Source organism: Bombus vosnesenskii, unplaced genomic scaffold, assembly GCF_011952255.1.
Source record: "Bombus vosnesenskii isolate JDL3184/JDL3185 unplaced genomic scaffold, Bvos_JDL3184-5_v1.1 scf7180000013286, whole genome shotgun sequence".
NCBI lineage: Eukaryota > Metazoa > Arthropoda > Insecta > Hymenoptera > Apidae > Bombus > Bombus vosnesenskii.
Genome location: NW_022882939.1, coordinates 240,832 through 759,754, shown reverse-complemented (window position 1 = coordinate 759,754; position 518,923 = coordinate 240,832). Strand labels below are relative to the sequence as shown.

The window sequence follows — 518,923 nt, the reverse complement described above, 5'->3', positions numbered from 1 at the left end:
CCTGAGGCCTTCCTTCCCCTTGCTCGCCTGCTGCGCCTCTCTCTGCCGGGAACCTCCGTATATACCGTGCGTTCCTTCCTCTTCCTTCCATCCACACGCTCGATCCTCGGAGCGTCTTCTTCTTCTTCATCGCCACCTTCTCCTTCTCTTCCCCCTCATCCTCTTTTCTTCTCCTCAACCACCACCATCCTCGTTCTCCTCGCGCTACTCCTCCTCTTCTTCCCTCCATCATCCACCATGCACCGTCTCGCTCGCTGCTTTGCTACTTCTCTCCACCCCGCGCGCCACCCTCGCGCACCCTCTCCTCCCCGTTGGTTCCTCCACGACCACCCCCACCGAACATTCTCATCGACCGTTCGTGTATAAGAGCACAGAGAGTGGCTCTTCGGTATCGTCTCCACCGACTGCCGCCCCCTCCCTACCGCGCGTTACTTTTCTTCTTTCTTTCGCCCGGCTGCTCGTTCTTTCCCTTCTTTCTTTCTTTCATTCTTTCGTTTTCCCCCTTGACGCTCCTCCATACCAAGTCTCCATACACACAGCGTCTCGTTGCACTCTCCGTGCTGGCTGGTACCTCTGCCAATGTGTTGCTACTCTCCTCTCCTTTGCTTCCTTCTTCTTCTTCTTCCCCATCGTCCTCTTCTTTCGCACGCTGTTTCCTCTTCGTCGACTTCTTCTGCCTCTTCGTCCTCCGCAACCTCTCTCGTTCTTCCTCTTCGTCCAATGCACCACAACGCAGTCCACCACCGCTCCAGCAAGAGTCCCCAACCCGCAGCCAGGCCGGTATAAACTATTCCAAAAATTCGTACTGTTATTATTATCACTTAACCATTCCCAGCAGCCCCGGCTGCGCTCGCAGCCAACACAATACCAGACTTTGTTCGCGGTCGGTCCACAGCAGCGGTCATCCACGATGCCAGCTCGGGCGCCCGAGAAGCGGCTATCTCTTTGGTGGTCTCTCTCTCACGGGTCGAATCGATTTTACGAGAGTTCCTACTCGCCTCCTCTCTGCCTCACCCCCGTGTTGCTTCTTCGCCTCCTCCTCGCCGCTTCTTCTTTTTATCCTCTTCCTTCGGCTTCTTCCTCTTCTTCCCCGTTCTTCCCCTTTTTCTCTTTTTCCAACCATCCCTTGCTCCTCTCCGCCAAGCGTGTTCCCTTCTTTTCGTTCGGCGAGGATGCCCCCTTTCTCTCGCTGTCTGTATTCTTTCATTCCGGGATCGAGGGTGAGAAAGGATGAATGATCGTTAGGGAGTGGATGCACTCTTTCCATCTCTTCTTCGCTCGTTCGTTTGGCTCCGGCCTTTAAGCCTCGTTCCGGTGAGATTGAAAGAAGCTGCGCGATCCCCCGAAGCCTCCGGTTTATTTCCACGGTGGAGGTGAGCGGGATTAGAGGTCGAGTTCCGCGTCGCGACGCCGGCCGAGAATCCGCTGGGTGGTTACGCGGATGCATCACGAAACTGGTAGCGTTCGATTTCCCAATAACAGCGCGATAAGTCTATCTTGGTAGATGGACGTTCGTATCACTAAATTGTTAGCCAGACTAACGTTTCACGGTTATCGATCGGAGAATAGATATTATTATTTCAGCGATTCTTGAGTCGTTCGAAGGAGCTTCGATCGGTATCGGAGTTTTCGTGGTAAAGATATTCCAATTTGGAAAATATGCGAGTATTTAAAAGTCAGATAATTCGCGACAGATAAGCATGGAAAATGCATCACGCGATATTTTGTATAGCAGCAGTTGGTATTTAAAGGCGAACATCGTAGCTCGTATTAGAAAACTTCAGCGTAGCTTACAGTAGTTTGTAGTGAATGTGAGTCTTTGTTTCAATTACAGTGGCTGCAAAAAGTATTCGTACACCACTGTATTTACTATAGTATTCGTATAGCAATTAAATGGATCCGAGTACATGTATCGAATCTCGTAAAGAAAAGGCACTCTGTTAAAAAATAAAGCTGTGTACTTTAAGCTGCTAGGCTACTAAATAAAGCTATGTAGATACTTTTAGTAGTCACGATAGTTCGAACGCTACGTTAAAATCTATGTGTTTTGTATTTACCATACGGTGCTTGATATTTGATAATAACTAAACAATTATTTTTGTCCACAAATTTTACGATAATCGTAGTTTAGGGGAGGTGGAATTAGAGGTCAAATTCTCTGTCGCGACGTACATGGATGAGAAGAGAAGTTGATGGATAATTATATGGCGAAACTGGCAGCGTCGATCGCGCCATTGGTGTCGCGTTCTTCGATAGCGGCTGGAAAATCAACGTGGAAATTAAAACGAAACCGGTTTCGCGAGACGATCGATAATTTCAGGTTGACTATGCTGAATACCATACTGGATTGTTTGAGGCGTCGTTGATCGATGCGTCACGGTAACCTGTTCGCACTTTCGCGGGAGGAAGTCGGATGCTAATTGCAATGGGAGCTAACTTTGCGTTTAAAATAGATGGAAATTCTTTGATATAGCAGCCTAGTATCTTCGTTTCAAATATAGAAAGAACGTTAGAACCGGCTTCTTAGATAAGAATTATTATATCGTAGTAAAAGGCAGTGGAAAAATCAATTTGCATACTGACTGGTCGATACATGAATAACTTAGAAACCTAATTGATTGACTTCTTTTTTTGAATTTCTTAATTTTATCACTAGAATAAATAAATAAATAAATATATATAATGGTAATAATAATTAATCTGGCCTATTTGTGGCTCATATTAATAAATTTGTTAACGACGATCAGACACATGTGAATGGATATTATACCCGAAGAAAAGTTATATTAACATCGTAGTAACATACAGGTAATAATGATAACTGAAATTCTGTTAGAGATATTTTTCCAAGAGCCGCGTCTTTGTTAAACCTAAACCAAAGAGCAAACTAGAAATTTCCATTCTCAGATTTTATCTTTCCAATTTACACACCTACAATACGACTGCTTACAAATGTCTCCAAAGAAGTTCTATAGAAACATCCAACGAAGTAGATACAACTCGTGTGTTTGACGAACCTATTACCCCCATCGAACTTCAACATCTACTTCGCTCTTTCTATACAGCTATTACAAGGACGTTCTCGATCCCTGAAAATAGAGAAAGCTCTTTTCTTACAGTACATTCCGAAAATGTCATCCTTCGTGTCTCGCATCGATGCTTCGTTCTCTCATAATTAGATCGAAAATTTCACCAGCTTTTCCATACCAGAAGAATTTCATTCGACGCAACGAAATCTTAGTCAATTAACCGCCGATTAACTGAACTTTTGCTGATTGAATTCGCTTATTCGAACGCCACCTCCGATTATGAGAACGAAAAGTAACGGGCAATGATGGAAATTGGCGAGCTCTTACCACGTGAACCTCGGTTACGTACATCAACTATTTATTGGCCGACAAAGTTCAGTCAAATAGAGTTCTACTATACGAACTATAGTTCGTTTCGTCGAATCGAAAGTCGACGACGAAACGAATTCGACGTGTGCGAACAAGATGGCTGGATGTATCCAGAGAATCTCGATACAGCCCACGGGTAAAATTAGAGGTGGCCATACCTCGTGCTTTAATAGCGGGTGGCTGTGAATGAACTATGACGTAGATTCGTAGAATGCAACCGAGCCACCCACACGATCACGAAAATGTACTTTTACCCTGGCTTGGTTGACGTCAGCGACGTGAAAGGACGCGTATTTACTTGTATTTACCTCGACCTGACGGGATGTATTTTCAGATAATTCAATCAAGTTGGTCATACACAAATGTCATTCCTACGAATGACAAAGGAAAAATATATCGTACGTATATAGCATAGATAAAATTCGACAATGGGCTAGAACGCGCGACCTTTGAACGTGTTGTTCTCGCATCGCTGGAAATTCTGTATAAATGGTGCGTAATTCGTAGCTCGTGTATAAATCTTTCATTAACGCTGATACTTCGGTTCAATGGAGTATAATTCGGTTTGTAACGTTTTCACCTTTAAACATTTCACTGTAATCGAATGTTATTGTACGTTTTCGTTCGCTCTAAATCAGATGTCGTTAAGATTGATTTTGATTTTCTTTCGATGCAAGGATTTACGATTATATGTACAGTGGCTGTGCATAACGTGTTCACGCATACCCCTATTTTCCAATGAAACGCTTTTTCATCGGCTTTTATATTCCATTTTCGTAGATGTTAAATCTACGTGCTCGTGCGAAATTTAATAGACTTGCGGCAAATTAATTAGTATGTAAACGCTACGATAGATGCAATGATGTACAAATACATTCCGTGGTTGTTATATGCTAACAAAGAAAATGTGACGATTAAAAAATCGTGTTTCACTCCTGGAATTAATAAAATAAGTTGGCGCGAAATGGCACGAGCTGTTCAAAAGTTTCGTTGCCTAAGTTAATTGTACAGCGAGAAATTAGGAAATGATACTGTGTAGTGTACTTGATGAACGAGCAAATTATTCACTGAATAAACTTTAGAATATCTGAATATCTTGAAAAATGCTCAAACAACGTAAGAAAATATGAAGAAGCAAAATCAAAGTGTTTTAAAGAGATTCGATCTTCTCCCTAATTTCACGATGGATCCACGATTTTTAACAATAAAATAAAAAATTATAATTCAAACGAAGTATCTTTCACGCATGATCACGATAAATGCCATTCATAGTTTCGATCATGTAAAACACGGAATACAAATTAAAATGCATAATTCTAAAATTAAGTAACGTAATCTAATCTTCTTATGAATTATGTACCTATCATCCAACGAATCCAATTAAAGGTTAACATTCCTGCAAGAAGAGCCACGTTACTCTCTTCTACTCGGTTATTCAGACAGTCAAGCAACGAAATCGCCGATGTATCGCGTTGCAACGTTAGCGGAGATCGGTCTCGATAAACATTAGCGCGAACAGGTCTCACATGCATGAATCTCTTCAACCTTCCGCGATGCAAATGCAACGTGACCAATGTCAAGGCTGCGCCAGCAGCGGTAGCCACGTTCGCGAACGCTGCAGCAAATCCTCGCGCGAGCATAATTCCATGCCAACGTTGAGCGAACATCGAACAAAGATTCGTTGGTATCGTACGAATTTCCGTCGTTTGCGCCGCCATCCCATGTAGCGTCGTGCGCCAGTTGACAACCAAAATCGTTCTATCAGCAAATCGTTGTGAGAAGTTTGAAATTTGTACGAGCGAAAATGATATTTAAAGAAACGGTGTTTAAAGCAAGCGAGAAGAGACGATTAAATGATATTTAAATAGCAAAACGTACCGCAATTTACTTTCTTCGCGTTCAATTCTTTAAATTCTTTAGCCGAAATCGAGCCAATTTTGATTGCGACTAAAGTCAAGATTATTATTTTATTCTTTAATATGGTAATTTTTCAATTGCATAATTAATACTTTGTAAACTTGTTTTATTCTTTAACTTCTTGATCTTCATTTTACTTTGCATTCTTGAAAATATTAGAGTCTTTCTAGATAGACATCTCTATTCTTATTTCTCAGATTACTATCCTGTAAGTTTCTTAATTCTTCGGTAGCGTGTTAAAGATGAGGAAAGTAGGGAGAAGTTAGCGTGTGCGTTGCTTTAAGTATGGAACTAACAACGTGTTTCGTAAGACGAATCTTACGTGGCATATTTTACAACGTGAACTAGATCACCTAATATCGTAGATGCCATGAGCGTCTTCTCGATACACGAAACTCTAACAAGATGAAACATTTTTAATGAAAATACAAAGATTCAAATTTCCCTTCGTAAGTACTCGATCTTTTCCTATCAAGTTGAGATACAAACGACAGATCGATACATTCGCATCTTTCAACTGTTAAAGAAAGTAAATTACTAGATTACGTTTAATATATTTTTTAAATAATTTGAATAGAATAAATAAAACTAATCATCCTTGCGAATCGTAGAAAAAGGAAGAAATATGACGAACCACAGGCTGCAGTTTTACAGTAAGTACAGCGACATTGAATTGCGCATTTTATCGATGAGATTTGCGTCTTCGGTTCGATCTTCTATCTGATTATTTCTCGTCGAGGGTTTGTGAACGAGTGACGAGCTCGCTAAATTTATTGACTCGAGATTACAGGTATCGTACGTTCGGCGCTTCGTGATTAGGGCGATCGAACTTTGGCATCGTGCAATTGCGGGTCCGCCGGTTTGGTAGACTCGTAATTTTCGTCAGCTTCGAATGTTTGCGATTCTTATTGGGCCTTGGGATGACGTTTCAATTTGAAATTTCGCGAGATAATATTTTCCAATCGCAGGTAATTCGTTCCGAGATATTACAGCTCAAAAATTATATCGCTTGTATTACACATACGATATTTTAAAAATAAACACGAAGAGGCTATCGATAACTAGAGAAATACAACGAAGAATCGGGCAAAGATGAAATTTTCAAACGTTTTAAAATTCTATTTCGTTCTATTATTTATCAGTAACTAAGTCGATCTTTTATTCGATATATTCACTTAATTAATACAAGGTAAAGAGAAAGACATTTTTTTTATTCTACAATATCGAAAATTTCTTTATCCGAGCTTTTTTATTAAATTTCTATATCTTTTAGTTGCCTCTTTATACATTCGTTTTCAATGAAATGGTTCAACGATCGGTTCGTTCTTAATTGTTAATCGTACAATTAGTAATTGTTGATCGATTATTTAAAATATCTAACGGCTCTTTAGAAAAATTTACGATGCTTCGCTCTCGCTGTAAAATTTCACAAATGATACTTCACTGACGTGGTAATTTCAATTTCGTAATTCACAGAAATGGCCAAGATTAAGAAACAAATAAATATCTTCTTATAATAATACTTCTTAATTCCGCGTTAAATTCGAAGTAATAATATAACGAGATTATTCTTGTCGAATGAAAGACACTATTGGCTTGTACGGTTTCGGTTTGTCATATGTTAAGGAAAAATCCGATTCTTGGAAGTTTGTCGCACCGATTCGAAGTCATGCTACGGCAAGTGCAGTTCCCCGTGTCCTTGAGCAGGCGCTTCCGCTACTCCGCGAAATACTACATTATTTACAAGCGTTCTGCGCTTTTTTCCAAGGTCCTAAAATATCACACACGTCGCACTCATTAATATTATTAACGCTATCGATGCATAAAACATGATTCCGAAATTGACAAATAAATCTGCAGGACAATGAAGTAAAAAAGAAATAAAAGAAATGAATTATAAATGAGAAGATTCGCCAAACATCTACCAAAACGACACTGTGTTAAATAAAACGCCGTTTTACAATGGAAATATCGAATGGGCGGAAGAACGAAGTGAAAGAAAGGCATAACAAAAATTAATTATAAACGAGAATATTCAGCAAGTTTGCTGAAATGTTCGGTGAATAAACGTAAATAAGAACAAAAATTACTCGTCAAAAAATAACGACGAATCGTGCGATCCCGTATCGAACGACGCGTATGCACGAGAAACGTGATAAGTCATTTTCATTGTCATCGGTTGATAAAACTGGCAGAATATTTTTATTCGAATCTCGATACGGATCGACTTGTGCACATCGCCGATTGGATCTTTTCTTGTGACGTGTCAAGAAAGTCAGACCAATATTAAATATTCATCAGAATGACCTATGTGCGTAGCTTTTTGCGTGTTACTTGAGAATTCCTGTTTCATACAATGTTATTCGCCATTTATGCTAATTCTTTATTCTACCGAAACGGCGGAAGTCGATATTTGTAATCGTAAAATTCGTGACAATTCAGATTTACATATCAATGGAATAACAACGAATATGAAGTATGAAAAAAAAACCTGTATAATATTACAAAAGGCTAGTATCGATTTTAATAATCAGCCTCATTCGGTTCGCGCGGATCGTCGATCGATAGGAACGTTTTTAGAAAATTCTGGTCAATCTATTTTTTATGAAATCGCAACTACAAAGCACCGCAACGAAAACGCGACGCCGTCCAAGCACAACGCAAGAAGAACAGCCACGATTTATGGAAACACACGAGCATTCAGAAGCTCAATTTCGGTGTCAAACAGGGCAGAAAGCGTGGAAAGATCGTCGCGTTCTTTAGCAAAGCGTCACGTTCGATACTTCGCTATACTTTTCATACGGCAGTGGCTACCAACGTAAAAATCGCCTGGAAACAAACTTTCTTTGCTGTACGATGGAAGCACTTTCTGAGAATGGACCCATAAGACCCAATAGGAGCCGACGTTGCACCGATGCAACGTTTCGTTTGCAATCTTTTCTCAGTTGTATCGTTCAATTCTATTTTACAATTATCAAAAAGATATTCACAGGTTTCGTTGAGCGTAAAAATTGTAAGCTTCGTCTCCGTTGAACCAACATCGAGCAATCTTCTGTCGCTTCCTGTCGCTGCATGTTCGAAAACATTTCCGACAAACAGCAACTTACGAACAAATTTTGTCCACGCTGACGTACCATTCGGCAACGAGCGACCACTTTTTCGATAAACAGAAACGACAAGAAAAAGTTGCTGGATGTTATAGCGTTCGAAGAAATTGGATCGTTTATAGCTTTTGGGTAAATTTTGTAAAAAATCTCGAAAACTTCTTTCGACTTTCTGACTCGTGTAACGATCTTCCACGAGGTATCTGTTGTTCCAACATACTTTTCGTACCATGAAAAAGCGATATATAAATTACCTTACATTTTTCAATCGTTTTCCATTCAGCCGTTATTTTTCTGCTCGATCCTTAACGCACGAGCACACCGGAAAGGTGGTCGATATTCGCATGAAAAGAGCAGATAGATGGAAATAAAGAAGGAAATTTCGAGTCTTCTTCGACTACAGAGTAAATGAGAAAAAGGCAAGTGGTCTTGAGAATTATCGTCGCAGTGGACTCTCGACGAGCGAAGAAGCGGCGATCATCGGCTGCCCATTGTTTTCGCCCAGCAACCACTCGACCACGAGATTGTGCACACAGATCATAGGAACAGAGAACAGATAGTTGAACGATGCGACGACGGTGGTGAAGGAAAAGGAGGCAGGCAAAAGGACACGGTGGCTAGCGCCGGTGGCGACGACAGCCCGTTGTCGGTCGCCGACGAAAATCCATGAAGACGCGGCTGTTCCAGGAAGTAGGAGCCACGGGGATCATCGACCCTTCACGGCTATTTCAGTTATTTTGCAGCATGCAGCTATTTTAAATACATATTGTGGAGTAGAGGCGTACGAGCATGAACCATACGGTGGTTAGGACAGCGGAAGAGAGACGTAGCTCGGGGATCGAGTAAGGAGAAACGGACTGAACCGAGATAAAACGAGAAAGGAATAGGGAGGAGAGCGAAACAGAACGGACGAAGGGGGATCGACAAGGAAGGAACAAGACGGCCAATATAACGGCGAGAAAGAGGAAGAAACTGAGAAGAGAAAGAGGAAAATCGAGGAGAATCGAGAAAGAGGAAAACGACTTTGCCTTGGTTAGACGAGATATGATAATACGAAAGAGAAAGAGAGGCGTATAGAGGAAAGAGAGTAGAGGGGAAGGGATGAGAACACAACTCTCTCGGGAGGGAAAAGCAGAGAGAACAGAGCGAAGAGAGGCTGCAGAGGGAGAGAGGCCAGAGGGGTTGGTATTTATAGCCAGCCCCGTCGACGTCGTCGTCGTTGTTGTCGTCGTCGTCGTCGTCGCCGCCGTCGTTGTCGTTGTCGTTGTCGTCGTCGTCGTCGTCGGCGTCGTCGTCATCGTCAGCGTCGTCGCCGTTGTCGTCGTCGTCGTCGACAGTCTTGACTCCCTGGTGAAATTTTCAGAGGTGGGGTGCACCCTCTCTCCTGTCTTTTCTCCCTCCCTCCCGCCCCCTCACGCCGCTCCCAGTCACTCTGTTAAAGGAATTTCCTATGATTAGAATGAGTATTTCTATACGACGTTCTGAACTCCGCCTATATGTGTCTTAGGACCAGAATAATCTACTTACATCCCGAATCTGCCTCGACGCACGATAGATTCCTCGTTGCCATCTCGAGGACCCAACAATTGCATCGATAGAGCGTAGTTAACGAGCAGTCGTGGTGTTAAACTTATAGTTTAGAGGTTGAATCGCCGTGCTTGGTCGAAGCAACGAATTGCATCGATAGAGCGTATACGCCGTCGACCAAAAGTGTCAGCACGTTTGGTACAACTCGAATGCGTTTCGCTGTTTCAATCTTCTAGCTGTTTCGTTGTAGATCTGTTGTTTCGTTCGCATAATACTCTGCGTGTTATAACGTAAAATACCGAATAAACTGAAATCTGTTACGGCTGGGTTATTTCGATAATAACGTAAGTAGGTATTCGATGTTGATATTTATGACCGGCAGGAAGCTAATTCAAAGTTACATTAGCGCCGTCGTGTGCGCTAAATTCCTTGTTGGTATTTCGCGAACCAACGAATCGTATCGATGGAAAATATAGCCGATGAACATAGCCTGTGAGTTTAAACTTATGGTTTAGCAGTTGGAATCGCAGTTGGACCATCTTGCGTATTATCGGTGATTAAAATCTTGTTGGATGTTGTTCGGTGGACGGAGGTTACGTTTGTGGATTTATTGCTCGGATGAGGCTGTTATAAGCGAACGTTAGGTTAGACAGGAATATAGAGACTGGTTCGGGTTAGGAGGTTCCCCTTTCTTTTGAAATTACGTTTCAAGAGGGTGGATCGGACGAGGCTAAGGTGCGGTTCGGAATATAGAGGGGTTGCGACACATTGGAAGGGTGATACTTGGGTTTAGGGATTCGACGCGGAGAAAAGGCTTTGTGTCTTCTATTAATATTTAGCATGGCGATTTTAACTTCCTTTTTATGCGAATATATCACTTTTTTTTAAGTAGATTCTTCTCCTTTTTTTCCTCTGGCAACATTCTCCCTGAGAAACAAGCTTTTGAATACGATGCGGTACACGCGCTATAAACGAAGATTCCAAGAAGAAAGATAACAAATTCGCGTCTATCGTTTCTCTAAGTTTGAGATTCGTTCCTCTAAATTCTCGACGTTGAATTCGTAACAACCTTTTTTTTACCAAAAATGTTCGGAACAAGGGAAAATGACAAACGTAAAACCGCATAGAATTAGTATAGTAGACGACGTAACTAAATGGCCGATAACATTCCTCCCTTGACGAAACACGAGAAACGCGTCTTATCACATCTTTCGTATCTCCAAATAGACCCAGACACCCAGACAGAGTCCCAAACAAACCCGCGTGCTCGAAATATTTTTCCAAATCCATCATTGCCAACCGACCGACGTACGTACGTACGCTCGCGCCTAAATATCCAAACCGCGAAACCGAACAATCGACAACCGGAAAGGCAAGAACAATCCGGCGCGTAGAACGACGGCGAAGAGAACGGGGATCAAAGGGATTCCCGTGAAAGGGTGAGAGCGACGTGGAAGCAGCCGAGTCGAGCCGAGAAGTTGAAGAAGTGGCGTTCAGACATCTAACAATTTATAAAGCAGAGAATGCCTTCTCTCTCTCTCTCTCTTCTTCTCTCTTTTCCCTCTTTTCCCTCTTGCGTCTCGTTTAACCATTTCTCTCTCTCTCTCTCTTCTCTGTTGTTGGAACCTGACGAACGAACGCATACCGTAGGAGTTAGCATAATTGACTGCGTACGTTAATCGAGCGGTCATGGAAGAATGCCCGCGAACGTTTCGAGCGGCGCGCAAGCAACACCGAGCCTGCTCTCGAGAAGCTTGGTTTCTCTCTGTCTCTCTCTCTTTCTCTCTCTTTCTCTATCCCCGGTGTATTATTTCCAAGCGAAGTGAATCGCCGCGCGCGCGTAACTTCGCCAAGGGAAAAGAAAAGCGGAGCGAGCACGAGCACAAGCGCGAGCCAGCGGCGGCAACCGGCAGCCAAACTAACAAGCTGGAATGCACCGCGCCGCGGGTCACCGTTTTCTTTGCGGTACCACGAGTAGAAAGGTGGATGCGCGTCCTTATTTTACAGTGTCGTGCCTCTTCACGGTCACTTGCGATCGTGTAAGCTGGCCGAACCGCGAATTCTGAGCCGAACGATCGTTCCACGCTAAAACTTCAGTATTTTATCCGTTACGCGAGCCACTCAATATTCATTCGTTAGATCGTGTGTACTCGGGATGGATAGAATCGATCTCGTGACGGGTAATCGCACGGTTTCGGGTAATCGAGCATTTGTCGCTAAAAAGACAAAATAATCGCTAGGGGATGCCTTTTAAATCTACGGCACTGGTCGAATTTACATTCGGTTTACATCGAATCCGTGTCACTCTATCGTTCACAAGCGTCTTCAGTTCGAGAGAAGTATGAAAGAATCGTTGTCGATACGCGTGATTCATGGGCTTCGGCTTGTGCCCACGTTTTTCTTCCAACATTGAAAATCTTTTTGCTCCATAGAAACAGTGAAACCGAATGACACGAGAAAGCCGAGCAACGGTTTAACAGTATACGCAGCAAAGATCGTAATGGTTAATTCGCAAGCTGTAGAAATTTCGTTGTGATTCGGTAGAGTGGATTTTTGAGGATTTCAATCATTTTTCATAGGCTGCATACACATGGAGATACAGACGCGTTTGCCATAGGAATTTTACTGAACTAATTTTATATCGGTTTTGTGCGATTGAGTTTGCGGAAGAATCGTTTTAGTGGCTGGGGAAACGGAGTGATCGAAATGATTGATCAGTATCATTTAATTAGATCAATCAGATTAAAATTGCGGACGAAGTTAGAGGTTTCCGTCAAAATTTAAATACGATACGTATTAATTCTAATTAATGCAAATTTTGAACAATAGTACCAACTGACACGTGCGAACTTGTCTCTTCCAAGGAAGTATAAAATAAATCGATCAATTCGCAAGTATCAAATATCAACGTATTATACTCCTCGTTTTTCCATAATCTTTCGGCCACGATCCGCGTTCCTTAAACCTTGTAACCTCGTAACGTTTCAAACCTTATCCATTTCTGTAAACTTTCACACAGATATAAATATACAACGATCGAAGAGAAAAACCAGAAAAATGAATAATAACGCGATGATAAAATCTTTCATGGACGTAATTTAATATTCAGCTTTAACGCCAATTACACCAGTCAGTTGTCAAAGGTAACAGAAATTAGAAGTTAATCCGACGAACGAACGATCCTACTCGAGGTTCTGCACGCACGAAACCTTAGCGCTGATCCCATCGAACCGATTCCGTATGGCAGCACGCAATCGGAACCTCCTCGTCGGCGATGCGTTTCGCGGTTATCCGGTTCACCGTGGAACGGAAGCCTTCCAGATGGAAAGTTGGTTGAAGAAGCGTGAACAAACGCTTACTAGCAGACCCTCGACGTTATGCACAAATTTTAACGTACATAATTTCGCACGACTAGTGGAATTTGAAACACCAAGGATAAGGATTACGGAGAGATTATTATGGTTATTGTTATTCGTACATTTATGGGAAATTTCAAGATGCGAAAAGTTGCACGAACGCGAGTAATATTCGAGAATATACGAAATATTTCGAGCAAGGAATTTAGTTAGAACGTTTAGAGGATGAGACAAAACGCGATGTTAAGTATTTTTCCTTTCTTTCGCAATTGTACGCATGGAAATTTGAATTTGCATAGATAGTTAATAGATAGATCGGTAATAATCGTTTATAATCGATAGAGAATTTGCAGATACCGGTTGATCCTCCTACGAATCGTGTTAATTAACCTGAATTATCGTGTATTCTGAAGCACGTGGATAAAGTTTGTAAAAGTCGTTTCCTATATAATTATGAGAAAATAACGAATTAAGAATGACGCGTTAACTCCGTAGTTAGGCGATTCATAGAGACGCCAACGAGAAGATTTATAATAAATTAGGCAAGAATAAAGCTTAATCTTACTATTAATACGGAGAAGCACACGAGAAGACATGCTAGTCCATTGTTGTTGATTTTCCAATTTTAACGTTGGTTTACTCGGTGATTAAAAAAGGAAATGTTTCAGTGTAATTGGTCGAGAAAGGAAACACCGTGTTAGTTCCACGCCATGAGCAATACTTTGACAATAAACCAATATTTTTTGAATATCCAACACAGTGACAAAAACACATTTTTTATCTCAAAACTAAATTTAAAAACAAAAGAAACAATTTGGGTAAAGTGTCGAATTTTGAAATTGCTTCTCTGTAGAAAACAAAATAAAAAGTATGATTTAGTATACATAATCAATGGGATTTATAATATAAATATACAGGGTGGTTGGTAACTGGTGGTACAAGCGGAAAGGGGGTGATTCTACGCGAAAAAAGAAGTCGAAAATATAGAACAAAAATGTTTCGTTCGAGGCTTCGTTTTCGAGAAAATCGACTTTGAATTTTCGCTCGGTACGCGTGCACTTTATCGCGTCTCGTCATAACGGATCTCACTGTAGATCGTTGTCTCGATGGAAAAATTAAAAAAAAAAAATTTTTATTCTATATTTTCGACTTCTTTTTTCGCGTAGAATCACCCCCTCTCCGCTTGCACCACCAGTTACCAACCACCCTGTATATAATATAATACAAATAATATCAATGGGATTATATGAAATACGATATAGCGTATTTATATACTCTAAAATTTCAAACAGTAATTCTCAATGCTACGAACGATTTGTCATAATTTTCTAATGATCTGCTTCGTTCTTCCTATGAAGAATCCTACTATTTATGGACAGGGGTGTATACCCTGTAAGGGAACATAAGACGGAACATTGACGTTAACGAGCGCGGAGAAGATCGTCGAGCGTGGAACAAATTAGCACGTAACCCCCGGGGCGCGAGATCATCGTCGCGGTGATTAGTATGCCGCAAGTGAGAAGATTCCATGCGAATCAATTGGAAGATGCGTGTCTCATGGCTCCGTTTCTAAAAACACATCGTGTTTTTGTACCAACTGTATCGCGTGCAAACGGATGACCTACTCTCAACAAGCGTTCCTTTTATGCTCCATGCAAATGAGCGATGCAACATTGTTGCGATACCACAATGATGACGCTGTTCAATTAGCTAATTATATATACCGCTTAAAAGGATCGAAAGCTACGCGAGAGAAATGTGACACGTCGGTCCGCCTTTGTCGATTTCCTGACTTTTATATCGTCTTATGGCTGAACGGATTTCTAATTATTTTATATGTAAAGCAGTTGCAGAAGGGAATAATAATTTAAATAGGTTCGAAGATATAAGTCCTTTGAAATTAGATGATAGTATTGGGTTGGCAACTAAGTGGTTGCTGATTTTGTCATTAGGTGGTATTGACAAAATCCGCAATCATTTAGTTGCCAGCTCAATATTTTGTGTGAAATGTAAGAACTTGTAAGAAGAAAGTTCGATTGTTATATCAATTTACGACGCGTTATCGGTATCTTCCGAGCGTTTAAGAGAACGTCACAGACACGAATTTAATGTGAAAATCAAGTCAAAGTAACGCGGAAAAAAGATATTTGCATTCCAATGACGAGATCTCGCGTCATTGTGCGCTGTTTCGTTAGAAATATAAATTCGCTGAACGGCACAGCATCATGTTATGAAGTGAAAACACGCCGCTCCTGCACCTTTATGTCCAATATCTTTACATGCATCGTTACGTCTAATATCTTCACGTGCGTCATCCGCTCGATCTTTCCAACATCGCTCATTCGTTGCTTCTAGCGTCTTCACGCCGCCATTTGATTCGTTTCGACGATTAGATCGCAATAGCGAGTCTGGTACATTGTACTATTAAAAATACAGTTGATTACAAGACGAAAGTATTAAATATTCAGTTAATGAATATTTCATGTAAAAATCTATTTTCCGTGGATATGTGTTGTTTCATTGTACGACGATGGTGAGGCAAAAAGGAAAACAAAGATTATACATCGACAAGTATCATTTTAATTAGAATTCGATTGCGTGTAATTTTAAAATTATATTTTAAATAACATCACTGGACATACTTTTACGACCGATCGCATACTATAAATCTGCTTGATCGTCTAATCGAAATCTCGCGAATGTTGCGTCTCTCGTCTGTTTCAAATCTAACTCTCATACAGTTCGAAAATATCCGAAAAATAGCCTCATAGCGAGCAATAACGTTGCAATAATCATCGTTGTATTTGGAGAAAGAAAAAGAGATTCGTGATGGAATATACTAATGGTAATATTTACTAATAGTAAGGTTTAAAGATCTAGAATCTGAATTTTCGAGTTTGGTTTGAACTGTCGTGTGATTTTTAATTATCGAAAATTTTTGTAGGAGAACGGTGAATGTTTTTCTTTTTTTTTTTTTTTCGGGATTAATTTCATTTTGGAATTGAATGTAGCCTACAATAATAATAACACGCGCAAGGGATTCTTTGATTCAGCTGCAGGTGTTACGGCAGATTATCACGTTCTGTAATGAAATATCGGCAGGAGTAAATTTATTGAATTTGTATCACGCACTCTTTTACGAAATTAATGGCTATCGGTGAACACGGATAACGAACAACTGTGTGCGTTAGCGAAATCGATGTACAGGATGTTTCACTCCGATTGTATATACGAGATCTTTTTATAGTTGTCAACCCAACAAAATTCAATTAAATCGATAAATGTGTGAAAATGCAGGAAACTGATAAGCAAACTGTATTCAGAAAGTAGTAACAGAAAGTAGTCAGTCAGTATTAATTAAATATTTGAGAGCTATAGTTTATGAATTAATGAAATATCTATGGATTAGAAAGAGAGAAATATGAATTTTTCATTTTATTTTCGTTTGTGAAATTTGGAAAGAAACGATAAAAATTATAATTTACGACTTTTTCCAATCTTTTTACAGGAGAATATACTTTATCTATCTATGCTTTTCACGTTAAAGTTTGCAACTTTAACAAAATTAATAAACTACTATTTATTTATTTACTAATACATTGCCATTTATTTAATAACAATATATACGTATTTAATTATTCTTTTCCACGAATAGGAAAGACATTCGTGGTAATTTATTATGGACGTAACACTTGAGAGAAAATTACAAAATTTATGTCTATTAAATTTAAATAGTCTACGACAAACAGATAACAATCAGTGTAGCCAAGTTACATTTTAAACTACTATTTATATTTCTTCCTATTTATAAAGTACTGAAATAAAATTTCCAGGATGAATTCCGTATTTCTTCGAATCGAAAATACATTGAACCGATGTTCGTAGATATTGAACCATTTACTTTAAACTATTGCACGCTCGTAAAGCTATCTCATGCTATTCTTGAACCTATCAGCATAAAAATGCGACAGAAACCTTTAAAGAAGAAAGGTGGTTGGTAGAATATATTTTTTTCGTTGTTAACAACAAATTCTCTGAAACACTCTGTACAATATGAGAATTAAATTTTTCGGACGATGTAACAATCAGAGTCATATCCAGCGATAAAATCTTTGTTTTCTAAAAAAAAACATTCGATCATACGAATCCCTTTTGAAGCAACGCCGTGCTTGTAAAATATTTACCAATAAATGCGAAATATTTTTGGCCAGATTTATCTCGTTCGATTGCATTATTTCGCGATAAAATTGTTATCCGCGTTAACGAAACGTATCGCTACGGTTTACGCACACGCGCGCAGAAATGACGAAACGAAGTCGATAAACGAATTTCGTGTCTTCTTGGCTTATTCTAACAAGATACGGATTTTTCATTATCGGTTTCGCGTCCTACCGTGAACGTCTCGTTTTCGTTTTAAACTCGCTGCTATGCTTTTTCGGTCGCTTTTAAATCGATCGTATTTGTCTAAGTGCGAAAAATATTTCATGTTTTAGCAAACTACGAAAGAATCGAAGTATGTAAGAGAAGAGGACGATAAACTAGTTCACATTTATTACAGAAGAACGTTTTTAATATTCGATAAATGTTAATTAATTCCATGTTGATAAAATGTTTATCCGATTTTCAGGCTAAACGCATATTTTTCCACCTTACGAATGTTTCATAACCTCAAATATATCGCTCGTATATACTATCCTATATTATCTGTCACAATACTTGTACTTTTATATTCTATGAAACTCCGTAGTTGCCTGAAACTCCGTAGAATATTAGAATATTCTTCTTCACCGACATTAAGCTAAAAAAAATCGACAATAACGTGCTCGTCCTGTTCATTCCCGCCATCTTCGATTACGTTGAGACGCACGATCTCTTCTTATCGAATATTTCCTTGGAATATTAAAAGCATCGAATCTTTTTGCTTGTCCGATCCTTTGAACGTCGCGTGAATATTATTAAAATTCGTTTACTGAAACATAATTTAAAAATAAAAGCTTGAGAACTGCGAAAAAGCGACGGATGGTTAAAAGGGAATGGTTAGAGCTTCTCTAGTATCGACGTTCTAGCGCTTGCGTCGCTTTATATTTGCACTGCTCTAAGGAGACTAATCGTTGAAATATTTAACGACACGTGAGTATCGTAATCGATTCGAAATACGACGAAATCAAGTTGCTTTCTTTCTTCCATAACATCCCTTTCACCGGGTTGCGCGGCCTACCCTCTTTTTATGGCCATCCAGTCTTTTCATTTTCCCTCGAGGGATAGAAATGTATTATGCGTTTGCGTAACGGATATAGTTTACATAACGTCGAACAATGAAATTAATAGTTCAATACCTTTAACGTGGTCGCCGAAAAACGATCTGCCCACCACTTGTATGTGGATAACTCGATTGCTTAAGCCTTCTATTTTCTTTAACGTTCGCTTGCACCTATTTAGCACGCGTATTTGAATCGTCTTTCACATTTTTATCAAATTCGTTATAGGCGAAGATTTAGAGAATCATAATATCGAAAAATTATATAGCCATAATTTAATTACGGGAGATTGGCAAGCTTGTAGATGTATATCGACACGATCAGATTAATGCCTTATCGCTTCTTACTGTTCAACTGGGGTTGTATATATAGAAGTGGAACCAACAAGTGTACTTCAGCCTATTTGTGATCAAGTATCGAAAACCAACTGCATAAGAGTAACTGTATAACTTTACAAAGTATGTTAATCTACTCCAAGCTCCCCCGCATGTTAAACACAAAATGTTTTTATCATCAGGCATTTCATTTTCAAAGTTTCACAGTCATACGATATTCTTCAACTTTGCTTAATTAACGTTTAGATGCTATAATAAGTACTGCGATACGCAAACACTTTTTATAGCCACAGTACGTGTTATACTATTCCTCTGTCTTAAAAAAAAAAAAAAAAAGAGTAATTCCCTACTGAAACGATGAGCAAAAGTTATATAAGTAAAGTCTCCATAGAAACAAGACGAACAAACATCTCATCTTACGAATAAAATATCTCGCGATGCAAGAGAAGAAAAAGAGAAAAATGCAAGAATAGCGCAAAAATTCGAAACCAGCCACGACTCGATTCGAATTCTTTTCCTGCCGCCTTCCTTTGGCTACATGGAAGTAGAACCAGGAAGTTACTTTTCAAACACCCTGTGTACCTCTCCTTCATCCCTTTGTCTCACTTTCTCGACCGATGTGCTTCCATAGACCCCATTTCCTTTCTCTCTAACCTTAGCTCAGTCTCGTTCATATCTCTCTCTCTCCCTCTCTTTCTCTCTCTCTCACTCTCTCTCTCTTTCTCTCTCTGACTCAACCATAGCAGGCCCTTCTCGCCGAACGATCCTAACCCCTAACCAAAACCTGCACCCCCGTTACACTCGACTCGTGAAAGGTTTCCCTCTTTCCCCTCCCTTCGCTGCGACCTCCAGCATTTTCTCTCCTCGTCGTCGTAACCGTCGCGTCGTCGTGGTCGTCGTCGACGTCGTCGATGTCGTCGTCCCTCTTCCTTCCACCTATGCAACCGGAGAAGCTTCTGCTCCTTTTCCAGCAGAGAGAGAGAGAGAGAGAGAAACAGAGAGAGAGAGAATCTCTCTTTTCCCTTCTACTTCACCCAAATCGCATTCCTCTCGTCTCTGTAAGCCATTTTCTATGCTTTCCTTTTCCATCACGGCGTCGACCCGCATAAGCGTCTCTCCCTCTCGCCCGCGCTTCGTTCTGTCTTCGTTGCACGCAACGTTTTCCCTACTTCGTCCCTTTCCTTCTTAAGACGCCTCGACGCGCCCTGTTCTCCCATTTCTTGGAAAAGTTCCGTGCTTTCTGCCTGCCGTTCCTTCTTCGCCATACTTTTCCACGCTGCGACGGAATCCACTCGCCCTCCGCCACCCTCCCACCCTCTTCCACTTTTCTTTTCCTTTATTCCTCCCTCCCCCCCCCCTCTCTCTCTATCTCTCTCTCTGTATACGCGAGATTCGTGTATATATACCTAGGTAAGTACGTATACAAAGAAAGAAGAAGAAAAAAGGAAGACAGCGGGCCAATCTTTTTCCTCCCTCCTCGAGCATCTTGGACGCATGTTTGCTTTGTTCTTTTATCCTTCCTCTTCTTCCTCTATCTGTCCTCAACCACCCCCTTCACGTTCAATCTTCAACATCGCGAACACCGAGTTATTAGCGACGTTCGATCCTTATTCTCTCGATGGAGTTTCGTATCCACGTTGTTGTCTCCACGTTGGTGATTATCGTTGTTCGGATTGGTAAACGAAGTTATTCTTGATATTGTGTAGACAGACGATGGTTCGAAGGAACCCATGAGTCTCCCTGTTCCAGGGAATGGATCCATGTTTTCCACTCGAGAACCGATTTGTCGATGACGCAAACGAAACTGAGTTCCTCTGAAGAGAGGCGAAGGACTCATAGGAGATACAGGTTACGGGGAAAAACTGGAATTCTCGGTAAGAAAACGGGAGAAGGCTGGGACTGTTGGAGAACGTTCTTGGCCGCTTTTCGATCCCTTTCCTTCTCTTTGTTCTAAGTTGTTTGTCGGTACAGTGTAGATAAGGAGACGTCGAAACTTTCGTGTTCCGTTGCTGGATATTATTATTTCGCTTTCTATTTATTAGTGTAGAATTATTATTAACTTGCAACAAGGGACAATAGTTAAAAGCTTTTTAGCGACTCGTTACATGGACCAAAATATCGTAAGTCGTTTAACACGGATAATGACGAAAGAATTGAGGAAAAATGTAAAATAGTTAGAAAGAAATAATTATAATCATGATTACGATATCTTCGTAAGAAATGAGAAGTAATTACAAACGAAATGTACAATTTTCCAGACGATGTTGAAATCGGCAAAAGATATTCGATTGAACTTGGGAAACTTCTATTGTAAGGGATAAATACATGAAAAAAGAACAATTTTAAAATATCTATGACAATGATCTTCAACTACCAATAAATCGTAACTAATTTAAAATAACAAAATGTCTGGATTGTCATATGTTGATATAAACTAAATTCGACTATTAACTACAGTTTCCCTAAAAGTTCGTCTTATTTCATAATTCCATGAATCTTTACCGTGATATTTTTCTCGTGCGACACGGAAACGCATTTTCTGATGGAAAAGCATTATTTCCGTGACTTCACGGTGGTTGGAATAGCGGCGAATCGATTCTGATAATAAATTTCGTAAAAGCGTTGAATAAATGTCGAAAGCGTTGCTTTTCGCTAGACCAGGAAATCACTTTGGAATTAGAATACCAAATAAGCGGTGAAATTTCCTTCGCTTCTTTTTCTAAGTATATATATATATTGTATCAAAATTTCATAGCTGCGATAAATAGATTAGCTTCTTAGAATATACGAGAGATAGCAAAATATCGATTACCAAAGGATACGGTTAAATTCGAATAGACAATACCCCATTTCAAACAGAACAAAAGTAATACGTTGCCTCGCCTGCTCTTTCCTGTTTCTAAGTTCTTAATTGCACTATCAACTATAAAATTTTGCCTTTCAATCTGTGAGACAATTCAAACGTATGAATTTTGCAGAATTAATTAAAACTTTATACCTAAATCGATGAGAAGATTTAACTGTACGATACATTTTGTAGCGACAGTATGTGCATTTTACCAGAGTATACAAACTAACGATGAATTATTAATTAGAAGCAATTTCTTATGAAATCACCAGATTACAATGCTAGACTGTCTGTTAAAAAACATAATGATAATATATTTTATTATTTAATACACACACACACACACACACATATATAAAGGTAGAGATTTTAAAACTAAACTACAATTTAACCCAAACTTAATATTTAAATCTGTGAGGAAATTTAATGGTAAGAACAAGTAGAAATTTTAAATAATTAAAGATTTGAAGCAGCCAATAATGAAGATTTTTGCAGCTGCCAATATTAACGTGGCCAAGTTTCTTTCTAACTCGTATCTTCTAATTTTTTTGAAAGCTTTTCCGTTCCCTATGGTTCCTCTCTTCCCTCCAAAATATTTTCCCCCATTTCTTATTTCACAATTGTCTTTAATCAGACTGGCGGTCCCAGTGGATTCAATCGATACCTTTCCATTTACCAATAACGATGCTCCACTAAATTACCAAACAAAGCCCGCATGTGTTTCCCTCTTCCAAAGAGCATTCTCAACGATGTTTCCCACGTTAGACTCGTTTTCCTTCCGAGAAGTCCAACTTTTCCCAGCAACCTGCGTCGTTCGAGTCTCTCGGCTTTTACGTCATCGACAACACGGGTTGGTGAACGTCACTCGAAAAACCGTGGTTCGGCAAAGAAGCCTTTGTAACGACAAACAAGGAGCCGTTTCATGGAATTTCATCGGATTATTTCGCTGGCTGGACGGGGGAAGGGCCCCTTCGATCTCGCTCCAGAACACAATTTCCGTTCTCGCACAATTGCTATCATTTTCCTGTTTCGGGGACCGTTCGATATTTTTCACTGCTTTCGAATCTCCTCTGTCCGTACTCGTTCTCCGTTCCACGCTGCAGACAGACGAGATTTTCGAATTTTCGCGATTGCTTTTCGCGCTTTTAATCGAATCTCGACATCGTGAAGTTACGGCAGCAGGTGGAAGACAATTTACGATCGCTACGTAACTTATTTGTATACGTACACACACGTTAGTAACTTTCGTGTTATTGGCTTGACAACTAAGTGATAGCGGATTTTGTCATTAGGTGGTAATGACAAAACCGTTGCCAACCCAATAGATATGTTTCATCGTTTCTGTCGACAGTCACTTACCCTGTGGTATATAGGCGTTACATTCGGTCGCTGATTATGTCAGACACGATTCTGTCTTATAAAATTGTGACGTTCTTGTCCACCGATGTTAAAACAAGATAGCAAGTACTATAGAGTCGTTTGAAAGGTTCGTATGGTTTCTGATAGTCGGCGTATTCTAAGACGCGTGCTTCTCAAATTGATCTACTTTGGTTTTTCTAAACTTATCGTTTCCAATATCGAAAACTCCAAAAGACCATTATCCGAACGATAGCCTTCGGAAAAACAGCAGCGTCGCCAGTACACACAGTGTACCAGCGTGATCCTGCAGCAAAGTTGCCCTCGGAGCCGGAAGAACTTGCGTATCGATCGAGGGGGGGGGGGGGGCGATGAAACCAATCAGACTGGTCAAGTCAAGCGATTCGTCGGCCGCGAACGAAAAATTTCGAGTCTGCTGGCCAACGTTGGCAATTAGTCGTCAGAAACGGGTTTTCACGTAACAGTCACGTACGCTGTGCTCTCTGTCACTGATCTAAAAATCGCCGCGGCGAGAATCGGAGACGGCCGCTTATTAAAAAAAATAGCAGAAACAGGAGCCTTCCCCAATTAGTCCGGTGGCATGCATATTCCTCGACGTTTCTGTCGGTGTGGTGTCGCAATCCAATTACTTCGACGCCTACGATTCGCTCGAAATCAAGAGAGAGAGAGAGAGAGAAAGAGAGAGAGAGGAAGGTGTGCAACGACGACGACAATGCGCCATGTGATTATTTGCGTCGGTTGGTCTGCGTCATAATGCTTGGGCCAGTCAGTAAATTAGGCGTGAACTCAACGAAGAAAAGAACGAGGAAAGGGGTGGATTTCGAATAGAGATGAAAAGACCGCGAGGACGTTGTTGCACGTTTAGGAGGGGGTTCGGTTATTAGGATGCAACGAACAGGAGAAAAGCTCGCTTACGAGGACGATGAATGGTCCTGGTTAGGTGGCTGCATCCAAGAAAACGTTTCTAATCGCCTTCGAAGAGTTGGAAGAGCTATACGTACACTCTGTTCGGAGGTTTTGCGTGAAGGAATCGTAAGAAAGGAGGGTGGTTTCGCTAGATTAATGGATGTAGACTGGGTCTTCGTAAGAGGATGTTGGGTTATTTCGACAATTGTCAGATTTTTGTCGTTCCGAGTGGATTTGATCACGAAGGCTGAATAAATTGGATGGATCAACTACCTGTGGTTTCTCGTTGAAATATTTACTGATGTTGTTTGGTGACCGTTTCGGTAATTGTGTGTTTCTTTTTTCGCTGTTAAAATATTTCTCACGTTCGAGGAGAACGTAAATGAACTGTGTAATACCCGTTCAGATGTACGATATGTCGTTTCGGTGTTGCGCTAAAATGTTCCTCGAAATATGAAAAGGTCTTCTTTCTTGTTTTGTTGAAACAAGGTCCATACTGGGACATAGAAATTGCAGGGCTGCAGCAGAGTTAGGTACATCGTTTCATTTTCGTTATATTACGTTCGTGTAGCCAAAATAGATGTTACATGTGTGGCGGATCGGTATCAACAGGACGCTAACAGGTCGAGGCAGCAACGCGGCGCAACACCTCCCGGCGATCCGCTGGTACCAACCGCCAACACTAGAGGGCTACGACGACAACGAGTCTGTCTAACTCGCTAGCGGTCGAATATACGAGCGATTGATACAAATACCGCACCTAGCGAGACTCCCTCTACGTCTAAGCCAGGGACTACCGGGCATAGCCTTACTGATGAGTCCACCGGTAGTCCCGGAACGAAACGTCCAACTCTCTTTTCACCCGCCACACATGCGAGGAGTAAGTAAAGGTGTAACGGTAATAGTTGACAGCTAAAACAAAATTTCAAAGGTCGAGGCGGTTTTAGAATTCAAAGTATACAAGGGAGTCAAATAGGTTTATTCGTTTTATAGATTTTGTATGGCACAATAGGTCTACTGGCGTTCGTAAAGCAGGAAGAGTAACACAAGTAGAAACGGTGTCCAGTCACGCATTGTACTTTTACGCAAATCCTTCTTTATAGAGATGTATCGCCAAACTACCTACCTCGAGCTTCGATACAATCTCGTGAACAGAGAATTGCGTATTTTCTTCGATTGTTCTCCTATTATCTATCTTCGTTTCGCTTTCTCTTTGAACACCGACATCTCGAACGCTAGCTCCAAGCACCTACGCCGGCGGCTTCTAAACGCGCGTTTATTGCGCTCGAGACAAAAGCAAGAAACAATTGATTGAAACTGCGTAGAAAATTGTTACGCACGACGAGAAAGTAACTAAGGAAACTATTAGGTCATCCCATAAGTTCGTGCCGTTTTTCGAGCGGTTATATATGTTATTTTTTTTAAACACCTATGAATCGTTGTCTTAGGTATTTTCAGAACATTTGACATCTCTTGAACTGTCAAACTTCGTGATTTTTCAACAAGATCGCGAATTTAATCTTCGTCTGTCTGAGGAGGACGCCTGGAGCGTTCCTCGTCTTCTAAACAGAAATTCCCAGCTCTAAAACGTTGGAACCACTTCCTACAGGTGCGAGATGAAAGCGCATTTTCTCCGTAAACAGCACATATGTTTTTCGTGGCAATTGTTACAGAACTTCCTTTCCGAAATTCATATAACACGAGATGTCGAAAATGGATACGCATTTCACTCGTGATTGTTTACTGTTAGAAGTCACTGTGTTCGCTATATTACGATCTTATGCCCACGAAAATCTGCTCTAGCCTGTTCTCGATCAGCTAAGCTCGAGTGCATTGGTCCCTTATCGCCGTATGTTTATAAATCGACACATGAAATGTATACACAAAAATCGGCACGAACTTATGGGATGACCTAATACAAGAGGGGAAAAGATCAACGTTAGACGTAGTAGCATCGCTTTAAAAAACATTCACGAACATCGTTCAGTTTCGCTACAATCTTATTCCATTTGAATCCATCGAAACATCCAGTTCTTTCTAAACGCTGCGTTATTTACGCGTAACGCGAACGCTGACGACACACCAGAGATTCTCTCCGATTAATTAAACCCTCGCGTAGGCATAGGGTGAAAGAAGAAATGGAATTTGCCACCTGCAACTCTCCTTAAAAGGGAAGGGGATGAGCAGAGGTGGTGTAGCCTTCTTCGTCTCCGGAAAATTTTATAAAGACGAAACTCTTTTCTCTTCTGGTCGGTTACTGCGCAATATATATACCAATAACTGGAACAAAGCCTACTTTGAAAGACGGCCCTAACAGCACCGGTTGAATGGACAGCTCACAGCTTAGGGAGTGGGAGCCAGTCGGTAGCCGGGTGCTTGAATCATCCCTTGCCGCTGCTGCTAAACATCCCCCTATTTCAGCAGCGAGAACGGGGGCTTTTACACGGGGTGAACTCATGTTTATCTGCAGGGTGTACTTAGGTAGAGCCGCGCAATATCCACAAAATCATTTGCCTGTATTATCTCGTTACGGTGGTGGAAAACTTTTTCATTTGTACCCTGTACTCATCTCCGCAATTTTTCTCCGCGATTTCTGCGATTAATTTTCCACCCTTGATTCTATTATACACTCGCGTTTCGCTCTTATCGAGAAGGTTAACAGGGTAGGTGAGAAATGTACGGTATCGTGGATCGACGTTTAGGAAAGTTTGATTAGATTCTTCTTTAACATCGGGAACATCGAAATTTCCAGCTTTTTGTAGAAATTTCCTAGACTCGTGAAACAGATTAGTTTTTGAAAGTTTTCATATTTTGTAGATTCTAGGTTTAGTGGCATCTTCTTAAGGATTTGGTTAAATGGTATTAGAATAAGACGGTATTTTTGGGAAACCTATGAGCAAACGTATTTGTTCTTCTAATTTCGTTACGTGTTCCTCGTTATCTATTTTATTTTTATTTTTTATTATTTATCATCTTTGTCGTTACGAATTATTATGAGCACATGAGTAATTTTGGGAAATTAAATATTGATTTTTATCGAGACAAATGCATGATCATACATGCCTATTTGTTTTCCTATCATGCTGTTTTAATTATACCTAATATGATTAGATAAGTATGTATATTTGAGTACATATAAAAAATTAGAGAGTCAAGAAGTCCGCAACACAAGAGAATTTTGTAGACTGTGAGGGAAGTCAGACAAGGATGCCCATTGAGCCCGACGTTATTTAACATCTACATGGCAGGACTAGAAGAATTAAGGAAAGGCACGAGCCGAGGGCATAGTGGTAGGAGAAAGGTATGGTCATTGACATATGCAGACCTATGAGAAAAGGAGGGACGCAGATAGAAACAGGAGAAAGGACAGCAGGCCAAATTATAGAAGAAAGAGAGAAACAGAAGAGAGGGGGAAAAGGATAAGGGAATCCAAGTGCAATATACACACTACAGAAACATAACCCAAGAGAAATTATCAAAGTACTTAGAAGGAAGGATAAAGTGGAAGGACAAAAGAATATTGGCAAAATTCAGATACGGAAACGAGACAAAAACAAGGGAATACCGGAAAGAAGAGGGGGAAGAAAGGTGCAGACTATGCAGAAGGAAAGAAGAAGACCTAAAACATGTAATAGAAGAATGTGAAATAACGGGAGAACCAAAGGACATAGGAAAAATGCTAAACGACACTGGAAAAGGTTTAGCAGAACTGAAAGCAATAATAGAGAAGAGAAGGGCAAACGACAAGAAGGAGGCACAGCAAGGAGGCTAAAGACCAAAGTTGCAATAGTCTTTTAGTCATTAGTTGATAATTTATAGTTCCTAATGTTTAATTTTTAGAGGTAGAATAAGCAAGGTAGTGCAATAGAATAGAGTGGAAAAGAGGGGAGGTAGACATATAAGAAGAGAATTAGATGTAAGAGATGTAAAACCGAAAGTTCGTTGAAAGCCGAAAGGCACAGACTAAACAATAATAAATAATAAAAATATAAAAAATTAGTAGCGTTAGTGTTAATAATTGACGATGATGGGAATGATATAACTAAAATTAAGATTACGTAAATATTAACAGTCTGCAGACTGTTCATATGATTAATATTGCCAATGCATATAATAAGGTACAAATTTAGTAGAAAATATCGATTCGATGTAATTGAAAGTATGTATTTCACCGAACTAGCATCCCTTGGTGATGGCAAAGGGGAATAAAGCTTGTAGTAAGAGGGTACGGATTTTGTGACTCATTCTATACATCACGTCCATAAATAGGCAATTGTTACTTACGATAGAAGCGTCTATTGAAGTAAATATTCCATCGGATACCTAAAGAATAATGTAACATATTTTTCCTATAACACGAACGATCGATACGTGTTAATTTCGTCTCGTAACTTCACTTGTTTCCAACAAATTCATTCTTATCATAAATCCGTTACACATCTACACGTACATATACAATAACTTATAAAAAATAGTAAATAATAAATAAAACAAACGTGGAAAAAAATAATAACCAAATAGCTAAACTTGTGCCAATAACAAAATTTCCAGAAATAGTTAACGATCTTCATGTCTTCGTCAAAGCAAAATCTCACATTTTCTAAACAACGCTACTACTGACTTTTAAAATATACTACGTTGTTTCCACCATAAAATTTTTTACAAGGATTCAAAATTTCCGTAAAATACTTTCCTACCACTTTGTACCTAATTCTCATGATTCTTCGACCAGGAAACCAAAGTAGGCATATTGAGGGAAATTTATGATACGGCAGGTTAAGAGTGAAACTCAACGCGTATACAATTTTTTAATAGACAGTCGTTGGTCGTGCGGGAAGGATGAACGGCCCGGTTCACGAAGCCTGGCGTCGGCATTATTAAAATTACAGGTCAAGAATAACTTCCTACCGTATAAGTCTGTCACCCTCGACGACTTGCCCACGACAACCTTGCAGGCTGCCGCCGACTGACGGAACGCCTGATGCAACGGCGACGACAATTTGCAAATGAGCGCAGTCGAGCTTATTATTTGTGGCTGTAAAACAATCTTCTTTTTGCGTGCGAACGTACTCGAACGATCGTCCCTCATCCTGATACCGACACCAAGGCGGATAAAGTTCACTGTTAAAGTAAAATATTGAAATTAACGACGTCGAATGGGCTCTCGTACATTTTGAATCGAACTGCAGTGTACGTATAGAAAATGTTGACCGGGCAAACAGTCGATAAAATTTCCGCCTGTGAATTTCGTTTTTCCAGAACTGCAGTCGATGCTTCGTTGGTTTGTCGAATCTTGCTTCTAACGAAATACGATTATCGATTTTGAAGATTATTAGAGGGAATTGCAACGAGTACATAATCGGTTACAAATATGCGCTAGAATGAACAAAGTCTTATCTGTACTTAGATATACTGAACTAAGAAGATTATAAATAAGCAGATATAACCGTGTTTCCGTTTTAATAGAATTCAGTAATAATTTTGTCAAAAATTGCTACATGTTTCGAGTAATTACAAAAACGAAAAATCTAAAATCATTTGAACGCTTGGTAGTTCTAGCGTTAATTTATTTTGTGTTATTTATGGCCTAATTTATCACTAATTAGACCAGGTTAAATTCATTTTGTCTAACCTTGAAATTTATAGAGGTATACCTGATACGTGGTATTTCCCTAAGTTCTGAGCCATCAGCCTTTTCGTGCTATTCTTGTGCCGTAAAGAGTACATTCTGTTTAGTAAATAAATAAGTAAGGGGGACATGAGTAATAAAAATAGGAGAGCTTTTTTCCAACACAGGCTGTTGAAATAGACTCTCCTCTCTTATGACCTATTCTTGTTACGAAAATGCGCAACTAGGGAAAGATATTTAATATACAAAAATATTGTGTATCATTAAAAGAAATTACTAAATCATTGAAATATAAAAATTAAAACATCATCTGATATAAAGATATAAAAGTGAAAAATTACTATTTCATGCTCTCCAAGGAAACGCGATAAGGATAGAAATTAATAATCATTAGAATGCAACAACTAGATTCTTCAAAATTTAATGAAAAAAGTAAGATCTATTAGAGTGGAAAAACTGAATTAAACAATTAAAGATCTCCAGTTATTAATTATTATAACGGAGAAATACCAAAGGTCCAATAGCAGATCGACCATTTTTATGCGCTCTCCAAAACCCAATAACTGGTCGAAGCAAAGATTCGAAAAGGTGTGGCAATTTCGTGCAATTTCATGCAATGGATAAAAATTGAGATAATCATTGTTCGATTTCGATCGTACTATTCGATATCATCTGTCTGTAAATAAACCCCCTAAATCTGTAGAAGATTAATAAAAATCGTTTGTACATGTATACCTAATCGCTTGGAAATTGGCTTACTCATTCATTACAAATTCTTGTTTGTTGATTCTTATTATCTAGTGTATTTGTCACACCTTAAATATGGAAAATTTAAGGAAACATATGTGTAATTTGAACTTTCAATTTAAAAAATTAATTTCTTTCTTTAAAGAGCAATTTAAAAAAAACCATACAGTTCAAACCATGCTACAATTTTGATTGTTCCATATCGAGGAGCTATTGTATTACATCGCTATATAAATTCGTTTTTGCTACAAACTGTTACACTGCAAGTTCTTTACTTTTTAGTGAAATCCATTTTTAGTGTATTAACCGCGACTCGATCGAAGAGTAGATTTCAGATCACGGTTATTCCATGAAAGTTTTAAAAGTTACACCAGGTCCTTGGCACAATATCTGACAATACGAAATGAAGAATAAATGCTTTCTGCATGATACTTACAAAAATGGAAATCGTTTCCGGCATCGGCAGTATTTACTTCAACATCGCCGCACGTGATTAGACAAAGAAATAAATAAATAAGCATTCAGAATATCTAAACTGTACCAAGGGTAGATAATATACTAACAAAGATTCGATAAACAGACCTTTATTCACGTCGAATTCCCCGATATCATGTTTCGGGAAAACTTCACGTTATATGCACTTTTTGAAATATGCACTTGTTCCGTATCTTCATTTAAATGCCGCACTCTGCAACATGGGAACGTGCAAACGTATCTGTAAGTGTACAAACGTAGCCTGCAACCGTGCGACCGTTGCCTGCGAACGTGGCTCACGAACGTGTGAATCTGTTCTGCGAACATGCGAATGTTACCTACAGACCTACGTACATGATCTGCGAACACGATCTGCGAACGTGCAAACGTGGTCTGCGAACGTTGCCAGAGAATTTTGATTTTTGTACCGAATTCTCATTTAAACACATGCAATGTGCAGATGCCGGTTTCGAACAAAGAATCGGGCGTTTCCCGGAGCGGAATGATTCAGAACGCGATAAAATTTCGGATGATACGGTTTATCTGACGGTTTCAAAACACCGTTACCTGATAGAAATCTGGCGTCGTGATCGTGACCGTCGATCAATTTGTGACTAACGATAACGGAAAAAAGGGAGAGCATGACGCAAAAGCAACGTGGAATTTCGTCATTTCAAAAATCACGCTCCTCGCCTCCCGTTGTTTTGCGATGTGTGTGCGCGCGTGCACGCACAATGAATTTATGCACGGCGGTCAGCGACGCGCAAGCACGCCAACACACGGGCGTTATCCGCGTACCACCCGTTATTCGCATGGTAATCAGAGTGTTAAGCAATAAATTACCTGCATTACTGGGGAATATCGATTCGGCTAGGAAGAGGGCGTACGCGTCCGCTGCAGTTCGATGCAGCTTCGTCGCTCGTGCCAAAGGTTAAGTGCTGCAACCCAGTAACCACTCGCTCCTTGGGCAAAGTTTTTCAATTTAACTTTGTATTTTTCAGATTAATCGAAGCAAATATTTAGCTGATCGCTTGGAATTCGTTGTTAATTCTTGATAAAGCAAGGTTAGGATATTTGGTTATTATCGCTGCAATGTTGTTGATCGTCTCGTAACGTTCCTAAGGATCCCTAGCATTTTTAGTTCCTAGGCAAAACTCATAAGTAGAATGCCGATGTTTACGCCTTCATGGGAAACTTAAAGATGCTAAGACGCATAGAATGCACATAATACGCAAAAATATATAAAATATTTAGATTATAGTCATGGTATTTAGCAGATAATATAAGTCTTTGCAAAGGTTCCATTTTTTTTCAATTCGAATTAAATTTCCATTTCAAATTGTGACTGGGTAAGAACCATCTAGATATATGCTAAGTAAATGGAGGAATGAAGATTGTTAAACTGTACGATGCTTTATCTGCATTGTTTTAAATCATGCATTGTCACCTTTATCTCATTCAAATATGTATTATCTCAAATCGAAGTGCGCAACAGGATTATCTCTGGACAAAATTATTCTTTCCAGACGACCAGTAGGAAACAATCATGGAATTAAACTTCTTTGACTTGAGAAATTTTAAGAAATTTTTGTTACATCTTTTCGCACCTAACGCTAGAACTGCCATACCAATCGAGATAATGGTATCGAATTTTTTACCTTTACCATTAGTAAAAACGTACATGTATTCTTAGTGACATTAATGTTTTGTTCTATCGAGACAGAAACATAACTACACACACTCGTGTATTTACTATTACGTGTAACATATCTAACTGCATATTGAAAATCGGTAATTGTATCGATAGTGTTAGTATATGCAATTTATTGAAAAATACCCCTAACCCAAATCTAACCTAAACATAAAAAACCTGTGATAACAATGACAAGAAAGAGATCAAACTCATAACTCCTGCACGCTTGATCTAGTGATTTTCCGTACGCGCATGCGCGATAATCAAATCCACTACGGCGCGGCTTTCTCGCGATCCTGCCCCCATCGTCCCTTTCTCCGCTCAGTGAACGCTAATTAAGCGTTAGCTAATCGCGACGTCCGATTGCTGAAATCTTGCCTTTCAGCGACAACCACAATCGCTTTTCTTAGGCTATGGTTACACCGAATACGTGTTCTGACAAACAGTCGTTCCGATGAATTAGGCTCTGGTTATAGTGAATTCTTACAACCTAGCATTCTGGCAAACTCATTACGTTACAAAGAAATCAAATATATTGTATGTAGATTCTTACAACGTAAGCGCCTTCATTACTGTCTTCAAATGTTTCGTTCGTCGGAAAACCAGTTTGTCCAAATACTAACCACAGTCTCAAAGCACCTGAAGATTGACGTAACTACTTTCAAAAGAATCTATATATGTACTCGATCGTAGTTCGTCGAACGATGCATCCAGTGGAACCCTAACCTTACTCGACTCGCAAAACTTCGATTCTATCCAGAATCCCGGCCACAAGATCGGATAGCCAGGTTCGACGATCACCGCGAAATCTTCGCTTTTACGAGCCCGACACTGACCTTTGACACGTCGTCGTAAGAACGTCGCGCAGCAACACGCACATGATATCCCTCCCCCCACCTCTGTGCCGTGATCGCGAGCGGGAAAACGTGGTTTGCGGCTAAGGTACCAGCGGCACGGTGAATCGGTGCGTTGTGCGCGTGCGCTGCGGTGTCCTTCGAAGGTTGAAAGCCTTCTGGTGCGCAGCCGCGGTAAATCATTCTGTCGCACGGTGCGTTATCCGCGCGAGCGCGCGCATCCACGCGAGCACCGCCGCTCTGCATGTCAAAATATTGTTACCGGATTGATAATTAGCCGGGATTCCTGGACGTCAACGTGTGTGGCGACGGGAAATTGCATTCTATATAGGACGATATAGGACTCGAACGATAAAAGGGATTAAAGTTCGTGGAACGAGTATTGCCTGAAATTTCACGAGCAATATTCCAAATGAATTTTCGATTACGAATATTTCATGATAATTAAGGGATATATCGTTGTATCTTCTTAAATGGATAATGTATCGTAGCAATATAAAATTACTCGCAGCGGTTCACGAAAGTATTTGGATTCTTGTAGAAGCTTTTTATGTGATGCATCTATAAAAATATTCTGTAGCACCTATAGAATTTCCTTAGTACTATAATGAGATAGGAGTATCGTGACTAATATTTATTTTGAAACGAACCCGGAAATGTATTTTCTTTGATCGTTCGTGACTCGAAAACTAAGATACTTAGGACATATGACGTTTTTTACTTATTTTAGTGTATAGATTCACTCCCTGAGGTATGGGTATGCATTTATGATTGACCTTGTATATATAGTTTAGGCTATAGTAACGAAAGTAATCAACTAAAAACAATCTATCTCCGCGTTAAGTGGTTAATATCATCGTTGTTAAAATGTTCATTGAAATTCTTATTGGATTTTTATCCATAAGAATGTATTGCATATTTTATAAATACGTTATTTGGAATCGATCAAATGGAAATTAATATTACATTTTCTTTCGATAATTATGTACGTTAAATTAGATCTATTTATGTATGTATATCGTTAAAATAATAAAGAAGCAACTTTATACACATCGTTTGGATTTATATATAATGTACATTTCGCTCGGTTCATGTAGTTATCGGAAACCCTTGAAGTTTCTTATTGAAAAGTTAGCGATTTCGTGGAGTAACCTCATTGCGCGTCATATCCTCGTTACCTTGACCGATATTCCCAACACACCGCAAGCTTATTTAACATTATCTTTGCGAACGTTGTTCAGATACACTCGAATTAACAACGAAATCATTGAAACTAGTGAACCGTCAATCCAAGTTAAGCATTTCCAACGTGACCAGGATAAATCCTGCTTAACATTAAATCAAATATACAATATGTGAAAATTATTGAATGTTAAATAATGCCCCTCGCTTTTCATTAAAATTTTCCTATACATGTTTCTAAATATCCACATATTCCATACATTTTAATAATATAACGCATGAATGTTCAAAATGCGCGTCGAGCTGATTTCGCATGGATCACATTAAATATTCAAACGTGAGAATACTCCACATATTCATTAGGAGAGTTTTACTCATCAAGAATCATCAGATAAACAATTCAAAGCCGACTCGGCTAAATATAACATGAGACTTACTATTTCCATCTAATTTCTCTCAGCTCGCTGATTTATATTAGATTAATTTTTAATCGCTTATCAATCAACTCTCCACAGCAGTTACACTTCGTGTAATCTTCGAGTGAGTTCCGAAAAATTATCATTTTCGAAACTGAGCTCCACCTTATATAAGTTTGGGAATCCCTGGTATAACGACCAAGAATCGAAAACAATTAGTCTTATCCTATTACCTTTCACTGTGTTTATCGAAATCTAAATTTTGTTCAGGATTTGTTGCCAAGAAAAGGTCATAGCCATCGCAACGTATCCAACACCAAACGTCTGTTCTTCGATCTCGTTGCCATTGATTGCCAACGACGTTGTTTACCGTCGTAGAAAATAGCAACTAATACCCAGTTGACACAGTCGATTGAACCGCGAAGATAATTGAATATCTCCTACGAACTCGAACAAAGATCGCTCGCTATAATAATTACGTATTATTTATTTCACTGCTAATCGACAACCGTGAAATATCTTGAATACGGCTCGCAACTTTCATTTTGTTATAGGAGAATTGTAATATAGAACAATTTCTTCGTGTATGCGACTAATGAAAATAACATTATTAGATATAGAAATGAAATCTTCCCGATTTTTGTGTAAAATAGAAGCTTTATCGTCGCGAAGAAATCTATTCTACAAGAAAATTCGTTGATTAAATAGAACGAGTTAAAGACAATGGAGCAAAGAACGAATGTAAATCGTACGAATTCTTGATCGAGCGAAACGGCGTAATTGTCGCGACGTTACCTCGCGAATACGCGATTGTTGCATGAGGACGATAACGCGTCGAACATGTGACGCTACTTACGCAACCGATCGTTTCTTTTCTCTCGGTTAGATATGACAAAGGGGGATTTCTGAATGCATAATTAACGCGGAACTCGGTACGTTCGCGTTTATTCAGCGATTTTTATGCAGCGTGTCGACAATCAACTCTCCTGGAAAAACTATTCGAAGATTTGGGAGAACGTTGATCCTTCCGGGGAATTCGATCCTCTTGAAAAATGATAATTTAGAAATTTGATAACATACTGATTTTGTTTGATAGAGAAATTCAGGATAATTATACGAGTCCTGATATTAAATTTCTGCCACAATTTTTCTATAGATTACTTTATTTATATTTCTATAAATGTTCAACTGTAATCAAAATTTATCTTCGCTGGTTTAAATCGTATTAATTAACGAACTCGCGTTCTGAATTACCGAGCGAACTTTTAAAACAATTCGATTCGTTCTTTTTATCAGATTAATCCTTTATAATGGAAGTTACATTCACATATGCCTATGTTCTTCAATTTTTGTTTTATTTCCTTATCTGTTGTACCCTTGTATTTTATCTCTACGTCATTATACTGTTACCAAGCAATCTATTTCTAACAATTATGGCTTTTCAGTTTTCAGATCACAGTAAAAAACTATAATCAATTTCAACCTTTTTTCTTGGAAGCGAACAAACGTTCCTTACATACTTACGTCGCAAATCCAAGTCGACACATACGTTTATGATATCGACTTGGATGCGGGAAGCTAATTAAAAACTTTCGTAACACATAATTCGTGTAAACGATATGTATAATCTCGACAATATTACGCAACATATGCAATTTATAAGTTATTTTAAATAAAATAACTTTAAATAAAATATATAAATCAAATTTATAAATAAGACGAATATATATATTGCATTTTAATTTTCCAAATATAACGGTATAACATTAATTATTATTATTATTATTACATAAGTAATATTCTACGTAAAAGATTATCTTTTAACGTATCCTACATATAGTCCACAGTGGAAATCACAAAATAGAACTTACATAAATTTTGTATCGTTGATCGCAAATCTTCAAATATAACGATTTTTTTTTTAATAGAAATAACATACACATATAGACATATTTTAATTGACCATGCATCGAAGATTGATTAAAATCTATGGAATTATTAAACATTTTAGGAAATAGATTTGCCAGTTAACATGTTGATTACTAACAATATCAATGAATATGTGAAATAATTTATTACGATATAAAATTAAAAGCAATTTGATCGGCGTTAAACACGTCGAGTAGGAACTTCTACAATTTCTAACTGTGAAAAAACCTGGAAAGTCGGTTCGACGATCGGAACGGAAAGTAGAGGAAATTAGACTGATTACGGGTGTCCTGTCTGAAGGTGATTTGTCGTGAGACCAAGCATCGACAATTTTTCGGACAAAGTCTTGACGACATTACTCGTTGAAGTTGAAAGTGGTATCGCTATAAAAGCGCCACGGGAACGAACTAAAAATGGACTATGGGAGAAACTAAGGATCGCGCAGCAAGGATGCAGGAAAACTGAAGAAAACGTACACCGGCGCGACTAAATAGCCTCGAGTATCAAATCGCTCGTAGCGAAGGACCATTTAAGGCCTCGTGCCATAAGCAATACCTCTCGGTGATGAAACTCTATCTGCAATCGCGGTAGACTGAAACGATTAACGTATTAGAAGGTTTAACTTGATCGGCCAAACTACCAGTCAACAGTGACCCACAGAGCAAAAGGAGTTTTCTCACCGATCGCTCGCGTATATTTCTACGTCACATTTTTTTTAGTTTCCTTCGCTTGATGAATTACTTGCTATACCAGCTACGAATTCTCTTGTCGTCGCGTAATCGACAAAGTTACAGCGTCAGTTTTCGTTATACGACGGCTATCAGAGGTCGGCGCAGATCGCGTATGCATAATTGAAGAAACTGCGCGTATCTTACACTCGTTTGAAAAAATTGTATTCGTCGCAGTATAGATTAGAAAATATTTAGCTCTGAACGATAGGCATCTATATTTTTGCTATTATTATAGTTATGCAAATTTCTCGGATACATTACTTGATAATTTTATTTATTAAATGATTATATTGTCGTAGAAATTAACCTCGCGTAAGTACTCGATAAGAAGAAATTAGTTTAAAGGAATAGAAAAATACGTAAAGAAAAACGTTTACCGACACGTAATCGTGGTAAGTATAGTTAAGAAACAAGACAGAATATAATTGGAGGATCGCCTACTTGTGCGACTTGATCGGGCAATTAAATCGACCCGATAAAAACGTTATTTTATCAAATAGACAGACAGCTTATTAAAACGTGATAGCGTGGTTGTATCGAATAGTACATAATTCATGCTTAAATTACACACTCTGTTAAAAAGAATATCTTTCTTATGCAATATACGTTCATAACGCCTACTTTGTTTCAGAAGAATATTTCAGAACAACACAGCGAACAACTTAGCCTTTCCAATGATTCTTCGCTAAACAAAATTACAAAACAAAATTATATCACAAAAAGTTTACATTAGAATAAAATACAATTTCTAAAAATCACTCTAAAACTGTATCGAGTAAACGAGAAGTTTTAATATAGAATTATAAAATCTTAAACGGCAAAACTATATTTTTCAAAATACCATATTCTAAAGAATTCTTAATCTATACATACATAAATAGTTGAATCTCTTTAAAAACCTACTGTGTAACAAAATATAATCCCTGAAACTCGTCTGCAGATTGTTTCAAAACCGACAAAGCCAGCGATCGCCACCAAAGACTCGTTCCACCGATTGCAAGGTAAACGCCGCGAATAATCAGCTTGTTGGCAGTTCGATTTGGCGCGCGAACGTGCGCGCGAGCAGTTGGCTACGCGGTGGCGGATTTAAGATCGTGCAAATCCTTTGAGCCAAGCGGTGAACGTCACCGTTCGCAATAAAGTTAAATTACGATAATCTGCGGCGCACAATGCGCGACCGGCGAATCCTCGTTCACCCATGTCTCCGATCACGTAATCGTAGACACGATACGTACCGCTGATCATCATCATCCTTCGACGAGAAGCAAAAGAAGAGGAGGATGAGAAAGAGAAAGAGAAAGAGAAAGAATCATTATCGAAGCCTGTGCCGCGTTCATTTCTCACCAACACGATGGATCGTAAACGTATAACTAGATCTTCGCAGACCTTTGACGCCTTTAATCGTTGAATTATCATCGATCCTTTGCTCAATATTAAACGTTACTTCGAATAACTCGGTTTGAATTTGGCGCTTCAGTGTTTTCATTTCAACACAAGTAACTTGCCGACATTTTCCTTTAATGTGATGTACACAACATTGCAGCCGAAAGGACAACTGTTTGGAAACCCCAGTATTTTCAACAGTAAATAAAGGCAAATTCGCTTGACTCGGTACGCCGCTCTCACTTAAGGGTTCTGACAGGTAGAAAAAAGAAGCATACCGTTATGCCCTGTAAGAGCCTAGGTTTCCTTTGTATAAAAGTCCCTTATTGCCTTTCGGCGAGGAAATTTTCAAACAAACGGTATTCCGTTCAGTGACCACTGCGTCAACAGTCGTTCAACATCGATATATTCTACGTTATAAATCTTCTATTAGACTGATTCATAATGTAGAATATTCTTTACTATGCTAACATTTTTGTAATATAATATTATAAACTTCCATATCTCTTGAATATTGAATAATTAGCCTATATATGCCTGTCATCGTTCCGAAATGATGATTGGATGTAACTTTATTATATTTTATATTCAAATACTATAAATTCCCCGTGTTTTTTACCTTTCAAGTAAAGTTACGTCATACAGGCTGTTACGAAATAACGTCTGATTTTAAATTAAACAGTAGAAAAACAAGAACGATATAGAAAAGATGATGGAACTTCGATTTTGTCGAATGTTTCGAAGTGGTGGATAGCAGAATAAATAAAGAAGGCAATGGCAATGTTTTAAGTATCATGAAAGAAATTTGGAAATATCTGTGTTTTAATGTACGTAAAAAATGAATCATTTTACGTCGCGTTTCCAGAGATCGTTCAAATGGCTAAGGGAATTTCAAGAATTCTTGAACCGAAGAAGGCGGAAGTGGTTTCCAAACCTCTAATTTCTATCGTCGAACGTATTTCGTAAGTTACCATGGTCTGCCTCTCTCGGCTTTCATTGACGAGCGCTCGTGCATTATTTTAATTAAACGGCTCGCGTAAACGCTATTGTTTAATACGTTGTGGTGACGCCACTGGATAACTCGATGCGGTCGTGAGAGCCCGCGCGTGCGTTTCCAAGTGCAACAAAGAGACCATCGAGGGAAGAAGAAAGAAAAAGCGATTAACAGAAGGGAGAAGAGAAGGACGATCCTACGAGCAGTTAAGAGAGAGAAGGTTACGACTCACAGGCACGGATTTAGGCGTGGGATGGTGAGGTAGTATAAGGATGAGGGCCCTTTCGCTCTCGATGCACTCCAAAGTACTGTAGCTCCCTGTTTGCCACCACGCTGCACAACGTACTAGCAATTTTTACGCACGATTATAATATATTACCCTTACGTGTCATTTCGAATCCTGTTTAACAATTTAAACACCGACACGTTACATTTAAAATTTGCTTCTTAATTAAAAATTTTGTTCGTTCGTCACATGCATTTTAGATGTTAATAACATGCAAAATATTTTGTAATGCATTTGTAGGTATTTCGGTAATTCTTTCTTTCTACGTCAATTTCATGAAGTTTCTAGAAAAAGCGACATCTTGAAATTAAAAACGCAAGAAAAGGTCTTCGTAGTCAAAGTCAAAGTTCCGATATAATACGTTCGTTGCCTTGAAATACTTAAACTTTCCCCTATGTGGTGAACTCAGACTAACACCCTCCTCGACGTTTATTCTTGAGCCGGCTGGGGTAAGCTTCGTGATGCATAATGGAGCTACCCGATTGATATCCAAGCAACCGTCCAAAACTTCTACAATCTCAAATACAATGTCGGTTTAAACTATGGGCACGATGGTTCGGTCGCAGAGCCACACCATAAAACAAAGAAGAAGCTATTTAAAGCTATATTCAAAATCAGTTTCTGCCATAACAGTTGTAAATATTTATACCAATAATTTAATTAATATTGTCAAAAGAGTATGCATAATCTTAACAAAAATCATTGAATAAGATAATTGGAAGAATTATCCAGAAAATAAATATCAAATAATGTTTATCTTTATATAAATAATTATTACTATTCATAGGTTGTGAAGGTTAAAACGAGTGACAACGCTAATAGAATTATAAGTGAGTACAGTTATATTCGATTCGTTGTGTTTTATTCTATTTCATCTATACATACATATATACATCGATATAGTTGTAGCCTGCGACAAGGCAACGCTGCGACCGATCTTTCGAGGCTGCCGCTGGAAAGACGTTCGAGATGACCGTGATTGTCTGAAACATACACACACGTATCAATCTAAACATCCGTGACACGTAACGAGGACTCGAAGAGCAACCTCGTATTCATCGGCACACAAATACAGAAATAACGCGTGAACCGACCCATCATTCTGTATACGTACACGTATATATTTACATGCCGGTGTATTGGACGCGCACAGGCGCTCGTACAACTTAACGTGAAATCCCGTTTCAACATTCCCGATCTACGTTTGAATTTGTCGAAGAATACGTCCAAACGTATTAACGGAATGCACGTGCTTTCGAAAATGTGAAAACTATAAACCCGTCAAAGAATTATTTCAAGGAAAAATAACAGGTTCCATAATATACAAATTAACCTCGAAATTTTTCAAGAATTGTCATACAAAAAATATACTACGCTAGCAGTTGATACGATGCATAAAATAATGATAAAATTGATCGATGTTATCAATGAAGGTATTTTCTACGGCTTGGATTTTTATTAGAACAGGTTTAAGACAATTTACAAGATTCTCCACAAATTGTCTAAGTAATTTCAATTTGCCCGACTAATCGATCCTGTTTGTAACAAGATCGCGTTAAACATCCCATTCGAGGCGATCGGTTATACAGCGCAGAGTAGTATGTACACACGATATACCACTATCGACAGAGGCACGCATACCCGTTGGTACATAAGTTCCGGACGGCGTACGTAGAAATGCCACATGCACCTCGGTTTCGAAGGGGTCTGCGTGCGTCCCGGTAGCGACAACAACAGCGCGGGAGCAACCGAGAACGGAAGACAGAGGACGGTAGTGTAGAAAGAGAGGGCATGCGCTCTATAGAAAGAAAGAAAGAGAAAGAGATTGGAGGAACGGAGAAAGAGAAACGGACAGACGTACTTCGTTTCTCGGATCGAGCAGTATGTACGAGGACGAGAGAAGAGGACGGTGGTGATGTTACAGGGGGACCTTTCCCTCTACCGCGTGGCTCCACCCACACGCCGCCGCCGCCGCCGTCGAGGCGCACAATCTGGCAACAGTGGCTCGCTATAACCGATATTGTGGCCGTGGATTGAATGGAGGGGAACTAGCTCAGGTCAAACCTCCCCACCGGCACGACAACCCTCGGTTGGTGGAGCGACCCCTCGCCACTGTTCACTCTCCGTCGTTTCTCACCCCACCCAACCCCTATGCATCCTTCTTTATCCCTATCCATCTGCCTCTTTCCTTCCTTCTCTTCCCCCACTCGATTGAACCGCATCATCTCCCCTTTCCTCTTGCTTCTCTACGCTTGTCGTTCGTAGTCTGCCGTATCCCCACTTTCTATCCATTCGACTGTCTGCGTCTTTATGGAGTGGCACACGCGTGTGCTGCAGTATTCGTGCGTCTGTGCGTTGGGTGCGAGTGTCGCCCTGCTGCTAGATGGCGTTCGTGTGCGCCTGCGCCTGTGTACGTGCGCGCGTGTAACTACTCCCACCACGTCATCTACGCTCTACCACTACCGTTAGTATCCTCATCGTAGTCATTCTAACACCAACAACCAACCAACAGCACCACCACTCTCACATTATCCTGTGTCTGCTGCTTTTGCTACTCTCTACCATCAACATCAGTTACCAACGCACACAAAGATACGTTCGCGTTTGTGTGATACAAGATCGTACGCGAATCGACGGACAGGGACACACACCGTGGATATACAGAGAGTGTATACACACAGCACGGATCCAATAGAGAGCGCGCATGAAGAGGAGCAGGGACAGACTGTACCGTTAGAGCGAAAAGGACGGACCAAAGAGAGCAAGCAAGACAGATATTGGCCCCAACAGCCTCTCACTAGACAGTATTACTTTCAACCGTTTAGCGGGGCCAATGCTACCCGGCGCGGAGTAGTCAGTCAGCCGAGCAGTCAGAGTCAGCCGTCCGCGAATACCGAGAGGACGCTCTCTCTTCGTTCACGAGTGTCGTCGTCGACGATCATTCACGCGACGATTTCTCAAATGTTTTATCATCATCATCATTGTCCTCGAAGCTTCTGCTGCTGCTGCTTCTGTCACCGCCGTCGTGATCAATGTCCTCGTCAATTCTATTAACAGTTCGTCGTCGTGTTATACCATCGTCAGTGCATCTGTGACAGACTGTGAGCCGCACGCGTGTAATACGCACAACCGGTGGATATATATCTAAAGTTTACGAAAGTGTGTGAGAGAAAAAAAAGGAGAAGACGTGAACGAAAGAAATAAAAGAAACTTTATAACGACGAAAGAAGAAAAGAAGAATAAGGAAGAAGAATGAAAGTACATAGTTTTTGTATGTCGCAGATAGTTTGATATTCGTTTTCGACAATTACGATACGATTACATTATTAAACATAAACGTGATTGAAAACGACTCAAAGAGACAAAGTTGTTTGATAAAGTTGTTGCCGCTGGAGTCGCAAGGACACAACACCGGTGTCGGCCACGAGCAGTGGAGTTTTACCCTCTCTCACGACACATCCGAGTCGCACGCGCGTGCAACACTCTCTGGTGGGTTCCGCACGTCCAGCCTGAGTCGCGCGGACCGCGTTCTCGCTTGTTTTGTCGTTGTTATGACGAGGTGATGAATAGACGAAAGCGTTGCAGTGCCGAGCAGCGTGGTGACCGTGCTCGTCGTCGTGACGGACGATGACGATAAACGTAGACAGTTTTCGTGGACGCAGAGAAGTGTGCTCATTGGTGTGATCTAATGTTTTATTCCTTGTAATATTCCATTTGCCACAAGAAAGAATTGGATTATACCGTGAACAAGGTGTATCGACCGAGGATAATGCGCCTCTGTGTCATCCTTTAGGTAAGTGGAAGTGCATTGTTTCATTAATACACGGGTACACGGCATTCTCGCAAGTGGTCGTTGGATTCTCAGGATAACTTCAAAATTGCAGTGACACGATCCTTTTGAAATTATGAATGAAATATTTCAATATAATTATTCTGTGAAAAATTAAATTTTATCCCTCGTTCAACGAAGATTGTGCAACCGTTCGTGTAACTACCATACAATGTTGATCATGTTAATGAAAAGTCCCTCAAGTTGTTTATTATTCTTCGTTTAATGTTTTCTTCATTAATGAAGGTTGATGTTCATTGTATAAGACAGTTCATAAAACTGAATCTTAAATAAAAAATCGACAATGGTTCGCGATCTCTTAACTCGCCACTTGCTCGTTATTACATTGCAGTAGTAGATATTCTAACTGGCAAGGCGCTTTCACAACGGGTGATTGTTCTAAAGATGTGTCATTCTGTCTTACTCATTTCTCGAGTCGATCCCGGTTAACCGCGGGGGAAAGAGTAAGAAAATGTCGAGAGAGGGAGCGAGAGATAGAAAGGTCTGGCATAGACGGGAGACACGAAAAGAGGCAGAAAGTCACGTCCACTATAATCTTTGATTGCCTAGAGGGTTGTAACGTATTATACTCGACGTATTAACACCTTTATGTGTAGCAAAACTATACACGCCGTGAAATGATGTGCTACCGAATCGGCTTATAAACCGTTAGTGAACACACTTGAATATTTTACAACGAATGTGATTACATATTCTTATGAGAATAGAATCCGTTATACGTTACGTTTTCTAGAAGGAAATAAAAGATGTTTCAGAATGTTTCAAGAAAATAACTCTAACTGAATTTCTTTCGTTTAGTATGTGTAGATATACCTATTATTGAATTATGTATTCTCAATTGGTTCGTGCGTTTTTATCGATAGGTAACGAGTTATTGAGAGAATCTACGACCACGGCAGCAGCAGCAGCAGCAGTGTGTATGATCCAGAATGCGATCTTAATAATTCATTACCGAGAAAAGTTCAAATCTGTTTCGCCGTTACGTTTCTGATATTGATGTACATCCGCGAATGTTCTTGTTTCTGCTCAAATCGTGAAATGTATTATCATGAACGAGACAATGTCAACGAAAAATAAAAATATATATTATCAGTTGATCGCGTGATTCGCGAAAAAATGAACGATTTAAAGTCGAGTAAACGGACACGGCTCGGTTTCGATTGTACACTATCTCGCTTGCGATGACGATAATCGGTGGTATGACATTGTCACTGACGTTGTTATCAATCAACGTAAAGGAAAATGAAGTAAAATATAAAAATATCAATAAAAACGGAGAGATAGAGAATTGTATAGAAAGAGAGATGGTTAAAATTTGATCGAATTTTTATAATTAAATTAGATTTCTATAATTGAATGGAACGATATGCATCGTTTCGTACTTCGTATAGTACCGTGTGTAATAGATGCGGTCTTTGGCGTGCGTCGAGATAATCTTGGCAATATTAAACGCGCAATAGGCTCCGCTATGCCCGGGCTATCTAATCATTTATCGTCAACAGTCATACGCCAAGTCACTGTACTATCAACGATAGTTTGCCGAAACTGTACTTTCATGTATATCGCGCAGAGAACGCCGCTCGCCAGCAAATATAATCGACAAAGGCATACAACAGTTCTCCGCCCGATAACCAGTCACTTCAACGGATCTAAAAACTATGTCAGGATCCCTTGACATTTATGTGCTTCGTGGCTGCAGCCTTGTGGCGCCCCGCTTTACTGCCAGCTTTATTAGTTCATTTTTCGACGTTTTTTTTCAAATAACTTCAATTTTTCTTTTTTCTTCTATCTGCTAGTTCTAAATTAACATTTTATGCTAATGAGTCAGAGTGGCAATTTAGATCGACGTATTATTGGTCACATTACTATATGAAAGTACTATCGTCCCCTGACCGTTATGGCGAGAGAAGCATACCATTGTGTCTAATATATATCGTACTCATATATAGTAATTAAAGAGATCGAACCAGATTAAATTTCATATTATTTAATAGTAGTTTCATATGACTACAATTATTTGTATTATTAAAAATTAAATGTAGGATCTTATAAAAAAGCACTTTATTGAAAAATAAGGATGCGAGTGTACCAATATTTCTTGTAGCCACAGTACTCTATCTTATTTACTAAAAATCTACTATCTTTTTTTCAACTTTACAAACTACTACGTGTATATACATCGTTGAACGCATTACATCGATACTTCGCATTGCTTCGCGTACACCTTCCATCCAGTGTCCAGCGCTACTTCTACGAACGTTGAGCTTTCACCTAACGCCATAGTGACAGAACCACTGTTACGAGCGCACACAACCAAGAGAGGGGGGTACTTATCGAATGTGCTCCGTGCACGAGTACGCGTACGTGCATCGAACACACGCGATCTTTGTCCATATGCAGAGGCGCGGTTGTTTGCTATTCTCTTTCTCTATCATTCTTTCTCTTACATTACAACGTCTCCGCAGCGTGAACACAAGAAGTCGGTTTCGTTAAAAGCCTTCTAATCTCGATACAGGCCCCGTTGCGGTGGCACAATATCAGAAATAGGTTTGTTAAAATAAGCGTACACTCGATGGCGCATACCGTGCTTCCCAGGGACGTATTACCGCGGGGGGAATCACCCGGCGGATCACTGGTGGGGATGCAGTAGGGAGAGCCATGCTCTGTGCTGCACACACTTTGCCCTTATCCACAAATAAATGAGGTCGACTCGCCGATTCATACCTCGCGCGTGAGTCTACGGATTCTTCGACCGGAGAGTGCCATTTCCTTTTTTCCTCTCCTCTCGTATCTCATTATCTTTGTCTTTCTTTTCCATTATCATTAAATTTTTCTATGTAATAATCACGTTTGGATAACATAGAAAAATGTTTTAGACAAAGAGTTGCCGTAGTTCATAAATATATGTGCACGGCTGTTAAAATTTCATAGCAAATTTCTCATGACGAAGTCGTTGCTGTCGTATTGAACTTATGGTATATTACAGCCGTTTCGACAAAGGGGGTCGCTGCTATTTACCAAATTGGCAAATATCAGCGACTCAGGAATATATCGTCATCTTTGATTGCGCACTCTTCTTGTGGAGCGAGGGTACTTATTTGTCAAGGACGACTGACAGACGCCTCGGAACTGACGAGGAATTATGTCAGAGGAGCAGCACATTATAAATTCACCTTGACGCGTTGGCACGTAGAAAATTGTGGACATATCGTAATTTTCATTCCTTCGGTAGCTTGTTTCATGAGAACCGCCGCGTCGCTCTTTAATATTCCATTTTCTCAACGAGTATCCGTAAACCGTAAAAAAAAGAAAAAAAGAAAAGAAAAAGAGTAAAATTCGAATATCGTTGCTACATGACATAATTTATTTCGATATAAATTTCGAAATTGAAACGGTCAGGTTCTCTCGACTCGCCTCGCGAACAGTCGGAATTACTCGGAAAGTCGAAATTACCAACGGCAGGCAAGAAAAACTTTCGTCGAAAAAAGAAAAGGAACGTAAGCGATCATCCTATCCTTCGAAGACGGTCGCGTACGTACCGCTTGCGCAAACGATTGGTTTACACGCGACGGAATCCGTTCGGTTGGATTATGAAACGTTTGTTTTGCCGGCGCGAAGCGGCCGTTCGTGACGCTTGCTCTCGGTCCGACGACAATGGAGCAGCCTTCGAACATTATGTCCCCGCACGCGCGCTCAAGGTGAAGCGTAATTAAATTTTCATAATTGTTCGTTGCATAATGAGCTCTCGGGACGTGTGGTGGCTTTTGACGCGCATGACGCGCGAATCAAAAAGCCTCGATGCGGCAAACGAATTCAAATCGACCGCGCTACGCGACGTACCGATCACGGTCGACATAAAATCTTCCCGGAATCCGTTATCGCTGTCGCAGACCCGCTTTTATCCAAACGATTACGCGTTGCTATGAGAGTCGATATTACGTTTCAAACAACCGAAGAATAATATTTCGTTCGATGTTTCTTTTCTTTCGGGCGATCCATTTGAAGTTTGGGTTCGTTATTTTTAAAGAAGTTATTATCTTATTTCTTAAGAACTGTTTGATTTTATAGTAGTATATACATTTGAGTGACATATTATATACGGTATATTATATGACACATAATCAGAGGTTTTTGTACATTTCATGGGGAGGGTTATTTAGAAAATAGTGACTAAAATAATAAAAATTGGCGACTAATTATAACAAATCAGCTCGATAATAGTATATGCTTCGTTTCTTTAGCTATCGGTTGTACTTACATTGCGTGCAGAAGCGCGATTGAGTGCGCATGCGCGCACAATACGTTGAAAGCGCCAGTCGCCTAATTTTGTTCCGTATACTTATGTCAAACGGCAAGCAAGAACGTCGATATTCTCAACTCTGTATAGACAAAGCTCTAACGCGCGCGCTTTGGTCACGTCAACGAAAGGAAATTATCGTTTGGCGATTATACCGTTGCTTAGTCGATATTGAACATTAAAGATGAATACCAAGCAATTTATAAAAACGTCATACTTATACATAATCAATATTATGTATTGGAGAATTGATAGGAGGTATAATTGCTTGATAGAAAGTTTTCTATGTTAATTCTTCTTATTATTAATTCTTATTAAGATATTTTGTATGATCTAAAAATTTATAGTATCGCTCATAGATATTTTAATTATATGCTATTAAGCTTCTTTTAATTAAGGTGATATAAATAGGAAAATTATTTTATAGGATGAAAATTAAAAGATTTCGATAAATATTAATAAAAAAGCAACAAGATATAAGCAGTTCAATGGCACAAAAGAGATATGTTAATTTATTTAGAATTAATGGCATGCAGCAGGTTAGCAAGATCGCATCCTATCTTATCCACGTAAGCAGTAAACTATCAGTTGTAATTCAAGTTGTACACGTTAATTCTTTGTTCCTGTGAGTCCAGATATAAAAGATCGCAATTGAAAGACACTCGCCGCGAGAAATATAATTCACAACCTGTTCCTTCATGGTCCGGTGATAACCATAAAAACATTATCGAATTTCCTCTGAAAAGATTAATTATCACCATCGTGACAATAACGCGTTTCGTGATTTATTACAATGTTTAAAAGCGTGTTAAGCGCGTTAAAGAGGGGGAAAGTAATTATGTCAGCGCAGTGACGAAAAGTCCATATCGGACAGAAAGATCGGTTAATAAAATAACTGCAATTGCAAACGGGGTGCGTTGATTGGCCGGAAACGATTGCACGTGGCAAGGCCGCGACTCACCTTATCCAGGAAGACACACTGATATCAGTTGTCATAACTTCAGTTGTTTATTTTTTTCTAGTTATTACTTATCATAGGTGACTCGCGCGTCAATCGACGCGTGACTCGCAGTTTGAAATATGTATATGAATAATTAAATACGTATCACATAATAACAAAAATATATCATTACATTTAGAGAAATAGTATACAAATAAAATATGTGAGTGGTTAATTAATCTTAACTTAAAAATAAATAACTTTTTTACTTAATTATTTTTTATATATAATTTTAAAATGTGAAAAGAGGTTAGAAAATAAAAAATGTTTATATATATCCTACTATCGTGTAAGATTTCAACAAATTTAAATACCAAAAAAGGAAATAAGATGATTAGATTGGAAATATTCATTGAGTTCCAGAATTCTTTGTTGGTTAACTTGCTGATGGGGCTGGTATCTTTATTTAACGCGTCGTATTAATCATTTTCCTTGTACGTCGCGGTGTATGTTTCGAAGGTTTTATCTGGAAGAAAAGTTTAAGAAAGTAGAAGACTTTGTAATCCCGAATAATTAATGCAAAGAGCAGGTGGGAATGTAGTATCTTTCGTGATATATATTTAAGCGTCCGTTTCCGCGCACGTGCGAACACACGCGTGATTATTTGAAATTAACGAGCGTCTCACTGTAAATGGAGTACGTGTCGTGCACGTAAGATCGTATCAAATGATGCCATCGTTGCTTTAAATACATTAGTCTTAACTTTGATGTCTTTGTTTGGCAATAAAGAGCTTTTAAAAAAAGAAGTAATACTCGGACAACATTCAACTGCAGAAGAATTTCACTGCTAACTTAATTCACTCGGAATAGGGATCTTGTTTCTTGCTAATGTATTAATAGAAATGTATCTTGATTTAGAGCTCCTACAAAGGGAATTAAGTATCACGACTCGTATGGCTTTACGAGGCATGACTGAGATGTTCCTTGAGCGTGTTCCCGTGAAAAATATTTCCTAGACGATCTTCGTCATCAATGCATTCGAGTTTAACCCTGACATACATCAAGATACTAGGCACCGGTATAAACTATATTAAAGTTTTCCACGAGAATTGCGTTCATTCGTTTTGCCTCAGTCGACGTTAAGCGACCGATGTTATTTTGGTGCTTCGAGTTAACTTATAGGCACGTGTTATATTCTCTCCACTTCCTTATTTCCAAGCCCCTATATATACATGCATATACATATATCTATATGCGTGTCAAACTATAAACGGGCTCTAAAGAAAGTATGTCTTTCAACTTCGTACATACATTACAGTTCGAAACAATTGTCTCGATTTCTCCGGTAATAAGGTGATTTCCAACGTGCCTTTCTAATTTCTAGTAAATTTCTTCCTCGTTCGAGCCCTTGCAGTCGTTCGTTTGTTCGTTCGTTCGTTTCAACAGCACAGATGAATCGCTTTCTTGCCCTTCGATTATTCTCCACTGTCTATTATAAAAAATATTTCTATAATTTATATAATAAATTTACGTAACGTTTGTGCAACAAACTATGATCTAATTTGTGGTTTTCAGTTTTCTTACTTTCAATTCTTCGACCTACCTTCGACTATATTAAAGATTTCTACTAGAAATCTACTTTTGAACAAAACTTTATTACCCGTGATCTAATTGAGACATGTGAAACTTACAGTTCTTTGCATCTAAAAAAGAAAAGGAAAAGAACATAATCGTTACACTACAATTCGAGATACGTTAACGCCATTCGATGATCGAACCAATTAATGCAATTTTAAGTCTGTTTTCACACGAAACTACTATCCTTTCGTTGCTCTTAAAAGTATGGTACGAAAGCCCCGTTGTTCTCGTACGTGGGAGAGAGAGCTAACAGCGAATTGTTGTCGTCCGGCGTTCCCTTTATCTCATCGTACAGGATACATTGCTGTAACACGCTGCACCGGATCGAGTGATATTTATGTAACGGTCAAAGGGGTTAAGTGTTCTGGGAAAGTTTCCAAAGCAACGATTGGCCGGCGGCTTCCGTGATTTCGTCATCCGCCAATCAACGCCCCGAAACAACTTTCTCCGAATCCTGACAGTTCATGGGCCTTCCTGCGCGTGGCCACGCGCGCCTGTGCTCGCGCCTCTATTTGCAGAAATGCATCCTCCAGGAGAGGATTTATCGCACGTCAAAAAGCGGCCTGACGTAAGGCGTGTAACAATTCGCCGATACAAAGGCCGATTTCAACATAGAAAGCATCACGCGAAGGAATCGCGCGCGCGTAATACCGTAAATGGAGAGTCGCGCTCGGTATGTAAAGGTTGGCAGCACTTTTAGGGAGTTCCATTTGAAATATCGTACGCGGGACGATCCACTTTTCTTTTCATCAAATTCTTAACTTTCGCGTCACGTTTGCATCGAGACAGATAGTAGATAGAAAGATTAATAGAAAATATAATTGTAGAAATTTAAATTACTGTAAATTTTAATTAATAGATAATTAGATTGATTTGCGAGAAAATACATAAATTGATTTGGCGGAGCAGCGGTTCAATACATACAAGTTCCGGTTAACAACGAATGGGATGAACGGAACAATCTGACCTTCGGCCACGAAGGGTTAATACAATCAATCTGAAAACCATTTTAATTGAGTAATTTGATGTACAGTCGAAGGGGAGACGATTTTTGACGGATTCAATTAGTCGAGATGCGCTCCAGAGTGTCGCCGCTTTTTATCTCAGGGGCTTAAGTCGCACTTTATGTTGATACGAGTACATACATATATTTTATTTACACAATTCAAAAGAATGTTTCGTTTCAGTTGGAATCGATGTACATATACTCAGGAGAACAAAAGATGAATATTTGAAGTTGCGGATATTACGCCACCACTGAATCACTGATAAATTACTTCCGTCATATTTCGAGATATTCGGAAGCACGCGTGATGTAACTTATAGAGATGTAGTTGCCCTCGTAAGTTTAAAATTTAATGAATAGCTTTTATTAAAGCGGAGATAATACGTTTTCGACAAAAACTTATCTATCCTTTCTCAGATCTTTATTTTTAAAAAAATTTTGCTCATTATAACGAATAGGAATATCTTTAGTAATAAACTTTTTTATATTTTGAAAAATCGATATCTAAAACGAGTAAAAATTTAATAAATTCGATTTAGTATATGTATATTAATAATGTAAAGTATTCCTTCCGCGTTTCAGTTGACACAAAAATAAAGCATGGAAACGCGTTTTCTCGACGCTACGGACACGTTCAAAAATTGTTAACGTGTCAAAGCTTTCGTAATCATTCAACGAATTGCAATATCCAGGAATCTTCCCCACCCTTCCAATAACAGTCTGATAAAGAATTCGTTGGTTTCTTTTACAAGTACTGTCACGTTTTAATCGATACGGTCACCTATCTTAAAATATACTCAACATATGTTCAAAATCTTACTAATTTTTTATTCTAAAAAATATTAACTTTCATACTAAGAACCTACGATAGAAAAAATAAAAAAAAGTACATTCTCTTTAAAAATGTAAAAATAAACAGTATAAGGAAGGAAAAATATTTAAAAAAAGGATTAGGACTCAAAAATGTTGCGCTAACGTTCTGCGGTGAAGTTTAAACGTAACATGGTATCCCTCATGGAACTGTAACGTGACACCAATAGCTGAGGTTTGTTACAAAACTCTTTTGCGACGCTTCCCATTTATGCACCGTCACGTATATTATAGATCGTAATTATTAAATCGTCGTAGTATTGTTCCAGAATTGAACTGTGATCCTTACATAATGACAATACGAGACATATCATCCAGTTGCATAATCTGTTTTGTTCTTACGTTATACCCGCCGTGAATATTTTAACTAGGAACTGTTTTACTACGGGCGTTTTGCAGAAATACGAAGACCTTGAAAATTTCGCAAACATCTCACATTAACAAAAAAGTAAAGGATGCTCATAAAACATTATTTTTCTAAGAAAAAGAAATTGAAATAAAATTGTACGTCTTACAATGTGTTTTTTAATGCTTTAATGCTTTAAAGAGCGTATTGTAGTGGAACGCCTATTTAATTTTCTTACATAAATATCTATACTACTTATTATCTATAAAAATATATATTGAGAATTATTTTTCAAGAGATTGAAGGATAATTTGTAAGTAAAATTCTCAACAAATGAAAATGAAAGACAAATATGCGTATTTAGTCAACGAGTATAGTACATATATTTAACCAGCCTGATTTTTTACTTGGGCGAGAGCTAATGGTGCATTCGTGGAATGCACGCTCAATAATTTCGCAGAGTAAAAGCAAGATTTCTCTTCTGCTTGCGTTTGCTCTTATTATCGGCCGCCATTGTAAACGCGTTGGCGAACAGTTCTTTGTGTCTTTGTGTGTGCACGACTTTCCCGTGTTCGCATCAAACGGAAATCCTCTGCGGTTGAATCTTACAGTTCTCGGCTTCTTTGTAACTGACGGCAGATGTTATTTCCGTTTATTTTCCGTTTATACACGCATATACAGGTTCCTTGCATTGCGCACATGTTTCCAATGATGTCGAACGTGTCGGAAGCAATCAAGGAAAAATGGCGGAAGAGAAAAAGAATCCTTGACCCTCTTCGAATGAATTACGAGCCAGTTTGAGCTATATGGAGCGTTATTATCAACTTTTCGATCGGGATCGAGCGGTAAATATATTATGGCAACCCTGCTGGTTATCCCTTTACGACCAGAGTAAATAGTCAAATATTATAGTCAATATTTTGTATCATAGCTGTCAAACGTATCTTATAATTCAATCGTATTTCCATAAAAAAAACATTGTTAATGCTGGATTTTACATTACGACTGATAATGCATGACGTAGGAAAGGTTAGAGAAAATTATAAAATGTTAAATATTTGATATAAAACAGGGAATAATTAATAATTATTACAAGAACCGTACATATAGTAACATTGATATTTTGTTAGAAAAAAAGTTTAAATTTGTCTATGGTAGTTTCTTAAATAGTGTATGAATATTTAACTCCTACGTTTTTTGTATTTCGTTAACTAATATAGTTCACTTAGGTTTCAATTTGTATACTTAATTATGATAATGTAGGAAAATGAATGGTACAAAAATAGATTATGAGTGAAAAATGATAACCCTTGATATCACTAGAAACTTCGGTCGTAAACGCGATGGGCATCGATCCGAAGATTTCACGCATACTAATCGATCGATTATGTCATTTCTTCGCTCGAACTAATATTTCTGTTCACACCTATCGAAAGAAACGCGGCGATTAAAGATCAGAACGACGACGCACCAGCAGGATACGTGATGGAAACGATAAATTAATCATAGGGTGGCGAGGTGCACAGCGGCTGTCCTCAAATGAATAGCACGCGCAGTAAACTGTGTGCACGTGCTCGCCTCAAGTTGCAAATCGACGTTGCTGCGAAAACTTTGCCAATGGAGAGAAACCTCGTCAAGCTCTCTCTAAGACGTTTAAAACGTTTTCTGTCGTTCGACCTTTTCTCGAGGCACTGTGAAAAATCTATTCCATCGAAATGCCACGAGCATTTGTTGCGAATGACAGAATCTTCTCATAGACAGCCTAGCAGATGAGAAATCCTCTCTCGGCCGGTCGATGAGCCCGGTGAACAACTACGTGCCGTAGGCACGTTTACTGCAAGCTGATATTGTTATTTCACAAATCATTCTAGCTATCGTTGCTGCTGCATATGCGATTCTCATTAAACTCTTGTAATTTGTCCGAAATTCTCAGAAATAAACGAAAGACGTAACCTTTTTCATATTTCATCTTCTTTTTTGTGCGTCTGAGGTTTCAGCATTGCATCGATAAGTCGTCACGCAATCCTAAGAATTTTTTTAAGTTTTCTTCCCCATTGCATAATTAATGATGTAATGTGTTCGTTTCCATCTTTTCTTGTTTTCTCTTTAGTTACTACAAACTAAAAAAAGAAAAAAAAAGAAAATAAAAATCAATATGATAATGAGATCGAAATATCATGATAGCCAGTAAGAATAAAAAGAATACGCAAAAGTTTCGAAAAAAGAGACGTCGCGACGCGGAGGTGTTATTATTTCTCCTGTAGATACGATTCGAATTGCATAATTAGTATTTGCACGATAAATATACCGGAATGGAGGACAAAGACGTTTAGAGTGCAGGTATTTTACGAAGTATGCTAAGTGAAGGAGCTAATTGAACGAAGTATGATTCGCTGTAGAAAACTGGTCTCTATATTCGTAATTCATTTTGTGTATTGAATAATTCTAAATATAAAGAAGCATACAACTTTCATTTTTCCTCTAATTACATTCAAATATATAATGCATCATTTGCATGTCACTAATGTTTCACTTTTTCCCACTATGAGCTTCTTGCACGTCGTGACTAATTTCAGTCGATATTGTTGTACGACGGAAGATAACAACATTTACGATAGTAACGCGAGTTTTCATTAGGTGACGGATACGTGTCAAATCTGATATGAAATTTAGTTTCCTTCTCGCAACCTCGATTTTTCTATAATTTACCATTTGCGATGCTTTCTATTCTACGCTGCATGATTCTTACTAAAATTATTCATAAATCAATTCAATTATTATAATTTCATTTCCTACAATTCTTATAACCTGTACTATGGTATAACCTTCAACAACAAAGACTCGTAAATATCAGAATGACTTTTACGAGCGTAATCAGAATAATTTCTGTCTCTATCCGGCGAACAAAAGACGCGAGGTTTTCCGCGAAAATGCTTTTGTCTCCGCGATTCACACCGAAAATAACGATACGCGATGCAACGGACGAGATCAAAGCCCTCTGTGCGTCCCTCCTTTCTGTCCTCCCTCATCTCGACCCACTGTCACCATACGAGACTTCTCTCCACATAGGAGAAAGAGGGAGAAAAAAAGAAGGAATTCCTCCCACGATTCTCCGAGCGAGTCGACCTCGGACACACGCTCTTGTTTACGTGTCGCAGGCTTGGCACGGCGGTCTGAACGCTCTCGAGACTCTCGAATCCTTGTTCCCATCCTCCTTCTCTCTACTTGTGTCCTGATTTTAGTGAAGTGTTGCGATCGGCATCCGGCGTATTCGTTTTTTGTCCTCCTTACTCCCGCGCACGCGCGTTCGCTGGTCTCTTTGTCATTCGCCTTAAAGGTGCGTTTAGACTGGTTCAACGGGCGCGATACGTGATCTGATAGGCTAGTTCTATGCGCTCTTGTCGGGCGAAACTTTCTTTTTGTACATGAAACTTTCATTCGATACATGCTGGTGATATCCATGACGATTAATCGCGATTGCTCGTTTAACATTTCATTCGATATAGGGATTTTGATGCTTTAAGAGTTTGGAAGAACGTCATTGGAATTGCATTCTAAAGGGAATTTTTAATGATCTATATTGTACAGCAGATCTTAGGTATTAAATATGAGAATGTAGAATAAAAATTTGTATCGTCCATCGCAAAATTTTGTTGAAGTGGTTGATATCATGAAAATTAAATTTCTTATTTTCATTCAAATTACGTCATATTGAAGTTATGTATTCTAAAGTTATGTTATTCTAAAGTCACTTAGTGAAATTAAAAAAATAATTTTTTTTTAATTAATGAGGAATTAATGTAGCAAAAATGCGATTTCTTGCTTTCAGCTTATGATGGCATAGATCAACAAGTTCGAAGAAGATGTAGTTTTTTTGACGTTGTCCTTTTAAGTCATGCATCTATCTAAGTTCTTTTTTCATTTTCTTATAAATTTCTTGGGGAACCATTAAGTTTTAAATTCGTCCATTTACCAGTTATTTTAGACACATCAACGTATAATTATAAATAAAGATCGTCGTAAACGATAACGATGATCGAAACTGGATTTATTAAGGCGAGATTCATATACGAGTTCACGGGTGTACCAAGTGAGGAGAACGTGGCTATTATATGTCGACGCGCGACGACCGTGAGAGGCCCATTTTATCTCGTACAAGGATTCCTCGCTCGATATTATTCGCCTCCACCTCGATACGCATCGCCAGTATTAGTCGCCTCCTCGGTTTCTGTAAATGGGGAAACAGCCTTTAGGCCAGTCCCCATGAATATGCGAACGATTTCGAAATAATGGTTAGTTATTTTACACTAGAACGATATAGTATAAAAAATTATTTAAAAAGATAAGATGATTTCTATAAGATATTAAATTGGTATCTTGAGTAAGAATTTATACATAATTAATATCATATTTAAAATTATAATATTATGGAAAGTTTTAAGAAGGATACTTTGGATTTGATATTCAAAAATATTGATTTGTCTTGGTCTAAATTGAAAGATAATTAAATTTTTGTTGAATGAAACACTATTTCGTCCTTAGTTCCAAGAATAATAGTATTACTTTTTAATCCCCTTTACCCTTTTCGTATTATATAGATATTTTTTTAGAGACTGCTTCTGTATTTCTAAAAGCGGCATTGACCCACTTACAACATTTTTTTTAAATTACATTGTATTAAGAACTCTGGTACACCTCTTATTGCTAAATTTTTATATTTCCAACGACCTTAGAAGAACACAGTTATCAGCAAAATACAGTAAAATACCATAAATTGTAGTACAAACATATTTAATAAAACAATTCGAAAAGACATTCTCTCTCTCCCTCTTTCTGTTCAAAAGATATGGATAAAGGTATCTAAATAAAATATTTTCCTGGCCAAAATTTTGAATTAATTAATAATAAACGTTATACGTTAATAATACGTTAATAATACGTTAATAATAAACGTGCATTAATAAACGGTGATTTAATACGCTTCGTATTCGATTTCCCGCTAGGCGGTTGCACTCGCACCCGTCTGGACTTCTCGTTTTCGCCATGTTACATCCTCTTTTAAACACGCCATCTAACGAATCACGGACGCTCTGTCGGTTCTTTCTTCCTTTCTTTCTCTCACGCCAGCCGTGCAAGCTGTATATAGGGGCTTTTGTTGCATGCCGAGTGGGCTCTAGTTGACGAAATATTGACATCCGAGAATAGAAACCCGTTGCAGGCTTTACAGAGGGGCCCACCCCGCCCCGATTGCCGTTCAACTGGGAAGACAGAAGGGGCAAAGGAATATACGGTCAGGATAAGGGAGAACAGAGAGCGTCGAAGGGAAAAGGCATCCGTTCGATGGGTTTCCCTCTCTTTCGCCCTCTGTCTTTTTCTTGCGCACCCTTTTACCGTCTCTCCCTCTCATTCTTTCTCCCTCATTTTTTTCTCCGAGTTGCATTCAGCACAAATTTAAAGGGGGTGGGACTTGGATGACGTCAACCTTCAAAATGCTCCCTGTACGTGCTATATCTGGACGTAAGTACGTTACGGGTACATGTACATACAGGGTGTCTTGGAAATCTAATACAACACAATAACGCACGGTGAACAAAGAAAAAGATTCAAGGAGTAGTAGTACTCACGATCGTAATGCGTTAATGGTATTGCCTGTTTATCATTACGCACGAAGATGTGTTCCTTAAGGAATTCACTCTTGGCTGTTGTACTGATGTAGATTCTGCGACAGTGTTAATTATAATCGACTACACGCGCGTTATGTATTTACACTGGTATATTGAACTACGTTCAACAGAATTTTGCAACTTGTGGAAAGATTTGGACCGTTACTCCTAGAATAATATGAGAATGTTTAGCTTAGAAATGAAAGATACGTTATAATCATGACATTCTTAATTTACGCATGTTATTTGTTATTAATGCATTACGCGATAAAACAAAAAATCTGACAGTTTTGACAATTGTTCTCTACGATACGTGAAGACGTAAAAAAGTTAGAAAGGAAGTTCAGTTTTTAGTAATGTTTTTAGCAGAGTAGAACACTTATCATAAAAAAACATTAGAACGATATTAATATTCTGACGACTCGATACAACTGTTTTATGTAATAACAATCTTTTTGTTTTGACAATGTCCTTCAATAATTTCTTTCTTCTTTCTTTTTTTCTTTTTTTTATGAACAGTGAACACCCCAATATACTAACACATATGTATAATGCATGTATACACATAAACGATACTATAGGTTCCTCTACTGGCGACGTATTGAATTCGACCGAGAGGCTATTATTCGAAATTTGTTTTTGTTCGATGTGCCATAATCGTGTCTGGAGGACACCGTACACGGGGAGAACACTCTTTTTCGTTTTAGTTGGCGAGAGGAGGCGCCCCTCTTCCGTTGACTTTGAAAACCACTGGGGTTAAGTGAGCGCGAAAAAAATTATTTAGCAAATGATTAACGAGATATTTATAACGCCTTTTTTTATTCTAGTTCTTTTAACATTGGAGGACGTTCCTTTCGTTTACCGATTATAATGTTTTTATTCGGTGCAACATTCGTAATAATACTCTGTCGTGTTAAACAATGGTGTAACCTTCTTAAGTTTAAATGCCTTTAAATTTATATATCTGAAAATATAAAGATTTCGAACAGTAAAATATTTTTAGCATATCTATGAGTTTTAAATAATCTTCAACAGACTTTCAATAAACATTGTTATAGAAAGGTAAAATTATATTATTGTGTCACTTTAAAGATAAGAAAATGGCAGATATTATTTCTATAATTTTCAATTAGTAATTTATCATCGTTCTATATGCTAAAATGTAAAATCGTTATCTTATAACTCAGAGTAGAAGCAAATGTCTATAAATTGGTATCTTATCAAATCGACCGATTGCTCACTCTATAAGTGACTCTATCAAAGTTAAATTCAAGGTTAGCAATGTATAAACGTAATTTGCGCTACCAAAATACCGATTTTAACCAAGATATAAGAAATCTTCTATTATTTGTACAGAAGTAAAACTTCGTACGTGCAATATTGCATTCTTTTCATAGTAATAGTAATAACAATAAAATATTACACGTTTTAAACATTTATTAATAATTATTACAAATCATACATAATCATACATAAAAGCTACTTTAATAATAGTTAGAAATTGATGTATACAATTTTCAGTATTATTATTTATTTATTTATTATGAATTGCGAGTATTCGAAGCGTACGTCAATGCGTATTCTTCATTTTTTATACTTTATTCTATATTGAATTGCGAATGCTCGAAGCGTACCTTATTTCATGAAAAAGAGCTGCGCAGATGGCGCCACCTAGATCGATGAACGCGCGAAAGTAATCTATCCGTTTAAATTCGTATTCGATCGAAAATGTTCGAACTCTTTAAGCGATAAAATTAAAGGGCACGGGTGTCTGTGCTTTTGCGCAGAAATTACCAGTCGTTTTATAGAATTTCCACGAGCATGCGCAAGAATCTGGACGTGCACGTGGTAATGCGATATCGCAAAAGATACGCTACGATACACATGGTGCACTCTTTCATGTGGCTCCACGAGTTTCGAACATCATGCAGAACAATGGTCATCATATACCCTTGTTCATGAGTTCTTTTACATCTCTAAGTAGTTTTCCCTCGTGTATCGTCGCAGTTTCAAGTTAAATTTCTTTACAATAGCACGATCTACTAAAGAGCCGTATTTCCTCGCCTGTATAGCGCAACTTGAACGCCACATAGGCGTTTTATTTAGAATCTCTACTATCCTTCTAATAAACATCGATTACTCGTAGACAATAGTACCGTAGTTCTTTAGAAATGAATACTTACTTCAGTTCTCATGGAGAAATAATACATTAAAAAGCAAAAATACAAAGAATAACGATTAAAAATATTCAGCATGAGTACGAGTTCTATGATTGAACACGAACAATTCATCAAATATATCTGCATTAGTAATATGATATGTTATCAAACAGTAGCAATGATAAATATGACCGTGATAAACAATATTTCATGGAAATGAATTGAATAGATTTGTTGATCCTGAGCGATATTTCCGTTTACAGAGAAAATTCGCGGTACCTACCACCGAGATTTTTTCCATCTGGGTGTCGCAAAAGTCGAAAATGATCGTGCAAAGCGCGTTGGTTCCCGGGACACGATTGCACCGGCAAGCGGTGTTTGTAGCAGAACGGTATTATAAGCGCAGAGAGCAGCAGTGTGTGAATAGTGAGCACGTGCATTTCCCACAGAAAACCAATAGGGGCCTTGGCCAGCTGGGAATATGAACGGTGCGCACAGGGTTCGGTCTTTCGATCTTTTGGGGTATGCACGTCTCAAAATGAGGACAGAAACGAGAAGGAAGGCTACTCGAAAGAACGAACAATGTTCGAGGCTTGTATCGATAGAAGGGACACGACAAAGCGTCCAACTTCCTTTCCTATATCTTATATGTAATTCTGTAAGATGAGAAAAGGCACGGGAGCGCTGCTAGCAGGTAAATCGATTTTTAGGAGAGAAGTAGAAGACGTTAAAAAAATTCAAGAGGACTTCAGCTTCGTTCTTAACATTTTTTCTCTCTTCATGAGTTTGCTTTTCGTCTTTTGTTTTTTAAGTAGAAAATAATAACAGATTGAACATTTTAAAGAAATTGTTTAAAGCAATGTTATGGAACTAGTGTGCTTGGTTATTCGTTCTTTGTTTTTTTCCATTTCATTTGTTTCCTTTTCCTCCTTTTTACAGTTGTGATAAGAGTTTTACGTGCTAGTTTAAGCAAGCCGAGATAGCTCTATCTGGAAGATTGTAATGCACCCAATAACGAATGCATTTTTTCATATTTCCATTTTGCGATTGTTGAAAACGCTTTAGAGGCTTTTGGAATTTTCTAAACCTTAAGATTAAACATTTTAAGATTAACGATTGCGATGATCATTGATCTATAAAGTACAGTAAAAATTATCGATAACGGCGCGTGGCCCGAATAGTAACCACGCGATGCGCGATTTAAGTTGTCGACCTTCTTAAATAATTCAACGATCGTGAATAACTCACATATATTATTGCTGCATCGCGGAAAATAGAGAACGTTACAATACAATCGATTGCTCGTACAGAATAGTTGGAACATGAATCTGACCTACAAAGAGATATCTGTATTGCACCCGTATCGACCATTTACTCTTCAACCAAATTTATTTAACTAGTATCACACATCTGTAGTTAATATCTCACCTTATGAATCCTTGGTCTTTTAAGGACAAATATGACAAATTTTAAGTAACCACTATATTTTTCAATACATTTATTTAATGCATGTATGTATTTTAACGAAGAAAACTACGATAATACTCGTTTAAATATTAATAGGGATTTTGCCTAATTTCAAATTAGCCTCATAAGATCAGTGCCTCGAGCTCAACGTAATTTAAAATTAATGGCAAGAACAATAAACAGATATAACAAGAGTAAACAAGAAATATTGTCTTTATCTTTTCCCTTTTCCTTGTCAACGGGTCGCTACCAGTTCCGCGAGAATTACGATTTATTTGATCTTCTATTTGGAATTCAAGCAATGCTGTACATATATGGAACTCATCGAATAATTTCTAATTTCCATTAGAAGTAACATTTTTTCTTATCTTTTGCAGTATCATCCCAGTTTTCGTCGAAACGCCTATATCACGCGACACAAGTTTGTCATTTTCGTTGGAACTAGCTTCAAGAAAACCATCAACAACGGCGGCGATCGGCGTTGGGGTGCAGCCCGTGTTATCATCCGGCTATCATAACACGGTGCCACCCCAGAACGGGGGTGGTGGTTCGACATTTAGTGCCGCGGCGATGGTGGCAGCTGCCACCGCTACGGCCACCGCCACTGCTAGCGTGGTGGCCATGCAGGACCGCCAAGACATCCCCGCACAATTTAACCAGGTACCATTTTTCCCCCTTTTATATTTGCTCTTCGGAAACTACGCGACCGACTCTTATCTTCAGTTATCTTCTTTAGTCTTTTTTTTCATCTTCACATAAAAATTAGTTTATTTTAAAAGAGAAATTGTTTAAGTAACGTATTATATGTTGATTACAGATGCAGGGCCAACATGGAATACCGCATCAAACTTACAACGCAGGGTACGCCCAGAGAGGACCAATGGCCGGAATGGGGCCAGTCGGGATGAGCAACTTTAATAGCATGGGCACGATGAGCCCAATGCACTCTATGAATTCCATGAATTCGATGAACAGTATGAATGGCATGAACTCGATGAATCCTATGTCGATGGGTGGTATGAATGGTATGAATGGTATAAACGGAATGACCCCCATGAGCTCTATGAGTAACATGGGTAATATGGGCATGAACAATATGATGGGACCTAACAACATGCAAATGAACAAAATGAGCATGCAAGTACGTGAAGTATCGAATTCATTTTATAATTCAAACACTTAAAGCGAAAATGGACTTACCTACACACTCTTTTGGATATCAATTTGTAAGCTGTATTAATTATATAAGAGGGGAAGAATTCATTTTATTTCTATTACGTGTGCACATCTATTGTAGACAGAAAATTACTGAGTTTGTTAAGTGTTTGAGTTAGTCCACTTTTGCTCTCAATGTCTTAACTCTCCTTTTATTATCTCAGATTTATGGTAGAATGCTATTATTCAGCAAATAGTAGAGTATGTATTTTTTAATGTTCTTGACTTATGACTTATATTACCATATATTTTCAGGCTCAACCTCACCAAGGCTATCCAAGGAGACTAGCGCCTTATCCAAACCCCGCGATGCATATGGCGCAAAAGAGGCAACAAGGCCCGTACGCGGGTCCTAACCCGGCTGCAATGCAGCCAGCCTTCAGCGGCATGTCGTCGTCACAGTATCCGACCAATTACCCTAGTGCAGCGAGGCCGAATTTTCAACCTCAATACCAACCTATGCAGAGTATGAATCCGTCGGCTGCTGGCTTTGGGCCTAACTCTATGATACGGAGTAATAACATGAGGCAAACTGCGCCTTCATACAACACCGCTAATCAGGCTACTAGTAACCAATATTACGGTAGTAACGGTATACCGGTTAGTATGGGACCTACGACGGTTGGGAATCAGTTCGTTGGTCATCAACCAAACTCAGGATACGCCGGTAGCGCGTCTTCGTATGGTGCAACTGGTGCTGCAACCAGTCAATATCAACAAGATGTTGCATCAATGAGAACGACAGGCGCGGGGAATTTAAATTACCAACACAGTCCTATTCCCGGTAATCCGACTCCGCCGTTGACACCAGCCACCAGTATGCCTCCTTACATCAGTCCGAATCCGGATATTAAGCCTAATTTCAACGAAATGAAATCACCGGTTAATATTCAGAGTAAGTTGAATTCATGCTTTGATCATATATTTAAAATTAATATATTAAAATAAAATGGAGCATCAATAACTAATATTTTCCCGTTTTGTACAGAGGATGATGAGTTAAGATTAACATTCCCCGTGAGGGATGGCATTATTCTTTCACCCTTCCGCTTAGAACATAATCTGGCTGTAAGCAATCATGTTTTCCAACTGAAATCCACGGTACATCAAACGTTGATGTGGCGATCTGATCTGGAACTGCAACTCAAGTGTTTCCACCATGAGGATAGGCAAATGAACACGAATTGGCCAGCGAGCGTGCAAGTTTCTGTAAACGCTACGCCGTTAGTTATTGATCGTGGTGAGAATAAAACATCTCATAAGCCTTTATACCTGAAAGATGTTTGTCAACCTGGAAGAAACACGATACAAATTACTGTATCGGCATGTTGTTGTGTAAGTTTGTTTTATCTTCATATGCTCACAGTCTTAAAATTTAATTTTTACATGCGGTAATATGAATTTTTATTTGCAGTCTCATTTGTTCGTGCTTCAATTAGTTCATCGACCAAGTGTGAGAAGCGTACTTCATGGCTTGTTACGTAAAAGGCTACTAACGGCGGAGCATTGTATTACTAAAATTAAACGGAATTTCAATAATACTATTTCAAATAACGGTATACAGTCGGAGAAAGATGTCGTAGAACAAACAGCACTTAAGGTAGATATTTAACACCATATTTAACATATTACATTTATGTTTTTTATTATATTTATCATGCAAATTATTTTATTATAGGTATCCTTAAAATGTCCTATTACTTTTAAACGTATTACACTGCCAGCTAGAGGACATGACTGTAAACATATTCAGTGCTTTGATTTGGAGTCATACCTACAGCTAAATTGTGAACGAGGAGCTTGGCGATGTCCTGTATGCTCGTAAGTAATTTTTTAACAATTTTCTCTTCGATTATAAAACTAAACGCATTTCGTTCAAGTTTCACATAATTTTGTTTCTATTATATATAGAAAACCTGCACAATTAGAAGGTTTAGAAGTTGATCAATATATGTGGGGCATTTTGAACACTTTAAACACTGCAGAAGTGGAAGAAGTTACGATAGATTCGATGGCGAATTGGAAACCAGCAAAGAATTTAACTGCTAGTATTAAATCTGAAGAAGAAAATGATTGTAAGAGAATGACAAAGGCAATGTCACCTGGAAGTATGAACATGCCTACTATGAATAATTGGGATATGAATCAAGCAATGAGTCCATACATACCACCTGATATGAGTAGCATCGTAAGCGGCTCTATGATGAATAATACACCAACCACGTACGGAAATAATAACATCAATCATCGGAATTCATCGGGAGGATCTTTCGATATTAATTCCGGAGCGAATACGAATACCAATAATGATTATACTAATGGAACTGGGCCTCTTTCGCACTTAAACGAATCGGTGAACTCTTTAGATCCTCTGAATGCTATGGAAAAATCACTTAACGATCAAGTATGTTCTAAGCTCAGAATTATTCTATAACTATATACAACCTTTCATAGATCATTTGTTAAATATTTTGTCCTTATTTTTACAGATGCCCCACACACCTCATACACCTCATACTCCTCACACACCACACACACCAGGTGGTGGAAACAGTGGTCCACCAAGTGTTCCTCCTGCATCCCAAGAGTCCACTGGAAACCTCAACACATCTGGTAATACGAATACAAACATAACCAACGATACTGCAGATATACCATCAGATTTAAATTTTGACCCAGCTGCGGTAATAGATGGCGAGGGTACAGGTCAAGAAGCATTGAATGTAAGTAATAATCTACATTTTCTTAATATTTAAAGTATTTTTATACGTTCGTGTGATATTTATTCCTTATTATATTATGTTGTAGCTCTTACCAGATAATGTTGTGGATCCGATGGAATTACTTTCATATCTAGATCCACCAGATCTGAATACCCCTCCCAGCAGCGGCGCTAGCAGTGGTAACCCCTCATCAAGTGATGATATATTAGCACTTTTTGAATAAAGATAACGGGCATCTCGTAAGAGAAATAATCAAATTGCGACCCTGACATTACAAAAGAAAACTATATCGGCAGGTTTGCATCCTACTACGAATATATTTCTAATCGAATGAAAATATTTGTAGTGAGCAATTTCAAAAACGTATTGGGGTCACTGTTGGGTGCTCTCACCTAATTCAATGGTACAAAAAATCTTAGCTCTAATTATAATATTCCTATCAACAAAGTTAGGGCATATTATTAGATTTAAAGACGATGACTTTTAATTAATAGGCGAAACAAAGCACCACGTTGTAGTGCTTGTTTGTAAAGATATTATTGCATGGATTATGTTTAGTCCTTTGATATTGGAAATATATATTTCCAATAGTAACGCGTTCTATAACATTGTGCCGGGCATATGTTCCAGAACTAATCATCGCAAATATACCACAATTATATTAATTGTGTTCAAAAAACAATGGTAATCCAATTTTTTAATATCGAATATAGAATAATGTTTTGCACAAAGGGTTTTACATATAGATTAATATTATGGAAAAATGTTCATCTGATACAATAAATGTGCAATACGATCAACATATTTACATATGTACATTTTATACATATTACCATTTATCTATTTTTTCATTCCAAAATAAGTTTTTATAGAGACAATATTTAAGAAATCTACCACAGGATGTAGAATTAATTAATATTATGTTTGGTACAATAAATTGATAACCTTTTATTAATAGATTTTAAAAAATCGTATAGCACATTTATACAATTTTATATTGAAAACGTGGACTTCTGAGGTTAATGTGTACATAACATTGGAATATGATTTTAGAAACCTTATATTAATATGTCATTGAAAATTAAACTAATATTAATAAATTTATGATTTTGGAATATTTGCTTGACAAAATGTGCTGTGCTATTTCAAAGACTTCACTTTGAAGCTTTCCCTGCAATACAATCTTTACCTCAGAACCGGTCTACTCGCATTCAAGGCTATGATGGACCTACATCACAACAGAACTACGATTGTACAGTAACATTTGTAAATAAGTTTTAATCGAAAAAAAAATAGGTAAGACATTCATCTGTTGTGAATTACCCTGCTTATTGATGGATATAGCGCATATAGTGTTCCTTTCCTTTAGATTAGATGATTAGTGACAACAGATGAAACAGAATCGAGGGCATATCGGGCTTCACACTGGGAATTATATTTGGTATGGTGTATCTCTTGTGCTTTTGAAAGAAATACGTAATTCAGAAATATTTAAGTTATGCCGGATGAAATATATTACTTCGCTTTTTAAGCAAATAATTTTTTATTTAAAAATCTATACATTGATATTGAATTTATTGATCAAATGTTATTTACACTGCTACTTCGATAAATATTATGTATATAGATTTAACAAAAAAAAGAGAAAATATATAGGAAAATTTCCTACTTTTTCTTTTAAGTCATAGAAATTTTTTTAAAGAAATTTATCAAGATGTAATAATGAAATACATAATCGATGAAAATAACAAGATATTTTTATAACATACAAAATCTCGAAAGATACATCAAAACCTATATACCTACATATACATATGTTTATATATATATAGGATTTATTTTCACATTTTAATGTAGAAGAATTATATTAATAATTATGTTAATAAAAACAAATGTATCATTTTAGTTATTATTTTTATTAAAAGCAGGAGAAACTTTGTAATATTAAAACAATTAGATTAACATTGACCTAAGTTTATAAAAAAGGAGAGACAGATAATAAATTGTATTACACCAAATGTTTAGATGAAATCAACTTTTACACAGAATCAGTATTAGAAAATAAATTCTATATAACAGAATTAGCACAAATTCTCAAAGGAACTGATTTTTCGTTCAATGAAACTTCAGATTTAGAGTTATATGTATATAACACTACTGCCAGAGTGAAACCGCCCATGGCCCCCAGCTTGTGTAGTAGTTATGACATTTATATCTTTTGTGATTTAAAAAGAAGATATACTTACAATGATTCATGTAGGTTATACAAATTTTATATAAAAATGTATTTATATTCCAGTGTGCAACAATAGCGCACACTGACGGATTAGATGCGGTCAAGTTTCTATTCATATAACTATTATAATATTATTGAAAATAGGATAATAATAATACTTACATTAAGCGAGATTATTGTATATTACTTGTATATATGATAAATAGATTAATAATATAAGAAAAGTGGCAAATACTTATTGGCCAGTTATAATAGTAAAATAATTATCGTATTTCTCAGAACCAAACATACAAGCGTTGTATGAGAATACTTTAAAACTAGAAAATATAACATGTAAATGGATACAGGATAATAACAGTTCAAATACTGCACTGTTATTTCTAATAGAATTATTACTTACTTATTAAAGACATAATTATCAAAAAAAGTTTATTCAAATTGTAAGCTTTACTTAGGATTGCCAGAAAGTAGGCACATGCAACGTTGTTGCAATTGTATATAGGCAATGTCTACCTATACCTACTTAATAATATCCTAAAATACATGATACACGGTCTTGGTTTACAAGTTGTAGAGCTTTATAAATATCTGCACAAAATTATAAGTTTTTGTGAAAATATTAGAAAGAGTAAAATGTTAAAGGAAAATCAAAGCTTATTAATTATAAGTTTATTATTAATAAGTTTATCATTAATTATAAGTTCTTGTGAAAATATTAGAAAGAGTAAAATGTTAAAGGAGAATCAAAGCTTACTGTATTATTATTGATTAATTTTTAACAATTGAGTAATATACTTCCTGATAAATTTTGCTCATCTAAAAATGAATAATTTTATACTGAAAAGATCTAACTTTTAGAAAAAAATATTACTAGTAAATAATAGAGATCACATTTTAAATCTTGAATATGGAACATTAAATTACCTATTTGCAATATCGTTTAAAGTCAGTTCAGATTATTATAAGTCTCTACAACTTAATGATTATATACCTATTTATCTATTGTTAGGAGGCCTATGATTTGATCCTACAGTGCGCCACTGAAAACTTAAATGATCAAATGTCATGTGTGTTGTCTTGTCCAAGACCCGAAAAACTTCACTAAAAAAATAAAATATTTTCATGTAATATGACACAGCTGTACCTACTTATGGCACATTGAACATATTCAATGGATCCAACAAAGCTTTAGAGCTTGTTGATAAGCATTTAAGAATAATTAATAATTTCATTTTGTTGTTAAGTTACAATGCGTATTATTTTAAATTTATTAAAAATTTAATGTAGTTCAGATGATCAGTTTTAAATACTATATAACATTTATAGATATTCATAACTTTTTATTATCCACGAAAACTGGACATGGACCAAATTTTGATTATACGCGGGATTTATAGAAATCGATAAATTTCGGAAATAACAAGTGTTCGTATATTTTGAGTATCTAAAAACATTAAAAGCTGTGCAGATTGCTTTAACATAATTTCACATATTTAACAATAAGATAAATGTGTTTTAAGCATTGCCAAAGAGAATAAAAATTGAAACTATAGAATAACCCAACGAACTTAGTTTACATACAAGATTATACTTTTGGTGGAATAAGAAACGGTCACAAGTTTACTAGTCTGCAATTAGAATTAACGATTTCTCGTCTTTGGATAGGTATTCTGCTCCATTGTAGTAAAAGTTAATGTTATAATACGATAAATACAAGCATAAGTTAAATAATTTAATTGATTAAAATAGTGATTTAGAGGTGGAAAAATGTCAAGTTCCTCTTTAAATCAGTAAATTATGTGGCTCGATTTTTATTCTACCAGTAACAATGTTTTTATATCAATAAGATTTTTATAAATCTACTTGCGATTACTACCCGAAATTTTTCATAAATCATTCAAAAATTTCCTAGATAAGTCATAATGATGTTACATTAATCGATACACAAAATATACGTATTTATCACAGTCGCCATAAGTGATTGGTACAGGTTTGTGTAAAAATAAAAAGTAATACAAAAAGTGTACGTTACGAAAAAAACACTGATATCATTGGTTACATTCATGTAAAAAATTTTAATACACAAAGACCAGTTTATAATATGTATGACAGACACCGCATTGTTTCTCGATAACAGTTAGAAACATTCAATAAAAAAGTCATAAAATATTGAACACTTGTACCATTCTTAAATCAATTTTCCTACAGCTCAATCTATCAAAAGAAATATATTTTGAAGATAATATTGTCGCGGTAAAATATAAATTGTTGAACAAACGAAAATAATTGTTGTATTCATACAACATATTCAATAAAATAGTTAGCATTAATTTGACACCAAATAATTTTATTATAATAATTTTATAATAACATAATAATAAATTTATCATAATAACTTAAAACGTAAACCATTTCCGTAAGACATAACAACATAGTGATGGAAATATAACTTATAAATTCTTTTCATGAGTATTATTATAAATATAATATCAGCATCAACAGATATCAATTTTCAAAATTGAATCGAGTAAATATTGTTCTATTTTTACTATATTTATTACAACGTTTCTTTTTATAGAGTATAGTATTTTTCTATGTAGTGTATATGAAAAAATACATTAAACATAATGATTTTTAGACGTTATATTTAACCTTCAAATCTCTTACCATGATGACACTTGCTTTTGCTTCAAAATGTTTTTATCGCGGTCATATAAACAGGTCTGACCGTGGTCCGGACATTCGCTAGGGAAAGCCATCTGTCTGTTGAGTCGAAAAATGTTAAGATGGCGAGGAAAAATAGCTCTCCTTTTGCAAAGCAACACAGATGAGTGGAGTGTTGCTGTCTCTGCCTGAGGTAATATAGTACCTGTGTGTATATATAAATATATATACATGTATATTTTACGCATGCGCAGAACAAGACCTTTTCATGTCCTCCATCTTGATTTTCTTCAACTCAGGAAACGGACGGTTTCATCAGTGTGGTTTCGGTATAAGAATTTTCAGATCTGTATCTGTAGTTTCTATGTTTGTTTGTAGTAGTGTGTAGTAACTAACAGTATATGAGTCACGACACGCGCTATAGCGCGCCATTATACTCTCTATTCTTCCATAAACTGCATTATTCGCTGTGGGAACTATTTTCAAAGTAAAAAACGATGTACTCAACAAAAAGTGATAGTATAAACAATAGTAACAAATACAGTGATGATGTCGCAGATGCGTTGGTATTTTCGGGGTAAGATTTAATGCATCATGTACACATAATTAATCGTACAATGTGTCCCAATAATACAATCACTCTGATATATTTTCGTTGTTTTTTATATTGTATATTGATAGATGTTATTTATTTGCATGAAATTCTGAATTGTAAGAAAATATATTTATTCCTAGAGTTAATTATAAACAATTTTATTTTGTTATGAATTCAATTTTTATTATTTACATTACAATATGTTAATAGAAAAATAATAAAGTGTCCATAAAACAATGAAAATGAATTACAAATCCTGGATAATTTAATTTTGTGTGTAATCAGTTACAATTTTGCATGCCATTTTTTTTTATTTTCCAGAAACAGCGTCAGTCCTCTCAAGGGCCCTTTATTACAAACGGCACCCACAGACCGCTATGCCCTATATTACAACATGAATCATGCAAAACGTGGATTAGCTATTATTTTTAACCATGAATTTTTCACTATTACACATCTTAAACCAAGATGTGGAACAAATGTTGATTGTGAAAATCTTGTCAATACATTTAAAGATCTTGGTTTTGAAGTAAATGATTTTCATAATTACACACATAGAGATATAATGAAAAATTTAGAAAGAGGTACTTGGTTGATGTTTCCTTTTCATAATTTTGAACTTTGTTTTTAATCGCAAGAAAAATATGTTTTGGGTTTTGCATGAAGACATATAAATGAAGATGCATTGAATAGACCTTTTCAAGTTGTAACTTTCTTTTTACAGTTGCTGACATGGACCATTCTGAACATGATTGCCTAGTTGTAGCTATATTAAGCCATGGAGATTTAGGAATACTTTATGCTCATGATACTTCTTATAAGCCTGACTCCATTTGGTCTCTCTTTACATCTGATAGATGCCCTACGCTTGCTGGCAAACCAAAACTATTTTTTATACAAGCTTGTCAAGGGGATAAATTAGATGCTGGTACAACATTAAAAGAACGTACAGAAACTGATGGTGAATCAGTTACAACATTCCGTATACCATGTCACGCAGATTTTTTAATTGCATACTCCACAATACCAGGTAAATATAACTTCAAGATAAAGTTGATTTTGAATCCATTATATTTTTATTATATTATTAAATATATAATTTATTTGTCTGTTATAAATACAGACATTCAGAATAATATTAAATGGTTTCACTTTCATGATTAAATAATTTAACGATACATGCTGAAAAACTCAGAAATAGTTTTACCTTTTTTTTAGGAGAAATTATTTTTACATTTTTATATATCCACAAGGGAAAATTTTTTTCAATTAATATAGTTTAAAAAATATTATTTGTATATATAGGTTATTATTCTTGGAGAAATACTACTCGCGGCTCGTGGTTCATGCAAGCATTGTGCCTAGAACTACGAAAAAATGGTACTCGCCATGATTTGTTACATTTGCTCACATTTGTTTCTCTGCGAATTGCTGTTGATTTTGAATCCAATACTCCAGATAATATCACAATGCATCAACAAAAACAAATTCCGTGCATTACGTCGATGTTAACTCGTCTAGTAATGTTTACACCTCCTAAAAATAACATTGTATAGTCGTTTTATGCACGAAAGATTTATGATATATGATATGCTATAAAGTACATATATATATATGTATTTTTTTAATTACAAATAATGATACCTTTCCAAGTAAGTGGGTATCGCATTTTTACATATTGTACATTTTACACCTCATTCTTTTAACATTGTTCTCTGTTGTTAGTTTGGAATGTGTATCTATTATGGGCTCTACAGTCTACAAGGTATAAAAAGTTAACTTTGCCTGGTCAATGTCAGCATTATATACCGCTGTTTGACAAAGTTCAAGGAAAATTGATAGCAATTTTGCTCATATTACAGTGGGTCTTCAAGATTTTCCCTGAACTTCGTCGAGGAGCAGTGTCTAATGTTGACAATAGCCGGTCAAGGTCGACTCCACATTCTGTACTCTTTACTTCTTCTATTTCCTGCTACTCTCAGTTTCATTGTACTCATTTTTTTTCTCTCCTCCTCCTTTTTGAAAGATTAATCCCTTGCCATACCATTTAACTCGGAAGAATTCGGGCCCAAACGTTGCGCCCGAATGGTAGGGAAAGAAGTCGAAGCGACGGAGACAGAGTGTCGGAACTTGCAACATGATATTGTGCAACTGAATGCGTTAGATAGTCGCGCCCATGTTTAGAAAAAACACACCATTCGAGACATTCATACTTGATCCGAGATTAAGACCACGAGCCTGACTCGTGATATTCAGGTTTAATTCAAAATTTTCATTGCGATTCAGACTCGTCAAAGGCAAAATGGCAAGGAATGGCAAGGCATTTTCGTTTCTTCCATGTTTGATTCTATCTTTTTTTTTTTTTTTTTTTTTTTTTTTGTTGCTTTACCAACTTCAATTTGATATATTATATGTACATTATGTACCTTTATAGCATTGATCATATTGTTACTAGAAGTTCAAAGATAATATTTTACCTGTGCAAATTTCTACTTGATGTGACTTCAATGTAATGCATTTAAATGATAGCATTTATCTTATAAAAACTGCCATTATATATTATGCAATATTTGCACTACAAAACAAAACATTATAGCAATATAAAGTAGATTTTATGCTACATATAAATTTTTGTACTTGTCTAGATTAAGGAATCTTACAAATTTTATGTCTTTGTAAGATTGATATTTATAATAGAAATTTACAACAATAAGATCTCAAGCTATAATTTTTAACAGTTTTTAAATTATTAAAAAAACTGCATAGAATGGATGTAATAGTGGTCATGCAAAAATTTAATACAGTATATTCAAAACCATTATAAGTAAGATATATAATAAGTACAAATGAAAAGTAAAATTAAGACAACAGTGCTAAAACTATAGCTAAAATTGATTGCCTTTGTGATTGCTGCTTTATAAACAAAATTTTATAAGTAATTTATATATGACCTATACAATTTCGACATTATATTTTGAAAAAAGCTATTTTTTAACCATTGTAATGCAAAACAACTTAAGAAATATATATTTAATGCCTACTAAATATATTGTACAAAAGTCAGAAGGACAAAATCTGTGTCTTTTCATAACAAGCAATAGTCTAATCTTATCTAAAAAAGAATGAAATATTTTCAAGTTAGTAATAGATAAATATAACTTGCCTGATTAGAGTAGTTGTGATTATATAAGGTGCAATTACAACGAATATTACCTATTGTTAAGAGGATAAATATGAAATAAGCAAGGCAATTTGCATATACTTTTGGAATTGCTGATGCACATAAAGTGTTATGTTGCTTCATAGTTTGAAAAAAGGCATTATTAAATAAAGTAGATAAGAATTTAACAAAAAATACTAATATTATGGCAAAAATTACTATATTTGTAATTGAAATGGCATTATTATGATCTATAAAAACGTCTAGAAACGTGATATAACAGTCTTTCATAATAAAAGTATGTAATTTTAAAATACTGATTAATGCAATTTACAATATTTAACATCGCTTTTAATAGTTTGACCACTATGTTTTCATTGGTATGTCTATATACATGTAATGTAATTAGTATAAAATATTTTCCTTAAAGGAATATTCTTTATGTTATATGAGATACATTGTTCCTTACTGTTACAATTTTTAGTATAATTTTTCGATATATTATATTTAACAAAGTAGTTGCTCAACAAGATAATGTTACAGATAAGACAATGTTATGGAACTACTTACGATATTTATTATACTATAAATTGTGATAAGTATGCTTATGCGATACAATTTTTGCGCACTTTTACTGCTATTCTATAATCGAAAGTTTTTTAATGTCTTTATGCTATAGCTTTTATAAGTCTTTCATATATACTGTAATTCGTATATTTGCCGAACTTTTATGTACATGAATCTGTATGCAAATGTACAAGATATAATAAAGTTTAGATAAAAAACAGATGGTGTTTAATATCATAAAATAATTAAAATAATATACTATATATATATATTAAAAATACATTATAAATATTTACATTATAAAATATAATGTAAATATGTCTTATAATATAAATATGAATGAAATGCGTATTATATTAAAGACAATGAAAAAAATATTTATATATATGTATTTCATGACTAGAACAAATGAATGTATACAAACATTATATACATAAACAATCGCTCACATAATAAAAAACATTGCTAATATTTTTTTCATGTTATATTAGATAAATATAAAAAATTCGTTGTTAAAATATTTTGCCTGGATATAATTTTAAATACATTGTATCATATTTTTTAATAATGGTCCCATATTATTACCTGTACAATTAAAAATATTGCTTTTATGTTACTTGCCTAGGAATATTAATTACTGTTATCTTATTTATAAAATGTGAATGCTCTGGAGCTGTATATGGACGATTATTTTTTGATCTAACTGCACGTGAATATGTATCTAGTGTTACTGGATTTAATATCGGTGGAAGTGTCTGAACATTCTGTTGAGATTCTAGAGTGTTTTGAGTAAATTTAACAGTTTCTGACATATCCTTAATTTCAGTGACAGATTCCTCAGTAGTCAGTGGTGCAGTCTTATTTCTATATGTAAACATTTTCTTTAGCTTTTTTCCATTTGCTACTATACCTGTATAAATGCGGTTTATAAATGTACTATAGTATTTACATTATTTTATATTTAAATAGTACATACCATTTTGAGAAACACTTGGTGCTTGAGCATCTTCCTAAAATTATAATATAATAAGTAAAATAGAAGCATAGTCTAACAAACAAACAAACAATAATTTTTAATAATATTACCCTTTTTAAAACTAGTTCTTTGATTGGCTTAAAGGGATTGGAATGGACTGATAGTCTTGATGGTGAATCTAATACTACGCTTTGTACTTCAATATTTCTTTCACTTTGAGCATTTTGATTTTTAAGTCTAGTATTTAAACTTGTATAGTTCTTCACTATTATATCCAGCAGCCATCTATATAATTTATTTATATTTAGTAAAAATTAAATTTTATATAATCAACATAGAATAAAAAGCTAACTACGTACTTGTATCCATTTTTAATACCTATAGTATTATCTTTTGACTGATCTCCTTTCCAAATACATGAACATATTTCTACTCTTGTGGGACATTTCATAGTATTAGCAGCATGTTCTATGTCTAAGTTTTCAACGAGATCTAATTCATCAATAGCTCCGTTTATATCCTGTTTGTTTGCAAGCCTATTATGAAATATAATGAAGAATATACACGAAAATCTTACTAAGTTAAATGTATATTACATATATGTATTTTTAGTGTAGTTAAGTGGTGCATATTATATCTACAAATGGTACTCCGTGCATGAACAACAATGCAAGTATAAGCAATACATTTAATTTTCTTACAACAACAATGGCTTTCCTGAAATATATTCATGTGAAATTAATTCACCAAATACAACTTTATTTTCTGTAAGACGGGAAATATCACTAGCATCCACCACGTATATAAGACCATGTATCTAAAAGATGGAAAACGGAAAGACAGGTTTCAAACAATATTATTAAGGATAGAAATAAAAGGATTATCTATATCCTAACTGCAATTGTAGCTAACGAAAGTGTTATACATTTATTAATTACTTACACCATTATAGTATTTTGGCCATAAAGATCTGATTTGAGAGCTTCCACCAACATCATAAATTTTTACAGTGTATGATTTATATTTTAAAGATACTACATGGAACCCTATCGTAGGTAAAGTGGTTTTATCTGAATCTAATGAAAAAATATATAAATGATGTACTATTTAACTTTTTGGAAAAGTAATAAATTAAGGAAATTAAAATCGCAAATTAAAAAGATATTTGGAAAGTCAGTTATAATTGTCAGCAAAAGTAAGATAGACAATTTTTTTAGCAAAATACACATATGTATGATACCTCCACTGATGCAGTTCAAAATCGAAGTTTTTCCCGCATTATCAAGACCCACAATAAGCAAGATAATACTCCTAAAAATTATATCATTATTAAATACATATTTTCTCATCAGTATGAGTATTTTGATATATTAATTCATTACTTTTCGGCACATTTCTTCTTTTGTAACTTTTGCAATACGCTTCGCATACAATTACCCATTATAGTAAATTTATTTAATGTTGTATTTGGAAATCAATTTGTGTCATGTTGTATCATACATTTCTATATTTAAGAAATACGCTTAAATATAATAGGAAAAGAAAGACCATTTAACAATCATTGCACCAATTGCACGTCAAACGCACCAATTAACTATAGTTTCGTCAATGTAATAAAATGTAGCTTCATATAATCTAATGTTACATAAAGAGAGCTGTTATAAAACATTCATAATTCGTTTATCTCTTAATTTACATATATGATACAAAGAAACTATAAAATATCATCCAATGCAATATTATATAAAAAATCTATTATATAAAAAAGTTACATCAATTGCTATAAAGTTGAACATAAATTCAAGTATGAATTGTATTAAAGATAAAACAAATTTTTAAAATTCTATCAACATTTTCAAAATTATATTTTTATGTGACGCAATAGTTACTTAATGACATTTTATCAGTTTACTTCTTTTCAGTCTCTTTCTATGTTCCTTTCATACTTCGTGACATTTCATATTTTCTTTCCAAATTTTCACTCTAATTACGCGCTTAAAAATATAAAAAAAAATTTGTTTGAAAATATATAAGAAAGCAGTTCAATATCAAATATCCAATAAAACGTATTTAATAAATAATAGGCAGAAAACTCGTGTCATTTAATATATAATTTATCTCTCATAACATCCGTTAAATGTCAGAAGTCCCAGCCAGAATACTTTGAAAACAGTACAAATATATTATACCTTGTCACATAAATTAAAATACACGTCACATATTTAATTATAAGTAATACGTACATTATTTGTATTTAAATTAATTATTAAGTATTAATAACCATGAATGACCATTTTTTGTCAACTAAGGTGGGTTTCATTGGTGGTGGAAATATGGCCAGTGCTATTGGTGCTGGTTTAATTCGTAAAGGTAATCGAATGTTATAATAATAATGATCACAATCTTAATAGTTAATTATAATTAATTTGGAATAACATCATTAATTTTTTGTTATAGGTATTTTAGATCCAAACAACGTATGGGTTTCTGCTCGTACTTCTAAAACTCTAAGCTTTTGGAACGACTTAGGTGCCCATGCTACTTTAAAAAATGGAGAAGTAGTGGATAATTGTGAAATCATATTTTTAGCTATGAAGCCTCAAATGCTTGATGATGCACTTAAATGTACCAAAGAAACAATGACAGTACATCATCACTATAAACTTTTTGTTTCAGTTCTTGTAGGAGTTACATTAGAGACTTTATCTAATGTAAAAATCATTATTATCAACACTACAAAGAAGCTATGTTCATAGAAACAAATTATAAAGTTGGTTTCATATTTCCAGAAACTCAAATCTATTGTTAGTCATCCTAGAATAATTAGATGTATGCCTAATACTCCAATGATGGTTGGAGAAGGAATAACAGGTAAAAGAAAACATTGGCATCATGTATATAATTAATAAGAGTGTAATCTTCTTATATTTTCATATTTCAATGATATATATAGTATATTGTTCTGTGAATGCAACGGATCAAGATGAAATGATGGTAGAAGAATTATTGTCATATATTGGTGTAACTGAACATGTTCCTCAGTCTCTTATGAATGCTATAGGTGCTCTTTCGGGATCTAGTCCTGCTTATGTAAATATGTCCGCTATTGTATATGTATTTACCAATTTTTTAAAGCCAAACGTTAAGCTTAAACAAAATTTCCAGGCATATCTTGTTATAGAAGCATTAGCAGATGGTGCTGTAAAAATGGGCGTTCCAAGACCTATGGCAACAAAATTTGCAGCTCAAGTATTGGTTGGAGCTGGTAAAATGGTGTTAGAAACAGGCAAACATCCTGGTCAGTTAAAGGATGAGGTATGTTCTCCAGGAGGTACAACTATTGCAGGCATTCATGCTATGGAATGTGGGCAAGTCAGGTAAACTATGCATGAAATTATTATGTATATTAATATAATGTATAATATTACCAATTATATTTATAGAGCTTCTATGATGAATGCAATTGAAGCTGCAGTAAAGAGGGCAAATGAACTAACGTCCTTAACGTCCATAACACAATAAAGTTCAACATAAAGAAATGTATAAAATATCAAAGACATGTGATGATAAAATTACATTATTCCATTAATACTTTTTAAAAATATAATATTTTTATTTTTACGAATTTCAAATATTTCTAAGATATTTATTATTTGAAGGTGCAAAGAAAAAAAAAATTAAAAATAATGCAAGGAAATATTCAGATATAGATGAATCGATTTGTTACTAAATACAGCTTTAGTTCCTTTAGCTACAGTATAGTGTATAAGTATTATAGTATTCTACAACGCATAATTATTTATATATATTATGTATAAAAATATTAGGTTTTTGAATATTCTACACAACGAGACGGATCTGTGGGATAATACTCCTGACACTTGGTCATTAGCCTTTTTAATGCTTGAATATATTTTCTTTGAGTTTCATCGTTCATTACATGTGCAACATTCTTTGAGAAAATCTTTTCTCTTCCGGTACGTGCATGAATACCGACCATAGTTACTCCAATAGGCCATGGAGAATTTCCAATTGCCATTTGTAGGTATGCATCACTTGCCTATAATAAATTATTTGTAATAAATGTATTCTACTAAAATTATTTAATTTATTAATAACTGACATAATTACCAGTATGTAATTACGTTCAAGTAAATGTTTTACAATATCGGTTAAACTATCCGTAATATCCTCTGGCAGAGATCTATTTTTTAATTTTCTAAGAAGAGGTTTCAAGTATTCTCTTGTTTGGGCATAAGTAGCACTAGCCATCTTTCCTCTAGTACTCATTTTTTCAGCGGCACTTCTACTATTTAATTGATTACCCCACATTTGTACTAAGAATTGTATAAATTGTGTAATGACATTTAAGTCAAAATCCCTGTCACCCTTGTTTAATTTTATAGACATCTTTTGTAAATCTTCATAGGTAACTCCTTCATCTGGTACATGTACATCTCCTTTTCCATCACGATCTTGAGGTTTAGAAGAAGCCAGTATTTCATTTAGATATGCTTGATCTACTTGTTCCATAGCTTCTTGAAAATCATTTCTAAAACCCTTCAATACAAAATAAATTATACATATAAGAAATATGTAAATTTTATTGAAATATTTTATTGATTTCAAGTATTTTTGATACTTACCTTATTCACTTCAGGCTCAAGAATTTCACATTTTCTTAATCGTTTAAATGCTTCTATTTCTGATTCTCCAAATAGTAGTATAGGTTCACTTCTTTCACGTAACCTTCTAATCACTTCATGTCTAGGTAATGTTAAATGCTCAGAGCTACCATCAGTTACAGAGTCTTCTTGTTGTTGAGTCGTATTAATTTTAACATCTTCATCATTATTTTCTTGTACTTCCTTCACTTCTTGATCCTTTGCTATTAGTTCGCCTCTTCTAAAATATTTCCGGTTATTTTGCTGCAATATTAACCTAGTTTGGTAAACGAAATAAAATAAAAGTTTCCAAAAAACTGTATATTGTTTGTAAAAATTTACCAAGACATTGCTCTCCTCCAACTGTTTTCTTTTCTTCATTATTTCTGCTTTTAAAATATCCATTTTTGAGCAATTTAAAGACAGAACAATGATTTATTCTCGAAGTTATTTACCTATACACAAATTGCGTAATATTTAGAAATTAATTTGTTATTATTATAATTTGTATGATTCTAAAGTTTACGTGTTTGACAGTTTTTATTCTTTCACAAAGAATTTTTTGAGATTATATACTAGGTTCCAATAAATTTCTTCATTCACCTACAGATGTCATCCGACATGAATTCTGCGCACAATACAATATATGTATGTGTGATCATGTGGTATACATATGTAGTGATCCTGCGCAGTTGTAACGCATTTCATAAATGTTCGCGGGTAAAATGGCGCTGTGGAATAAAGTGGTTTCAGGATTTGATAGAGAAGAAGAAACTGTAAATTTTGGGGTAAGAACAGTAGCAGAAAATAATGGTTCATTATATGAAACTTCTACTCTTGCAACAATACAATCGACTGGAAAGGTATTTAATATCAACTTTATTTTAATTGTAAAAATTGCAATAAATTTAAATTTAACGGTTGCAACTACTTTTATAAACGTTTTCAAATAATTGTAAATGTTTTTTTGTTATTCTTTATTTATTATTTATTAATTTAACAATCTTAATTTGTTAGTTAATATGACATAAAGAATTTTTTAATATGTTTCTAATTTATTATTTGTGATAAAAAGCATACATTTGAATAGTATTTGAGTTAGGTAGATAAATTAAATAAAATGCTTTTCTTTATGTTTATAAGTTATCAAGAGAACCAAATATCTTAGCATCTGTGCAATATTCAAGAGTTTGTATAGCAATTGATAAGTCAATTACCATATTCGAGAATGAAACGTGTGAAAAAATACTATTAAGTGTCAGTTTTGAATTATTAATAACATGTTATTGTATTTCTCATAATGGTATATTTTTATTTATTGCTTTATCAAATGGAACATTATATTGTCTTCATTTATTAAATAAAGGACAAGTAATCTTTACAAAGTAAGTCTAAATATATACATATATATATAATATTATATAGCTACATTTTGAAATTACGTTGTTTATAAAATTATTCATTTTCCACATATAGAAATATAACAAAAACTGAAGATAAAATAATAGCAATGTTTTTACAAAACAAATCTGATGAATATATTGATATATATCTTACCACAAAAAATGGAGCTATTTATAGGTAAATATATAACTAATTATGAAATTTTATTATTATGAAATTTATATTATAATTTAGATTCATATTTCAGAGTATTACAATTTAATCCTAAACTTATTCAGTTGACTCTTATAAATGAGATTAGTATTAATGATCCACTAAAAGAGATAACAAAAGAAATTAAATGTGAACAGTTATTTAATGGATTTTCCTCTGATGAGGTAAGTTATGTTTCTACTTCAATGCTTAAATGTGTAAAAATATATTTAACTTGGTCTGTATTTTTTGTGATTTATGAATGTTATGAATTATGTAGGTAGTATATGCTACTGCAAATATGACAACTAGAGAAGTATCAATAGCTATGTTATGTTCAAATATGTTATTTATGTGGCCCAGTGAACAGCATATTAATTTTAATACATTTCATTATAATTATATTAAAGTCAAATTTTTAAAAAACTACATGTAAGTATTTACAAAATTTTAATAAAATGGATCATTTCATTACTTTATTTATGTATTTATAACAGTTCCTAACAAAATATACTGATTTTGATCATTTTAGTGCAATGTTATGTTTACGTACAGATTATACTTTAAGTATAATATGCCCTCAAACTCTACTTGGTATACAAGTATATTCTAAGCCTATATCAGATTTTGCAATTATTGAAAATAATGATAATGGTATATGCCAAATACTTGTGTTAACATCTGATAATGATTGTACTACGTATATGTTACATGTGCTTTCTTATCCAGGTATAAAAAATTAATTTTATGTGTATAATTTGTATGCATAACTTTTTGTTTGTAATTAAATTCTTTGTTCTATTCAGATTTCCAAGAAAAGTTTAAAATAAATGTACCACCTATAACATATCTTATTGAAATTATGGATCCTTATGATGAAATAATTTTATATTTGGAAGGAATTAATAATTTTACCAATAATGAATATATAGATACAGTTAGAGTAAAAGCTGTATCAGAAAGTCTTCCTGAATATCAGTTACAACGTTTAGTGAGAAAAAAACAATTTGATGCAGCTGAAGCTTTTGCATATAAATTTAATTTATCTACAGATCCCATTTATTGTGCAAAAGCTGCATTGCTCCTATCACAACTTGGACCTTGGGCAAAAAACACTTCTAGTCCTTTTCAATTAGACATGCTTTTTAATATATTTGATAAAATAAAAGATGTGCAATATGTGGTAGAATGTTGTAGCAAAGCACTTATACCTGAATATAAACAAATGAAGAAAATTAATTTGTATGCACGTTCAAGAATAATAGAAAGTACTGCTGTAAGCATCTTTTAAGTGATAATAGTTGCATTAATTTTTCTGTGTTTCATGTTAAGTATATTTATATTATTGATTTTAGGAAGATAATAAATATTTAAATCTTCTTTCTTCGATTAATGATATACTACATAAGTTAGAAACTTTTCATATGATTTGGGGCTATAAAAAAAATGTAGAATGTTATGATGAAGATATTATGAATGAATGGATTAAATTTTCACGGGCAAATTTGATGGAAGAATACAAAACACATTTGAGTTTGGTAAAGTATGGTAAATAATTAAAATAAACTAGCACAAATAAACTGATTAAATTTTTTTTATTATAGGGAGAAATGGAAGCAGCTACTTTGATTTGGACAAGACATCTTCCAGATATAATAAAACATGTATCCATAGAATTTGTAAAAGATATATTTGCAATTGTCCCTGAGAAGATATCCTTAGTTGCCCTTTGGACATGGTTATCACACTTTATTCCCAGTTTATTGTCATTTGTTCCTAATGCAATGTGTGAAATTATGCTCTGGGGTATTAAAAAAGTTAAATCATTTGAACAGTTTCATCATTCAGAATGGCCCCAGATTGGAATTGATTTTACAGAAAAGTTTATAAAATTATTAAAATTTGAAGAAAGTCATCATTCGTTATATTTTCAGCAAGAATGTTTGAACAAAGATTCCAATTTAAAACAATTGGTTTTTTTAATACAAGCTATGTCTGATATTCAAAAATTGAAAGTTGATTATAGGTAATGTTATAATTTTGTAAGCTTAAATAATTTAAAAAAGATAAGTTTATCAAAATATAGAAATTGTAGATTAGCAATATCTCTCAATTCGTATATTGGAGATCCTATGGAAGTCTCATATATATTACTGGATAAGATACATATAAATATAATTCAAGAATTTATAAATACATTTCTAAAACAATACATGTTGAATAATTCTCTGCAAAATGATTATGTACTTTCTTCGTATATACAGGTATGTTTAGATTAAAATTGATCAGATTTTATTAAATATTGATGAAAATTATACCTGTATAGAAAACCTTAAGGAATTCTAAAAGTTGGTGGTCAGGTGAAGAAGCTCCATGGGAGAAAAAAGTTATTCTTATTATTGATTTAATTCAAGATATAGAGGTATGCATATATACATATATATATATATATATATATATATATATATATATATATAAAATTAGAGATATTTATATGTTAAGTGGAAATATAATATAGTTTTGCACATACTTATTTATAATTACAGACTAAATTACAACAAACATTAGAGGTACTGAAAAAAGCTACAGTTCCATGGTCTTCAACTATTGTAACTTTAACAGAAACAAGCTATAATTCTGATCATATTTTAATATCCCAAATCAAAATGGAACATAATTGTGTTCCAATTAAACTTATCTTAAAGAAATATGGATATGAACGCATTGGCATAAATAATGTCAGTAAGCTCCACTAATTATTTACAAAAAAAATTTTCAATTTAAATGGTTTAAATGGTTAAATGGTTATTTTAACATTTTTCAGAAATTAATACACTGTATAATAAAAGAAAATCATGAAAGCATGATATCAGATATTGAACAAATAACTAAAAATGATTTATTATCAAGGAAAAAAGCATTTTCATCCTGTGTAAATTACTACCTAGTTAGGGGGTAAGATATTTCAAACATAGAACATAAAATAATTCTTCAAAATCAACTAGTAACAAAAATGAACTTACAGGAATTTTGAAAATGTAACCAAGACATTAAATTCCTTAGAAAATGACGTTTTAGTATATTGTTGTGTACAAATTGTTAATTACGTTAGAGCCGGTTTAACGCTAAAGGTACATTGAAATACTATAATTTTTATTAAAAAGATACTTTATATTTCTTAAATGCAGGCATACTATTTAACTTTATATTTATTATATAGGTCATGCCTGAGTCTCTTATACATCACATTGAGATGTTGGGTTGGGTAAAATTACAGTTAAAAAAGCTTTCAGAAACGTGTAAAATCCAATCACATCATTGCAATAACGTTATTGATAGTATAAATGAAATAAAATCAATGTATTTTTTAAAGAAAGATTTTCAAATTAATGTTACACTTGAAGAGTATCAAGATAAAAAAAAGCAAATATTACAAAACTATGTTAGAGGATTGTGCGATAGTATGAAATAATCTTTCTCTATATTTTATACTTTTTACAATTACAGCAATTAAGTATTTATAATTACAATTTTTTAATAATATTTCAGTGGACATAGAGAAAGATGAAAACTTATTTATCTCTTATAAAAAAGTTATGAAGGTTGCTGACTTACTTAAATTACAAAGAATTGATGCAATATCTACGTTATTAGAACAGACAAAAAGTATAAACATATTAAATTATTTTATTAGGTAAATAAATTTTATTTATATGAAAAATACAAACATATAATATTAAGTCTTGTTGAAGTAATTATTCCTATTTAGATACAAAGAAGGACAATTAAATATAATGACACATGAATGTCAATATATACATAAAATATGTTTATTTATTATGCAAGATATTACAAGAGATGCAGACATTGCAGTTACAGTCCAAAGCTTAAGTTCTGCTGCATTATGTGTATGTTCAGATGGTATGTGTATTATTTAAATATTAATCATTTTAATGTATATTTTAATAACTTTGATGTATATTTTTAGATGAATTACAATCTATGTTACTATTGTATACATGGGCAAATTTATATCAAATGTGCTCTAATAAAAATCTTAGATATGGTTCAAATTCAGTGGACATAAAGCATGAAGAATTATCAAGATCACAATGGAAGTTGTATACGATATATAAAGATTTAGCTATCGCAACAGATGAATTTTTACTACCACTATTTAAAAATGCAATCTCTATACAGAGAAATTATATGGCTAAATTAAAACATGGTAAAATAAAATTCATTAATGATCCTAATTTTATGTACGAATATATATAATGGAAACTTTGTACTTTATTTACAATATAGATATAGAACACATATCAAGTGATGCAACTGATGAATATTATGATCAGGTAATTAATGTTAATATATTTTCTGGAGAAATATTAATGTATAAAATAAATAATATAATTTTTTAGCCAAATGCAGAAGAAGCTTTGAAGAACTTGCTCAATAAAATAAAGAAATTAAGAGTGGAACATAACGATTATTGCTTATTGCAGATTATTAAAACATTATATTTCGACTTTTGCATTATACAAAATATAAGTGATACTTTATTAATAGAAATTAAATCAGTATATTTTCATCTTTCAATGATATTATTAAAAAAAATAATATGTAGTCGGTCATTTGATCTTCAGCTTAGTTTATCTTGCTTGTTTATGTTGTCTGATTCAGAAGCATGTAAATGGATATCTTCTGCTTGTAAATCGTAAGTACTTTAATATAAATGTATAAGAGATACAATAATAATATAAAAGTATCTTTTTTTCAGATTTCAACCAGATTATGCTCGCCATTCAAGAATAACAATACTTGGATATGAATATTTTCATTTGACAGGAAATCAAATATGTCTGCAGGCATTTAAAAATAATAAAATATTGCATTATTGGACGCAAAAGTTGTCTAAATATTTAATCTCATATAAAGGTCTAAATCAGTTCATTACTTTAATTCATTTTTTACTGTATTTGATTCTCTTCTTTTACATGAGCATATGTATACACATGTGTATGAGCTTAAAAAATATACTTATAAAAAATATTTGCAGAACTTTTAACAAGTGATGCTACAATTAAGAGAGAAATATTACAACGTATTATGAACTATAATGATGACATGGTTCCTTTGTTTCAAGAGTTCTGCTTTGATTTTGGGTTTGATATTCAAGATTGTTTATTACTTTATTTACAAACAGTAGTAAAAACATGGAACCCAAAATTAAATATAAATAATTACAATGGAAAAAAAGGTAAAAGGCTATAAGAAATTAAACTTTAATACACTTACTTTTAATATCTTTATGATTGTGGTTTTAGAATTGCATATTAATGAGAATGAAGTAAACGAATTAAGAAAAAAATGCAATACAATTGCTACTTATATCACGGATAAAGTTGCCTTAAAGAACAGTGTTACAAGTGTTTTATCGCAAGTATGAAAGTACTAATGTTACAAATCTAATTGTACTGTATACATTGTACTGTATACTAATTGTACATATGCACCAATGTTATAATTCTAGTATATATATATGATATATTATAAATAAATATAATATAATAATATAATCTGATATTCAAGACTGTAAATTTACTGTTTCAGATAAATTTTTATTATTATGAAGTATTTATAATTCTTATGGATCTTATAGAGGATAAAAATATAGAACACAGAAATTATTTTTGTTTCTTACAAAATTATACTCGCACTGGGTAAGAATATGGGTAGACTGTAGTACTACTAGGTATACTATATATGTATGTATGTTTTTTTTATAGTTTAGCTACACAAATAGAATGTGAAGAGTGGATGCATCTCAACCCAGGATATACTTCTTTACCCCCTATTGCAGAATGGCGATTACCTTTTCTGCCTAAAGTTGAATTATGGAAACTTATAAGTAAAATTCTTTCATTGCATATTATTTACTATGTTTTAATAAATAGTTAAATTGTATAAAATGCTAAAACATTATACACAATTATTTTAATATTTTATTATTAATTTATTTTTAGCTCCTGAATTAAATTTAAAGACTTATGAGAAATGGTTAGATATTGCTCCTGTTCTTAAATTACAACCTCATATTGTATGTACTTTAGCCATAAAAGGAGAAGTAACTTGTGCTTGGAAGAATAAACACAAAATAGATAAATGGTCTCTTTGTTCAAAAAATAGTAGTTTGCTAGATGATATAAAAAGATGTATAGAAAGAATGACTGGTCCAGATGCATTGTATTATGGTACAGCAGCATTATATTATGTTGTCAATCATACACCACCAGGTATTTTATATATTACATTATGCCAAAAATCATATCTTACTGAAAAAATGTCTTGATAAATCAAAATAAAATAATCGTATTATTAGGAGCTGATCAAGTAGCAGCAGTTGAAGAGTGTTATAAATATGCTCAGCTGTCAGCACAGAAATCTACGACATTTGAAGAAGGAATGCTAGAAGTATATTTCTTATGTACTTTATACAAAAATATTTTTTATTTTGCTTTCTATAATTTTATTAATATATTACTTTAATGATCAAATCGTGGTTGCCTCTATTTCAGAAAATAAAATTCAAATATTTACGTTTTACATCGGAACATGTTTTACGTGTACATGGCTTAGACAACAAAAATTATTTGTCATTAATCGGAAACCCGAATAAATTAGTTCGTGAATTATATGCAGATGAAAGTATACCTCAAAGATATCAATGTGTTACTAATCATAGACCTGATATAAATACTGCTGTTAATTCTCTCAGTCAGTTATTCTCTATCAATGTGGTTAAACTACGGATAGAATTATTACAGGAGTGGTTACAACCAGATACTAAATATATAAAATTCAATCAAAGTATAACAGAAACATTTTCAGTAACAACAAATTCCGAATCAACTCTAAATTGTGATGATAATTTATTGAGGTATATCACTATATTTAAAACATTCTCTTTTTACATGTAATATGTAAAATATTTAGATATCAATAATATATTTCCAGAGCATGCTACATTTTAGAACATGGAGACCTCGAATTGTCAATCAATTTTCTTATAAATATAAGTTTTGGCGAAAAAGATGAAAACTATAGTCCTGAAACACGCTATAGAGCTCTTCGTGTATTACAAACTATAGTCGATACTGTTAAATTGGAAGATTTAACTAAACGCGATTATCAAACAATCAGGTAATTGTTTTCTAATTTTTTTATATTTTTAATTTAAAAAATTTTATGTTTTATCTCAAGTAATATTTTTAAATATTTATATTTCAGAAATTATATGAGATCTTTGAAATATATAAGTAAATTAGAATTATTAGGAATAGGTTACAGTATAAATACATTTGAAACATGTCCTAAATATGAACTTGTACAAATTTTATGGAAAACACAAAGTTATTCATCGCAAGCACTTGTTATTATTGCACAGCTTTGCATAGATTTTGAAATATATGAATATTCTCTCTGGGATAAAAATTTAACTAAATTAGCTAAATTATTAATGGTAAATAACGCGCATTAAACTATTTTTAGAATACGTAAAAATAATATTTTATATATTCCTGTTATGTTTGCAGATTAATGAATTAAAAAAAATTTTACTACAAATACGAAATATAAGTATTATTGTAAATTCTAATGGATATTTATTGGCATGGGAAGTAACAATTTCAGAACCTTTCAGAAAAATGGATATAAATCCGACCTCTGAACAAATTGAAAAATGCATTGAAGCTTTACAACTTTTATATTCATGTCCAGTCGTACATGGCTTAAAATTCACTAACATCATAAAGTATTGTTTTCAGTGCCAACAAGATCATTTAGCAGTTGCACTTTTACCATTTTTAAATGATGATGATACAATATTTGTTTTGGAAGTAAATATCATATATTTCATTTTATTGAGAATTCAATGCTGTTTATATTATTAATTTATGTATTACTATTATTTTCTAGAAAATTAAATATGCATCTAGTATTACTAAGGTATTAAAAGAATTAAATAACTTATATTCAAATGGAGTACTTTGTGTAGCTTACGTAAGTGTATAGTATTTTGCTTTAATTTGATACAAAATTTATATACTTTAAAATATAATTTCAAAGAATACATTCCTTTTTCAGTGTAATAAAATTATAGAAGGTACACTAGCAAAAATGAACATTCAGTAAGATACAAGAACTGTATTTTATATAGAACTATTTTAATAAATAATTTCTTTGTGAATTTAGTTTTTGTATTATTAAAAATTTATTTGTTCTGTATACATAAAATCTATTACACATAAATCTATTACATACCTATCAATTATGTACATATTAATTATATATAAATTAATTTTATATATATATATATATGTACTTTTACTATTCATACAATTATTCTTTATTGTCCCACTTATCTTTATAATTTTCAACTAATAAAGATTTATTTTGAATTAATTTTACTTTAATACTATCTGTTTCGGGATTTGCATTAACTCCTTGTAATGTACATCGATTTATTATCAAAAAGTTTGGATTTGTAGGACTTTGTCTCTGAATGACATCTATTTCATCTCCAACATGCATCTATATAGTTAAGATGTAAAATGTATTTCTATTTTAATATAATAATATTTTTAGATATTTTAAATGTATTTTATTATTTAAGATCATACCATCATTCCTTTCTTAAAGCATTTTTTTCCATTTACACGCAAGTTACTGTTGTAAAAATCTTTATCCAGTTTACTAAAAAGAAAAAGAAATATTTTTAGAGAAATAGATCAAATAAATAAATTTTTTATTTCGATTAAGATTATTCATAATAACAAGTAGTTTTATATCAAAACTGTGCATATCAAAATTTTATATATATGTACAATCTGGAATGTTCAACATTTCTTTATAATACATCATTTATTTAAATAATATTTTAACAACAATGATATTAACTTACTTGCGTGATATTCCAAACCCAGCTTTAGCAATAGCATCCAATCGAAGAGAAGGTACTGTAATTACAATTACCTTTGATTTATCTGTATTTAAATAGTCATCAACATCAATATCAAACTCTTCATCTTCATCAGATTCTTCATCTTCATTAGATTCTTCATCTTTACTCTTACTCTATGTATATATAAATTTATACTTTAAAATTTGGTCACTAAAGTGCTTTATATCTTCAATCATTAAAATTATTAAATACTTAGCAAATATAAGGGTGCTAAAATTATCTTACTTTTCTTGAAATGTTTCCTTTACTCTTGAATCTTACAAATAACATGGAATTCAAATTTTGTTGTGGGTATGAACAATTCAGAAATAAATTACATTGTTTAGTATTTAAGTTCAATACACTTTTTAATGCATACGATATTTGTATATTTGTACATGCTGTCCTTCGCATAATATTACAGATTGTCCTATGTAACATTGTTTAAAATTACATATACACTTTAAAAACTAAAGGTTATGTTTGCAGCGATATATGTAATAGATGTTAAAAGATTAATTGAACATGTTTGAGAAGTCGTAGTTATTTATATATATATTTGTTTTTTATGTATATATTATCTTTAAAAACTTGTTAAAAAAATAATCCATTAATTTCCATGATAAAATAGAACGACACTTCCTACCAAAAATGTCCGACCATTTAATTATTTAATTTTTGCTTTAGCTTATTCCTTATTTAATATATTTGAAATCAATTTAAAAATCAATTTAAATATTTGAAACTCATTCAAGATTTCTAGCTAATTTGTGTAAAAAGCTAGCTACTTTTCACATTTTAAATTCTACTGAAATAATAAAAATAAAAATATGAGTTAGACATGCATATACATATAATTCAATTTATTCATATAATTAGTCTATTCATTGTATTACATTTGTAAAAGATTCTTTAACTTCTATGATAATTTTTGCTTCAAATGTTTTAATACAATCATGTGATATTTTAAAAAGTTAAACTATAAAATGAGGATCTTGACTAAAAATTAAGTATTTCTCATTGTGTGTGTACTTTATTTTAAGAAGTTCTTTTTGAAATACATATAAATAAAAATAAATGCTTCCCTGTGGTATGTAGAACATGCATTTATATAATTACACTTTGATTATTATTCAATATTCAACTGTAATTTGAATTTTTCATAAGAAAATAGGATAGGTAAAATTAATTTTTCAATTTTTATCTTTGTAGTCACTTTTGTACTAACAGCAAAAGAGTTCATTTATGAAAATACAATGACTATCACTATTTTATTAATAAAAATTTAACTGTTATGTAATATAATAACATAACTTATGTAAAAATTTTTTAGTATTATTAATTATGAGTGGAATATAAATAAAATATTATTTGTATTCATATAATGTTCTCTTGTGCTGTTTTATTAGTACAGAAATTAGCAATTTTACAGAAATTTTAAGAAAATAGATAAATGTTGTTTCTAAGTTACTGACGATTAAATTTACTTAATACATGTACATACATTTGTATTCTAATGATTTCTTATCCTCCTTGTTTGGTTTATTCTGCTTTACTTAAATTGACAATATCTTAAATTAGATCAATACTTTCATGTCCTCCGCTTTATCATTTCAGTTTGATTGTTTCCTTTTTTCAATAAAAAATGTTTATTAATTAGATATAAATTGAATACAAATTTTAATAAAACACTTCTCATTTATAAATAAAATCAAATTCATGGTGACTAGAATATTTTTACAGTTCATACATTCATTTTTTTCTATACTTATATGCAATAATACGTAATAAAGATTATAAGTGTTACATTAGAAGTAACATTCAACTTTGGTTTGTAGCATCCATTACTGTTACTTTCTTGTTTTTAAAAAAGGGAGAAATCAATATCGACGTTTTATTAAATGCACAAGTTGTAAGTAGTGTAATTCATCTTACCAACCTGTATAGATTCATAGTTATGCTATTAACACAAATATTTATCAACTTTGATCCTATTTGCTAAAAAAAAATATCATATATACATATTAAAAAACATTTTACTTGCACATTTTATATTAGCTGCCTGAATTTAATTTTTTTTTCACTTAAGATAAAGCTATGATTAATTATTCTTATTATAGTAAATTGCAAATATATATTAATTTAAACGTAGTAAATAAGAAAAATTTCAGGTGTAAGTAGTAAATTTTGGAGTAAAGATTAAAATTTTTATTTACATTGTAATACTGCAAATAGTTCCTCATATTAATCTTAAAAATTAAATATTATTTAAATACTATTTAAAAAATTGTGCTTTGTTTTATCCTTATTTTCAATTAATTTTTGTGTAATAAACTTTATCTTCAATAATAACTGTAAAATAAATGCACTACTTACAATAAATGCAAACTTTACATACAATTATTATATAACACGCTGCTGATATCTGATTACTTCGTATAATAAATGGCTTAAATCTGTTGTAGAACAGTAATAATAATAATGTCATCTTCAATTGTGCTTTTTCAAACATTCAAAAAACAATCGTTTTACACAGGAACTACAAATATGTTGTATGTTCTTAACTAAAACATAAATTTATAAAATATTGCAGCAAAAGATACCAAAAATAACTGTGTTATTCAAGATCATAGCACATATAACAAAGTATAAAAAGCTTACTGCAAACATTTTACGACACACTCTATACTTCAATCACATGATTAATTTATTTGATAATAGATTGTGTACATACTGAAATGTGTCAGAAAAAACAAACATAGCTATAGTATTTTTAAAATTTGATTGAAATTTAGAGCATGTTACCACTATGCTACAGTATGTACACTTAGCAAGCATTAATATGCCTCATTCTTAATTCACCCCCACTTACACTAGGAATATTTTTCTTTTTAAATATGTTGACATATTTTTAATTCATTCGAAATGCACATTGAATAAAAGTACAACTAAGTATGATATTCAATATTTCTTTTATAAATTTGAAAGCATATGGCACGCATGTCCTATCTTTCTATATCCTAAGCTTTCTTCCAAATATAAAAAAATAGCAAGTTCATAAGTGATGGAATATTTGTTAATTATCATCACACTATTTTTTTATTGAGTCCTTTTATAGAGAGCATGTAATATTATCAAAATATGTTTTACTATTATAAAGTATAAATGAACTATGTTACAATACAGAAAAAAGTCCACAATAATAAATTAAATATAAGTATGGATGTGTTTTAATTTTATACATAAAAGCAGAAAAACAATAGTTGTTCTATGATGTATTCATTATTGTAAAATCTGTTACTAACCTTTTAAATGCAAAGATTGATCTAAATGAATTTTATAAAAATAATAATGGAAGGTTAAAAATGTCATGGTTACTGTTTAAAATAAATTGTGCTATGTTCTCTGTATTATAGGCATACTTTGCACCATATGTTTGTTACTGGTATTACATTTTCTTATGTAATTCAATATATATTTTGATTATTCTTTTCACAATACACTCCGCAGTTTTTATGAAAAATAATTTAGAGCCTTTCATTAATCAGATTGCACCACTGCAACAATCTGTAAAATTGTATCTGCCACATGCAACAACAGAAATACAATTTCAGACGTAAAAGTTTTTAAAGTGTTTTTGTAATAAATTCTCTTTAGACTATGATTACTCAGTATATAGTCAAAATAAAATAAATATCAATATGCACATAATACATTACGACGTGTTTTGTATTATGTAGTTACGAGAAGAATGTTCAAATTCTAGACAATAAAGTGTGCCATATAAAGCTATCAGATTTGCAAAAAGACATACATGAATATTTGTTGGCAGTATTTTATGCATAATGTGTTATTTTTCTGTTAGAGTACAAAGAAATATTACAACCATAATATTTATCAAAAATTTTAAGATAAATACAAAATATTTCTTATTATGAGATTCTTCAATTCCTTTACACCTTTTTTAATGTTTTCTAATATGAGATTTAAAAAATACATACATATATTGTCTAGAACTGACATGAAAAATGTTTGTGTCATTGATTTGATTTTTTCTTCGTTGCTATGGCACTGTCTGTTTAAATAATTCTATAATGCTATTTTACATTTTATAAAAATTGTTAGTATATTGATTGTTATATCTATCATATGTGTATACTAAATGAATGTTTTTACTATCATAGGTATAAAAATTTAGAAATCTGGCAGCTTTATGACCAAAATTTTAAGATCCAACATTCTAAATTGTTATTGCAATACATATTAGTCTCGTTTCAACGTGAATTAAATCATTATGTTATAAAATAGAAAATTGTTGTTTTATGAAAAAAATAATGGCAAACAATAAGATATAGTACGTTAGTACATGACTAGTGCATTGATGTATGAAATTATTAATGTCTGAAACCACTACCTGGGATACATGCAAATTTGGAATTATTTTTATGTATTTAAACATTAAGTACTGGTTAAAAATTATAGTAATGTCATACTTTTTTTTTTAGTTTCTAGTCTTATGTTAGTTTTACAGCTTGTTTTTAAAAAACGCAAGCTGCAAATTGTACTCAATTTATGATGCATTAAACTATAGCTGCCAGAGGAATTTATTAAAATGCATGGTTTGCTACCTTCCTTTTTTCAAAACATTCATATTTTGTCCGTTTTTTTCTGAGAAAATTAATTTCAGTCTGTCAGTTTATACGTGATTTTACCTATATTGAATCTTGATTATTTATTGTTTATAGCATAATGCATCTTCTCTGTCTGCGTTTTTGGGGTTCAGGTCTTAAAACAGCACGTACTGCTTCATCAAACACTTGTTTTAGACCACGTTGTGTGAGTGCAGAACATTCCATATATTTCACTGCACGAATCTATAGATTATGTTCGAAATTATTTACCAGTTAGGAAATTATTGTAATTTATTTTCTTGTATCTGACTTTGTTATACAGTTATAAATGTTTATACCTTATTTGCCAATTTTTGTCCTTGTTCACGTTTTATAGCGCTAAGACCTTGTTCAGCTAAGGCAGTAAGTGTCTCACGATCATCTCGTAAATCTATTTTAGTTCCAACAAGTATCATTGGGGCATCTGGGCAGTGATGTTTTATCTCTGGATACCATTTGCTGGTAACATTTTCAAAAGATGAAGGGCTTGTTACTGAGAAACAAATTAGAAAAACATCAGTCTGTGGATATGAAAGTGGACGGAGCCTGTCATAATCTTCTTGACCTGCTGTATCCCAAAGCCCTAGACTAACAGGTATTCCATCCACAACCATAGGTGCTGAATAATTGTCAAACCTATAAAAAATGATAAAAATTATGTTTAAAAAATTTTAAATTAAATATTAAATGAAATATTTTACTAGTTCTGAAAAGATTTTAGAATTTAAAAAATTATAATGCAATTCAAATTTGTCCAAATAATAATCCAAATAATAATAATAATCCAAGTTATCAATATTAACTATCTCATTTCACAGCTTCATGAAAAAAGTGGATGACAAAAATTCATATGAATATTAAATTTAAAAGCACAAATATATTTTCTAAATATCTTTTAACACTTTGATGGCCATACCAGAATCATATGTTTGGCTCAGGAATGCCACATTGTTTTAACACAGTGCACCGTTAGATGTACTAATGACCACCATGGTGTCACAGGAGACCATGGTCTGGTCATATATGACCAACGTGGTCATCAAAGTATTAATCACACACAGTTTATATATGTTACTCATATTATATTATAATCAAAAAATGTTTTAGTATGTACAAAGATTATACTTACACTGTAGGAACATATTCTCCTGGAAAACTATCAGTTGTATATGATATTAACATACATGTTTTTCCTACTGTTCCATCCCCTACTACCACACATTTGATTGGTCTGCCTGAACTCATCTTTCCTGTATTGTAGTAATAAATAAATATTATTATTTTCATACTTTAAGTTAGAAACTATATAAATTATTATACTTCTATATTTATATATTTTACAATAGAAAGCATATATAAAAATTGTTTTTAATAATAAAAATTAATAACGGAAATAACTTTAAATGTTTTATTTAACAGCAGTATATTAAACTATTCAAATAGACCATTGCATGGGAAAAGTAATTATCTTTACTTAACACTATATTCATTATGTCCTTATAATTGGTAAAAATTTATAAAACATATTGAAACAAAAAGAAATATTATAACAAATTAGTATTATTAAAACACGTTCAGTGGCTACAAAACGTATCTGCACATTATTCTTTTTCTTATAGCATTTACTAATCAATTAGGTCTAAGTATATTAACATGTTGATTGCCACAGTGGTCATTAGTGACTCACGTTTTACTAAATTTTTTAGAATTTTTTAGAACTTTTTTAGATTCTTACAAAAATTGTCAACACTGTAAACAATTTGGATCATATTTTGCAAAAATTCAATGTTATGGTATAGAACCATATTCCAATTTACGCGACATACAAGACAAAATGTGTAAAATGCGCGTGACAGTCAACGTGTTAAACTTCTTATCATTTAATAGTACTTTCATATAACTGTAAAAATTTAATAATATTTAATTTAATACTATGAAGATGAAACGTAGAACCTGATAAATAAATGTATCATTGGAAAATAAGGATATATACAAATACTTTTTATAATCACTGTAAGTCTAATTCAGAGAAATAAGAAGTATGTATGCACGTTTCGAACTTGAAGGTTAGTCACAAAGGTAAGCAGCTCTTCAATTGAAGGGCTTGCCCTTCAATTTCGGTTTATTTGTTCATTACGCAATTGGTAAACAAGAATAATCGGTATATCGTTTAATCACTCACCAAATATGAACAAACGTTAGAATAGAAATAAAACCACTGTATTAACGCGGTTCCGATTACAAATATATTGGATGTTCTTCAAAAAATTATAAAACCGGGTACCATGACGGTATTGCGGTTTTTGGGACTAAAACGGACGTAGCCTTCGCTTGGTGACAGATGTTCGACAATCCTCTTCCTTCCCCTTCTACCCAAAATAATTATTCAGAAATGATGAATAGCGACATCTGTTGAATTCAAATATTTTTGCCATGTTTTAACATTGTAATATGATGTGATAGAATCGATGCATAGTACAGTAATATTTTCGGTATTAACGAAGTAAGCGATGAAATTTAGCAATTGCAAAGAAAGTAATGGACACATAAACGTTATTATTGTCGAACAAGTCACAGAAAGAATTACAATAATTTAGATTTGAATTTTGAAAATAATATCGTGATAAATATCGTATTTAGATATAATGTACAATCCTTTTTATAAATGTTGTATAATACTTTACAAGATTGTGAGGCAATTAAACGAAATTTTTGTGTTTATTGATCAGGAAAGTTACTAAAAAATTGTCATATGTGGATCAGCATTTAACATCTAATTTGATTGGTTACTGAAAACAGCATGAAAAAACATGTAATAAATTGTAATGTTTAACATTACATATAAAATAAATATATTTAATACAATTGTAAAGATTTGAAAAGTTGATTATCTTAGAAAAATGATAGACTTAATATTATCAAGAAACAATGTCTTTATATGGAGTGCAGAAGGTAATACAATCCTGCTATTACTTTTAAAATTAAAGATGTAAATATAAATGATAATTTTATTTTTTAGTACAATATATCAATTTTAACTTTTATCTGGTTTCTAGACTGGTTGAAGCTTAGAAAGGACTATCGAATAATTGGAGAACTTATAGGTTGTCTTCCAAAGAAACCTAGGCAAGATATATTTTTGGGTCTTCCATTACTCTTACAACCAGAAGAAGTATCTCTTTTGCTTGAAAAGAATATTGCACGTCTGGTACGATATTCATGTCTTCAAAAACCACCGTCCAATTCTCTAAAACAAGCTTTTGAAGAATATAGAAATACATTATATGTAGAACAAGAAAAATGTTTAAAGAAAGAAAGACAAAAACAGGTTACTAAGGGAATACTTTTTACAAATATGTTGATATCCTACTAAAAAGTTATAATTTGGTAGAAATAATATATATTCTTATAGATAATTGATATGATGGACAAAATTATAGAAGGGAAAAAGCGAAAAATGCTTGGGATAGATACAAGGAAGAAAAAAGTAATGAAATCATTAGATCCAAAAGTACAAGCAGCATTTAATAATATTGAAATAAATAGACAAGATTTGTTAAAGGAAGAAATGGCAAAATTACCCAAATTAGACAAAACTGAAGCTTTGATTCAAACCCATACAGGTAAGGAGAAAAATGATATTGACCAGAAGAAAAAGCATGAAATTAAACGATACTACACTTATATCTAAAATATTTATTTCTATTTCTTAGGTATTTTATGGAAATATGTTTTCAGCATACCCATGGACAGATGAAAATGATATAGAAGTAATAGAATGGAAGTATCCTTCAAATGAGAAACAACAACTTCGATATAAGACATATAAAGATTTATGGGAAAGAGGATATTATGTAACAAATGGAGAAAAATTTGGAGGAGATTTTTTGGTTTATCCTGGTAATCTAAGATATATTGTTTATATGTTGTTAATAGAGATAGACAAATATTTAAATTATTTATATTTTTGTTATAGGAGATCCCATTATGTTTCACTCCCAATTCATAATTTTATGTAAAGATAGAAAAGAGGAAATTCCAATAACTGAACTTTCAGCGCAGTGCCGGATTGCTTGCCATGTTCGAAAAACACAAGTATATGCTTTCTTTTCTGAAAACCAAATCATAAAATATCAATCATTCCAATGGGCAGAAAGTGCTACATTTGAAAATGTTTAACAATACTTGAATAATATTATATGATTAAACTTATGAAACATTAAAAAACAATCTTGGCTTTTTTCATTTATATTTTTGATTTATAATCAGAATATAAGTACAATAAAACAATTGTATTTAAAGAGCATCAATTAATACAAATCTATTATCTTGTGGATCAGGAATAACATTAAAATGTTTTTTATATATCACAGTGTTTTCTCTGTTAGCATAGTGTGCTCTAGCCCAAGCACGGTCCAGATTTGGATTAATCTTCTCACAGGTGACAAATACTTTTCCCTTTTCTAAAGCATATAATGTACCATCTCTACCAAAACCAACCTGTAAAACAAATAATTAATACATCTTTATTTAGCAAATAACATATATTTGGCATATGAGTACAATTCTTTTTTATATTTACATATAGTCCTGGATGAAATCGAGGTTTACGTTGTGTAGCTAATATTGTAGATTTTTCTACATAATGTCCATCTTGTACTCGCCATCCTCTATGTTTAGGCCTTGGATGACCAGGACTGATACGTGTACTACCACTAAATTTTTTTGATGCATGCCTTACACATACTATTAATATAAAAATTAAAAACAGTACCACATAGAAATAGCACCCATTTTATATAAATAAATTTATGAAGAAATATAATATTAAAGATTGAAAATATAATATGTTTATTTTCTACAAACCTATATTGGTAGAAGCAGCATTTATGAGAGATTTGGAGTTTTTTAAAGTGTAAGCATACAATTGTGTTAAGAGTGTCATACCTGAAAGTAATTATTTAACATTAAATAACACACTAGTAGCTCCTTTATTTAAATAGGTTATTTAAGTATAAACTTTTCGGCTTTAACGAGATTGTCAATGAGTATTACATAATATTGTTAACATTTAAAATGAAATATATAAATATTACTCAAAATAAAAGATAAATTATTTTTACTTTAAATATTTCACAAATCTTTTATGTATACTAAACTTTATTTCCTCTGACTTCACTAACTTGTATTAATTGAAAATTATTACCAACTTTTGCAAGTTATTCCTGTAGAAACAAAATTCAAAATTTCGCAACACGATCAATGAAAACAATGTTTAACAATGACATTTTTATTATATATGTATCTCTTATCATTAATTATAAATTGTAACTTATAATTAATATCTAATAGCTTAAATACACATATACATTTCAATTTATAATTTCAATATTTGATGAAAGATTCCATATTAATTAAGTGTAAGATAAGTAAATACTTACTTTGCAAGTATTTACAAACTATATCAAGTAAATATATAACTATATAATTATAACATACATATGTATATTAAGAATATGTTGGTAAGTGCTTCTGGAAAACAATAGAAGACATGTTTTGTCCAATTTGAACCAATGAAATATTGTTTTAGGGGAATTTAACCAATAGAATATAACGTTAAGTTTGTCCGTAAAAGGAAGTAACTGGGATAGGCGTCGCTGATCATCATCATCAATCATCAGCAACGGCACACGCGGATCGCATTGTGGTAATAGTTTAGTCGGCAATTGAAATTTCGAGATTATCGTTTACCTATAATATCAAAGAAAAGTGATAAAAATATTATAAAATGTCGACAGTAGCCAGTCCTCTAGTTGTTGGCGGTATTCGACAGTCTGGGGCTCCTGTAAGAACTCAAAATGGTATGTCGCTAACGCATTTTATTTCAGAATTTGGTTATACTTCAATTTATTCGATATTTGTTCAAATGTGGATATTTCTGTCAATTATTCTTAGAAAGATTTTTATATATTAATAAATAGAATAATATATATTATATTATATATATGTTATATGTGTATGTAATGATAAAATAGTGTTTTAAATAAAAAATTTCAAAAATAAAAGGTGTACATTTTGTTGAATATACATAAAATTGGTATATTAAGTATAATTATTTTATTCCTTTTTGTTTTTTATTTTATAGTCATGGCAGCATGTGCAATCGCTAATATAGTGAAGAGTTCTTTGGGTCCTGTTGGCTTGGATAAAATGCTTGTAGATGACATTGGAGTATGTAAATGTTTTTACAAAATACATTCTTGTATGCTTATATAAAGATTATATTATTTTTTGAATTTGTACTTTACATACTTGAATTATTATAGGATGTTACAGTTACTAATGACGGAGCAACTATTTTACGTTTGTTAGAAGTTGAACACCCAGCTGCAAGAGTTTTGGTAGAATTAGCTCAACTACAAGATGAAGAAGTTGGCGATGGAACCACATCAGTAGTAAGCTTATTTATTTAACTTTTTGTTTTTAAAATAATGTAAATAAATTATTTTCACATAAGAAATAATTTATCTTTCTATTTAAACAGGTAATAGTTGCAGCTGAACTATTAAAAAATGCTGATGAGCTTGTAAAACAAAAGATTCATCCAACATCTGTAATTAGTGGCTATAGGCTTGCTTGCAAGTAAGTCTCACATTATTGAAAAAGATTTATACAATTATTATTAACTTATTAATTAAGACAGTAAAGATAATTTATATGTGTGTTCCAATCATTTATATTTTAGGGAAGCCTGTAAATATATTCAAGAACATTTAACTGTTAGTGTAGATGAGCTTGGAAGAGATTGTTTAGTTAATGTAGCAAAAACTTCTATGTCCAGTAAAATCATTGGAGCGTATCCTTTTTATTTCATTATATAAATTAAATTTCATAATTATCATATTATTATATTTATAGCAACTGAATGTTGTAATACCATGATTATTTCCTTAATAAATTAATAGTGATGCTGATTTCTTTGGAAACATGGTTGTTGATGCTTCAAATGCAGTAAAAGTTAGTGATGGAAAAGGAGGATTTATATACCCTGTGAAAGCAGTTAATGTTTTAAAGGCTCATGGGAAAAGTGTTAGAGAGTCTGTAATAGTGCAGGGTTATGCACTGAATTGCACTGTAGCTTCTCAAGCAATGACTAAAAGAATAGTTAATGCAAAAATTGCATGTTTAGATTTCTCTTTGCAAAAGACGAAAATGAAATTAGGAGTTGAGGTACTGATCACAGATCCTGAAAAGTTAGAAGCAGTGCGGCAACGTGAAGCAGATATTACAAAAGAGCGTATTCAAAAGATTCTTGCAGCGGGTACAAATGTCATTCTTGTATCTGGAGGAATTGATGACCTTTGTTTAAAAGTATATTTAAATTATATACAGATTATCGTATGTTTTTATTTGAAAGATGGCCAATTCATATAATTTTTTGTATTTGTTTAGTATTTTATAGAAGCTAAAGCAATGGCAGTTCGTAGATGCAAAAAAGCAGATTTGAAAAGGATTGCAAAAGCTACAGGCGCTCAGTTTCTTACTTCTTTAACTAATATGGAAGGAGAAGAAAGTTTTGACTCTAATTTCCTTGGAGAAGCTGCTGAAGTAGTACAAGAAATGGTTTGCGACGATGAGCTTATTCTTATTAAAGGGTTTGTTTTTAAGTTCGTTATTTAACCCCTTGCCATACCATTTAACTTGGAAAAATCCGGGCTCGAATGTTGTGCCCGAATGGTCGGGAAAGGAGTCGAAGCGGCGGAGACAGTGTCGGAACTTGAAACATGATATCGTGCGACTGAGTGCGACATAGCCGCCCCGGTGTTTAGAAAAAAGACATCATTCGAGACATTCATACTTGGCTCGAGATTAAGACCACAAGCCTGACTCGTGATATTTAGGTTTGGCTCAAAATTCTCATCATGACTCATATTCATAAAAGTATGGCAGGGGATTAAAAAAAAGAATGACTTTAAAGCTAAATTATTTTTATATTATTTATAATAGGCCAAAAGCAAGAACAGCAAGTTCTTTGATATTACGAGGACCAAATGATTACTACTGTGATGAAATGGAACGATCTGTGCATGATGCATTATGCGCAGTAAAACGAGTTTTAGAAAGTAAAAGTGTGGTTGCGGGAGGAGGCTGTGTTGAAGCAGCACTTTCAATTTATTTGGAAAATTTTGCTACATCACTCGTAAGTTTAGTTTCTTGTAATATTACGGATTATTAAATCATTCTTGGGCTGGAACATTTATATTTTATAGAGTTCTCGAGAACAATTAGCTATTGCTGAATTCGCAAGATCATTGTTGATTATACCGAAAACATTAGCAGTTAATGCGGCACAGGATGCTACAGATCTTGTTGCAAAATTACGTGCTTATCACAATTCCAGTCAAACAAAAGCAGATCTTGCTGATCTAAAGTGGTAATATTTTAAAATAAATATTACATGATAACATTTATTTTACATACTTTAATGATAATGTAAAGCAATATTAATTTTCTTTTATAGGGTTGGTCTAGATTTGCTTGAAGGTACCATTAAAGATAACAAAAAAGCTGGGGTATTAGAACCAGCAATTTCGAAAATAAAATCTTTGAAATTTGCCACGGAAGCAGCGATAACTATCCTTAGAATCGATGATATGATTAAACTAGATCCAGAACGTACGAAGGATAAATCATACCGCGAAGCAATGGAATCTGGTGAATTGGAAGAGTAGAATTAAAATGGGTTTACACATCTTTTTCCCATGATTTGTTATACCAGAAAGATTAAATTATTCTTCACTTCAAATACTATTTCATAATTTAAGTAATAAGGATTACAATTTAATATTAACGCTCATGAATGAATTTGCTGGTAATAAATAAAATAAAGCTTTCACATATAAAAATATTGTGTATATATTTCACGCTTTAAATAATAATAGGGGAACATACTAAAGTATTGGAAACATAACAAATTTTATAGTTCATGTAAAATTTATCATATCAGTGTGAAATATGTTTAATATTTAAAAAATGGCGGGATTTTGAAGGTATATATAATATGCTGTTCATCATTCAAAGTGCAATTTTCGAAAACTAAGTATAGTCATATCGGAAAGGGAATTTGTTAACTTAAAATAACAATTTTAGATATATTCAATACAATGAATACACCTGTTATAAAAAAGCATTTAATGCATAAACACGTCATGTGTATATCGTACACGGCGTGTATTAAAACAAAAAGATCTTAAAATTAATTTTAATCTTCAAATTTAATAAATTTTTACACATGTAACAGTTTATTAACGGAAAATAATTAATATTTTTAAGTATTATATGATATGTACTTTAGGGTTCAAATTTTAAAGAAAATATTTCAGAAATCTTTTTTTTATTTTATAAACAGATGTATATTAATTAGTGAATCATGAGACTATTTACAATCAGGCATTTTAAGTATATGGTATAGCAGTCGATTTTTTTCATGATACGCCTTAAACGCCATTACGTGCGTAATGATAGTTATGTTATTTGCTGTGCATGTATATTTACAATGTTATATGATCGTTTTCGAGAAATTTCAGACATGTTAATTTGATAAAATATAGTACTTTTTTTAAATATGATTTAACACATGTATTCCATGGAACTGGTATACATATATAACAATAAATTATTGAACATTTTTTTATGGTCGGAGTAAAGCACTAACCATAACGCTATTTTCTTTGAAAAAATAGTAGGGTCAAACAATTTTTATTTCTTTTTTATATAATTAATACGTTTTCTTCAAAATATAATGAAAAAATTGTACAATAAAAAGATTGAAACACACAAAAAAGCGAGACTATTAAATCAATGCTCTTTGGAATGTCGTTCACAGTGTAAATATAAACTATAGAAGATCATAAATTTGCAGTAATTTATACGGAAAAGTAACTATACAGATTATATCGAGTTTAAACAAAATATAATAGTAAATAATATTTATATAGATCTCTGAAAAATAACTTAATCACACTATTGATTCTAAAGTATGACTGCAATACATAAAAGCATTATCCGTAAAACATTCCCTTGATTCTTCCATTAATGATTGTTTATAATAGCATTAATGTGTAAGTATGCTAATAAAAAAAAATTATTGAAGCATCTGATATTTTTAAGTTTGAGAAATTTGAAAATAATACATCGATTTAAATCACAAATAATTTCATTTTATGAAATTTTTAACAAAATGCTTTTTATCATAATTTCATAAATTATCTTACACAATTATTAGTAATTTTGGACCATCCTGCAGTATAGACTCAAAGTTGTTTGTAAATATTAAGATATAAAATATATTTTTACTACATATTAATATTATATACAAACCCTGTTCGGATTGATAATAAATTTAATGAAGACAATTGATTTTTTGCCAATGTAAAACATTTATCAATGGTAATATATTTGCGTATCTTTGATTGAATTTTTTTATCACAATAAAGATACAGAAGGTCCAAAATAATTCTACTTTGATTTATACAAAACGTATACATTCCTGAATCAGGACTTTAAAACATGATTTATAAAATTCTTTTGTCTTATGCAGATATTCCCAAAGAGTTATAATAGCTTTATATATTATTTTACAATTTATCTTTCAAAAGAATTTAGATAAATCGCTTATTTTATGTATGATTAAAAATAGCTACAATCCTCTCTGTCTCCATCATTTTTTAACAATAAATGTATGGTAAGAAATACCTATAGCAATTTTATAATGCAGGATTCTCAAATTTTGGTCCTTTACTGACTACAATCTCAGTATATGGATGGTCTTGATTGAGCTCTAATACTTGGAATTTTTTTAGAACTAATAATGTGTAGAATTTTTGCGCAACCTAAAAGAATGAATCAATAATAACATGAATTAAATTTCTACAATTATATTACAATTATACAATTATAAGTTCTGCTAGAATACAAACCTGCTTGCGATTGTTTTTATATGCCATTTCTGATAGTGTCAATCTATCTTTGGTGTCTAGTTTACTTTTAATAACATGATACATGTGTGATGCTCTCTTATTAAGAACTCGTTCTTCAAACTGTTCATAAGTTTCATCTATTTGTTGTTCTTCTTGCTAGAAAAGTAAAAGATTATATTATACATTTAGTTGCTTCGAATGTATTATAATTTAATATAAGTAAATAAACATTATACGTACAGGACCTACAGATGGTGGAAATTCATAATCTTCATGATTCCATGGCGTTGCTGGTCCTCTTTCTGATACAGCTGGTGTGTGGGGTGGTTGATGATGTTCATCATATCCCATATAGGGTACTTGAGATTGCGCCTATGTATATTCAAATTCGTTAATATCTACGTAATATAATATCATATATTTATATATATCTAAGGAATAAAATTAACCTGATCATAGCCCATATTTTCCATTTGTGGCATTTCAACAGGTGTAGGAACGACTTCTGGTTCTATTAGTGTAGGTGGAACAACTGGTTCTTCAGATGCAGTAATAGCTTCATTAGGAGGAATTTCAGGAATTTCTGAAGGAATTAAAGATGTTTCGGGAACTACAGGAACCATATCCGCTTCTTCAATAGGAGGCACAATACCACTAATTTCAGATACTGATGATTCAGTTGGTAAAGACATCTCAGGTTGAGGTACTGGTGATTCTGCAGAGGGAAGACTTGGTTGGGGGACTATACTAGGAACATCCATTGCTTCAGGGGCAACATCTATTGGAGGAGGTGCTGGCGCTGGAGGTGGTGGCCTTATCTAAAAATAATAAAATACATTAATAAACTCATACAGTTTTAAAAAAGAGGTTTTATAATAGAAGAAAGATTTAAAAATAAACAATATGATGTACCTCTTCATCCGCTGGTGCTTTTCGTTTGCGAGCCATGCGTTTACTGAGAATAGTTTGTTCATACGAATCAGGTTCTGCAGGTTCTCTCATTTGTTCTAAAGGCATGCCTTCTTCTTCACCTACTAAACGTCCAAAGTCCTCATGATCGTAAGACTTGCTAGTTAAATGTCGTTGATAATTCTATATTGTTAGAAAATAAAATTATATTTTTTTTAAATGGCAGATACATACATACTTGATGATTATTAAATATGAAATACATTACCTTAAATAATACACGTGCTGGTATTGGTCTTCCTGGTAAAGCAAACAATTTTTCGACTCCACCAGTTTCTTTCCAATGCATTAATCTTTTCGTAGGTGGTGCCAAATCTAATGTAGTAATAATGTCACTAATATCTGATAATTGTGCTTTCATTTCTTCACCAGAGATATTTTTTACCTCATCCACAATGAGTTTACGCTTGCGTTTTGCTTTTGTAAATCCTATTAATTTTATTAAAATTAGATTATAACAATTAATATCACAACTGAAATAAAATATAATATCACAAACCTTTTAAGGCAGATGTATCAACAGGTGCGAGAGCGAAACTCTCTTCTTCATCATGTAATAACGTAGTTTGATCCTGTAGAGGTGGAGCTTCTTCCATAGGTTCCATTGGACGTTCTTCAGGGACATTGGGTGGAGCAGGAGTGAAACGGCGACTGGCAACACTTATTCTTCCTTCAATTTCTTCACCAGGTGCAGCTGGAGAAACGGGTCTGGATTCGTCAGTACTATACAGAAAATGTTAAATTTAATATGATATATACATGCATTTATTTAATATAAATTTTGAATGTGTAAAATACAATTTATTAATTACCTCATTCCATCCATGGGAGATGGTGGACCTCCAAAACGATCTCCCATTTCTTCTTCTGATTCATCATGCACAGAAGGTGGACCTCCAGAAACTACACCAGGTTCTTGTGTTTCTGCTACTGCACTCACCTCAGGTACAGGTACTTCACCCATTGGTGCTTCATCAAATAAACCACCCTCAAACAACCCACCAGCTAAATAAAGAAATAAAGCTTGTTATGAATATAATTATCATTTCAATTGCATATATTAATGTAAGTTGCTTACATATAATATCTTGACCAAGATGACCACCAAAACCATCATCTCTAATTGGCATATCTATATCCATAGCTTGCGCTGTTACCGATGGACCTGGTACTGGTTCTTTTTCCTTTTGCTCTAAAGTTGCTTCGATCCCTGGTCCATCAGTGAACAACATATGAGTCTGAAAAATGAATATAGATTTTATTCTTCATATAAAATGTCAACATGTTAAAGTGACAAAACATACCTGATCTAATGATGGTTCTACAGCACCAGCATGTCTTAACAATTCTGGAGGTTCAGCATCAAAACTCATGTCACCAAATCCTTGATCATGTGTAACTAAAGCTAAACTGCCATAATCTTCCCTCATAGTGATTTCTTCCGCTCGTGACTGGTTTAAACTAAATTGTGCTTCAATGTCAACATCTCTGAAATATAGCATTAGTATTAAATAACAATATTTATAAAATAAGCTTTTATTTTTATGTAATTATCTTCATTAAAGTTTCTATTTAATTCTTATATATTTACTTTAATTCTGGCATTGCTGTATCAAAATCATGAAACACTTCAGGTAATGTTATAGCTGTTACAGCAGCTTCTCTATGTTCTTCTGGTAAATCTACCATACCAGGCCTAAAGGCCATTTTTATTTTGACAAAGGCCTCGTTACAATCGGCTAAGAGATATTTAGCTTTCCTTGAATATATACGTACCACACCCAACAATAAATGACCAGATGTTCTTAAAGCCATTTTTACCTATAATAAAATAGTGACACAAAAAATAAAAACCATATATTTTATAGAAATATTAAGAATTCTTTTCATAAAAAAATATTGTATTCTAGAAAATAGAATAAAATGAACAAAAATCTATGAGATTTAGATAATATATATTTAAGTAACACTCTACTATAAAAGATCTTACGTAATGTCTAAAAAAACATAAAATTCATATTGTCATAAATCTAGAATCATAACAAGAATATTAGAAATTTATAAGTTCATATACATAAAAATTAAAAAAGGCGTATTTTATAAATACCTTTGGCTGTAATATACCATCTACAGATTTTTCAATATTCGTCTCGAATACATGGGCTTTCGTCAATTTTTTATCCCAGTGAGCGGCTAACCAAATACGTGCTAACGGCCCTTTTTTGGCCAACACGAAATGAGCGTAAAACATTTTTAACCTGTGTTATGTCCTTTTCTGCAAACAAAATTGTGTTATATCAGTAAAATCGGCTAAAGGAGTTGTCTGTTCTGTGTTTGTAAACACAAAGATATACACAAGAGGCTAATTCTTTAACGCGATTTTCCGCTAGCAACATCATTATCACCTTATTATTGACAAAACCGGTCGATGGGTCAATTAATACATGAAGTTAGCATTTTTTTATATTTCTAAATACTGAAAATCGAGTCGTAGGACTCGAACAAAATAGCGATCATGTAATTTTTCTTAATTTAGTAAAATGTCAACATCTTTGCACAAGATGGCGTTTCTGTCCGTAATTTTGGCGGTTACGCGTAAGCTGTTGAACACGTAGTTACGTTCTAATCTATTTCTGTGCAAATCATATTACGGTGACTCGTTATCGATAAATCTTGAACTATTAATTTTATATTTTACATAAATTATCACATTTAACTGGTATATTAGAAAATCGTTGACACATACGGTATGTTTCTTTTCAGCGCGTCTTCACGAGAACCTGCATGCAACTAATTTTACTGAACGTTCCGAAACTCGTCCTGTTAATGGCGGATAGGTGTGTTCGTAAACACATAAAATTTTATTTTCCTAACTTTTCTAACCTGCGTAAATTAAATATCTATATCAAACATTTATATGACTATAAACTTATTATATACTTGATTTTTGCCTTTTTTGTTTCATAGTTAATATTCAAATAATGGAATGTTAAGTAATGAATGGCTTAATAGAAAATTAAATTATATGTATTATATTGTTAATAACCTATCAACAACGTTTCTGATTTCTAGTTTTCACCAATAGTATTCAATGTTTTATGCATTTTTGTAGAAATATTTTTTTATTGCAAAATATGTATAATATCAAAATGTATAATTTCATTTATTTGAGAAATGTGTTGGAACTTTGTTACCAAATAATGTCCGAACAGTATAGAACAAAGTCAGTAACAAAAAAATTACTTTTGTCTTAACTATAACCATGTGGTCACAAAGTAATAAATGTTCTGAGTAGCGCAATAGTAACTTCTAATAATATCTTTACAACTTGAAATAAAAATATTCGTTTTGTAATTTAATATTTAGATTTACTTTCATCAAATAAAATAATATTATTGCATAGAAATCAAAGTATCGAATCTGGTATAAACAAGAATATTAACCAAAAAGTTGGTATGAAAACACAATAACTTCTTTAAAATTGTTCCGTTTTTTTTAAATATATATGTATATAAAATACAATTTAAGTTATACTTTTAGCGATATATATTAAATATTCTTTTTTTGTTATAGAAATGGGAAAGGTGTACTCTTATATTACGCGACCAATTCGTTCATTTAACATTGAAAATCGTACAGCACGTATTCTTGATAAGGAGAAGCCAATTCCTGCTCCTGAATATCCATCAGTACAGAAACAAAGAGAAGTTGTAGATAAATGTAAATTTCTTTCTCAAATTCTATTTCAAGTTTTATATTTTTTAGATTAACATTTTTGTTAGAATTGAAAATAAAAGAATTTTTGGAAATAGATGTAGATACAGATAGAATAGAAATAATAGAATTTACAGAAGTAAAAGAAATAAAACAATTATTTTTATTTTTTTACACGTAGCTTAAACTTAAGTGATATAGATTATTTAATTATAGCTTTTGCATGGCAAAATGTGAGATAAAGTTGTATGTTATAAAATTTTGTTTTTTTTTAAACAAGAGTACCAGTTTTAAGAATTAGTCATTTTCTATATCATGTAATAATAGCTTTTTACATTTTTAAAAGTTATTTCTATTTTAGTAAAACCTAATTTGAAAGACACTCAGTACAAAAAGGACCATGAATTAAATGATCGTTTAAAGAGTGTCTTCGTTCAGTCCAAAGATCCAGAGGTATATTTCATTTAGAAATCTTTTGTGGATGTATTTATTTATTTGTAACTATTATGAAATAAATTGATATTTTTTTATTACTAGATTGAACCAACACAAGTCTCATCTAGGCCATTACCACAGGATAGAAGTCAATATTCTTTAAATGAATTTTATGAATCGCTTGTACCTCAGAGAGGTAAATGTACCATAAAAGAAGTAATAACATTTTTGACTAAACATCAAGAAAATGCAGTAGAATACTCTATAGAAAGAATATCCCAAGAGTATCAAATAGATAAACAAATAGTAGGTAAGAATATGTTTTTAGATAGAAAATGATAATACAGTATTACTAAAGTAAATTTGTATTCCCTAAATCCTATTTAAATACTTAAAATATAATATTAATAACTGTTTCAGAAAATATTTTAACAAGTTATAAACTCTTTCACGTGATGACAGATGTGAAACAGATGAAGATAGAGGAGGGTAAGAAAAAGTAAGATTCTTGTATTATAATTAACAGTTTGAATCCCAGTAGTCTTTGAAAAAACAGGGTCGAAAAATCCCTAACAGTGCGATAGCGCTTGTCCTAATCGTTTACGAAGAGGAACAAACGGCGCAATAGTGCTCATCATATTTGTTATTTTTATGAAATACATCTATATTATTATATATGCGTACTATTAGTTTATAAATATTTCAAGTTTTGTTCAATAAAAATTATTGAGAAGATAACAATGAAATACAAAATACCGTCAGGCGTTTGTAGCGTTCAAATGTACTGGGATTTTTCGATACAAAATCTAAACAGCACGATCGCATTGCTTGCGGCTCAAACCCAAAAGTTAAAAGAATCTAAAGTATCATGTAGAATAAAAATAAATAACAATTTATTAAAAATTATATTAGTTATCTTATTTTAATCCTACTTTAATACTGAGTATTTCAATTATTAGAAATTTTAGGAATTTAATATAGAAACAGAAGCGTAAGAAACACTAGTGAAGAAATGAATATACAATATTAAACTTGTTTTTTCTTTACTTTCTTTATTCTCTAAAGTAACTGGAGCTTATTTCTAAAAAATTGCTTGTTTATCAGTAAGTAAAATACAATTTATGATAACATCCCTGTTCCTTATACATACAATAAATTACATATATTTACAAAATATAAGTCTATAAATATTTTTATATATTCATATAGTAGATTTTCTATGTGCAAAAATTTCTTCTAATATTCCTAATGGTTTTTATTTTTTAGCAATACCATCATATTATAATAATACTATCATATTATAATTGCAACACCTGTATATTTAGAATTGGCAGTAACATATAAAAATAGTAATTTTAATATATGTATATTAAAATAACGCCAATTTAAGCATAGTTTTCGAAACTGCTTGCTCATGGCATAAATTAATTTTCAATCATACTATATTTGCTCATTCTCCTTTTGGATATACCTTAATTAACTCCATACATCTGAAAAATCTAAAACATACAAATATAAATTTCAAGAAGGCAAATCTTTTTTTTATTCTAAATGTTGTTTTCTTTATATACTTACTGAATAGAATGTGATACAGGAAAGTAAAGCAAACTAGTACATTGAATTGTTTGAATGTAGAAGGTGTCGAATGAGAACGGCCAAAAAGCAATCCTTCGTCGACTGGTCTTACTTCTGGAATGGTTGCAGTTTTCTTCAACATCCAATTGAAAGCATCCATTTTTAGTCTTTTCTTTAACTCTGGACCTACTTCATCCCTAATTCGGCGATTGTAATTATTTAACCATCGTATCTGTAGAGTTATTGAAATATTTTTTGAAATCTATATAGATAAAGAAAGCTCATTAATTAATTGTTAATTAGTACTTACGTGTGATGGATTTAACATATCGTAGTCAATCAACTTTGGTTCATATGGAACTAACGTGACGTCCCTGAATTTCAAAAAAATTTCTGTTTTCTAAAAAGAGATACATTTTTACCGAGAATTTCTCTAATTTTTAAATAATTTGAATTAAAGTACCTACTGATTTGCCTGCTTCCATCGTTTCAAGGATGTTCTCCAAACGAACGCCGAAGTCGCCTTCTTTGTAGTAACCAGGTTCGTTTGATAAAAAGAATCCTGGTCTTAATTCAACAGGTCCACAAACTTTATCCGATGATACGGGCTGTCCGTATGATACACCAATAGGTGCTGGAAATATATTAACATTACGATTAATATTAATCATTAATGAATAACAATTCGAAACGTGCTACAAAGGACTTTCCAGTTATTCGAAGTTCTAAATTCAATTAAATCTTGATCAATAATGTTTTTATCATAAATAGACTGCGGATATTTATGCAAATTCATACTTTTACGAATATAATGAAGAAATCGAACCTAGGTATAGAATTGTTTTATTAATGTCGTATAATATCGCTTAAATATTGCAACGAGTACTGTATTTTGGATATATCATATATTTTTGCATATTATGCATATGTGTATACTGTGCATTTTTGCACCTCTAAATTTCTCACCATAAACGTATAAATATCCGCAATTTAATCGAAACTAACAACATTTTCCATATGATCGTAAAGATCGAGTAAAGATCGTGATTAACGTTGAAGTCAGATCAAAGAAACGTAGATCATTCGATCAATCGTCTACGTAAGCGAGTCTTTAATTTTTTCAAAGTAATGAGACAAACATTCGTGGACAGACAAAAAGTGACCGATTCCATGGCCAGTCCCGTGCAAGTAGTCGTAACCAACGTTCCATAATGGTGCTCTTGCAACGATGTCCAGCTGGTTGGATTTCAAACTGCTTGGAAAGATCAAAGAAGACAGTTGTATTGCTCCGATTAACACTCTTGTGTATGCTTTTTTCTGTTCTTCTGTTGGCGTACCAAAATGCAGCGTTCTTGTGACATCTGTAGTGCCATCTGTTTACGAAACAAGGTAAATGTTAAAAAAGAGTAGAAAGGTTCCATGATTTTTGCCAGTTCTTAATTAACCGAAGGAAAATTTCTTCCTTTATTTTCTTTGGATATTTACACGTTTGCTTGAAGAAAATTTGTAATATTTGCTTAAAAATTTGTTCAGACTTCTTGAAAGTCTAGGATAATACAAGGATGAGATTTAATCACAGAATCAAAATTCCGTTACCTAAATATTGTCCTCCCGAGTCCACAACCAGGGTCGACGCTTGTCCAATCTTGATATTCGTTAGATTGTTAGGTTCGTAATGGGGAATAGCAGCATGAGGTCCGTATCCAGCGATCGTAGGGAACGAGATACCTTTATTCTTGTCCTGTTCGTAACGAAACTCGTTCGCCAGTCTAGCTACTTGCATCTCGTCCCACCCATTCGAATTCAGTGTATATTGTTCCTCCATGTATGCTAGGAAATCGCACATCGCCACTGCGTCCCTTAGGTGGGACCTCCTCATCCCCTCCGCCTCGACCTCGTTCTTTTGCGCTCGTAAACTTAACACCGGTGACGGTTTTGGCAATCGTTTCTCCGGCGGGATCTATAAAATATAATTAAAGAAGTGCTATATCGGTAAAAAAATTCTTTCACTTATGAAGTACATTAGTAGAATGTATAGAATGTATAGAATGTATAGAATGTATAAAATGTATAGAATCTTTCTATATTACGTACGTGTATTCTATGTAACTATTATTCGTATAACTTTGAAATTTCCTATAAACGCATAAAAATCAGATGTTCGATTAGACCGCGAAAAGCGATCGCTTACGAAAGTGATTCTTGGTCCGGTTTGAGGAGCCCAGATCTAACCTATTAAACGCTGTTGCACGATCATTCGTACAGAACTTGAAACAGAAAGGAAACTGCTCCCTGATTTCTGGTGCCGCGGGCGTCCAGGCGTCCCGAAGCACCGGCTATCATGTCGAGAAGAAGGTGAAGCCGTTTCACCATCATGAGTATCGTAGAGAACATGATACAGACTATTTTATTCTATCTATTTACCAATGATACGGTTTGTACTTTGACGATATGCAATAATAAGAAAGAACATCGTGCATTGGACGGCCGACGAACATTCATGTTTAGTCTACGTCTATGGAGGTGTGTCAGCCCGTCATGTGGGGATCAAGCTAAGCTCAACAAGCTCTACGAGGATAGGAGAACATGTCGGAGAAGGTGTACTTTTGCCTAGGATTATCCGCTCTAATGCCCCTATAGTTGAATCCCAGCGTGTTCGGTAAAATGGCGCGAACGAGGAGGTAACCGTATTCGAATTCCTACTGTACTTTTTCAACCGCCGTTTTTCATATGTTTAGCTGTGCGTAGAACGGTTAAATTACGGAGGTTCGTTTTCAATGCGCAGAGATTGATGAAAGAGGAATGAATTTCATTACAGTTTTTTGCATGGTCGTAGGAATCAATTGGGATATTTCATTGTTTAAAATTTTCACCATAATTTGATAAATCTTCGGAACAAATAAGTAACTAAATTTATTACGTACAGAGTTAAATATTTCCATGGAGGCACCTGGACTGTAAGCACATCGTATCGGCAACCATACTAAATTCCAAGCTTGGGACATTGTTCGTAAATCGTACCAAATAGAAGTGTAATTATGCCATCTGTAACGTGCGATATCAAAACGTGAAAGGATTATTAACGAAGATACATTTCTTCCATAAAAGTACAGAGTTATTTTTTACGTCCAACAATAAATGTAATGTAAATAATAATCTAATAATTACAGTAAAATCTATCAATTCATACACGTGTATTTTCTGATTCATCGTTTAAAGTCATATCAATCGCTATGTAGTTTTATATATAGTGATTGAATTGGAACTATAAGTCGTATTTTCAAATTGCTCGGAAAGATTGACTTGTCCCAAAAATTTCAGCAATTATACTTAATGCTTGATTAGCATCTATGTTATGATATTAGTACTACTATCAGTTTCTATTGTACAGAAATGGAGCAGATATTAATGTTATCTCACTTACCTCACGCAATTTGCATGGGAACAAAGGTCCATCTTCAAATGTTCGTCCACTGATCTTAAAATCTTGTGTCGCGGTGTGTACAAATGTATCGATCCATGAGTAACAACCGCATACGCCCTGAGGACAGGTGTGTTTGGCAAATCGTATCCGCGAATATTAAACAGCCAGGCTATTTCGTCGAGAGCTGTAAGAACTAACGCGTCGGCCTTATATAACGCCATGTCGATACGAATCAATTGGACCTTGTCTTGCCATGCTTTTCCTGAATATTTGTCCGGCAACGGATACGCTGGATGCGGATTGTAATTCGGTCGATCGACCTGCCAGATCAAGTCCACCAGGTTGTTACGGACAGGAACCAATCTTATGGACGAATTCGCTGGACACGAACGCTATTGTTAATTCAGAAACATCCTCGTTTGGATGGAGATAAATTTTCATAAAAATTGACGAAACTTCGAATGCAAGAAATGGGGCAAAAATAATCAATGTCATGGAATTTTTTAGTTTATCACAGTCAGCTAAAACGAATGGAAAGCTGTATGTGCGAAGAAGTTCGATGCATAGAAGAAGAAATATAGCGAAGTAGTCAACGCTCACTGAAGTAGGGTATGAATCAATTATTAGTTGTTTCTTCCTTCTTTCGACGATAAAGTCAAATACACGACGAATTTAACGTTTATTTGGATTGATATGTTTGACGTTTTAGAACCACTACGATACAGTAAATGACAGACGATATAGCTGGACGTATAAATTTAAAGTAGATACTCGTTGTTGATAGGTTAAATGTGTTTGGATGTGTTTAATTACCTAATTCATCTTCCCAGGTTTCCCAATCGATGGCAGATACAAGCGTTGGATCGGCGCCAATACGCACGGAATTTTGACTGCGAAACTCGTGCATTAACCATTCTGTTATAGATGGGACCTACCATATGATCGAAAGAATTTATTATTGGGCTGTGGCACAAAAATAAATGAATATAAAAATGTAGCAATTACGTAATAAAATAACTTCCAAGAAAGACTGTAAATAACAGTAGTATCTTTATAGCATACATATAACAATCTTTTTTTAAGACTAAGAAACAAAATTTTCTATATTTTGGTTAAAGAAACCATACATAAAAAACTTAATACCTATGTTCAAACTACTTAACACGTTGACTGCTATGCGTGTTTTCAAAGAAATTTCCGTCAGGCCATGCGTGCAGCAGTACCAAGCGTTCTCTGCTAGGTACTCCCGTCGATATTTTAGTAATGCGAGTCGTTCAAGCGGTGGTCTCAAGAATGCTCTCTCGTTTTTTTTGGTACGCAACATTAAAACCGCTAGCTGTTGTTGAATATAATGAAGGAAAGTGTGGTATAGATTATTCCGACCAAATGGTTTCTTATGCCACCACAATTAGAAAAGGAATCAAATGGTACAGAAAACTTGGCATTCAACTCCTTCTGGGAATTTCTGTTGTAAACGCTTTGATGGTTTACAAAATTGCAACAAGGAAGAATATAAATATTAGAATATTTAGACAATTATTAGTTGCAAAATTATTAGAATTATCTGAAAATACAAAAAATCCTTGTCTTCGACGGAGTCAGCTTAATATCGCTGTTCGGAAAAATGATTCCGGAAGAAGCATTAGACGCGCATGCAAACTATGTTATGCAAATAAAAGACGTCGAATGGACCGAACAAAGGCACGAAAGAATTTGAAGAAAACAACTTATTGTCCAAATTGTTCCGACCAACCTCAGCTATGTATAACATTTTTTAAAGGTTTACATTCTAAATAATTTTTTTAATAAATCATTTTCGTATTACTTTTATAACAATTCAACAGTTTTATTATTATAGAATATCTTTTCAAATACCTATGATGAGATCCTTCGCAAGTAGTCAAATAAGCGACATCCGAAATATGGGTTACGCGGCTCAACCAGAAACTTTGCTAACACCCAAATACAGGTGTCGTGGCAGTCAACGCGTTAAAATATTATATTATTTATTTATTATATTTATGATTTTCAGTTATCATTTAATTTAACCACATCGCAACGAAGCGGTCAAATAATTTAATTTACATGCTTCCTTTTTTCCTTATTTTTTATTATTAAGGATCAACAACTTTCCTGCTAAAGTTATGTAAAAATACAATATGTTTTTGTATTTATTTAAAATAAAAAAAATTTTAAATAAAAAAAAATGTAGCCACTCAGAAAGCACCTATCCCATCCTTCTCATACTAAGTACAAGAAGTGAACGATCATCGATGACTGAGAATTCGAAACAAAGTCGATTTCTCGAGTCTTCCTCACGCTCAGGGAAAGATGCTACACCTCGTCATCGTGGTTGCATCGATACATCCTTAGGCCGATGTTCAATCGAAAGTTCACTGCAGAACTGATCCTAAGAAGTATAGTCCTAACTTTTCACCATCGATGCAGCCTTTATATTCTACCTTCCTCACCATTTAACTTGCGAGAAGTCACTTAGTTTGCTGGCCATCTAGCGGCAAAATATTAAACTAGCCAAGAATACTTCGATTTATTACGTACATATGTATTTTTCAGGAATAATTTAGTATTATAGAAAGTAAATGATTGCAATAAATATGCAATAATCTTCTCTTTTTTTTCATAAACAAACAAAATTCTATTTTAAATTCTTAATTAAAGAATTCATCTTGAACTTACTTCTGCTCTACCGCGTTTCATGAGAATCCAATTGCAATCAAGTTGATGGTCTGCTTGAATATAATACCTTCCATCCGTCCAAAACACGGCTTTGTCCGAAGTGATGACAGCCTCTCCCGCGCTGCCGTAGAACCCAGTGATGAATTCTCTCCTCATATCACGAGGATCCAGGGAATCGCTCTAATCAAGATAGAGATCATGATATAATCGTATGTATTTTTGATTACCTTATATAAGAAATTCGTTTCACTAATAGTAATATTATTTACTTAATAAAAGAAGAGCAGCACTCGTTATTAGATAAATCACTGCAACGAAATTAAAGAAAGCTTCAATATCTGATAATGAAATGTTTCAAAAGGAATAAACTTGGCAGATTTTTATTGGGATATGTTCTTTTTTGTTAAATTAAAGCATTGAGATTACGAAAAGCTTCGAGACTCTGCAAACTCGAAATCTCACACGATTGTTACATGTACCTCCAAAGGGCCGTCGCGGCCACGATAAACCAAGTTCATTGTCTGAAAATTTAAGGATATGGGAAAAGAATAATCGTAATTCTATGATAATCCGTGGATATAATAATAAAAATAAATTTTTTAATTTCATTTTTTAACTTTTTGAAAGATTTTTTACCGACTAGTGGTAATTCCGTTACGAATGATTCATATTACTATATGATTATAATTACCTGATGCGCGTCATCGGAGGTGACGATGTATCCATTAAGAGGTGGTCCTTGGATAGAAGCAACTCTAGTCATTTCTGATCTTAATTGTTTCAATCTTAATGAAGTATCTTGTCTATTGATTGGTTGTTTGTGCGCCGTAGTCGAACAGTGGGATCTCTTTGCTCCATTGTAATTGAGAAATGGTACGATGACTTCATTTTGAAAATAATATGCCTCTGCCAAGCCTGCGTGAAATTACGATTATTGTTAAAATAAATTTTTATTTGAATCAGTTAATGATTTTGGACGATAACTTTTAATGTTGCTTTTCTCTATTAGGAGGCAAGCACATTTTACATGCTTATTTATGACATACTATAAGTTATACATATATATCTAATTTGTATCAAGAATATCAAATTCTAGCTAAATATTTATTATTGAATATGTATTTGATGATTTTTTTATTTTGAAACAAATAAAAAAAATTAGAAATTGGAGGCGCCGGGTATCGATCCCGGTACCTCTCGCATGCTAAGCGAGCGCTCTACCATCTGAGCTACGCCCCCTATTTGTCAGTTGGATTCTATAAATGTCTAATGTATAGTTAGGCATACAAGTTTAAAAACAATTTTATTTCTAAAACATTTAGTCACATCCATCAATAATATATTTTTCCGAATACAAACAGATATTAGTAACACTAAAATTTATTAAAGATACGATTATTAATGCTATACATTGTATGCAACAAGTTAGATTATAAATAATAATATAGTATATGCCTTATTAAATAAAAATAGTCCGTAGAAATATAATGAGAAATATTTTTAATAATTCTACAGTAAAGTAATATTCATACATATGATTAGTTAAAAATATAATGATTTTTCAAAGTGTATACGTATAAATTGCACAATTCGTAAAAGATTATCGATAACTATAGTTATTCTAGTTTATCAAACGAAAGATTATTATTTCAAGAATTGATTAGTTCTGAGTCTCCATTATAACGTACCCAATTTCAAACTTACATATTCAGTTTTATCCAGTAATCTTACCACACAATCATATTTAATAGGCCAATGCATATTTCTTTCTTTACTTATTTACTTATTTTTATTTAAAATTAATCTCAAACATCTAGAATTTTTAATGAGAAAGATTGAATTTTCTATATATTTTTGTTATTCTTGCAAGGTTTATTACAGCTATATATATATATATATATACATTTTTATTTTGCAATTTTTTCTTTTTTTACTTTCATACAATTATTTTACAGCGATATTATATGATCTACATTTTTGCAACAATCCATCGTCCATGAATTTTCATCGCATCCTAAATATCAAATATTGATCGATCACTGACATGCACGTTGTCAATAAAAGAACAAGAACGCCTGTGGGACGACACACGCATATCCTGTGGGAATCCAGAGGGTACTAAGTGGTGCTTGCATAACAGGCAAGCATTTGTTCCGAAGAGGTCAATCATCTCGAAATCCACGTTTCGATCGATTTCTACGTAGGTAGCTCTTTACTATTTTACATTAATAATATTGCATTTTCACCCCATTTCTCCACATCAATCATATTCATAAAAAATTTGTCTTTAATTATTTGATCAAACGATCCAATTGTTTCAGTCCAATTAAATCATATATTTATTCGAATACTAAATAGAACTGTCCGATATTTAATTCGGAGAAAATCGATACGATGCAAAAGATTAGAGGAGGAAGAGAAACCCTTCGTCGAGATTGCATCTCGTGCAAGGGGTAACTGGGTTACCAAATTGTTTAATTTAATAATTTAACGTAAATATCAAGTAATATTAAATATGTTACTAGGGAAGTAGGAACGCGTCGCAGGTAGGTTTTACCCCATTGTAACTTTACAATTTTCACCCCCGCGAGTTTTCCATCTTGTGCACCAACGGTAAACGCCACATGCTATCAAACTTTTTTCCTATTTCCGTTTACAAAACGGAGAACGTTCTTGCTGTTCGTCCCTCTGTTTTAATGATAGTCTCAGATAAAATTATAAAGTATCTTCCACGTACGTGTATGATCTTGATGGAATCGTAATCGTATGAGGGTTTATGTAAGTAACGAAAATAGTTGTTAGATTCTAATTCAGAACATTAAGGGCTACTTGCCTTTTAAGAAATTATGAATCATAAATTGCACTTGGTTAATAGCACATTTTATGTAATTGAGATTCGTTTTTTCCAAACGTATACTTATAAATAGTGATAACAGAGGAAAATATAATAAATAGAATTTTGTTGATTTTTTAATTTTGATGTTATTTGGTTGTTTGAAGAGTGTATTTTGATATAATATGGTTAAAAAATATATAAAATATATGTATCTTAGCAATAGATGACTAATCCGTTAACTGTTTTGGAAAAACATATATCTAATATACCTAAAATATGATAACCAATACTTTTGAAATAAATATCTTTTGAGATTGTCGAAGTCAATATTTTTGATGTAAATACTTATCAAGAGAATCTCGTAATGAAATTTAAGTTTATTATTTTTATTTAAGTTTCTAAGTTAAGTAATTTAAGACAGTTATGGTAATATATGTGATATGCTGACAGAATATTGGATTTTAAAATCGTTCTCATGTGAAAAACAAAAATGTAATTTATAGCGTTTTACTTCTGTGGTCCTCAAATATTATTAAAAATGAAGAAATGATTAAAATGATTTTTGCTTCATGAAAGGTAGTTTAGCAACTTTTAATCAAACATTAACATTTTAATAACATACCGAATCTTCTCTATAAATCACAAAACTCAATTTATGATTTTAACTGACTGAGAGTTGCTAATAATCGACTATATATAATGCTTGACACAATTGTATACTTACAATCAATTAGAAGACCATTTAAAAGTAAATTACCAAACATTAAGAAATTAAGCAATTATAATGAGAAAATGATTTGTTAGGTTGTCAGAGAAGATCTGAAATATTATATAATTTTCGCTAGCATCCCTCCTCACGATACCTTCTAAAGCCTGGCTACGCGAGCGTGTCTAATTGCGAAATTCTGCATAATATAATGACAATTCAGTTGAAAACATACATTTAGCCGATATACAGACTCGTTCGTTTTCCACGATAATTCCGGAAGTTTTTTCGCTCGGATACAATGGACGATGACTTGTCAGCGATTAGGATAAATTCAGGATATCCGATACTTAGCTATCCGAAAAATCATCGTCGTTGCTATTATTATGATCGATAAACAAGGGAAAAATCTGTCCTGTGTGGAATCGCGAAAACTCGTTCATCCTCGATCACGATTACGTTTCCACGTTGTTTATGTAATTCATTTTTCCGTGTTTTCTGTCCTTTTAGAGGATACCTGGTATTCTCCGCACAATTATCCACTCTAGGTATATAAGCGACGTTCTAAGTCCGAGCCTGGCTAGAAGTTAGAAATGTGGCTGTCCAAGTTCGTGTTTTGTGGATTCGTGGTTGTTTGGGTTTGTGCCGACCAGGATGTGCAACTGGAAATTCCTCAAGGGATCTTGAAGGGATTGAAAACCGAAACCATTCTGCACAACAAGCCATATTATAGTTTTAAGGGTATTCCCTATGCGAAACCGAATGTTGGAGCGCAAAAGTTTCGGGTAAGTAGAGATAATACGTAGGAACATATTCAATTTCTTGTCTTGCGATAGATTTTACTACACCTGAGGATATCCAGTTTATCCGATTATCTAATATCCAATATCCAATAAATATTAATATCCAGTTTATCCAATATCCAATTTGTCTTGAATATTTGCAATTTTATAAAATCGTTTCTAATCTGTAAAATAAAATTTCATTTCTTGATATCCACTTTGATGTTATTGTACAAAATTTAATAGGATTTATAAGAATAAGTAGTTAAATGTTCCATGTATGGTTGTAACAGTATTTATATAACTATAGAATTTTTAAAATACTTGCATAACGAGGCTTTTACAATTTATAAGATATCTGTGCCTAAAACTCGATTGTTTGTTAAATATTTTTACAAATTTTAGTTACCAGAAGCGGCCGATCCATGGGAAGGAGTGTACGACGCAACCAGGCATCGTTCCACGTGTCCATTTTATTGTATAGTTAAAAAGGGTCTAATCGGTGAGGAGGATTGTCTTTTTCTCAACGTTTATACCCCAGTTTTGGACAAGGAAGCTCGCAAAGCTGTTATGGTATGGATTCATCCCGGTGGCTGGAACGGTGGTATGGGAGACGATGCTTTGTTTGGACCAGATTTTCTGGTCGAGAACGATGTTGTGCTTGTTACCTTTAATTTTAGACACGGAGCGCTTGGTAAGTGTAATGAACTTTATTAAAACGAACGGTAGCTTTTAAAAATTTTTGCTTATGATAAATCTGTTGTATTTTAATTGAAGAAGATATTTAATATGTAATTGCCATTTATTGTAGGATTTTTGAACACGGCAGATAAAAACGCTCCTGGAAATGCCGGGTTGAAGGATCAGGTTATGGCGTTGAAATGGGTGAAGGATAACATACATTTCTTCGGTGGTTGTCCGAATAGAGTTACTATTTTCGGCGATAGCTCTGGTGCAGCTTCTGTTCAGTATCACATGCTATCTCCCATGTCTGAAGGTAGTGAAAATTCCTATTTCGTATACTTAGAAACATATACGATATATTTACAACATACAATTGAAACATTTTTGAAGGTTTCTTTTCTGAGCAGGTAACTTTTTAGAGGCGCAAGTTAGGCGTCATTTAGTAATTTTAAATATTTTGTAACATCGTAGGTTTATTCAGTGGGGTTATACAACAGAGTGGATCAATTCTCAATCCATGGGCGATAACTTATAATCCAAGAGAACAGGCCTTCATGTTGGGAGATGCCCTTGGTATACATACGACAGATTCTGCAGAACTAGTTAGCAAATTAAGCGACTTTCACGTTAAAGATATCATCGCAGCCAGCAGCGAAATAATGAAAGATCAGGTATCCGATTAATAAAAATATTATGATCTTTATTTTACTTTCTATCCTTCTATTTTTTTATAATTGAATAATTCCTCGAACGATCATATTTCCTGCATTTAAAAGTAAAAAAAAGAGAGAGAAATAGAAATTAGACTTTGGATTAGATTGTATAAATTAATATTGAATTGTCCATCAATCTTTGAATTAAATGGATTAATTTGATTTGGAATTATTATCACGATTTTTTTTCTTGACATCGAGAGGAAAGAGACTCAGATAGAAGTAAAAAGTATTTGATTTTTATGGAATTATAGAACACCCTATCTGGACACTCGCAAGCCTTCATCCCATCTGTCGAAGTTGACCTGGGACAGGACGTGTTCCTTCCAACTGATCCTTGGTCCCTATTAAAATACGGAAGGATAGCGGACGTGCCTGTAATATCCGGAATTGTCGCCGATGAATGTGCATTTATGGCCCAACGTATGTGATATTCATTTCTCAATTCATATCCAGTATAAATTACACATCTTGATAAAAGTTATTTAAGAAATACATTTGCGTTTTTCCAACATTTCAAACTCGTAAACAGAGTGCAGGTATTTATTACAAAAATTCATATTTTTATATAAATACATAATTATCAATGCGATTAGGCATTATAATAAATATTCTACTTTAGATATTTTATATCTAAAATTAAATTGCCACATAAGTGAATCAAAATTCTATGCATTTTTGCATCTTTAAATTTCCCATGAATGCAGAAAATTTTCTACACTGTTGCATTTTCTAATTCTGTACAAGCGCATTCAAATGCGGTGCATTTCTTCGTCATTAAAGCAAGTAATCTAAAAATTCACAGTTCAGTCACAAATATTATTTGAATTTTTTAGTAATGATAGATGGTATCGAGGTATTGAACACCGATGCAGAGAAATTTCTACCCGAAGATTTGAATATCACCGATACGAATGAAAAGGAAAAAGCTGGAGACTGCATAAAGCAATTTTACTTTGGCGACAAGAAAGTGTCAAAGGAGAACTTGAACGAATACACCAAAGTAATTACAGATTTCTCAAACGAAATCGTTTTTAGTTATTATTTTCTAAAATTGCGTATATTTTGCAGATGATGAGTGACATTTACTTTGACGCTGGAATATTGTTATCCCTCGATATCATGAAAAATCGAATTTCGGCTCCCATCTATGAATACTTATTTTCCTACGAAGCACCAACTGGTTTGATGAAAAGCATCTTCGGTGTTAGCGACGGTAAATTATCTTTCCTATTGAAATCATAGAAAAATTAAAAAACTCAGATATCTCTATCTTCTTTCAAAATATTTACGATTAACGATCTATCTACTAATTAATTAACTTAATAATTATTTATTTATAATTTCATTACTATTCATTTATTAATAATTTATTATTATTAAATGCAGGTGTTGCACATGGCGATGATTTAGGCTACCTGTTCTATTCCAATTTTTTTAAGAATTTACCAGAACCAGGTTCGTCAGCAGAGAAAATGACAAATATTATGACCAAATTATGGACGAATTTTGCAAAAGATAGGTTTGTAACTACATTCATATTTTTAATTCAATTATGTTTTACCAATTATCGATCATATGTGTTATACGTTAATCTTCAGAAATCCAACGTCAGTATTAGATGGAGATGTCACGGTGAACTGGGAACCAATGGGAAGCGACGATAATTATCTTAACATTAATCAAGAATTAAAAATGGAGAAAGATCTAATGAAAGATAGCCACGACTATTGGAAGAAGATGTATAAAAATGTCGTGCTATGAATGCTTTGATGTATGTGTATATATACACAGATAAGTATTATTCGCTCGATATATTCGATATAACGAAAGCCACAGATACGATAATAACAAGTGTAATTTGATTAAGACACCATAAAATACAATATTTCACTGTAACAATTTACATTCATTAACATTTCTGTTTCCTTGTTTATCATTTCAAGTTTCGTTAAATTATTTTCTATTTGTGTATTCATTAGGTGCATATATTGCTTAACGCGAGAAGAATGACAAATAGCGGTAAAAGATAGCTAAGAGATCAAACAGAAGATAAACAAAAATTCAGATGAATCTTTCCATTGAACGATCCCCGCTTTCGTGCTTCGAATCGTGCCGCTTCAACACAGCTTTAAACTCGCTATTAAATCCAGCGAAGTCTCACCAACACGTTTAAACGTCCCCAGGCCACGTTATCAAACTACACTTTCCTACTTTCCATTCACTGAGCACCATTCTGCGTTCTTCTCGTCTCGCCTCGTTCTTGGCTATTGGTTCACCACTCGTATTCCTGTTCTGTAGTTATCAGGCTCCCATGTTTTAGCAGAAACGTGCGTCCGTTCGTCTGCGAACCAAGCGTTTGGCTAAGGCTCGGTGCGGACGAGCGATATTTTACGCGTACGACACGTTGGAAGAACAGAGAAATAAAGTTCATCTGTTTCACGAACGAAGCATGCATACGCATGTATTTCCTCGTCCTTCCAATCCGTTGCCGCTGTCGCGATTTGTCGCAAATCGCTCGTCTGTATCAGGCCCAAATCTTACGTAGTATATACAAAAATTGCATAGAGATCATCACGAAACACGAGAGTCCTAGAGGGATAGGTGTTTAAATATTCTTCGAGATGTCAGAAATTTAAAGGTCGAAAAAGGTGACACTGCTGAAGATATTAAATTCTACGGTAAAATTATCTTTAATGCTAACACATTTTATCTGCGAATAATGATTTCGATTTTAAAAAGTGGACAGGGAACCGTGAACAGAGAAATTGCGTTTCTTGCGATGCATCGAATTTTCTCTGTCGAGTAGGACATAAGAAATTTTGTTATTCGGAAAATTAGTAGAGTAGAGACAAATGTCCATTAGAGAAAGTAACATGCATTGTAATTAATAGATAAACGTTCATTGTTACTCGACGTGTCTCGGGTAATACCCATTTTTGTTTTTACTCGGTCTATTTATAAGGTAGTGGTTATGATAGAATTGTAGGCAATACCCTATAATTATATTATCTCGAGAACTATCTCGAGAGTAGCCGGGTACTCGAGATATCCGATTTAAGCGAATACCACTACTCGCTTTTGTGCTTCGCTTGTATCAGGAGCACAGAAAAGCGAGGAATTAGAATGTTCAAGTTACACCATACGCCACATAGACGCGTACACGCGTTCGTGCGTAGCGTAAGGCGTAAAGTACACGATTTACTATCTCATTCGCAATCGCGCGTCACGAGTCATTGATTGACGAAGAACGCGTGAAGCGAGAATCGGTTACGATTCTTACGAAGAATATCTTCGACATATTATTTTACGAGAGTTATTTAACTATTTGTGTATACATATACTACATTATATATATGTATATACGCGTAAGTATAAGAGATAATAGATTTTATTGCACAGCAATTTTGTATTATTTGATTAGGAACGAGAAACTAGAAAGCTTGGTGTATCTTGATATTTACATGGTAATTTTTTAAGGTTATAGATAATCTAATTATTTTAGACTTATAGGTTTGTTCAGTTACGTACGTTTATTATACATTTAATTATTTTACATCTGTAAGTTACTTATTTCGTAGACATTTATCAATAGTTAACGTAGAAGTGTTAACGTTGTGTGTGATATTAAAGAAATGATCAATGATTACACAAAGATCTAAAAAGATTTTCGTTTATTTATTCATCGAATTATTCGGTTAAAAGTAATATTACCAATTAGATTAAAATATATAATATGAAAACCTCGTTAAGATCTACAGTTTCTAAGGCATCGACATTTTATCACTGAAAATATAATTATTTGAAAAATTAGGCAAGTTTCGCTTCTTTCGAATAATAATTAATATATTACCATTTGTCAATGTATATTACATTTTATTTTACAAAGCTCCTGTAGTTTCCTAGGAATGTAGAGAGACGAACGAGAAGGAACGCAGTTTAGAGACTTAAATTTGCGCGCCGATTCTCATCGCAAGAGTCATTCGATTTTATCGAGGGACGTGGAGCAATCGAATGACCTCGAGTCTGCGAGAACAGATGATCGAGATGCTACTACAGTGAATCGTTTCCCGAGATGATCTTCAACATCTCTTAATCCGGCTGTCATGCAGAGACAGCAGGTATTTATTTCATCTTACACAATCTCTGGACCAATTTGATTGCTCGAGCTATGCCACTTCTTCTTCTTCTTTCTCCCTCCAATTTCCTCCCGAGTAATCATGTATTAATGTTTTCACACAGTGAAAACGGTCAATTACAATGAAATAGACGAATTTTTAACTGTTCAATGAACCAACCTCGATTCTTTTTTAATTAACAACACAAATTTTATCAAGTACGTCTCCTTAAAGAAGTATAATCAAATAATTTTACAAATTTTTTTAGTTATATCGAATTACTATTAAATGGACGACGAAGTTTTATCTTCTTCACGGTGGAACTTTTGTCTTTCTAATGACTCGTATGATTTTTATCGAGTATATCTCTTCAAGAAATCTGTCTTTAAATAAGTTTTATTTAATAGAAGTTATTATTTAGAAGTTATTTATGTTGTTCGGTTAAGCCTAATTATTTTGTGCTTTTAAGTTGTCTACTACGTAGATATGTATTGACAAGTACCTTAAGCTGATGATGTTCTAGATATTCTATAAACGAGGATGCAACGTGTTATATATGTGTGTTCATAGTAAGAATATAGAAAATGAACGTTTACAATGGTGGATGAATGTTGGCAAACTGTGTGATATATTCGGGTAGTATATGGTACAGAGGGTAGATCCGACCAACTTACTTTTTAATTGCAAATAAGCACACATTTCTCCTTACCCTTATGTACGTCATTGCGAAGTACTAATTTAGCTTTTAACAGAAATATTTTACGGCCACTTATACCGTCATATATTGTATAAAATTGTACGAATGGAAGATTAAATATTCTATCTTTAAAAAAAAAGATATTTTAATATTGAACTATCGATTTGATATTTCATACTATACGATCAATTTATACGGAAAATTAACGAGTGTTGTTTAATAAGTCTCGTAGTCGCAAGTATCATCAATGGAAGCCATTTTCTTATTGAAGGAATAACTGTACGCAAACTTATTAATGCTAACTGTACTAACTGATGCAATTACTGGTATAAATAAACCGAACATTAGAAAACGGGAAATACAACAAAAAATGCGTTTTCCTTTCCGTGTCAGTAGAGACTGTTTAGGTCGATGTTTCGTATTTGTTCGTCACTCACTTTCGTGTTTCCATCGTAATAGGGTAGCATTTTAGTTAAAGAGGTACGCCGACAGTTATAGTAATTCAAGCTTCATATCTATCTATATCTACGCCTACATACAGGCGACTTATTCTTATCGTTGTACTTCCACCGTTCATTTTAAGTTTGTAAATACTCAAGTCGCGATCGAGTTTCTACCAATTTTTATACGGACCACGTTACTTCGTATCAATTTAATATTATATTCCGGAATAATTGTATTTTATAATTCGCGCATTGTTAGTAAAGTTTATATACGAGACAAACTATGCAGTTTGTCATCACATTTTCTAGAATGCAGAAAAGGAAATTACGTAAAACGAAGAAATAAAATTCTCTGTGTCAATATGGAATATTGTAAGTATCGACACGAATAAACATCCGTGTTAACAAATTTTTATTCACAAAAATATTTGGTATCCAATTTCCCATTTCTTTGCAGAACGTATGACAGAAGCGATCGACGATTTCTGTGATTCTGTCCGTTGAAAACTTAAGTATTTTGTGACGCAGCTTCAAGAAAAGCTAACTACTTCTAAAGTAGTAGTAGTAGAAAAGCTAAAATACTTCTTGTAAAATTCCTTTACGTCGATCTGCATCCAAAATACTAAAATAGACAGATCCATATTAACAGATCTTATCCCAGAACTTACAAAAAATTAACCCTTACGAGATACTTAATAGCTGTGAAATTAACAAAGAATCTCAACCAAGCGATTAAACGTGTTTCTCATTTTCTTCACACTGTTCTAAGAGCCAAAATATTCAGTAGATCTCTACATTATTAAATCACGCAAATATTTAGTATCAAATTTCCTGTTAATTAGTTTCAACTTTGTTAGAAATTAATTCTCCGGAAGCAATAACGATGCAATTAACAAAAAGAAAATATAACTAACAGAAACAATCGTTAACTTTCATTCACTTAAAGTAAATTATCTTGATAATCTAGCAACTCGAAACGCCATTTAACATGCGCGATTTCTTTCATTACATCTGGAAGGCCGTCGAGATGATCTTCAGCTCCTACGTATTCGTAATACAAAAGCTCAACATTTCGTGATTTAACACGGACCACTTTCCTTGTACCCTCTGACTTCTTGTTCCGAGTTTCGTGTATGCTACCTCATCGAATCATTCGCTCAGCGGCCTCCTCGTGTTCGTTTCTCCTTCGTTCGAGACAAACGGAGAAGCTGTCATCGAGTTTTGTTTGATCGTTTTTCTTCGAGGAAACGACATCTCTACCTCTATCGTTGTTGTTTGTCGTGTTGTCTTATCAGATTCACAAGCTCGTTGACAGACGAAAGGAGGAATGTTGGATCAGCGATCTATGCGTTCGAGAAAGTGTCGACATAAAAAATTCCCAGTATTTCTCTTTGTTCGACCATAGCAGGGACGTATGTATATCGACTTCACGGTCAAACAGGCACCAATTTGGGATGGCTCGAGGCTTTTTACAACAGGAGAACAGGAGTAGAATGAGGCTTACTCTCACGAGGGTTGTTTTTCTACTCGGATCCTCTAATCTTTTATTTCTTCGGTCCTCAAACTACTCCCTCGATTCTCGGTCTATTTCTCGGAAGAATTCTTCTTCGTACGAACCTTCCGAGAACTGAATCGATCGGTTCTACTTTTCAACGTTAAATTCTTAAGAAACGAACGACCGATTTTCATAAATTCCTCTTTTTTATTCAGGTAATCGGAATCTACGGAATAACAATTGCATTTGGTACACGTTATTTCCTTACGCTGTTGCATTAAACCTTTTAAGAAACGAGTAAGTAAAATTACGTATCGTTATAGGAAGACTGAAAACTTTAACGACCATGGAAAAGAAAAAGCCAGATTCTGTAACCGTTTAATTAACTTGGACATCTGTTCCGGACTATTTATTCCTTTACGAAGCATTTGAAACCTCGTACGAGTTTGTTGCAAGAAGATGGCATACTTAAAATAGTACGTTCTAACGTAAATTTCGAAGATAGTATTTGCAACTGTTCATATTCGCCACTCTCAAGTAAAAGATGTAATCCATACCCTATTCGTATCTTGTGTCAATTTCTTCGTCTACTCAATTTTCAGAGTTAGAAACATGAACTATGAGTTAGACACGGAGAAAGCTCCATCAGCCGATTCATTGATATCGGCATCCTCCTGTGAAATAAAATTCTTTATAACTTAAAAAATAACATCCTTTTCCGATTCTTTCGTACATCATTTGCTTGTCCCGCTACTTCGATGTAGATATAATCGAGTCTATAAATATACTCAACATCTTTCGTATATTCTCAGTTTTCAGATGTTTTATTCATCGCAGCAGTTCGTCAGAACGTACATCCGCTGTACCCGCAGCCTCATGCGCGCGCTACGTGCTATACAACGCACAGCTGAAAAGATAATAAGCGAAACGGTTCAGGGCCAAGGGATATGTTGCTCTGTATCGTCCATCATTCAACATTACCGATTACGATATGTACATAGTCTGAAACTAAAGCCAGAAACAACCGATCAAACGCTCATTCCCCTGCTCAATCATCCTTTAGCTCGCTATCATGTACATCTAACCACTCTCATTGCCAAACTCATAATTATCCGATTAAATTAAAGAGCGTGAAACAGGTGGACAGAAATAATTACAATATGTGAAAGAGCCGTGAACGCGTCAGTCGTGATAAACACTGCGTTGCGGTGAGTTGGTGGCGGATATGAAGCACGTGGAAATATGCGCGCGACGGGGGTGGCTGGCGGTGGCGCTGTCAGCCATCATCGGCAGAGATCGATAACTCGGGATTGGTGTGCGTGCACACGTTCGCGGCGTCGAAGGGAACACGAAAAAAAAGGTCGAAGGAAAAACGAAGAAGGAGACGCGCGTAAAAAGACTTCATAAATCGGGGCGGCCGATCCGTGACACCCCACTACGCGAATCCTCTCGTTCACCATACGATCCTGGCCGTAGTGAGATGGCCGGTTGCTTAAGTGGCCAATCCTTCTGTTCAAGGTCCCTCGCCTGTCTCCAGGCGTTCGTCCGTCGAAAGTCGGTCGGAGAAAAAGATGTTCCGGAGGTTTTTATCGGCTCCTTTCGAGGGACGAAGCGTCGCCGTTGCCCGCCACCCTGCCAGGCGAACATCCGTCGATGGAGGTCATCTCCACCTCTAGAGCTACTGGAAGGGGACCTCGGATGCCATGCGCCACGTCGAAGGGGGATAAAACCACCCTGTAGTCGGGGAGAGCTTCTGCTCGTCGACGCGGCAGCGCCATGCTTGTGGTTTGCGTAAACATGGACGATGGATCGTGCATGATTTTGTTGTTGATTTTGTTTATTCCCTCGGATAGGTGGATTTTGCAAGATTTTTGACCCTGTTCTTTCGCTAAATTTCGACCCTTTGTCATTTTTTTTTTAATTATCGAAGAAGGTACGTCGAGTTTGGGCAAAATACGGAACAAGCGTCTTTTTATCGATACGTGTCATTTTCCTGTTTCAATTTCGCGCGAAATATTTTCTTAAAACGTTAAAAATCTTCTTGTTGGTGGAAACAAGATCGCGATGTAAAAATTTGAGATCACAACGGGTTTAAGATCTTTCAGTATAATTTTTTGACGAGTCGGTGTTTGATCGGAGTTCTGGGAGTGCGCGTATTGCAAGAGAGTACCTATTCGACGTTTGTTTATCGGTGTTCGGTGATAAAGTAACTGTGGTAGGATACACGTGGCTCCAGATGAATTTCTAAAGCTTTTCAAGTTTTCGAAAGAACGTATACGTGTAAATTTTCGGCTTTTGCATTGGCACTTGAGAAAGATCGTGGTAGTTTTCGGAATTACGAAAATGTTCCGTCGCAACGAAACTTTTAACGATTATTTATTACATTTATTAATTTTTGGTACATTTTTAAGTCGTTTAACAACGTGTTTAACATTGCACAGAGCATTTGGGAAAGCTTATACTTTATTTTATTCGAAATGATTAAGAAATTCACCCAATTATCAAACACCTAGGAATCCATTGGCAGATGGTCGAGAAGAAAACGAGGATTATCGGAAACTAATACGACAAGGAGGTTTGCCGATGGCATTACCTTTCGAACAGGGTTACAGGACCATTAATAGGAGTAATGATCCTCCAATAAGGATATCTCAATATTAAAACAATTAGAACCCAACAAACAAATATTCGATGTCTCCAACAATCTAAAGATCATTCAATTGCTCTGTATAATCCTCGATATGATATCCTTATCGCGTTAAAAACACACGCACAAAACGACGCCAGGTATGACACGACAAATTTACCAAGACATGAAACACAAATTAACAGAAAAGCTTCAATTTCGTTCAACGAAAACTCCTGATATATTTCCAATCCTGTCACTGAATCATATATGAAATATCATTAGCCACACACGAAACAACGTAAAATTTAAGGAAAGTGGCACGGAACCACCTCGAACACCACACACGCCGTAAAGTCCGTATAGCCAAGTCCGTAACCTGTTCCGCCGTCTCTGTCTTCCTCGTGCTTCACTGAGAAAGTTGCTAAAAAAAGAGAAAAAAAATAAAGAAAAAAATACAATCACTCATCCTATCTGGCCGCATTCTCTGCGCGTTTCAGCCTCGACCAGTCGAAGACGGGATCGTCGTAAGATAAATGACGTCGGGGCAAATATCTTGAGAGAACTTGAAGTATCGAGAGTTCATCAAACGTACGGGGGTGCGTATCGACGAGTTCGATAACCAATAAATACAGGGTGCTCGACGATCGGGAATAGGAATTCCCGATTGGTTCGTGGAACGGGGATGCATACGAGACCTAGAGGTTCCGTTTCTCGTGGTGTCTACCACGGGAAGAGAATCGATAAATCGAACGCGGGCGCTCTCGCACATTCGATGGAAACTCGACCGGAAATGGAGCAGGCTGTCATCGTTTCTAGAAGGTCTGGCCAATATTTTCGATAATCGTTCTCGTCCATCGGTTTTCTATGGCTCGCAGGCACGTCAGGAACTAGATTCACCCTCGCCTCGAGGATGGTAAATCGGACGAATATGTCTCGCCGCGCGGTTCGCACGAGTCGCACACTTTGTATTTATTGGAAAACAAGGGCGGTTTGGTAGCAGGATAGCACGAGGTTGCAGGGGGTAATTTTCAACCCTCCTGGGAGGGTGGCTGCTCCCGTTATATTCATTCAACGAGTCACGAAACAGTCATTGACTGGTTGCCGCTAGTACGACGTGTTTCCCTGCGTTGGGGTTTCGCGCAGCTGGCTTCTGAATTTCTATGGCTACAGGTGGTCTGTTTCTATGGCGGTGCCGTACGGTGAAACCTCATGGGTTTAGTGGGTAGTTTGGTCGCGGCTATGCTGACTATGTTCATGTATGTATCACTGTGTTGTCACTTCTACAAGTTGTATGGGTGTTTGCGGATTATTGAGAATGAAATACGTATTTCCTTCTACTGAATTCTGAAGCTTTATTTGAAGAAACGGATACTTAGCTTACAGCGCATACTATTCTTCACGAAGTTCATGCATTTACGGAAAATAGAATAGTTAATTTTTGGATAGTAATAACGAACGTCTTGATATTTCTAAAGGAGAGCGCTCGAGATTCGAAACGTTGTTATCAATTTCTCCATTGAATCTCATTTTACAGACTACGTTATCTGAATTCCACTGCAAACCCCTAAAGAGAAAGAAACGCTAGGTCCTCATCTAATTTTGTAATCTGAACAAATATTTACGAACAGCTCTAAAACTTCGTCCGAAAAGTTTATACAAATTTGATCCTCAAGCTTACATTGTCCAAAAGAAGAACTAACGCCTCTTGATTTATCCAAATTTATTTTTTCGATAAAAATAATCTGACCGCAAGCACCGAACTGTCCATCGTCGAGGTTCTCTGATATCCACCAGCCGACGTGGCTGGAAGAAAAGCGGCGTGGAAACGGTCGCGCCTCCGACAATCTCTAAACTGATGCCAACCAAATGTTTGTTCGATCTTAAAAAGCGAACGAACGAGCCTTGCCAAACAGATTAAATGACGGTAAGGAGGTGGCTTGTGCACGTTGCCGTGATATTAGAGGAGTATCAACATTGCGGGAGTTCATTCTCGTTCGCTTCAATGAATTAATGTTCGATCATGACGTGGCGAACGTGGAGAACGAAGGGGTGAGCCACCTCCAAATAAAAGCACATAGCGGAAAGCAGGTGGCAGGAAGAACCGGGAACAGCGCCATTCATGGAAAGAAATGGGTTAGAACAGAAGAGACACGCAACTATTAGGAACCTAGAAACTTTGAACAACGTGCCTGATCGTGATTTTGATCGGCGCCATAATCACACGATAGATCGTACCGTTAAATGTTTAATCTGTATTGCAATAGTTGATATTTTATATCATTTAGAAAAAATCGGCGATTAGCTGATTCCTTGTGATCCACCGTATCTATTAAATCTGTTAACGAATATCTCTCGTCGGGTGTTTGAACTTTAATGTAATCTTTCCTTTTTTCTATATCGACTAATAAATGTTTGAAAATGTTATGCAGTTAACGATAACAACGATAACGTGGTTCTTTATAATTCGTTCTATGTTTTAGCTGTGTTAATATTAGCGATGATTTTTTTTATCAAATCTTTGGATTTTAATATCATTTGATTCTTTATTTAATCAGAAACGTTTGTAAATTTTACAAATTTTATAAAAATGACAAGAGTTGGTACCGGGAAGATGTTTTGTAAAATTGTAGGGCCAAAATGGGCCTATCGGCGCTGAAGCTTGGCCGTTGCACCAATTGCGGTTTTGTACTCTTGGCAACGAGAATTGCAACAAATCGTTGTAAACAAAGTAAAGTTTGCAATTACACAGGAAAACAGAAGGTACAGCGATGTATTACCGATAAGCTGGACGCGTTACATTTGTAAAGTTCACCTACTCGACGCCTGCTAACCTGATACGCGATGCGACATTTTGTATTTAAAAAAAAAGCTCGATTATCGAGTCACGTGATTGTTCGACGCGCTCTCATTAACCTCCCACTCGATGATATAATTTATTGGAACTCGTTTACGAGGGAGAAACCCTCCTGCATTAATGATGATAACGTCTGGTTTAATATTTGCTAAATACACATCACACGCATTTTCCACGTTAAAATCGTCAATTGGAATCGTAACTTTCATATTAAAATATCGTAATAAATAGATAGGAATATTATCAACAATAATATATAAAGAATAATGATAGTGATGAAAAATAAACATTAAAAATATGTGTAACGTTAAGTCGATTTTCCATCGATCGCGAATTTCTGTATTTCGTATGAATATTTATTACGTTCAATTTTCAAGTTAACTTTAAATTCAAAGGAAACAAAAAGTTACTGTATATTAACTATATTTCGTAAATCGTAATCGAATATACATATCAATGTATAAACGACATTTGATAATTTCACATCGATGGAATCCGAATTCGTATTAGCTAAAAACGTAATTTTATTAATGCGTTAAAAATATATTCGACTTTATGCTGTAAGAGATTAGAATGCTTTTAACATGATGTTAACATACATTAATATTTTACAACATATCGTACTATTTACAATCGAATAACGTTTAATAACATTTAACTTCATACCATCGAAACTCAAAAATATCAATATAAAAAAGTTTAATTTAATCGTTGCAAATACATTCTACTTCTATTTAAAGAAAATATAACTAATATAATAGAAAATTACCATCACGACACTTATATAACACATGTAAATGTGTATGTATAGTTAGGTAGCATAATTCTTCGCCTCTGAAACCCAGGGGCATCAACATAAAAATTTAATTTGTTCATCAAAAATATGCGCTACTTAAAAATCCATATAAAACTATCTAACGCGTTTAGAAGAATGTTTCAAAGTTTCCTACGCATATATACGCTTTGTAACAATTCCTTTCATCGTTGTACACGTACACGATATACACATGTGCGTACTACGAAGGAACCCATTCATCTTACTCCGGCCATTGTCAATGACCATTTTTTGCTTACGGATATTGGATAAGTGACAGCGCGAGTTAACAGGGACGCATGTGACTCAAAGAAGCTCGTGTCTCGTGACGAGGGGCGTTGTTGTTGCGAACATTAATTAGGGTGGAACAATAGAGAACGAGAATTTTTACCAGGAAAGTATCAGGTAAAGGAGATCGAGGCGTGGGAGTAGCATTGCACGACGACGCGGGCAAAATCGAATGCTCGTGACTCCGATGAGTGAATGGGCTGCATCATTCGCTTTTTTTTTTACTCCATTTTTATTGCAAATCGTTTTCTTCGGTATGCACATGTTTTTATGTTACGTTAATTAAATCTCCGGTATAACTGTGTTTCGTGCAACTGAAGTATTGGAAATTGCGCTACATTCTCAACACATAGTGGATCGTATCGAAGAATAGAAGTATATATTTTTTTTAATTTTACTATCTTTATTAATTGTAGATATTTATTGTAATTTATGATACAACGAAGAGAGTAATGACGGTAAATTTTTGTTATACACAGTATTCTTCCGTTTTAAATTTCATTTGATCGGCACCATATAAACGTACAAATTACATAGAGTATTATTCAATTATGGTGAATTTTGTAATGCGCGTAAATGAAATATTTTACGTATTACGCACAATTATAACCATAATTTATTAATAAAGTTGAACGAACGCTGTTATAAATTTCAAATAAAATTAACGATAAACGTAATACTATTTAGATTTAAACGTGAAACCTATTAGCGTATCGATATAATTATAGCTGATGTTATATATGTATCTTGATTCTTCTACCTGAAAAACATAACACGATTGAAATACAGTTTTCTTTCTCGGTTTATAATTTCATTCGATCAATAATAAAAAATAAAATCAACGCGATTATACGTTGCGTGTTGGAGCTGATAGAACGTGAAAAGTGTATTAAAGTATTCTAAGGACAGGAATGATCGAAGGGCCTGAGGGGTAATGCGTGGCCTTACCAAGGAATCAGCCCCCATAGAGAGTGTTCAAAGGGCCCGACTACTTCTTATGTGTTCCATATATAAATACATACGGCCGCAAGACGCGCGTACGCACACTTTATTACGTACAGTGTCGATTAAGAGTTTGTAGCAGTTGCTCGCAGTTAACTATGGCAAATATTTTAAACTTAAATGTTAAAAAGCTGCTCCAATGACTTTTTAATTTCAGTATTTTGTATATAAAATTACGCTTAAACGCGATATTTCAATTTCAACGTCTAAACATTAGACTCTTCTCCGCGCATATTTTGTGACATCAAATATTTTAAATATTTCAAAAAGATATAATGCATCTTACGTATTCCATTTAATCGTAGAATAAAAATTATTTCGAATTTCCTAATTCTAACATCCTTACTACAGAATTATCTTTCATCTAAATACAGATAATACTTCCATTCGACATCCAACATTAAACACTTTCATTGATACTTCATACGACACTAAATATCGATCAATTTTAATCAATTGCTATTTCCAAATTCCACTCCAGGATAGAGTAACCCCGGATGATAAATCTTGGATAATAATTTACAAATAATTTCGAATTATTAATTCTCAAATATCGTCGTGATTTCGGTATCTGTAGATCGCAAAGGTGTCATGGATTATCGAACTTTTACGGCAAAGCAATCGCGACAGATCGATTAATCTCTTGGTTAATTCGCGTGTAAAGGTTTTAGTCGGCACTGTACGCTCGTACGTGGCACCACCATAACTTCACCGCGCTTTGCAGACTGGGTTAGGCTCACGCACTGCTGCACGAACGTGAGTTATCGGGGAAGCATGATCTCCGCCTTGCTCCTGTGGCTTCTCCTTTACTCCTTTTTGGTGGTGAAGCCAAAGCCTGACTACCGTCCAACTGTGCAAGGGACGCATAAACAACGAGCATCCTCGAGATACGTCACACACGACATCCGTTTCCTCGAAATATTTCCTCGCGTGCACGCCGAACACCCTTTCCTCCAAGTTCAGTTGTTATCGTACCTATCCAATTGAATTTATTTGTTTTGCGGTTTTAACATATTTGCGCTTGTCGTTCTTGTACTTTTACGCGTACGAACATTTTAAAACGAGTGAATTGTATGCAATAAATTATATACGAACAAAGGACGACGAACAGATTGTTCCTCGAGTCAGAAACTTTTCAAGTCAAATGGTTCTAAAAATGAATAGCAGAGAAATAAATTGATCTTTGTTGCGTTAAATTCCATTTCTCGAGTTATGGATAATTATATAATAAAGTTTTAATACGGACTTGTTAATAAATTAGAAAAATAGTGGACATTTAAGAGAAGAAACGATCGAGTCTAAATTTTCCAACATGTTAGACACTCTCTTAGCGAGCAGTTAATTTCAAACAGATTAAAATAATAATTTTGTAGATTTCGTAATTTCATAGAGTTACGCCGACGATCTGGTATCAGTTAATATTTCTGAAATTATTAATCCCTAAATGGATATTTCTTCAATTTTATATATCCCCGTAGCCTCTTCTAACATTCTAAACTATATTTTATTTCACAGAGTATATCCGCCCTTAATGTCGTTCGATATTAACACTGTACATATTCTCACGTAATTGTTTCGATATTAAATTCCTTTTTCTGCGAACATACTCACCATTTCATTAAAAATAGCGATTCCAAGTGAATTGATAAACCGAGTTATATCGTTACTCGATGTACATTAGCATTTTTTATTTAGGTCTCAGTACTCGTTGAATTTACCATTACTTTAAGACATTATCGCGTCCAAAATATTTCACGATGTTACACAAATCTTTCTCAGAGAAAAACTCGCAGATCCACAAGTTTTGTAACCGATATATATCACAACTACGACGACATAAAATAAATCGCAAACGCGTGCGCATATCGATCGGAGGCGCGTGTCCCCGGAAACGCATTTCCATTCACGACAGGTACACGTGGCACGCACATTACGTCATCTTATCTACACACGCATTATTAGGGTTGCAGAACGTGTTCGCTGTTCCTTTGTGTGACAGCATACGTAGCTTCGTGTGGTGTGCGTGTTTCTTGCCAAGGGGGACGTTCGTTTGTGGACGCGCGACAGGCGTATACACGTACGGATAAAGGGTGGTAAATTTTGAAACGTTGAACAAAGAAAAAACATGCGCAGCACTAGGAGAACACGAGGCAAAAGAGGGTTGCACGGAGCATCTGGAACGACGATCTTTTTATTGTAGCTTTCTTCAGCCCTAACCGGGTCAAACGGGGGTTTACGAGTATTTCTTTTGTACCGTGGAACGCGAGATATCGGACCAAAGTGACGGACAAAAGCAAGTAACATTAAAGTGAACAGAATTTATTCTTATACAGATAGATACAGTGAAATTATATGTTTTAGACATAAATTTAGATTTGAAGCTTTAACGTGTAAGATGTTAGAAAACCTTTGAAAGTATCAATACTTAATTATCCCTGTAAAGAAAATTACCAGTTCGACAATTTGAATTTTGCTTTCGAACTGATAGCAGACGAAAGGAAGTAACTTTAACATGACTGGAATATATGTTATAAAATTGTATATTTTGTCGGATGTAATGTTTCAACGTGTTAAATGTATATTTTGAAGGTAAATTTTGAAGGTAAATTTTCAAGGTATTAATTTTTCGTAATTATTTTAATGGCAGAAAGTTATAAGCTGGGCGGATTGGATTCGTTCGATGATGAATTTTGGGCTACGCTTTTGTGGGATGTAAGGTTAATTGAGGGTAGAGGTCGAACGAGGAAGATTGGAATAAAGGAAGAAACGATGTGTTTCATGGTGTTTTATTGTGTAAGTATAAAGTATGGCATAGTGGTCACTAGGTCACGCAGAGTGCTTTGTAAAGGACGCTTGACCGCATCCGAACAATGGCTCTGAGAACATAGATCGGGCTGGAAACCAGGATCACAGAAGTCTGCGAGGGTGGATGACGCTCCGATGTACGAAACCACTATCTTTCTATTTAGTTTCTGCGATAGAGAATGTATTATAAATAAAATAGAAATTATATTACACATTGGTTTAAATTCTTTGAGTGTCGACACTCAAGGAAGTAATGGAAGGAAGAGGAGCGGATTGTTTAATAGAATATTTGTCAATTATCAAAGTTTACTTTAAAGAATTTTTAAATTTCAATTTACTTTGTATATTTTTTATATATTAGATATTCTGTTACTTTATATATTAGGTCAGGTACTCTATCGTAATGTAATATGATATACGTAAAACTCACGATTATTCAAGTACTTTCTTTGTATGTAATGCTATTTATGTAATATGATTGTAAAAATATCTTTCCCAATTTTTACCTTTCACGCTATTAATTTATCATTAGAACAGAATTGTACGTATTGCACGTATCATGACAGAAAGTAACAAACTGATATATTATTAATAAATAAATAACGAGTGGTAGATGATAAATATATCCATTACCTGTTAATAATTAATAGACAATGATAAATCTCATCGTTAATAAGACATACTTCGTGAAAAATAAATTCCACCGAACAAACTAACAAATTTATATTTTAATAAATAATGAATACATAATAAATATATCGATCGTCCATTAATAATCAATGAATAAAAATTCCATCTATTAATACATAAGTACAGTGTATGTGTTACTTTAGACTACGTTCACTCGTGATCTAACATAGATCAGATCAACAGGTATACCAGTACATCAGGTTTGCAATAACAAGTTTGAAAGCGCGTGGTCACGAGGTTCAGTGTGACGATTAGAAAAGCGATTAGGATGGATACGTGAACAAACGAACTAGTACTATTTAGTTTCTCTGCCAGTTGTTGGTAAATCATGATTTAGAATCAACCGGAAAGCAGATTGTCCGAAGAGGTAGCTAGAGGAGCTAAACGAGCTTAGGACAGCGCTCCGAGGAACGTCTAAACGCTATACATACCCGGCTATGTGTGTACACTGTACACACATGCCATATCGCGTTACTACAAAATCACTATGTACTTCGTAGTTGGTCTGTTCTTATTCTTCGAGCGTCAATCATCCCATTCATAACTTTCTATTTGTTACACCGAATTCTACGAGACTCATGAATGAATAACATATTTCTCGGTATTGATAAAACGAAAAATAAATGAATTTATATGAACATATGTGGTAATAAAATAGTTTTAATTGAAAATAGTTTTACGAGGATTTTAAAATCGATGGCGCGATATACTTTGCAATAACAAAAATATTTTAATCACGCGTCGCGAATAAGGTAATATCTGTTTGTATGAAGGAAATTGTTTTTGGTAATATAGGGATAATAATATCGAATATTGCCTTGTTAAACATTTTTTTGTGTGGTGATAATGGGAGGTAGAACGCAAATAAATGTATTTCAATCTTTTTCTTTCTTTAGGAAGGTAAGATTGCAAAATAAGAATAATTTAGGAGAAAAAAATATGAAATAAAAAAGAAAATAAACTTTGGAGGCGCCGGGTATCGATCCCGGTACCTCTCGCATGCTAAGCGAGCGCTCTACCATCTGAGCTACGCCCCCTGTTATCAAAATCTTATCTTTCCCGCGTCTCGATGCCGCGATTTAAATTAACAACTATAAATTTCATTATTTTTCGCAATAAACTAAAACATTCTGATAGACGAAGTTACTTTTTAACGTTGAAATAATTTTTCATCGTAATCAACCTTTTATCCACTCCCTTGTAATGTCCTTTCCTAATAGTATAACCTTTATGTCACCTACGAACTATTTTTAAAAACAAAGACTTGTTTCTTACGTTTTTTATAAAGTTAAAAACGCAAAAGAGCATATTAAGAAACGCAAAAAAGCAACGCTGCTTTAAATCCGTATATAAAATTCTATTGAAGCAAGCAGTAATTTTACGTTATGGTACAGTTTTATAAGAGTTATAAGAATGCTTTAGAATCAAATTAGTTGCCCATCAAGATGTGTCGCTCGTTTCATCCCCCACTTGTTTCGTTTGCTTTCTCATTTGACCACATGGCGCCACTTCGTTCGCAGGATTGCAGAATCGTGAAAGAGGATGAACTCAATATATACACGTTATAGCACAAGTACCACACGTTGTCAGATTATCTGTTAACTTTCTTGTATGCGAGCTACTATGTTTCTTGAATATTTTAAGTCAGCTTTAAAAAATTTCAATGATAAGCTTGCAGGTTTTTATGGAATGTTGTGCATAATATCCCGATTTCAGTAAAATAAGAGATATGTACATTGCCGGGAAAAGAGAAAGAATAAACGAGTTTTATTTAATACGATAGGATAAAATAAAATAAAATAAATATCGATCGTCAGAAAAATAAATTACACGTATATTATACTTTCTCTAAGATACTGATTAATTCCAGTAAGTGAGAAATTAGAGGAGCAATTCCATTTAAGTTTTGACTTTTGTAACTTTTAACTAGCCATTTAACTTTTGAATTAATTTTCCAATTTGTTGACCTTGCAACGATGACGCCTCTTATTCCTAATTTACACGACTATTTGGTATTTTTACCATAGCACAGCGTACATGGTGTAATACTCCTACTTACACCAAATACTCCTTTCGTTTCTACTATCTTCCAACCTACTTTCTTCAAAAATATTTTATCCCAAAAATAATAAAGAAAATCAATTTTCACGATACACGATACCCTCATTTACTAAAACATCCTCCAATCTTTAATTCACTTCACATTCTACGTATGTGTTACTTTCTAAACTTCGGAAATCTCTCCACCTCGTTCCCAACTTGTAACGCCAAGACCGATAATTTTTCCAACTCTCGAATTTCCAATCTGCCTTCAAAACTTGTCTTTCGACTTTCCCTCAAACTCTGCTCTCGGAATATTTCTCATCCCTTTTCCTATCCATTCTTCACGCACGAGAGGCGCACAGGTCGTTAAAAAATCACGACTCGGATGGCTTAACACGGGATTACAGCTGGTCGAAGAGAGCTCATCGGGTACATGGCAAGGGATGAAGCTATAAGGATGGGGTGGGTAATCGATCAGGGCCGCGCACTCGATATTCCATCGCTTTGATATTCGATTTGCAGGCGATTCTATCGGAACATCGACGTAGACGGAACGCAACAGTATCGTTCCGCGATAACCATAAACAGAGTCAGCCAACGTTTATTGGATTTCGAGGTGGCGGCGTATCGGAAAGAGAAAGCCGATATTGACGATGAAAGTGTGACCGAGAGAAAGAGGTCCTGCGAACCTCTGTGACTCTATGACAGCCTGTTACGTCAGCAGGCCTCTTTTCCGATAATTTGCCCCTCATTAACGTAAAAGTAACGCACACGCAGTTGGAGGGGATGACGTTTTTGATTTTACGGCTTTAAAACGTCTACGTTTTGCCTCCTTTCGATGGCTGCGGCCCTGCTCACCGTTTGCTCTTATTTTCCGATACCACAATCCACCCTCTCTTTTTATCCATTCTTTATCGCTCTACGTCTGTGTCGGTTTCCTTCCTGTCCCGTCATTTTGTTTTTTCGCATTTCGTAGCGATTTACCGATGTTATCGATAAGTATAAGTAAGGAGATCCGAAAGCGCATAATCGTAGAAAGTACGTATGATATAGAGAAATACATCGAATATCGAAAGTACGAAGTATTAGAGTGGTTTTTGTAAATCTTATCAGTAGATAAAACAATTTTCTATCGAAGATCTGCTTCTTTAATTATATTTTCAAGAATATAAATTTGCACAAAAGTGCGCAAGGTCTATCGACAAGCACAGCGACAGTGTATCAAGCTTCTATAGCGTTGGTCAATGATATTATTAATGAGAGCGATAGAATTTTAAGATCGATTTGAGAATCTTTAACGTTTTAAATCTCGTTGAGAAAAAATGGATCGAAAGTTTCTTGGTACCGATGCATCTACGATTTCCACAATGTTCAATATTTACGACGAAATCGAGCGGGTTTAATATTTCGTATTGTATGTTTATCGCCACTGTAGCAAATTACGCGGCAAATGAAGATACATTAGATGACAGTCATGTGAAACAGTGGCAAATTACCTCGAATTGAAGCAGTGTCTTTTAAACGCTCGAAATATTCCCTCGCAGTAGAAATTCCGTTTTGACGTAACGTCGTCTACTTTCGGATATTCGGACGTAAAAATACGTGGCGCTATTTCTGCCGGATAATTGTCTTTCGACAGCCTGTCTGGTGATCTAAATCGTATCGTTTTAAATCTTGCGCAAAGATTCGCCTTCAATTTCAACGACAAACAAAGAAAAATAAATAAAGAGATATCGATGGACGTTGGTAGAATTTCACTTTCTTCGTTTTGATCGTCTCATTGAACATTACAAGGGAGAAGAGTAAATTAGAAATCAATCGATGGTCGATCATTAATTTTACTAATTTTCTACTAATACGTCACTTCTATACGGATGAACAAAATTTTTAATTTTGAACGATCTTATCCGAAATTTATAATGCATTTAGATACGTAACACGCGTATACTTCTGAGTTGAAGAGATTCGCATTTTCAAAGGAATTTCTGGTATGTTTATTATAGATAGTTGGCCAGCTTTCTAGTAGCTTTTGTAGTTAGGCTAACACTGTTCAACTATTCAAAGACTGAGCCGTTCACTGAACTATTTGCATGTAAACAACTGTAGAACTAACAAATTTGTTATTTCATAGCCAGGAGCGTGTATCGAGTGGCCGATACGATGTATCATATTTGTAGATTTTAAATCGGTTTACGTACGAGAAGTTGCAACAGATTTGAAAATCGAACTTACAGGAAACGTTCGAGCTTCGATTAATGGGACTATTATATCGTTAGAGCAATCGTTTAGACTTAAATTGCTCTTGATGAGTATCTTCTAAGGCAATGTAATCTTTTAATCGTGTATTATTTAAGTACACGGTAGCAATTCTGCGATTACGTAAGCAATTTTGCATAAAGTCGTCCCGACGATTTAAATTGCTCGTTAAGTATTCGAAACAATTATACTATTTTATGGTTTGTTCAGACATCGAAGATATTTCAGAGTATTAACTCAGTCCTGAGTTATGGTCATGGTCACGCATGATGCGCTATGCATAAAACTCCTTTTATGCGTTTCGTGTGGAGGATGAAACGCGCGTGATATTACTCATAGGCTGACCTTTGTCAGTTCTTGGACGTTTATCGGTTGCATTTCCGCTATGAGAAAGCGCGACAGACGAGAAAATGCGCACAGTCACTGTGCTTGTTCCACCGGTTCGTTCGTTCCAAACGGTTTCTGTTATAGCACGGTGATCGATGCCAATGATTATGACACAGCTGTATGGCTACTGAATATCCCGCGTGAACTAGATCTACAATGTTGTGGAACGAGATCTGCGGTAAATTCGTATATAATTTAGAATTCAACGATCTTCGTATATTTTAGAATAATCGTAGAACTACGAAGCGGTCCGCTAACTTTATTTAACGTTATCCGCGGTGGCGTTCGCATAACAGAAATTTCGAACTTTCAATCGCAGATTTCATACTATGAAACTTTTAATTCTATAAATAAACGAAGTTTTCAAATAAATTTGAAATTTGAAATTTAAAGTTGGAGCGCTTGAAAATTTGAAATTTCTAAATTTCCGACTTCATAAGTCCAACTACCCGAATTCGATGTGTATTTTTAACTTCTTTGCACGTTCCTCAAAGAATTAGATATTACGGTACGAAGAAATGATTTCTCTAAGAATAAATCCGACGAATTTCAGTTTTAATAGAAAACACTAGGAGACACGTGGCTTTGGATCTCTTATTCGAGTTCCAAATTTATTCATCCACTTCGCAGAAGTTTATCTCGTTCTTTCTCTTAAACGGATTGCTTACTAAGTTTCCTTCGAAAACGATGAGACGAAATCTTCGTAAAAATAGTGGCGGATCGGTGAACGTTATGGTCAGAGGTTACATTTGTAGAACACATGGCGGGTGTTATGTCACGAAAAGGAACGTCGAGTCAAGTGCATGTCTGACCCAAGGCGCCATAGGAATAACTTTGAAGCGTGCTCGCAAACTTCCGTTATTTATAGTACAACCTGACCAACTACATATCTTGGGTACGTTCACCGGCCAATCGAATCTGAATTCAACGTTTCGGTTTCGGCATAATGAATGTTATGTGCCGTTCATCCACCGTATCTCTACATTACTCGTATTTGCATCTACGCTTCGTTTTCCGCCGTTTGGCCGCATTATCTCACGCGTTCCGAATTTCACGGGGCAATTTCCAACAGATTTATTGGGTTATACATCGTGTTATTCAAGGTTCGCGAATGATACCTCGAATGAGAAGATTTTCGCGAATATTTGGATTCACGTGTAGTTTGATGTACGTATTTCTGGACAAACTCGTCATTTTTTATTGGACGCAGACGAATTAGAGAATTTTGAAAGAATTAATAATTGAATTATACTCTGGTTCATCGTTCGTGTTCTTAGGTGAAAGTTCATACGGATGATCACGAGTTATAATCATAATCGAAATTGTATAGTTGAACTTCATATAGCGTAACATTACGCTTGGTGTGTTTTATTTTTTTTCAATTTATTTTACAACGTGTTTAAACAAATTATTCGATCGAAATTTTACGATAATTTTAGTTTAGAACGTTAGAGGATGTTACGCGAATTTTCTCAGACTTTTTAATTTCGTGGCAAGCGTATCAAATATGAAAAACTCGCTGTTACAATTTAAAGTAAGTGTTGATAATCGATGAGATTTGGTATTTTGTAGATTTATTATCTTGTTAGGCACGGGCAAATAGAATTTTAATCGGATTGATAAACTGGAAAATTCCTATGAATGATCGAACTTTAAGACAATAATCTCATTCTACATGTAATTACATTATTTTTTCATACTAAGTATTTTAATGTAGCAACCTCATGAACAATAGAAACTTTTACCTCCGTTCTACACATAAAACATTCAATTATTCTTTCATCTTACAAAAAAATACTATCGCTATGATTTCATACATCTGCAAACTCCGTTTCCGAATATTCCTTACAAATTTATCTTCTGAAATCTTTGTTCCACGAAAGCCTGATCCAACCTAATATAATGTTGCGTCTCTTTTCCATCTTGTGCCGTTTAAGCAGGTACGCGGATATCTCGTAGGTCGTTTCATTCTATCACGAAGATGAGTCTACGCGACATTTTTGGTGTTTCACGCGCGAAAGAATTCCGCCGTTGTATATTTAGAAATTTGCTTAGTCATTTAAATCCCGGGCTTACCTAAGTCTACTCGCAGTAACTTACACGTTTATAAGCGAATCGTGTGAACGTTTTCGCACATCGTGAGATATAAATTTTAGGCCGGTTGCACAGCGACGCGATGATAAATCAGACGATGAAAGATTTAGCCGGCAGCTTTATAAAATGGACTTAACAGGTAATGGGGCACAAATTCTCTGCTCGCATGACGCATAGCGCCGGGTATTAAGAGGCTCGTACACGAAACCAGGTGAATTATTCCATCTCATTTTGGGAGCTTATCTTATCGGTGGCCGCGCGAGGTGAAATGGACGTGAATCTGATAAATGAATCTCCAGTTCGTAGGCTCGTACGTTTCCAATTTATTAATGTGCACAGTAGATTCCGAATTGAAATCCTTCCTTTGAAGAAACTGGTACTTTCGTTGATTATTGCTTACTAGCTTAATAAATGTCGTTTCTTCACATTTAACTCTTTGCAGCTCTAGTAGGAAACAAAGTGTCCCTGCTTTCTTATTATTTATTAAGTACGTACATTTTTATTTATGTATATACATAATTATTTATTACGTATCGGCGAGTTATTGAAAAAATTCGAATTCCGCCTAATAATTAAACATCTAAATTAATTTTCTAAATTTTTCTAATCGTTTTATGTCATATAATTGGTCGTTTATAAACAAGTCAAATCTACTTTGTTATATCTTTTTTTTACGATACAATTTCTTGAAGTTTGATAGAATTAAAGTTCTAAAATATTATAAGTTTGACGTTAAAATGATAAAACATCGGACGGTTGCTTTGGTTTTTGTATTAGGTTGTTCAGAAGAGTCGAGATTGCTGTTATCTTGTCTGGTTTGGTAGATATTCTGCAAGTATCTACGTTTTATCTCTTTCGGAGCGCAATATGCAGAGACGGGAGTTTTCGACGATTTTCTTTTACGGACATAGACTTGATCAAACTGCCTCGAACTGCTTTTACGAAATTGGAATCAACAAACTTATACGATGGCGAAAGCAACGTATCGGTGTCTATTTTGTTGAGAAACTTCCAGTTTAAAATACCTACACCTATCGATACTTTCCACATCGGAAACGATATTCATCGTGCAACTCAACTACGTAAACTAATAGTAAGATCATTTATTTACGTAGATATATCTTTCTACAAATGATAATTTCATTCAACGAACATTTAGTATTTCGTAGCGTTTCTTCAACAATGTGACTGTTCTTCTATATTTTGCATTGATTGGAAATATTCCAACACGAATATCGAATTTTAAGATGAGCGTACTGTTCAATGAATAAGTTGCGAGATTGAATTTCAAAGAATCTCGATTCTCCGTTTCTTGAAGAATAATAGAACGTCAAATATTTTCTAGCAATCTATTCGTCACGAAGTAGAAAGAAAATTGGCCAAATTTCCTCTGAATACCGTCGATCGAAAAAGTTGAGTCGTCGAATTGGGTGATAGTCCCTTTTTGAAGTTTGTAAGTTCGAAATTTCCATTATGGGTCATCTTTCATGTCGCTTTTCGATACACGACGAAGAGTGGCTTAAATTCGAATAAAACGCTATTTTCCCCCTTCAACCACCAAAAAATCTCCAAAGAATTATGTTAATACACGAAGATGCAAAGTGAATAGTAAAAAGGGGTTGTCGAGTTCAGTCGTACATTTCGTGAATCATCCCCAGTGCATCTGTTCGGTGATATATCCGAGCAACTGGTTTTTAAGGATTCTCGAAAACACGCGTGACGATGCGTGCAAATATAAATCAACAGCTTAATGGCGTTCCCCAGATTTTTGCAAAATCAACCCTCGCGAGATTCTTTCTCACGGCTGACTTGGTTCTTAAATTAGATGCGACGTAACTCCGCAGATTGTCGAATCTCCTATAAATTATTAACCCGTGGAAGAATCCAAGAATTTTTTCATCGTCATGCGAACCTCTCAGAGGTCGAACCGATTCGTTCCGCTTTTTGTAAATTTCGTAATTCCATCGTTTAATGATTCATCTTAGATTACAAGATTATTTGTGGTAAAAATACTTTGCCAGAACGAACCGTTATGGTTGCAGTGATCGATGGTTACTGTAATAAAACAGAATAAATGTTGGACCGAACAAAAGCCACGTGCTTCATGCTGCAGGTCGATCGTTAAATGGAACGCGAACTTCGTTTAAATAACAATTCTCAATTCCTTGACACGTTCATCTCTGAACTCGGACACAAAGTGGCAACTTAATCTCAAACTTCGCGTTTACACACGGTCAACTCTTCCTCACGAAAACTGGTATTTGATCGAGTAACTAAAAGTCTGTTAGGAGCGGAATAAATATCGAAATTTTACGAAGCAACTTAAATATCTTATTGCCAGCTGCAACTTTGTTCTCTGTTTTTCCTTTGTTTTCCTTCTAACTAACAAGCTACGATTTAATTAACTTACGTGTTACAATTAATTAAAGATAGCGAAGAGCTTACAGAGAATCCGTACATTTACTTAACTCGTAAAATCAAGTCGCTACAGATGTGCATACTTGACATTTTTTAATCGGAAATGACGTCGATGAATCGTTAAAATTAGACAGGTGAAAAGACAATGGACATCTGTGTTGCATCAGTCTGATCGCTTGTTCGACAAACCCGGAAGCGATAAAACAACAATATCGACGGAATTAAATGACGCGATCATAACAGATTATCTGAGCAGATTATCATAAGTCAACTGGGGAGTACTGGGACCTTCTATTGCACTCAGACAGGATGTAACATTGAACTTAACTGGCTAATAACCTCCGGCTATATCCAATCTATAGACAAACTTTTGATCTTTTGATGCATCAGAGTTGCAACGTTGTATGACGGTGAATTATGCGAGAGACATTTCTATTAGTACATCGAATCTTTTATTCGCACGAGTGTCCAGTGTTCGAAATAAAATTTATAAGCGTTAAAGTAAGCTTAATAATGTTTGCAGCAATCCACACGTAACCGTGCTATACGTTCGTTGGTATCTGCACGTGCAACAAAGTTGAAACGATGGATGAAAACCATTTAACACCTCGCTCACGTGTGTCACGTCTGTAGTTAAACACTTGTCGCGTTTTTCTCGTTAATAAAAAACGACGCGCGTGTGGGTACGCTAAGTATGACAGATGACGAGGGACCAGCTTCGTAACGATTTGCACGGGACATTTGCAGAAGCGACAAACGGTGCAATTTCGCAATGAAAGATGATCCGATCTGGTGGGTCCGATAGAACCCGGAATATACCCGGATTTTTCCGCGACGTTGTGCACCAGAGAATAATTATTACACGCTGCGCGTTATTTTAACGCTAGATATATCAAACTCATCAAAACGACACGCCACAAATTTTTTTCTTTTCAAATGATTAAAGTATACGAATAATTGTGGAAAAATTAGCAACACTTTTATCATAATTATACATGCACAGTATATATTCGCTAGTCGATAGTTGTAGTTCTAATCTGTTGATTGATTTGTCTGTCAGTTAAGAGCGACTCTTGGGCGAGGCAAAGCGATTACCATCCACGAAATGGTTTTATTACAAATCGTTTACTTTAATCGCGAGTATCTAATAAACTACAGAGATTTCTGTCGTTTCTTACTTGTAATAGAATCTTCCAGTAAGTGATTTAAAGGAAGCTTTAAAAATTCCAGTTCTAAAAACACAATGATTCTTATCAATTTATTTACACAATCCCACACATACGCGGGTATCATTCGCTTTTATGCGAGCACACAAATACGCGTGTAAAGAGATTCTCGAGCGTCGAGAAGCCGGAACAACTCTCTTGTTTAGTCAGTTTAATAAATCCTCGTTAATAGTAGCAGCGTTAACAGAAGTCGCGACGAAAGCCCGTTTTTTTCATCGGGAAAATAGCGAACAGGCGGATTAGCGTTGGCCGGGCTCTCATAAAACTCGATTTTCGCGCGAACAAACCGTCCATCCGGTGATCGGTTTATCCACCACCTCCCTTTATCCTTTTCCGGTATTTTTATTCTTTTTCCCCTCTATGTTTTTGCTTTTATGCCTGGCCAGCAACCGAGAGGATCGGTACTATCGTTTCCGTCGATCGTAAAGCTGTGATTTAACAAGCCACGAAAAAACTCGTCGACGTAAATTCATCGATAGTCTCGCGGCGAACGAGTAGCAAAACTGCATCGAGAGTCCTTCCGGGATCGGATTTTTATCTTTTTTATGCACGTGGAACTGTTCCAACGCGGCGACCAATTCCGCTTATATTTTTTTCTCTCATCTTTTTGTTTCGTATGCACCTCCTTTTTCTTTTTTATTTTCTGTTTTTTCTTTTTTTTTTTTTGGTTGAACTTCACGCCACTTGTGGCAATCGCAGCCGCGAATCGTTTAAACGGTGTTACTACATTTTTTCGAGAGTATTTATGTAGATATATGGGTACGCGCCATTCTTTTACCATCAGGTTGGAAAAATCTTCCTCTCTCTAATCTGTTTCGCACTATTAAAATCATTTTTTTCAGCCACTCGTCTGCAGCCTTATTTTTACCGACGTCGTCTGCACGCTTGATCGTTCAAGTCCACACAGTACCTTTTTTCCTCAGCTTTTCGCGTTTTAAAAAGTCCGCCAAAATTCTTCAATATCCTTGCAATAGTTTTGCAAAATAATTCTAGAATACCATCCAATAGGTTTTATTTCCATATGTTACGTTAATGCTTTTGAGCGAAGCGAGACTCAAGCAGAAATATGTGAAAAACGAAAAATTACTTAAAAATGTAACTTCATACAAAAATATAAATTCTGATGACTGCTGATTTACAATTTTTTGGTATATCACGTATCAAATTGTTTCGTTTAAAACGTACTCTAATGCGTAAGAAACAACGAGCCGAAACAATTTTACTCAGACGTACTAATTTTCCCTGATTTATCCCCTTCCACGATCTATCTATCTTTAACTTGACCCAGAAGCTTCTGAAAGTAAGAAAAATCGCGTATACCATAATCAAACACGTGTATAATCCATCAAGGTTGCAAAACGCGTTTATTTTCACACGTGTAACATCCGTTTTCCGTCGTCTGGCGTCCAGAAATCGCAATATCGCTTGCTCTGCTCGGGTCTTACGTTACATCCTATCCGATTCAACGTCAATATTTGACAAAGAGAATTACATTTGTCCAATCGATGGATCTTAGGCTACAGTTTGCTGACGTTTATCATAGACGACGATATAGCACGATAACATGCACGTGGTTTGACCAGCGCGTGTCAGCTTTCGTTTTGTTTGCTCTTTCCACTAGTCGACGAAATTTACATTAGAAACACAGATAATTCAGTTGCTATCCTATTAAAAGTAAGATATTGATGTAGCATTTAATTAAATCTTCTACATCCGTGGTATTTGTACGAAATAGATTAACGTAGAATATTGAAACAACGTAGTACGATATTATCGTTGTTTCTACGAATTTGTATGTATTTTTCTCTGTAACTCGTAAAGTAAATTATCGTTGTTATTTAGGTAGATCATTCGATAGGAATTTCTCTCGTCGATGCAAAAAGTCAACATTTATAATTTACACGCTGTTCTCGTCCAAATGAGTTACCCTTAAAAAATTGTAATTGAAAGATGCATCTTCCAAGTGAAAAGCTTTTAATCTTTAATTCAAGCTTTCTGATTTCATTTTTACATATATGTATATTCATCTACGTATTATAACTAATATACTAATATAAAACGCACTAACAAAATAATAAAATTCTTAAGAATTTGATAGAAAATAGCATAAGACTTTACTTGCAACTATTCAGATATTTCTCTACCAACATCGTTATCAGCTGTTACAATGGAATCTTGTTAATTCGTCTTATTAGCGAATAGTCGACAGCATGATTTTCTTGCTGCGCAATCAAAAGATTACACGCGTTCATTAGGAAATTCTTAAGAGATACAACATTCTTAAAAAAGACTCGTTTTCTTAATTCCTTTCGCGAAATAGCTAAAAGCTCTGAGGAATATGATGTGAACGCGTCTTAACCTGATTTTACGTACGAACCACGTGTCTTTAATTAATCAGAAAGCTCGTGGTTGCGGTTTATCGACGAATGCAGACCCTTTCAACCGAAAGTTTGTCAACACGGTTAACATTTGTGGACTCTGCTAATACGCAAATATCGCGAGAAATTTTCTTTAGCATTCGTTACATTTAGACGGCTGAAAGCACTTTTCAACCTTTTTCTTTTTCTTCTCTTCTTTCTTCGTGGCTCCTTCTGCTCCATAGAAAGAATATAAAATATTCTACGATTCTGTTCGTCCTTGGAAGTGTTTCCATCGTATTTCTAATTAAATGTTCCATTGTATAGTTCCTGTCATGTTCATGGCGTTGCTATTTTATTATTATTGGTCTCGAGAAACTAGCTTTCCGGGAGAAATTGAAATTTATCGTTTTCCTAAGTTTGTGTGTTAAGTAGATTGTCGCTTATTTATGCGAGGTATTTCATACATTTCCTTGGTTCTATTAAAGTTGTAATGGAGAACGTGATGTTACTGTCGCGGAATGGCAAAGATTTTTACGTAATTGACCTTTGTTTTTTTTTTACATTGTTCAGGAACGAGACTAAAATAAGAAATTGCTTCCTACGTTTTTTTCTTTTGTTATATTTTATTTTATCAAATAATATATTGCAATCAATAATTAAATAATAATAATAATTTATTTAATATAGTTCAATTTTTATTCTACACTTTTAATTTTCGATATATTTTTGTCGTTAATCCTGCTTCGTTCTTTTAGTAATTTTTGAGTTAATTGTATCTTCCTATTCTTGAAAGACATTTTAAATTCACGCAAAATATGAAAACATTGTTATTATTATAAATGATGTTTCGTTTCAGTAGCACGTTAAAGTATTTTCCTGAAACGCTTTATTGATACTATCACATGCAGCGAGGAAGCAATAAAAATAACCAGAATACGTAATTGTGATCAAATTGTTATTAAATAACTTGCATTTTCATCAAGGCCCCATTACATTTGTTTAAACATTCCACCGTATCGCTTCGATTAATCATATGAAGTCATCTATACTAAGAGTATTCTAAGAGTATAAGCACTTGTAGCCTTCGCTTCGATAATAAACTATCAACGCAGGCGTACAATTGCAGCTAACAATAAATATCGACTGTTTTTCTAGACGCTGCCTTCGTTAAAGCAGCTCTACACGACGTTCTTTTATTACAGTTTCATTTTAAATCGGCGAATTAGAACTATGTCTCGTTGAACTTTGCCTCGCTACCAATTTCTGAACGAACCATTTAGAAGCCGTTAATCAACTTCATCAAATGAAAAGTGAAGAAAACGTTAAACAAGAAGTTTATAACAATCCATAACTTACCTAACTTAATCTAATGCTTGTCAATTCACTAACGTTATTAATTGACGAATCATCGCGCAATGAATAAACTTCCTTTCTAAATAAATTACCACCTTTGTACCATTTTATATTGAAGGAAACCAGATAAAATTTTCCACCTAATCTGACTAACGATTAGATAGAGAAATTTACAAGAAACGTAGTTGATCGATTCATCAATACCTTCGTATAATTATATCAATGAAAAAATCTAGCTCAGCTAGTGTCATGGAACAAAGAAGCTCGGACGATATGTTCAAGTATTGTATTTTTATTTGTCGCGATAATCGATAGAAAAGGGGAGCGTGTTACTCACCGAGAGCGCAGAACAGGACCAGTACCCAATGTATCGGCGCCTTCATCGCGTCGATCGTTTTCGAAACACTGGGGCAGGAGGATAAAAGCCTGGCGGCGACTCGCGTCCGAGGCGAAATAAAAAGACGAACGTACGTTTACAAGTTCTGTTTTCGATTTGCGTCAAGCGTACGCTCTCACCTATATTTAGGCAGCACAGCAATAATAGCACCGACCACGTTGAGGAAGGGGGAAACTGGAGAAAAAAGAAAAACGCGAGCTGAGGAACGCGACGTTCCGGTTGCGGGATTCAAATCGCTGACAGTCTGCCGGCCAATCAGCACGGTTTCCCTTCCTCTTCCGGTACCGAACCATTCACAGAAATTCCTTCGAAAGCATTCGACACCTTTCGAGTCTGTCTTGTTCGAACGACGCGTTTCTTGAAACTATGCGACGATCTTATTCGATCGACAACGCTAGTTCGAAGTTTCGATTCTTATCTCGATTGCGCTGATTAACAAACTACGGATCTTAATGCGCTCACGTGGAAAATTTGACGAGGTAAACGTGTAGAGAACGCGCGTAATTCTGATGCAAGTCAGTTGCTACTTTTCACGAGATAGCGTTTTATGTTTGATATTATAAGAAGTTTTATGTTTTCACTCGCGTAATGAAAATTTATAAAAAGTAACGTAAATTAAAACGTAGTATGGACGGGGAATAAAGTTATTTTAATTAACTACGAAACTAAAGGCAGACGATGATACTTGTAAGGATGCCTGGCTAAATTCAAATTTTCAAAACCTTGACTTACACACCAGAATGATTTTCAGCCAGACAAATGAAAAAGTATAGGAAATGTACAAAGTACTCGGTATTTGTCAGAAAAATTACCAGACGGAGTATTTGTCATTTTTCGTAAAAGTCAGAATTTGCATGGACATCCGTGGTCCGTTGACAACAACGCGATGTACGTACTTAATTTTGAAAGAAGACACACAGAATGCAAAGAAACGCTACACGTGGCGCGTTCGTTCACCAGCGACCGAGCAAATGCGATTAAAACCCTGACAGAATGGAACCAACCCTCCGATACCGGAGAACAATTCTGCCCCTCTTAGTTGAAAGGCGCGACACTTCGATTTAGCGGCTCGGAAGTACGATTTATCGGGAACTTCACAAAATTATTTAAATGACCGATTCGACGTATTTCTCCCTTCCTCGAAATTCCCCTTTGATTTTTATTTGCGTTTATCAATTCCAACGCAAAAGTGAACTACTTTAACTGAACTGAGACACTTTTAAAATATACGTACAGTATATGACACGCTATATATTCATGAAAATCTTTTATGCTAAATATCCGAAAATTTTCACGAATCACTGCGGTAGATTTTAACTAAAGAAGACGGAATTCGTCCTGTGTGTTAAAAACGGTCCAACCCAAACGAACGTCGCCACGCACTTGGAACTGTCGAGTTGTTGTTTGCCCGCGAACCTCGAACAGCCAATCCCCCTTGTCACGGGGAAACTTTGCTGTGAGACACTTCGTTATCCCAGGACGCGTAGAGTAGACACGGTGCACTTGCTCGAGGAGGAAGATCCACGAGGTCTCAACGTTTCTACGGGCGAGACATGTCTATGCACACGTTGGAGTTAATGTCTGGAGCGCTGTTTGAACGATGGAGAAACGAAAGGCAGGAGGGCGACTGGTTCACTCTCTAATCCTCTGTCCCGGTCGTCTCCTCCGTCCGCCTCCGCCTCTTCCTCCTCTGCCGCCTACTCCACTGACACCGACGTCGGTGTCGTCGTCGACGAACTCTTCCCCTTCTACGCGACCGCTCGTCGTCTTCGCGTGTCGTCGAGGATTCACGATATTTTTGTATCTTCGTCGGAGAGGCGATCAACCGGAGGTTGTACGCGGAGGCGGGAACGGAAACCTTGTGCGTGGTGAAGTGGCTGAAATACGAACAAGTCGAACCCCCTTGTTACCCTTTAGGGTAAATGCTGAGTCCGTTACGCTGCATCGATGACGACCTTTGAACTTTTTTTACGCTTGTCTTCTTTCAAGACTGCTTCAGGTTAGGCTGGTTCAGGTGCGAGATGGAAGATTGCAATTATAGTTGAATTTGCAACACGATATATGAGCCGGGTTTATGGCTCTGCGAGCAGGTTTTGTCTGTTTTATTGACAGTTAAGAGATTGTAATTTGCAGGAGTGTTCTATTTTAGGGTGAAATTTTGCAATTGATTATTGTTATAGATACGTTGCGAATTTTTACGCAAACTCATATTTTTAAGATTACTATTCGAGTAGAAATCTTTTTCAACGTCTAGATAGTATAATTTTCGATATTTTTTGTACTTTTGCATATTATGGTAACATCTCATACATTTCGTACGCATTTCGATTTCTTTTAAATTAACAAGGAATATAAAATCAATTTAATCAATGAGATACGGTAGTCGATACAATCAATAGTAAGTAAAATGAAATTTACAGTGTATAGACATGTTAAATATTTTATCCATCCTACTTTTTAACATAGAGATTGTGGAAGAAAGTTGTAAAGATTTGTTTAGCCATTTCTTCCTTCCTCGTCGTCATCTTGCGAAGTTGCGAAAAAATTGAGCTACTTATAGCATCGTGTTAAACAATTTTCTTAAACTTTTTCATATGTAAATTATATTCTATATGCCTTCCACGATAACGTTGCATTTATATAAATCCTATGCATTACTTCATTACGTATTATGTCGGTCTTTAATAGATTAATTTGCATTCCAGCTAATGGACGTATTTCGCTTAAGCGCTATCGAATTGAATTTGCTATGTTAGTGTACGTATCGTTCTCATTATTACTTCGATAATTATGCTAAAATAAAATAAGGCTCTTGATGTATTTTTAGTAAGCATAGAAATGAAATTTATATAAAATACACAAGTATGTTCATCGTTCCGCTTATAGCGTACGAAATATTTGAAAATATAACGTGGCTTCTAGCAATGTGTCCAATTCATGGCAACCTAATGTCGTATACGAATTTCGAATCGACTAACAATTAACCGAGCAACGTGTTTCGTACACGGGTCATTTCTGATTGGTTATTAACAGTAGCCGGCGGCATGACCATTAGGAGGATTCAGCCGGCCATCAAAGGGATTTGTTACTTCGATGTCGATGGACATTCTCCATCCCCCATGGACCTAATTAGCACATGAAGCAGCTGCGCCTGATTTGCATTATTGAACAATAATTCTACTTACCATCGAAATTCCCAATAGCTATTCCCTGATATATGCAGCTTATGTACAATATGTAATCATCCGACCTTGTCTCACGTTCGATTCTTTCGCCTGTATAAATTTTGTTAGATAATCGACTTTCTCGTTTGCACCTGTTTCGCGACGTTAGTTAGGAATTTCGTACAAAAGAATGCACGTTGTCTTATTGATTGATTTTTTAAAGAAGATCGAAGAGTGTGACATATTTTATACGTGAATTAAAAAGAAAAAGACACACGAGGATTTACAGATAAAATAAAGAGGGTCAGAATTTCGATAGATACGTATAAGAATCTAACTTTGCCATCTTTGTTAAAAAATTTGAACGTAGAGATCTCGAGAATGAAAGTAAATTCGCATTTGAATCGAAATTGAATCGAGAAGTTTAAAAAGATGTCGAAAGGTAAGGGAACGATTATTAACGAAATATAGATTAAAGTATTATCATCATTTATTTATTTCATTGATCATGACAAAGTAATAATCACATAAAGCTGTTAAAAGTAAAACCCCCGTATTATCACTAAATCGTGTACTGTATTTACAAGTATAATTATAGTTCGCGTCGAATGCTGGCGCGCGACGCGCTCATCGTTTTACATTTTATTCTATTGTTCTTTTTCCTCTCGTTCACCCATTCTCCTCTCTCCGTTCTTCGACCAACGATAAATATATAATATATATAATTTGTTTTCTTTTACACCATTTTATTTTTCCCCTTACCGGCCTCTGTCCGTTGTTGCTCTGCTTACAAAAATTAGGTAAGTAAAGCTAAGAAACTGTTTTCTATCTTTTCTTCGCTATCTCTCTCTCTCTCTCTCTCGATTCTTTGACAAAAGCGCACGTAGAAATTGTCGCCCATTTTAATCTCATTATTTTTTTTCTTCACTCGCATAATCGCTTTCACACAATCTCTCTCTCTCTCTCTCTCTCTCGCTCTGTCTCTTTTTTTTTGAACCCCTTTTTTCTCTGGCGTAAGAAACGATATTATTGGTACCCGAAACCCCGTGTAATGAAAATCCTTCAAATAAAATACTCTAGTTAACAATAAATTATTAAATATCTATTCACAAATATATGTATAGGCTAATTATCGTTTATTACTATCTTCACCACCGTCGAATCTATCCTCGTTCATCGTCGTCGCTATGTTAGATCAGCGACAATCTTTTCGTTACTATTATAAATAACAATTTGTTTTTTTTTCTTTACACAGGACAACGACCTAACGGTTTCCCTCTGTCGTTTTATTTCTTTGCTCGTGTAAGTATATAATATCAGCAGCAAAATAGAATTGTTTTATTCGATCGATTTGTTCCTACGGAAAGGGAGGAAAACGAAGATCGCTTGCTCGTCCAATTCCGAATGAGCTGGTTCCACGCGTTAGAAGACACTGAAGTTTTCTCGGTCTGTCCGTTGTTACCACGTCGTCGAAACGATTTTTCCTTGACAAATGAAATTTCGATGGTATTCGTTGTTCCTTCCTACATTGTCATAAATAATAACGACAAATATGTTCAAAGTAACACGATTATTTAATAATTATATACATTTAAATTCGTAATAAATAATTACAAGTGTCTATTTCGAATGAAAATCGCAAACATCTTCTAAAAATATCTCTTTCTTCGTATTCGGATTGAACGAAGCTTCTCGACGAAAGCTTCCATTTCAAAACGAAACGAAGAATCGACGAATGAATTATTTTGAACAGATCGCTTCAAAACACGTCAGTAACAATGAACGTCCATGAACGAATGATAATCGTAACTGTGTCAAGGATCAATGAATCTCTTAGAAACACACAACGTACGAGAAATTACAATCGAAACACCTGCTCGTTTCATTTGTTTCTTTGTCAGTTCTCGTATTTAAGCATTTCGCTTCCACCTTGTACGAGAAACATACGCATGTGCTTCCGTATAGTTGAGTGTATACATTCTATATGGTGTCTTGCTTCTGTTCCAAGGATGAACGCTCGAAACAGTGAATTTCGGAGCGGTCATCCAAGCCCGAGGAACGAAAAAGGCAAGAGGCGTAAAGTATCATTATGTTATAATATATTAAGTAACTTTCTGGCCGTCTTAGTCATCGACTCGCTGATTGTTTGGAAAGCGGATGCGGGAAATTCCTCGAGATCGGTCCTCCATCAAGGACACGTATTTCTTCGATATTTCCTGTCCCTTCTGCTGCGTTTAATTGCGAAAAACGACAGTCGATACTTGGGAAAAAAGATTTGTTGATTCGATCGTTCGATATCCCACTCTTTTGTTGCGTTCTTTCTTTTCTTGTTATAAAAATACGTTCTATAGTTTCCCTTTCGACAATCGTTTTGTTAAACCGTATAAGAATATTCGCGTGATTCCTGAAAGAAGAGGACGAAAATCGCTCACATAATGTCGGTGGTTTGAGTCAGGCAGTGTTTTAAACTTCGAAGAACTTCGTACATCGAGTTGCAGAAGAGCTTCAAACATTCATAAGCGATGGTATAAATCTTCTTCGTCAGGAATCGATGATTTCCATTTTTGGTTTTGCAATTTCAAATATCGTTTCCTTAATTCATATCTGTCTCAAATTCTCGAAATCCGAAGTTTCGTCATGCGTTATCAATTAATCGTTGAGAAATAATTGTTCAAAATTTGATCATCCTAAAAAAGCTCCCTGTAAAAGGTCCACCTATTAATCTTTGTGAAATACTACGACGGTCTAGGTTTTTGTACTTTCGAAGTATTTGGTTAATTTAGAAACCTACAAAAATTACGAAAACCAAGGGATTTTTCTAAAAAGATATCACGGTAATCTATTTCTTATACCTTTAAATAACCAACATACTTTAATTCTTATTGTCGCCGATTAAAATCTCTGAAACTTATAAATCTACAAAAATGACGAAAAGGAACAAAACTAATTTTTACATTTCGTAAAGTTATCTTTATCTTTCCAAGAACGCTGCTCGTTATTCGTAATGGAACGCAGCTTCGCAATATGGGAACGCATCCGACTCGAACTCGAAACGCGTCTTGACAACTCGAATTTACAATATCTCTCGCGTACCTCCACTCTCACGCACACATATCCTCTCTCTCTCTCTTTCTTTTCTTGCGCACGTTCGTTGCAAAGCCTATACAATTACACATCCAGTAACCTCTATATAACTCTGTTTCTACGCCTCGTACCTCCTATAGAATATGACTTTCTTTTTTTACTTTTCTCTTTTGAAATCTTTTCATCTATATACACGCTAGTTTATCGGTTGCTACATCGTTTACTAAACTACCACGCGCGACTGATTTCGCGCGTCGCTTTTACGCTTTTCCCCTTTCGTTGAAAATCGCGCGCGACTCATCCTTCTGTCGATCGTTTAACCCTCTGACAACGAAGGCTGAATCAATTCCGTCTCACGTACGTGTTTCACGTTTGTCTCTTTCTAAATTACGATTACGCGAAGCTGCCAGTTAAGTTAGCTTGACCAACTCTAGTTTTTCCGAATTTCTTTTTTATTGTACAACGCAGAAGCGTAAGGGTAGCAGTTCGATTTTTAGGAAACTCCGGTAAGTTTATTTATCGCAATGGAGTGACATGGTTGATAGCGAATTTGAAGATAAAAATAAAAAAGAACAGCGTTTGTGATATCAATTTTTTCTAATTTACAATTTATAGAGACGATCGATGTGGACTCGATGATTATTCTGTCCACCTTGATCAAAATCTCCCATCTGCTATTTAAAACCTAGAAAAGCTCGAACTATATCATTCTCTTCGATCAATTTGAAATATTTAGTCATCGTATCGCTACAGCCTGTATAACGTAACTTTACACGCAAGGTAAGAAACACGGGTAAAAGTTTCAAATACTTTAGCGTATCTTGAAAAATGAAAAAGTGCTACGTGGGATATTTTGACTGAAAGCGACAGTATTATTTTAAGTTTTTGAAGGTTTGACGGTTTTACTTTTTAAGTAAATTCGATTGTCATAGACGAGTGGAGAAGCTACATTTATCGAAGTTTCAATAGAATAAAATATTCGACAATCGCGTCGACAATGATCCAGTCTTCTCTGCATAGGGTCAATGATGGATACGACGTAGGAATTTGGCTCGCGATTTTTGATTTATTTAACACACACAAGGAAAAAATATGAGTCTCGTGAGGTTACGTTTGCACCGGAAACTACTGATTAGGGGCTGCACGTTGATTCCGGCAGCTCGATGGCCGAAAGCCTTCCACGAGACGAACATTCGATGGATGATGCTGTCGAACGCGAGAATCGATGCAACGGTGATCGCTAGACTGCGGATGTTTACGTGCTTCGGGGAAATTCAATGGTGCAAAAATGCACGCAACGCGGAAAAATATAAAAAATATCCGAGACATAACTCGAATTTTTATTTTAATCCCGCAATTCGAAGAACGTGTACCACATTTGTTTCTCAATCGCGTTTAATGTACAGTAACAACGCAGAAGCTTTCGATTTTCGATTAAAGATAATATTAAGTGGGTGAATCAAATATTGTCTTTCGTTTCTTTGCGTTCATAAAAATACGAATCTGTGTAAACATCTCCAGTCCAGTGGTTTTGAATTTTTCTATTGTACAAAGTTGAGAAGTTGTCTATGCAAAGGACGCAAGAACGAAAGATGGTGATCGTGTTCTATATCGTGATAATTGACGATTCGATTAGGATTCTCTATCGTTAAAAAATCTCTCAAGTTTGGACAAATATGAAAGAATCGTTGCTAATGCGCGTCTTTCATGTTTGAATTTTACATTGAAGATTTTGTTGAAAACGGTAGAAAATTCCTGCTGGTTTATCAAGAAGAAAGAAAAATCGAATCTTTTGCCAGCCAATTTCTCATCTTTGCATAATATTAATAATAATTATATTTCGTTGTCCGAAGGGCAACCCTCTAGTTGATGTTCATCGTGATGAAGATTGTACTAGGGGATGGTTTTTGATTTTTTCAGGCAATATAACTTGTCGAAGAAACGAAAACTGATTGTTTCGTTAAATGGATGGATGGTTTAAATTTCGTATTTTGAAGATTGCTCTTTTTCTAATTTCCTTGATGGATAATTGACTTTTTTGAGAACCGTTCGTTGGATTGATGAAAGAATTCACATCGAATATATATTTCCTTACTAAAATAGAAGTAGAATCTTAAGATAAATTTTAAAATCAATAGCGTTAAAATATTTAGATACTTATTAAAATAATCTATTAGTGCTTCATCAATATTCTAGATGTGTTTTATGATAAATCTACTAATTCATTGAATTTTTCGTATTTTACGGAAATAATTTGCAGCACTTAAGAAATTTTTCGTAAGGAATCTTAGCGATGGTAAAAATAATAGGAAGATATCAAACGTATAAATATGTAAAATACGTGAAATAAACCAAGCCTGTTCTTCCATCAATACCATTGTAATTCGCACAAGTAGCCGACGCTTTTGCTCTTGTGCTTCACATCGCCGTTAAACACGCTCGAAAATCGTAAAATCTTTCCTTACGTTTCCTCGTACGCTTATTCCTTTTCCATATTACGCCCATAAAGATTCAAACTACGAATTCCATAGAAAAGTTTCGGCTGAAACTTCTTCGAAATTTTCTCCAGCCAGTTACATGGAAGCACTTGGCGATTCGCCTTAAAATTCAGCCGAACGCGACGCAGAAACAAAAGGATATGTAAGGAACTTTTAAACGTAACCCATTTATGCTCCAGCTTCTGTAAACTCTGCACTCGTATTTCTAAGGAGATTTCCAAATTTCAATAACTACGTTATTTCAAGCAATGAAACTCCGGTATTCCAATAAAATATTCTTTTCAAGCATAAATGGATTCACACGGTATAAAATGTAAAAATACTAATGTCGTCTTTTGATTTTATTTCATGTTTTTATGAATTATGACAACAGTTTGTTTAAAGAGAAACGAGAGTTACCCTTCGTTCGTAATTCAATATATTAAAATTTCTAAACAAAGACAAATAGCGATTTATTAATAATTCCGTGCACTTTGATTTCTATAAAACACTCGCGTAGCCGGTTAAAAATTAAAACGAAATCGTCGCATCAAATACGTAGCGCGACCGGATCGAACGAATTTCCATCGGTACTTTCTGCCACCGAGACGATCGAGGCGCAGTGTGTCGTTTATTCAAAAAGTAGAAAAAGATAGAAAAAGCCGCGAAGAAGGTCTCGTGTTGGTGAAGTCTGAAAAGTGGCGAGATCGATCAGCGATCGATATAATTGTTAATTAAAATAAGAATAACTTATAGATCCACTGATCGATCTTCTTGGAGGACTGGTGTCTTTTTCTTTCTTTTTTTTTTTTTCAAACGTTCTTAACATAGGCATACGAAATTTTCTTGCTAATAATTACCTATTTCGATCTAAATGCTTTCCCATAAAATACGAATTCCCAAACCAATTACATCGACTAATTATTTAGCAAATAATCATTTTCGTTATTTGTCAGAGAATTTTATAATTTTTCGCTTTTTTTTTCTTTTTTTTTAATTTTTACCTCTCGGACGTTAGAGCGCCACGTTTTTAAAAAAGCTCGAACAGAAGGAAGAAGGAAAAGAGAAACACCGATTGAACAGTTTCGCCATAATCACCAAGAGATCCGACTGGAACGTTCGGTATTCGGATCTTCCTTGAAATAGGTTCGGCTGCCTAGACCATTTTTATGTCGCAGGCGAAAAAAGAAAATGGGTCAAGCATTCAGGCAAACAATTAAATTTTCATTCTAGTTTCTGCCTCTCTCACACGCATACACGCATTCTTTCTCTATTTCAAATTGTCTCTTTCGCTCAAGCATACGTCTCCCTTATTCTCTCGTCTCTCGCTTCTTTCACTCTCTCTTTCTCGCACCATCTATTATATAGTTTTGTTCACACATTCCTTCTTTTTTCGCTATTTACAAACGTACTCTGTGTGTATGTGTGTGTGTGTGTCTCCGTGTAATTCTTCATCTGTATAGTTTGTCGCTTAAATAACGTTCGTTATCATCTTCTCCACGTTCTCCCTGTCCCCTATTATATCTCGTTTTACCTAAAATAATTATTTTTAATTGTATTCACCGCGGCGACACGTGGCTTTTGCGAGCTGAATATCCACGTCGTCGTCTCGCCTCTCCAGTCTCTCTCCATTTTCCTATTATTTTCACTGTTCATCGATCTGTCTATAATTTTTCACAGGTAATAACGCGTTCCTTGATTTGTTCCTTTTTCCCTTTCTTTTCTCTTTTCCTTTTCTTTTTTTTTTCTTTCTTTTTTTACCTTCTAAATCCAGAAACTTGTTCACTGTTCTATTTTTCCTCGTATTTTCTTATCGCGTACACTGTTGAATTTTTGCGTTGCTTTTTCTTCTCTTTCTTGTTTCTTGTAGTTCCGAGTTATTCCCTCTTCTTGTTCATCTCTCACGTTGTCGCTCTCTCCCTTCCTGGTGCACAGCGAACGACTTCCGATTGTTTCGAGCTGTTAGAACGGTCTTGCTGTGTCGTCGGTGTGTCGTTTTCTTCCAGGTGTGAGAGTTTCCTTTGAATTATAAAGAGGGAGACGCCCGGTACAGGGGGTTGCCCCTGATGGGAAGCACGTGAGCCTCGGAGTTGAACACCCAGTCGTTCAGATTTATGAGATCATCGTCGCTGAACAGCAGGTAGAGGTACTGAAATAGACAAGAACGTACACTTAACGATTATATCCTGCTGGCTTGTGCATGTATTTATTATTAGCTATTACCAAGTATTGGACTACAGATTTTTATATTTAATATTTATGCATAATTGCGAGTTTAGAAAGTTTGCATGTTAGGTATATTCGCGAAAAATCTGTATGTATGAAAAATATAAAAAAGTACAGAATGCATATAACGTGGAAAAGTATACCAAGTATCCAAAGTGAAGTACACGTTATAACATTTAGTGGGTGAAATGAATCTCTGTTTAACTTCCATTTACTTGTGTTCATGGAAACGTAAATTTGTATAAAAATCCGTAATCTAATTATTTCGTTTTGTACGTAACGCGGCGCGCTAATTGTCTAAAAGTTAACCGTTAGACTTCCAGTAATGACTAGATGCAACTGTTGAGTTTTTGTTCTCGCGTGTTTAAATAAGAAGGCTTAGAAAGGCAAGCAAAGTAAGATAAATAGTATTGGTTAAATATATCTTCGATAAAAGCGAGGGAATAGCCATATTTTAGCAGCAGCGAATGCGTTAATTTGCTTTTAGATTTTTAATTTGACCATTCTCTTTGATACGATCGTTAAAAGAATCAAGTTATTAATTTTAATATTTGATAATTAATCAGCTATTATATGTTTATAAATGCTGGTACATTTTTTCTCTTATTATTTTTTAGGCTTGTATTATACGTAATTTCATATAATTTAATAGTACATGTAAAACACTAACGAACGATTAAGAGATATATGGATCGTAACCATTGAGGCTTTAATAGCACTCGGATGCTCTTTCTCGAGACTCAATCGAGGAGTACCGTTTATTGCAGATATTAATCCTATTTCTCTGTCTAGCTTCTAACATTCCCTCCACGTAGAAAATAAAACTAGTACGCGTCTAGAATAATTTATCATTGACTTCGTTAATGTAATTTACAATTCATAGTTTTAGAAAACTGTATACTAAACTAATAACGACTTTACTCGTTTTCCAGAAATAATCTTTACACACCAGTGTCAATTAGTATAAATGTTAATGATAATCTCAGATTTCTATTCATCTATGCTCTATGGTTATAATTTACAATTATAAAGTATTTAAAACGCGTCGCTTTGAAATAACAACCAGCTAATGAGATTTTTCCGAGAGCCAACGAGTCTCGAGAAATTCGAAGTAGCAATCAAGCAAACTGTTAACAAGTCGATTAACTTCTTAGCGTAGTCGTCGTTCTAACCGATAATTGCCAGACGCAGGTCCTTTGCTCTTGCCTCTGATCGTTTAATTTTTGTGCAACGGTTGCAATGCTCGTGTGAAAATTCTCGCGTTTCACTCCCTTTAACCGGAAGTTAACGACGCGGCCACGCTACGCCCCGGATAATGCAATTTTAAACGCGTTGCGAACGCTCGAAAAATGTTTCATCGGCCATGCGGTTCTCGGCAGAAGATTAAATGAAAATTTGTGAACGCGACGTAAACGGCGTAACGACCAAGAAAACGTTCGTTAACGTTTAGGAAAATGGGAACAGATTGTGAGATATCGTGGCGATAGTAACGTTAACGACGTTTAGTTGGGATTCTTAGCAGGTTTAAACTGCGAAGTGGAAAATAAATGTGTTATATTGAGTCGCAGAAACGACGATTGTTATTATTATTTTTCTTTATATTTCTTATTACATATTATTCCTCGATAATAATGTCGTACATATTTAGTACCGGTCCTTTACTACCAACAATTTAAACTGCTACTTTCAATTAATTAGCAATCTGTATTGCTATTAAATTGTACAATTTCCTATTACAATAATTACATATAATTATGTAATAGGAGAAACAAATGTCTTCGAAATAATCGCGTAACAAGATACTTCTGTACAATTTTCCTTTTCCCACTTCTGATTAACACCATTGTATACACAGATCGTGCAATGTTATAAATTAATCGTACAATACTCTTCTTCGTATAAAATTCTATAGAATGTAATTTCACGTTATACAATTTTTTTTTCATTTCGGTTCATCTTCACCTAGCGCGATCTATAAATTGTAGATTCAATACCTATCGCATTTATCTTTAAAATAAAGATTATCGTTCTAACGCATTAACGTTCGCTCAGTGTTTTTCGTGACTAAAATATGGCTAATTATAGAATAATTATATTATGAAACGCTACAGTGAGTAAAGAATATTTCTCAAATTCTGCAACGCATGCTAGAAGTTTGGCTAGAAATCAAAGGAATAACGATAGAAATCATGCTACCTTGAGCGTCTCGGCGAAGAAGTAGCTCTGTTGCACGTCGTCCTGCGGAGGATCGACCAAGTAAACATTATGAAGTCCAGTGAAGCCTCCTGGAACGCGACAGTATTTCTCGAGCGCTTGAACAGCTTCCCAGCCCCATTCACGGTATTTCGGATCCTTTGTCAGCCGCCACATCACGAAGTACGATTCGAAGGTCTGAAAGAAAAATATTTTACCTCGGAATTTGGCGAACAGCCTGTGTTTGTCCTGGCAAGTCACGCGAAAAAGAACGGATTGAATATTTCAGTTTGCATTACCGGTGGTGGAAACACCCGGAAACAAATGCTAAAATGTTTCTATCTGCTTCGTTTGATTGTTTTTTCGTTTGTCATCGAATCATACTCGTCCACGGATTTTTTTTTTCGTTTAATGATAGGCTCGCGGACAAAATGGATCGAACAGGTGCTCGTTTTTGAAAGTAGATTTTGTATTTTTAATCAAAATGGAAATCGTTTTTTTTAATTCCTTGAAGCTGTGTTTGAAGCTGGCATTTATCAGATTTCAGACAAGAATAGGATAGAAATTTCGTTTCTTAAATTCGTGGATGTATCGTTCAACTTTTTCATTTTCTAGTACTGCGAGAAACATATTGCGTATGCAGAAAGTAACGCATTTAATGAAGAGTTACTTTTTAAAAATGTTGCCATTAACGGTAAATCAAACAACAAGAAATCCTTAGAGCCAATGCACAGCTTGTTGAGCCAAGTGTATAATTGGAAAACAAATTACGAGAGAAACAGGATCTTAATCTAAATTGTATCATATAAAAATCAATGGTTGAAAAATCTGAACAGATTTAAAAAATTACGAAAACGATGAGAAGAGTATATTAAAATTAAATGCACAAAGAACACGAACATCTTCCACCGTTTAATTATTACATTTTAACGAGCATTCAACGAGTCAATAGAAAATTCATATCGATATGTTCCGCACCTCGATGTTTCCATTATTTACTTATGTAGCTTCTGATCGACAAACAAGTACGTTGATTCAAATCTGTATGAATATAACTTACCTCTGGCCGAAGAATGTAGTATTTTTCGCCGTTCTTTAAACTCTTCGCTTCGTTACCCTCGATAAAGTGGAAGGCTTCTGGTCCGAGTTTCGTGTAACTTCTGTCGTAGGATTCGTGGCACGTGTTAGTCAAACCAGCAGCTATCGTCATGTATCTCTCAGACAGTTCGTTTTCCTGGGTTTTCGCCCCCAATGCAAACATACCACCTGGAGACAGACAGGCCAATTTTGTAAAAATACTTTTTTTTTTTAGAAAGAGGTATTAGCTTAAACGGAGGAATAAAAGAAGTTTGTTTCAAAACTTACCAGCGAAACACGCCAAATGGCCCATTTTATGCTCGAGCCTGTCATATTTTAAATCCGACACGTAGAGCAGCTTGCCCTGTGATGTCTTGATCATGTGTTGATCTATAGCTGCGATAGCTTCGTCATACATTTGTCGGGCTTCGACGTCTTCTTTGCCGGACTGAATCCACGCTTTCAACAGATACTCGTAGAAACTGTCACCGAGACCTCCCAACGACATGTGATCTGTGATTCGACAAGAAAACAAACGTCCGTCAATCCAACTTGGAATATTCCCAATTTCCTTACGTTCTATCATCGTCGTATCATTTACAAATCTTTTTTCTGTCGTTATCCACCCTTCTGGCACTTTTAATATTTTTATATATAGCAATTTTGGCAAATTTTTATAATGAAAATTGTTGTGTTTTATTTCGGAAATAAAAAGATGGTAAACTTATTTATTCCTCTCGTGCCTCTTCTTTATTAAGATTCGGTGAATTGTTAATTAACCAGGCGACAAATGCATCCGTTTTTGGGGAAACTGATCAAACGCATTACTGCCTTTACAAAACTTGTCGTACTAAAATAATCATAGCCAGTACATTCTAAAGATTATGCTCGAAAAAGCAATTAAAGCGAATGCTGGAAATAAGATAATAGAAATACGCAATTTAATTCCATAAGGCGGAGATTCAATTATATCCTATGTCTGGCATAATCAGATAAATTCGTCAAGTCCAGAGAGCAAGTTCGTTAAGACAACTTCGAAATCCATCTCGCGAGTCCTCTTAAGCTCATTACACGTTTCAAAAGCGGCGAGATAAAGAAGCTACGTCGAAAATCCGCTGGATTCCTGTCGACAGGGTTTCCATTTTAATAACAGTCAAGAAGACATCTCCGTGCCGCGCGACTGTATAGCCAGTTTCATAATTCTCAGCTTTCCACCGAGGCGGCTTTCCATTCGACTGGAAAACGAAGCGGACAAACCGGCGAAGAAAGCGTTTCCAGCCACTTTCAGTCAACGAGACAATTACTTTGAAGCAGCTTTCTCATCGTATTTACGAACACCGATACCCTTCGACGGTTACAGAACGCCATTCAACGACTTCGCGACTCTCCAGTATAATCGTTGTTCAAAGCAATCGGATTTTCAAAGGAGATAGCGATTAATAACGCCGAGGGACGACCTACGCTGGAAATCGTTCGTTGAAATCGACGATTCGAAGAGTGGTGCTTTATTACGACAGCGAACGGCGAAATGGTCGAGCACTCAAGCTCTACAGGCCCTCGAAGGTACGGAAGATAGTGGAGGCTGGCATTTGCACGCGAATATCCGCGAGGTTTTTGCACGAAGAAGAGGGCTACTCCGACAACTCGTCTGAGAGAGGGCACGGGACAAAGAAAAAGCTCGGGCGGTTTTACTCTCGTGACTCTTCTTCTGCAGTTCGTGGCTGCTGCGAGCGTCGAGCCTTTTCGTTTTCCTGCAACCCCTTTTTGTTCTTCATGCTGCAAGAGAAACGCGAAGGAGACGATTGCAATCGAAATAGAGAGAAGCTAAGTGTTTTTAGACGAGATTTCAACGTGTTGAAATTCTGATTGATTTTATTCCATTACGAATATTTTATTTGACGGTTGATATCGATAGACCGTGGGTTTTTATGCATTTATTGGAAATACGATGTTTCGAATATTTTATTCGATGGTTAATTTTATTAGAGAAAGTTTAAGCGCTTTTCAATAAGGTTTCGATGAGCAGGATTTTTTATTGGTTTTATTTCCCCTCGAACATTTTATTCGGGGCACGATATTGGCAGATCGGTGCAGATTTCTACGTATTCGTGGGATGTATGAAGTTTGAATTGTTTTATCCGATGGATAGCTTTAACAGAGGAAGGTTAAGTGTTTTGGATGCATATCCTGCTTTATTTTTATTCATCTTCGATGCTGTTCATTGTAATTTTATTCACTATAATATCTAGAAGCTTCCATTTCGTTAATGTTCCAGAAAAGTAAATTTCTTCGGAAATAAGATTTCAATCAGATATTTGCAATAGATACATCGGATAATATAATAGGAAATGAAATTTCGATTTGATACTCGAGGTAGATATTGAATACTTTTGTTAGGAGGGAAAATCTCAATTAGGTTCTCGAACTAGATATTAAATAATTAAATGGGAAATCGATATTTAAAGTGGATACTGTACCAAATAGAAAATTACTGCTTATCCAACCGTGTGTCATTCACGTGTATCCTAGAATATTCTCTAATCATCCAATTTCTACGAATACTTCTTTCAACTTGAGCTACATTGTCTCTACGTTTGAAGCACGAAATTATTAAATAAATAGCCTTTTTCAAACCACTAACAGACTTCTGGATGAAACGTATTATTCTTTCCTGTTCTCTTATTTAGTCCTCCTTTCTGTTTTAGACGTTCTTTACAACAGAACTGCAGAAACATCAGAATAATTCTCTTTAGCTTTTAACGGAGTCTCAGCGAAGGAAGTCCAGTCATTGAGAGAAACTCAATTGTAGTACTTGAACTTTACAAATCCTGGGGTAAAATTGCACGAACCATGTATAAGAAATGTAAATTTGTAGATTTATTAAATCGTACGAATGAATGAACAGATCTACGCTAATCGTGATAGCGACATAGAAATGAAACGAAAGATACATATTTCATTCTGTGTTCTGTGTTCTTTCAGTCATTTCCGATCCAACTGTGTTCTTCTAGCATTAAAAAATATCTCAAGCTTGAGTAAAATATGAAAACATTGTTGCGTATAATTCTACGTTATAGACGTTTACTTCAAATACAGCAAACCTAATTTGTACGCCGAAATGGGAACAAGATAGAAATTAAAAAATTGGAGAACCGCGTTAGGGTTAAAAACGACAACTACTTGATGATTCACTCACAGAATCACTGAAAATATTTCTCATCGCAAATATTCGAAACATGTGAACTTCGTGCTACGTCCACCTAATCTACATTCCTCCATCGTTGATCGCAGCATCGCAAACCATCAATATCGGAAAATGTGTTCAAAGAACGTAATACAAAAGCACACTCGAAGGAAGGGTCTTATTCGCAGCTGCTCGTTGGCCATTCAGATATCAGAAGGGTAGAATACAAGCTGAGCGGGTAATTAGTTGGCCCAAGTTTCCTCTTGGAAGTAGCCTCGCGACGCTCGACATTCAATAGAACCATAAATTTAAGGAGACTCGAAGCTTGATGGCTGCTTGGATGAACGAGAAGACCCAATGAGAAAGACGAATAGAGACGAGTATACAAAAAAAAAAACCAATCCGATGTACGATGTATGACGAAACATCGTATATATCAAACATCTTATATTTGACCAAAAACTTGTTCTTGCGATAAAGTGATTCTCGCTTCTCACCAATCGATAGAATCGTAAGTTTAATGGTTGCTTGGATGAATCCGGAACTTGGACGAACGAAGAATCGCAACGTGCAAGACGTGCAATGATAAGAATACAAACGAAAAAGCAAGCAGAGTGAACACTAAGAGGAAAACTAAGGGAAAGACAAAGAAGGAGGAAGAGGGGAAAAAAGGAAGAAAACGAAGAGGAAAGATAGAACCGTAGGATTTGAGAAGAAACGCGAAGGATGGCGATGGTCGGTTCCACGACGATGATAAATATTCGTCAGGGATCGTCATACGCGCGACAGGAAAATACAGGAGGAGCACGAAGTCGGCGGAACAACGGGAGAAGAGGAGGATTTAGCACCCGAGGGGATGCACGGTATGATAAATGCGATATTCGGGGGAGACGGTGCAAAGAGTGCCGGCCATGAGAGGTAACCTTCTCCTCGGAAGGCGACGGAAGCACAAAAGGAAACTGAGGACACCGGTGGCTGCTTGTGGAACAGGGTCGACACCTTCTCGCTTCTCGTTGCCCCCCTTTTCTCATCTCTGCTCGGCCACTGTCGCCATCGAAACTATTCCACCGATATAATTGATAGCCGTCAGATTAAAAATCTATTTTGCCCGAAATTCTCCGGACGCGTGAAGATTTATTAAATGAAATTACAGTAATAAAGCATCGGCTACATTTACATCCGACATCCATCGTTATTCCACGTCTCGAATTTTTCCCTTCTTTTTACGCGTTTAAACTTGATCTCCTTTTTCTCTGTGATTCTTTTTGTCTGATCAAAATATCACCTTTTAGCTTTGTTGTTCGAGTTGTTTCTTTGGTATTGTGCGGCGAAGTGCGTTTGAAGATCGACTGGTAGCTCGGGAAATACGATTTTGTTCATTTCCACGGAATTTGGCGGACGAAAGGGAGTATCGTTAGAATTTTAATAATCTGACGCAGATAATTACGAAGATGTACATTTTTCAAGATAGAAACTAGTAGTAACGTTATTATTCTTCGTGATTGAAACACTCTACCAAGCATTTTCATATTTTTCAAAATATGTCAAAATATCTAAGCTTCCTCGTATCTTTTATCTCCTCCTTTTATTAAATTATGTAAAACGTATTAAATAGCGACTGGATATTTTTGATTCAACGAAGAAAGAAATGGCACAAAGAACGAAACAGAATAAAAAGAAATGGTGAAAATTATAGCTTTCTTGAATTTTTGTAGCTTTCATTTGAACTATATACATCAAGAAGGATCCAGATAATTTTCACGTGGTTCGTGTTTCCGTGATTATTTTTTCCTTTTCCGTCTTTCATATTGATCGAGGATACGTTTTGATGATCGCTCGCGGGGTGAATGATTTTATCGTGAAACTGTGTTCGCGCATGCCTGGTCGTTTTGTTCACGTCCCACCGTGAGAATTACCGGTGGTTCTCTGAAAGATAGTTCTCTTATTAGGTACGTGTGAAATTTATGAAGGTGCGATGTAGCATGAGAAGAATAATTAACCTGGTGTTTTTGCCAGCAAACCGATCGTTGCCGCTGGAATTGATGCGGATAATGATTTAAGTAACGCGGCAATGGGATTACTCGGGGGATGCTGGGTACCAAGTATGACCAAGATTTATTATTGTTATTAAGTGGTTGGGTTTCTTGCGTGGGTTGCTTGAGGAATAACACGCAGATAGAGACACGTACGACGAAAGAAACAGAAATTGGAATTCAGTACATATACAGGGTGCCCAAATAATTCTGTTACAAGGTGATATATCCGTTACTTTTAATGATACGCAAAAATGTGAAAGGAACGAATTTTTTGGTTCGAAGGAGCAAATATTACGGTAAACGAAAAATTTTTCTGGACGAATAAATAATAATGAAACAAAAAAAAAAAAAAAAAAACTCACGCTGGCCCCATTTCCCAGTCTTCGGGTGAATATAGTTGGGGTAGAGTCCTTTCGGTTTCTCCAGGTTCTTCAGCACTTTCCTCACGTTCTCGACCTTGCTCTTGAAAACCGGATTGCCCGTGATGTCACTGAGGTAGGTGAATTCGAGATGCATCGTGCCAATTTCGGAGAGGATGCTGCACCCGCTGCTCGCCCAGCCATAATTCTTGCTCGCCTGAAAATTTCCCAATGAGACATCGTCTCCGTTAGTCCTCGCTATTATTTATCCTTAACCCTAGCACTAGCGTTCACCAGAAAATTCCATTTTAATCTATGTTTGATGGTGGCGGTAAGGTTTAGAGTTTTATTCTTTCTATCTTTTAATGATTAGAATTATTCGATAGTGATTAAAAAAATGAAAATTACCCAAAGATAATCGGAGAAATTAATTATACATCGTGATGATAAATGCCGAGACGAAGTTAGAAATGAGAGAAGGAAGGTAATATTTCTGCAAGATAGGCGGAATCAGCGACGAAAGTCGGCCGCGATCGAATCAAACGGATCCAATTAAACGAAATAACAAAGACGGCCACCGGCCGTGTTTATAGAGATGGTTGCAAAGCTTCGCGAAACGAACACGCTTCGTTCTATTCGCCAGCGAAGATAAATATTAACCTACGCCACGGAAATTACCACCAGCCACCGTAATAATGAAAACGTTCGGTTACCGGTGCGAAATTTAATCGAATTTTCAGTGGCAGGTCGTCGGAATATGGAAAGAAACGATCGCTGATTGCCTCGCGAAAAATCGACCGGGAAATCTAACGGTGAAACTCTGCTTTCTATCTCGGTGTTGTCTGATAGGATAGAATTATTGTGATTTTAAGGTATCGTTGGTTTTACACATTTTTGTTAGACTTAACCGTTCAGAATTTTGTTCGATTATAAGACAACTGATTTGCAATTGGTTCAGTCTTGTAACTTTAATTTGGAATGTAGAAATTGACGATTGTTAAGTGCGTTTTGCTCGATTACGAGAGAGTAGAATTATCAGTGATTCGAATTTGAATTTGATTGTATGAGTGAAAAGAGTTGTGATTAATCATAGTCTGATATTTTAGTTTGAGATCTAGAGATTGATGTTTGTTAGAAATATGTGCTATAGAAATTGTGGATATTTGTAGAATAGAAACTAGTAATTGTTATTGACAGGTGTTATAGAAAATAAGTGTTGAAGATTGTTTTGTGCGAGAATAATGGTATGCTAATAAGATGTAACGGCACAGTGATGAAGCAAGTAAAACAAAATGTTAAGAACATCGACAGTTATGGATATACAAATTCCAACTCATATGGTGTTACAGAGAGATAATTTGTAATACTATTGTAATTACGTAAATTTTTCTTTGGTGTACTATAGAAAATCATTCACTTTTTTTTGGAATAAAAAGAACCAATCAAAATGATTCATTTTTTTAAGATAAAAAGAGCTAACAATGAAATAAACTCGTATATTTAACGTATACTCGATACATCCTTAAATTAGATTTTCACAAAAAAAAAAAAAAAAACAAAAAAGAAATAGTTTTCTTGATTGAAATTTTTCGGTAGCTTGGCATAGAAGAGATCGAATTTAATTTCGACATTTATTTAGTGCACTTTTCGTGTCGTGTGAAACAAAACAGTTTCAGCCGGATTTTCATTCAGGGTGACGAAGTTTCCCAGCCGAATTCGCGAGCCATGGTTTTCACGGTGTTACAGCACTCCATAGGGAGAATGGGAAAAAGCCGTCGGGACCGGTATTCGTGTCGCTCGGTGCGGAAAAATTGGATCGAAGGGCAACGAAAATGGGCGTAGAGGGAAAGACTCCGGTGAAGCTAGAATATTACAGGTTAAAGATAAAACAAATAGATTTTCAAAGTCAAAACTTTGAACTGCCACGCCGAACGTGGGACGAAAATCCTAGTTTTGGAAAAAACAAGGAGAAATAGTGAAATATGAAATTGAAGATTCGGGGAAAAAATAATACTACAGAAATAATTTACGACGATGTTCGTAAAATGACGATATTGTGAATTTTCCTAAGCTTTTTTGTATTTTACATACGTTTATAAAATAATTTATAAATTAAAAAATTATCTGAACTGAACAGACACTGCCTTTCATCTTCCCCAAATGCTGAGCGTACGTTTTCAGGAATTTTCGTGATATATTTTCCAAATTTAAATACGCAATCAATTATAAACCAACATTAAAGATGACGAAAATTTCTATAAATCATTCATATTCAATGCCTAAGAGATCCAGAGAATTAGGATAATCCTGTGATTTTCTTATATGAAGTTTAAACTCATATGAAATCAAAAATTCGTATGGAGTTTTAACATTTTTATAAAATCTTCACAATGTTTAATATTACATCCATTTTTATAATGTACAATATATGTATAATATATTACCAATATGATACATAATTTACAGCATATTTTTTCTCCTCTGACGCGTTCGATAATAATTCATGATAAGATAAAATTTAATGTACAGTGCTAGCGCGCCAAATTTAAATTTTAAGGAAACGATGATTCATATAGATCAACCTAATATAAGAATGATAAGAGGAAGTCCAAAGTAGAAAGACGACCAAAGTAAGGAAAAAAGTTGGAAGAATATAATGAAATGAACAAAGTGATGGAACACCGGAATAATGCGGCTCCATTATTCGTCCAATTAAGAATTTGCATATTAATTCTGGCTCGTCACTTTGGCGAACGTGACTTGCTGAAATCGTTTCATTTAAACCAACGAATGTACTTTTCTCTCGTTTCTAATGCGTGTGAAAAAACCATCAAGGAGTTACCGCCTTTGCTAAAGATATTTCCGACTCTTTTTCGTTGTCGCGGACATATATGATTATTCATGAAACAAAGAAAAACGAATTTATTGAAATGTAAGTGCCACATCTTTCCTTTCTTCTTATTATCTGATTGTACAGCGTGAGATTTGCGTTCTTCTTCGGCGAAATTTTCTGAGAGGAAAGAGAGTTTAACAGATGTAGGCAAGTTTGGTTAAATTTTGAGTGTAAGAGTTTGCATTTCTAATTATTAATTTCTAATTATTAATTATTAATTAAAGGTTATTCATGTTTGACTATTACTGGTTCATTGACAATTACTACTGACTTATTAATTGGAATATTTAATTGGTGGCTCTCAGTATCTCACTCGTTAATTTTTTACAAATTTTTAAATTTTAACTGTGACTTTTTGATTTTGAAATTTCAATATTTTAGTCTTAACTTTCAACTCATAGTTGATAAAGTTAACACAGTATTTAAAGTTGACCCTTTAGATTTCAGCTCAAATTCAAAATTGAATCTATTTTCGATCGTCAGTTTCTTCCACACGATCTTCCAATGACCAATTTCCACTTTTCCACTGCTACTTTCTCGCTTTTAAATATCCAATGACCGATTAACTTTCGACTTTCAATTTTTAACTTCCACCATTCGAATAACAATGCTCAACCTCGAATCTTCAACTCTCAATTGTCGCTTTTCACTTTTCTAACAGCAAAAGATTCGTATCCGCGCTTCGAATTGTCAATTTCCAATTCCAAACATCCAATTTTCCATTTCTGCTTTCTCACTTGCCACCATCCAAATTCTCTGGTTCGCGACTTGCCAACTTGCCCCTCTCCCATTCTCCACACGCTCCTTTCAACTGCGACCACCAGCACTTGGCGAACCAAACCTAACATCTACCTCGGCGTTTCCCTAGTTCGCAATTCCCGCGAAACTCCTAATCCCACCAACATTAATCACACAAAGTTCAAGCAACGCGAAAGCGCCAAAAGGGAATCACTGTAAAAGGCGTCTCCCTGTACGTTCCGAGCTCTGAAGAGTTCTGACGGCAGCAGGTTTCCGTCCCGCGAAATTTCCCGCGATACGTTTCACCGGCAATCGGCGTCGTTAATCCTTCGTTTCTGGCCCCGGTGAATATTTCAGGGGAGGCGTAAATTTCGCCACTACGGTCACGTCAGAAATAATTAACATTAAAACATGCCGTTGTCAGCACCGTGGCCGACGTCATAACCGCGAAATCCCCGAACTTACCCCGGTATGGAGATTGATGAGGGAATGAGGAATTCCGGTTTCCGTTTGGAAAGCGGGCAACATCCGTTCGCCGAGCTGAGCCGCCTTATCCCGGAACATCACGTCCCCGGTGAGAGCGTAACACGCCAGCAGACTTCCCATGAAACGAATGTTCGTCTCGAAGAGGGATATTTCCGAGTTCTGGAAAAAAAAGAACAAGAATACGGTTTCATTAATGCAGGTCTAACGTTGCTGCAAAGGGAAAAGAGGCTAATTCGACTGGCCGGCTGCCAGATATGAAAGTGTAGCGGCGAGCGGGCAGGTTTGATTTTGTTCGTTTTTGCAGCTTCGATTTCAGCGTTTGTGGTTTTCTCCGATTTCGCTCGCTTCAAGACTAATTTAGATTAATTTGCGATTAACTCGAGTTTACGATTTTAAGATTTTATTGCCCGTAGGCTGTTGTAAGAGTTCGCGTAAGGAGTAAATTCCACAATTTTAAAGTCACTGTTTCTAGGTTTAAAACAACGTAACGCTGATCGAAATTGCGATTTTAGAGATCAGTTTGAAGAAGAAGAGTTCAGAGAAAATTCGAGAAAATTGTTAGCCATGCGAGTGACTGAAGGTGTGATCCAAGAATTCTCACTTGTTACAATATGATTCTGTGCAATCGTGTTACAATTTCGAAGATCGATTATCAAAGTAATGTCAAAATATTGTTATAAGTATTGCACTTTTATATGTTTGCACGAGACAATAAATTACAGTTTGTAAATACAAGTGTGTTATTTCACGTCGGTGGCTAAATACAGAAGGAGATTGAAGTTTTATAGTAATAGTTCTATATTTCTTGGTTTCAAACAAAATTGAAATAGTACTGGAAGTATTAGAAAAGGAGGGGAAAATCCGAGTTGGTTTGCACACCTGAGTCCTGGTGTTCAGCTATGGTTTCATACAACATGGATTTGTGAAATCAGACTGTTTCCTTCTGCTTTGTATATTTTCCCTTTGCTTGTTTCCATTAACTCATGTTGCTTACATTTCACGTCGTATTTAGCCATTTCCTTACTAATGGGGGTGTACACAACACCATACGCGTGGCTTTCTCGCTTGGGTCTTTAAATAACGAAACGTAAATCTGCTTAGCTTCTCACGATTTCATTGCTAAAAATACGAATGATTTATTCCATCGAATGAAATTATAAAAAGATACTAAAAAACATAATTTTCTTTATCACACTAATATTCGCTAAATAAAATCACGGTTAAAAATAATTTAGATCTTTATAGAGATCCACTTCAAGGGAGATTAATACATGACACACAATATATTATATAAATAAAATATGATATATAGAATAAAAATATATATTGGATTTTATCATCTTTATCTTGGAAAATCCTTGAATTTCCAAGAACTTGTAAACACTTTTTTAACTGATAGATAAACTACCGTAATATCTAAAACCTATATATCGCAGTGTATTTAATTATACTGCTTAACTTTCATTATAATTAAAACAGAATATTTACTAACGTATTAAATTCCAACAGTAATAACTGAAACCTACGTATTAGCATGTATTTAATTATATTACTTAATTTACATTTTAATCATAATAGAATATCTAATAACGTATTAAATTTAACACATGTCGCATCGTGACTATGATAATACAACATTGGTAAGTTTCTTTGTAAACAATTTAAACGTACGATCTATTGCTTTCGCGCGACAACAGAACAACTATCCTATTCTTTGCTTAAAAATGATGTAACATATTCAGCCTCTCATAAACGATAACACACACATGCTTCAGTTAGGGGAACAACTGCATAAAAATTTTAATTACCGTTTGCAAAAGCTGAAAAAAGATTTGCAAGACTGCGAGAACGTTTTAGCATTCAGCGGAATTGTTCTAGCGTAATTTGTTGTCAGTTAAAACAGACGTTGCTGCAGAAGACTGGGCCGGTGTTTTCAGCTGGGAAAAAATTTATGAAGCTTATCGTGAGGTTGATGAGAAACCATGCGGACTGTATTACGTGCGTGGAACGTACGAGAAGCTCGCAGGGATTATGCTACTGCGCCTTTGCGGCAACGCAACGTCGTTAATAGCATACTTAACGCTGAAGTATTAAGTTTAATTACAGCGAATACTCGATAATTTGTCTTCGCTCTGTCCGCCACTCACCCTGGCAATTGCGAGCCTTGCAATTACTTTTCCAGACGCTCTTTAGTTAAGTACCATTCTCATTTTCCTTTTTCTTTTCGCTTTTCTTCTCCTCGTCCTCGTCTCTTCGATGTAAATAATCATTATGCGTGGAAATTGTCTCGTCAAAGAGACGAGTTTCTATAGCTGATCGAATATCTCGAGACAATGATTTATCGTTATACGTATAGGATACACCTTGTATTAATGTAGCCAGTAGATACAGATAGAAAGAAAGAAATTTTTAAATTAATATAAATTCTTTCGACAATCCAGGAGATTGCAGTGATAAAAAGGCAGTCACATTTCTTACATATTTCTAGTTATATTTATGTCCTATTTTACAAAAGAAAATATAATATTTCATTTGGCGTAAGAAGCAACTATCGAGTGAAAGTTATCATAGTTTTGCAATAGATCGACAATCATAAAACCATTATAAAATCGTAAATGCATTATAAAACTATGGAAAATAATGTACGGTTTTATAATGGATTGAAAACAGACGTAAGATTTGATTTAGCGTTATTCTTTCTTTCTTTGACGCAAAGAATAGGCAATTCCGGTATTCTGGTTATATCTACTGGAAGTAAGTGTACATTAATATATACGATATACAAATTGAACATTATGAAATTAGAAAAAAGATCTCTTAGAATAATTTATATATGGAGCAAATGAATATGAAATATAACATATTTGATTAGTTTTTTAACAGAAATATTTGGGAATTCACAAAGAAACTAGAATGGACCGAAGGAATTGCGAATTAGTTAGAATGCACGCGACTCGTTCGATCATTATGCGAAACACGTCTGCGACGCAGGCTGCAGAAGACCGAGGCTACAAGAAGCATCTCAATTTGGACTACACCGAATTGTTTTTCTTTACAACTAACTTCTAATTAATACAAATTAACACCTTCGTGTCGAATTTACAACGAATTTACGCCTTTCGAATGACGGAATCACCGTCACTTACGATCTTAGGAAGCTAATTTCTATTTTGTCTCGTTGAAACTTTTACATTCAATTTCTTCAAAAATACTGTCAATCTTGCTTCGTACGTGACGCAATTCAGAAACATTTTAAAAAGTGTCGAAAACTATTTTCGAACGCGAAACTTTCGTCAATAATAAATATATTAAAGCAACATAACTGCATATAAAGTATATTAAAAAAATAATTATCGTCTTTAAAGATATTATCGTCTTTATCATTTTTAATTTTCAACCTTAGAAGACCTTCGAAGTAAAAATTTTCTTCGACGATAATGTGACCGAAATCGATAAATATTATTAAATATTAACTCGATCTAGCAATGTATATACACGTTGCGTTGTACACTTTTTTCAATAACATTTCGAAATTATAAATGAGACTGTGTTTTCGTAAAACAAATTAATTAATTAATTAATTAATTTCGTACAAGTCATAGACAACTTCGAACGCAACGTAGTACAATCAAGTTAGTAAGTTTATAACGCGTGTTTGCTCGATACATTATTTTACCATAGAAAACTTTATTCCGATGGGTTGGCGAATACACCGAGGATACGATAAACACGTGAGATTTAAAGTTTCCAGCAAACTTGCGCATCCAGCTTTGTGCATTGCGAGGACAGACATTTGCGGGGCGGCAGAAATTCGGCGATTAAGTTTCCAGCTTGTGTTTAATGAGCTAAGATTATTATTAGTTTAGAGAAAGTTATGAAGTTATTCACAGCTACCAACTGTCTGCAGCCGTTTTGCTCTACGTTCTCCTTTGGAACTCTCTTTCCGTTTTCCAGATTGATCTCGTTGCTCAACGCCTTGGAAAATTGTAGCCTCTCTTCCTTTATTTCGCTTATTTCCGGCTATATTTGTTCAAGTATTTTAAAGTACAGTCTTTTGTAATTATATAGTCTCTTAAGGTAATAATTGTACAGAAACAATAGCATGTATTTTAGAGCATAGAATTTTCGAAAGTTGAACTAATTTTTAAAACTTAGGAATTTGAAAATTACTGTTAAGAACAACACGAGAAGGGTGAAACTGCAGCTTGGGGAACGAGGATCGTACTATTATTTCTTTTTTCAAATGGTAGGTTCCACGTTATTTTTAGAACTTTCCGACAGAACGAAAGGAAACTTAGGGACAGAATGCAAATAAAATTCTTGACCAGTGTCTGACTAGTTAAAATCCTATCGACTGAATCTACTTACTACTATGAATTAGTAAACTTGTTCGTGTATTATATAAATTGTTCATCCTCCAATATTTTTATAAACTTACCGTAACTTATATAAATTGTATAGATTATGATAAATTTATGAAAACGTATAAAATGTATATTTACATTAATATGAAACAATCATTTTATCAAAAGATATTAAAAATTATACTATTATTTTTAATATATTTAGTAGTTTTCATAGTTTATTATCAAAGAAGAAGAATGTTTTGTAAAATTGAGTAACATGATAAAAAATGCGAGTGTGCATAAACGTATAAACGGTTCTTCAGGTTTTTGTTGGCGTTCTCGATAGATCTTCGCATGAATACGTTCTTGGAGCTGCCAGAGGCTACAATCAGCGGCCGCATAGGTGTTAATTAACAAGAACATGAAGATAGCATCGGAAACAGATGAGGGGATAATAATGCTTCGCGCTTATGTAGACTGTTGCTACCTTCTCTTCTTCAACAGAAAGAATCACGGTTAATTGACGTTTATGACTTGACGTCGCGATAAAAGCTCTGGAAGCTGTTTTTCTTTACGATAGTTCAACCACATATTTAACACTGATTTCCATCACTGTTCACGTGTAGTTGGAAGTGAATTAGGGGAACTTATCAGTAACGTATAGAACTGACGCATCAACTTCGCTTTCTGAAAATTTCTTAATTTCAGGATCTTGAAGAATATATAATTAGCATTTCAATTTTCAGAAATCAGATATTTATTATAAATGAAATTTATCGACGTTATTAACTTTATTATATTATTATTAATATTATTGACATTATTAACTTTACTCAAATTTTGTAATTTTTCTACTGATGTATTTCTATTTTCTACAGTATATGTATATGACTAGTATTTTTCAAAGATTAATCGAGCGATTATTCTTGATGGAATCGATCTACCATATATAGGTCGAACTCATCAATTCCACTTTTTGAAAACTTTTCAATTTTAATATTAGAATCGATGATTGAAATTTAATCTTTCATAGAGAATATCCAAATAATTATCTGTGGTAAAGTTGACGTGTATCGGATAAACTCATCGATCCCATGTTTTCTAGATCTTTTAATTTTAATATTAGAATACGTAATTAGCGTTTAAAACTTCAGAAATTGATCGAACAGGATTATTCTCGATAGAACTGATCCAATAATTTGGCTTTTAATGAAAATCAAATATAAAATATTCTCAAAGCGAAAAACCTGTTGATTTATCCAAATATACGAACAAACTGACCGATTATTCATAGATATTCCACAACAGAATTTCACTGGAAACATATTTTAATCACCCATTCACAAACTAGACTAACGAATTTTCAAACACTTGTTTAACTGTACAAACAAATAATAACAATCTTCCAAGTCGAAGTTGCATCTGAAATACTAAAAATTAAAAAAGAAGAAACAGATGAAACGAATAAATTATATAAGACATCTTTTACGTGTAAATATATTATATAAAATATTTTTAATGCAGTAGTAGTAGTAGCATGATTTACTTCCAGTCTCCCAGGCATAAAAGAACTCGATTTACAATTATTGCCCCTATTGTCTTGTATTCTCATTTAATCATTTACACGCTCGTCCATCCATTCGCACGTACAACCTTATTTTACCCTTGTTTTACCATTACCTATCTACTATCTGTCGTCTATCTAATTACTCATTAACTATTACGTACGCCTGTTATCTGTTATCTAATGCATAAATCTTTACCTAATTGCCTAATTTACCCACTTAACTAGAGACCCGTTCTCTCTTCGCTCTTTCCTCTTTCTTCTCTTCCAATTTCCTCGCCCAGTCTACGGCCCAATCTTTTCCTCTTTCTTCGACTATCTTTCTCCTTTTCTCATTCTCTACACTCTCTTTGTCACGTACCCTAAATTTTCGCGTGTTTTTGTCGCCACGGAGCTCGCATTCCCCTCCTTCACTCTTCTCCCAGCATTTATTCTATTTCTTCGTACTAACAACGTATGAACAAATGACGTAAAATATTTTTGACGTATAAATTATTTAAGACAAACGAAAAGTATCGATAGATATGAGAGTCACTGGTGTTTCTTCGCGTATCGGTTCAGTCCGAGGTGTCTGAAGTGGCGTGATGCAACAAAATGTGCGTACGATGGTCATAAATAGCGTTGGCTGTAATTTGCTGCATCTCGGCGCGGTCTTGCACCCGACAGGAAAATTGCAAAATACGACCGGCTCCACCTGTCGTAATCGCAGCAGTTTATCCTAATACGCGAGATGTTGTAGACAGAGGTGTGGTATCAAGGAGAAAGACGTAATCGCTTTCGTAACAGGTTACATATAAGTCTCGACGATGATTCCAGTAATCGGAACATTCAATTCCGTGATATACGCGTTTTCCAACAAATCGACGCGCCTACAAACGATCTTCTCCTTATCGCTCTCGTTATTATCGGTAATAATCTTCTTTGGAAGGTTTTTTTTTTTAAAGAACTTTTCTAGTAGAGAGAATAGTACGATAGAAATAACGATTCGTTATTCATCGTGTCAAAGGTTCAAAATCGTGACAGTGAGAAATTTGGATCGATAAATGGGAAGAATTGAAGAAACGGGGCGTTCTAATTAGATAATTAGGTAATTAAGTAAAATTGTTGATCTTAATAATTCACGAGTTACTACATTTTATTATTATTAATTCTGACATCTCTCTTATTTTATTTCGTTATTATTAATTCTAACGTTTCTTCTATTTTATGTTTTGTACGAGATTGTACTACCTTTTCGGGATTGGTGTATTTTTGTCACAATTGACATGAAATGAAAGAGACGTTATGAAACTATGGAAAGATTCAAAGATGTGGGAAAGCAGAAAAATTGAAAGTCCTGTGTAAAATATTTTCTTTCGATAATTTGAGAGTCGTTAAATTTCGTAGTTATCAACTTTAACATTCCTTTCGTTTCACGTTGCGTAACATTCATTTTGCAACTATTCGAGGCAGGATCGTAAGTTGTTGAAGTTTGCTATTATTAATTTTAACATTCTTTCATAACGTATATAACTGAAGTTGGTTATATTTTCCGATGAATTTGCGTCGAAGTGGAAGAATGATAGATGTACACAGTATTTCATGTAAAATTATGCCGCATCTACTGTAATTCGCGTTTCATTTCATGTAAAATTATGTTGTTCATTAATCTGCTTCAATTTGCATAGTTGAATAAACGATATAATTCTTGCACATTCTGAATTAACGTATTAATTGAATATTGATTTTTAATATTATTTATCACTGAATTCGTTATTATTACATATATTATTATTAAATGTTTTAGTTTATAACGATATATGTGAAGTAAATAGTTCAGCCTCCGCGGAAATAGATTTTACAGGCATAATGCTTGATAACGAGCCATCGTTTGGCGAATGTACTGTGCTAAAATTCGCGTTACTCAACTGCCAGGCAACTGGGAGAATTCAATTTCATTCTGTAATGTCTCTAACGTCAGAAATTGGATCTCAATAATCGAGAACTCGTATGTTAGCTATTGAAAGCGGAGCCACATACTATACAATTCATGTCCATCATAATATAACAATTATTTTACGTCGACAGGACGCTTGCATGTTCGTTACCAACGAACGATGTTGTCGTTCATAATTATTTAATCCTGCGTGACTAACTTTATTTTTAACGTAAAACGTGTTCGTCAAATATGAATAACGAATAACAAGAATGTAAAATATTTTGTAATCTTTCCCTTTCTTCTGTTCTCTTAGATTGATGTGTACTTACATGAACTTTTAATAAATGTCAGCTCAGTTCCATCGTTGGTTGCAACTATTTAATCCTTTGACTTTAGGTGACATTATTTTTAATACAAAACGTGCTTATTAAATACAAATAAGGAAAAAAGATGTTTAATAATGTTCTTCTTTCTCCTATTTTCTCGCATTAACGAAAATACAATTACTTTTTAACACGGTTTAACTGCCACCGATGAATTTCACATATTTTGTCCCGTAATATATTGAAATTATACTAACACCATAACATTTAATCTTTGGGAAATATATCGTATTTTTTATCGCAATTTTTGCTCCGACAATGTTAACCGTGTCACTCGCGCTGTTAACAATCGTTTAAGTCCATGAAACGTATCTTATTTTAATCGCTCTAAAAATTTTGGAAACATGCATCAACGATGACTACCGTGGCTAACTAATGTTAAACCAAAGAATCATTTTACACCTTTGACGCGTATTAACCCAGGCTCCGGAGATTTAGTAATGATTACAGGAATTAATCATATTAACGTATCTTTAATAATTATATTACTATAACGTTGTTAGCGTTAAGTAACTCTGATTCAGGAGCCTTCGGTAATCAACCGTTACACGCCCTACGAAGATATAAAAATAGAAGGAGAAAAATGATGGTAAAAAGAGAAGGAACGAAGAAGAGGATGAAGAGAGAAAAAAAGTGGAGGCTCGATACGGTAACAAGCGGACGGCTGGTTTATGAGGTCGTTAAGTTAAAAGGATTCGACGTAGCCTGTCTATCGGATGTTGCTGCACGTTGCTATGTTTTCCGGTTCGACAGGTGTGTCGGATTAACCCGTTTACTCAGGATCTAATAGTGCAACGTTCTTATTAAGCCTATACTCTGTTAAAAGAAAGCACATCTCTTCTTCATACGTATATGTGTATACAGTATAGATTGTGGCCTTTAACCCGATTTTTATCCTTCAGAAATTCTCCTTCGAATCTGCTATTTTTTTTCCATGTTACTTTCTCATTTTCAAATTTTAGGTGGTTCTATTTTATCGACTTTTCTCAATTTTGACTATTTGACTGGAATCTTCTTTTAAAATTGTTATTTTGTCACTAATGGGGCTTTGTGAAAATAAGTAAATATACGATATTGTTTCAGATCGATTCATTGTAATATTTTAGGATTTCTGAAGGATTGCGATTGAATAAAGGAAATTTTTATCGTTCAAAAATTACTCGCATCGTTTAAAAAATTAACACCTGACTTATCACCTTCTCGATCAATTTTGAATAAAGCGAATCGATCCGAGAATACGTGAAATTAAAGAAATTTTGCTCATCGAAAAAGGACGGCGATAAGATAGTCGAAATTGGGAGAAGTTGCTAAACTGCATAGTCACCAAATTTTTATTTCTCGCTAGAGATTTTTCACTTTTCTCGCTTTCTGTTCCTTTTCCTTTGATTTCTTCGTGTCACGTACGTACAAGAAAGTCTTGTTTTATCGAAGGAGATTTTATGATATCAGCCGTTCCTCTTTTGTCTGATCGAGCGCATTGCATTTGATTTACGACGTTCGTTAAGGGGGAGGAGGTTAATAATTAATGGTACGGAGAAATGAATTTCTTTGCTGTCTTCTTGATTGATTGTAGAATGATCCTTTATAGATTACTTCTGTGTCGGTGAGAATGATTTCTTGGTATTGCCTGTGTTGTACAAGTTTCTGAATTCTTTTCAGCCTTCTCCTTTTCCCCTTTTTTTTTTGCTTCAATTAACATTCAACCAAGAAATCAATTTCTTAATCCTCCAATTTTCATGGTTCTTCGATACTTTGCTTTTTTCGTAACATTTTTCTACAAATTACGATGTTTCTCAGTATATCGAATTATTTTAACGAACAAAAGTAAAATGCTCAATCGCATTAAGGAAATGAACGAGGTAAAATTATGTCTTTTTCAAACATTACGCTATTTCTCTCTTTTAAAATAAACATTTACAGATGAGTCTACGTATACACGAACCTCAGCTACTGGCAACGTTATAGGATAATAGATGGAACGTTATCATCACATTTGTATGGTTTCTACTATGCCGTATATAACGTCGAACTAATTAACAGTATATGATTCTAGAATTTCCCGTATATTTAAGAGAAACAAACAAAGGAAAGGAATATAAACGTAAGGGAGAGATATTATAAAGTTGAAAGTTTCTCGATATTTTCCAACGGAATGAAATCGCTTTTGTAACACGGAAAGTTTACGGACAGGCATCGAGACAGATTATCGAGATATCGTTTTCACCTGACCGGTCGAATAGAGATCCCGATTGTCATCGAGTCATCGCGGAATCTGACATTTTAATTAAAAGTTCTCTTCGACGGAGCGTGAAATGTTTCCTGCAAACTGGCCATATCTATCGACGAAGAAAGAAACGGAATAACAGGAAATCAAGCGCATTAATCGACGATATAACGTATCGATCAAATCCAACGTCCGATTTCCTTTAGATAAGTCAAACGCAAGTAATAACTAATAATTAATAATTGAGCCTAACACGGAGTAACACGCGAAGATCTACATATGCATCTTTTTCTAAATATTATAACAAAACTATGGCTAGTCTTAGTAATCATCTTGTAGTCGAAGTTTGTCTGAAGTTAGTAAGCATTTAATGTCAAATTAGTAACATTAGTAATATCTTGAATAATATTTTAAATCGAGATTTCAATTTAATTCATATTTTTCTAATATTTAAGCCTTTATATATATTTCAAAACTTAATGACATTGATAAGCACAGTGACTCACTTGAGAATGTCTACAGAAATCTTCTATAATGTATGCTGTATTAAATATCTTCAAATTTTATTAGCACTATAGCGAGACTCCACTATCGTGATCGTATTGGAAAAATGTTTTTCTTATACAATATGTATTAGGTTGTCCGAAAAGTTTCTTTCCTTTTATAAGGAAATAATAGACGCACAATGTTTTTTGTTTTATATTAGTTTATTGAATTATGCACGAACATAATAATAGAAATAGAACGAAATGGATCATACCTAATTCAATAAAATGATATAAAATAGAAATTGTTGCTCATCTATTATCACCTTACGAAACGAAAGAAACTTTTCGGACAACCTAATACATAAAAGATTTCTATAGTAAATATCGAAATACTTTCGTAAACCACTTATGTGTCGATACAATAATGATATCGTCAGTTTATTACATCGTACAAGTATCGTGTTATCCAAGGATTGCCTGTATATTTAAATTTACAAACATTTGAAGGAGATCATCTCTATTATAATAGGTAGCGAAGTTCTTCACTTACATTATACGTAATACAATTATGAATCTAACTATAGCTTTTAATTTTAATTACCACAATGTAGGATATAATTAAATAATAAATTTAATGAAACTCTGGTTCGAAATATTGCCATCGTAAAGTCGCCATAGAGGCTAATGTACGTGCACGAAGCTTTGTATCCTTTCATGGTATTCCATTTGGCAATTAAAATGCAATAATATAGATCGACGGGTAACTTTTCAATTATTTTGATTACCATTCGTTCGAAACCTTCGACCAGGGAGCGAGCGAGCGGCGTGAATTAAATTAAAAAATAACTTCTCTCATAAATTCGTGCTGGAGAGCTCTTTTAAATCTCTTCCTTCCATTCCAATTAATACATTCCAAACGTGTTATGTCGATTGGAAACCTGATATCGTATACCAATCAAACTGTTTCGTGTTATTTTCTTTCCATTTGTTCTTTTCTCCACGACTTGCTCTTAGTTTGACCAAAGGACGAATCGTTTAATTAATATCGATGATTATGTTATACGAATTTCAAGTTTCTTCTGCCTTGAAGAGTTCGAAGAGAAATATTCTATTAATTTTTATCTATAGGAATTCACATTTTCGATATGGTTTCTTATTTTTTATATTTTTTAAATTAATTGGTATTTTATTAACTAAACTATTGCGATATAAATATTAATCTCGCGAATATTCGAATGCGCAACTTTTCTTGATTAGAGTTACCAAAGGTGAAGATTCTTTAATTGAACGTCTTAATACAAATTTTTGTCCCCGATTTCCGCCCATAGTTAGAGCATTTAAACGAAATATTCGAATACAGATGTTTCCCTTTCATCAGCGCTTTAAAGAGTGAAGTTTCAAATTGAATAATTAAATAAAAATCATTCTCTTTGACCGAAGTTTGCAAGAGTGCAATTTTTTAACTGGATATTCAAATAAAGCTTTTTAATTGAATATTCAAATTCGAACCATATCCGTCTTCTAAAGCTTTCAGGAATAAAGCTTGCTAATCTAATGTTTGAATTCCACATTTTTCTTCGACCAAAGCTTTCTGCAATAAAGCTTTCCCCTAAAATACTTGCGATCTAAATTCTTCTTTCTATCCTATCTATGGCAATTACGACCAAAACTGAAACTCTCAAATAATTGTCCAGGGAAATGACATTCTTTCGCCGAGAAGATTTTATTTCTTCAGATTCTTCCGTCTTTCGTAAATTAAAGATTTCGACGATCGTCCCTCTTAATCTATCGCTGTCAAGATTTTAGACACGTCAAGTATCGTGACACGTACTACTTTGGGAAAAACGGAGAATATTCAGCTAAAACCGTAGCCTACAGGCGACCATAAACGGGTTTGCATGAGAATGACTGGAGGAAGAGAAAGGGAAAGGTAATCCTGTTATCATCGCGTCCTCTATTTTTTAATCTTCGTATTTACGAGAATGTAAGGGATCGGGAACGGTTTTAGTTTACAACAATGTGCTTGAGGTTGTTCCTTACGGCAAGACTTACAACGCGATCTGCACGACGTTAAAACCACACAAACCGGGCTATCGCATTGTTCCTGCCATTTCTAAGTGCATCATCGCGAACTTGCTCCAACTACGATATTTTTCATTCGCGCGTGACACCGAAGCATATCTGATTCTAAGAACAATCTCACGTTTCATGCTATTTTATTTCTTTTTCAATTCACAAAGATTATGAAGCATCACGAGAGAAAGCTGAAGATCGTTTTGTAATAGAGGAAACGATATTTAGTAAAACAGTGAAATTTTAGATAAATAATATATCGCTATAAGTACGAGGATTTATTGCCTGTATTTTAAACGATGTTTTAATTTCAATGCTGCATCCGATATCAAATTAGCTTGAAGTTAATCATGTCTCAATATGATTTCCTTTTTCTCTCAAAATTCTCTTCCATTCGGTCACAAGAGAGTTTAAAGTTAATTCTTGCAATGGGGGAAACGAATTTCCGTAAAACGACGAAGCTTTTCTCAAAAGTATTCTCCCATGCAAAAAGATCTACTTTTCGTATTTTCAACGCTAGTAGTTCGGCATAATCGAGTTCTGATCTCAATAAAAGTCAAGATTAATTTCACCTTTTCTACACGATCTTATGATATTAATCTTAAAAACAAAAACAAAAAAAGAAACAAAAGAATTCATTTTGATAGTTTCGGTAGTTCCCAGAGTTAACGACGCTCTCAGTTGCAGTCCCCAAACATGTCCACCTAATTTCCCGAAAGAAGAAATCTCGTTGCAGGAAGAGTATCATTGCACGAGATTTTTCCAGCAGTTCCTTACTCCGTTTATTCAGGATCGTTCGTTGAACGACCACACCGTGTCTCGGTTCACGGATAGTAAAATGGAACGGCGATGATTATTGCACCGTCGTTGTCTCGAGGACGCGTCGTCTACTCGAGGACGGAAGAAACGAAGGACGCATAGTGGAAGAAATCAAGTCGATGGCCATGGACGAGGCGCTGCTTTAAAAGAACTACGACTAGAGAGGTGGATCAGGTGGTGAGTCGAGTCGAAATTGGTCCCTGGCCAATATTGCACCCACGGAACGCGCTCTCCAATGGTACCTTAACTATGAGATACGTGAGCAGCCCCTTAACGATTCACGAACATCCACGGCGCGAAAGAATGTCGCGACAGTCCGTGAAAATCAATTTGGATGACGTGAGATCATAACTATGAACGCTCCGGATTTTGAGATAGGAATGAGAGCGACCGGCGATGGAAAAATTTGGAAATGATCACGCGTAAGTTTGAAATGAAATGCTCTTGCAGGTTTCTATACGAGGACTTTGTTAAGTTTGTTTTTTTTTTTTTTGATAGATCTTTAACATCTTCGAATCGTGGTTTCCTAGTACTAAAAAGTTTGTCTGAAAGAAGGATGGTTAGAAGATTTCTATTTCTCTCATATCTCGTGAACGTTTTATTTGTAATTTCTTTTTCAATCGATTTATACTTTGGTATCCTGTTTTTAATATTATGGCTACGAAATGTTATTCCAAGGAACCGTTCAATCTTTCTTCTATACAGAAATATAATTAATTAAAAAAGCTTCACAAAATTCGGTTTGAATATTTTATATGTATCGTTCTTTCGAATTTAATTCTTACGAGCGAAATATTGGAATTTTATAGGATACATAAGTATGAGAAAGAGAAACTGAGTCGTGTGCACGTCGACGGAATAAAACACGAACAAGGCCAAAGTTTAAATCTGACATGGAATTAATTTTGTATCGTGAAAGTGGCTGCAAGTAGCATAGCGTTATATGAGCGGCTTGATATTGCATCGTGTGGCAATAACGACGAGGCAATAATAGTGTATTAAAACAAAAAAAAAAAGCGGGAAAAAATGGGCAAGCATCCTCGGAAGCACGGCTCGCAGAGATATATTTAGGTGTAATAACCGAGCATTTGCTCTTTTTCGAAGAAATTCGACCTTCTTAATAAAGTTTCAAGCTCGGCCACTCGACACGAAAAGACGGTCTGCTCTTGTCTCTGCAAAGATGGAGAACCGGCGACATCTCGAAAAGCGGCTGCCCTAAGAGTGCCCATTGTGTCATCTTATCCTTAGTAATTTCTTTTCAGTGGAATTTTATTATTCTACCGAAATGTTGAACATTTTATAATTGTTTCTATAACATCTTATCCTTAGTTATCTCTTTTCACAAACTTTATTACCGCACTAAAATATTAATAGCTTTATCGTTTCTTACTGTAATATTTGTAAACCTATTTCCACTCTAAAGAAAAGTAGTTCTCGATTATGATATTGTAGATATCTGAGAAATGGATAAATGAAGTGATTTCGAAAAAAAGTATTAAAAAAAAAAAAAAAAAATAGAACAAAAGTATTCACTAAGAGGAAAGTAATCGAGAATTGTAAATAATACATTTCTGTGCAATCTATGAACGAGTTAGTTTCCAAAAAAATATTCGATGGTATTTATTATACATTATTACGTGAATATTTTTTAGCGTAACAAAATTTATGTTGAAGGAATTGAAGTAGCTTTAAAAATTAGTGCTTCAAAGCTGGAAAATATGAAATTCTTTATTTCTTTTATTATACCCTATTATCCTATTATTACATTTTTTCTATGGTCACGTTCTTCTCGTTTATATTCTCACACATGCTTCTCCGAATTTCCCCCTGCATTTTTCATCTACATTTCTCACGATTTTGCATGAGCCTAGTGTTCATACATATTTGACAACTTGGCTAAGTCTCTACGGTTGCACCTTTATATTTTCTCCACATATTTTCAGTTTATTTTCCTATATCCTGTTTCTAATGGTCAAGCTTTCGTTCGTCGACCAGGCTCACTATATTACCTTTTATTTCTCCAAGTTCTTCTGCGTTTTTATACTTCCTCCTTTAACCTAAGACTTGGCTCTCAAGTTATCTCTTTCTACTCTACTTCCTTTCCACCCTCTTTTAGTTTTTAAAGAACAGAACATTCAACGAAAAATGTACTATCACTACAACGATTATTACGATAGTTATTATTATTATATACAATGTAAATGATTTTTAAAATGAACGACACGATAAAAAATAGATCTATAATTGAAGAAACTATTATTATATTTGTGAGATTAGAAATCTGTGCGATGAATTCACCGATTAATAATTTACAGTAAAAACATCTTTTCAGATGGCTTTGTAAAAAAAAAATATTGCAAAAACATATTACATTAGATTCAAAGGCCAGTTTTGTCGAAAACAAACAGATCTATCGTTTAAATAATCAACAATATATATTAGGTTGTCTGAAAAGAGTCTTTCTTTAGTAAACGTGTTTTTTAGAAAAATGCACTTTCATATAAACGTGAAACCAAGTCTGTGGAATGTCGCTGTGTTTATCTCAACATAACAAAATGGATCGCACGTCGTTCGACAAAATAATATAAAACAAAAAACGTTGTGCGTCTATTATTTCCTCATAAAACGAAAGAAACTTTTCCAACAACCTAATATATATACAATGTTATATATAGAGTGTACACTAAGCATGAAACGCGAAAGAACGAGTGTAACAAAACGAAATTAATTTAACGTCGTTTTCCAACAATCCTCTTTCCCATTTCTATCTTTATCAACAACCATCCAATTTTTCCTATTTAACATCACTTCCTGAGAGAGAAACCTTCACGCGAGCAAAAAGATAGAGAAAGCAGAACGCGAGAAAGCAGAAAACAATATTCTTCAACAGAGTTTCCAAAGGATGTAACGGCCAGTTCGTAGACGGATTACGTGGATATGATTAGCAGAGGATGGTCGTTCACGAAACGGCGATTCGCACAGCGAAAAGTACTCGCGTGTTTCCCAGCCACTTGTAAGACCCTGATACGAGGCTTGCAGATAGTCACGGAAGCACTTTCGTGAGTAACAAGTTTCGACGCGGATTTCGCATGCTCTACTTTTCCACCCCTTGTCTTCGAACCTGTTATCATTATTCCATGTACGATACCTCTCGCAAGTACGCGAGGGATATTTTGGTATTTGTAGTAACAATATTTGGATAAAAATAAGCGACGAATTAACGATTACATTAATTAAATCGATTAAAACGTATATAGCGGGCACGAGGTGATTCGATATGAGAAAATAGGAAAAGATGCACAGTACAATTTTTTGTACAATTTTGTAGAATTTCATAAAAGAACAATGTTTCGTGTTGAAATTTATCAAGTATACTTGAACACGGCGAATTCCGGACTGGACAGGACTAAACAATCGGCAGGAGGTTATTCCACGCGTGGAAGTAAGTGGAAGCTTTTACTTATTTTCGTATCTAGAATTTCTCGAAAGCTAAAGTTTGAAGGAAAAAATCATATTGTATATTTTGTTCTTATCTTTTTTCATAAGAAATCACCTCGTGCCCGATTGTATATAATTTTCGATCGTATGCTGCATAATCAGAACAGTAGATTATAGTAATTTATCTTTATTTTAATAAAAGACTAACAGCATAAAACCTGATTTTTTAAATTATCTTGTCGATTATTCGTTAGTTCTGTAACATATTCCAATTGATCGTAAACCTTCCTCGTTATCTGTTATCAAGTTTACGATTTGAGGTATAAAATAACCAAGCTCACTATTTTTCTAATTAGTTATACTATTTATTGAACATATGCATTCACCTTTGAAAAAATAGTAAAGATTAGAGATGGAAGTGGAATTGCGGTGAAACGAGCTTCGCATCCTATCTAGGCACTCTTTTTACGTCGAAGAAGAGAGCACCGCTATGAGAAGCTCCTGAGTAACATTGTTCCTTACGATCTTACGAGATTAGTTCGAATTAATGCGAACAACTTTGCGGGACAGGTGCGTCCTGGCTTTTTTCAGCTTTTCCCCGATTTTTCCTCTCGTTTTCTCTTTCCACTTCATCCCTTTACGACTTCCTTGGAAGGATGCCTGCGGTACCAAAATTGGATCAGTTTTTGAAAGAGGGGACGTTGCATAATACGGTAGATATAAATGCAACAGAACATTTAAGGTAGTGAAATTTCGATGTCATATTCTACACACTCTAAGAATGGAAAAGATCGTACAAACATACGAATCTTTTCTTTCTCGAAATATAAATATTTTTCTTTTATGACATAGCACCTGTTGTAGGGATACTTAAAACTTGATAGATATGTTGCAAGATAAGTTCTTGCTACAAATGAAATTACATATCCCATTTAAAAAACTACAGTTAACCTAATTCTCAAATTTCGGTATATTATAGTTCCTATGATAACGCTACGTTCATTGTTAAAATAAAAATCCACCTCGAAAGTGTAAGAAAAAAAAAAAAAGAAGAAAGAAAGACAATTACATTATAAAGCCTGAAATTCCTGAAAGTCTTCCTCTATCCTCCGTGTAAAAGAATCGAGAAACCGGAACAATAAAGCGTTCATCAAGCTCCGAATCCAAACTACGTATCAGCAAACGACCGCAAGAATGGGCCAGTGATTTCTTTCGACGAAGACCAACCTAAAAGTGCGACGCTGCTTGGAATAATTCCCTTTCACGTGCCTGGAGCTACGATCATGGTAAGTTCGCACCCTGAGCGATAATAGGGAACAGTCGGCCAAACGAGAGGGTGGTAGTGACTAGATAGAGACGTTATATTCGCGTTTTAGATAAGAGGATCGATTCGGTAGCGGGTCCAAGGTAACGTACCCTTTCGCTATCCATCTATCGTTCCATCCACGTAGCCGTTCCTTTCTTTTTCTTCGTTGAAGAAAGTCTAGTTACTTGCACAAATTGACCGCGTGATCTCTCGCGATCGACCAAGCCGATCTACGGTCATGGGCTGGTCCGCTGATTACCGAGCAGACGCTTCACGCTTCGTTTCTCGCCAATTGCTTCCCTATTTCGTCGAAGATCGTACAAGGTTGACGGACCAGACGCTTGTAATTTCACGCCGCTGCGTGGTTTCTTTCGCGTTCGGCCAGATTCCGACGCGATTTCATTTTTTGCCGCGCCTCCTTCGCAGCAATGAGAGGCCTCGAAAACTTCTGATCTCTTATCGAGACCAAGTCCGCTCGGGTAGGTTCGTTTCTCGCTTTAGGTAGTTGCGAGCCTCTTTTTCTCATTTTAATGAGCCCGCGTGATGCTACGAGTCTCGTTGTATTGCGGTATAGCCAATTCGATCGTAACAATTCGTAGTTTAGAGTTTCGAGGGTGAAATCGAGATTGGGAATTTGCCGAAGATGGTTAAATTGAAATTTGTGTTACAGATAGCGTGACGAGTTTGGTTTAATTGGATTCTTTGTTGGTTACATACAGTTCACACGGTACTTGGTTGGGTACGGAAAGTTCAACAAGTTTGTCAAAGTAATGTAAACTTTTAAACAACGAACAGTACGATACGATTAAGATTTGGAATTTTTAATGAAACGAATCAACACACGAATTCCATGCAACACATAGAAAATTCGATAATTCGTTTCAAACAATAAACAACGAAACAGTTTCTTATTTAATGAGTCCACTTAACTTCTACTAAATTTAGTTTTTGTCATTTTACGATCTTGCAGATCATCATCTTACTATTTTTTATCGTTACTTCTGCAGAAAAATATTTCGCCCATGCCACAAAAGTTGAAGGAGAATGAAAAAAGGAACGTTTCGAACAGGAAAATATTACTGGATGTTCAAACTTCGCTCTAGCTAGGGGAGTATCCAAGAAAGGACAGGAAAAAAGAATTGGAATATTCACTGGTGAAAGGAGTAATCTCGGGTAGGACTGATCGAAGGCAAAGGAATACCATCAGCCTCGCGGTAACGACTTCCAGGTTCAGTTCATTTCTATTCACGAGCCGAGGCACTTTTGCGCTTTGAATCTGAGAATACCGGCGATCGTTTCCCTGTCAATGAGCTGGATAGTCCCCGCACCTTCGAATCTTTCAGTTTGGTCAATGCTTGAAATTGTTTCCGAACGGTAACCAAAAGGCTACTTAGAAAACAAAAAGGAGAATTTAAACAGGATCGATATCATACTGAATGTAACATCCCTGAATTTTTCATGGTAAATATTTGACAAAATAATAAAAAGGCTAAAATTATTCATTATATTCGGAATTATCGAGAACACTTGCCTTTTGTCTATTTTATTCGTGTAATAGAGTTTGCTGATCGTGAGTTATGTTCGTAGATATAAGTTTCGTTCTCTGTTTATGAATACTTGTGATCATTTACGATAATAATAGCGAAATTTATATCTGGTAAAGGGAGATTACGAGCTGTTCAAAGTGTAATATCTACGTGATACGATAACTACGTTCATTTATCAATTAATATATTTTACCTGTAATAAACAGCGATGTGAATTTGCATTTCATAAGTCTCAATTCTTACGTCTTCAGATTCTTACCACATTTCACGATTATACAATGGCGTAATTTACATCTTCGAATTAGATATCTTCTTTATCAGGATTTCGTATGTCCTTTTCTTGCGAATATCGTTGATTTCAAGATTTCTGAACAATTTTCTTATTACTTTCATTACGTTCTTAGACATCTTCCAATCCTGTTTATTCTTATGCTTACATATTCTCATTCTGGAATAAAAATAACTTTGGTTGTGAAATAATAAAATTGTGAAAAATAAAATTGGTTGTGAAATAGAATTGAAGTGCATTAACACTATAATTATTAAGTTGAATAATTATTACATTATCAAAACGTTAATTAGTTTACTGAATCAGAGGAAAATGAAATTACTAGTTCTTTTCGGTATCCATTAACATTCGTCAATAAAAACGGATATTTTGAAGAAATTATAAAAGTCTATCTAATATTTAATTTTACCTGGAAAATGTTGCTATTTAATTGTATTACGATAAAGAAAAGCCTTCGTGACTTTATAATGTGTAACTTTATAATCGACCAGTTTTAACAAATTTCAAGTATTATATACTCGTTCCTGGTATAGTTCATGTTCATGCAACTACACGTAGAGGACTCTTTACCGCTAGAATTGAACGATTCTCGATCCAAATTGTATTATATATTGTAAAATGCTCCATCTTTTCGTTGACATGCACAGTATTAATATTTCTATATCAGAAGGCAATAGCAATACACTGTGGCGAATGGATGTAGGTGGAAACAATAATTGAACAACGTAGATTATAGTACTCTAATGAGGGAAACAGATGGTTTTCTTATGAACATTCAGGAATATGGTGTGAAATAGCGATACAAAGATGACAGGAAGGGAATGTGTAATTAACAGGTGTTTCTATTTTAAACCTTCCATTCATGCTCGTACTTCGTATATTTATTGAAATTTTGTTCTACTTTAGCAATGTATATTTAATTGAATTATCATTATAACATTATCACATTACACACATATGTCTTGCAATAAAGATATCAGTGAGATAAAAATTAAAATAATACAAACATATCCTGTGAAAAGAGCTTGTTTTATTCTTTTATAGAATAAACTTTTCAGTCGAAAATATTTATATGCGACCAGTTTTCCGCAGACAGATGATGAGAAATTGATAAGCATTTTAATCAAAGGAATAAACAACCATAAAATACGAAAAGGCTGTTCGAACATACTAAAAGAAGTCAGTTTCAGTATATATGAAGAAATCAAGTACATTCATAGTATAGTTACCATTGTAAACATATCATGAGACACAACTATAACACCACCAATAATAAAAGTAAGATCCTTTAGACTATTTTGCATGAGAAAGAGTACTACTTTTTGTTCCATCACTGGCAGATCGTACCATTCGATATTGTATCTACAAGTATTTTATTACAATAATGATATATCATTAAACGTTGTAACATATTTATATTTGCAATTATACATATCATACAAACAACGAAAGTAGTATAATATTTGGAAGTGGTGTATTTTTAATGTGTCAGTGTGAATTAGGTAGATACAAGCTACTTACAAATGCTGAAAAATATCGGAGCTATGATCTGTCAATTTTTGGGCAAAATGAATGACGGTAAAAGCGTAAAGTATAGAAGTAATTACAGTACATAATGATGCCAACAACTCCTCCATGTCGTTTCTGGTTGACATTGCTTTCGCAAACTGAGACAAAGAAGGATTTGTCAATCAACGGTAATTGTTAACCAATCGAATTTCGTCCAAGCGTGTGATACTTACTTGAAAGAGGGCAAGAATGAACGTAATCAGACCGAAAACGCAAAAAACGTTGTACAATGGCATTACCCTTAGTTGTATAAAATCAATATAACTTTAAAAAAGGAAATATTTGTTACTTTTAGATTATTCTGGAATTAAGAACGACTAAAATAATAACTTGTGTAAGTTAATTGTGCGAATAAGATAAACTAATATTAGAAAAATTGAAAAAGAAAAAACACCAACTCTTGACAAATTATTTTGCCTTCACAATTTTGTTTGAAATAATATTGGAATACTAACTGCTTGGTTGTTGTGTGTAATTTCACAATTGAGATTATTTGTTTGTGAATTATCATACTCCTTTGCGCAGGAGAGACTCCTGGTATCTTTGAAACATATATGTGATTTATGCGGTAGCTGCGGAACAATGTACAGTGAATAAAAAACTAAAAGAAATTATGAGTATAATCAATTAATAGCTTAATTAAAAATAATTCGCGCAATTTTCATTCATGTAAGAAAGTAATTAGTTATATGATACTAAACGATGTGATAATGACTGCACAAATGTAATGTATATTATTGATTTTGATATTTATTCCAAGTAAGCGTATTATCTTCAATATTAAAATCAATAAGTATAATACGTCGGCAATAACACGGTTATTTGATTTCCGCAATACTTTAACGTAAAAGGTAATTCGTAAGACGAACTAGGATGAAGTGATCTCATGTTATCATCACGATAACATCAACACCTGATAAAAGATAGTTTTCGTTACAATTATTGGATATAGTCCAGGATATATACAGTACTGATAAATGACAATTGTAGAAAAATATTGATCCCAGATAAGGTTATATATATATTGTATTCTAGTTATTCCAGCTATTATTCGTTTAATATGGAAACAAATATGTGCAATATGGATAATAAAGAAAGAATGGTTCATTTTTAAGTGTGTTAATTACATTATTAAATTTCCTTACCAAACAATTTTTAACAGTCCACAAATATGATATACTATTGACATGGAATTTACTTCAGTGACGAAAACACTTAGTGCTCCAAAACTAATAGTAATATTGATGTAAATAGCTAAATAGTAGAAAAATTTTTCCTGATCAATAAAATATTCCATCATTATCGGGAGCACTCGTGGACGCGTGTAATTCATAGGAATTAACAAATCCAAGATTTCATTACTGAATGTTTTCAACAAGAATGTTAGAATCGTTGGACCAAGAATCACTGTAACAATGTTTTTGATTAAAATATTTGCATTAACATTCAAGAACAAAGTGCAGACAACTATCGTAAACGTTGCTAAAAATCTTTCTTATTTATTTATTTATTCTATTACTTATATAATATTATATAATATTATATTATTTATATATTATATATAATATTATTCTATTCACCAATTATTCAATAATGTGATCAGTGTTGAAATTTTCAGACGAAGATGAATAGCATTTTATGATTTAAAGGGCAGTGTAGAAACAATTTTTTTTTAAAGAAAAAATGCTTGTTATAGCTAACATGTCCAGGCGTTCGATCGTTGTCATTGTATAAACCGAATTTACATATGCGCGTACAGATCGATATGGACTTGTAGATTTAGTTGCTACATGCCCATAAAGAAAATCAATATTACCTTTCGGTTAGTACAGACCATATTATTCTTAATTATCAAAACTGGATGAAACTGAAGATTTCTTTTATAAAAGAAATTTAGAAATAGTTAATAATAAAATAATAAATAACTGATAATAAGTAAGAATTTTCTGTCAAAATTGAAAAATTCTTGCCCGAAACTGAAAGTAGTTCAGCTAGTATTGTAGAATGGAGAGTTTCGACTTACGTCCAAAACCGATTGACAGTGTTTTCATGGTTTTACTGTATTCGTGAATGATTTGCAGCTCTGCTTCATTTTTTAACGAATTCCAATCGTATGCAATTTTTTGAAATATCCATTTTACCTGTATTTGAGAAGTACACAGTTTTGTATCATAAGATGCCGTTTTAAATCAATAGTTTGTTTAAAATGTACTTTCGGTCAAAAATCTACTTCATTCGAATACAAAAGTGGATAAGCGATATTGGTTATTTCTATTTTACTATACTTACGTCATTAATGTAATAGAGGTATCCGATGTACTTGACGACAAAAATGCAGGAATACGCGATACAGGAAACTATTTTCCATCTCAGTGTCATACTCAATTTTGCCGTTATCAATTTCACCAACTGCGATACAAATACATTCTTTATACACTTCATTCTGACAGCTTATCATAAAATTGAAGAATAAGAATTCCACTTTATCGTAAAATTATATTTCACGAAATACGGGGAAAAACCACGCAATAAATTACAGTCAAACAATCGCAAGAATGGTACTAATTGAAACAAATACCTGACCGAACACAGCAAATAATAAAAGAAAAACGACGAGAACATTCAATAATTTCGTATATATCGTACGACTGAATGGCCAAAGACCAATAACAGTTATGAGAATTCGATTGAGACTGTAATAGCGACTTCCTGCGAAGTTGTCCATTTTTTGAAAGTCTGAACGCGTCTGGCTGAACAGATTATGGTTCTTCCCTTTTCTCTTCTCCTAATCAAATATTCCTGCAATTTCTTTATTTTTCGAATATTTTTCATATTTCCTAGACAGGGGTGAATATAAAAAAATAATAACGGTGGAGTTCTGAGTGACAAGTGATGGACAGTAGTATAGCTTAATAGTAGCTATAAGTTAATAAGGAGGGTGAGGGTCAATTATGGTAATTTCATGATGCGTACGTTGCAAGCCAGTAAGGGTAGTTTGTACAGTATTTTTAAACTGTAGGAAAATAAGGATTTCTTTTCCATATTTTTCCACCGTCACGCAAGTTTTCTATTATTAATGCGTATTAGCGTGCGTTGGTGTATAGTTTGTTCTGAACTTGGGGTTGATTATACGTAGCACAACAAACTTCATAAGGTTCGTGAAGTTCATAGAGAAAGGACGTTCCGAGGATGTTAATACACTCTTATGCTAGAAAATTCTAAATGTAGTTTCACTATCTGCTGCGAGGATATTCTGACGCGTTGGTGTTCTTTATTTACATTTCTGTAAAGATTTTTTAATATATATACAGAAAATAAAAAAAAGACGTACAATTTAATCTTGTAACGTGTGAAATTACCGATTTTCAAGCTAATCTTCTATAATTCCCTTCTCGATAAATATTTTTATTTTTTTCTCGGAAAGTGATTGTAACATGTAATGATAACAGTGATATTTGGTAAGTGGAACTTGTGAATCGTTAAATATCAATGCATGCAACATTAATTTATACGTCAACGTGTTGTACCTGAAATAAGAGGATATATTATCTTGAGCCTATTCTTGCGAATGTTATTCTTCAAGTAATCTTTTACTTCCATTTTGTGCTCATTTTTTGAAATCTTTCAGCTTCAAGTCTTACAGCGGAGGAACTTCTTCCGCAATATTATATTCACAAGAGGCATGGCACGAAGTAACAGATAGCAATTGTATTTTAAATGACGTTCATGGAAAGAGGTAACATTTTTTGCTTGATCCGTAATTGTAATTATATTTCTCTGTCGAGAGATATTTGGTTATCTCTAAATTTTCTTTCCTCCTTTTCTATATATCTCTTTTATAATTAGAACTATACTTAATTATATGTATATATACCGCTTGTACAAAAGCTAAGAATCATTTAATCTATTTAATATATATTGGCCACTTTACGTAGTACCTGCGTATATATGTAATATTATACCTACTCCAATGTTTCAATGGAAAGTAAACTAAATTATTCCACTTTACAGCAGCGTAAACACAATTTTTAAAATAACCTATGAAACTGTATATAGAGTATGTTAATTCTACGTGACTGTATTATCATAGTATTTTATCGACGCATCATCCGCTGCTTCGTTAACATGCAAGGCAGTTACGAAGCAACAGGTAATAACAATACGCTCTAGTGGATTCAGTAACGGAAGCTATAAGTGAAAAAGTTGATTATAGTTTCCTAGTTCGAAAAATAGATGCTTTCTTTAATGAACATTCGTAAACAGTGTGCATAACAGCGGCACGATGAAAAGGCTGCGTTAATGAAAGTTTTATTAATCTTGTGCGTTACCAACTGGTGTCTTCATTCTACAGCTTTTGCGATTGCTCACAATTTATACTCTTTTTATTTCAAGTGTTCGTTATTTCATCGACATAAGTTCTGTTAAAATATATTTTATGTATCTGTGAACCTGTGGAAGATATTCAAAAGTCATTGAAATCAGGTGGTAGTTAACCTTTTTGCAGTTTCATCGAAACTTTTATATTATCAACTTGCAAAAAATCTGCGAAAATCGAAGCTGACCAATTTTGCTGTTCCTCTGCAAGTGGCGAAGAAAAACCAAAAAAAAGAGATTGTTCCACAGTACGCACGTATCGTAAAGTTGCAAGTAACGGCTGCGCAACGACTAGAACGTAGATGCATGTTCGCCTTGTTGGTCAGGCGAGGAACAAAGAAGGGGCATGTATTTTTTAAAACGTTTAGAGCGTTTGTTACAGTTAACTACATACGCGCTACAAGCACTCGATTGAATCATATGTCATCGTAGAAATACAATTTCTTTAGCACGTACAATCGATACTGCCTACGGAGAATCAACACTAACATTATTGTGTTTGTAGGTACAATCCATAAATGGCTATCGATTTGTGACGTTACCCCCATAGCCCCATGCAATCGATGTTGCCCCCCGTTCAGTGCAGTCTATATTATCTATATTGATATATAATTGACTCTAATACAACGAGAAACTTCTTAGAAATGTATGAAAGTCAAATAATATGAATTAAGAAATTGAAAATAACAATTAACCGTGCCAAAATGTTCAAATCATTTTTCATCATGTTCATTTTCGTCGTGACGAATGCTGCTAACTGACATTCAAATAGAATCTTGATCTTTAGAATATGAACTCTCCCTTTAACAATTTGATATGAAGCTGAAAGACAACGATTCTATCTTTTTTGCTTTACGACTACATTTCATTTAACACAAAGAAACAATGTATAGTATACTGAATAGGTTGCGGACAAACAATCAGAAGAATTGTAACGATTAAATGAAATACCTGGATGATTGTGCCAGTCAATAAAATTAAAATGACGAAAGCGTTCCATAATTCCGCGCATATCGTACGATGAAGCGGTCAAATATCCAAGGCGAGCATAGTAATTCCATAGATATTATATAGTGATGACTATCTGTGTAGTCCATTCCTTAGAAAAGCTTGAACACTTCTACGATTTCCGGCAGACAAAACATTCTATCATCTGTTCGTTCCTTTTTTTTTAATAAAATATTCTCGCAATTTTTCTATTTCTTCAGTCTATCTCCACCAGCTATGAAAATAAAAAGATAAAATCTTCGACGTTCCGGAGTGTCAAGCAACAGTCAATGACTATAACTTATTAACAAGTATTCACGTCTTTGGTAACGGGTGCTTTCCTGAGAGCAAATTTATCGTTATGCAGTACCCGGGCACCTCTAGAGCCATAGGGGTTGGGGTTACGCCCAACCAGCGCACAAGGCAGCCAGTACCTTGCTACCTGAATTAGCTAAGCCTGGCAGGGGCTGCCGCTCGTCTCAGGTCGAACGAGGCGCTTTCTAAGCCTTTCCGTCTCTCCAGAACGGTTCCGAAGCAGGTGGAACGCTACTCATCCGCCGAAGGCCATTCGGGGGAGCCAATACCCCCTAAATCGGCCCTCTTGCCAACATCTTGGCCATCAAGCACTGTCACCACGAGTCCAAACCCATAATTGGTCGAGCTGGGGGGTCGCTACTTCCTTCGGGCTTTTACTCGACCCCCGTGGTACCATCCTTAGTCATTGGTGGAACTATCGTGTGGATGTACGGCCACATCACTGCCAGCCGGCGACCTGCTAACCGTGCTCGGCAGTTCCAGATGGGACTCACGTAAGCGGGGGCCTCAAGGTACAAAGTACCCGGGAACTTATCCCGACGGTCCCATCCTTAGCATCAGGATTGTGGGTGCGTTACTACCCAAGGCCACGTAGAGAGAGTGTAACCGTACTTAAGCGCCTTACACTCCCGGCGACTTTCCCTGCAGTGTACATAGAGGACTCACGCAAGCGGGACGCTTGTCCCGACGGTCCCCCCTGACTGCGGCAACGTGGGTTTGCCAGCCCCCATAGACTCACATAAGCAAGTCCATCCTGCGGGATATAACTTAATAACAAGTATTGTCAGTCTTTGTTTACGGGTGCTTTCCTCGGCTCCAACTTATCGCCATACAGAACCTGGGCACCCCTAGGGCCATAGGAATTTGGATACGCCCAACCAGCGCGCAAGGCACCCAGTGCCAGGTCAATTATGACATTTTCATACCACGCTCCTTGCAAGGACTGAAACATGGTCTACGTATTTAACCCTTTCGCTTCGAGCGCCGCTTATAGGCGGCATCCACGAGATGACCTGTGGGTACGAGCGCCGCATATAGGCAGTGACCACGCGACGACTCCCGAGTCTGACACCCCATATATCCGGCATCCAAATGATGCATATACAAGTGCTATCTGTAGTCAATAATATATTTTTTCGTTATCAGCAGAACATTTGCTGTTGATTTTATTGACATATTGGATTAATCATTTCTCAAAGTTACTCATTGTTGAAACAACATCAAAACGTTTTACGCAATATATTTCAAACATCCAAACGATCATATACTGTTTCGTGTTAAAAAATCTATTAAATCCATTGTCAGTGAAACGATATTTCATATACGGTTCTTACAACAATTATTGTTATTTAAGACTTAGAAAAACATATATACAGCAACCACGCACACTGTGCGTATTTCTGGCGCGCGTTTCCGTTCAGTGACAGTATTTCGGCGAACTGGACTGCCGAAGCGAAAGGGTTGTTTTACAAAAACAATTCAATTTCATGAAAACAGTAAGACACTCTTTTTCATAATTCTTTTTTCGTTTCTTCGTAAGTCTTTTGTTGTTAATAAGATACTTAGTATGTGTTGTTGTTTGTCTGTGAACTTAGGGTTGAATCAAGGCAATGCGTCGGGTTTCATTCACTTCGTGAACTTCATCCCGAAAGAATAAAGAATATTGTTTTTTATAAAGAGTTTATATCAAAGAATTCTGTTAAATGTGATTTCATTATTATTTGACGATACTGTGACATTTGATGTTTAGCATTTGCGTTTCTGAATACATTTTTTACGCGTCTAAATCAATGCTACTAATTTCTATTAGTTAGATATTACATCTATGGACGAGAAGGGACTGTCACTTCATGGAGATTATCACCATGAAATATGAAACTGACTTTCTCAAGATCTGAAAAATAGATTTCAAGGACAGCGATAATGACGGTATTGCCTCGACACGAGAGGACGATTTATGAAATTTGGCAAACGTTGTACCATTGAAACTCCTTCCATCGAGGCAGTGTAGAAACCGAAGAAATTGCAAGTGAAACTGTTGATGCTCCTTATCATGATTATTAATAACAATTTCTGTAAAGGTACGGATGCTTCGTACCAATTGGTGTGGTATCTGTGAATTTGTAATAGTAATGTAAGGTAGTAATTTAAAAAATTTGTTATATTGTTTCGTTGTTGTTAATTGAATTTTTTTAATATTTTTGAAGCTCACATGATTGTAACAATGCTATCAGCGGCATCTGAAGTAAGCTGCACCATATAATTGAAGAGGACCATGCATATTAGCATGCAGCTGAGAGAAACTAGGTGGATAATCGTTTCTTCGATATTTCTGTATAGAAATGCTGATTGAGTTAACTGAAAAACGTGTTTCTTTTGTAGGAAAAAAGTGGTTTCGTATATATAATATAATCGAATAAGAAAACAGTGATAATAAATGTTTTAAATATACTTTTTTTATAGACACTTCTCAAAAATTTCATTCAATTTTGAAATATCTTATCTTCTATTAATGAGTAGTAAGAACAGTATGTTACTCACGAGAAACAAATTAATGCTCAGACATATGATAACGAATATAAGGTAAGTACCATAAGAAAACATGTATTTGTCTCGTAAATTGTATGCGTACCTTTAGTAACAGATAAAAACGATTAGACAGAAAACTGTAAGTATAAGAATCGTGACTAGACATATAAAGGTGGGAAAATACTAACTCCATTGCTCTCCTGTGTGCATTTATCACGTTCTCTACGTTTCTTTTGCTATTTCTGTTCAAATATTTTCGTGAACCGTGTGATTGAGCACAATCTTCAAAAACTGCTTTCTTAATATGATAACTGCAAATTATGAACGATAACTTATCTTGAAGCAGATGATCGAGCTTATAAAAAATAAAAGAAATACAACATAAATATCAAAAATATAATGCACATTGTAGAACTTAGAGAATAATGCAAATCTCAGTTTTTCATTTTCAGTTTTTCGTAATAATTTCAATTTGCTTAAACATCTGTAGCCTAGTAATACGAATACCGGTAATGATTGAACATAATTTTCTTTTTAATCGGATTTACTAAAAAGCAAACTGTAATTTATATTTTTTCTCTTTGATAATTAATTTCTTAATTTTACCTCACGACCGCAAATAAACTGCTAGCGTGTTGGAACCACGTTACCATTAAAGTCTCTATTCCGGCTAGTATAGTAGCATCCAGGATTAACAAGAAATACTGATGCAACGTAATGAAAAAGGAATATTTCTTCTCATCGACGAAGTATTCCATCATCATTGGAAATTTATACTGGCAAGTTATGTTCGTGGATACAATTATACACAGAATATAGCTAAACATGTGGCATATTATTGAGATAAATGTTCCTAGATATATTAATGCTGTAACAAATTTGCAATCGAGTAGAGTTACACATTATTTTGTGTTTTATCGTTTCGTATTAATTTCTTACCAATTAATACCACTGAATAACGTTTTCCCAATGCAGCGTATTTCTTTAGAATCTTAAGAGGCTCGCCATGGTTCATCTTCCAGTCGTATTTCACTTGTTCCATTAATTCCATAACCTGGATTTTATAATTGTGCTCGCATTATATTTACCGATCGTTAGTTCATGTTTGTCCAACACTAGTTTAACAGATTCGTTACCAACATTAATTTAACAGGTTCGTTATCAACACTACCAACTCTACAGGTTTCTTTTTTTTTTTAAATCGCACTGATCAGCTGTATTTTTTCTAGATTTCTCAATTTCATTAGTAAGGTACGCGATTAATGTTGAATTCTTCAAAAGCAAACAATTTACTTCCGTAAGTATATGTTTGATCCGACTCTGCTTCATTTTTATTTATAGAGTCGCCTTAAATTAATCGTGTATTCTAAAAGAATTCTAAAAATCAAGCAGAGTTACATTGGATACATTATATAAATATTTGACGCTAATCTTCCTGAAAATTGTTGGCATATTACAAGAAGAATATATCGTATTATTAACTAAATCTATTGTACGAAAATACGAGAAATTAAAAATAATACTTTGTGAACTACAATTCTTGAGACTCACTACGTTGATTTGATACCAGAACATGTTGTATCTAAGTACCACGTACAAGCTCGTTATGATAGGGAACAGTCTGTTCGATAGGACATATAGAGTAAATTCTGCGGTTTTGAGAACAAACAGCTGAAAATAACGAAAGTTACACATAAACATTGCAGTTTCTTTTTTAAATAAAAATTTCATGAAATAAAATATAATTATTATTTAAACGTTTATGTTGTTCAATAAATTTACGGAAAATAGTGTTTATTAATTAAAAAAAAAATATATATATATAATAATAAATAAAATATAAAATTTATAAAATTTAGAAATTTATAGAATCTATTTCTTAATAATTTATAGAAACTTTCTAACACGCTGTAGTCCAGTTAAAAGATATCACACAATCTCTTCCATTTAAACAAGATAACAACGAGTCACAAGTTACTTTCATCGGTTTAACTTAAGAATTTGTCCCATTATTCCATGACAAGATTTATAAAAAATACAGCCAGTATTCAATGCATTATATAAATTAAAAAATAGGAATTAAATCTTTAAACTTTAATCATACATTAATTAGCTGATACTCAGATACCTTAAATTTTAAATCACTGTTACACAGAAAAGTAGAAACGACGTAACAGGAATTATACCTGGGGAATTACAACAGAGAGAAAAATAAAGCAGATGATATTATTATGAAGCCATCTAAACTTCGTATTGTTGTACGGCCACAGTCCTACCCACGATAGCAGTAAAATGCTATGTTTATAAAGGGCTGCCGGTTCAACCATCGTGTGCAAGGATTGAAACACTATTGACTATATTTGCACCCCATTTCAATCTTCCTCCTACAAATTTTCGCAAATATTATGAAACTTTGTCCTCTTGCAGTCAAATGAGTGGCATAATCTACAATTTAAAGATTAATTATTCATACTTAAACGCTGTGCTATCGATCGATTCGATACCCCTCTGCGACTATGTAAAGTGCATTATTAAGGAAATTATACGTTACTGAAAAGGGGAAGTTTCATAATTTTCTTTTATGTTTCTCACGAGCTTTTGTCACAGGGGTCTGCGTTAGAAATATACCCGAGATGTTTTCAGTGTCTTTTAGCTGGTCGAAGAGAAAAGGAGTAGGAATCACTTTTCTATGGTGTTTGTTATTGGATACGCTTCAATTAGGAAGGATCAGAAAGGAATTATATTCGTTGACATAAACAAATAGTACGATACTTTTCGTTTATTCGTTTATTCTCATTTTTCATTGAGATATCATATATTTTATAATAATTTTCTTCCTGCTTTTTGGCATTATCGTTTGCTGTTCTTAGTTTCTTTCGACTGGCTTTTGGTGTTAATATTTGCTGCATCTATTTTTGTTTATTGCCTTTTATTGATGTTTTATTATTCCGTTCTATTCGATTGAAAAATGAGAATGTGCACCAAATGTGAGTACCGCTACTAACTAAATTATACGTCGTAAAAAAAGAAATATGTGTAGCTTCCTTCTGAAAAATTTTGTTCTTTATATCGTAATTTAGTCTGAGATGAAAATATTTCTCGAGCACGTTCAGTCTGTTTTCTTTGTTGTGTATTAAGCGTTCAAAACATTTCTTTCAAGAAATATTTCTATCCTTTTGTAGCTACATATCATTATACCATATTTTATACATCATTTTAAATTTGAAGGTCTTCCTTTCCCATATAACACTTCAATTTCTTTTTTTTTTTTACTTTTACATGCAGAAACTGCATTTTTTTAAGGATTCAGAAATATGATATGTTAAGTATCAGACATTTTATGTGTTACAACGTAGCAGAACTTGCTTTGTGCATCAGTGAGTATTTTCACAGAAATATGTCATTGAAGTGATAGAATACTTTGGATTAAATTTGCTCGTCACAGTGCGAAGTTAAGTAAATCCTTTGTTTCGAAAATATACGTAAACAGATAATATAAGGATAAGGAAGGATCTAATTATGAATTCAGGAACATGTGCAATTTTCCACAACAAATTTAATTGTTCAATTAAAAGTTATTTACGATGAATTATTTAATTTAACATTCATTTTAATACAATTATTTCAACACAATTTTCGGCTACACGCTACTTCGTCGTTGATAAAGTCCCACTACTGTATCGATGATATCATCATAAAATACGATATCGATGCTTTTAAGAACTAAAAGTGTAAGTAAACCATAAACCACGTTGCATTCAAACAACAAGAGAGCATTATTTAAAAAATAGCATACCGATAGAAAACTATTCAGTGTTCCATCATAGAAACCAGAGATACTGAATAAGAATGGTTTGCTGCTTCTTAACATGATATTCAAAATCAATTTTTGAGTTGTTAAAGAAGTTTCATACCAGTTGGTGTGAAATCTAGAAACATTAAAAAATAGTAGCATTTAAAGTTTTTTCTAAATTTAGTTATTAAATTCGTTAGCAAAAAATGAAATGCTTACATTGCTGTATGAAGATTGTTGGAATAATCCAATAATTGTTGACACATATTACTTATGTGGAACATAAACGTTAATTGGCAAATAATAAATAAACAATAGGTAATTGATCCCTCTTCGATTTCGGATAAAGGAAGCAAGGACTGCGATAACTGGGAAATAAGTAAAACGATATCGGATCCTGGCATTCCATATTTTAATGGTACAAGAATATTCTTATTATTGAAACTGGATTAATAGTAAAAAATATAGAATTTCTACTAGAAATTTACGAAGTTGTGCAGCTTCAGAGACCATAGAAAATTAACGAAAGATTGTTGTGTAAAAGATAGAAGCTTATGCACTACTTACACAAAATAAATTAATTCCTAGGGAAATGATACTACACAGAAGGATTACGCCATATGTTAATACGTTATTATTCTGCAATTCTTGAAAAAATCTATGAGAAAGGAACTAATTAATAAGCTGGTCTTACAATAATGGTACAAATGAGTATAAAGCCATACTAACTGTATTGCTCTACTCTGAGCGAATACGACTTTTGCTATGTCCTCTTTAGTTCTACGATCGAAATGATTTTTTGCGTTCTCGAGAGTGGCTTTTCTTACGTAATAACTGGAAATTTAAATAATATAAACAGCATTTAAAACACGTAAGAAATGTAAATAATGTATAATGTGCATATTCTTGTATATATAACTTATAGAACAGATTAAGTATTTGTACAAAAATATTAATTAACTAGTGCAAGACGGAATTTTCACCTGTTGAAATATTCATATTAATATAACTAAAAAAAAGCAGATTACATCGTAAATTAGTGTAAAATAGAAAATTAGTAAAGCGGTGATAATATTTTAAAAATCTTATTGTAAATCAGTTAAAAAATATTTTCTTTCATATTAATATATGTGTTCTGTTGCTTCCAAATAAAACACTGATCACTACTGATGTGTCGAGCAACCTCAAACAGGTAAACAGTGCACTGGACAGTTAATTATTGTTCGTTATACCTCGTAATTTTGCACAAGCTAACAGCATGTTGTAGCCACATAATTATTAAGGACTCTGTTGCCAGAAAAACAGTTATAGAAATCACTGTCGATAAGTACGAATGTAAAACTGTGAGCAAAAAGCATTTCTCTTCGAGCATTAGATATTCCGTTGCTATGCAAAATTTTGTGAAACAAATTTGGTTCAATGACATACTTCCATCTTGAATACAGATTAACAGGGGGTACAGTATTACGAAGATTAATGATAAATATACAATTACTGTAACATATACATAAAATTATAAAGTTTGCGATATATTATTTCATACGTTCAATTCTTTAACGTTTTTAAATACGTTAATTCGTTATGGTCAACAATTTATCAAAATATGTTTCTTACGCGAAAGTTGTATCCCGTAACGTCTTCCTATAAAAGCATGATCCTTCATAATTTGAAGTACTTCGCCATTTTCCGTTTCCAGGTCCTCTTTTATTTTATCCATAATTTTCTTGGCCTATATTTACGTTCGTTTTTGCAAAATGTTCTTTAAATTATAATTTAATTGTATTTTTGAAAACTCACTCTAGGAAGTTGGTACCAATTTATATTGTACCTTACGAAGTAGCTAAAGTTCATAATTAGCGTCGACACATTCTTCAACATGAATTCCCTAGTCTTGAAAACAAAACACTGAAAATAGTGCAGCTCTATGTAACAAGAATGGAAATTTTGTACAATAGAAGATTCAACAACAAGTGTACATATACGATAAATAGCGGAGTTCTTGCATCAAATTCAACTCTATCTAATTCGTAATTATTGATCGAAAAGAAAATTTGATTGTCGTCGTGTATATATTTTTTTTATTGAGCATTTGAAATCTCGATGGAGATTTATAGAGTTTCAAAATACAAGTAATGTATTTTTATATTCTATATTAAAGGAAAAAAAATAGAAATAAACTTATTTATAATGTAATTAGTTAGTATACAGGGTAGTTGGTAACTGGTGGTACAAGCGGAGAGGGGGTGATTCTACGTGAAAAAAGAAGTCGAAAATATACAATAAAAATTTTTCGTTTGAGGCTTTGTTTTCGAGAAAATCGACTTTGCATTTCGCTCGGTACGCGTGCGGTATGTTATAACGGATCTCACTGTAGATCGTTGTCTCGATGGAAAAATTAAAAAAAAAAAAAAATAAAAACTAAAAAATTTTTATTCTATATTTTCGACTTCTTTTTTCGCATAGAATCACCCCCTTTCCGCTTGTACCACCGGTTACCAACCACCCTGTATATTCTCTCCATTGTATCTAACTCAAGGAAATATGAAAGTTAAACGAAAGTTAAATTACATAAGAGAATAATTACAGCACCTGGGCCATTATAAAAAGAAATAAATTGAAGCTGATGAAACTGTTTTGTAAAACTTTAAATCTTTTGTTGTGATACGGCCAAAGTCCTAGTCCTCTTAAGAGAGTTTTGCTGAGACTATAGTACGCCAGTGTTTCGACCATCGTGTACAATGGTTCAAGAACTACTAATCATTTACATCTTCGATTTTATTTATTTCCACCTCTCTTAAAGATTTTCCAGCAAAATATTGCAAAAATTTCTTGATTCTCAGCGAAATGAACCCCACGAACTATAATTTCAGAATTATTTATTCATATCTCAAACGATCGATTTTCTTCCGTCACTCGACTACATATAGGTCTTAAATATTTAATAAGTTATCATATAAGATAATTATAGGTCAGGGAAAGGGGGAAATGAGTAGTATCCTTCGTGACAATTTTCTTCTTCTCATATTTTTTTACTTCCTTCGATCTGAGATAAAAATATTTCTTTACCATCGTCAGTCTATTTTCTTCGCTCGAAGTGAAAGCACATCAAAATATTTGCATTTCAACATAGATCATTTGCATCTGATGCGTACGGAGAACGGGCGTGCATGTATTTTCTGATATAATCTGTTTTTTTGCGTTTTCTAGCATTGAAACCGGAAATTTAAATGGACTTGGAAATTTTAAAGAAACATCTGCCGCTTATAACGTAAAGAATATCTGTCAACGATAATTGCAAGATTGAAGTAAATAAATATGTAACCTTTATCATTGCTACTTTCTCAAACATTAATATACCGAAAATAGGTAAGTGGAACAATTTCTTCTACAAGCGAACCAAGACATAATCCTGCATTTTATTCAACACTGTATAACACAGAATACACATCTCTTCTAGCGTGTAGATTAACGCATTGTTGAATAGATTACCATGAAATAAGACACGGTCATTCTTGCCAACTAAAACACATATAAAAATCTATTTACTTGTTTACCGCGGACAAAATTTTACGATGCTGATGAATTTCTTACCGAGGAAAATCCTTCCATGCATGCAGAGAAAACACCAAACATATTGAAAGAAAGAGGAAATGAATATTTTAACATCATAAACAGGATTATTTTTTGCACGTGCAACGGTGCCTCGTACCATTCTACATTATATCTAGAAATGTAATTTATTAATACGTCAGTAATATACAGGGTGGCGCGTTAGTCGTAGTAGAATCGTGCAGGCGCAGATTCTACGTGAAAAAATAAGTCGAAAATAAGTAGGATACAATTTTTTCATATCACGCTTCGTTTCTGGGAAAATCGAGTTTGAAAATTTATCAAGTATATTTTAACTTGGCTAAAGACTGACTATGTATGAGCAAACACAATCAACAGGAGGTTATTATACATACGGAAATAAGTAAAAAAACGTGAAGTGAAAATTTTCCATTGAAGGATTCATTTTCAAGAAGATAGAACTTAAACGAGGATTAATTGAAGACGAATGGTCTTGTGTGCATGCGTGTGAGCATAATATATCTTCAAATTTATTTTTCTCGAACAAGCACGAAATATCTTATGACAAAATTTTATTCCACATCTTTGCGTTATATTTAAATGTAATTGTTTTTTTAATTTAATTAATTTAAACCTGTCGATTATTTACTCTTGTTCAATCCGGAATTAGCCGAATGTAAAATATTCGAGTGTATTTGTCAAATTTCCAAAGTCGATTTTCTCAAAAACAAAGCCTCAGATAAAAAAATGAGACATGAAAGATTTTTCTTCTTTCTTCACGCAAAATTAGCTTAAATTGAAGTATTGCGTAATTTTTAGAAAAATTACTTTTTTACTACGTGAAATTAATATTCACGGTGTGTAATTAATTTTTACAATTACTTTTAGGTAGTGTATAGATTATAAATCCTATAGATTAAAACATTGCTCAGTAAAAAAAGAATAGAATTTTAGCGGAAAGTGGACTATGTTGGGGTGTGTAAAGGTTGTAACATCTTGTCATTGTACGGTTATAAAATGTAAAATATGATATAATAAAAAATATATACGTACAGCTCTACGAAAACATTGTTGTAAGCATCCAGCATCGTTTGAGTCGTATAATTCACGCGAAATAAGCAAACGATTTCGATCATGGAAATTATTACGTATAGAAGTACATAGCTAATCCTGTGAAGCAGATACGATTGAAAACACTGAAAATACGTACGTTTAATCAGTAATTATATTTCGAACATTGTTTTTAAATTATTCCTTCGAATTCTTACTTACTAGAAACAGTGAAATCCCTAGAATTAACACTCCGAACCCGCATAGAAGAAAACTTAACACCATGTAGGTTTGTTTCAAGTACATGAGAACTCTTCAACGATTACGATAAACAACGTTAAACAAAGAAGATTATATAAATGCAAATATTATGGAATAAAAAATCGATATAACAGTACAATAGTGCAACTGCTTCGATACCTACTTTATACACTTCACATGTAAGTGTATCGAACTTTTTAAACTCTCTGTCATCTTGAAAGTTTTGCTGGAGGTAGAATCGTGCAAAGAGTTGTAGATAAATGCTTCTTTTATACGATTACTGTAAATTATAAAATTAGCCTAAATTGAAGCATTGCGTAATTTTTAGAAAAATTACTTTTTTACTACGTGAAATTAATCTTCACGGTGTGTAATTAATTGTTGTACAAAATTGATGTTTGAATATTTATCAATCAAATGCTCTGATATCTTTCATCGTGATAATCGATCAAATTCTTGATAATTTTTCATTTTTTTGATTCCTATAATAAATATTATGTATCTTTTTCTAACTCAAAGAATCCCACCATTAGATTACCTAGCAATTTCAAAAAGACTACGCAGGTGTTGAAATGTCATAGTGCTAACACTTTCCGCTGCTATAGATGTTGCATTTGTTAGAAACATTACAGTGCAGAAAATGCAGTAGGAAATATAGCGTAAACATTCTTGATTGACGATGGCTTGCATCCAAATTGGTAACGAAAGCAAATCTGGTACGATTAATAATTCGGTAAAATTAATAGCATAAAAACCCGTTCCAATCATCATCGTTGAGTACATAAAAACTGGAAAATATTACTTCCGTATAATACTATAGTAAATTAGTGAAATCCACGGAATTATGATAATCGTTTCTTACGACAAAAATATCCCGAATGGCGAATCCCTTCTTTTGCATGTTTTGTTAATATATTAAATTCTTCTAAATTTCGTACAGTCCTCCAATCCTGTTGCACGATGTCCATAATCTTTTTAATCTGCGTGTACAATAAACTTCTAGATAATTACAGTTGGATGACACCAAAGCTAGTATGATATTCATAGTTAATCTCTTCGAGGATTAATTTATTAAAGACAGAATTAAAAAATAGTTAATCTGTTCGAGGATTAATTTATTAAAGATAGAATTACAAAATTATTTTTCAATCCTATTTATTCGACATATGTTTATAGAAGATAACTAATATCGGAAAATATTTCGAAATACTTGAGAAAAATGATGTTTCTTTTATACACATCTAATATTCAAGTATCACTCGAAAGGTTACAAGTTACAACTATATATATATTTATATACGCTATCATATGCAGAAGAGTTTAATTAAGATTTAGAAACTTACGATATCTTGCTTGTGCCATAACGTGCTATATAAGAAACAAAAACTCAACGATATGACTACGTCAAGCAGATCATGCGAAAACAATGACGATGTAAAACTGGTATTAATATAGATTAGCAGCTGGAAACAAATGCAAATTAGAAAGTGTATCCTATTTTCAAGGTTTAATGCGATTACGAGGTAACCGCAGCGAGATTTATATAGCGAAAATTATATAGTCCATACCTGCAAAATACAATTATTGAAAAAACCACTGGCGCAAATGATTCTATGCACTCTGGTGAATTTTGTATGTTTGTACGGCCACAGTCCAGTTATAAGTAAATGAATCGTACTATATCTATAATAACCTTTCTTGATATCGTCCGTCTGCGACGGTTCAAGTACATTTAACTCTGAAGTTACCATCCTACGCGTTCTCTCCCCTCTGTTTATTTTTAAGTTGAAAATTGTCAGTATTCTCTCGCTATAATTTCTTCGATAATTCTCCCTCACAAAGGGGTGGGAATGATTGACGGACACCGTAATTTAAGTACGATCGATAAACAAAGGGTAAGTAATATCAGAGGAGAATTGTCTCAGTTCCTCGCGTCTTAGTATGAATAAATTATGCTTTAATACGTCCTACAGCGTTTTCCCACTAAATTTTTCACGTATATCTCGATATTCATGGTCTTTATTTTTTTATTTTTCTTTTGCAGGGAAGAAATGCCGGTGCCGCTGACAAGGAAGGGGATGTTTCTTCTTCATTCGACGAGAAGAACTGGGAGGGTACACATAGATTTTCAGCGAGAGTATAACGTTCTAGCACTTTAGTAGAGATGCAAGTTGTAATAGAAACAAATTTGTTACCATGTGCAATTAATTTTCATTTACTTTGTAAGATAATAAGTTAACTAAATATGTAATATGGAGTGGGATTAAATTTAGCCAATGAATTTCACGCAAATAGGATAAGAAAAGACCAAAAGTGAAAAAAAATTGTCAAATTAATATTTCGCGGTTAGCCAGTAACTTTCAGCCAACATGTAAGAAGTGACGCGTATACGATCGTTGCAATAGTGTCAAAATAAAACTGTCGCTCCCATACAACTGTGGAAATCATGTGATTACTATAACTATTTCGTGCTAATGCACCACGAACGTGAGTATTTTTGCAATACTTAATATATCGTTACTATGAAATATATATACGAAGGTATATTTGCTTTTCGTTCAAGATGCCAAATAGTTACCTTTTCATCGATTTTGATGCGCTTGCATTATATTGTCAAGATCATCATTTTGGACAACATTCTCCTATACATATATAGGATGGTGAGCTTTAATTTTCGAGTTATACCCAAAAATATGTTCTATGTTATCATTTTGAAAACATATTTCATTTCATCTTCATTCGGTTTTCTACTAAATAAGTAGAATTTTTCAATAAATATACCAAATAAATATTTTAGCTCATAGTCGACGATATATGTATTACACACTGCGTCAATTATTAATGTTACTAATTTTTTCTTAATTTTATCGTATTTTTCTCTATGTATTATTGGGTTGGCAACTAAGTGGTTGCGGATTTTGTCATTAGGTGGTATTGACAAAATTAGTTGCTAACCCAATATCTTAGATATTTTATAACATTCGTTAGCAGAGGAAATAATACATGTTCACGATACCTTTAGGTTGCTTTAGGTTTCGTTCAACGGGTAATTTATTCTCTCTTCTAAGACGATCAACGTTACTTACCTGAAACAAATAAAATAATCACATTTTTACATGACGCTCGTTTAATGCATAACGTAAGTTAACATAAAAAAAGAGAATGTTACGTCTCTGTCTTTTGCGCATACTGCAATGAAATTAAGATAATAAAATGAATTACTACTATTATTTTTTACCGAACCACCTCAAACATCGCGACCACGTGATCATAATGTGGTCGTTGTTCCTAAAAAAAGAGAATTGCCTCGAACGATGTAATGTCAGAGTATATTTTATTGGCGGTAATATACTTTGTAGTTATATAGAAATTTGCAGACGATTCGCAAATATCCATACCCGGAGGTTTTATTATACGCAGGAAATAGCCAGCGGCATTCCGATAAGTAAACCATAACTGCAACGATATGAAATTGCTGACTTCAATAAATTAAATGAAAATTTCTATTTATAGGCAAGTATATGTACATATTATTATTTCAAAAGGATGATTTTTGAACGAGACAATATTTGCAGTTACTCTGCGATTTTTCACAATACATTTTACACGATATTTAGGATAGATGAAATAATAGATTATTAATGGACAGTAATACACAAATTTAGTCAATATACTCAAGACTATTCAACAACCAACAACTCAACGTTATTTTGCAAAATAATGAAAGGAAAAGCAAGGAAAGAAACAATATCACAGCAATACGTGGCTCGTATAAATAATTCTATTATTAAAAAGGTACCAAGAAAGAAGGACAAAAATATAAAAGAGATAAAGAAGTGTTTCGTTGAAAACTCGAAACAGAATTTCTTACATGTCAATATTATACACAGGAGTTTTTCCTTCTCCGCGTATTTAAAAACTATTTGTCGTCCATTCTCGCTACTTTTAAAGATCGCCAGTTGTCTCGAAGGATTTCTGCGATGCCCTTTATCTATAAATTCGAAGTTGTTGAATTAAAAGGAACCTTGAATCTTAAAAAAGGAAATGTAAAAGTATCTAAATTAATAAAATAAAGACACATACTGGACACGTTATAGATGAGACCATCATCACCGCGCCAAAAACTCTTTTCATTTTCGTTAGTCACGAATTATCGTACGGCCAGAGTCCGACCACCGATAAGAAAATCTTACTGAGTCTGTAGCGGGGATTTTGCGGATCGTCTATCGTTACAGGAAGGCTAAAACTCGTCTATGACAGTGGATTTGCAACAAGTTTCTCCTATTCCCTCTCTATCTCGTGTATTAACTCGGCAACATTTTTTTTGCTCGATGCGTTTGAAAAGTTAACGAACCTTAATGTAACTTAATGCAACTAGTAAACAAAACGAAGGAGATTTAATGACGTCAATTTCCCTTCCGTGTGGGTCTGTTTCACGCATGATCATCCCCACTGCGCTATACTTGCCCATTCCTGATTCACTGTGCAACAAGTTGTTCCCTATCCTCACCAGTGATGCATAGAGCTTGTGTGTACGAGTCTGTTCTCGAAGAGGACATAGCTGAGAATCCATGGCTGATAATCAAACTAATAGAACGTTAAGCCACGTTAATGTTTTAGAAATTTCGACGCGAATGCAACAGGTTGCAATAAAAGGCAAGTGTACTTTTGGTTACAATAATTGACAAAATCATTAATAACTGCCCGCATCGCTTGACATTTTTAGAAGGCACGTTGATATCTGTCTGCCAATGCTGGGAAAGCACAAAAATAAAAATAAAATAGTTCTGTCCATAGTATTGCTTAAATAATTGTACCGACGCGATGTACAGCATGCATTGACAGCGGTGAATATATTGAAAGAGAAGTTGATCTTAAAAGTATCAATGCAATTAACGTAGTTAGAAAAAGTGGATTTTACGAAGGATTTCGTACAAGTCCAATTTTCTCAGATTAATGGAAAATTAAGATTTACGAACCATGGTGTGATCGTTTGACATTGGACAGTGTCATATAATGTAGAAACGCGAAGCGTTGTTTGTTTCTACTGATCTGTTTTAAAGAGTTTCAAAAGAACGTGCCATATACTGTCCACGCTGTTGCTTGGCGTTTATTGCTGTTGGAAAATGTCTTTCCAGGGCGGAAACTTTGCGCGTAGCCTGCCATAGTACGAGATTGTGTTTTTTTTAGTGTTATTTTATATTTTTTATTTAGTGTTTTTTTTTAGTTATGGAACTATACAACCAGAAGGAAAGTAGTTTTGTTTATGATAATTAAGCTATGTTACACTAAATACTGAAACTCGTTCCTTTTGTACACGTAAATTCTTTCTTGTACATGGTATCCCACAGTATCGGAGAATTCAGAATTGGATTAGATTTGGGTCATAGTTTATTTTTCAGCCGGTAAGTTAGCTCATCAAAATAAGTGGGAAAAATGCAAATGTTTTTGTTTATTGAATTGCAAATTTATGCAATGGAATATGTAGAACATGATCTCGACGTTGCCCGCGGCTAGAAAGGGGAAAAGGGGAGGAGGGTTAATGAATTCTTAAAAATTCGCAAATTAAAAATATTAATTACTACAATCTCTAATATTTGATTACGTTTTGATGGAAATTAAATTTTAACCATATTGACACACTTCGTGTATGTAATCTTAAATTCCATTTACATAACAGAAGGAGACTCAAATATTAAAATGAGTCGTAACAAAAATGGTTAATGATCAATGATCAATAATTAAATTAATATAATCTATTGAAAAGTGGAGCATGAACATAATGTACAATTTCTATAAAAGCAAGAGGGGAAACAAAGAATGTGTCTTCAAAAACGAGAAGCATTAGCGTGACAAGTGCATGTCGATTTAATACAAAAGAGTAAAAATGTGTCTTATGGGAGAACTATGACAGGGGAATGAAAAATCAATATGCCTTCCTGACATAGTGCATAAGAATTTCGACCACTATCACGGAGTATAAATAGTTCCATATGTATCTTCATTAATTAAATTCGATGAAATCGATTTTGTGCATAACATAAAATTTGTGCATTAAATTAATAGATAACTATTACATGATATTTGTATATGTACATATAAATACAGTATTTCTAACGATTTACAAAGTATTTAATAGAATATTGTGTTACCTCCGTTTCTGGCAAAATAATTTTTCAAATGATTAATATGATGTTTATTCGCAGATTTGTTTGGATGTCCTTCAAAAATCCATATTTTCCACCGTTTGTGGAAACACTTCCAATTAGTTCGAAGAGATCATCTGTTTGTTTGCCCATAATTGGATGAGTCTAAATGGAATTGTTCACGGATATTCACGAGCGTAAGTAAATATCTATTATTCCTATAATTAATAAATACAACCTAATACCGTAGAGATATTTTAAAATCCATAAAGAAGGGGAAAAATATAAAAGAAAATTTACAACAACTTCTTTAATTTCCAAAAATACAGTTATAAACAATAATATGTCGAGAATAATTTCACATATCGTGCAAACAACATCAATAATACGTAACAGGCTGTTAAATGTCAACGTTATTAGGGCAAACATCATTTATGTCCCGTTCCATTTTTTATCAGCTTTTTTAAGAACGTTAGTTCTTTAGGGAATAGAAGAACCTAACATACGAAAACGTTGTGTTTGTGACCTGTAATGTGAGAAAAAAATTTTACAAAGATCTACTTTCTGCATTTATATTGACACTAGTTCAATTAATAGAGCTATTAGGATGGATTTGATTTGATATAACGAGAGCTTTTACATAAATCACTGTCAAATGTCATAATTAAATGAATACTTGGGGTTGTGCTTCCTGAGAAGTTTGTGCTAAGTTCGTGGAAATTCGATATAGCAAATACGACTATCTTCTTGACACGTTTCTTTAAATATTTCCCCTAAGAACGCATTTCCATACAAAAAGTCATATATTTTCTGTTCATTTCGTAAAAGTAATTGGTACGTTGCAAAATAGTAAAAAAAACGAAGAAAGAGCATGTGTATTTGTGCGTGCCCGAAAGTCATAGGACATATCAACCTTTGTTTATGATAATCTGAATTTGGATTCTCAGTCTAAATTTAGAGTGGAAGAAATACTAGGGGCTCCTTGTCAGAAGATACCTTTCAATTTTCTACACGATGTACAGTATATTTTTTACAGTAACCAGCTTTCGAGTTTGGAGCTTATTAACTCGGTGCTTTTTCATCGGATTTCAACGTTCAATGTTTCATAGCATTAATTCACCGGGCTTCCCACAATGCATGCAAAATTTCTCTTAAATGTTGAAAACTACGAAAATTTTGAATTTAATTATATCGCGGAAATTTTAGAAAATTCTCGAAGTTGCAAAAACTAAGACGTCGATATTTTTTTGATTGCTCGTAATAGCTGGCATGGCAAAGTGTACGTAACAAATTTGGGTCTAGTGGCAAAACTTTCATTTAGCAGTCACAGGATAGAAAACTGTTATAACCTGTCGTAATTAACAAGCTGATTGTGTGAGACGCAATAGGCTGATCTGATTTTGCACATATATTATACTTAGACTGATGATCCCAAATCCAGATTATCATGAATGAAGGTTGATTTGTTCATCAAAGGATGAATTTCGGGCGCGTGATAATACACATCCTGTGTTTCTTACTATTTTGCAACGTACATATTAAAAAAAGAAAAGAACAACTAGAGACGACAAAAACGCGTATCTAGAAGACATATTTTAAGAAACGTATCGAGAAGGTGGTCATGTTTGCTACACCGAACTTCCATCGAACTTAGCAGAAAATTTCCAGGAAGCGCAACTACTGATTTTCCATAATATTTGACAGCGATTTATGCAGAAATTTTCGTTAGATTAGATCAAATTCATTCCAATAGCTCCATTGATTGGACTATACTGTGACAGAACCAAATCGTGTTACCGCGGTTAGACCCTGTAACGACGAAACGAAGAATTTGCCCGTGGAATACGAGCAGCCCCTTACACTTCGCGTGAGTACCATTAAATACAATTTTTGAGCTTTCACAGGGATTTTGTACCAATGAGAATTGTATCTAAAATTTATACGAGAATTCATGTCATTTTTCTATATATATCCTTTTTTTCATAAAAGAGAAATATTTTCTTAAATAAGTAAATAAGTAAATAAGAAACGCTAGACAATTTTTTCTTTTTCTAATTTCTTTTGCCTTAGTCATCTCCAAAAAAGTATGAATTTGTATAAATATGCACAATATAATTATCGTTATTACTATTATTGAAATAAGGTTAATAATATTCTGATCCGATAATTGGAATACTTACGCGTCGTAAAAGACACCTAAACTGTGATCGATTAGTCTTTGGCCAAAGTACATTGTTAATGTACCGTAACAAATAAAAGATAACAAAAGGATGAGCATTATCACTAATATTCGTCCCTCGTCGTTCGTTTGCACCGATTGATAGAACTAATTCAATAATTTCGTAAATTTCATTATTTGAACTTCCAAATTACTTACAGTATCTTACATCTTATTTATGATTAATGAAAAATAAGAAAGCATTTTTCTTTTTTAAAGGAGGATAATATTAGAAATAATGTAAAGATTATAGGCATACGATAATTATTATCCTCTTAAATATACTACTTACTTTGTGAAATATTCAAGTTCTGAAAATCAATTTTCAAAAATTTGTTTTTTGACATCGTACGTGGTGTATGTAGTAATGGCATTCTCAATTGCAAAATGAAATTCATTTTCATAAATTCGATTGATATATTTAGAGAGAAAGAGAGAGAGAGAGAGCGAGAGAGAGAGAGAGAGAGAACGAGAGAGAAAGAGAGAGAAAGACTCCACTTATATATTTCTATATAAACCAAATAATTATTAACACGTTATGAAAAAATTAATATTCATGTCGTTGACATAAACATTCAATGTTACTCACGCTCACAAACACCATGGTTGCTCCAATGATACCAAAACACACTATAATGACGTAATGTATCTCAAATATGTCCCATATGACCCGCATATATCTTAAAAGATTTAAAATAGGCTAGATCCAATTCGTGGTAGATATAATAAGAAATTATCGTAGGTATCTACTAACTTTATCGCTTTTATGTGAACACGCACGGCCAATATTATCTTCGTGTAAATGTCACTATTTTTCTCGCATCCAGAAATTTCCTTAATATATTCGTTGGCAGCGTACCTCAAGTGATAGCTAAACCGAAGTGGAGTATTCATAAACATTGATATCACTCAGTGATTTTCCGTTATCAAGTTGCTTAGTAATGCTATAACTGTATACTTATAACATAGTGCTACATTAAAAACATCAAAGTGACACAAAAATTGTTAACAGTTTTTTTATAATTTTACAATTAATTAATTTTATAATTACATGCCTACGGCGAAAATTATTTTTTCCCGGGATAACCACTTGTTGGAAATATTACTTGAAATTTTAAATAAATTCTAAAGAATTAAAAAATATCCTACATTAATTAAAAAAAAAAATTATGTGAAATTCTGTAAAATATTCAGTTCCGTTGGGAAGAATTAAAATTATACAATTGGATTTAAAATTCCCATCAAGCCGTTAATGATTCCTTCGTGCATGGTTAGAAGTTTAATAGCAGCCTTTATAATTCCAATTGTCTTATTCTATTAATGATCATTATCGCTAATATAAAATATATCCAGTTTACAAATTACACCGTATCGTAAATAGTACTCGGTAAGTGCAGTGTACATATAGTGTTTTAATTTTTGATATTATTCATAGAAAATGCTGAAAAACATTCAATCAACTTAATTATTTTATGTCCAACATACATACATAATCCCACTGAAAATCCTTCACATAATAAAATATAGATATGAAATAAAATGTACATATATATAATGTAATATATAAAATGTAAACAATTACTCGTAACGTGAACATTATAGTATAGTGAGGTAATAGTATAAAACAGATTTACATACATCTACTGATTAATTTTATTTTTACCTTGTAATTTTGAACAATCCACATATGTGTTCTGACAAAACCATAAAACTTATTTCCAAAGCTGTCAAGATTATAGCATTCAGCAATACATTCAAGGAGATCAGATAAAGAGTAGGATAACTTATAGCTTTTCCTAATGCTTTCAAAGCAAACGGTCGTTGCCAGAATCTAGTATAATTTTCTTCCGGCACTTCAAGAACAGGCAGTGTCTGATACATGAAAATGGCGACAGTACTAGTGGAACATATGGCAACTGAAATTCATACATATTTATACACCGCAAAATTGATACAAGAAATGAAAATCTTTGTTTTGGTACGAATTTCATACTCATCAGCGATATCAATATAGTATGCACCAACTCTGCATATTTCCGAAGAATTTCGATACTCGGTTTATCGTTTTTCAAGGATTTCCAGTCGAATTCGATCGCTGTGTACAAAGTATGTACCTAACAATACGATAGTGAATGTTAATTTTTATTAATGTTGAATGGTAATTGTTAAAAGCAAAATAATAATAAAAATTGTAAATTTTCTAAATAACAAATTTAACGTTGCAAACGGAAACTTACGGCAGCCATATGTCTATGATGAAAGAAGTATTTGGAAACTATCATCAGATTCTGTACGAAAATGGACAGAACATTCGCCGTGCAATGGATGTCGCACTCAAACGTATAAAACCATGTTGTCTAAAAATATACGCGTGCTTGAGAAAATTATAATTTTCGTATGCGATGCTTGAAGAAGTACACTGTTCCGTTTAAGTGAATATTTCAGATCAATACGCGATATAGCACTCTCGTGGATTACATCGGTGTAACGTAGAATTACTATTCCATAATTAAAGACACAACTGACGAATTTAATTAAATATCAATTCGGCCCCCTCGCTGTAGCCCTAAAACTATTAATCCTAACAGATTACCAAGTAATTCAGATTTTAATCTATTTTCAACTGCCAGAAATATGCAGACACTTTTCACAAAATTAATTTCGACGTTTATGGAAACGTAATTATATATGCGGAAATGGATTTACGATATTATAACAATTTCAGTGTTTCACGCGTCCATTCACATCGACGTGAAAAATTTCCACTGAAAGCTCGAGTAGTGTTTCTCGTCCACGATAAATTTACCGTCATTACAAATTCGATCTTTTATATATTCACATATTCTTCGAACACTTTCACATCAAATGCTTTCGCATGGTTCAATGAAATTCGCCGAACGATACATTGACTCGCAACACAAATTGGTCTCGTTTTCGTCGAATCTCCCTTCTTCTGACGTTCTTCCAACACAGGACAAAGTTATTTTGAGTCCTGACACTTTTGCAATATATATGCGATGTGTTACTACAAAATGAAATAGAACAACATAATTTTCGCGAAAGTTTATTCAAACACTTTCACTGCGATGATCACTGCTGATTACCGTCACTATTAATAAAATAAGAGAATCAACAAATTTCGTCCAACGTAAATGACCAGATAACAACGACATAAAATCGAGTAGTAATAGAATCATAATAAAATTATAATAACATTATAGCTTGTTACATCGAATCATTTGAATGTACAGTATACGCAGTAAAGTTGTAAAGTGTAAAACGTAAAATCTGCGTCGTGTGAACGTGTAAACCAGTAGTGTAAAAGATGTAAAAGAGTTATTATTAAGATTACCTCGAGCAGTAGATAACCGATGTAAACCGTATAAAAGAAAGTGATTCGAAATAGACGAAACTTCGAATTTGGAGTTGGCCAGAGTCCTAAAACCAGCAGAAGCTTCTTCATGAACGAGTAGTCGGATCTCCTGACGTACGTCATTCTCCTACGAAGTCTGAAGCGCGAGTGTGTTTCGATTCATCGGTTGCCTGGTATACAATCCCCCCTTTCTGAACTTATGGCAAGATACGGAGAAGGAGATGGTAAAATATCAAGAGAGAAGAGGGGAAAATATCGAGAGAAGTGGCAAAAATGATTGACAGCAGGGGCAATTTGCAAGGATCGATAGTTCCATCGGTTTCTTGTGTAGCGAGGGTGAAAAAAGAAATTCAACCGAAGATAAAAGAAATATATCTAGGGGTGAAACTATAATTACTGTCGCGCCAAGTGTCTCGACATCACTTCCTATTTTCTGAAATTCAAACAAATGCAAATTCTGTATATTTTTCAACTACCTTTGCTCGTTATTTGTTGTACACTTGTGCACAGTGATTCGCGAATATATTTCGACATTTATCATAGAAAACTTTAGTGTGTTCAGTGCGTTAGAACCTTTTTCTACGGTATGTCAAATGTTTTCAGATTTTGAGAAATCGATTGTCAGACGAGACAGTTGATTTTTGATAGGATCACAGTGAAATTTGAGCGGTAGTATTGAGCACAAGTTGTTGCAGAATTGTAAATCGTGTTTCTAAGGTGGAAAATCAGATGCAGATTTTATACGATTAGTTGAAGGTGAAAGAACCTCGTTTGAAGTGTCTAATTCCAATGCAACAGAATTATTAGAGAAAGTAAACTGCGGATTTTTATGTATTTCATTTATAAAATTTAGTAGATAAAATAATTCTCTGCCTAGATTCCATTATCTTTAGATATATCCCCAAAAATATAAATATGCATAATCAAACATAGTTGAATGAAAAGTAATTGTTATTGTTACATCTGCCACTGATCTTCATAATCGTGGAGTTTATATGAAAGAAATATTCTGCAGAATTATCTTCTTGTATCAAAGTATTAGTTGTATTATAGGAAAAGAAATATATCAAAATATGTTAAATAATATTATTCAGTGATTTTGGTATAAATTCGATAAAAGAAGAGGAAGGATAGGAGGATGAGTATTCCTTAGAAAAAAGTTCCTTTTGTGTGTCAAAAGATATCGATTTGTAGTGAAGGGGTGCGAATGTATGTTAAGGGGAAAGTACGGTATGCAAAGGAAAATCGATACAAGGACTCTCGTGAAAAAATAAACGTTTCATAAACGAGGGTCTTGACCTTACTCAAACAAAAGGGAAGAGATGCTGTTTTTATACTCGCATAAAATATTCCTATGAAATTGAAATTAAAGAATTCTTTTTCGTGTTACGCATTAGAAAAAGGAAGAATATAAGTTGCAGTTTAATAATTGAAACATTGTTTATTCAATTATATTTGTGAATTCGTCGACTAATATAGAAATTTCTTATTTCGTTATTTGTATGGAATGAAACACCATAAGATAATTGACGCTTAAATTTACAAGCTACAAAAAGAGTTGTCGATCTTAATGAGGAATGTAAAATTACCCAAAGTTAATGACAGTAAAAATAGATATAAAATTTAACAAATTATAGATACCCTGAAGAAACCTTCTATCGATGGGGTATAGAAACCAAGAATTATTTTTAAGTCGATTGTAGTTTCTATCATCAAGAAAAGATATAGTTTTTGTATCCACACGGGAGCTTCATACCATTTCGCGCTGTATCTGTAAATATGCGAAACACAATCTGTAATTCTATATAAAGTTAGTAAAATCTTTCGTAAGAATTCGCGTAAGACGTCACTTAATGTTTATTCTAATTCGTTATTAGAACTATCACTTTACAGTTATGACAATTCTGACACTCTTAGGAAACTAAAAAATTACTTATTTAAATTTCTTTACTTGTAATTAAATCAAAATATTTCTGTCATGTATTTTATTTTTAGATTTTTTTCTTATTATATCATCACCTTTCTCTTTGTTAAATAACTTAAAGAAAATCTTGTAAACATGCAAATCACAACACGTGAAAATGCAAATAATTTGTATTGTAAGTAAAAACCAGAAAAGTGAAGTACTCACGCGTAAAAGAAAATAGCAGCATGGTGATCTCGAATATTTTGTGAGGTGAGGTTACAAAAGTACAATATGCCGAAATGAAGGATAATTACTAATGAGATTAACAGAGCTTTCTTTATATTAAACGCGAGAAATATCAGTTCGTACACCTGTTATTGAAACAAACTAATTCAATTGTTTTGGAGATTTACTACTTAATTGACTCTATCCATTCCTTCCCTCCAAGTGTTTTCTAATACTCATCTTTATTTTTTATGAAGACGAACAGTTACTCACGTAAATGAGATGAACAATAAGAGAAACCATGCCGAGAAAAAGCATAATTGTGTAAGTCATCAAGAAAGTGTTCGTTAAGCCTTTAAAAAACCTTTAACAACATAAAAAATCATATATACTCTATATATTTTGAAGCAACATACAGAATGTATTTATATTTTCTTCTTCTTTATTCTTTTAATGCAAACACGTTTGAAATATTTTCTTTACTCCTCGTACAGTTGGAAGAAAATATTTAATACTGCTGTAGAAGTATTTTAAAGGAATCAAATCAAGGGACATGATATTTTACTACATGCAAGAAAATAAATGGGTTCTTCAGTTGGTAATCTACAGTTCTATAGGAATGTGTAGTTATATTCTAACGGCGCATCTTTTGCTTCATGGTGATTAGAAATTTTAGAATAGAAATATTTATTTCGTGAAATGTTTATAGTTATAATAATTTTATGCAATTGCCATAATTATCTCTTACACTTAGCTCACGTAACGGTAACTATGAAATAAACAATCGTTCTTCTTCATACTGAATATATCGCCTATTTATCAATGCAGTTTTATACCTGCTAATACGTATAAATATCATTCAACGATTAAAAATTATAGATACTAACGTGAGACATCGCTTGTGTGTGTTCACAGCGTTTACAATTCTTAAGAAAATCACGATGTTTTTACGTATGGGAGACATTTGATATTTGTCACAATCTAACGCATGCTCAATTTTATTACTGAAATATGAAAAATATCTTAATGAATATTACAAGTTAAAAGAATGATAATATATATATATATATATTTTTTTAAATCAAATTCGAGTAAGAAATAGTAAAAAATACTTTTAAAAATTTGCTAAATGTTATAATTACAAAATGTAAAATATTCAATTACCATTAAAAGTCATTAGTACTAATGTTATAATTAATATAGGTAGAATAAAGAAATCATAGCTAATATTTCTTACCCTGCAATTGTAAACATCCCAACAAGGTGTTGACAGAGTATCATGTAAGTCGTTTCAGTGGTTGTCATCACTATTGCTCCCAAAATATTAACAATAATCAAAGAAAATAATGCAAAATAAGACGAGTTGTTATATCGTATGATAATAAATGTCATATTGGCCAAGTGGGTTGATCGAGATTCGTTTACAGGTATCATGATATCGATAATGACTGGCAGCAATTGAGATACGGCAAACAGAATCGAAGTCATGACAATTATTACTGAAATTATGAAGATGACCATAACATAAATACTAAATTGTTCAGAATCATTAAAATAACTGGTCATCGGCTGACTTCAGCTTAAGAGTAATATATTGTAATTTAAAAATAAGCATGCAGAAAGTGGAAAAATATTTATATATAGAACACATCATATTATTTCGAAATTAACACAGATATTCTAAGTGGCTTTAAATGATACTTTCTGTTGATAATGAAGAACTATTCAAATAGAAGAATAACGTTAAATAGAAACAAAGCTGCTAAGAATTGCCAAATAAATATGAAAATTATTGTACGGCCATCCTTTTTGAGGGGTGATAGGCTTAGCTGGGTTAAAAATTGTTCATTAATACGTTGAAAAAGTGCAGAAATCATATAACAAAAGATCGTGGATAAATAACAATGGAAGCGAATAAATTACTGATTTTCGAGTGTTTTAAATTTTGACAGTTCTCCATTCGTAAAATAAATTTACTTGTGGCAACTATCGTAATGAGCTTTCCAGTAGACGTGCGACTCCGTAACATATCCAATTCGTTCTCGTTGTGTTGAATATCGTTCCAATCATGTTTGACGAGTTCAAACAATGTCTTCATCTGCATTTGGAAACAAAAATCCTTATTTCACTACATTGTCTACAAACGATCACACGTTAGTATACAGAACTCACTTTTTTGCTCTGACAGCAAAACGTGCAGTATTTTAGTATGTACATTGTTGTTATTATCACGTAGGCAGAATAGGAAATGAAGTCGTCAATATTGTACACCGAGGTGAAAATATTCGTTAGCTGCAATTGTTTGTTACCTGTTTATAGTTGAATAACACCTACACTGGCTCGCGAAAATATTTCATGATAGATCGAACTTGCAACAGAAACCGCCGGAAAACCCACAGTAACAAGCACAAAGAATTGCAGGATTGAAGGAAATACAGGCCATCCTTCTATAACACGCTTAATTCGTGTCGTAATCGAAACCATGTTACAAGGATATCGTGTTATAGGAGGGTTATCGCAATTTTTCCACCGTGTTATATCGAAGTTGTGTTTTCAGCAAATCGTCTTAAAAGAGGATTGAGTATACCTGAATGATCAAACCAACTATGAAGACCGCCAGCATATAGAAGTTAAGAATGATCGTTAATTTGGACTTTTCGTACGGCCACAAGCCAGTCAACAGTAGAAGTTGCTGATTAATGTTATAATATTTGCTTCCGAGAAAGTCCATGCTTCTCAGAAACTGATAGATAGTTTTGATGCTTGTGGTGCTGCAGAAATATTCAATTCAACCATCCGCCGGAAGTCTTTATAAATAAGGAGAAAGTTTTCCGCGGGCGACTCGGAAGGGTGCGATAATAACAGTGGAGTGGACGTGTTTCGAGACATCGGTGAATTAAGTAAATTATAGAGTGCACAGACGGTCTTTCGCACCATTTTCAGCTTTTCCCCGCTCTTCCTGAAAACGCGCACGCGTGTTCCGCCTCATCCCTTTTGCCAGTCCTGGTCAGTGTGTGTTGCATCGTGGGGTAAAGTGTATCGAATGTGCAGAACAGAATAGAAAGCATGTACGGAAAGATCGTTTGAGCGTTTGTAATTGTTTAACACCGTTTTAACGACACAAGTATAGGAAACTTCTATACACGAAAGTAGTTGCGCGCATCCTTATTCTCAAGTGAAGCGTTTCTCGGTGCCCCAAATTCTTATAGTTACATAAAAGTGTTATTAAGTGATACGAAACTTAATTTACTTGCACTTTAAGTAGTATATGAATAGATGCTGTAATAAATACAATAGTGTAGCTGTAATAAATACAATAGTGGTATTGTGATGTATACAAAATTGTGATCTTTCAAAAGTGCCGTAATTAAATACGATTATTACGATTGTTAAAATTTGAAACTAGTCTGCGGATGTATAGAGATGTTACAAGGTATTTACTGCGTACATATATTTATTAGGGAACTGGGATAATGAGGAGAAAGGAAGGAACTAATGGTCACCTTCACACATATAAGTTTCACTGAATACCGAGGCTTATTAATATTGTAAATTGTATATAAAGTAACTTCTGCGCTTCTACAGGCATGCAATACCATGTAGAATTGTACCTGCATATTGTTGTATCTCTTAACATACACTAGTATTATAATTGCGTTATTTAATTAGTAAACAGAAACATTTAGACAAATAGAAAATAATGTAAGAAATAACGGCAGAACAAGCACATTTAGTCAAATTTGAGCTTACGATTCCTTAAACGCGTTCAGACTACAATCTATTATAACTTTTGCGGAATAGCAACATATGTACAAGAACGCTAAATAGTTAATACGGAAAAAGATACAGATGAAGAATTCTTCATTTTTTAAATCTATTGTCGTCTTAAGAACCAATAAAACGTTAGGATAAATTAGAATCAAATTACCCATTCTTTTCAATCGTTCGGCCTTATTTATCTTCTCTCGCAAATTCTTTCATTCTAACAAAAGTAATGTTAATGGACACTTTTCAATTGACTCTCGTTTGAATTACTTGAATTCTATAAAAAACAAATTGATCTGAAATATTCGGCAGACGCTAACGTTATTTGTATAAACAATCTGTATATATTTATAACCAATGGCAGACAGTATTTCTTTTCAGATTTCACTTTCACGGTGTACTGCTTATAAGAAAAAGAATTGCGAAAATCTAAAAGCTTCGAGAATGGTTTCACACATTACATTCGTCGAGGATTTTACCTTTTCCCAACAACGTGTAGGAATGAAAAGACACAGAGATAGAAAACACGGCTGAACCAGATGGCGGAAAATAATGTATCGGGTAATTCGATAATACGTAATAAAATTAATGAAATAAAAATAATAAATTTATGAAACTTTATCCAGCGAATGGATTCCACAAGAAAGGTAGGCAGGAAATGCATGGAAAACAAAGTAGGATCAGCTTAGATATTACCATCATATAATATCTACCACTCATTATAATCAAATGTACCAATTGTAGTGTATTCCTATGATAGTCCACGACGTGCCGGATGTCCCTCAAATTCACGTCGAGCTGACCTGACGAAAACAGATCCGCAATTGCTTTTCGCTTTAACTTTTCGCTAAAAACGTGCACCAATTCTTTGACAAATATGACTTAAGAAGGAATTTCACTTTGTATCGTTCGAATTAACCTGCAAACAGTCAGCAGCTTACAAAATATCGCACTTTTCACTGCATTGAGATATATCTATAAGAATTAAATGATCACACAGTTAACCATTTCTTTTCGGTCGAATGATTTGAAAGCTGCCATTGACTAAATTGTCGCCATAATTGCCGCCATATAAATACATACAAACAACTTCATCTGAAACATACAGCAAATATGAGCAAAATAGGAAAGTCTGAGAATGAGAGTTAGGTAAATCGCAATTAAATAAATTTACTCAAATTCTATGACAGCAACATTAACGGTCCGCTATGAAACACGTTTTCCGTTTAAATGGCATTATTCGATTGTTTTGAATATCGTATATTTACCTGAAGCTCATGCCCATTGTAACGTTGTAAGTGCTGTAAGGTATCTGTTGCACGCGATGACCACATGAAAAGGGGAAAAGTCGGCATTTTCATTCATACCTAGTTATCTCGAACATTCCGCACATCCAGTGGGCAAACACAGCCAGCAGCAGTTCCGTACCCGCCATACACAACAATCCAATTGTATAAACAAATAGGATATTCACGCATGCAATATTAACATACCCTATCCTATCAGCAGAAAACATTGTTAAGCAGAAAAATTAACGTTCTCGGGATTCGTTTAAAGGCAACAGCAGATCCAACGTTATCGGAGTGAAGACATACCACACTCCGAACAAAGTTCACGAGCAACATAAGTCTAAAACGGGAATGGTTTAATGATACCATGACATCTTCGCATCCGAATACTTTTGTACTAGCAAATGCTGTTAGTCTCGTAACCGTGGAGACGGAAGTATTTTCGTATTTTTCTCTTTTGAATAACACATATCTACCATATAATCGTATTAAAGGAACAGTATTTCTAGCACAAAACATCGTCAAGTACAAATGATTCAGTATTCAAAGTTTTCTGTAATAAAGCCAATCACATAACCGAAGTTTCACAATTTTACGTTTACATAATAATTGGAAGGAAACGTTCAGACGGTAAAATAAACGCGACTACGGCGATAAATTCCAGGAGCATAGAAAATGTTTCCTTACATAGGAAAATGGAGATTGTGTAAGTCGAATAATCGACGTATTTCATCAGTATCTGAACTTCCTGTTGATCTTTCAGCATGGTAGGTTGTCAAAAAGAAATATAGTCTGTACCCACGTGAAAAAATTTATATGAATCGGTTTTGTTGAACTTCACAGAGTTCACTTTAGAGCATCACGTACCGCTAGCAACATTGGTACGGAAGAGACATATCGCATGAAAAACGCCATAACTCGACAGGTTGCAGATAACGTTACGATGCAACCTCGAAATGTATTACCAGATTTAAAAAGCCATAATACCTAGAAACATATTGTGTAAATTCTTTATGTTAAGAAACAAGTCACATTTTTGTATAGTATTAATACAGTAATATATTTCTTTTCACGAATTTGTAATGGGTAGATCCGCAATAAAATGTTGCGCTGCACGTAAATTGAGAGTACAAAAATAGTGAATTCAGTTTACCTGGAAAATTATATAAGCGAGCATAAAGACAGAGATCGACATTTTATGAATCGTTGAGTAAATCGACTTGTGGTATGACCAGAGTCCTAAGGTACTCAGCGGGATACAATAAGTATTGTACTGCATGTAAAACTATCTGGCTTCACTTACGGAAAAACATCTGTGGGGAAAACTCGAGGAATCATCCGACAACACCTCGCTACGATTTATCATTTCCACTGTTATCGTTTCCTCTTGAATTTGGTCGTGCTGTCTGTCTGTAGAAGTAATCTATAATGCATTTACGGTTATGAAATACAGTAATGAAATTACAGCTATTCGCCGGCATCGACCAAGTTTATTAACGCCCCTCAAGAAATTGATACATAATAGGCGGTCACTTTGAGAAAATTACAGTCTACATGAAATTTCTCTCCGTCTGCATATTTTCCGTTATTGTTAGTTTGGTCTTATTTTTTTATAGATATTAGAAAAGGGAAAATTTGTCGCGACGATAGTATTTCCGCAAACGCCGCGAACTTCACAGCAACCCTTCCGTGGTGTGCTCCCTTCGTCATTTTGTTCAATGGATTTGACAAAGACGAACAGCCGTCGAGGAGTATCAACATTTTACGAATTTGATTTGTATCAGGTAATCGTAATATGTGAAAAATCAGCTTTTTGCAACAAAATATGCCTGCTCCTCATGACAATTATTGTCTGAAGTGGTTCCTCTATGCAGAGTGTCCTAATTTCCACAATAATTAACATTGCGATCTGTTCTTCGTCCAATGCTATTGTTAACAACTGAGTAAGTAATATTGTCCTTCTTATAAATTTTGCGCTAGGTCGTTTGCCATTTGATTCTCTATGAAGTAATGCAATGTACGGTATGAATGCGATATTATAGATAAAATGTAATATATTACACATGATTGAAAATACAATATTAGCGAATCATTCAAATATTGTCGAAAGTTCAAAATTGAGAAGATTGAAAATGTATATCATAGAATTGTCTGAAAATGACAAGATTTCCCTGTTGCAGATTTAGTGAAAGAATGGAGGATGAAGCATCAATTAATTTCAGTTGTGATAAGTTATGGACATGAATTTACTATGACTAACGAGTAATTCGGAAAAATAAGAGATACGCGAGAAATGGACAAAAGATATACAAAAACGACGGGTTCTATCATGGAAGAAATGATTCAGGTATTCACATTACTGTGGCTTGTCAATTTAGATGTTTCCATATTTGAGAATAGGAATTTTCGATATATATCCAGATCTTTGTGAAATTTCAAGTTGGAAATTTTATGAGCACTAGATCTCGTTCAAATGCAGATTTTCTGTAGGAATTTTGTGACAAATATACGGGACAATTGAAAAGAATCTGCTGTCGTCAAATTAAGAATTTCCTGTTAGAGCTGAAAAAATAGAAACGAAGGATCATGGAATATATACAGAGGCATAACAATATATCATGGAAAAGTGCTGCATATTATGACACTATAACTTCCATGGACCTAAATTATAAGACGTCAAGTGAATTTTATCCATGCATGTGGTGTTATTTCAGTTAAAAAAATATGAAATATGCTATATTTTAATAATTTCAATAAATTGAATTATTATGTTGAAGTGTATGGTATTACATAAAGATTAACGATTCTAAACTCATAAACCTTTTCGAAGATTCCGAAAAGGAAAAGGAATACTCGTCTACTATCGATGGATGATCGCATGAAAAAATCAAACATAACTCCGATTTTTGATTGTAGATGAAAATCACAGAGAAAGTGCATCACAGGTCACATTTTCTACGCTTTACAGGAAACGAATTCTAACATTACCAAAATTGTGTCTGTATTCGACTGCGGAATTATGCATGTACTTTTATCCCGTTTAAACATTGAAAAGCAGTGCTCGTCACGATATTCCAATAGCACAGAGATATTAAAACATTGCTTGTCTTAATAATTAAAGCAATTATTCGTTCGCAATTACATCTTATATGTACTAATAACGCAATGTACAACATTAATATGATATTTTCAGTAAAATCAGATATTATGACTTTCATTCGAAACACACGCGATTGAAAATATGAGGCTATAAAATCTTTTTTATTGAATGTACTTAACATGAAAGGAGTGAAAAACGGGAAACGTAAAATTAATTGAAAATCGAAATTCTATTCCACTTCCAGAAGAATGAAATATAAACCAATGACTAATATAAATTATTTATTATTAAATTATCAATTATTAAATATTAATTCAAATCACTGCTATCAACAATTATCGCACAATCAATGATGCTGGAGAAATTCTACTGAAGAGAGTATATCAGCAAAGTATGAGACGGACGTACTCAGCATCTGAAACGAAATAATAATTCACTAGCAGATATCAGACAACGATTATACAATAACAGACTGAAAAAATTACCTTTGAAAAACCGACACGAGAAGCAACGAAAGATCCGAAAAGGTCTATCACGATCTCTGATGAGCTCCTCAACATTATAAGGAGTAACAACTTCTGCGCTTCTACAGGCATGCAATATCATGTAGAATTGTACCTGTATATGGTAGTATCTCTCAGAATACACAATTATGATAATCGTGTTATTCAATTAGTAAATAGAAACATCTGGACACATAGAAAATTATTTAATAGACAACGACAGAACAACCATATTTAGTCAAATTTGAGCTTACGGTTCCTTGAACATGTCCAAACTACAATCTATCATAATTTGTCCATAATAGTGACATATGTACAAAATTACCACATGACTGATAAAGAATATACTAGAGATGAAGATTTCTGACTCATCATTCGCACTTGTTATAGCATTTGAAAGCTGGAAAACGATAGGATAAATTAGGGTCAATTTTCCACTTCTGTTCAATCGTTCGGCCTTATTTATCTTCTTTCGCAAATTCTTTCGTTCTAACAAAAGTACTGTTAATGGACACATTTCAGTTGACTCTCGTTTGAAATATTTGAGTTCTATAGAAAACAAATTGTTATTTGTATAAACCATCTATATATATTTATAACCAATGGCAGATAGTATTTCTTTTCAGATTTCACTTTACGGTGTACCACCTATCAGAAGAAGAATTGCGAAAATCTAGAAGCTTCGAGAATGATTTCACACATTACATTCATCGAGGATTTTACCTTTTCCCAAGAACGTGCAGGAATGAAAGGATACTTACTCGATGCAAAGACGCAGAGAAAGAAACTACAATCACAGAACATGGCGGAATATAATGTAGCATGTAATTCGATAATGCGTAATCGATGAATTCCGCAAGAAACGTCAGCAGGAAATGCATGGAAAATAAAGTAGGATCAGCTTAGATATCAACCATCGAATACTCATTATAGTCGAATATACCAACTGTAGTGTATTCCTATGATAGTCCACGACGTGCCGGATGTCCCTGAAATTTACGTCGAGCTGACCTGACGAGAACAGATCCGCAATTGTTTTTCGCAATCGATAGCTAAAAACGTGCACCAATTTCTTGACAAATATGACTTAAGAAGGAATTTCACTTTGTATCGTTTGAATTAACCTCCAAACAGTCAGCAGCCTGCGAAAAATCGCACTTTTCACTGCATTGAGATATATTTATAAGAATTATCACAGAGGTAACTATTTCTGTTCGCTTGATTGATTTGAAAGCTGCGATTAACTGAAATAGATTGTCGCCATATGAATACATAGCTGGGAGTGTGGCGGCTCCTGCAATCCGGCTACTCGAAGGCTAGATATGATGGAAGGTCTGAGAGCGCGGGTGCCTGTTGGGGCGTGACTCACGTTGACTGGGCGTTCGCGCTAAATTCGCCGTCAATATGGGCATCTCGTCGAAGAATCCAGGATGGCCAGGTTGGTTAGGGAGAGGCGAACCACGCCAGAGGGGAAACCCAGCAGCCAAAAGTCTCCGTGGCGGGCAGTAGTGGGATCGCGCCCGGGAGTGGGACCGCAGTGACAGCCTGGTCAATATGACTGGACTCATATCTTTTTCGGCGTCTTCTCCGTTCGAGCTGCAGGTCCTAGCGCTGCGACGGTATACCATCAACTGCAGGGCCTGTGCTCGTGCGGGTATACGCCCTCTGCCGGCCAGTCGGTCCACGACGTCCGGGGGGAGGCAAGGCTCGAGACTTGGGAACGGTGGCGCAGTCAGCTCGCCGCCGAGGATGCGGTGTGGCCTCATCGGGCCGTTGGAGCGGCCCTATCGAACTGGGAGACCTGGAGAGATCGTGGCGGGCTACCACTGATGTAAAGGATGACGCAGGTGCTCATCGGACACGGAGCGTTCGGGGAGTTCCTGCTAAGAATACGGCAGGAGGTAACTAGCACGTACTACCATTGCGAGGAAGAGGAAGACACGGCGCAGCACACGCTGGAGTTCTGCCCGGCGTGGGAGGAACCGCGCCGTGTCCTACGACTCTCCATCGGCGAGAGTTTGGCCCAGAGGCGATCGTAGAAGCAATACTGAGGGGGAAACAAGAGTACATCGCCGTCCGCTCCTACTACGAGCAAGTCATGTTCGCAAAGGAGCGCGCCGAGAGAGATAAGGTGAGAGGACAACACCCATCGAGACTGCCATCACGCCGAAGAGGGTCTGGTCTTCCCTTCGAACTCGCACGACGGCCCAGGCAGCTTGGCGTCAGGAGGAGTGGTCCCCCCTAACGGTCCAATTAACAAAGGATGACTCCCGATTACACCATCAGGGAAAAGACGAAGGAGTACCCCAGCAGCAATATGAAAAGATGGCCTCGGGGCTCTCCTACCAATCGTCAGGACGATCAACGTCGAGGTTTTAGCCGGTACCAATCCGGCACTAACCGGCGCCCTTTCCCGGGAGGACGCGGAGCGCCAATGAATGTTTCCTCCACGAAAAAAAAAAAAAAAAAAAAATATGAATACATACAAACAACTTCATCTGAAACATACAGCACATATGAGCAAAATAGGAAATTCTGAGAATGAGGGTTAGGTAAATCGCAATTAAATAAATTTACTCAAATTCTATGGCAGCAACATTAACGGTTCGCTGTGAAACACGTCTTCCGTTTAAATGGCATTGTTCGATTGTATTGCATATCGTATATTTACCTGACCATCATGCCCACTGTAACGTTGTAAGTGTTGTAAGGTGTCTGTTGCACACAATGATCATATGAAAAGGGGAAAAGTCGGCATTTTCATTCATACCTAGTGTTACGTCGCGTAACACTACCTAGCCGAGGCCACACACCGCTGGCAATATGGCAACCAGATGTCTTCGGATACTCCCAGCGTATCTTCCATGATTTCAAGGACCTTCCATAAATCACATAGATTTCCTAGAAAAGGTCCTTCAAACGAAACAAACATCTGGTTCGGAGGAATTTCTAGAGACTATTGTCTACCACGGCGAAAAAGGGAAAGTTAGTTTTTGTCATGTACGCTGCAACTTTTCTCCCACTAACCACTTTCTCTCGAGGGCGGTTAAGACCCTTCGTCCAACCAATTAAAAACGAAGCCTATTCCCTCACTCTCCTAAATAACATCGGCACCAACAAATCCGATGGTCCCGTGCGCTAGACACACTCATCCTTAGCTCTCCTCCGAGACAGCATCGTCTTCCAAGAGTACTGTTTTTGCATCCTTCGAACGGTCAACATCCTTCGAGCGGGTATACACACCCGCAGATCACTCAGTCACTCACTCATCTCGTACATACGCACCAGTGTAACTATCCTCGTTATAAGTTGTGGAATAAACGGTGAAATATAACTTACTACTGTGTCATATTCATATCAACTACCTCTGTTATCCTAAACGAAACAGGGGAACGACTACTTCGCGGCGTCGATTCACCGAATCGTAGCGAGAAGTTACGCCTCTCGCTGACGCGTTTTCCTCGCGACCGCGTCTCTCCGCGAACGGTCGTAACACCTAGTTATCTCGAACATTCCGCACATCCAGTGGGCAAACACAGCCAGCAGCAGTTCCGTACCCGCCATACACAACAATCCAATTGTATAAACGACTAGTATATTCATGCATGCAATATTAACATACCCTATCCTATCGTCAGAACAAATTGTTAAGCAAAAAAAGTAACGTTCTAGGGATACGTTCAAAGGCAACAGCAGATCCAACGTTATCGGAGTGAAGACATACCACATTCCGAACAAAGTTCACGAGCAACATAAGTCTAAAACGGGAATGGTTTAATGATACCATGACATCTTCGCATCCGAATATTTTCGTACTAGCAAATTGTGTTAGTCTCGAAACCGTGGAGACGGAAGTATTTTCGTATTTTTCTCTTTTGAATAACACATATCTACCATATAATCGTATTAAAGGAACAGTATTTCTGACACAAAACTGTGTCATGTGCAAGTGATGCGACATTTCTCGTTTTGTCGAATAAAGTCAATTTCACAAGTTTCCGAAGTTTCACAGTTTTACGTTTACGTAATATTCGGAAGGAAATATTCAGATAATTGCGAGTACGGCGACAAACTCCACGAACATAGAAAATGTTTTCATACATAGGAAAATGGAGATTACGGAAGTAGAATAATCAATGTATTTCATCAGTATCTGAACTTCCAGTTGATCTTTCAGCGTGGTGGGTTGTCAAAAAGATATAGTCTATACCCACGCGAAAAAATATATATGCATCGCTTTTGTTGAACTTCACAGAGTTCACTGTAGAACATCACGTACCGCTAGCAACATTGATACGGAAGAGACATACCGCATGAAAAAGGCCATAACTCGACAGATTGCAGATAACGTTACGAAGCAACCTCGAAATGTAATACCAGGTTTAAAAAGTCATAATACCTAGAAACATATTGTGTAAATTCTTGATGTTGAGAAAGAGACCACACTTTTGTATAGTATTAATACAGTAACATATTTCTTCTCACGAATTTGTAAGGGGTAGATCCGCAATAAAATGTCGGAGTGTACATAAATTGAGAGTACAAAAATAGTGAATTCAGTATACCTGGAAAATTATATAAGCGAGCATAAAGACAGAGACGGACATTCTATGAATCGTTGAGTAAATCGACTTGTGGTATGGCCAGAGTCCTAAGGTACTCAGCGGGATACAATAAGTATTGTACTGCATGTAAAACTATCTGGCTTCACTTACGGAAGAACATCTGTGGGGAAAACTCGAGGAATCATCCGACAACACCTCGCTACGATTTATCATTTCCACTGTTATCGTTTCCTCTTGAATTTGGTCGTGCTGTCTGTCTATAGAAGTAATTTATGATGCATGGAAATTATAGTCATTCCGCGGCATTTACCAAGGACATTAACTCCAAGAAATTGATAGGTAATAGATGTTCACTTTGAGAAAATTACAGTTTACATAAACTTCCTTTCCCTCTGCATATTTTCCCTTGTTTTTAGATTGGACTTAGTTTTTTCTGGATGTTAGAAAAAAGGAAATTTATCGCAACGATAGTAATTCCGCAGACGCTGCGAACTTCACAGCGATATTTCGTTGGTGTGTTTCCTTCGTCATTTTGCTCAATGGATTTGACAAAGACGAACAGTCGTCGAGGAGTATCAACATTTTACGAATTTGATTTGTATCAGGTAGTCGTAATATGTGAAACATCAGCTATTTGCAACCAGATATGCCTACTCCTCATGACAATTATTCCATCCATCCGTCCATCCTCGCTACTTTTAAAGATCACCAGTTGTCTCGAAGGATTTCTGCGATGCCCTTTATCTATAAATTCGAAGTTGTTGAATTAAAAGGAACCTTGAATCTTAAAAAAGGAAATGTAAAAGTATCTAAATTGATAAAATAAAGACACATACTGGACACGTTATAGAAGAGACCATCATCACCGCGCCAAAAAATCATTTCATTTTCGTTAGCCACGAATTATCGTACGACCAGAGTCCAACCACCCATAAGAAAATCTTACTGAGTCTGTAGCGGGGATTTTGCAGATCGTCCATCGTTACAGGAAGGCTCAAACTCGTCTATGACAGTGGACTTGCAACAAGTTTCTCATATCCCCTCTCTATCTCATGTATTAACTCAGATACATTATACTTGCTCGATGCGTTTGAAAAGTTAAAGAACCTTAATGTAACGTAATGCAACTAGTAAGCGAAATGAAGAAGAAACAAATAGCTGGTTTTTAAAAGCTGCAGTTCCATTAATCGACCGATGTGTAACTCTACAATGTTTTACCTTAGGGATGAAGTTGTGGGTTTGATGATGTACTTCGTGAGAACTCGTGCAAACGTTTGTCGTGTTTTTACGTTTGAATGAGTTGGAAAGGGAAACCGGCCGATGGCTTGTTTCCAATGTTATGGAAATTTAATGACGTCAATTTCCCTTCCGTGTCCGTCTGTTTCACGCATGATCGTCCCCACTGCGCTATACTTGCCCATTCCTGATTCACTGTGCAACAAGTTGTTCCCTATCCTCACCAGTGATGCATAGAGCTTGTGTGTACGAGTCTGTTCTCGAAGAGGACATAGCTGAGAATCCATGGCTGATAATCAAACTAATAGAACGTTAAGCCACGTTAATGTTTTAGAAATTTTGACGCGAATGCAACAGGTTGCAATAAAAGGCAAGTGTACTTTTGGTTACAATAATTGACAAAATCATTAATAACTGCCCGCATCGCTTGACATTTTTAGAAGGCACGTTGATATCTGTCTGCCAATGCTGGAAAAGCACAAAAATGAAAATAAAATAGTTCTGTTCATAGTATTGCTTAAATAATTGTACCGACGCGATGTACAGCATGCATTGACAGCGGTGAATATATTGAAAGAGAAGTTCATCTTAAAAGTGTCAATGCAATTAACGTAGTTAGAAAAAGTGGATTTTACGAAGGATTTCGTACAAGTCCAATTTTCTCAGATTAATGGAAAATTAAGATTTACGAATCATGGTGTGATCGTTTGGCATTGGACAGTGTCATATAATGTAGAATCCCCAAACGTTGTTTGTTTCTACTGATCTGTTTTAAAGAGTTAAAAAGGTGTCTTATGGGAGAACTATGACAGGGGAATGAAAAATCAATATGCCTTCCTGACATAGCGGATAAGAATTTCGACCACTATCACGGAGTATAAATAGTTCCATATGTATCTTCATTAATTAAATTCGATGAAATCGATTTTGTGCATAACATAAAATTTGTGCATTAAATTAATAGATAACTATTACATGATATTTGTATATGTACATATAAATACAGTATTTCTAACGATTTACAAAGTATTTAATAGAATATTGTGTTACCTCCGTTTCTGGCAAAATAATTTTTCAAATGATTAATATGATGTTTATTCGCAGATTTATTTGGATATCCTTCAAAAATCCATATTTTCCACCGTTTGTGGAAAAACTTCCAATTACTTCGAAGAAATCACCTGTTTGTTTGCCCACAATTGGATGAGTCTAAATGGAATGTTCAAGGATATTCACGAGCGTAAGTAAATATCTATTATCCCTATAATTAATAAATACAACCTAATACCATAGAGATATTTTAAAATCCATAAAGAAGGGGAAAAATATAAAAGAAAAATTACAACAACTTTTTTAATTTCCAAAAATACAGTTATAAACAATAATATGTCGAGAATAATTTCACATATTGTGCAAACAACATCAATAATACGTAACAGGCTGTTAAATGTCAACGTTATTAGGGCAAACATCATTTATGTCTCGTTCCATTTTTTATCAGCTTTTTTAAGAACGTTAGTTCTTTAGGGAATAGAAGAACCTAACATACGAAAACGTTGTGTTTGTGACCTGTAATGTGAGAAAAAAATTTTACAAAGATCTACTTTCTGCATTTATATTGACACTAGTTCAATTAATAGAGCTATTACGATGGATTTGATTTGATATAACGAGAGCTTTTATATAAATCACTGCCAAATGTCATAATTAAATGAATACTTGGGGTTGTGCTTCCTGAGAAGTTTGTGCTAAGTTCGTGGAAATTCGATATAGCAAATACGACCATCTTCTTGACACGTTTCTTTAAATATTTCCCCTAAGAACGCATTTCCATACAAAAAGTCATATATTTTCTGTTCATTTCGTAAAAATAATTGGTACGTTGCAAAATAGTAAAAAAAACGAAGAAAGAGCATGTGTATTTGTGCGTGCCCGAAAGTCATAGGACATATCAATCTTTGTTTATGATAATCTGAATTTGGATTCTCAGTCTAAATTTAGAGTGGAAGAAATACTAGGGGCTCCTTGTCAGAAGATAGCTTTCAATTTTCTACACGATGTACAGTATATTTTTTACAGTAACCAGCTTTCGAGTTTGGAGCTTATTAACTCGGTGCTTTTTCATCGGATTTCAACGTTCAATGTTTCATAGCATTAATTCACCGGGCTTCCCACAATGCATGCAAAATTTCTCTTAAATGTTGAAAACTACGAAAATTTTGAATTTAATTATATCGCGGAAATTTTAGAAAATTCTGGAAGTTGCAAAAACTAAGACGTCGATATTTTTTTGATTGCTCGTAATAGCTGGCATGGCAAAGTGTACGTAACAAATTTGGGTCTAGTGGCAAAACTTTCATTTAGCAGTCACAGGATAGAAAACTGTTATAACCTGTCGTAATTAACAAGCTGATTATGTGAGACGCAATAGGCTGATCTGATTTTGCACATATATTATACTTAGACTGATGATCCCAAATCCAGATTATCATGAATGAAGGTTGATTTGTTTATCAAAGGATGAATTTCGGGCGCGTGATAATACACATGCTGTATTTCTTACTATTTTGCAACGTACGTATTAAAAAGAAAAAAAAAAAAGAACAGCTAGAGACGACAAAAACGCGTATCTAGAAGACATATTTTAAGAAACGTATCGAGAAGGTGGTCATGTTTGCTACACCGAACTTCCATCGAACTTAGCAGAAAATTTCCAGGAAGCGCAACTACTGATTTTCCATAATATTTGACAGCGATTTATGCAGAAATTTTCGTTAGATTAGATCAAATTCATTCCAATAGCTCCATTGATTGGACTATACTGTGACAGAACCAAATCGTGTTACCGCGGTTAGACCCTGTAACGACGAAACGAAGAGTTTGCCCGTGGAATACGAGCAGCCCCTTACACTTCGCGTGAGTACCATTAAATACAATTTTTGAGCTTTCACAGGGATTTTGTACCAATGAGAATTGTATCTAAAATTTATACGAGAATTCATGTCATTTTTCTATATATATCCTTTTTTTCATAAAAGAGAAATATTTTCTTAAATAAGTAAATAAGTAAATAAGAAACGCTAGACAATTTTTTCTTTTTTTAATTTCTTTTGCCTTAGTCATCTCCAAAAAAGTATGAATTTGTATAAATATGCACAATATAATTATCGTTATTACTATTATTGAAATAAGGTTAATAATATTCTGATCCGATAATTGGAATACTTACGCGTCGTAAAAGACACCTAAACTGTGATCGATTAGTCTTTGGCCAAAGTACATTGATAATGTACCGTAACAAATAAAAGATAACAAAAGGAAGAGTATTATCATTAATATTCGTCCCTCGTCGTTCGTTTGCACCGATTGATAGAACTAATTCAATAATTTTGTAAATTTCATTACTTGGACTTCCAAATTACTTACGGTATCTTACATCTTATTTATGATTAATGAAAAATAAGAAAGCATTTTTCTTTTTTAAAGGAGGATAATATTAGAAATAATGTAAAAATTATAGGCATACGATAATTATTATCCTCTTAAATATACTACTTACTTTGTGAAATATTCAAGTTCTGAAAATCAATTTTCAAAAATTTGTTTTTTGACATCGTACGTGGTGTATGTAGTAATGGCATTCTCAATTGCAAAATGAAATTCATTTTCATAAATTCGATTGATATATTTAGAGAGAAAGAGAGAGAGAGAGAGCGAGAGAGAGAGAGAGAGAGAACGAGAGAGAAAGAGAGAGAAAGACTCCACTTATATATTTCTATATAAACCAAATAATTATTAACACGCAATGAAAAAATTAATATTCATGTCGTTGACATAAACATTCAATGTTACTCACGCTCACAAACACCATGGTTGCTCCAATGATACCAAAACACACTATAATGACGTAATGTATCTCAAATATGTCCCATATGACCCGCATATATCTTAAAAGATTTAAAATAGGCTAGATCCAATTCGTGGTAGATATAATAAGAAATTATCGTAGGTATCTACTAACTTTATCGCTTTTATGTGAACACGCACGGCCAATATTATCTTCGTGTAAATGTCACTATTTTTCTCGTATCCAGAAATTTCCTTAATATATTCGTTGGCAGCGTACCTCAAGTGATAGCTAAACCGAAGTGGAGTATTCATAAACATTGATATCACTCAGTGATTTTCCTTTATCAAGTTGCTTAGTAATGCTATAATTGTATACTTATAACATAGTGCTATATTAAAAACATCAAAGTGACACAAAAATTGTTAACGGTTTTTTTATAATTTTACAATTAATTAATTTTATAATTACATGCCTACGGCGAAAATTATTTTTTCCCGGGATTACCACTTGTGGGAAATATTACTTGAAATTTTAAATAAATTCTAAAGAATTAAAAAATATCCTAAATTAATTAAAAAAAAAAAATTATGTGAAATTCTATAAAATATTCAGTTCCGTTGGGAAGAATTAAAATTATACAATTGGATTTAAAATTCCCACCAAGCTGTTAATGATTCCTTCGTGCATGGTTAGAAGGTTAATAGAAGCCTTTATAATTCCAATTGTCTTATTCTATTGATGATCAATATCGATAATATAGAATATATCCAGTTTACAAATTAAACCGTATCGTAAATAGTACTCGGTATGTGCAGTGTACATATAGTGTTTTAATTTTTGATATTATTCATAGAAAATGCTGAAAAACATTCAATCGACTTAATTATTTTATGTCCAACATACATACATAATCCCACTGAAAATCCTTCAATAATAAAATATACATATGAAATAAAATGTACCTATATATAATGTAATATATAAAATGTAAACAATTACTCGTAACGTGAACATTATAGTATAGTGAGGTAATAGTATAAAACAGATTTACATACATCTACTGATTAATTTTATTTTTACCTTGTAATTTTGAACAATCCACATATGTGTTCTGACAAAACCATAAAACTTATTTCCAAAGCTGTCAAGATTATAGCATTCAGCAATACATTCAAGGAGATCAGATAAAGAGTAGGATAACTTATAGCTTTTCCTAATGCTTTCAAAGCAAACGGTCGTTGCCAGAATCTAGTATAATTTTCTTCCGGCACTTCAAGAACAGGCAGTGTCTGATACATGAAAATGGCGACAGTACTAGTGGAACATATGGCAACTGAAATTCATACATATTTATACACCGCAAAATTGATACAAGAAATGAAAATCTTTGTTTTGGTACGAATTTCATACTCATCAGCGATATCAATATAGTATGCACCAACTCTGCATATTTCCGAAGAATTTCGATACTCGGTTTATCGTTTTTCAAGGATTTCCAGTCGAATTCGATCGCTGTGTACAAAGTATGTACCTAACAATACGATAGTGAATGTTAATTTTTATTAATGTTGAATGGTAATTGTTAAAAGCAAAATAATAATAAAAATTGTAAATTTTCTAAATAACAAATTTAACGTTGCAAACGGAAACTTACGGCAGCCATATGTCTATGATGAAAGAAGTATTTGGAAACTATCATCAGATTCTGTACGAAAATGGACAGAACATTCGCCGTGCAATGGATGTCGCACTCAAACGTATAAAACCATGTTGTCTAAAAATATACGCGTGCTTGAGAAAATTATAATTTTCGTATGCGATGCTTGAAGAAGTACACTGTTCCGTTTAAGTGAATATTTCAGATCAATACGCGATATAGCACTCTCGTGGATTACATCGGTGTAACGTAGAATTACTATTCCATAATTAAAGACACAACTGACGAATTTAATTAAATATCAATTCGGCCCCCTCGCTGTAGCCCTAAAACTATTAATCCTAACAGATTACCAAGTAATTCAGATTTTAATCTATTTTCAACTGCCAGAAATATGCAGACACTTTTCACAAAATTAATTTCGACGTTTATGGAAACGTAATTATATATGCGGAAATGGATTTACGATATTATAACAATTTCAGTGTTTCACGCGTCCATTCACATCGACGTGAAAAATTTCCACTGAAAGCTCGAGTAGTGTTTCTCGTCCACGATAAATTTACCGTCATTACAAATTCGATCTTTTATATATTCACATATTCTTCGAACACTTTCACATCAAATGCTTTCGCATGGTTCAATGAAATTCGCCGAACGATACATTGACTCGCAACACAAATTGGTCTCGTTTTCGTCGAATCTCCCTTCTTCTGACGTTCTTCCAACACAGGACAAAGTTATTTTGAGTCCTGACACTTTTGCAATATATATGCGATGTGTTACTACAAAATGAAATAGAACAACATAATTTTCGCGAAAGTTTATTCAAACACTTTCACTGCGATGATCACTGCTGATTACCGTCACTATTAATAAAATAAGAGAATCAACAAATTTCGTCCAACGTAAATGACCAGATAACAACGACATAAAATCGAGTAGTAATAGAATCATAATAAAATTATAATAACATTATAGCTTGTTACATCGAATCATTTGAATGTACAGTATACGCAGTAAAGTTGTAAAGTGTAAAACGTAAAATCTGCGTCGTGTGAACATGTAAACCAGTAGTGTAAAAGATGTAAAAGAGTTATTATTAAGATTACCTCGAGCAGTAGATAACCGATGTAAACCGTATAAAAGAAAGTGATTCGAAATAGACGAAACTTCGAATTTGGAGTTGGCCAGAGTCCTAAAACCAGCAGAAGCTTCTTCATGAACGAGTAGTCGGATCTCCTGACGTACGTCATTCTCCTACGAAGTCTGAAGCGCGAGTGTGTTTCGAATCATCGGTTGCCAGGTATACAATTCCCCCTTTCTGAACTTATGGCAAGATACGGAGAAGGAGATGGTAAAATATCAAGAGAGAAGAGGGGAAAATATCGAGAGAAGTGGCAAAAATGATTGACAGCAGGGGCAATTTGCAAGGATCGATAGTTGCATCGGTTTCTTGTGTAGCGAGGGTGAAAAAAGAAATTCAACCGAAGATAAAAGAAACATATCTGGGGTGAAATTATAATTACTATCGCGCCAAGTGTCTCGACATCACTTCCTATTTTCTGAAATTCACACAAATGCAAATTCTTTATATTTTTCAACTACCTTTGCTCGTTGTTTGTTGTACACTTACTTGTGCACAGTGATTCGTGAAAATATTTCGACATTTATCATAGAAAACTTTTGTGTGTTCTGTGCGTTAGAACCTTTTTCTACGGTATGTCAAATGTTTTCAGATTTTGAGAAATCGATTGACAGACGAGACAGTTGATTTTTGATAGGATCATAGTGAAATTTGAGCGGTAGTATTGAGCACAAGTTGTTGCAGAATTGTAAATCGTGTTTCTAAGGTGGAAAATCAGATGCAGATTTTATACGATTAGTTGAAGGTGAAAGAACCTCGTTTGAAGTGTCTAATTCCAATGCTACAGAATTATTAGAGAAAGTAAACTGCGGATTTTTATGTATTTCATTTATAAAATTTAGTAGATAAAATAATTCTCTGCCTAGATTCCATTATCTTTAGATATATCCCCAAAAATATAAATATGCATAATCAAACATAGTTGAATGAAAAGTAATTGTTATTGTTACATCTGCCACTGATCTTCATAATCGTGGAGTTTATATGAAAGAAATATTCTGCAGAATTATCTTCTTGTATCAAAGTATTAGTTGTATTATAGGAAAAGAAATATATCAAAATATGTTAAATAATATTATTCAGTGATTTTGGTATAAATTCGATAAAAGAAGAGGAAGGATAGGAGGATGAGTATTCCTTCGAAAAAAGTTCCTTTTGTGTGTCAAAAGATATCGATTTGTAGTGAAGGGGTGCGAATGTATGTTAAGGGGAAAGTACGGTATGCAAAGGAAAATCGATACAAGGACTCTCGTGAAAAAATAAACGTTTCATAAACGAGGGTCTTGACCTTACTCAAACAAAAGGGAAGAGATGCTGTTTTTATACTCGCATAAAATATTCCTATGAAATTGAAATTAAAGAATTCTTTTTCGTGTTACGCATTAGAAAAAGGAAGAATATAAGTTGCAGTTTAATAATTGAAACATTGTTTATTCAATTATATTTGTGAATTCGTCGACTAATATAGAAATTTCTTATTTCGTTATTTGTATGGAATGAAACACCATAAGATAATTGACGCTTAAATTTACAAGCTACAAAAAGAGTTGTCGATCTTAATGAGGAATGTAAAATTACCCAAAGTTAATGACAGTAAAAATAGGTATAAAATTTAACAAATTATAGATACCCTGAAGAAACCTTCTATCGATGGGGTATAGAAACCAAGAATTATTTTTAAGTCGATTGTAGTTTCTATCATCAAGAAAAGATATAGTTTTTGTATCCACACGGGAGCTTTATACCATTTCGCGCTGTATCTGTAAATATGCGAAACACAATCTGTAATTCTATATAAAGTTAGTAAAATCTTTCGTAAGAATTCGCGTAAGACGTCACTTAATGTTTATTCTAATTCGTTATTAGAACTATCACTTTACAGTTATGACAATTCTGACACTCTTAGGAAACTAAAAAATTACTTATTTAAATTTCTTTACTTGTAATTAAATCAAAATATTTCTGTCATGTATTTTATTTTTAGATTTTTTTTCTTATTATATCATCACCTTTCTCTTTGTTAAATAACTTAAAGAAAATCTTGTAAACATGCAAATCACAACACGTGAAAATGCAAATAATTTGTATTGTAAGTAAAAACCAGAAAAGTGAAGTACTCACGCGTAAAAGAAAATAGCAGCATGGTGATCTCGAATATTTTGTGAGGTGAGGTTACAAAAGTACAATATGCCGAAATGAAGGATAATTACTAATGAGATTAACAGAGCTTTCTTTATATTAAACGCGAGAAATATCAGTTCGTACACCTGTTATTGAAACAAACTAATTCAATTGTTTTGGAGATTTACTACTTAATTGACTCTATCCATTCCTTCCCTCCAAGTGTTTTCTAATACTCATCTTTATTTTTTATGAAGACGAACAGTTACTCACGTAAATGAGATGAACAATAAGAGAAACCATGCCGAGAAAAAGCATAATTGTGTAAGTCATCAAGAAAGTGTTCGTTAAGCCTTTAAAAAACCTTTAACAACATAAAAAATCATATATACTCTATATATTTTGAAGCAACATACAGAATGTATTTATATTTTCTTCTTCTTTATTCTTTTAATGCAAACACGTTTGAAATATTTTCTTTACTCCTCGTACAGTTGGAAGAAAATATTTAATACTGCTGTAGAAGTATTTTAAAGGAATCAAATCAAGGGACATGATATTTTACTACATGCAAGAAAATAAATGGGTTCTTCAGTTGGTAATCTACAGTTCTATAGGAATGTGTAGTTATATTCTAACGGCGCATCTTTTGCTTCATGGTGATTAGAAATTTTAGAATAGAAATATTTATTTCGTGAAATGTTTATAGTTATAATAATTTTATGCAATTGCCATAATTATCTCTTACACTTAGCTCACGTAACGGTAACTATGAAATAAACAATCGTTCTTCTTCATACTGAATATATCGCCTATTTATCAATGCAGTTTTATACCTGCTAATACGTATAAATATCATTCAACGATTAAAAATTATAGATACTAACGTGAGACATCGCTTGTGTGTGTTCACAGCGTTTACAATTCTTAAGAAAATCACGATGTTTTTACGTATGGGAGACATTTGATATTTGTCACAATCTAACGCATGCTCAATTTTATTACTGAAATATGAAAAATATCTTAATGAATATTACAAGTTAAAAGAATGATAATATATATATATATATATTTTTTTAAATCAAATTCGAGTAAGAAATAGTAAAAAATACTTTTAAAAATTTGCTAAATGTTATAATTACAAAATGTAAAATATTCAATTACCATTAAAAGTCATTAGTACTAATGTTATAATTAATATAGGTAGAATAAAGAAATCATAGCTAATATTTCTTACCCTGCAATTGTAAACATCCCAACAAGGTGTTGACAGAGTATCATGTAAGTCGTTTCAGTGGTTGTCATCACTATTGCTCCCAAAATATTAACAATAATCAAAGAAAATAATGCAAAATAAGACGAGTTGTTATATCGTATGATAATAAATGTCATATTGGCCAAGTGGGTTGATCGAGATTCGTTTACAGGTATCATGATATCGATAATGACTGGCAGCAATTGAGATACGGCAAACAGAATCGAAGTCATGACAATTATTACTGAAATTATGAAGATGACCATAACATAAATACTAAATTGTTCAGAATCATTAAAATAACTGGTCATCGGCTGACTTCAGCTTAAGAGTAATATATTGTAATTTAAAAATAAGCATGCAGAAAGTGGAAAAATATTTATATATAGAACACATCATATTATTTCGAAATTAACACAGATATTCTAAGTGGCTTTAAATGATACTTTCTGTTGATAATGAAGAACTATTCAAATAGAAGAATAACGTTAAATAGAAACAAAGCTGCTAAGAATTGCCAAATAAATATGAAAATTATTGTACGGCCATCCTTTTTGAGGGGTGATAGGCTTAGCTGGGTTAAAAATTGTTCATTAATACGTTGAAAAAGTGCAGAAATCATATAACAAAAGATCGTGGATAAATAACAATGGAAGCGAATAAATTACTGATTTTCGAGTGTTTTAAATTTTGACAGTTCTCCATTCGTAAAATAAATTTACTTGTGGCAACTATCGTAATGAGCTTTCCAGTAGACGTGCGACTCCGTAACATATCCAATTCGTTCTCGTTGTGTTGAATATCGTTCCAATCATGTTTGACGAGTTCAAACAATGTCTTCATCTGCATTTGGAAACAAAAATCCTTATTTCACTACATTGTCTACAAACGATCACACGTTAGTATACAGAACTCACTTTTTTGCTCTGACAGCAAAACGTGCAGTATTTTAGTATGTACATTGTTGTTATTATCACGTAGGCAGAATAGGAAATGAAGTCGTCAATATTGTACACCGAGGTGAAAATATTCGTTAGCTGCAATTGTTTGTTACCTGTTTATAGTTGAATAACCCCTACACTGGCTCGCGAAAATATTTCATGATAGATCGAACTTGCAACAGAAACCGCCGGAAAACCCACAGTAACAAGCACAAAGAATTGCAGGATTGAAGGAAATACAGGCCATCCTTCTATAACACGCTTAATTCGTGTCGTAATCGAAACCATGTTACAAGGATATCGTGTTATAGGAGGGTTATCGCAATTTTTCCACCGTGTTATATCGAAGTTGTGTTTTCAGCAAATCGTCTTAAAAGAGGATTGAGTATACCTGAATGATCAAACCAACTATGAAGACCGCCAGCATATAGAAGTTAAGAATGATCGTTAATTTGGACTTTTCGTACGGCCACAAGCCAGTCAACAGTAGAAGTTGCTGATTAATGTTATAATATTTGCTTCCGAGAAAGTCCATGCTTCTCAGAAACTGATAGATAGTTTTGATGCTTGTGGTGCTGCAGAAATATTCAATTCAACCATCCGCCGGAAGTCTTTATAAATAAGGAGAAAGTTTTCCGCGGGCGACTCGGAAGGGTGCGATAATAACAGTGGAGTGGACGTGTTTCGAGACATCGGTGAATTAAGTAAATTATAGAGTGCACAGACGGTCTTTCGCACCATTTTCAGCTTTTCCCCGCTCTTCCTGAAAACGCGCACGCGTGTTCCGCCTCATCCCTTTTGCCAGTCCTGGTCAGTGTGTGTTGCATCGTGGGGTAAAGTGTATCGAATGTGCAGAACAGAATAGAAAGCATGTACGGAAAGATCGTTTGAGCGTTTGTAATTGTTTAACACCGTTTTAACGACACAAGTATAGGAAACTTCTATACACGAAAGTAGTTGCGCGCATCCTTATTCTCAAGTGAAGCGTTTCTCGGTGCCCCAAATTCTTATAGTTACATAAAAGTGTTATTAAGTGATACGAAACTTAATTTACTTGCACTTTAAGTAGTATATGAATAGATGCTGTAATAAATACAATAGTGTAGCTGTAATAAATACAATAGTGGTATTGTGATGTATACAAAATTGTGATCTTTCAAAAGTGCCGTAATTAAATACGATTATTACGATTGTTAAAATTTGAAACTAGTCTGCGGATGTATAGAGATGTTACAAGGTATTTACTGCGTACATATATTTATTAGGGAACTGGGATAATGAGGAGAAAGGAAGGAACTAATGGTCACCTTCACACATATAAGTTTCACTGAATACCGAGGCTTATTAATATTGTAAATTGCACATAAAGGAATTGTAAAGGTAACAAATCTTGTAGATTCTATGTATATTCTCGGGTTTATATAAAACTTTATCAGTATAATTACGATAGTTAAGTTCTATTACGTTGATAATATGTGTTGAAATGTTTCGTACGACACACATAATACATACATTCATAACAACGATTCGTAAAAGATCATAATATTCGTAATAGAAGTTTATGAGCTATCTACTTCAAACTTCGCACTCAAAGACGTGCCACCTGTCATTATGGTACTGTTTGTTGCGCTGTATAGTGTTTGCTCCATTGCATACAAACCAAGTTATTGAAATTTATATTCGGTTACAAAAGTAAGCAGTGGTGAGTGTTAGACTTTGCACAACGTAGTCGACCAACGACCAACGACCAACGACCACAAAATGTTTACTACGCAAATATATCAAAAAATCGTGGAACAGATGCTATTAAGTTTCTAATTTAAATATGACATGTCGTTCAATATAAAATTGAAAGAAAGAAGAGAGTAGTCACTCTCATCTTTCCCATATATAGTAATATATAGTCTATATTACAATATATTAATATGCAACAATATCATACTAATTATTAAAGTTAACACTATGGTATAATAGTTACTTTTAGTGTATGCATTTTACACAGCATAATGAAGAAACGTTAGGTTTATTCATTAAAGCGGGGAATACACATGTTGACTATCAGAAATTTGACTTCAAGTCACAATTTCGCTACCGTCAACAACATAGGATCTATAATGCTTGAAACATTCTATTGACTTGAGTATATCATAGTAAAGTACGAGAAAGACGTACTCAGCAACTGAAATGCAATAACATTTAACAAACAGATATACGATAACGATTATACAGTAATGGACTAAAAATATTACCTTCGAGTAACCGGCGTGAGAAGCAACGAAAAATTCGAAAATATTTATCACACTTTCCGTTGAACTCCTCAACATGATAAAGAGTAACAACCTCTGCGCTTCTAGAGGCATGCAATACCACGTTGAATTGTACCTGCATATTGTTGCATCTCTTAACAAACACTAGTATTATAATCGCGTTACTTATTTAATAAATGGTGACATTTAGACAAATAGAAAATTATTAAATGGACAACAACAGAACAACCACATTTAATCAAATTTGAGCTTACGAGTCCTTAAACACGTTCAGACTGCGATCTATTATAAGTTGTCCGGAATAGCAACATATGTACAAGAACGCTAAATGACCAATGAGGAAAAAGATACAGATGAAGATTTCTTTTTCATCTTTCGCGTTTGTTATCGTTTTAGAAACCTGTAAAACATTAGGATAAATTAGAATCAATTTTCCCATTCTGTTCAATTGTTCGGGATTATCAGAGTATCTTTTCCGTAAATTCAATCCCTCTATCAAAAGTAATGGTAAAGAACACATTTCAATTTACTCTCGTTAGAAATATTTGAATTCTATGCGCAACAAATTGAACTGAAATATTCGACCGACGTTAACGATATTTATATAAATAATCTATGTATATTCATAACCAATGGAAGATAATATCCATTTTCAAAATTCACCTTTATGGTGAACCATTTATAAGAGAAAGAACAGAGAAGGTCTAAAAACCTTGAGAATGTGCTCTCACACATTACATTCATTGAGGATTTTGGTTTTTCGGAACAAAGTGCAGGACTGAGAGGATACTTACTCGATGCAAAATCACTGAGACAGAAATCACGGCTATACCAGATGGTAGAACATAATGTATCGGATAATTCGATAATACATAATTGATGAAACTTTATCCAGCGAATGAATTCCACAAGAAACGTCGGCATGAAATGCATGGAAAACAAAGTAGGTTCAGCTTAGGTATCTACCATCATATAATATCTACCACTCATTATAATCAAATGTACCAACTGTAGCGTATTCCTATGACAGTCCACGACGTGCCGAAAGTCCCTGAAATTCGGGTCGATCTGCCTCGACGAAGACAAATCCGCAATTGTTTTTCGCAATCGATAGCTAAAAATGTACACAAATTTTTAGTCAAATATCACTTAACAAAGAATTTCACTTTCTATCGTCTGAATTAACCCTAATTAGCTAACAGCCTGCGAATTATTGCACTAATGACTGTATTGAGATATATTTATAAGAATTAAATGATCACATAGATAACTATTTCTGTTCAGTCGATTGAATTGAAAGCTGCGATTGACTAAAATAGATTGTCGCCATATGAATACGTACAAACAACTTCATCTGAAGGATACAGCACATACGAGTAAAATAGGAAAGTCTGAGAAGGATCCTACGCGAGAGTGAGAGCCGGGTAAATCGCAATTAAAGTTACTGAAATTCTATGACAGCAATATTAGCGAACCGCAACGAGACACGCTCCCCGTTTAAATGGTATTGTTTGAATGTTTTGCATATCGTATATTTACCTGACCATCATGACCATTGTAACGTTGTAAGTGCTGTAAGGTATCTGTTGCACGCAATGACCATGTCAAAAAGAGAAAAGTCAGCATTTTCATTCATACCTAGTTATGTCGAACATTCCGCACATCCAGTGGGCAAACACAGCCAACATCAGTTCCGTACCCGCCAGACAGAACAATCCAATTGTATAGACAACTAGGATATTCACGCATACCATATCGACATACTCTATGCGGTCGTGAGAAAACATTGTCAAGTAGGAAAAATAACGTCCTCGAGATTCATTCAAGGGCAATAGCAGATCCAACGTTATCGGAGTGAAGACATACAGCGCTCCCAATATAGTCCACGAGCAACATAAGCCTAAAACGGGAATAGTTTAATGATAGCGTGATATCTTCGCATCCGAATACTTTTGTACTAGCAAATTGTGTTAGCCTCGCAACCGCGGCGACGGAAGTATTTTCGCGTATTTCTCTTTCAAATAACATATAACGTATTAAAGGAACAGCATTACCAGCACAAAACATCGTTAAGTACAAATGGATCAGTATTCACCATTTTCTCTAATGAAGCCAATCACATAACCGAAGATTCACAATTTTACATTTACATAATATTCGCAAGGAAACATTCAGACATTAACGTAATCGCGACTGCGGCGACAAATTCCACAAACATAGAAAATGTTTTCTTACATAGGAAAATGGAGATTATGTAAGTCGAACTGTCGACGTATTTCATCAGTATCTGAACTTCAAGTTCATCTTTGAGCGTGGTGTCTGTCTTGCGTAGATTGTCCAAAATATATAAATTCTGTACCCACATAGAAAAATATATATGAATCTCTTTAGGTGAACTTCATAAACTTCACTTTAGAGCGTCACGTACCACTGGGGACATTGCTACGGAAGTGACATATCGCATGAAGAAGACCATAATTGGACAGGTTGTAGATAATGTTAGGATGCAATTCCGAAATGTAATACCAGATTTAAAAAGCGATAAAACCTAAAAACATGTTCTGTTAATTCTTTATGTCAAGACGGACGCAACATCTTTCTATAGTGTTAATGCAATAACATATTCATCTTCTCGCAAATTTCTAACGAGTAGATCCGCAATACAACGTTGCGATGCACATAAATTGGAGGCATAACAATAATGTATTCTGGTTACCTCGAAAACTATATAGGCGAGCATAATGACAGAAATCGATATTCTGTGAATCGTTGAGTAAATCGACTTATGATATGGCCAGAGTCCTGAGATACTCAGTAGTATACGATAAATGTTGTACTGCCTGTAGAACACGTCCATCTCGCTTCGCTCACTGAAGAACGTCTGTGCGGAAAACTCGAGGAATCATCCGACTACACCTCGCCACGATTTATTATTTCCACTGTTGTTGTTTCCTCTTGAATTTGTTCGTGCCGTCAGTCTATAGAAGTAATTTATAATGCATGGAAATTACAGTCATTCCGCGGCATCGACCGAGGTCATTAACGCCTCCCCAAGAAATTGATACATAATAGATGCTCACTTTGAGAAAATTGCAGCCTACGTACAATTTTTTTCCTCTGCATATTTTCCCTTCTTTTCAGTTTGGTTTTATTTTTTTTTTTTTTTTTTTTAGGTGTTAGAAGAGGGAGAATTTGTCGCGACGACAGTATTTCCGCAGACATCGTGAGCTTGACAGCAATACTTCCTTGGTGTGCTCCCTTAGTCATTTTGTTCAATGGATTTGAGAAAGTCGAACAGCCGTCGAGGAGTATCAACAGTTTACAAATTCGATTTGTATCAGGTAGTCATAATATGTGAAACATCAGCTTCTTGCAACAGAATATACCTATTCCTCATGACAGCTATTGTCTGAAGTGGCTCTTTTATTCAGAATGTCCTTATTTTCACAATAATTAACTTTGCAATCTGTTCTTCGTCCAATGCTATTGTTAACCTCTGAGTAAGTAATATTGTTCCTCTTAATTTATTTTTGCGCTATATCGTTTGGCGTTTGATTCTCTATGAAGAAACGCAATGTAGGACATTATTGCTATATTACAGATAAAATCTAATATAATACATACGATTGAAAACACAATATTAGCGAATGTTGAATATTAGTTGAAATACTGTCGGAAATTAAAAACTTAAAAGATTGAAAATGAATATCATAGAATTGACTGAAAATGATAAGTTCTTTCTGTTGCAGATTTGACGAAAGAAAGAAAGAAGATGAACCAGCAATTAATTTCCGTCGTGATAGGTTATGGACATGAATTTACGATGACTAACGGGTAATTCGAAAAAATAAGAGATAAGTGAGGAATGGACAAAAGGTATACAACAACGACTGATCCTATCAAGAAAGAAATGGATCTCAGATATTCTCATTATTGTCAATTGTTAATTTAGATGTCACAATATTTGAGAAGAAGAATTTTGAAAATATCCAAATTTTTGTGAAATTTCAAGCTAAAAGTAGTACAGTTATTTTACACCAGATATCGTTTAACAGCAGATTTTCTATAGGAATTCTGTAACAAATATAGGGGGCAATATAAAAGAATCTGTTATTGTCAAATTAAGAAGCTATTATTAATGCTGAAAAAAATAGCAACGATGATCTCGCAATATATATAGTGTGGCGTAATGATATATCATGAAAAAAGTGCTGTTTATTATCATACTATGACTTCCATGTACATAAATTATAAAACGTCAGACGAATTTTATCCATGCACGAGGAGTTATTTCACTTTTCAAAAAAAAAAAATATGAAATATGCTACATTTTAATAATTTCAATAATTGAAATTATTATGTTGAAATGTATAGAATTACATAAAGATTAACGATTCTAAACTCATAAACCTTTTCGACGATTCCGAAAAGGGAAAGGAATATTCGTTTACTCCCGATAGATGATCGCACAAAAAAATCAAACATAACTTCGATTTTTGGTCGTAGATGAAAATCACAGAGAAAGAGCATCATAAGTCACATTTTCTACGTTTTACAAAATTCTGTTTGTATTCGACTGCGGAATTATGCGTGTACTTTTATCCCGTTCAAACATTGAAAAACAGTAGTCGTCACAATATTCCAGTATCACAGAGATATTAAAACATTGCTTGTCTTAATAATTATACCAATTATTCGTTTGCAATTACATTTTCTGTGTACTAATAACGGAATGTACAACATTAATATGATATTTACAGCAAAATCAGATATTATGTCTATCATTCGAAACACACGCGATTGAAAATATAATGCTATAAAATCTTTTTTATTGAATGTATTTAACATGAAAAGAGTGAAAAATGGGTAACGTAAAATTAATTGAAAATCGAAATTCTATTCCACTTCACAATTTCTAGAAGAATGAAATGTAAATCAATGACTAATATAAATTATTTATTACTAAATTATTCATTATTAAATATTAACTCAAATCACTGCTATCAACAACTATCGCACAGTCAATTATGCCGGAGAAATTCTACTGAAAAGAGTATATCATAGTAAAGTATGAGAAAGATGTATTCAGCATCTGAAACGCAATAACATTTGATCAGCAGATATCAGACACCGATTATACAGTAACAGACTGAAAAAATTACCTTTGAAAAACCGACATGAGAAGCAACGAAAAATCCAGAGAGGTCTATCACACTCTCCGATGAGCTCCTCAACATGATAAAGAGTAACAATTTCTGCGCTTCTACAGGCATGCAATACCATGTAGAATTGTACCTGCATATTGTTGCATCTCTTAAAATACTCTAGTAATACAATAGTATAATTTACTTTGTAAATAGAAACATTTAGACAAATAGAAAATTATTTAATAGACAACGACAGAACAACCGCATTCAGTCAAATTTGAGCTTACGATTCCTTGAACACGTTCAGACTACGATCTATTATAATTTGTCCAGAATAGTGACATAGGTACAAAATCACCATATGACTGATAAGGAATATACTAGAGATGAAGATTTCTGATTCATCATTCGCACTTGTTATAGCATTTGAAAGCTGGAAAACGATAGGATAAATTAGGGTCAATTTTCCACTTCTGTTCAATCGTTCGGCCTTATTTATCTTCTTTCGCAAATTCTTTCGTTCTAACAAAAGTACTGTTAATGGACACTTTTCAGTTGACTCTCGTTTGAAATATTTGAGTTCTATAGAAAACAAATTGTTATTTGTACAAACAATCTATATATATTTATAACCAATGGCAGATAGTACTTCTTTTCAGATTTCACTTTACGGTGTACCACTTATCAGAAAAAGAATTGCGAAAATCTAGAAGCTTCGAGAATGGTTTCACACATTATATTCATTGAGGATTTTACCTTTTCTCAAGAACGTGCAGGAATGAAAGGATACTTACTCGATGCAAAGACACAGAGAAAGAAACTACAATCACAAAACATGGCGGAATATAATGTAGCATGTAATTCGATAATGCGTAATCGATGATGCTTTATCCAGCGAATGAATTCCACAACAAACGTTGGTAGGAGGTGCATGGAAAATACAGTGGGATCAGCTTAGATATGTACCATCGAATACTCATTATAGACGAAGGTACCAACTGTATCGTATTCCTATGACAGTCCACAACGTGCCGGAAGTCCCTGAAATTCGGCTCGACCTGCCTCGACGAAGACAAATCCGCAATTGTTTTTCGCAATCGATAGCTAAAAATGTACACAAATTTTTAATCAAATGTGACTTAACAAAGAATTTCACTTTCTATCCTCTGAATTAACCCTAATTAGCTAACAGCCTGCGAATTATCGCACTAATAACTGTATTGAGTTATATTAATAAGAATTAAATGATCACACAGATAACCATTTCTGTTCAGTCGATTGAATTGAAAGCTGCAATTGACTAAAATAGATTGTCACCACATGAATACATACAAACAACTTCATCTGAAACATACAGCACATACGAGCAAGATAGAAAAGTCTGAGGATGAGAATTAGGTAAATCGTAATTAAATAAATTTACTGAAGTTCTATGACAGCAATATTAACGGTCCGCTGTGAAACACGTACTCCGTTTAAATGGCATTGTTTGAATGTTTTGCATACCGTATGTTTACCTGAAAATCATGACCACTGTAACGTTGTAAGTGTTGTAAGGTGTCTGTTGCACGCAATGACCATATGAAAAGGAGAAAAGTCGGCATTTTCATTCATACCTAGTTATGTCGAACATTCCGCACATCCAGTGAGCAAACACAACCAACATCAGTTCCGTACCCGCCAGACACAACAATCCAATTGTATAAACAAATAGGATATTCACGTATACGATATCGACATACTCTATCTGATCGTGTGAAAACATTGATAAGTATGAAAAATAACGTCTCCGAGATTCGTTCAAAGGCAGCAGCAGGTCCAACGTTATCGGAGCGAAAACATACATCGTAGCGAATAAGATCCACGAGCAACATAAGCCTAAAATGAGAAGAAGGTGGTTTAGTGATACTATGATATCTTTGCGTCCGAATGTTTTTGTACCAGCAAATGATGTTAGTCTCGTAACCGCGACAGTGGAAGTAGTTTCTCACTTTTCTCTTTTGAATAACACATATTTATCATATAAACGTTTTAAAGGAACAGAATTTCTGACACCAAACTTCGTCATGTGCAAAGGATTCACCATTCAACCTTTTTCTCTAATACAGTCAATCACATAAATGAAGGTTTAACATTTTACGTTTGTATAATATTCGGAAGGAAGCATTTAGACATTAAGGTAATCGCGACTATATTGACAAATTCTACGAACATAAGAAATGTTTTCTTACATAGGAAAATGGAGATTATGTAAGTGGAACAGTCGACGTATTTCATCAGTATCTGAACTTCAAGTTCATCTTTCAGCGTGGTGTCTGTCTTGCGTAGATTATCCAAAATATATACATTCTGTACCCACATAGAAAAATATATATGAATCTCCTTATCTGAACTTCACACAGTTCACTTTAGAGCATCACGTACCACTGGGAACATTGCTACGGAAGAGACATATCGCATGAAAAAGACCATAACTGGGCATGATGCGGATAACGTTACGATGCAACCACGAAATGTAATACCAGCTTTAAAAAGCGATAGTACCTAGAAACATATTGTGTTAATTCCTTATGTCAAGAAAGAGGTCACATCCTTATAGAGTGTTAATACAATAACATATTTATCTTTGCACGAATTGTTCGTACTATGATTTGTAACGAGTAGATTCCCCATAAAATGTCGGGCTGTACATGGGTTGAGAGGTTAAAAATAATGAATTCTGGTTACCTGGAGAACTATGTAGGTGAACATAATAACAGAAATCAATATTCTGTGAATCGTTGAGTAAATCGACTTGTGATATGGCCAGAGTCCTAAGACGCTCAGTAGAATACGATAAGTGTTGTACTGCCTGTAGAACACGTCCATCTCGCTTCGCTCACTGAAGAACGTCTGTGCGGAAAACTCGAGGAATCATCCGACTACACCTCGCCACGATTTATTATTTCCACTGTTATTGTTTCCTCTTGAATTTGTTCGTGCCGTCAGTCTATAGAAGTAATTTATAATGCATGGAAATTACAGTCATACCGCGGCATCGACCGAGGTCATTAACGCCTCCCCAAGAAATTGATACATAATAGATGCTCACTTTGAGAAAATTGCAGCCTACGTACAATTTTTTTCCTCTGCATATTTTCCCTTATTTTTATAGTTATTTTTTATTAAGTGTTAGAAGAGGGAAAATTTGTCGCGACGACAGTATTTCCGCAGACGCCGCGAACTTCACAACAACACTTCCTTGGTGTGCTCCCTTAGTCATTTTGTTCAATGGATTTGAGAAAGTCGAACAGCCGTCGAGGAGTATCAACAGTTTACAAATTCGATTTGTATCAGGTAGTCGTAATATGAGGAACATCAGCTTTTGGCAACAAAACATACGTACTCGTTATGAAATATATTGTCTGAAGTGGTTCTTCTATGCAGAGTGTCCTTATTTTCACAATAATTAACTTTGCAATCTGTTCTTCGTCCAATGCTATTGTTAACCTCTGAGTAAGTAATATTGTTCCTCTTAATTTATTTTTGCGCTATATCGTTTGGCGTTTGATTCTCTATGAAGAAACGCAATGTAGGACATTATTGCTATATTACAGATAAAATCTAATATAATACATACGATTGAAAACACAATATTAGCGAATGTTGAATATTAGTTGAAATACTGTCGGAAATTAAAAACTTAAAAGATTGAAAATGAATATCATAGAATTGACTGAAAATGATAAGTTCTTTCTGTTGCAGATTTGACGAAAGAAAGAAAGAAGATGAACCAGCATTTAATTTCAGTTGTGATAGGTTATGAACATGAATTTACGATAACTAACGAGTAATTCGCAAAAATTAGACGTAGGCGAAAATGGATAAAGGATGTACAACAACGACTGGTCCTATCAAGGAAAAGATGACTCAGGTATTCTCATTATAATCGCTTGTCAATTTAAATGTCTCCATATTTGAGGAGAGCAATTTTCATTATGTATCCAGATTTTTGGGAAATTTCAAGCTGGATATTTGATGAGCACAAGATATCGTTGAACAATAGATTTTTTATAGGAATTCTGTGACTAATATAATGAACAATATGAAAGAATGTGCTATCGTTAAATTAAGTATATCTAATTAGTACTGAAAGAAACAGAAACGAATGATCTTGAATTATATATGTTCAAGATTTGAAGTGGCCACCTGGTAATTACCGGGACGCTTTATGTGAACCAGATGCGATCCTCGGGCAGAACGACCGTCAAGGGTCTGCGCTACCCTAGTGCGGATCCATCATAAACAGTGGGCCTATTGTACAGTCAAGGTACTTTAGGACCCCACGGAAAAAACTCATAAGGCACGAAACTTCTTTATTTTATGGTACATCTCAGAAAGACCGGATACGCCGTTTTCCCCAAGCGTAAGGTCACCCGCGCGCGAATCTTCATGAAGACAACCAGCCCATCCTCAAACATATGTCTTTACCCAATGATCAGTCAGGAACAGACTTGAGACACACCCACCACGAACTTTCCTCTACGACAGCAACATCCCCAAGAGACACTCCTGCAGCAGTATTCTAAGAGTCAAGATATAACAGTATTCTGTCAGTGACCATTATATTTAACAGGACAGCCAGTGAACTAAAGACAGTTGTATTCAGAGTATTGAATGGAATAAATAAGGTGAAGTAATCCACGCTCTGTACATTTATTATAATCTTCCATCTTGGACGCGAATAACGTACAAAGCTCGCGATACCAACCGATTAGTTGTGCCTGACTGTTCGCTAGTTAGTTGAGTGTCGTAACAATATACAGGGGCGAGACAATATATCATAGAAAAAATGCTGCATATTATGATAGTATAACTTCCATCTATCTAAGTTATAAAACGTCAAGTGAATTGTAGCCATGCATGTGGTGTTATTTCAATTTAAAAAAAATATGAAATATGCTACATTTTAATAATTTCAATAAATGGAATTATGTTGAAATGTGTGTATGGTATTACATAAAGATTGATGATTCTAAATTCATAAACCTTTTCGACTATTCCGAAAAGGCAAAGAAATATTCGATTACTCTCGATGGATGATCGCACGGAAAAATCAAACATAACTATGATTTTTGGTTGTAGATCAAAATTACAGAGAAAGAAAATCATAAGTCACATTTCCTACGCTTTACAGGAAACGAATTCTATCATTACCAAAATTGTGTCTGTATTCGACTGCGGAATTATGCGTGTACTTTTATCCAGTTCGAACATTGAAAAACAGTACTCGTCACAATATTCCAGTATCACAGAGATATTAAAACATTGCTTGCCTTAATAATTAAACCAATTATCTTCTGTGTACTAATAACGCAATGTACAACATTAATATGATGTTTTAAGTAAAACCAAATATTATGTCTATCATAAAAACACACGAGATTGAAAATATAAAGCAAATTCCATTCCACTTCAGAATTTCCAGAAGAATGAAACATACCACCAGTGACGAATGTAACTTATTTATTATTAAATAATACTTTGTATCACTACTACCAATAACTATCGTAAAGTCAATGATGCTGGAGAAATTCTATTGAAGAGAGTATATCATAGTAAAGTATGAGACGGACGTACTCAGCATCTGAAATGCAATAACATTTGAATAACAGATATCAGACACAGATTAAACAGTAATAGACTGAGAAAATTACCTTCGAAAAACCGACATGAGAAAGGACGAAAAATCCGAAAATATTTACCACACTTTCCGTTGAACTCCTCAACATGATAAAGAGTAACAACTCCTGCGCTTCTACAGGCATGCAATACCACGTAGAATTGTACCTGCATATTGTTGTATCTCTTAACATACACTAGTAATAAAATCGTGTTCGTTACTTAGTAAACAGAAACGTTTAGACAAATAGAAAATTATTTAATAGTCAACGCCAGAACAACCACATTTAGCCAAATTTGAGCTTACGTTTCCTTGAACACGTCCAGACTACGATCTACCATAATTTGCCCAGAATAGTGGCATAGGTATAAAAACACTATATGACTGATAACGCATATACCAGAGATGAGGAATTCTGGTTGATCATTCGCATTTGTTATAGCATTTGAAAGCTGCAAAACATTAGGATAAATAAGAATCAATTTTTCCATTCTGTTCAATCGTTCAGTTATGTGAGTGTCTTTTCTCGTAAAAAGGGCCGAACAAAAGTAACGAAAAAGAAGCCATTTCAACTTACTTTTGTTCCAAATATTTGAATTCTATGCGGAACTGATTGATCTGAAATATTCGGCCAACGCCAACGGTATGTGTATAAACTATCTATATATATTCATAACCAATGGAAGATAGTATACTTTTTCAGATTTCTCTTTCACGCTGTACCATTTATAAGAGAAAGACGTTAGAAAGTCTAAAACCTCGAGAATGTGATCTCACACAATACATTCATTGAGGATTTTAGCTTTTCCCAACACCGTGCAGAAATGAAAGTATACTTACTCGATGCAAATACACAGAGAAAGAAACTAGAAACACAGGACATGGCAGAATATAATATACCATGTAATTCGATAATGCGTAATCGATGATCCTTTATCCAGCGAATGAATTCCACAACAAACGATGGTAGGAAGTGCATGGAAAATAAAGTGAGATCAGTTTAGATATTTACCATCGAATACTTATTATAGTCGAATGTACCAACTGTAGTGTATTCGTATGACTGTCCACAACGTGGCGAAAGTCCCTGAAATTCGGGTCGATCTGCCTCGACGAGGACAGACCCGCAATTGATTTTCGTAATCGATAGCTAAAAACGAGCAGAAATTTTTAGACAAATACGACCTAACAAGGAATTTCACTTTGTATTGTTTGAATTAACCCCAATCAGCCAACAGCCGGCGAATTATCGCACTAATGACTCTATTGAGATATATTTGTAAGAATTAAATGATCACACAGGTAACCATTTCTGTTTGGTCGATTGAATTGAAAGCTGCGTTTGACTAAAATAAATTGTAGCCGTATGAATACACACAAACAATTTCATCTGAAACATACAGCACACACGAGCAAAATAGGAAAGTTTGAGAAGGACCCACTCGGAGAATGAAAGTTAGGTAAATCGTAATTAAAATAAATTCACTGTAATTCTACGACAGTAATGTTAAGGATCAGGTAAGAAACACGTTCCCTGTTTAAATTGCATTGTTTGAATGTTTTGCATATCGTATATTTACCTGACCATCATGACCACTGTAACGTCGTAAGTGCTGTAAGGTATCTGTTGCACGCAATGACCATATGAAAAGGAGAAAAGTCAGCATTTTCATTCATACCTAGTTATGTCGAGCATTCCGCACATCCAGTGAGCAAACACAACCAACATCAGTTCCGTACCCGCCAGAGACAACATTCCAATTGCATGAACAACTAGAATATTCACGCAAACTATATCGACATACTCTATGCGTTCGTGAGAAAACATTGTTACGTAGGAAAAATAACGTCTCCGAGATTCGTTCAAGGGCAATAGCAGATCCAACGTTATCGGAGTGAAAGCATACGAAGCTACGGATAACATCCACCAGCAACATAAGCCTAAAATGAGAAGAAGGTTTAATGATACCATGATATCTTTGCATCTGAATGTTTTTGTACTAGCAAATGATGTTAGTCTCGTAACCGCGACGACGGAAGTAGTTTGTAACTTTTTGCTTTTGAATAACACATATTTACCATATAAGGATACGCATACATCGTTTTCTTTAATAAAGCCAATTACATAAAGGAAGTTTCACAATTTTACGGTTACATAATGTTCGGAACGAAATATTTAGACATTAAGATAATCGCGATTACAGCGACAAATTCTATGAACATGGAAAATGTTTCCTTACATAGGGAAATGGACAATATATAAGACGAATAATCGACGTATTTCATCAGTATCTGATCTTCTAGTTGATCTTTCAGCGTGGTGTCTGTCGTGCGTAGAGTGTCAAAAATATATTTAGTCTATACCCACATAAAAAAATATATATCAATCTTTTTCATTGAACTTTAATTCACTAAAGTTGAACAAGAGTTCAAATTAGAACATCACGTACCACTGGGAACACTGCTACGAAAGTGACATATCGCATGAAATAGATCACAACTGGGCAGGTTGAAGATAACGTTACGATGCAACCTCGAAATGTAATACCAGATTTAAAAAGCGATAATACCTAAAAGCACATTCTCTTAATTCTTTATGTCAAGAAGGACGCCACACCGTTGTATTGTGACAATACAATAACAAATTTATCTTTTTACGAATTTGTAACGAGTGGATTTGCAATGAAACGTCGCGATGCACATAAATTGCAGGCATAACAATAATGAATTCTAGTTACCTCGAAAACTATATAGGCGAGCATAATGCCAGAGACCGATAGTCTGTGAATCGTTGAGTAAATCGACTTGTGATATGGCCAGAGTCCTAAGATACTCAGCAGTATACGATAAGTGTTGTACTGCCTGTAGAACACGTCCATCTCGCTTCGCTCACTGAAGAACGTCTGTGCGGAAAACTCGAGGAATCATCCGACTACACCTCGCCACGATTTATTATTTCCACTGTTACTGTTTCCTCTTGAATTTGTTCGCGCAGTCAGTCTATAGAAGTAATTTATAATGCATGGAAATTACAATCATTCCGCGGCATCGACCGAGATCATTAACGCCTCCCCAAGAAATTGATACATAATAGATGCTCACTTTGAGAAAATTGCAGCCTACGTACAATTTTTTTCCCTCTGCATATTTTCCCTTCTTTTCAGTTTGGTCTTATTTTTTTTTTTTTTTTAGGTGTTAGAAGAGGGAGAATTTGTCGCGACGACAGTATTTCCGCAGACATCGTGAGCTTGACAGCAATACTTCCCTGGTGTGCTCCCTTAGTCATTTTGTTCAATGGATTTGAGAAAGTCGAACAGCCGTCGAGGAGTATCAACAGTTTACAAATTCGATTTGTATCAGGTAGTCATAATATGTGAAACATCAGCTTCTTGCAACAGAATATACCTATTCCTCATGACAGCTATTGTCTGAAGTGGCTCTTTTATTCAGAATGTCCTTATAGTGACAATAATTAACATGGCAACCTGTTCTTCGTCCAATGCTATTGTTAACCTCTGAGTAAGTAATATTGTTCTTCTTAATTTATTTTTGCGCTAGATCGTTTAGCGTTTGATTCTCTATGAAGAAACGCAATGTAGGATATTAATGCGATATTAGAGATAAAGCCTTATATAATACACTCGATTGACAATGAATATCGTAGAATTGACTGAAAATGACAAGCTTTCTATATTGCAGATTTGGTGAAAGAATAGGGGATGAACCAGTAATTAAATTCTGTAGTGATAGGTTATGGACATAAATTTGCGACGACAAACGAGTGATTCGGAAAAATATGAAATAAGCGAGAAACGGACAAGAGATATACAACAACTCATCTGCCAAGGAAGAAATGACTCTCAGGTATTTTCATTATTGTCAATTGTTAATTTAGATATCACAATATTTGAGAAGAAGGATTTTGAAAATATCCAAATTTTTTTGAAGTTTCAAGCTAAAAATAGTACACTTATTTTATAAGCACCACATATCGTTCAACTGCGGATTTTCTACAGATTTTTATGTTAAACTAAGAATTTATTATTAGTTCTAAAAAATTGCAACGATGATCTCGCAATATATATAGTGTGGCGTAATGATATATCATGAAAAAAGTGCTGTTTATTATCATACTATGACTTCCATGTACCTAAATTATAAAACGTCAGACGAATTTCATCCACGCACGAGGAGTTATTTCACTTTTCAAAAAAAATATGAAATATGTTACATTTTAATAATTTCAATAATTGGAATTATTATGTTGAAATGTATAGAATTACATAAAGCTGTAATTACATAAAACTCATAAACCTGTTAAACGATTCCGAAAAGGGAAAGGAATATTCGTTTACTCCCGATAGATGATCGCACAAAAAAATCAAACATAACTTCGATTTTTGGTCGTAGATGAAAATCACAGAGAAAGAGCATCATAAGTCACATTTTCTACGTTTTACAAAATTCTGTTTGTATTCGACTGCGGAATTATGCGTGTACTTTCATCCCGTTCAAACATTGAAAAATAGTAGTCGTCACAATATTCCAGTATCACAGAGATATTAAAACATTGCTTGTCTTAATAATTATACCAATTATTCGTTTGCAATTACATTTTCTGTGTACTAATAACGCAATGTACAACATTAATATCATCAGCAAAAGCAAATATTATGTCTATCATTCGAAACACACGCGATTGAAAATATAATGCTATAAAATCTTTTTTATTGAATGTATTTAACATGAAAAGAGTGAAAAATGGGTAACGTAAAATTAATTGAGAATCGAAATTCTATTCCACTTCACAATTTCCAGAAGAATGAAATGTAAACCAATGACTAATATAAATTATTTATTACTAAATTATTCATTATTAAATATTAACTCAAATCACTGCTATCAACAACTATCGCACAGTCAATTATGCACGAGAAATTCTACTGAAGAGAGTATATCATAGTAAAGTATGAGAAGGATGTATTCAGCATCTGAAACGCAATAACATTTGATCAGCAGATATCAGACAACGATTATACAGTAACAGACTGAAAAAATTACCTTTGAAAAACCGACATGTGAAGCAACGAAAAATCCGGAGAGGTTTATCACACTTTCCGTTGAACTCCTCAACATGATAAAGAGTAACAATTTCTGCGCTTCTACAGGCATGTAATACCATGTAGAATTGTACCTGCATATTGTTGCATCTCTTAAAATGCTCTAGTAATACAATAGTATAACTTACTTTGTAAATAGAAACATTTAGATAAATAGAAAATTATTTAATAGACAACGACAGAACAACCGCATTCAGTCAAATTTGAGCTTACGATTCCTTGAACACGTTCAGACTACGATCTATTATAATTTGTCCAGAATAGTGACATAGGTACAAAATCACCATATGACTGATAAGGAATATACTACAGATGAAGATTTCTGATTCATCATTCGCACTTGTTATAGCATTTGAAAGCTGGAAAACGATAGGATAAATTAGGGTCAATTTTTCACTTCTGTTCAATCGTTCGGCCTTATTTATCTTCTTTCGCAAATTCTTTCGTTCTAACAAAAGTACTGTTAATGGACACTTTTCAGTTGACTCTCGTTTGAAATATTTGAGTTCTATAGAAAACAAATTGTTATTTGTACAAACAATCTATATATATTTATAACCAATGGCAGATAGTACTTCTTTTCAGATTTCACTTTACGGTGTACCACTTATCAGAAAAAGAATTGCGAAAATCTAGAAGCTTCGAGAATGGTTTCACACATTATATTCATTGAGGATTTTACCTTTTCTCAAGAACGTGCAGGAATGAAAGGATACTTACTCGATGCAAAGACACAGAGAAAAAAACTACACTCACAGAACATGGTGGAATATAATGTAGCATGTAATTCGATAATGCGTAATCGATGATGCTTTATCCAGCGAATGAATTCCACAACAAACGTTGGTAGGAGGTGCATGGAAAATACAGTGGGATCAGCTTAGATATGTACCATCGAATACTCATTATAGACGAAGGTACCAACTGTATCGCATTCCTATGACAGTCCACAACGTGCCGGAAGTCCCTGAAATTCGGCTCGACCTGCCTCGACGAAGACAAATCCGCAATTGTTTTTCGCAATCGATAGCTAAAAATGTACACAAATTTTTAATCAAATGTGACTTAACAAAGAATTTCACTTTCTATCCTCTGAATTAACCCTAATTAGCTAACAGCCTGCGAATTATCGCACTAATGACTGTATTGAGTTATATTTATACGAATTAAATGATCACACAGATAACCATTTCTGTTCAGTCGATTGAATTGAAAGCTGCAATTGACTAAAATAGATTGTCACCACATGAATTCATACAAACAACTTCATTTGAAACATACAGCACATATGAGCAAAATAGAAAAGTCTGAGAATGAGAGTTAGGTAAATCGTAATTAAATAAATTTACTGAAGTTCTATGACAGCAATATTATCGGTCCGCTGTGAAACACGTTCTTCGTTTAAATGGCATTGTTTGAATGTTTTTACCTGACCATCATGACCACTGTAACGTTGTAAGTGTTGTAAGGTGTCAGTTGCACGCAATGACCATATGAAAAGGAGCAAAGTCGGTATTTTCATTCATACCTAGTTATGTCGAACATTCCGCACATCCAGTGAGCAAACACAGCCAACATCAGTTCCGTACCCGCCAGACACAACAATCCAATTGAATAAGCAAATAGGATATTCACGTATACGATATCGACATACTCTATCTGATCGTGTGAAAACATTGATAAGTATGAAAAATAACGTCTCCGAGATTCGTTCAAAGGCAGCAGCAGGTCCAACGTTATCGGAGCGAAAACATACATCGTAGCGAATAAGATCCACGAGCAACATAAGCCTAAAATGAGAAGAAGGTGGTTTAGTGATACCACGATATCTTTGCGTCCGAATGTTTTTGTACCAGCAAATGATGTTAGTCTCGTAACCGCGACAATGGAAGTAGTTTCTCACTTTTCTCTTTTGAATAACACATATTTATCATATAAACGTTTTAAAGGAACAGAATTTCTGACACCAAACTTCGTCATGTGCAAAGGATTCACCATTCAACCTTTTTCTCTAATACAGTCAATCACATAAATGAAGGTTTAACATTTTACGTTTGTATAATATTCGGAAGGAAGCATTCAGACATTAAGGTAATCGCGACTATATTGACAAATTCTACGAACATAAGAAATGTTTTCTTACATAGGAAAATGGAGATTATGTAAGTCGAACTGTCGACGTATTTCATCAGTATCTGAACTTCAAGTTCATCTTTCAGCGTGGTGTCTGTCTTGCGTAGATTATCCAAAATATATACATTCTGTACCCACATAGAAAAATATATATGAATCTCCTTATCTGAACTTCACACAGTTCACTTTAGAGCATCACGTACCACTGGGAACATTGCTACGAAAGAGACATATCGCATGAAAAAGACCATAACTGGGCATGTTGCGGATAACGTTACGATGCAACCACGAAAAGTAATACCAGGTTTAAAAAGCGATAGTACCTAGAAACATATTGTGTTAATTCCTTATGTCAAGAAAGAGGTCACATCCTTATAGAGTGTTAATACAATAACATATTTATCTTTCCACGAATTGTTCGTACTATGATTTGTAACGAGTAGATTCGCCATAAAACGTCGGGCTCTACATGGGTTGAGAGCTTAAAAATAATGAATTCTGGTTACCTGGAGAACTATGTAGGTGAGCATAATAACAGAAATCAATATTCTGTGAATCGTTGAGTAAATCGACTTGTGATATGGCCAGAGTCCTAAGACGCTCAGTAGAATACGATAAGTGTTGTACTGCCTGTAGAATAGGTCCATCTCGCTTCGCTCACTGAAGAACGTCTGTGCGGAAAACTCGAGGAATCATCCGACTACACCTCGCCACGATTTATTATTTCCACTGTTATTGTTTCCTCTTGAATTTGTTCGTGCCGTCAGTCTATAGAAGTAATTTATAATGCATGGAAATTACAGTCATTCCGCGGCATCGACCGAGGTCATTAATGCCTCCCCAAGAAATTGATACATAATAGATGCTCACTTTGAGAAAATTGCAGCCTACGTACAATTCCTTTTCCTCTGCATATTTTCCCTTCTTTTCAGTTTGGTCTTTTTTTTTTAGGTGCTAGAAGAGGGAGAATTTGTCGCGACGACAGTATTTCCGCAGACATCGTGAGCTTGACAGCAATACTTCCTTGATGTGCTCCCTTAGTCATTTTGTTCAATGGATTTGAGAAAGTCGAACAGCCGTCGAGGAGTATCAACAGTTTACAAATTCGATTTGTATCAGGTAGTCATAATATGTGAAACATCAGCTTCTTGCAACAAAATATACCTATTCCTCATGACAGTTATTGTCTGAAGTGGCTCTTTTATTCAGAATGTCCTTATAGTCACAAGAATTAACATTGCAATCTGTTCTTCGTCCAATGGTATTGTTAACGTCTCAGCAAATAATACTGTTATTCTTAATTTATTTTTGCGCTAGATCGTTTGGCGTTTGATTCTCTACGAAGAAACGCAATGTAGGATATTAATGCGATATTAGAGATAAAGCCTGATATAATACACTCGATTGACAATGAATATCGTAGAATTGACTGTAAATGACAAGCTTTCTATATTGCAGATTTGGTGAAAGAATAGGGGATGAACCAGTAATTAAATTCAGTAGTGATAGGTTATGGACATAAATTTACGACGACAAACGAGTGATTCGGAAAAATATGAAATAAGCGAGAAACGGACAAGAGATATACAACAACTCATCTGTCAAGGAAGAAATGACTCTCAGGTATTCTCATTATTGTCAATTGTTAATTTAGATATCACAATATTTGAGAAGAAGGATTTTGAAAATATCCAAATTTTTTTGAAGTTTCAAGCTAAAAATAGTACACTTATTTTATAAGCACCACATATCGTTCAACTGCGGATTTTCTACAGATTTTTATGTTAAACTAAGAATTTATTATTATTTCTAAAAAATTGCAACGATGATCTCGCAATATATATAGTGTGGCGTAATGATATATCATGAGAAATGTGCTGTTTATTATCATACTATGACTTCCATGTACCTAAATTATAAAACGTCAGACGAATTTTATCCATGCACGAGGAGTTATTTCACTTTTCAAAAAAGAATATGAAATATGCTACATTTTAATAATTTCAATAATTGAAATTATCATGTTGAAATGTATAGAATTACATAAAGATTAACGATTCTAAACTCATAAACCTTTTCGACGATTCCGAAAAGGGAAAGGAATATTTGTTTACTCCCGATAGATGATCGCACAAAAAAATCAAACATAACTTCGATTTTTGGTCGTAGATGAAAATCACAGAGAAAGAGCATCATTAGTCACATTTTCTACGTTTTAAGAAATGGAATTGCAAGATTATCAAAACTGTGTTTATATTCGGTTTTGGAAAAATGCGTGTGTTCTTTTATCCAGTCCAAAATTTCAAAAACGTAATATTCCAGTATCAGTAATATATTAAGATATTGCTTGTTTTAATAATTATACTTTTGTTTTCCATAAAACTTCGCCAATTTATCAGCTGTCTTCAAAAGATTTACATTTTTCGATCTAACAGATTATCTTCTCTTTCAAATATGTCATAATTAAAATAATTCAATTACGTTGAAACATAAAGCAATACTTAAATCAGAAAACCAACAAAAATCTACTTACTGACCATGTTTTTCTCCTGTGATGATCAGATGAAACAACTGTTTTAATCGAAAGTGCATCTACGTTCTGCGCGGTTGCCTCGCGACGAAGTAGCGGAACGGAGCCAAAGTCGGTGATTTATGCGGTGTTTCGCTGTGAGCCGTAGCAAAATTGCCAGTCGTGGGGTCCCCGACCAGCATAACTGATTGCTCGAAGCGTTACGGTATCCTTCTCGATGTCCTTCCTTCCTTCCTACCAGTCTATCTATCTACCTACGTGCCCATTCGATGATTGCGTAGACAATGACGCTGATAGTGTAACCGTGCGATCGCCAGACATTGATTTGTAGCTCGTGTAATTGATGACAACCACAGTAGAAGGCTACTTTCATTTTCCTTTTCTTTTCCTGTTATATTTTTAATATCATCCTTTTTTTTTTTTTAATTTCTCGGAAAAAATTCCTTTCATCGAATTCTTTCTGAATGAAATTTAAAACCTTAAAAAATATCTTATCTGTTACGAGGAATATGATTAAATTGTTATATGATCTTTATTTCAACCTTTCGTTTACAGAATTGTAATTCCGTATACTTAATTATTTGGTTTGACTGGCAAAATAAGAATCTCTCTTTCCAGAATTGAAAGTTAGTTTCACGAATAGCGGATAAAATATCGTATAATTTAGTCAACAAGTTATTCGTACAATTATTCTATCGAATTAAATTGTCTACGCGAAAAGAACTTGCGTTACTCCATCTAAAGAAATCATCTTTTTTCGCATAGCCCTTTTTCCCTTTTCTTCTCGATTTTCACTCATGTATATTTCATTGGTGGAATTTCGTGAAGGAATTTACTGCTTTTTCTACTTCCCATAAATCGGCATAAAACAATGGTAGTGTATAACGAATGTAACCGTTCAATATATTTCAATCAGAAGTCGCTCAAACATTGTCCCACGTCGAATTTGTTCTCTGTCATCTTTACCGTTTTTAAAACTGCGACTATTGCAAAGCCATATTATAACCAGATCCATTGACTACACTAAGAGGTCATTTGAAGACCAAAGAGGAAAAACACGAGAAACGATTTAAAATTAATAAGTTATATATTTTGGATGATTCGTAATAATATATTTCCGTATATTGTATATCTTCTGTGGATTTTTCACCTTTTTGCATAAATACATGATCCAAACACAGTCTGCTAATTATATTGCACAAAGTTGAATTTTTGACTGAGCATTGACTTATAAGATGTTGAAACTTGGTTAACTCAAATAATCTCACCTTACTCTACTTTACCGATTCTAGGAATCATCGAGCTTTAAAGTCCAATAAATGGACGCGAGTAGGTGTACCGATATCGGTATCGTATCACAACACCGCGACACTCCTTTGAGATGTTCTCGAGAGGATCAATGGAAAGGCTGATTCTTTGTATTTACAAGGCTCGTGCATGTCATTTTTCATTTGAACGATCGATCGATTGTTATCTCCAGTGACGCGACGGTCATTCTGTTACGATGTCTCCGTTTTTACGCTCGCGACACTTTAAGAATTAAAGTTTCAGATATTTCACAGAGATCCTGATTTACGTACGACATTCTTTGGAATACGACAGAGCTGCCAGCTCGAATTATCGATTTTTATGTGTTTCCACGCTGCATTCAAGCAGCACGATTTATGACTCTCGTTGCTATAAAATAGTTGTACATGTATGTAGATGTAGGAATCGGGGGGAAAATAACGCTTGTAATTGACGTTGATATTATAATGCAAATGACGAACTTACAGAATCTAATTTTTTGCAGAAGCATTGTGGCGAATGGACCAAAGAAGCGTCCTTTGAAATGAAATGCATTTCTAATTCGTCCTTCCTCTGCAAATGGTGAATAGCGCATTTGTGCTAATTTACTTAATGATTATTTCATAATTCATTAGAAGAAACCATACTTCATTCTATTTACTATTTATCTGCATGAAAGTCATCTTCGAACGTATGGGATGACAAGTGGATTAGATGTATGGATAAAGATGTAGCTACACTTTCATTTAACAAAAATTAAGTGCATATCTTTTTTTTGGTGGTAAATGTTTAAATACTTCCACGATTCATTGTATATAGCCATTTTGCAACAGTCTCGATAATACATTTAACTTTACTTAAAAGGTAAAAGAACACGAAGAACTTCAAACGGTTCTACATAATTAAAAAAAAAAAAAGAACGAAAGAATGCTACATAGAAAATTTTAAATCAGAAAAGTAGCATATAACGAAGTTCCTGCGTCCACACAGCATTATAATTTTTCGATTTTACGACTCTGCTCCGAAACGAGATATCTAAAAAGTACCATATGCTAAACGTTGCTGTCGTAAACCCAATCGACTTAACACTTATGCTCATAAGAGTTCGACGATTATCTTGCAGTTTCACTTAAGTACGAAAGCGATAGTGATTTCCTCTTATCGTTTCGAGTCGACTCCGCGGCAAGATCATTTCGTTTCTCTCGGAATCGTATCGGAACGAGATTAATCAACCAGACGAGAGGCATACACACACGAGGAACTGTTCATTATCGCTGCGGTGCGTGGTGCTACTGAAGACACATGGCCATTCGTTGGATTAACATCCGACTAATTTGAGAACATAAACGAAACTGACGCGCAATTTCATCGTCCGCCATCGAATCGGTTCTGATGACGGGTTTTAAGAGTCGTCTTGATTAAAGTATTCCACGAGAGAAACAGAGCAAGGATTAGTTAGCCGATGACTCAAGGCCAACGTCTCTCCTCTGTTCACCACGGCCACACGAAACTCATAAAGGCACGATGACTTTGCGCTAATTACAGTGTTTCGTTGGATAAGAACTCTGGTTGGAGAGAATTGGAGAGACGTTACCACGTCCCATAATTTGCACGGTTAGCCTACCCATCCGTGAGCTCATAACCCTATCCGCAACCTGGATTTGACGTGATCCTGATTAACCTTTCCAAACCGGCAGATAAATAACTTTCAGCTGCGTGCTAGACCGGTGCGAGTTTCGGGGGCGGCTACCCATCGGTTTAAACGCTTGTGAGAAACGCCTGGCTACAAATCGCATACTTGCGGATGTATGTAGATTTTCGAGCTTGTTTCATTTACGTATTATACATATCGTTGTTCTTCTTCAGTCGAAATGTTCCATTTACCATTTCGAAATCGACGAAAATCGTAATTTTACCATGTTCCTTGTGCCATGTTTTTTCATCTTTAAATTCTCTATAAACGCACGGTTAGTAATTGTCTGTTTACAAAGGAAAATATTTGACAAAACTTTCAATCGCTACGAAACTTTCTCTTTTTCCAACGGAACGAATGAAATTCGCGAAGAATATGGAGAGAAATCGAAGAATATGTGGAACAAAATCGTAACGAAAGGGTGAAAATCGAAGAATAAGAGATGGAATAACAGAGAAAAGGCGACAGATATTTTTAGACGTTTGGTCGTGATTTTATTCGTGTCCGAAGAAACGGTCGCGTTTCGTATAGTTGGAGGCGGCAAGGTCGGCGTTCAATGGCAGTAGGTGTCTCCAGAGAACGACAAATAAAACAAGTTAGCCTGTTTAAAGGCGTGCCCGTACCACGGTTCGTCACAAAGGCACCGAAAACCGCTCCTCTCCGAAAGGGAGACTTCATTAAAAATGCACCGGCAACTTCGGTGCACACACTGTCTCCGGGAACAATGCGTGCACGAAATATGCGGACTGGCGTCAAGAGGATCCAACGAATACATTGGGTCCACTGGCGTAACATTGTAAGGAGGACCGTTGTATTTTAGGAATGTTATGGCGAAACGTACCGTCGATACAATTGCCCGTAAGAGCATTTTCATCAGTTTTAGAAATCGTTTATGAATATTTATGCGTCTTATACAAAACATTTTCAAATTTTATTAGCACTACAATGAAATTCGACTATCACTAGTCTAGCGAAGACTAGAAAATATTTAATGTCACTGTTAATGATATTCAGTACGTCGATATTTCATACTCATATGCTCGGGACGCCTATCTATAGCGAATTAAATTTTTACAAGCAACGTTTGCAATAAATATCTTGTCACTTCTATATACATTTTCAGATCGACTTATTTCATCGATACAATCATGAAAATCATGCCTCGATACAATGCCAATGCAAAATCAAAATACGTCGTATTACACATACAATACGGACATAAATGTTTCTATGATAAATATTCGTATACTTTCATAAGTCGGTGTATATGCTTGACCTTATATTTCATTTTCTTAATTACACTTAATTTCTCATTGTATACCATATACGTATACGTAACTAGTAAATTTCGTTATAGCTGCCCTTTACAAATTCTGCTAACTGATACAATACAAATGTAAGCTACTTGTTACCTCGAATGTACGAGAAACATAGAGAGAACCCAAGAGAAGAGAACATAGTACCGAAGGCAGATTAATAAGATCTTCAAAAGTTCGACTTCGATCGACTTCACGTTTTTATCGTCTCCTAGTATTCCTCTTAACTGTGAACTTGAACAGGCATCAGATAGCGGACTTGGCGTTGATTGAGCTTTCGTTCCGTCCACGTGGGCTCAGGATTTCGCATAATACGACGTGGTGTTTTGTTTTAACTCGCGTGGCGGTTAGGGAGTCAGCTTCCTCGTTGAATTTATCGGCCGTCCAAATCGTGGGCCAGTCCATATAACCCATTCACGATCGGTTTCCACCTCGAGAGAGAGGCAGAGAGACGAACCATATATATATACTCTCTCTCTTTTTTTTCCTCCCACCAACCCTATTTTTTCGTCAACGATGCGTGCACAGGCTGGACGCGCGTACTGTTTTCATTCTTTTATAAATCTTGCACAGGGTAATATATATCGGCGTAGCCGGGTGTATTCACTCGCGGCCGCGTTTTATGCAGCCGTATCCTTTTTGCATACGCGCCGCATTGAAATTGATTTCGACCAGGCCGACGGGGTGCGCTTGGACGGCCACCGGAAGATTAATACCCGCAGCGCCCCCTTTCACTCGCTGTTTTTTAATCCGGTCTCTCTTTCTCTATCTTTCTCTCTGTCTCTCTGTCTCTTTCGTTATTCCAACGGTTGATTTGACCAACGCGTGGAAAAGCACGCCTCCAGCGCGTCATCCGCATCCCCTCTTGCATCTGGAATCTTCGCATTTGTGATTTTTGAAAAAAGGGAGGGACTTTTGGAAGTAGAGAATTCTCCTAGAATTCCGAGGGAATTTTTTGGAGAGCGTCGATCGTTGATGCAGTGGTTGAGAGTCAATCAACGATTCAGCCTTATATGTTTTTAAATACATGGTTGTATACAGTTGGGAATAGAAATGAGTGAACAGTTGGTGGAGATAGATATCGACGAAGTTTCCATATGACGAAGCGTTTATACAGAAATGTAAATATTAACTCCAATTATTGAGATGAACAGAAAGTTCGGCGCCGTTTTTCGTAGCGAGATGGGTCTGAGTTCGAATAACGACTATTACCCTCAATTTAATTAATCTAGCTTGATATTGTTGATTAATTAGCAGTCAACTGTAAAGTGTAAGACAAAATGTTCCTGGCATTGGCTGGTACAAGTTCAAATATTCACCGCGATTATGTAAAACCACACGCGCTAATTGATCGACAGAAACTGGTGCAACTTGGATGGCATGTGTTCTATCCCACCTATCGTATTCTCTAGATCTATCTTACGCGCTTAAACTACCACTTATCCTGCTTGTTACAAAGAGCTGGAAGAAAAAGTATTTGTGTTCTTTGGAAGACTGCAAAATCGAATTGGAACGTTTCTTTTTTTCAAAAGATTAAGCGATTTTACCTCGATGAAATAACGAAATTGCCATAATGATGGCGAAAACTTATCGAAAGGAATAGTGGATAAATTGACTGAAAACGATACACGATTTCAAGGAGAAAGTAAATTCTTTAGTTTGCTCGTAACAACGAGACGAACTTTCTGTTCAATATTTACCACATAATCTACGTGTTATAAGGGTAATAGGTAAAAGGTAATAAGTAAATGCGTTAAAAGCTAATAAATAAAATTTAAGAATGTAACGCTACAGTTAGTTTGAGTAAACATCATTATTCCACTTAGTTTTGTCCTCGACTATATATATGAATTTTTTAAAACAAAATATAGAATTATCGTTAATCCTGCTGTGTTCATCGAATTTTTATATCTCAATCTTATCATTGTTCCAACCAGCAAAAAGACTTATAATATTTTAAGAATACTTCAATAGAAGATAATGTGATTTTGTTTCAATCTGATACTCACAAGCCTGACGATAATGAGCCACTCGTTTCGCTTATAAGTATATTTGACAGAGAAATGAAAGAGCGCAGGTATAATTTTCGATCAGGATGAATATTTAGGCCTGGTAATAGATTTTCATTTCGCGAACGGTAAACGAAGGGGGAAAAAAGCAAAGCGTCAAACAAGTTTGTTCCATTAAAGCGGTGTAACTAACCCGTTATTGCTATTGAGATTCAAACGCAGTCAGCTATTTCCAGCGAAACGATTTTTTCTCCGGCAGACCGCTTTGTAAACGCGGGTAACGAGTTCGTTCCTCTCTCTCTCTCTCTCACTCGACAAAAAGAGGAAAAAATTGAATTTCGTTGCATCGCAAACTGCTGAAAACATCTAAAATTCGTGATAACAAATGATATATCAATTGTAATAGCGATTGTTTCGTAAAAAGCGATATTTCGACGAGAAAAGAACGTCAATGGTTTTCGTAACATTCGAATGACTCGAAAGCTGTGATCAATCGGAGATCACGAAAATTGAAGGGGGTTCGCTTGATCACGGAATTATGAAAATTAAAGGGGGTTAGGATAAAAGGTCGACAGTTGTCGCATTAAAAAAATGTGAATCCGAAGATTCCATTAAGCTTAGTTCCCTTGGATGATTGGGTATATCCCAATTATAGTTTCGACATTATATTGTAATTATTGGAAATAATGGAAAATTAAAGAAATTGATCAAGATTGGCTTAAAACAAATTCTTTATCGATTTATGAAAAAACTGTTAATTAATATTCTTTTGGTAAATACCCATATTGTAATTACAATTTCAATATGATAAGATGTTATTATAGAATAATATAATTACTGTGAATGTCATCATACGTAATATTATTAATATTAGAAACCTAAATATATGTATGCATATATATCAAATCATTTCCGATGATTTCAAGATATTATAAAAAATTATTCAGTACACGATAGCTTGAACGTAGCTGAACGTATTTAGAAATTATATAGAACAGGTTTCCCCTCCATGAAAGAAATGCATAAAAATCCGTTGTTTAATTATTAGTTACATCATTTTAAATTGAAAAACTTTTACGAATTTGTGAGATAAAACCAATTTAACCGCGTTCGCGAGTAATCTTCGTAGAAACACCTGCCGCAAAATGTCAGCATGGAAAACGAAACCACGAAAATCGTGTCGAAAATGGTAGGACACGGTACCACATTGGGTTACCCGATATCTTAGAACGTGACCATAGCTTGGACACCGCCTGCAATATTTGAACGGACTGTGGCTGTGTAATAGAATCGCTGCTTTAAATTAAGTCTGATACAGTCCCGTTCCAGTTACGGGTCGTACCATTTGTAAAAAAAATTGATATCATTTTCAGCCAACAGGACGAAAAGCGAAATTGTAAAACAACGTACTTTACCTGGTCGTTTCAGTCTTGATTATAATTGAAATTATTGGCGAAATTGGTGTAATTTTATACTTTTGAAGTTGTCCCGTATTCTCCGTGTAATGTCTGATATTTTTAAGACAATTAATGTAACTAATTAAAAAATTTATTTTATCTCCTGTGTCTGTCGAATGAACTGCACATTTTAATGTCTAATTGGTGAGAAAAAGATTGCCACGAATAATCTCTTAATTTCTACGTTAAATAAGTTTTATTACAGTTGTTTCCTAGCGTCTTCTTATTAAAGTGTCCATACGATATTGGCCGATTATTTCAAGAGATATTTTAATCACAGCACGTAATTTTAAATGAGATTATGAAAACAAAATACACTGCGAAATAATCAGAGAATCGTCTTTTCCTTATTTTTATTTTTATATGTATCACTTGTGTCTGCACACTTTTTTTTATATTTCTTTCGAAGGATTATCTCAAAGTAAATTTTTATTACGCTATCATACGAGTAACTTGTCCCACTAATTGTAATTAGTAGGTTGTTATAGCGGTACTTCGTAAAAATATAAAAATCTTTCGTTCAACCAAACACATTTACGTTTTTCATCTTTTTTTTTATGAGAAATAGGTTGTTCGATAGAAATTGTTGGAAAAAGGGGAAAAGATATTTTATCTTGGCGAAAGTTGGAGAATGTAACGCGAAGAATAGGAAGCGAATAGCACAGGTGTGAAATATTATCTAGAAATTCTGGCAAGAGCAATAGAGCAGTTTCTGTGCACGAGTTTGCAGCGCAGTGAAGTGACTAATACTCCAAGTTATCCGTTTAGGAATCCACCATAAATAGTTGAGGTTGGCACAGATCAGGAAAATGTTTGACGTTCTATTATCCACACCAGGAAGCGAAATCCTTCGGGAATATTTCTTCGAGAAACCAAATATTTAAATGGCATCGTGACTTCGCGTCTTCAAATGCCATGAAAATGTGTTTTTAAACATAGATATGAATATATCTATATCTATGTCTTCCTTCAACTACTTGCCATTATTCAACTCTTACAACAATTTATCGAATTTACCAAATAGAAGAACCTTTGATAAAAATGTTTCACAAAAATTCACTCTTATTATTCACATTATTCTCTTGATCTTTAAACAGAAATTTCTTTTGGAAGTTGGTTTAATTCAAGTTAAGTATATATGAAATATTTAAATACATATTAAGTGTTGATAATTGTACTACTAAAAGTGAAAAGATTAAAATCCCCTGAAATTTAGTACTCCGTATCACACAATTAAAAAGACGTTCTTCCAATATGTCAATCAAATTAGATCAACGAATTTGTAATGTATATGAAATTCGATTCAAAATTCACAAACTATGATCACTTTCCCAACAATATTAATCGATCCATCCTTATCATCCCATCTCTCATTTCCATGCAAACAATATCTCAAACAGTCTTAGACCAAACACAAAAAAACGCAAACTAACGCTTCTTTATCTGCTATCAGCCACAATTACAGTGGAAGAGCAAGCGTTTTCCGCGACGCGCAGCTGCGACCCGATAGGCACGAAATTCAACGTCAGGGTGGTTACTGGTTAATACGGCAACTTATCCACTTAGGAATACGCTCTAATACCAGACGAAGGTTGGTGTTCGTGTAACAACCGGCACGATGGGTGGGTGAGAATCGTCGGGGTGGCTGGATAACCAGGAGTTTCGTCGGTGCAGAAGTAACGGAGATTGTTACCAAGTTTGGATAAACCGAGCCAAGTTCTCCGGCTGGTACTTACGGGACCGGTTGTCTAGCGACGAAAACGCTTGGACAAAGTTTATTCCTCCAGCTTCCCCCCTCTTTGCTTCTGCCACCCCCCTAAGGAACGGTCGAGACACTGATTTACATAACGATTAAGTTAATTAACGAGCAGCAGCAGCCGCCGCAGTTGGATTGTTAATTTCAACCGCGAAACGACGAATCGTGTCGAACTCGCGTCCCTGTGGCGTTGAACGTGAAACGCGGAGAATTATTAGCGACACGAGTACTACGCTATGCTATGAGTACTGTTTCGCGTGCATTCGCGCAAGTTTAGCAAAATAGATAAGATTTTGTGCCCTTCGGGGCTTTCGAGTCGGAGTTCCATAAAACAATGATTCTGTTCTGTAAAACGATAAAATAACAGACAGTCAGTCAATGCATTATAGCGAGGAATTAACATTTATCAATCGAATGAAAGAACAACATCGACAAAGGAATGTTGATATTAATAGAAACCAGAGGTATGCGGGAAACAATACTGTTCTTACTATAGCGAGAAGTATGAATTTACAACAGAGGAATTAAATTCCTTTTGCAACCACCATGATTCGTTGTCTGCCATTGATTTGATATTTCACCCTGTAGCATTGCTTAATACCCTTTCCTGCTTTGTTCGTCTATATGAATATTCGACAATTTAATTATTTCATTCAATTTACACAATATCCGATTATAATAACTCTGATTTGTGTGAAAAGAATCCATACTACATGTTATCTGTATATTTAATAAACTAGAGTTTCCAGTGTATATATTTTATTCATCATTTTATTCTACAAACTTTCTCAATTATTCTAAAAACAATCAATATGAAAAGCAATCTTCATCTAAAATAAAACAGAAACAAATAAACATTTTCAATGAGGTTTATTTAACTTTAAGTTCTTTCACTATCCCTATATCATCAAATTTTGATATAAGAATCTTTCCAAATAATTTTTAATTATAAAAAAGGAAGCTTAGTATTTTAAAAAATTATATCCAATGGGATATTCCAATTGGCACAGTTAGAAGCGTAAGATCTTTCCCTTTAAACTGCATTTTATTTTGTTCCAGGTGAATAGGACAGATTCAGAAACATCCGCTCTTGAGATACGATCTTGTAAAGAAAATAATTTTTCGCTTGTTTACTTTCCTTTCTCGCTCGCACACTCGGATCTCTCACTAGCACACCTTCACTGACCTATTTCAAGAGCAAAGTCCTTGCGGTGGCCACCAGCAGACGCTGAGTCAGACGATTTTTTACTACTACTATTACTACTACTACTACTACTATTACTACTACGCAAAGTACACGTTTCCAAGAAACAATGTGGGTCACGTGAATTTCGCCCGCCATTCACTATTCCAGCGTGTTTTCAATACCAAACTTTAAGTCCGTGTATCTTGGAAACTAATTGAGATATCGACCTCGAAAAAAGGGCGTTTTTATGGCGTGATTTCCCCTATCTTCTTAAATGTCCTTTGTTAGAAATTAAAATTTTATGATTTTTCTGGATATCTTTTACGATTTTTATGATTTTCATGATTTCTATAATTCTATATCTTGGGAACTAATTCAGATATCAATTTCGAAAAAAGGATATTTTTACGTTCCTTCATCTTTTTCGAAGATTTTCGTCCGAAGTTTTACAATTTTTCCGGATGAGTTTCAAGATAAAAATCGATGTTACGTTAACTGTAGAGTAGAAGGTTTTACGAGTTGCATAAATATTTATATAATAATTCATATATTGTATAAATATTATTAATAATATTTAGAATATTTGTAGAAATGACGAAGCTTTCATTTGTCATTAACAACATCAGTTAAATTATTTTCATTTAACATTTATTTTGATATTTCGATAATAAGAATGAATCTATTTATATATTTATATTTATATATATAAATATATATAATATATATATATTTATATATTTATATTTATATATTTATATTTATATATATATAAATATATATAATATATATTATATATAAATATATATATATATATATAGATACGAACAAGGAAAAAATTAAAGTTTGAGACGACTTACGGGATAACGCTAGAATTAATCCGACAGCCGCGTAAAATATAGAAGGTTGAAGGATGTACCTGAGCTTGGATTAGGATTTAAAGCGTTTCAACGTGGCTGCTGCTCTCTGCAGATAAGATTTTCATTGTCCGTCAAGGTCATGGAATATTTGTTCGATCTCGCTTCCTTTGAACAGTCACGATTTTCAAAGGATTACCTTGAATCACCGTGGGAATTCTTCCAGAGCTAGGAATGCTCTTGTTCTTCCTACTTCTTTTTATGAATTAGTCTTTAGAAATATACTTTTTATGAATAACTCGTAATATAACTTCACCGTTCTAAATCAGATATTCACCATACTCGCATTTTCTCATTAATAATTTAATTAAATTCTAGAAGTCTTTTAAATGGAAGCGTGAAAAGGCTATGCAAGTTGATATATTGTTATATTTGAAAGGCTGAAACAACTGGTGCAAGCTAGTTTAAGCATTGAGAAAATGATACATAAAATCTGTATCTAGAAATCTGTAGAATATTCTTGTGAATTTTAATTTTCATTTATTTATTAATTTTATTAATACGTATAATATTAGTGTTTTAATATTTGCAGTCTTTTCTTTCTTTTTCCCACTTTCCCACTGAATCTTTGATTTCTATACGTTATTAGAATATAAAAAGAAATCGATAAAATTCCCGTAAATGGTTAAATAAAGAAATCTCTCCCAATGGCGAAACAAAGAAATAAAAAAATTTCCGGACATAGGAAAGTAATAACGAAGACAAAGTATTGTTCATAATTTAAGATATTTTCAAAGATTTCACATATTTTTTACTAATATATTTTTACTAATAATATAACTTGTAGAATTGTTATTTCTATGCGCCTACTAATTGATTTCCTGTAAATTTTATTCAGTAGATAATATTAAACATATGTTTTTAGTATTTTCTCTTTTATAATCAGTTATACAAACATGACGTGTGATTCAATATCGAAGAATTTTCACAATTGTCATGGAATTGTATTAAGAATTCCTATTAGACAGTTTGAAAATATCATTCGCTGTCTGCGATATTCTACTTGCTTTCAAGAACTCTTTGGTAAAAATTGTCATCCGACTATTTCAAGGATCGTCGAGATGTCTCGAGTCGCATTCACCTTTGACGGTGGAATCGACGAGGGAGAATTGTCACGTCTTACGACCATCGGCTAGAGTAAACACATTTTCACGAAGTTTGGCAAGGAAAAATGTTGATTTCGAAGGGACGTGTGCACACTACTGCACACACGCGACAAGAGCCTGCGTTTCGTTGGGATTTCCAGCGTCGATCGAGAGTGAGACTCGATGAAATTGCTTTCGATGCGTGAGTCAAACGTTCTTACAGATATGTGTATACGTGCGTTTATCGAGATCTGTACCGCGTCGATATATTCAACGGAAAAGAAACGATCGAGTTTTGCGAGAGCAAAATCTCACTTCAGCGGTTGGACGGAATAATTATTAATGAATTGAGATTTCGTAATATAAAATGGAGAATATGAACTTTTTGGAAATTATCGAATTGTATTTGGATTTCTAGTGATCTCCAATGGAATTTCTCTTTCTTATAAAAAAAACCTTTAAATTGTTTAAATATCGCGCTCAATGTAATTGAAATATTTCTTAACCATTACGTCCCATGCAAGTAGTAATTTTGATTTTCGATTAAACTTCATTTTTACGATATTGTAAATTAATTAATGTAACAGTTATGACACAACAGCAATTGCAGTTTCTGAAATATTACGCGAACAGCTTCGAAAATGGTGGTTTCCTTTGATTCTGTCGCAGTACTTGTACCACCGTCTCTTTCAATTATGTCTATCTCACAAATTAAAAACGTAATTCAATCCGTCATTCAATAACGCGTTCCATTTGTAACATTGGAACGTGCACAACGTTTACACGTTTCTTCTCGAACGCTACAATTTTCCGAGAGACAAAAACAAAAATAAAAGAGGAAACTATGTACTCACGATATCGAAGTCGAGATTCTCAGCGATCCAGTCACGGCCTTGCTTGAATTCATCGTGTAGACCCATGATGTACAGGGTGTCGAGGCCGTCGACGATGGTCGCACCCATATTTGAAGCACCAAAGATACTAGCGCTGTGGCCCCTTTTCGAGATTGGTCTTAGCTCGTTCTTTCCCCAGGCGTACCTCACGTAGTTGTCCCAGCCATGTTTCATCATCTGCATACATAAAAAGTGTGCGATCAGATCAAACAGTTCAAACAAAATCAATATATGTAAATCAATCATAAATATATAGCAACGGTATAAATTACAGGGTTACGAATGAATTTATAACTCGAATTTTTATTCAATAAACGACAGACACAAAGCATAAATTGCCCAATTTCATCGATCTTAATCATTTGGTTCCTGGAAAATTAAATATATACAAATTATTGTTACATTGTGAATTTTTATACAAACTCTTTATCAATAAAATATAGCATGTTACGAATATAGCGTTATAACGAGTGCACTTTCGTTCATTGGATGTAACATAGTTGCGCTATCGTTTATTCTAATTTTTATCAAATTCTTTTAATCGTGAGAAATTGGACATTGTTAGGATTTGGAAGAACTCATTTCGAAGTAGGATGGACAGCGGATAAAGAAATTTTTCGTAAATTTCATTACGAAATTCTTAAATAAGAAACAATAATTCAATTGTTGATATTCCAAGGCAACGTCGAGAGTGGATGTAATAACAGTCAAGTAAATCGCTTGGTGCACGTGTTCAGATGGGTAATTACGTTGCAAGATAAGTTTCCTTGTGGAGAGCAAGAAAAACTAATGCATGGCGAGACAAAGACATCATCAAGTACTCGAAGAGATTCGCTTCAGCTACTCTGACAGGCATTTCTGCTCTCTTCCTCCCCTCCCAACTCTTCTTCACGGATTCTTGGCAGTAAGAACGCACTTCCGTCTTCGAGTTTACCCTTCCATCGTAGAAGCATACGATGTTCTGAGATTTTCCAGGAAACATAGGTACTCGTTCTGATGTCTTCGAATCGCGTACCAGGAAACGAAAGTTTCTCTTTTTTTTATATTTTATTTCTGAAACAAATTTCAGTGCGAGCTTCGAGGTTGAGGTTTCGGAAAATAGACCAGTCTCAGATACGTAGAAATTCCTTTCTTTCAATTGAAAGATTCTATACTCTATGAGGAAATCTATATATTTACGATATACTAAATTGAATTTAATTTTATACTATGTATATCATAAGTATTCACAGAGGATTGTTTAAAGCTTAAGAAAATCTGTAGGATTAAGTATGTCGAATTTATAATTTCGCATTATTTAACAAACTAAAAATACGTCGGGGAATATCCCGAGATAATGTTTATTTCATTTCCAGTAGACGTAAGTAAACTTTAGTAAAGTCACATGTCTAATTGTCATAATTGATGCGCGTATAAGGTCACATATTCACGTCTTTACATTCGATTCGTATTGCAAGTATAATCAGAGTCAGAGTGTCCGTGAAAATTCCTTTAATGACTTGGATATTTAATAAAATTTGGATGTTTGAACATTCAATAATTCATTCTGCTTTCAACGTAATTCAAACGATTGCCGCAGATACATCCCTACTAAAGAGAGATAAAAATGAAAAAGACAAAAGAATCTCGAAAATACGTAGAAGGAGGGAAAAAATTTGCGAACGAAATTTGGCAGAATAATTCGATGCGAATTCACACGTGTCATTGCTGGTGAAAATAATAGACGGATCTTTGGTACGTAAGGGATGGGGTGGACAGCAACGCGAATCGTACCGAGAAAAACGAATATATTAGCCTGTCCGGCCGTTCGTTGACCATTATTCCCGTTCTCTTTGATTTTTCGAGCCATTTGCCGGCCTCTGCCAGTCCGCAGCCGCTTCATCACGTTTTTATGGCGGTATAATTCAGGGGGCAGTATAATATCTGTGGGCCCTGGCCAGTGGCACCAACAGAAGTGAGTCCTTCTCTCCAACTTTTCTCTGCGGTCATCGTGAATTAAAAAAAGAAAAAGCAAAAAGAAAAAAGAAAGGGAGAGGAAGAGAACGAAAAAAGAACAATAAATTCACGAGGGAACGATGAAAGGGGTGGGATGTGTGGAATTTTTTTGACGCGGCGGTATTCATGACGGATGAAGATGGAGGGAGAGATTGAGGAGCGAGAGCAGTTGATCTCGTCGATGAACTTTCGCGAATGTTCTTATTACAACCTGGCTACATTGTTTCGTGGATGGGATAATCTTCGTACCAGGTGATTCGATGTAATCACGTTTTGATCGAGTTTTAATGCGAGCCTGCGCGCACACGATGCGCTCGTAATTATTTAAATCGAATTTGCGAATAATTATATGAGTGATAAAATTATATGAGTGATCGTATGAATTTTTGTGAATTTTTGCAGTAAATATAATAATTTCACAGATTCATTGTCCAAATATCATACGCGATTTTCATCCAAAAGTCTCATAGACTGATTTCGTTATTATTTATACACGTTAAACTGACAGCTTATTGAACGTTAAAGGCCTTTCATTAAAGCCTTAATAAACCAAATATTAAACATTAAAATTATCGAGTAACATCACCGTTAACTACAAGATTTTCATCGATTCAACAAGAAATTCTATTCACGATCATCACGCAAACGATTCAGTCAATTCAAAACCGAGAAACTATCAAATTCTATCGTTTCAAAGTTTCTTCTCGACAAAAATTAGAGAGAAGCAAATATACCGCATTTTTCCATCCAACCAGCGGCATGAAATCCAAACCATAATCTGGTTGCGAGTAGAGGAGGACGAAGGCAAGGAAGGAACAATCCCGATCAAGGTTGGCATTCGTGGAAGGGAGCGACGTTGCAGAAAATTGCAGAAGGCAGCCATCGTGGCCGGTGGTGGTGCGAATCGCGACGTTCGACCCTTTTTGTCCTTATCCACGTAATCGCGGCTAATTTGTTCTGCGGCGAACGCAGGCAACGTGTACAGGACGAGAGGTTTCCACGCTCTACCCTCCTTTCGATCGTAATCTGGTTAACATCCGTGTTAGGATTAAACCATTAGCCCGACGGGAAGGGATACGGAAGGAAGAACAACCGGCAAAGCCGAGCCTCGTGACCGACGTACGCGGTCCTGTCCGATTATTTCCCCTCTGTGAAGGGATTCTCGTGAACTTTGATGTTCCACCTTTAATCCGCTTAATTTTCTTCGATCTAATCGGTCAAAAATGCACAATCTTGTTTTCTAGCGAAATTGTTTCTTGCTTATATAATAATACACGTATCCTTCCTGCGATTCTAGCTCCAATCATAGGTTTTTAACACGATGAAATGCAAAACACAAGGCAGGAAATGGAACGAAGCAAGTACTTTTATAAATACGAAAGTATGATTGTATCTATTGATAAAAAAAAGATTGGTTGGCTGTATTCGTATCTCACATTAGCGTTGAAGGATTAAGGTACAGTAGGATCTCGATTTACTGAACGCTTTTTATCCGAAGGGTAGATTATTATTCTTATTCGAACGTTAGCCTGTCGGAACCATATCGGCCAGTAAAGGAAAATAGATAGATACTCTGTGTCGTATTATTTTTAATATGTAGATGAAACACATAAGTTCATGTAATGAATAAGTCGGTGAAGGGAAATTACGAAATTATTAATTAACTAAAGAAAATTATGGATACTTTTGTTAACCCTTCTGTTTTTCATTAAAAGAAAAATACAGCAACACTTGAAACAAGTTGTCTTACGTGGACAGTTACGTATCTCTCAATCAATTTATGTATACTCCTTGTACGACAGGTTTTAAAATTATAGACTTATGATATAGCTGTACGTTCTTATGCATTCACTAAGTCTATTATTTATACTTTTCTGTAAGTTGAATAGAGAAAAGGTCAATTGAGTTAGAATTTAATATCGAGTCCGTTGGAATCTTAAAGGAAATTTGATTCATTCATACGCAATTTTTATTCCTTGCTTATATTGCTTATAAATCAAAGAAAAAAGCTTGTTATCTGTAATAGTTTGCGAGATAACAGGTCGTATCGCTTCGAGCGAGGCACCCTGCATAAAACTCTTGTAAATCCCTGGTGGTTGGTATCCCACTGAATAACAAAAGGTCACTCGAGGGACCCATCTTCTTCTCCTGGAACTTGCCATGAAAAAAAATTTCTTTTCAAAGCAATGCTGCAGCGCGTTTCCATTAATATACAAACGGTGCACGGTCGTGCAGAGAGGGCTGTGCTGGTTTCGAAAGGATGCAAGCACAGAGGAAAGAAACCTTGCTGGTCGATCGAGCGTGCATCGCTCTGACTGGATAAATAAGACGAAAAAAAATTTAGAAGAAGAAAAAAAGGAAGGAAGAGAAGAGAAAAAGTCGACGAAGCCACTTCGATGCGTGCTCGCGGGATTAAGTACAGGGTGCGCGATGCAAACAGCTCTGTATATCGGAGATCGCAGATCAGTCACCGTGTGATTCGATCGTGACTGGAATTCGATTGATAAAAGTCCATCTACCGTAGAACTGGTCTCTCTATGGAGAAATACGAATATATTATTTATGAATTACATTCGTTGGAATAACCTCGGGAACTTCTAGACCTTTAAACGTGATTTTATTTTTGGAGTAGGTAATGTTTGAGATTATCGTACGTTACATATTAGAGCTTCGATTATTATGTGTTTTATGTTCGAAGAGAAATCATCTCTTTGGAAAGTGTCCTCGTCAGCAACTAGAATATTAATTAAACAGCGAGTGTAGTTAGTGATTTACTGTATCTGCAACTGAATAAAAATATCCGACTTTTTATTAGCACTAATCCACTCAACATTCACTTAATCTATTATTTATTATACTATCTCATTATTATATATATAATATAATAATATATAATAATATATATATATATGCAATTTAGATACGATTGTAAATAGAATAACTATAATATAAAAATATTAAGATCAAACGTTTTTATAATTTTATACAATTATATAGTGTATCCTTACGATGTTCGTGTAATCCAGAAGGAAACGACTGCTGATAAAAAAGATGTTGTTATCGTTCGTTTTTCGCTTCTTTATTTCAAACACTAAATTCTGTCACTCGAAACTCAGTAATTAGCAATGAGCAATCACACGAAACCTCAGCTACTGTGGTAACTGTTGTTTATATTTTTTATCATTGGGGTATAGAGAAGGAGCGGTTAATGGCATTGACGGTGATTAATTTTGGCGCAATGAGTTTAAACAGCAGTGTCCTGTTCGAGCTAGGGCCAACACGCAATTATTTGTAGGGAACGCGAGCTCTGTAAATACCTGTTAGTTGATACGTCAAACAGTCGCTATTTGGCGAGATAATCTGTTAGCAGCGGCATTTCGACGATCCATTGTCAGCTTGTTTAGCATACGAGTCGAATAAACAGGTTCCTTCAAATTAGTTAATTAAAATTAGTTGGCGATTGATAATAAAAATTTTGCAATATTTAATCTGAACTATAATAGAAAAAATACATGTTTACAGGATAACATCTATTTACAAGGTTTAACATTTTACAATCATCGTATAATATTTCTTGTGAGACATAATTTGATTAATGAAATTGTCTTATAACTCTGATTCCTTACCCTTCCAAGACTAAGAAAATAAAAATTCCTAGATAATAAATATGAAATAAACATGAGAAGAGAATTTTTGACAAAAGCAACCGATAAAAATTTCCATCTTCGTCAAAGACCAATACTTAATTTATAATACTCGACATGATACTTTAAACGTATCTGTTAATAACTTCGCAGCTGATGCAGCATTTATATGTAAAAAGAAAAAGAAAACAAAATTGTCATCGAAAAATAAAATTCGTCTCAAAACCCAAAACGGCGGGTAATATCGCGTGCACGAGCGTTCCAATTGGTCAGATCGAAATGTGTTCGCGCTCAAAGAACGTAAAATCGTAAAAGCGTCGCGGTGCAGTAGGGTGCAGATATTCGAGCTGGTATATTGGCTGGTCACATAAACGCACGAACGAACGCGCGCATGCGAAACAACAAGGAAACTGGACCCACGGATATACACGTGTAACTGTGCTTAATCTGGCCGCGGTTTTATTCCCTCCCTTTATTTCCCGCGGTTTTCAATTTGCGTTATTTATTGCCCTGGCTAGCGTAAGTACCACCATGTCGGCGTCCCACAGTGATTTCACGAAATCTGGCATCGACTCTTTCACTCGCTTCCATCCCTTCCTTTTATCCCTATGTTTCTATTTCTCTTGTTCTCCATTTGCGTTTCCATTTTTTCACTCGCGTGTTTTACTTTTTTCGAATTTCTCTACTGCCTTCTTCTCGTTTGTTCGATTTCTTTCTTTACTTTTTTCTTCCTTTTTTTTTTTTTTGTTATTGAAGCAATTCAGGCTTCTGTTACGATACTGTTTTGCAAGACAAATTATACACACCGACTGTAAAAAAAGTCAAAAGTTACTTTCTTACTGTATTTATATCGGAGAAAATGCTGATTTTATCATTAGATTACGGATTTTTTATGCATTTAGGAGAAATTTCGTATAACATACTATTGATAATTTCACATCGCATGGTATAAAAAAATTTACAAAATACCAAAGATTCAGTGCTTGCTATAGCATTTCGAGGATGACATAAATGTTTCTTTAGGTTCTATTTCTTCGGTTATACTCATGCAAATCTGAATTTGCATAAACATATTTAAATGATAATAGAAGAAATGGATTCAACTTCCTTAACGTTTTAATTAATTCAACTCTTTATTTTAATTATTTGTTAACATTCTATATAACGATATTTAGTTTTCCGATTTTCTTTTCCATTTCATGATATTGTTACTTCTCTCGTACCGTTTCTAAATCTAGCCAGAGGAAGGAAAGCACGTCTCTCTCTATTTTCATCAATTTTTTTCCTCTTCTCGTATCTTTCTTCTCCGCTGTTGCGATTCGTCTCGTTTGCATACATAAATCTCCACTCCTCCAACCCTTTTCGTTCCACGGTTCGAATTTATCTCTCGCAACGTGCCTGTCTACATTTTTTTCTTCTATCTATATTCTTCCTTTATTGCGTATTTATCCCCATTTTTCCTTTCCTCTCTCTTTCGTATATATCTCCCTGTTTTTATTTACTCCCTTTGTTTCCTCATCTCTTTGCCTGTATCATAGTTTTTCCCTGTTTTTCCCTATTTTCATCCACTTTTGCTTTTCCCTCTACAATCTTCTCTTTTTATTGCAGATTTCGAAAAGAATAAAAAGCGGTTACTATCGCGGCAAAAGCTAAATTAAAAAGAATCTAAAAACATTTGTATTATTCAAAAAATGATATCTTATCTAAAAGTGCCTACATTGTTGGAACTAACTCTATCATTTAACCTTATCGGAAACACATAAAACGAGAGAAAGAGATAGAGAATAACCGCAACATGGAGACCAAGTCGGCATTCTTCTGCGTGACTGCAAAATTTAATGGAGCCAGCGAAACCGCGTAATATCTCAGTGTGGAGCGAATCATAAAAATCGTCCATGCCCTTTACGAGGATACGCCAACTCTTTAAATGCCTCGGCTATCTCGATCTTCGTACAGAGTTGGCCACGCCACCGAAAAATATCACGGATACAGGGAATTCTGCAATAGAGGGAAGAATTCGTAGTGAAAAAAGTAAAGTTGGATAAAAGAGGAAAAGGAAGAAAGAGAAAAATATTGACAAAGAACTGTTTTCATTAACAATATTATGTGGATTTTTTTTTTTTGTCTACACTCGCTTTTGATTCTCACTGTATATAGGATATTCAGCATGTACAGTTACCATATCCTGTGTTTTACAGAAGTATTTTAACTGAAACGGTAAATAGCTATACCAAAATACAACAAAGCATCATTTGTTCGTACGCGTTAAGAAATTATCGGGATAGCGAACTTCTTTAATAAAGGGATTTCCTCGAATTTCATTTCTGTTGACAGGATACAAGCTGGCGCACAGTTTACAATTTCAATTTGTACGTGCACACGGATTGGAATGGAAACGGAAGTTGTTTGCCTCGTTGAAACCTTTTTCTCTTCGTCTTTCTGGTTCAAGAGGATCGCTGTAAGTATGTTCCGTTCACCTGACGTCGGCCGCGATATTCGTTAAAAATATCTTCGTTGTAGCTTCGGAAGATTGCCGGATAACATGGAAATACCGAGCATCACACCGCAAATATTTTACGATCCGGACCGATGACAGAACAAACAACGTGCAACGAAAAACAGGGGAAACGTCCAACAGGAAAGGGAAATTCCCCGAGATACTACAGGTATTCGGAATTTTAAAGAATTCATACCCTTTTGGCTTCGTTACTTTTTATCCAGTCTGGTCTTTTCCCTTATAATAAACATAATAAATATCTATTGGAATTTTTTCCTCGTTATTAGTCATGAACATTTCCTAAAAATTTCGATCTGGTTTTAATCACCGTTGAGTCTTATTTTATTAGGTGGAGGTTCATGAAAGTAACGTGTAATTATATTTGGATTACTTTTCAGACGTTATTAGGCAAGGATCTAACAGAAACAGAAAATTTGGCCGATTAATTCGAGGTTATCAAGAAACGAAGAAATCTGGATAAATATTAAAGAAACATTAGGTAACTAATTCATAAACGACTGTCTCAAAGTTAGGATCTCCGATGCAGTCATTTTGAACTTGTTCTTTGGTTTCTCATTATTTTGATATTATTAGTTTTAGGATCTTAACGTAGAATTTCTTTTTGTTTCAGATGAAATAATATAAAATGTTGTACTTTTATTTGTATTTCTTAAGAAACTATCGCACATATCTATAAACTATCGATCATACTTAGATCCCAATTTGAAGTGTACATTCGTAGAAATGGATATTTCATTCATCAATTGTCCAACATGTATAATTGTTATTCTGCTTGCAATTTAACGTTGTTTAAAGATTTTAAACGAAATACTGAAATTATCTCAGTCTTTAAAAATTATACATTTATAAAATCATTGACTATTCGACTTTTTAATTTTTATAGTATATTCAACACTTTCCTAAAATGCTGTTAATTAATGAAGCTAATAAAAAAGAATACTTGTCGGAGATATATTGTACATAAAGTCAAGAAAATCGTGTAGAGTGAAAATGATCGTTAACAAGGTTTCAGTGCATAAAGTAAAAGAGAGAAAATTTATTGTGTTTCTTGTTAAATAATTGGTTACTGGTCGTTGACGCCGGTACGGTGTAAATTTAGTCGAAACCTCAGACTAGTTAGACGCATACAGATGGCACAAGTTCAATACAACTATATATTCGTACACTCATATCTTATTTGTAGCACACTGAACTCTGTATATTACATTATATTGTATGGATCCAAAAGTTCAACATCCTTTGGCGCCATTGGCTACAAACCAGAACTTGTATAACACGCAATGCTAAGTTTCTTGACGATAAACCTTTGATTAATGCTAACCAGAGCGACACTCTGTACAGAGTGCTTCAAGAGGTTACTGATAAATTGATATAGCTTGTTTAGGATCAAATAGGTAAACCAAGTAGGTAACAGGGAATTGTGCTAGTCCGAAGTAATAATTTTAAGTAATTTTAAACATCTCAAAGCTGCAATAGAATTTAGAGAATATATTACGTCTTAGGAAAATTATCTCTGAAATATATAAATAAAAAGTTGTAGCTATATATGCGACACTGAATAATTTGCTTTTCGACTAATAAATTTGGAAATTTGCCGATTTGAAATTTTAATATTTTTATACCAAAGAGACATAATTTTATTAGCTTCCCAGCACGATCTTTATTCCCATTAAAACTTTGCGAAATTTTACACAAAATTTCTGATTAAATCAATATCTTTGATCTTCAAAAGAGAACTTCTAAATATTGTAAATATTTATTTCACTTCATTTTAGGAAATGAAGCGTTCAGAAAGAAAGAAATGGTAAAACGAAACGTTTAAATAATCTCACAGCCATCTAATTCCCATTTTCTCAAAGCGCATCACTATCAAACGAGCGTTCTACTTATCAGGTGAGATATTTTTGGGAGAGTTGAATTGTTGTCTATCTTTCCCTGTTTTCCCCTACTTTCCCTCAGCAGTTCGCCGTAAAATTACGTTCAGTTTGCAGGGGTTCCTGAGGAATGCAGCGAGATTTGCGAGATACGTATGCACGCGGAGGCCTCTTTCGACGTCCTGAAGGATCGCCAGGAAGCATCGATGCGAGAACCAATCTTCACGGCAGGGCGAGCCCAATTATAGCGTCGACTCGTTATCGGATGTCATTAACCACGGAGAGACGCGGAACGACATCTTTCAACGGAAGATACAACGATTGCAACGTCGTTCCTTCCATTGTCAAGGGTACAAGCAAAAATGTAGGATAATGTAAAAACTGGAAATCATCCAGGATAATCATCGTGAACAGATGCAACGATGATTTGACAAAAGAAGATTTTTCTTTGGTGAGAAGAAGAAAATCGGAGAGGTGAAAGCGTGTTAACAGGATATTTTAAAACGGTGAAATGGTAAAATTTGAAAAAGCAAAAAAGAAAAAAAATAGAAAATGTGTAAAATGAGAAAAAGCCACGAACAAGTTGTTGAATCTGACAGAATCACCGATGGACGAATTTAATATACAATCTACACTTTTTAATAGTATTCTTGTATCGCTAATGCATGGAGATATTTTTAACTAGTACTTTTACATCTTATTTTAAATAAAGAGTGTATAAAATTTAGAATATTATTTATGAATGTATAAAATGTAATTAAGAAAGCAAATCTGTAAGCTGCGGCAACGACCAGCTTTATCCGAGAAGTTAAACTCCAATCGGCGAAATCGTCGTACCGATCGTCAAGTATCTGGCAGTTCCTTAACTACGAGTTTCCAAATAGAGCAAGTCAACGGAAAGACACTACTTCGAGGTAGCTGGGCAGGTATCAGCCGGCAGTTTCGTCTTCGTGAAATTTGCCAAGATATCTATCATAGACCACGGTTTAATCAATCTAGAGCACCGGTGAGTTCCGATGAAACACGTTGAACCCGTGATTCCGCTCGACTACGCAACCATCGTGAGAGCTGGCATGTTATGGGAACGCGAGATTCCGCGCATCTTGCACGCCTAGCACTGTTTACAAACGGCACCTCCAGAACTTAAGTATTGTTGGTGTAAGAGATATGGTAGAGATCTATAATAAAGATGTAAAATTTGAAAAATAAAATATATTAGGTTGTCCGAAAAGTTTCTTTCGTTTTATGAGGAAATAATAGGCGCACAACGTATTTTGTTTTATATTATTTTGTCGAATTACGTACGATCCATTTTGTTCTGTTGAGATAAACATTGCGATATTTCACAGACTTGCATTGTTGTGAAAAACACGTTTGCGAAAGAAAGACATCTTTCGGACAACCTAATAATGAGAAACAGGACGCTTGAGCTCTATCAGAACTAGTTTCGCAAAGTACTTCGTGTAAAATATGCAAAATTTATCGCAGAATATCATTTTAATTTCTACAGAGTATGCAATGTAGAATATACGTATGGAATTTAACGTAGAATATTATTCTGATTTTAACAAAATACTTAATATAGAATATTATCTTAATTCTTGTAGGGTGTTTTCTATATAAAATATAAAATATAATTTATATTCTATATAATATAAAGCTTTGATCTACAATCTTGCCATTTCTCTTTCAGCAACACTACATTCGACCATACCAGTTTCTTGCATGGATCGACCAACGTTGTAAATAGACAAAGACGAACAGAGACAGAAAAGGCAAAAGATGCAAGGACCGGAATTCTACGCCGACGACGACCCTCCGGAGGTATACTATAATTATGTCTTTGTTTATTGTCGTGGGTTGAATCGTGGGTATTGTGCTTTCAGCTAATAGCGTGAATTATTCTTCGCCCAGGCGACCGACACCCTTCTCGCCATTTCACCCGTGATCTTATTCTTTGATCTGTGAATGAAAGCTCCCTGCAACGGACCGCTTACAACACGATTTCTCTCTGTCCTCCGGCGTTTCTGTCTTTGTACCACGATGGAAATGTACAAGGTGTTCTTGCGTGCCTGGGATACGATTCGAGGGTTGCTCTTGGGTGAAAAGGTAGAAATGGTAGTGTTTGGAATTCCAGGCAGTCCACACGGAAGGTGGTTTGGGTTTCATGGAGAGATTTTTTGCTTGTCATGGTACGTTGCCTTGGGTGGATGTTTCTTTCGTTGCTTGGTGGACAGGTTATTTGTAATTTATTCTTTTGCAGAGCGAAGCTCTAAATTCTTGCGACAGAAGCAAGTGTTTTAATGTAAGTAGGAATATTAAAGATTTAACCTGGTGGAATTAAATTAATTGAAGAATTCTTTTTATTTTCCTCCGAAGCTAGTGTAATATCGTAAGGTAGTTTGAATTAGAAATCGGTTGAAAATAGAAAAACCGTGTACGTCGTCTTTCTGTGGTTCGTTTACATTTAAGAGTACCTACATGACTAAAGGCACGTAGTTGGTAGTTCTTACATAGGTATGAGGAAAACAATAGACAACGTTAGAAGAAGGACGGTTTCGCTATCCAAGGCCGGACGACCGAAAGATCAGAATGTGCGAGTCGAAAAGTGTACGTGTTGCGAGAATCAGAGCTAATCGAGTCGTCGAAGAGTAGAGTCATTAGACACCGAAGAGTAGAGTCGAGAGAATTGGTAGAGTTGTTGGAGAGAGAGAGTGTGTGTGTTAGATTCGTTGTGACGAGAGTGGCCAAATAACTGTAAAGTTATTTGATATAGATACGAGTATTGCATTTAGTTTCCGTTAAATAAATATCGTTTTCTGTCCAATTTATATTTGTATATTCAATTTAATATTAATAAATTGTAAGCAATCGGGAAAAAAATTCTATCTTTATTTTCCGATATTACACTAGATATGTGTTTTTCAACTCGTCTCAAAATTTTGCACATTCGACTATATCAGAGAATCTACAAAATTCCTGCGTGTGTCTTCTACGCGACACAAATAAGAACATCCCACACTTTGATCATCGAAATACGTTTTACAGATCATCGAAATACAGTTTAAACGCATCTCGTACACTACATTAAATATCGTTAATAATATTTGTCGGTTCAAATCAGCAATGATATCAGCGATATGATTCATATCGCTTTGAATAATCATTTAAATTAATACATTAATTCTGTAACTAAATGCAATTCTATTAAACGTTTCTGTGCGTGTCTTACAATTCCATATATTTCTATTTGCTTAAACTTCGACTAAACGAGCTTTACTTCAAATTTCACAGGCTGAATAAACTTCAATGTAGATATCGAATACCTTCAGTTTATTATGGATGCATGGTAGCGTATAAAATATCGACCATACATTTCACGTAAGCTTTGTGCTTCATCGAATTTCTCATTAACCGATACCAATGTTCGCGATTTATGCAACACCCTATACCTATCCGGCACCCTTCGCCCCTTCCGACGTCTATCGTTTCTCCCTTAGCCAACGTCTCATTAAAAGGAACCGCTTCTATTGTACCAGACCCGCTCGTTCGGCAGACAATGCGACTTTGTCGGAAGGTCCATTCGTTCGAATATCATCGCGCGCACCAAGCGCCTTCCCCACACCGGAAATGGTAATCAGACTCGAAGAAGATGCTTCTCTTGACGGCAGAATAGTTTCCACGACACAGCGAGACCGTAAAATTGAACAAGCTTCAAGGATTATGTTGCTTCAGTTGTTCTCGTATTACATTATTCTTCGTATTTGTTTTTTTCTTTTTATTATTTCTTATTATTTATTAGAATTTGCGTTTTCTCGTAGATATTGTTCTTTTCATATGCTTGAAAATGTTTTTTCCCACTCTTGTGGTCTTCTTTTACTTCCGAAATTTTTGTTTCTATTATTTTTTACATCTCTTACGCTTGACCTATCTTTTTTCTATTCTGACAATTCTATTCTTTTGCTTCATTAGTTTTCAGAATTTTATTTTACTTTTCATTAACGTAATAATAATGATAATATTTTATATTTACGTTAAATTTAATGAAATTCGAGCTAAAACCGAAGCTTAAAATTAAATTCAAAAATTAAACCAAAGCAACTTCCTCCAAAGATTTCTATGCGGAAAGCCTTCTGATAATTCACTTTTCTGATAGATACCAGGTTGTTCAGTGACAAATAGCCAAATTCTGAGAAATTCAAGATCATTCTCTTTAGTCGCCAACAATAAAAATAATCCATCCTGAAAAAGTATAATTCTCTTATGAAATTTATTTGTACAACCCGTCACAGTTACATCGCAAAATTACTCCTAACTTTTTAACTCCATAAAAAAATAAAACCCTTTAAAAGATCCTGCTAAGAATAACTTTTATTCTTGAAAATATACGATTCTTCTCAATAAGTACTTTTCGTAAAACCAATAACGTTGCTGATAAACGTGTTGTTAATTCTAACAAAGGAACGTATCAGTAGGATGTTCCGAAAGCATAGTTACTATACAAGTATTGTCTAGAGACATAAGCGTTTTCCATAGAATTGAAACAGTATATTCTCGTGCAGATAGGTACGTTGGTCTACTCGATTTACATGCTTGCCGATAATTAGAGACAACGTTTAAAGCACGATCCCTAATACGTTAGGATTAGCGATCGTTTGAGTAGAGACGCTGCTTGGCTAATGTAATCAGATCGATGTTGCGTCGTATGGAATCGATTGTGACGTCATTCGAACAATGTTACGCGAGTTTCTGTTATTACAGAAATCTGGGTCGGACATTGGTTAAGATTTCTTTGACCCGTACGAAAGAAGCTTTCGCCACGAACTTGATAAAAGACAGATTATTATCGACGTTTATGCCGATTGAATAAAGAAGCTTGATGGATGCACATCGTTATAGAGCTTCTATTTACAAGCTTCTATTTTCGATCTCTTCAAAGTCACTTAAAAAATAATTGAATTTTTATATCGAAACAAAATTCGAAAGAACGAAAAAAAACAAGATTGTGTCAGAAATTAAATTTATATTTAATTTAAGATACGTCACGTCAAATAAAAATAAGGTTCGAAAAGGAACATTGGAAAGTATAAAAATAATTTGCATTTAACGCCTCCACTGTTCGAAAATCACAATTTTATATAATATAATTTTACGTTTCAATAAAATTCTAATTAACGAGAAAAGGCAACATTGCGCCGTAAATTTAACAAAACCTACACGAATGTTTATAACGTTAAAAAAAACACTTAAAATTCGTTTCGGTTAGCAAACACTTGGCTTAATTTCGTGGAACACCCTTAAACAAGCAATCTATATTCAAAATAATCGAAAACGTCGAATCACCGGGAGCAAGTTAAATGAGGGTGAATTTTTATTCGCGCGACGATCGGCCCCCGTAAACGGGATCTATTCAAGATGCAGCGTGAACAGTAAATCGAGATCTATCCTGAACGTGGTTTACCCATTTCGTGAATTACGCGAGTCCACTCGCAAAGCAAATTGCTTCGTTCGGAATGAACGATGTGTACCTCGACCAACCGGGAGATCTATAAGCTCTCGTATATAACGGCGTGAAGCTCCAAAACGTTTCGCAAAGCTTACCGCGGAGAATTCGCGACTATGTGTTTCCTGGGATCCAATTACAGAACTAATTATATCCTACGATCGTAAAAATAACACGCTATTAGACTGCGAAACGGGATTGAGCTTCGGTTGAAATGGAAAAGGAAAAAGAAACAGATAGGATCTATTCGCGATTTTAGGACGAATGGGAGTTTCGTGAATGGAATTTCAACCAATTTAGGGAAGTATTTATTGGGCGCAGAAAAGGATAATTACGAGTTTTTTTGGCACAATAATTTACATGGTAGCTAACAATGTCAATAAATTGATAAGTGGCAAGTTGTGCGTCGTAGATTATTATGTAACAAGTTTTTGTTGTATACAGTGACGGGTAAAAGAAAGTTTTAAATTGATACGCTAGGAATTTTAGTAACTTTATATTAAAAATTATTCATACATTGATAAAAGTCATATATTCTGTGGTATATGTTTTATTTATTCGTTGCTTTTATTAGATATAACTCTAAACTAACTTTCGTAAAATCATGCCTTTTTATATGTTTATATCTCATATTTTATAAACCTTCTTCTGTCCGCTACTCTGCATATAAAAATATGTAATCAAAAATTTGTTAATAATGTTTAGAGTATTTGTATATATCGACTCTGATTAGTATTTGTGAATCGATAAGTGGTTATAAGCTTTTGTTCGAAGCAGTTGAAATTCAATGTACTGTTTGAAGAAAAATAAAGTATCCTTTAAAAAATATCCTACGGACAAGAGAGGTAACCAAGTTCAATAAATCGGCCCGATAAACTGGATAATAGCGCGGGTTGATCGTTTTTTGATAAACCCAGAATCGACTGGATATAGAGGATCGGATGGAAGTCGATTAAATTCTAAATCAAGAAAGCAAGATTTGTCGATTGGTATTCCGATACATCATAGGGAAAACGCATCAGTACACTCAATTGACACTTTCAACGATATTCGTTCGTTCAACTCTATTTTTGTCACGTCACCTTTCAACCTTTCCATTCGTGTAAATTACTTTCGCGTACTTTTTAATGGAACTTTCTTTTGATATCCCCCTCCTCACTTTGTACGCCCATTAAGCAGATATTTCTACTTCGGTTTACTTCATTTAGCGTAATGTTACGAACTCATTTATTTACTTAATTACGACGATTCTTCGATAATTGCGATTCTGTCTTCGTCTTTACGGGTGGATTCCTTTTCGAACTTTCCTCTTAGATCGATTTAAAAATAGCGTCGAATTATATAAATAGAATACCCATCAAGGATGAAATTGTTGATGAATTTGTTATTGAAATGCAAGTTTCTCTGAACTTTCACATATAAATACACGCGTTCACGCACAAATTCAAATATCTATTTTGTAGAAAAAAAAAAGTACAGAACAAACGCAAAACTGTAATTATTCGCATGGTACATAAAGCAATCATAAAACAGGTAATACAAAACGATATTTCACTCATTTCGCTGTGTTTAAAAGCTCAAATAGAGTCGATATCAATATGTAATTCCTGCATTTCAAACTTGATTAAAATCTTGATATCAGTCACTGAAAGCAGCTATTTTCACGTTTCACGAGATTTCCGTTTTCTTTCTTCGCAAAACTCCGTGTCTATTGACATTAGTCGTAATTAAACGATAACGCTCTAATTAATCTTGCTTTCCATATATTATGGTATCTTTCGACAGACTCCTGCTTTATCTCCTTTTTCCCAAAATCATCAAAAACCACAGAGACCACGACATTTTCTATGTGCGTGCCACCGGTCGTATTCCAAAGGATTAACCGCAACCCAATCCTCTGTTGGAAATCTTATTTTTACTATCGTCTCGTCGTCTGCATACTGTACCGTTCAAGCCCGTCAATTTTCCCTTTTTACGTTTGTGCGTCTTAGAAAAATCTCCCGAAATCCTTGAATATTCTTCTTGAAGTTTCTACAATATCATCCAATACTTTTCTATTGTTACGTGCCATCTCTTTTTTTTTTTAAGCAAAGCAAGGTTTAAATACAAAAAAGACGAAAAATTCCTTTAAATTACCGATCGAAAGTGCAGATGGCAGGCCGCCGATCTTATTTGCCACGTAAAAACCGCGAAAGAAGACTCCCAATTTCCCAGCTTTCCCTCAAAATCATCGACAATCATTTGAAGCGGTCGCATGTATAATTTAGCCACATTCCATCGATTGAAGCGTATTAAGCATGGAGACTGCCGGTATCTAGCGGTTCCTATGCATGGCTTTCAATTAGAGAGCAGAATTTCAGACAAATCTATCGTCCAGAAGGGATTAATGCGAACAATGATAATCAGCCGATCGAAATAGATTTATAGGAACAGAACCTATGCACAGAGACACGGGAACCGAGCTGCACATACAGACAAGGGAACAAGACAGATAGGGACAACTATGGGGTAAAAGAGGGCAAGGGGTGGGAAGTAGAAAGACGGACGAGCTTTCAAAGGGATAATCGCTCCGGCAATGTTCCAAACGGCCTTGATGTGATTGACTCATTATCGCACGGATCTTGCTCCACGAACGGAATTATCGCGGATATCCAGTTTACTGCTCTTTGCTAAATTAATTACACACGGCAAGTCGTTATACATCCGACTTCTCTAATCCGATCAATTTTGACATCCTCCCTCGTATTCTGTTGCAGCTTCACCTTGAAATTCGTTACGTGGTTTTGCCGATTTTTTTCTTATTCAATATTCTAGTATTATAAACTATTATAATTAGTTTATCAACGATAAATGGATTAAACAGTTGTTAATTAAACAGAAAACAATGGTTATTTTACATGAACTAATTGCAACAAACGTATAATAATTAAAACAACTAGATAATTAATTAACAATCCTCGTCAACGTAAATTCAACTCTCTCTTAACAACGCTAACAACACTATCTCCACAACGCAATCTGCACTCTCTGACTTCTCAACTCATACTGTTGTTAATTCGTTTATTGTGCCCTAGCAACCCCTTGTCTTTTGTCTTAGACTCACTACGCACATGCTCAGCAATCGCTTGTTTATAATTCACAGCTCAGCAACCGCTTGTTTACAATCCGTACGACACCCCCAGATCCCTCGTTCACGATACTACAATATTTTTACATTTCTTCTTGCTATAGTTTTAAATTGTTTGAATAGTTGAATTACTTTCGATAAGGCGTATTTTGATTTGAGAATTATGGATAAATTGAATTTTATTCTTTGTAATGTTCATAGCTACAAATGACAGCACGTTATGAGTCGTAATTTATAATACGATTGAATTAACTATTATAAATACATTGACAAATCGATCTAGAAAATCGAATGCGACAAAAATGAATACGTATGAACAGGTACCTCATTTTTCGAAGATATTCTACGAAATTCTGTACGTCCATTTATTAATTATCTCCTACTTTACGATGCCAATCTTCGTTAACTAAATCTGCGTTTCCAAATTTGATCTTTCACTTCACGATGTTTTTGTACCAATAAACGTGTTAAAATTAGCTGGCTATCCTTGGACGAAAAAATTTGTACAGCTGTAAATTTGTTAAAAAAATTCTATTTAAAAGTATGACGTACTTGCTTGATTGCTACAAGTTATAAAATCACTAACGAATTTCATTAAATCTAACACATATGTGATTTGTATTATTTATAATAAATACGCGACTATAGCGTTGAATTTTTTTCAAAGTCACTTGCTTCCTTGATTTACTAAGCTCGATTATTGCGACAAATTTATATAAAAAAATCGCAAAACAAATCTTGAAAAACGATATTCTTACATTTTTCTGCCTTTCAATTTATAGAGACGACTAATATGATTTCTGATTATTTCACTTTTTATCTCAAGATGAATTTCTTCTTACCGAGCCGAACTATCAGTCCAAGAAGCTACGTAAAAGTATCCTTTCGTTTCTGCGTTTGTTTTAAATTCAATCAAGGAGAGAACCAAACTCAATCCGGCAAAAGATTTCGATGATTTCGTGCAGACGTTGAACGAGCATGATGGAAAAATTCGGTGACTTCTACGTCGGCTGCTGCGGTTTCGCTTGAAGTCCCGCGACGACGCGGCAAAAAGGGCGGAAATTAAAGAGAATCGCAAAGGGAAATCGATGAATCCTTTGTCCCGCGGTGTCTAGCCAATACGAGTAGTCTAGCCGCGTAGAAAATGAGAACACGAGGGCGAAACGAGACAGCTGAGAAAATAACACGAAAGATCGACCGAGATAGTGAATTAGTCAAACGTAATTTCACGACCGTTCCAATTTTACGCACTATTTCGATCCACAAAAGTCACCGATTATGCATTTCGAGTTTGCAAAGAACGATCTGAAGACGGAGAGTTCGCGCCTTCCTTCTGATTTTGTCGCGAGAATTTCCATTTTAGAGCTTTCGAATTTTAGACATTCAAATATTCATGGAAATTTATGTCTTGATGAACATAATTGAAGAAATCGGACCTTAGTAGAAATTCGTTTCACCTATTCAATTATTCACATATTTGCATGTTTCATGTTTTTGTATTAGTGTTATGTGCATAATTTTCTGTATCTTTAAATTTTCCATAAATGTATAACAATTAAAGACGAGAATTTTCGATATCTTGAATTTTATAATTTCTATTTCTTTTTCTATAATATAGGATTCAAAAATATATTTCTCGTATTTTAAAACATAAATATAGAAATGCCTGAATTTTTATTTCGAGCGATAAGAATAAATTAATTTGAGCTGAATTTGACATATTTACGCTCGTCGTTATAGTATTGCCCTGAACGTAAGATAGGATAAGAATGTAATATAATATAAATATAATGTGTTATATATGTAGATTTTTGTAAAACGAAATAAATAAATATAAGTTTATAGAACTATCAAGATACTACAAATTTCACGATGACGCATACGAAACAAATTCAATTCGAAGTAAAAAACAAAATTTTATTTGAATAAATTTAACTTTGGAATAACTTTACAACGTGCACGATGTTTAAATTCCGATGTTTATTCCGTACTGTGAGAACAGGTATGAATCAATAATTTCATATGAATATTCATAGCTAGTGACTGAGTTTCCAGTGTTAGAAACGTGAGAAAGGACCGAATACTCGAGTTTAGGATGCAAAAGGAGAGAATATTCGGTGTTTAACGTAGCATTAACTGTAAGGATTACTAGTGATATTCATGGGAATTCTGAAAATTCTTCATATTTTCTCGTATCATATGCATCCATAAATCTTTACGCAGTCCAATTACTATTAGGTGTATTGTGCAAATATTTGCATCGCCAAATTTTACCATTTCAAATTTATCAAATTTTATTAAAATTTCATCTGCTCCGATTCATGAGGATTCGGGGCAAAGATTAAAACTCGATCTTCAAAATCTTGAAAATCTTGCAACTCGATACGAAAGGGTCCGAAGTGAGTAAAAGTTTCCTTATCAAATTTTTGTTGGTATTTTCTCCGGTCCGCGATTACGAATGAATTGCACAAAAAAAAAAAAGTAAAGAATATTCAGTGGTAACTGTTTATAGCAGAAAAAGATGATATAACGACATAATAAAATATCTTCTTGACGCGGAACGATCAAAAGTACAAGACGGTTTGAACCGTTAATTTTACGTCGCTGCTTGAGGAAAGAAGAAAATTTTTAAATTGGAAATTAAAATCGTGTGTATTTTTGGTCAAATGTTTCATATTCAAGGTATAACGAACACTATTTAACAAGAATCAACGAACAAGAATATATAACGAACGAGTGGACTAACTTTAAAGCGATTAGATTCTGATGTTCAAACGACTTTTACGAATCCACTATCGATTTTGAGGGGAAATATGGTTTACATTTATGAATTTTATTTTGTACTTTTATTATGTACCTGCGTACAGATTCACGATATCGTCGAACAATAAAAACAAAATAGAACGACGATTATTTCGATTTTGGTTAACCGCATACCGAACCGTGAAACGTAACGAGAATGAACACTCGCATCAAGAAATTGCACGTTGCTGATAAAAATTCTCTTTAATCGTAACGCAAACGCTCATTCGGTGGAAGTAAATTGTTTTAAACGAGCACGTTCGAGAGGCCGATATCTCGTCTATTTCCACCGGAACTCCGATCGCGAAACCACGTGTTCGGAATTATACTGTATCGAACAGTAAAGAACGACGTTTTCTGTTTGAACGACGAATTGCTGGTTTCTCCCCTTAAATGGAGGCGGAAGCATCGCTCGATGTAAAAACTCGGGCCACAGGGAAATTAAGTAATCGTTAAATCACTGCCAGCATCCGAAATGAACGTTTTGAGGCCGAGGCAGGGCTTCAATTACTGCATCACGAAATGACGGATAATTTCAGTTATACCGGGTCCTGGTATCGTTCCAAAAATTACGTGTATTACGAGCAGAAGACGTAGACCGAGATTACTCACCTTTATCCAATTACTCGTACACAGAGATTCAACGAGGAGAAAGTTGCCGCCTCCTTCTGACTTACCTCCTCCCTCTTTTACACTCGTTAACGATGCTTGGTGGTATGTAGGGCGCTTTACCACGCTACCTACTTGCGATGTGTCTGATGGTAATGCGACTTGGAGATGGCAATTTCAATGAAAACTTAATTCTGTAATCTCTTACCTCGCTAACTTGGAAAAGCTGATGCCTAATGTGAGTGACTCTTCGGTGAGTTTGAGATCGCGTATACGCTGTTCATAAATATTAGCACACTTAAGAGAGCTTAGGTAAACTCGAACAATCCTCGGAAAATTATCAAAATGTTTAAGACTGATCTCGTTTGAAAGGTTAATTAAGCTCAAACTCACACTGAAACCCATTCACAAAAAGACCATTAGTCATTCTAACTCCCGGAATCAAATTACTCCTGGCAGGTCACTGAATTTCTTTTCGCAAAAGATCGCTACAAAACCTTTCACCCCATAGCGCTCTATCGTTGATCGAACTCAAACTCACGCAGAAACCTTCGAGAATCTCACGCATCGTTCAGAAGCAACGAACTTCGAAACAACGAAAGTCTTTCGATTTTTCTTAAAAAAAAAATATATATTATACTTTTTACCTGATCGCATTACGTCGTTAGTTAAACCCAAGGATTCATTGAACGCCTAAAAAAGCCGCGCTCCTCATTCGTAAGCAACTCTCGAAATAAAAATTACTCCCGACAGACCTCTCGATTTCTCTCGAAAATAAAAATTCCAAAAGACATCTATAAAACCTCCATCGCATCAAAGCACGTAGGCAATTCGAAGGCATAGCAGTAATTATCATCGCGAAACTGCAGATTACTATCTGTTATACGATGCGGAAACAGAGTATGTCAAAAGGAGAGACAGAGAGGGGGAGAGAAACAGAGAGAAACACGGTTAAACCGCTTACCTCTTTGATCTTCTCGCGGCGCTGATTAGTCACGTCATCCAGAGGTGGATTAGGCGGTCTAATGACGTAGGGTCCGGGTACAGAAATCGGCGGGGGTCCAACCGCGGATGGCTCGACCTGTCTATGCTTGAAATCCGGTCGTCGATCCTTATCTTCGGGTTTCGGCTCATCCTGGCCCGGGACCACGTTGCTGTGTACCCAGGCTGGATTTACTTGTTGTTCGTTTCGTTCTTCAGGCGCCACACCACGTTCGATGACGTTCGCCAAGTCGCGACGCGTGACGAACGTGCCGGTCAGAAGGACGATCAGTATCACGGACAGGAGTCCGCTGATCGCCAGCCTCTGCATCAGCCGCATCTCGTCCAGGCACTTGCTGCACTCCCACAAGCCGCCCGGAGTTGCAGATGTTGCGCTCGTATTGGCGGAGCTGCGTGTACAATATTATATCTCGCTAAAAAGTGATCTTTCCTCCCTTATTTCAATTTTTCTTTTATTTTTTCTTTTTTTTTTTTTTTTTGAGGGGGATATTTTTAAAGCGACTTTCAAACGTTATAAAATTATTGGTTAGAATGTTTTTAAACTACAGCTGGTTGTAATTCTGGCAAGATCCCCCTATCAAATATATATCGACAAGATTTATAGCGCGAACGTTAGAAGATCTTGTCAGTGATCGTGGCGAATAATCAGAATATTCGTACGACTCTTTTATACGTATCGAAGTTTGGAAAGTAGGTGACAACAGTTAAAAATATAAAATTGACGAATTATCAAGTACAAAAACCTTAAGCGGACGCTTATAAACGTTGAATTTTCACTTCTCAAATCGACCATTGAACGAAAAATCTACTTCGAGGAGAAACAAACGTCTTAAAAATGTCATAATATCGAATGAAAATTGTCCGTGTACGAAACAGAAGCGAATTAAATTGTAACGTTGCGATCGCCCAATTTCTGCGATCAGCCGAAACTTTAACGTAGAAAATGCGACGCTTTCGTCGATATAATCGACGATTGGTTTTCAAATCGAAAACAGGGGTGAATGACGTGAAATCAGGCGAGAGTGCGAACACACCGGAGGCACTTACTTGCGAGCCACCTGTTGTGGGTAATTCGAGCACCCTGACGAATGCTCAATGGTCGTTTTAAGTAGCCTTCAACGACGGCAGCCGCGCGTTTTCAGCTCGCGTCCCGCTGCTTCGATCTCATTGACTCGAAATTCTCGACAGCTGCGAAGAGAAATTTACTGTGTTCAACGAAGAAACATGGACTATCAGAGAAATGGCTCGTTTTTTTCTATCGATTGCTCGTCGTTTCCTTGAGTTCGACTCGGTTTTATCGCAATTCGTAGTATATCGTCGCGTTAAATGAAAGATTTAAACATAAATCGTAAAACATCGATCTTTGCCGCAAGGTTTATGTTTTATTTTTTATCTTTTCTGTTATTTACATTTTTATTTATCGTAATAGAATTTTGTTTATTATAGTGGAATTCTATTTATTTTAGTTTTAAAGAGGATATAGCTTAGTGTGTATGCTTTTCAGAATTTTTAGATTATTGACAAGCATATTGTAACCCAAAAGCTTTGGATTATAATTTCCTGGAACATTTGTAATTGACGAAAGCAGGTGAAATAAGAAACAATGTATAATGGTTCACTGTTTCCTTTCTTCGGTAGATTGATAACAGCTTTTTGTATAGTGTTTGATGTTTGTCTTTCATCTCTTGCTCTGTCATTGTGTTTTCCATTTATATCAATTTTGTTACCAAATTAATAATGCCATAAGTTCGTGACCAGTATTCGTTAATAGAAATTCTTTAATTCGAGGAAAATGCAATATTAATTGTTATTTATCCTAAATTCAGCAAACAACTTCTATAAAAACACCGATATGAAGAAACATTTGTAATTACGAAATTATTCTAACGTCAACATAAATAAGTCTCCATGGAGGTTTCAAATGCCTAATAAAAAAAGGAACGTTCAATAAAAAAATTCCTAACTTCAGTACAGATCAAAATACATAAAATCTGCTTCAAAGCGATGTTCTTTTTTGGGAGAAATAAAGTAAGCCTCGTTAGGAATTTTAATTTATTTCGACAAAAATCAAACGCGAAACGAAATGGAGTGTGCTCGAACAGGAATTTAAATAGGGAGAAATACTGAGATATTTAAAGACAATGGCAATTGTTAAGTGACGCGAGAGCGTAATTGCTCAACCATCAATGAAACGCATTTTCGTTTCAATATGCATTGAACGCACTTCGCGTTACGTGCAGTTTCAATGACACCGTGATCTCGATTAGCAACGGCCGATAATCGCATTTTCAAATTAACAAATCAGCCCTCGTTATCAATTAAACTTTTAATTAAGAACAATAGCGCATACATATCCTTGCTTTCTCTCGGCACGTTTGCCTTTTCGCTGTCATATCCATATGCTGTTTCGTCGTCATACGCGATCAGACTTTAATTGGAAATACGGCTGAAAGCAACTGGGGATTTTTTATGAAATTATTATATATTTAAATTAATCAAAAACTTTTATAATTATGGAATTAGATATTACCAAATATTAATCAATTTTAATTATACATTGGTTTCCTTGCAAATGTAGATACTATGATGTAATTTATTGCTAATGGATTGATAATTTGAGAGACGAACTAATATGTCTTTATTAAGCTTATAAGTTTGAAATTGTTAAATATTCAAACGATATGTAAATTCGGAACACGTGTCGAATTGAAAAAGAGAGTTGCTAGGAATTTTAGAAGAATCGACAAGTATTACGTTCCTAGTAGTGTTGCGACACTCAACTAACTAACGACTAGTCAGGCACAACTGATCGGTTGGTATCGCGACCCTTGAACGTTATTAGCGTCCGAGGTGGAGGATTATAATAAATGTAAAGAACGAAACTTAGTTCATCTTATTTATTCCAGTCAATACTATGAATACTACTGTCATTTAGTTCACTGGGTTCCACTCACTACTCTGAATACAACTATCTTTAGTTCACTGGCTGTCCTGTTAAATATAATGGTCACTGACTGAATACTGTTATATGTTGACTCTTAGAATACTGGTGCAAGAGTGTTTCTTGGGGATGTTGCTGTGTAGAGGAAGATTCGTGGTGGGTGTGTTTCAAGTTTGTTCCTAACTAATCATTGGGTAAAGACGTATGTTTGAGGATGGGCTGGCTGCCTTCATGAAGGTTCGAGAGCGGGTGACCTTACGCTTGGGGAAACCCGCGTGTCCGGTCTTCCTGAGATGTAGCATAAAATGAAGAAGTTTCGTGATTTATGAGTCTTTTCCGTGGGGTCCTAAAGTACCCTGACTGTACAATAGGCCCACTGTTTATGATGGGTCCGCGCTAGGGTAGCATAGATCCTTGACGGTCGTCCTGCCCGAGGATCGCATCTGGTTCACATAAAGCGTCGCGGCAATTACCAGGCGGCAAATTAACAGTCAGAGGTTCTAAAATTGTAAATGCAGTAAAATAGCAAATAACGAAGAAACGTATGAAGCATCGAATAGATAAAAATGAAAGATCATTTAGTTGGTAATTGTTGATATTAAAAGAATTCTTTATTAAACAAGTAATAGAAGATCAAAATATATATCCACAAATAAACTTTTAACAATTCTTTACACTTGGACATCCAGTTTAACAGTCACAGTATTTGCATAGTAATCAATTACAACCAGCTACGTTAAACTGTATCATTTAGTGGAACTTTCACACGACTACAAAAGTTCGATATTACGAAACCGAAAGGTAGATCCTGATAAAGAAAAAAAAATGCTACACTGAAAAATATTGGTCTGGGCAAATACTTTTTCCAATCACTGTAGAAAACTGCTGCAAGTGGTTCGGATATCCATTTAACAAAAACAAAAACAGAAGCATCTGCTTGTCCAATTCTTTCTTTAGCACTGCAATTGTGTCGTGCATCGAGAAACCATTGAAGAAACGATTGCCTTTCGATCGATCGGAGAATAGAACGAAGAAAAAGATAGAGGTGGACGCAATGTGCGAATCAGAGAGGCACACAGGCAGATTGGAGATTCCAAAGTCTCTGCCGAAACGTGATCACTGCATTTTTTATCGAGCCCGGGGCATCGCGAGAGGTTTCACCGGCCCTCCTCGCATCGAGAGTCCGCGCGCATTTTATCACCCGGTCGCTGCGGGCGTTACACCTGCAGATCCCCGGTTTTCTTTCCTTTTTGCGGCCCGGGACGTACCACGACGCTCTTCGATACTCCGTGTGTCCAGTACCCGGCTCCGCTGGCGATTCTCCCCTTCTACAGAATGCTAAATTTTGGAAATTTGCCTTTTATGAAGTCGATGATACACGACGAATATGTGACAGGATGATTTAAAAAGCCGTGATATTTGTATCATTTTTATTCTGTTTCTTGTGATTTGTTGAACATTCGTTGTCGTATAATTTGTTATAACGCGGGAAATGTAGCTCAATTTTGAGGATTTGTCTCGCAGGGACGCGATGCTATCCATACGTTGAATACATGACGACGTGATTTAAAAAGCTACGATTACTTGTATCTGGTCTTCCGCAGATTTGTTGATTTATCATTCGTTAAAATATTAGGAAAGTAGATAATTAGAGTAGATAATTAGGACGCGGTTGTGTACAATATGCGATAGTGTGATTTTAAAAAACTTTAATATTTGTATTATCATTTTCTTTGGTTCTTTGAATACTTCCAACCTTATTGTTTCGGAGATTTACCGATTTATTATTTATCGAGATACGGGCATTATCATCCTTGCAATATATTAGAATTAATTATTTAATCATTGCAGTGGATTAAGGTTTTATGGGTCTGCAGGTAAACCGGCAACGCGCGGCTCGTCCAGACACCAGAGTCTTTAAGGATTATGGAATTATTTATGAATAACTTGCGCTGAAGCAAATCGTTCGTTCAATCGCTTACCATAAGGAATTCGCGAATAGATGAACGCGTAGTAAATCCGACACTGGACTTAGTTAATAAAATATAAATACATTCTAGAACATTAGAATGGAACCAGTTTGCTATCGTAAAAAATGTTCACCTATCAAAAGGATCAGATTTTGAAACGTTCGCGAAGCAATTTATGTAACAAAAATGATTAAACGTTAGAGAATTCCTTTCAAGATGGATCAACGACGTTCCTCGTTTTATCCAGATCCACAATTACACGTTAATCGCGGTGATACCTCGATTAAAGCAACAGACAGCAGCTGGGAATCTTCGTTCCCCTTCGTTTCCCTGCAGGCGGTATGAAATGCACGGCGAACGAACGAAAACAGAAGCAAAATCGCGGGAAACGTAAATTGCATCTGCCCTTTGATATCTTATCGCGAGGCTACGCCAGCGGAACCCGTAATAATTAGTAATTGCCGCCTGGGGTTAATCGCCTAGTATTTCGTTTCTAGCAGCAGATTTCGTGCCACTCAACTATGCATAGAATCTAGTCGCCGCCTTCGTTAATTCTTAGATTTGCATTCGCGGATTTATACTCTTTAAAATGTTTTCGACATTTTGGACCAATTATTATTGGGACCGGAATAATTGGAACATATCGGAATCTTTGCTGTAATATCCGGCTGTAAGTGTTTCAAAAGCTTATTAGTTATTTCACGATTTCAATGTGTAGATTCGAAAGACTAATAGTTTAAATAGTATGAAAATCATTTTCTCTCTGTGCTTCACATTTTCGATATGTAAATATTTTACAATTGTTGAATGATTTATAAGAATGAACGCGATCATAACCGTGCATGGAAATCTCGCATGATTTGTTAAAAGATTACTTTTATTATTAGGTAAAACTAAATCCAAAAACGAGGATTCTTTTAATAACGAAACTCGCACATAGTTTCTTACTGGTAAATAATTATTTGATGGTAATAAAATCTGAAGCGCAGAAAGCGATTTCTATTTTGTTTAAACCTTCGCTGTTTGAAATCCAAGCAACAACATCTGACAACAATTTAAATTTCTAAATTCCTAGAATATCTTCCTCTCCATAACCGCATACACTATTAAAACTTGTCAATTAAACGTTCTACGTTTATGGAATTCTAATCGAAGACGTATTCCCATAGACAGCGCAAACGCTTAGAACGTATCAGTTTGCACGTGCCATCCTCTCGGAAATCTCTACGTTTAATTATTCAGAGACCTAATTAGCCTCGATAAGTCGACTATTGTCGATAGCACGAAATATCGTGGCTACGAGTCCACGGGTATTGAATTCTGGGACACCAGGTCGGTGAATTGAATTCGAAGTGATGGTTACCACGATGGGTTGCTGGAATCGGATTGGAGTAGGTTAATACGCTTTCATAGCATGCGTCAGGTTGTGGAAGGTTTTCGAGGGGGTCGAGATGGATATTTAAGTTGTTGTAAGTAAGGATCAGTGTTTTAGTTAAATAGTTCCATCGTTTCGCATTCTATTCTGTTCTATTCTATTGTATTTGTAATTCATTAATTTTAATGTCGATCGTTTAATCTATATGCTTAATTCTTCTTTGCAGTAATTATTTATGTTTTATACTGTACTTGGCATAAACATTGAAATCAAACGTAGTCAAATTTTATTTCTAGCGTTACTCTATGTTGAAAAAGTTTTGTTCGAAATAACCCTCGTAAAGGGGAAGTGGAGAATTATGAAGAAATATCAAATACTAAAATATAAAATTACAAATTGCAAAATATATCAATTTAGAATTTTTTATAGAACGAGACATTTTTGTTAAATCGTCTAACTTTTTATTTATCAATTGGTAAATTTGAAATCTGTTAAATATCATTTCTTCATTCATGGATCTCTATCGCATTTCTATTGGAAATAAAATATATCACGCTTATCTGTTCAAGAATTCAAATCCACCTGTTTAGAATGAACTTGTCTTTATTAGTCTAAAATATCATGATTATAGAAATTCTTAATTAAGCGCTGAAAGGTTAACTTTTTGTAAAATCTGGCAAATCCGAAGTCAATGTACTGAATCTGCAGTTCATATATATTACGCTTCAACGATGAAGACAATAAATCAATCGATCGAGAATTTTCCAATTAAGTCGCATTAGAAGCAAAATTATGTGAAGACAAAAGAGAGGAGAAAGGACGTTACTGTTGGCGAAGAAAGCGAAGAATCGGAGAAAGTAGCGGAAGCTGCAAAGCAAACGCGGTAACAACGGTAGAAAATTATGAAACGCGTGTAAACAGGGCTGCCAAGGATTCGAAACGAGTGCACGAGTAAAGATAAAAGAAGAAACGAAACTGGGGAAAGCTCGGAAAGAAGTCGGAAGAAATTGCGGAAGAAAACGGAAGCTCGTGCGAAGCAACAAAAGGGATAGACCAGGGGAAACAAATGAAACCCGGAGAGTACCTGGAAAAAAAAATATGCGAGCGAAGAACGACGAAAGACAAAGGTATTAACGAAAAAGAAAAAGGGAGAAAAGAAGGAAGAAAAGGAAAAGGAAGAGAGTAACAGAGGGACAGAAGACTCGGATAAAAAGATAGGAAATGGAAAGAAAAAAGGTAAGAATGAAGAGAGTCGGTGAAAAAAGAAAAAAGAAGAAAAAACAAAAAGAGAATGTTGTATGAAGGAAATAAGTGCGAAAGAAGAGGAGACGGGAGAGGGAAAGATAAATCGTTGAAGGTACACTCGGTAGCCAATAAATCGTGCACCGGGGCCCCGAGGTTACCAAGATTGCTACGTGTCACATTCTTGCGGAAAATTGGACCGGTGGAAGTACTTTAAAGCCAGGCAAATTCGCGTCGCGAATGGACACGTACGTGGACGTGCTCGACCACCCAACAATCCCGAAAAAATTTCCAGGGAAATGCCATTTCCCTGGTGTTCCTCTTCATTTTTAAATCCTCCATCACTAGCGTTCGTGCACCGATTCTTGTTACTTGTAATTACTTCTCGTTTATTCTTGCTTTTCCATCTTTTTGTTTTTTTCTTTTCTTTTTATTTTAGACAACATCACGGGCAAGTAAGAATTTTTATTGCAAGTTCGAGATGATCGAAAATAGGAAAATATATTAATCGAAATAGTCTAGATTCGAATCTTACTTGTTTATTACTGCAATCTGTGATCTAATCTAAAATATTGTTACGGCGATGATTGGATCTACGAAGAGCGATTTTGGTTTATAATCGCGCTATTTGGGGTACTTCTACTCTGTAGAAATTCTGTAGAGTTGCAGTAAAAATTGCATATTAATTATATTATATCGCCGTACTTCTATTCTGTTCCAAAAAATATACTTCGATTTAGCTATATTTACGTTGCATTAAAATTTTAATTAATATATTCTCTACCCCGTGGTAATATGATATTCGAACACAGATCTGAAACAGAATCTATAACTACCAATTTGTAAATTGCGTAAATCTTGCAAAAGGGAAATGTAATTTCGGTCAATATGACATAAAAATATTATCAAACTCGGCTTGCTGGACACGCTAAATGAGTGAAAATTCATGGCGAGTAACGGGATTGAATGTTTCACCCACGGGATTACCGAGAACGAGTCAATGCCCTTTTCTACGCTTCTTCCTGGGAAATGCAGTTAACTTAACGAGCTTGCATCAACACGATCAGAGGAGGAAAGAACCGTGTTCTCTTCGATCGGTATCGAAGAACGAAAAGTAATAAGAATAAGTCGTTTAAAATCGCAAATTGCAGGAGTTTAAACGCTTTTACGTAGAATAAGAAACTGCGCGTAATAAGGAACACCTTTTTCGTCCCTTTCGTTCCCATCTTCTCTCCTTTTTACGCTTCGTGATCATTATTCAGATAAAATCAAAGGAACGTCGTGTGAAATGAAGTGTTAATAGCAGAGAATTAGCATCGAAATATCAGATGAAAAAGGGTCAAGGCATACAATTACATGCTAAAAATAATTTCTTAATTGTTGAATATATAATGCTACCAATAAGAATATTAATTTGACAAGAGGACAGACAACACGTTTATCAGATAGTATTATGCTAGAATTTATACTTTCGTTGAAACGGAGATTTCCACGGCCGATGAGAAACAATCAGCTGCCTTCTTACACGGAGGATAATTACTTTCAGGTAATTGCCTCGCGAGAACGAGAATAAACTTTCTCGAGTTATTTTTGAAGTGCGCTGCGATTAGAAAGCAATTAATCACGCAACGAACACTCTAACCGTACTGCAGTAGCAATGCAAGCTCGAAGACGTTATCAATTATTTATATCCTCCTCCTTCCTATAGAGTAATCCATCTTTACTTTCAAAGTTGCTACTAACTTTACCGTGTTATTGAATGTAACGAAATACAATTCTCACTATTACGAGAATAAGCTTTTAAATTCTTCTCTAAGTCATTTCAGAGGTGTAATTAATAATCGATTAATATTCCCAATTGACAAGTGTAAATTTATGTACCTGTTACTTATAAATTCGGAAAAGTCAACAAATTTAGTTATCGACAAAAAGTCAAAGTTCCAATTTACAGAATCGTTTTATCAAACTGTGTTACAAACGTTATATAAACTTTATTATTTGAATGCTATTTTGATACATTTATCTACACCTTTATTATCGATATAGATACATACGAAACTGTCTTACAATCTTATATAGCTACCTTTCCAAAAACGAAAACAAAGAATTCCACTAACCTTCTTTCTTCCACCTCAATTCCTATTTTAACTCTCAACCCGTTCCCACGCGCAGACACCGAGCGTTCGAACTCTCCTAATCATCAAAGCGAAATCGGAATTCGGAGCAACCAGCTCCAAACCCTTGCAAACCTTGGCAACAGACCATAATCCACTTTAGTAGCGTTTCGAACCGCCCTCCAACGAACTCGTTCGATTCGCGTGTTCCTAGAAACTCTCACGCTCTCGCAACCATCCGTCCAACGTCCCGTCACCGCCTCGGCGACCCTTAATTAGATTCACCGAGAACGTCGGATAAGATCTCATTAAAATTCCATCGCGGCATCTGTAGCAGCGCAATGTTCGAAGGTCCGCGTTCGTTCGTTCACTGGCTGACGCATGATAATGCGGTTTCTCCGGAGGGCAGCGGAATGCAACACGCGAACGAAGCCTCTGCAAGGACAGTTCCGTCATTGAAGAAAGCATAGAGGAGCTTGCCGAAGAAAGAGAAAGGGAAAGAGGCGAAGAAGAAGGAGGCGCGCGAATGAAAGAGAGAGACGATGGACACCGGATACACACGCTGCCTTATCCGTAATGAAACTGTTGCTCTTCGTGGCAGGTAATTACCGTAATCTCGTTCCGGGGAATTGTAGCAGAATTTTTACCGAACTCGTTGCGACGTGCACGCGTTTGTTCCTGATTAAAGCCCTGTACACGCTTGCTCAACTTGCACTCGCGATGTTATCCGCCAGAGTTACACGGTTTGGTTAAGTGGAGGCTGAGGAGTGTCGCGTTTTGCTGGGAGTCGATGTTTAGGATTCGGAAGGCTGAGAATGATTCTACGAGTATATAAATGAGGATTAATTGTAACGGAGAGAATGGCAGTATCGTTTGGTAGCGATCACACAGTTAACGTAAAATCTCTTTAAACTCTGTACTCGTTATAACGTACATGACATTTATGTGTTTCATTTTAAATGTAAAAATATGTGATAGTACTGCGACGAAATGTAGATGCTTAAAAGGAAACAAAAAAGCCGAATAAATTTATAAAAATTATATTTCTACCAAATGCAGGTACTCCGTTGTAATTTACATTAATTTGAATTAGATACGATAATAAACAATTTGAAATAAATATCTACGTACGAGTAAATAATGAAAAGAATGTATCAGTACATAATGCTTTCAAAATTTCGAAAAGTATCGATTCGTTATAGAAACGAAAGTTGGCGATTACAACAGAAGAGATTTCGTTGAAATTTCAAAGCGTACGTACAGGGGTTTCGCAGACAGTGTATTGTGAAATGAAAGAAGTATTGGAATGGCGAAGCACGTTCACGCACTTCGTGACGTTAAAGATCCTTTGATATACCGTAGCCTTGTTGTTAATCGGCTTTCGCTTTGATGTTGCTCGATGAAGTTGCAACTTTTCACCAAAACTGTCGTCGCGAAGTTGCGAACTAGCGAGTTGCTATCCTGAGCTACGTAACGAACATATACAGGGCTTAATAATAGCTAGAATATGTTCCACGTTACTCTTCAGATGAACTTTTAAATTCCATGTTTTGCGAAAGATCGCTTTAACGCTCTTAATGTTACATTTTACACGATTGCAACATTACACAATTTTGCAATTTTTTATTGCCAACTAAGCTACGTAATTTTATAGTCTCGAGGTAAAATAAATTATAGAAAGAAATTTTTTCTTCGTTCATAAATTCCGCTTTTAAACCAATTCAACGAACGTCTAATCACGAAGCAGCGAAAAAGTTGGCGAAACTCTTGTTCAGGGAAGGTATGCAAGAATACTAATGATGGACTAAGAAGATCGACCCAGTTTTTCACTAAAAATATTAAGTAACTCGCTAAATCTGTTCTATAGCGCGTTTCACGTGGCTTTTTCGAGAACTGCTCCTTGACTTTCGTTTGTAAAAATTTGAAATATTTAAATATAAAACATTTATTTAATTACTTAAAATAATCATTTCCTTCCTTTACGCGCTTCCTATATTCCAACTTATAAATATTCCCCATAAACGACAACAAATAGTATTTTTAAAAAAAACTCGAATCTACATCGCTGGTCACAAGTACTATCATCGATCATTTCTATATTTAATACAAATTAAGTATATTAAAACAAATGAAATATTTATTATACTATCTATCTGATATCTACTCTAGTATCTGAATGATACTAAGTAGAGTGAATCTACTCTACCATTTCCATCATACGCGTATTGTACAATGGAAAATAGTAACTGTACTAAAATTTGATAGAATTTTTCGACAAATGTAACCAGTAGACATCTGAATAAATACTCACGGTCAATAGTGTGCATTTTAACGTACCGAGTTTATATCTGATTCAACGAAAGAACCAAATGGAGAAGAGATGCACGAAAACATGATGTACCATTAGCAACACATTTTTTTCTGCATGAAGCCACCCGGTCGAGGCGAGAGGGGGCGAGACATGCCTCGCGGAGACGGGAACTTTCCACCGGTGTAACAGTGACGGGCTTTTTGATCTTATTACTCCCGAAGAAGGAGCGGGCCGATCTCGCAAAAGGTCGTATCTGCCGGCGCATCGAGCTGGATGCGACGCTTGCAGCTTCTTCGCGGCAAATTACGAGTCAACGGAAAAAGAAGAAAAGAAGAGAAAAGAAATAAGGAAAATGAAGAAAGGGCCATAAGAAGAAAGGGGATAAGAATCAACGAGAAAATAACAAAGGGTTAAGGCGTCGACGAGGGTGGCAGTATTAAAGAAAAGTGTCTGAGAGGAGCAAAAGTGTTTAAATGTATTTTATTATCGGGAAGAAGTGGAAATGGAAAGAATTGCGGGTTGTTCGAGCGGAAAATGGCGAGTTGTAAAGATGGCGAAGAAATGGCGCTGGGTTGGAAAAGAGAGACGAAGATGAATAGGAAACGAGTTAGGAACTTAGTAGTGGTAATTAAACGCGCAGGATTTGGCAAGACGGAGATCAAGTAGGAAAAGGTTTGCTGTTGTGGAATTATCGAAGATGAGCGACATGTTGCAATTCGTTGGAATATTTTACGTATGAGCTGTTAAAATGTAGTTCTACGGTGCCTTTTAAATTATGGAGGACAGAATGGAATTTTGGTGTTGAAATATTTTCAAAGTACGATGGCGTTAAAACGTGACGTCCTTTTATAGTATCGTACTTTTAGAATTATGAAAGTTGAGGGATGAAATGCAATTTTACTACATTTCGTTGAAATATTCTGCAAGTACGAGCTGTTTAATGAGGTCTTTGTGTAACAAAGGGCAAACAATAGCTATTGAGATCGTGTTAAACATTTAATACTACGGACTATTAAAACGAGACTTGTCTACGATTCTTGTTTCAAATTTGGATTAAAAACGAAAGTGTAGAAGAACGTTCTAAAAGGATGTTCAAAACCGCTGAGGTCAGAAATGAGGTGAGAATCTGACTATGTAGAGAATGAATTGTATGTTGGAATAAGTTCTACGAATGTTTCTTTGACCGTAGAATAATACGCTTATTGTTTAGTCTTCTTTTCTTTATGCTTTAACGTCGATAAAATATATCGAATAAAGACATAGAGGCGTGTAGAAACTTCGTGCAACGAAATAAAAGTACTTTCGTAGCTGAAAACAAACTGCTAAAGAGAATCCCAACGTCACAAAGAAACAGAAAAGGAGTAAAAGACGTCGTAAAATCGTCGGAAAAGCAACGAAGAGATAATAACGGTCAAATGAAACGTAGCTCTTCTACGAAAATAAGTGACGGCTTAAACGAGTAGTATCTTCTATAAAACATTCATAAAGAAAGGCATGATAAAGGACGAGGTAAAAAACCAGCAAACACTATCTCTTCTAAAACAGATCTATTCAACATTGAAGCAGAAAGAAAGTGTATCATAAATTGAGAGAACATTGACAGATATAAGTTTGTAGACTTTTAGCGAGACTCGTATACGTCTTACAAGATGTTCAAGAACAGAGTGAAGATCGAGAGAGGAGGAAAATAGGGATAAAAGACGAAAATATAAAAATTATGCAATGCGGAATATTCCGTTTTATTGTAAATCTTTTCTTTCTTCAATAACTATGCTTTCATTTTTGTAGATGTCATCTTCCGTTTCTTTAGCTTGTTTATATATTCTCATCTTTTTTATTTATTTAGTTTCTTTATTTGATTTCTTTAATATTTACGTCCATAATGTGCATTTTTATCAACACAATTCAAAGAATGAAAGCTAGGTAGACATTCGTTTTTCCTACCATATATTATAACGTACGAGTACTTTGAATAAATGCTGTGCATTTTTGCCCCCTGAAATTTTCCGCAAATCCATAAAAATCCTCAGTCTGCTGTATCATAATAAAACAACGGAACATGTTACAACAAATATATTACATAACAAAATACCACCAAAACTTATCGCTATTCCTTTACTTTATGCTATTCCACAAAACCATAAAACGTCACAATGAAAGAAGCGACTAAACGAGAATAAGCAATATGCAGGGAGAAAGAGGAACAATTTCATCTAAACTTACAAAAGCATCCATATGGCGAACAAATAATCAAGAAGAAGCGCGAAGACGCGTCATAGATAACCGGATAATTTTGAAGCAGATGAAGAAATTGGTAATTATCGATGGAAAATGAGCGATCCATCGAATTTGGATGTTTGACAGGCGGCTAAGGCCGGTAACGAAGAGGATGAAGAAGAAAGGGGAGGATGAGGGGGTGTGAGAGGACCAGAAAGTTTACGAGAAGACCGGAGCATGAACACGTCAAGGTGAAGCCTGAGGCGTCTTCGACGGTTATCATCCACCTGGAACGCGGCTGTGTTCGCGTAATACGTGTGCATGATGTGAACAGAGCGCTCGAGAGATGGATAAGGAGAGGAGTAAAGGGGAGGAAGAGAGATCGAGAGAGAGGATGGACACAACGTGCCTCGATCTAAATACCAGGCATTAAAGCCAACTATAACGCTCTTTGAATCTCGATTATCAACGATTCCACCTTCGAGATATATTGCCTCGATAGAGATCGAGCCTTGTGCAACGTCCCTCGGTGGAATCGCCAGCGTTTTACGTGTCGTGTGACGTCGAGCAGGTGGAAAACCAGTTTTTCTTTTTCATTTGTTAAATACATAGAAGTAGTGTTCTGAATTGGGTTGCTGAGCGTTAATTTGTCTGGCTGAAAATCTTAATGATGTACAGTGACTGTGGAATATAAAAAGTAATTGAAACAGCTTTGTATTTGTTACAATATTTATGTAGTAATTAATTAGGTCTAAGTATATTAAATTTTATATCAGTCGGTAGTAATCTCATGTAACTACGAAGATTTGATACTATGAAGATGAAATGTGTTGATAAGTTGTGTCACTTTATATTGTTGTTATGATACAATTTAATTTTGAACGTGACAAGACATCTTTTCAGAAAGTACTTTCTAACGATGACCAGCACGTTGGATAATAATCAAAACAATCTTTCTAAGAACAATGTGAAGAGGAAGGTTGTCAGAGTTCATCGGAGAAGTTTGCGCAAGAGCGTGGACCGATGTCGGGTGACGGAAATGGAAACAACCAGGTACATCGTTTAGTTGTCTAGCGTATTGTGGCGTGTCGTGTCGTCGGCGAAGATACAGCAAGTTGTAGCCAAACTTCACGGTTTGTCGGCGTACAGTTGGATACGAATGAGGCACGCGAAGCCACGTCCAACTGGTTTAACAAGTCATTACACAATTTGTCAGAGCAAGTTTCGCGTCTGGTGCAATGAAATTTTCGAATCCGTTCGAGCTTCGTCAACCTGTTCAGATGAAATTTCGTTTCTCTTCAGGCAAAATGGCAAATCAAATGTTAACATTAAACGGACCGATTTCTTAAGGATCATTATTGAAATTACGTAAATTTACTTCATTAATTTCCTAATAAAACTTAGAGGATTAACTTTACGTAAGCCAATCGATTATTCTATATTTTATAGGCAAAGTAAATAGCAAGGTTTCGTTATTCTGAATTATTTCAAAATCATCTTCGGATTTCATTCCTCTGAATGTTTATCTTTATTCGAACAAAGTTCAAATATTTGACTTATTAACGAATGAGCATATCATTGATTAGAAATATCGCGAAACGCGTCAGAATTTATTGAAATTTTTAAAAGCTTGAAACAGTAAAAAATCTTAGCTTCCAATATAAATCGGTTTTAGGCTTTTAAAATCTGAAAAAGTTCTGACACACCTGTCGATATTTCTAACACGTTATTAAAAAATCAATAAAAATAAAATTTGGGAGGAGAGAATTTCGAAAGTGAAATTTTGATCTTTTTCCTTTACCTACTAACAGACAGTATAGGATTTAGAATGTTACAAAATGTGATCGAAATTTACTAGGAGAAAGCTTGGAGAGAATTTGAAAACTTATTTCGTAAAATTGGAGCCCGAGATTTTGTTGAACGATAAGGTAAATTTGATAACTGTATTATCTGGACGAGGTAAAAATACACTTGGTCGAACAGATGGTGGACCACATTTTATTGAATCCAATTTTCTTTGCCGATTCTCTAATAAGGGGATCGGTCTCGAACAAATTGCAGCGTTTAGTTTACTGGTAAACCTGTTGTGCCGAATCAGCTCTTCTGTTTCTTGCTCTGCCTAGAAAAATCTACAACTATAGAAACTTATTTTAATTCGCTATTTATACGAATTAAAATGTATTGTATCTATTATATTATTGTATTTATACTACTTATATGAATAATGTATTGTAAAGTTATTTCCGCAGATCTAAGTTGAAAATTCTTTATTATTAGAATTTGACTTACTAATTAAAATCTACGTTTTTTTCAGTTATTTTCGATCCAATTGTATTTTTACGAGTTAAATAAAACATGAAAAAATTCTCAGTGATACGCATGATTCGTATTCTTGCAAGCATTGCAAGGTCTTTTTGTTTGTTAAAACGAGAGTCAGACTGAAAAAATCGAAAATTGCATTAATGATAAAATAAGAATTAATAAGATTAATACAGATTGTAAGACTCTGTAATACTTTTACGCCAATCTACACGAATATAAAGCATCACTCGATTATTCTAACCGACGATCTCGAAATTGTTAATCTTTTTCATGAAAATTCCCATATTCCATAAATATGTTTATTTCGGTAGCAGTAATTCTAAACTTTTGTCCACAACTGTACGTTCGTTCGTGCTTTCAAGCACGATGAAGGACTTGCTCGAAGACAATGCGGGTTACGTGTTAATCCCAGGATACCGCGTGTTTATCATGTCTAGTCCGAGTATCTCGGTGTCGTGGTTGGCTCTTTCAGGCGAGAACCACGAAACAACGACGTCACCAACACCCAGGATTGCTAACTTACGTCGTACGATTAAGTCAAGGACTTCTCCCTTTGGTCCGATAGTAGTAGAAACAGCGACTCGTCGTCGAGCGAGGAGTGCGAATCGATACCTGTGGTTACATGGTGAGGCAGTAGAGCGAGGCCGTATTTGGTCAGACGCTTATAAGATCATGGCACGTATACTCATGCGACTGAGATTTCTTCGAAATTTTCGAAATATTTTATTTTATGATATTCTCTTCGTTGTATAGGATGCTCTATAAACTTCTTCGTACGATATATAATTATCAATTGGTATCGTTGGATTATAAAGTTGTAATAGTTTGGGTATTAGATCAGGATATTTAATTTTAAGGCGTTCTATTTTACCCTGTACTGTGTATCATCGTAATGCATATTGTATCATGTGAAGCACACAACACAAATTGCAATACTCTAAAATATAGCAATTTAATTTGAACTCTTGCAGATCATTTACAGCTCAATTATATTAATCGAAAGTTAAAATCATCTTATGGAAAATGCTGAAACACATTCAATTTTTATTATAAAATTTTCTTATTATTAAGTTTTCCACTTAGGGCAACCTGTTTGTCAAATCATATTACATAAATCTACCAATGTATAAGCAGTAACGTTGCATTACCGGGAAGCACGATTCATTAATGATTAATAAATAGAACAGGAAGACCTCGCCAATTCCCTTCCCATCGATCTTAATTTCGCGCGTACAAGTCTCACCAATTGGGATTATTCCGGTACAAGCAACAATTCCTTTTATTTGCATCGTCGGGGGAACGACGGCAAATTAAATTACGCAGAAGGAACAACCTCTTCCATCGAAAGCTTCTCTTTTTCCCATTTACGGTCAGACGATGTCTAGTGTATTCAATTTCTGCCCTGAACAAATTAGAACGACAAGACGTCCGAATTCTCGAACACGTAACGAACACCAGCCGTTCCACAGAAACTGTATTCTCCTCGCGTCTAAAAACTTTCTTCGCTGTCCTTAACTCTGCAGCTCGTTAAACATCTAAAAGTATCACCTTTCGTTTTTGTTTACAGCTGTGTGTAGAAGTTTATGGCGATGTCTAAAAAACTTTTTACCAATATTACATAACTATATAATAATGTTTATTTATCGTACTTCGTTTACGAGGAATATCGTTAATTTTGCTAAATCTCGTTTTTTAAAAATTCATTTTCTCGACTGTTTTCAAACGTTTCTCCTTTCTGCTTGCTCATAAAACATATCTATTGCATTTATCTTTCGACAACTAACGACCTAATACGTCTCAACAGTCTAAAAGGTTCTCCCGGTAAATACCTTTTTTATCCACTGGAATTTCCATTTCTCAGCATTCAAAGATTCACCCTATTCCCTGTTAAAATCACACGGTCTCGTGATCTCGAATACTGGACTCAGCGAAGCGTGAGACGCGCAGTAAGAGACCCTCGATTTAATCGTTCTATCCATCGATTCTCTTCTCGTTCGAAGAGGTCAGGCTATCGTCTGACAAAGCGTCGCGGTCTCTTGACTGTCTAACGAATTCACATCCGGCGGAAATCGTGCGAGACGCCCTCGAAGACCCGTGAAGAACGCACGATGAAGCAGGTGAAGGCTTTCGTTTGGTTCCGCTCGACATCTGTCGCAAAACCGAGTTTCCACCGGGCCTCGTTTCTCGTCACGATGAGTCTTTAATGTGTTTTCCGGTGGAAATAACAGTCATTAAAAGTGGCGAAGAGCGAAGTTGCTAATTTACACGAAAAGAGACTTCGTCAATCCTCCAAGTAATATAAGTAGATTGTAAAGCGATATGGAAATTTGTTTCTATTTTATTGTATCAGCGACAGAATGGAATTCTATGGGTTCCTTTGTTGGCTTGGATATTATCTGGGGCATCATTTATAGCGTAATGAAAACTTATCCGTTGCAATAGTTTGAAACGGATACTAAACTAGTCACTGGAAATGCGACGGAACTTTTTCAATTCATCTTTTTTTTTATTTTTTTGTTTCAATTTATTTATAGCATAAAACAGAACAGCGCAAAAAAATGGTCGACTAGACGAGCTTTTCAATATTTCAAAATCTACATCTAATAGAATTTTAATTAACTATTAGGCTCTATTCGCGTAAAGCTATATGATTCCTGATGTAGTTAGAGTAATTTATACTTAAACACTATTACGCCTTTTCCATATATTGAAATTTGTTATCACTCAAAGGTTGCTTAAATCTGAGCAAAATATCAAAGAATTAATATTGGTACGCGTAATATCCTTCGCTGTAATTCTATATGAAAAATTCTTTCGTTTAATAACATGAGAGAAAAATTGGAATAAAAGTTATTTATTAAAACCGCGGTTATTTTGTAAAGTTGCGTCCAATTATAGTCGGGATCAACATCAAATACAAAACAAAAAGACACGCAAACATTGACCAAGCGTAAAGCATGCGTTAAACCATAAAATCCCATTGCATCGCGTTTTCGTACAAATTGAACACGAAAGTGCATTAAATTCAATGAAAAAAGGAATAGAAAACGCGTTTGTATTTCGCGAATGTGCATTTCGATGAGCCACGCGATTGTTTCGAGTTTTCCATTTTGCCAACTATTCTGTCGGCGGACTGTTGTCCAAAAGGAATAATGAACAAGCTCGCGGTCTGAACGAGCTGAAAGGAAGCGTGTGTGCACGTATCGGTCGGAGTTTGGTCGAGATTTAAATTTGGCACGAATCGTGCTCCAATTCGCCGTGTTACATGACTCGAGGTGACTGACCAACCTGTTGGCCGCAAACCGCATGTGGCAAAATTCTCGATCAAAGTTTCTCCGGGAATAGCGAAAACGGCTGGTCTCCAATTCCTTCCCGTCCAGCGAAATTAACCTGTCACACGGCCTGAACGACACAGCCGGACTGTTTCTGACCGAGTTCATTATTTCCTTCATTCTCGATGCCGTCTAAACCGCGGCTACCATGTTCCCATCGATGAGACTGCTCTCGAAACACGATTTCATTCAGGGTTTATTAATTCCGTTATCGACGTTGCTTGTATCATGTTCGATATCGCCAACTTCGGTTCAATTTTACGAGTCACTTGGTTAACAATTTATATAGAGAAATAGCTGGCCTTTTAAATTCTCTCTATAATACTATCGTGGGTTTAATAATTTTGTTACCAATGTTGCTTCTATGATGTTCGATACCGGAAACCTAAGCTAGATTTTCCGAATGACTCGGTTAAGACGATTAGCTGGGATGATTACAAGTGGAAAGGGATGGTAAATCACGTGCCCTATAGTTCGTAGGAAAGCAATTTAAAAATTCAATTCCATATCAAATGCATCTTTCATACGTGTAGCACAAAGACAAGTAATTTTATAAAACAATGCCACTATACGTAGATTATCGATCACCAAAGTCAATTCTGTCTTGAATGAAAAGACGATTAAATATTCAACTACGCTGAAACTTTATTGAAAAGAGAGAAAGGGGGAGTAACTCTTCATACGTCCCTTATTTAGATATTAAAATTCATGGAGAAAATGTTAATGACGCAATAATATAAGCATTCCATTGGGAAAGAGAAAGTTTCATAAAATAAAGAGCGTAACTTCCGAGTATAAGATATTTTGCAAAGTAAGAAGCAATATTTTGTACATACATATTTTTCCTCGGAATATCTTCTTTTAAAATATACTAGAAGTGTATCAATGGTTGTAAAGCCTTTTCTTCTAGTTAACTTTCCTTTCACGTTCAAAGGACGCACATAACGAAAGATTTTCGATAGTTGTTCTTATTTAAATATATACAATTCTTAAGAGATAGTTCGTCAATTCTTAGGAACGAAAAAGTTATCAGAAAATAGACCATCTATATAGTTTGTAATTATTTATCAACCAACACCTGTCTAATATCCTAAGAATCAAAACACAAGAGAACCAGGTTGAAATAACAATTGGAAGATCGCCAAGCCAGAAAACTTCACGCTTTCGGAAAACTATACCTCTGAGGGGTCTATTTGTGACCAGCCATAAAACCAGACCACAGTACATTTAATTCTATTTAATCGAATAAACAGCTCGCATACTGGCCGCTGAACAATAATTCGAAATTATAAATTTTGTCACTCGAGATTTTACTTTAATTTACTCGTTAAATATTTATTTCGTATTCTGCTAACAGCGATCGTGTTTAAACGTTGTGATTAATTTAATGTTGAGATCATGGAATTTATCCAAACGAGACAAGATTAATAAAGGAACCATGAATTATAAGCAATATGAAACACGTGTACAAGCTAAGAAAACCTATAAGAAAGAAAGCTACGTAGTTAGACGTGTCGTCTTAATTTGCTTATTCAAGAAGCCGTCGCAAGATGCAGAAGTTCGATGAAATTTGTTAGTCAAATTTCTCCTAAAATACTTTCCTCTTTTCGAATGCATATTCAAAGGTTATTAAGTTACACCAGCCACTTAACTTTATCACCTGAAACGTATCGAACCTTCCTACTACTCATGCGCTCGGCCATGTTCTTCATTTGCTGTAATTATTTACTTCTTTATATCTCTATTAGAAAAGGCCTGCAAGAAAAATTCAAATGTGCGTTTTATATTCCTATAGTTTCGCATAGGAGTGGATAAAATGTTGCATGACGAGAAAATCATTGCAGAATATTCTTAGGACTAAAGAAATGTTTAGTAAAAAATGTATTAGGCGTGATTTTCTTATAAGAGCTTGCACTTACAGAAAATCGTTGAAAACATAAATTTCATGTTTAATGTTCTCTGTACCAGCTGTAAATAACTTCTCAATGCGTAAATTAACTTGAAAGAAACTGCGAACGAAGGAATTGTGACAGTTCAATTTCAAGAATCTTTGAGTCGTAGAATTCGTAATTTTTATATATCAAACGGTACCGAAACTAATTAAGCAAACTGAAAAGAGAAGGAATTAAAAAAGAGCGGAATTAAAAAGAGTATAAATACTTTAAAGAAATTATGCGCGACTAATGTTAACTTTTTTCTTTGAGAAAACATTAAATAACATGATGGTTAATTTTCTTAGTCTGAAGAAAATTAAGATACCGTCTGTAAGGAGATTATCGTATGTAAGGAGATTTCTAGATTTTAAGGTACTGGCATTGAATTAAAATCAGGTATGGATGAATTTCTCTTCGACTAACAACAAGCACTGTTTGAAACGTCGTGAAACGATAGTACTCTCGATATTCTTGCAATTAAATATTTAATCATTTCCGTTCTCAATTTACGTGGATAAAAAATAATTCATGAATCGAATATCGTAAGATGAAAAATTCAAAAACTCGTCTATAGAGGCTGCTAAAATATCTGTCATAAAATATGTATTCTAAAATGTGTCCCAAAACATGTATCGTAAGTATGTAGAGCTTAAAAAGTCATTATTACGGGATGAAAATTTGCATCATGGAATATTTCATCCCTTACGTAATCAACACGTAATAACGCTCGCGTCACGTTCACGTTTTGAAGAAGAAAAACAAACGAGAAGACGAACGATATCATGGTGATGGATTATGTATATCTTTTTTTAAATCACATCAATTAAATCTTCAAGCATATGCGAGCGCGTGTGTTGTATATATTATTGAATCCATGTGTATTAAATTTAGATAAAGATTTTAACTCGCATTCTTAGTTGTAGCATGCAAAATGTCCTACCATTTTTATTAGCAATTCGAAATTGATACCGCATAGCGATCTCTTCTACGTTGGTAGATTTTTTGTTCACGACAACTTTGAAATAACATTTGTATTAAATAAAAATTGATGTCACAGTAATCAAGACTTCCCTCCGCTTTGCTGGATCATCGACTAAGAGAATCACGATAAATCCGGTTTCTTTAAATCCTTGAGTTGCACATGTTTGTTATTTTATGCTAATTTTAGAATCTTTGCCTGATACAACACACAATTTCAAACTCAATATATACGTATCTTCAAAGTTTCTTCAATCGAAAATTATCGTTCGTATCAACATACGAAGAGAGAATAAACGCATCCATTTAGGAGATTTCAACATTTTATAGCATTTTAGCTAAGCGGCTAAAACGCAATAGAAGGGAACATAGGAAGAACTGTGTTGAGTAAATACGAATAATAAATATACAAACGGACGATACACGCGCGAATTCCTCTCTAAATTCCAAAACATCGTCTCTCTTTCCTTCTAGAAGCGACTATCTTCCTCGACTTCTTCGGTTCGCGTGTAAACGCACGGTCGCGAGCATGCTCACGCCTACACGCTTGCGCTCGCAGACGCACGCACGCACTTAATCACGTCGACTCGAATGCTGCGAACGATGCCACCACGTCTCTCAGATAAGAAGAGTACCCGCTCCCTCCCCCTATCTTCATCACCCTATCTTTTTTACTCACGACGCGTGTTGTAACTTTTCTCGACCCAGCTCGAAACACGGAAATAAAATTACCGGAACGCAACGGGCCCGATAGCGAGCGAAAACATTCTTAATTTAGACAGCGAACAGCGTCGTTATCGATCGCGTGTAATTACGAACGGGCTGGAAGATCGTTGGTTTCGTGCGTTGGTCGTGTGAACCAAAAAGGGCTACTTGCCGGTGCTTGTAAATTGTTTCGTTTGATCTCGTGCCAAGTAGAGAAATTATGTTTTGGCATGGCCATTGGTGAGAAGTGTAGAATTTTCATGTGGCTTGATCTGTATATTAGAAAGTTAAAGAATTAGGCGAAAGAAAACTTTCTATCAAATTATTATTATTATCGTAAGTATGTACTCTCCTTTTTAACAAAATATCCCTCCACCACATTAATAATAATAATAAGAAACTTTTAATTTCTCTCAAATTTTCCATTTATGAATTATTTAAATATTTCTATCAGCAACTTAAGCGACGATCTAAATTCCAAAATTTCTAACTTTTTTTTATCTTCTAAAATATCGCTAAACAACGATATTTAGGCGAATATTAGGAAAAATTCTTTGCCAAAATACCTTCTACCTCCTATAATCTTTCTTGGTCGATGACGAGAAGTCGACAGAGTGAGAGAAAGAGAGAGAGAGAGAGAGGAAGTGCATGTTTCGACTAAAGATTGGCAAATGTAGCGAACAGACGACGATAAACGGGCCAGAGTTCATGCACCCTGAAAACGCCCTGGCAAGAATAAATTCCCTACAACAGGCGCTCGTAAATATTTACGTAAATATTTTCTCTGCTCGTGTCACGCACCGTGGTGATTCTCTGACATTTCCCCCAAGATTCGTTCGACATCTTCTCTTCGACGTCCTGACGCCCGAAAGTGTACTCGTATTTCATGTGTGACATTATTCGACAGCTGCGCGAGAATAACCGGTATTCAGCTTAGCGTTCGGACGACCTGCAACTCTTGACATTTTGTTGTTAATGTCGCCCCAGAATCCATTCTCGATTTTACGAGCGATCCTTTGAAAAACCACGATGCACCTGCTAACCGTGAAATCGTGAAAAGGGTAGACACGTTGTGAAAGGGGAAAGTAAGCAGATATTTCCAGGAGAAATTTATGGAGGTTCCTAGTATTTAGTTATATAATGAACTTCTTTTTCTTCGTGTACCGCACTTCCTGAAGATAGCTAGAAAATTTACGATATTTTCAAATTATCTGATTGCATGAAACGCAGATACGAAATGTAGAATTTATTGAACTTTTGAAATACGTACTTTAAAACCAGAATAAAACAAATCAGGTATAAATAATACCTAGAAGAAACGGGCAAATATCGTTCTCATACATACGATCGCTGACAATCTTTCGATTTCAAAGAAACGTGAATATTTTGTAAATAGTTTGATCGTATTAAGAATAATTCATTATTGTTTTAAATACAGATAATTGTTCTATGTACTTAGGAGAACTAAACGGAACTGCGTCATTGAATACTTCCAATATTTAAACACGGTATTATGGAAATAAAAATTTTAGCTTCGTAAAAATTCCCATTACAATAGACCCGTCATTATAATCTAATAAATAATAAGAATTAATTGTAGTAAAATTGCCTCGATATTCCTACCATTTAGAATAGCTGTGGAATATGAGAAACATATAAATTCGTAAATTCTATCGCGGAAAAAGTCTATTTTATCGAAGAATTAACAAATTGAATAATGAGAAGGTGCAGCAGCAGCAGATACTCGTCGATTTCCTCGCGTCCTCGTTTGAGTGAAATTGGACGACAGCCGTAATCAATCGGAACGATAAATGGGCTCCGCGTACAATTTTTACGAAGAACGATGGCAAACGATAAATCAACGGTTCATAACTTTACATTGCAACAACTTTGCGCCAGTTTCTGAAACTACGAACTTTATATGTGCCACGCGTGCCTCGTGGTAAAACGTTAAACTCTCCATGCTCTGCGTGCAGTTTATTATCAAGCGTCCTTCTTTAATGTTCTTTTTCTCTATCAATGTATCGTTTTATCGTTGGGTTAAATGTTGTGAGCCGCAGGCATACAAGCACAATATTCACATTGCATAAATTAAAATAACAGAGATAGCATTCACATTGTACGCATGAGAATACTGAAATGAAATGAGACGACAAAAATTGGAATTATAAATTGAACAAATTATAGAATATATCTAAATGTTCAATGAACGATTGTTATTTGCGTAGAATAAAATTTAAGAAACGAATAAAGAAATAGGAAATATGTTTGTAACAAAACTCTCATTGTCAGATTTATAAATTATTTTATACTGAAATGATACATCTTCCTCGCAACGTTCAGATCAATGTTGAAAATCTAAATATTACAACGTGATAACTTTAAAAAATGTGTATTAAAACATACGAACGAGCCGGTGCAGTATTAAAAATTTTACTGTTACACAGTTACAAATATAATACTCACCCTGGTAGAACTCGTAAAAAGAGAAATAACAACGTGACGCGGGTTGTTTGCAGTTATCGCAAACGTTTTCATTAAATTAATAACAACCGAATTACCAGTGACAGTGAGACCAGAGTTAAACGTGATTAGGTTAATTAAGTGATATCTGTTATCAGATATCAGAATGACAGGTATCGCATAACGTATCGCGAACAAGTTATTAAAAGTAGCAATACGTTTAATTGAACTAATTAAATTAATTGCCTCCCTAAAGTAATTTACCTGTAACGCGTTCGTGTGTCGCAATCAAGTTTCATTTTTCTGTTATGTCATAAACAAAGAGAAATCAAACGAGGCGGACTAATCGAAATTATTTCATTAATAAAATCCGAATGTTATTATCGGTATGGTGCAAAAGCTTAAAAATTTCCCATCGAATGATTGAAAAGCTGTTATTGGTTGTAGTATGTTTTATGATTATTCGTAATGCGTACGCGTAACGTTATGGAAATTTTCCTGCAAATGGTAAAATGGTAACACGAAAGTTACATACCTCCAAACTCGTATACATTTATTTAAAAATCCCGTTTAATTTGTTTATTAATACTACAATGCTGTATTTCGTCAGTGCAATATTATATATCAACCAATATCAAACAACGAATTCATCCCAATTATTATTCGCTAAATATCAAATTAAAATTCCAATCTTCCTCCTCCATCGGCAAAAGATCCACAATCAGCAATAAAACTCACCGTAAAAAATCGAGGAAGGAAAAGAAAAGAAGAGGAAAAGGAAACGCCATTCGTCACGTATCCATTTTTCAACTCCCAATGCGTTTTCTCGATCGTGAAAACAGGTCTTGCGACCAGCCGCGAGCCGAACGTCCATTCGTCTTGCATCGATTGTGCTCTATGACCATGTCGACCCCTGTCCGCTCGTAATCGCTAATCGAAGTTGTTTATCTCGAAGCCTCCCTCGTGTAAAAGGAGAATGAAAGCCGGCAGGAAGAAACGGACGAAGGTTTCGACCGGGAACGGTCGATGAACCGACCGGAACTGTTCATAGCCTTCGAATGTATTATTACAGCATTCGCGATTTCGATACCAGCTTCAAAGTTGCGGATGACTGGCGTGCCAATTATATTTGGATCTTCTCGCAGACCATCGTATGTCAGTGGCTCTCAATCTTCTACTAAACTCAGTTTCTTTGGAAACCGAACTTCTCCAAGGATAGTTCGCACCCGCTATAATTTTTTAACTCATAAATTTCGTTTCGAAGAATACCGTGACAGACGAAGAGATCGTTCAATGTCATACTGCGATAAATTTTTCACTCGTAGATCGTCAATATTGACTTCACAATAACAACACTTTTGTCAGTGTGATAAAGGAACACGGAAATCAAAATTAACGATCTAGAAAATAATTATGCTTTTAAGATTTCTAGACTATAGTCGAGTACCGTAAATTTACCGTAAATTGTGTATCGCGTGTATTCTACGCATTTCTGTTTTTATTTCCAAATTTTATCCTAAGAACATGAAAATTCGAAGTCTGTTAATAAGATATCAAAATACATTGTAATCATGGCAAATATAAATGAGCATAACGCGTACTATATTTTTAATATTTTATATATCCCTATATATTATACGTATTTCCTGTAATCTTCAATTTTCGGATTTGCCGAAACTGCGATCTATTAGCAACTTACCAAAATACAATATTGAGCGCATGCAATATCGAACATGAAAAAGGTTGAGCGTCGTGACGCATTAAACAGACAATCAGCGCGAAAATTATTTTCCTGGGCGATTAGTCGTCACGTGGTTCGACTATCCGCCCTTTTATCGCGCTAATAGAGCAGCGAATCGAGCCGCGAATTTATCGAAAAAGGCCGGCGGCGCGCGCGACAACGACGTAAATCGCGTGGAAACGCCGCGTCGCGGCTTCATTTCGTGGTCGATTAAAATAAAACGAGAAAAAAAAAAGAAAAAAGAAAAAGAAGGATAACCGGAGACGAGCCAGAGAAAACGAGAGAGTGAAATATTCGATCGTAACCTCGGGCGGGAAACCTGGGTCAGGAACGATACGAGACCAGAGTACGTTTCAGAGATGGACACGCGTTCCCACGTTCCCATTGGATTTATGAAGAGAATTATTTGACCAGATTTGCTCTTCGAACCGTTCAGAACCGTTTTCGCCGGTCCAATAAACGTATCCCGTTTTAACGTGTTCCATTTCAGCCGATTCATCCGAACCGTGCTCGTTTTTCGTGAATTGCTAATGTGTGAACGACAATTCTATATGGATCAGATGTTGTATCGTGTATCTAGCGGTTATTCTTCTTGACAATTCGTTCCTTTTTACAAATTGCTCGTTCTTCTACTCGACTGAAATATAACAAATCCTGCTTTTTTCTCAGAGTTCATATTTGATGGGAAAAGAGGATTCGTTAAATTTCGTTTCATCGTCGATTTGGTATTGGACAGATCGGACGTTGTAATATATAAATATTTGATTTTCTTCATATTTTTGACCGATTACGAATTTCACTTTCGCAAATGTAACATGTATACTTCAAAATTATATTTTAAGAGTTATACAGGGTGGTTGGTAACTGGTGGTACAAGCGGAAAGGGGGTGATTCTACGCGAAAAAAGAAGTCGAAAATATAGAATAAAAATTTTTCGTTTGAAGCTTTGTTTTCGAGAAAACCGACTTTAAATTTTCGCTCGGTACGCGTGCGGTACGTTATAACGGATCTCACTGTAGATCGTTGTCTCGATGGAAAAATTAAAAAAAAAATTAAAAACAATGTTTATTCTATATTTTCGACTTCTTTTTTCGCGTAAAATCACCCCCTTTCCGCTTGTACCACCAGTTACGAACCACCCTGTATATCTCTCAGCGATCACTCTAGATAATTAAATATGAAAAACAGAACGAATTTATATCACAACTGAATATTAAAACAGAAGAGATTTACAATATAAATATCAAAACTTCGGTATTGCTCAATGATCCGAGGCTGTAACGACACGGTATCATACAATTTTATTGCTGAAATTGAATTTTCCCAGTGTAAGCTAAATTCATATAACAAACCCATCGGACGTCGAATAAACGCGTACATTTTAATAACGTTCGAACACGAAACTCTGTACAACAATAGCGAACGGTTTTTCAACACGATCAATTCGAAGAATCAACGAAGATATCCAAACCCTAGTTTCTTCACACCGGTCTCGAATTAATTAAGCAAATGCTTCGTAAATGGTGCACAATTTTCTCCAACCTCAAAAACCAATCTCGTGTATCAAAGTACCAACGAATAAAACTCACCCTCCGCAAACTACTGCACGACAAGATCGTGTTTAATCGTACGGTGAAAGCTATCAAATATTTCACGAAGAAATACTCAACAGCGTTCTCGAATTAGCCGCGAGGAATCTCGTATCGAACAATATAAAGGGTAACGTGCAAATACTTGTCGAATATTTCACGTGCCCCTTAATCAGGCAGCTCGCAACGAACGCATAAAGCTGACATCTTTGTTACGCGGTCATTATTTAATTGAAGGTTGAACACGCCGACGATATTCCGAATGGTACGACCGGCGGTCGTATAAGTTCGCGTGACTAATGAAGAAGCGTCGCCGCGCGCCGCGTGTATTTATACGTCGTTATGTAAGAGAGCTCGCCCATCGAACCGAGATGAGTCACGCGGCGCGCCGCCGGATGCTAATTGGTCGATAATAATTGTCTAAAAGAACCGGTTCGGGAATTAAGGAGTGTGTATCTTCCCCGTGGAGAGATTAAATCCGGGCCAGGCGTGCCCGAAGTTGCACGCGAGAATGTTTTTGAATCGACTAAGGGAATCACCCCTCGTATTAACCGAGGCCGAGTTTTACGCGCTGCAATTAAATTTATTGATTTTAAAACGATCGATTACCGGCTTGTTAGGAAGAGGAGTTTGTTAATAACGCGATATTTTCGTTTTTCGATTGGCTTCTCGGTGAGTTCCGTGCGGTAGTGTGAGGTAACATCAGACTCTTTTAGAGGTAGGCATTACTACGGAAGCACAGCGATTACAAAAAATACAGTGAAAGAAATTGCACGGAAGAAAAGGATCGTATGTATGAAATGGCATCATAATTTTACAAAATGGATTTATATTTAATAAGAGTAGCGAATAAATATATATCACGGGATAGATGACTATCGTCAATTTAACATGCTTGGACCTATTTAATTAGTACATACATGTTGTAATAAATGCAATGATAGCGTGCAAGTATCTTTTGTAGCTGTACATAAACATGGAAATCGAACGGGGAAGAAAGTTTTGTCTATTTCATCGCAGAAAAGGAGCTATTGTTTTGAATTTTTATTGCCTTTTACTCCCACTTTATTTGAAACGTGAATCACAGAATATCTTTGTTCTCTTGATGAAAGTTTATCGCAACTGTCGTAGGTTAGCGTGTAATGATTCACGTGGCAGGATTCTTAGTTATTTCAACTAATATTCAGTTGACTAATATTACTTTCTATTCACATATTGGATAGTAACGTAAATAAGTTGGATCAAATAAAGAAAAATATTGAGTTTAAGTAAACTTACTTACAACCCAATAACATACAATATATAAAGAAGAAACTTTTGATTTTATTTCTCTAATGGTAATTTTGTTTTCTGCAGTCTATCAGATTGTCGGGAAACTTCGTAATATCTTCAATAATCCATATACTCTCGAAATGAAATTTAGTTACATATCTCGTCAGATTATTATTATTACTGTACTATTACGCTTTCTAATTCCTTGCAATTTTTTCACACAATTACTACAGTCCGTTACCACCGATTAACGGTAATGAAACGCGTTTCACCATGCTGTTCACATACACAGACGTAGCGAGATCGCCTTAAATCGCGTTAATCAGGCTAACGCGCGCAAACATCAGTTGACACGCGTGATTCTAGCGAACGACACGTCACATGAGCCGCTGTGTAATAAGTGCCCGAACAAAACGACGCCATTAATCAAAAGGCTCCTTCTCGTGATGCACGAGAACGAAGTTCATTCCCATTCTAATACACCGCCTCGCCAGGCATTCACTAATAAATGCTTCACCGTGACGTGTGCATCTCTGTCGACGTAGCAACGCGTCGCCGCGCCTCACCGCTGCAATCCGCTTGCCCCTGCTGTCTGGCGTATAAGCGGCTTGTCCGTTTCAATTCACCCCGTATCTTTTCCTTCTCGATTCGCTTACTCCGTTCGTTTCTGCCGGAGGATTCAGTTCGTCGCACGAGCTCGTCGATCTAACCCTTTCGACTTAGTCATCGAGAATTATTGAAGAAATTCTATGGGCGGAATTGGCTCGGTCAAAATAACTTCTATCGCGGATTGATCGATCGATACTTGGTTTTTAAACGAGATCGAGATTGGAATAATTTGTATGAAATTTTTCTTACATTCGTCTTATATCGTGGAATGCGAAGTTTTAACGACTTGGAATGGAGAATTTATTAGAATTAGCTTCGATTTAGCTTCGTCGCTGATGAGTGAAATTTTGATTAAAACGATCGTTTCAACGAGGTTTGTATTGCTTTGTGAAATGCAGAGTTTTAATGATCTGTGTCGTATATTTTATTTTTACCGTGGTAAAAATATCGATCATTAAAAAAATATTGTTCTCTTGTTGTTTGTGATATGTTGTATAAAAGGATTTCTTGAAATTTCCTGCGGGAACTCTTTTGTGGTGCTTCTGCGCTTTTATTTTATTTCTGAAACTTCTTTCTTCAACTTCCTCCCCACCATTACCCTTCGCTTATTTCCACATTCTATCTTATAGAGAGTGCTTCTTTAAAATTTCATGAAAACTTCTTTGAAATCAAGTCCCACAAACAGAATCTCGATTATATCCCAACATAATTAAAAATATCACAGAGAGTGTCGTAAAAAATTTACAATTCACCTGCTGTAAAAACACACATCAGTGATTCACTTTCATGCAACGGGAATATTCGGATCGAGAAACATTTTCCACTACGCTGATCCGTATGGATTTTTACACCTCATGTCGCTAGTGTTTTGAAGAAGCAGATTTTGCCCATTCTGCTTGGTACAATTAGGATGCTCGTGTGCACAAATCCGACTACATCTGACAATTTCATCCACCGGCGGACAGACGACTTTTTCGTGGTGGAAATTTCAATGTGATCGCACCAGGTGGCTGATACTCAAAATTCGTGGTTCCTGAGTGCACCGCGGCAATTTGCACCAGCATGACAGAACGTCATCTCGTGGCTCGTGTCGACACGTGGCTCGAATAGACGAGCCTGACACGGAACAGGAACGCGATACTTGGCTTACGTGACGCGAGTAAAGTTCCTCCACATGAGATCCCAACATTCCCAACGCAGGGTCACGGGTCATTTCGTAACAGCTGGAATTTTAATTTTTCCACTGGCGTGAATTTGATTCCTCGTACGTGGAGAGAATATTTCTTTCGACAGTATTTTTTTTCTTTGTTTCCCTCATTTCGTAAGTTAATTCGCGCGATAAGCTGAAAACTTGAGATTCGTGACTTATAGATTTGCGAAATGGCAATTATCTTCTCATTTTTCTGTGCTTTTCATATATTTTTCGGTTTGGTTGTTTCGATTTTAAGACTTTCAAATTTTGAATGAGACTTAATTTTAATCCAGTTTTCAATAAGTTTCATTAGAACTCGGAAATACTGATTTCTTTCTAGAATTTCATAAAGTCGGCTATCTTTTTATTTAGTTGATAATTGATAATTTTTATAAGACAATTATATTGTATAATTAATTAATTGTACAGCCCATTTTGAAAATTATGCTTCGCTTCACGTATTATTATATTATTATATAATTATAGAATTGCATCCGTCGTTGAAAAAAAGTCATCGAAAGAATTAAAGTACTCGGATTAGGCGAGACACCCTGTGCACAATTACTTTAGCAGAATCTTGCAAATAAACCTGGTACATTCGATAACAGATACCACGATCGCCAACCGAATGAATTCGTAAAATATTCACTTGGAACTTCAATTTCCCACCTAATCTCCATTCCTCCATTCTACATACCAACGAAACCATTTGCGCCAATACCTCTCGCTTCACGACTCTATTGTTACGTTCCAGCAATCCTCCTGCCATAAACCTGTACTGTCCCAAAGCAGCTTACAAACCCTTACAATCTTTCCACATCAAATTCTGAAATAAACGAACGATTGGATTCATCTTCGTCCCAGGATTTGTGACCCATTTTTTTTTCTTTCTTTTTTTGTCATTTAAGTTTTATGGAGGCATTCAAAATTTCTATATAGAGATTATCTTGCAGCACACCGTTGAGCAAACTACAATTGTGATTAAAATAAATTTTACTTTCTTATACTATAAGGTTACAAATTTTAAGAAATGAAAGAAATTACATATGTTACTATAGTAGATTTGCGCAACAAATCTTGTAATTTCTATATGCATTTCCAGATTTGTTTCAAATTCAGCGCTAATGAAATTCCAAAATCTTTCGTATAACGTATTCAACGTGAACATAAAAGTCTTCTACGATAAATGTTGATATACTTTCACGACTTAATGTATGTGGGATGGTGTGACGTCAGGGAAGGACGTGGCTGATTATTTATAAACGTTGTCAAGATATGTTAATATTGTCAAGGAGTGTTGTGAGCGTTACCAAGGTTTGTTGAGGGAAAAATGAGCGTGGTAAATGCTGTCAGAGCTGAATTTATCGTGGTCGAGAGAAGTTCGTCGTGTTGTTGTGACGTAGAATTAGTGAGAAACGAATTTGCGAAACGCGATATTATATTCGATTTTGTGAGAGTGCAACGATATTGTGTTTATCATACTGTTTTTTCTGTTAATTTATAATATAACATTCCTACATGTATGACTAAGTCATCTATACTTTACACTTCTAACTTCTAAAATAACGATCACCGCACCCTAAAGAAATCAGTATTTTTCCCCCAGCGGCTTAAACCCAAAAATTGTATCATAAACGAAAAATGTAAAGCGCCGATACATAATACAGCATGGCTACGTCGTACCGCCGAGTATTGGTATCTTTGCCTAACATACCATTACAAAAATTCACCGTTTATTGTGAATATGTACCTAAAACTGTATTCTTAATCTCAATAAATCTCTCTCAAAAGATCAGTATTTTTTAACTCCGTGAAAACGAGCGCATAATATAAGTTTAAGAAAGAGTCAGAAATTGGATGTAGGTGGAAACGAAGTTCAGCCAACAATTGCATTTTTCTCGCGCGTAGCCGTGCAAAATCCTGTGAACCTGTACGAAGTCACGTTCGAAATCTCTGCTACGATGTATGGCTGCCACGCGTGTCGAACAGTTTCACGGTTTCCCATAATTATACTTAACCGGGGCGCAATTGGAAATCGTACGAGCGTAATTAAACGAGATTGTAGGTGTGCGTAGTGCTGCATTCACCCGTTAGATTCGCGGCAAGTAGCTACGTCGCTTATCGTGAAATTAATTTAGTTCGCGTGACACACAAAGCGACAAGAGTGTGGAAGCGTACGCGCGCGCGCATCTCGTTACAGCGTTACGGATTGCAACATTGTGCTCCACTCGAAATGGCAAGCACGCTCGTTAAGCTCACAGATATTCCATTGTTTTCGTCCACGTACGCTTGTGTATCGTGCAAAATAGTTTATCGGTGACGCGCGTAACTTGCGAGTAATTTTTTGCCCAGGTTTGCTTCTTCTTCGTGTTTCGTAATGATGAAAGTTCGTGGTAATAGTGAGAGAAGATTCGAAATAGTTTGGAAGTTGAGAAGCGGGAAATGTTACGGCAAAAGTGAGTAATTGAGAGTTTTATACGGCGATAGTGATGAAGCAGTAGAATTTAGATTATCCGAATGACTGATTATTGGGACATCAATTGAGACGTTCAGGAGCAACGTTGATCAACTCCATAAATTCCAAAGTACGGAAAAGTGGTGAGAATGCAAATACTGTTCTTTAAACTCAGCTGAAAGTTTACTAATTACGTTATCTTCCCGTGACGAACGAACTTACGAAAGTAAGTCATAAAGAAATTAACAGAAAGTGGAGTTGCCGAATCAAATGCAAAAAAAAACTGTTACGTTCTTATTCAAAAATTTGTATGTCTGCATAAATTTGTAGCATCTTGGACAGAATATTTGGTGGAATTGCAAGATGATTATGTATTATACAATTTCATATAGCTTTAAATCCCAGATCAATGCTACTACTAATTGCAAACATTAACTCTCTCACTTCTAACACCGATTACATAGCAAACAAGTAATATTATTGAATAATCAATCGATAAGTATTAACAATACGAGTATATACGATATAAATAGATAAACACGATTAAACGCAACGGTACAACAATTAATCGTTATGATTGAAATTACCATGATTGAATGCTTTCACGAACCTATTCGTATTTGTCACAGGTTTCTGCAAATGTTCGAATAATTCCGTAAACTACAGTATTACGCAATTTAAATATCGAACAAAATCTTAAATCATCGAACGATAAAAAGAATAGAAAACGCGGCTTTCAGCATACGGTACATAGCTGTGTACACGTGTAAAGCAGAGAACTTAAAGCACGAAAAGCTATATAGTTAATAGATACGAATAGATAACACTCGGTGTCCTGTTTAGTTTGAAGTATCCGCTGAAAGCCAACCCACAATTGTCAACACACTGGCTGCTAGTTATTCGCACGAAGTCTATAGTTCACGATGAGTTATAGTCGCGAGTAGCGAACCTAACCCCGAGCAAAGCATCGATCGTTCGCTATATATTCGGATTGTGAATATTCAATAATCTTGAATCCCAGCAGCTGCAGGTCTTTGACATATATTCTAAACGCGTACGTAACTAACCTGGTGTCACGCCTCGTGCAAATCGTGGAAATTTGAGAGAAGAAACGAAATTCTACGTTGGAATTGAATGTCACGCGGAGTTTCTTCGAGAATCGACACGTTCGAAACACGTGAAAAATAAGTGGAGAATAGCCACTTGGGGAGAAACGTTGACAATCAAATATACGGAAGAACCAAGTTGGCAAAATTCGCTTGATAAAACTGTTGAGAATTGTGGATCTTAATCGCCGAAATAAAAGTAAAGGAACACTAAGGTTACACTTAGAATTCATAATAAAATAGTTCTAGATTTATTTAATAAACGATTTCCAGGATCTTTGTCGATATACATTTGCACGCGTCTCAGCATTCTCTTTGTCTCACCATCTTCTATACCACACTGCTAACGGAACAGTTACATTTATCTGATTTTCGAGACGCCGCGTACGCACATACTTCCACACACTCATATTCACATACGTGTGTCACTACTACGCGGTCAATCTAGTTTAGCACACAAAATTATACATATCTCAATAGAAACAATGTTATAGAAATTGGACAGTTCTTTGATTGTACAATGCTGACTTGGATGATTACATTCTATGTATCGTTTGTTGATTGATAAATGGTTTTCTACTAATCATAGACGAGTATTATGCTGTGGGTGCAGATTGAAACAGATTTAATTTAGTTTCACAACTTTTATGGCTCTAATTCATGTTGTACATACGGTGTGTCGTATACGACGATTTAATTAGAAAGGAAGTATCCTGAAATCAAGCAATTTGATCTAACGTGCCGTGAATTATGTCATTTAATAGTTAACGAATAGTTAATTTATTACCATTTTATGTATTGCGCGTCTCATGGCTGGTGTACGATAAGATACATTTTTTATGATTGTTTGAATTGCGCGAAACACATGCGCGATAGGTAAGAATACTGCTTTATAAATGAATAGGGTCAGAGGGTCCTGTCACAACTTTCATTTATAGGATAATATTTATTATAAAAATAAAAATAAAAATCGTCAACGTATTGAATCGTTTGAGATAACGCGTCTCAAACTTGTGCTGACCATTTGGTAGATGTTTTCGCCAAGCTTCGTCGAAAAAACTTGCTCAGATCGATTCTTGGTAGTTGGCCTGCGTATCCAACCACTGATGTATCTCTCCCGTGTGACGTCGTGTTCGCTAGCAAATTATTGCTGGCCATCGATCATCAAAATTTGACACTTATATGCACCAAAATCCCCCTAACAGTGTCGCGACCCATGGGCCAAGAATGATCGATCGTTCGTTCTCTGTGATCGATCCGCGGCTACCGCGTGTAATAGTACCAAGGTCGAAAAATCGCGGCGCCTTCCGCGACACTCGATCCAACTTTCACGGTCGATCGTGACTGGCGAGAATCATCCTGATAAGGAGGATGGTAGGTTAGTCGGGAAGGGAAGCATATTTGTACGAAACGACTGTGGACGAGCGTTGAAAACCCTTGTGAAATCTGTTGAGAAGGATACATATGCTAGTGGTGGATTTATGACGTGTTAAAGTGAGATATTTTATAAGGGATGCGACAGTTGAATATTTACAAGTATGTTACTTCATCGAGATGTAACGATACGAGGATATTAGGAAATTATAAATGTCAATTATAAGAACATAAATTACGGAGTTCTAAGATTTGTGAAATAACCAGAAACGAAAATAATGAAACGATTGTGAAATCGATATTCGTATGAAATCCAATTAACGTCTCTTATCGTGTTCAAATGGTAAATTTTATGTATTGGTACATTAATACGTTGATCTTGCATCTGCTCTACAAACACATTTTATACGCTTTCTTAACACAATCCCCTTTCTTAGGAACAAAATTCTACCACAATAATACGATTTAAATTCAAGTAAAATAATCCTAATCTGTTAAATCAATCTCTGTAGAGAGTTACGAGCACACTAAAACGCGAGTTTCGCACGAAATTCGCAGGTGGTTGATCCCACACAATTATCGTGGACCGTCGATCCGGACGAGGGTCGAAGAGTAGATATTTAGGGGAGCCAGCGAGACTGAAGTGGGACAGCGGGATAAAAAAAAATCACGGTTTGAGAAAAAGCTAAAACGTTGGGGTCGGTGGTTTTACAGAGGTGAACGAAAATTGAGGTTTTACAGAAAAGCAGGGTGAGAAAAAACAGTGGTCTAAGAGAGAGAGAAGAGCAATGGAGATCCGTATTCTGCGAAAGCAGAGTGAAATTGAGACCTTACGCGAATGTTGAGCGAAACCGAGATTTTAAAGTGGCTGGTAAAAAATTGGAGTCCTTCGAATTGTGGAGAGAATGGAACGCTGAGAAACATGAGGGAAACTTCAAGTCTCAGGGGTGCGGACCAAATTGATAAAAGCAATACGAGCACGGTGAGGAATATAGGAGAAAATTGGGTGAATTAACGCAATAATTGCTAGTGCTTTTTAGAGAAAGAGCATAGAGAAAATGAGAATACCTGGTTATTAAAATTCGAGATATATAAGCTTTTCAGACTCGCCAGGTGATCCACTTTTTGAAATTTGCATTTTTCTACGTTATTACCCGAGAGCATAATGTCGTAACGTTATAGAATATGGGATAACCATAGCGTTATAATTAAAAAATATTAAATGGAACGTGAAGAGAATGATAATGGTTTTAGGCTTAATACAGTGGAAAGCGAGAACAGATAAACGATGTTTGCGTTCTATGTTAATATAACCCAGATTTATCGAATTAATGTTTTATTTGTCCAATAAATTCATTATACCTCTTTATAGATACAAAATGAAAACAGGTAGATATATATAGTACATTATTCAGTCGATATTATAGCGTTTATTTAACAAATGAAATCTTAATTTACTAACCTAATTTGTATTAATACGAAATGCATTACTATATCCCGTTAAATGCACGTCCCTCACATTTCATACGTCTGTTATGAATGCTTAACGCATATCAAAAATATTTCTTGCAAAACTATCTGCACTTCTTGTAGGACATTAAACATCGTATCAATTGAACTGATAGTTATCGCTTCAAACTTGGTATATTCCGCAGGATATTCTGCACGGGATGGAAAATTACGATTAAACTCTTGATTATTCGATTAAATTACAGGTATTATATCTACAATAATAATTAGCGAATTTTACTCGAGAAATTCGTTGAAGAATATCGTAGATTCTATTGAACAATATACACGGTTAATTTCTTCAACAAGCTTATGTTATATTACACATACTTATATTATGTTCTACACATACTTATACACACATTTTTGAATCTGTATCCTATCGATCGTCCGATAGATTATTTGTAATCGAATAAGAAATACAAGTAAATAATCTTCTTTGATGTGCGGAACCATTTTTCTACCGATTCTTTTCATTTCCACCAAAATCAAACGTCATTCCACCAATTTTTGGAATCGTGCAAACAAGGCTAATAATTCCCCTTCAAATCACGATACGCACGTAGCTAATCTTTCTGCCGTAAAATACCAGAAAAGGACGACGAATATCTTTCTACAAGTGCAGATGAAAATACGTTCGAATGTAATTTTTGCGGTAAATCGCTGAAAACATTTAAGAACTGGTCCACGCAGGTTGAAGAAACTCGAATCCGCGTTACAGGAGATGCTCGCCGGCGAAGAAACGCGGTGGAATCGAGGGTAACGTTGCAAAACACCATGAAGAATCTGTGCCGCGAGCTATTGCCGGGGTCCACGCTTCGAAATCCTCAGCCGATCGCGAACGAACCGTGAAATCGATGAGACGAAAGCCCGAAACACGTTCGACATGCTCGAAACGTTTACCCTCCGTGAGCCGATAGTGACTCACCGCCTAAGTTCTGTGCTTTTGCGTCAATCCCTGTTCCACGTGTTACAACTCGACCAACTGTGGCGATAATGAGAGAGTGAGTTGCAGAAGAAAAAATGACGAAAGAAGCGTAGGAAGAGCGTTGTGGGCACTGCCAAATTGGAGGTCCACGAAAAAGGATATTTCTTGGGACTAATGTTCCTGGAAGAACGTCCGCCATTAAGGGACTTGATGGTCCGTGAATCTGCCGGAGTCTCAGACCAACGCTTACGATGGACTGCAATTACGAGTTTGAAAAATATTCGTTTGTTTTATTGTTTATGAATGAAGTTCAAGGAAATAAAGATAGAATGCATGTTCTAGATAACATGACGAATTTTTTTATACGTAGGAAGATCGAATAACATTTTTTGATATATCTTCATTGTCATAGTAGGCAAGAAGTTTCACGAGATTCGATTCTAGTACAAACATCTTGTACACCTAGTATACATTGTAAAAAACCAAATAATTTCACTCATAAGTGATCAAATCTTATAAATATTCTTTTTAAAATTTGTATACACGATGAGGTAATTTGCTGAAAAATTGACTTCTCCTGATAATACCATTTTCCTTCTAAAAATCTTCAAACAACAGATATCCGACTGAAAAATTTATTTCACATTCTTTATCGTATTGGTAAAAATTATCGATCCATCATATCCGTTTCAAGACGTAGGAGCAGCAGGAGCCGCAACCGGCACGGATCGACGATTACCGGCATCGATGGGTTGACATTTCGTTGAGCATCGATAAGAGACGATATAATTTCGGCATGTCCAGGCCGAGATAAAGACAGTGATAATCCAGCTTTTCGTGGGCCGGTAATAAGAGTGAGATTTCGGGCCAGGGCCGGATTAAAGCGCCCCGAGGGACCCACGAGATTCTACCCGAAGAGATCGAGACGCCGATATCAAAGGTGAACGTCCGATTCGCTGGTCGATCTCTTCGGATCGCATTATGCTACGGCGAATCTGGCCCGCAGTTTTGCCAGATTCGGGTAATTCTAAATAATTTTTGCCTTGGCCTGCCTGGCTACGAAACGACCCCAGAGGAGAAGGAGGAGCGAGAGATGCATCAAAACGATTGGGACAGTTGGGATGATGAGCTTTTGATTCGAGAAGTTGATTACGCCGATATACTTGACAATTTGTTCTGGTTGAGTAATGAGGAAATATTCTTTTTACGTTTAATGGTTTCAGGCTTGAATCTTGGTAATTATTCGTTGGTTATGGTATAAATAATCGATACTGTTAAATTCCAAGAATTTTTAATCGAGAAGAACTTTTATTACGAAACGTTCCATGTGATAGATATACAAATAAGAGATTGTAACTTACAATTGATATTTGTCCCATTCATTTTCTAAATATCTGTAAATTATTTGTTACAAGGAATACGTATCTTGTGCATAGTTTATACCAAACATTCGTTACACGGTTGCAATTTTTCTGATTCCGTCCACTTCAACTTTTATCTCTCGTTCTCCTTGAAATATCTGAAATATCTACCTACCCGTTCTTGCACAAAGTGTAATAACGCCAACGCTAGTAACCTACTTAATAATTGAACTACGCATAACCTAAACTAAACAATTTTACTTCAAAAGAAATTTTCCTTAGTATTACGATACGTGATTGGTATCTGTTTGTTCAGAGACTGAACTAATATTTAGCATTTTTTTTGTTTCATTTTTTATATTCAATTCTTCACAATTCATTGATATAGTTCATCGACTTCACTTTTAAGTGACTCTATGGTTATAGAGTATTAATTTATTAGATTCCCATAGGAATCTATTTATAATTGTAATAATTCATTTAGTCTAAATTCTTTCAATTTCTGGACGAACAAGAAAGACACAGACACGGGACAGGAGAACTCGTAAACCGTACGCAAACAATTGCTTTAAAACACGGTCACAATTTTCACGAACACACATTCACACTAAGTGTACGCTTTCACAGAGATAAGCTCACGAAAGCAAAAGTATTCTACAACTGTAACGTTAGCGAAAAGAATGTCACGAAATATGAGAGCTTCCAGGGAACTTTGAAGTAACTTAGTTTATCCGGAGACTACCAATCAACTTCCACGGTTACCAACCTTCTTCGCTGCTCCGTTTGTTATCCCTGACCATAATCGAATCACCAGCAAAACAACAACACTCGTTCCTGATGAACAGGGGCTTTTCTTTTTCCAAAAATGACTAATGAGAATTACAAATTGTTTGGAGACCAGACGAGAGTTTGCCTGGTTAACAAAAAGCTTGTTGATTAAACGAGTCGCGCAGGTGGAAAAAACTGGTTGTTTCCCAATGAAAATTGTCAATATAAGAGATGTTTCAATTTACTTTCGTTGGAGAAACATTTTGCTTCTAATAAGATCTGAAAATATTTTGACAAATAACAATTTTAGAATCGTCCATTGCATGCGATCCAATTCTCCACTTATGAATTGTTTATTATATTACTTCCAAACGCCTGAACAATTTCTCAGCGAATTTCTCAGCGACATTTTGGAATAAAGGAAACTCCGTTTAGACTAAAACAAGCTGCAAAAACGATATCCAACGAATTTTCTAATTTTACGACCGATGATTTCTACAAACGAGCCTCCGATCAACTACAACTTGATTTCTTAATTTCATTACGTAAGGACGAGATCAATGTTCAATTCTCAGGTAAATTCTAAGGTAAATTTAATAAGCCGTGTGATTTCATCGCTTCTTGGTACTTTTCAATTTATGCAATTAATAATGTTACTTCGGGCGACCCTCTACCTAGACCAGGCCATACACCGCGGGCCAGACGGAAACCAGATGTCCGCTCATCCTTGCTGCGTACCCTCAATAGTCTTAAGGACCCATCACAAATCCCAGTAATTTGCTAGCCAAATCCTTCAGACCCAATAAATATCTTTTTTCTGAATCATTTCTAAAGACTATTGTCTACTACGGCTTGACAAGGTTGACATAGTTAGTTTTTGTTACGTACGATGCTTCCCACTAGCAACTTTCTATCGAGGGAGGCTAAGACCCTTCCTAGTCCACCAACCTTCGTTTATCTAATCAGAAGCAATGTATACTGCCCTCACTTTCCTGACCAAAAATGTCATGAACAAATCCGATGGTCCTGTGCGCTAGACACACCCATCACTAGCTTTCCTCCGACACAGCATCGTCACCCAACTTACTTCTTCTACACCGCTAGAAAAGTCAACTACTTCTTCTACACCGCTAGAAGGGTCAACTTACAACGTCGAAGTCTAACGTCTAAATCTAACGTCTAAGTCTAAGCACGGGAATCGTAACGGGAATTTACGACTCCAGTTGACGTCTCTCCTCGTGATTACGTCTCCCCGCGATTGGTCGAAAATACAAATAATATGCAATTAATACAATTAAATAATAGATAAAGTACACAAGGTTTAAAAAGCTCTACGTTCAAAGTTTCATTGAAAAAAAATCCGCTAACCTAATATTATCAAGTAATTGAATAGTTCGTCGAACTGAAACTACTTTTTACACCCTTTTGGGGAAACAAATCCCACTGTTACCGAAAAGCCGGGCACGGCATTCACCCATAGAACAATTCGCGTTCAATCGAATCCACACTGTCCAACAATCATCAATCAACGCTCATTCAAGAAATGTAACCATTCGCCAAATCTTCGAGCCTCCTGTCCTAAATCACGAGTTATCGGAACGCTGTTCTAACTCGCAAACCTAACCCCATGAATCCGGACCAGAATTACCAGAGAGTACGAAAGCAAACACACAGCGAAACCATCGAGCACTTCGAGTCTTCCCAATTTACGCACCGAGCGTGTTCGACGGCCATGAAAAGGGAATTAAATGAAAGCTTACGCAGGCTAGGATACACGAGAATATAAGGGTAAAATTTTGTTACGCTGTTCGTGATTTCTAATAGGGAACAAAATTATCTTCTATGGTGATATTTAAGCTGCTAAAATCTGAATTTGACTAATAAATTTGTCGAGGTGTGGCAAGTCAGTGGAAAGTTATTCTTATCGTTTTCGTGAATTCGATTTGCATGTAGATTAACAGAAGCTATTATTTCACAAGAATTCCTCGTTATTTGACATATTCATTCTGGAATACCGATACATTTCTGAATAATTAATTTAACTTCCCAATAATTAATGTTAGTTGAAAAATAAATGTACTGTTAGAAAATTAAAAAAAAATTTGATTTTTCGTTCCATCCTATCGCCAAGTACTCGCTATTAATCGAGCCAAGTGGCAATCTCTTTTCGTTTTTCGACCCATCGTATTCGTTGCTGTTCAGGCAAGAAAAAACGAAGAAAGGCCAGGTAGCAAGAGCACACGACGAGGGGCAACGAAACTCCCAGCGTGACGATGAATGGACGAACGTTGCATTCATTATCGCCGATCGCGAAATGGATCACGAAAATGGCCAGAGCCGAACCAGTGATCTTATACCGCTGTAAAAGCGCGCGCCAACTTCTACCACTGCAACTTTCCCATGGCTGTTCGGTGAAAATCAAATATCTCGGGACAAACGAGTATTTATTGGGATCCCTGTGAATAGGGCTGACTATCGGTGTCCGTAGCTTTTTCTCTGTAGCTACCTACCTCGGGGTCTCTGTGTCCGGTCAAGCCTCTGCCCTTCGTTATTTCCATTCGCCTTTTCACTCGCGCGAACAAAGCCGGCTAGCTACCTATTTCTCTCTCTTCTTTCTCCGAGCTGTTTCTCGGCTGCTGGTAGCGATGCAGCAGCCGGGTCCAATACGCCGTGGAAATTGGGTAGACATTGGAAATGAATCGGAAGAGCAAATAACGGCAGGGTTCGAGCGCGCAACTTGGAGAGAGTTGGAAGTTCAGAGGGGAAGCAACGGCCTTTGTGCCACGGCCGGCTCGAGTGCACTTGGACGGGGAAGCGCGGAACACGATTTCATCGCGCTCGCGATGGATACTCGAGCCATCCACCCCTTCTTCGTGCCACCCCCGTGAATCGAGGAGCACCCTCGATCTGCGTGGTTTAGACCCAGTCTGATGTGATCGTTCCATTTCTCCTCTGCTCTCATCTGTTGTCGTTCGGAACGAGATCCACGCGTTGAAAGCGTTAAACGTTACTTGATTGGATTTTGAACGTGTGAACGAGCTAGAACAGGGTGCAAGGAGTTACGTCGCGCGTTCGGCTCGTTCTATTCGTTTTCGAGATTACGAGAAACGTAAATGACTGTTAAGACTGTTAACCCTTTCAGTTGGTCTGCGTTGATTTCGCCAGTCACTGTTGATCGAGCTATTCCAATATTTTATCAGCAAACTAATATAGTGGCGTACGTGTGCATATATATACATAGGAATGGAAGGATTATTATGTTATATTATTATGTATGAAATGTGATAACAGGGGGTTGAGAGGGGTGAATTTGTTTTCTCGTGGCTTTATAGAGGAAGCATAGTGTTTGTTCATACTGAGCTTGCACGAAACATACTAGAGAGTTATGTATTCTATAAATTATGATAGATATTTATGGTCAAAAAAGTATTCTACGTAAATACCGTATAAATTGTAATCAATTTTTCATTAACAATACATTTCAATTACAATTATTCAATTGACTGTATTATTATTTGACAATCCTGTGATATGATACGAGAAAAAATACGTACGTTATTTTTAGTATTTTTCGTAAATCTATTTTACCTTCAACAGAAATGAGAACAAATCGACTATGAAAAGTAGTAGGCTGTTTTGTTCGATGAATATCGAAGAAGAATATGGTTTTTAAAAGATAAAAGAGTGTGACAACATCTTCATCTACCATTCTATCATGCGAATTGTTTGGTGCAACTGTTCGAAGCTCGTATGCCTACGAAAATGTTCAGCTGTGTTTCCTTTTTCTTTTCCGCTACTTATCAGCGAATAAAATAGAGGCCTGCAGCGAGTAGCTAAGGCGAAACTCGAGACTGCCGAGGTTCTTTAATTAAAAGAAACTGCGCGCCGTCATTTTTTCGCGGAAATTTTGTTTCCAGCGAGCGCCGCCGAGACGTGCTTAATTTATTTCAATTTCTAAGGCTGTATCGTTTTAATTAATTTCGTGCCACTTGTTTCTTTTTTTTTCTCTTTCTCTTCTCGTCTTCTTTTCCTTTTACCTGTACGCGGTGAGCGACCGAGTTTGGCTTTTCTGAATGAAAGAAACCGCGTAATTATTTTGCAAATTTTTTTCTCTCCCCTTGGCGGCCGCGTTAATAAATCGACGAATTTTTTTGTACAAACCACGCGACGCCTGCTAAGAAAGTTGACTTTCTTTAATTAAAACACCACGCGGACTTAGCTTCGCGCAAATTGAACTACAAACCATCCATGGTTTGACACACGTATAATTAATTAGTGATTGAAGCCGCGCATGTGTAATTAGTAGAACTACTGCATCGATGAGGTTAAAGAAAATTTTTGCAAAATCACACAGATCATTCGGATATTTCGAATAAAGAAACAAACTCAATAAGTGGTATTCGATCAATTTTACAACTTCTTAAATTATGCATCAATTCTATAAAACTTGTAAAATTAATTATCCATAAGGATCGATTATCATAAACGGAAAGAGAAAATCTTATTACGCTGGAAGTTCATTCTAGAAAATCTAAATTTAAAGGAGCTAATCACTAACAGAACAAAAGATTTTTCGAATCGTGAAGAACTGTCTACAGACATCTATTACCAAAAATATAAAGAAAAGGCTAAAGATCTCTAAAATATCATTCCTATTCGTTTCCATCAATTTCTATACTTTCTTCTTTTTTACATTGTTCACGCTATCGTGTAGATTAAACGTCTCGTCGTATGAAATAAAATATTACAGCGAAATCACGTCCAACACAGTTGTCAAAAATTTCGTTAAACCTTTTACCACGCCACTGGCGAGCATCTGAAATACCGAGACTCGACTAATTCACGGAAAGAGTTTCCAGCAAAGCCGAGGGAGGATCCGAAGAAGGTAAACAGGGTCGGAATTCATAAAGTGGCTGGGTAGGTTTGTCCGCATAATGCTCAGCGAAGAAGCGAAGGCGCTAGACCGACGTGGCCGCCTAGCTTTGTTAGTCACTAGCAATTACGCGTTAATGCCCTTAGTTAACGTGTTAATTATTTACACGAGACGACCGCGATCTTAAGAATTCTGAGAGTCTGCCAAGCTTTCGAAACGAGAAACGCTTCACATATGCATATGAAATTCAAGAAACGTATAGGCAACGGTTTCATTCATTTTTGCATAACTTTCTGTGCGAGAACACATTTTGTTTTTCTGTTGTTTAAGAAAATAAAATGTGCATAGAATAATAATGGAGGGTGGGAAACAGAGCGAGAAAATGAAGGATGAAAGGGAGAGGAATGGAAAGCGTGTTCCGTTCAATTGCAGCATGGAAGAGGAAGTAGATTCACGTACAATAATCAGAAAGATAGTGAAATCTTTTGCGTTTCGAACAGATTAAACATTAATCATTTTTTATTTTAGTACTAAAATAGAAAGATTTTCAGTTGTCCAGAGAAAATGGAATTCATGAATTTAGTTTGGCACAATGAATCGCGCGTACATCTTTGTACATGATGTAAGTGTCGAAAAGCGAAAAGTAACTTTTGATTTTGATGAAAATAAATGAACCTTCAATGTGAAATTGAAATACAATAATATACAGTATACATACTGTAATTTCCTTGTATTTCTTATAAAATCAGTAGATCGAAAGACGAAAGAGAAACATCATTTTATCGAAAATACGATTAGTCTAAACGAACATTTCCCTCGTCAGGTTTAATTTCAACGCAGAATTTTGGGAGACTTCATGCAAATAACTTAATTTCCTAATTTCCATCCCAACCCCTACCACGACCATTAAAATATTAAATTTCGTGCAGAACCTCTCAACACATCCACTATCCATTCTGTACATACTGTGAAATATTTCCCTAGATACCACGACGAAAGAATAAAAATTCCAACATCGTGAAAAGAACATCATTTTTGTTCGATATCCGTATTGCATTATCTGGAAAACACGTTTATAGCCGGAAATGAATATTGCAATTACGATATGTATTGCGAGAAAACCACATTTTCTGACGTACAGATGTAAAGATACGCTTGCAAACACTCTGAAAGAAAAGTAAAATAAAATAAAATAATATAAAAATTCAAACATCAAAGAGACAAGAGAGTATTCGACGCTCGAGAAAAAATGCTGGCTCGTTCGATAAATCGTTTATTCAACGTTTCGAAATAATCCGCGCGATTCCACCTCGCCTCACCTATCGTTCGATCGATCGGTATGAAAATTGAATTTTTCTACGCGGACTTCCGGCGCTCGGTTGCTGTGTTTCGCGTCGCCGGACACGGTGAAACCAGTGAAACTTTGCAACGCGTAACTGATGACCACGATCGTTCAGTGTCGCGTGCGGACATTAAATTAGACATCATTACGAAGTTGCCGTGTGCGTGTACGAATGATACATTCGCCGCCTGGGGAGAGTTTCGTATCAGGATATACCGTTCTTGATGTACCATCGCTGTTATCAGGACGCCATAGTCGCCGTGATTAACGATCGACAGGGAGACCTGCGAATTTTAATCGATCTCGCGTATCTCCAGTGGCAAAGAGTTGAATTTTCTGGTTTACTGGTTTTTTTCCAGAACGTGTTACGCGAATCCAGTTTTGATATCGTTAATTCCGAAAAAGAACGTGACAATAGCGAAATTTGCAATTTCGAGCTAACCCTGTGCAATAGTAACAATTTTCTTTTCTTTAATAATTTCTTGCGTTTCTCTAGAATTATCGCAAAATTGCTTCAGATCCTCGTTGTTTGCATATTTCTCAGCTTAAATTTACATTTTTCGACACTACTGGGTTGATTTATTTTTTCAAAACACACCTACGTTTCCTGTAATGGTCTTTTTATGTTTCTTGGAAAGTAATACAAAGCATCTTTCATTTTTAATACGGGTTAGTCACTGCATTAGTAAATGAAACTGGTTCTCTTCATTTCCTGGAAGATAACTATTTTCCAGTTACGTCAATGAAACGTCGGTTTTGAAAACATAGAATGCTATTTCGCGAACAATGGAAAGCTTTTCTCTTTCCTTTGGCGTGGAACTAAATGAAGATTTTTCATTTGCATAATATCGCCAGAATGGATTCGTGGAATGTGCACAATGAATCATTCATTACGGTATAAGATATCGTTGTTACGAGGCTCTTAAATGAAAGATGTTTAGCTGTTTAGATGTTTAGTTATAAATCTCGATACTCTTAGCTACTCTTAGCTACTCGATACTCAATAGCTAACGATTGCACACTATGTAACGTGTAACGAGACCAATCCTCACAAGTACATATTTAATTGCAATATATGTGATCGGAAGATACTGGTAGCAAAAATGCGACACAATTTTATTTATAGCAAAATAGACATGCTATCTAGTCATTAGCGATATTCTGATTGGTTGAAAGCGATTGGTTTGGCGGCGACTTTCATAATCGAAACAATTTTTCCACTCGCGAGGTCCCGTTAACGAGATTACAAGCATCGAGCGAGTAATTTAATCGCAACTGGCTCGATGCCTATCGTCCCGTTACTCGAACCAATTCCGCGATAGGATGCCGCGTTTCCTGGAAATCGAAACTCATTTCAACTGTACAGCAACTGTACGTTCTCCGTTGAATGATCAGCCTAACAGAGAGGAGTGCATACCTTCGACACCCTTCGGACTTTGGCGGCTATAACGCTATATGCAAACAGCGATTAGTGTCCGATGTTCCAGTCGTAGAATCGTAATTAACGCGACGCGTTAATTATAAGTTTAATCCGACAAGCCGGATCAAATGAGAATTTAATTTCGCATTGAAACGTTTCATATTAGATATTGACGGATATTTTACTTTAGATGTTGACGAATTTACTTCATCCCTGAGTTATCGTTAATACATTTATTGTTGAAAATGATAACGTGAATTCGCGTTCGCCATCCATATGCTAGTTACAATAAATAGTAACTAGAACATAGTTCTAGATATAATCGATAGGTTTAAGATATTCTTTTGTTTTTATTCCTAGTCCATGTAAGAAGGTGTAATAAAAGTTTTTCGGCCTAGAACGGTGTGATAGATTTTTTATCCAAAGAATAAAATAATAGCTATTGTGATTGTTCTATTCGGTTGCCGAACGAGAAGATAGCGTTAACTGACGTTAAATTCAACTGGTGATAAGCTCCACTTTCGGCTAATCTGCTATGTGCAGGAATACTGGCACGGGAGAGGATTAAAGTTGCTCGTAAACAAGTTTAAAATATGTAGTGGTTTATTCAGATCTTACTCGATTTCAATATTGATAATTGGCTGACAAATAACGATTCTTCGGTTGACAAGATGATGATTAACTCTCCGATAAACAAAGTAATTCGACAGACTAACGATAACTATTATTACTCGATAGACGAATGGTAATTATTATTTCTCCCTTCTCTGAGTCGCTACACTTATTTATATCTGTCGGAGATAAAAAAACATCGGGGTCTTTCTTTTGAAAATGTTTGGGAAGATCCCCAACGTTAGTTCAACTGCCGATTTTGTTTACAATTTAAATTGTCCCAACATCGCTATAGAAACATAATTAGACAAATATATGTCGGGTTTACATTAGAATTAGGGTTAAGGGCGTGAAACGAATCTTCGTTTGGGTTACACGTTGTCGTTATGCAATAGAGAAGACATGGACTAGTGCAAATACGATTATTATAGAACCGGACAAGTAACCGTGGTAGTTAGGTACTCGAGAAACTAATGACAATGATCCTAGGTTCAATAACGAATCCGCGGTCGACGGGATGATAGATGAACGCACTCACAAAATCTAAGTCGGATGCGTAATATTCACTGGTCGTAAAGGGTTACTCCTTTCATCAGTGAGATCGCGAGCGAGAATGCCTTTCCCGTCCCGATGATGCCACAGAGGAAAACTATAATGGGGTGTGTCTAAGGACACGAGATCATCGGATTCGTCGAGGAAAGCCTTCGTTCAGAAAGTAAGGGAAATTGACGTTGCTGCTAATTGATCAATCTCCATATCGGTGGTTAGAAAAAGATGCTAGCCGCCCTCGAGGGAAAGTTGCTAGTGGGAGACGCCGCACGTTGAAAAATATGTCTCCCCTATCTTCCCGTAGTTGGGACAAAGACTGTTTGTCTGTTTGAAGGACTTTAGTTAACTAAACCTTAAGATTTATAACGGGTCCTCGGGCTAGCCGAACATGTACTGCGGAGACGCATCGATATCTGGCAATCATCTTACTCGAAGAATAGGGTCTACGTGTGGCGAGCCACGGGACAGAAACCGTTGGAATGTTTACTATCGCGTGTCGCCACGAATATTTCTTTTAAGGAGAGCTATAAAATTACTCCATACCTTTGTTAGGCAAAGCGTTCATCCCGTGACCGTGGCTACTGACTTCGTCGGCGACTGACTGTCGCCTCGAGCCCAAGCTCATTATCACAACTCTCGAACAATTACAATCGGGTTGAATAACTACAATTGTTCAATTACAGCTATAGTAGACTCTAGGTTACAATGTTGCGGGATTATCCAAAATTCCAAAGGCTCCGGTGTTCTTTCATCTCCGACATATAAAAACATGGGTTTTCGCAAGATATAGCTTTTAGTGATTTTAACTGCCTTTCACCTCAAATACTGCTCAAATACTTTCAAATTGACGTTTCAACCGTCTCGATTTGAAGGAATCCATCGATTCCGCTTTTGCGCCACGGGACGCGCGGGTCGCGGGACGTGACAGTGATCCTACCTCTAAATACAGAAATAACATTTATTATACTTAATTAATTAATTAATTAATTAAGGTTACCTTGCTTGTAAGACTAAGTCGAAAATGCGCGATAATTTTTTTTTATTTGAGGTTTCGTTTTCGAGAGAATCGAATTTGCATGGTCGTTAAGTATAAGCGAGTCTGATTGACTATTAAATGGATACGAATGAAAAATTGACAGGTGGTGGACTGTGCGTGTGCGAGTAAGTGAAAAATGTACAGTAGTATTTTTGTTTGAAGTCTCGTTTTCGAGAAGATCCAATTTATACAACGTTTAGTTTCAAAGTTAGTCCGGTAGACGCATCTTTGAGGAATTTTCTAGTTCGATTTCCTGGAAAACTAGTCTTCAAAGGAACAAAATTTTATTTTAGACTTTCAGCTTTGCATCTCTGGTTGCACTGAGTGTCTTGCCAGATATGCATCTATGTATTAAGTTCCATGAATCGTATTATAAAAATCACGAGTCATGCTTCGTCACGTGTTCACGCTGTGTCGTCTCTAACTACAGGAAGACAAAGATGACGGTGATATCTCGAGGAATTATACCCTTGTTACATTCACAAAGACTGAAATCTACTTAACCACACAAACTACGCTTGACATTTATCTTTATTTGTTTTTAAATTCCTGATTTACGACTAAGAAATCTGTTGGGTAATCGTCGAATCTCGCTGGTACTTCTTATTCCTATTGCAACACTTTCGATCCTTGAAACGATCAAACATTTCTTAGTTTCGAAAGAAATCTCTATCCCTTACTCTCATCTGAATACCTAACTTCTATTCGACATTATTTTATTATTACAATTCTTATTTCTATTACTTTCAATCTTCGAACCTATTAAAGTTTAAATTAATTAAAAATTGTTCGTTTCAAAAGAACCACTATTTCTTCTTTGTCTCAGCATCGATATTAACTTTTATTAAAAAATTCGAGCTCAAATTCAACAACAAATTCCAACTCCACTTCGAGTCTTATTACTGCGATCTCGAACCATACTACTGTAACGTTAAAACATCGCAAACAATCGAAACGACAGCTCCGCGAAAGACAATTCAACGGTTTAAAAGAAGAATTTCCCAGCTATCGAACCACCCTTTCGAGTTACCCCAGTGTCGAAGTGGCTTTTCATCGGGATGACTTTCCGCGCTGCCAGGTCAGCCATCGGAGGCGCGTCCGCTCGATAAGACACGATCGAGGCATTTTTCCAAGTGACAAATTGACGGGAGCTGTCGATCCATGGGAATAGTCTGGAAAACCTGAAAGAACGAATCTATGACGTGCACGATCGCGAGACCGTGACGAGGAGTAGAAAACGAGTATTCTAGGCCATGGTTGGTGAATAGCAATGTCTCTCGTCCGGCGAGAGACACGTGCTTCCGGTTCGCGCGCGCAAACCCGTCACGATATTCACCGAACATAAAACGGTAATGAGCCCGTCAATTTCGTTCGATGGGGAAGAAAATAAAATTGGAGGAAGGCAAAGACAGCTTGGCTGATAAGTCATGCAACGAAAGAGTCGGATACGTGATTCGTCGACGAACTTCATCCGGGGTAGTTCGCAACTCCGCTTCCGTTTCCTCTATTTCTTTCCCTTTTAAATCTTCTTTTTCTCCCTTTCCTTTTTTTTTTCAGACACTCTAAAAAGGGCGGAAATTATGTGAGAATCGGTGCAATCCTACCGGTAGCTTGTAATCGCTTCCATGAATAATAATAGTCGACGATGCGAACACTGATAACAGGCGACTAATCCGAAGGATTCAATCCTTTTAGGATCGCCGATTGAATTTTATTTTTGGCTCAATGGAAATTGCCACGGGATGAAGTTTCGTTTTTGCCGATTTCCGGCTCGTTCGAGGTAATTAAGTTGGAACGGTTGTGTTACACAAGTAACGAAGGAAAAAAGTTGCACGTTACATGGAGTTCAGTTGTGAAACGAAAAAAAGTATGAGGAATAGGTGAAATTTCTTTTGTCTTGTATAACTTTTAAATGTATATTTCGTAATTTTTAATTGTATCTGTATTTATCATACGTACGAGTGTAAAACGAAGAGAGGTAAAGTGGACGTGTGAAAATTCAGGAGTAAAAGATAACTAAGTGTTGGAATACAACGATATCAATCGCATGCAGATAAGGTAATTGATCGTACGGATTCTTCCCTTCGTTGCCCAGCGCCATCCCCACTAGCGTGCGTTCGTGAGATGCACCACGGCGGCTAGCACGTGCATGCTCTTTCGAAAATTCGCCGGAAGTAGCGTGAGGATATGGATGGAACATTCTAGATGGGCACGTCGAGAAGCTACTAGAAGGTTCTGTGTCACATGTGACGCCACACAGCACCCACACAGGTCACACTCATTACTGCATAGAGAGTGGGGCTCTAAACCTTTTCAAGGGCCATGGGTCACTAAGCCAGTTAGTCTGTGAATAACTAGCCAACTGTCTGCATTCCAGAACGCACATTTATAATTCTTGTAACAATTGTTTAATAAATATCACATTATATTATTTCAACACAAACATTGTGTCTTCCACAGAATACTAATCTTAATTCCAAGATTAAATTCTAACACTAAGAATTAGAAGTGCCTATATTTTACCAGTTCTTTCTTCGAATATATCATCGAACTTGAAAACGAATTTATCACGAGGTCTCGACAAATTCCAAACGAATACATAATACGTACTGCATCCATTAATTAATTAGTAAGCAAGGTAATTCGTTAGATTTTTTCGGACAGTGTAATAAGACAAATGCTGTACTACCTTGTTGGTTATCGGTGATATTGTCTTTCGAGCATGCGAAATAAGCGGAACGAGAAGCTGACATACTAATTAATGAAGAAGCATGGGACGAGTGGCAGGACGGGAAATATGGTTGGAACATTGGTTAGCCGGTTTCCTCTCTAATTAACCTTATGTCGGTGTTATTGTACATCAGTGTCACCATTATTTCACGTCACTGATTTCGGTACACTTGGAAGATCTGTAAACTATTGCAAACTGTTCATACTTTAATTCGCTCACATTTATTATCGTGTAATAGGATCGTCGTTCGTAAGTTAAAGAATGCGATTTAAAAAATCGTAATTCAATTCTCGATATTTTGCAGGGGAATTTTATTCCATTTATGTCTGACAGATCTAAGATAGAAGGTTTGGAATAATACTGAAGCTGCGTGTGAGCAGATTGAAAATTTGTATTTAAATTCAATTTCAAAGTTTAAGTCACTAAATTGAAACTATTAAGGAAGCGAAGTATATAGAAGTTACTATAAAGAATATGTAACTCGAATAGATACCAATTCTACACAGAATGCCTCGCTTACATCTCAAATTCAACGCAAGATTCTGCGCGTTTCACAGGCCACACAATGCAGCCATCAAACTTAATTAAACGTAATGAAGACCTAGTAACCACCTATAAATCACTTTGTGCTTCATAAAGCGAATCAATCTTCATCAGGCTCGCTATACCGCATTTCCTTTCCTTACGGTACCGAAAAACAACCGAATAATTTAATAATAATATATATATATATATATATATATATATATATATACTTATCAAATAATAGTACAACGTTATAGATATCGATCTATTAGATTGTCCGAAAAGTGTCTTTCTTTTACAGATACGTCTTTTACAACGATGCATCTTTATACAAACATGAAACCTAATCTGTCGAACGTTATAATCTTTGCACTAATACAAAATCTAATAATAAAATATCTATACGATCTATACGATATTAAATAGCTTATGAGAAAGCTTTAGTTTGCAAATCTCATCATCACGGATTATAAATCGAATAACGGGAAGAATCGGTGACGTAACCGTTAGCGGTTAACCAGCATACTGAAAAGGAACGAATTTTGATCCTGAGCGGCTGTCCCTAAGGAAACGAAAACTGGGGAGACAGAAGACGGGAAACAACGGCCTTCAGACGAATGCCATGAATTCCAGGAACGCTTGAGACAGGATAGCTAGTTCTCAAGAGAGACAAACATCGACCAGATCGGTTCTCGAGGAGTTTCGTTCGCGCGGTCGTTCGCTTCCTCTAAAGACGTCATTGCATTCTGATCGTGGAATCTTGGAATCTATCGAACACGGAGAATTTATGGGAGCCCGCATGTAAAACGTTGTTCGACCAGCCAAGTGTTCCGATGACATTCTTGTTGCTTGGGAATTTAATTAATTCACCTGGTTCGTTTGACGACTTATCGATCGTGGTGAACAGAATGTTCCGAATGATCACAAGTGTCCGAAGAATTAATTAAATGCATAGAAAAGGTTAATAGAAATAATTGGAATTTTCAGCGAATTTTTATTTTAAATTGATGAATATCTTTACACGAAAAGTCGCCCCGCTGGTAGAATTTACATTTTCGTTTGATTGTGATAGAATCTTCGTTGAATTTTGTTGAGATCAAGTTTGTAATGGAAGTAAAATGTTCGTTAAATTTATCAAACGAGAACACATCAAAGATACATAATCAAAAAAGGATGCAATTTCTTTGTCTTCAGCGCTAGATTCCCTTCCGTCGATTACAAAAGTTAACTACTACTCGCTATTCTGTATATTTTCACTACCATTAATTAATAGTCATATCGCTGTCGCAAAAGCATTCAAGTCTAATCAGATATATAAATTCCTAGTGAAAATGTTTTACGTTATTTGCATATACAGTAAGATCGTGCATTTGACGTTTCATTTCGATGCCATTTCGGCGCCGCTCAATCAGACGACGCGACGTACGCAGCGAAACGTTTCAACGCAAAAACAAAATGAACAGCTTGCAGATTGAAACGCGATTCCTTCGTGTGACGGCCCCCTAATATTCGCCAACAGAAGTTTCCACACGAACATAGAGTTCTTGAAAGTTCTCTTAAAAGTCTAACTATCCTCTCCGTATAAATACGTTTTATAATCTGAACTCCTGACATCTGGAGCACGAGTCTATTAAAAAGTCCTACTGACAAATCCTCTGACAAGTCCCGGATCAAACGCGTTTTACTTTCCTTTTCCTTCGTTCGAGTGTCACAAGAGGCTATGTAGATTTACATCACTGCACCATTAGAAGACTTAAAAAATACATGGTGCAATTTTTTAAAGACTGCGAGAAAAGAGATTAAGTTAAGTATTCTTGGTACTAACTTGTAATTTTACATAAATGATTATTTATACGATCTTTAGTATGATTTATAAAAAAGTGAAATAAAATTGTATGTAGTTTGTTTCATATAAAAACATTACGAGTGGAGGAGTATCTATCACTGAAACCAACAACTTCAAAGACTATTTCTCTTCTTTAAGAACCACTCTGATAACAGTAAAAAATATGCACCGAACTAACACTGAACAACCACGAATGGTGATACATTTACCAAAGCAATAAAATCACACGTAAACCCCTACAAATTCCCGAGTTAACAAACCTTCCTCGTATCGTAAACAGCGGTTTTTAAAGCACGGACATCGTCTGACTTTATGAATCGAAAATTCCATCGTAACTAGCCCAGAAAACCCACCCCCTCTCGAAGCAACTGTCGGCCGAAACGAAAGAAAAGGAGAGAAAATCTTATTTAAGGTACGCCATGAAAAATACAAGTGACGGGAATGAAACGAAGAACCGGCATACCGAGAGATGTGGCACAGGGTCAAAGTGCATCCCGTAGAAGCAGGGAACATGAAAAGCGTATGAATATACATGGTAGGAAAGGGGTCGCTACCCTCGTCCCGTTTTATGCATCTTTACGCGCAGGAAACAACCACCGCTAGGTAATTAGCATTTTACTAGGCGGCGTTTTCGCGATGAGAGAAAAGACCACCGCTAAAAAGAGCTCTCGCTGCCCTCGAAGGACGTCTGCTTCGGGGAATAAATTTCTTTCTTTGCTCTCTCTCTCTCTCTTGGCTGTCATTCATCGCGTGACAAGGTTACCCGATTCCCATTCTTCCGATCTTTTATACCCTGTCGCCTGTGAAATTTCCCCTTCTAAAGCTTGTGGACTCCGTCTGCGGCTCGTTTCGCGCCCCTTTTCTTCTTCTAAACGTAGCCGGCGACCTTCTCGTGCGAATCTGCGTCGACCCAGTTCTCGACACGAGTCCTTGTCGGCCTTTTTGTCGACGACGGGTGCATGCGGCGTGTCGTTACGACCGAAATTGGCCAAACTTTAAATTGGTAAAATGCCGGGTTTTTCATGGGTCGGAGATTTGCTGGGTCAGAGGTCAGGATCGACAAGGACGAAGTGAGAGATGGTAAGAGCGGAAAGTTGGTTGCACAGAGGGTAGAGGTAGTTTCTTTCGAAGGACGAATAGAATAATTTAGGTGGTTGACGAGTAATTTCAGTTTTTGCTATTGTAAAGAAATCTACAATCGATGGAAATGGCGAAAGCAACTTCTCTGTTTTATTGCCAGCTCTGGAAACCCGAGTTTCTCTGAGTATATCGGTGTAATTTTGTTTGGTTCTCGGCGTCTAGATGTACAGATGTTTTTACTTTGAAAATTGAATTTCCATTCGGAAGAAATTTTTATTAATGAATTTATACCCTAACGATAATTCTTCGTCTTCGAAAAATAATCTGTACCTTTTTATAAATTAATAATTTAAGTTAGATGCTATATATACATATTATATGTATGTAGATATGCATTGTGTTACGATCTTTAAAGCACCATCTGTAACAAGAGTCAAGTAGCAATTGGGGCTATTTCAACACCCTAACGTCATCAGCTAATTTCAAGATTCTATTGCCTATACATTACATCTCATTATATAATCACGCAAAATTAAGTTCATACGTAGGTTATTGCAACCTACATAACTCATCAAAGAGTACTGAATATGCAGCATTTACGTTCGAGAGATCCGCCCATGAGGGAAGATCTAATCTCATCTAAGAATTATTCAAATAAAGCTTACTTAATTTGTAAGAATAAACCTTCTCGTCTGACATCATGATTTTTACGCAATTTTATTTCCCGTGTTAAACTAAACGACGCGAAACACGATACTTAAATACGACATAGTTGATAGTGATAACGAGCTAAAGATTTTAAGCTTTTAAAAAATAGATCTTAAGCCAATGATATTTTACAAAAGCTAAAACTATAATTTCCAAGACGAGCAACGTTCTCTCAATTATCAAGAGGGTGGAAGCGTTCAGCTTTAAAATCAAATAAAAACACAATTCGAATAATACCTATATACAACAACGTATCGAATTTTAAAATTGCTCTTCTGTAAAAGATGTATCTTCTCGCGTAGTCTTCGATCTCAATGAAATCAAATAAATTTCGATTCGATAAAAATTATAGCCTCAAAGTATACCGATCCAGTAACATGGCTAAGAATATTCGTTAGCCAGAGTGCAACACTTCGAAGAAATCTCGATACGTTGCATTTAACGCAGTTTGTAAGTCGCATCACACGATTTCGCCTGTAATAAATCCGTATGTTGCAGAAGGCGCTGCTTTAACGTTTCACAGGAAACGGAGGAAAAGAGAAGATATCGCAAAAGGAGAAAAACGGTGGTGAAAGTAACCGGGGATGCCGGAAGCAGCTTGCACGATAAATCGAGCGTTTTCGTTTTACGCGATTTAATGCGTATTTTTCTTTCGCAAGGTAAGGCAAAAAAAAAAACGCGCACACGATGCTGATACAGTGTGCATCAAGTGCTAAACCCTCTCAAGTCGGGCGCGTAAAATGAGAACTCGACGGAAAAAAGGGACAGCTATGCATTTTATTTAGCGACTTCTACGAGATTACGTGCAAGTTCTTGCAACCTTCACGACGCGAACTTATGGAAAGCAATTAAGAACCCCTCGTGTGCTCCTCGTTTTTGCCCTTTTCCGTTTTGTCTTTTAAGTTACATCTCCTCCTTACTTTAACTTGGAAGGCGCAATTATTTTCGTGAACTTGGAAGATGACGTCTGTCACGTGTTTCATTTTTTTCTTTTTGTTCTTGAAGTAGCGAGGAAGATATTAATTTTAAGGGTCGTTGATTAAATTGTCCGATGCTAGCAAATATTCGAATAAATCTAGCATGTATTATTACAATGCAAGTGTGTGCAAATATAGGTATTATGTGCAACTGAACATGATATGTGACGATTCAGAGATTATATATTCGAATACATACGATTATTTTTCAAAAATAACCTGTTCGTATTGAAAATATCGCGATCGCAAAATCAGACACTGCATCAACTGCAACAACATTCTGTGATGTAAAGTTATATAAATATATTGTGTTTTTCCTACGAACTTATCTTATCTTACGAACTTTCTTTTGTCTCTATACGTAGCTAAAAAAAATTAATTCAAGCACTTCCATCATTAAAACTTTCACTTCACTCGTTCACACTTTTCATCCTATCTACGTAACAATGCAATTTCCATTTTTTATATAATTTCAAGCCCATCGAGCTCGCTGTCATAAATAAACAAACGAGCAAACCATCGTTTGAAATTTCTTACGTTTACCGGGGCCCCTGAAAATCTCTTTCGTCGCGATTACCGACTCCAAGTAAACCCTCGACTAAAACTCAGGTAAAGCCCCGAGTCTCCGAGTAAAAGGCAAAGAGACGTTTTCAAAGGGTTGCAAAGAAGCTGAAGCTCGCAAACACGGCGTCAAAGGGACTCGCGAAACGACCAATCAAACCGTCCCTCGCGTTCTTATCAGACGTACAAGCACAAATATCTAGCTAATCAGCGAGGATCGTCTTAATTCGCCAACTCAGGTAAACTGTTCGTCGTAACGTGCCGTGGAAGAGGCGAGCAAACGAAACGCGCGACTTCGAATTCGAGGAAACGAACCCGACCAACGAACGATTATAGCCAGGAACGGTTTTGTTTTTCGCTAAATGCAAATCAGCTCCGCTTGGCGAGATCTCGCGATGTTGAAAGCCTTGGAATTCTATCTCGTTAAAGGAACTGGCTGGGAAGTATCATCGTTTATATGCCACGTAATGGCTTCGTCATCTGGTCGGATGAAAAAATGCGTCGAGCCCGTGAGAATCGTCGCCTTAAAGAAATTTCAAAAGGCACCTCCTGGATACCTGAACTGTGTACGCTTGAATCTGTTCGTATTCTCAATTTAACGTTTTTCTAGCGAAGTTCTGCGAGGTGGATAAAAAAGCGAAATAGTAATTTTACTTTTGAAATTTTCACATTTCATTGATTTTTAAGCGATACATCATCGATCACTGAATACAATATTTTATTTATTCTTGAATTTATTGTTAGAGTACTCCATTGATTTTAAACGACTCTTTGTTGCGAATTCACGAACCTGTTCGTATTATTCGATATACATAGCGTCCCTAGAGGAATTTTTAAGAAACTGGTATAAAAAGGTAAATTTTTAACCATGCTGTTTGAGTTTGCTACAACTTCTCATCGTTAGAATATTTTTCCTTTACGACGTTCTATTATTAAACAAATTTTTGTTGCACCATTTCATACAAAATTGTAATGAGCATGAAATGGAGTCTCTTTCTGCTGTTCTGATCTTTATTTAAAAAAAAGGCACTATGTTTGTTTTGAAAACAAGGTATGTTCTGTCTATTCTAAATTTGACTACAGTATATGATTACAAATTTTAGATAAATTATTCATCTCTTTATATTGTATTATTCTTTACGCAATAAGCTCTCAGTAAGGAAAATTCATTCGTTTAGTTAGTTCTGCGTTTACGAATAATTGGCACGGAGGAATGTTCTGAAAGTTGCGAAGCGAAGCTTCTTCGCTTCGAATTTCAACGAAACAGTTAGAAATTAACAAACTTCCCGTCAATTACGAGAAGCCAAACGAGCAAGCAATTTTTCAAGATAAGTGTTGCTTAATTAAATTCCTCTCAAGCTTTCAGTTTTGTTTCCCGCCCAAGGTTCCGAATCAATCAAAGCAGAAATTATTTCTGCCTCTTCTACGAATAATACCAAGTCCATATTACAATTGCATCGAACGTTTCAACGAAGAAGAAACCCGATTCTGATGTTCAGCGAAAAACTAACTTTATACACATTTGCGCATATACATTTCATAGATGTTTTGTATATGTTTTTTTATTAAAACAATTTATCTTGCAGTAAGTAGTACATTGTACGTTATCTTATAAGTAACAATCAGAATTAAGATACATTTGTTTTCCTCGTTATAATATTTTTTAATTATTTCCCCGATGAAAAACTGCATTTATGAGAAATTTAAATACCCAAAAGTGCACAAAATATACATACATAATATGCAAAAATATACAAAATATTCAGCATAGAGCATTCGTTGGAACGGTTAGAAAAGTTAAAGGAATACTTCTGGCTTAGGTTTCATCGAAAATATAAATTCGCGTAAATATTCGTGATATAATTATTATTCAATTTCTTTTCCTTTCTTCCTCTTATATATTTATGTTCCTTAATACAAAAGCCCGTCGAAATTGACGATGACAATAACAATAAATTTCCTCTCTAAAATAGATAGTATTTTCGCACAAATTTGACAGACGTGCGATTAAAAATAGATAACATCTCGAGAGAACGAACCGTAATCGTTGGAAATATAATCGGAAAAATAATTGCATTGGACAGCGTCGGTAACTTGGATAACAAACGTGAGGCTCAAATTACGAGAATGTCATGCACAATAATTTTGTATAAAACAATACGCGAGTCAAGCGGTTCATAAGATATCTTTCTCGTTGGATGAGGTCCGTGTGCGCGATTACTAAAGAACTTCCGTTAATTGCCTGTTATTACAGGCGGACGAGGAAGTACCGAGGAAACATCCCGATGTCCCGTGACGTTCTACATTTGGCGGGAAATTACGTCGATCAAAGTTCCTTTCGGATTAATTACAATTATTCCTTTAGATAACAGCTGTTTTAAATGTGCGAAGATCCTTGGACATTAAAAAACATGTTTTCAAATAAGTCTCTCTAGTCCAAAAATATTTGTAAAAAGTTGTAAGAATGAAAGATTACATAAGAAGAAAAGAGAAGATTGCATAGAGATAAATTACGCGCAAAGGAACAAAAGAGAGAAAAATATTATACAGAAATGAAAAGGATTCCAAATTAGATGATTTTTAAGATAGAGATAATTTTTAAATCAATCTCTGAATTCTATAAGTATTTTTTAGAAGATTGTAAAAAGAAAATTACACGGAAAATGGCAAAGAATAGAAAAAAAAGAAAAGTATATAGAAATCAAAGAATTCCAAATTAGGCTATAAAATTTAAATGAAAGAAAAATTATGATACAGAGGTGAGTAAAGTGACTAGCAACCTGTTAAGCTGTAACGCAGGCAATTCATGAATCGTATCAACGTAGCGTAAAGAAGTGCTCGGGATCGTCCTATCTTCCTATATTGCCTCGTGAGGGCATCCTTATCAAAGTAAACTATAACAGACTTGCACGGCAGGCTACTCACAGTTATTAGTCGCGCTCTTTTAAACGACACATCATTTTTTTGCATGCTGTCCGCTTTGAAACCGGTCTAACGGCGGCCGACTCGGCTCATCGTGTTGCTTCAATTACAATGGGAAAAACATAAGTTGATATCGATTCCAATAATCTGTGAAATTCGATCGGTCGTATCAACCTATTTAACAATTAAAATTATTTATTGTATCTGAATAAAATAATATTGTAACTGAAATAAATATCTCTTTATATCTTTTCAGTTCTTCATTAGAAATATTTTAATAATATAATCGTTTCTAACGAAGAAATAATTTAATCAACCTAGTTAGACGACTTGACTGCAAATGAAAACTAACATAGAATATCAAATATCAATAGAATTGTTAACATTCCGCGTTCTTTGCTCTGATATTACGCATTTGTCAATTTTATCCCTTCAAATATTCGTCCAAATTACACTCACCCTTTATAAGACCCTCTAAATTGTGAAAGACATTTTCAAAAAAAAATTTCTTCGATTTTTCGCTACATTTACGTAATGCAAAATTATCTAACGTTCGCACGAGATATGACGACCTTGGGTCGTCGACTGGAATTTTACAACATTCTGGTCGAATTATCGATTGACGTAGACACAGTCGCGATTAGAGACTTTTCTCGATAGCAGAGGTCGCACGCGGTCCACTTTGAAAACTTGGCCGCGGCGATAGGCCGGTCTGGACCGCGTAAACAATGAGAACACAGAGATTCGCGTCTCTTCAATTGACAACGAGGCTTAAACTTCGTTGGCCTGACCGGAACACCAGAGGCTGATAATGCTTCCGACCGATACGGAGCACTGCTCCCATTCCCTTGATCTCCGTTGACACGGAAAAGTCTCAATGGTGTTAAAGACAGAGATTCGACTTACAATGGAGACGAGAGTCCTTTCGTCTTTTCCAGATGTGAAATCCTTCGCAATCTTTTCATCAGGATTTCTTTTCGTTTATATACTCGGTCTGATATAGAGCGTTTCCTTTATCTTGGATTTTTATCTTGATTAAATACTTTTATTGATACAGAAAATGGTGCGAAGACGAAGATCGTTAGTTCAGAAACAGAAATATCGTAATTTATGATTTTTCAGCTGAACGATATTATCATAGAATTTGTGAAGTTATCGAAACTGTTTCAACGTTTTTGTTTCTGGAAAGGATTAATCTGAAAGATATATTAAGCAAAATTTTATAAAACTTATCTCGTATTATCGGAATATAGCAACGAATAATCTAAGATAATAAAGATAATAATAAATAAATGAAACGTCCAGAAGGATGTAATTGAAAATAACTCTCCGGCTTAATAAAGATCTCACGTTTCTTCGTTTCATTGCCAACACACTTCAAGATAACGAGAAGCGTAAAATAAAAAAGGATCAAGCGTGATGAGCTACAAGACGAAAAAGGAAAGTAGATGATATCTGTACGAGCAAATGGTCGACAGTAAGAAATCGCTTTTAAATATGTTATGAAATCAACAATATAATAAATAAGAAAATTGAGTTTGCGTTTTAATGGTATACTGGGTTCCCTCGTTAAAACTACATCATTTACGACAGCCAATAAATCAAGCTTACATTTTTATACCTTTACAATAAGCTTTTTCACTTCCAACCTGTTATTAATTGTTATGTCTTCAGTCATCAACGGTGAACTGTTGATAGTAAACCGATGCATAATACTAGAATCACGTCGACATTGTGGGTACCATTGTTTGTAATTTTATAATACTCCGCCATAACGTTATCTCCTCAATCGTTAAATTTTCAATTTCTCAATTTTCTAATTTGCCAAACATTTTACAGTTTCCAAATATTCGAATCTTCAAAGCCTTAAATTTCCAAATTTCTTAACGCAGAGATTTGCAAATCTTGAAACTTTAGATTACTTTCAAACTTCGAGGTTTTTTTTTATTTAATATTTCACATTCACAATTTGTCCAATTTGGACATTTGGTAGAATTTTTTAGCTGTTTGATTATCATGTGGGTGGTTACCCCCAATGGGGTGTTTGTTAGGATATATCCTTTATGAGATCTGCTGGGTGTTTCCTTTTTAGTTTTCTTCCTATACTTGTGTTGATCGTTTCCGCTGCCAGCCGGTTCGGGTGCGTTGCTATTCTTTCTCTGTACCTTCTTGCGAATCTGCTAATCTCTTCCTTGACCGTTGGTATTCCAAGGTCTTTCCGTATGTCCTCGTTTCTAACGTACCATGGGGCGTTTACTATTGTTTTAAGAATTTTAGCTTGGATTGTCTCTATTTTGCTTATATGGCGCATTGCTGCTGTTCCCCAAAGTGGTTTTATGATCGTTTTGTATATTTTTAGTTTGTTTTCTATGCTTAGTTTGAATTTTCGACTTGTTAACCAATACATTTGTCTCCTTGCTATCTGTATTTTGTCTATTATTGATTTATGCTGTTTCCATGTGAATCGTGTATCTAAGTGGAGTCCTAGGTATTTGACTTGCCTTGTTTGTATTATGTGCGTGCCGTTCAGTATAATGTTTGGTGGTATCTGTTTTCGCAGTATGAATGTAATGTGATTGCATTTATCGGGGTTTGCTTTAATTTGTTTAACTTGAAGCCATTTTTCTATTTTTGTGATATGTTCTTGCAGTAATGTGACTGCTGTTGCAGGGTTAGTGTAAACTTCGAGGTGTTCTCAAATTTTCGAATTTCCGACTTTCCACGTTCGTAAATTTCAATTCAGAAAGGTTAATCTATATAATTCACCAAATGTGAATGATTAATCAGCGAAGCGTGTGACATAGAATAACATTCTGTAAAATTGAAATACCACCGTAATTCGATTCTCTGAGGAGACTCTCGAGTATTCCAGAAACAGATAGCGTAGAAAGGAAATACACTCGCGATCGTAGATACGTTCCTCACAAAGGTGTGTAAGGTCAAGCCCTGGGAGGACCCGGTGGCCTACTTCTTCAACTCGGAACACAGTGAAACACTTTACTCGATTTTGATCTACTTCGTTCCCACGTCATCCCCGGGAAAATGCAATCGAAGCTACGGCAATATTGGCATTTGTTTGAACAATGAAAAGCGTCGCGTAAAAATATCAAATATTTGTAGAAACTGAAGTTTCAAATCGAGGAAAATCTAAAACAGCTGACAGACCTGTCACGGTAAAAGCTTCAAACATCCTATAATTTAATTTCAATTTAGATCGATAGGAAAGATTACAATTCACAAGTTATACGATATATCGTAGTTCGATGAAATGAAAATTCACTTCCAAAGAGAGGAACAATTTTCTTTGGTATACTTTACAGGAAAATTTTCATTTCTTCAAACTATATTTTATAGGTTGTTATTTTTGGTGAATTTTCTGTTTAATTTGTTCTTTTCTTTATCGTTAACACATCTTATAAGAAAGTTTGCACGTTTTCAAACTTTATCTCACAATTCGTAAATTTCAAGTCTCCTTTGTAGATTTAAATTTCATCCAGTTGTCAACCATATTAAAGTAGAATTTCTTATAGTCTATTACTTATGCAGCTTTTAGAAAAATTATTTGGCGAGGTAGAAGTTTCATAATCCAAAATTACGTCCTATGGCGTTCTACCACGGTAGAACAGTGACCTACTTGAAAAATTCGATTCCTGAAAGCCTGTCAGCTTTCGAGCTTACATTATTTATACCACAGAGACACGTATTCTGATTGAATTATTTACTTTGCGTCAACATACAAGGTAATATCGAGGTGTAGTATTAAGTCAATGTCAAGAGGAAGCTACATTAGTCTTACACGCTTGTATTTTTTTTTAGATAAATAAATAAACCATTGCCTACCTCTTGTTCATAAATCTTCTTACACATACTTCCTTCCTTCGTGTTTTATATGACATTTTTATGCCGTACATTTATTTTCATATAATTAATCTTCTTATTTATTCGTAGTAGCGTCAACCTAATTTTTCGTCAAACAGAAATTTAAGGCTTTTACGGCAGGGGCTATTTACCAGGCTGGAGTTATGTAATTATTAAAATTAAGACTTTGAAAAATATCTCGACGTTTCGTCATCGCAAGATCGGCATCGATGTGACATTTAACCAAGCGGAATTAAGTAGCTCCAATGCTTACGAAACGACGAGAAATTTGTTTTAAAGGAATACCTGTTACACCATGAAGTTTTAATTCTTATAATCCTGTAATATAACCTTTTGTCAATCTCGTCTTAACCTTTTCACTGCCACAGTAATTTTCACGTACGATACCCATCAGAAATTAATAGAAGCGCGATTATCCTTCTAAAATCTCCAAAATCCCATAGAAAATCCTTCAAATTCGTTTCTGTTGCCGAATATAATATAACCTTTTGTCAATCTCATTTTAATCTTTTCATCGTCATAGTAATTTTACGTACGCGTATGAAATTACGAGATACGATACCATACGCATCAGAATTTAATAGAAATACAGTTGTCCACGCAAAATCTCCAAAATTCCACAGAAAATTCCCCAAACAAGTTTTTTATCGCCAAATACTCGATCTGTTCGTTGCACAATTTCCCTCTCGGAACCTCTTACCGAGGCACCGTTAAAATTACCAGTTTTCCTCCATTTATTTCACGTTTATTGCGGATATACTGATTCGGAGCGTCAATAAATCTTAGCAGTGAGGAAGGGGATGGTAACGCCTGTTCCGGCGGGTTAACGTAACCGTTAATTTTCCTCGCGATGAACCAAGCGAGTTCCAGAGGTCGAAGTACCAAATGAAAAAAATAGAAGCAAAAAGAAAAAGAAAACAAGAAAATAGAAGGAACGAAAAATGAAGAAGAAAAAAAGGAAGGACAGAAGGATACGATCCAACAAAGGGTCCCCCGGTAAAGTCGTCGTTTTCGTTGCCTTCGGACCACCGCTGCACCGTGGCGGCTCGTTCGCTAAAAACTTCTCGCTCGCTTCGTCAGAATGATTTATCGACGTATTGGCAGGGGAGCGTGGCGGCTCCATCCATCTCATCTGGCCGCGAATCGTTTCCAGGTTACTCGAGGAAGCAGTTTAGCGGTACACCCTCGCGAATGCACCGACGCGACCGTTTGTTCCTCCTTTCCTTTCGCGCGATGATGATGAAAAATAACACTTCCACGACACCACAACTATTCTTCCTGCTTCGTTTAATCACGTTCAGCTACGAATTGGCTTATTGTCGGAGGAAAATTTCCGAGTTCCTTTATACGCTGAAACTACCATAATGCGACGAGATGACTGGAGTCTCGAATCTTGTCTTTTTGCAAGTAGTAAACGTATGACGGTCCAAAAATTGCGATCGTAAATGAAAATCTACAAAAATTATAATAGAAACATCTTCGCTGCGACTTTGAAACGTAAAGTCGTTATTTTTTTATCGTGTTGTGTTCACTAGAGTGATAAAAGGTATGGTGTTTTTTACTAAATTGCTACAAACCGATAAGAGATTTTCGTGATAAGTAAACAAATGTTATTTCATATCTCTACTTTCTGTGATACGACTATTGATATTACTTGATATTATTATCGCAGATTTTCCGTAGCATATCTACGATGTACGTACGTAAATCCGTTGTCTCTCAAAAATTTTCTGTACACAAATATCGAGAATAAAATGTCAGCAACTAAGCCTGTTTTAAAATGTTTATTACAACGATTGTGAGAAAGTCTGCGGTCAATGTATACATAAATTTTCTATATCGTTGGAATAAAGAGTTTGTCTGCACAGTATCGTATGAAATACTACCTTGGATTTTACCAATTTAGATACTTATAAATTAGCTACGTTGGAATAGAACTATGGTCTACTTTGACCGGAAATCGTTGTAAATTACAACAATTACGACCACTGTAAATATGTCTGAATTCATAAAATCTGAAAGAAAAATTCTACATTCAACAAGATCAGACATAGTCATTATGAAAACCATTTTCTACGATTCTTACAACATATACAAAAACGTATCTCGAATCTTTATGCAGCTCATTAACTGAAACTCGAATCACGAAAGCTATAATTAATACACGTGATCAATTACCCAACGTCCACTTGATAATTCTTTGCGCGATATTCGCGGAAAATTTCGCCACGGCTGCTCGCGACAGCGAAATGTATTTTTGCGGCGCGTTAATCAAGCGACGAAAATAAATCAAGCAGTTCCGGATATTGTTCCCGGGTCAACGGTTAGACTTCCGCTATGAAGACGTGCAAACGAACCAGGGATTTGGACTAACCGGGGCGAAAGTTGCTCGACGAAAGTTCCCCTTCCTAACTTTCATTACGATTCTTTCCCGTCTTTTCTTGCCACTCAAGTTTGCCACTCAAGTCAAGAGGTATGATTGGAAAAGTTGCTGGAATTGGTCATTGGTTATTTTCGAACGTGCACATGCGTCGATAACACGCATGCGATTAGCAAAGAAACTACAAACTAGAATTGACATGTATTTTTATTTTGGTTTCGATCGTTAACGATGATGTGACGAAGGCGGTAGATAGTTCAAATCCAATTTTTTAGAGTTAAAAATTTCACAAGATAATTACTTAATCAGCATCTTTTTGGAATTCAAAAAAACATCCTAATTAAAACATTTAATTACAACATCCTAACAATATTCTAATTGTAACGTTTGAAATATATTCTTTCATTCTGAGGATATATTTCACTCGAGTCTCTACAAACTGTTTAATAATTATATACGAATGACTTTGAACTCGGCGCCTATACGCTCATATATCATCTTCAATGATCCACAGCTCGTATATCGACCTTTGCGGTATTTTTGAAACACGAATACTTAGAAATCGAGATGCTTCTGTGGGGATTGGAGATTAATTACTTTCATTAAGAGAAAGTGAAAGAACCGGTATTCTTGCAACAAACAAGACGAAAAAGATTGAAGTGGAAAGTTGCACTTTCCTATAAACCCAGCATTCGTGGATAGAGAGATAAATTACGAACTAACATTATCAATTTGTGTAAATATTTGAGTTTATAAATGGTAAAATAATACTTTATATACGTCACGTTACAATTTCAATACTTCGGATTATAAATTGATAAGTCAGAATTATGCGTTTATATACACACAAGATGTACTTTTTGTTACTTTTGATAGACAACAAACGTCTTAATCAATGGGAAGTGAAACGTCATTCATTTATTATCAAATTCTACTTCATCTTTCTTCTTTATTTTTCCATCTCGTAATATTCTTCGACAAAAATGCGTATTAAAACTCGCAATGTCAAAGAATAGTTTATCGTTAAATCTGTTTAGAAATCAGAGGTAAACTTTAGGCAAATTGCACGAGCAACGTTGTAACAATGACGAAATGTAGATAACGCACTTTAGAGACAAAGGTTATTATCATGCAAATGAGCATTTAGGAGTGTAGGGACAGATAGTTTCTTACAAGCTACGACCATACGTATCGCCGTATGTAATGTCGTCACTGACACATCTTCCTGCTAATACCGGATACAACTTGAGTATTCCGTGTTGCACACGCGATATCTACCCCTTAACCCAATTCCACGTGCTTAATACGTTAATCTCTGCGTTATACATATGTCAGTGTGTCACGCATTGAGAACATTGATGTTGCGATAAACCGATAAACTTTCACAAATTAAATTCACACGGATTACTATTTCTTGCAAACTATATATAAACGATTACAGTCGAAGTAATACCCAAAATGAAAAAAAAAATATATATAAGTATAATTATGTCCCTATTCCAATAAAAGACAACTGTAATTAACTTTGTCAAAGTATGTAGATATTTTCACATTTAATATTTTTCATATTCCATACTATCTCACATACTTAGCTACAAAGAAAAATCCGCATGCAACCTATTCTACTCTTAAAAACATATAACCAACGAACCATTAACTTAGAATCTATCAAAAACTCATCTTCTACATTCTCTGACCTCGGCAATTGGTCCGCGAATATTTCGTATCCGTATGGTGGCAAATTTTCCGTTCCAAATTTCGCGAGGTTGATCGAGCGAAATTTTCGGACGTCCAACAACGAAACTGAACTATTTTCCACGGCTTATCACTGCAGATGAGACAGGGTTTATCAGCTACGCGACTCACGGCTACGCGACACAAATAGTTGGCGTTTGCACGACACGTGGTGCACGTGCACCGTCTGTGAGTGACTGATACGGACGTGGATCGGTTGTTTAACGCTATGCGATTGAACGCGACGAGTCGATCGGTGCTCCAATGGAACTACAGAATAACGAGTCGTTCGATTCGACTCGTGATCGAAGTCCCCATTCGAAGAAGTATTTAACGACTCCGTTTAAGAGTTCTCGGAGCTCCACACGAATATTTCTCCGAAATGATGCAATGGACTGTAATTTGAGAGCTGGTGAAGTCGTTTAGCGATGTGCAAAAAAATGTTTGACATTTTTGAAAAAACACTTGTTGGTAAGATGAATTTTTGTGACAGGATCTTCCTCACGTGGTTCAAAAACGGAGATATCTACGAGATGAACTTTTGGCTTGTAGAAGATATAAACACTTATTTTTTTATATCGTATATATATTTATCGTATAATAAGAAATAATCATAAAGATCGTAGCAAATAAAACATTGTAATTAAATTATCTTCTGTGTGGTCCTTATTTGTTGTTAAATATTACTATGTTATATACAGCTTAATAAACAAGACTTTTATAATATATTATAGACAATTTAGGTGGCTATTTATTTTTTAAAACATTTACTACATAGCATACGGACAATGTTGATACGCCAGCCATTTAGCAATTTTTATAGTTTATAAAAGATATGTCTACGTTCATTTCCATTTTTAATTGATATTTTACGATAACGTGTGCATTAAGAGGCTACGATAAGGAAAATAATTAAATATGTTAATACGTTAATTTTATTATACAAATTTACTGATTCCATTCGTAACATTTATAACTATGCGTATATCTTTACCTATTAGTCACGCCAGTAGAAACTGTGTTAATGTGCTATTGATCGATAAAACGCAAAGCTCGTTAAACACGAAAGAGCTCTAATTATTTGAAGTTTTCGACTATTGGATTCAATCTAGCCATCCTAATCAACTTAATTGAAACAAATTTGCAAGATACAAAAAGGCGTATTTTTAGAGAATAATATGAATGGTGGTTATAAATAGGAACGAATAATAATAATAATTCTAAAAAGAGACGTGGATCATACAGCCAGGAAATATCAGAGAGACGTGTTATTTCAGAAATAGAGACGAACCGAGACCTTTCACGTTTCAGATTCCAAATCGAGGCTCACGATCGGAGCCACCTTTCACTTTTGGTACCGTACGAGCGTCGCGTCGTCTCAATTAGCATAAAATGTCAGTGAAAGAAAGTTCAAAGCTATCGATTCACGCCAATAACTCGAGGAATGCCACTACATTGAGCAACCAAACGAATCGTATTAATCTGTTGCTAGCGTAATTCCATTGCGCTGAACCTACTTCATTGCTAATAAGCGCATACTGCGCATAGACTAATAAATTTGATCTTATCGAGCTGAAATTCCATCGATTTATATGAGCTTGGGATTTCTTTCATTCCTAGAGAATTCAATCACAAAGACTAATTTGTGTTCAGTAGAAGAGAAATTTCAAGACGAATTGCATTGAAAAAAATTCATTCTGTATTTATGAGTATTAACGAATATTCATAAATATCCATAAATTCAATTAATTTGTCTATTTGATTTGTAATATGAAATTTAGTAAAATCTCTGAAACCATAGTTAAAATGTTTAGTTAAAATTTTGACGAAAGATCTATTGATGATTTTGCATTAAATTCTTGGATTTTTATTTTGTGTTTAAATTTTCTAATTATATAAATTTTATAGTCTTTTCTACATTGTCAAAAAGAATTCAATTTATCAGATCTAAAAATTACTGTCCGATTAAACGAACTCCTACTAACTAAATCTGATTATTTGTCCCATTAACGATGTTTCGTTCTTTTTTTTTTATGTGAACGAAAAATAATAAATAATAAGGAAAATTGATTAAGTACTATTAAGCGTACAAATCGTTTGTCCTTGATATATCTAGTGAAATTAATTAAGTTGCCATTGAAGAACTATACACATAGTAATTTTCTGTAAAAGACTTCTATATAAGCCCATATAACAAATATTTACTCCCAAGTGTCTAAAATTTAATCTACATTTAAATTCTTTAATACCAAAGTCGCTCTAAAATTACAGAACAAGCCTTCTGATAAAAAAAGGTCTCGAGATCAACGGTTATAATACGTTAAAGCCAAAACTACGAAAAACCAGCTAGAAGAACCCCCCAAAAAGGAAAGACGAGAAGCAGGAAAAAGTTACATGTACATGAAAAGTGGCTGTGCGAGCCAAGCAGACACAAAGAGAACGTAAGAGGAGAAACAAGGGTAGGGGAAGTGCAAGCACGACGACAAAAAGAATAATCGGTGAAAGGCGAGCAGTCGCAAGAAACGGGAAAACAGAGCGGGCAGTATAAAATTGCGCGGTGCAATTTAAATTTTCGGACCAGCTCGCCGGGGTTTCCAACTTTTTCAATGTGTATATACACTTTTAAAAGGAGCCGTTGTATAATGTAGAACACCCTCGTATCATCCAACCTCCCCCTTCAACGCTATCTTGTTCACGAATTTGTACGCGCACATAGAATATGCGTACGTAGTGACGGTCTCGAGTTTCCCAGGGGTTACTATTTAACGCCATGTTTTTCCATTTCTTTTCCCCTGCCATCGTAGCACGTTTTAAGGGTGGGCGCTGGAGAATTTACGGTCCGCCCAATTCCTCCAGATATTTCTTTTTCTTTTTTTTTCTCTTCTTTCGTTTTTTCTTTTGGTTCTTCCGTGTGAAGCCGGTTTCCCCTTTGGTCCGTTCGTGAAATCATTCGACGAATCCTGCTGGCAGGCGAACGTATTTGACTTTCATATTCGGCACGCGTGAGCACTTGTGTCCCTCAGAGCTCCACCATGGGGATACGACTGGAGGATGAATTTATGGAGCGGCTGGTAACGGGTCCTCTCTCGTCCCAGTGAAAACAGAATCGTTTCGTGAGCCTCTCGCGAGGGTTGTAGTGCCATTTTTTACATTCCTCAATTAACGGTATTTGTCGTTCGTCGCGTTAGTATCGTGCTAATTGGTCCTGAATTAATTGGTAGACTGGGGATTACATTTATGGAAAATTTAGTGATATACAAATGCACAGAATGCATATAGTATGGAAGAGATAGATAAAATGTTTGTTATATTATTTGGTGGGTGAAATAAATATTAACTCAGATCTCGTTTCGTTAATTACGTTTATACAAATTTGTGTTAGTAATATAGTGGACGCTCTTTTAAAATGGTAAAATCAATTCCATAGCCTGCATATGTTATTGCATATTGTATGATTTATATCAGAAAGTTTTATCCGAATAAAGAAAAATATTGCTCGACCTTAACAAAAGATATTCGATCTTACCCAATTGCTAATAAAAAGAGATCGTAAAGTATAAGTTTTTTTACAATCGTGTTATTCTTCCACGCAATGCAAATTATAGTTCAAGCAATGACAAAGTTATTATCGTGGGTACGAAGATTATCTTGTTAATTGTTCGCAGGGCCTTCTACCGTAGCCAGATAATAGACTACTGGCCTTGGTATACGAAATACAAATGGTTCCTACAGTCCGAAATTTTAAAGCCGCTTCCATAACATCTATATTTCATTCATGATATACATTGTCATAATTCTATTGTTATTGTACATAAATTGTCATAATATATACACTGCCAGTGATAAGTATTAGTAAACACTTGATGATATTTAGTATGCATTGAATGTTTTTCACTGCTTTCATACATCTTCTACCTCTTATACTACCGCAAGTCTGTTATTTCACTCGTTTTAATAAGGTAGCACATTAAATAAAGTGGAATTTATTAGTTTTCCCATAAGTATGACGATTAAATGTTCCAATACTCACGGCCAGTAATACATATAAATTACATTCATGAACGCATTCCTGCAAAAATTACAGAAATGAAAAATAAACGCGGAACGATCTTCCATTCATGGTATTTTAATGAACCGACAATTACTCCAATTCGCAGCGTTGGTCTCTCGTAAAATAGCTCGATATCCAACGAGACGAGTTTCTTCAATTTTTAATACTAGAGACGGAAATCCACTACTTTTCCTCTTTGCCTCGTTTAATTATTTCCACGTGAAGCTAACGTGATTCCACTCAAGTACAGGTTGCTCTCTCTCTCTCTCTTTCTTTCTATCTTTTTACGTTACTCCTGGGCAAGCATTGCCCGCGTCGAAATTCAATGAAAAGCCACGTTACACGCTTCACTCAGGAATGCCGAGAGCTTACGGCTTACAGCATCGAGAAATTTCATAAGAACGAACCGGTTTGGTTCTCGAATTACCCGCCGCGCCGCCACGATGTTGCACCGCGCGAGGAATCCCAAGGTTTGTTCAAAGTGTCGAATATCGGAGAGGAAGACGATATTCAGCAAAGCCGGAACCCATAGGGGACAGTATCTAGAATCTTGTGCGAAAATTGCGCCAATGAATGGTATTTCATTAGGCAAAAAGAGAGCCGAGACAGTTTGGATCAGCCACGCTGTTTTTCTGTGAAGATGCGTTTCTTACGATCTTACTGTTTTTAGTTCGCTTTTATATGATCTGTTTCAACGCTAAACGTATGTCTACGTGTCTGTTCTGTAATAATAACGAGCTTATGGGGTTTGCTATTAGTTGGGAAAAAAATCAGAAGAAAAATAGCATTCTGTTACAAAGATTAGGATGTTAAGTTAACATATCAGTTAGATTATGTGTTATGATTGTGATTAGATAACATTTAGTGATTAGATATTGGTTTAAGTATCCCAGTTTCAGAAGAACTTTTATAAAGATTGTTGACTTGTTATTTTCTCATCGCTATTCAGATTTATTGTGTCTCATAATTTCGTTATGAATAGAACTACGTATACACTAAACTTATATTTTAATACTCGATGTACCATTTTTAATATTACAATCGAAGAGTTTATTCAAATTTTAATCAAAAACTGAATCGATATTACTTTTTGTAATCAATCACTTTCCTCGGATATTATATACCTCTGCAGTGATATTTAAAGAGAATGTACATAATACTGCAATAATAAAGTGTATATCAACTTTATCTACGATTAACATTTACTGGTGGCATTATTTTATGGCAAAAAAATGATCTAAATCATCGAAAGATAAAAGTCATACGAGCCATTTCACTTTATTTTCGTGATAATATCACAGCGAAAATCACCGCGTTTATCCGGATATTTGAATAAAACACCGATTCTTCCATCATTTTTGTGTTCTTTTCGTGAAAAACAAAATATGTATCGTATTCGTTCACGCATCGCAAAATAATCCTGCAATCCAAATGTTAAATGGCAACGAACGATACGAGCCGGGATTTCACTATTGTTCATCGGCTGTGACGAAAAGCTGATTTGAATGGCTGGTAAACGTTTAACATTGATCGCCTGCACATTTTTGTCGCGAAATTGACGAACGAGCTTCCGTTACTTCGCATCTGGCCGTTGTAAACAAGCCGAATAAAATTTCGTCGCTCGTGCTCGTGAAATTCGTTCCAGCTCGATTAAAAAAAATGTATTTTCATAGGCATGTCTACTGTGTGTCGAATACCGAACATAGCATTGTATCTATGGCAACAAAAGCATTTTATGTTCGTTACAACGCCGAGCCAACGGCGCTCGGTCGATTGAAAAATTGAAATAATTATGTAATACGATTAACAAATATAGGAAAAATATGTTGTGCCCGACGAATAAAGTTGAGAATAAAATTACGATTCGCTGTTTCGTTGGAAAAGTGATAAAGACGGTGAAAAATATCTCGTTTATTTGTCTGAATACACGCGATGTCATGGTGCCCCAGCGTGAGTTTGCACGGCACGGGAAGACAAACATAAACGTCATTAGACGCGTCTACACATGAACTAATTGCAGGTTCAACTCGAAATTGTTAACTGTAGCATGTGAATCTACCATCTACATACGTAATTTCTACCTTCAAGTCTATGAATATCATTCGCAAACTAAGTACTTACTTTCAATATTTCAAATATCTATTTACTACTCGTCGGCGATCTTTAACTTGATCGTGTATATCCTACGAAGTTAAAAATTTCCTCATTTTTAGGCAAATGTAAAGAAACTGATACTTTGCAATGTATACTTTTCGCCTGAATTTGAGATAAATCGAAAATATAAGGTTTTTTGTTACTAAAGTAGAGCGAGGTTTGTCATTAAAACGAAGTATATTTTTTATTTTAGTTTCAAATAAATTGAAAATGAAGTTTTTTGTTATTAAAATAAAGCAAACACAATTAAAAACCTAATCTTTCACTGGAAGCATTGCTTCCTTTTGATTTTATTATTAATTACATCATTCACATTATATAATCTCATATAAATTTATTCTACCGAGATATCGTGTAATTATCTATTCCCATTGTTTCTTTCATTGTCTGCTAGTCTGATCAGCGTTAATTAACGAGCACTATTTACTAACCTTGATTTTTATTTACCATGAACCCAGACTAGAATTACCGATTATTAAGCAGAGGACAATCGCGTTCGTGAAGTTATAGGAAATATCACACGATACGGCGATTATAGAACTATAAAGCGTCAGAAAACGTGGAAACGAACGTCTGGCTGGAACCCGACATCCATACTTCCGGTTTCGCACGAACACCGACGCGATAATATTCGTCCTTCCGCGGGCGAGCAGGAATTGTCTTGTTACAAGTGCCGGAAATACAAAATACGCGAGAACGAAAAAGCGACGCGAAAACATCAAAGCGGACTTTTTGTCACCGCTGGTTTCCACGGTGAACACGCTTTAATTGCACCTGACTTTGACGGACGAAACGATGGTTTTCAGCCGCAACGAAAGTGTACAATAATTTGTGATATAGTACTAGCGGCAACGTAGTAGTCGGTAATGAAAATTATACTTTACTTTGCTGAGACACGTAGCTACAAATAGAAATAAATACTCATGAATTATCGTTTGCCACATAATCTGTCAGATTAGAATAATTCGCGGTATTTCCTGCTTGGATTCCATAAATTCTAATTTATTCTATTGTATTAGGAAGTTAGAAATCTTCTGCGAAAATCATAAAAAGTTTCGAAAATCACGGTAGGATTAACAAAAGGTATTAAATTAGAATAAAGAGAGAAAAATAAAAGAACACCATAAAAATGGAAATATAAAAATTCTGATTACTGAAATTTATCGCAGAAACAAATTATGTAATTGCATTCATTGTAACGTAGATGTTAACACAACGTAAAGAAAACTAACACTTATTCCTTATAAACTGTTGTGCACGAGTGGTCGTTCGATTAATACATTTCACTCTAAACTCTACGTGTGGTCGTGCAAGAAGAAACATTTGCACAGAACTCGCGTTAATCAGCGATAATGCGTGCGCGAGGTGTAATCAATTCAAAGCTCAATAAAACTGTTTTAATCGGTCGACAAGCGCAATATTCACCGAGCTATAAACGCATGAGACTACATCGTCGAAACAAAAATTATTGCTTCTATCTAGGTTAAAATCCCTATATTAAATTCCTTATATAAATAATATGCCCTATATTATTAAAATAAACTATCCAGATATCTATCGGCTATATATAGGTAGTATATATATAGGTACTGTGTGAATCACTTGTTTCGATGATTTATCGAGGAATTTGTTTATTGCGATTAATATCCTGAAATCGAATTTACTTTAATTATGAAATCAAATCACCAACTGTCGGTAGTATCGATAGTTAAGGACAGATGTTGAATTTTAACATGCTCCCACGCATTTTGTATATTTTACGTTTTATAAATACATTTTTTTTTAATTTAACGGCGAAGAGTTCTATTTAAATTGTAAAAATTCAATCTCAAAGAGAATATTTATATAGGATGACATGCAACTGGGTCAAATGATCTCTGGTTATTATTGTGCAATGTGCTGTTATCCGTCCTTTCGCATCTGCTATAGAATTATATGGGCGTGAATATATCTTACATTTTATTAACCCGATTAAGCCATGGAAATAGTATTTCCAAATAGTTGGACTTTAATTGATGATTATTTATGGGCCTTCTTTAATCCCTGCAGTTCATATCAAACTGAGCTTGATATTCGAATTCGTTCCATCTTTTAGTTCTTAGGATACAAAATACATTGTTTCGTACTAAAGATTACTTTAATGAAAATATATTGAAACGAAAGAGTCGATGGTTACGAAAATGTGAAAATTTACTCGAATTATGAATGTACGTTAACTTATGAAGCTTTTGAACATAACTCATTGAGTATGAATCAATTAGAATGGAACGTCAAATTTGTAATTCTTTAATTTCTTCTAATATTTCTTTTACCGTAATGATAAACTGATATGATCTAAGGAAGACACGCGTTCCTATCTTAAGGAATTTTGCAACTACACAATGCACTATACATAATTACTCGTGCCAATCCAATTAGTATAAGAAAATAAATGTTCAGTAAATCACCGACATATATACAAGATATTTTTTAACCAACAAAAATAATCTATTGCTACATATTTCGTCATCCTAACGGATATTAAAAATTAAAAAAAAAAAAACGCTTCGAGACACAATATTTATTCGATAGCACATAAATACGACAGTTGAACTTCCTCTTTAAACCACTAATCATCTCCCTCGCGCATGTCTGTCTCGTTGCAATCAAAAAACCAGATATCATTTGTTCCAGTTCCGTAGACCACAAACATACATAATATATGTATATTATGTAAACGACGTCAGACAACAAGGCAAAATAATTTACTGTTAGATATTTCGTCATTCTAAGAAAACAAATTCTAAGAAATTATGTATGTAATTCAAGGAATTAAACATCACTGCGTGATAGGATAACGGGCGATATCTATGGAGAAATGTATCGGAGCACAACAATATTTTTGCGATAGGAGAAAAATAGCGATAATGAAACTTTGATGAAACCTGACTTCTTGTTGAAAACTCGACTCAACGTATCTTCATGAATGGCCGTGCTCCCCGCGTTCCTAGATAAGATACCGTGGGCGCTGATAAAGCGATCTTTCGTTCGTTCGAGTCAGTCTCCCCTAGCGAGGAAGAGCAATCTCTAGCGCGTCTCTCACGGGAGGCGTCGCTAAAATAATTCAGGACTCCCGAGGCGAGATCGAGTCCAACTTCTCCCTTGCGAGAACATTCTTCGAGGATCTATGAAAATACGATTCCCGGCAAATGTCTACTTCGTTACTGGCTCGCTATAAATAGACCCAAACGGCCTTGGTCAACCTTCTTCGAGTTCGTCGACATTGGTAACCGGTATCCTCTCTCGGCCGACACTTCCACCAAAGAAGCTTCTGTCGGCCAGGGATTCCGAACTTTTGAGATCATACTCAGGGCACACGATGTCTGGACTCTTTTTTCTTTGTTCCGTTTGATGTCGGGAGAAAAGTAATCGTTTCGGAGTATTTTGCGTTGAGAGCTAAGAGACTCGCGATAGTTCGTTTTCTATTTATTCTTTCGAATAGAATAATACAATTAAATTTTCTTGAAATTATAAGCACGAAGTTATAAAGTACTAGAGAGATTATTTGATCTTTTGAACGATGCTTATAATCGAACAGAGTTGAAATTGCACCACTTTTAGTTGAAATTATTTACGGTTTCGTTTCAACCGAGACTGATATTTGATGTGTTTCACAGAGTGGTAATGGTAAGTAATTTAACCTGTTTTCAAGTTAGACGAGACAGTATAACGATGCGAGGTAATTTGTACTTGGTTTTACAGGCTAGCAAAATTCTGATATCCTGCTGTTACTTGAACCGTGATTCTCATTTATAAACACTATGTTACATACATATTGATTTAACGGTATTACGCTACTGAAATAAATAACAGGAGTAAACTTCATTTAAAACCAGATACAGTCGTTTGGAATTATCAAACAATGTACGAAATGAATACTTAATATATCAAGAAAACGAGTATAGCGAAGAAACGGTCGAAATTAATGTTAATTAACCAGGAGATATCGCGATCGCTGGTTTTACAGCCACGATTTCTTGTCCCCGACATCCCGTCCCGGACAATCGTCCGATACGAAATCGGGAAATAAATCGATTCGCGAAGCATTGAATAAATCGGCGAGATAAGCCACGTTCATTATCCTCTTTCCTTCCGTTGATCGATGCATCGATACGCGTCGAGAAATTCCGAGATCGAAAGATACAGCCAATAAGATATCGAGAGCTCCGTTTCTCAATACACTTCCCGAACACTAAATACGAGTAAACTGGTCACGAACGAGACTTCCTGGCCAAGGGAATTCCAACACGAATTTCCCCTTGTCGACACAAAGAAGCTCGCACAAAGACATCGCTGACTAATCTGCAATAAATTTGATCAGCAACGCGAGACAGATTAAAACAACTCGCTTTCGACTATAAACCAATCGCTAGGAGAAGCCGAAACAATGGAAAACGAAAAAGTTTCACGAAAATTCACTTTCCGTTGGCTAACCGTATATATTCGTTTAATCCCGTAACCACGATGCGTTACAACAAAGCCAGCAGCCGCAACGAACGGGAAAAGTCACGAAGACGAGTTATCCGCGTTACCTCGAGCCTGTAATCAATTTCCCTGGTGAATTACGCTATCCGCACGGGACACGTGGAAACCGTACATGTGGAAGAAGACACAGCAGCATTGGAAGAGAACGATCGATTTTCGATCGAATGCACTGATCTGTCGTCACTTTTCAATTTCCAACTATAGAATCGACGCAATGACATCGAGTCGTGAAACAAGAATAACCGATAATCGCGAGTCGAACTCATGAACGACGAGCATTGAACAAAGAGACATTTACGCGTCACATAAAAGATGTAATCGTTGCATGAATTTACCTGTTTCTGGAGACGCGAATGGACGAGAATTGAAGCAAGCCAGCCGAATAAATCGTTGTATTCTTCTGGATATCAACGAACGTGTCACAAATACTTCTTCAAAAATTCTGTTTCTTATCACGGTCCGCAGCTTTCCACGAATATCTCCTTCTTCTTTTCGTAGCTTCTTTCACTTTTGTACTTCTTTTGATGAAAGAACAAGCCTTTAATTAAACGCACCAAACGTGAATATCGAATCGCTGTTTCGTCTATCGCCAATTATCATTCACGTTTTCACTTTGCCGAACACACTGGATTATCGAACGACCTAACCGATGCGACTTCTGCACTCCGTATTACACATACATACGTATAACGATGCACTCTCTCGAGCGAAGGGCACGATGCTTGTTTATATTTTTCAAATTTCAGCGAAGATTTCTCAATCGCACATCGTCACGCGTAATTCACGACACCGAACGAGTCATAAACACAATGAGCTTATTCGAACGTTTCAACTAAGCCTGGCAGAGTTTTTGTCGAGACACGACCACGCATAACCTGTTTACCGGATGCACAGACACCGCCGAGATTTCTCTTCGAAAAACGTCTAGCTGGCGATGTTGGTCCCACGAGCAAGTAAATTCCTCCGTTGACGCGCCGGAAGGCCCGACGTAGTATCGAAGGCGTTGCCAGTGATACGTTTCCGTCGCGTGAAATCACAGACACGTGTGTCTCGAACGTGAGTTACAGGCGAGTCAAACGAAACGCCGCAATCATATACGACAGAGCAACGATATGATTGAATATTAATATCAAACAAATAAGAACAATGACTGAATTATTAGCGACTACCTCGAGTAAATAACGTAGTCGTCAGACTTTCGATCTCGCGAAATATTTCCTACACGTTTAACGTCGACGATTCATCAACGAGACTTTTATGCATCGAGGAACACAATGGGAACGCGATACGATCGATAAGCGTGTCGTAGATCGCGTATCGGTACGAAATTCAGTAGTAACAGCCGCCAAGGACGGAAAATGGACAATACGTATAAAGCTATCAATTTCAACTACTAATTGTACGTACTCTTCTTAACGATTCATTAAAAAGAAGGAATCGTTCGGAAGATTATTATTATTATTAGCACACAGAAGAATTTTCAATGAAGAAGTCGACATCCAAGAACATACTCTTCGTCCGACTATTATACTTTAGTTTCCAATTCTATGGTTTTCCTAGTACATTCTTACAGCTCCGCGACCTCTGGGAACGAAGGTCGGATTCTTGAAAACGTATTAAAAGATCACAACAAACGCGAAGCAGAATTTTACTTTTGCGCGTGACTCGTTTTTAACGTTAGAAATATAGTGCTGATTATCGCTGTGACTCGTGTCCCTGTTGTTCTTCGTTGCTCGTTCACTACACCGGAAACACGCACCTGTGGGTAGATCCTTCTAAGTATTTCTACTCCCTTTTCTCCGTTCACTTCGTTCTTCCAGCGTTGAAACAACGTTACTGAACGACACACTCGCGCGCGATCGCGTCCGCCGGAGCACTGACACGACTCAGGATTCCACGAGTGACTGCAGCCGCATACACGACTCGAGTCGAACGACTTCGCTACTCGGCGCCACGACTCGTCGAGCCGAGCGGATCCGAATCCCTACGAACCGTTTCTTTGCGCTGCCGCTGGCCGCGACTCGCGCGCACTACGGCTCCGACTGCTCGCCGTGATGGAACGTGTCCCATCGTCGAGCTTTTCAACCCTTTGCGCTCGTATTCGGCTCGGAGATGGTTGCCGTGCTGGTCAGAATTCATTTGCATCCCACGAACGTTGATAAAATATAATCTCGTATGTAACAAGTAGCTTAAAAAGTTTTTTTTAAGAATTATATGAAATTTTAAGAAGCGCGTTGACGAAGAAATGCGCAAGCAGTGGCTGTCAGAGAGCAGATATACAATCGAAATGGTAAAAGTGCTGTAGTGACCGAGCAGATGTACGATCGAAATGGTAAAAGTGATGTGGTGGCTGAATATACGACCGCAAAGGGTTAATAAGTATTATACTTTAATTCGTCGATGAAATCTTTGAAGGAGATCCAGGAAGAAAGATTTATATCGTGGAAATGTGAATAACGAAAGCTTCTGATGATTTTGTATCTTCTGAATTTAACAATTGAAACTTTCTAACGTCGAAATTTTTATTTTCGAACGTAACGTGAAATCTTCGAGGAAGATGTAACGTCGTGAAAACGTGAATGATAAAAGCTTCTGATAATTTTGTATCTTGCGAGTCCGAGAAACGAGGTTCTGCAACATTCAACTTTATATCTTTGAACGTATCATGAAGATCATAGAAGATCGTCTGTCTTCGTGAAAATGTCAATGACGAAAGACTCCGACAATTTTGTATTTCTAGAGTTCGAGACTTCAATATTCACATTGAAATTTTTATTTTTAAGCGCGTTGTGAAATCTTTGAGGGAGATAAATTTGAGGATTTAAGAGTCTGAAAAATTTGTTAAAAGTGTCCTCTTGGGTGGTGGATGAATGTGTTGATAAATTGTATCTTAAGCAAGAATTTTTAAACTTGACATTGTTAGGCGTGATTGAAGCTTCTATAAAGAATGGAAACAATCTGTTGAATTACAAAGTTTCAAGATCGAAGCATTTGAGAACACAGCAAACGTATTAATTGCTAAATTAATTATTAATTGAAATTCTAATTTCACCTATTAAAAGTCTCTTTGGTTTCTTCTACCAAATAGTCTTCTCAATAGTTAGCCCAAATCTCAGAATCACTTCATTACAAAACCACGAGTCTATCAACAACCCAATGTACTTCCTCAATTCTAATACAACTCCATGTTACAATCAAATGTATCTATTAATTTAACATACTTCTATTTAACATACTGTTAAACATTCTCCATAATACTATGTAATTCCTCAAAATAACATTGAAACTCAGTTTCAAAACGTCATAAATATCCATAACTAAAAGGAACTTTTAATGAAATAAAAATGAATCCTGCCCAAGATGTTACTTAAAAAACTTGTAATATCTTTTCCTTCTGATTTAATTTTCAATTAAAACTAATAAGAGTGAAGAACGATAATCTGAATTTTCACCTACGTCATGTTTTTTTACGCGTCCGATGTTATGCTCCTTTTTATAACAATATGATATAATAATAATTAACAATAAAAAAGACGTATTATTATTCGAAGACACGATCTATTTTCTTATTATAATGTTATTTCCTCTTGTTGGACTTAACAGATACAGATCGAACATAGTTTGAGATCGTTCGACAGGTCAATGGATGAGGTTTTCGATGGTGTTCAGGTGCGCAAGAACTGCGAAGATCGGTCATGGAACTTCGACACGGTTTGCCAGATCTGGGCTCAATTTACGTTCAGTTGCGAAAGCAGCCGACGCTCGAACTTTGGATTTACATTCAAGTAAATTGGAATGCGGCATTCGGCGCGGAATGTACGGAGCATGCTGATAGTAAGGCGACGTGTTTTCGTGAGGAGAACGTTCCCGGTTATCGAACACCCTGGCGAGGTTATCGATATGCTAACTGGCTCGAAACTGTCACATAATTTGTCTCTGCTCGTAGGAGCTGCGGTCAAGCTGGTTACTCGGAGTTTACACTTCCTTCTCTGTAGAGGTGAATGAGGAGGCAGTATATACGCAGCTTTTTAGCCGCTGGTTACTCTCATGTTTGAGATGTACATCGATTATAAGAATTTTACAAAATGTAAGTTATACGAAGAAATATTTAAAGCAAAATATAATTCCACTATTTAGTAAATGAAAGAAACTACTATTTAGATATGATTTCTTTTATTTTTAGTTATGTGTCAATTATGCTCCTGAAAATATGAATTTGATAAAAATCATACAATATAATCATGATACATATCATATGACGAATATGACGAATGTCAGTATAATTACGTGACAAGTTTCTTCTGCAATAGTGTTTCTAGATATTTTAAAAATGTCTACAATTTTGTAATTGAGTGTGGTAGTGGGTAGAGAAAAATGTAGAAAATATGTTTCAGATTGACATTCTAGAGTTTTCTCAATTTTTGTTCAATTTCTCAAAAAGTTAAGGTTTTCATTTTATAAAGTTAAAAGTTTTATTACCATATTTAAAAGTTATTAATCCACTTTTTCGGATTGTATTAAATGTGTGAATAAATTACTAAGCAAATTATGAGAAAGTATTTCAAGTATGCGACGAGATGGAAGTTTCCGTTTTCCGCAGCATATAATGACATAATACGATGATGAAGGTGGTTAATAAAGCGGAGAGAAACGTTTCATGAAGTGGGTCAATTGTCCAAGTATAAATTACGGAAAACCGATCGATCATCGAATTCGATTATACAATTAGTTGGACAACTTGGCTCCGTTCGCCACTTCAAACTTCCACCAACTTCTTCAAGCGAATCAAAGTGTACGTTCCATTTTAAGTTACGAAACTGTTTTCGAATACGGATCACCATTGATTATTGATTCTGGCTTACACTGCGTACTGAGAATATTAAGGGGAACACTAAATATTCTAACGGGTTTCGTATTTAAATGCTTAACCCAACACTTCAAGCAAGGACAAAAATTTAAGAAACAAATTTTTAAGACTTTTGAAATTTTATGTTCACTTTTCGATCAACTAATTTTTCTACCCAAACCTTGTTACAATCAATTTGCGATTATCTTTAGTAATTGACATCACATTTATAATTAATAAGCCAATCGTCTCAATTTTACTTTAAACAAAATAATTCCATTTGTTACAAGATTTACAAGTTCCAGAATGGAATTGTTGGAGATCGAAATAATTGACTTTTCAACTACGAAATAATGCGTCAGGTCGTAACGAAATTCGTTTGAAAAATGATTGAAAATTGAGCGTAACGAAATTTGTAAAATATTCTACGGACACGAAATAATATTAAAAGGAAAAAAAAACATGCGAGAAAAACACCTATTCACTTTGAAATTAAAGTAAAAAAATATCAACATTGCTCAGCTGGCTGATCCGAATTCAGTGCATTAGATTTCAATTACGAGGAATCCATTGTAACAAGCCGTGATAAAAGCTGACGTTGTGCCGGGTATATGGGTAAACTGGTGCAAGAAAATTCTTTGAATTATATCTGGCTGACAAAGGGCTGAGAGTTCTCGGAACGTTGAATAGACGACCGGCCGTCGAATTTCATTCATATCGGAGACGCTTTTCACGAGTCGCATCTTTTTGTCGCTCGGGGTTGATCTTGATTTTGCATTAACGCGAATGAAAGTGGCTCGATACTCACGATGGCGAAACTTGCGATCCCGAGTCCATTGAAAATCCTGCCACGTCGCTGCAATGCGGTTTTCCCAGATAAATAAGCCATTACATCGGCTTGTCGTTTATGGACGGACCATAGTGTCGACGGGATCGTGAATAGCAATAAATGGACACAGCTCACTGATCCAATGGTTATTAGCGTCTAAATATTTCCCGGATCATCGACTTTGGAGAAAATTCATTTTTAAAGGATGTTTCAGGATACGAAAGTATTGTATAGTGAGAACATACCTACTATCTTTGGAAGATTCATGTCTTTGAAATGTTGAACCAGAGTGCTATTTTATTGAACGAATAATAAAAATAAACAAATTTTATCGCAATGAGAAATAGTAATATCTAGTACAATATCGAGATTTGAAGCGCGATATTAAATATGCGTCGTAAATTTATTATATAGTCGGCGCAATAAATCAGTACAGTTAATATGCTACCCATCTGCAAACCTAAAACTACATATTTCGTAATACGCTATTTAGGTGGCCGTTTATTCCTAAAATTGAATTTTAAAAAATCAATTCCATCTCTGACTCAATGACTACATCTCTTGTAATTCAGTTAATTTTATCGAGACGAAAACTATTCAGTACATAAATATTTACCAATGTAATCACATATCCAGGGCTCTAAATAATTTTATCCGTAGCAATATCGAATTGCTATCTAGGAACCGGAACCCGCCATGTCCGCAAGAAATAGCAATGGAAACTAATTCCAACGTGTGGTTGCAAAACAGCCGAGGCTAATCCCGAAATGAAAACGTCCCGTCGCGATCGTGTCGTGCAATAGGATCGTAAGTTAGCAGGCGGTGCGGCGGTGGTTTCACGCTTAAATTAAGAGTGGAACGCGTGCGTGATGGAAATCGTTTTCACGCCGGCGCGTCCTCGCGAAAACCAAGCAAGGAAATTTAGATGGGGTCTAGCGCGTACAGGTTTATCGGAATCTACTTACGATTAGCCGGACGCGGCTTGCCGAACTTCGATCTAATAACTGGGAACACGCGAGGCCATCTAACCGTGTAGAGATTATATCTTCATCGCGTTCTGTCCAAATGTTAAACGATTATTCTACGGAATATTCATGAAGCGAAGAAAGTGAAAATCGGACACGTAGATAGTGTGGTATTACTATCTTTCTATTCCTCTGTTGTATATTGGAATTCATTTTTAGTTAGAACTCGATTAGTTGTTCCTTTTTATTAATCATTCTAATTGAATCATTCGCGTGATGTTTTTATCTACCGCTGGAATTCCTTCTTTGATAGTCTCAATTGTTTTCTATTACTGACATTTTCATTTTGATACCTTGACATTGCTTTCCTACTGTTCGAGTTTCTTGACTTTTCTTGTGGAATTCATCGTCCTTTTTGTTGCTACAATTCCTTCTACGTCTTTATGTTACATGCCCTGTTGCTGAAATTCTTTGTTTCGTATTCTTGTTTTATCTTCCTCTTGCTGTAGTTGTCTATTCGTCATTCTTGTGCTACATTTTCTTTTATAGAAATTTTTCTTTTTTCTTGTATCGTTTTTATATTGCGGAGATTACCTTATTCCATGTGACGTAATTTGATATATGAGGAGAATCGTGTACATACGTGTTTTGAACAAGGGGAATCAGCGTCACTGATATCGGAAACTTTCTGTTGAAAGTTGAAGAAACGGTCGAAAAAACGAGTGCTGGTAGCAGATCGAAAGGCAAACGACATCACCGCGTATATTCTAGCCCGATACCGCAATGCGATGGAAGCCACTCGAAGGAACTGGAGAAAAGAAACAGGTGCTCCTATGGGATCGAGATAAATTTCTCGTACCGAATGAAACATACAGAAAACTGCATCGAGTGATTTCTGTGCGGCGACAAGTTGCCGATATTGCGTTGCAAAAGTGACGAAGCGTTTCAAGCACGTTTGCCGAAAGGAAGGAAATTGAATATTAAGTTTTATCGACAGTCTCTACCAGGATCGTGAGTTTACCATCCTTTCAGGAAAAACGAAATTAAATCGATCGTCTTACGCGAGCATACTAAATATTGATGCATCGTATGAAAAAAAGCCTTCGACTTTATCGAATATTATACTCGCGAAAGGAATTTTTCGAATGAATGTTAATTTATTTCAATATAATTAATAAATCTTCTACTTAGTGATTATTCTACCAACTAATTAACTCAATTCTTTGGAACGTTGGCTAAGTAGGACGAATTACATTTTATATGCTTATATTACGTTGTCCGAAAAGTATCTTTCTTTCGAAAACGTGTTTTTTACAACGGTGTACCTTCGTACAAACGTGGAACCAAGTCTGTGAAATGTCGCGGTGTTTATCTCAACAGAACAAAATGGATCGTACGTAATTCGACAAAATAATATAAAACAAAAAACGTTCTGCGTCTATTATTTCCTCATAAAACGAAAGAAACTTTTCAGACAGCCTAATATTTATATATCTCTATATATCTTATCTACAACTCTCTAAGTTATCCCTACAAAATTTACCTCCCAAACGTTTTCAACTACCATAACAACCTAGATTCTTAAATTTTACTCAAATTCTACTCTCAATTCAAATCCACGGTCCTAATAACTATCACTCGAAACGTACTCGATCAGATCGAAACAAACGAGCATGAGACACGCGAGTCGCCTTGAGTCATGCTGCGGAAGCTCTAGCAAACGTCCCACCACCCGCTCAATTAACCGGTAAGCCATTTCCTGTCCTCGTAATGGCGCGATTAATCCAGCAAACGTGTCAGAAAGAAGCGGCAGTCTGGTACAAAGAGGCGTGCAGAGTCAAAAGGGTTAACTGGCGTCGTGGCGTCGCTCACCAACAAAGAGGACGACACGTGCGTGTTGGTGAATGAGTAAACGACAGTCACGAGGGGAAAGTAGTGGAATACAACGGGGAATGCTTCGCTCCGGAATGGCAATAGGCTGTACAAATTCACGATTAAAAAACTAGAGACGAATGAAAGCTTCCAGCTAAATGATATACAGTCGGAGACAAAAATATGTGGGTGGGTAGTGGAAGTGGATATCGATAAAGTTTCATCGAACTAATACTTGTGTTATATACTTAAATTTTAGTTATTACATACCTTCATAGTTTATAGACTGCTTAGACAATAACTGAAATTAATATTTATATTTTTGTGTGAACAAGCCGCATTTAACGAAACTTCATCGATAGTACTTTCGTTTGTTTCCATTTGTCCAGCGTGTCCATTTATTTTTATCGCCGACTGTACATTCAGCTCGTTCGCGATTTCGTCTGGTTCTTCTTCCGTCGGTTGGCTATGTTCTCTTTTGTTTTCGAGCTATCTAGTGTCACTTATCGTAAAGAACCGACGTTCCACTGCAACCGCAATAATACCAACGCATAATTCTTCCTTTGTTGATGACGAGGAATTAGCTGGTTTGCAGGAACAATTGAAAGTGGTATTTTACGTTGCTCGTGTAATCCAGTGGAGAATGCTGACCTACCGATATTTCGAAGGGTAATTGCGGGTATTGAATGGACTTTCAGAATGGCTTAAACTGGTTGCGTTTTAAAATAGTTTCAGGTAGATGATAGTTCTCTGAGGTACTTTCAGTTTGATATTTTTCTGTTTCTATTCGATGTAATTTCTACGATGTAGTAACAACCGAGCTCGTCAACATATACGATTTCTCTGAATAATGCAAAGTATAGTTGTTTAGCTACTGATGCTTGTTCAAATTCATACTTTTGTAGATACTTTGTATATCTTGTATCTCATGCGCGTTTCGTACGTTTCTATACATTTGTAAATTTTGTATAAATACCTGTAATCTAATAATTACGCTACTAGAATCATATGTTTTAAATAATCTGACTTCAACTTGAATTTTCTACAGATCATTCTCCATTAGATTGTAATAAAAAAATTATTTGACAGCCGCAAATGAGATGACAACGATTCAGGTCTTAATATCTAGATTTACCTTGTATCAAGATCAAGTTGTCTAAGTCATCGATGGTAACGAGGAAAAACATCTGAAGACCCAAGAGAAGGAAATAAAAGAAGAAGGCGCCGAGCCAGCAATAAATGAACGAAAAGGAATAAAAAAGAAGGACAACCGGCGGTTTGTAATTCATATTAAAATCTCAAAGAGCAAAGCAATCAGGCGACTCGTGGCTTCGGACTCCCGTGTCGAATTAAACTTACAGATCCGGGCAAATGGAGAAAGGAAGAGAAAACGGCCGAATGAAAGAAAAATATTGTATTTTTTATGAGAGTCACCACCCTTCGTTTTGGTTGGATTCTATCGAGCTAGAAGAGAAAGAGAAAGAGAGAGAGAGAATGAAAAAAAGAAAAAGAAGGGACGAGAACGGAAAAGGGTGTTGAACCACGGCGACGAAGAGGAGGAAAATATCGAGTCTGTTCTAGCAGGATCAAAGTTAAACGAATGCGTCCCGCGGAACACAAAGGATTTCCATGGCACTTTATTACACCGAAGCCGTGGTGACTTCGGTGGCGCGCGACCGGCTCTCTCTTTCGAGTTTTTGGCCCTTCCGTTTTAGCGTCGGTCGTTTCGCATGGTCGAGAGAGAATCTTAATGGAAATGTAAATTCGCGCAGCTAACACGTGCGACGGGGACTTTGGTCGATTCGTTTCGCCGCTTTCCTTTTTTTCCCCTCCTTTCCCGTTCTTGTACTTTTTTTTTATTTTCTATATCCTCCTACTTTTTATCTCTTTATTCACGCCAGAGGCCCTGATTGAAATTTTTCGTCCGGGAACGCGGTCGCGAACGGATACTTCGCACACCACTTTCCACGATTTTTTTCGGGAATTCTATTTTCCACCGGCGAGGAACTCGTCCGATCCTACGTTCGATTTTAATTTAGCTTTTACAATTTTCGATTAAACGGTCGCCGGCCAGGGGAAACTCCGCTGATGGAATCTCACCGGATCAGGAATTGGATCTTTCCGTTCGATGAAAGTGCCGTGTTATGCTTAAGTTTTTCTGCAATGCTAGGTGATATCGTATGGAGAAGTCGGATGCGATCGTACGTCAAAACGTGTGTGGTATTATTCGGCTATTAGCGTTTTAAGTTTTAACTCCTATCTTATAATATGCAGATTACGGTCGCGATTTGACAAATACTGATTGAATTTGTAATAGTTTATTTCCGATTCTAATCTTGATCTCAATCAATAATTGGAGATCGCGAAATATGATTTATGAATGTATATTATTCAGAACAATTAGAGAGACGTTGATATAAATGCTTATATTACATTAACCAAGAAAACAAAAGGAAAGGAGTTGAAAAAGTATAGAACGAGTTTCTTTGTATCTTTAGATAGTTGTGAACATTTTGTGTTCTTGTCCAGTGGAAAATATGATTATAAAAATTAAATTAATACAGAAAGCGGCCCTCTAATTTTGTACGATTTCGTACATGTTTTTAATTATTAAAAAGAAATGTAGAGAAATACAGAGAGTGATTGTAAAAGTTAAAGCAATATGTAAAATAATCTACGAGTTATTTTGAGTATATGATGTTTTAATATTTTACATCAAACACGGTGTTATTACAGCGAATAGCTAACAACCAGTTAGTAGTGTCAGTAGAAAAGTCGCAAAGTTGGGAAATAATGATGTGCTGCCTTAAAACCACACACTGACCCAGCAAATAAAACATCAAACGTAAAATGGTACTTACGGTTTTGCAACGCAATCGCAATTCGCAGCTCGCTAGGACAGCTCGAGACAATAAAAAAAAACTCCTGACGCGACGAGACGCGCGTGTCCTTTTTACGAGTGCCACAATGTCGTGGAAATGCCAACGATAAAAGCTTCTGATGATTCCATATCTCTCGAGTCTGAGAAACAGTCTGATCGAGTCGAATTTTTGCGTTATCGAAATTTTTATATTCACACGACCCGCGAGATACTCGCATTTTTGGACCAAAGACCATCGAAGGACACTTCATGAAGGTATTTCTCCTGAGACTTGTTACAGAAGTAATCTGTATAAAAAGATTTCATCCATGTTAAAAATTTTCTTCCATTAAAATATAGAAAGTATCTTTTATATATAGTGGCTCGCAAAAATGTTTCAGTATATTTATATTGTAACTATGCATATTTCGTTTTCGAGGTAACTTGCTTGTTTCTGTTTTATAATATAATACATTTAGTTTAAAATATGTAAATTGGTTGCTTTGTTTTTACACGAAATTGCAATGATCACTATTCTAATTTCGATTATCAGCGATGACATTCCTGCATAAAATGTCAACGCCGAATAAGCCGGAATAAATATCGAAATTTGAATAAATATTTATATAGGGCGATATTTAAATATGCTAATAATAGCAATAAGCATACAAATTTGGCAAAATATTTACGACAAATAATATGTAAATGTAACCGACGATAATATGCAGATACAGGTCAACGGCAAGAAATGAACTGTCGGAAAAATAAATAGGATACAAAACAGGCCGTACACGTTATTCCTATTATTTTCTATTCGTTTCGATATCTGTTTCGATAGAAATTTCGAAGTTTTCCCGATAAATCTGATTCATATAGAATAAAAGTTTTTATGAATGTTTTAAAGTGAACTAGCCGACACTATTTTGTGAGCAGCGTGCGTCAAACCGAAATCCTGCGGAATTCCAGTTCGTCGAATTTATCCGTACCGAGCAATCCTATCATCGGCTAGACTAAAGCTTCGATGCTTATGGCATTTAATCTCAAATACCTTTCCTATGATGTTTGTATGCTGATTCCGTAAATCAAAGGCTAATCGGCCGACCCACATACGATATGGCTCTCTACAAAGGTAAGCAACCATTGAATGTGGAAATGAACGCAAACAGGGAAATACCGACGCGTTCATTATCCTGCATCATTTAGCACGAACATTTTTGAACAGTGAAATTCATCTCATGTCGAGAATTATGAAGATCGTTTGATGGAAAAATTGTGAATTGCAGCTATTTGGATTGAAAGATGAGTCTCTATCGAGTTTGTTACATTTTTGTTACGTTATATTATGTTTTCATATTATGTTTTAATACTGGAAAATTATAGAACGTTGACTCTTTCATGATTTTTTCGTTATATTCTATAGAATGTTTAATGCTTGTTTAGTGGTCCAAGATTATAGACAATTTACGTATAAGAATAGTATCCTGATAGCGCCTCATTTCTCAGAATTTTATTTAAAGATATTTATTAACTATATTGTATAGGAACGAAATAGTTCCATTTGCCGGAAGTGCGTTCTATTTAAACACGAATATCTTCAACAATATTTTTAATAACTGCCCGAATTTCTTCGTATCTTTAAAAAAACAGAAATTTCATTTCTTCCGATATGCATGGAAATTGCACGTTTCTTTCGTTGGTTCCATTACGAAAATATTGTATATAAACGAAAATTGTGTAGCTTAAAAGCTGCACTGTGCACACATTGTTCCATTTCGTACTTTCGATACTTTTGACAACAGTTTCCAACGTAGATGGTTTTCCATTTGGTCGGGAAATAAATGTTCACACGAGAACATAGGAGGAGGGATTATTTTCGCGCAGATTAAATTTTCTACCGTATTTGTTGTTTCGTTTGCTATTCGAATTGTTATTTCACGATATTCGAAGTTTCTTCGTGTAAATGAAAATACGGGAAATAATTATTCTAATAATTAACCTATATCAGAAACACATACGGCACAGGAAGTTTGAATTTTGTTTAATTTCATTCTTTTACAACGATCTCTATTTGTTTTTCATCCCGAAAAAAAACATTTAGCTTCGATTGTAAAGCGGAAATAAAATGAAAAACAAACTGGTATCACGTCCTGATAAAATATTATATTTTCATTTAAAATAAAACAAAATACGCGCCGTTCATTGTTTGCATTCCACCTTTTTGATTTTTGAACAGAGAAGCTCCATGTAGCTGATTTATCGTTTCTTATTCAGTGTGCACGATTTCTTCGTATTCGTGAAAATATGAGAGAATGTTAATTGATAAATAGTACCATGAATAAGAGCATTTCGAGCATTGATTTCCATTTAGTTCCGTAACACGTAAAAGAAACTTCACAAGTATCGTTTCTTCATTTAATAAATTAAGAAAATACGAAACGATTTTTGTCTTCTGACAAAGTGATACTTTTGAAAATTTCTTTCACATCAATAAATTATTCGTTTGATACCAACAAGCTTTTTGTTTGAAACATTTGCTTATAGAAGTATCAGGACCACACGCTAATAATAAATGAATAAAAAATGTTCTGTATGATGCTAATCGATAGTAAGCGACCACACACGATACTAACTTACAAAGCATCTGCAATTCCAATTGCGTGAACACTGTTGCTCTAATTCTTCATCATCTAGACATGTAATCAAAAGTTCTTGTGCTCAAGGTATGGTAACAGTTTACCCGAACAATGGAAACAGATATATAGATAGCAATTTATCGGACCGACCGCAATCAATTTCCCTCATTTGTCCGGTTAATTATCTGTCTATTGTATAATTGCACTGTAATTGCTGGTTTCTCGTAATCGTAACATAATTCCACGTAATTATACAGAACTTCGGTTTTACTTTCGTTCTTACTTGGTCTAATAGATACAGCCATGCTCTGTGGCTCATGGCGAGACTGTTAACGAAGCGACAAGCGCTTGCTTTTGTTTTCACCCATGCGTGAACTATTAAAAGTCAGTGAACCTTATGTTGGATAGTAAGAATGTCAGATCTCTGTCAATGATAACGCCTATTGTTTCTTTGTTACAAACGCGAAAATATGGATGGTTGGCTTAAAGGAGTTGAATTCTTGCATTTTTATTGCAATTAAGTCGAAAGAAGTATTTTAATTCATTAAGCACTGGCCTTGCATCAGTAAAACATTTCATTTACAATCGTTTTTAGTTCATTCACATTATTAAATTTTGTCTTTCAACATCGTAATTCTTGTAAAGAAATTCCAATGATTTCGTCACCATTTCTTCCTTCAAACAGGAAAACTTTATCAGAATTCATTAGATCGTGCTAATGATGCGAGTATTTTTATGGCTAGTGTCACGGGTTAAATTAACATCAGCAGCGAAAGTTGCGCCATGTCTTTGCGAGCTATTAGCCACGTTCTTACCATATAGTTGGAAGGTCTTGCAAGATGTACAATTGAGACGACAAGTGCGATAATGGGGTCCATGACGCCAGGCCTCGTTAAGCTTTAGGTTTATTAAGAGAATCGTTGAACTTCTAACAGGTCGTCTCTTAACGTAAGCGATATATTTCCACATGTTTCTTAATCCTTAACTCAGACATGAGAAGTATTCTCATAATTTCATTTTCAAGTAATACAGTAGGCTGAAATCTTGTGCAGATTATATAATCTTTGGTAATCTTTGTACCAATTTATTAATTTCGTTTGATTCGGACGAATCTGATTTAATAATTTATTACTCGCTTTGGAAATAAATTATTAATAACTATTAGGATGCATATTGGTAAGGAGAATTAAAATTGTTTTAATTTAAGTAATCTCAATAATCCGAATGAGATTTAAATGGCTCAGTAATCTTCAACTAGATCGAGTTTTATAACTATCGGCTATAAATCAAGATTAAAATTTTTTACTAGAGTACCACAAATTCTACCAAGGAACAATTTATTATAACCAGTTAAGAAATACGGTAGAAGTTTACGAATGTTGACTAGATTTATGGTACACGCTAATAACGGAACATTACACGAATTTTATATGTTTATAGTACACATCACAAATTTCGTAGCAAGTTTAATATGGCTATCAGGTATAGAAGAACAGAGTTTACTGCGCGCTATGGAGAGACGTAGCAGATTTTATTTCTGGCAATAAAATTGACTTCACACGTAGAGTATAAAAATTGAACAGGATCACAGGCCAATAATAAAATTTATATCCTACGTTTTAGTTATAAAAGACTCTGATTCTCTACTCCTTGGAAATATTCTGAACTATTAAAATTTTAGAGAAGAATTTACGTAGCAAATAAGGACTTATTTACTCTGTCATCTTAGTTGACTTTCAGTCAATTTGTTCTTCTGATAATCACTCTTAGTCAATATTAGCATCTGTTCCTAGTTTTAAACGTGATATTACGATGACATAACAACTCACTAGCGTAAGCTACAAGACTTTCCTACGCTTCGTTATCCTTAGAAATGTATTTACCTAATCTTAACCCTGCTATTCTTCTCACTTCTCTTTTACATCTGTATTTTTTAAAATACCTTTCTTTCAAATTTTAAAATACTTTCTCTATGAATAGTGTAGAATACACAAAAAATAGTAACATTTGATATACTGAGCACTAAAACCAAATATTTACAAACTATCCATATTTTAATAATATGCGATGAAATATAATTTTCATTCTGTGCCATACAGACTCGACGAGAACAGCATTGTTGAAAGATGTTAAGAATACAAAGAAAATGAAACACAGAAATTACAATAGTTCATTATTCTTCGTGGTAGAAGATAATAGATTTGAGCATCGAAAGAATCGAAGATGATAACGATGATTTTCTATTATGTAGCTAGAATGAATACCTTGCAGATAGTATAGCATTGTACGATGGCGAATTTTCAAACGAAAAGTTCCATTACGAGTGCAGCTTGTGCAAACGGACCCATGGACAACGCTGGCTAGCATTAAACTTTCATTTTCCACGCGCATCGGGCAACAATGCGAAAGAGGGAAAACTTCTTTGTAAGGTACTCCATTCACAAAGGAAACTGAAGGCACAATGGGCCACGAAGGTACAGGCGCACGAAAGTGCGCCAAATGCGAAATGCCAAAGTATTTTCTGTTCCGAAGAACCTCGTAAATGTTGATAAGATTTGTTGAGGAAACGCGTGGATTTACCTAAGGTGGCATTGTGTTATATACAAGCGTTCTTTTCTATAGGTTGCCTTAATTTATGTGCTTTCCATAAAACATAATGTACAAACTGGTATATAAATGAAATATCGTTATAACTCACTTATTTCCTCAAGAAGACGATGAAATGGACGAGAAGTTAAGGAAATTTGTCCAATACATATCCCTTTTATATACATGTCTATTGCCCAATAGATATAGTTACTAAATTTTACACTTGTGCACTATCATGCACAAAAGTTTCTTATGGACGAATCTCTTTCTTCTTTTCTAAAACAGTTCTCATAAAAATCAACAAGTTTATCAAGTGTACTCAATAAATTCACATAAAATCAAATGCAAAAATGCAACAAACCTATTTCATACCACTTGCCTGCTACAATCGTTTATTTCATCCAGACTGTGTATATACAAATGCAATAAATCATCGCGAGATCAGAGTAAAAAGCGACCATCAGTCACGGTAAAAATTCAATCGAGCAAAGAGCTCGATACAATTTTTCAATGGAGTCAAAGCTGGTGAGAAATTCGAGATAACAAGCAAGTTTCTGAAACTTCGCTGAGAGAACTGTCGCGAGACGGATTACGCGTTCGCCAGTGGCCGAACAATTCTTGGAAATGGATCCAGCGAGCATCGGAGGAGGCCCCATCGGAGAATCACGGTGTTTGATCGAGGTGTGTAAACTTGGGACAGAAATACGACAGTCGAGAGGACCGCGATGTGTGCTGAGTCATGAGTATCAGGACTACCGAGCTCCCAGGTGGACCAGCTCAGCAACCGGGCTTTGATATCCTAACCGTTGCTCGCTGTCGCGTTGTTCTAGCTCTCTTTGGATAAGTTACACGCGAAACTACAGTCAGTCATAAAATGTTACACGCGAAACCATAGTCAGTTTACACGCACCTCTGAAATATAAAATGTTCCAGTAAAATCGTCAGTTATACAAATTTAATACATTACGGCAGATATTGTTAAAATGTAACGCAATTTATTCACTTATCTGTTATATTCACGTGATAAAAATAGTAGGTTTAATATTATGTTTATATTTTCTAGTCCTCTCTTCTTGCATAAATATCAATATTGCCTTGTTATTTCCTTGACGTTGAGAAAATTAAAGAATCTGCAATCTATGATATAATTTTATGCCCAGATTTCTGAGAGTTAAATATTAAAAATTATGCAATTCCTTTTAGAAATACATTAATAATAATTGTATTCATATGTAAGAATCTGAATAAGTAATTTTATGATAAAAGTAAGTACTTACGTTTTTAGATTCTTTAGTATGTCTAGATTTTGGTGATTGACGTCACGATTTTGACGAAAAGAAAGAATATTGCAAGAGGAACGCAGGCGGAGAATGTCAGGTTAGGTTAGGTTAGCTAATGTTTGTAACAAATATCAAGAAAGTTTTATATATATTTCCAGATTGGTTTCAAATGTTATCAATATAAGTATAAGAGTCGCGTCCTATTACAGCGTTAATGAAATTTTAAAAATAATACTTTTAAGAGTTGGGAAATTAATTGAGTTGAATAATTAATGTAATTTAAATAGAATATATACCACAACGATACTTTTATGACATACTGATACTCTTATTAAGGAATGTATGCAATTTAAAATTCATAACCGACATCAAATACCAAAGTCTTATTAAAAATAAAAGATACTCTAAAATGTTTACGCGGACATTTTGTAATCGAGGTTAAATTTTCATTAAAGCTACGCTTGAAACTTCTTTATACATTCCCATATATAATTACATAAATTAATATATCGAGCTGTATAAGCAAACGTTATGCATAATATAGCTAACGATTTATAAACACAGAATATTACATAGTACAGTTTATATATGATAAGAAATGAATTACTTACGTGTAAATAAACGTCTTCCGAAATAAATAATGAATTAATAAAACTACACATTACGTAGTCACACTTGCCAAAACTGAATATTTCATTCTGTGTCAACGTACGAAATTCACGCACTTCCGATGTTTTCTTCGGAAAATGTCGAACATGGCCGAAGATATACGAAATCATTCATGTATGTGAAAACCGGCTCCTACCGGCAGAGTTCGCAACGTACAACGCTTTGAGTGGACGTTCCGTATCGTATTAATTCTTTTATGCGCAATTCGTTTGTAATTTAGTGCGAATAAAGTGTAAAGATCTGTGCAAAAGAACTGTGCAATCAATCGAGATCCTGTATCCACGACAGCGTTCTTTATGTAAGTGTTGTTCATGTATCTTACTCGTATGTCGTATTATATATGAATTTCGATTACATGCATCAATTATACGTATTATACAATCTTCGAGAACGAAAACAGTGTTTCGCAGAATGTAAATATTATTGATTTTATTTCGAAGTGAAACTTGTGAATTCTATCGACGGTTTCAATTGTGCCTCGATTTTCGCGTGAATTAATCGTTTTATCGTTTTGTTATTATAAAGTAAAATATAGGTTAGTGCGCAGTAGCAAACTATATGTCAAGTGTATTACTGTTAAATATAACCTATCAGTAACCGCAAGTATGTTACGAAAGTAGAAGTATATCATCGTAATTGTTACACAAGTATTAGGATTTGTAATATAAATCTGATCTAAATTGAAGATTATTAAAATTTTGATCGTTTAGCCCTCTAATAAATATAATACAATATAATAAAAGGGGAAAGAATTCAGACTGAAAAATGTAGATAATAATTATTTTTCCATTCTCAAACATTATTGCATTACTTGCATCAGACACACACAAAGATGTTTATAGATGTGTAATAATAATTAATAATAATTATTAATATTGTGTTACAATTACTGTGTTACACATAACAATATTTAAGAAGATATTTCAATGACATTTATAGTAATATAACCATTTACTGGAGTCTCTCGTGTTCCTTCTCGTGTTACATTACCAAAAGATTAAAACATTTTAACTACGATAAACTCTTCCTCCATTTTCACTTAACCACATCGAATCATCAAAATACAGATTTCTCTACCAAAACTACTACTTCTAACGATCCTAATTCCATTCAAACGCAATCAAGTTTCGAGTTTCCGTGCATCAGGAAACTTAATATCGAATCTTTCCCCTATCTTCGATCAGAATTACCGATTCACCTTACCGCAACAACCATCCCTTTCACTTACTCTCACTACTACTATCTCACATAGTCGCGTGTCGCGTGCCAAAGAGGACCGGATAACGCGTTCGACAGTCACGCAGTGGTTGCTTCTTTTAATCACGAACCTAAAAAGGGGCCATCGATTTTTCACATTTCCCCGAGAGACACGCCCGTCTCGCGTGTCTACCCATCGAAGCACCGTCAAATCAAAGCCCCTCTAGCGTGGACTTAAAAAAAAAGAGAGAGAGAGAAGAGAGAAAAAACAGAGGAGAACTGGCTTAATCACTTGGTCGTTTGTCGCCTTCGTTTAACCCTCGAATGGTATGAAAAAGAGGGTGGCTTTTTCGACGACGCGTCGAAGCTTTTTAGCAGGATGTCACGCGTCCTCGTTCCACATGAGCTTGTAGCAGCTGTTACGCGCATTCATCATTCCACTGATGTCCCTACGTATTATCCTCCCACGGAGTATTTGCAAAACAGCCCCTTCAAACAGATTTCGCTCCTGGATAGCGATGGTCGGCGTTTCCAAGCCAGGAAAGCAATGCGATCGTGGAGTTCAGCGAACCACCCCTATGGTAAATATTACGGATTGCCGGAACTCTGTCGGCTGAGACTCATTACCCGATGCCTTCGTTCTTTCGACACGCAAGAACGTTAATTAACGATGCGCGTTTTTGCGCGAAGCAAGATCAACTCCATGGAAGTTTGCGCTTTATGGTTAGGGTGAAACTTGTATGTTTTTTGAAGTTGTCGCGGTTGTAGTTTGGGATGGGAGTTTGTATAATTTACAGAAATTGAATTTTTAAGGTAATAAGGATAAGGAGATGAATGACGAAGGAGTTAATAAACGAAGAACATTAATTAATCAAGTTCAACTTTATAGTTAGGGCGAACAAAGTTTGTTAAAGTTGTTGCAGTGTTTGCGGTTGTTTTGTGGTCTAGGGAATCCGTTGTGTAATTTAATGGAGTTAGATTTTTAAGTTAATATAATCGAAGACGATGATAATGAACGAATTAATGAACGATAATGAAGGGAGAATTAGTTAATTAAAATCAACTGTGAAATGCTTTTTCATTCGTATACACAGATTCGATGTCATTAGATGAAATGTTCCTAAGCACAGTAATTCAATTCATTTATTACAATTTACTACTAAGCTTTTACGTAATACATTAACGTGGTTATAAACTTTCAGTTCGACGAAATGAAATTAGCACCCTCGATAAAACAACGATTCCACGAGCGAACGAATGAATCATCCATTAAAGTACCCGACGCATCAAGTAGTAGACGAACAAAAACCTATCTCGACAGGAGAATCTCTTCTTCGAACCCTCTCCTTGCTCACCTTTACTCGACATCAAAGGGTTCACGAATTCCGGAAATGCGCTTCTCGAAGGATCCCCAGGCGCTCACTCGAAATTAGCGCGGATTCGTCGGCGTGGTGACATTGGGAAACGCCTGGGTAATATAACTTTTGCTCATAAACGGAAGACAAAGACAGAAAGAGAGAGAGAGAGAGAGAGAGAGGAAGAGAGACTCAACGTAGGAAGAGTGGGAAACAGGGAGGGATAAAGGTATTTGCAGACAAATCAGTCGAGTTCTCTCGCAACGTTAAGCCTGCAGAATCTATCTAATTTAGGGTCATATTGGGAGACATGCAAGATATACCGATGGCGTGTAGGGGAGATTTGGCCCGAGGACCAAACCACTAATCCTTGCGTAGTAATCGATGATTTCCGCCCCTAAATTGTTCCTTCCTCCGTGGGGCCATAGACCAGGATGAACGAAGCTTAAACGAGGGAACCGCGTTGTCGGCGCTTTTGTTCTTCTAAAAGCGGCGGTAGCGACAACGATATAATTGTTTTGATTATTATTGGAGACAGTCGTCGAGTTGCCTGTTTATATTGTAATTACTAAGAGGTGGGTATTAGAGGTTGATTATTGCGTTGATAATTGGTACTTAGGATTAGCGAGATTTTTAAGTAATTATGAAGATATTATGATATTCCTGGAATATTATTTAAAATGTAAATATTGTTTTCAGTTAAAAAGTAAATTCTGAAATTACGAAAATTATTGATAGTGGCTGTAGGTTCTGCGTACTGAGTACCGAATATGAATTCCAATACTCGCGTCGAAAATGCTACGTGTATTTAATGATCGAGTACCTACAACAATTCTCTATTTCATCTTAATAATACAAGATATATTAGCGAAGCGATTAGGATAATAGCAAAAAGTGATCATTCCCATCTCAGTACAAGAGACAGTTTGGTAATTCATGTGACATCGTGACTATCTTGAGACATCTAACGCTAATGAAACGCCCTGGGCCAATAGGAAATTGCGCCTTGGTAAACATTAATAAACTTACACACGCGTCACATTTACTGACATATCGAGGTATAGTGGAATGTGTACATAGTTCCTAATTTCGATAGTAACTTGTTTCATTAAGGAAATGTAACAAAAGTTCAGAAATTTGATTCGTCTTATACTATAGAATTTCTAAAAAAAACTTAAGAGCTCGTATAATTTAAAATAAAGAGGATAAAAGTGACCAATATTATCAAATATTATAATTTAAGTAAATAAGATATAACAATTAATCGATATTGTAGTATTTAGAAAATCATCGCGCAATAAATGTTTAGCTTCCTTAAAACTTGTAAATTCCAATATATGATAAGAGATCTCAATTCCAAATTGTTAAAACTGCTCCAGGAAGATTGGAATTTTAGAAAATTGATGTGGTAAGGGACCTTCTGAATTCTTCATGCTGTTCAAAATATTATTTCATTTATGAATTCTTTTGAGTACAAAAATCAACGAACGTTTCAACTTTATTGTACAATAATACAAAAAACAATTGAACCAATGTTTCGCGTTTCACATTTTTAACAATAGAAGAATATAAGTTGTGCTATCTTTTTCACAAGATTATCTATATTTACAATACTTACAATGGCAGTATAATGTTTTGTATCATCTTACAATAATCATTAAGTAGAAATACCGAAATTATACCACTCTCCTCGAAGGAATTAACTTCATATTTAATTTCAAGAAACTCGTCAGCCATATAATCGTTCGATAAAAAAGCAGATGTGGTAAAGATATCACAATCGAGCGGGACAAATCTGTTTCGTTCGATAACTGATTAATACGCGGCACCACGAGAGCAAACCGGAAATCCTCTTATAAAAAGATTACGCTGGGACGAATTTAAGGCGGCAACTAATCACATAATACTTGCCGCGTGGTTTTAAGAAGATTAACGTTCCAAGGATATATGCCGTTCGGCAAATTCTCCTTTATTTATGCTCGCGGTGTTCAAACCACGGTCAGAAACGCAAGCGCGCGAATAATTTTCGGAGGTAACTTTCGTACGAGAGAGAGTATGGATTCCGGAATGCATATTTTATTCGATAACTTCGTAATACCCGCGATACAACTGGTTGCCGTCCGTAAATCCACTGCTTCCGCCGCTTCCGTCCGAACGAATTTAAAGCAGCAACTAATCGCGTAATACTTGGCTTAGTTTTAAGGAGATTAATGTTTCGGGGTTGCGTGCCCCTTCGTTCCGTTCCTCTGCATTCCTCATATTCTCTTCTGTTCTATCTGTGTCTTGTTTTGTTGTTCGGTACCGAAGAAGATGGATAAGTATTGTTCGTTATATACGGCGGCTCGTGAAAGTATTCGAACACTTGTAGAAACCTTTTACGAATATATTATGTGTGTTATACTAAGCATTTTGAAATTTCGTTAACTCTATGTTGATGAGACTTAGAACAAACATAAAAATGTATATAATGCAAGTATATATTTTGCAAAGATCACTAAAGTATTTAAACAGTCAAGTACTTATTACATCGACAAGTTTCAATAGAATCATTCTTAACATTCATTGTATTTTTAAGATGATCATTCGCGCTGTCTACTAATTTTCTACTAAATATATGCGTTTGTCACGAATGTCTTGTAACTTCTACATATATTTTCAGTTTGGCTTGGAATCTTGTCAACATCATCATGACGGCCGTATCCCATTACAGTGGCAATGAAAAATGCAACTACACGTCCTGTTTAAATTATACACTATACTTTTGCACGCACTCATCGATGGATTCTTTCATATTCTACAAAAACTTCTTTCCGAGAAAAATCGTTTTAAACTACCTTTAACCAATGAATCCACTTTAAGTGGTACAAGTTACAACGTACCCCTTTATCTTCATCATAGCTTTCAAGATGTCAAAACGATCTGCAATATATGTACAAGTTACCTTCCCAGAAAGCTTGTTCGCCTTAAAAACTTCCATCAAGGGAATAACAAAAATGTCTCGGCATGTACAGCGTGTCTTGGTGAGTTAACAAAGTTTTAAAAGAGATCAGAATTGCCGGGTTGCCTGGCTCTTCGTTACCGCGTCCTTCTTTTTCCCTGCGAGACACACCCTTTCCTTTCCGCTTCCATTAACCCTCCCCACTTTACCGATCCCTTCGTTGTTTCTCCGTTTCTTCGTTTGCTCGCGCGCGATAAAGGCTCGCGTAATTATACACGGCCGCGAATCAATCCGTTCGAAACGTCACAGCCGTAGGATTACAGAATAATAACAGTGCCGGCTGTTCGTTATCGCGCCACGGCTGGGTTTAATGCAACCTGCCACGTGAACGAACGAATTCCTGATAAAACGGGGTCGACGTGTTACTTTTGAGGGAACGAACCCATTTATCTTTTCGCGGGACCGGCTAGTCCTGAGTATCCGAGAGAACTGCTTTATATCTGACGATGCTTCCGGAATCGCGATCGCGATCTCGACGCTTTATTCGATACGATCTGCTTAAACCTTCGTCCGTGTTGTGCCTCCTGTAGGAAAAACGCTTGACTATGAGACTAGCCATGAACGCTTTGAACGTATTTCACGTAACGAGAACGGGGAAATGCGTAATCTTTGGTAAGTTAGGTTGCTGGTGAATATTATTTCCGGAGACGATACCTAAAGCATTTGTATCGTAGTGTTTTGAAATGTCGCGTAGTATTTTTTAGAAATGACTGTTTCAACGGATGAAAGACGATCTTTGTAGACACATACTCGTGTGTCATATAAAAATGTAATGGTTAACACAACTTAGTAATATCTAATCTAACATTAATAATACTCAGCGCATAATATTAAAAATACCCTTGCTTTAATTCTTTAACATGTACGTTGTTATTAACGGACACATTGCATTTGGACGACTTACTATTTCATTGAATATTCGTTATCCTCTTCACATTTAGCGAAGAATATTGTATCGTCATGATAAATACGTATATGGTATCGAGTGGTGACCGAGTAACATTTTTACAGTTTTTTCAAGTAATGATCGATAAAGTGAAGCTAAATGCAAAGATACTTATTTGTATTATTTATTTATAGAAAAACTATACTGTATCTGGGGAAAGGAAATAAGGTTCCAGTTACAGAAACAGTAAAATTTTCTTCAAATTCCTATACATTTGAAAATTATATATTTCAAACGGAGAAACCTTCATTTCTTCCAAATTTCATCGAATCATTTAGGATGGTACCCGGACGACGAGCCGCGGGATTCACGGGAGCCCATAGACGATCAATTGCGATCAATTTCAACGGGATTAACTTTCGACCAGACGAGAAAAAAGAATCCATAAATTCCCTTAAGAGGTCTCTGTGAACTTTCCGCTTGAACACACCGTCGAGTCGTCGTTAAGCCATCGAAGTTCGCTGCTCCAGACCAAAAAGCGAGAACCGAGCGAAGGAAGGAACGAAGGAGGAGAAGAACTCGAGAAAACGAATTGCTAAGGTGGACGTCGACGGGGCCAAATCCGATGGGGTCGTTATGGACGTATGGAGTCAGTGCCCCGATGAAACGTGGTGGTAGCCACAAGGTCTTGAGTGTCCTTAGACATGAAATCGTTCGTCGAGAAACGTAGCCTGCAGAAGATCTCTGAATTTTTTGATAAACTGCGAAGAATAACACGAAAAATGTGTCTTTTTTAACGCTACATGTAACAGAACGGTCAAAATGATCAATTCATAATTTTTCACAGAAATTTTATGGATTTTTAACGATACATTTCTTGGGACTTAAAGTTTCTTTTTTTTTTTTTTTTTTTTTTGAAAAATAAACGACTAAGGTTTTGAATTAGGTTCACTTGCATTAGATATTTTTCATTCTGATCTCCTCGGTTCGAATTTTATGCTTTAGTCGATAGTTTGACTGTTACATATCGGTATTATGTTTGCAGAAGTTTGTGAAAGATGGTCTGATCAATAGAAAAATTTTAGGAACATCGCTAGCCTAACACAGCCTCACGTATACGCTCGAAAAATTCTGTAGAAACTTTTTTAGAAAACAAAATATTGTTATGAAAAAGTTCAGTCCTGAAGAATATCGTTTAAGTAGATCGGTACAATTTCACATCACATTTAGAAAGAGTTAGAAACGTTTCATTTCCGGGAAACTAGTTAGCAGAGACCGTCTCATTATCTAAAATGCCTCAAATGACCCGGACTCTTAAGTCCCTTCTAAATTTTCCACCTACAATAGGATAAATTATCACGAGTGCACTCTCATCACGCGAAACGCGTTACTCTTCTGTCTGCTCGTTGAAACAGGAAAAAGTTGGTAACCAGACACGAAATAAGAAGAAAGATGCACCAGCCTGTGGCGCTTTGCTAAATTTCTGCAAAAGTGTCGTTCTCAAAGAATTTCACGAAATTTTCGTGGAGGTATTTTTGAAAGTAAATTGCCGTTGTGATAATTATCCTGATAACAAGAACTCTTTGCTCGACGGTTTAATAATCCAGGCTTAAGCGACGGCAAACCATTAATTCGAATTTATAACCGACGCTTTAATTGGTTGTAAAACGAAGCGCGATATTTTATTTTGGAGAATGTAATAAGTTTCTACCATTTCAAATATTTCCTAAAATTTTCCTCCATCTGTTTGAAACATTCAAGTAGCAAAATTGAGAATATACACTAGAAACAAAAACTTATACTTCTATTGATTCGAGCATCTGCATCGTATATCACTCACACGCTATGAATTTTCAGCATACATTTACAAATTTAAAGGAATGAATAAATGGTGAAAAATACATCGGATTAGTGAAATTTATCCCTCTAAAAAGATCGTTCTCTGTTTCTTTGACACTTCGTCGTTTATCGTCGCAACTTTTCGATTATCAATTAAAGGAAAAATGCCTATAATCTCTCGAGTGTATAGAATATAAAAATAAGCTAAAAAAAGAAGCTGAGTGACAATCAGAGAACGCGATCGATGAAATATCGATCGAACGGAAAGACAAACACTAAGGTCGATTGTGAGAAAGTTCAAAGAGTAGGAGAAGAAAAGTTTAATGCAGAAAAGCAGCAAGTGGGTCAAAGTGGCGGATGGAGATAGAGAAAAGAAAAGACAAAGAGATAATAGGGGCAGACAGAAGAAGCTGAAGAAGAAACGAATGAACAACAGAGAAGCAGAAAAACCGGGTAAAAGGACGATCGCGAGTGGAATAAAAAGGGATCGTCAAAAAAGAAGGAACGTCTGGGAGGGTAATGGAGAAAGGAAGCGGTAGAAGAAAAAAGAATAATGAAGTTTCAACTTTGAAGAAAAGAAAAAATGGCAGGAGTCATGGGGTGCTACATGCACGGGGATAAATCGACTGTGTACCGATTTCACAACGTGCAGTTATTTCGCAAAAGAAGAGAGACAAAAGCTGAAACAACCATTACACGGACGTTATTGCACCGAATGGTTCGTTTTCGTGCTGGAGAGGATGGACGGTAATCGAAACATCGTTGGTCACTGCTTTTTGTTTTTTACCTTTCTTCTCTATTCGACCGGTTCTGAATTCGCAAGAATCACCTATTTGTTTAACACTTTTTCATCTTTTTTTTCAATTTCCAATTCCTTTTTTTTTATTTATATGTAGTTTATTTCAGTCTATCTTTTCTATCTTTTTGTTGGCCGCATTTAGGTCGTCCCAGGACGAATTCGTTTCGAAAGGTCCACTAGATGCGTTCGATCGACCTGCGAGGACTGATGTACGCGAATCGATGATAGCGATGATGACCCAGTGTTTTTAATAAAGTTCCGGATAGATGCACCTGTCAGATCGCTATGAATCAAAGGGACCTATTCTTTTAACGTACTGACAGCAACTGATGGAAAAGCATGTGTTTTTTGTTTTTCGACCACTGATCAGCGGAAAAAATGGAAATTAAATTGTGTATCTTAACGCGTATCTCCTATCGAGTATATAAAGTAGAATGATATAAGCCACAGAAAATAATAACCATTTATTTATTTTTATGTCCTGCCAACAAGTAAAAATACATTGTAAAAATTCAGAATCCATCAAATTCAATAAACATCACCCACTCTTATACAATTTGCTAAAAACAATTTGCACTCTTGCCAAAAACATTCTACCGAGCACGATTTTATCGAAACTCTTCCATATGGACGAAATAGAGGAAAAATAACTCACGAAAGTTCAAAACGGATCACCATTCGTCTAAATAAAAATTACATATAGTAGAAAAGATATAAACAATCCAAAAATAATTACCACTTATGTAATCAATTATTACGTACAAACTACATATATATTTTAACATTGTTCTCACATTTGCTACAAACAATTTGCACAACTCCAGAAACACTTCATCGGGCACGGTTTTACTGAAACCTCTTCATATCAAAGAAACAGAGGAAAAACAATCCACGTAAAAAGGAAAAGAAAGACCACAAAGGACAAGTGACAAGTGTTTACTGGGAGTTGGTCCTTTATTCCGTTTGGAAAGCGTCTCGCTGACTCGCGAAACTGTTTGTCCTGGCGTTCGGCGAAATATCTCGAGTTGAAGACGCAAAGAAAGAAACAATCTCGATCGGTGTTTCGAGGACGCCGAAAGCAACGTACCGCGAGAGAGTTCACTCTCTCACTCTCTGTCTCTCTCTTTCTTTTTTTCTCTCTTCCCCTCTCTCTACCTGTCGTCAGAAAAAACATCCCTCGATTTGCCTGTTCGCGGCCTCCCTTTCTTTTTTTTCTTTTTTTTTTTTTGCTAACCATGCAAACAATGGGGACGTACGCGTGTGATAAGCTCAAACAGAGGGAACTCGAGTCAGCGTACGAGCTACTTTCGTTTGCGTTGCTTCGATGGGACTTACGTTCGAGGTTCGGCTTTTGCCACGTGCCTCCAGAACCGGTTCCACTCCTTTCGAGGGAATCTCGTTCTTCACGAGGTTGGAGGTCCTTATTTCGCGGCTCCCCGTTGAAAAAATACTCGAGTGTATCCCGTTTCCGAGCAAACCACCCCTCGAATCGACCTTTCGTCGCTTCTCGACCGGCCTCTTTTCCTCTGCCAGGCGAGACAATCCGAAGAGGGTTGTTAAACATCGTTCGTCTGTTTGGCGGACGAATGTTTTCTCAGATTTTTTAGAGGTATACGCGCGGTTTGTAGAGCTTGTTTGATGTTTGGTCACTCGTTGGACCGATGAGATTCTTAGGGAAAGAAAGGATCAAACGCGGCCGTCGAGTGGGATTTGTGCGTATGTTTAACAGTCATATGTTGTTCTCAAACTCTGGGATGTTCTTTCCTCGGTAAATATTTTATGTGTGGAGTATGATAATTGTTGGATGATTTAAGAAATTGACGAAGAATTTAGCGAAGAAAAATATATATAATGACGGTGTCTTAGTAGAACGCTAATAACATTTCAAAGAGTTTTATGCAACGCATATTCATAAAAATTTTCTACAGCTTGATGTTCTGTTCTCGAATTCCGTATGGATTACTTGTAGATTTTTTCAGGGTGTTTTTCATAAATTTGTGTTAATAGACAGTATATTTATGCAGCAAACTGATTGCCAGAGTTTAAATTTCTTATCATGAATCCGACAATTTCTTTGTATTTCGTTCCACTTTATTTGTACTGTAAATTATAGTAATGAGGCATGAAACATACTTTGTCCTGTATTCATCAGAACGGGATAATTAACGTAATTAATAGACATGTTCGACGAAGACACTATCAGCGGCGAAAGCAATTTACCATGTTTCTGGAAATAAAGCGCCGTATCCCGTTATAAATATTCAATTCAAGATGAGATCATTGCATCGTATGAAAGCGTTTGTAATAATTGCTGCATAATTTCCATTCATTTGAAATTAATAAATATTAAACAACGCGGTAGAGGAAGGAATGAACAAATTTTAATAAATGAAGCACAATTAAGGTAGAAAGAACAATGTTTAAATATAATGTAATCACGTCGTTCTTTTATATTAAAAAGTGAATAAAGGTATCCTTGTTCATGTCAATTCTTTATATTACAGTCTTTTAATATTTTAATTTCTTTTTAATAAGAAACGTTATGTGGTTTCAATAACTTTAAATAATATTCACTTGAGGACTGAAATTTTACATCGTATATTGTTCATCGAATATTGATATTGTTCATAAATATCCTAACAATATTTAAATCCGCTCAATGTTTATAGACTATAACTGAACGATGAATTAATAATTAAATGCAGCACATGCTACCTTTTCACATAATTGACAGATTACAAATTTACATTGTCTGTTAGGAGTCATAGAGATTATATATCTTATCATTTACTATAGTACTACAGACATTCATGTTTGTAATCTTAATACCGACAAATTTTCGTAAAACTCTACCAGTCGAAAGATTAACATCATTATTCGAATCACCAAAAAATTAAAAAGAAAATATGTTAACCAAAAATTCTGTTACAGAAAACTCTGTCACTTAATCAAAAATCAATTGACATCTATGTCACTAATTTCGAATTCAGTATTGGTACAGCTTGGAAAATGATCGCAGGCTTTCGATTTACAAAATCCACTGTGATTTCCACAAGATTAGAAGCTATTGTTAGATCTTCACATCACCATAGATTGGTAATCCGATATGAAAATCAGATGACAAAAATAGATAATAAAACAGGTAGCATGGCGTTGAAAAGGGAAGGAAGAAATGGAAGGCTTGCTTCTTTATTCACCGAGGAATCTATCACCCTCAGGTGAATAGCACCTGTGGGGTAGTCGATGTAATTTCACCTTGATCGCAATAGATCATCCCTCGATAAAGAGTCAGCTCGCACGTGAAACGAAGAAATAATTTCCTACGGGGCACAGACTCGCATCGTGCACGCGACCACTGATATCCCCATGGATCGCGTGCCAGTGCCATTATTTTATTATTGGACTCCCTTTATCCGTCGATCTTCTTACGTACCTTGGAAACCGGATACTACTGCTGTACGGCACATCGTCGATTAAATGTGAACGCTTCTACCCTTTTGCGATATTCCCATTACATTTACGATTGTTTTTTGACCAAAGCCCAGTGAATTTGTACATTAAGAAATTTTGATCGATCAGCGATATAATACACTACCGTACAAAAATATCTAGATATTTGCTTATTTTTTATAGAACATACGTTCTATATTTTAAAATTGTGAATAAATCGAATTTCAATTATTTTGTTTCTTTTCGTGATCATCATAGCTGTATATAATAGGTTTTATTGCATAATTATATTTTTAATTTGGTAAATGGTTACACCTTTAAAGACAATTTTTTCAAATATCTCATGATCAAGGAGTTTTCACTATACGAGTTTAGTATTATACAATAAATATAATAAATCGTATTTTATAGGTTCAAGCTTCTATCACTTACAATTCAAGGTAAATGTCTGAATATCCATACATTAGAAATATTATCGAAAATCTGGTATAAACGCATTCGTGGGATGTCGATGCTATAAATATCCATTAATGATAAATAAATTTTTCATTCTTTTACACGATCAGTAACATGATCATAAAGTCTGCGTACGCCAGCAAATTACCCGCGGCGCTGGTTATTACCCTAAATTGAATATACAAAAGCAGCTGCCGCCGTGCAGCGCCGGCAGGAAGTAGCTACCCCTCAAGTGTACTTTGCTCCGCTTCATACATGATATTGGAATCTCTCCGACAGAATCTCGTTTGCCCGAGTCTCGTTTACCGAGACTCTCATTAAACATTCGCATAAATCTGCTGCTTTCTGGCCAGGATCGTGAGTTTTCTTTCCACGCCACGTCTCGCGTCGCGATACGTCTTCCTTGTACTTTCTGTACGTTTTTTCAGCGATCGATACGTGAAACAGAAGCGTTAGTAATTTTACGGAGCTGTGATCTTTGTTGAAATCGCTAAATCAATTTCATTTTATAGATTTGGTATATTTTGAGCTTGTATTTTAAAGATACTGATACTGAAGATACTGATTCTATTCTAATGATAAGTTTGATAAAATATTAAGTCGATTAAAATAAGTCCGTTCGCGTTTCCTCAAACGAGCACATAAAGCGTTGTTATTTTTGTGTAAAATCGAGTTACGCATATAATCGGGGAATAACATATTTATCCCATTCTTTTTATAAATATATGTCTTTCGTAAGAAACATTCTTGCATTAGTACGTTCTTTATAACATATACACTAGTAAAAGACGAATGAACCCGTTATCCATCTAATGTAACATTAATTTTTGTAAAAAAAAGTACGATGTCCTGTATATTAACGATGATTTGTTGAATCGACAGATTTTTATATACATTGTAGTGTTTTAGTGATTGTAACTTTGACTTTATTTTAATGAAAGAATTTTAAAGAAATAATTGATTCTTGTGAAAAGATTGTGACGACTTTTGTAGTGACTTTGTTTTGTGGAATTTATGGATTTTTAATTATTCTTAATGGATTTCTATTGATATTAAGAATGTTTTATAAGGGAATATCGAAATTTCGCAGTGACATATTTGAATAATACTAAACAGGTTTGATTGAGAGAGAGAGAGAGAGAGATGGTTGCACGAGTGTTAATACGTGCAGAAGTTTCTTTTATAGATCGAGTTTAATATTGTGCTTTTATGAGAGAATCGTTTAATTTATATACCTCTTTGAAAAAAGTTTTGGCGTAAATATGAATTTTTCATAAAGGGCGCGCGAACGAAGTTTAATTTTGAAATATACCATTAGCGTGCGAATCGGTGGGGCTTAATTTATTAGCACACATATTGCTAGTTTTATTAAAACATGCAGATGCTGTGAGGTAATTGAAAATTTTTGCTACCTCCGCCCGTGTAGGTACGCGTGTAAACAAATTTTTTTCAGTTTCAAAAAAGGAAAAAGTTTGATCAAAATAATACGAGTAACAAAATATACATTTAATCCGCTATTTAAAGTGCGTTTAACGATTAACGTTTAATCCTACAACCAAATAATATGATATATAATCGTTATGGTTAAGCCGACAGCTTAAAAACTAAATTAATAAATACAGAAATAAATGATAGAAGCAACGTAGTAAGAAGCATCGCGCAGAACATAACTAGAAAGCGTCAATTTTTCAAGAAATCGGTTTGACATCATGATTCGGATGGAATCGATCGGTTTAACTTCTAAATGATTCGCATATTACCAAACCAACATCGTTAAATTTGTTAATCAATCAAACAGAAACTACGAAACCATCTTTCTCGTCGTATGTCGATGAAAGACGACAAAATATTCCAACTGAAACTTCGATCTTTTCTCAGAACCGTAATTTTTTCGTCGCTTAATGGATTTACGTTAAACAAGTGTCCCCGCAAAGAGTTGGTTTCGTCAAGATTTTCGTAGGTTGGGAGACGCGTAGAAGCGGCGTTCTCGCAGCTACCATTAGCCAGCGAAAATTGCGCCCTAGGACGCACGGTACCCGGGTAATTAAGTAATTAACGATCTTGATGCGCCAGGTGCTGTCTTTAGGCGGCGAACAGCGACTAGTTTTACGCTCGGCGAGCGGCGATTTCTAATGTAAACGAGAGCAACGCTAATTGGAAGCTTCGTAACACGTGCCAAGCTACATCCGAGAAGTGTCATTACGGAATTGCTGAAGTCGCAAGCCAGTCCCCCGATAGTCCGCCACTTAGAAGTCCTGGAGAATTCCCCAAGCCCATTACTACTGTTTGCTCAGTAAAATTACAGAAACTTATTCTTGTTCTCCAGCGTTTCCTTACTTCTTCCACTTCTCCCATCCTTGCCATCCCCTGTTCCACCGTCGGTATTTCATCCTCGTTCCAAGATTTACCTTCACCTTCAATTCTTTACGAATTTGTTCTCTCTATCTTTCTTTTCCTCCTTTTCTCGTCTATTCAATTTTCCTTCCTTTTGCGTCGTTTGTTTTTGTAACGATTTAATTTCTCTCGGTTTTGTTCTATCGTCCGCTTTCCTCGGTCTGTATCTAACCCAATTCGTTTATTCCATCGATATAACAACATGCCAATTAAGTGTTCGCTGAAAGTTTCGAAATCGACGATAACGAGGAGGAAAATTAGAGGGGACAGAGCGATCTTGTAATAAGCAGCCAAGGGGATTCTTTTTCGTGCAATTAGGGTTGCGACGATGGGCTTAACGGGGCGTTTGGGCTATTAAGAGTTGACCGGTGACGAGATCCTTCGAAATTCAATAGATTTAGCCGAGACAGGGATAGAGTTCCTTTTTAGGAAGACAAAGCTTGTCTTTCTTTCCAATTAAAAATTAGAAAAAATCATCCGAGATTAGATATCTTTACTTTTAAATAATCTCTTTGCTTTTTATTGATAAAGATTAACGATGGGCCTCGGTGAAGAAGTAATACAAGTAAATTTTCTTGTTTCTTTTTCATAGAAATTTTTTGTATCGCAACGAAAGAACCTTTGATCGAGAATCGTTAATTCGATTAGAACTTGAAGAATATATTGACAGGGTGAACGTAGCCGCGTGTTCGAAACTCGCTTTACGTTTCGTACGAATGGCTGTTTAAAATTCGAAACGGGGACATGAAAAGTTGACTTTGCGCAAACTCGGTGTCGATAATTAGATGTACACACGAATTCAGGAATCAGCTGATTGCGAGGTAAAATTCCAGGTCAGACCTCGTTTTCCGTACGATGACAAAATTTTCGAAATAAACGTGGAAACTCGATACTTGTCGCGGTATTTCTCTCTTCTGACGACACCGGTTCGAATAACGTATTTAGCAGACAAATTCCATCTCCAACCTAGTTATAGCATAAGAGAGTTGGATCTTTTAATTAGGAAACGCTGCAAGTGGAGAATATTAATTAATTTTCAAGAACCTCTTTATAAATCGGTTACATTGTGAATGCTGAAATTATTGGACGGTTAACAGCTCTTATTAATTTGTATAAATATTAAAGGAGAAATATTTGCTCGAAGGCAATTTCTGGATTTACAGCGATGAAAACGTGTTGAGAAAATCGTAATAAATAAATGAAGATCTAAGATGAAGATTTTTGTTTAAATAGTACTATATAAAAGCTCTTCTCGTTAGACACTTTACAAACGCGATACTATTGTAGGAAAGACAGTATTTTAGTATTACTTTCATCCAATGAGAAAGTAATAAATAAAGTCCCGTTTGAAGAAATCTGTCGTAAAAAAATCGACACGCTTGGAAACGTGTCGTCAAGCTTGTATACAAATGTCCGTGGATTTTAAGGAGCTTCTTGCCACGGAGGAGATGCGATCGATAAACGAAGAAGTCGTCGTCGATTTTCTTATCCGGAGAAGCAATCACGATCGAATACCAAATGGCGAACAAAGCAGTGGGATTATTCCGCCATTTCTGGCCCGTGAGCCCTAATTGTGGTTCCCATGCTGCTCGAAAACATACCGCCGAGTCATCGGGAATGAGTTTCGTCCGGCGGAAGGAATCCGACGCGCATGGCTACGTACAGAACGAACCGAGACGATCGGATCGGCCCTCAACGAGGCCCTTGTCAGAAGATTAATCGTCCTCCGGACCAGAAGATACGACCCGAGTTTTCATTAAATTCTTCATTAAATTCTCCATTAAATTTTTCATTAAATTCGTGGGGCAACCATTATTCTCGTTACGGCTTTGTCTTAGTATGTACATCGCGAACGTTGCTTCCACTTGGTATAGTCATTCTTGATTTAGATTGATTTGTTCTTTTTTTAGATAAATGTACGAATTTTATTATTATTTTACTGTTATAGCAATTGAAATATATTACTGGTTATAGATATTTATCTATAGTTAGTTTTCGTTTTTAATCTAAGGATATGGAAAGTTATTAGAGAGAAAGAAAAGGAAAATAGGGAACGATATGATGGAAATCAAAAAGTGAATATTATATATATAAGGCTCCAGTAAAAAATTAATTTATCTAATTTATCTAAAGGACATTAATTTCTATTACAAAATCTTCATCCCTATCGAAAGTCTTCAATGTAGAAGAAAGTTACTAGAAGAAAAGGATTAGCAGCTTTGTTACGAACAAACTAATAACAGATACGAAATAAAATTTAATTTCAAATAAAAGAAACGAAAGAAGGGATTCATAGATTTTTAATGAGATATTTGTTTCATGTTAGCGCATTATAATGATATATATATATATATATATATATATATATATATATATATATATATATATATATATATATATATATATATATATATATATATATATATATATATATATATATATATATATATATATATATATATATATATATATATATATATATATATATATCATATAGAATAGATATATATATATATAGATATAGATATATATATATAGATATAGAATATATATATTTATATATATATATGTCCACTTCTATTTATATTTATAAGCAATATACAACATTTGCAAAGGTTAATGGCCAATTTTGATAAATAATTCATCATCATAGAGACCATAAATCTGTCTCAAACATGAATTTTAAAGATTTTAATTTGCGATTGTTACGTTTCGTTCCTCATTATCTTGATAAATAACTTTTTACGCTCGAAAACAGAAAATTGCAACAAAATTGCATGAGTTGTTTTGCTGTTTAATATGCCAATCTGTTCATTCCGATATGAAACGCAAATAGTTAATTAAAAGCTTGTAAAGCGCCATTCAAAAATAAATACGTAATAAACCAAGAAATGTCACATTCAATAAACGCGTTGCTATCGCGTAGCAAGATATTTTTCTCTACGGAAATGTACTTTCAAATTACTTGGCACACAAAACTCTAATTATATCTTCATCTAAAACTTCCAATTTATTTTCATAAATGAAATCGCAATTTACTAATCATCAGACTGTGAATTTTTATGCAATTATGTATGTGAAATTTAAAGTTGCAAACGTGGTCAGAACGTATACAGCATAGAAAATTATATCAAATATCAAAAATAATATTCGTTATAATCTTTGATAAATAAAACGAATTTCGATTTAAATTATATTTCTTTAATCGTGCCCATAAAAATGTCAGTCCGCGGTCTACTAATATCCAACGACGCAGAAATAAAAGAAAATTGCATACTAAGAATTCTGAAGATAAAAGGAACAAAGATGAAGCGATAATTAAAGAAAATAGCTTTGAATCAATTTTTATTATCGGAGGAATGGTTCGTAAAGAATTCACGAGATTCATTAGGGATAGCATTTGTCAGTGTAGATTGTTCTCTTCATTGAAAGTCAGAGCATGCGACGTGGAAAATAAAGCCGGCTGTGACGTAAAACTCGGGACTTTCGAACACGTTTTTTACCGCCCTCCGTACTCTCCTTCCGCCGTTACGAGCTCCGCGCGGATTCCACGATGAATTTTCGCTTCCGGCCCTCGCGGAGGCCGGTTCAAAGGTCGCGCGTCTACTCTCTACCCGATTTCGTCGACTCTGTTCTGTCGTTCCACCGAGAGAAGAGTCGTCGCTCTGCCACTTGTTGCTGTCCTTCGAGCCGTCCACACGACGTCTAACCCTTCTTTCTCTCTTTCATCCCCCTCTTTGTCTTTTCCGGCTGTTCTGCTTCGCTTCCGTCTTTCATTTCTTCTTCCCCCTACCCCTCCCCCCCTTTTTTTTTACTCCTCTTTCTTTTATTTCGATTTCTTTGTTGAGGAGGAGTCGGTATTTTCTTTACCTTTTATCAGTCTTTTTTATCTTTTATTATTCTTTTCGTCGATTCTTTTTTTATATTTGGCTTAGGAGGATGGTTTTTGTTCGTCTCGGCTTTTCCCTCGCTTCGATTGTTTTGTTTCCGAGGATGGAACGTGGATATTTTTATTGTACCACTGGGTCGCTCTGGTTTCGATGTTCATAGTTTATTTTGGTTTGGCTTTTATGACGTTCGAAATGTTTTATGGATAGACCAGTATTTTTTAGGATATAGTAACATGTAGAGTAGAGAAAGAAAGAGAGACAGGGAATGAGAGGGAGAATTTGTTTCTTTCAACTAAAAATTCTATAATTCCAGTTTTTTATTACTATTTACTATAATCACTTTATTACATTGTATCAATGTCCAGAAGTAGATTAAACAATATGACTAAAGTTTTATACATTTCAAACGAATGCACCTCTTCTATTATACTTCATCTCTGTACTACATACTATACATAAAAGCTATGTAGGAATTCCTTGCCATTGTTAGCAGATATAAATCATTATCAGAACAATGAACACTATTTTGATTGTGTTATTAGTCAAAAATTGCACGTGTTTTAGGCTTAAGTTATTGAAGCAGCAACCAATATTTTTTGTAATCGCCGATGAATTAATTTTTCCTTAGATAAAGATATTTTATATAAAAATAAGCTGCTAATATGAGCTGACCAATAAATTTCAGAATGAAGATTAACGAAACAAAGACGATTGTTAAAAAGGTTCAAGGAGGATTGTTAAAAGTAAAAAAGGTTCAATTAAGCCTTAAGAAGCTTTAAGACAATAATTTTAGGTTAATAGAATTTATGAAATTTACTGAGGATGTATCTCTTAAACACGTGCACGCGTATAATAATAAATAATCGTTTAATAAATACTAAATAAACAGAACACACGAATCCCCTTCGGGAAGAGGAAAAAACTATGTTAACCTGTTGCTTGAACGTTGGATTCGCAGTGGAACTCACCCCTTCGATAGCGTCCACGTACTTCCGTGAGAAATCGAGGGGGAACGTGGAGAATTATCAATCTACGACGTTCTGCGCACGATTACGACCAGCATCAGTCGTTGCTTAATGATCCTTGATGAATGGTATTTCTGCCGCTCATTGAGTACTCGAGCAGATATTCCTCTAGAGAATTGGATATTGGAAATCGACGGGGTAGGTACTTGGTTCTGGCGAATCGAAGATTCGCCTGATGAATAAACACGCGATATTCTTTGAATTATATTATGGCAGCGCGGTTATGTTGCTCTTTCGCCCTCCAGAAAATTATTTTCCCTCTTCTCGATCGGTTTTTCAAACCAATTCCGTTTAAAAAGTAAAATCCAATTGCTCTGTTTTTAGTTATCCTCGTTTCGATCATTTTCCTTTTGCAACTTACTCTTCGTTTTATATTAGGAATTTTACACAAGATATTTTTGTCCGTGGAAAGGTTAATTCGTTGATGATTAAATGTTTACATTATAAAAATACACGTAAAGTAAAATAGTATACGTAGGGGAAAAAAGGATATGCTTTTAATTAAATTCATTTATGCTGTTCATTTAATATATTACGAGTACAATTTCTCTCTTGATATTAATATTCATTGTAGTATCCTAAAATTTTTATTTGAATCTTTTCTCTTCACACGTGACTAAAATACTCCAACTTCTAGCATTTGCAGCATCTTAATTTAAAAGAAATTTCTAATATTCTATTATTTTTGCTACGAAATTCCGCTGTTAATTCGACGCACAAAGAGACTTCTAGTTTGTTAAACGGAGCATAAAAATTCATGAGTACATCAGTTTTGCCTGAAAATATAAATATCGTACAACATATATAAAACAGGGGACCTTCGAATAAAGAAATAATTATTAAAAAAAAAATGCATAATTCGAACGATAAATCAAAACTCGCCTATCGCTATTAACGTGTTTTCAAGGAAAAAATTCTGCGTGGAATTGGAACGGTACTACATTCTACACTTCTTTCTCCCGTTTAGAAAAAGTGTTCACGATAGAAAACCGCAGTTGGATCGAAAATTGCCTAAGGAACGTAACGACGTTAATCTCGCGCTGGCAAAATTTGTTACCAGCCAGCAATCGCCGTTCTTAAAACAAGCCGACTAAAACCTCGAGACAGTGCTTAAAAACAGTGAAAATTGCTGCGAATTACGCGAATTACGCGAATTACACGACATATATACCGCTTACATATATAAAACAGACAGTAAAGGAGGAAGACAAGGTGACAAAAAAAGGAAACACAGCCGGGGAAAATGTTAGCGGTCACCGGTACGAAATGGAAGCAACGCCACGCGTCGACGAGGAGAGTGGCGGCTTTCGCGTCTAACGATATTGCTGGCGCACCGAAATCGATGGTGAAGCAATTTGCCGGCCGTTTACACGACATATTAATGCAATTTGCATGGGTCCGTGGTTCCGGCGGCTGTTCCACACGCGAGTCGATTCAGCCGATTTTGCGTTGGCTCTCGCCGGATTTTATCGTCTCGTCGTACCTGCATCGAGAGAGAAAGAGAGAGAGAGAGAGATAGAGAGAGGACGCAGAGGCTTGGGTACGCGCGAATATTGCCCGCTCGATTATGTCCTTGGTCAGACGAGTCGAATCGTGCGGCAGCGCTATGAAGTTTATGCGCGAAATCGATTCGCTAGGCCCAACGATTTCTCGTTCTCGCGGATGCAACTGGAGCGCTCGGAATTCTCAGCGCCAAGAAAGAAAAGATATGAAAATTATAGTGCCGATCGGGATGCATTGCTTCTTCTCGCGTGGACAATTAAGTTTTAGCGACTTGTTTTTAGTAACTGGTTTGGTATACAATTTCTACTAATTGCGAGAGATGGGGGAGTTTTAGTGTTCGTTACGATTTCTGTTATTTTAGTTGCGTGATATAGGAGGATGCTTGCGGTTGTATGTCTAACTGTTTATTGATTATTGGTGTTCTTATTGCGTATATTAGTACCAAACGCGATAGTTGAACTCGAATGGGCGAGGATTAGTTCAATTTCTCACAATGAACATTTCTCGCAAGCGACTGGGATGTTCAAAATGGAGACTCAAATCGTTCCGGGAATACACTTCAATATGGCAACGTATTTTAACGAGACAATAAAAGTATAGAATTTATTGGGCCAAAATTTGTTCATTCGTCGGTCGAATCTATTGACAGAAAAATAGAACAGCAGTCGTTTCAGCTTCCAAAGAATTCGATTAAACGATCAGGTGCGATTAAACCACGATAGGAAAAACAGACAGGCCACGTTTGACGGAGATGGATCCCATTCATTCAAATATTTGACGTTTCTGTAAGCTTGCTCTGTTCCTATTTGAATATTCTCGAAAAAACACGTGAATTTTTATATCGACGTTTGTTTCATATGGAAGGAATTATCTACTATGAATTGTTAGTTATTACTGACTTAAATTGATTTAGTTAGGAGAATTAATTATGTTCAATCGTTTGATACTAGAGCATCCCGTTTTTGTATGATATAAAAACATGATAAATATCGTATATACCAATAACATTTGGAATGATTACTATACTTGTTACAAGCGTAAGAAACATCTCGGCAGAAAGATTTGAAATATTTACAAGACTCGATAAATTCCAAAAGTTTCCACTATCCTGATAAACTTTGGAATGAAATTTCTTCGATCTTCGAACAGTCGAACAATAGGAAATTAAGATATGAAAAATATAGTAGACAATAAACAATTTCAAATATAAACAATATTTATGAAATGGTAAAATTCTACAGATTCGTGAAACTTAAAAAAACCTAGAAACTTTCTTCGATCGTAACAACACTTTGCTTTCAGTAACAAGCAGTTAGAAAACCAACTATCGTTCCCACTCATAGTTGTCGTAAAATTAGCTTCAACCGTTGTTTTAAGTTAATCGTTCATGCGATCGCGTGGAACGGCTTCATAAGGCCACAGGTCGAATCGTAATTAACAGATTACAAGTTCTTAACGAGTGAAAGTCACTCTCGCGATTGTTCGTCTATAGCGCAATTTACAAATGAGATCACAGGTTCGAAATAGAATTGTTCTCATGGAGCGAACCTCGTGAATCAAGAAATTGATCTGGGAGAAATGTTTCGATGTGGAACACCGCGGTTAGATTTTACGAGCGAAAGGAACCGGCAACCAAAGTTTCGAATCCAAAGCAACGAAATTGTTACGATCTTGAAGGTATGCATTCTGATAACGCTTGGCTCATAAGTGGCGTGTTCTTTACGATTATTGTAAATTGGCTTTCTAACTTTTCGGCGGGAAATTGACTTCGAACATTGTTTCTTTTTTTTCCTTTTTTTCCCTTTTCAGCGTCGTGTAGTTCCCTGGAATTCTTATACGAATATCAAGAAATAACTTTGACGTACTATCATAGTAAATTTTAAGTATTTTATAACAATATTTCATCCAATATGTTTAAAAAATATTACCCTGTCTAATATTTCAAATACCGACAGAAAAACAAACTCTTTCATCTGGTTTGAATGCCAAAAAGAGATATTAATTAATAATTTTATGATGCTAATATTAATAATGGCAGTGACGAACATTAAAATTACTCAAGAAGCTTAGAATTTATCGATAATGAAATATTTTTATGACACACGAATAGTCAAGGTATTGTTAAATTTTTGAAGATGCAAGTATTATGGAAATTAAATGAAGTAGGAAAGAAGTAATTCAAATCGAAATATACAGTCGTCGTGATCGCACTGAGGAGAATATTATAATTTAATGGACGATCGGGGGAAATTATTATACTAGATGGGTGCTTACATTTCCTTATGTTTCCGTCATTTATGCTATTACCAGAACATTCGAGCCGGCGATTGTAAACATTTTCGATTATAATAGCGTTCTGGGTGTGTTCTTGCGAGGCTCGTGCACAGCCAGAAGACTAAAAGACGTGTTTCGCGGCTGAAAACTCTCATTGAAAACACACTCGAACTCGTGAGAGCGGAAAAGGCACAGGACGTCATTAAGCGGGTTTAAAAGCGTACGAAGTTGCACTTTCGTTAAGGGAATCGAGTTAATGATCGCGCATTTTCGTGTTTGTCGAGCTAGCAGCGCGAATTACGACTAATAGCGGGCGAATAAGTAGCACGATTTGCTGCGATAAAATTTCGACGATCAACGATATCTCGATGATATTCGAAAAGTCAGCCTAGTGAAAAGATTGCTCGCGTTTTAACGTTTCGCGAGAAACTTTGACCTTGATACGTAATTCGACTCGAAAAATACGTAGATAGTTGTAAATCTTAATTTGGCTTGTGATTAAAAAATTACAAATTCTGAAGATAAAGAGTTTGTCGAATAACAAAATAACTCTACATGGTTTGACAAATTATGAATATTACTTTTTAATCTTGAACATTTTGAAGAGTAAGTTTAATTCTCATTGTGATATTCCATTGTACGTAGTTACAGCGATTACAAAGGGTGAAATCGTAGCAATTTCGTTTGTTCTTAAGTTGGTAATTGAAACACATCCTGTCCAATATAAAGTAAGCGTCTGGATACTTTTGTGTGTGTATATACCTGGTACTAAAAAGAAACGAGCTTATGTAATCAGCTGGATTTAAAGTAAAATTTGATGCAATTATCTTCGAAAATAGAATTATGTTCTTTATCCACGATATACCGAACCTTTGACGCTATCTGTATAATTTTATCAGTACTGAAATAGTAAATTTATGTATAACAAAAATATCTTTTTTAACGAACGTTAAAATAATCTACACAGACACGAATGGAGAATCGGAGAAAAACCAATAAAAATAACGTTAACATCCACGATGCACATGCTATGGAGAATAGAGTTAATGTAAATTAGTATTGCAGCTTTATGCAAATTCTCCTTCATTTGGAATAAAACATTGCCGGTACATGAAGTGGCTGTTCACAGAAAAAAAAATTGAAAAGAGATTGGAAATACGGACTTGTTACATTCGACCTGTACAATAGAATTTACGCTAAAACGAGCGTATCATATCGCAAATTAGCGAGAAGTATATGAATTATTCGACGTACTACAATAGAAAGAAAACCTTAATGTCATTATGATATTAAAATACGTATGAAGTCTAATAATGGTTTAATTTAAATTCATGCAAAGTACACGCCCTTTGTAAGGGTATTACCAGCTTATTAATTCAAGATGAATAAATTTACATTTTCTATCCCTTCAAAGAATAAAAATCTACAGGTACATTGTTAAACACGTAGGTAGTAGATTCATCATGCATCTTGCACTCATTGAAAAGAAAGATACTACCTGTCGTTGCAGAGTGGAAATAATCATTATATTGAATATATGATATACGTAATTATATTATAGAGCAAATCAGTTCAATAATAATATCAAGTATATTGAATAATATGCTGTAGTATAATCATAATGTATTATAAATTATTTATATATTACTATACTATACTTACTATATTATACTATACTATACTATATTACTTATTACTTATTACTATACTATATTACTTATATTATACTTATTACTATACTATATTTTGTTAAATACATTCTATTATATCTATATAATTACATGTAATTATATTATGTGCTAGAACTAGCAATGGCTGAAACACATATAAAACTTGTTCCAAAGAAAGTAAAAATACATAATGTAAAGGGAAAAGACAAAGTCATTCAAATATGTAAATATACATCGTAATAGATTAATATATTTTTCATACAAAATTACGAATTGCTCGACGAATCTAAAAAAGCTACGAATTTGATCCGATTGAAAAATTTCGACTACTCCGCAGCTTCTACTATTAGACCAATACTATTTCCTGAAAAGCTTTATCAATACTAAGCTATTCAAAAATTCGAGCATCTCTATGAAAACCTTGTCTTTGCCATTCGAACCATCACAGAAAATCAGGTAGAAAAGGAAAAGAAAGAAAAAGTCAGAACATCCGGAGAAATTATAATGCATTCTTTGCCGGAATTAATTTCTCGCGTAACGCGATTACGCGTTGAAGAGGGTAGAGAGGGAGGGAGGGGAGAGAGAGAGAGAGAGAGAGAGAAGTCGGAGTGCACAATCGTCCACGGCCGACGTGACGCAAATTTACAGCCACGCTCCTTTTTTTTTTTTTTAATAGTCGTTCGTTCGACCCGATATTACGCCGTTTTCATGGAATGACGAAAAAGGAAGGAGAGAGAACGAGAGCTGGGGCCCGAGTTCGCCGCGAGCACGCCTCGCGAGAACGCGTCCTCCGTTGAAATTAATTGCCCATAAAATGAAACGGCTATTTTTATGGCGGCGAGGATGTCCAATTACGGGGGCGGCTGGGGCGCGCCCGGAACCGCTGCGTTTTTCGCAATTTCCTAGTCAACGGGTGAGGATTGATCGCGTGCACTAATGGAACACGCGCCGCTTCCTCTCGGATCAATGAAAAATTACGAACGTCATCCTCTTTATCACGTATCGCTATCACTATCAGGCGATGGATTACGCGAGGCCCACTGATTTTCCACCAGGAGTCAACGCGTCATGCCTTGGAAACCGATGAATCGCGACGTGTTCGCAGGATCGATGATTCTGTTGCGTCGATGTGAATCGTGTAACGTTCGTGCTAATTGAAAATTGTGTTAAGAGTTTAATTCTATTTGAGGGGAATTTTGATACGCGAGCAGATTGGGGAGGGTTTGACGATTATTTGCGGAATATTTTCTGCAAGGGTCGATTCGGCTTTAACGTGGAATGTTTTAGGACTTTTTAAAAGTCTCTACGTTTAATGGTATGTTGTAAGGGACTTTCAGAGTAAAGGAGTTGCAGAGAATTTTGGAATATTGTTTGGAGAATATTTTGTTCGAGGGTTGGATTGATTTTGACACGCGATTCTTTCTGAATTCCTAGGGAATTTATTAATTTGTTCTAAGGGATTTTTAAAGCAAATGAGTCGAAGAAGGATATCGAGGATATTATTCGTAAAGTAATTCGTTCGATTTTAGTGTAGAATTCTCTAGAACGTTATAAAACTTTGATACTCGATAGCGTATTATAAATATGGAAATTAACGAGATTGTATTTTTGAATAATGTTCTTTCTTTTTAAACAAAGGTAAAAAATATTTGTTTCACAAGAGGATTCAGCCTTATATTCGACTGTGCATTATACAAACAATACGTAGTCTGTGGAATACGAGACAGGCATTGTACATTTTCCGCCGAATGAGAAATTAACCGTAACGTTCACGTGAGGTAACTTTTTAACAAATACCTTAATAGGAAAGAGAGAAAGAGGGCTTGAAACTGCTTGTTATATTGTTCCGTGAGTAATCCGACGTAATTTACGCTGTTTCATGGAATGTTTAAAGTAAGAAATATGGTGAGTAGACGTGCCCCTAACAAGCAACAGGCGCGTTGCTAAATGTGGTAATTTATTCCATGTCTGTGGAGCTAATGTAGGGTTTTATAATGTGATGAAAACGTAATTAGTCATTCCTATACGCTTTGGTCTCTTTAAGTAGCAATCGTATAGCAAAAAATCTGCTCATCAGCTAGCTAAAATATCCCTCTTTAAGCACGTTCAAACCAAACATCGATGAAACGAAAAGATATTGCAATTTCGGGGAAATATACAGGAGATTAAAAGTTTCATGCTTGAATATCGAAACTTTGAATCTATTTCCTAGAATCCAATGCAATAGCATGTTAATAACGATATCGTACAAACACGTGACTACGATTCATACAAATTTCGAACACGAAATTCCAAACGACAAGATTTTATATTATAAAATACCACAATCGTTCAGCATTATTTTATTAAATTGCTTCAATAATATTAATAAATAGAACTTCGCTTTATCCTTCAACGTTATTACAACGAGTATTTTACCTCGAGCATTTTCTATATTTTTTTGCACATAAAAAAAAAAAGAAATAGAACGTGGACAAATATTTGTTTCATTCCCGAAACGCTATATGTACATTCCTTGGGTATTTTGTATATTCCATAGGAAAATACATCGCGTGTATTGCCACACAGTCTTTGAATTCTTCATGAACATATTAAACACTCACAGACTATTTATCACAGATCGTAATACGTAAACAATCTAAAATTTCTTATCTCACCATAATCAAAAACCCGGATCTAGCTTAAAACCAAGCGAAATAAAATTATTGCCCTCTGGGATATTTAAATCCTGATCGACATGAATCTGAAATTTCCCTTTAAATCCTCGATAGAAAGAGGGGCAGGGGGAGCATCGGACAGAAAAATTACGATCGTAGATAAAGGCGAATGAAAATACGAAAAGGGCCGGAGGATTTTCTAATAGAGGTGGCAGCGACAAAGGGACGTCGCTGGTGGCAACAGCGACGATGGAAAAGAGGAACAATGTAAACCGGCGAGCGCAACTAAAAACGCCGGGGGGTGTGCACGCGTGAGATTCGAGCCGGATGATTAATCACCGTGTGCACACGGTGGGTAGATACCGCTGCGAAAACATAATTCAGCCAGTAGGAATCTTGTTAAACCCGACGAAATTATGATCCTCCGTGCTCATTCGGTATTCAAGCGTTCGCGGACGCCGCGCGCCGCTTCGAAGTTTTCGTTTATGGGTGACTTGTAAATCCTTCCGTCGATACGTTGCGCACGAGCACCGATGCTGTAAGGAAGCGGCAGAGAGAGAGAAGAAAAGCCTCCTTTGGAACGAATATTTACGAGATTTGGATTTTTTCAAGCGGCGGATACGTACGGTTCAGAGTGCGTCAAATTGCTTTCTATATAACGCGAAGTAGTACCCGGTTTTGCTTTTAATGAGATGTGGAAGGAGACATATATGTGAGTGTGTGTGTGTGTGTGCGTATGTTGAGAGGAGAATAACGTGGGAGTATGAAATATTTTTGTTCGCTAAAAATATTTCCTTTATTGTATTTATGGTTTTATTTAATTGGACGATTGTTAAGGCGTTGAAAGATGAATCACGCGTAGCGTGCTTATGTTAATGTTTAGATTCTTTGAAATTTGTAGTAATTTATGTAGATAGGTTTGCGGAATTATTTCTGGAATTATTTGTAGTCAAATTGAAGCTGTTTATGTGGTTTCAATCTGATTGGTTATTTTCTGTCAAATAGGGTTTAAAATAGTATAAAAGGAGGAATCTATGAATTTTAAAAGTCTGTATATTCTAGTATTTACATGCGAGCAATAGAATTTCTTGCTTCAAAGGATTGTACTGAAACGTCCATCGACGCCAGAACCAGACGAAATTCCTGCAACATGAAATTTTCATGAAAAATGACAAGAGAGAATTTGGAAGTTGTAAAACTTCAAAAAGGTTCGATGAAGCATTTACGTACGACAAAATTCTTTGCTTCAAAAACCTGTATCGGAACATTGAACGGAAAATAACAGGTTTGAAAATTCGAAATCTTTAAAGGTCTAAAAATACTCGACAGAGAATTTACTTGGAATGTTCATCGATCAAGCCCGGGAAAAGATTCCTGCAAGCCGTAAATTAACGCCACGCCATTCCTGAATCCCTAAACTTCGAAAAAATCCGACGCAACACTTACATTTGATAAAACTCATCGCTACAAAGGAACGTCTCCAAAATTTCCATAAATTAAAATCAGATAAACATTTCTGCAAGTCAGAAATTTCCACAAAGAACAATTGAGAATTTCCAAATCCCTGAGGCTCGAAAAAGTTCGACGGAGCTTTTACGTTCGATAAAAATCGTTGCGCCAAGAAAATTTTTCCTTCAACGGTTAAAACTAAACAAGAATTCTTACAAAACCATGAATTTTTGCAAAGAATTACGCCCGAGAATATCCGAATACCAAAAGGGTTGGAAGCATTTAATTGGATGAAACTCGTGGCATCAAAGAGACACTCAGAAAATTTTCGTGAACTAAAGTCAGATAAAAATTTCCGAACACCATAAATTTTCACGAAGAACGACACGGGAATTCCCAAATCACCGAACTTCGACAAAGCTCGACAAAACATTTACATTCGGCAAAACTCATCCCTCCGAAGAGACTTGCTTCGAAATATTTACGAACCAAAAATTTCTACAAACCATAAATTTTCACAAAAAAACGACCCGGGAATACTCGAGCCTTCAGCTGCGAAAAGTTCGGCGAAGTATTTACATTCGATAAAAGTCACCGAGAAACAGAGGCAAAATAAAAATCCGTACAATCCACAAATTTCCCCATAAAACACTGGCTCGAGGATCCAGAAGCTTGGAAGTTGCGAGAGATTCGACAAAGCTTTAGCGACAGATAAAAACGGTACTCGGTGGTGGAAAGATGCCGTGAGCGGGTTACATTTTGTCGAGTAGCGTCTCAAGATGGGTAGCTCGGAGATTTTTCATTCGCCGTTCCCGCTGGATCGACAAGACGCGGGTTTCAAAGCGCTCCCACGGCATTGTCCCGGCACGCTCGAACACTCTTCGTTTTCGTGGCAACGTTCCACACACGCACGCATCTACACACACGCACGCATCTACACACATTAATGCGTATATACGACACAAACGGTGTACATATCGCGGGACCCTCGAGGAATACAGGCGACGCCGCGTTACCTTGAATCGTGCGAGACTAATCACCGGGAAGCAATGATAGCTTTGTGCATCGTTGTCACGGAATATTAAGCCTTTCGGCACGAATCGAGCCCGCGTATGGGCCCTCGTATACGCCGCGCCGCGAAGAATGCCGACATTTTTTCGCTTAATTTCGAGAAGATTGGATATTAGCAGAGATATGGTTGTCGATTTACCGACGAACACAAGCGTTCGTAACGATCGAGGGAATCGCGTTTACGGCCAGTCCGGACCTGGCTCAATTGACACGTTCAATGAACTTTTACCTCCGATCGAGTGATTTTATGGTATTCTAATTATAGCGAGATTGCCACCAATCTTCTTCGTTTTCTTTGTTTTCATTTTGGTAATTTAATTAGAAACGCAGGCAGGCGAGATACGTTTATTCCCATTGGAGTAATCAGGAAGATGCATTTTTGCAGGCAAAAAGGTACAAGTTCCTATTGTTTCCTCATCTCATCGCTATTATTCAATTGTTGCTACATATGACATCTGGGCCTAATGAAATTTACATTCTCGTGACCAGAAAAGAAAACAACAGGCACATTCTAATTAATTTACTTTTACGTAGAACCATTCAGTGCTAATTAGATATAATTTGCGGAGTAGTAGAGACAAAACTCGGAATGGAACGTAAGAGTAGGCTCTCTATTAAGGCAATTCTACGTTAAAGTCAGCAGAATCGTGGTTGAAACAGGGACCGAATAAGGCTTATCTGCGCACGGTCAGTTCATTGTTCGCCACGAATGCCAGTTATTTGCAATCTGCAGAGGCGCAGGCTTTAGTTTAAAGTTCGAAACGGATCTCTCGCGGCTGGTATAATGCTTACTTGGTAATTTTCAGAGGTCCGGGCAAATAGTTTATGCGCAAAACCGGGCATCGGTCAGACTGTAAGGGGTGGAAAGCGGGCGTATGAGATAGATAACGCGAACTCATGCCAATTTATTCGCCCTGTTCTATAGGTTGCCATCCCATCGTGTTCCGCGTGTTAGTAGGATGTTGCTTGATCGAGATCTCTCTATCGTTACCCTTACGAATCACTCGAACGCGAGGTATAAATGGTATGACCATGGGAAATTTCTTGAATTATCATTTTTGTTCTTTCGAGATGAATATCAAGTTGTTTTTTATTGTTCGAATATTAATTACGTGTGGATTTAATTGTTCGTAGAATTAAACTACTCAAACGTTGATTCTTTTCTTCCTGTTCACATTCTGTTCCATACTTTGATATTACACGGTTTGGCTTAGTGACCTTGTGTAGTATAGTGGTTGAAATTAGCTGGAACAAATTATACGTACAATTTAAAAAATACTAACGCGAACTAATTTCTCTTATTATTCACTAGTCCAAAAATACAGAAATCTTAAAACGACTTTCTTTGATATTTCAGGTATAGTTAGGTGTTAATTTCATGTTAATAAAAGAGGAAAATTGTAAATTGCAAATATGATCTAACTAGAAAACGGACGTTCAAAAGTATTAAAAACGTTCTCGACCCTTTCTGCCTTTCAAATTAACATTGAAATTGATCAGTTTGGAAAAATAGCGATTTCTTAACAACTTCCCTTACACATCACCTCTCCCAAATTCATAACCGCGCCTTAAAAATTCCTGCGCATCTCAACCTCCCGTGCAGTATCGTTTACTTAACTGTACGCTCGGTTCTATATCTTCGCGGTCTGTTACATGCTCGCATAAACCCATTTCTCTGCGCATATAGTCACGTGCACTCCCTCCGTCTTCTTCCCCTAACCATACTACAGCAGAAAGGTACACGCTCTAAATTTCCGGCGTAGCATGTTGTACTTGGTTCGTAGCATAGCTCCTTTCGCCGCTCACCGCCGAAAAACTCATAATGTACGAACTTTGCCAACCCTCCATCCTGCCGCCCCTCTTGCACGATTACTCTATTGCCCTGTGTTTCGAGTTGAAGCGTGTAAGCTCGTCATTTCAGCGCGACTTCATCGAGCTCGTCTCTCAGTTAGGATGCGGCCTCGATGACATGGCACTTGCACGCTCTGTCTCTGATGCGCCGCATAATCTCGAAGTAGGTCGTCGCCGTTTCCTTCTGGTTTCGGGTTCCATCGATAAAACGACCCCGTTTCGTTCGGTTAACGTGCAATTTCGGGGCAATAATATTCAGCAGCGGTGAAATTGCGTCGCATCGTGGAAGCACGAGCTTTCGAGAGGTCTGTCGTCGACGGGAGAAACGTTGCGCGGTAGAATCGCAGCCTCCTTTGCGGGACTCGAACCGCTTTGACGTACTTACCGCGTAATTCTGCGGGATTCTTAGAGAAACTCGACGTTTCCATGCTTTCAAATGGTTGAAAGTGATTTCGTGCTGATGTTAGAAACACTTACCTGCGCCGAGGCGTGCCTGATTCTTTAACTATTTATTCCTCTGATGTATATTCATCGACGTTAATATTTAAGGGCATTTTCTCGTAGTTAAAGAACACGATACCGAGCGTGGTTGGATAAAGCGTTGCATAAAAGTGAAACTGTGTTTTCCTTGCTCCACATGTACTTACAATCTGGTTGCATCGTCGTCTGGTGGCAGCGTGGTTGTTCCAAATTTTTAAGCTGCTTACCTGTAACAGAAATAAAAGAGAATTAAAGTAACAATTCCAATTTGTAAGTTTACGTTCTTAAAGATCTTTGAGGTCTTATTTTCTGTAAGCGATCTCGATACTTGTAAATACGAATAAAAGGCGTACGTTTAAATTATTCTCATTAAATTCAAATACAACGAAGACGTATATCTTACACATTGAAACTACAATGAATCGAACGGAATAAAATATCGAGTGCATACTATCGCGAAGTCTAAAGGAGGCACGAATTAAAACGAAAAACCCCGCTCGTTAGATAAATAGAAGACGACACGAACCCAGCCAATATTTCGCCACCTTCTTATTTTCACACGGCTGGTTTCTCACGACGTGGCCGAGTATAAACAAAGTGTAGGCCAATCGAGCTAAATAGCGTCGACCACTTGCAAGGCGTTTAGGGCCGATTAATACCAGGCTTAATTCGATCGAGGCGACAAGTATCCGCGACATCCTCCTCGGTAGCCATTATTAATTACTAATTGGCCTTGGAACAGCGTGCGCCGGTTATAAGACACCGGCAATATTCCTTCGGTTCGTATAATTAGTCGAGAAGGACCAGGGCTGGCCTGGCGAGGATCATTAGGGATTTATTTACAGCTGGTACAATGGCCCGCTGATCTTCGTCGCGATATCGCACGACCCTTCGGACCCCTTCCAACCCTCCACACACGAAGAGTATCCCCGTCATTAATTCGAGACAACGCTGCTCTCCCGACAGCCAGACCATATTTACGGACCTTAATCAAGCGTTCTGAGAAACAATGACATACAATGAGACGCGCGGAGGGCCCTTTTACTGTACGACCCTGTATGTCCGTGATTGAATTTCTACGGGGTAACCAGTCTGCCACCGGTTCCGTTTGCGGCCGACAGCCATACACTTGGGGTACTTACGGTGTCCCTTTGGTTTGAAGAGTTTTAGTAACGAGGAGCTTCTTTCGATTCGTAGGCTATAGGTTTTTCGGAACGCTTTCGGATGGAATTGCTGGACAGTTTTTTGATTTAACGTTAGAAAAGAAGAATTTGTGAATTACACATTTGGAACTGTTTTTTTTTCAACTGCGTTTGTATCGAATCTGAGGTAGTCTACGTTGTTAATTTAAAATTACTTCATAGTAATCTCCCTTATCTCGGTAGATGTTTGACTACGGAGGTTTTAAGGCAACGGAATTCTAACGTTGATGCGAATTACCAGAAGTTTGCAGTAATTTGTGAATGATAGTTTCTGTATATCGTGAAAACTCGGACCGGAAGATGGGAATATCGTTCGAGTAAAAAGACGTTCGGTGGAAATGAGTTGGTATTTCAAAAGTTCGTTACAGAAAAATTTCGCTGTAAGAAAATTATTAACGTCAGTATGACATATTTCATCGACGAATTCAAGGTAATTTACTGTCATAAGGCAAGCCATCGCTAGTCACAAGAATGCAATCCGAAAACTTCCCTCTACTTTCCATTTCTCCACGGATGCAGATAGAAATCAGCGTTTCATTGCCGCAAGAGCATCTAATCTGTTTTTAGCGAGCTGGCACGCAAATATCGAATCGGACGGACAAAGACACAAAAAGAGAGAGAGAGAAAAAGAGAGAGATGAAACGATGGGAAAGAGGAACCGGACGTTGAAATAAGATAAAACCTGACTTCGTAGCCAGAGGCATCCCTCGGCTTGCCTGGCATTCGTAGCATGTCTGATTGTCTGCTTTTCTAGCATCATCCAGGTCTCCGACCCTTTGCTCCAACCAGTCAGACGACAGACGACGCGGCGCGACCAGAAAGACTGCAAAGTACCCGCACACTTCACTCTGAAGGATGCTGCAACATCTCTCCGATGAGAGAGCCTTGGTTTTCTGTAATACGCGCAACGTGGCCTTTGGTCTTCGAAAATAGACGACACGGATTTGGATAATTGACTCTATTATGAACACGTTGCGACTTGTTACACGAATATTGGACGAGACAAAAGCAGCTCTGTATATTGTATTTTGCGACTGCACGGGTCTTTGATGATGCAGTTCAGAGACTTTAACACATCTTTGAAGATTTATATTAAAATAGAGTTACTCGAATCGTGGATAAGTAATTTCTCTTGTAATGCACTAAATAGATTTTTGAAAATAGATTATTTAATCTGTACGAGCGATTTAAAAGCGATATCGATCGACTAGTAATTTACTTAAGAATTAATTTTGCTTATTAATTTAAGAAATATGTAGAATTAACAAGGAATATAAATTCTTTATTGCTATGGAATAGAAAATATAAAATTAGTAAAGAGTATAAATTTTTATCGATTTTATCAGAAATTGCTCGAAATTATTCGAAATACAGGTTTAGAAAATGAAACCATACGCTTAATGCTCCGTGTGATAAATGCGCGGTAATTTCAACGTGTACGCCTGTCTCGTCCACGTGGCTTACGAGTTTGCAATTCGCAGAATAATTCGTAAAAGAGAGAAAGACGTTTTCACATATATATTCATCTTCGAGTCAGTCGTATTTCTACAGACGCTTGCTACTCTAACCGCGAAGTTATTCAATTGTATTTTAACTCTTGATCAAGTTATGTAGTTGTATTTCGCTGCTGAATCGAGCAGTCGGTTCTGTTCTAAACTTCCAGCAAACTTAAACATGTCACAAACAACTGTATAAATTCAAGTAACTTCTTACATGTGCTGTTTCTCCTTTAAAACATAGTCGCTTCTTTTTGTCGCTACGCAGTGATACAATTCAACGTGATAACTAAATTCGGAAACGTACATAACGAATCTTTAAATCTTTGGTCTATAAAACTATAAAATTTATATAATAATCAAAAGCAATACTATATCTACTACTACTATATATATATTTCTTACCGTGAGTCAAATTATTGGATAATAATTTACCAATCAGTAGATAATATTAGTAAATTAACAAGTAACAAGTTGTTGCGACTATCAACTAAGCGGCTCATAGTTTATTTGCACTCTTTAGTATAAACAGAAGAGTATGAAATGTACGTAATGGAGTTTAAACTTAGGTCTAAATTTCCAACTTCCCAAAAAATAGCAGATGCGCCGTCTTGCAAACTGAGGACCACTCAAAATGCCGAATACAAGTTGTAACTTGTCGTGTTTCTTATGTTCCTTAATATAATATAATTTAAAATATATGCTTTCTTTTAAAACAGCAGACTTCTCTTCTCTCTCTTTTTCTGAAACTATATGAAAGAAGAATTTATTCTGGAAGAATTAATATCAGAATTTGAGGAATCAGTGGAATGGAAAGATCGGTGGTCAGACACGTTTAGAATATATATATCGTGTTTTTCTTGCCAAATTTCTCGTAAAAAATTTCGATATTACTCCTATGTACAATATGCGATGAGGCGAAGTTCGACAACAAACGAAACGATTTGATTAAAAAGGAATGCGAGAGAAGTTTTAATGGACGACTTTGTGAAATTTCAAGGAAGCAAGCTATTGGAAGCAATCGATTTATGGGAGGTTTTAGCGGCGTGCTCCTTTGGAACGTTTCCAAAAACGCAATGGATCTCTTAGGAAGGTATCTTATGATATAGGAATACTTTCGATAAAATAACCCTAAGTGAAGTTCTTCGATAACCGTATTTGCAAAGACTCTGCGATTTCTAATATACATACATACGTTTAATAAACACCCTCAAAGTATATTATTATTAATTTGTGTACGACGCTTCAACTTTTAAATTCTATTTTTCTTGCTTTATATACATTATAAGAGCATTTAGTAAATACAGTTCTGATCATATAATTTGTTTCATAAATTTAAAAGTTACATATCTGGAACCTTGAGTATACTACAGCTTTGTACGTTTTTTTTTATTATTATTTAATTTGTACTTTACAATTTGTCCAGCTGGACATTTGGTAAATTTGTACGTGTTCGGGATTTTGGGTGATCCTCAGTCTACGACGCGGACAGCACTTCTGCTGTTTTTGAAAAGTTGGAAAGTCTCGCCTCGCAAGTTGTAAGATTTACAATGCGGACCCTGTCAAGAAGCTAAGTGGCACCGTAAGTGCTCGACGGGTCCCTCTAAAGTGAACCTCAACACTCGATGAGAACGCGACATTAGACCAGGACGTTACGCTACGCAGCCTCGAGCATTACACAGTTACAGAAATAGATAGAATAGATTGCCACTTCACAGAAAACATTGACAAAAACACACCCTCTAGACGAACAGTCACCATCACATAGACTCATCGCGCACTAGCCTCCTACAGGCTACTACAGTTTAACTCCGTTACATACAGCACATACTCTTCCGTGTATACTAAACAGTTGAAATAAACTACTAAACACTAGCTTAATAGACATCTTTAATCTACCTCCACCTTCAGCGTTAATAGCGTTCAAGGTTCGCGACCTCAACCGCCCAATTGCAACCTGATTGATCGCCACCTAGTTGATAATTCGCAACAGTACGGGTTTTCCATGCTTCAAGGAAATTTACCGCTGGGACGATCGTATTTGATCAGTATTCCTGCTACCAAACAGTAATCCGAGATAATCCTCTTGTCTGTTCGTCGGAAATTTCATGCGTTAAGCCCTTTCTGCGGATGACCTGGCCGAGAACTACGCGTTAAGTCTCCGATACATCTTCCTCTGGTTGGCCATGCGTTACAGCGGGGTTAGGCGAAAATAGGGGTAGCGGAAGGGTGAAGAAACGAGGGTTGGATAGCGGGAAGCCCTGATCGAGGACGATTTTCCCTTAGCACGCGGGATATGTCTATAAACCACGAGCTGGCTTAACGAACGACTTGATGAAAGTTTCAGGAGCCCGTGAAATCCTCGGGGGCCGGTGCATCTGTGCCACGTCGGGTTTAAGCTTAAACTATAAGGGTTTACGTAATGTGGTTTAATGCGATATCCTTGTCCTCCGCGGCGAAGACACGTCCTAGAGAAGTTTCCAGCCTAGTTTCCGGTCGCCGGGCCGGTTTAGCGGAAATCGATCCTTTCAACAGGATTATACGGTACGCGGGCCTGTAGTCGTAGAGCAACTCGCACTGGAGGACAATTAGTCGATTACTTTGCTCCCTGAGTTCTCAAATTGTCCACTTTGTTCGTCACTTTGCTCGTATAGATATGGTTGGACAGTTTTAATCGACGAATAACTGTATTAACGCTAGAACCACCAGAGTAATGTCAAAATGATCAGTTCGTAATATTTCGTATCATATTTTATAGATTTACAACGGTAGATTTCCGAGGATTCGAATGGTTCTTTTGCACGATCTATAAATTTTCATAATTTATGACTTGTACAATTTCATTAATAATATTATTACAGTTTAATCGTGCAACAGAGCTGAAATTAGTACGATCTTGTTTTGTACGAGCGTCTCGTATGACCTACCAAAATTACCTGACTTACAACAACGGAACGAATTCGAAAAAAGTCCAATCTAGAACTCTATATTACTTCGCAGATCAACGTAGAACCATAAATCTGAACGACGCGCAAATTTATCTGGGATATCCCGTAAATCCCAAGAAACCCTCTGCCGTCTTTCATTGATTCGTCGGCTCATGGTTTATTTCGACTCCCCTCGCCGGTCGCGAGATTAAGTTCCAAGGAAGAATATGATTCCTGGTGCATGGATTCGTAGGATCGGCGTCTTTCTTCGTCGACATTGCTCTGACAAGGGATCCAGAGGCTGTGGACCGCTTCCAGGAAGAGCAAAAGTTTATGGTGGGATTGATTCCAACCCAGGTGAATTCTAGTTCATAAACTTGAAATCGTAAAACAGCTCGACAGAGTCGGCTAACAGTCGGATAAAAAACGATCCGCGCTCGAGCTATGAGATCGGTAGGAGATCTTTTCTATTCTCGGATCGGGACAAGCATAAACCGAGACTGGACTCGAGTATCTCAATAAAATTGCGTCATTCGGCTGGACTTTTCACCCCGTTTACGAGCTCTCAAATATAATAATGTCTCTGGAGTAGCCGGAAAACAAAATGAAATTTAATCGATATTTGAGAGAGGTGGATGGGTTTAACACGTTGACTGCCACATAAATTTTATGTATTTTGTGGAAGTATAACAGCTGGCAGCGTGTAATAGATTGAAATATACTACACAGTATCATTTAATTTTTTGAAAAATATCGTATTGTATTCGCGCAATTTTTTCTGACACTGATATCTAAGTCATTTATATCGTTGGGATTTTGTCGGGCCATGAAATTTATCTTATTTCAATCGTTTCGAAAATATAATCATTGTGCAATTTTGCTTCAACGAAGAATTTATTTCACGTTAAACGATTCTTGGCTAAATTTTTATTAATATACGAGAGGTAATTCTATTCCGTCGTAATACTGTTGTAATTAGCAGAATTTTAATAAGCTCGTTTAAGGCGTACGTGCTCCAGTTTCCAACTAAAGCTCCGCCGTCTCGTAAAATTTCCTCGATATCTACTAACGGTTGAACACATTTACTATGCGTAATAAGCAGGATTTATAACTTGCGCGAAGCACATTTGCCTTCGTGTAGAGCCTCTCATACAGTTTCCGTAGTTACCCTCAGCTTCCTGTTTGCCTGATTACGTATTATACAAGTACACGTGTGTATCGTCGGTTTGCTGGAAAAGAGAAAGAAGAATAGAGAAATAAGTAGGAAAAAAGAAATCTTCGAAGAATGTCCAATGAATTCATCTGTAGAATTCATTTTTACAGATATCTAAAAATCGATGATCCCTAAAATGTGTTGCACCTTCAACGAACCAATGATATGTAATCAAATATTAAACGTACTGCGTAGTTGCCTGAATGTTTCTTGAAAGATGGGGGATTTCTTTTGACCTAGATAGATCCGTAATCTTTTAATGTTTTAAGTTTTATTTTGTATAACTATATCGTTACTACTATATACTATATACTACTATATCGTAACTACAATTCCCTCTTTCTTTACATTTAAATAGAGGTCTGATAAATCTTGAAGGGTCCTTAAAACTGTTTTGCAAACCTGTTAGCTCGTTGTACATCTAAGAAACGTTATGTGGTTAGATAACGTTACCATTCTAGTTTATAGTACTGATATAAAAAGTTTTATGAGTTCAAGACTTTTAGCACTGTCGTGGAATATCGTTGACCACGTACTTCGCAACGGTCTCTTTCCACGTTAAAAATAATGTTCAATTCAAGAATTACTCTTATGTCTCGCTAATACAATTTTCTACTATTTCTCTTAGATATAGTAAAAAGTTTTCCCATCCCTTCATTTTTATTTTATATTCTTCTTGCATTTACAGTTTCCTTCTCAGTCTACGCACAGAAGAAAGTGAAATACTTTCAATTTCAAAAAGATTACGTACTATAATATGATCTTACGGTAACGAAAAGATCAAATATCCTAATACAGTTCTTTTTTCATCCTGATTTCAAGTATAAAACCAACAACGGTTACTTTAATAATTTTTCTCACCGAGATTCAAGGTGTCTTACTTTCGCACGAAACGTTTCACACAGATTCCTTTGTCGCGAAATTCCCGTTAATTTCCAGCACGTCGATAGTCTCTCTCGACGTTCTCTGGTCCGGACGTGGGACAACTTTAAGCCCTTCCGGAGAGTGATTCAATGCCGCATCCTTGTCGCCTTCATCATGGATACATCCGGCGGCTGAAGTTTCCCGGATAGTTTCGACGCCATCTTTCCCTCTAAGAGGAGAAAAGTAGATTTACGGGAATCGACGGGTTCGAAGAGGATTAGGCGAGCTTCGCGTGAGAGAGCTCGAAACAATTGATCGACGGTCAAATCGGGCGGCGAGCTGCGTCCCATTTTCCTCGAATTTTTCACGACCCAGACTCTGATCGTAAATCAGGTTTTATACTGGAAACGGAACGAATCCACTGGACAAACGATCGTCGATGCTTCATACGGCAAGTCAGACTTCCTGTAATTAGCGAGCGTTTAGCTCTCCATGCATATTGCATATCTGTTTCAACCTTGGGAATGAAATGAGTTTTCGAACTGATTTATACGGGGGGTTTTTACTCCGTTCTGCTGGATAATTTTGAAAGGAAATTGCATGTTTGAAATATCCTCGTTAGATTAATGGTTGATGGTTTTTGATGAGCGAGAAGCAACTTAGATTGTGGATTTTTATGCATTTATGGGAGATTTGAAGATACAAAAGTTGCACGCGCATGATGCATGAAACAACATGCATATGATATGCAAGTATCTTACATAAAATAGGTAAATTGCGTGTACTTATTAAAATATTTAATCAAGAAAACTATTGTCTATCTAGGTTCCAGTTTTTTATTTACATATATGCATAAAAATTTGCATAAATATACGTAATCTATTTGTATACACGTATGTTTTACATTTTAAATTAACTAATATTCTCTTACGTTTTGCCTCTAGAAGAAAACGCGTACGATTCATCTGGACCCCCATTTTTCCACACGATCCTCAGTTATTGTTTTTTATCCGCTGTATTATCATTAAAAGAAAAAAACGCAATTTAATGTCAAACGAAACTGGACCAAAATCAACCTGCAAATTAAGAAAATGAAATTCAAGAATCAACCTAAGATAGGCAAAATTAAACTCAAGGATAAATCTAAAAGTTGAAAAATATTGAATTTGACATAGAACTATGATCTTCGCCCTTTCGAACGTAGATATATGGATCAAAATTCCAGGGCTGACCTATTCGCCGACTTTCACTCGCCAAGTGAAAGCACTTGGGGCTATCATAACCTCCGAAATATAGTTCAAAGACTGGTTGTTCTCTTCATCTTGAACACGTCTCAGCCGGAAGTTTCGGAATAGTTTCTGCCGTCAGCGAGGATGGCGAAGTTGCTTCAGGAGAAACCGATTAACCTGAACTTGATTACGACTCACGAAGAATAGGACACAAAGTTTCTCCGTCAGTGCGATTATGATCGCGTTCATTTTTTCGCCGATCAGTTCAGAATAACGAACGTGTTTCTTCGGATCTCGCGAGAGTTACAAAATATCTCGTATCGCAGGTTTCACCGAACTTCGTTTAAAATATTTGTTACGCGTTTTTATAGACCGGCTGCGTTTTGATAGATCGGTCGAATTTTTATTGGGAAATATACGCACCGCGGGACGACGTATCAATATTAATCGCTTTAGCATCCTTTGCCGTTATCTCCAACCGCAACAGTTTTATTCGTTAAATAATTGAATGCATATATCAAGATTTTTTTTTAATAGAGCATTATTTTCTAGATTTTCCCATCTCTGTATCATACGATGAGATATTAGATAAAAAACTGGATAGGCGGATGTCAAAAGTTTTAACAGATTATTTTATTAAAAATTCGTTGGAGCTTCGCAAAATCGTATTATCTTTTCAGCCATTCAGATTTTAAACCCTGTAACTGTATCCAGAAAAATGTGAAAATTCGCACAGCCTATTCAGGATTTGGGTGCTCTTTAGTTTACAAAATGGACAGCGCATGTGTTCTTTTTTAAGTTGAAAATTTCCACATTGTAGGTTGTAAGATTTATAATGCGGTTGGCGACGCGAGGCTAAGTAGCACGCTAAGTGCTCGATAGGTCCGCTCTAAAGTGAACCACGTGTCCTAAACCTCAACATCCGATGAGAACGCGACACTAGATCAAGGACGATAACGTCAACTGGACGTTACGCTACTCACCCTCGACCAGGTGCGCGCAAGACGCCCACGACAGTTGGACGGTTGCAGCATTGGACAGAAACAGATTCGTAGATGGTATCCAGCTGGAGGTAGCTATCCACATGTTATTTTGCGATTAAGTTAGAAAAATTTATCAAATGTCCGGCTGAGCAAATTGTAAAGTACAAATTAAATAATAATTACACCTCACAGCAAAGATTAACTAAAACACATCCCCTAGACAGACAGTTAGAATGTAAAGCACCAGCAAAGACTCATCACGCACTAGTCATCAGGCAGTCACCTAAGCTAAACTCTGTCACTTACAATGCACACTCTTCCACGTATACTACACAGTTCAAACAAACCAACTAAACACAAGATTTCTCTGCATCTTTACTCTATCTCCACCTTGAGCGTTAATATCGTTCAAGGTTCGCGACCTCAATCGAACAGTTGCACCTGACTGATCGCTGCCTAGTCGATAGGTCGCAACACAGCCATTCTTATATAGCAAAGGGAGAAACTACACAAAAATGAAAATAATTGCGGAAATAAAAATCCAATATCTGCACAATCATTTTAAACTTCCACTACGCGAAATCGGTCAAAAAGATTCAGCGGTTCCATCCAATTTCAAAATAACTTTCACACCAATCAATCTTACGCTTTACACGAAACGGAATTGAGCAACGCAATCGTGATTAGTTAAATGTTCCATTAAAACGTCGATGTATCGCGTTAATCCGCGCCGTCATTTTCCCAGCGGTTACTCACGATCTGATCGAAAAGAGAATTCTTAATGGGAACGGGACGCGTATTTGAAGTGGCGCGGTGTATCGGCGGAAACGCTTTCAAATAATTTAATTAATCGAACCGCACCGGCTGAACCCCGAATGTCCGCGTTACAGAAATCGCAAATATTGATTTTCGACAAGCAAAAACGTAGGTTGTGGCGTGTTGGTCATTGTTGAAAATCGCTTTATCGGCCCGTCCCGCGACAGACAGTCATTACCGTCATTATCGTAACGCCGTTGCCCCGGTCTGATGTCATTACCGTCGTCGATATTAATAAAGGTAACATTACTGTACAATTACCGACCTAGCCACGGTAAAATAACATTTGCGGACGATATTGCCGCCGACGTGGCGGATTCTCCGCTACGATCGTGATTAATGTCAGTGGCCGCGATTTCCAACCCTTCCAGCCCTCTCCCTCCGGGAATCACAATTCAGATTTCCGACGCGTGGGAAATTTCGTTTACGCGGCAACACAGTTGAAATTCTTGGAAATTGTTTCGCTTTACGGTCGGAACAACGGTTGTTATTAAGGCGATGAGATTAAATAATGGTGTTGTCTTTTTGTTTCTTCGAAATTCGTAATTGGGACGGTTTCTGGGAAAGACGCTATAAAACAAAATGGGGAATTGGTAAATTACGTCGGTAACCTAACGAAATTGGTTGCTATACCGAATATTTTGTACTTACGTTCGTTATATTTGCACAGTAAATTGGTCATTGGTTTGAGCCGAGTATTTGCGTTAGTTCCGTCTTGCTCTAGATACGGCAATTATCAATTATAATTGTAATTGTAATTACAGTTATAATTATAGTGGTATAAGGTTCTTTCTATAGAAATATTCACAATAGAACGTTCGATACAAGTATGAAAGTAACAAGATCCCTGAACTTCCATTGTATTCTTCAATCTCGAGAAAAAATGAAATATCCAAGTAGTAACTTCATTTTTAACGAAACCTATTTCTTCCTTCCAATTAATTTCTTTAACGTAACTCGATATAAATTTCGAACTCTCTTTATCCGAAGGCATCCACCGTTAAACGACAAACATAAGCACACCGTTACACACATCAAACGTTAAATTTACGATCTTTTGTAAATTTCTTGCTATATCGTGGCTGACCAAAAGTTCTCCGCGCTACTATGCTCGCGACGATCTTTTACTTTTACGATACAGACCGGCCATTATCGAAAAAGCAACAAAACAGGAAAGAAGAATGCGGCTCGATGATTCAAAGGATGAGGTGAAACTCGGATTAAATCGCGATTGGGCCCCGTGTGACGAGCGGGCCGAAATTAAAGCTACGTCGAGATAACAATTTTTTAATTGGTCCCTGGAAAAAGGTTCCGGTCCGGCTGGCAGCGAAAACGTTACGATAATAACAGTAATAAGCGAGTCTCTCGTAATCTCGCGTCACTTTCTTTCCTCGGGTCGAAGAAGTCTCGAGGGACTCGACGATAAGTCGCTGGCTATGGATCAGCGAAGGAAAGAAAAGGGCTTAACATTCTGTGACGTTAAAGAGCCTGGCAAAAACGTTCCTGCAGCATGATACTGATAAAACTGCGAAGGAAGTTGGTAATAAGTGGAGCCGGATACGATGCCCGGTCTGCTTCTTCCGCTCCTTCTTTGTATACGAAATACGAAATCTCTCGCTGTTGAGAAGGATGGTTTGCTGGATAAAAAATTCGAGTGATATTGCTGATGAGAGCATCATAGTCTGATTTGACGGAGTGCATAAAAAAAGGAGTTTGGACTTTTTGAAAGAATAGACACGTTGAAATTTTAGAAATAAATGGGAATGTTAGGTTTTTTTCAAGTTTTCACTTGACGAACCAACATCGTTGGTTAATACCAGAACTATGAAAATTGAAGAACGTGAGACGAATCATAGTAAATCTTTTGGAAGGATCTTAAGATTAAAAGTCCGATAAATTCTTCGTTTGTAGAAATATTTTTGGCTACACGCTGAGCACAGGCATAGATAATCTGCATAAATATACATATATTCTTCTCCCACTGTTCTTCCCTTTGACACTTCTTTAAGTGGTTTTGTATTGTTCTTTCTGGACAACGACGCAACACAAAAGAGTCTTCTTGGATAAGTCTTCACAATAATGTATTTTTTCTCCGACGAAGTTTTTTATACTCCTACCGTACCTTGCTGCAAGCTTTTGTTATGCTGAAAAAGTGAGAAGATAATGATAATAGGTTTCTGAAATTTTAATTAATCCTTTCTTTATTTTTTGCTTTTTTCCTCATTGTGCGTCGTCTGCACGATAAAAGGAAAAGAACGATGCTAAGTAATAAGGAAATTATTTTTCAACGAAGGATCTCTATTCGTAATGCAAAATTAGAACTTTCTTTTTCTGTTGAGAGTACAAAAAATTTGGCAACAAGCATTTCATTTTAAAATAATATAATCGACCACATAGTAATACGGGTAACAGCAGATAATACATGAAATTTCAATCAAATATATACAGAACATAACAAAACTGTTAGATAGAAAATTCGGAAAAATATTTGTCCGTATACAAGTCGCATACGAGTTAATAACTACGAACGTTTAGCAACGTTCCCTGTATTTATCTGATTTTTGGAAAAATCCTTTCACATCGCCTTTCCTCGATTACAAAACTTGTTCAAATAAACGAGTCTTCTAAACCATTTCTTTGCACATTATAGATCAACTCTATCCTTAAGGCAATCAAATCGTAAAAGCAATCAAGAAATTCATCAGGAAGTACATGAAATTAACTCAGACCTATAAATAAGCTGGTCTGCTGGCCAATAAACAAGGAACAAGATAAGTCGTTCAAGCGTTCGATCAAGGCGATGGAATTTCTCTGTGAAAAATATTCCGAGACTCGTGCTTCTCTGACCGGTGGTATCGTCAAGAAACTTGAACGAAAAGGAACAAAAGGACGATAAAACGAGGTGAAGTTTAAATTACAGTAGAACGAAAAGGTACTGACGTTCGATTGTAGAACGCGATCTCAATTACTCTCGTAAAGTTAATCACCGTCGTACTTCAATATTTAATTTCCTATGCTACGAAGGAGCGTACAACGAGGGGAAACTGGAATACCATTTATTGGCTGTCCCTCTATACAGAATAAGAACCTGGCTGAAACATGGCTGAAAATAACGAAAGAAAATCTCCGATGCTCCTTTTATTCCCTATCGAAATTCCACGTAGATGTAACAAGCCACATCGGAGCTTTGCGGCCTGGAAAAATAAGATAGAATACTTTCCCTCGATGTTTTTCATACTTTCGATGTATCCAAACAGATTGCTGAACGTTTTCTCGCTGGTATCGATTACGTCTTCGTATCTGTTCTCATAATAGTTGGCTAAAACATTTTGTCATTAGCGAGTTTACTTAATAGAATGTTAGAGGAGTTGTTCTAAAGAAATGAAAATTTAATAAGAATATTGCTATTTTCTTAAATATTAAAGATTATACATAGCATTGCAATAGTTATTACATAGTTTATTTCGACTCGCGTTTCGATCGATCCAAACAGGATGCGCGATCTATTTCCTTTCTCTCGTCTTTTTCTTATTATTTTCTTCTAATGTAGTGGACGGATAAATTAGAAAGGATAAGGAAAGGAAATGAAAGAATAGAAGATACAGATGCGAAACCAAAGGATAAAACAAGATGGAAGCAGAAAACAAAAGAATGGAAGGAGATGGAAAAAGGGAACAAGAGATTGGATGAGCAAATGAAGTTAAAGACTGGAAAAAATGGGAAAATTTAACGAAATCAAGGAAAAGCATAAATGTACAGAGAGAAATAAACATAAAGACTAGCAAGAAGAGTAGAAAAATATAAGTAAACGAAGAAGAAAAAAGGAAGAGAAAAAAGTAAGAAGGGTAAAACGCAATTGGGATGAAAGGGGGATGTGACGTGCACCAGTGACACCAGGGTGAAAGAAGGTGGGATAGGGTTAGACACGGGAAAGGTATGGAAAGAAATAAATTCTTTTACGTCGGAGACCTGTAGCCATTTCACAAATAGGCCATAGAGTCGGAGAGGTTCGATATGGGTACCGTGGGACTTCCTTGCACTTTCTTAGCTTCCGAACATCAACAAGGTCGATCTTAAGAAATGACATCGCTCCCGGTTTGTCAACGGTTATTTACTTTTATCCAAAATCGATGCGATCTGACCGCATACTACGTCTTTACTCTGGCGACCAACTTTCTTGCTTCGACCTTCTTGCTTTGTCTTTCGTGTCCACGATAACGTTGTTCGGCTCATGAGACCGATGCTTCAGGAAACAGCTGGTGCCAGGGCGACATTTTGGAAGATAGGAAATTGTAATTGGATTCGCGGATACTAGGACTTATGAAAGTAAAATAGGAACATTTCTTTGCTAAATTGAAGCTTGGGTTTTCATCGCGATCGTTGGTTTATGGATCGTTTTGAATGAGTTTCGGTTTTATTGCCTCGAGTGAATGTATCTTTGTGACATTGGAATAGTAATACGCATATGTGACGGGGAATAATTAATTATTATTAGACCTTAATTAAACAGAACTGAAATTTTTAGAAATTTAATATGATTCATTTTAAACAAAATCTTTATAAATCCTGCGACTGGGATACTGACAGAGTGCTACGAGTCAAACCTTGTAATTATAACTTCTAAGCTCAGGTTTAAATTTTTAATCGAAATATTTCAGAATCTCGCCAGAGGATCGCGAAGCGCTAGTAATTCCATCTCTACGCCAATTTCTTACGAGACTGCGAATGTCTATACAAACTCCCACATTCTTAACCTAATCTAAATGTGTCTTTCAACAAATACCATAACAAGTATTTTATTTTGGGTATTTGTAACTTTATATACATTCCATACACCTTTGTAACTTCTTTTTTTTATTTAATTTATACTATACAATTTGTCCAGCTGGATATTCGGAAAATTAATGTATCTTTACACTTCCCATAAATACTTCAGTATCCTCGATCCATTTATTACTACAAATACATACATCAACTAATGAAAACAACAAAATACAAATCGTTGAAGCTAATCGAACTTTCCCAAGCTCCTTTAACGCCCACTGCCAACATCAAATCTATCAATGGAAGCAATTCTTCGCGAAAAAGATCCTCTCGATCCATCTTTCGATCCATCATCCACCGGCTCGCCTATCCACGAAAGATTTGTCTGGAACATTACTTCGAAGCGATGTTCGGTACAGTGGAAGCTACCAAGAGTCGGTTGTGAATTCTGGACAGCATATGGTGGATGGACGTTGGCGATTTGCAAAAAACGTTTCGCGTCACGTCACTCCGAGTCGAGGGGGCGAGCCGGTCACGAGGGAATAACGCTGTGCTCCCGGTTGTCCACACGAGAAACCCGCACCACGATGTTTTTCGCGTACGCGCAACTTGTATATCGTACCGAGCCTAAATCTAAGTCAGCGACGTTCGCTTCTTGTAGAGTCGGCGAGGATACCTCCGGTGTACACGTCGCGACTGGGTGGTCTGCTTGTGAAACTGGGACCAAAGAACGTCGAGAGCTTGGCTGGTGTCGAGTCTCGTTGCCGCGACGAACCAGCTCCATTTAGCCGAGAACTACCTCTGATTGGCGAGGGTCGAAAGGTGATCGGTGTTGGATGTCTTCCAAAGGAGAATCGAAAATTGATAGCTCTTGGACTGGAAGTTTGCGATTTAGGAAATTCATTTATATTTCGCGAAGTCTATGTTTTCCCCTTTGACGTCGTGCCACGCCATTTGTATCGAAGAGTTAAGTGATACGATTAGATAATTTTTAATTGTCGTATGGAATTAGTTAAAAATGCGAAATTAGGAGGTAAGAATGAAGAATGCCGTTTGCATTTGAAATGAGAGATCTTATGGCAATTGATATCTATTTATCGAAGTTTGTATTTTTTCCTGTTTGGTGTGGTGCGCTGCGGCAGAGAATTAAGTTCGAAACAGGAACTCCTGCGAGGCACGTGTTTCCTTTCTATTTATCTTCGAAGACGCGACTGGTCCTGCTACGAAAATATTTTGCCCGGTGGGTTCGATAAACGATCGTAAAAACAGCTGCAGGATCGATCGGGGCATCGCGTGCTAAGAGAAAGTTAACCAGATCAGGCTTTCGGATGTTCTACAAAGTTTCAATTCTTGCCCGCCGGATGAATTTAGGAGCAGGCTGACGAACATATATCGTGATACTTCTTCGGTAGAACAAAGCATGTTACTCCAATTCAGCTGCATGCGATACTCCAAGGAATTAAACTGCGTTGCTAAGGAAAGGAAGAAAGCAGAAAAGATATCAATAGGTCTTCCAAGTGCAACGAAGATAAAGTTAGAAGAATACCAATATTCGTATAACCGTTTTTTTCAAAATCATCTGCATAACTAAAATTCAATGTTATCCTTCTAACACTCGAGGCTCCGCTCGAATTATATTAGGTTGTCCGAAAAGTGTCTTTCTTTCTCAAACGTGCTTTTTACAACAGTGTACCTTCATACAAACGTGAAACCAAGTCTCTGAAATATCGCGGTGTTTATCTCAACAGAACAAAATAGATCGTACGTAATTCGACAAAATAATATAAAACAAAAAACGTTGTGCGTCTATTATTTCCTCATAAAACGAAAGAAACTTTTCGGACAACCTAATATAACCCCCAACACCTTCGAGTCTCCAATTTCCTAAGAAAATCGCCAGAAATCTGCATACAAATACGCAATTACTATCTTAATAAAAAATAATCTGCCTCAAAAATCACCCCTTAGTTTCCAAAACTCGTTACCCTTATTCTACCATCTGTCTTCTTCACGCAAGACCAAACTTACGCGTGAAAGATCTCCTTCGAACGCGAACCATCCTAAAACCTAACATCCACTTCTAAAGCACCTTATTTCCTATCTTTTCCTCCATCTTGTACTCCACTGAGAAGCGAACAGAGCCGAACACTCGAAGAACACGGTGAAACAACGCGGAAAGGCTCGCACGGTCGCTAAAACGTAACACACCGGCTATCGAGTCTGTGCCGACGAAAAGATCTGGCCGATAAACGAGCAAGGATACGCGGGTCTCGCTATCACGATCGCCGCAAAATCCGGCGCCGACACGAGCGGCACGTATGCAGCTCCGCGGTGGGACGGTGTCGCGCGTTCTAGCGGCAACCGGTGCACCACATGGAGTATGCAAATGTCTTTGGCGGCCCCTGAAAGCGAAGGAGCGTCCGGTGGATCGCGTGACGAGCCGGCACGAGCGCGAAATTATCCCATCTTCGCGTGGTTCGCACGCCATTGCCGACCGCCAGCGTGTTCGAGTAGGGAGGTCTCTCTGACGAAGATTATCGGGGTGCCGAGAGGGATGGGCGAACCTTTGCTTACGAAGACAAGAGTTTTTTTTTACGATTTCGCTGATTCTTGGAAGATCTTGGAGATTAAGATCATCAGATCGCGGATACTTTGTGATTAATTAGGATAATGGAGAGTATCTTTGATTAGGCACTAAGGAAATTGGATTGTTGGAAGTTATATATTTTTATTATCTTACGGACAATGATCATCAATCATTTACGATGTAGAGTTCAATTATTGAGGCATCAACTTGCTACATTTATTGGAAGATTCTTTAAGGAATTTTCTGTTATTTAATATCCTACATCAGGATGCGTATGAAAGAACAGATTTTCAATAAAATTGGCAAGATGGCGAAGAGGTTCAGCGAACTTTGCTTTCCAAGAGAAGGTTGAGATGATACATATAGACCTGACAAATAGACACGAAACGAATTATTGATATTTTTGGTCGCGTGAGCTAAAGATATTTCCTATCTTGAATAACTAACCATCCTAAATTTACTGTGTCGATGGCTACTTTGCAAGTCCATAAATGTTTTAGTTCGTCCGAACCAGTTTGAACGATTTCTACGAATGCAGAGTATATGAGTTCTTATTTCGTTGGATATGGGATATATAAAAACTTTGATTGTAGAAACCATTCCATCATAGTTGTGAGAGTATCAAATATTTGTGAGAATGTCTTAATAAAAATACCGTAATTCTAGCGGGCCTTTCGAAGTTTTGAATAAAATATTTGAAATTGTGCAACACACGTTGCAGAATTAAACTATCGGAAATTTTGATGTGTCAATTATAACTTTCATGTCAAAATTTGAGACTTTGGTTCACTAACTACGTATAATATAATGCTTTCCCGTTAAAATTTTAAATGTTTGCGTCTCGACGAGAGCGAATGAATATATAATTCACGATATTTCCGAGTTTATTCTTATGTGATAATGAAGAATCTCTTTAAACATATAATTTAGTTACGAGAGCGGTCGACTGCATCGCGAAGTTTAAAAAGGGGCTCTTTTATTACAGCCGAATGCAAGAAATGATTAAAATTCCTCGTATATTTATTCAATACTGCAATAATAAATCATCTTCGAGAGATAGATAACGAGAAAGCAGCTAATAATGTAGTAGAAATAATCGTAAAATAATCGCCTAAAACGTTATTTTGTATCAATTAAAAATGGAATCAAATGGCAATTGAAGGAGTTTCAAGAAACTCAGTCATCCTTCTCATGCAAATTTTAATAGGTATGTGGAGGATTAGTCTTTATTTGGTTGAACGAAAATAACGAAAGCGGATTATTGCAGTCGCAATCCGTTAAATATATTTTCAAATAAATAAATTACAGACAAATTGTGAGTCCGCTGGTACAAGTATAAGTCACGAAATAAATACCCGATAAATACTCGGGGAAACTTTGTAGATCACTGCGATGCTTGTTTATACGTTAATACTCTTCGACTCAGTTCGATGAACTCTTTCGCTCGTGATTGCGTCTGTTTATTTATACTGGTCGGGGGACAGCCGGAAAATTTGAACTCGACTGCGTTTGACGGTTGTATGTAGTGACAACATTGTTTTGACCGGAGTTCATTGATCCTTACAATACTTGTAACCTAACAGTCTTGATACTCCGAGGCAAAATAACAACAGGATTTGAATTGTCCTGACTCGCGTGCCGCTACAGGTACGACAGTCCATCAAAAATATATCTGTACTGATACGCTTCCATTAAATTAATCTACAATATAAAAAAAATATATTTCAAAGTTATTAGAATAAAACTGAAAAAAGATGGGATGAAATCGAACTCGATTCTGCGAATTTTTTCATACTCAATTTCCTTTACATACATACGCATAAAATGTTGTTTTCCTGTCGTAAAAAAATTACGATATTCTTGAGATTAATCATAAAATTGTGGGATGGTGTGAAGTTAGTGAAAGACGTGGCTGATTGTTTATAAACGTTGTTAAGATATGTTAATGTTGTCAAGGAGTGTTGTGAGCGTTACCAAGGTTTGTTAAAGGACAAATGAGCGTGGTAATGCTGTCAGAGTTGAATTAATCGTGGTCGAGCGAAGTTCGTCGTGTTGCTGTGATGTAGGAATAGTGTTAAGCGAATTCGCGAAGTGCGATATTATATTCAATTTTGTGAGAGTGTTACAATATTGTGTTTATCATACTGTCTTTTCTGTTAATTTATAATAAACATTCCTACAAAATTAACGAAAGACGATTCGAACATTGGAACGATGGTTCAGCAAAAAATGACTGGACGCGTTACGGTTCGATCAACAAAGAGCCACGGTGACTGGCGTTCGGATTAAAACAATCGATTAACCTCACCGAAAGACTTCTTTGTCGCTGTCACTCTTCCGGGTAAGGTCAACGTTCAGTGTTCGTCGAGTTTGTTGCTTGCTTTCCGAAATGGAATGCTTGCTTGAAATGGAATGCTCTCCTCTGTAAGAAGTTCCAGCTCGACCGGTTTTCCCCGCTGGACGATTCTGTCGTGAACGCTTCGACTTCCACGAATCGTCATCGTGACGACTTTCGATTCTCTCGTTACAAAGAATCACAATGATTCTATCTTCTCGTGAGAATCGCGTGACAAACCACAGCGAACGATACATCGAACAGAAAATACGTCTCAAAAGAGAGAAATTCTATTCTTAATTAGAAGAGCAAGAGCGAAGCTTCCTGTCGTATAAATTTGTTAAAAGAAACTACTTGTTATCTTGGTAGCGTGTTTTTAAGAAATTAATTGGATTTTACATTGAATCTTTGAGATTTTTACGCTTTCAGGGTAATTCACCTCCGTTGTTTCTTTCCTTTTTCGCATTCTTTTTCCGATATTTTCTCGGCAATTAATTGAAGGAGCACAGATTTAATTAATAAATACCAATAGTTCAATAAATTCATCAAAAATTACGAGATAATAAAACGACGAGAAAAAGTAATAACGATAATCGTTCGAGGTAATTTGGATTTTAAGCAAATCTCGTGAAACTTATAATTATATTAATTCATATTGTATTGTAATTAAATATGAATAGAGAATAGAATAAGCTCTTCGACTCTTATCTTTCGACATGTATGCAATAAAAAAAAAGCAGAGGAAGAACGAATTAATTTAATAATGTCAAAAAATATAGGAAATTTTTAACTTCGTAGTACGTATACGTATTTCTTATATCCACTTCCGTTACTTCAAACAAATTCTACTCGAGCTACAAATAAACATAAATCATTTTTGTAATTTCAACAGCCATGGATGGGAAACAAGCAAACGATGGAGACCAGGGGAAATTTTAACGATAAAGACATAACGTATGGATACAAGGCGTTTACCTGTGATAAGGTTCCAATAAACTGGTCTTTTAATGCGGTTTTTACGAGCGAGAAAATTGTCGCATAAAATTCGTCGGCTTATCTAGCAGATTGATGTTTTACGACAAACGTGTATCTATACTGTCGTTTTTATGCGAAAATTATTCCTTTAACGGAGAACGATGAGAAAACGCGCCATTTTTACAGTATGGTGGTCTGAAGAATTTTCAGTATGCCTCTGATTCCATCACACAAATCCCTTAATTTCTCTTGTGTTACAACATAATGATACAGCGCGACGATATATCGCGCGTGATATATCTTTAAGCATATATCTTTAATTAACGAAAACTATCCCCGTATTACACGTTACGATAAATTTCTCGTACTAGCTGAGATCTAGATTTGCTCTGAGACGTTTCGAAATTCGTGCTTAACGCGTTAGAATTAAGCAGGGCTTAAGACATTGTTGAAATTTCCGAGAAGCACCTGACAGACAGATAAAATTTCGTAAAAATATTCAGTACCTGGAGGAATGAACTTTTCACTGGTTCTCGTAAAAATCTATGTTTGACGTGAATGTATTCTACTCTGAGGCTTAAAATTAGTCATAAAAGTATCCACCTATGATATTTTTTAATGTTATTCCACGCTATAGTTTTTAGATTTTCTATGGGGGATTACAAAACGATAAAAAAAGAGGACCTTCAAAAGAAATTTTTTCCACAAAATTTTATTATTCTATATCACAGTGATGGTCCAGTGAGAATAAAGCAGAATTGTACGACGAGAAATAAAAATTAAAAAAATTATGCTTTTGCAGCCAACTATATGTATCTTTTTTCTGCGTGAAATTTATATTCTTTGCCACTAAAAGAATCTAAAAAAAAAATCTAATTATTCGAGATTCACGTCGTTTAACGCTTCAACTCTTTATTCAGAGCGTAATGTAATTAAGTTAACCTTGTTAACGAATAAGTAAATGAAACTCTGAGAAACTATGTTGACATAAAACAATTTGATCGAAAACGTGAAAATAATTCGCAGCTTCGATTCCGGAGGGACGCGTCTCGTCTGCCGCGTTCGATTTCTGGAGTAGAACGAACGTTCTTCTCCACAGTGTTGGAGCGCAACAGTGTTGGGCGCTTTGACAGCTACGCGACAATTCTCCATCGACGATTCTTTCTGCGTCTTATTCGTTCCAAGGGGGTTGAGATATTCTCGCTGAAATTGCACCGCTTTCCGGAATGCACTCTGCTCGCGTGGCCGATGACAGTTGTTTCACGGAAATGCACTCGCACGTCCCAACCCGTGACAGAGAAAACGTGTGAGCGCCGGTAAAACGAAACTGAACCGGGTCGACGTTGAAAATTGTATTCGTCGTTTACGTTCCCACTCCGTTCGACGTTGCTTCAAAGATTATTTTCCACCCTTTCTATTTTTCACTGTTCGCAGGTTGCTTTTCATAATTTTGAGAAAGTAGTGATTCGAATTGTAAGGTCGATATTTCGAAAGTTTCGTAGATTCTGAATCAATCTTTTGTTTGTGTTTGTTGATTTATTGATTTCTTTGCATGTTACTAGATTTATTGAGATAATTAATTACGGAGCAATTAAAGCAAAGATAAGAATTTGAATGGTTTGGTTTGAGATATCGTATGCTGTGTATACTTGTTGCATATTATTAATTACGATAGATACAAAAAATTCGCACTCGTTCCACGATGAAGGGATGTTATTATAACTTTATCGGGAAATGGAGAATCTATTTCATATTATACATATTGTACACGTTACTTATCATATAATCATTAGTAAAATTGGAATATTAAACAGATAATTAAATTATTTCCGAAATATTCCTCAAATTACGATGAAATAAAATTTTACCGATTTGACCGACGTATAAGCTAATAAAATTAGTCTATTTTTCATGGGTCTAAATGAGTATCTCATAACTAATTATTAATACAGACTATTTCCGGTAGTGTCGCCACAAATCGAATATCCCTTCAAAGAATAACAAAACCAGGCCACAAAACACAAATTATTCATAGAGCGTGCTTCATAAATCTCGATAATTTTAATGAAGCAACAATTTCTAGGATTTCTTACGAGTGAATTTTCGTAATCGCGAAATCCTTAATCCACGGCCAGTTTATCCGTAACGATGTTCTCCCTTGGCCGCATTTTTCGCATTCAGATAGCGATACAAAACCAAAAGCCGGTGGAGAAAACGGGCGGATTCGAGTGATGAACGAATTCGTGCTTCGCAGCTGCAGCTGCGGCGGACGTAAGCGTGATTTATCTCGTTTTGCATAGCAATTTCGGCTGCCTCCGCTCGCTGGCCGTTGGGACTTCCGGTTTTCGTTCGGATAAATTACCTCTGCGTTTGGAGCGGGCGAGCATCGATCCGAAATCGATTTTACCTCGTCATACGACGATGCAAATCGAGTTTATGTATTTCCTCCTTTTTTTCTTTTTTTTTTTTTTTATTTTTTGGAATCACGACGGGTAGGAAGATTAATTTTTACCCACGAACAGCTAGTACTTCTCATGGGTGTTCATTTCGTGGTTAATGAGTTTCGATTCGTTTGTTTGAATCTTATGATCAGTTTTATCGAAGACGACTTTATTCAAAAAGAAGAAGATAATTATCTTGTCTATAAGATGGAAAAATATTCGAATTGGAGCTAGAAATAGATAAGTCGAAAAGCGTTATATCAATTAACGCGTTTGTGTCTGATGCTCGTATGTGATAAAACGTTAATTGAGAATTGAAGATATACTTAGGTACTCGAAATTTTATTCTTAATTTAATAATAAATTTAGACGGGATATTATACACAATCTCCCGTTTGATTGAATTTCTCCCTAACTCATCGACGGTGTTTCCATACCATGCACCTATTAAATCAACTTTATAAATTTACCGACCCATCTAACAAGAAGTATAATCTAAAACTCCGTCCATTCGACAATGTCATTCCCCTAAATTCTCCAAATCATGATTATCATATGCATACTCAAAACCTTCAAACAAGAAACATACCTGACCAAACATTCTAATCCCTTAGCAAATGTACTTGAACAAGCCTAACTCAACTCAACCGTCTCTAACATCGAAGACAGAGACAAAAGCAATTGCTTTGGCACGAAGCGAGGCAAACAAGACACGTGGAGCAGTCGCGGAGGAGTCGTGCAAACAGTTAATAAAACGAGAGAAACAAGCGGAACGAATTAAGCGAAGCGAATAAGAAATACGCGTATTGGTCGAAGATGTTCTATCGTTGGTCGTTCGGCCGGAACAGTGGTTCTTAAGCGGCGTCCCTCGGAACACTGTTATTCCAATTTTATGAACAAAGTATTTAAGTTACAATTTTTACTACGATATCCTTTTCTAACTAAAATTTTCTTCCTTATTGCTACACTCAATCTTACAGCTAAATATTGAACTTGGTTCACGATAATTAAAGCTACCTTATTCGCGTATTCTCTCGCATTTTTATTCTTTTATCGCTATACTATCTACAAATCTGAATAATACATTTGTATAATATTTTATATTTCATATTTTATATTTGTAATTTGTATATTATTCTTCTCTTTAGCGGTCTTGTTGCCTTAGTGATTTTGACGGCATCGTGCGCCGATTATTGAGCCGCACGAAATTAGACCGTAACACGCAAGGTTTCCTTGTAATCTCAATAATATTCCGTGGTTTGGAAAAGATTAAGAATCACTGGGCTAGAAAGATGGACAATGAGAGCCGACGAAGGAGGGAGAAAAATAAGCGATTGTTTCAGGCGACCCTTTGTCGTTACGTCGTGGCGTGGTGACCTCCGCAAACCGGCGCCCCCAGGACAAGTTTCGTTTACGCTCACCCTTACATTCTCTAATGAGGAAGCTATAATATTACGCGACGTAAGTAATGGACGGGCACGATGAACCCCGTTACGACAACGTTTCGCCCTGGGCGATGGTTAACGGCTAACGATCCGCCTCCTTCTTTTCCTCCATCTTCACCTTCTCGCCCCGTATTCCCTTGTGTCTTTGAACCTGAACACTGCTCGAGTATTTCGACCTCTTCTTTTCCTCTTTCTTTTTTTCTTGTACGTCCTCTTGTACGTTTTTTCGCTTCGTTTAATTTGCACAGAGGGAGTGTTGGGTGATGTAGTATTTATGGAAGTTACAGGTTGACTTGATTTCAAGGTGTTGTACTGGAGTTTAATTAAGGTTGAACGAGGTGTTAAAATTTGGAGATTACTTCCGAGTACATTGATCGATTTTCTTTCTATCGTTGTTAATTTAGGGGGTAGGAAATGAGTCTGTAGTGAAATATTTCTTAGAATTTTTTTTTTGTTTTAATTGTATTTGGGTGTTACGACGCGAAGAATAAAATTGCTTCTTTTTTTTAATTATACTCGACGTTGAATGTTTTATTTATCTTTTAATTAACGAATACGAATGAAACAATCGATCCAATTGTATTCGAAATCTTCAGAATTTCTATTTAGAATATAATTGGACGAATTGTCCCATCACTCTTTCAGCATTAGCCTCGTGAAGCATTCCAAGGATCAACGTATTCTCTTGGACGTTCGTCTTCCGTTTATCCTAGCAATCTCTGTCATGAGATTCCCTTCGATTCATCAGGTTCTATCGACAGGTAAATAGGAAGTGCTGATTGCATCGAGGCACGAGATCACGATCGGACAGCAAGGTGGACCGATCGACCTCTATTCCTGGATTAGATCGTTTGATCGCTAATCATTTCGGCCGTTTAGATCGTCCACCAGATGCGACACAGATTAGACACGATCAGTTGACGCGTTGTCACTCGTTATAGGACGTTTGCATGTTTGTCGAAGATACCTTCGTTCGAGCTGACGAAGTAAACCTTGATGTTTGCTCGATCCTGTATGTATATGTAGATTGATTTATGTTGATGTAGCACTTAGCTTTCTGAAACTGAGAGTGGAATATCGGATTTTCACTTTTCAACCGATCATTTTATAGTACAATTGATTAATCGAGTAACATCGATCTTATTGAATACGCGATGAAATACAAAAATAAAGACAGATGTGTGTATATTAAATATAAGAAAACACATATATCGTATCATGACGAAAAATGTCTCGAGTAATTATTATAAATTTTTGTAATTTTATTCGTACACGCAGACATAGGTTCGTACGATATCGTGAATGTACAATTAAATAAATTATATAAATCCATAATTGCATGTAAAATAACCAGATGATTGCTAAGACGAAGAATCAAATTTAGAGCACGAACATGTTTATTACATTATATTATATCTTTTCCGTGTGATTTTCGCATTCGACAAATTCCAAATTTAACTCTTCTAGATGAACCAACAATTTCCTTCCAACACTACCCTCGTCACCGGATTCCTTCGAACACCCCACAACAATGTCGTCGCAACTCCATATCTCGTCATCGCTCTTTCACATACCACTCCGTTTCATTCGGCCGAAGACCAAAACGTCTCGACGTTCTGCGATGCTCGCGAGCACGCGTTTCAAAGCGTTACATTCACCGAGACGACCCCGACCATTTATTAACCAGCCGGCAAAAGTATGGGTGTCTTTGACGCGTCTAGCAACACCGTATTGCTTCCTCTGCACTCTCCTGTTGCCTCCTTCAAACTCGACGAACACCACCGTTTCGCTTCTCGCACTTGCCTCCTTTATTCCACGTAAATACACAGGCTCCCTAATTACTCGAACGCTTGTAGACACATTTTTCGACTATATCACGTGCCTCGCACATTTTGAAACATCTTGAAACTTCATTAGCACAGTTATGAAACTTGACTATCGCGAGTATATTGGCAGAGTTCGAAACAAATTTGAAAATGTACATACAAGTTACGTGATACATAGTACATGCATATGCTTCACACAGCATTTTAGTATTTAACACTAGAACTACCACACCAGTCAAATTGGCTGGTTTTACAATTTTATTTTAAAATTCCTACTGCATGTTATATTTTTTTTCTGCAATGATGTAATGACTTTTACAACGATAACTAAAAAGATAATATAATGAATTTTATTTTGTTTTTTATGTATTCAAACTCAAAATAATTTTATATTAAAGCTACATATACCAATACCAGTCAAATTTGTCAAAGTGTAAAAGGATCCTGTAATCTGTTTATCGAATCCCAATTAACCAGTTTCCTCGTTTTGTACAACTTCCCACACGTTTTTAAATTTTTACTGTGTATCATTCAATATGATGATATCAGTTATCAGGAAAGTTTCAGATCGATCGCTAGATGCTAACACTAGAAATACCACACCAGTCAAAATGGCTGGCTCTACAATTTTATAAATGTGTCAACCCTCATTTAGGGATCCCAGATGGATTGAATAATGCCAAAAATCTACTACATAACATGAAATTCCTTCTGTAAGAAAGTAATAAATCAATAAATATAAAAATATTCTATTATTACGTATTTTTTTAAAGACCAGTCATTTTGTCTGATTTTGTTTTAGTAGAAATAGCTTCGTGTCAATTATCGGTAGTTCTAGTGTTAAAGAGTCGATTATTCGTTATATCAGCGAGACCGTAATTAACACTACTTACTAATTACAAAAAATATCCTGTAAAATGCATTTTCAAAATCGACCGATACAATCGCGTTTCGTCACGATGTCGATACAATTGCAGTACATTTTGTGAAAGGCACGATGATAAGTCCAGAAAACTTTCTCATACTAACAAGTATCCGAGGTGTAAGTATCCGAGTACGTTCGTGATTCAGTGTATGCGTTGCGTACGGTTTACGAGCGATCGGCGCGCGTAAACTCTTTACCCTCGTCGACGTTGGCGAAGAAGCCTAACGATATTCCGTGGTAATGAATGATACACGAGATAATGGTCGATGTTATCGCTGGTTGACGCCTCGCCGCGTGACCGATGCTTCGCGCTGATCCGCTATTCGCTAGAAATATTCAGCCGGTTTCTCCGTTGTCGTTGTTGCCGTAAATCCGTCTGCGGGAAACAGGAGCCCCCTCTGTCCGCCGCCGACATTGTAATCGGAGGAGTGGACGTGCACACGCCGCGTGAATAAGCCCTGCAAGCGTACCCGCCGCGTCATTTTTCGTCACGAGCTTTCACACGGTCGAGCTTCAACGGGCGGCACCGGTGATTGATCACCACGGCCCAGACCCTTTCGTACGAACCCTGTGTGTGTACTGTCGCCCTGGATTCCGTGCCGCACTTCCGTCATGCCTAGTCGCGTAGGTAACGCGAGGACATTCAATGCCACGAAGTCGGTTGTCGACAGTCGTCGAGGTTTCGCTCGGTTTCACTTCGTGTGACCCGGTTTGCTGGCTTTTGTATTGGAATTTTCTGTTCTTTTTTTGGTTTGCTTTGTGATGTGGTGCAGAGATTAGGAGAAGGTTTGAGTAGCTGGTTTGACGGCACTCTCGGGTATCGGTGATGTATGTACTGCTACTTTGATTCGAGTTAGGGGAGAGATGGAAGACTGCGAAGATTTGTTGACGTTTGGTGACGTTTCTGTTTTATTTCATATCGTTACGTGAGATTGACCAGTTTGCTTTCTGGGAGCCTCAATTTTGCACTTATCTATTAAAATGTTGGAGTATTTCAAGTAGATTAAAACTATATATTCGCGAGTATATCACCAAAAGTACGAAGGTAGTCAGAATCATATTATTTTATTTTATCTGAACTATTGAAGAATTGCAGCCTATAGGAAATCTTAAAAAGTGTTCATCATAGTGCAATTCCTTTAAATCCTTCATAATACACATCGTCACGAATAGCAGATAGTTCGAAGAATAATAGACATCCTTATCCGATAAATGAAATAATCGATCATCAAACCAAATCGAGTTACATGAAAACTTTCCGCTTGATAGAAACTCACAATCAGGAGAGAACAAGCAGAAACAATTACTCCCGTTAAATCGGTATCGGTACCTTTTTCTCGTAGAAACGATCCAGCCCTCGCGATAAATAAAACGCGCGTTACAAAAGCATTCTTCTCCCTTTTGTAACGAAGGCCGGAGTACTTGAAACGAATTTTCGCGAAATTCCACCGGTTCTCCGATGCAACAGAAGTTTGCAACGGCGCGCGTTTCGCACTGATTTATTTTCCGCTTGCAAAAGTGCGAATTCCTCGGGTTCCCTTCGTAACTGGTGAACGAGTAGCTCGCGACGAGTGATAGGCGAGTTTATCTCGGGCGTTGCGTCGCCGACACCAGAATACCTTGCATGACTGATGGTGCACGTGATCCTGAAGAGAAATATAGATCCCCGTACTACGTTCTTCCTGTAAATTCTCCCGTTTCTATAGAGAACAAATGCGTCGGAAGAGAAGAAAAGGCGGATCGTCGCGTTCTGGCTTTTCTTTGGGGAAATTTGTGCAATGGGCGCAGCTATATATGCTTTTTCCTCTTCTCTTTTTCTTTTTTTGCTTTCTACAGATGACTGTGCAATTTTCGCAACACTAGTAAGTTTGTTAGAAGGGATAATTACGTGACGAGTTGAAAATCATACGAGAACCGAATAATATTGTTGTAAATTATTATGGAAAATACGTTCCTATTCACAAGTACAAATTCTTTTTTCGCATACAGGTAACTCTGGATTTATTATAATACCATTGTGCTCTGTATTATCGTAGTAACTTTAATTCTTTAGAGTCGTAATAATTTATTTATTACCATGCACTTTTTACCTGTAGATGCATTCTACTGTATTCTCCCTCTCTGATCTGACGTGCTGCTTGATGTACTAAAAAATAGAATAATTCTTCGCTTTATATATTGTAATGCAGTCTCGAATATTTCGAAACTTAGAAAGGAGGGTAATATCTTGCGAAGAACTTTTTATCGATGGCCTGGAGATACACCTGCAGGTAGAAACGAGTCCTTATCTTTCGCGTAAACGACTATCCGTATCCATAGAATAAATAGCTCGCTTCTCTCCCGAAACTCCCATTAAGAAAGCTAATATTTTCCCGCGTGATCCTCCCTGTCGCTCCGTTTTATGGTGTCCTGTACTCCGAAGGCTTTTCTGCAAAACAAATGGGGCTGTTCATTGAACTACTATTTCAGTCCATCGACCGATAATGACCACCTTCGTTGTCGATTTAATTCACGATCATGTGCGACAAAAACTCTTCCGGAATATAGCTCAATCAAACGATATAATACAAAATAAGCAAAAGATTAAATTTTCATTTAGACCACTTTCGTAATTACCATTCAGCAACAGTATCAAAGGTTGAATTTTATTTCCACTTTTTCAAATCTGTTGCTTCTACCAAATCTATTTTCCACGACAAACGCCCACTGTCAGTACACAGGATGTCGCAAAAATCAGTACCTTCAACGATGACAAACCCACTGCCACGAGTTCCATGGTCGATCAACCGCTTCCGGGTGCGCGACACGTCGAGCGAAAAACCGATTCCACTCCTATATCGGCGTCTATCGAGTGAATTTTACGAATCGGCGGGCAACCGTGGAGGGCAAAAAGCCTGTTGGAGCGTTATCGAGGCCGGCGTAACAGAGGCCCGATCAATCTTCTCCCGCCTCCTTCGACTTCCACCGACATCCTCCGCATCGGGGGCCGAAACAATGCGCTGCATCCCGCATAAACTTCCACGCACGCCTTTCAGCCGCTAGAAACTGGTAGCCACTCGTAACTCCTCGCCGAAGCGGCGCATATAGATACGCAGAGACGTCGAGCAAGCCTCCAGGTGAGATAGAGGGCCCGTAGTCCGAGCGTATCGTTCGATATATCGCGGGAAGTGCCGGCTGCCAGCTCGTCGACAGCCACCAGTCTGCTTCTCGAGTGCCTGTGCGTGCCATACGTACACTCACGTTCAGAAGTATATTAGAACATCTATTTCTGGTTTCGTACAAAATGCGACAATTGGCTTGAACGATCAAGGAGAATAACAGTTAGAATAAAAATTTAAAAGGTTACAGCATAATAATTAGTATCGTAGTTTGAGTAATTTTGGTAACACATAGCTACGGTAATAATTGCAGCGTTTTGGTTATAGGTAATCGTTATCGATGATGGAAATTGCTTTTGGTTATCGATAAGCATTATTAAAAGCGACGGAATTTTTGTTTGAATTAATTAACCACGATTTTGCGTTCACGGGAGATAACGACGCACGGATTTGTGAGAATTATGTCTAATTATTATGTTTTAAAATAATCGTGTGTTAAAAATCATATGTGTTGCTTCGCGCTGTAAATAAAGTCGAAATTTGGAATTAATTCGGAACAATTGAAGTAGAAAGGCGAATAACACGATCGTCGAACGACATGGTTGACATAGATGGGGAGAAATGTTATTATAAAAATGATTTTTATTATAAAGTTATGCGTATCTATCTTTACGTAAATTTCAAACTAGCTGATAATTCTTACGTCATTCTAATCATTGTTGAGGGTAGTCTCGCTTTCTCTAAGTGTCCTAATACTTGAACGAGGGTGTACGCGTGTCACTCTCGATTGCGAGCACGTGTATATACGCGAGCATGTTGACTTGGAAAGGGTGCTTGCGTTTAAACGCCCACGTCTTCCAGCCAATCTCTCGACACACGGACATCGATGACTTTAAACTGCCTTTCCGTTTGCTGGTTGATTTAATCTTGATTTTCTATCGTGAAATCTTTATCTTCTTCGTACGATAAAAAACAATTGCATTCTGAACTTACAATTACGTTCAGACGATCCAGTGGCGAATAACATGCAGTTAATTTTATGCAAGCGATTCGATGCGATTTGGTAAAGATCGAGTACTCTTACATTAAACTAAGATTAAAATCAAACACCAAGATTAAACTACTTAAACCGGCTATTACGAGTTTCGTATTACTCAAAGCGAAATAAAACGGATAGATTAAACTTTATAGGATGCAATTTGTTCTTTCAAAGTAAAAACGAATGGAAATAAAAGAAGTTCCATAAACGTCCAAGCCGGTAGCTTTCAGAAGTAGCGATTAGTAATTGCAGACGCGGATGAAACCGGCTAGTTTATTTATACGCTGCGAGAGTTCCAACGAAAATTCCCGCGGGAAACTGGCTGAAGTTCCGCTAAAAATTCAAGCCGACCGTTCAGCCTTATCCCTCGCTGTTCAACAAGTTCCATAAGTACCGTACAACTTCCGACAACTTTATACGGTTGTAATTTATACGCTCGATAATTCCTCGCGCCAAAACAAGAGAAGTTATATAGCAGTCTGTCAGTGTTTCGAGCAGGTACTGTCTGGTACCTTGATGCGTTCATACGCAACAGAGAGATTAGAGTTACAAGTAGCTTTCAGTACCTTCGTTCTTGTCAGGATGCATCTAATCTATTTGTATGACAGGATTACAGCGCCACACAGGTGCGGCGAGTTTAAACGCATCGCGTAATTAAAATGTATATTTATAATTGCGCGGAGAAATTGCCTTTCGCTTTTTTCCTTTTTCAACCGTGACCAGTCCTTACGGCAATATTTACGCACGGTGATCCGTTATGGACATTTCTCTTCTTCATCTTTCCTTGCCTTTTAGCGTTACTAATCTTCAACAACGTTTCCTTGGAACACGCGTTTAATGCGAGATCGAGGAAACGGATTTTTTGAATAGTTTCTTGATAACAGTTGTTATTGCGAAATTCTCGCATACCGGTACAAACTTCAAGAGGAAATAGATTTTTTGGATAATCGCTCGATAGCGGTTACTTTTTTTCGTGCAAGTACGTTTCGTTAGAATTATAGTATAGGATATACGATTTACAGATTTTTATCAGATAATCGGTTGACGATGATCGCATTGTCGTTCTTCGTGAGAGATCTTGCTAATAATTGTTCGATGGTTGTAGCATCACTTGTCTTTCGGAAATGTTTCCTTATAATTTTAGTAGAGAGTTATTGACGCTCTTCGTGAACGTTTCGTTAAGATTGTATTAAATTTAGCACAAGATTATAGGAATAAATCTGTCGCATAACTGTTTCATAGTGATATCGTAGCTGATCGTTTCGTTAAAATTTTAACTAGTTTGGTATAGAATCAAGGAAGAGAGAATGGAATAATTATTCGATGATCGAGTCGTTCCTTTTCTGTTTTCAAGTTGCTGATTCATTTATAATTACGTGTACTACAGACACGGACTCGAATCATATTTGTTTAAATTCGTTTTAAAGCATTTGATTGATTTATAACTTTGTGCATCATAGATACGAAGCCGAATCTTTTTTTCTTGTTTCTGAGTGGCTTCGATCATTTATAATTATACGTGCAACAGATACGAAGATGAATCGTTTCTTTCTCTTTATTTTCGAGTGCTCGATTCATTTATAACGATGTAAATCACAGATACGAAGTCTAACTTTTTTCTTTATTTATGAGTGCTTGGCTCATTCATAATTATACGTATGTACATCACAGATATCAAGCCAAATCGTTTCTTTCTTTTCTTTATTTTTGTGCACTTGGTTCATTTATTATGCGTCACGTACATGTATAAAACACTGAGGTCATCTGCCATGTTGCCATTTCTGATATTACAGCAAACTTCTACTTATAATTATCATCAATCTTCATTTATCTACGAACCCCTTGAAAACTAACTTGTATCGCAATTATGAAAACCAACAAGGAGTACTCTAACACGGGAAAGGCGGAGACGCTCTCGATATCTTTTCTATCTCTACGAAAAGAATTTTTGAGAAGCGCAGTTATAATACGTTTCACGTTAACACACAAATCGACATGGATTTGCAATATTAGAATTAATTGAAGTATTTAGATAAAATAAATTACGTTTGTAAGGTGTTCAATATTTGTAATTTCTCGCATACCTATTACTCTGAGCTAATTGCTGGTAACATCAGCAACCAGTAATTTAATTATTTGTAAATTAAGTAAAGTTATTTCTTACTATACCGTTGGAAAATTTGCTTAATAATTGCCAATATGGAAAATGAAATTTATTATTAGGAATTGATTTGAATGTCGTTACAACGTATTCTTATGGAATCAGAATTGCGTCCAATTTCGCGCGAATATAATTTCATGTCGTAAGATAAAGGATTCATTTTATCCAACCGATAATTCTAATAATAAAAATACTCAAACTATAGAAAATCAATAGGGAAAAATGCATCTTACATTGTAAATCTGTAAAACTTTTTTAAAATACTGCGAGTTATTTCAATTCCCCTCCGACGGTTCTAACAATAAAAGTCTTGAAAATCAATAAAACCACGGAGACAAAAATCTCAAAAAGGCATCGTTGTAAATCTACAAAATTTGTCTGGAAAATCACGGATTAGTCGTTTCGCTTTCTCTCCGATAGTCCAAAAATATCTAGAAACGTCCAAAGTAAAGACAATCATCGGAAACAAATTTCCAAAATGCACGATCATAAATCTATAAAATTCACACAAAAAACCACAAATTGATGATATCGACGACTTCGATAGTTCTAACTGTTAAGTAACTGGACGCGGTTGAACGACACAAGTTGCCGTCAACGCGGCTTCCTCCTTCGGTGAATAGTGAACTCCGGGTGTAATCTGAAATCGCTTCGATTACCATCCTGGCGCATACCTCTCGAATTAGCTGTGTAAATCAGTTTGAAATACGTTTATTCTTGGCGAGCTTCGACGAGCTCCTTCGAGCTACTTGGCCGGTTAGTTACGATCCAACGTGTCGGAGTTGCTTCAATGTTGCGGCCATGGCAAAAAGACGAGCGGCCAAGGGTTGAGTAAACGCGCGATACGCGGTATTTTACATCGGCTAGATCAGCAGGTGTTCGGGACGCTAATAACGGGAAGGTATAGCGGAGGGTTCATTCCTGGGAATATACGCGAGATGTATCGTAACGACGTTAATTTGACTATAAGTACTCCGCGCAGTAGAAATTCTTGACACGATGGAGGCTTCATTATCGAAAGCAATAGGAGCTATGTGTGCACTCCTCTATGAGAATTTTGAGATAACAAAGCTTCGTATTATGGAATATGTTAATACAGGGAGAATTTGAAGCTCGATGCATCTGTACGATACAGTGGATTTATCGTGTAACAGACGATTAATTGAAACAACTTTTTGGCTATGTTGTTTGCGATTGGTAGAATTACGTTGGTATGCAGTAATTTTAATTATATCGAAGATCGTTATAGATTATTTGTATTCGTTTATAATTTACAAGAACATGGGATGCATTTCATTACTGAAAGAATTAGATTTATTTTAAAACTTCTTATAAAACGCTTCTCACAAATCCCATCGATAGGATTCAATAATAAAGATCAATATGATACTTTATTAACGAATTTAGCAAAGTCTATTTTCTCTACGAGTTCAATCTTCTTCGAAACCGTAAGAACCGAGAGTTTTGTCTGATTTTCGTCGTTTCAAGTCTGATGACATTCCGTTGAAGTCGTTAAGCGGTTCGTGCACAAAGTAGCCGTGGAAATCGTTCGAAAATTCGTAAACGATCGAGGAAGAAGAGGGCTGTTAAATTCACCGAGAAAAAGATTCCCGGTCCTTGGTCGCGCGTAAATAGCAGTTCAGCGACGTCGGGGCGAAAAGAAAGGGGATTTCACGGTGTAGTGCAGTCTACTTGAGTAAGTAATGGGCGGAGAGTGGCTCCGTTCGTCTTCTGTAAAGTGGACGCCGGGGGTAAATGCGTTGGACGTCCCTAAGGAGCTGGTTTCGTATTGCTCTTGCATCTGCTTTCGACTGGCATAAAACATATATCTCGATATTATTACGTTCCTGTCTTTAAGAATTCTCGTTTAAACGCTGTTTAGCGGACGATCGTTGGTTAAACTGTTACCATCGAATTCATTTCGCTTGGAATTTTCTCATTTTATTGGTACGAAATAGAATTTTCTTACATATGTACGTCTATCGGTCCATATATTGTATTTGTAGTACAATTGTGAATGAATATCGAGTTACGGACAGATTTTTGCTCGTAAAGTGGAAGATAAAATGTTGAAGTAATTACTTCAAAAAGAACTCTACACCTTTTCTTTTGTATATCCGTGACCTGGAGACCGCTGTTACGAAGAGAATAGAATTTAGTGAAACAAAAAATTCGAAATAAGGAGAGGTCCATATTATTGTGCTCTTGAATATAAATTATGTTTTGGATTACAAGGTCTAAAAACAAAAGAACTATAAGTAGATTTCTATTGCTGTTTCTTGTAGCCTTCAGCTAGAGCTACAAGGTTAACTTTTTGGTCATGTCCTTTGCTATAAATATATGAACGTGCTCCCTATCATAGCTTATTCCTATTGTATTGTAACACTGTAAGAGTGAGGATCTGGACCAGCATACACTATACCTGTACTTATACCTTTACTTATTTCAATATATTTTTCTATTACAAATTCATCCACTCGTTCCTCTATCAGTCAACCTCAACATAAAATAATAAAGAACTATATCTGATAATAGATTAACCACAATAATTGGATGTGTTCACGACTCTCTTGATCCTCATTTATCCTCCATTTGTAAAGACCACGTACGTACAACATATATTTTTATCACGTACAGTTAAGTTCTCATGCAACCATCAAATTAACCCCGTGCTATTTCTAAGCCAATTCGATCCAATAAATATTTGAAACCGTGACAAATGAGGGTTCCATTAAAACGATCGAACGTTATTACCGAACAAGCGAATCAACTAAATTCAATGTTCTATTCTGAATTCTATTTTTCATCCCCAGTAATCCAGTCGTTGTTCTAATTTATTCTTTATAAGAGCCGAAACCACCACCATTTTCACGAGAGCATTCTCCACCTCTGTCAAATCAAAATAAATAATTCTTACATTTCTGTGAACATACCATGAAATAAATTCCAATATCAATCGCGGCAGTTACTTGAAATTTGAATTACCTTTCAATCCTACGTAGATTAGAATTATTCAACCATTAACGCGTTGATCTTATTTTTAGTTCTCATCCCTATTTGTCTCTCTGAAGAACCTCCACTCGTATAACACACTTTCATCCCTGTAGAAAATAGAAAAATACTTCCTCTGCCTCTCTTCGATGCTGTCGTAAAATAAATTCCAGCCGCAGTCTAGTCGTGAAGGTCGCGGAAGTTACGAGGTATTTTCGTTTGCACGCGAAAGCCGCGATAATGCGTCGAGGGTGGAGAGTGAAAAGGGTGAAAAGGCATTGGAAAATACGAGTTCCACGAACGGGTGGCAACGCTTTTGTTCGCGAATTCTGACGGGTCACAGGGAGAAACGAAACGAACAGACGGGGAAAAGCGAAAGGGGACAAGATATAAAGTTGACGGTAAGAAAGTTGTAAGTAAAGCCGGGGGGTAGTTTCCTACTCGCGTGGTTTAACGACGCGGTCTGATTTCCATTTCGTTTTTCTCCGCGTCCGTCTTTACTCAACAATATCGTATCGCGTCTCTCCGCTCGAGCGTAACATGGTAACTGTTGAAAATTCTTGTACCACCAGCTTCCCGCGATATCCCGTTCTCTACACGCTGTCGAAGAAGCGTTTTCTTGACAGCAGCTATTTTCTCACGGAGAATCTTAAGTACTCCAAAGATGGTAATTGAATTCTTACAATAATGGTAATGGTAATTGTTGAGAAAAAAGTTTTGGTGGGTATATTAAAACGAAACAGGTTATTCTCTGTCATTCATGAACTCTTGTTTTCATGGCCAAACGTTGCCGACGAGTGGCCACGAGTAAACCCGTGATGCGTTTTTTCGCATCAGCGTCGTTTAACTTTAAAGTGGCCCAAAAAATTAGCATTTTTTACACCTTGTTCAATGCATATAAAATGTACTGTACTAAATGTGTTTGTAAAAGCTGTTGTGTACCATTACACGTAGGTAATTGTTACACCGTTTATCATACGAAAAAGAAATATTAAAAGTTGAATAATAAATAAAATTTATTAAAGTTTATTTATATTGTTTTACCTCCATACCTAATTACGAAATAATACCCGGTGACATGAGATAAATTCTCAATAAAATTGCGGGTCAACAATGTGTTAAAACACAGCCCTTATCAATGATCCGATTCAGTCATTCTGTTAAGGATGGCTTTCAATCTGAACAAATAGGATAAAAGGCGAAGTAATTTTCATAGAAAGCCACCAATTCTAAATGGCAAAAATATTTTATCTGTTTTTCGAGCTTGAAACACACGCGCCTATATTCGTTTCCGTTTGAACAATAATTGCAAATAAAAATCAAATCTGACAAGTGAAACACATAAAGAATTAAAAACTCATCTAGTTGGATATGAATCCAATGTTTTCCTGTGTCTATCTCATTTTTGTACAAAAGAGCAAACCTACGCGATATCTCTGCTTTCCTCGTTTATTTCATAACAATAGAAAATCGGCATTACTTTTTCACTCGATACATCACAATTATTTCGCTATACATACAGGACATCAAAGTTTTCATCTACATTTCCGACTTATTTTCGTATATATAAAATAACTTGCCATGGATTATCTACTACTATCTAACTGAGAATTAAGCAAATGCACGTACTATTCGGAAATTTCCAATTTTCTCAAAACCCAAGTCTCCAACACGATTCCATCCTTCTTTTTATTCTTCATTCTCTTCCTATTTTGAGTCACAGAATTTTCTTGCTCCACTTGTACCATAATTTACAGACCGTCCTCTACATCACAAAGGACATCGAACTATCCGAACACGACCTTATCCCGCAATAGCTTTTGAATATCTTCACGTTCCACTATCGCACCCGTTACAATCCGTATCAACTCGAATAACTCGCAACGCTTTGCACGAGCCTCACAGTTGACTGATATAAAGAGGTTCGAAATTGAACAGAACCCGAAAGCAAAAGAGAAACGAAAGCCGGCCGCTCGGAGTTTCTGCAACAATAAAGAGACAGAGATAGAGGGAGGGGGGAGGGGGGGAGAGATGGCAGGGTCCAGTAGAGAATTTTTCAATGGACCGTGCGTTCCCGAAGCGGCGATACGTGCTAAATCATCGGAAGGTTTCTCTCCTCGGTGGTATTATCGAAAACGATCGGACGTATTATTGTATCGCGACGCGGTTGTTCGTGACCCGATCGACGGATACGGGAGGGCAGCTCCGATATCTCGTGTTATTAGGTCGGACAAAGGAATCCATTGTGAAGGAGAAGCGCCGCCATCGCGTTGGATAATGTCCCTAGCGCGGGAGGAAAAGGCGGACCACCTCGATAAATCTTCGCTCACGAAAAGGCATCGGTGCCGATCGTCCGCCCGTGAAATGAAATACATTTGTATGAAACGCGGCCAATTAAACATCCTCACCTTTCCATTATTTCTCGACCGCAGACGAAAGTTTTCTGCAGACCCTCTTTCCTGCAGATCCGACGAGTCTCGACATTCTATCGCGCGAATTAAGGTGGAGATTAAGATTCTGAGGAAGATAAGTGGGTGTGTCTTAAAGTGGGGTTACACGTTATGGAGAGCGTAGATCTTCTCCTCTTAGATATAATTTCGTAACTTTATTTTTTAAACGTTTGACAAGCTGATACGGTAGAACTCGGTTTGGTAATTAGCTAGCATCGGGGCAAATATAGGAGATTTTAATCAACTTGAAATACGCAGATTGTCAATGAAGATGTCGATGTTGCGGGTATAGGTATTTTGCTATTGATTTGTGTTATGAATTTAGTAAATTAAGTTTGTTGGATGATATTTGCGCAATCGTCTCAAGATAAATCAGCTGTGTTTATTGTTTCGTTTAAAATTAGCATTGTATTATAGAGTATTAGTATTAGTATTAGTATTATTATTACAGAAACTCAGCAAGACGAAGTGGCACTGTTTTAAGAGGCACATGTAACGATAAACAAGATTTTAAAAATATTCCGAAAGGATCGGTTGCTGCAACGTTTTTAAAATATTACGAATAATATTAGACATTTTAAGGATTGTCTTGAAATCAATAACTAAAATAAGAAAAATATTTTGTGATTCACTGCGTAGATGGTTTGAATAATCTTAAATTGGACGACGGTACTGTGCAAGAGAAGGATTGATGGTGCTTTGGTAAAATTTGTAAAAAAAGAAAATAGATACCGCTATTATCAAACGAGCCTCTTTTAGTACGGACCTTTAGAGAAACATTTTTCGATACAAAGGGAAAAAAAAAAAAAAATAATTTTCTGGTCCAATAAAGCGCTTCGGTATCGCGAGAAGGCCGAGCCCGGGTTTCAATATAAAACTTTTCCCGATTGGGAAGTTCGTGCGGTTTAATTAGCCTTAATTCATCACGCATTGTCGAAAAAGTAATTACAATTTGCAAACACGTTTTGCGTAATACGTAAAATCGAAGTTAAATGGCAAAGTTTCACGGCGGCCGCAGTATGTAATTCATCGGCGAAAGTTTTTGCTGAAAGGAGTACAGAGATTATCGTGCAAAAACGCAGCATCGGTTCGTAAAATCGACTCGAAATAAAACTGATTGGAAGTGCTGCGTAGAAGTAGCAATAACGAAAATCCAGTTAGCAGAACAGTGAATAATTTATATTCACGGGCCAAACATTGCACGCATCAGCGAAAGAAAAACCTCGATGGAATGAGAAAACTCACGAATATCTAACAAGAAAATTACAAAATCCAGTTATCGAGTAACCGGGCAGTTAGTATACCATCGACGATTAATTTGATTCCGAAAGAAATGCATATGCGGCTTTGTAAAACGGTTCCTTGTTTCTTAGCAAAGTCAACGATTACGTTAAATCGATCGTGGATAAAGTAGAAGCTAATTGAAATCGTTGGATTTCACGAACCAATGTAACGAAGCTGACTATAATTGCCAGCTGAAATGCCACTCACCACGAGCATGGAAACACAGTATATTCTCTGACCTTTCGCTTCAAATATTCAATTACATAACTAGCCACCCTTGAAAATTGATTGGCGGACAATTACCAGGGCGAATGAATATTGCAATCGGCTGGTATCATAATTAAAGCGAACCGTACGTTCGAACGAGGAGCATTTACTGATTATAGCTGAATTTTCCTGTCACCACTGGCCAGTAATTATTTTATATAAAAAGTGATACTATGTTTTAATATGTTATCGATATGTTTGAATAAGATTATCTTCGAAATATAGAAATTTCTCGCATTCACGGAAATATAGAAAATATATGTATATCCTTTCGTGTTGGATTCTATGTAAACTAGGATAAATAGATTTAATTTATCATGTAACAAATAATCTTTCTCAGTAAGTTTCAAAGAGTTTGTACAAAAATTTTCACAGATATCTGAGAGATTAACTATGATCTAGGTAGGATTAATTAATATTTGTCGCAATTATTAAATTGGTAGATAGCAAATAACTTATTGAATTAAAATTTTCAGTGTTCTAATTGCTAGAAATTTTCAAAGAGCTCTGACGAGATTAGACAGCATTGCAACATGTGATTGTGGGCAATATTAAACCACATAAATAAAATGTAACAATAACGTACACCTAAATTTGAATGACAGACGAAATCTTAATCCTGTGGACTAATTTGTGTAAATGTAAGATTCAAAGCTGCATTAAGACTGGACCTACCGTTATATTTCACAATAATCTTCTAATATTAATTTATAATTAAAATCTAATTATAGACTTTTTCCAATGGAAATTTTGTCCAATCTTTAATTATGAAATGCGTTAACTATAAAAAGTTGGTACAGAAAACAATATGAAAAATGTGTCTATGGCAGAGTAAATAATTAACAGTTTACTATAACCTGAAAGGAAACATTTGGTAAAAATCCATCGAAAGGAGGGCCAGGTTTTTCGCGTAGGGAAATTAATATTATCACCAGCTGTAACAATTACCCGCTGCGCGAGTAATTTATCTCCGCCATCACCGAAACAGCGTTACAAGATATATTTTTGCAAAATATACAATGCCTTTATTTCCACGGGTTTTTATTGATCGCCGATAATTTTTCATGTCGGACAGTCGCTCGTTAGTCGAGGCTTAACTGTAGTTGAATTGATACAAATTGCAACAGCCCCGAAAACCTGTCCAGCGGCTGACGAACGATCGGTCGATGGGGGGCGGAGAACAACTCGCGGTACACTTAAAAATATTACGTCAAGCCTAATTTTGGCCTCTGTCCACCTATGTTCCGCCAAAAAGCTTCAACAATCACTTGGTTGTCGGATTATCGAAGATAATCGCTTGAAAGATCGATCGTTTGCACGATAAATTCAGCGGTCTAACTTATTTTTAACCATCACTTCCACGTACCTGTAAAAATATCAATTTTTACTGATTGCATAAAATTAGTGTTGCGTAAAGGATGCTTGATCTAGATACTTAGGAACTCTTCTGTAATATTTTTTAAAAATAATGCTACCTTCCCTGTATTTAGAGCTTAAATTCTTATAATTGGATAATATGTACTTTGATTATTTATTAAATTTTTCACTGTACTTTTAAGGACATAAATTTTATTAATAGTTACCAGCAAATTTTCTGTATTGCTGGTAGCTTTCAAAATACTTATCTGTTAAATAGAGGATATTAGAGGATATAAATAAAATAAACAGCATAAAAATTGTCAAGTATTATAAAATTTCCCTCGAAACTCTTCTCGAATATTTGAATTATTCTTCGCAATTAGATCATTTTGATAAATGGTTATAAAATTAAAAAATTCCATCAGCTTCTTGTTTGGCTGGTAACTTATTTTATTTGAGATGTTCTTCTCGTAATTGCAATATACAAGGATTTTATTATTATTTTAGTTATTCATGTGATAAAAGATAGAAAGTCCCGTGTTAAAAACAGGGTAAATTGTGTGCATACGTTAAAAAGAAAAAACATACGCATGCGTGTAGAAATTTATGGAAATTCGTTTCAAAGGGAATGATAAGACAGATTTAAGAACCAAGAAAGGAAACAAGATTTTTCTTCAAGCAGCGACGGACGAAATCAAAATGCTCTTTTGCTACGAAAAATACAAAATACACGGTATCAGGGAAAGCTTCCTGGAATGTCATAAATCCACGCGGGGGACAGATATTAAGAAAAAGTAAGAGAACTCAGCAGGAGTCTCGATAGAACACCGTGTACGGCTATATCTTCGCCAGACACAGAATTTGATTTCTGGCCAGGCAGCATGGTTTTTCGTGGATAATATAAAAATCCTACAAATAAAAACATTGTAAATATCCATCATTTATTATAACAGAAATAAATGGAGGAATATTCGAATAGATCTCAATGAAAAATTCAATTTGTACACAAAATAATTTTCTGAAATAATGCAGACCAACGATGTTGTCACGAAATATTTTACGACCTCAAAATAACGTAGAACGCATCAAAAATTGTATTCATTTTTAACAAAATGGAAAAGTCAAGTGAACTATTTTTAGGATTAAATACTTTTATTTCGTAATCACATATACGTATATTTTTCCTCTATCGTGACATGTTGCAATAAAAATACGTTTTGAAATCGGCTAGATGTTCACATCAGAAGAAATAGTTCGCGATTTGTCAGTTGATTCGACAATTTTTCACGATTCACGGAGTTTGACAGAATCAGGTCCAAAGGAATTTCGCGAGGGCAAAAAGGTCGATCGGATCGATTATCGATAAGCTGATTATCGCCGGGCAACGTTTATCGAATCTTTATTACATGCTCCAACGATTTGGTATAGCAGAAGTTTTACGGCAGCTTAATTGAAACATATCAGCAACAGCGGCCGTTGAAAACATTTTTCTGAATCGGGAACGTCTTTGATAGATTTCCACCTATTTTCGTTCCCATTTTGTTTCGTTTCGTTAGTCTACTCTTCGTAGATGCTATTATACATCTGAATCTTGGTCATACGAAAGCTGAGATATATACTAAAATAATACGAAAACATGGCTCAACCACTGAACAATTCAAATTTTTTAAATTCGTGTTTATATCGTTTATTTAGTTTTTAATAGGAACTCAGTATGTCCGACATTCCGTTCATTGCGTTTTCTTTTCTTACTTTTTTCTTTAAACATACCATACATCGCATACAATTTTTATTTGTTTTTGAGATTAAATTATACTGTTTGTTGTTGACGAGTAAATATTCCTAGCAGGAGATACATCAATCTTTTATTTCCCTTACTCGGCGTTGTAAATTTTACAGACACTTTTACCATAGAAATTAAGCAACAAATGGTTCGCTGATTATTTGAAACGATAAATTTTCAATAGAAAGCTACGTATAAATTTCAACGCTTGACAAAAACACTGCTAATTAGTGTACAAACTTGCAAGCTTGAAAATCCTTAAAAAATAATAAATCAAATAAGAATATCGAGCTAGGAAACGCAAACAACCATACAATGCCACATTCTTTCCTGTCTGACTCGTGATGCTGAATCTACCTTAGAATCTTCAAGTAACCAAATAACCGAATAACCAAAATCTACATACATCGGCCACGAAACGTATCAAATGAGCGTTTAAAACACAGAGTGAAAATTCACGAGAGCGACCAATAGAATTTCGTGTGCACCATCTTCCTGTGAATTGTCCGCGAACAGAGGCGGCAACATTTCTGTCACGAAATTGAACGCTACCGGGGAAGAACAAACAGTCGAGGAGAAGAGGTAATTTCCACGTAAGAACGAAGCTTGGTTGCATTCGCTGAGTGTATACTTGGAAATAATGAAAATTGCAAAGTGCTTCGAAGCTGGGAATTCGCGCTTACACGCGACTAGGGTTCACTGGATAGTCGTAGGTACGACCGTGCCAAGACATTTGCCGCGGGAAATTACAAATTGCCTCTCGCTTTTTTTATGCACCCCCCTTCCACCTAACAGGACTGTGGTAATTGTTTAAGCTCCAGTGGCTTGTTTTTTCGAGGATGCTTTACAATGTTGCGACGAGCGAGAGAAACATGTCTGTGTTGTAGTTTGCAGTACAAAGTTCTTGTAATTGTACAGGTATTTTCGATGAAATTGCTTTTAATTTTTTGAATATGAAATTGATATCTGATGACCCGATATATGAATTATTTAATATCGTACTTACGATACGAAAATGTTGTAATTAATAAAATGATATTGTTAGAAGAATGAATTATGAAATAAAATATACTCAAACTAGTAACACCAAAATAACAAAGTACTAATTATCATTGATTGTTGCCAATAGAAAATCCATACGTTTTCATTCTTCCAATTCTTGTTACAAATGGAAAGTGTCTTACAATAATACGCTAGTCTTGGTTTATTAAGCATGGAATAATTTTATTCCATTAGATTTTGGATTTGTCTGATAAAATTTGTCACGAAATGAATTAATTTAAATGTGACACTGTATTATTTTTCAGACATTTGATATGAATTTGAGAATCAATTTGCAATTAATACTGTTTTTATGCGTTTATTTGAAGATTATCTAATATCACAACGTTAAAGCAAAGAAAATATTACCGCCTAGGCTTTAAACAAACGTTCGCCCCCGTCATTGTTGCATCTAGACACTAATTCATTCTCTATTGTCTGTGCTGCAGATCGTCGATACCAGCTGAGACTCTGGCGCGGTCCGGGAAGCTGCGAAATAGTAAGAAGTAATAGAAATATCCTTGCGCCGTCGTAGGATCAGTGGCGTCGGTATGTAATTTGAAGCACTTGAAACGTTAGAGTAATTTAAGCGAATCAAATCCACATTGACCGTGCGTGATCAATAAAATTCACATAAAGTAACATTCACGCAGCAAAGAATACAACGAACAATTTATTTTTCCTGCTACAAGAATCATTTATAAAAGATACAAAATTACCTACGAGATAGAGAGAATCGAATTGACATTGAAACGAAAGAAAGATAAAATAAAACAGAGACTAATAAGAAAATAAATTTTCAAATTTATCAAATATTTCGATATTTCACAGCGAATGTATAAAATTCTCGATTTAGTGGTTTCCATTGAAAATATAATTTACGTAAATAATTGCAAGCGGTTAAATTCTAATTGCAAAGGTAAAGTCGTTTCAACGAAACGCCTCTGACTACGCCATTGTTTGATAACGCGTATAGAGAGGTCGGTAGGCAGAGATTACCGAGCGAGTATTTCGCGTGAACACGCGAACACGCAGGGGAGACGATCGGTTCTCCAAGGAACACAGGATGATACGTGGGAGTGGCCATTGGCACAGAGTTACGACTTTTGGTCTCGTCATTCGTTACGTTTTGCTTCGGCCTCGTGGTCGCAATCGTGTCCACTCTATCCTGGCTTTCTGACCTCGCTGCTGAATGGACACGCCTCGCTTTGTCTACCGCGGAACGCGTTTTAAACCGCAAAATACTCTGGGATTGAGACAAGTTGCCCGACAAAGGATAGAGAGTTGCTTTAAAACTATTTCTGAAAATAACCGTAGAATTGTTTGTACAATAAGTAATAGTTCTGGAAAATTGCTTTTAGCGAAACAAGATGTCAGTTTAAATTTCTTATTTTACGTAATATTTTGTTTGTGGTTCTTTGTTTTGTATAATTTGTGAGAAATAACGGAGAATTTGGTATTTAAAATCAGAATGGGAAATTGTGTTTGAAAAAAAATAGCAAAGCGAGATCGGGAAGTTTTGAATAGAAAAGAGATATATTTACTGAGGTCTATCGGGTAGCCAGGAAAGTTCTTGCCGTTTTAAGCAATAGAGATGAGGTGTGGTAGGTCGTGATAGGTACTGAAGGAACACTCGAATATGTTTAAGAACCAAGATATTTATTCACACTTATATTCGACGCGTGGTTACAATTATCGGTTCGTGATTCGCGGCTAATAGTTCGACTCTGATCGGTGTGCGGTGTCGGTTCAGACGATGATTGCTCACGATGCTTAGCGGGACCCTAGCCGATTATTAACTCTGACTCTCCGTCACGATGATGCTGCAGAGGAAAACTCTCCGGGGGTGTGTCCCAGGATACCAGATCATCGGATTCGTCGAGGAGTGCCTTAGTTCGGAAAGCGAGGGAAGTGGGTGTTGCTGTTAATTGGTTAATTTCTGTTTGGTGGTTGGAGAAGGGTGCTGACCGCCCTTGAGAGGAAGTTGCTAGCGAGAAGAATCGTACGTGCGGAAAACAGATTTCCCGTATTTTCCGTGGTATGTGAAGAACAAAGACTATTTGTTCCTTTGAAGAATCTTAGCTAAGCAAATCGTAAGATTTATAGCGAGTCTTTGGGCTAGCTGAAAATATTCCGTGAGGATGTGCCGACATCTGGCAATCATCTTGTCCGAAGGATAGGGTCTTTGTGTAGCGGGCCACGGGACAGAAACCGTTGGAAAGTTTACTATCGAGTGCCGCTACAAAGATAAACCTAGAAACGAGAAGAATTTCCTTCTTTTTATTTAGGTAATTTTTTATATAGTTTACATAGTAATTATTAAGAAGAATCTGGTATTGACTTAGAAATCTGAAACCGAATTTAAACCTCATAAGAAATTGGATGTATAAGAGTAACTTAAAACATCTTGAAAAATTGATTTAAGACAGATCGATAAAAAAACTGCTTTTTCATTAAGAAGAGACTTTAATCTTTGTAAAAAAAAAAAAGAAAAAAAGGAAGAGTGAACTGAATACGTTTAACAAACTTTTAGGTATGAAACAGACTTAATACCTGACTTAAGAGCAAGCTTTTTAGTCTCTTAGAAGTTGAGAACAATATAACGAAATAAAAGATCCAGAAAACAAAATCTCTTAATTGGTTTAGAAAAATCTATAAATATCGAAAGAGCCCGTGATACGATGAATTTAAGCTTCATTAGGCATATTATCGTTTACTCGACTGTCACAAAAATTACGATCACTGGCAAAAGTACAATTACGATCACCTCATTGAAGACATCTAAATCTCATAGCAAAAATCGTATCCCAAATAACAATAACAAGTGTTTAAATAATTCACACGAATATTCTTTCCTATTAGAAAAAACTGCTTCGGCTACTAGTACATACTACTAGGATATAAAAGTATCTTCAATTCCAATATAGTAGTATATAGCACGTAAATATGAACGAATTAAAATTCTTCGCAAAGAGTCACGCCACTGGCATTTCTTAGAACCGCCGTGAACCGATCGATCACGAAGCAGTTGACTGCAAGTACGTAAGTAGTAACTCGGTTCGATAGTTGTTAAAGTCGATGATAACTACTAATGTACCGCCCACGATCTACTTGTCGTATGAGAAAGCTCGCTCCCAGAGATAACGCGGTGCGATCGCAAAGCCGTGTGCTCCGGTGAGACAATCGGAGACGCGGCGAACGAAAAACAAGCTGGGAGGAAACCGTCGCGTCCTGCGGCGACGAGCGCAGCAGCGTGGGCGAGGCGAGTTCTTTGAGAAACCCATATATATCCCGACCACGGTCTGGAATTTTCTCTGGCGAACGTCCTTGTGTCTGTGTACAACTTTCTTTCATCCGGTCTTACGTTGGCCAGCAAGAAAATTAAATGCCCGCCGCACGCTGCCTCTGACCTCCAACGTCTCGGCCAAGATAATGCGATTGAACTTGGGTTACCGTGCAGATATTTCTGAGATGTTTTGAAGAAAGAGTTCGATCTTTACCTCAAAAGAGTGATTTTTCATTGATCGGTCTAGATATTTGGTTTTTATGTGCTGAAAATTTATAATAACGCGTATATAAATAGATACATTGCGGCGTTTTGACGATTTTATTGAAATAATTTTCCCACTGCATATTATAGATACATTTTTGCTTAAAATGCTATGAATTCTTTGAACATAGCGTATGAATATGTTGCAAGTATTTCATTTTATAGAATAATAATATTAATTTGGAAAACTGCGAAAATAAAATGTTTCTACTTATAATGTTGGACTTTGTTACAAACTTTTGCTTGGTTTATTTGCAAAAGTAATTTCTTCTATAAAGATTCGGATTCGACGTGATGGAAGAAGTATGATTACCGCACACCGCATCGTACAGAAGAGAAAATTAATTTAACTCTCAACGAGTCATCGATCACGTTTCTTTTAACATTTTCCACAGTTAGTCTAATCAAAATAACTCTAACTCGGAACACTAAGGTTCCAAGAAACATCGGCTCTAAGAAAAATCTCTATCCTTTTCACGCCTCAAACGTTTCAGCGGAATAGCGCTGGCTAATTCACGAGTACTACGTAAACCCCATAATTAGACGAGCGCCGGGCAAAAGTGGTACAATAACTCGAAGCAGCATCAAGAATCAGTCTTGGCGAAATCATCGTCGATACTCCCAGGCAACGCCAAAGTGTAATTAGTTAACGAACGTACAAGATAATTAGCGAAGTGATACCGGTTGAAACATACTCGTAATTGATCGATATCTCTCCAACGGTGAAAACACAACTCGTACAAGCAAGCAACCGGCCATGGTCATTAATCTGCCTTCCGTATCAAGATGACCTGGTAGCCGACCCGTTTGATCGATCCTAGTCGAATTAACATCTACGTTGCTTCTGGGATTGTGATCATTTACAGTTGGTTACGAAAAGACTTGGCATACATCCTCATTTCCCAATGAAGCGTTCTTTCATCAGGGTCTATGTTTCATTTTCATGGATTCAAAGTTTTGAAGTTATACGAGAGTATTACTAAATGATACAAAATTTAATATACTTCGACTTGATAAATCCGTACGTAATGGTGTAATAATATGCAATGGTGTGCCAATACTTCTCTGGTAGTTTCTGTATCTGTGTGCAATCAGAATTTGTGACGAATCTTTTGGAAGAAGCAAATCTGTAGTACATGGAATGTAGAAGATTCGTGGAGAGCCCAGAAGAATGGACAATGTTGATCGTTATAAAAAAAATACACAGAGCGTCCCACGCAACTGCACCACGAATCATAGTTCTAAAGCAATGGAAGATGGAAGAGAATATCTGTCCTAGAGATTTAAAAAGATTTAACACGTTTCAAGGTTTCCTTTATTTATTTATATATAATCGAACTACCTACTTTATATGCATCGATGGATGTTGTTTTTACCTCGATTCAATTTCAATTCAGGCATTTGTGTCTAAAAATGTTTAGTATCGAAGATATTTTTACTATAATTGTAGAAAATTCAGCGAGCGAAAGACAAGGAAAAACGCAAAGCAATATTTTTGAATCTATACCTTCCTTGTCTATCATATGAGCGTGACACTTTGTCAATATTCTATATATGTAATCCTTCGTGTCGTAGGATAGTGACTAGTTTGGTCCGTGCCATCTTTATTTCAAACGATCCAGCGAACGAAAGTGCGAATTCGGGTCACAGATAACAATCGACCAGATTCTGAACTCTCTGAATATTTGTGTGACGTAGTCCAGTTCCATGTACAGTGTTTCAAACGTGATCGTTCAGGAACGACTGCCAGCTACTTCCTGTCGATACTCGCAACCACTTTTCGCGTAGACCGATGTAACTGAACGTGGTCGATCGTTCGAAGAACTGGCACAAGTTACGCGCATGTCGATAAAGCATGCGAGATACGTTGAAATTCGCGAGCGGAGTTCATCATTCTAACTATCGTAGAATGGAAGCTTCAGTTTGAAAAATTTTAGATTTGAAAAATCTAAAATTGGCTGGTCGATGGTCGAAGATTTCATACAAATTCCTCTACTTCACTGCTTTTTTGCTACAATTCCTTAGAAGTTCAACCTGTACGATATTTTCTACATGCGTATAAACATTCAACTATGCGGTAAAAAGAAGCCAGAAATACAAGAGTTCTCAACAAATTTCCATCTGCACGATCTCCTATTCCTTGCCCTTTACTTCTCTCGAAATTGAAAAAGACCTCGACTCTAAAAGCTTCGAATGCTCGTGTTACAAATCTGCACACCGAGAATCGCAGCTCTTTCCCTCCCCGAAGACAATTATTAACGATGGACCGTTTCGCTCATCTTTATCTTCGCCCTGGCAACATCCTTCTCGCAACTCAAAAGCGTATACCACTCGAAGAGAGCATCAGCCACCGACATTCAGAAGATAACCTAGCGTATTTTTCCTTACCTTTATCTACCAATCCTTCCAATTCCTCCGTCTCTTTCTCTTTTCTCTCCCTTCGCGTTAAACCAAAACCAAGGATCGAACAAACCAGTGCGGCCAGGTCGATATAGCATTCAACAGAGTGCAGTAAATGGCTGATGTTGCGCGTAAGCCTCATCGAAGCCCCTTGGAAAGAGGGTTTATGGGGCCAGAAGAGAACTGTCAACCGATCGTTCACCACAGAATTACACTAGCTGGCATAATGCCGGCCAACGGCCAACCCCCTTGTTCTGTTCTGCCCCAGTCAATCCTCTCTCTCATCTCTCTCTCATCATTAGACTCGTTCTTGCTGCTCCGCTCTCTCTGCGCCTGTTTCTCCGCACCGGAGTGGAATTCCATTCCGACTAGCCAGATCCGAGAGATTAGCTCCATTGACCAACAATGCCACATTGTGTGCCCTGTGTGCGCCCGTATTGCTTTAGGACGCCCGAGTGGCGCTTCCGACTTCCCTCTGTCTCTCCCACTGTGTAGTTCCAGCACTCGATACTCCACGGGGATTAATGGAAATCGAAGGTCGAGCAGAGTGTTTTTCCAGTTGATCGATACCGGGATGATAGGGGATGGAATGTTACTCGAGAACAGGTTCGTAAGGATGGCATTGCGATAGGTAGGTTTTAGATTAGTAAGGGATGGGCCGGCCAGCTTTGAAATAAATGACATTGTTTTTGCAAGTTGGACGTTTGGAAAGAGGAATTTGGGCTAGAGTAAATTTAGGGTTGCTTTGATTAGATAGCAGGAATCGAGAAGGAATATGTTGTGAAAGTAACGTTGGTAACAGTCTTCTTTGCAAGTATTTTCGATTGATATTTCAGATCTTTGTTGAAATTCGTTCTTGTGCTGTAGCGTCAAAGAGAATTTTTAATTGGACAAAGACTCGTCTGATGGAATAGAGTCATGGCGTGAAGCTAATTTATCTGCTATAATTATATTTAGAGTAAAGCTTCGAGCAAACTTCCTTAGCTTCATCTTTTCAGGATTTTCGAATCAAGTTGACGTTACGGTTTGTACAACGGAGTGCGAAATGTAAAATATTGATCTGAATATTAGAGTAACACAAAGAGTATGTTAATTCTACAAAATAATACTTTAAGAACTGTTCTTTAAGATTAACTTCACGCTATCGCTGCACAGCCTCTTTTAGAATAATGATTTAGCTTTTCATTGTTCGTCTTCCATCGAAGAAGATTCGCATTCTTCCAAGAAGAAAGCTTCGATAAAAGAAAGACGAACAGCATCAATCCTTGTAAAAGGAAATCTTCCTTCAGCAACTCCTTCGGAAACTTTCTTTATCCCTTTTTATCTTCCAAACATTCTTTAATTCTGCGAACGAAGGCAAATATTCGACGAACATTGGAGAAACGAAAAGTAACTCTCCACCAGAGATCCAAGATCGTTCGCTAAATAATCGTTGATAGAAAACTAATCTGGAAGTGATTGGATCGAATGCTCCGTGACTGGCGGGTCGCCAAGCAAATTCTTCGATCGCTCGTGTGGCGGCTTGTCAAAGGGGATCACTGGGAATAATCCCGTTTTCTGCGTGGATTCAGGACTCTGTGACTCTGTGACGAGCTCGACAAGCCGCGATTAATTCGGCGCTTCGTCTCTGATTGGCCATTGTGACCTCGAATCCAATTAACCCTCGTTGTTGTCATTAATGGTAGCGTACAGAGGGACCTTTCCTTCGGGACCCTTGAGTCGCAGTGACAAGAAGGACCGTTCGAATGAAAGATGAAGCTCTTCCTTTGGCGACTGACAGCGAGGGTTACAAACATCATTTGCTTGGTCGAAAGGTCGCCGATCAAGATTTTGATGTTTCATCGTGTTACGATTGTTATTGCTCGAAATTTTCAATCGGATTTTTCAATCTTCTACCGTTATTTTAGCCTAGAATCGGAGATATTAAATTTCCTGTTGCTTTTTGGAGCAAGTTTGAAACTATTTGTAAATAGTTTGGTAAACGAAGAATGTGTTGTGAAGACTGTAAGAAATAATTTTGAGATTTTCTATATTGGTATTGTTTCAAGAATATAAGTAGATAATAAGTAATAACAGATAATAAAATTTAACTTTGAAGATTCAGTCATTTGACTGATTACGACGAAAAAAGGAAGAATGATAGAAACATCTTGTGATTAGAAAGTGACGCGATGAAGATAAGTAGGTAGACGTACATAATTATGATTGGATGTTAATAAAAGTCAACTTTTTGTCATAACATCGGCATACTTTTATTAATTAATTACGCCAAAAACGTTTTTGGTAATATTATACGGAAACAAAAGATCTGTGTGATAATATGATATTTCTAGTGTGAAAAATCAAGATTTTCATTTCATGAGAACAGTATGTAAAGAAAGAGTATTTATCGACACTGTTCCATTCACCAACCAATTGAGCTTCGTAAATCGTTTTCTGCTCGTACTTACCGCAGCTAAAAAACCAGTCTTATCGTACTGCGCGTACGGTGTTCGCCTTTTTATACAGCCAACCTTTTATCGCGAACGTGTCACCGAGTATTATCGAGTTATGGCGCCGAGAAGCGTGAGCACCCACGTGTATAGATACGCAACGCGTTTTCGTTTTCTTGTTGCTGATGAATCTTGAGAACTTGTCAGAGATGTCGTGGTTATCGGCTTGTTTTGGACAGTGATGGAGAGTGTAAAAACTCGTTGGTGATAAATTTGTGTAATTAGAAAGAACTTGTGTTTTGTTATTTTTTCTGCTGATAATATTTTTGGGGGTGAAAGGTACACGAAAATGCAATCGTTGGTAGAACGATTGAAAGCGATAGTTTATCGAGCAATGGCTTCTGTTAAATGTCCAGGTTTTAGAAAATGAGAATGAATCCGATACGTTTTGACTACGTTTGCCTTGTAATAAGAAAACCTAAGGTATACTACATAGAAGTAATTGATAAAATTGAAGAATAAAATTAAAGATTGAAACTTTAAGCTAAGTGACAAATAATCAGTAAGAAGAACGCTACGTTCCTCGAATTTCACAAACTCAATATTCTATCGACGGCAAAAGAAAAAAGGAGTCTACTTGAAAAAATATTTTGTTCGATAAATTCACGAAGATTACAAGCCGTGACAATGTTCCTTGAGCTTTTCGATTATGTTTCACGGACGTAGATATTCTCACGAGAACAAGAAAAACAGACGAAAAGCTGGAACATCTATTTTTACATTGCCATCAAATCAGGCTAAAAATCTACATGACAGTGCGAGGCTTGGTCGACTTTCTATTTTCAGCGTGGTAACTCGTGTTGTCGAATTTGATTCCGTCGCGCAGGTATCATTCGTCGTCTGTGCATCTTCCATTTAGTTTGATCGGCACGGAATTATTTCCGTCGAACCTTTGTTCGACGGCTAATCGAACGAGACGTGATTAACAGGAGAATCTGGAAGTCTTTCAGTTCACTTTCGTAAGTTTCAATCAGTGAATGATCGAAATGAACGAAATAGATCTATTATGCAGAAATACCAAAATTGTACTACGATAGCAACACGTAATACGACTTTAGTTTCTGAGATTTTACTAGTATCGAAGAGAAAACTATTAGAAATATAGGATAATCAAATTCAAACGATTTAGAAACAATTCTAAGCTTCTAAAAAAACTGTGTAATTTATCTATATGATAAAAAGAGATATATTACAAGAATTTTCGCGAATTTAAAACTTATACATACGTGAAATATTGCCATGGCGAAGAATGTCGAGAACGTCGTTCCTCGTGCACGTGGCACAAAATGTTTTTAATATGGAGAAACGAAAGACAGAAGCATTAAAATGTAAGAAAAATAACTGGGGACATGCATAAAAGACGTGTTATAAATATTTTCCACGACTGTTAGTCTCGCTATCCGTCATAAATCCAAGCTGAGAACGTGTTGGAACTTCCTCGGTCAAGTACACTGGCTAGACGTTATACGAAGGAATATCCAGTTTTAAGAGTTTCTTCCAAGAAAACGATGCTGCCTAGTCAACGACATTAAGGGAATCCTCGTAAAATCTGCTATAAAGGGATTCAAAACAAAATACTCTTTGCCTTCTTTCTCGGTATCTTCCTATTTCCTTCATAATGAGACATCCATTAAAGGAAGATTATATTTCTTTTCACTCTTTCCTTCTTCATTTCGATCGTCGTTCTACATTAACAACGTTTTGCAACGATATTGTAATATCAAAGAATCGTAAGATCAAATAAGAATATTGTAAGATCGAAAACTAATTCTATAAAAATTGGGAGATTTTGATCATTATTCTATTCATCGTTTATTCATATTTTTATATTTTTCTGATTACGCAGTCTTATGAAGAGAATTAAAGAAATGGAACTTACATAGTTACTTTTGTTACTATGTAAAGTACACTTTGCATGGTTTATATATTTTTCTCCATTATGTGCACTTTGTGTAATTTTGCACTTTTAAATTTATCATAAATACAGAAAAATCCGCGGTCTACCGATTAAATTTCTTACGTGTCAGAGAGAAATTTGCACATACATTATAGGAAGCGATAGAAAAGATCCTAAATCTGATCGAGCAAACGATCAGGCGAAACAATGCTCCTAGAAAATTACCCATCCGTTTCCTCGGCCAATTTTTCCTGTCCGTATCCCATGAATCGATTCTTCCGTCTGGAGAATCGGACGATTCGTCGCAGATTCCACGGACCACGACGTATCCCATTCAAGTGGACGTTTCACGGCTTGGTATTCCACGGAACGTCAGAAAAAGAGAAGGCAATTGCAGGGCTGCAACAAATGTCCGGCAATTTCAGCGTCGCAGAGGACACAGAGCTTCGAGGAATGCTCGATTTTCCGCGAATTTCAATCAGCGGCACCAACCTCGCAGCTTTCGACGAAAACGTCACGAACGGACGCTCGTAAAATCGAACGAGGTTTCTTGGACGATTTCTCGAGGAAAAACCGCGGAACCAGCGATATCGAACTCTGTGCGTAAGTACTTGCTTGGAACTGGACAGAAGTCGAGACAATACGTATCTGTTTCTTCGAATTTCCTCTACTGCATGATTTTAATAATTATATATAATTAATTATATCTTTTGATTGCCGAAATTTTAGAAAATTCAGCTTGCAATTGCAGCAGCTTCAATTGGAAGAAGTTTACAATTGAATTTTTTAGTAATTAATAACGTTTAGTTATATATGAGTCTAGGAAATAGGAAAGAAAATGAAGTTAGAAAATAGGACAAAATAAAAAATTAATACTATTAAATACTATTAAATTAATACTAATAATTCTCTAGATTAAAAATTAAGAATGGTATAGTGAATAATCAATAGTAAGTTTCCTTAATTTAGTTTCCATTGCAAATAGAATCGTTACTAATTAATGAGGAATTTTATATATTTATACAAAATTTTAAATGCAAATCAGAGAAAGAAAGGTATCGCTTACAAAAGTGTCTATATTAACACTCTACATTTGAGAACTCGATTTAGATTAATTGAAGTTGCACGATAAAGACTCGGGAATTAGAAACCCCTGTGGGTGAATGAACCTACAGATAACGAAGCTTCTATAGATCAAGCAAATTCTGTCGATCATGAAGCTTCTTTGTGTTGGTCTCCATAGGATTTAAATTTGTTATTAGTTATTGACCCTTAAAAGGGAATTTATAATCGATTTTCTATAACAAGTACGATTCAGGTATACTAATTTATATGATAGAGAAGGTTGTAAAAATTTCTATGTGCCCTAAAACGAAATTCAATCCTCGAAATAACAAATTACTGCTTAATCATAAAAATATAAATTCAGCTTACCTTAAATCCTTCGACGAACTTCAATCGACAGATAATTAACGAACGACCGCAATTTGCATAAAATTCCGCCACAAACAAGGTGATCAAATCGAGACAAAGTTCGCCAGGTCGTAGAGTATGGTGGAAGTAGGCAAAGTTGAAGAGGTACCTGCGGCAGGAAGAAGGTTCTCACCTCTGCCCGCCGGTCCCATTAACGGAATCCCCATAAAATTCTGGTTGAGTGGCGGGGGTAGCCTAAGAAGAGGGTGCAGTAGACTGTGCGGTGGTGGGCACTCGTGCAGCGAGAAGGAGCACTTCACCGGCTCGCGAGGATGCGAACTAGAGGTAGCTTTATTTACCGGAGTTTATTTACCGAGTCCTAACGCCAAACCGTACGAGTTCACCAGGTCGAATATATATTGGACGACTGTTGACTCTACGTATTCCTGGCTGGAACTTCGGTTTACCAAGTTGTCCTCAGTCTGTTCGTGTTCGTCAGGCGAAATTCTTCCGGCCCTAGCCGTATCTTTGATGGTAATGACTCCCTGCCATTGTGAGAGAAACGGAAGAAAGTCTCGTTCGTGGAAGTATTTGCGATACAAAGGGGCTTCGAGATCCTTCTGCAGGATAATTTACCAACTAATAATATTGGTCAATTAACTTACAAATTGTAGATTATAGACTTCTCTTTTATAACTGGACTTATTCGTTCAAACTGCTGCTCCACGAAAAACAAGAATTTCGCAAAGATAGACTGTTACGAATGAAAATAATCTGTCAAACGTAACAAAATGCAAGAAGAAAAGAAAAGCGAGCATAGAAGACAGAAAAGAAGCAAAAAGTCAGGGAATAGAACGACGAAAAAAGAAGAAACAGAAAAAAGAACGGAACGTTCGACGGAAGTGTCACGGTGCAACAAACCCATTCGTTAAAACCTCCATTCGTCGCGGTTTCTCCATTCAGTCTTGTTTGATTCTGTCGTCGCGATCGACCGCCGCCGTTTCGAAAACATCGACGAAGCCAACGTCAAAATAGAAATTCATAAATTGGTGAACAATCGAATCGTTGCGGTGATGGAAAGAGAAAGAGGCTGTATTTTCCAAATGAAATTTGTTAGGTATCATGGGGAGCCATGGTGGACCTGAAATACAAAATTTCAGCTCCGAGAGTCATACGTTTGAAAGGTATAGATCCATATGTTTGAAAAATGTAGATCCATACATGATATATATTAAATCCATATACGTATATGAGAAACTCGTACAAAACCGTATACTTAAAGCTCTAAGAATATTTAAGGTACTCTAAGTTCTGTTTCAAGGCCTGGGTCTATAGTCTTCGAATTTATCAAAAAAATTATGCAATCAAAATTTATTATTATTTATTAAATGCTTCCATAGCGAGCATAAAATAACAAAAATAAAATTCGGAAATTCAGATATCGACTAACACTTTAAAATGGTTGTCGGTTTTTCTGAATTAGTTACGGAGATAAATACGATAGACGATCTTATACAAGTTTCTTTCGTACGCACGAATTGCGACTTTGCATTTGCCGGTTTACTGTTCTTTCTCGTGATATTTGTAGCAATGGGCCACCGGTACCATTCAGAAGAATACCCGAGAAACGAAAGGAACAGAGGGGAAACCACCACGAGTTCGCGCGCTCTGTAACTGTCGTTGTCTTCAGTTCGCCATTTCCGCCCCGAAGCCACCGCCTACGTCCTTCTTCAAATCCTCGTTAAAAAGTTAAAGTGGATTCCCCGGGAGGGATTCACGAGTGGTCAGACAGAACACGTTGTGTGTCTGCGGTCGTCTCTTCGCGTACACGTAAGAGGCAAAGCAAAGTGTGCAACAACGATTCGAATCGCGGCTTCTTCGGCACGAGTGCAGCCCGGTCGTTCACCTAACACGCGACTATCATCGAAAGCTTCTTTCCTTTTCTTTTCTGTCCTCCGACTGACCGCTTTCGCGCGGTCGTTTGCTACTCTTTTGTTCGGAGCTACCTCTTCCCGTCCTTTTTCATTGTTTTTCGTTTCTGGGTTTCTCATTTTCGATGTTCAAATGGAAAAATTCTATTCTGTTGTGATTTCAGACGGAGAAATTGTTTTCGGTAAGAGCGATGTTGCTAATTTCTGGTTGATGGGTATTTCTTTGGTAACTATGTTTCGTTTGCAAAGTGTTACGTTGCTCGGAAAGTCTGTAACGAAATTTAGACAAAATTTAAACGCATCGCATAATACGTTTATTTAATTTTCGATTAGTGTTTCATTAAACAATGTACGTTTTACTATTTATATTTTATTACAGTGACAAAATAATCGTAGATAGAATAATCGTAGATATTAGTCACACTTCATGGTCATGAGTATAATTGTAGCAACTCTGAATTAGTATTTGACAGCTGCAAAGAGTTCAAGTTGTAGACCAAAAAGCGAATACAACAACGAATACTGTAAATGTAATAACCGGGAAGAATTTAGTATAGAAGCATCTCATTGTAGCAGCAGTTAAAACAATATTCAACATCAATTATAATGCCCACCATACAAGTACCACTTTCACCGTTTCACTTAGCCATTAAAACATCCAAAGCTAACTAGACACAACTTCACCTTAACTACTCTAAATCCGTCCAACTGTCTAATTTTAGTCTGGCGCCAATTAAAATGACGTTGGCTTGCTTCAGACACTCTCTGAAAACACACGAAACTGTCGCGAGTTGCGGAGAACCTTCGTTTTCACCTCGTTTTGGCCAATTGCTCTTTTTGCAACAGATGCCTGCCCCGGAGGACAAAAGGAAGAAAAAACAAGCGAAAAACTGGGGAAATTTCGTATTTCCCGAGGCGAGATGAGCCGGCGAGAATTTTCAGTGACCCGAATTGCGCGCTGATGCTCGTTAACGGCGAATTAAGGGTAATTTTGGGGGGCAACTTTCTATGCGCCTTCGCTTCGATTGGAAAATCGTTTATACGATTTGAATAAGCTGTCCGTGATGATGCGTTTCATTGCCAGTGGTTAAACGAAAATCTATTTAGCTAACGACTGTTTAAACAACGACCCTTGAAATAGCTCTGAATCTGTCGGTAACGAGAGTGTGCTCTTTCTTTATCGATGAATCGTTTTTTAAATGTCTCGTTGATTGAAACGGATATAAAATGTTATGGTCAAAACAACTTCGATAAAATAAATAACTTCGGCGCCAATAAAATGCTGACATTTGATTTGTATTTACGAAGAAAGGATCTACTTAGTTGAATATCTAAATGTAATATTATAAATGAAAAGAACGATATATGTGATAAAAGAGATATTATTTTTCTCAGGCAATATAAATAGGCGGAATGATTTAAAAGGGTTTGCATGTAAAGGATTATTGATAGTAATCATCAGCCAATGAAGGGTATGCTTTATAAAGCTGTGAATACTAGTTTTACTTTAGACATTTCTCGATGTCCGTTACTCTGGAATTCCTAATGTCTCCATCTATAACTTCTCTAAAATAATCTGTTTCTACATGTATGGAATTTTCCAATATCTTACTTCGTACCATCATATTTATTTGTTTTATCGTTTTTAAAATAACTAGTGATTAATTTCGGCGAATTTTCAAATATTTCGTTCTAACTTTGTTAGAACTTCGCGTCTTCAAAATTCAAAATGTGATCCACAATCAATCATCCAATCATCCACTTATCTTTCTCATTATACAACACAAATAAATACATGTAAAAAAATTAATTGATAAAATTGTTTGTACTCAAAAATCGATTGACAAAATGTTTGGGTCGTAAAAAATCAAATAAGAAATCAACAACCATATAGAACATCAATTTCGATTATACCATCAAAAATTGTTGAAATTCAAGTTTTTGAAATGTGTCTTTAGCCTAAATTTAACAAAATAACGTTACGATTAAGCGCATGGAGGGTAGAAACGAAATCAAAATTACAGTAAAATCGTGTGAGAAATTCCAAGTGAGAAGACGAGTCTGTTCACAGTTATCGTTATTGTTGGAATACAACGATATTAATCGCATACAGATGAGATGATTGATCGAACGGATTCTTTCCTTCGTTGCCCAGCGATATCCCCACTAGCGTGCGTTCGTGAGATGTACCACGGCGGCTAGCGCGTGTATGCTCTTTCGAGAATTCGGCGGAAGAAGCGTAAGGATATGGATGGAACATTGGGCACGTCGAGAAGCTACTAGAAGGTTCTGTGACGCATATGACGCCACACAGACATCTGTAGCCGTAGCCATAGATAGCCATGTCATTGCGCCACGCCAGAAATAATTACTAAAAATTCTCAACGCGAGAATTGATTGTAATTTTAATAAATATTAAAAAAAAAGAAAAAAAATGGGTCACTAAGCCAGTCAGTCTGAAAATAACTAGCCAACTGTCTACATTCTACAACACACTTATATTACCTGTAATAATTGTTTAATAAATATCACGTAATATTATTTCAACACAAACATTGTGTTTTCCACAGATTATTAATCTTAATTCCGAGATTAAATTCTAAGAGTTATACTTTGTTGACGAAATCACGAAGAAAACGTAAGGGAACCAGAAAAGAGGTTTACGACGGGGAGCATGGCACGGAGGTGGAGAAGCTTCCGCTTTCGGTTAGCTGAAAACTCGCGCGATGATTCTTTTTCCAGCGACGTTGGCGCTCGATCGTACGCTCTGGTCCTACGTCTTTTCTACTGTGTAAAAATAAAGTCGTAAATCTTCGTTTTCACACGTACGCCACGTTTCCATTCGATTTGACGGCCGACACTCGTCGATCTCGATTTCCAACGATAGAGCTTGTTTTCATCCCCGCCACGTTGCTTTCGTGCCAAAAATAATAATTTGCGCTCAGCGTGAGCGCGCGTGACTTCGCACCACGATTACGTTGTACCAGGTAATTTTTGTTTCAATAGAATAGACGTTGATTCTATGCTGTTTCGTAACAGAAGATCGCGGAATCTGGATATTGTAATGGTTTTTCAACTCTTAGCTGGTATTCTTATGGATTACCGGAGAAATTTGTCTTATAGGTAACTGTAGGATGCAATTTTGGGATCCTTAATTTTTAATTTGTATATTGTATGTAATATTAGGTCGTTCGAAAAGTTTCTTTTGTTTTATAAGGACATAATGGATACACAACGTTTTTATCGAATTACGTACGATCCATTTTGTTCTATCAAAATAAAGATCACAACGTTCGACAGATTAGGTTTCGTGTTTGTATAAAGATGCATCGTTGTAAAAGACGTGTCTGTAAAAGAAAGACACTTTTCGGACAACCTAATATTACTTTCTATATATATGTTATACGTCATATGTATAATATTATAGGATCTTTACTACAATTAGTTTATTTACAATAAATGAATTAAACAGATGTTGATTAAACAGGAAACGATGAACGATGATTATTTAACGTGAACTAATCACAATAACGTATTATAATTAAGATAATTGGATAGTTAATTTGCAACTCTCGTCACCACGGATCCAACGCTCTCTCGACAACGCAATTCGCACTCTCTGGCTTCTCAACTCACATTGGCTGTTAATTCGTTTTTGTCCCTTAGCAATCCCTTGTCTTTTGTCTTGGCCTCATGTCTTTTGTCTTAACTCCACCACGCACATGTTCCGCAACCGCTTGTTTATAATTCGCACGGACACCCCCCTCATCCACGATACTACAATATATATTCTATGTTTTATACGATAAGTATTGTTAACAATATTTGTCGTAAATGTAAAACAAAGTGTATGGAAAAAGAGAAGAAGCAAGAGGTTAACGTGTGTCATTATTTAGTCTGGGACGAGCAAAATGCGATATACTTGACTGATGTGGAGTAACTAAGTAACTAACTCCATTCCGATCGGACGAAATTACCGACGTTACCGCGGCATGTGTTCTCTACGTGTGCTGCAGAAATAACACAGTCGCGTGAAATAACATAGCCGCGTATAACAAACGATCTCTGGCTTACACGGCGAGCTCCGATAATTGAATATTGATCGGTATTACCGATGCTGCCGCTTCTAAAGATCGCGTATCGCATTCACGTCGATGGCTTTACACGAGCCTTCCACACTTTCACGGTATCGTTAAAACGTTTCAACGATCGAGTAGTGTTTACGTACATTACTAGTTTTCACGTGTATCTACATAGCAGTTTAATGTTCTGCGACGTAGTTCTAGGAGAATGGCTTGTCACGTGGAATAAAATACCTCTGGTAGACTAGTATTGGATTGTCTAAAAAATTTCTAGTCACGTTTAAGGAAAATTCAAGGATACGTAATTTAGGATACATATTTTTAGAGAATTAGAATTTGTCTAGGTTGCAATCTATAGCATATTCGTTTCAGGTTTTCCAGAAAAAGCGACGAACTATTTGGAAGCTTGCAAAAAGGTGATGATTTATTAAACATTTTAAACAAAGGTCAAATATCATTTTTATAATTTTTATACTCTTAGCCCTTGAAAATCGCTAAAAAGAAAGAGTATACAAATTGTTACATATCGGTCACTAAATTTGATAACGTCAGATTTTTAACCTGTTAACCGGCGAAGATATATTAATTTGCCATTCGAATTAACAATCTCTTGGACGTAATCTCTTTATTTAAGGATTCGTTATTTTCTGTCCATTGCATTCCATTTCTGTGGGAAAAACAAACTGTTTCGCATTTATGCTTGCCAAAGCTAAAGTCAACCTAACTGAAACTGATTGGTTTTTGGTAATTTCTCGTTCCGTAATTATAGAAGGAGGGCTAACCCAATGAACGCTGTTCAACAAACTGTCGAATAAATAAAAAATGAAAATCATATTTTTTTTTAATATTTATTAAAATTACAATCAATTCTCGTGTTGAGAATTTTCAGTAATTTTTCGGGCGTGGCGCAGTAACATGGCTAATTATCTATAATAAGTTAATACTTATATTATAAGTATAATTTGTAAGTAAGTATTATAAATAAGTAAATATTACTTAATTTAAATAACTAATTGAATCTATCGTTTAGGTCTAGCGGGTAGTGTCTCTTCAGCCTGCGGATCTGGTCCGACGTATCAAGTAGTCCAGTGATTAGGGGGTTTCGGTGTTTGTTGACTCTTTTGCTATATCTGTCGCTATATTGAAAATCATATATGAAAGAGGAAATTGTCTATTAAGTAGGAGCGTTATTTGACCAAATTCGGCATTTCGTTATTTAATAAAAATTCACATCCTCTTTTCGATCTCATCAAACTAAAAGAAAATCATACAATTCAAAATCAATCGTCAGAAACGCTAGGAATTTTTCAAACGACGCAATAATTAAGGAATTCTTGGAACCGCGAGTGGAATCTTGCTCGAATCGTAGGAAATAGACGTTTTGGAATTGGACGTGGTCAATGTGCATTCGTGGTAATTAAATATCGGTCTTCACGCTGGTGTCGTCGTTGCTCGTTACCCGTCACTGTTTGTCAGGAAATCCCAGTTGACGATGACCTTTTGTCTCGTTCAATTCGTCCACGGTATGCTGCGTCACCGTGTGTACCGATTTACGTTCGAATGGACGATTCTACGATCGATCGACGTTTCCCTGGAGTCGACCTCCCGGATTGTTCCTTCTTCTGCCGTGTTAGATTTTCCTCTCTTTCTTTTCACCGCCGCCAATTTTATTTATTCCTTCTTTAACTTGCAACTTTACGCGCTGTATTCCAAAAATTGGAGAATTTCTTTTTCTTTTTTATTAACGAGCTACACAAAATTGTCATTTTTACTTACAACTGTGTATAACGATAAAGTAAGACATTTTCAAGTTATTTCATTCTCAGTATTTAAATATTCTCTTGTTCTTATGTAGCTTGAAAACAGAATGCAGTATGTGCAATATTTCAAATCCTTAAAGGCTAAAATATGTAAGAAATATTAACAATATTAACATTTACAATTTTAAAAATTTCGAAGATTCGGAAGTCTGAAGACTCGAAAGCTTGGAAATTTGGAAACCTAAAAATGTGACGTAGACGAAGCAAATCATTATGTAGGTT

At 35.6% G+C, this 518,923-nt stretch overlaps 22 protein-coding genes, 3 non-coding genes and 2 pseudogenes across 38 annotated transcripts; 8 read left to right on the top strand and 19 right to left on the bottom strand.

Moving 5' to 3' along the window:
• Nucleotides 1-42,639: 42,639 nt before the first annotated feature.
• LOC117232387 (zinc finger MIZ domain-containing protein 1) lies at nucleotides 42,640-67,815 on the top strand. The gene is made up of 10 exons (XM_033491742.1): nucleotides 42,640-44,137; nucleotides 62,958-63,240; nucleotides 63,398-63,721; nucleotides 64,051-64,690; nucleotides 64,784-65,130; nucleotides 65,210-65,395; nucleotides 65,474-65,616; nucleotides 65,707-66,199; nucleotides 66,285-66,518; nucleotides 66,604-67,815. Exons 2-10 carry the CDS (start codon nucleotides 63,151-63,153, stop codon nucleotides 66,739-66,741), a joined length of 2,595 nt encoding a protein of 864 aa, XP_033347633.1. The 5' UTR covers nucleotides 42,640-44,137; nucleotides 62,958-63,150; the 3' UTR covers nucleotides 66,742-67,815.
• A 3,907-nt stretch (nucleotides 67,816-71,722) lies between these two features.
• On the top strand, nucleotides 71,723-74,367 carry LOC117232386 (caspase-1-like). The gene is made up of 4 exons (XM_033491741.1): nucleotides 71,723-71,995; nucleotides 72,335-72,597; nucleotides 72,738-73,043; nucleotides 73,319-74,367. The coding sequence occupies exons 1-4, from the start codon at nucleotides 71,916-71,918 to the stop codon at nucleotides 73,567-73,569; spliced, it is 900 nt and encodes a 299-aa protein (XP_033347632.1). The 5' UTR covers nucleotides 71,723-71,915; the 3' UTR covers nucleotides 73,570-74,367.
• A 1,744-nt stretch (nucleotides 74,368-76,111) lies between these two features.
• On the bottom strand, nucleotides 76,112-78,366 carry LOC117232366 (ADP-ribosylation factor-like protein 13B). Its single transcript, XM_033491708.1, has 8 exons — nucleotides 78,099-78,366; nucleotides 77,957-78,027; nucleotides 77,659-77,792; nucleotides 77,418-77,533; nucleotides 77,076-77,252; nucleotides 76,827-77,001; nucleotides 76,717-76,750; nucleotides 76,112-76,650 (listed from the first exon to the last, which is right to left on the bottom strand). The coding sequence occupies exons 1-8, from the start codon at nucleotides 78,155-78,157 to the stop codon at nucleotides 76,349-76,351; spliced, it is 1,068 nt and encodes a 355-aa protein (XP_033347599.1). The 5' UTR covers nucleotides 78,158-78,366; the 3' UTR covers nucleotides 76,112-76,348.
• Nucleotides 78,367-78,613: 247 nt separating this feature from the next.
• On the top strand, nucleotides 78,614-80,337 carry LOC117232369 (pyrroline-5-carboxylate reductase). The gene is made up of 6 exons (XM_033491714.1): nucleotides 78,614-79,086; nucleotides 79,174-79,427; nucleotides 79,506-79,587; nucleotides 79,670-79,806; nucleotides 79,882-80,093; nucleotides 80,160-80,337. Exons 1-6 carry the CDS (start codon nucleotides 78,999-79,001, stop codon nucleotides 80,236-80,238), a joined length of 852 nt encoding a protein of 283 aa, XP_033347605.1. The 5' UTR covers nucleotides 78,614-78,998; the 3' UTR covers nucleotides 80,239-80,337.
• Nucleotides 80,338-80,491: 154 nt separating this feature from the next.
• Nucleotides 80,492-82,017, bottom strand: LOC117232367 (pre-mRNA-splicing factor 18). 3 transcript variants are annotated; one of them, XM_033491710.1, is made up of 5 exons: nucleotides 81,909-82,017; nucleotides 81,723-81,835; nucleotides 81,363-81,644; nucleotides 80,848-81,276; nucleotides 80,492-80,776 (listed from the first exon to the last, which is right to left on the bottom strand). In XM_033491710.1, the coding sequence occupies exons 2-5, from the start codon at nucleotides 81,783-81,785 to the stop codon at nucleotides 80,540-80,542; spliced, it is 1,011 nt and encodes a 336-aa protein (XP_033347601.1). In that variant the 5' UTR covers nucleotides 81,786-81,835; nucleotides 81,909-82,017; the 3' UTR covers nucleotides 80,492-80,539. The 3 variants fall into 3 exon arrangements, with proteins under 3 accessions (XP_033347601.1, XP_033347602.1, XP_033347603.1); XM_033491711.1 differs by lacking the exon at nucleotides 81,909-82,017 and having other exon boundaries at nucleotides 81,723-81,890; XM_033491712.1 differs by lacking the exon at nucleotides 81,909-82,017 and having other exon boundaries at nucleotides 81,363-81,657; nucleotides 81,723-81,882.
• LOC117232361 (kinetochore-associated protein 1) lies at nucleotides 82,008-91,228 on the top strand. 2 transcript variants are annotated; one of them, XM_033491696.1, is made up of 33 exons: nucleotides 82,008-82,243; nucleotides 82,524-82,765; nucleotides 82,857-82,961; nucleotides 83,032-83,161; nucleotides 83,257-83,408; nucleotides 83,509-83,705; nucleotides 83,783-84,252; nucleotides 84,332-84,514; nucleotides 84,581-85,002; nucleotides 85,072-85,240; nucleotides 85,303-85,398; nucleotides 85,523-85,714; nucleotides 85,801-85,931; nucleotides 86,002-86,107; nucleotides 86,197-86,437; nucleotides 86,526-86,670; nucleotides 86,746-86,897; nucleotides 86,965-87,204; nucleotides 87,285-87,331; nucleotides 87,398-87,693; nucleotides 87,757-87,914; nucleotides 88,036-88,236; nucleotides 88,304-88,419; nucleotides 88,590-88,699; nucleotides 88,766-88,887; nucleotides 89,003-89,272; nucleotides 89,359-89,450; nucleotides 89,555-89,916; nucleotides 89,994-90,179; nucleotides 90,267-90,498; nucleotides 90,572-90,874; nucleotides 90,954-91,037; nucleotides 91,122-91,228. In XM_033491696.1, exons 1-33 carry the CDS (start codon nucleotides 82,091-82,093, stop codon nucleotides 91,167-91,169), a joined length of 6,153 nt encoding a protein of 2,050 aa, XP_033347587.1. In that variant the 5' UTR covers nucleotides 82,008-82,090; the 3' UTR covers nucleotides 91,170-91,228. The 2 variants fall into 2 exon arrangements, with proteins under 2 accessions (XP_033347587.1, XP_033347588.1); XM_033491697.1 differs by having other exon boundaries at nucleotides 82,107-82,243; nucleotides 82,747-82,765.
• LOC117232370 (mitochondrial transcription rescue factor 1) lies at nucleotides 91,213-92,659 on the bottom strand. Its single transcript, XM_033491715.1, has 4 exons — nucleotides 92,224-92,659; nucleotides 91,939-92,111; nucleotides 91,658-91,730; nucleotides 91,213-91,568 (listed from the first exon to the last, which is right to left on the bottom strand). Exons 1-4 carry the CDS (start codon nucleotides 92,416-92,418, stop codon nucleotides 91,377-91,379), a joined length of 633 nt encoding a protein of 210 aa, XP_033347606.1. The 5' UTR covers nucleotides 92,419-92,659; the 3' UTR covers nucleotides 91,213-91,376.
• Nucleotides 92,660-95,405: 2,746 nt separating this feature from the next.
• Nucleotides 95,406-99,028, bottom strand: LOC117232371 (ras-related C3 botulinum toxin substrate 1). 2 transcript variants are annotated; one of them, XM_033491716.1, is made up of 4 exons: nucleotides 98,830-99,028; nucleotides 97,777-97,897; nucleotides 96,947-97,283; nucleotides 95,406-96,851 (listed from the first exon to the last, which is right to left on the bottom strand). In XM_033491716.1, the coding sequence occupies exons 2-4, from the start codon at nucleotides 97,890-97,892 to the stop codon at nucleotides 96,717-96,719; spliced, it is 588 nt and encodes a 195-aa protein (XP_033347607.1). In that variant the 5' UTR covers nucleotides 97,893-97,897; nucleotides 98,830-99,028; the 3' UTR covers nucleotides 95,406-96,716. The 2 variants fall into 2 exon arrangements, with proteins under 2 accessions (XP_033347607.1, XP_033347609.1); XM_033491718.1 differs by lacking the exon at nucleotides 98,830-99,028 and adding an exon at nucleotides 98,647-98,820.
• Nucleotides 99,029-99,075: 47 nt separating this feature from the next.
• Nucleotides 99,076-100,953, top strand: LOC117232368 (tRNA-splicing endonuclease subunit Sen34). Its single transcript, XM_033491713.1, has 5 exons — nucleotides 99,076-99,599; nucleotides 99,704-99,975; nucleotides 100,060-100,270; nucleotides 100,386-100,547; nucleotides 100,624-100,953. Exons 1-5 carry the CDS (start codon nucleotides 99,548-99,550, stop codon nucleotides 100,824-100,826), a joined length of 900 nt encoding a protein of 299 aa, XP_033347604.1. The 5' UTR covers nucleotides 99,076-99,547; the 3' UTR covers nucleotides 100,827-100,953.
• LOC117232373 (39S ribosomal protein L27, mitochondrial) lies at nucleotides 100,885-101,937 on the bottom strand. Of its 2 annotated transcripts, none has more exons than XM_033491723.1 (4): nucleotides 101,807-101,937; nucleotides 101,514-101,594; nucleotides 101,230-101,393; nucleotides 100,885-101,147 (listed from the first exon to the last, which is right to left on the bottom strand). In XM_033491723.1, the coding sequence occupies exons 2-4, from the start codon at nucleotides 101,590-101,592 to the stop codon at nucleotides 100,944-100,946; spliced, it is 447 nt and encodes a 148-aa protein (XP_033347614.1). In that variant the 5' UTR covers nucleotides 101,593-101,594; nucleotides 101,807-101,937; the 3' UTR covers nucleotides 100,885-100,943. The 2 variants fall into 2 exon arrangements, with proteins under 2 accessions (XP_033347614.1, XP_033347613.1); XM_033491722.1 differs by having other exon boundaries at nucleotides 101,771-101,906.
• A 376-nt stretch (nucleotides 101,938-102,313) lies between these two features.
• Nucleotides 102,314-105,555, top strand: LOC117232364 (T-complex protein 1 subunit alpha). The gene is made up of 10 exons (XM_033491706.1): nucleotides 102,314-102,508; nucleotides 102,793-102,878; nucleotides 102,974-103,102; nucleotides 103,192-103,289; nucleotides 103,393-103,503; nucleotides 103,613-104,018; nucleotides 104,100-104,302; nucleotides 104,655-104,847; nucleotides 104,918-105,081; nucleotides 105,169-105,555. The coding sequence occupies exons 1-10, from the start codon at nucleotides 102,436-102,438 to the stop codon at nucleotides 105,377-105,379; spliced, it is 1,674 nt and encodes a 557-aa protein (XP_033347597.1). The 5' UTR covers nucleotides 102,314-102,435; the 3' UTR covers nucleotides 105,380-105,555.
• Nucleotides 105,556-106,022: 467 nt separating this feature from the next.
• LOC117232362 (double-strand-break repair protein rad21 homolog) lies at nucleotides 106,023-111,482 on the bottom strand. Of its 3 annotated transcripts, none has more exons than XM_033491701.1 (13): nucleotides 111,001-111,377; nucleotides 110,703-110,870; nucleotides 110,187-110,416; nucleotides 109,900-110,083; nucleotides 109,674-109,833; nucleotides 109,408-109,600; nucleotides 109,095-109,318; nucleotides 108,804-109,024; nucleotides 108,539-108,718; nucleotides 108,076-108,444; nucleotides 107,867-107,998; nucleotides 107,627-107,782; nucleotides 106,023-107,539 (listed from the first exon to the last, which is right to left on the bottom strand). In XM_033491701.1, the coding sequence occupies exons 2-13, from the start codon at nucleotides 110,844-110,846 to the stop codon at nucleotides 107,414-107,416; spliced, it is 2,319 nt and encodes a 772-aa protein (XP_033347592.1). In that variant the 5' UTR covers nucleotides 110,847-110,870; nucleotides 111,001-111,377; the 3' UTR covers nucleotides 106,023-107,413. The 3 variants fall into 3 exon arrangements, with proteins under 3 accessions (XP_033347592.1, XP_033347589.1, XP_033347590.1); XM_033491698.1 differs by having other exon boundaries at nucleotides 107,386-107,539; nucleotides 111,342-111,482; XM_033491699.1 differs by having other exon boundaries at nucleotides 107,386-107,539; nucleotides 110,952-111,200.
• LOC117232372 (protein NDUFAF4 homolog) lies at nucleotides 111,210-113,657 on the top strand. 3 transcript variants are annotated; one of them, XM_033491721.1, is made up of 5 exons: nucleotides 111,210-111,342; nucleotides 112,169-112,315; nucleotides 112,671-112,762; nucleotides 112,847-113,054; nucleotides 113,165-113,657. In XM_033491721.1, the coding sequence occupies exons 2-5, from the start codon at nucleotides 112,171-112,173 to the stop codon at nucleotides 113,245-113,247; spliced, it is 528 nt and encodes a 175-aa protein (XP_033347612.1). In that variant the 5' UTR covers nucleotides 111,210-111,342; nucleotides 112,169-112,170; the 3' UTR covers nucleotides 113,248-113,657. The 3 variants fall into 3 exon arrangements, with proteins under 3 accessions (XP_033347612.1, XP_033347611.1, XP_033347610.1); XM_033491720.1 differs by lacking the exon at nucleotides 111,210-111,342 and adding an exon at nucleotides 111,656-112,044; XM_033491719.1 differs by lacking the exon at nucleotides 111,210-111,342 and adding an exon at nucleotides 111,663-112,048 and having other exon boundaries at nucleotides 113,165-113,655.
• Nucleotides 113,658-113,776: 119 nt separating this feature from the next.
• Nucleotides 113,777-160,272, bottom strand: LOC117232363 (xaa-Pro aminopeptidase 1-like). 4 transcript variants are annotated; one of them, XM_033491703.1, is made up of 14 exons: nucleotides 159,765-160,272; nucleotides 158,471-158,704; nucleotides 121,132-121,355; nucleotides 120,920-120,961; nucleotides 120,441-120,620; nucleotides 118,557-118,674; nucleotides 117,744-118,122; nucleotides 117,244-117,364; nucleotides 115,916-116,279; nucleotides 115,459-115,692; nucleotides 114,787-114,953; nucleotides 114,630-114,719; nucleotides 114,320-114,551; nucleotides 113,777-114,243 (listed from the first exon to the last, which is right to left on the bottom strand). In XM_033491703.1, the coding sequence occupies exons 2-14, from the start codon at nucleotides 158,514-158,516 to the stop codon at nucleotides 114,221-114,223; spliced, it is 2,220 nt and encodes a 739-aa protein (XP_033347594.1). In that variant the 5' UTR covers nucleotides 158,517-158,704; nucleotides 159,765-160,272; the 3' UTR covers nucleotides 113,777-114,220. The 4 variants fall into 4 exon arrangements, with proteins under 4 accessions (XP_033347594.1, XP_033347593.1, XP_033347595.1 ...); XM_033491702.1 differs by lacking the exon at nucleotides 159,765-160,272 and having other exon boundaries at nucleotides 158,471-159,100; XM_033491704.1 differs by lacking the exons at nucleotides 120,920-120,961; nucleotides 159,765-160,272 and having other exon boundaries at nucleotides 158,471-159,100.
• Nucleotides 119,955-120,170, bottom strand: LOC117232392. Its single transcript, XR_004493121.1, has one exon. It is a non-coding gene; the product is annotated as a small nucleolar RNA U3 (small nucleolar RNA).
• Nucleotides 121,607-121,679, bottom strand: Trnaa-agc. Its single transcript has one exon. It is a non-coding gene; the product is annotated as a tRNA-Ala (tRNA).
• LOC117232365 (esterase FE4-like) lies at nucleotides 124,557-128,063 on the top strand. The gene is made up of 9 exons (XM_033491707.1): nucleotides 124,557-124,767; nucleotides 125,170-125,458; nucleotides 125,576-125,761; nucleotides 125,920-126,119; nucleotides 126,416-126,584; nucleotides 126,998-127,164; nucleotides 127,233-127,377; nucleotides 127,551-127,683; nucleotides 127,763-128,063. Exons 1-9 carry the CDS (start codon nucleotides 124,576-124,578, stop codon nucleotides 127,923-127,925), a joined length of 1,644 nt encoding a protein of 547 aa, XP_033347598.1. The 5' UTR covers nucleotides 124,557-124,575; the 3' UTR covers nucleotides 127,926-128,063.
• Trnaa-agc lies at nucleotides 144,961-145,033 on the bottom strand. Its single transcript has one exon. It is a non-coding gene; the product is annotated as a tRNA-Ala (tRNA).
• A 1,894-nt stretch (nucleotides 160,273-162,166) lies between the features above and the next one.
• Nucleotides 162,167-403,727, bottom strand: LOC117232324 (mannosyl-oligosaccharide 1,2-alpha-mannosidase IA). 2 transcript variants are annotated; one of them, XM_033491658.1, is made up of 10 exons: nucleotides 402,164-403,727; nucleotides 321,164-321,304; nucleotides 320,079-320,505; nucleotides 297,004-297,219; nucleotides 182,427-182,606; nucleotides 178,334-178,547; nucleotides 173,040-173,264; nucleotides 172,735-172,940; nucleotides 171,678-171,872; nucleotides 162,167-169,404 (listed from the first exon to the last, which is right to left on the bottom strand). In XM_033491658.1, exons 3-10 carry the CDS (start codon nucleotides 320,433-320,435, stop codon nucleotides 169,282-169,284), a joined length of 1,716 nt encoding a protein of 571 aa, XP_033347549.1. In that variant the 5' UTR covers nucleotides 320,436-320,505; nucleotides 321,164-321,304; nucleotides 402,164-403,727; the 3' UTR covers nucleotides 162,167-169,281. The 2 variants fall into 2 exon arrangements, with proteins under 2 accessions (XP_033347549.1, XP_033347550.1); XM_033491659.1 differs by lacking the exon at nucleotides 321,164-321,304.
• LOC117232333 (putative odorant receptor 69a) lies at nucleotides 211,931-216,770 on the bottom strand. The gene is made up of 3 exons (XM_033491666.1): nucleotides 216,629-216,770; nucleotides 216,413-216,545; nucleotides 211,931-211,981 (listed from the first exon to the last, which is right to left on the bottom strand). Exons 1-3 carry the CDS (start codon nucleotides 216,691-216,693, stop codon nucleotides 211,931-211,933), a joined length of 249 nt encoding a protein of 82 aa, XP_033347557.1. The 5' UTR covers nucleotides 216,694-216,770.
• Nucleotides 231,250-233,162, bottom strand: LOC117232331. The gene is made up of 3 exons (XM_033491664.1): nucleotides 233,007-233,162; nucleotides 231,892-232,011; nucleotides 231,250-231,768 (listed from the first exon to the last, which is right to left on the bottom strand). Exons 1-3 carry the CDS (start codon nucleotides 233,148-233,150, stop codon nucleotides 231,460-231,462), a joined length of 573 nt encoding a protein of 190 aa, XP_033347555.1. The 5' UTR covers nucleotides 233,151-233,162; the 3' UTR covers nucleotides 231,250-231,459.
• LOC117232330 lies at nucleotides 254,479-256,389 on the bottom strand. Its single transcript, XM_033491663.1, has 3 exons — nucleotides 256,236-256,389; nucleotides 255,121-255,240; nucleotides 254,479-254,997 (listed from the first exon to the last, which is right to left on the bottom strand). Exons 1-3 carry the CDS (start codon nucleotides 256,377-256,379, stop codon nucleotides 254,689-254,691), a joined length of 573 nt encoding a protein of 190 aa, XP_033347554.1. The 5' UTR covers nucleotides 256,380-256,389; the 3' UTR covers nucleotides 254,479-254,688.
• LOC117232332 (odorant receptor 85b-like) lies at nucleotides 262,528-263,293 on the bottom strand. The gene is made up of 3 exons (XM_033491665.1): nucleotides 263,109-263,293; nucleotides 262,837-262,969; nucleotides 262,528-262,766 (listed from the first exon to the last, which is right to left on the bottom strand). The coding sequence occupies exons 1-3, from the start codon at nucleotides 263,291-263,293 to the stop codon at nucleotides 262,716-262,718; spliced, it is 369 nt and encodes a 122-aa protein (XP_033347556.1). The 3' UTR covers nucleotides 262,528-262,715.
• LOC117232329 lies at nucleotides 264,467-265,792 on the bottom strand. The gene is made up of 4 exons (XM_033491662.1): nucleotides 265,571-265,792; nucleotides 265,283-265,402; nucleotides 265,090-265,207; nucleotides 264,467-264,754 (listed from the first exon to the last, which is right to left on the bottom strand). The coding sequence occupies exons 1-4, from the start codon at nucleotides 265,709-265,711 to the stop codon at nucleotides 264,483-264,485; spliced, it is 651 nt and encodes a 216-aa protein (XP_033347553.1). The 5' UTR covers nucleotides 265,712-265,792; the 3' UTR covers nucleotides 264,467-264,482.
• On the bottom strand, nucleotides 268,645-271,136 carry LOC117232326 (annotated as a pseudogene).
• Nucleotides 274,672-276,623, bottom strand: LOC117232328. Its single transcript, XM_033491661.1, has 5 exons — nucleotides 276,402-276,623; nucleotides 276,114-276,233; nucleotides 275,904-276,021; nucleotides 275,343-275,604; nucleotides 274,672-274,813 (listed from the first exon to the last, which is right to left on the bottom strand). The coding sequence occupies exons 1-5, from the start codon at nucleotides 276,540-276,542 to the stop codon at nucleotides 274,672-274,674; spliced, it is 783 nt and encodes a 260-aa protein (XP_033347552.1). The 5' UTR covers nucleotides 276,543-276,623.
• On the bottom strand, nucleotides 279,353-281,805 carry LOC117232327 (annotated as a pseudogene).
• Nucleotides 403,728-518,923: the final 115,196 nt, after the last annotated feature.

Excerpts from the sequence above, each read along its gene's own strand:
- LOC117232332 (XM_033491665.1), bottom strand. The coding sequence starts at position 263,293 with ATGGGAAAATTGATTCTAATTTATCCTAATGTTTTACAGGTTTCTAAA. Across the intron at positions 262,970-263,108 it reads CTGAACGTGTTTAAGGACTC|GTACAATTCAACGTGGTATT; the intron begins GTAAGCTCAAAT and ends AACAATATGCAG. Across the intron at positions 262,767-262,836 it reads CTCACGCCGGTTACTCGAAG|TTGCTGAGTACGTCTTTCTC; the intron begins GTAATATTTTTA and ends ATTGCATTTCAG.
- LOC117232367 (XM_033491710.1), bottom strand. The coding sequence starts at position 81,785 with ATGGATATTTTAAAAGCAGAAATAATGAAGAAAAGAAAACAGTTGGAG. Across the intron at positions 81,277-81,362 it reads TTGAGCCTGAAGTGAATAAG|GGTTTTAGAAATGATTTTCA; the intron begins GTAAGTATCAAA and ends TTTGTATTGAAG. Across the intron at positions 80,777-80,847 it reads TTGAACGTAATTACATACTG|GCAAGTGATGCATACCTACA; the intron begins GTAATTATGTCA and ends AATTTATTATAG.
- LOC117232368 (XM_033491713.1), top strand. The coding sequence starts at position 99,548 with ATGATAGACTTAATATTATCAAGAAACAATGTCTTTATATGGAGTGCA. Across the intron at positions 100,271-100,385 it reads TTTGATTCAAACCCATACAG|CATACCCATGGACAGATGAA; the intron begins GTAAGGAGAAAA and ends ATATGTTTTCAG. Across the intron at positions 100,548-100,623 it reads AGATTTTTTGGTTTATCCTG|GAGATCCCATTATGTTTCAC; the intron begins GTAATCTAAGAT and ends TTTTTGTTATAG.
- LOC117232331 (XM_033491664.1), bottom strand. The coding sequence starts at position 233,150 with ATGACGTACGTCAGGAGATCCGACTACTCGTTCATGAAGAAGCTTCTG. Across the intron at positions 232,012-233,006 it reads TCGGTTATCTACTGCTCGAG|ACAACATGGTTTTATACGTT; the intron begins GTAATCTTAATA and ends GTATATTTTTAG. Across the intron at positions 231,769-231,891 it reads ATCATAGACATATGGCTGCC|GTACATACTTTGTACACAGC; the intron begins GTAAGTTTCCGT and ends TCGTATTGTTAG.
- LOC117232362 (XM_033491698.1), bottom strand. The coding sequence starts at position 110,846 with ATGTTTTACGCTCATTTCGTGTTGGCCAAAAAAGGGCCGTTAGCACGT. Across the intron at positions 110,084-110,186 it reads ACAGCAATGCCAGAATTAAA|AGATGTTGACATTGAAGCAC; the intron begins GTAAATATATAA and ends GCTATATTTCAG. Across the intron at positions 107,999-108,075 it reads AAAATATGGGCTATGATCAG|GCGCAATCTCAAGTACCCTA; the intron begins GTTAATTTTATT and ends GAATATACATAG.
- LOC117232361 (XM_033491696.1), top strand. The coding sequence starts at position 82,091 with ATGTTCGCGGGTAAAATGGCGCTGTGGAATAAAGTGGTTTCAGGATTT. Across the intron at positions 82,766-82,856 it reads GGACAAGTAATCTTTACAAA|AAATATAACAAAAACTGAAG; the intron begins GTAAGTCTAAAT and ends TTCCACATATAG. Across the intron at positions 85,003-85,071 it reads AAATTGAAAGTTGATTATAG|ATTAGCAATATCTCTCAATT; the intron begins GTAATGTTATAA and ends TAGAAATTGTAG.
- LOC117232324 (XM_033491658.1), bottom strand. The coding sequence starts at position 320,435 with ATGCGGCTGATGCAGAGGCTGGCGATCAGCGGACTCCTGTCCGTGATA. Across the intron at positions 172,941-173,039 it reads CCATTTGGCGTGTTTCGCTG|GTGGTATGTTTGCATTGGGG; the intron begins GTAAGTTTTGAA and ends GTCTGTCTCCAG. Across the intron at positions 171,873-172,734 it reads ACTACATTCTTCGGCCAGAG|ACCTTCGAATCGTACTTCGT; the intron begins GTAAGTTATATT and ends TTTTTCTTTCAG.
- LOC117232364 (XM_033491706.1), top strand. The coding sequence starts at position 102,436 with ATGTCGACAGTAGCCAGTCCTCTAGTTGTTGGCGGTATTCGACAGTCT. Across the intron at positions 103,504-103,612 it reads TCCAGTAAAATCATTGGAGC|TGATGCTGATTTCTTTGGAA; the intron begins GTATCCTTTTTA and ends ATAAATTAATAG. Across the intron at positions 105,082-105,168 it reads GATCTTGCTGATCTAAAGTG|GGTTGGTCTAGATTTGCTTG; the intron begins GTAATATTTTAA and ends TTTCTTTTATAG.
- LOC117232386 (XM_033491741.1), top strand. The coding sequence starts at position 71,916 with ATGTACTCAACAAAAAGTGATAGTATAAACAATAGTAACAAATACAGT. Across the intron at positions 71,996-72,334 it reads GATGCGTTGGTATTTTCGGG|AAACAGCGTCAGTCCTCTCA; the intron begins GTAAGATTTAAT and ends TTTATTTTCCAG. Across the intron at positions 72,598-72,737 it reads AATGAAAAATTTAGAAAGAG|TTGCTGACATGGACCATTCT; the intron begins GTACTTGGTTGA and ends TTCTTTTTACAG.
- LOC117232373 (XM_033491723.1), bottom strand. The coding sequence starts at position 101,592 with ATGACACTCTTAACACAATTGTATGCTTACACTTTAAAAAACTCCAAA. Across the intron at positions 101,394-101,513 it reads TGCTGCTTCTACCAATATAG|TATGTGTAAGGCATGCATCA; the intron begins GTTTGTAGAAAA and ends TTATATTAATAG. Across the intron at positions 101,148-101,229 it reads GATTTCATCCAGGACTATAT|GTTGGTTTTGGTAGAGATGG; the intron begins GTAAATATAAAA and ends TTTGTTTTACAG.
- LOC117232366 (XM_033491708.1), bottom strand. The coding sequence starts at position 78,157 with ATGGGTAATTGTATGCGAAGCGTATTGCAAAAGTTACAAAAGAAGAAA. Across the intron at positions 76,751-76,826 it reads AAGAACTAGTTTTAAAAAGG|GAAGATGCTCAAGCACCAAG; the intron begins GTAATATTATTA and ends TTATAATTTTAG. Across the intron at positions 76,651-76,716 it reads ACCAAGTGTTTCTCAAAATG|GTATAGTAGCAAATGGAAAA; the intron begins GTATGTACTATT and ends GCATTTATACAG.
- LOC117232329 (XM_033491662.1), bottom strand. The coding sequence starts at position 265,711 with ATGGACGTGTTCTACAGGCAGTACAACATTTATCGTATACTACTGAGT. Across the intron at positions 265,208-265,282 it reads CCGTAGCAATGTCCCCAGTG|AATTTATATATTTTGGACAA; the intron begins GTACGTGACGCT and ends ATGTGGGTACAG. Across the intron at positions 264,755-265,089 it reads CATAATCTCCATTTTCCTAT|GCTTATGTTGCTCGTGGACT; the intron begins GTAAGAAAACAT and ends TTCCCGTTTTAG.
- LOC117232363 (XM_033491703.1), bottom strand. The coding sequence starts at position 158,516 with ATGAAGGCGCCGATACATTGGGTACTGGTCCTGTTCTGCGCTCTCG. Across the intron at positions 114,720-114,786 it reads CGATGGAAGCAGGCAAATCA|AAAACAGAAATTTTTTTGAA; the intron begins GTAGGTACTTTA and ends ATCTCTTTTTAG. Across the intron at positions 114,552-114,629 it reads ATATGTTAAATCCATCACAC|ATACGATGGTTAAATAATTA; the intron begins GTAAGTACTAAT and ends ATAACTCTACAG.
- LOC117232330 (XM_033491663.1), bottom strand. The coding sequence starts at position 256,379 with ATGACGTACGTCAGGAGATCCGACTACTCGTTCATGAAGAAGCTTCTG. Across the intron at positions 255,241-256,235 it reads TCGGTTATCTACTGCTCGAG|ACAACATGGTTTTATACGTT; the intron begins GTAATCTTAATA and ends GTATATTTTTAG. Across the intron at positions 254,998-255,120 it reads ATCATAGACATATGGCTGCC|GTACATACTTTGTACACAGC; the intron begins GTAAGTTTCCGT and ends TCGTATTGTTAG.
- LOC117232328 (XM_033491661.1), bottom strand. The coding sequence starts at position 276,542 with ATGGACGTGTTCTACAGGCAGTACAACACTTATCGTATACTGCTGAGT. Across the intron at positions 276,234-276,401 it reads TCGCCTATATAGTTTTCGAG|GTATTATCGCTTTTTAAATC; the intron begins GTAACTAGAATT and ends ATGTGCTTTTAG. Across the intron at positions 276,022-276,113 it reads TCGTAGCAGTGTTCCCAGTG|ACTAAATATATTTTTGACAC; the intron begins GTACGTGATGTT and ends ATGTGGGTATAG.
- LOC117232370 (XM_033491715.1), bottom strand. The coding sequence starts at position 92,418 with ATGTTACATAGGACAATCTGTAATATTATGCGAAGGACAGCATGTACA. Across the intron at positions 92,112-92,223 it reads AAGGAAACATTTCAAGAAAA|AGTAAGAGTAAAGATGAAGA; the intron begins GTAAGATAATTT and ends ATATATACATAG. Across the intron at positions 91,569-91,657 it reads GCTTTAAGAAAGGAATGATG|ATGCATGTTGGAGATGAAAT; the intron begins GTATGATCTTAA and ends TTAACTATATAG.
- LOC117232372 (XM_033491721.1), top strand. The coding sequence starts at position 112,171 with ATGGGAAAGGTGTACTCTTATATTACGCGACCAATTCGTTCATTTAAC. Across the intron at positions 112,316-112,670 it reads AAGAGAAGTTGTAGATAAAT|TAAAACCTAATTTGAAAGAC; the intron begins GTAAATTTCTTT and ends TTTCTATTTTAG. Across the intron at positions 112,763-112,846 it reads TTCAGTCCAAAGATCCAGAG|ATTGAACCAACACAAGTCTC; the intron begins GTATATTTCATT and ends TTTTATTACTAG.
- LOC117232369 (XM_033491714.1), top strand. The coding sequence starts at position 78,999 with ATGAATGACCATTTTTTGTCAACTAAGGTGGGTTTCATTGGTGGTGGA. Across the intron at positions 79,588-79,669 it reads GGTTGGAGAAGGAATAACAG|TATATTGTTCTGTGAATGCA; the intron begins GTAAAAGAAAAC and ends TGATATATATAG. Across the intron at positions 80,094-80,159 it reads ATGGAATGTGGGCAAGTCAG|AGCTTCTATGATGAATGCAA; the intron begins GTAAACTATGCA and ends TTATATTTATAG.
- LOC117232387 (XM_033491742.1), top strand. The coding sequence starts at position 63,151 with ATGGTGGCAGCTGCCACCGCTACGGCCACCGCCACTGCTAGCGTGGTG. Across the intron at positions 63,722-64,050 it reads TGAACAAAATGAGCATGCAA|GCTCAACCTCACCAAGGCTA; the intron begins GTACGTGAAGTA and ends ATATATTTTCAG. Across the intron at positions 64,691-64,783 it reads ATCACCGGTTAATATTCAGA|AGGATGATGAGTTAAGATTA; the intron begins GTAAGTTGAATT and ends CGTTTTGTACAG.
- LOC117232371 (XM_033491716.1), bottom strand. The coding sequence starts at position 97,892 with ATGAGTTCAGGCAGACCAATCAAATGTGTGGTAGTAGGGGATGGAACA. Across the intron at positions 97,284-97,776 it reads GGAGAATATGTTCCTACAGT|GTTTGACAATTATTCAGCAC; the intron begins GTAAGTATAATC and ends CATTTTTTATAG. Across the intron at positions 96,852-96,946 it reads GACAAAAATTGGCAAATAAG|ATTCGTGCAGTGAAATATAT; the intron begins GTATAAACATTT and ends CATAATCTATAG.
- LOC117232365 (XM_033491707.1), top strand. The coding sequence starts at position 124,576 with ATGTGGCTGTCCAAGTTCGTGTTTTGTGGATTCGTGGTTGTTTGGGTT. Across the intron at positions 124,768-125,169 it reads TTGGAGCGCAAAAGTTTCGG|TTACCAGAAGCGGCCGATCC; the intron begins GTAAGTAGAGAT and ends TACAAATTTTAG. Across the intron at positions 127,165-127,232 it reads ACTTGAACGAATACACCAAA|ATGATGAGTGACATTTACTT; the intron begins GTAATTACAGAT and ends TATATTTTGCAG.
- LOC117232333 (XM_033491666.1), bottom strand. The coding sequence starts at position 216,693 with ATGTTCCACATAAGTAATATGTGTCAACAATTATTGGATTATTCCAAC. Across the intron at positions 216,546-216,628 it reads AACAATCTTCATACAGCAAT|ATTTCACACCAACTGGTATG; the intron begins GTAAGCATTTCA and ends TAATGTTTCTAG. Across the intron at positions 211,982-216,412 it reads CACTGAATAGTTTTCTATCG|ATCTTGAGAAAGTCAGTTTC; the intron begins GTATGCTATTTT and ends TCTATTTTTCAG.